General features: G+C 41.9%; 1 protein-coding gene across 2 annotated transcripts; it reads right to left on the bottom strand.

Moving 5' to 3' along the window:
- Positions 1-173,812: 173,812 nt before the first annotated feature.
- OLFM3 (olfactomedin 3) lies at positions 173,813-543,458 on the bottom strand. Of its 2 annotated transcripts, none has more exons than XM_082266132.1 (6): positions 543,143-543,458; positions 235,659-235,805; positions 200,814-200,969; positions 190,397-190,616; positions 177,517-177,623; positions 173,813-174,903 (listed from the first exon to the last, which is right to left on the bottom strand). In XM_082266132.1, the coding sequence occupies exons 1-6, from the start codon at positions 543,200-543,202 to the stop codon at positions 174,226-174,228; spliced, it is 1,368 nt and encodes a 455-aa protein (XP_082122258.1). In that variant the 5' UTR covers positions 543,203-543,458; the 3' UTR covers positions 173,813-174,225. The 2 variants fall into 2 exon arrangements, with proteins under 2 accessions (XP_082122258.1, XP_082122257.1); XM_082266131.1 differs by lacking the exon at positions 543,143-543,458 and adding an exon at positions 353,790-354,015.
- Between the last annotated feature and the right edge of the window lie 33,258 nt (positions 543,459-576,716).

Below are 576,716 nucleotides of genomic sequence, written 5' to 3'. Positions count from 1 at the left end.
ACACTGTATACAGCTGTCAGTCCAAAACCAGGTGGGCATGGATAGTGAGCTGATTCCATGGTTCAATGGGCCACTTGACTGGACTTGCCCCCCAGGCCTAAGGCTGCCAGCCCTCCCCTGGTCACTACTGGTATCATGAGGCGATACCTGGACCCTATGGAGTTTGCACAGGCAGTCCAACTCCTCCAGGATGACACATCAATACGTGTCATTGCCAGAAGTTTTGCTGTGTCTCCCAGCACAGTCTCAAGAGCAAGGAGGAGATTCCAGGAGACACGCAGCTACTCTTGAAGAGCTGGACAGGGCCATAGAGGGCCCTTAAGCCATCAGCAGGACCAATATCTGCTCCTTTGTGCAAGGAGGAACAGGATGAGCACTGCCAGAGCCCTACAAAATGACCTCCAGCAGGCCACTGGTGTAAATGTGCCTGACCAAGCAATCAGAAACAGACTTCATGAGGGTGGCCTGAGGGCCCAACGTCCTCTAGTGGGTCCTTTTTTCACTGCCCGCCACTGTGGAGCTTCATTGGCATTTGCCATTTAACACAAGAATTGGCAGGTCTGCCACTGGCGTTCTGTGCTTTTCACAAATGAGAGAAGATTCACCCTGTGCACATGTGAGAGACGTGAAAGGGTCTGGAGAAGCCATGGATAACGTTATGCTACCTATAACATCGTTCAGCATGACAGGTTTGGTAGTGGGTCAGTGATGGTCTGGGAAGGGATATCCATGGAGGGATGCACAGACCTCTACAGACTAGACAATGGCACCCTGACTGCCATTAGGAATCGGGAGGAAATCCTTGGGCCCATTGTCAGACCCTACACTGGTGCAGTGGGCCCTGGATCCCTCCTGGTGCTCGACAATGCCCGGCCTCATGTGGCAAGAGTATGCAGCCAGTTCCTAGAGGATGAAGGACTTGGTACCATTAAATGGCCTCCATGTTCGCCTGCCCTAAATCCAATAGAACACCTCTAGGACATTACGTTTCAGTCCATCCGACGCCGCCAGGTTGCACCCTAGGACACCATCCGTCATCTCATTAGGAGCATGCCCCGATGTTGTTAGGCATGCATACAAGCACATGGGGGCCATACAAACTACTGAGTACCATTTTGAGTTGCTGCAATGAAATTTCAGCAAAATGGAATAGCCTGCTGCATCATTTTGTCACTTTCATTTTTAGGGGGTCTTTGGATTCAGCTGTCTGTAGGTTGATAATTTTCATTTCCGTCAAACGATGTGGCATCCTTTCGTTCCTAATACATTACCCAGTCCATATCAATATAGATATCCAGCATGATATTTTTCTCCATTGAGATCTGATGTGTTTTCTTTCAATTGTTTTTAATAAAGATTAGAGTGTAACAAAGTACAAAAAGACATTTAACAGTATTAGATCATTTATGGCAGTGTAACAGATGCTGAACATGACTTTGAAGGCTCAAAGGCTTTATTAGTAAGAATGTGTACAAAGTATTGGTCAGTGTTAGACCAAGTCATTGAGTTTTGACCATAAAATAAAGATCATACTGTGGTTATTGCATATATGACCAAAATAGAAGAAAAAAAGGAAAAAAACACAGAAAAGGAAAGTCAAACGGTACCACCAATATTTTTCCACCAGACATCATTAAGCATTATACTGACTAAAATATCATTTTTTCATTAAAAGACTCTGGAAATCTTGTGCCCCATATTTGCTATTTATTTGAGAATTGAGGGATTGAATTAGTAGAATGAACAAAGAATTTTTCATAGAAGTATTGGGTTTTAACTCTATCACATCTGTTACATTGGGTGCCTTAGCTGTCCTTCATAGTGAGATAATGGTTAAACGTGCTGCTATGAGAATGTGGATGACTATATATATCAATGTTGTATAGGTTTACCTTCAATACCAAGGTTAAGTAGGGCTAAATCGGGTTTAGGGAGAGAGATGATTCCAGTAACAGATTCTATCAGAGAGAACACTGAGTTCCAGAATCTTCTCAAGCATTTACAATCCCACATTTGGTGGAGTATTGTTTCCTTTGAACCACACTCCCTCCAGCGTAGGTTAGAAGAGTCTTTAAAAATGCATGATCGTCTTATAGGGGCAAGTAACTCCTGCGTATAAGTTTCATGGCTAGGATCCAGTGGTTTGTACAATGAGAATATGTATAATTGGACAAATTGCCTTATTCCACTCAGATAGAGTATATGTTATGTTAAGGTCCTTTTCCCAATTTAGCATGTTAGAAGTCTTTGTGGGTTTGTGGTTATTTTGTAGTTTTAGAACTATGAGAGACCTTTAGGTTTGTGGAATGAAGTAGTTAAATATTCCCATGTGTCTGCGTGTAAGGGAGTGAGGCTAAGGTGTAAGGGAGTCTGTATTTTTGGTAGTGGTGTAGCTGAATTTTTACATAAGATACAGAAGTGGAATGTTGCGGAGTAAACTTTTGTGGCTTCTTTTTTGAGGGATCCTGCTGGTATTCTCGTGGAGGGGATAAGGTGTTCGTAAGTAGTGATGTCGCGAACCTAAAATTCGGCAAATGTTCGCGAACCGGCGAACCTGGGAGAACCGGGCGAACCGCCATAGACTTCAATAGGCAGGCAAATTTTAAAACACACAGGGACTCTTTCTGGCCACAATAGTGATGGAAAAGTTGTTTCAAGGGGACTAACACCTGGACTGTGGCATGCCGGAGGGGGATCCATGGCAAAACTCCCATGGAAAATTACGTAGTTGACGCAGAGTCGGGTTTTGATCCATAAAGGGCATAAATCACCTAACATTCCTAAATTGTTTGGAATAACGTGCTTTAAAACATCCAGTGTGTGAATACGATCAGGTATGATGTTGTATCGGTCAAGTAGTGTAAGGGTTACGCCCGCTTCACAGTGACAGACCAAACTCTGACAGACCAAACTCCCCGTTTAACAGTCAGTCAGTCCATTTGCACAACCGCAAACTCCCCATTTGCACAAGGTTGGATACCAAGCTAGCCATGTCCCGTTCCTTGTCCTCACTGACATCATTGAAGGTCTCTTCCTCCACCCAGCCACGTACAACACCAAGGGTCCCCGAAAGGTGAGAACAAGCCCCCTGGGACGCCTGCTGTGGCTTGTATTCCACCTCCTCAAAGCCACCTTCCTCCTCTGACTTCTCTTCTTCAGACTCCTCTCTCTGCGTTGCCACAGGTCCAGCAATTGACAACGACAAGGCTGCTTCTGGTGGTGAATGGTGATGGGGACCACAACTCTTCCTCTTCATGCTCATCTACAGCCTGATCCAGTACTCTTCGCAGGGCACGCTCCAGAAAAAACGCATATGGGATGAGGTCGATGATGTTGCCTTGGGTTCGACTGACCACCAGGTTTGTCACCTCCGCAAAAGGACGCATGAGCCTACAGCCATTGTTCATGAGCATTCAGTAACGCGGCCAAAAAATACCCAGCTCCGCAGAAAGAATGAAAGAAAATGAATGTTTTTTCTATGAAAAATTATCCCGCGGATCGCTTTTGGTCTGTTCACAATGAAGACACGACCTTATCATCTGGGGTGTGCCAACACACTCCTAGAGGTGATCGCTTCATTGTGATACGCAAGCCCCTTCACCACGACAAGGTAACGATCACGAAGGGGAATTGACACATGTATGTGCCTTTTTTTTTGTTTTTTGTTTTTTTGCAGCCACAGTGTAGCACCAGAGGCCAGAAAAATTAGGCATGTACACATGCATGAAAAAGTAGGTATTGTTGCAGCCGCTGCTGTAGCAACGGCCTGAAAAATTGAGGTTTTCAAGGCAGAAAGTGCACTAAAACATTGCGGCTTGAACCGTAGTTGGTGGCGGAGACGTCACGTAAGTCATCCGGCATGCAGAGAATGATTAAATACAGCAGCGTGTGGACCATTTTTAGCCCAAGGCATCTCAGTCATCACCAGGCCTTTTTTAGTCAAATGCATCCCCCACTGTCAGTCCCTTCGGGATCCATGCCTCATTCATCTTAATAAACGTGAGGTAATCAAGACTTTTTTGACCTAGGCGACTTCTCTTCTCAGTGACAATACCTCCTGCTGCGCTGAAGGTCCTTTCTGACAGCACACTTGAAGCGGGGCAGGCCAGAAGTTCAATGACAAATTGGGATAGCTCAGGCCACAGGTCAAGCCTGCACACCCAGTAGTCAAGGGGTTCATCGCTCCTCAGAGTGTCGATATCTGCAGTTAAGGCAAGGTAGTCTGCTACCTGTCGGTCGAGTCGTTCTCTGAGGGTGGACCCCGAAGGGCTGTGGCGATGCGTAGGACTAAAAAAGTTCTGCATGTCCTCCATCAACAAGACGTCTGTAAAGCGTCCTGTCCTTGCCGGCGTGGTTGTGGTAGGAGGAGGATTACTTTCACCTCTTCCCCTGTTGGATTCCCGTTGTGCTGTGACATCACCCTTATATGCTGTGTAAAGCATACTTTTCAACTTATTTTGTAGCTGCTGCATCCTTTGCGACTGCCGGTAATTGGGTAACATATCAGAGACTTTCTGCTTATACCGGGGGTCTAGTAGCGTGGCCACCCAGTACAGGTCGTTCTCCTTCAGCCTTTTTATACGAGGTTGGATACAAGGTTGGATGCCGAGCTACTCATGTCCAATTCCTCGTCCTCACTTATGTCATTGAAGGTGTGTTCTTCCCCCCAGCCACGTACAACACCACGGGTACCAGATAGGTGACAACGAGCACCCTGGGATGCCTGCTGTGGTTGGTGTTCCTCCTCCTCAAAGCCACATTCCTCCTCTGACTCCTCTTCCTCAGACTCCTCTTCCAGTGTTGCCGCAGGTCCAGCAAGCGATGGTAAGGCTGTTTCTGGTGGTGGTGATGGTGACCACAACTCTTCCTCTTCCTCTTCACGCTCATCTACGGCCTGATCCAGCACTCTTCGCAAGGCACGCTCCAGGAAGAAAACATATGGGATGATGTCGCTGATGGTGCCTTCGGTGCGACTGACTAGGTTTGTCACCTCCTCAAAAGGACGCATGAGCCTACAGGCATTGCGCATGAGCGTCCAGTAACGTGGCAAAAAAATAACCAGCTCCGCAGAGGCTGTCCTAGCACCCCGGTCATACAAATACTCGTTGACCGCTTTTTCTTGTTGGAGCAGGCGGTCGAACACTAGCAGTGTTGAATTCCAACGTGTCGGGCTGTCGCAAATCAAGCGCCTCACTGGCATGTTGTTTCGCCGCTGAATATCTGCAAAGTGCGCCATGGCCGTGTAGGAACGCCTGAAATGGCCACACACCTTCCTGGCCTGCTTGAGGACGTCCTGTAAGCCTGGGTACTTCTGCACAAAGCGTTGCACAATCAGATTCAACACATGTGCCATGCGCGGCACATGTGTCAACTTGCCCCAATTCAATGCCGCCAACAAATTGCTTCCGTTGTCACACACCACTTTGCCGATCTCCAGTTGGTGCGGGGTCAGCCACTGATCCACCTGTGCGTTCAGGGCGGACAGTAGTGCTGGTCCGGTGTGACTCTCTGCTTTCAGGCAAGTCAACCCCAAGACAGCGTGACACTGTCGTATCCGGCATGTGGAATAGCCCCTGGGGAGCTGGGGGGGTGCAGTTGGTGTGGAGCAAGACGCAACAGCAGAAGAGGACTCAGCCGAGGAGGTTAGCAAAGAGGATGGAGTAGGAGGAGTAGAGGAGGTGGCAGCAGGCCTGCCTGCAAGTCGTGGCGGTGTCACCAACTCCTCTGCAGCAGAGCCACGCATTCCATGCTTGGCAGCCACCAGCAGGTTTACCCAATGCGCAGTGTAAGTGATACACCTGCCCTGACCGTGCTTTGCAGACCAGCTATCAGTGGTCAGATGGACCCTTGCCCCAACACTGTGTGCCAGACGTGACATGATTTCCTTTTCCACAATAGAGTACAGGTTGGGGATTGCCTTTTGTGAAAAATAATTTCGGCCGGGTACCTTCCACTGCGGTGTCCCAATAGTGACAAATTTTTTGAAGGCCTCAGACTCCACCAGCTTGTATGGTAAAAGCTGGCGGGCTAAGAGTTCCGACAAGCCAGCTGTCAGACGCCGGGCAAGGGGGTGACTCTGTGAGATTGGCTTCTTACGCTCAAACATTTCCTTGACAGACACCTGACTGTGGGCAGATGAGCAGGAACTGCTGAAGGTGAGAGGCGGAGGGGCGGGTTGTTGATAGGGGGCATGGAGGACAGCAGTGGTTGACGTGGCTGAAGATGCTGGACCAGGAGGAGGATGGTGGCTTTCAGTTTGTGTGCTGCTTTTACTCATGTGTTGATCCCATAGGCGTTTGTGATGTGAGATCATGTGCCTTCGCAAAGCAGTTGTACCTAGGTGGGTGTTGGACTTCCCACGACTCAGTTTCTTTTGGCACAGGTTACAAATGGCATCGCTGATATCAGAGGCAGACACACAAAAAAAATGCCACACTGCTGAGCTTTGCAAGGACGGCATTCTGGTGGTGGCAACAGCTTGCGTTGATTGGCGTGCTGTCTGGCTGACCCCGGGTGCCGAATCTACATGCTGTCTGACTGCGCCACTAGCTCCTTGCGATGACCTCCTCCCCCTGCTTCCAACTCGTCTCCTCCTCCTCTCTGTCTCCCCATCTGAACTTTCCCCCTCTTCTTCTGCTCTTCGAGCAGGCACCCAGGTGACATCCACAGACACATCGTCATCATCAGCCGCTTCACTTGACAACTCAGCAAAGGCAGCAGCAGCAGGTACAACATCATCATCACAATGTACGTCCATGTGTATAATGCTGCCTGACTGAGACATATCCCCGTTATCTACATCCTCTGGCACTAATAGTTGCGCATCACTTATTTCTTCCAACTGATGTGAAAATAACTCCTCTGACGGATCAAGTGAAGCGGCTGTGGTGCTAGTGTTGGTGGTGTTGCCGGCGGGCTGGCGAGTGGTAAATTGAGAGGTGCCCGAAGCTGAGCTGGAGGAGGATGGTGCATTAAGGTTCCGAGCGGAAGCTGTAGACGATTGGGTGTCCTGTGTAAGCCAGTCAACTATGTCCTCAGAATTTTTTGAGTTCAGGGTCTGTGGTGGCCTCTGAACACTGGGAATTATTCTAGGGCCTAAGAAAAACACAGCACCACGACCACGACGGCCCTTGCGGGGTGGCCTGCCTCTGCCTGTCATTTTTTTTTTTAATGTGTTGTACTATGAGTGCAAGGTGCTGTGCCACCCTATAGGAGTGTTGGGCAGTGGGTACAGTACACTCTGTGGACCTGACAGTCACTGGCAGCCCAGGCAACTGCAATTATAAAAAAATATATTTTTTTTTACTTTGCAAGCTGCTGTGCCACCTTATATATCAGTGGTGGGTGGGCAGTGGCACAGTACACTCTCTGTGGACCTGACAGTCACTGGCACCCAGGCAACTGCAATTATAAAAAAAATATATATTTTCTTACTTTGCAAGCTGCTGTGCCACCTTATATATCAGTGGTGGGTGGGCAGTGGCACAGTACACTCTCTGTGGACCTGACAGTCACTGGCACCCAGGCAACTGCAATTATAAAAAAAATATATATTTTTTTACTTTGCAAGCTGCTGTGCCACCGTATATATCAGTGGTGGGTGGGCAGTGGCACAGTACACTCTCTGTGGACCTGACAGTCACTGGCACCCAGGCAACTGCAATTATAAAAAAAATATATATTTTCTTACTTTGCAAGCTGCTGTGCCACCTTATATATCAGTGGTGGGTGGGCAGTGGCACAGTACACTCTCTGTGGACCTGACAGTCACTGGCACCCAGGCAACTGCAATTATAAAAAAATATATATTTTTTTACTTTGCAAGCTGCTGTGCCACCGTATAAATCAGTGGTGGGTGGGCACGCAGTGGCACTGCAGTGGGCACAGTACACTCTGTGGACCTGACAGTCACTGGCAGCCCAGGCAACTGCAATAATAAAAAATATTTTTTTTTTCAATTTGCAACAAGATGCTGTGCCACTGTATATATATCAGTGGTGGGCAGTTCACTGCAGTGGGTACAGTGCACTCTGTGGACCTGACACAGCACTCACTGCAATTATGACAGAGGAAAAAAAAATATTTTTTAAAATGCAAGGTACTGTGCCTGTGCCACCCGAAATGAGTGTGGTGTGCACACAGTACAGTCTGTGGTGGGTCTGTAGCCTCTCACACACAGCGGGCAGGCAACTGCAGTGTACAATAGATATATATATATATATATATATATATATATATATATATATATATATATAAAAAAAGAAAAAACTCAATTACCAGCCCTTAAAAGGGCTTTTGGGGACACTAGATATATATATATATATATATATATATATATATAAAAAAATTACACAAATACCAGCCCTTAGAAGGGCTTTTTGGGGTGCTGTCAGGATGCTGTCCTTACAGCAGTAGTGGACCAAGAACACTGCAAGACCAGGAACACTGACTAACAACTGTCCCTAGCTTAACAGCAGCAGCAGCAGCATCTCTCCCTGCTCTCACTAACACACACTGCTTCAGAATGATCTAAGATGGATGCTGCCCTTGCTTATTTATAGGAGGTGGGAGGGTGTGGGAGGGAGGTATGCTGATTGGCTGGAAATGTGCCTGCTGACTGTGAAGTTCAGGGTCAAAGTTTGCCTCAATGATGTATTATAGGGGGCGGACCGAACATCACATATGTTCGCCCGCAGCGGCGAACGTGAACATGCTAAGTTCGCCGGGAACTGTCCGCCGGCGAACAGTTCAGTACACCTCTATTCGTAAGCGCCCAATGGTATATGCTTGCAGAGAAAGGGTGTGGCCTGAGTATGCTGTTCATGTAGAGCGCCCCAAGCAATCAATGTAGCATCAATTAAAGGGAATGAAGGGTAGAATAATGGTCTCTTAGCCAATGCCACTAGTAAAAGGGAAGATACATCTCTTTGTGATACTATTGCCCATTCTTTTTTTTTTTTTCAAAAATATTTTATTGAAATCTTAGAATATTACAAAAAGAATAAAGAGAAGGGTCAAATACAGTATAACAAAACAACAGTATTCCCAATAGTACCTCTTCGATTCTCTATGTGTACCCATGGTTTATCAGTCTTTTGGTCAAACCAAGATTTTATTTGATCCAAAAGTGCTGCGTGCGTGGTAGTATTTGTGTAGGTTTTGAAAGCCTGCTCCTCCTTTTTGTCTTTGCTTGAGTAGAACAGGGAATGAAAGCTTAGCTACTTTGCCATTCCACAAAAATATCTGAAACATTTCATCAACCGTAAAGAAAAAGGATTCAGGTAAGCATATCAGAATGGTACGAAAGTGGTAAATTATTTTTGGTAGCAAAATCATTTTTAAAGATGCTATTTTTCCAAGCCTGGTATTTTTAAAGGAGGAAATATGTTCTAAATCTTTTTTAATTGTAGTTAGTAGAGTAGGTTAATTATTTTCATATGTAACAGCAGTAGGAAAAGTTACAGTAACCCCTAAATATTGAAGATTTTTTGTTGTCCATTGAAATGGGAACTGTAATTTTAACTTATTTAGGGTGGAGATAGGTAAATACACGGATAAGCATTTTGTAACATTGAGCTTGTAGTACAAGACAGACCAAAAATAATTCAGTATTTTTTGTAGCTGGTGAAGGTTAATACCATTTCATTTACAAATAGTCTGATTTTATGGTCTCTATCAGCTACTCAAATGCCCTTAATGTGGTTATCTCTTTTAATGGCCGCCGCCAAGTGATCAATCACTAGCAAAAATATCAAAGATGATAGTGGGCAGCCCTGATGGGTACCATTAGTAATATAGAATTTGTTGGACATAGCATTAGAGGTGTAAACACATGCTGACGGCACTGTATACAGTGCTGAAATTGATGAATATATAGCGCCAGGGGAAACCAAATTTGCTAAGTGTTGCACTCAAGTACCCCAAGTGAACCCGATAAAAAGCTTTTTCAGCATCTGTTGTCAGGAACACTGTTGGTACTTTACGAGTTTCGACTATTTTGAGAAGGTTAAACATCCTACGGGTGCCATCTGGGGCTTGCCGGCCCTATACAAAGCCAACTTGATCTGCTTTTACTAAATGAGGGGTATTATTGCTAATCTGTTAGCTAAGATTTTTGAGTAGCTTTTTAAATCATTATTGAGGAGAGATATGGGCTGAAAGTTCTTGGGAGAGTCTGGCTTCTTCCCTGGCTTTGGTAAGACCACTATGACAGCCTGGAGCATCTCTTCGGGAAACGAGGTGGAGGAGATTGTTTTTTTAAGAGTTTACACATATACGGCACTATTATGGTCTTGAAAGCTTTATAGTATTCTTCAGAAAAGCCGTCTGCACCTGGGGATTTGTTAGGAGGTAAGGTAATGAATGGATAGCTTTGAGAATTTCTTTTTTTGAGATATCAGAGTTCAAAGCTTGCAACATAGGTTCATCTACAGTCGGTAGGTTAACAAACTGAAGAAAATTATTAATATCGGTGTCAGTAGGTTGAGGTGTTGAGGGATCTGATTTTAAATAAATCATTATAATATTTGCAAAATGCATTGGCTATGTCTGTAGGGTGGTGTACCATTTTGTTCGTACTAGGATCAGTTATTTGGGGTAATTTTGCTTGTTGCTGTTTCTTACGTATGTAGTTAGAAATAAATTTACCAGCTTTGTTTCGCTGAGTGTAATGGGTTGCTTTGAGTTTCTGCAGATATGTCTGATGATCAGCAATCAAGAGCAGTCTACTATCTTGTCTGCACTAAAAACAGAGCAGATTTAATAAAAGAAGTTGGGTTAGATTTATGCTGCAATTCTAGTGTTTTGAGTTTGGCTAATAATGTAGATAGTGATTGTGTCCTCTGTCTCTTTTCCCTAGAAGCTGCCTGGAGTAACAGACCTCTACCATACGCCTTATGAACGCACCATAAAGAAAAAACATTTGTTTCTGGTACATCATTACATGAAAAAAATTCTTCGATCTGATGATGCAGACGGTCCAGTGTTTAGGTTTACCCAATCAAGCCATTTTATTGCGCCACAGGTGTACTAGTGCCACGTTATATTGTGCCTTGATAACCAGCAAGAGCAGTGCATGGTCAGACCATGTGATAGAATGAATGTTCATCAATATAATATTTTGCAAAAGTGACAACTCGAAAACAAACAGATCTATTCTTGAATTTGCTTTGTGAGGTGCTGAGTAATAAGTAAAGTCCCGTTCATCGGAGTTGGCACAGCGCCACATATCATATAGATCAGAGGAATGCAAAAAGGGCTGTAATTTGTTTTGTCTGGTGTGTTGGAGGGAAAAGCAGTCCTGTTGTTTGTTCACCATGTAATTAAAGTCTCCACAGTATAGCAGAAGGCCTTTTTTGAGCTTATCAACTTTTTTCCTCAGGGAGCGTAGAAAGGATCATTGACCAATGTTGGACGTTTTTAAGTTGACAAGGGTATAAGTGACATTGCTCAGGTCGCATATAAGTATTATATACCTCCCCGCACTGTCATCATGGAGTTTGTAAGCAACAGAGCTTTTTATAGCGATTAGTACTCAGCATTTTTTAGTGGGCCCAGAGGCCATGAAGATCTGAGGAAACAGTTTGTCTGTGCATTAAGGTTGCTTTTGTTGCGCAATGTGTATCTCTTGTATGCACAGAAATTCTCCTTTTAGAGTTCTTTCTTCTTGCCACATGGCCCACTTTTTGAAGGGCATATAAAGGCCATGCACATTCATAGTGACAAACTTAAGCCCCATCGTATACAGAAGGAGAATTTCTGTATATGTGTAGCCTGGAGGCTGGTGATAAATACGAATAAAAAAAGAGTACCTGCGAGTGGTGGTGTGGAGTGCCTCATTTGATGTTGACCTGCCTCCACTCTGGGGAGACATTCACTGGAGTCGTGGTTGTCAAGGACTTAATAGCATAGGTGCGACCCTGTAATAAGTAACTTCGTTGGGAATCCCAAGGAGTATAAAAGTTGATTATTTCGTAGTAGCTTGGTAAGAGGCACTAGTTTCTTACGCGCCATCATGGTATACTAGGATAGGTAAGCATATATTGCAACTCCCGTATATGGATCTGGTAGCGGGGAATGTGGTCTTGCAAAGCACATTACATCATCTTTCACATGGAAAAAATGTATACGAGCTATAACGTCTCGCAGGACTTTATCCAGGAGTTGTTTCAGTTTAGGCAGTCTGTGGGTCCAATTTCACCAGCAGGTGTATCAGGAAGCAAGTCCCTTATTAGTTGTTGCACATATTGCAGAAGTTCAGAAGTAGTTTAACATTATTCCTACAGGACTTGCCCTCTAATTCCGCCATCTTGCTTTTCAGTAATTCTCTTTCCTCATCTTTATCATTATGTGCATCTACTAACTCATTGGTTTTTCGCTTACACATGACAGACAGTAAGTTATTAGGGGGTTTGTTGACAGGGTTGGTTATGCTGTCCCTTATCTCTACCGATGGGATGGGGAAGCCCGATGGCACGGAGCTCCTCCTTCCTCAGCTGCTGACCACGCCCCCGATCTGATGTGTTTTCAAAGTGTTCCTTTAATTTTTTGGAGCAGTGTATTGTTAATTCATTTATTTGTGCATAAACATATTTCAATGATAGCAATGGATAGATCCAATTATTTTGAAAAGAGAGTAAATTTAAGTAATATATTCTAATGTTCTGGTTTTATTTGTTGATTTTACAATATCACATTAGCTCTTCCACAAAGTCACAAAGCAATATTAGCTATACAGTAACAGGTACTCCTACAAAAGGAAAAACAAAAAACATAGACCAGCGCTTGTGAGACAAGTAGTGATATAGTGTAGTGATGATATAGCCTGTGCATACACATCGATGCATAAAGGGTAAGGGCTTATGGACACTTCTTATGATGGACAGAGTTTGTAAACAACAGTCTTAGGTGGAAAGTCTATGGATGAGTGGGGTGGCTGCCGTCTCCAAACAGAGCTAGATGGAACTTTGTAGCAAAACAAACAGGGGAAGGGGAGAAGAGAGCAGCACCACCTCAGTGTAGATTAAAAAGGTTGGTTGATTGCACAATGACAATTAAAAACTCACAAGATATATGTGAAAAGCCAGCATGGTAAAGGTTTCATCTGCTCCATTTTGGGATGATCTGGGAGATGGAGGGGAACAGCCTCTGGTCCCAGCTGTGTTGGTAGTGTCCGGTACTTCCTGGTTTCTGGGCAGTCTTCCAGCAGCGTCCCTTGTCACATCGGATGGTAGCAGGCAGGTGCTTGCAGTCAGAGCAATTCCTGAAGAAGGAGCACACATGCTCTGAACGCGAGCACCTGCCTGCTACCACCGGATGTGATGAGGGACACGCTGCTGGAGCACCGCCCAGAAACCAGGAAGTGCCGGACACCACAGGAGTACAGGAATGGAAATCACTCTGTAATGCTGATTGAGCTAGAATAACAGACTGGAAGATTTAAAACAAGGGTGGTGCTTGAAATCATTGTTCTTCCTCTTTTAACCCTGGTTACTTGCAAGGAAACCCATGCAGCCATCATTGCTTTGCACAAAAAGGGATTCACAGGCAAGGATATTGTTGCTACTACCGTGTTTCCCCCGAAAATAAGACTGAGTCTTATATTAATTTTGGCATCAAAAGACACAGTAGGGCCTTTTTTGGGGTAGGTCTTATCATGCAATGTGCTGTCTTCTTTCCTCCTCTCCCTCTAATAGAGAATCCACTCAATTACAGTATTATATCATGTCCAATTTGTGTGTTTCTGTAATATAATTGTGCCAAATACCTTCATTAAAGCGCCACTCTGCACTTCCATGACCCACCAGAGCTCTCCTCCCCACTTCGAGCACTGGAAAGGAAGGGGCTGAAATCCCCCGCTGACAGCTGGGAGAAGAGGAGGAGAGTAGCAGGAGGTCAGCTGAGTGCCGAGCGGTATTTGGCAGAATTATATTACAGAAACACACACATTGGACATTATATAAAACAGTAATAGAGTGGATTCTAGGATTTTACAACTACTTCAAACTAGGGCTTTTTTTCGGGGTAGGGCTTATATTTCAGCCCTCCCAGAAAATCACAGCAGGTCTTATTTTCAGGGTAGGTCTTATTTTCGGGGAATCACAGTAAGATTGCCCCTAAATCAACCATTTATTGGATCATCAATAACTTCAAGGAGAGAGGTTCAGTTGTTTCACGACAGCTAAAACTATTGCTTATAACAGTGATCATCACTGTTATAAGCAATTATAGTATAAAAAAAAATTGAGACACTGAACTACTCTGGTGATAGGATGTGCAGGATGAAAAAATAAATCTTTTTTACATATGGTCAGCAGGCAGTATCCCTATTGCTGACACACTAGTCCTATGATGCATCTGTACTGCACCGGTGACAGCATGAAAAAAAAAAAACAAATTTTATTAATTAATTATTCATCTTAATTTTCTTAAATTTTTTGAAAAAAAGATTACAAGCTAAAAAACTCACCATGCCTCTTAATAAGAACCTTGAGTCTGTCTGCTTTCCAAAAAGGGGTCATTTGGGGGGTATTAGTACTGTCCTTGCATTTTAGGGCCTCAAGAAATAAAATAGGCCATCAGTACATCAGGATTGATCAATTTTCAAATATATATACAATAGTTTGTAGATTCTATCATTATTGGGATTTTGTTATACCAAAGTCATGCAGCAGAATACACTTTGGCCTAAATCTATGAAACAATTAAATTTACGAAAATAAAGTTGTTGTTTTTTTTGTTTTTTTTTTCATTTATATAGCAAAAAAAAAAAAAACAGTGGTAAATAATACCACCAAAGCTCTATTTTTGTGAAAATTTTTTTTTATCGATTACATGCGCTGAATAGCAAAAAAAATGCCTTGGTTATGGTGGGGGTAAGACCTTTTAAGGGTTTCGTGGTTAAATAAAACCTAATCATAAAAATCATTAAAAATTATTATTGGTATAGCTCTCTCAAATTCAAGGAACTTTAAGGTGCTAGTAATTAGTGATAAAACAACTGATATCAATGTCTATATTCAAACACAGGTAACATATTTTCTAATAAATGGTCTGTTTCCTCTCACGAACAGTTATTAATGTTTAAATCTACCTAGAGCAGGGGTGTCAAACTCAATTTAATTGAAAGCATTATGGTTGGCCTTAAAGCGCTGGTTGTATCTGTAAGACTGTATAAATGTATCTTTTTCTCAGAGAAGAATAGGTGCAGGGACTCAACCAGACCCCCCCCCCCCCCTGAAAAGCCACATTGAACAGTGGATGTGGCTAAATTGCATGAATAGTAGGAGGATCTTATAGGGGCAATAAATTGCAGGAGTGTATTACGTTTAGAGTTCAGGTATGTGCTACGTACAGAAAGCAGGGGTGCACTATGCAAAGAGTCCAGGGTTCAGCTCTTTTTGAGATGCTGTCCAAATCTCAGTCCCCCTCCCCCCTCCTCGGCTCTGACCTCTGCACCACTCTCCTCCATTCCCCACCTCCTCTTCGGCTCCAACCTCTTCACTACTCTCCCCCATCCCCCACCTCTGCACACATTTCCATCTACAGTCCTCATTTCACCCCCTAGAAGGTTCCTCACATCTCACCTACCCAGCCTGGCTCTAGTATCTCCCAGCAGTGAAGGTGGCTCCACCTCTCTCACTTGCAGATAGATCGTTGGTCAGTATGGTTGGGTGCACCCAGGCACAGATGGGGATCACAGTGCTGCTTACCACATGATGCCCCAACCCACACTGCACCTGCATCTACAGGTTTCTTGTCTCTGCCGTGAATGCAGGGCAAACAGGGATCTGTGAGAGCCCATGAGAAGAAAGTTGTCCTTGTAAACATAGAAGGCTTTTGTGTTTATAAGTGACAGTGGTGAGTGGGGAGCAGCCAGAAGTGGCAGAATGGAAATCTTCCATGTTCCCACTGAAAAAAAGTCCTCGGTATGAGGGGCCTTGTGTTTGACACATGTAGCACAGAACAGTGTGACTTCTTACAGACGTATAAAATAGACAATACATGTGCAAGATATACAAGATGTTGCCTTAGTTGCTACTCTCTTTGCTGAGAAATAGCCTTAATATGTTGCATGTTGCATGTAAATTATAAGTTAATGTCACAAATTCCTACAAGAAAGGGTTGGAACACTGAGTTGCTTTGAACAATTTATGAGTATGTAAACCCAACATTTCCCGATATGTGCCTTTATGTACTTTTTTTAGAATGTATCATATTCCCTTTGTATTGCTTCATTTGTGTCAAATACCTGGTGTTCCTGCCAGTCCCTCTGCTTTCCTATCAAAAACTCACCACACTAAGCAGGAGAACACAATGGGGTCAGTTCTCTAACTATGCCGGGAACTTAGTGTCCTCCAATGTTCAGAATTGTCCTGACACATCCCCCCGCACAGCCTTTCACTGGGAAGTTCAGTGGCCTGTTGTTGCTCCTCCCCCCAGCTCTTATGCAGCTGAGAACAGAGGGAATGTGATCACTTATAAAAAAAAAAGGAAAAAAAGGTATTTAAAATGTTCTTGAAATCTATAAACATATGGTTTGCCTTAAATTTCTATTTTAAACCAAATGGGCTGTTTAACAAGGTGATCGTTTACAGTCACTTTATTATTTATGTTTTGTGTCTTCATATGGAGAATGCACTTGGCAGGGACCTTTGCTTTTTTTTCAAGAATGCACTTGTCCTTATACTGGAATGATAAATATGGTACAGCCACTGCCAGCAGTAAGTGCCATATTCCTGTTTGTAAGAAGGTTTGTTTTGATAACTTCTTTTTTTCTTGTGAGCAATGACTTTCTTGATTAATTTACTATGTATCAACCCTTTTATACGCTGCCAACATTTTGAATGATACTGATGAAGTTGCTTGGAAATTCCAATTTAAATTATTTAGATTTTTGCATATTTTATTTCTTCTCAAAGCTGACTAGTTTTCATCAATACAAAACGCAAAAGTGTTGACAGCTGTCTGCAAAAAGCTGACGAATAGCGTATTGCCATAAATAAATTCAACGCTTTTTTTTCTAGCTCATTAAGGGAAATGGTTGATAGATGATGAAACTTTAGTACTGTTTTGCAGAGTAGCAAAGAAGAATTGGTGTTGATATGAACATCATGTGTGCGTCTCTAAATATAAACTGCCCACAATATGGACACTGATTTTGCCACAGAATTACCAATTTAGCAATAGTGAAATTTTATTCACTAAGCTGCTTACCTAAAATTTGGTAAAAAAAAAAAAATCAAATGATGTATGTTTTTCAGTAGTGTATTTATGGTGGATAAAGCTTATTTCATTTAGTGCTCTTTGTGTCCCTTTTTTTTTTTCTTTAACTTTTTTGTTTGTTTTTGATCATTTGGGTTCTGCCACTTTTTTATGTCACTGTTTTCTCTGCCTGCTTTTTTTCTGTGATAAAACACACATAATGAGGCTTAAGCCTGGTACAAATGTAGCACTGCCCCCTTAAGAGCTGCTGGTCTTTAATACTTTTGGATTCCCCTGGGTTACTCGTAGCAACTGCAAGCAGAAATCTTAGCACTTTACGTTCTTGGCTCAGTCAATGATCAGTCTAGGGGTTGATGCTTTCATTGTTTTTATTTTATATTGGGATGGGAGAAGGGATGAGTGGGATACTCCAACGCTTGAACTTTTCACAATTCTGAGGACTTCTAACTTGAGGCCGCTACTTCATCCTGCCACTGTATGAATCTGAGGTAAATGTTCCTTATAGTATTTCTCTTCGGGGCACTCACCTAGTACCCCCTTTTCTTTCAGCTGACACCCGTCTACTGACTACACTACTCAGGAGTGGTCCCCTTCCTGAGCAGACTCTTAGGCAAGATCCTCTGTACTCATGATACTGCTTTCCAGATTCTCGCAGTGCCTTGACTCCTCCAGTCAGCTCTCCTGGACCCCTGGGCTCAGCTCCACACCTCTGTTTCACCAGGCCGACTGCTGTGACCCCGCACCAACCACTTCAGAAGAGGAGGCAGCCGCAAACCCTCCCTCTGAGACTCTGCTTCCCGTCAAAGACCTCGTGCACAGGTGCCCCTGGCTTTTTATACTACACCCCACATTGCACCAAGACAGCAGTTTGTGCCAATCCCTGGGGCTGTATCAAAAGCCTGTGTCCTCATTGGCCAGGTTTCCTCCACTGTCCAATGTGCCTCCCCATTGGGCACAGTGGGGACACTCCCTCAGACCATATGAATCACACACACTGGGCACAATGAGCAGACCTAACTCACAGATCCTGCTCCCTGTTAAGCAAAGTACAATATAGAATTCACCTGCTGTTCCTCTGATAGGCAGACAGAGCCAAAAACTATACTCACTCTCTAGCACCTACCTAGGAGTGTGCTACACAAAGATATGCAGAGAAAGGCACTTCTAAGTGTAATAGGTCAGCAATTTTATTAAAAGGCAATGGTAAACAAGCTCGTCATTGTATGAAGTCCTCCTGAAATGGTCTTCCCTGTCACTGCGCCGACCAGCAGCTGCAGGAACTGAGGGTTTTGAGGAACAAGATGGCTGCTGCACTTCCTGAAACTACTGTGTAACACAGGAGGTGGAAATGACTTCAGCAAGGGGGCAGTGACTAGTTTTGAAACATGCTCGGAGGCTCCTTCTTCAAAACCTAAGCCCCAGAGAGGAGAACCAGCTTTTAATGGGAGACGGGGCAGGGAATAGATCACATGGCTGCCCAATGTGTTTGCAAGCTCATCTGGTGATGTGTTCTCCACCCCTTCTAATTTTAATACCTGGCTCACCACTGTGGGGCTTAGGTTTTGAAGAAGAACTGCTCCAAAACTAGTGACTTGCTGACATCACTTCCACCTCCTGTATTCCATGGCGGTTTCAGGAAGTGCGGCAGCCATCTTGCTCCTCCAGACTCTTGGTTCCTGCAGCTACTGGTCGAACAGTGACAGGGAAGACCATCTCAGAAGGACTTTATACATTGATGAGCCTATTTACTCTGTAATCCTGTGTTATAACCATTGCCTTTTAATAAAATTGCTGACATACTGCACTTAGAAGCGCCTCTCTCTGCTTATCTTTGTCTACCTGCTTCTCTCCTGTAAGTACTGCTCAAGTGCCTGTCAATTTGCTATCCTGCTATCCTGGATGATCCTGAATATAAATAGCACCTGGAGGACCCTTCTAGCAGAAGCGCTCCCACTTACCATTCTCCTTAAGCCTGGTACACACTGCTATTTTTTTGTTCAACCCAGTGGGCAACTGACGTACCAACACAAGCGATGCCTTTGTATTCTAATAGGGGACCCCCTACCTGCCAAAACACACATCTCAGCAATCGCAGCCAATGGCTGCAAGCGCTGATCGGATGCTGGTTTTCTAGCATGCCCCTTCTACAAAAGCTAGTCTGTAGCCTGGCTTTTGTTGGACAGACAACTCTACACACTGACCAAATGTCAGCCAGTTCCTGGTGAACTGGCTGATTTTGTGCTCGTGTGTCAGGAGCCAATTAAAGTCCATTGCATACTTAAAAATGACCAAATGACTCCAATGCATTTTACCTTATAATATGATATTCCCTGCCATTTGAAAACATGTCTGGTCATTCACATGTGGCAACTTATTTGCCGTCCTCTAATTGGTAGAACCTTCTGTGGGACACAAGGGAATAGGGACATTTTGTACACTAAGGACAATGTAAGAGGGGCACTTTGCAACTATGCAAATATCCAAGCATCTCCTGGGGAATGTAGACAGAAGTAACTAATAGGTTCCTGCAACTCCACAAAGTCAAATAATTGTTCAGAAAGACCTAGTCACAAATCTGAATTTCTCCTAACAAGTGCAGGCAGTAAATCTGTGTTCTTTATCTAAGTATATGAAAATGTTTGATCAAGTAAAAAATAGCAAGACTCCTTAAATGTAAGTGACAGGTACACTTTAAAGCAAATGCATTCAGTAAACAGATAATAAATGTCATTTAGTTCCCAAATTGTAGCATCTGAATCACGTCTGGCAGAATGCAAACAGCATTAAAAGCGCAATGAACAAATCTAGCCCATTACGCCCAAGGTCATGTGTGAAGTGAAACTGAATGGGCTTGTATGAATATAAAACATTTTGTTATTTTATCTGCGATACTGACTATAAAAATAATCCTGTCTCTTGATGTCTCTGGATAGTTGGTGCAGTGTGAGGAGCATTGTGATGGAAGCTGCTTTGCACAGAATTAATGAACTATAAGCAGTAAGTACATGCAGCAATTTGCATTCATTAGGATTAGGTGCAGAGAGAATCACTCTGTTGAGAAACATGAAGCCACATCCAGTTTCCAGCACATTACTGGCTGTTTTAATGTCCCCACTGTGCCACAGTCTGGTGGAGCGAGGAGTAAAAGGACTGGCACACGCAAAGAGCATGTTCTTGGGCATGCAACAGCCCATAAAAAGCTGGCATTAAAACACAGACAACCTCAATCCTTATTGAAATAATCCTATCATGTTCTAACATCCTCCCTGGCAGAACATGAATCAATATGTTTAAACACCACAGAGTTTACATTGGACACAGTGTGAGCTGGTTGTACTGCATGCTGCACATTTTCGAAACCTTTTGGCAGCCAAACTCAGCAACTGTTAGTAATTACAATAATACTTGAAGTAGAACCATGCTGGCCTGTGTCCTTTTCACTAAAGGGCATGGGTCATCACTGCTGAACAGTGATCTGGAAAAGCTGAACAAATTGTCCTTAGTCAACATCCACCCACACTTGTGACCCTTTCATATAAAAATGGCATTCCACACTTATTTTTCATCCTTTATCAGAACTGTCAGGGGGTGGATAATTAATTGGAAAAGGGAATACGGTCTAATGGAAAATGGCACAAACATGAAATGTCTCAATAATTACTTAGCTAATTCTTAGTCTTACATATAGTAGCATGGCAGGATAGTTTAGAAATTAGAAGATAAAAAATTTGGCTATTAAGATATTATTGTATTTTCAAGTAAGAAGAAAAAAATAAAAAAAAAGAGAAGAACCCTGTTTTTCAGATTTTGCTTATAAAGATGAGCATAAACATCACACAGCTCATTCACACACTAGATAACATTTACTCCCCGATCCTGGCCTATCTGCCCCTATGCCCACCATAGGCAATGATAGACGGACGTTTTGTTGCATAGCATTCATGGTATGAACATCCAAAAAGTTTTCACCTGATTTTGTGTATATATGTTTCGCACAATGTTCATATGGCATATTAATGTATTGCTTTCTATAGTCATTCCTCTTGCATATCTGGGTCCTGAAGAAGCCAATTGGTTGGCAAAACATATCGACCCTATGGACATCTAAGAAGCTCTTCTTATGTCGATGGGACTATTACTACTGTAGTCCAAATATGAGCAAATGTATGTAGAGGTCTTTCACCCTGTTTCATAGGGGTTTGTTTGACTTTTGTCAGTGTATTTTTTACTTGTTTTTAACATTGTTTATATAAAGAACATATAATTTTTAATTTGGTGTATTGCTTCTCGTACTGTGCAGCTATAGTCCACTTTTATAGGCAATGAAAATGGAATGGTGGTTTGATAAATCAGAGATAATGCCCACATCCCAACTATGGAAAAGAACAAAGGGAATGCCTCTGGAGGGGACTTTAATGACCAAATGTAGAAGTGACACCAAGGTCACCAAGGTTTTATAGGCAATAGGAGTTTTCTCCCACTGTTACCTATGTTTTATTTCTAGATTAATAGCATTTTTAATCTCTTTTATTTTCTATTTACTTTTACTTGATTTACTTGATTCTGAATTTGTTATAAAAATTGTTTTGACAGTGGGGGCTGGGGTGACGTTAGAGGGATTTATAGTAATTAGACTAGTTTCATAAAGGCAAGGTATGAGGGAATATTTCTGGGTTTGGTTCATAGGGCATTGGTCGAATTCATTTTCTAGGGCAAAAATCACAAATGTAAAACAGAACCCCATTGGAACCTAGAGAGGGTGAATCTTGAAAATTAATTCTGGCCATTTTCAAGGCTAATATAAAAGATATATAAAAAAAAAAAAAAGGCATGGGGAGCTGGGTGCTGCAATTGGAAAATGTGCCAATGTAAGGACAATTTTAAAAAATATTGTGCAGTGGGGTGAGGGTCTACCTTTAAATGCAATTTCTAGGGTGATAAAAAAAAAAAGAAAACAAAAAAAAAAAACAAGTCCTTTAAATTTAAATTATATGCTTGATGTTTTATAGTTGTATGTTCTGTTATGGAACAGTATAATTCACTAAGACAACATCAGCAACAATGTTTTCTGGCATCATATATTTTGAAATATGTTATTGATTTTTTACACTTTACATTATTTATTGGATTAAATATAACAACAGCAGCCAAACCTGATTCATTCCAACTTGAAAAAAATAGCTTTCCTACATAGTTCTGGCACAACATCTCATTTTTTATGCAAACGTAATAGGCATGAAATGGAAGTTGGAGCCACAACAAATCTTAAAACTATAGGAAGGTTTATGCTTACAAAATATAGCTAAAGCCCTCAACTTTGCACAAATGTGCCACAGCTTAACAGTATAGTTTGTGACCTTGCAGTACCACTCTGCATTGCCTTAAAAGTTTTATAAAATGAATGTCTAATTAAATATTGTCAAAACAGTGTTCATAAAACACTTCAAAACCACAACCCCACATTCTCTGAACCCTTCCCATCCTTGTATGCCCAATTATTTCCGAAATATTACAAATATATAGACTTTAGATATGTGTTTGTTAGTATATGGCTAACATCAGGACAGTATGCAAGCACTTGAACTAGCAGCAAATAGAAAGAGTTCTGCAGTTTGAGCCTTTTTTAAGTATCTGCCGCAGAAAGTACTGTTTTGGTTTGCAGCCATTGCCAGCCATGGTAAAAGTAACATTCATTTGAATACCACATGCACGAGGAAACCCATGATTCCACAGAGCTTTGTGGGAGCAGCACCAAAAGGTTTGTCTCCCCCATCCAAGGGCACATAATAGTCACTTTACTTCAGAATGCTGCTGACTTGCGCTTTTCTTTCTCTTCCTCTTCTTCAAGGGGGCATTGTAACCATTTTTGTTGGGCCTAGTAATGCTCCCTATCCTTCCTCCCCAAGGGGGGATAAAAGCCATTTTTTAAATTTATTAAAAATGTCTTTGTGCTGCAACCAACCCCCTCCCATATAATCTAGTTGGAGGTTCCTGGCCTGCCAATAGCCCTTTTCCTGTGCTTCAGCTTGTGCACCACAGAGGCAGGTATTTTGACCTGAAGGTCATATGCCAATGCCATTATTGTGCACAGAAGGCAACTCCCTACCCTCTACCAGCATGTGGAATGGCATTAGGCAGCAGGAGGCAAAAGAGAAATACGAGGTGGAAAAATGTTGGAATTCTGGCTGTTAGGTGGTGGACAAATGTTGGGATGTTGGCAGTGAGGAGGGGAAAATATTTTTGAGGGGAAAAATTACAAGAGAAAAATATGGAAGACCTATTTCAATATAATCAACCACTCTGAGGAAGCAGTGTAAAGAAGAACCATGCTGTATTCCCTGATTGTGTATTGTATTTCCTGGATCCCCTGCACTAGAGGCCTAGCTAAATATCTTGCCATATGTGAGGGAAGCTGCGCTAAATGACAAGAACCATGCGTGATTAATAGGTCCAAAAAAGTCCCAGAAAATAATATATATATATATATATATGTTGATGAATAAACAAAAAAGTCCAAAGCTTCAACCAAAAATCCACAGGTGCAAACAATAAGTGTAAGTACTGCTTACCAGATGCAGCAGTATAGTGAGCCTTAAGCATGTATGGCCAAGCCGGATTGAAATCTATGGGGGATTCCTCACCAACGATATCCGACCCAGGATCACAGATTAGTGGATATTGGAGTAAAAAACATATAGAAAAACATAGCGTGATACTGTATAATGAAAAATGTATAATAACCACTCCCGTGTGTATCAGAAAAAGAGAGTGCTGATAGAAACCACCACCATCACTGGCAGCTTACCAGAAGTAAAAATACAGTAGGCAGATCAATCTATATAGTCCCAAATGAATGGAATAATTATGCCATGAAAAGAGCCACCACCACATTCACAATCTAATTACCGGATTCATGAAGGTAAGTCAGGTGTAAAGTAGCCACTCAAATCAACTCGTGACCCCGTTTGAACCGTCACCATATATCCCCGCTTACCAGAAATAGGCAATAATTTTGCATATATCCCAAATTCGGATGGCACTGAGTAAATAATCCTGTTCACTGTGAGTAGTCCGGTCCCTTGTATAGTGAGGCTGACCCGCATACAGGACTCCGATGGTCACATATAAATGATAGTAATGGAGAATCCCATAGTGTAAAACCATTTATTAAGAACAAGTAAAAATAGAAATGCACTTACAGAATCTTGAGAACGTCAGTTTTTGACGAAACATACGTCGGTCGTGGCGTGCTGACGTCACCTCTACGAGACGCTCAGGCGGGTGTTTGAAGCTGTCCGGCCGGCATCTTTGATTCAGCGCTAATTATCATACTTTCTGTAAGTGCATTTCTATTTTTACTTGTTCTTAATAAATGGTTTTACACTATGGGATTCTCCATTACTATCATTTATATGTGACCATCGGAGTCCTGTATGCGGGTCAGCCTCACTATACAAGGGACCGGACTACTCACAGTGAACAGGATTATTTACTCAGTGCCATCCGGATTTGGTATATATGCAAAATGATTGCCCATTTCTGGTAAGCGGGGATATATGGTGACGGTTCAAACGGGGTCACGAGTTGATTTGAGTGGCTACTTTACACCTGACTTACCTGCATGAATCCGGTAATTAGATTGTGAATGTGGTGGCGGCTCTTTTCATGGCATAATTATTCCATTCATTTGGGACTATATAGATTGATCTGCCTACTGTATTTTTACTTCTGGTAAGCTGCCTGTGATGGTGGTGGTTTCTATCAGCACTCTCTTCTGATACACACGGGAGTGGTTATTATACATTTTTCATTATACAGTATCACGCTATGTTTTTCTATATGTTTTTTACTCCAATATCCACTAATCTGTGATCCTGGGTCGGATATCGTTGGTGAGGAATCCCCCATAGATTTCCATCCGGCTTGGCCATACAAGCTTAAGGCTCACTATACTGCTGCATCTGGTAAGCAGTACTTACACTCATTGTTTGCACCTGTGGATTTTTGGTTGAAGCTTTGGACTTTTTTGTTTATTCATCAACATATATATATATATATATATTATTTTCTGGGACTTTTTTGGACCTATTAATCACGCATGGTTCTTGTCATTTAGCGCAGCTTCCCTCACATATTGTTTTCTTGGATGTTTGTCACATATTAAGTTGCTGCTATCTTTTTTTCTTTTGATATCTAGCGCAGTTTTCTTTTTTCCGTAAATATCTTGCCATAGGCTGCATGCCTTTCACAACAGTGATTTGGCAGTGGACACTGGCTGCTGAGAAAGGCAAAGCTGATGTTTGTTTGTGTACAAGTGACACTTACAGTGTTTATCCTCCCTATTGCTATAGATGCCATATAATTTATGAAACTATCTTCATTTAAAAAAAGGGAGAAGCAGGACTAAAGTGAGAGGCATAGGTTCAGCACTTTGGGGTTGTAGTTTTTTTTTTTTTAAATATGTAAAGATTCAAAATTTTAAATCTAAAATAAATGATTATTCCTAAAATGTAATCTTTCCCCCCTGTAGGGATGTACATACCCTGGCGAAGAAAGTGCATGCAGGGATAACAATGCAAACTGGGTACTCTTTTTAGGCAAGAAGGAAGTCCTAGGTCTCAACACTACCTTGTGCCTATGCACAAATAAAAAGGGTTCTTTACAAGATGAGGTCGCCATCTCAGAAACTCGAATGATGCTATGCATTGGCATGCTGCAAACAGTTGGTCATCATGACGGCCTACGACATAACTTTGATGAGTCTGTCATTAAATTAACAGTCCTTGAAGTAATAGCAGAAGGGGTAATATAGACCCCTAAGTGTTGCACAAAGAAGCAAAATGGATTTACAACCTTAGGGCTACAACCCCTCCAGGTTTGAATGATATGGTGAGCTACTGTATAAGCCTTTCTTGTCCTATAGTTACGACCAAGCACTGTCCAATGTTTCCACATAAATGACAGTGGGAGGAAGTAATGGTGTCCAAAGACTGTGGATGAAATATTGACTTGTTAATCTTTAATGTTGTATACTTTGTTTGTTAGATATAGCTGTGTTATGTGCACTTGATAAAGTATTATGGATTTGTATTATCATTATATATATATATATTTGTGGTGTTTATATGTTTTTGCTTCCAGAATCCAAGGGCAAAATGAACAAGTCCCATATCGAAACAGTTCCGGGTCATCAATATTTTCAATTTTGGGTCTCATGTAGTGGCTAGTAATCATACGGTCTCGAAGCGAGGTAGAGTGCCTATATACTATCTCTGCAGTATCCTAAATGTATTTACATAAAATAGGGTAACCACTTGTGTTTCTATGCGCGCTATGTATTTTGGTGGTTTTTAAGAAGACACACACTAGCGTCTAATTTTATACATGTTAATAAATAAATTTGATATTTTTATATAATTCGATTTGTGCTTCTTTCCGGCCTATACTGTCTGACAAAATCTTTCTCCCCTTTTCCAATGAAGATTGTACTGTGAAAAATAGTTCTTCTACAAAGTATTATGTTTACTTTGCTTTCATGTATTGATCTTCCTATTGGAGCTACATTGTTATGGTGTAATCTTATGTCACTGTGTGTTCCTGGTGTTTTTCAATATAACAAGAAGGGCTCACTCATGTGTATGGAGCACCCCCCTGCATAGGCTGCTAGGATGTTAGGTACATTTAATTTTTTATGTAACTCCTTTGTAGTCATTGGAGCAGCGTTTGATTTCTTTAGGCTGTGCTGGGCTTTACAGGTTGCAGGTTTAACTATCCCCCCACTGCCTTCTGGAGACTTCTAGAAGATAGGGAGGGGAGAGGTTAATATGTAACTTAATATTTATTGAGTACCAACTAATCCCTGGGAGAGGTGGCTGGAAAGACTGATAAATAGCTTGAACTCCAGAAGAGTGGGGTCTTCCTGTTGAAGGGATTCCAGTCGTTTGGGTGGGGGGTGGGGGGGTGGCTACTCCCCCCCCCCTTCTGAAAAAAACATGTCCACAAGCTCCAGTTGCTATTCATTGAGGTCCCAAATGCAGCAGAGCTAGGGGTCTACATCAAAGATTATCTTCAACCCCCTGAGTTTCCCCTTAGAGATCCAGTCTGCAGTGCACTATAAGGCACCTGGAGGAAGCTGAATGAGCACAGATGTTTCCTGGCCTTGTGAGTACTGAATGTTAGCAACTCTATTTCCCTTTACCTCTGTTACTAGTTAACACCTTTAATTCATCTATTTGATACTAACCTAATCGCCGGCACTTCTCAATTCCCCACACTCAAACCTGCCTAGGGAGCAATATATAATGACCTAACAGAGATCAGAATTCATACACTGCTCTGTTTATTTTCGGGTACAGCATATTTTATAGTACAGTATACAGACAAGATATAGCCAGGCCTGCCCACCCATGGTTTACCTCCAATCCAGGCCAGGCTAAACACCTCCCCCATGTATAGACATATTATTCATAACATTTCTCGCCTGACAATGTACAGACAGTTCTTTAACAGTAAACAAGTTATTACGTCACTTTGTTCCAGACTCTAGCCTTTGTGATTAGCACAAAGATGAGTCACTTCCTCTTTTTCTATAGAAATCTTTACTTCCGAAATTTCTGAAATATTAAGAGGGGCTTTTCCAGGACCCCCATAATCCTCCCCGTTTGTCACGGAGTGACAACTATCAGTAAATGTCTTCAGTAAGTATTATCCTAGATTGTTTCTCTATAAATGCATTGGCCTATCTTTATAAACATATATCAATAAAAGAAAAAAATAATAGACACATTCAAATTAACATATGACAAGACCATGATACGTAATTGAAGGTCACTCAAACCATTATTTCAACTGTATAGTCAATGAAAAAATAGGGTGGGGCATGAAAGTCTCTTGGTCCATAAAAATAGTTTTCAGCAAAAAAAGAAAAGAACAAAAACAGTCTCTCCTGTTTGGCCTACATATATTTTCCAGATTACAAAGTCTACACTATTTCACTCCTTAAGTTTATTTCCTAACCTTCTACAATACCTCCAAACTTTAATTCTGTACCCACCCATGCAACTAGAAGGTTCTCCACCCTATCAAAACTTGCCTCTCGGTAAGGGTAAGGACAGAACTTGACATTCACAGACAAACTGACAAAGCAACGAAGCATTCTCTGGGCTAGGTCTTTGGGCTGGCCTTGGGTTGGCATCATGGCTCTTCCTCTAGGCATTGCCAGAAACATTTTCCAGCAGGAGTCCCCTTGCAACCTTAAAAGGTATGGGGTGTCATTCTGAAAAGATGACTTGGCAAAGCTTCTGGAATCATTCCAGGACCTCCTGTGTGGCTTTAAAACAACAAAGATTTTAATGTACAAATGTAGTCATTTCTTCAAGTAGAGCATTCCGATAGAGGCATAGATGGGGGGGATCATTTATTCACATGAATGGGGGGGGGGGGGTGGATACTCTCCGATCAACATGAATAACCACAGAATCACCTAAACTACTAGATGAAGTGTTTCTTAACTTTGGAGGTGTTAAAAATAATGTTCTGCCATTTTAAGAATTCAAACATAAGTCCAAACATAATTGTCAAGGTCTTACTTTGCCCTCCTGTTGGCAGCCATCTTGGGCATGTGCAGACTGCTGCCTCTTATAAACTCTGATTGTATCATCACTTTTCTGCTGCCTAGGTGTCATATAGTGATGATGTTGCACACCTGACTATATCAATCACCTGTTGGGTTGCAGTCCTCGCCCTTGTGTTTGTGCTCCAGGGTGCTTCTCTGCTAGCAGTCTTCTGTTCTCTGTGTTCCTCCATGCATAACCTGGCTTGGCTGATGACTCTCCTGGTTCTCAACTCCAGATTGGCAGATGACCCGCATCGGCAGATGACCCGGAATCGGCAGACTACCCGCTTCTGGACTCGACCCCAGCTTGGATGACTACCCGCTTCTGGACTTGACCCTGGCTTGTTCCTCATCTCACTTCCCACTCTTGCTGTGTGTTTATTGTTGTTTGCTCCTATAAACTGCTTTATTTTACCTGCATCCCCATGTGGTCTGGTTTGTTTCCTCGCACCCTGACAATAAGTTCATTAAGCATGCAGAAATAAAATGTTTCCTAGCAGCAGTGTCTTATTTTTAGGCATATTTAGATTTTATATATATATATATATATATATATATATATATATATATATATATATATGTATATGTATATATATATATATGTATATATATATATATATATATATATATATATTCAATTGAACATCTTTCTCAACCCAATATTGTAGCAGGATTGGAACCAGGGGGTCCCAGAACAGACTACCTTACTTAAACACATATTCTTTATAATAGTATAGGTGAGCAACACAATTTAAACACTTCATGCCTCCAATAGTGGGACCCCCTTTTTTTTCATAAATAACCTTGCACAACAATTCACAGTGTTTTCCAAATATGCTCCATCTGCCCCATTCATCTTTTCTCTTCAAAATAAAGTTTGTAAACTGGTAATAGCACAAGCACACTAGTAACCACAGCAAATGGATACTTGATGTTGCCGATGCTTCTCTCAAATGTCTAAACATTTGCTTTTTCCCCTTCAACAAGTCTGAAACAAGAATAAGGAGTGTAAATTTACCAATATGTATTCTACGGTGATATATGTACAATGAAGTGCATTGTCAGGGGTAGACAAATAATTTACTTGATGGTATTTTTACAAACTAAAAAAACTTCATGTAAAACTCCACATATAAAATAATAATTTATAAGAATATACTCAATACTTTGGACTACTTTAACTGACTACTGAGTGTTCCACAAGATCCTGGTGACTGGGTACTATTAGAATGTCTGAGCCAAGTAATTCTTCTTACTTGGGGTCCCCTACCTCAGGCCTTTCCCATAGTCACTCCAAAGGGGAATGTATCTAAAGTGTAGCAGAAGATTTGCTTCTGAGGATCATAACACAGGGAAGAGTGTTCACTTATTGCACCTTATAGCCTGGAGTATTCCATACCCTTGACCCTCCCCCAGTGTTCAAGTTTCTAGCAAAAAAATCACAAAAAAAGACACTCCCCTAGACTGCTCATTGTGTCAATGTGCTTTAACTGTGCACCCTCTGCATTAGTAGGGAAGAACTTTAATCAGCAACATCAATCAGCGGCGCCTTTGGGGGTACCACTACATGAACAGTGTCATCTTGACTGGTAAGAGTCACATCTGTAGAAATTTCGAACAAAAACACAATTTTTTGACCAAAGGGAAGCCTTACAGCAAACAAATGTGACACTGGGCTTGGAAGGGTAATGTCTACATCTCATCTTGTACGTGAGAGTAAAGAGAAGGATGTCTCCCTTGGGTTAAAAAATAGTTTCCAAAGCAAACCAAAGTAAACAGTTTGTCATAGAAAACATGGATAGTAAAGTCTCTGTGCCATCTACATATTGGAGAGGGATTGAGCCCTTGAAAGGGCTGAGGAAAAGAATCTAAGCACACACACCAAAAGAGCACCCCACAAGCATAAGACTTTTATGATGAGTTGAGTTTTTTTTTTTTTCAGATGGTTCTGGTGATGCCTATACCTCCAAGTCTTGGAACAAAGCAGGCTGTAGAAGGCAGGAGAAACTATATAGTGGAACCATAAAAAGCAGATCTGCTGATCCGTGACACAGAGTAAGGAGTAAGAGGCCAGCAGTTTTTTCAACAAGATTAATAGGATAGAAACCTGACCTGAGTGCTGAGAGCCAAACGCTGGTGCAAACCCAGCCATTATCCCACCGGTCACCAATATTTTAGGCAAACATGATGGGTAGAGACAGCAAGGAGTGATCTTATCTCCTGAATTAAAGGCAGGATATGCTTCTTCTGCTGCCACAGATGTGTATACCTATGGAATATCCTTTCTATGGTTCTGCAACAGTAACAAAGATATTCCATTGAAATGCAATGGCACTCCAGATCTAAAATTGATTGATGTGGATGCCAAAACAAAAGGTCTTCCATTCAGCTTACTTTGTTGTTGTGTTCACATGAAGGTCAAACAGATCAATGCTCAATAATATTTTCTGATTGCCAAAGCAGACATTACTCCCTTGGTTGACAAAGAGGAAGATTTTGATTGTACCAGCTGCATTTATTTATTTATGTTATTGTTTTATATATTTAAAGAAAGAAATTGATAGTATATATATATTTGATGAATACACATGCTTTAGGGTATTTACTTATTTATTGGTTTACCACCCTAAAGATAGGTAGATTATATTGGATGATCTGGTTTTTATTAGGAGGGATATTGTTTAAATGGGAGGCCATTATATTTTATTTATTTATTTAATTTTTCACTATATAATTAGTAACTTTATTTTTGTGTAACAACTGTTGTCTCCATGGGTCAAAGAGATCAAAATAAAACATGAAAAATATAGGGGATTTTTTTTGCGCAAGTTGAACAGATGTAACTGAGATCCCTACTGTTACATTGGTAACTTAGGATGTGTCCAGTCTGAACACCTCCATCAATCATCAGGAAGGAATGCACTGGATCTTATGAAAGCTAGTCACTGATTTAGATCTGAACAGCTAAATCACTTTAAGGAACTGTTGGAATTGATTTCAACTTAAAATACTTTTCCTTTAAAGCGATAGTATACTCAAAGGAAAAAAAAAAACCCTGCAAGACAAAGGCATAATGAGCTAGTATGCATCGCATACTAGCTCATTATGAAACTCTTACCTTAGAACGAAGCCCTGACACAGACCCCCAGACACCACTGTGGGAGCGGACATGATCCCTCGGCGTCTCTTCTGGGTTCAGCGGCTCCGGCGCTGTGTGGTTGGCCGGAGCCGTGATGACGTGCGCGCGGGAGTGATTTTTCGCCAACTTCCCGGCAAGGAACTCTGTAGGTCTGCCGGACCTTCAGAGCGCATGCGCCGCTCGCGTCAGCGGCTGCATGCAGTGCAAATATCTCCTAAACCGTGGAGGTTTAGGAGATATTAATTGTACCTACAGGTAAGCCTTATTATAGGCTTACCTGTAGTTAAAAATCACAAAAAGCAGTATACTACCGCTTTAAGGATGATTTTTACCTACATTATGGGGGCTTTAATGAACCAATTTGACACCCAGTTCACCAAACACTAGCTTGGTGGTGTTACATTGATTATGTCTTTGTGCTGTGGTATGACAACATTAGGTCCATATCCCAGTTTTATGAACAACTGATCAGTTTTGATCAGTTGCTTCAATTCAGTTTAAATGTGGATTCTGAAAAGGTTGCATTTTAGAAGCTTTGGTGAACAGGTCTCTTAACAAATTGTGTTCAGACCTGAACACCAAACCTACAGACAAGAATCAGCTACTCTTGTACAGTAGTTATCAGTCACCTCATGTGTTTCAATCCAGCATTAGTAATGTCGCAAACCTAAAATTCGCCGTTTGCGAACGGCGAACGCGAACATCGGCAAATGTTCGCGAACCGGCGAACCGGGCGAACCGCCATAGACTTCAATAGGCAGGCGAATTTTAAAACACACAGGGACTCTTTCTGGCCACAATAGTGATGGAAAAGTTGTTTCAAGGGGACTAACACCTGGACTGTGGCATGCCGGAGAGGGATCACGCAAAAAAAAGTTCTTAAAAATTATAATTTTTTGATAGAGAGCCAATTATTGGAAAAATTAAAAAAAAATAAAAATAAAAAATTTCTTTGGATTTAGCATCTGGGGGGTCTAAAAAGTGTACCTGTGAAGTTTCAGCTCTGTAGCATGTCCAGAACCCCTAAAAAACAGCATTTGTCTTATATTTTCAGGAATATGGCTTCTCTGCGGCTGGCTTTTTCTCTTGCAGGCATTTATCGGGCATTTTTTTAGGCAGGCATGTCATTTTTTGTATTTAGTGTCTGGGGGGTCTAAAAAGTGTACCTGTCAATTTTCAGCTCTGTAGCATGTCCAGAACCCCTAAAAAACAGCATTTTTCTTATATTTTCAGGAATATGGCTTCTCTGCGGCTGGCTTTTTCTCTTGCAGGCATTTAGCGGGCATTTTTTTAGGCAGGCATGTCATTTTTTGTATTTAGTGTCTGGGGGGTCTAAAAAGTGTACCTGTCAAGTTTCAGCTCTGTAGCATGTCCAGAACCCCTAAAAAACAGCATTTTTCTTATATTTTCAGGAATATGGCTTCTCTGCGGCTGGCTTTTTCTCTTGCAGGCATTTAGCGGGCATTTTTTTAGACAGGCATGTTATTTTTTGTATTTAGTGTCTGGGGGGTCTAAAAAGTGTACCTGTCAAGTTTCAGCTCTGTAGCATGTCCAGAACCCCTAAAAAACAGCATTTTTCTTATATTTTCAGGAATACGGCTTCTCTGCGGCTGGCTTTTTCTCTTGCAGGCATTTAGCGGGCATTTTTTTAGGCAGGCATGTCATTTTTTGTATTTAGTGTCTGGGGGGTCTAAAAAGTGTACCTGTCAAGTTTCAGCTCTGTAGCATGTCCAGAACCCCTAAAAAACAGCATTTTTCTTATATTTTCAGTAATACGGCTTCTCTGCGGCTGGCTTTTTCTCTTGCAGGCATTTATCGGGCATTTTTTTTAGGCAGGCATGTCATTTTTTGTATTTAGTGTCTGGGGGGTCTAAAAAGTGTACCTGTCAAGTTTCAGCTCTGTAGCATGTCCAGAACCCCTAAAAAACAGCATTTTTATTATATTTTCAGGAATACGGCTTCTCTGCGGCTGGCTTTTTCTCTTGCAGGCATTTAGCGGGCATTTTTTTAGGCAGGCATGTCATTTTTTGTATTTAGTGTCTGGGGGGTCTAAAAAGTGTACCTGTCAAGTTTCAGCTCTGTAGCATGTCCAGAACCCCTAAAAAACAGCATTTTTCTTATATTTTCAGGAATACGGCTTCTCTGCGGCTGGCTTTTTCTCTTGCAGGCATTTAGCGGGCATTTATTTAGGCAGGCATGTCATTTTTTGTATTTAGTGTCTGGGGGGTCTAAAAAGTGTACCTGTCAAGTTTCAGCTCTGTAGCATGTCCAGAACCCCTAAAAAACAGCATTTTTCTTATATTTTCAGGAATACGGCTTCTCTGCGGCTGGCTTTTTCTCTTGCAGGCATTTAGCGGGCATTTTTTTAGGCAGGCATGTCATTTTTTGTATTTAGTGTCTGGGGGGTCTAAAAAGTGTACCTGTCAAGTTTCAGCTCTGTAGTATGTCCACAACCCAAAAAAACAGCATTTTTCTTATGATTTTTAGTAGAAAACTAATGCAGTGTCTTTCCAGCTGTCTTTTTTTCTTTCTGGCAAGCTGAAATATGATATGCCAAGGCAAACATGCCTATCAGTTGAGCTATGACACAGACAACACTGCACACATGGGGAAATATGTAAAACAAAAAACAGGAAAAGGAAATTAGGTGACGGTCACAAAACATGATATTGTGATTGGCCAAATAAAAAGTCGCCTCGCGATGAGGTCGCGCCAAAGTCGCGCTAAGTCGCGCCAAAGTCGCACTGGAAGCGACGCTACTTTAGTGGTAGCGGCAGTGTAAACCAGCACTAAAACATCCAGTGTGTGAATACGATCAGGTATGATGTTTTATCGGTCAAGTAGTGTAAGGGTTACGCCCGTTGCCCGCTTCACAGTGACAGACCAAACTCTGACAGACCAAACTCCCCGTTTAACAGTCAGTCAGTCCATTTGCACAACCGCAAACTCCCAATTTGCACAAGGTTGGATACCAAGCTAGCCATGTCCCGTTCCTTGTCCTCACTGACATCATTGAAGGTCTCTTCCTCCACCCAGCCACATACAACACCAAGGGTCCCCGAAAGGTGAAAACAAGCCCCCTGGGACGCCTGCTGTGGCTGGTATTCCACCTCCTCAAAGCCACCTTCCTCCTCTGACTTCTCTTCTTCAGACTCCTCTCTCTGCGTTGCCACAGGTCCAGCAATTGACAACGACAAGGCTGCTTCTGGTGGTGATGAGGACCACAACTCTTCCTCTTCATGCTCATCTACAGCCTGATCCAGTACTCTTCGCAGGGCACGCTCCAGAAAAAACGCATATGGGATGAGGTCGATGATGTTGCCTTGGGTTCGACTGACCACCAGGGTTGTCATCTCCGCAAAAGGACGCATGAGCCTACAGCCATTGTTCATGAGCATTCAGTAACGCGGCCAAAAAATACCCAGCTCCGCAGAAAGAATGAAAGAAAATGAATGTTTTTTTTTATGAAAAATTATCCTGCGGATCGCTTTTGGTCTGTACACAATGAAGCAACGACCTTATCATCTGGGGTGTGCCAACACAATCCTAGAGGTGATCGCTTCATTGTGATACGCAAGCCCCTTCACCACGACAAGGTAACGATCACGAAGGGGAATTGACACATGTATGTGCCTTTTTTTTTGTTTTTTGTTTTTTTGCAGCCACAGTGTAGCACCAGAGGCCAGAAAAATTAGGCATGTACACATGCATGAAAAAGTAGGTATTGTTGCAGCCGCTGCTGTAGCAGCGGCCTGAAAAATTGAGGTTTTAAGGCAGAAAGTGCACTAAAACATTGCGGCTTGAACCGTAGTTGGTGGCGGAGACGTCACGTAAGTCATCCGGCATGCAGAGAATGATTATATACAGCAGCGTGTGGACCATTTTTAGGCCAAGGCATCTCAGTCATCACCAGGCCTTTTTTAGTCAAATGCATCCCCCACTGTCAGTCCCTTCGGGATCCATGCCTCATTCATCTTAATAAACGTGAGGTAATCAAGACTTTTTTGACCTAGGCGACTTCTCTTCTCAGTGACAATACCTCCTGCTGCGCTGAAGGTCCTTTCTGACAGCACACTTGAAGCAGGGCAGGCCAGAAGTTCAATGGCAAATTGGGATAGCTCAGGCCACAGGTCAAGCCTGCACACCCAGTAGTCAAGGGGTTCATCGCTCCTCAGAGTGTCGATATCTGCAGTTAAGGCAAGGTAGTCTGCTACCTGTCGGTCGAGTCGTTCTCTGAGGGTGGACCCCGAAGGGCTGTGGCGATGCATAGGACTAAAAAAGCTCCGCATGTCCTCCATCAACAAGACGTCTGTAAAGCGTCCTGTCCTTGCCGGCGTGGTTGTGGTGGTAGGAGGAGGATTACTTTCACCTCTTCCCCTGTTGTATTCCCGTTGTGCTGTGACATCACCCTTATACGCTGTGTAAAGCATAGTTTTTAACTTATTTTGTAGCTGCTGCATCCTTTGCGACTGCCGGTAATTGGGTAACATATCACAGACTTTCTGTTATACTGGGGGTCTAGTAGCGTGGCCACCCAGTACAGGTCGTTCTCCTTCAGCCTTTTTATACGAGGGTCTCTCAACAGGCATGACAGCATGAAAGACCCCATTTGCACAAGGTTGGATGCCGAGCTACTCATGTCCAATTCCTCGTCCTCACTGATGTCATTGAAGGTGTGTTCTTCCCCCCAGCCACGTACAACACCACGGGTACCAGATAGGTGACAACGAGCACCCTGGGATGCCTGCTGTGGTTGGTGTTCCTCCTCCTCAAAGCCACATTCCTCCTCTGACTCCTCTTCCTCACACTCCTCTTCCAGTGTTGCCGCAGGTCCAGCAATCAATGGTAAGGCTGTTTCTGGTGGTGGTGATGGTGACCACAACTCTTCCTCTTCCTCTTCACGCTCATCTACGGCCTGATCCAGCACTCTTCGCAGGGCACGCTCCAGGAAAAAAACATATGGGATGATGTCGCTGATGGTGCCTTCAGTACGACTCACTAGGTTTGTCACCTCCTCAAAAGGACGCATGAGCCTACAGGCATTGCGCATGAGCGTCCAGTAGCGTGGCAAAAAAATACCCAGCTCCGCAGAGGCTGTCCTAGCACCCCGGTCATACAAATACTCGTTGACCGCTTTTTCTTGTTGGAGCAGGCGGTCGAACATTAGCAGTGTTGAATTCCAACGTGTCGGGCTGTCGCAAATCAAGCGCCTCACTGGCATGTTGTTTTGCCGCTGAATATCTGCAAAGTGCGCCATGGCCGTGTAGGAACGCCTGAAATGGCCACACACCTTCCTGGCCTGCTTGAGGACGTCCTGTAAGCCTGGGTACTTCTGCACAAAACGTTGCACAATCAGATTCAACACATGTGCCATGCACGGCACATGTGTCAACTTGCCCAAATTCAATGCCGCCAACAAATTGCTCCCGTTGTCACACACCACTTTGCCGATCTCCAGTTGGTGCGGGGTCAGCCACTGATCCACCTGTGCATTCGGGGCGGACAGTAGTGCTGGTCCGGTGTGACTCTCTGCTTTCAGGCAAGTCAACCCCAAGACAGCGTGACACTGTCGTATCCGGCATGTGGAATAGCCCCTGGGGAGCTGGGGGGGTGCAGTTGGTGTGGAGCAAGACGCAACAGCAGAAGAGGACTCAGCCGAGGAGGTTAGCAAAGAGGATGGAGTAGGAGGAGTAGAGGAGGTGGCAGCAGGCCTGCCTGCAAGTCGTGGCGGTGTCACCAACTCCTCTGCAGCAGAGCCACGCATTCCATGCTTGGCAGCCGCCAGCAGGTTTACCCAATGCGCAGTGTACGTTATATACCTGCCCTGACCGTGCTTTGCAGACCAGCTATCAGTGGTCAGATGGACCCTTGCCCCAACACTGTGTGCCAGACGTGACATGATTTCCTTTTCCACAATAGAGTACAGGTTGGGGATTGCCTTTTGTGAAAAATAATTTCGGCCGGGTACCTTCCACTGCGGTGTCCCAATAGCGACAAATTTTTTGAAGGCCTCAGACTCCACCAGCTTGTATGGTAAAAGCTGGCGGGCTAAGAGTTCCGACAAGCCAGCTGTCAGACGCCGGGCAAGGGGGTGACTCTGCGAGATTGGCTTTTTACGCTCAAACATTTCCTTGACAGACACCTGACTGTGGGCAGGTGATGAGCAGGAACTGCTGAAGGTGAGAGGCGGAGGGGCGGGTTGTTGATAGGGGGCATGGAGGACAGCAGTGGTTGACGTGGCTGAAGATGCTGGACCAGGAGGAGGATGGTGGCTTTCAGTTTGTGTGCTGCTTTTACTCATGTGTTGATCCCATAGGCGTTTGTGATGTGAGATCATGTGCCTTCGCAAAGCAGTTGTACCTAGGTGGGTGTTGGACTTCCCACGACTCAGTTTCTTTTGGCACAGGTTACAAATGGCATCGCTGATATCAGAGGCAGACACACAAAAAAAATGCCACACTGCTGAGCTTTGCAAGGACGGCATTCTGGTGGTGGCAACAGCTTGCGTTGATTGGCGTGCTGTCTGGCTGACCCCGGGTGCCGAATCTACATGCTGTCTGACTGCGCCACTAGCTCCTTGCGATGACCTCCTCCCCCTGCTTCCAACTCGTCTCCTCCTCCTCTCTGTCTCCCCATCTGAACTTTCCCCCTCTTCTTCTGCTCTTCGAGCAGGCACCCAGGTGACATCCACAGACACATCGTCATCATCAGCCGCTTCACTTGACAACTCAGCAAAGGCAGCAGCAGCAGGTACAACATCATCATCATCACAATGTACGTCCATGTGTATAATGCTGCCTGACTGAGACATATCCCCGTTATCTACATCCTCTGGCACTAATAGTTGCGCATCACTTATTTCTTCAAACTGATGTGAAAATAGCTCCTCTGACGGATCAAGTGAAGCGGCTGTGGTGCTAGTGTTGGTGGTGGTGCCGGCGGGCTGGCGAGTGGTAAATTGAGAGGTGCCCGAAGCTGAGCTGGAGGAGGATGGTGCATTAGGGTTCCGAGCGGAAGCTGTAGACGATTGGGTGTCTTGTGTAAGCCAGTCAACTATGGCCTCAGAATTTTTTGAGTTCAGGGTCTGTGGTGGCCTCTGAACACTGGGCATTATTCTAGGGCCTAAGGAAATCACAGCACCACGACCACGACGGCCCTTGCGGGGTGGCCTGCCTCTGCCTGTCATTTTCTTTTTTAATGTGTTGTGTACTATGAGTGCAAGGTGCTGTGCCACCCTATAGGAGTGTTGGGCAGTGGGTACAGTACACTCTGTGGACCTGACAGTCACTGGCACTCAGGCAACTGCAATTAAAAAATATATATATTTTTTTTACTTGGCAAGCTGCTGTGCCACCTTATATATCAGTGGTGGGTGGGCAGTGGCACAGTACACTCTCTGTGGACTTGACAGCAGTCACTGGCACCCAGGCAACTGCAATTTTAAAAATTATATATTTTATTTTACTTTGCAAGCTGCTGTGCCACCTTATATATCAGTGGTGGGTGGGCAGTGGCACAGTACACTCTCTGTGGACCTGACAGCAGTCACTGGCACCCAGGCAACTGCAATTTTAAAAAATATATATTTTATTTTACTTTGCAAGCTGCTGTGCCACCTTATATATCAGTGGTGGGTGGGCAGTGGCACAGTACACTCTCTGTGGACCTGACAGCAGTCACTGGCACCCAGGCAACTGCAATTTTAAAAAAATATATTTTATTTTACTTTGCAAGCTGCTGTGCCACCTTATATATCAGTGGTGGGTGGGCAGTGGCACAGTACACTCTCTGTGGACCTGACAGCAGTCACTGGCACCCAGGCAACTGCAATTAAAAAATATATATATTTTTTTTTACTTTGCAAGCTGCTGTGCCACCTTATATATCAGTGGTGGGTGGGCACACAGTGGCACTGCAGTGGGCACAGTACACTCTGTGGACCTGACAGTAACTGGCAGCCCAGGCAACTGCAATAATAAAAAATATTATTTTTTTTCAATTTATTGCAACAAGATGCTGTGCCACCGTATATATATCAGTGGTGGGCAGTGCACTGCAGTGGGTACAGTGCACTCTGTGGACCTGACACAGCACTCACTGCAATTATGACAGAGGAAAAAAAAAATATTTTTTAAAATGCCAGGTACTGTGCCTGTGCCACCCGAAATGAGTGTGGTGTGCACACAGTACAGTCTGTGGTGGGTCTGTGGCCTCTCACACACAGCGGGCAGGCAACTGCAGTGTACAATAGATATATATAGATATATATATAAAGAAAAAACTCTATTACCTTACCAGCCCTTAAAAGGGCTTTTGGGGACACTATATACATATATATATATATATATATGTATATATATATAAATAAAAAAAATCCTCAATTACCAGCCCTTAAAAGGGCTTTTGGGGACGCTAGGTATATATATATATATATATATATAAAAAAAAAAAAACACAAATACCAGCCCTTAGAAGGGCTTTTTGGGGTGCTGATATTACAGCAGTAGTGGACCAAGAACACTGCAAGACCAGGAACACTGACTAACTGTCCCTAGCTTAACAGCAGCAGCAGCAGCAGCAGCAGCAGCTCTCTCCCTACTCTCACTACACACACTGCTTCAGAATGATCTAAGATGGATGCTGCCCTTGCTTATTTATAGGAGGTGGGAGGGTGTGGGAGGGAGGTATGCTGATTGGCTGGAAATGTGTCTGCTGACTGTAAAGTTCAGGGTCAAAGTTTGCCTCAATGATGTCTTATGGGGGGCGGACCGAACATCGCATATGTTCGCCGGCAGCGGCGAACGCGAACATGCTAAGTTCGCCGGGAACTGTTCGCCGGCGAACAGTTCTATACATCTCTATCCAGCATTAGGAGTCATTTATTGAGAGCATACAGAATTGTAATAGAGGAGCATCACAGGACTGACAGAGCACAAGAACTGTGATACCATTTTAAAGAGCAGGGCTACCATAGAAGATTTGATTGAACAAAAAATGCACAGACTAGCAGATGAGTCAGAAAATCATAATAAGAACCCTCCCAAAATAGCCCATCCAAAACTAATTCCATTCACTACCCATTTCAATACATACAGCAGTGAAATCGTTGGTATTATTAAAACACTTGATTGACATCGATGGAGGCTTATTTCAACATCGCTGAACTTCAACAGATGCCCATTCAGTTTTTGAAGTTGAAATTCCGAACTAAGAAGGATATCCAGAAATTAACTTTACTGGGACCTAAGATATGTGTTTTTTTTTACCCCTTTTTAGAGTGTATAAATTGACCTCTCTGATTGAAAGGGGAGATTTTTAAGCATCCATCCACAGGTGTCTGTTACTGTGTAAAAGTTCATTTGCTTGTCAGTCAACTTATGTCATTTATATCCTTACTTGTCTGTGCAATCTCATCTATGTGGGTGCAGAGAATATTAAAAAAAAAAAAAATCAGGGATCAGATTGCATTATCTTTCCATTACATTCAGTAGGTGCAGCCAAACTTACCGGTTCCTCACCTCATTAAAGTGATTTTAAACAAATAACTTGTATATCAACCCATTCAGTTGAAAATTGAAATGAAAGGCAAAATATTTGTGTATAGATAACAAAAATATATAAATACATTTTGATCACATTCCCTCTGTTCTCAGCTGCATAATAGCTGGAGTAGAAGAAACAGCACACACTGAGCTTCCCAATGAATGGCTGTGCATGTGGATGTGGACAGGTCTGATAATTGGAGGAGAGCAGGCTGAGCTCCAAGTATAGCTGGAGAAATGACCACGATGTGCTCTCCTGCTTTGTGTGGTCAGTTTTGAATAGGAAAGCAGAGTGACCGTCAGGAACACCACAGATTTCACACAAAGGAAGCAATACAAATAGAAAAGGATACTTTTTCATACAAGTACATGGTACAGCAGGCACATATCAGGAATATGAAATACTGGGGTAACAAACACTTTAATGAAAAGGGCCACTCTGACAAGAATTTGAAATTTATGATTATCGATAGGATTCCACGATGAGGAAAGGAGGTGACAAAGGTTCTTACACTAAAGAAAAATAAGTATAGTGGATTCACAAATTTTCATTTACATTGTTGGGTCTCAACATAGATTATGACTTAATCCTTTTATGTAACTAAGGCCAGTCATACACTCTCCAAATCTTGGCGAATTGAGCAGGATCCAGCTGAGATTCGAACCATTAATGTGCAGGCTTAATGTACCAAGTTGATCGATTGATCAACGTGGGCACAACCAGCCTGCCGTTCAATGGTTCAAATCTTCTGGTGAACCGGCTGAGATTTGAACAGTTACTGGGCAGGATGAATGTACCAAGCAGATTGACTGTTTAACTTGGGTACAACCAGCCTGCTGGATTCTCTTGCGATAATATTATTATTTGTGTGTATACAAAACTAAAATTTTAATAAAAATATAAAACTTAAAATATATATTATGTTGACCCATACACTACCTTCTAATATCAAGGGTATTAGATATATATATGTGCAGCCCCCTCTAGAGGTGATATATGGTATCACATCTATACAAAATGTTTTACCCCATCTAGTGGGGATTTTGTAAAAAGCAGCCAAATAAATATAAAGAAAAAGAAAAAGAAAGACTACAGGATTGCACTGTTTGAAACACCTTTACATTCAATAATTTGAAATGTAACAATTTAAATTGATATCCACATTCATCCCTGCCAGATTTATTGTACACAATTCAAATATCCATTCTGTCTGATTTTTAGATACTCTCTGTCTCATATTGCCTCCTTTCCAATGCGGTTCAATCCTATCAATTCCACAAAAAATAGCCAAACTGGGGTCCCTATTATGATGGATTCTGAAATAATTAGAGAGAATATGTTTTGGGAACCCTTTTTTATATTATTTAAGTGTTCAATAATTTTGGTGGCTAATTTTCTTGTTGTTCGCCTCAAATATAGCAGCCCACAAGGGCATGTGATGAGGAACGTCACATGGGTGGAATCACAAGAAATGAATTTATTGATCTTATATTCTCTCTTCGTACTATAGGATGTAAATGTATCTACTTCCCTTTCTCCATTTTAGTTGTCCCACATGCTTTACACCTTTTAAAATGATAGAAACCCATGCTGTCTAGGAAGGCCTTTTTTTTTTTTGTGGATCATTAATGTTGGGTTCTCTCAGCTATCAACACAGAGCTCCTGTGTTCCTCCTATTTAGGAACACAGGTCTCTGTGTTGATTTCACCAGCCCATTCCCCCCACAGTTAGAAAACACCCCCTAGGCTCACATTTAACCCTTTGATTGCCCCTGGGTTAACCCCTTTCCTGCCAGTGTCATTGTTACAGTAACAGTGCATATTTTTAGCACTGATTACTGTAGTAATGTCACTGGTCCCCCCCAAAAGTGTCAAAAATTTCAGTTAGGGGTCCAATCTGTCCACCGCAATGTTGCAGTCCCGCTAAAAATTGCTGATCGCTCCCATTACTAGTAAAAAAAATAAAGTAAATAAAAATGACATAAATTTTTCCCCTAGTTTGTAGATGCGATAACTTTTGCACTAACCAATCAAAACATGCCTTTTGGGATTTTTTTTTACAAAAATATGTAGCAATATACAAATTGGCCTAAAATGATGAAAAAAAATGGATTTTTACATTTTTTGTTGGGATTGTTGTAAAGCAGAAAGTGAAAAATATTGTTTTTTCTATCTTTGTTTATAGTGCAAAAAAATAAAAATCGCAGAGGTGATCAAATACCAGCAAAAGAAATCTCTATTTGTGGGAAAAAAAAGTACATCAATTTTATTTGAGTACAGCATCTCACAACCATGCAATTGTTCATTAACGTAACGCAGTGGCGAATCGCAAAAAATGGCCTGGTCATTAAGGGGGGAAATCTTCCAGTCCAAAAGTGGATAAGAGGGGTATGGACTCCCCAGGGAGAGTGATATATAGTTTTGCCCCTGTACAAATCATTAGTAAGACCTCATCTGGAATATGCAGTTCAGTTTTGGCACCAGTTCACAAAAAGGATATCTGGGAACTGGAACTGATAGTGAAGCTATGAGGAAAGATTAGGGGAACTGAATTTATTCTCTCTTGAGAAAAAGCGATTAGGGGAGATTTGATCAACACGTACAAATACATAAGTGGTCCAAATAGTGAACTTGGTGTTGAGTTATCCATTTTAAGGTCATCACAGAGGACAAGGGGGCATGTCTGGAGGAAAAGAGATTTAGGCTCCAAATATGGAAAGGCTTCTTCACAGTAAGAGCTGTGAAAATGTGGAATAGACTCCCTCAAGAGCTGGTTCTGTCCAGCTCAATCGATTGCTTTAAAAAAGACCTGGATTCTTTTCTAATTGTACATAATATAACTGGATACCAATATTTATTGATAAAGTTGATCCAGGGAATATTCAATTGCCTCTTGGTGGACCAGGAAGGAATTTTTCCCCTACTGGAGGAAATTGGATAATGCTTTGCTGGGTTTTTTTTTTTGCATTCCTCTGGATCAACTGTTGGTATAGAATTGTGTATATAGGGTTCTACATTTTTTTTTCTTTTTTTTCTTTTTTATTGGTTAAACTAGATGGACTTTTTTTCAACCAGACTAACTATGTAACTATGATGTATTTCTAGTGTATGGTGTGCGATTTTGCAGGATCAAAGTATTAAAAAATTGAATTTTAGCTTGTACCACATCCCTACTTTATTGGATACGTATTGGCAGTGATTTGGAGCCTGCTAGGTGTGTTTGCACAGATGTTACTATTAGCAACATGTGGCTTCCTACCTGAAAATTGTAACAATGTATAAACTAAAACAAAAACTAACATAATTGATCCCAAACATTTACAGTATCCTTTTAGGTTTATTGTCAAATAGCTAAAATGTCAATTACATGCATTTTACCATAACAATATGTGGAAAAGTCCAATGGGAAGAGGTAAATACTTATGCAAAGCACTGCCTGCACATCATTTTTATTTATTTATTTTTCAACACAAAACCTTTTTTTATGTTTTAAATTTATTTTTCCAGGAATTGTGTATGTGTTTATTTATATAACACATTTATGGAAATATCTACTAGTAGAAACATGCAAAGTGATTTTTTCACAGTAAAGTGTTTTCTTTATTGTATGCTTCTACCATTTAATGAATGAGCATACTCCCCAATTGTACTCACTCCTTCTGCCAAATTTCAGGACCTGTGCTGTTGTATCAGGAAAAGCTTGACAGGGCTGTTATCACTTTCAGTCAATGTAATGATGTCAGAACTGCAAATGTGACCTGCAAGTTGGAGTAAGCTGTTTAGTCTAGTCTTGTTATTCAAATCACTGCACTTAACATTATTTAACCCATAAAACTAGCCAGCTGGTCAACTGATGTCCCTCAGTAATGGCAGATACAGTATATACTTTGTACTTGCACCCTTATCCTGGAACCTGTCACACCCTTTAATGACTTCCTGCAACTTTCACGCCTCCCAGAGCCTTGGATATAGACTTCCAACTGCTTTCTTGCCCATGGACTAATGACTTTTTGCAACTCCTCCTCACATTTACATCCAGAACACTCATTCTTCCCACACCTTGCAGTCTGAAAGCCAACAATTCCATCCATGGCTTCAAACTAATTGCCACATCCTACGCCTGACCCTATGGAGCAAATAGCTAACTGTACCCCTTTCCCTATCTATCCTGACAAATGCAATGGTTTCAAATTTTATCAACTAAAGAAAAAAAATGGTAGAACGATTTAGTAAAATATATTTAAACACCGACTTCTTGAAAAGGTAGATATAAAGATTAAATCTTTTCAAACAACTTTTTTTTTTCCAGTATGACAGCGTATGCTGTCATTATTTAATAAATGTGTGACATATTCTAAATAACACCTTTCTGAAGAAGTGGGTGCTAATCAATTGCTTTTCCACCAAGTTCAGTTCACCTGATCTAACCCTATATATTCTCTTTTGTGGGAACATGTCAAAACACTGGTTTCATCATCAGGATCCTCATTGTTTGGATAAAATAATTATCAGAATTAACAAAGCATGATAATATTATATTTATAATGATCATATACCGTATACATTTTAATTACTGTATGCACATAATACAATTTTTTTACATTTAGAAGCAATTACACCCGATATGTTTGAACTAGGGAATATCCAATTTGTCTGCCTTCTTCTAGATAAACTTTGGATATAGGGTTTGGTTTTGGAGGTGTTCCATTTATCTATTCTTTTTTTTATATTGGATGAACTTATTTTTTTTTTTTTCAAGCTGCTTAACTATGTAACTACACTTAATGAGAAATCATTATACAGTACTTAGAGATATGTCATATGTAGTAGGATGTATAACAGTATAATTTTTTTGTACACAAGAGTATTAATGTAAGCATACCTTGTAAAAGATGATTTAGACCAATAAAGTGCCACATTAAAGGCAAAACATCTTTTTAGGTTTGGATAGAGTGGAGATGGATTGGAATGCTTGTCGGCTTTTATTATTGTCTTTGAGCCCATTAAGGAGATTCACACTCTCTATTTGTCCTGTTTACCACTTCTATTGAAAGTAAAAGTAAAAGAAAATCCCACATTTTGGGTTGTCCCCAGAAAAGTAATAGCAGGGAAATCTTCCAATGGAGACACTAGTTCTGGTGACTTGGGGGTTCCCAAGGAATTCCCTTCATTTACAGAGATTCATCTAACTTGCTGGTTGGCAATGGAAAGGAAGTGAAGGGAAGTCAATTGGACAGAAATGGCGAAGAAAAATCTGACAAGGGTAATAACCCTCCCTTACTCTATCCAAAATGAAAAAAAAGTCTTGTTAATAGTTCTACTTTAAAGTTGAAATGCACATTGACAGTTTAATCTTTGATATAAAAAAAAGTTTGTTTTTATTATATGTATGTGTTTCTGGAGGTACGATAAGAGATCAGTTTAGAGGGTTTATATGGTAAATTGCATATTGTAAAGTCACCTGGAATGGTACGTATATAGTATATAGTGGGATAGAATTTTGGAGTGTTTGTTTTACCAGTTGTTAGCTTCAAAGGGAATATACTAATTGAAGGAATGAAAAACTGGGGTTCTTTCCCCACATATTTGTTCGCTATTACATTCTTGATATGATGGTAATCAAAATGATGTGGTAAAATTAAAAACAGCATAATAAAAAAAAACGGTAAGAACTAAACATTTCTTTAAAGTTATCTAAATAGTTAAATTATTTGTATATCTGTATATATTTGTATATGTATAGGGTTGAGCGAACACCTAGATGTCCGTGTTCGACGGGTTCGGCCGAACTTTAAAAAAAAGTCCGGGTCCGTGTCCCGGACTTTTACCGAACTTTTCCCGGACACCGAACCCCATTGAAGTCAATGGGGACCCGAACTTTAATGCACTAAAATGGCTCTAAAACACCAAAGGAAAGGGCTAGAGTGCTGCAAATGGCAGCAAAACGTAATTAAGAGCATGGCAAGTGCTCTGCAAACAAATGTGGATAGGGAAATAACTTAAAACAACAAAAAAAAAACAGAAAAATAAAACAATGTTCTTCTTCATCTCTGAAGGACGAGGCCCATATGGAGTAGGAGGGAGGTTGAGGTGGTGGTGGATGTGGCGGTGACATAGGCGTGCGCACAGGGTGTGCTGGGTGTGCCTGGGCACACCCTAATCACCTAGGGCACATAGCATTGCCAGTGAGGAGATGGGAAAGATCTCCCTGGGACCTGCTCTGCTCTATTTCTCCTTGCCTACAGGTACATGGCCCCGATACATTACTCTCCCTGCTGGCAAACACATGCATGTGTATTTCAACTTTGGGGTGCACACCTTAATGCAATAGGCTGCGCACACCTATGGGCGGTGTAGGTGGAAGCGGCGGTGGAGGAGGACCAGGGCCGGATTAACAGCATCATGGGCTTGGTGCTGAGGATTTTGAAGGGCCTTAAGGGCCGTGCCTTGCCATGCACCCAGAGGAGGAAGGGTGCAGCCATGCATGCCTAATTCAACATGGGATGCTGTCTCTGAAGCCCATAAACACATCCATGCATCGCCAACTGTCCCTCCTTGTCCGGCCTTCACGCTGTGTGGGGAGGTTCTGAGGGTGCTGCCTGGGGAAGCGAGCATAGAAGCCAGACTTCTGTGTTTACAAGTGACAGAAGAGCGGTAACAGTGAATATGGCCAACCCGGGGCCTATATAAAAGGTAGGGGCCTGGAGCTGCAGCTCCAATAGCCCCTACATTAATCTGGCCCTGAGGAGGAGGACGAGGTAGCCAACACTGCTTCTTTTCAAAAATTTTAAATGAGGGTACACCCCAAAAGAGTGAGAAAGAGCAAAAATGGAACAATGGGTGGGTAAGGTCGGTATCCATTGCTATTCTGCATAAGGTACGGAAAAGTCCCGTGGGATCCATGCCTGGTTCATTTTAATGAACGTGAGCTTGTCCACATTGTCTCTGGACAGGCGGCTGCGCTTGTCTGTTATAACGCCCCCAGCCGTGCTAAATACCCGTTCAGATAATACACTGGCTGCAGGGCACGCCAGCACCTCCAAGGCGTAAAGGGCAAGCTCAAGCCATGTGCCCAATTTGGAGACCCAGAAGTTGAAGGGGGCAGACCCGTCATTCACTACATGTAGGCGTGTGCACACATACTGCTCCACCATGTTGGTAAAATGCTGCCTCCTGCTAAGACGTTCCATCTGAGCTGCTGGTGCTGCTGTTTGTTGTGGCGTGCTGACAAAGCTTTTCCACATTTCGGCCATGCTAACCCTGCCTTCTGAGGTGCTGGCGGTGCCCTGGTTGCTTTGGCGACCTCCTCCTCCTCCTCCTCTGCCTTGTGCTTCCACTGTGGCCCCGCTGTCAGATGGGAATGCCAGCAGCATGGCGTCTACCAGCGTGCGCTTGTACTCGCGCATCTTGCGATCGCGCTCCAGTGAGTGAATTAAGGACGGTACGTTGTCCTTGTAACGGGGATCCAGCAGCGTGGCCACCCAGTAATCAGCACAAGTTAGAATGTGGGCAACTCGGCGGTCGTTGTGGAGACACTGCAGCATGTAATCGCTCATGTGTGCCAGGCTGCCCAGAGGCAACGAAAGGCTGTCCTCTGTGGGAGGTGTATCGTCCGTGTCCTCTGTATCCCCCCAGCCACGCACCAGTGATGGCCATGAGCTGGCCTGGGTGCCACCCTGCTGTGAACATGGTTCCATCTCCTCCTCCAGCTCCTCCTCCTCCTCATCCTCCTCATCCTCCAGAACTGTGCCCCTGCTGGACAATTGCGTCCCTGGCGTTTGCGTGTGCAGGAACCCACCCTCGGAGCCCCTTGCGAATGACTGCCCTGAAAGCCTTGGAAATGTTACCTCTTCATCCTCCTCCTCCTCCTCATCCTGTGCCACATCCTCTTCCATCATCGCCCGAATTGTTTTTTCAAGGAGGCATAGAAGTGGGATAGTTAAGCTGAGAACGGCGTCATTGCCACTGGCCATGTTGGTGGAGTACTCAAAACAGCGCAACAAGGCACACAGGTCTCGCATGGAGGCCCAGTTAAATTAAATAGCGGAATAGAAAATATGATCCAAAAAAAGTGTATGTATATCACACGTACACAACCACACTGGGCCCCAATTACTATTGTTTGTACCCCTAAAAGGCTAGATGAGGAGTAGGGGGAGTATGGAACAGGCAGCACCCTCAAACCTTCAGAAGTATGAGATGAACCCCAACAACTTGGAAAGGTGGATCTCTCTCACACGTACCGACACAGACTATCCCGCAATTCAATTGATCCTCAAAGGTTTTTATTGAATAGCGGAATAGGAAATATGATCAAAAAAAGTGTATGTATCTCGCACGTACACAACCACACTAGGCCCCAATTACTATTGTTTGTACCCCTAAAAGGCTAGATGAGGAGTAGGGGGGGTATGGAACAGGCAGCACCCTCAAACCTTCAGAAGTATGAGATGAACCCCAACAACTTGGAAAGGTGGATCTCTCTCACACGTACCGACACAGACTATCCCCCAATTTAACTGATCCCCAAAGGTTTTTGATTAAATAGCGGAATAGAAAATATGATCCAAAAAAAGTGTATGTATATCACACGTACACAACCACACTAGGCCCCAATTACTATTGTTTGTACCCCTAAAAGGCTAGATGAGGAGTAGGGGGGGTATGGAACAGGCAGCACCCTCAAACCTTCAGAAGTATGAGATGAACCCCAACAACTTGGAAAGGTGGATCTCTCTCACACGTACCGACACAGACTATCCCCCAATTTAACTGATCCCCAAAGGTTTTTGATTAAATAGCGGAATAGAAAATATGATCCCAAAAAAGTGTATGTATATCACACGTACACAACCACACTGGGCCCCAATTACTATTGTTTGTACCCCTAAAAGGCTAGATGAGGAGTAGGGGGAGTATGGAACAGGCAGCACCCTCAAACCTTCAGAAGTATGAGATGAACCCCAACAACTTGGAAAGGTGGATCTCTCTCACACGTACCAACACAGACTATCCCCCAATTTAACTGATCCCCAAAGGTTTTTGATTAAATAGCGGAATAGAAAATATGATCCCAAAAAAGTGTATGTATATCACACGTACACAACCACACTAGGCCCCAATTACTATTGTTTGTACCCCTAAAAGGCTAGGAGTAGGGGGAGTATGGAACAGGCAGCACCCTCAAACCTTCAGAAGTATGAGATGAACCCCAACAACTTGGAAAGGTGGATCTCTCTCACACGTACCAACACAGACTATCCCCCAATTTAACTGATCCCCAAAGGTTTTTGATTAAATAGCGGAATAGAAAATATGATCCCAAAAAAGTGTATGTATATCACACGTACACAACCACACTAGGCCCCAATTACTATTGTTTGTACCCCTAAAAGGCTAGGAGTAGGGGGAGTATGGAACAGGCAGCACCCTCAAACCTTCAGAAGTATGAGATGAACCCCAACAACTTGGAAAGGTGGATCTCTCTCACACGTACCAACACAGACTATCCCCCAATTTAACTGATCCCCAAAGGTTTTTGATTAAATAGCGGAATAGAAAATATGATCCCAAAAAAGTGTATGTATATCACACGTACACAACCACACTAGGCCCCAATTACTATTGTTTGTACCCCTAAAAGGCTAGGAGTAGGGGGGAGTATGGAACAGGCAGCACCCTCAAACCTTCAGAAGTATGAGATGAACCCCAACAACTTGGAAAGGTGGATCTCTCTCACACGTACCAACACAGACTATCCCCCAATTTAACTGATCCCCAAAGGTTTTTGATTAAATAGCGGAATAGAAAATATGATCCCAAAAAAGTGTATGTATATCACACGTACACAACCACACTAGGCCCCAATTACTATTGTTTGTACCCCTAAAAGGCTAGGAGTAGGGGGAGTATGGAACAGGCAGCACCCTCAAACCTTCAGAAGTATGAGATGAACCCCAACAACTTGGAAAGGTGGATCTCTCTCACACGTACCAACACAGACTATCCCCCAATTTAACTGATCCCCAAAGGTTTTTGATTAAATAGCGGAATAGAAAATATGATCCCAAAAAAGTGTATGTATATCACACGTACACAACCACACTAGGCCCCAATTACTATTGTTTGTACCCCTAAAAGGCTAGGAGTAGGGGGAGTATGGAACAGGCAGCACCCTCAAACCTTCAGAAGTATGAGATGAACCCCAACAACTTGGAAAGGTGGATCTCTCTCACACGTACCAACACAGACTATCCCCCAATTTAACTGATCCCCAAAGGTTTTTGATTAAATAGCGGAATAGAAAATATGATCCCAAAAAAGTGTATGTATATCACACGTACACAACCACACTAGGCCCCAATTACTATTGTTTGTACCCCTAAAAGGCTAGATGAGGAGTAGGGGGAGTATGGAACAGGCAGCACCCTCAAACCTTCAGAAGTATGAGATTGTGTTCACTGTACCCCACAAAGATTGAGTTCACTGCACCCCACAATGATTGTGTTCACTGCACCCCACAAAGATTGTGTTCACTGCACCTCACAAAGATTGTGTTCACTGTACCCCCCAAAGATTGTGTTCACTGCACCCCACAAAGATTCTGTTCACTGTACCCCACAAAGATTGTGTTCACTGCACCCCAAAAAGATTGTGTTCACTGCACCCCAAAAAGGATGTTGTTCACTGCACCCCAAAAAGGATGTTGTTCACTCCACCCCAAAAAGATTGTGTTCACTGCACCCCACAAAGATTGTGTTCACTGCACCCCAAAAAGATTGTGTTCACTGCACCCCAAAAATGATTTTGTTCACTGCACCCCAAAAAGGATTTTGTTCACTGCACCCCAAAAAGGATGTTGTTCACTCCACCCCAAAAAGATTGTGTTCACTGCACCCCAAAAAGATTGTGTTCACTGCACCCCACAAAGGATTTTGTTCACTGCACCCCAAAAAGATTGTGTTCACCGCACCCCAAAAAGGATGTTGTTCACTGCACCCCAAAAAGGATTTTGTTCACTGCACCCCAAAAAGATTGTGTTCACTGCACCCCACAAAGGATTTTGTTCACTGCACCCCACAAAGATTGTGTTCACTGCACACCAAAAAGGATTGTGTTCACTGCACCCCAAAAAGATTTTGTTCACTGCACCCCAAAAAGATTGTGTTCACTGCAGCCCAAAAAGATTGTGTTCACTGCAGCCCAAAAAGATTGTGTTCACTGCAGCCCAAAAAGATTGTGTTCACTGCAGCCCAAAAAGATTGTGTTCACTGCAGCTCACACACAGAAAAATGGATGTGGATCACTGACACCTGCCTATCTCCAATCCCACACCACACAGCAATATCGATTGTAGTTTGTAGAACACAGTTTCCCTAAAATTCAGCAGACTCTGTCCCTAACAGGATTGAGAAGAGATCGTAGATCAGGATTGAGTGCAGACCCCACCCCCCACACAGCAATATCGATTGTAGTTTGTAGAAGACACTGACCCTATAATTCAGCAGACTCTATCCCTAAAATGCCTACAACTCGCCCTGCCTAAACACTCCGACCTGTCCCTCAATTCTATCCGGACACAAATGGTTTTTTCCTGCCTATCTTTCCCTAATCAGCAGCCAGCACGTTGATGTGTGCTCTGTCCCTGAATCTAAGCAGCATAATGACGCCGCTGCGGCTGCCTCGAACTTATAAAGACTTGGTCACATGCTTCAGACGGCCAATCACAGCTACTGAGACATTTGCAGGCATGGCTGGGATGGCTTAAGGCACACCAGTTAAACGATTGTTGATTGGCTGTTGAAAGCCCGCCATGAAAAGAGCGCCAAAGCATGCAAAACCCGGAAATAAAACGACCGAACACGGATTTTTACCCGAACATACAGTAAAGTGTCCGTGTCCGTGTTCGGGTACAAAAAATCCAATTATTCGGTACGAACACGAATAATACAGTCCGTGTTCGCTCAACACTATATATGTATATTCATTGCACACGGCACTGAAAATGTTTTCATTACGTCTGCATTCTTTCTAGTCCTGATTAGAATTAGCCTGCCTATGTTACTCCCCTTGTTACCATAAAAGTACAATTGTAATAATAATGCGATACCCACGTAATCATGTGTATATAATACTTCAATTGTGTCAAATAAAACAAAACAGTTATATTGGAAAGATGCGGAGTGTATCTTTTTTTTGTCTGTTCCCTACTGCAGTAGTAATTATTTTGAACCACTAATCAATGTGAGGATAGGAGTTTCCAATTTATAAAATGTCCAGAACAATACAGTTTTTCTGTATTTTCTGTATATATATATTTGTATATCTATGTATTTAACCACTTGCCGACCGCCGCAAGTACATATACTGCGGCGGTCAGCCCCTCACAGGCAAAGTGACGTATGGGTACGTCACTAGCCTGTGAGGCTCTGGGTAGTGAGCGCGCGCCGCCGGAGGCGCGCTCCCGCTCGGTCACGGACCCCCGCGCGCGTGTGCCCGGCAGACCCGATGTCCGCCGGGCACTCGCGATCGTCTGTGACAGCGGGAGAAAGGCAGGCAGCTAATGTAAACAAGCCGCCTGTCATTCTCCCCTGTGTATGAACAGTGATCATACGGTTCTACTATGTAGGACCGTTGATCACTGTTCCTACACCTCAAGCCACAGCCAATCACAGTAAGAATCACGCCCCTAGGGACACAGACCACCCCTCCCTCTCAAAAAAAAGTTAACCCCTTCACTACCAGTGTCATTTTACAGTAACAGTGCATATGTATAGCACTGATTACTGTAGTAATGTCACTGGTAACCCCAAAAGTGTCAAAAATGTCAGTCAAGGGTCCGATCTGTCCGCCGCAATGTCGCAGTCCCGCAAAAAAAAAAATCGCAGATCGCCGCCATTACGCGTTAAAAAAAAAACAACAAAAATGACAAAAATCTTTCCCTTAGTTAGTAAACGCAATAACTTTTGCGCAAACCAATCAAAATACGCTTTTTGCAATTTTTTTTACCAAAAATATGTAGCATAAAACAAATTGGCCTAAAATGTTAAAAATTTTGATTTTTACATTTTTTTGGGGGAATTTCATATAAAAAAATGTGAAAAATATTGTTATTTTTGCAAAATTGACGCTCTTTTTTTGTTTATAGCGCATGATCAAAAAATCGCACAGGTGATCAAATACCACCAAAAGAAAGCTCTGTTTGTGGGAAAAAAAGGACGTCAAATTCGTTTAGGTACAGCATCGCACGACCACGCAATTGCCTGTTAAATTCACGCAGTGCCGAATCGCAAAATACCCCCTGGAAGGGGGTAAAATCTTCCGGGGCTTAAGTGGTTAAGTTATTAAAATTGATAATTGGTGCAAGACATGGTAAATATATATATATATATATATATATATATATATATATATATATATATATATAGATAACATAACTCCCTAATACACATAAAAAGCTACAGACAGGTGTGTTTTTTTGTGTGTGATGACTAGATAAAGACATTTATTGTCAAAGGAAATTATTTTCCTGACATTTCTCAGTCATAACCTGTCATCAATTCATCCCTATTATAAAACAATCAATTCTGGTCTATATGGATAATATCTGTAAGAAGATAAGTTCAGCAGCTGAAAGCCCTCTCCTGTCACAAACATTCTGCAGTGATTTTCCTCCTAGGCTGAGTGCCATAGGATGTCACTTGGAAGTGATGCGTGGAAGAGGTAGAATTATCTAGGGACTACGCAGAAATTTGAAAACAGCAGCATTCCCATTATATATCAGGAGAGACTCATAACCATGACACTATTGACTGCCGAGATCAGCACCTGCTAAACTGAACAGCAGATGACCATATATTTAAAGGTGTACTCCATTCAAATTTAAAAATTAAGATTTAAAATGATTACAGAAAGCAGAGCGCACGTGCATAAGGCTTCTGTTTTTCTTTCAGGTGCTGCTGTTGGGCACCATTCCACTTAATTTTCTTTTCCCAGTAATTTGGTAAATAAAGAACCCAACATACGAGAGAGGTATTCCTTGTTTTCTTTTGTATACAGAAAGTCTGATCTATCAAAGGTTCAGTGATATTTGTCTTGAAGCTGCTTAATCCTATTATTACCGCTCCCATTTCAGTTCAAATCTTAAAATGTTACTAAACCTACAACAGTAAAATCAGTCTGTATGCGCATGCTTGGCATACTCACTGTGGAACCTAAGGAGTTATCCTCTGCATTGTGTAAAAAGGCTGTTTGATCCTGTCTTCTCTGATCCTCTCCATCTTCCAACTTCCCCAATTCATCTTCTGATAGAACAGAGGCTAGAGGACAAGCTGCACATGCTCAAATTGGTGTGTATTGCTAGAGAGTTTTTTTTTCTTTTCTTGAGAGAGTGCATGTAATCAGCACAGGGCCAATCAGCACTGTCCAGACAGAGGGTTAGGGTTCTGCAGCCTGAATGGACAGTGAAAGCAGAATAAAAACTCCTTCCACATGCTTTAACCAGACACTGATAGAAGTCACAAGACTGCTCAATCTGCTGATGATAAAAGGTATTTAGCAGTTTATTATTACTAAAATAATTGCATTTCCCTGTTCTGTGTACTGTAGGAGATCAGCTATAATGAATGCAGGCTCCTGGGTTTAGTAACACTTTAAGGCTCCATTCATGCTCATGATTTTTGGGTGCCTCACATTTTGGGCAGCCTATTCATGTGACAATCACACAAAGAAAGTGCGGGCTTATATATATATATATATATATATATATATATATATATATATTTTTTTTTTTTTTTTTATTGTATCTCACTACAATACATGGCAACTTCTCTTCATTTTGGTGTGATTTAGCAGTCATGTGTTGGCTGATGCATTTGGGGTGCTATTAACTACTTGAAGACTGGACTGTTTCACCCCCTTCCAGTCGAGACCATTTTTCAGTTTTCAAAGCTGTAACAGTTTGAGCCTGCGGTCACACTGGGTACGATTTGAAGTGGTGCGATTTACAGCCCGACTTCAACCACGATTTAATACTACTTTAGCAATATTTGTAATAATGTGATATGACTTCAGTGCTACTTCAGTGAGAGGGGCTGTCCATGTCACAGGGAGAAACAGTGATGTTATAAACAAAAGTTTTACTAGCAAAGGGTTAATGTTTAACTTCTTTCAGGGCTCAAGTAGTGCTGATATTACATGGCAGTGAAATCGTGCTGAAGTCCTGAAAAAGTAATACATGAACTACTGAAATCACACTACTTGAAATCGTATCTATTAACCACTTCTGGACAGGAAGGATTTGCCCCCCTAACCTGTTCCCGACCACCCGCTGTAGTTATACGGCAGCAGGCAGCTGCTCACAGGCAAATCACTGTAGCTGTATGGCGGGCTCGTTCATGAGGCTAGGGGGGGAGCGCGCACCGCAAGCGACGCTCTCCCGCCCCCGCTCATCAGCGGGGAAGCCGATACAGCGGGCATGCGGCTCCGATTGCTGCCTTACAACCGCGATCATTCCAATCTTCTCCCTGGAATGATCATAGAGCCCATGTGATCCTTCTATATAGGATCACATCAAAAACAAAATAAAAATATCAGTGCAAAACAACGGTGCAACATATAAAATGTGCAAAAATAGGAAGTGAAAAACCAAATACTACCCCAAAATATATAAATACAAAAATATGTATACAAATATTAATTGTGTAAATTCTGAATCAAGAATAAATGATTGGCAGCATCCACTAACTGTGTCCACACTACACAATAGAAATATATAAAAAAAAAAAAAAACAGTGTTGCGCCAAATCTATAATACTTAAATACAAAGTGATAAATGTGCTTCCAAGTGAATAAAGAGTCCACAAAAAAAATCAGTGAAAGAATCTTCAGTGCTTGGCACCACTGTGACTGTGCTCACCAACCCTTCACCAATAGGTGTGGCCTCTCACCTCACATTTAGACCCTCGCATCACCAAGGGTCTAAAACAGCTTGTTCCCTCTAATGGGGTATACGCAGGATGGTAACATCAATGGATATATGGAAGATTGCTCAAATCCAGGATGGATCCAATACATGCATAGAGAGATAAAGGAACAAATCTAGTGCTCTCCGTATAATAAATAAATCCAGGTATTTATTCAAGTTGCACTTACATGACAGAAGATAAAATCAGCAAAAAAGATTCAGTGTAAAACAATCCAGGACGCTAGTCTTTAGGGAATGTGACATCAGGCATGCAGGCTCCGCCCCCTGTACGCGTTACGTCAGCCCGTAAGCATCGACTTCCTACTAGGTAAAAATAACATACATAAGATAATGCATATACCAATATACAATACAGGCATCAATGCAATACATGACAAGCATGGTGACAAGATAGCAATATCAGCATTGCATATAAATAGACATATGTGATTGTTTTTGAACTTGACGCATTTTGTGGTTCTGAGCGCCCACTCATCAGGAGTATATGTACCTGGGCCTGTCTATAAAGAGAACAAATACACAAGGTATCAATATTAAATATACAAATCATTAGCCGATAAGTGCGGAAACTCAATAAAATATATAATCCAAGTGGGGAGATCCACACTTACATAGCGGCTAGACCAAACTGAAAGGTATGACACAACTATGCCGTGGAGGCAACAAAGTCTGATCCGGGAGTTGAAGGGACCAGGAGGTGCAGCAGGCAAATGGGAGCCAGGCGGAGAAGTATGTATAAAGAGATATATTATATAGCTTGGTTACCATATTGCTGTCTGAAAATAAATGAATATGTATTGGTCATGTATACAAAATGTATGTATACTGAATCACTGTTAGTGATTACAGAAAAAAAAAAGGTATCAATGTATCAATATATTCCCGTATAAACAAGCATATGGAGACCAAAAAATACTACAAGTACACATATATTTTTGTAGTCCAGCAGCTTTACATAAGATAGTTACAAATAATCCCTGACAAGTGCTGTTGGTGAGGGGAACAGGGAGGTACTTGTTACATGTGTGGTGATCATTTTCTATTTTCAATCAGATTATGGGTCATCAGATAACAGGTTGAACATGACAAGAGACCCCTGAGGTTGCCATTATTCTATTATACCAAGGTAGATAGCCTGGCTTAAAAAAAGGTATATTTTGCTTCCCCATCCGGGCAGCGCATGCATTCATTACTAGGCACTGGAAAAGACTTCCATCCCCTCCATTAGAGAATGGGTAGAGGAAACCAATACAGTTACGAGGATGGAAGAATTATCTGCCAGTTTACATGAAAGGCACTCAAACTTTGTACAAACATGATTTACCTGGATCAACTTTTCCACATTCCCCAAGCTTCAGTTATTTCTCTGATAATCCTCTAGAATCCAACTTGCTAAACCTAACACATCAAAAAAGCCACCTACATGTGGTAGATTTGCTGATCTAATTAGGCTCCTTTCACAAGAGTGGCCAGGGGGCAGTAAAAACATGGAGTTGATATGAATTTTTACCAACCCCTGAACTCCTGTCTACAAGTGGCCACCTGACAAACTCTCTCATATAACTGAATGAGAGAGTGCCAAAACCGCAAGATAAATGCTTGCCTCGCAGCTGGAGCAGGGTCCCACAATGCAAAATCACTGTTTGCCACAAAAAAAACCCCAAAAAAACAGGCATTAGGAAGCAGCAGTATCGCCTCCACAACCTTTTATCTCCAAGTCTTGTGTCCCTTGATAATAAAAAGAAGAAAAAAACATGGTTATCCTATCCGGGTTCTTATAAATGTGGACTCAAGACTTGTAGATATTGCCCCACTGTGTCTAAGTGCCGGTTCACACTGAAGCGGCACGACTTCGGGGGCGACCTGTGAAGTCGCGTGCACCACGACTTCGGCGCGACTTGCACGGACTTCATAAAATGAATGTCTATGCAAGTCGCTCCAGGTCGCCCCTAAGTAGTACAGGACCCTTTTTCTAAGTTGGAGCGACTTGTTTCGCTCCTATTAGAACCATTCCTGTACCACACAATGGACCGCGACAGTGCACGACTTGACAGGCTCACCAAGTCGCCTGACAAGTCGTACTAGTGTGAACCGGCACTAAGAGTTGTATTTCTGCCAACACTAAGGAAGAGTTCAAAACAAAAGGAATACATCAATTGTGGTACAGATTATGTTGTTTATCTAATCCAATGCACTGCGTGTAGTTTGCAGTACGTTGGTTGTACGATTCATCCCCTTCGTTCCCGCATAGCAGAACATTACTGTGATAGTATGAATGAAAAGGCTAAAAACATCTCCACCATATCCAAACACTTCAGGGATGTGCATAAAGGCACTATGAGTTCTTCAGCTTTGAGAGAGTAATGCCGGCAACAAGTGGTGGGGATAGATATGGTAGATTATTAGAGCATGAGGTCTACTGGATTTTCAGATTACAGTCCCGCATCCCTCTTGGCCTTAATCATAGATGGGATGTGGATTTGTATCTGAAATTGTATGTATTTATCCATATATATATATATATATATATATATATATATATATATATATATATATACACTGTATAAATATATATTCTCTTGGCTGTTTTTGCTTCATATTTATAGATGTTTTATCACCCCAAAAAAAAAAAATCTGCAGGACAATAGCATAATGTGCTAGTATGCATCACTTGCTAGCACATTATGTAATACTTCCCAAGAATGAAGCCCCCATATGGTCGCCCAGACACCACTGAGGGAGCTGACATGTTCCCTCGGCATCTCTTCAGGGTTCGACGGCTCCGGCGCTGTGAGTGGCTGGAGCTGCGATGACATCACTCCCGCACATGCGCGGGGGAGTTCACTTTCTGGCAAGGAGCCGGCAAGGAGCTCTAAAGGTCCGGCAAGATACGCCGGACCTTCAGAGTGTATGCGCTACTGGAGTCAGTGGCTGCATGCAGGGTGAATATCTCCTAAACCGTGCAGGTTTAGGAGATATTAATTTTACCTACAGGTAAGCATTTTGGTTGGTATACACATATTCAGATTTGTTTAGCCTCGCTCTCCCTATACTCTATTGGTAAAAGGGATAAGGTAAAAAGCCAATGTGGCTGCTGACATTTAAAATGTTCCCACACTAAGATATAAAGTAATAAATAGTATCAGTGCCACACTGCTTAATTCCAAAGTAACAATGTGAAACAAATGCCCACCAGAGGGTCTAGAACACAAATATAATAAAACAATGAATACAACTAGTGTACATAACCAATATTGAATAGACATATAATAAATGTGTTGTGTGGTATCGCACAAACGACAAACTTTTTAATAAATAGAAGCTAGGCTGACCATCCAACACGAAACAAAATACATTTTAGTGGAAACAGATATCTGGAGGCATATTCTTTTTTAGTATACTTTTTCAGTACATTTAATGCTGTTCCTTTTTTTTCTTTGTGATACATGATTTTATATACATTCAGTCAAATTGTATGCCTATAGTGTTCTTCTTTTGTATGTTTTAATATTTGCCATCACCCCCTTTTTGGGTCATGTGACCCTTGGGGTTAACCATGTGATTTAGTCTACACTATTTAAGCTGTTTTATGTCACTAAGGGCTCTTTCACACGGGCGTTCCTTTTTTTTTTGCCCGATCAGGTCCTTTTTTTTTTTTTTTTGTAACAGACACGGATGACACTTGTGTCATCCGGTCCGTATGTCCGTTTTTCATCCCATCCGTTTGCGGATGAAAAACTGACATAATGCATGTCTATGTAAATACGGATGTCTGCGGATGACACCACTGACATCCGTTTTTGCTTCAGTTCCGTTTTTTGAAAGGAAGAAAAAATAGGGTTCTCCTCCGTTCAAAAAAACTGAACTGAACTGACAAAAAACGGATGTCAGAGGATGATCATCCGATGACATCCGTATTTACATAGAGATACATTATGTCCGTTTTTCATCCGCAAACGGATGGGATGAAAAACTGACATACGGAACGCCCGTGTGAAAGAGCCCTTATGTGTTAGCCATGATTAAGGCCTGATGGCCGAAACACGTTGGATTTTTATTTGACTGTTGTTCATATACTAAAATAATCTATTTTTTTAGCTGATGTCCATAGCACCAGCCTTTCTCTTTTTTTGTATGGATTACACGGAGCTGTGTGTTTGAGGCTCATCAGACATTGCATAGGAGGTAGTAGCTTGGATGCACCTGTTTCTATCGCCTCCACAATGCCTTCAAACCTCCTTTTACTGTCATCTGAAGATAGATTTACCATGAATCACTTCACAGAAGGCAGCAAACAATTATTTTTTAAATGTTTCAGATTTTAATATATACCCACCCTGTGGATCCAACAAAGCTTTTCCTGTCCACCATATATTACTTAGAAACATTTACAGTGTAAAAATTATCTACAATCATCTTCTGAATATCTATTGAATAGAGATAAGTTCACCAAAGGATTTTGAAGATATGCCGCACGTTGCTAGCTGCCTAATTTGCTTTTCTCCACCACAGGACTTTGTTGGGAGTAAAAACATAACACATTTCATCAATTCGGTACTCACAACAGCTGAAAATGATGATACATTCTCTCTTGTCCTGAGTAACAGTCATTTGCAAATTACACAGCATTACCATACCCTTAAGACTATTTTGTGAAGTGTTATCAAAACCAAGACTACTATAAACTTACACACATTGTTTGACAAATTTTGAAAAATCTAAACAGATAGAATGTTAGCAAAGTAAATTGCATGTTATTTCTGTTCCTTTAAAGCCAAAACTAAAGATCCCACAGTGAAAATGATCTTTTATGATGGAAAAAATTTCCATGGTTATTGTATCTAAAGATTCTGGCCTTCTTGCTACTCTGATTTTATCATATATGGTCTCTTTTGGATCATCTAATGGGATGCTGGGTTAGGCTGCATTATATTGAATTGCATTAGTGCACTTTTACTGAAGTATATTGAAGTGCCTTAGTGTACATTTATGGCAGTATATTGAAGTGCCTTAGTGCAGCTTTACTGCAGTATATTGAAGTGCGTCAAAATTATAACCGCGCTAATGTGCAAACAGGCTGCAGCTTATAGTGAGACAACACCAAAATTATAAAGCAATAAAGAATCTGCTCTCGGTGTGACAAAGTACAAATAAATCTAAAAATTATATGTGAAAGGTGTGTGAATTCAACTAAATAAATAATCACAAAAAACACAACAATAATCAATGAATAGTCCCAAAAAAATGTGACAGAAAATAATGAATGAAAAAATGAATAAAATGCTCAAGAATAAAGTGCAAAAATTATATCGTCCTCCACCACGGTGCAGCAATCACCAAATCATGCCAATAAGCTTACCAGATACTGGTAAGTAATGTGCCCATCAAGCAGACATTACAAAGGGTCCAGGTATTGAATATTGAAGTGCGTTAGTGCTCTTTTACTGTTACATACATAGTTACATAGTAGTTGAGGTTGAATAAAGACGACACTCCATCCAATTCCCCGCAGTTACCACCATTTGTGGAAAAGAGTTCCACAATCTTATTGCCCTTACTGTAAAAAAACCCTTGCTTAGCCTGAGGTTAAATCGCTTCTCCTCTAATCGCATTGTATGGCCTTGTGTTCTCTTACATTCTTTGCGACTGAATATTTTTTTCTATACTGAGATCACCATTAAGGTATTTGTAAATCGCTATCATGTCCCCCCTCAGGCGTCTTTTCTCAAGGGAGAATAAATCAAGTGCTTGTAAACGCTCCTCATAATTTAGGTCCTCCAATACTTTGCTTAGTTGCCCTTCTTTGGACTCTTTCCAGTTCTAGCACATCCTTTCTGAGGATTGGTGACCAGAACGGGACAGAGTACTTCAGATGTGGCCAGACCAGAGTTTTATAAAGTGGTAGGATTATAGTTTTATCTCTGGAATATATCCCCTTCCTTATGCATGCTAATATTCTGCCGGCTTTGGCAGCTGCAGCTGCAGCTTGACATGGCATGCTATTGCTTAGTCTATCTTCTACTAAGACTCCCAGATCTTTCTCCATTCTTGATTCCCCCAGAGGTTCCCCCCCAAAAGGTATTTTGCGTTTATGTTTTTAGTCCCCATGTGCAATACCTTACACTTTTCCACATTAAACTTCATTTGCCACGTAGTTGCCCAATCTGTTATTTTGTTCAGGTCATTCTGTAAGATTTCTGCATCATGATGTGAAGTTATTGCCCTGCTTAATTGTGCATTATTGTATTATTGTAGTGTGTCAGTGGAGTGTGTCTGTGTAGTGAGTACTCAAGTTAAAGTGCACCAAACACCGCTTTCTATTGATTAAAGTGCGTACAAGTACACATTTTCCCTTCTCTATTACATTTCAGTAATAAGCCCCCCCCATCATGTCTGTGAGGCCAACAAGGAGAGGCAGATGTTCCCATGGCACTGTTAGGGGGCCAGCAGCATGTGTCCACAGTCAAATGTGGACATGGTCTGTCCTAAGGCAGGTTTAGTTTAGTGATGTTGTCCATGCTATCCAGTCACAGCATGCAGAGGAGGAGGTGGACTGACTTACTAAACCATCCTGATGCTCTGTAACCCAAGCAGAGACTAGTGCGCAGTCCACATCAGCTGCCAGAGTGGCTTACTCTGCCTCCTTGTCCACAGCTAGTCCTGCTATAGCCCCAGCATCATGCATGGAGGAGTCAGCTGAGTTATTTGAACACAGCGTCAGCCACTTGCTCTTTGACGATGCACAGTACCTCTATAGGGTTACGGTGTGAAGGCACCACCAAAACCCAAAGCCCACCAGAATTTTACCACAAAATCTCTAATGTTGTTCCGAGTGTACTAAATTGTCATACAGACTGGCTCCCCAAGCCATAGTTTATAAGAAAGCTTGCAGGTAAAATGTTATTTTATTGCCTTTATAAAGGTAATTTTTGCTGCAGCAGGTTCTACGCATTGTACAGCTGTGCCACTTTACAGGTAGAGTATGGGAAATCCCCAGGCAGTAAATTTAAAGTACCCTGACCCCTATAGCCTTTGTATGCCCAATAATGTGCATCTAAGCCCTCAAAATGAGCACTTTTTGATTTTTCCTGTTCAGGTTCCACAGACGTCAATGGGGTTCTTTATTTGTCTCCGAACTTTCTCGATGTTCGAGAGTTCTGACGCAAACCGAACAGGGGGGTCCTTCAGCCAATCTCTAATAGGTTCTTCTCTTTCCTTGATCTTCAAATCTCTTACATCTTGCAGCACTAGTTTTTTGAAAACTTTGATATGTTTATTGTCATTGACTGTTGGGTTAAATAGAGACTTGTTTTGTAAATTGCTATGTACGATTCCTTCATTCTCTTGTGGAGTCCTTGTTACAAATTTCATGGGATTGCCCAGTATGTACTTCTTAATATTTAATTTATTATGTACTTCCAAACTCCTATATATATTTGAAATGTATCTAGATTTCTTTTAGGTGTGTATTTCAGATCCTTATTAAGTACCCTTAATTCCTCCTGGGTTAGTGATTTATCACTGAGGTTGAATACTCTTTCTCTAATTATTCTTGTTTTCTTTTGTTTTCTCTTCCTGCTCTGCATCTATTCTTTCTGTGCTTCTTCATATCCCTCTTGTTTCTTCTATTCTCCATGGTCAGTGATTTTCAGCTCTTCCTAAAAAAGTTCTATTGTATCCTTGGTCTTGGTTGTTTCCAAAGTGACATCTACCATTTCGTCCTTCTACATATTTACTCCTGAGTGGGGAACAATAGTTTTATGTGGGCATGGGGCTCCTCTCATAGAGTCTGTAATGTCTCTGTTCTTATGGTGGGCCTCTTCTTTTCTTGGTCCATTGCTGTGTCTATTACCATTGTTTATCAGTCTTTCATTGTTTTTCTTATGTGGTGGTTTTCTCCATGTGTTTTGGAATGTGTTGTCCCAATGTGAGTGTTTTCTCCATGTGCTGCGTGGTGTGGATCCACCATAATTTCTATAACCTTCATAATTTCTGAGCAATCCTTCTGAGGAAGCCACGTGACCTCGTGGCGTAACGCGTAGGGGGGGCAAACTGACGCTTGTAGTCCAGAGGAGAGGAAGTACATACAGATCACTGAGCTATGAATGTATCACAGTATCAAGGATACAGGCATTTTATAAAATTGTGGTGTTTTTTATGCGGTATGCCATAAGCACTAGCTACATGTGAGTAGTTTTCTACAAGTGTTAATAACATTTTTTATACCTAAACAATATCGACACTATTGCTGCCAATTTTATTTTTATGTCTATAACCATTACTACATCTGATGTATTATGAGGAAATTGATGCAGGAGTAACAAGAAGGAAGACGGCGGGCTTGAGAGTTCCTACATTTGTTCTGGACAGGACAAAAATAGTTTTTTGACCTCATTTAGCTGTAAAGTCACACGCTATTAGGTGAGGGCACATCTGATGGTGGGGGAGCACAAGTGATATGGATGTATCCCAATTTCTGAATCACAATAGTAATGAATTTTGACTAATCTGAAATAAATTATAACAAAATATATTGTCCATATTTGAATTTGAAAATGAATTTGAATGCGAAATGGAAACATACTGCAATAAATACAGTAAGATATAAAAGAGAAATAAGATAATGATTCCTGCTTAGGCTGCTTTATAGTAATTGAATAGAAAATAATAGATTAGAATAGAATAAAACAGAATAGAATATAATTGAAAATAGCATAAATTAGAAAATAAAATAATAAGATAGAGTAGAAAAAATATAAAATATATAAAATAAATTAGAATAGTAAAGAACCAATATAGTTGTCTTCCGAAATTCAAATCGATTTGAAAATAATGAATATACAAAACTAATTCTGAAAAGAAATCATTCTAACATAACAAATATGACAAAACAAAATTATTAACTTAACCACTTAAGGATCGCCCGCAGCAGTTATAATGCGGCAGGCAGCCTCTCCTGCGCGAACCGCTATATGGGTACGTCGGTCGGGCACCTGGTGCTCCTGCCCTCATTCGGCAGCAGGGATTGCCGTCGGCCACCCGCGATCGCCCCCCGCTGAGAGAGGACGGTCAGCTGTTGTAAACACAGCTGACTGTTCTTCTCTCTGAAATGATCACAGAGCGCCTTTGATCCTTCAATGTAGGATCACAGGTCTCTGTGATCATTTCAAAAGCCCAACCCCCCACAGTTAGTAAACACACCCCTAGCTAGGCTTACATTTGATCACCAACTAGACTAACCCCTTCCCTGCCAATGCCATTATTACAGTAACAGTGCATATATTTAGCACTGTTTACTGTAGTTATGTCACTGGTCGCCCCCAAAATTGTCAAAAATGTCAGTTAGGGGTCTGATCTGTCGCAGTCGCAGTCCCAATAAAAATCGCAGATCACTGCCATTACTAGTAAAAAATAAATAAATAGTTAAAAATGACATAAATCTTTCCCCTAGTTTGTAGACGCAATAACTTTTGCGCAAACAAATCAAAATACGCTTATTGCGTATTGGGTACAGCATCGCGCGACCGCGCAATTTTCTGTTAAATTAACACAGTGCAGAATTACAACAAGTGGCCTGGTCATTAAGGGGGCAAATCCTTCTGGTCCAGAAGTGGTTAACTAAACAAATCCGAAACAAAACACATTTTTTCGTTATTCACATCTCTATTATTTAGCTACCCACAGAGCTAGACACTGGTACAAAAATATTAATTTCAGTTAGCTCTATACAATGCTTTTGTTATTTACAAAGCTACTGGAAGAACTAATTTTTTCATAAAATTTAAGAGAACGATTACCTCAGCTCTTTAGTATCTAGAAGACGCTGTGGCACAAAGCCCAAATCCAAAAGCAGTTTGCCGGCTGCAACGCCAATAAGCTGCAGCACTGATCTGTGTATTCTAACAGCAGGTTTCAGGCTGGGATTTGTTTTTTTCAAAAAGACACGTAGCAGAACACATTTTCCCTAATTTTATGAAGAAATTAGATTTTATTGGATATGTTTTATAACAGAGTAGAAAATATAATTTTTTTCTGAATTTTCTGTATTTTTTCATTTATATAATAAAAAATAAAAAAACCCAGTAGTGATCAAATACTGCCAAAAGAAAGCTCTGTTTGTGTGAAAAAAATAATACACATTTCATATAGTTACATACATAGTTACATGGTAGTTGAGTTTGAATAAAGACAATAGTCTATCCAATTCAACCTGTGTAGGTGTGTGTGGACATATTCATTTCACATACCCCTGAATGTTTTGATCTTGGAGATGTATGTCAAAGAGTCTTTTAAAAGTAGCCATACTCCCCGCAGCTGTCAGGGTCCGGACTGGTAGCAGGAGCGGTGCAGGGAGTGGATCCGCTGTGTCAGTGAGGGAGTGGCGTGGACCGTACCAGAGGATCTGTTCTAAGTAGTTACTGGTTTTCACCAGAGCCCGCCGCAAGGCGGGATGGGCTTGCTGCGGCGGTAACTACCAGGTCGTGTCCTCTGGTAGTGGCTCAACCTCACCGACTGCTGATATAGGCGTAGTACAAGAGGGACAGGCAGAGGCGTAGTCAGACGTAGCAAAGGTCAGGGCAGGCAGCACAGGTTCAGAGGCGGTAGTCGTTAGCAAAGGGTTCGACAACAGGCAAAGGATAACACAGGTAACGCTTTCACTAAGGCAACAAGGCAACAAGGCAACAAAGATCCGGCAAGGGCAAGAAGGGGCGGTCCAGGAGCAGGGATCGGAGCGCTCAGCGTTACAGTACCCCCCCTTTGGTCTCCCCCTCTTTTTGGTACCCAGAAACTTGAGGATGAGGTTACGGTCCAAGATATTCTCCTCTGGCTCCCAGGATCTCTCTTCAGGACCGCAGCCCTCCCAGTCCACCAAAAAATATCTTCTCCCCCTGACCAATTTAGAGGCCAATATCTCCTGAACGGAGAAGACATCTGAGGTACCGGATACAGGCTTCGGAGGAAGATTCTTGGGGGAAAAGCGATTAAAGACCGCAGGCTTGAGGAGGGAGACATGAAAACAGTTGGGAATTTTAAGGGAGGATGGGAGATGGAGTTGGTAACACACAGGATTGATCCTCTTCTTGACCTTGTAGGGTCCCAAATAACAGGGACCAAGCTTGTTACTAGGAACCCTGAAGCGGACATACTTGGAGGAGAGCCAAACTCTGTCCCCAGGAACCAGGACAGGAGGAGACCGACGTTTCTTGTCCGCTTGGATTTTCATGCGGGATGAGGCCTGTAAGAGGGACAGGCGCGTCTCACGCCAGATGGCAGAAAAGTCTTGCACCAGGTCATCCACTGCAGGTACACCAGAGGAGGAGGATAACGGCAGAGGAGGCAGAGGATGACAACCGTAAACCACGAAGAAGGGAGACTTGTTGGTGGCAGAAGAGTCTTTGTGGTTATAGGAGAACTCCGCCCACGGGAGGAGGTCGACCCAATCGTCTTGAGGGGAGGAAACAAAGTGGCGAAGGTAGTCGCCCAAGATTTGATTGACCCGTTCTACTTGTCCGTTGATTTGGGGGTGGCATGAAGAAGAGAAATCCAGCTTGATTTTAAGCCGTCCACAAAGAGCCCTCCAGAACTTGGACACAAACTGGACTCCTCTATCAGATACAATATGTGAAGGCAGGCCGTGTAACCGGAAGATGTGTCGGAGGAAATGCTTGGCCAACTGAGGTGCTGATGGTAAGGCTGGCAAAGGGATGAAGTGCGCCATTTTCGAGAAGCGATCTACGACGACCCAAATTATAGTTTTCCCGTGAGATGGTGGTAGGTCCGTAACAAAGTCCATCGCGATATTGGACCAAGGGGTCTCTGGTATGGGAAGTGGCTGGAGAAAGCCGGCGGGTCTTTGGCGAGGGGTTTTGTCTCTGGCACATACAGAGCAGAACTGTACAAATTCAGAGATGTCCTTCTCCAAGGATGGCCACCAATATCTTCTGGAGATAAGTTGTAGAGTCTTTCGGACGCCAGGATGTCCTGCGAGAAGAGAAGAATGTCCCCACTTAAGAACCTTTAGGCGAAGACGGGGAGAAACATAGGTCTTTCCGGGAGGGAGGTTACGCAAGTCTATAGGTGCCACGGTGACCAGACATTCCAGGGGCACAATGTGCTGTGGCTTGACTTCCTCTCCTGTGACATCAGACGAATGAGAGGTTCTTGCTCGCTGGACGAAAGTGGATCCGGAAGTTAAATCTGGCAAAAAATAAAGACCAGCGAGCTTGGCGAGGATTTAGTCTCTGAGCAGACTGGAGGTAAGATAAATTTTTATGATCCGTGTAGATGTTCACGGGATGTACCGATCCTTCCAGTAAATGCCGCCACTCCTCCAAGGCCAGCTTGATGGCGAGTAATTCTCTATCCCCAATAGAATAATTTATTTCAGCGGGAGAGAAAGTCTTAGAGAAAAACCCGCAAGTAACCGACTTGCCTCTCGTAGTCTTTTGCATGACCAAAGCACCAGCACCAACAGAGGAAGCGTCTACTTCCAGGTAGAACGGCTTAGTGGGATCCGGTCTGGACAGAACTGGGGCGGTGGCAAAGGCAGACTTAAGAGCACTGAAGGCCTTCTCGGCCTGGGGCGGCCAAGATTTCGGGTTAGCCCCCTTCTTGGTTAGGGCTACAATTGGTGCCACAAGGGTGGAGTAATGCGGGATGAACTGTCTATAATAGTTTGCGAATCCGAGGAATCGCTGGATGGCCTTAAGGCCAGAGGGACGAGGCCAGTCTAGGATGGCAGACAGTTTGGCAGGATCCATTTGTAGTCCCTTGCCAGAAATGGTGTAGCCCAGGAAGGGAAGACTGGTACGGTCGAACAAGCACTTTTCAAATTTAGCGTAGAGACGGTTCTTCCTGAGACGGGAGAGTACTAAGCGGACATGAGCACGGTGTTGATCCAAGTTAGTAGAGAAGATGAGGATGTCATCCAAATAGACCACGACACAGGTATAGAGCAGGTCTCGGAAAATGTCATTAACGAACTCCTGGAAGACCGCTGGAGCGTTACAGAGTCCGAAAGGCATGACTAAGTACTCAAAATGCCCGTCTCGGGTGTTAAAAGCCGTCTTCCACTCGTCACCCTGTCGGATGCGAATAAGGTTATATGCCCCTCTGAGATCCAACTTGGTGAAGTACTTGGCGCCTTGTAACCGGTCAAAGAGTTCCGTAATCAGGGGAAGAGGGTAACTGTTCTTTACAGTAATGCTGTTGAGACCCCGAAAGTCTATGCAAGGCCTAAGGGTACCGTCCTTCTTCGCAACAAAGAAGAATCCTGCTCCGGCAGGAGAAGAGGATTTCCTGATAAACCCTCTCTGCAGGTTCTCCTGGATATACTCTGACATGGCTAGAGTCTCTGGAGGGGAGAGAGGATAGATTCTTCCCCTAGGCGGCGTAGTGCCAGGTTGCAAGTCAATGGGGCAGTCATATGGCCTATGTGGAGGCAACACCTCCACTTGTTTCTTGCAAAAAACGTCTGGAAAATCCGCATATGGTTCAGGCAGACCGAGAGGAGGAGAAATAACAGGTGCAGACTTGACTCGTACCGACTTGAGACATCTGCCGAAACAAGCCGAACCCCATCTTCGAACCTCTCCGGAGGTCCAATCCAGAACGGGACAATGGCGCTGGAGCCAGGGCAGACCCAAGAGGAGTTCTGAGGTGCAATGGGGTAACACAAAAAACTCCAATCGCTCAGAATGCAGGACTCCGATGTCCATCTGGAGGGGTTCTGTACGGAACTGCATCATACCGTTGAGTCTCTCTCCATTAACTGTGGAGATGAAGATGAGCTTCAGTAAACGAACCACAGGGATATTGAACTTGTTCACCAGCGAGGCGTCGATGAAGTTACCGGCTGAACCGGAATCCAGAAAGGCAGAGGCAGCAAAGGAGATTTTGGCGGACACGGAAATCCGCACGTGGACAGTAATGCGTGGAGAGGAGGTATTCACACCTAGCAACGCCTCTCCCACGTTGACTAGGTGCGGGCGTTTCACTGACGCGGTTGGACGGAGAGGACAGTCCTTTAAAAAGTGCTCAGTACTGGCACAGTACAAACAGAGGTTCTCGTCTCTACGGCGGTTCCTTTCTTGCGTGGTCAGGCGAGACCAATCCACCTGCATAGCTTCCTCGGCGGGAGGCCCAGAAGAGGGTTGCGGTGGATGCTGGAAGATAGGAGCCAGACGAGGAAAGCGTCTGGGACGAGCACTTCCCTTTTCCTGTAGCAGTTCCTCTCGTCGCTCAGCAAAACCCAGGTCAATCCTGGTGGCCAAATGGATGAGGTCACTCAAGTTGGTAGGAACTTCTCGTGCGGCCAGGACGTCCTTTATGGCGCTGGACAAGCCTTTCTTAAAGGTAGCACAGAGCGCCTCGTTATTCCAGGAGAGTTCCAAAGCCAGGGTGCAGAAACGGATAGCATAGTCTCCGACAGAGGAACTCCCCTGGGACAAGTTCAATAATGCAGTCTCTGCTGAGGCAGCCCGGGCTGGCTCCTCAAAAAAACTCCGGAATTCCTGAAAGAAACTCTGGACACTGGCAGTGGCAGGATCGTTGCGGTCCCAAAGCGGTGTAGCCCAGGCCAGGGCCTTCCCCGAAAGCAGGCTAACGACAAATGCCACCTTGGCTCGCTCCGAGGGGAACTGGTCAGCCGACATTTCCAGGTGAAGGGAGCATTGGGATAAGAATCCGCGGCACAACTTGGGATCACCGTCGTACTTGGCCGGCATGGACAGACGAACTCTGGAAGTGGCGGCGGCCACAGGCTGCGGTGGTGAAGCAGATGCAGGTGGTGGAGGCGGCTGCTGCTGTGCTGGAAGAAGCTGCTGCAGCATGGCGGTCAACTGTGCCAGCTGTTGACCTTGCTGAGCGATCTGCTGCGACTGCTGGGCCACAACTGTAGTAAGGTCCGCGATACTAGGCAGAGGCACATCAGCGGGATCCATGGCCGGATCTTACTGTCAGGGTCCGGACTGGTAGCAGGAGCGGTGCAGGGAGTGGATCCGCTGTGTCAGTGAGGGATTGGCGTGGACCGTACCAGAGGATCGGTTCTAAGTAGTTACTGGTTTTCACCAGAGCCCGCCGCAAGGCGGGATGGGCTTGCTGCGGCGGTAACTACCAGGTTGTGTCCTCTGGTAGCGGCTCAACCTCACCGACTGCTGATATAGGCGTAGTACAAGAGGGACAGGCAGAGGCGTAGTCAGACGTAGCAAAGGTCAGGGCAGGCAGCACAGTTTCAGAGGCGGTAGTCGTTAGCAAAGGGTTCGGCAACAGGCAAAGGATAACACAGGTAACGCTTTCACTAAGGCAACAAGGCAACAAAGATCCGGCAAGGGCAAGAGGGGGCAGGTCACTTATATATGAAACAGGAAACAAAGAACAGAAAACAGGAAACAGAGAACAGGAAACAGGAAGGGAGGTTTGTACCAGGCACCAATTACTGGTCCGCTGGCCCTTTATATTTCAAACAGCCGGCGCGCGCGCGCCCTATGGTGCAGGGACGCGCATGCCGGGAACCACGTGAGCGGGGAGCGGAGGAGAGAGCCGAAGCGGGCACAGGTGAGTGGATCTGGGACGAACGCCGCGAGCGCTCCGCTCCAGGAGCAGGAATCGGAGCGCTCAGCGTTACAGCAGCTACCACCAATTGTGGAAGAGAGTTCCACAATCTTATTGCCCAAACCCTTACGTAGCCTGAGGTTAAATCACTTCTCCTCTAATCGCATTGTATGTCCTCTTACACTCTTTGCGACTGAATCGTTTTTTTTCTATGCTGAGATCACCGTTAAGGTATTTGTAAATCGCTATCATGTCTCCTCTTAGGCGTCTCTTCTACAGGGAGAATAAATTGAGCGCTTGTAAACACTCCTCGTGATTTAGGTCCTCCAATCCCCTAATTAGCTTAATTGCCCTTCTTTGGACTCTTTCCAGTTCCGGAACATCCTTTCTGAAGATTGGCAACCAGAACTGGACAGAATACTCCAGATGTGGCCGGTCCAGAATTTTTTAAAGTGGTGGGATTATAGTTTTATCTCTGGAATATATCCCCTTCCTTATACATGCTAATATTCTGCTGGCTTTTGCAGCTGTAGCTTGACATTGCATGCTATTGCTTAGTCTATCTTCTACTAAGACTCCTAGATCTTTCTCCATTCTTGATTCCCCCAGAGGTTCCCCCCCTAACGCGTATTTTGCATTTATGTTTTTAGTCCCCAAGTGCAATACCTTACACTTCTCCATACTTTGACACATTATATGCATTCAGCATTGCATGACTAAGCTAAAAGTAGCACAGTGCTGGATATTAAAAAATGGTCTGGTCATTAAGAGGGTAAAACCTTCTAGTCGTCAAGTGGGTAATGAGTCTCTCCATTTGTTTATGTTTATGATGTATAGGGTAATGAACTTGACATCAAAACTGAATGTGGATTTTGTGTAAGTGTCCTAGGTGGTGGCCAATTGGCAGTATAGGTATGCCCTATTGACAAGGTCCAGATCATATCCCTCAAGAAAGCTGTCCTTTAATACCTGCCCCGGTTGAACATAATCTGGAGTGCAATTCTTCCTCTGCCTACAGAACTGCCCCTTTAGGATATTAGTTATCCACTTTGGGTGGTGGCTGTGACGGTACTCACCATCACGGGGAGTGAAAGACAGATACTTAATGGACACTGAGAAAATGGTTTGGATAACTTCAAATGGGAGAGTAATCTTTATCAACAATATCTCTCAAGAAATAGGAAGACTTAATCCCACTTTACACCGTGAGACCTATAGCCTGGTGCCATGAAGTCTTTGACTCCTAAATAATCAAAGCAATGCTCAGATTTGTATTCCATGTACTTCAATGTAGGAGACAAACAGACTGTCACTGGCAGGCTCTCCCTATTGTCTGTCTATTGAGGTGTGTTGTAGATTGTGTTAAATCTTTCTGTTTCATTGTTAAATGTTAATGACCTCACATTGTTTCTGTCCAGATGGCTAGATAATTAGTTCAGATTAATTATATTTCTGTATACAATTTCATCTGCATGTAGCACCCTCCTAGGTAGGTGCTAGGAAAAGTATATTGTGGCCCTATCTGCTTATCAGGGGGGCCTGATCATTCAGCTAGGCTGTCATGTGTTTCCAGGTGTGTCTTTTGAGTCTGGGGAGTCTCCCCACTGTGTCCAACGAGGGCTCTTATTGGACAGTGGACGAAACCTAGCCAATAGCACAGCGGGGCTTGTATCTACCCCAGAGGGCGGAGTCTGCCGCAATGTACCCTGGGATGGGGTATACGTCTGAGGGAAGCACATGAAAGAGCGTCTTTAGCAGGGAGCAGAGTCCCAGGAGGAGGCTGATAGCTGTCACTCCTACTGTCAGAGGAAGCAAGTGTGTCCTGGGCGATCGGCCTAGAGGACTGGAGGTTGAGCTGGGCTGCAGAAAGGGATCCAGAGTGCTGTGGACCGAGTAGAGCTGCTGGGCAGAAGTTTCCAAACTGCCCAGGGGTCTGCCTAGGATAGGGGACCACTCCAGAATGTCAAAGGGATACGGAAGCCAGCTAACCAGTAGGAAGTTTTAGAGAAAGGGGGTGCCTGTGTCTAAACCCTGAAGAGAAGTGAGAGAAAGGGGGTGCCAGTGTGGGCCCTGAAGTGTTCAGCAGCGCAGCAGTGTATGCAGATAGCTTCCTCGGCAAGGAGTGCTTAAGGGAGCTTAAAGAGGACTTCTTTATGCAGAAAAGCAGTCACAAGTCAGTTCAGCGATAACAGGCATCAGGCCAGCATTAACCAGCGTTAACCAGCGTTGACCGGCATTCTGCCAGCGTCAAGTCAGCGCCAATCAGCATTTTTCAAGTGTCTCCGCCAAGTTGTACATAGTTGAGCCAAAGGAGTATCCCACTCATCCCTTCTCCTATCCAAGTTACAAAATAAATACAAAAACCCAAAGATACTGAACTGGTCATTCTCTCAGTGCTCACACTTGCACATGCACATGCACAAAGGTACTTTTGTTTCACCCGGTGACCAAGGGGGACCCATATCCAGCAAAACAACTGGGAATTGTGCTACATGCATATTATAATGTAATCAGGCAACCCCTGACTTGTGTGTGGTAATCTGATCAGGAGAGGGAGGTCCATTCTTTATATAAATTATGTGTGACTGTTCAATAAACAAGAGATTACAGTACAAGCTAAGTTGTCGGCTAGCTTTGTATGGGGCGGCTGGGAAAATCTGATATCTATGTTCACGACTGGGAGCAAGCCGTATATTGCTGGAAGTCCACAAGTACAGTGTGTGTTGAGGTTCCGTCACAGTGGCAGCTTTTAAAATACAGACAGGAGTTTCCACCAAGGGTTTGAAATGGATTTTGATGTTATCTAATCATCAGCATGGAACAATTCTAGATCTAGGAAAACCAAGGAGTCAGGACTTCATACATGCATGAAGGAAGGCCCAGCTTGTTGTTGCAATGATAATAACTCGTCAGTTTGATTATACAAGCGTTTGAGACTGCTGCTAACCCCAGTAGTCACCTGGATCTAGTAAGAGTCAGTGTGTGTCTCCCTCCTGGTGGTGGATCCATCTTCCCTTTTCACATTATATGGTCTACTTCACTGGAGGATCTTGGACTATTATATGAGCGCTGCTGTCCTGTTTGATTTATTTGCCTTCCATCTGTTACCAATAAGATTTTTGCTACCAGCTCGGAACAATGCATACTGTTAAACACATTGTGTTTATATTCCGCTCTAGAGGAACTCATTTCTGAGAGAAGACTCTTTTTCATACATTATTACTTAGCGCAATTTTTTTTATTATAATCCCTGAGCAGCTGCCTTTTCACCTGATTGCGGGTATCTAATTTGCACCTGCCCCACCTTAGGCAGCTGCAAAAGAGACACTTGTGTGTGCTGGCTTTTAACCAGGAATGTGTGCATCCATTGAAACACACGGCACCCAACAGGCCATACCCCTGCTTCCTCTTGCCAGCTTATGACAGGCAGATCCAGGTGCCAATTGCTCACTTCTCCTTTAAAACCAGGAAGTTGGGGGGCACAACAAAGATCATGGGGGACCCAGCTGCAGACAGTGGTTAACTGTTTGGAGACAGAGAGAATTATTAATCGTACTGCGAAATTTTCTACCCTTATGTTGCAAATGCATTAATGTGAAAAATGCTTATCTTTTAGTACTGCTTTATGGTTAGAGAAGAAATCCAATTATAGAAGGATCTTTTAACCAAAGGAGTATTGTTTATGGAGGTAGTTTTCCTGATCTGCTGTCAGATTCACTAAATCACAAATTTAGGAAAAAAAACTTTCTTTAGAGAGGCGAAAAAGCTCTTCGACGTATCTGGTAAAGATAAAAAAAAGGAAGTGAACAGTACTTGTCAGATCAACCAAGCATGTTAGTGCTGTTAAGGATTTGACTTTTCACTTTGAAAGTCTGATCAATATTCCCAGATTGACACTGTCTGAGTCTAAAGAATTTAACTGTTACAGTAATGCTGTTTAAGAATAGCCCATTTTATTCTCAGTATATAGTGACACAACAGACAGAACGCGTCACATAATTACATTCTGAATTCCATTATCAGAACTTATTTGCTCTGCGAATTTATTTTCCCTCTTTAAATGGCCGCAGTGAGGAATATAAAAAGAGTGTAATTGACTTTGAAAAATATTAGACATTTTTACTTTAGAAAACTGAATGTGCGACGGAACAAATAAATAACTGAGTGAGGGGAACAGCAAGAAATGAATAAGCGATTGCTTTTGATCCACACGCTAACCCATGTAAATTGTTAATGCCAATAAAACATTTATTGTTCTGCATCTAAAGGAACTAGGGAGTGGAAAGCTTATTAAAGGAGCAGAGAAAAGGGTTTTGAGTAAACGAACATTTGTTCAGAATCAATAATGGAAGATTACAAGATTGAGGATTAAACTAGAATCTATGAACCTTATATCTGCCCCTGCTTTGAGCAGGCCAAGCATTTTAAGAACATTTTGACAAGCCTCATTTGCTTACTATTCTAAAACTTTTAGCAGAACAAATTATCCTTCAAATTGACAGAGACCTTAGCTAGTGGTACAGGGTTAAAGGAGTTCAATGATTACTGGTATTGCAGAACGTTTGAGATTATAATTGACCATAACTTATTGTTAAAGCTTCTTTAAAAGGTTAGCACTACACCCTGGATAATCTCAACATTGGGGATGACTGGAGTGATTTCAGTGAAAATAATTTTCCTGTGAATTTACCAATTCCACCATTGGATTTTCCAAATCAAAATCTCAGTTTTGCTCATTGCGATGTTCAGGAGAAATTTGCTTGAAAAAAGTGTTATTCTTTATCAGAGGGGCACAGCATTGGAAGTGGAAGTGAAGAGATAACTGTAGTATCAGATAAGGGGGTTTTGTGGAGCAGAGGAGGACCCCATTGTTGGATGCAGGGGTTGGAAGTGGGGAACTGCAGCATTGGATGTATTGTGAGATGTGGGGGGGCTGCAGTGTTGAATGTGGGAGTGAAGAATGGAGGAGACTTTCGGTTCCGGCGCCGTATGTAGTAGTCACACTCCGCTTCAGCTCCCGCACCGGCCGGTAAATCTGCCTCACGCCCGCATCCAAATCACTCAGGGACACTCAGACGGACTGCCCTTTCCCCTGCCACCGCGGTCCGCGGCCGTCACAGGAGCCATCCGCTACTCTAACCGCGCCTCCCTCTCAGCCTGCAGCGGAGGCCTCAGAGCCTGCTATGGAGGTAGGCACCCCCTCCTCCTCCCCACATCCACATCTAGACCCTGGGTTCACAGAGCGGATCGCTCAGGCTGTCGCCACCCTGCTCTTCCCTACCATTCAAAGCACTGTTGAAAAGGCAGTGCAGGCTGGCATGCTCCAGATCAAAAGGGAGCTGGGTGAGCACGCCACCAGACTTGATGAGGCTGAAAACGTATTTCCAGCCTAGAAGAGGAGCTGTACCACCTCCAAGCACAGGAGCAGATGCAGGAGAAGACAAATACATTCCTGTCCCAAAAGCTGGAAGATTTGGAGAACCGCGCTAGACGCAGTAATCTCAGATTTGTGGGGGTCCCTGAAGCACTGCCTTCCACAGAGCTTGTCAATTTCTGTGCCCGCCGAGTCCCAGAGGCCTTTGGTCTGACCGGCATCCAGGTGGTTGAAAGAGCTCACCGCATAGGGGCTCATTCTAGCGATCGCAGGACCCCCAGGCCCATCATTGTCAAGTTCCTAAACTATGCTGATAAAAATCTGATCCTGCAGAAATACAGACAGTCTAAATCTCTTCTAATTGACGAAGTCAAAGTTTTGCTCTTTGCTGATTATTCGTTTGAAGTGTCCAAAAAAACGCAAAGCCTTTCAACAGATCTGCTCACAGCTATACCAACAACAAATCAAATTCACTCTGGCCTACCCTGACATCCTTCGGTTGATATCTGCCACTGGTGAACAAATGTCTTTTCAAGACCCCTCTGAAGCTGAAGCATACCTGCGCTCCATTCACCCTGACGCCCAGCAATCCTCCACTACCAGACCACCCTCCTTTTCAAGACCATTAGACCAGCAGAGCCCCTGCAAAGAATCACCAAAACTTCTACGTTTCTCCGGACCATCTCATCGCACCAAATTCCGCTGAACTTCTCCTGCTTCCCGACCTCACCTCTCAATTGTGGTATGATTTATCTACAGTTTAATTTTATCATTTTGTTGTCTCTTGGTACAGAGACAGTTGACAGTCATTGCACCCTGCTTAATATGTACTCTGGTCACGTACTACATTTGACCACTTGATCCTACTCTCTCTCTCACCCGACCATGCATCTTTTTTCTCCGCCTGTTGTGAGAGATATAGCCACACACTTGGCGTATATATTTCAGTATTGTATATATTTCAATATTGTATTTTTATTTGCCCCCCCCTCCCCGGGGGCAGGGGCCCTGCTGCTCACTGACACCCACCCGGGATGCCTGATCTCTCCCCCTGTTCACAGCTGCACAGCCTACTGCCATCCCTGGGGCGACTTTGTGCACATCCGCGTGGGCCGTTGAGAGCGGGAGGCCTCTCGATTGTCACCCCATGTGGAAAAAAGCGAAGTTGCTTTGGTTTATGTTACGTTGTTTTTTTCCCCCCTATTCCTATTCTTCATACCTCCTTCCATTCTCATTCATCCCTACCATCTCTGTTAGTAGCCCTTTACCAGGATACCTCTCCATCCTTGCACACGCAACATATAGACTCACACGTCCACTTTTCACAACCACCGGTCCATTTATTTCTCCTTCGTCTCCGCAATACTTCTACCACCCTAACGTCTATTTATGAAATTAGTGTCCTGGAATTTGAAGGGACTTAGGTCTCCTCTCAAGCGCATGAAAATCCTACGCCATCTCTGCAGATTAGGGACTGATATAGCCCTGTTACAAGAGATGCACCTTACCCCCTCAGACTTCCATCGCCTTCGGAAGCTCTGTGTAGGTGAGGTTTTAGGCTCAGCTGCTTTAGGCCGTAAAGCCGGAGTTGTTATACATATTCACAAGAGATTATCATACAAATTGTTATCTGTGACCTCAGATGCTCATGGCCGTTTCTGCTCGGTCAGTATTCGTATTGGTACAAAAGAGATTCTGATCACCAACATCTATGCTCCCAACTCCCCAAATAAATCCTTCTTTCGAATCTCTCACTGCCCACCTCCTAACACTCCCCCAGCTTCCGCACCTGATTGGTGGTGATTTTAACTCCATCATGCACCCCGTGGATGATCGTTCCACTCCACGCCCTACCTCTTCTCACCCCATAGACACGGCTCAAACTCCCCTCGCCTCTGCGGTTGACTCACTACACCTTACTGATGTTTGGAGACTTCATCACCCGGCAGACAGGGAATTCACCTTTTTTTCCCCGCCCCACAATGTGTTCACGAGAATTTACTATTTCTTTTGCACTGACGACATGACTCAGTTTATTACACTCCCTACCATACACGACATTGTCGTGTCCGATCACGCACCAATCTCAGTCTCCTTAGAATATCCAGATCTCCCCGTCTTCCCAAATATTTGGAGATTCCCCTACTACCTTTCCAACAACAAAGATTTTCTCTCCTACCTAGAAAAGGCATGGCAGGAATACACTGCAACAAACTCACCTACAACTGATAACCCTCGTCTGCTCTGGGAGGCCGATAAGGGCAGATTATATCATATGCTAGCACCTTTAAAAAATAATCCCTGCACCACTATCAACAGGCCAGCATGCGCTTGAAAATAGCTCTCCTTGCCCACGCCACCCCCGATACTAAAACAGAATGGCAGGAAGCCAAACGTGCCTTTGAATCCTGGACCACCACATTGGAACTAATTAAACATAACCGCTTAGCAGCTACCTTGCATAAATTCAGCAACAAGGCCGGTAAACTTCTATCTAGACTGTGTAAACCTTCCTATCGCCCTACCCATATAGCTGTGTTACGCAACTCAAGCGGCACGGTGGAGCATACCCCACAGCGCATTAGCGAAGTGATGCTAGACTACTATACCTCACTTTATGCTAAGGATCCCATGGATACTCCGACAGCCCACGCCTTCCTGAAACTGACCTCTTTGCCCAAACTATCCTTGTCTCAACTTGCGGCTTTAAAAGCCCCCATAACAGCGGAAGAACTACACACCACTATTAGAAATTTGGCCTCTAATAAAGCTCCTGGTCCTGATGGATTTACTGGAGAATTATACACATATTTGGGAAGGAGGCAAATATCTTCCAACAGGGAACCACCAGGCATTAATTCAATTATTGTCAAAAAAAGGGAAAGATCCTCTTGACCCAAGAGCATACCGCCCAATTTCACTTCTAATTTCTAATTCACTTTAATATTAGGAAAGTCCTTGTAGTCTTAGAACAAGCGCGCCTCCACCCTGGGGGGGATTTTGCCATCATCACCCGGGATGCCGAGAAGGCCTTCGACAATGTTGGCTTTCCCTGGTTGTCCATTGATCTGGCCGAAATGGGATTCTCTGGGGCATTTTCCCACCTAATCAAGTCCACGTACAAATCCCCTTTGGACAGGCTGGTGGTGGTGGGCCTCCTCATGGGGGAGTTCAATCCGCATAAAGGGACAAGGGTGTCCTTTATCACCCTTGCTCTTTAACTTAGCCTTAGAACCGTTATCTCGCTACCTGGCAGATCAAGCCCCCCTACATGGAGTCAGGGTTGGTACCCACCATGAACTTCGCACGTCTCTTTTTGCCGACAATGTTCTTATTTTTACATCTGACCCTGCCTCCGACATGCCCACCATACAGTCAATTTTTGATGAATTTAAAATTTATTCCGGTTTGCATATTAATTTCCAAAAAAGTGAAATACTTCCACTTACACCTTGCTCCTCCCGCCCCTGGTTACACTCCTCAATTTTCCAAATCGCTAAATCACACATAACGTACTTGGGTATAAAAATTGGTAAATCCCCTTCCTCTCTTTACTCACTTAACTACCCTCCTTTGGTTTGCAAAATTGTGCAGGAACTGGGCAGCTGGATGAATCTTCCTCTCTCTCTCCTCGGTAGATGCCACCTGATCAAAATTGTCAGTTTCGCAAAATTGCTATATCCTATGCAGACTTTACCTCTCTTGTTGAAACATAAAGATATTCAATTATAAAATGCCTCCATCTCTTGATTCATCTGGAGAGGGAAGCGCTCGAGAATCTCCCTAAAAAAGCTGCATCTGCCCAGGAAAGAGAGGGGCATTGGACTTTCCAACATCAGAATGTATAATCTGTCATGCCTGTTGAGAATATGTATTGATTGGTTAACCCAATCCCACCGCTACTCCTCCTACTCACTGGAGGCATCCATGGTGTTCCCATACTCTCTACCGGTCTTGCTCCATAGCAAATGGAAAACTTTATCGCCTGCTCTTCAACACAATGTTTTGCTCCGTGACACCGCTATCGCTTCGAGAGAGCTTAGGAAACTCCTACGTCTCCCTGTCTACATCTCACGCTATTTCCCAATACAAGGTAACCCTATGTTTCCGCCAGGCTTGGAATCAGGACTCATTTCACTCTTTGGAAGCAACGCGGTCTCACGACTTTTTCTGATCTATGCAATCTGGCTACAGGCACCCCCCTGGTCTTCCACTCTATTGCAAAGACCTACTCACTGCCATATAAACATCATTTCAGCTACAGGCAATGTGTAAGTTTTCTCCGCATGTCATGTAAGACTGTCTCACAACGATTCTCCCCTTCCATATTGGACAACTTTCTTGCAAGTGACCTGAACACTATCTCTGCACTGTACAAACCACTCTAATTGGAATCTATTCCCCCCATTAAGGAGTCCTCAGTCGCCAACTGGGGTAAGTTCATTTCCACACCAGGACCTGCTGCCCAGACAACTGGCAAGCCTCACTAGGACTCTCCGCTTGACCACAAATGAAAATTGGAGAGAAACACAATTGCGTATACTGCACCGTGCCTATTTACCATTCTCTATGGACACTCACAATCCACAGGGAGTGTTTTGCCCTCATTGTAAACTCCCACGCCCAACCCTAGCCCATCACTTTTGGCAATGTTCAGCTATCTCCTCATATTGGGACCATGTTATCTACGGAGTCACCCAGTTACACATTCCGAAAGATCCCTTCCTTCTGCTTTTTGGATATTGGGACCCACAGATCATTTCCAGACCCCCAGATACTAGAACTCAGCATAAAGACTGGATTTTACTGTGTCTTCTGACGGCCAGGAAATGTATCCTCAACAACTGGACCTCCCCCCTGAGCCCCAAAACTTCTCATCTAAAACATGCATTATTATTACTCATGTATAATGAAAGACTAAATGAGGAAGACGGAACTGTTAATTTCCCTTACACGTTTTCTGAACCGATGCAATATATTTATCCTTTCTACCCTTTCACCCCAGGAGCAACTTGATCTTCATGATCGTCCAGCTTACCACACTGGCTACTTACCACGGCTTCTGAGAAAAGACCCTCCCCAGTCCTCAATTACTTAAAATGACCTGCCTTTCATCCATCTGCCCATATGTTGCACCTTCGTTTAGGTTCAAGTGTTAACTTCCTCTGTATTCAAGGTTCACTCTAGATGTATCCTTACTGTTACTACTACTAATCTTGGCTACTCTATTCTCCCCCCCCCCCCATCTCCCCTCCTCCCTTCCTACAGTTCTCTACTTTCTCATGTTGCCTTTGTTTGCAATGATCACTTATGATACGGTTTCAATTTTGTTATTATGCCATTTGACGGCTTGATTGTCTACTTTTCTTCTTGTATTGCAAACATTTTCAATAAAATTTCTTTAAAAAAAAAAAAAGTATTTATTTCCCCAAAATGTCAGTAACAAATCTGTAAATTTTGGTGAAGATTTACCACTATGCTCTATTCTCCAGTAGAGGTTAGAGCCTGTTTTTGAAAATTGTGCTACCACATAAGGGGTAAGGTACCATCTAAGGTACATTTTTTGGACCATTTTCCAATAGCTAAAACATTTCGAGAATGAGTAATTGTTTTTAATGGCTTTTTTCCATTGCCAGTTTGTAATGGTTTTGTGTAATTCTGTCTCTCTTTTGTATAGGGGAACTGATTTCAGGAAAGTAAGTTTGAAGTGAAGTAAGTTATAGAAGAGAGAAATTTCCATTATTTTGGCAGTGGTGGAATTCCATAATAACCAGACTGTTTCTGGTAGATCTAAAATTGGAATCAAGTGTCTCTGACAGTAAAAGGCAAGTTTAGTATACGTCAGGAATTCCCTGTGAGATAGTGAGAAAAGCTGAGAAAGTGTTTCAAATGGGATGAGCTTCATCTGTAACTTCAACTGTTAGCGTATTATGCCCTTTCACCTTCCAATTTGTATATTATATACCAGGAATAATATAAAAAAAGAAGGTCCTTGTTTTGTAGATCTTTTACCAAATTTGCAGTTGTATTTCCAGGCCTTAAGTACTGCTAAAATTGTGCATGGTTGTAGTTTTTTTGTTTATGTGGGAATTTGGGTCCTGGTTACAGGGACCTGTGTACATGTGGCATGCCCTGTTGAGCTGCTTTGGAGCGGAGCTCTGCTTCTAAGTGACCATCTTCTCTGATTGCTGGCCACATGCCCCTGGATTTTTTTTTTTTAATTGAAGTTGTAGATGATGAACAAATATTTCTACAAAAACAGGAATCAGTCAAAACTGTAGATATATGAAGCTAGATGACATATGTATGAAGGCACCTAAATAAGATGGGAATCAGCAACTGTTGTTTGCTCTCACGATATCAGTCTTATAAAAAGTGAAGACTGTATGGCAGACTATTATTTATCCAATAAGCAAGAAGGAAATACCCCTAGTAAGACTGAGTAAAAATATAGGGTAAAAGGCCTAAAAAAAGGAAAAAAAATGCATCCATTACATTTAGAGTGTTACTATTTCAAGCAAAGTGAGAATGTGAACAAAACACCCTACACCCTCCCAACCCTCCGTTTCACTGTGCCTACCTACCGTGGGTGATGCGCTGTCAGTGCCCACGCAACCATTGTAGTGGTCTGGGGATTAAAAAAACCCTACTCTTTTCCCTCTTTGTTCTACAGGCTTCTGGGATGGCTGAGAGTGGTCCTGATTGGTCACTGTTGACATGTGAATAGTAAGTAAGGGCTACAGAGCAATCCTGGTTGTTAATTCATCAAAAATTATAATTAAAAAAAAAAAACACATTTGAAAAAGTCCTTAATTTAAAAAAAGAACATATTACATGATGCGAATCCATTATCAATCACATCATGCAGTGATGTCAATTCATGTAAGCCATAATGACCAATGTCTGCTAACCCTCCAAGCAAAAAACACACTGACTGGACGACACATCGGCTCCTGACAACAATTACCCAATATAGACATATTTGGTCAAAGATGTCATGGGAGATACTGGGAGACATGATTGATGGTTAATTTACATTCAGCTGGAAGTTTGCCTCAATGGGTAAAGAACCTATTTAGCTTGCCTGTTTGCTGAACCGTAAACACTAAAAGGTACAGTGGATTTACATTATGGAACTTTTTTTTAGTTTTTCACTAAAAGACTTTACACAAATTCACAAGCACTAAAGTTCATCATTCAATGTGTTCAAAATAAAGTGTGCTCACAGCAGATTGATAACATATAAAAGGGACTTGACCTTTCCTAGGATAGCCCACTCTAAAAATTGAGGGAAGGGAAAAGCCTAGTGCTAATCACCATAGGGTAGTATCATTAATAAACGTACCTAAAATACAAATTTCTACTCACAGGGTATGTGACATGGCATTCATGGGCAGTGCCAAGCAGGGGATAGACAGACCAAATGCCGTCCACAAGCCCTGTCCAGTGGGGGGGCGATGTAAACTGGGGAATTGGTTTCCTGGAAGCCTGCACTGACAGACTGTGCTCAGTGATGCAGAAACCTTGTTGGAATTGATCTAGTTTCAGAGCCCAGCCCCCTGTGTGATGTCACTCATTGGAGCATGCGTATTGTGCATTTCAAGGTGGCTACCTCTTCATCAGCTGCATGCTTACTGGGCTAAATACTGAATGGTACTGCAAAGTTCAAAGGAGCTGCTGGCCTAACCACTTTACAACAGGTTCAGCTATTGCAACAATCAATGGATCATATAAATTGAACCCAATGAATGATCATGACAAGTTACCTTGAGTTGGAGGTCACATTGAGAAGTTCATTTGGTTTAATGAGAAACAGAATCCCCTTATTGTTCCAGGTCAGCTTCACATCACTGCTGGTTCAACATCGCCACAAGCAAGTTCAGCAGCTTGCAAATGTCTTGTGGATTCATTGGAAGAAAGAGTACCTTTGCAACCTTCAAGGCGGTAGCACAGGGTAAACTAACCAACCCCACCTACAAACCAGAGACACAGTACTCTCGAAAGAAAAGGATGCCCACCACAACCACAACTGCACCAAGTAATGATGGAAAGGTTCGGAAAGTAGTAGTCAAGCAAATTATGGAAGGATCAACTACTTCGGGCCTGTCAACAAACTGGTACTTCTTTTGCCAAAGAAAGAGGATTTGCCTTTGAAAGAGTGTATCAATGTGTCTTAATGAAATATTCAATTTCATGGTATATTTCAACTAGTGCCCACTTTACAATGGAATGTGGGCTCTTGCAATGACATTAACGAGTCATACTAACACACCTCATTCATACATCCTGGACACTTGGCAGTTGGATTTTTGCATATAGATTACAGACACATTGATAAGTGTTTACATATTAAACACACCTCAGTCATTCATCCTGGACACTTAACAAGTTAGGCTTCGCATACAGATTACAGACAACACCTGAACACATTGACAATTACTTACATGTTAACACATCAGACAGCTGAGCAGAGACAGAACGGCCCTTTCCAAAAACGCAATTTCAGACACGAGACACCCCACATTTACAGAAATGTATAGGGAAAACAAAAGCCTTTTCATGTATTGTTTTAGTAGAGATATATTCTATTGTTAAACTGACCCATGGATTGTACACTAGTTTAAACTGGTTTTTGCCGCTCAAATGTCCCATAAATATGGGAGTCGAAATGGAATAAATCAGATGTATCTGCATTAAGCTTAAGTGCTATGTGTCTTTGCATCTCTGTCCTGGCCAGAGAGGGAAAATTCACTACACAGGGGGAGTTAGGACTGAAGGGTCGTAAATCATCTTGCAACTGCCTCCTGACGTAAATGAGCTAACAGTTTGGTGTCAGAAGTTTGGATCTGCCATACACAGTACTGGGTGAGTAATTATTTTTTTATTATTGCCACCCTATACTGTCAGAGCAGATTAACGGTACCCGGTTAGCGCTACTGTGAGCGCCTCCCAGGAATCTGATATTCCTAAAGAATGATGCCTGAAGCCTGATGCCCCGGGTTACAAAGCAGTACTGTGTGTGATAGTGAATTTTCCCTCTAAATATTGTATATTACTGTATAGACACTTAAGTGTATTTTTAGTCGTTATATATGATTGCATGCCATTTGTATAGATGTATATGGAGATTGTATGTGATTTTAAGCTGAGCTTGAAGGTATAAACTTGCTCAACTGAGAATAGTTAAAAGCAAACCATAAATTGGGTGTATATAAATCTGATTAGAAAGACGCAGGTAACCACATAAGTTGGAAACTAGGTTTTCCAATAAAGTCTAAATACTGACATCAAAATCTGTAGATAAACCTTCAAACTCAGCTAATCTCACTTCATATTCTGAGCTTAGAATAATGGGCAATTCTCAAGGTATGGAGAATCCCAAGAAAAAAAAATGAAATTTAAGTTTAAGAAAATTGTATGAAAATTGTATCGTGTATGGGCAACCTTAGTCGTGTAGAGGTGTGTGAGATCCATGGAATGTTATGTTGTATTAGTTTTAATAATGTTCGAAAAGTGCTGTATCAGCAGAATATTTGATAACACTGAATGAATACTGGTTGCATAATGATTTGTTTTGTGTTTATTACTTATGTTTTAAAGTGATGTGACTTTTCCACTAAAGGTAACAAATCCGTGCTATGCTGGTCATGGCAACGTTTAGAAGCAAGGAAATATATTTGGTGTGTAAAGTGTGACCTTAACGACTAAAATTGTATTTCTATCCTTAAATCGTGAGCAATTTGAACTTTATCATTGAGGTAACTACTGACTTTTTAAAACAAAAATTTTGGTGCTTTTCAGCCCACCATGGGCACAAAAACCCCCCTCCCTGCTTTGACACAGTTAATTGCAAAAGCTTGGGAGTGTAAACAGCTGTATTGTCATGCAAATTGACTGAGCCAAGTAAATTTTAAGAGGAAAGTACTGTTAATTGTATATACAGATGTGTATTAACTATAATTTTTTGCTTTTGTAGAAAAAAACTGTTTTTGAAGAATGTTTCAAATGGGTTCAATATGGTGACATATAATTTTCTTGTAGCCAAATGGGAAATTACTAATGTTTATTTTTGAGCTGCTCATTTTTTAACTATGGTGAACAATAATAATTTTTTTCTAAATTTATGGTATACCATAACAAAAAAAAAAATAGAAATCCACGTGGTAATAATTCATTTGACGTCAACAATTTTTGGTATTAGAAAAGTGCACTGTTAAGAAATAAGATGTTTAAAATGCTTACTGTATGCTAAATTCCCCTAACCTTTGGTTTATTTTTAGGAGGAAAATATAATGTTTTGTTACTAAATTTTTTCTTGATGCTTATTTCTCAGACAAATTCTATGCCCTGGTTCTATTTATTTAAGACTTTCAGAACGAAGGACGATCACAGCCTTCAACGGCAACTCACCAATGGGAGTATTGTTTCCAAATTGTTTTTTTTTCTGGTTTATTAGACTGTTTTTATGGGTGTTAGAAAGTTCTTATTTATTGGGTGTCAGATATTTGATGTGTTCTAATTTGACATATATGAGCTCTGGCATTAATGAGTTTCTATGCCTTAGATAATTAAGGCATCTCCTGTCTTATAAAGTTTTTATTATATTGTGAGATGGAAGAATAGGATGGAATTGGATAATTTGTTGCTCTATTATTACACCTATAGTGTGCTAAGAATTATAACGAATATATGTCAGTGTTACTACAAATTGTTAAAGTTACTTTGGTATTGCTAAGATTTAAACTCTAAGACAAGGTAACCTCCTGTTGTTAATTCAATTAGCCGCATGGCCAGCCAAGCCATCTCTTTTCATTCTAAGGTGACTCATTACCCCAGGCTTTGCATATAAATGGTCGTTGAAGTCAAGCCTTGTGTCTCCAAGGCTATTTCAAACCTGTTGGGTTTCAATTTCCTGTTTGGTGTCACTGGGCAACTGTACCATCCCTTATAAATTTATGTTTGCATGGGTACTCACTTCTAGCTGTTTTGTGTCTCTGTGTGTCCATGTACACAAGACAGCTTGAATTTTACTCCCTACTATTAGTGATCCCAGCACCGTAGCCATGCAAGGGATTCTCAGTTGTCTATTGGCCTTTAGTTCTAGGTAGCTGCCTGCTTGGGTGAGTAAGAGGACTGCAAGTTAACCCAGCTCCACCTTTGGAGAAGACGAGGCAGTTCATTAAACTTTGCACCTCAACCCCTCCAAGGGCCCTCACCATTGTTGCATGTGTGGACATGCTGTGTTCTCCCCAGATAGTGCCATTAGGTATCCTTCCTGTCTCAAAATTACCTGCCTTCCTGTAAGCCCTGAACCCCAGTGCTGCAAGTGGTTCTTACTAGCATTTACTTTGCTGCCTGCCTGTAAGACCAGAAGCCCAGTGCCGCACTATACTAGTGCCGCACTATACTCCTGCCATTTTTGTAAATCTTGTATTCCGTGCTATCAAAGTTCTTGTCCCTGTACTTACCTGTTATTCTTGCTGAAGTCAGAATGACTCCAGACCCAAGAACCAAGCTATCTCCCTTTGAAATTTTGATGGGGAGACCCTTTCCCAAACCCCATGGACAATGAATCCATTTAATTCTCATACCTGGAGATTAGCAGCAGATGCAAGAGGAATATGTGGCAAAATTAATTGAAAAATTAAACGGTGATTATGGTGATATTTCGCTCTCGTTTCCTTTGCCAACAGGTGCACCGACCCCCCCCATTCAAGCCTGGAGACAGAGTCCTGGTGAAGGCCTTCCATAAGATGAAGTCACTAGACCCGCCCTACGGACCTCCTGCGACAGTTCAAGCAGTGACCAGAACAGCGGTATTGACAGACGACTCCCCGGTTTGGATCCACGCATCGCGACTGAAGGAAGCCCCACCTCTGGACCCCACGACTGTGGACCGGAGATTGTGACGAGCACCAGACGAATTCCAGTTGGATCCAGACAGACGCATTGGTACAATGCCAACGGACACCCCTACTCCTGGAAGACTTCCCATCCGTGAAGCAGTGGTACTCTTTGTAGCAAGCTCAACGCTAGTAGCCACTGTCTGGCTACTTGCAACATGTGCTCACCACCCGGAGAACCTCTCCTCATTATGCCCTTCCTCACCCCAGGAAAGGAGAGAGACACGAGACATTCATGTCTCCACTTCACAGTTGAAGTCAAGCCTATTGGACACAAAGGACAACATATGGATGTTTATTGCTGCCAACATACTGAACTCTTCTGACTTTTGCCTTTCTGATCACTACAATTCCAATGATTTGTTCTCTACCTTCCTGCTAGCTGTTCCTACCCCAGTTAATGTTTTAAAAGTCTATTATAGTGGGGTATGGGCCAACTCAAGTATGGAAGACACTGATGTATACACTCATCCAAATCTATATGCTTATCATAGTGACAGATCCTCATATTCACTCACAGAAACAATGGTAGAGGTAGATACAGGATATGTAACCTCCGCTGAGGTATGTTACAACATGACCTGCAATAGAAGTTATATCCCTATGTGCACACAACCAAGTCACCAGCCTACATACACCTTAGAATATAATGTCATCTGTTTAGAACCTCATCTGTGGAAGTCAGTTACCAATAATATGACATGCACTCATACAAAAATGCAACCCAGTTATGTCAAGAATGCCCAGCTCCCTAAGGTATGGTTACTATCATGTGGGACTCATAGTTGGACATATATCCCAGGTATCCAACGGATACTAATGACCTTAGTGGGGGTGATTGTGGGTATCATCATGTTATGCTGTTGTGCTCAGTGCATATACTTACAGCAAGAGCACAGACCCAGGAGGGCACATAGTGCTATCCTCAGTCTCTAGGTGATCCCACCCTTATGAATAAGGTTGGGATCAAAGGTTGGGTTGAAAGAGTGTATCATGGATTGTACACTAGTTTAAACTGGTTTTTGCCGCTCAAATGTCCCATAAATATGGGAGCCGAAATTGAATAAATCAGATGTATCTGCATTAAGCTTAAGTGCTATGTGTCTTTGCATCTCCTGGCCAGAGAGGGAAAATTCACTACACAGGGGGAGTTAGGACTGAAGGGTCGTAAATCATCTTGCAACTGCCTCCTGACGTAAATGAGCTAACAGCCTTCTAAACCAATGATTTAATTCAAAAGGTTGTAGGAAGGACTAATGCAAGTTTCTGCCTTCCCCTCTGAAGAACTGGATTTAAAGGGAGGTAAGAAGGACTGGTATATTTTGCTGCCTTCCCCTCTGAAGAAGTTGATTCAAAAGGAGGTAAGAAGGACTGGTGCATGTTGATGCAATGTAGATTTGTGGATTGTCTTTTGTGGCATTTTACAACCACAAGTAATGACTTTGCAAGCTTTACAGTATGTTGATGTTGCTTTACTATTCTTGTTCTCCCTTTTCTTCTCTTTCAGGTGATCCTGGAATAGAGTTTTCACTTTTAGTGTTTATACTTAATTCTCAATTGTTTATTATTTGAAATAATAGATTTAAATGGGAAGTATCTCATGCGTTGTCTGTTTGTTTTCCTTTATTCATTTTGTACCTACCTCACTCTGTAGCTAGGGGATACACTATGTAGTTGTCCCATCCTTCTTCTTCATGCTTTAGCCTCCATTCATCGCATGTACTGTATTCTGCTGGAGATATACACACTACGATTATTTTGCATCAAAAATTTTTTATTGGAAAAGTACAAAATATAACAAAGAGTGTAAAGGACACGGGGCAAATAGAAGGTTACAATCCAGTTATATAACACTTACATCATAATGGCAATGGTGGTGGCTAACATATGAGATGTAGGAGATGAACTAAACAGTCTTTGTTCAAGGTAGTCCAGTCTAAAGGGGAAATGTATAAGGAGTTATGGTGAAATAGCGGTACATTAAAGGCAACAACAAATTGCAACATAGTATATTATGAGGGAAGCATTTGTATCCAAGGGTTCCATGACTTTTTTAATTTTGAAGAGGATCTTATTTTAAAAGCCAGAGCCTTTTCATAATCATAGATGGGTTTAAGAAGAGCGAAGAGTTCAGAGATATTGGGTGATAATCTAAACAAGTTTTTGAATTAAAGCTTTCTATGATCTGCAAGATGCTATTTGGATTGAGTCACTGTCTACCAAGCTATTGAGACTGTAAGTTAGGCTATTTCACCACAACTGGATCAATTAAAGAGATTGAGCTCTCAGTGCCTAGATTGCTGAAGCAGGACAGTCTCACTACAGCATAACCTTATGGATTTATTGTATGTCTAAACACATTAGCTTATTTATGTATCTGGGTAACTGAAAAAAAGGTTGAATCATCAATTGTTTTCATTTCCCCTTTCTTTTACAATCCTATAGGAGCTGTCTGTAAAAGCTTAAATCGTGTACATTTACTTTGGTTTCTATTAAAGCAGAACTTAACTGTATCTGAGCATCAAAAATTGAAAATGCTATTTAATTTATTTTAAATATTCAAAGCAAACTCACCCATCCATCCACATCTCCATGCTTTATTTTGGTGAGAAATCACTTTGAAAAACGCCCCGCCTAGCATTTCTGGCCACATCTGTCTTGAGTAAGGACCTGATGACTCTTGTAGCAATAACTTCCTGGAATCCATTTGCCCTTACATCAGACATGAAGGCCTCCAGGTGTGCTTAGCTGAGACAGCCCCTCATGCCCTCCTCAAGATGAAAGAAAAAAATGACCATAAATAATCATGGATGACAACATTTTACTCTAGGCCAGAAACCAGGAAGCAATTGAAGAAATGTAAAAAAAAGTTTTAAAAATGTAAATATGGTATTTCCTACTATCCCTTTACTAAGGCTAGTAGCATAAGGACTAAAATACTGTTTTTAATGCTGAGAGAGAGTTTATGTTACACTTTAATCTGTTCAAACATGGGGAAGACTTCTGTATGACAGGAGAATTATTTTGTATGAGCGTGCTTCTAAAAAGTTGCTCACAATGGGCTAGTGGAGACCATATGAGATGATCTCAGGTAAAATGTTTGTGAAAATGCATTTTTTTTTTCATTTTCCCTAGCTTTTGTCCTCTTTTTGGTTCTTTGGTACTTGAATAAAGCAAGCATTGTATGGCTCTAAATATAAAGCTACTGAATCAATTATACACAAGTAACAGCATTGCATTATTATTTATTATACACTTATCCTTGTCATATAAAATAGATATATTTTTATTTATTTTTCAGGCTAAAAAAACGATATTTTACATCTTTATAACCTAATATAAATACATTTTTTTTCTAAAGCCTGATTTTTGTTTTACAACCATTAAAGTGTCTTTATTATTTTCTGCCTGGGTCAGATTCCATAAATTTACTCATAAAACAACAGAATTTACAGACATAGAAATTTGTAAAACAGTGCCAACATTCTCACTGTACCCCTGTACAGAATAGAGGGCATAAAGTACTTTCCTCACACTGCTACTAATTAACTGATGGCAAATGATGCCATTAAACTAATTGGACTGATGACTGTTGTTCGACCCTCTGCTTCTTTACACAATTTAATCTTCAAGTATCAGAAGCCATATCACTAAAACTTGATAAAGCATGCATTAATTCCAAATTCATTATCTATGTAACCTTTCCTGACAGTGTTGAAGGCTTTCTATTGTTGTCAGTTGCTTTACTGTTATATGTTTCCTAATGTTCTTCTTTATAGACTAGTTCATAAAACAGTTTACACATTTAGCACATAGCACTCACAAAACTGTATTAATCTAAAAGTCATGCAGTGCTGCTTTTGTAATTATAACAGATATGCAAAACCCATGTGGTCATCCTGATTCTCTTCACTTTATTTGTCATTTTCCAAGGCATAGAGGTGATTATCAGTCATTTAATAATTTTATCAGGAAATATACAGCCAGAATGAGAGATGAAAAAATATACAGGCTGGGATAAGGAGTATAGGAAGAACTGCAGGGTGAGAAACAAAGTTACAGAGATGACAAACTCACCAAGCAGAGCTAACATTAAAGTCAGGGCTGGGAGGGGGGACCCGCACAGGGAGGGGGATTAGTGAGGGACAACTGTCTCTTTCTCAGCAGATAAAAGCTGGCAGGTGGGAGAGGGGGAGAGATCAGATTTCAGCTGCTGGAGGAAGATTTCTGTAAATGTCGTTCATCACTAATCCCCCTCCCTGTGTGGGCCTCCCTCAGTGCTCGGGCCCACTACAAGAGGACCGGTGGTCCCCCCTATCAGCGGACCTGAGTGTGTGTACAACTGCCGGTGGAGTACCTCTCACAAGATTTTCTATTATGGACCCCAAACCTATTGGACTCTTTCTGTTGAATTTCCTGTCAAGGACTTTCTGTTAGTTTTTAGCACTGCACCTTTGTATGTTTTGTAAGCACAGGTCTATTGTTTTCAGTATTTGTTTATATGTAGAGTTTACATACATTTTAAGCAGACCTTTAACAATTAATTATCCAGCTAAACACAATGCTGAAATATATACAGTATGTGTAAATTAAATAAAATACCAAATAGTGCAGTGCTAAATTATACACAAAACATTCAAATATAACTGAATAGTGATATAATGTGAAATAAAAGCCTATTAGACAAATCCAACAATCTATTTTTTCTTTTGACTTTTCACCTGAGAAAACGTCAAATTGTAACTATTGTCATCACCGCGTTCACACCGTTACCAGTTGTGCTCTCATCTGAAGTAATTGACCTTACAACTTTTGTAGGGTAAAGGAATGCCCATGTGCCTTTTAAGTGGACATACAGCACACTGCAAAGTTACTTTGGTGGTCCTCAGCTGATATGGCACCTCCTTCCACACAAAGGCACAAGGGGTTCCTTCAAGCATATAAAGTTTGTGGAGGTAGGGCAACATGCTGAAATAAAAAGTCTTGAAACCTCCATCCAGTTAAGGAATGATATTTGCTTTAATGTGGTTGTAAAGTCAGAAGGTTTTTTTATCTTAATGCATTATATACAATAAAATAAAAAGCCTTCTGTATGCAGCAGTCCCCTACAGTCCTCCCCCCCCTTTCGATCCAGCGATGTTGCAGGATTGTCTCTGCTGCCCGAGACTCTCCCTCCTCATTGGCAGAGACAGCAGCACGGCACGATTGGCTCCGCTGCTGTCAATCAAATTCAGTTAGCAAATGAGGGGAGAGGGGGGCGGGACTGGGCCACAGTCCCGTGTCTGAATGGAAACACAGAGCTGTGGCTCATGATGGGTGCCCCATAGCAATCTGCTTGCTGTGCGGGAACTCAACAGGAGGGAAGGGCCAGGAGCGCCAAAGTGGGACCTGAGAAGAGGAGGATCTGGGCTGCTTTTGAGCAAAACCACTGCACAGAGCAGGTAAGTATCAATCTTTGTTGTTTTTAGCAAAAAAAAATTAGACTTTTTAATCACTTTAATAATGTATGACATAAAACATAGCCAACATATGTCATGGGATTGCAGCTCTCCCTTCTTGTGGGTTTTGGTAGCACTTGATATGTTGGTCATAGGTACTGCTGTCTGTGTCCTAATAGGATAGCGGTATTCTGGAGAGTCTGCTTTGTGTGCCGTGGCAAACTAGTTTGGAGAAATATGTTTCCTTGGATATGTACTCTTTGAGAATATGTGGGATGCCAGTGCAACAATTATAAATGCGGAAGATGGTTCAAGTGGCTAGCTTGTTATTACAAGCTCTGTAAAGTAAATGGATTGCTATGTTGCATTCTTGTCCAGTGTGATTGACATACTTACCAACTGTCCCAGATTTTGTGGTACAGTTACATTTTTTTTTTAGCTGTCCCACTATGGCTGTGTACTAAAAGTGAGAAGTGAGATTAGTAAATAAATGAAGCACAACATTTGCAATTAGATGAGTTGTAAAAATTTGCATATGGCTAAACTGCGGAATATGCATAAAACTGATCCATACACCAGTCCACAGACTCATTCATATGCAACTTGTGGGTTTCACTCATGAGCAAATCACACGACTTATTCATGTGCTTGTATGTGGTAGAGTGGGACAGTAGTTTCTTAGGGGGCGAAGCTGGGTTATGGTCTGGCAATAGAAAGGAAACAATAAAATAACTATTAAGGCAGAGAGAGGTGAGATGTTGCTCATCCACACTGTGCACCCATATTATCTACACTTTGCATCCACACAGACACTAAAGCACTGGGTGTCCTCTGTAGGGGGGGGGGGGGGGGTGCAAAGAGGGAATAGCTATATTAGAGGTGATAGTGGAGTCTGTACCTTTTCTGACACCCATTTTCACCCATTGGTCAGAACTAAGGAGCACAATGTTACTGACCACTGCACTGTCTACACTGTGCTGTATTTTACAATCCTGACAACAGCACTACATTCACTATGTTGTATACTATAACCCTGACCATGGGGTACACTATGTTTTACATTTTACTCCTGATCCCTGCACTGTATAAATATTACATTATACTCCTGACCACTGCACAGTGTACACTATGTTGTACATTATAATCCAGACCCCTGAATTGTATATACTATGCAGTACATTTTACTCCTGACCCTTGCATTAAATTTACTATGTTTTACATTATATGCCTGACTCCTGCACTGTATATGCTATGTATTACAATATACTCCCGATCCCTGTCCTGTATTTACTATGTTGTACATCATCCTTCTGATCCCTGCACTATACTTCTATATGCTATGCTCTATAAACTATGATGTAAATTAAACTCCTGACTAGAGTTGAGCGGACACCTGGATGTCCGTGTTCGGCGGGTTCGGCCGAACTTAAAAAAAAAGTCCGGGTCCGTGTCCCGGACTTATGCCGAACTTTTCCCGGACACCGAACCCCATTGAAGTCAATAGGGACCCGAACTTTCAGGCACTAAAATGGCTCTAAAACACCAATGGAAAGGGCTAGAGTGCTGCAAATGGCAGCAAAACGTAGTTAAGACCATGGCAAGTGCTCTGCAAACAAATGTGGATAGGGAAATAACTTAAAACAAACAAAAAAAAAAACAGAAAAATAAAACAATGTTCTTCATCTCTGAAGGACGAGACCCATATGGAGTAGGAGGGAGGTTGAGGTGGTGGTGGAGGTGGCGGTGTCATAGGCGTGCGCACAGGGTGTGCCGGATGTACCTGGGCACACCCTAATCACCTAGGGCACATAGCATTATCGCTCTGTTTGCCAGTGAGGAGATGGGAAAGATCTCCCTCGGACCTGCTCTGCTCTATTTCTCTTTGCCAGCAGGGAGAGTAATGTATCGGGGCCATGTACATGTAGGCAAACACATGCATGTGTATTTAAACTTTGGGGTGCACACCCTAATGCAATAGGCTGCGCACACCTATGGGCGGTGTAGGTGGAAGCGGCGGTGGAGGAGGACCAGGGCCGGATTAAGAGCATCAAGGGGTTGGTGCTGAGGATTTTGAAGGGCCTTAAAGGCATTGCCTTGGCATGCACCCAGTGGAGGAAGGGTGCAGCCATGCATGCCTAATTCAACATGGGATGCTGTCTCTGAAGCCCATAAACACATCCATGCATCGGCAACTGTTCCTCCTTGTCCGGCCTTCGTGCTGTGTGGGGAGGTTCTGTGGGAGCTGCCTGGGGAAGCGAGCATAGAAGCCAGACTTCTGTGTTTACAAGTGACAGAAGAGCGGTAACAGTGAATATTGCCAACCCGGGGCCTATATTAAGGTAGGGGCCTGGAGCTGCAGCTCCAATAGCCCCTATGTTAATCTGGCCCTGAGGAGGACGAGGTAGCCAACACTGCTTTTTTTCAGAAATTTTAAATGAGGGTACACCCCAAAAGAGTGAGAAAGAGCAAAAATAGAACAATGGCTGGGTAAGGTCGGAATCCATCGCTATTCTGCACAAGGTACGGAAAAGTCTCGTGGGATCCGTGTCTGGTTCATTTTAATGAACGTGAGCTTGTCCACATTGTCTCTGGACAGGCGGCTGCGCTTGTCTGTGATAACGCCCCCAGCCGTGCTAAATACCCGTTCAGATAATACACTGGCTGCAGGGCACGCCAGCACCTCCAAGGCGTAAAGGGCAAGCTCAGGCCATGTGCCCAACTTGGAGACCCAGAAGTTGAAGGGGGCAGACCCATCATTCAGTACGTCTAGGTGTGTGCACACATACTGCTCCACCATGTTGGTGAAATGCTGCCTCCTGCTAAGACGTGCCATATGAGCTGCTGGGGCTGCTGTTTGTTGTGGCGTGCTGACAAAGCTTTTCCACATTTCGGCCATGCTAACACTGCCTTCTGAGGTGCTGGGGGTGCCCTGGTTGCGTTGGCGACCTCTTCCGCCTCCTCTGCCTTGTGCTTCCACTGTGGCCCCGTTGTCAGGTGGGAATGCCAGCAGCATCGCGTCTACCAGCGTGCGCTTGTACTCGCGCATCTTGCGATCGCGCTCCAGTGAGTGAATTAAGGACGGTACGTTGTCCTTGAAACGGGGATCCAGCAGCGTGGCCATCCAGTAATCAGCACAAGTTAGAATGTGGGCAACTCGGCGGTCGTTGTGGAGACACTGCAGCATGTAATCGCTCATGTGTGCCAGGCTGCCCAGAGGCAACGAAAGGCTGTCCTCTGTGGGAGGTGTATTGTCTGTGTCCTCTGTATCCCCCCAGCCACGCACCAGTGATGGCCATGAGCTGGCCTGGGTGCCACCCTCCTGTAAACATGGTTCAATCTCCTCCTCCAGCTCCTCCTCCTCATCCTCCTCATCCTCCAGAACAGTGCCCCTGCTGGACAATTGTGTCCCTGGTGTTTGTGTGTGCAGGAACCCACCCTCGGAGCCCCTTGTGAATGACTGCCCTGAAAGCCTTGGAAATGTTACCTCTTCATCCTCCTCCTCCTCCTCCTCCTCCTCCTCATCCTGTGCCACATCCTCTTCCATCATCGCCCAAATTGTTTTTTCAAGGAGGCATAGAAGTGGGATAGTTAAGCTGACAACGGCGTCATCGGCACTGGCCATGTTGGTGGAGTACTCAAAACAGCGCAACAAGGCACACAGGTCTCGCATGGAGGCCCAGTTATTGGTGGTGAAGTGGTGCTGTTCCGCAGAGCGACTCACGCGTGCGTGCTGCAGCTGAAACTCCACTATGGCCTGCTGCTGCTCGCACAGTCTTTCCAGCATGTGCAAGGTGGAGTTCCACCTTGTGGGCACGTCACATATGAGGCGGTGAGCGGGAAGGCCGAAGTTACGCTGCAGCGCTGACAGGCGAGCAGCAGCAGGGTGAGAACGCCGAAAGTGCGCACAGACGGCCCGCACTTTCTGCAGCAGCTCTGACATATCGGGGTAGTTTTTAAGGAACCTCTGCACCACCAAATTCAGCACATGCGCCAGGCAAGGGATGTGCGTCAAACCGGCTAGGCCCAGAGCTGCTATGAGATTTCACCCGTTATCGCACACCACCAGGCCGGGCTTGAGGCTCGCTGGCAGCAACCACTCATTTGTCTGCTGTTCCATGCTCCTCCACAACTCCTGCGCGGTGTGTGGTTTTTACCCCAAACAGGCAAGTTTTAAAACTGCCTGCTGTCGTTTACCCCTGGCCGTGCTGAAGTTGGTGGTGAAGGTGTTACGCTGTCCGGATGAGGAGGCGGTAGAGAATGAGGAAGCGGGGTAGAAGGAGTTTGGAACAGGAGGCAAACTGAAGCGCCCTCCAATCCTCAGTGGTGGAAGGACATGCACCAAATTGCTATCCGCCTCAGGCCCATCCGCCACTGCATTTACCCAGTGTGCCGTTAGGGAGATATAACGCCCCTGACCGTGCTTACTGGTCCACGTATCGGTAGTTAGGTGGACCTTGCCACAGATGGCAATGCGCAGTGCACACCTGATTTTTTCCCCCACTTGGTTGTGCAGGGAAGGGATGGCTTGCCTGGAAAAGTAGTGGCGGCTGGGCACGACGTACTGTGGGACAGCCACCGATATAAGGTTTTTAAAACTGTGCGTCTCCACCAGACGGAATGACAGCATTTCAAAGGCCAATAATTTTGAAATGCTGGCATTCAGGGCCAGGGATCGCGGGTGGGTAGGGGGGTACTTCTTCTTCCTTTCAAGTGTTTGGGAGACGGAAAGCTGAACGCTTCCACGGGACATTGTGGAGATGGTTGGTGACCCAGGTGGTGGTATTGCTGACAGATCGTCTGTTTGCGGGGTGGCAGGTGCCGATATCACTACAGATGTGGCTGGAGCGGCCGAGACTGCAGCAGAAGAGGAAGCAGGATGAGCCAGAGACGTTTCTTGGTTTTGAAGGTGTCTACTCCACTGCAGCTCGTGCTTTGCACTTAGATGCCGGATCATGCAGGTTGTGCTCAGGTTGAGAAGGTTTATGCCTCGCTTCAGGCTCTGATTGCACAGGGTGCAAACCACTCGTGTCCTGTCATCAGCACATTTTCTAAAGAACTTCCACGCTAGAGAACTCCTTTGAGCTGGCTTTGGTGTGCTCGTTCCCTTGCTGCGTTGGGCAGTAGCAGGCGTAGTGTCTAGGGCACGGCTGCTCCGCTTCTGCACCCTGCTCCCTCTTCTGCTGTGCTGGTGGCTCTGTGCGACCACCGCTTCTTCCTCCAAACTACTCAGGTCACCTGCATGACCTTCATTCCATGTGGGGTCGAGGACCTCATCGTCCTCCACATCATCTTCCACCCAGTCTTCACCCCTGCCCTCCTTGTCGGTCTCCACAATTCTGAACGCCGCAGCAGTTGGCACCTGCGTTTCGTCATCATCGGAGACGTGCTGCGATGGTCCTTGCATGTACTCATCTTGAGAAATAAGTGGTTGGGCATCGCTGCACTCAATCTCTTCCACTTCTGGGGCAGGGCTAGGTGGATGGCCCTGGGAAACCCTGCTGACAGAGTCCTCAAAAAGAAGAAGAGACTGCTGTATGGCTTGGGGCTCAGACTGCTTGCCTGATTTTCAAGGGGGTGAGGTGAAAGACGGTTGGACATCGGCTGCAGGTGCAAACTCTGACCTTTCTGCAGTAGACTGGGTGGGAGACAATGTGAATGAACTGGAGGCACTGTCAGCAGCAAACCAATCTACTATCGCCTCTACGTGTTCTGGCATCATCACTTCTAGAGGCGTATGATGCCCTACCAAATACTGATGCAGGTTCTGTCACCTACTAACACTTGAGGAAGGTGTTTCACTTGTGCGTGTAGCTGGCACAGATCGACCACGTCCTCTCCTTGCAACAGGAGCTCTACCAGAAGCACCACGACCCAGGCCACGGCCCCTATTTGACGGTCTCCTCATATTTCTGTAATTTAAGATCTTGCCCTAGAAAGGTGTTTATTGAATAGCGGAACAAAACAACAACAGTATCGCACGGGTGTATCTGACAGTCAAATATGCAAACTATGCCGCAATTTAATGTTTTTTTACCCCAAAAGGGTGTATATTGAATAGCGGAATAGGAAAAAGGATTATTGAATAGCGGAACAAAACAACAACAGTATCGCACGGAAGTATCTCACAGTCAAATATGCAAACTATGCCGCAATTTAATGTTTTTTACCCCAAAAGGGTGTATATTGAATAGCGGAATAGGAAAAAGGATAAAAAACGGTGTATCTCACACGTACACACACAGACTAGGCCCCGATTAAAATTTTTTGTACCCTAAAGGGAGGATGAGGAAGAGGAGTAGGAGGAGTTGGGAACAGGAGGCAAACTGAAGCGCCCTGCATTCCTCGGCGGTAGAAGGAGATGCGCCAAACAAATTTAAAAAGGTGTATCTCACATGTACCGATACAGACTATCCCGCAATTTAATGTTTTACACTCAAACAGGGTGTATATTGAATAGCGGAATAGGACAAATTTTTCAAAACAGTGTATCTCACATGTACAAACACAAACTAGGCCCCGATTACAATTTTTTGTACCCTAAAGGCAGGATGAGGAAGAGGAGTAGGAGGAGTTGGGAACAGGAGGCAAACTGAAGCGCCCTGCAATCCTCGGCGGTAGAAGGAGATGAGCCAAACAAATTTAAAAAGGTGTATCTCACATGTACCGATACAGACTATCCCGCAATTTAATTTTTTACACTCAAACAGGGTGTATATTGAATAGCGGAATAGGACAAATTTTTCAAAACGGTGTATCTCACATGTACAAACACAAACTAGGCCCCGATTACAATTTTTTGTACCCTAAAGGCAGGATGAGGAGTAGGAGGAGTTCGGAACAGGCAGGAGGCAGACTGAAGCACCCTCAAATCCTCGGCAGTATGAGATGCGCCCCAAAAATTGGAAAGGTGTATCTCACACGTACCGACACAGACTATCCCGCAATTTAATTGTTTATACCCAAAGGTTTTGATTAAATAGCGGAATAGAAAATATGATATAAAAAAAGTATATGTATCTCACACGTACAGAACCAGACTAGGCCCCAATTACTATTTTTTGTACTCCCAAAGGCAGGATGAGGAGTAGGAGGAGTTCAGAACAGGCAGCACCCTCAAATCCTCAGAAGTATGAGACGCACCCAAAAATTGGAAAAGTGTATCTCACACGTACCAACACAGACTATCCCGCAATTTAATTGTTTATACCCAAAGGTTTTTATTGAATAGCGGAATAGAAAATATTATCAAAAAACGTGTATGTATCTCACACGTACAGAACCAGACTAGGCCCCAATTACTATTTTTTGTACCCCCCCAAAGGCAGGATGAGGAGTAGGAGGAGTTCGGGAACAGGCAGCACTCTCAAATCCTCGGAAGTATGAGATGCACCCCAAAAATTGGAAAGGTGTATCTAACACGTACCAACACAGACTATCCCGCAATTTAATTGTTTATACCCAAAGGTTTTTATTGAATAGCGGAATAGAAAATATTATCAAAAAAAGTGTATGTATCTCACACGTACAGAACCAGACTAGGCCCCAATTACTATTTTTTGTACCCCCAAAGGCAGGATGAGGAGTAGGAGGAGTTCGGAACAGGCAACACCCTCAAATCCTCGGAAGTATGAGATGCACCCCAAAAATTGGAAAGGTGTATCTCACACGTACCAACACAGACTATCCCGCAATTTAATTGTTTATACCCAAATGTTTTTATTGAATAGCGGAATAGAAAATATTATCAAAAAAGTGTATGTATCTCACACGTACAGAACCAGACTAGGCCCCAATTACTATTTTTTGTACCCCCAAAGGCAGGATGAGGAGTAGGAGGAGTACGGAACAGGCAGCACCCTCAAATCTTCAGAAGTATGAGATGAACCCCAAAAATTGGAAAGGTGTATCACAGAGGTACCAACACAGACTATCCCGCAATTTAATTGTTTATACCCAAAGGTTTTGATTGAATAGCGGAATAGAAAATATTATCAAAAAAAGTGTATGTATCTCACACGTACAGAACCAGACTAGGCCCCAATTACTATTTGTTGTACCCCAAAGGCAGGATGAGGAGTAGGAGGAGTTCGGAACAGGCAGCACCCTCAAATCCTCAGAAGTATGAGATGCACCCCAAAAATTGGAAAGGTGTATCTCACACGTACCAACACAGACTATCCCGCAATTTAATTGTTTATACCCAAAGGTTTTTATTGAATAGCGGAATAGAAAATATTATCAAAAAAAGTGTATGTATCTCACACGTACAGAACCAGACTAGGCCCCAATTACTATTTTTTGTATCCCCCAAAGGCAGGATGAGGAGTAGGAGGAGTTCGGAACAGGCAGCACCCTCAAATCCTCAGAAGTATGAGATGCACCCCAAAAATTGGAAAGGTGTATCTCACACGTACCAACACAGACTATCCCGCAATTTAATTGTTTATACCCAAAGGTTTTTATTGAATAGCGGAATAGAAAATATTATCAAAAAAAGTGTATGTATCTCACACGTACAGAACCAGACTAGGCCCCAATTACTATTTTTAGTACCCCCAAAGGCAGGATGAGGAGTAGGAGGAGTACGGAACAGCCAGCACCCTCAAATCTTCAGAAGTATGAGATGAACCCCAAAAATTAGAAAGGTGAACTGTAAAATAGTCACACCACACCAAAACAAAAGTTTTAGATTTTAGAAAAACAGACTTTTCAAAAATGATATTAGTCATAAATGAGTCCTTATCAGACTGGAACGGATTACATGGAGTCCAGGAGAAATGGGACTACTTAAAAGGTGCATTATTGAAGGCAACAGAAAATTGAATTAGACTTGTCAGTAAAAGCAAAAAAAGGAAGAGACCACTGTGGTACTCAGCAGAAGTGGCCCAAATCATTAAAAATAAAAAGTTAGCATTTTGTAATTATAAAAAAACCCAGAGCAGTGAAGATAAGGAAATTTACAAGATTAGGCAGAAAGAGGCCAAGCAAGTTATAAGAACTTCTAAAGCGCAGGCAGAAGAAAAACTAGCTCAGTCTATGAAAAAGGGGGATAAGACATTCTTCAGATATATAAATGAAAAAAGGAAATTAAAACAAGGAATAACTAAATTAAAAACAAAGGACGGAAGGTATGTAGAAGAGAATAAAGGGCTAGCCGACTGCCTTAATGAATACTTCTGTTCAGTTTTTACAGAAGAAAAAGAAGGAGAAGGACCTCCACTTGAAAGGATGACTAATGAATCGTTTGATGCATGTGTCTTTACAGAGGAAGACGTTCTAAGATTGCTGTCTAAAGTGAAGACAAATAAGTCACAGGGTCCTGATGAGATACACCCAAAATTATTAAAAGAGCTTAGTGGTGAGCTGGCAAAACCATTAACAGATTTATTTAACCAATCATTAGTAACAGGAGTCGTCCCGGAAGATTGGAAATTGGCAAATGTCGTGCCCATTCACAAGAAAGGTAGTAGGGAGGAATCGAGCAACTATAGACCAGTGAGTCTGACATCAATAGTAGGCAAATTAATAGAAACCCTATTAAAGGATAGAATTGTGGAACATCTTAAATCACATGGATTGCAAGATGAAAAACAACATGGGTTTACTTCAGGGAGATCATGTCAAACAAATCTTATAGATTTTTTTGACTGGGTGACTAAATTAATAGACGGTGGAGGTGCGGTAGACATTGCATATCTAGATTTTAGTAAGGCTTTTGACACTGTCCCACATAGAAGACTTATCAATAAACTGCAGTCATTGAGCATGGACTCCCATATTGTTGATTGGATTAGGCAGTGGCTGAGTGACAGACAACAGAGGGTTGTAGTCAATGGAGAACATTCAGAACAAGGTCATGTTACCAGTGGGGTACCTCAGGGATCTGTACTGGGACCAATTTTGTTTAATATCTTCATAAGTGATATTTCAAAAGGCCTCGATGGTAAGGTTTGTCTTTTTGCTGATGACACAAAGCTATGTAACAGGGTTGATGTTCCTGGAGGGAAACGCCAAATGGAAAAGGATTTAGGAAAACTAGAAGAATGGTCAGAACTCTGGCAACTGAAATTTAATGTGGATAAGTGCAAGATAATGCACCTGGGGCGTAAAAACCCAAGGGCAGAATATAGAATATTTGACACAGTCCTGACCTCAGTATCTGAGGAAAGGGATTTAGGAGTAATTATTTCAGAAGACTTAAAGGTGGGAAGACAATGTAATAGAGCAGCACGAAATGCCAGCAGAATGCTTGGATGTATAGGGAGAGGTATAAGCAGTATAAAGAGAGAAGTGCTTATGCCGCTGTACAGAACACTGGTGAGACCTCACTTGGAGTATTGTGCACAGTACTGGAGGCCATATCTCCAGAAGGATATAGATACTCTAGAGAGAGTTCAGAGAAGAGCTACTAAACTAGTACATGGATTGCAGGAAAAAACTTACCAGGAAAGGTTAAAGGACCTTAACATGCATAGCTTGGAAGAAAGAAGAGACAGAGGGGATATGATAGAAACTTTTAAATACATAAAGGGAATCAACTCGGTAAAGGAGGAGAGCATATTTAAAAGAAGAAAAACTACCACAAGAGGACACAGTTTTAAATTAGAGGGGCAAAGGTTTAAAAGTAATATGAGGAAGTATTACTTTACTGAGAGAGTAGTGGATGCATGGAATAACGTTCCTGCAGAAGTGGTAGCTGCAAATACAGTGAAGGAGTTTAAGCATGCATGGGATAGGCATAAGGCTATCCTTCGTATAAGATAGGGCAAGGGACTATTCATAGGATTCAGATATATTGGGCAGACTAGATGGGCCAAATGGTTCTTATCTGCCGACACATTCTATGTTTCTATGTTCTATGTATCTCACAGGTACCAACACAGACTATCCCGCAATTTAATTGTTTATACCCAAAGGTTTTGATTGAATAGCGGAATAGAAAATATTATCAAAAAAAGGTGTATGTATCTCACACGTACAGAACCAGACTAGGCCCCCAATTACTATTTTTTGTACCCCCAAAGGCAGGATGAGGAGTAGGAGGAGTTCGGAACAGGCAGCACCCTCAAATCCTCGGAAGTATGAGATGCACCCCAAAAATTGGAAAGGTGTATCTCACACGTACCAACACAGACTATCCCGCAATTTAATTGTTTATACCCAAAGGTTTTTATTGAATAGCGGAATAGAAAATATTATCAAAAAAAGTGTATGTATCTCACACGTACAGAACCAGACTAGGCCCCAATTACTATTTTTTGTACCCCCAAAGGCAGGATGAGGAGTAGGAGGAGTTCGGAACAGGCAGCACCCTCAAATCCTCAGAAATATGAGATGCACCCCAAAAATTGGAAAGGCGTATCTCACACGTACCAACACAGACTATCCCGCAATTTAATTGTTTATACCCAAAGGTTTTTATTGAATAGCGGAATAGAAAATATTATCAGAAAAAGTGTATGTGTCTCACCCGTACAGAACCAGACTAGGCCCCAATTACTATTTTTTGTACCCCCAAAGGCAGGATGAGGAGTAGGAGGAGTACGGAACAGGCAGCACCCTCAAATCTTCAGAAGTATGAGATGAACCCCAAAAATTGGAAAGGTGTATCTCACAGGTACCAACACAGACTATCCCGCAATTTAATTGTTTATACCCATAGGTTTTGATTGAATAGCGGAATAGAAAATATTATCAAAAAAAGTGTATGTATCTCACACGTACAGAACCAGACTAGGCCCCAATTACTAATTTTTGTACCCCCAAAGGCAGGATGAGGAGTAGGAGGAGTACGGAACAGGCAGCACCCTCAAATCTTCAGAAGTATGAGATGAACCCCAAAAATTGGAAAGGTGTATCTCACAGGTACCAACACAGACTATCCCGTAATTTAATTGTTTATACCCAAAGGTTTTGATTGAATAGCGGAATAGAAAATATTATCAAAAAAAGTGTATGTATCTCACACGTACAGAACCAGACTAGGCCCCAATTACTATTTTTTGTACCCCCAAAGGCAAGATGAGGAGTAGGAGGAGTTTGGAACAGGCAGCACCCTCAAATCCTCAGAAGTATGAGATGCACCCCAAAAATTGGAAAGGTGTATCTCACACGTACCAACACAGACTATCCCGCAATTTAATTGTTTATACCCAAAGGTTTTTATTGAATAGCGGAATAGAAAATATGATATAAAATTGGTGTGATTTATCAATAGCACATGTGAACAGCAGTGTCTTATATCATTCAGCTCTGCTGCAGGCTATGGAGGGAAAAAAAAAATTCCCCTTTTAAGTGTAATTTTTAACTAGATTAGTACAGACTATGCCACAATTTAATTTTTTTAACCCAAGGCTGTATATTGAATAGTGGAATAGAAAAAAGTGTATGATTTTTGAAACCACTCAATAATAGCACATGTGAACACACACAGCAGTGTATTATCCCAGTCAGCACAGCAGCACTGAAGGAAAAACGCTGCACACAGTGACTGATAGAAAAAGACTTTTCTCCCTCCTCCTCAGTGGGCAAAAAAGATTGTTTTCACTGCACCCCACACACAGAAAAATCGACGTGGACCAGCTCTGCTGCAGGCTATGGAGGGGAAAAAAAATTCCCCTTTTTAAGTTTGTAATTTTTAACTAGATTAGTACAGACTGTGCCACAATTTAATTTTTTTAACCCAAGGGTGTATATTGAATATTGGAATAGAAAAAAGTGTATAACTTTTGAAATCTCTCAATAATAGCACATGTGAACACTGAACACAGCAGTGTATGATCACAGTCAGCACAGCACAGCACTGAAGGAAAAACGCTGCACACAGTGACTGATAGGAAAATACTTTTCTCCCTCCTCCTCAGTGGGCAAAAAAGATTGTGTTCACTGCACCCCACACACAGCAAAATCGATGTGGACCACTGACACCTGCCTATCTCCAGCCTCTCCCTAAAAGGATTGATAAGATCGGTCACTGCAAACCCCCCCCCACACAGCAATATCGATTGTAGAACACTGACCCTAAAAATCAGCAGCCTCGCCCTAAAATGCCCTACAACTCGCCCTGCCTAACACACTCCGACCTGTCCCTCAATTCTATCCGGACACAAATGATTTTTGCCTGTCTGTCCCTAATCAGCAGCCAGCACGTATGATGTGTGCTCTGTCCCTGAACTACACAGCAGAATGACGCAGCGGCGCTGGCTCGAACTTATAAAGACTTGGTCACATGCTTCAGATGGCCAATCACAGCTACTAATACATTTGTAGGCATGGCTGGGATGGCTTAAGGCACACCAGTTAAACGCTTGATGATTGGCTGTTGAAAGCCCGCCATGAAAAGCGCGCCAATGCATACAAAACCTGGAAATAAAATGACCGAACACGGATTTTTACCCGAATATACAGTAAAGTTTTCGGGTCCGTGTTCGGGTAACAAAAATCCAATTATTCGGTACGAACACGAATAATACAGTCCGTGTTCGCTCAACCCTACTCCTGACCAATACACTGCATTTACTGTGTTATATATTATACTTCTGTCCCCTTCACTGTATACAGTATGTTGTACTTTATTCTTCTGACCCCTGCACTGCATGCACTATGTTGTACACTATATTAAACAAAAGTGGCACTTATTACTGTAATTTAGCCAATAAAAACATATGTACTAAGACACCAATCATTAGTATTAAAATGTCCAACAGTCCACCTGTATTGATAGTCCATTTACATATACATCTGTGTCCCCACACCATGCTCTTGTGGTTTTAAGCTTTAATCTTTCCTCCCGCAGCCCTGATGTCCAGTCTCCCAGGGAATTCAAAAAGGTCCTAAGATCTGCAGTCTCCTCTCCCATGTCAATAATCAGATGCACACATACCAGAAAAATAGCTCATAGTGTAGTATTTATTTAAAAAAAAATTAAAGTATTTTTATTTTATTTTTTTAAATTAGGCAACACAATTACAATGTTTCTACTCACGTTTGGAAAATCCAGTAACAGGCAGCAACATTGACTGCCTGAATTGTTTACATTGGAAACGCCACCGTTCTGCTGTCACCTGAGTAGGCGTACATTTTAATTACCGGATGCAGTGGCCCATATGTGTCATTACTGGAAACTGGAAGTGTTGGCCTAAGTCTCCGTCTCAGTACATTTGGCTGTACAGGTGTCTTCAGGAACCTCTCCAGCCACCATTTTCCCAGTGAATTTTATACCCCATATTAAATCCTGATTGGTGGAATATTCAACTTTTAGGTAAATACATACTGGCTGGCCATGTTGTCCTCATATTGTCCTAGTGTCATGTACCACACAGCTGAGCCTGACGTGTAAAGGGAAGGCATCTCGTTCAGCCCCGGCTCAGAGACTACTGATATTGAGACAGTAGCTAAGAGTGAGGTTAGGTATAGGCGCCTGTTCAGTCTTCTGTGAGGGGGTGTGTCACCAGGATGGACCGGATAGCTGACACAACAGGTTTTGGCAGAACAGCAGACCCTAGGCTGGTGGCAGCAGGCAGCAGGCAGCAGTAGGCAGTGGCTAATAGCTGATGCAGGAAGACTAATTGCCTACAGCACAAGATGCTCCAGCAGGAGACAGGCAGGTGCATGCAGGGCAGAAAAGACACAGGATGCGTGGTCAGACAAGCTGAGTCAGTAACAAACAGTTAGATGCAAGCATAGACAGCAGGCAAGGAATTGTCTAGGTACAGGTTGAGGTCCGCAACACAACATCAGGCCGAAGGCAGAGGCAAAGTCCCGATATAGGCCAGGGTCAGGGCAGGAGATATACAAGCGAAGTCAGAGGCAAGCTGGATCTAATACAGAAGTAAGCAGGATTAGGTTCAAGAACATGAGTGCAGCTTCAGATCAGACAGCAATGGACTAGTGCAACTGCTGCACTTATATATGCCATTTGGCACCAGTATTGTTGGTGAACATGCTTGCGCATGCACATCAGTGTGCACGCCTCTGTGCGAATATTTGTGCACCTGTGCCTGGCAAGATAGGCATTTGCAGGACTGCACCTGAGCATGCACATTTGCATCTGCCTCCAAGCTTCGGCTGCGCTATGGCCAGTCCATCCCTGACCCCTAGGAAATATTCAAAACCCCCAAACACAATATAAAAATTATACAAACATATATATGACTCTAAGAAAAAATACATACATGCATGCATTAAAAAAAAGTTCAAATGCATTTTTCTGAAAAACTGTTTTTTAAACACCATATTTTTTTATCATATTAACACTTAAAACCTACAGTATGAATCCGGAAAAAAAAACCGATTACATCCACTCCTGTTTTTCTTTTATCATCATCCAGTGGATGAAAGTAATAATAGCAACTAAAAATCCTAAAACATCTAAAAGACAGAAAAGATACAAATATGTCACAAATTAGTAAGGACAAAATTAAAATCTATATCAATACTGGGACCCAGTGGGGCCAGAGTATTTAACTCATGGATCCATTTGGTCTCCTTCTGAAAGAATTGCTTCCTGAGGTCAGCACCCCCCTCCAATGTTTGTATAGAAGTCTATGGCTCAGTGCAGCTAGCCTGCAGGAAAGCCGCAGGTGCACCGTGCTGCACACGTGGATCAGTGTAAAAGTAGCCTAATAACCCTTTTTCTAAAAGTGTTCATATATGCCCATTACAAAACTATTAAGTTTAACCACTTAACAACTGCCCCACAGCAGATTTACTGCGGCAGGGCAGCTCGGCTGCGCATAATTACGCAGCTCTACGTGATTATAGGCATGTGGTCTTGACGGCGCAGGACACAGCGGGAGCCAGACCGCAGGAGAAGCTGTCAGAGAAACTGACAGAAGATTTGCCTGCCTATGTAAACAAGGTAGGCAGCTCTCCTGTCAGACTGGCACAATGAGATTGTGTGTCTCAGCTAAGCTGAAACACCAATCTCTGTGTGCCGGTCACAGAGCCTTAACCCCTCCCCCACAGTTAGTAAGCACAATTCAGCTTCACACGTAACCCCTTGATCACCCCCAGTATTAACCCCTTCCCTGACAGTATTAACCCCTTCCCTGCCAGTGTCATTTATACAGTTACAGTGCACATTATTTAGCACTGATCACTGTATTGGTATCACTTAGTGTGAGATTTGTCTGCCCCAATGTTGCAGTCCCGCTACAAATCGCTGATCGCTGCCATTGGTAATAAAAACAAAAACAAAAAGTCCAAAAATCTATCCCATAGTTTGTAAATGCTATAACTTTTGCGCAAACCAATTAATATACACTTTTTAGGATTTTTTTTACCAAAAATATGTAGCAGAATACAAATTGGCCTAAACTGATAAAGGATTCGATTTTTTGAAAAAAATGTATTGGGGAAAAAAAAATAACGACAATTTTGAAAAAAAAAAAAAACAATATTTTTTTATTTTCTGTAATAAAACATAGTTAAAAATATTGTTTTTTTTTTTTTCAAAATTGTCGTTTTTTTTGTAGCACAAAATCTAAAAACCGAAGAAGTGATCAAATACCACCAAAAGAAAGCTCTATTTGTGGGGAAAAAAGGAACATCAATTGTATTTGGGTACAGCGTCGCACAACTGCGCAATTGTCAGTTAAAGCAATGCAGTGCTGAATCGCAAAAAATTGCCTGGTCAATCATTAAGGGGGTAAAACCTTCTGTGAAGTGGCTAATACATAGTATGCCCATCCCTGAACTGTGATTTTTCAAAAAAAATACCTATTATCTTTCAGTTTCTGTTAGCATTGTTGGCTGTTAGAAAGATTCCTGTACCAGGCGGAGTGATACCAAATGCACTTCGCCTTGGACAGCTGCTGGTGCTATAGAGGAAGCAGCATAGCATTGACTTATGCTGCTCCTGCTCCTTCCACAGCTGCTTGATTCCTCCGGTGCTGACTCCATCCACTCTGATGCTCTGGGATGTTGGGTCAGCAACTGCCACCCCCATCCCAGAGTGGATATAGCGGGTCACATCAGAGGGCTCTACAGGCCACAAATGGCCCATGAGCCAGGGGTTAGGCACCTCTATGTTTTGCTCTATAAGCTGTTGTATAATTTCGTACAATTTACTCCTGACCAAGACACTGCATTTACTGTGTTGTATATTATACTCCTGTCCCCTTCACTGTATACAGTATTTTGTACTTAATTCTCCTGACCCCTGCTCAGACAAAAAGATGAAGCTAACTAAACAAACACTTAATAAACTAAACAAAACTAAATACACAAATACTAATAGCTTCTTAACTGTGTTTTTGACCCTGCTTTGATAAATCTTCATGTTACATGCAGTATTTTAAAATTAAATTGTACAATACATTTGTAGCCAGCTGGAGGAGGGGGCTGAATGTGCCTATGCCTGCTCTCACCTCACACCGCTACTGCTGGCTGTGCTGCAAAGTGACTGTGTGTGCTCTCCGGTCACTCTCTCTCAAGGAATGCATTAAGGTAAAAAATGTTTAGGCTTCATAACCACTTTAAGGAGCTGGATGAGGCAGCAGCACAGGGAACCATGGTATCTGTAGTCCTGGAGGAATGCAGCACAGGGGAGGTGGATTTGGCTGCAAACTTCATCACCCAGCATTCCTGGCAAACAGGGGTTGAGAGCATAGAGTGTCCCTAGGCTCTGAGAAAGGAGAATGGGTTCTTGAGTATGCAGAGACCAAGGAGAGAGAGGACCGGTTGCTGTGTTCTGTGTACTCAGAGACAGAGGACTAAGCCATTGAGGGCTTTTGTCGTGTGGGGAACCAGAGAGTGCATATCTGTTGCTGGGGTGTTTGTGCCCACACCAAAGAGACTGAGGACTGAGCCACTGTGCTGAGACCAGAGTTGGTGAGACCTGTTGCCGTGTGTGCCCACAGCAAGGGAGAACCGTGAGAGTCAAAGTGCTGGAACTGAGCCCTGTGGGAACTGAGCTTCTGGGGACTGAGCTGCTGGGGACTGAGCTACTGGGGACTGGATTTCTGAGGTCAGCAGAGTGCCAAGCATTCAGGACAAGATTCGCCAGGATTGGTGAGTGGAATTAACTGTGCTTATGCACACTGCCCCTGTAAGCAGTTTAATGCCAGTAAAGGCTGCTCGTTAAAGCGGTAGTATACTCTGCCATTAAACTTCTACCTGCAGGTAAGCCTGTGATAAGGCTTACCTGTAGGTAAAATGAATATCTCCTAAACCTGCATGGTTTAGGAGATATTCGCCCTGCATTCCGGCGCTGACACCAGCGGCGCATGCGGTCTGAAGGTCCGGCGGACCTTCGGAGCTTTTTGCCGGCTCCTTGCTGGAAAGTAACTCCCGCATGCATGCGTGGGAGTGACGTCATCGCGGCTCCTGCCACTCACAGCACCCGGAGCCGTTGAACCCGGAAGAGACGCCGAGGGAACATGGCGGCTCCCTCAGTGGTGTCCGGGCGACCGTGTCGGGGCTTCGTTTTAAGGTAAGTATATCATAACGAGCTAGTATGCGATGCATATTAGCTCATTATGCCTTTCTCCTGCAGGTTTGTTTTTTTTGTTTTTTTGAGTATACAACCGCTTTAATTAGCAACCCAACAATTATTTACTGCATGCAGTTCTAAAGAGACAGTAACAAGTGCACCACCATACAGATGGCCTAAACATTAGTTACCTTAAATTTGCAAGTTAGACTCCAGGTATTATACGAACACCTTCCAGAGGTACCGCTTCAAGAACACCTACATATACCCAAATCCAAGGGTATAATCACAAAGTGCACTCTGGGACACTTTTTTTATTGGTTATTGCAGAGAGTTAAGCCGGTTGCACACGTTAGGTTTCTTTCGTTAAGCCCAGCATGTTGAACGAAAAAAAAAAAGAAAACTGACAGCTCTGGTCGGAGCCACTGTATTTACTATGGGAAGTACAGTGCCTTGCGAAAATATTCGGCCCCTCTTGAACTTTGCGACCTTTTGCCACATTTCAGGCTTCAAACATAAAGATATTAAACTGTAATTTTTTTGTGAAGAATCAACAACAAGTGGGACACAATCATGAAGTGGAACGAAATTTATTGGATATTTCAAACTTTGTTAACAAATCAAAAACTGAAAAATTGGGCGTGCAAAATTATTCAGCCCCTTTACTTTCAGTGCAGGAAACTCCCTCCAGAAGTTCAGTGAGGATCTCTGAATGATCCAATGTTGACCTAAATGACTAATGATGATAAATAGAATCCACCTGTGTGTAATCAAGTCTCCGTATAAATGCACCTGCATTGTGATAGTCTCAGAGGTCCGCTTAAAGTGCAGAGAGCATCATGAAGAACAAGGAACACACCAGGCAGGTCGGAGATACTGTTGTGGAGAAGTTTAAAGCCGGATTTGGATACAAAAAGATTTCCCAAGCTTTAAACATCCCAAGGAGCACTGTGCAAGCGATAATATTGAAATGGAAGGAGTATCAGACCACTGCAAATCTATGAAGACCTGGCCGTCCCTCTAAACTTTCTGCTCATACAAGGAGAAGACTGATCAGAGATGCAGCCAAGAGGCCCATGATCACTCTGGATGAACTGCAGAGATCTACAGCTGAGGTGGGAGACTCTGTCCATAGGACAACAATCAGTTGTATACTGCACAAATCTGGCCTTTATGGAAGAGTGGCAAGAAGAAAGCCATTTCTTAAAGATATCCATAAAAAGTGTCCTTTAAAGTTTGCCACAAGCCACCTGTGAGACACACTAAACATGTGGAAGAAGGTGCTCTGGTCAGATGAAAACAAAATCAAACTTTTTGGCAACAATGCAAAACGTTATGTTTGGCGTAAAAGCAACACAGCTCATCACCCTGAACACATCATCCCCACTTTTAAACATGGTGGTGGCAGCATCATGGTTTGGGCCTGCTTTTCTTCAGCAGGGACAGGGAAGATGGTTAAAATTGATGGGAAGATGGATGGAGCCAAATACAGGACCATTCTGGAAGAAAACCTGATGGAGTCTGCAAAAGACCTGAGACTGGGACGGAGATTTGTCTTCCAACAATGATCCAAAACATAAAGCAAAATCTACAATGGAATTTTTCACAAATAAACATATCCAGGTGTTAGAATGGCCAAGTCAAAGTCCAGACCTGAATCCATTCAAGAATCTGTGGAAAGAACTGAAAACTGCTGTTCACAAACGCTCTCCATCCAACTTCACTGAGTTTGAGGTGTTTTGCAAGGAGGAATGGGCAAAAATTTCAGTCTCTCGATGTGCAAAACTGATAGAGACTTACCCTAAGTGACTAACAGCTGTAATCGCAGCAAAAGGTGGCGCTACAAAGTATTAACTTAAGGGGGCTGAATAATTTTGCACGCCCAATTTTTCAGTTTTTTACTTGTTAAAAAAGTTTGAAATATCCAATAAATTTCATTCCACTTCATGATTGTGTCCCACTTGTTGTTGATTCTTCACAAAAAAATACAGTTTTATATCTTTATGTTTGAAGCCTGAAATGTGGCAAAAGGTCGAAAGGTTCACGGGGGCCGAATACTTTCTCAAGGCACTGTAAGTACAGTGATCTCCCCCACTAAGCTATTGTGTTCTGACAGGGGGGCATACCGACATACACACTGGCCGAATGTTGTTTTTTTTTGAACCGGCAAATGTCTCCTGACATTCGGCCCACGTGTAATACTTTTCTTTACTCTAGGACTTTTAATTGCCTCATTACAGTCTAGTATACTATGCACGTTAGTTAGTTTAACGTATTCAAAAATATTAAGTTACCTGGTTATTGCTTTGTGCATTGCATTTGCCTGCCTTGCAACAATATATTCACTTTATCTTATACGGGTAATTTCCTGTGTGTTAATATAGTGTTTAGTATATCGATACTCATGTTACAACCAAGTGTGTCAGAGGGGAAGATGCGGTTTGCAAAGTTGCTGTGGAACAGAGAACCCATCCTACCAAGCAAATCCTGTGGGGGTAAGCACTACACATTACCAGCATGACTCTTGTAGAAGCACATCCATTTTAAATTAATTCCCTGTCCCTTCGGAAAGTAAATTCTTCACCGTCAATGGCTTGCTGGATGAACATCAAAGAAAGGGGTCCCTTGTTTTTTTTTTTAATGTTGGCAGCTGTGCAAGCTGACCATTCATTCTGCACATTATTACAATAGGTCCTGGTTAAGATAAGAATACAGTGCATGGAGAGCTTCAACACATCCAGTAAATCTACTTTTATGTAATACAGAGAACTGGATCAGGTTGTCAAATATCTTTTAAATATCGCCTGTCAATAATGTGTGTTGAGTCGTACTTTTATGAATAAAATTTATTAAATCTATGGTAAATGCAAATGTTATCTGCAGCCTGGCTGAAGGGATAAAGCAAATTGGTTCTTTAAATATTATCTTGCATATACTTTTGTTCTGTTTGCAAAGATAGCAGTAAAGATTTACATTTTAAAGTGTTTTGTGAAAGAAATTGCGCAGTTTGGTTAGGGAATACTGTGATTAATGCTGTAAAGGATGCAAGTGAAATTCATGGAAATGTTGTAACAGATTGTCAAGTGCTCATAAAAGTCTTGGTTTTACTCAATTTACAACAAAGAGTCATAACAACTTATTTTAGGGTGAAAGAGAGAGAGAAAGAGAAAGAGAAAAATTTTTGATTCAAGGTAAGAATAGTCTTTGCATTGTTGATAATTAACAGGTATTCTGGACCTTTACTAAAGTATCTAATGTGGGAGATTAGCTCGGTGGCAGGTATGGATGACCCCTTGGGGGGATTCGTTACACAGGGAGATAGCCGAGAAGTGGTTGCAAACAACAGTATGGTTTATTCATGCAATTTTTTTTTCACCAGACTGCAAGCTTCAAAAATAGCATAATTCAAAATAAACATAAATAAAATAAATCCCCTGCCACTGTGGGCGGCTACCTTCTCACATACAGGAACCTACCTACGGAGTCTGTCTCCAACCTACTGTTGGGCAAACTTTGCTGATCCTACAGCAGACACTCAATAGTCCATTTATTTTCTTTTCACACAACAAATGTCCATTGAACATGTCCCTTTTCTCTTCACATAGAGGACATTCCTTTGTTTGTCTCTTCACATAGCAAACAGTTAATTTATTTCTTTTCACATAGAAATAGACCCACACCTCACCTTGAGTAGTCTTCAATCTTGATTAATTTCCCCTTCACACAGGAAATGTCCATTGGTTTCTTTTCACATAGAAATGATCCTTGAGTAGTCTTCACTCTTTTTACCCTCCTCAGCGCACATCGCTTCAGGAGGTCTTCCCCTCCTATGCTCACACAGCTTCAGGGGGCACCCATCTGATTGTCCTCCGCTACCCACATGGCGTCAGGAGGCAGCAATCCTTCTCCCAGGCTCTCACAGCGTCGGGAGGCACACATCTGACTGTCCTCCTCTCCCCAGCCCACATGGCGTCAGGAGGCAGCAATCAATCGACTTCCTTTGGACAAATTATAGAGGCCTTAACTTCCTCATTCTGAACAACTTCCTTAAGCCGGCCTGGCTACCTTTGCAGCTGACACCCTATAGTAATTGGTAAATTTTCTAAACCAGGTGGAAATGTATCTCCTGTCTGTGACTACATACACAGATTTACCTGACTTCCTGTCACATAACCCCCCCCTCTTGTTTCAACCCTAGGGTTGGGACACAGTTTTCCAGGCACGCATGTGTCAGGCACTTCTCTTGACTCTCACTAATAAGCCTCCTAGTATCTTCAAGCTTCTGTCATCTTCATTGACAGATTTCTCATAAATGTCAGACAACTTGTCCTTCATCTCATATACACATTCTTCAACTGCATTTTTAGCATCATTTCGATCCTTCTCAAGTTTGTCCTGCATAACTATCTGTCCTATCCACCAATAGGCCATAGGCAACTCAATTGTGCTAGTCTTGAAGTCTTCAACATTCTCGAGCCGCTTCTCTCTGCAATCAATAAATGATTTCCACAAAACTTTGAGAACCTCTGCTTCACTTGGCTTTGTTCCAAGAAATGCCTTCTTGAGCTTGGCTTGCTCTAAGATGCTGTGCATAAGGCCTTCCATTTGCGACAACAGGCTGTCACCCATTTCTTCAAAGTGACCCCTGTTCATTTTTCCAGCGACATCATCAACTTTCCTTCCACCAACATATGGGTCAAAAGCAACAACACAGTCTATTACAGGTTTCTTCAATGCACTGTCTGCTGAACTATTTGACCGCTCAAGGTCACCTGGTTCCTTTTCTTTATCTGAACTCCACATGGAATGTATCTCAAGATCACGATCAAACTTCTGCCACCTGTCTTTCACCAGTTCCATTTTGAAAATATTCCCTGAAAGGCACTTATTCATTTGCTTCACGTTTTCACCAACAGCCTTAGTTTTCTCCACTAGGTGGTGTTTGCTTTTTTCTTCCAGCTTTATATCACTTGCTTTAGTTTTCTCCGCTTTAGTTTTCTCCATTAGGTTTTCAACCTGAACTGAGAAATCGTCACATTTCTTACACAGCTCCTTTGTTTGCTGAAGCTCTAATGATACATTTTCCAATGCTTGAAGTTTTTGAACGAACGGTTTATTCCAAAGGGGTGATTCAAGCAACATGTCATCAACTTTCTGATGCTCACTCAGGACAGACCCCAAAACACTGATCCTTTTATAAACGGCATCAGGCACACTATCCCCTCTTTGGGACAGATCCTCTGTTGCCTGTAATTCCTCTTCAAGTTCCTGCAACGGAATCTTCATCTCTTCTACTTGCTGTTCTAAGGCTCGCTTATACTTTTCTAGCTCCTGAACGCTGTTCACAACATCATCCTTGGAGCTGACCAAATCTTCCATTTCTGTACACAGCTGTTTGTTAACTCTTTCTAGTTCAACCTTACACTCTAGAGCTTCCTCCAAGGAGCGAGCCAAGAACAGGGCTTTGCTCTCTTTATCACGCACCTCCGCTTCTGCACGGTCGCGTTCTTCTGCATATTTTGCAGACACAGTTTTCTCCTCACCAAGCATCTGATCAAACTTCTTTTTCACATTTTCAACATTTTCTAATGCACCAACGCTTTCTTCCATGCATTTTTTCATATCCGCTATCTGAGCTTGCAATGTTGCGACTTGCTCTGATAGGTTTTTCTTTGCTTCCTCCTCCTCTTTTAATTGTTCCAGGAAGCCATTGTTATCATCTTCCATTTGTTTGAGCTTTGTGCTAAAACTCAGCCTTTGACACCTCTCTTCCTGTAAGAGTTCCTGCGTGTCTTGCATCTGCGATTCCAAGATAGAGAAATCTTTGGCAATTTCTCTAGATTTGCTGTCTGCTTGAGAAAGCTGATTTGTGACATTGTCCAACTCAACCAGTAGTCGGTTTGCCTTCTCTGAAAGCTTAGCACACAATCGGTCACCTTCTGACACCTTGACTTGCGATTCCTGCAGCTGTACCTCTACTTTTTTCTCTTGTGTTCAGAATCTCCTTTTCCCTGCATAAGAGCCTTCACCTCATTGGCTAGCTTCTGGGAATGAGAATGTAATTCTGCCACACAGGCTTCTTTTTCCTTTAGCTGCTGCTGGACACGTTGGGCTTCATCTTTCAAACTTTCACAGTCCGTACGTAATTCATCTACCACATTGCTCAAATTGGTGAGCTCATACACAGTACTCAGTAATTTAGCCTCTCTCTCATTGTCGTTTTCAGAGAGACATTCTGTTCCTGCACCCCCTGCAGGTCTATTTTTGTAGCTTCCAAAGACTGAAGAATTTTTTCCAGCTGATTACGCAACTCCAACATATCACGCATACTTTGCTCCTGCAAAGTCTGAATTTCACTTTCCTTTTCCATGAGGATGGTATCTTTCTCCATTATAGTCACTCTACGTTTTTTTAACTCAGAAAAAAGAAGAGCAGTGGATTCTTCCCACTGTAAAACCTGAGCCTGCACATTTCTATGCTCCATTCTAAGCAATTCCAGGGCTCGTTCCTTTTCTTCCCTTTTCCGTTGCAAGGCATCCAGCTCAGCCCTGCACACATACTCGGTTTCCTCCAAACCGATGACCTCCATTTGCTGCTTGTGTCTCTGTTTCCAGCCTGCCATGCTCTCTTGGTGAGCCTTTTGTTGAGCTGCAAAGCTCCGCTGAAAGTCCGCATTTGCCTGCTGTTGAGCTGCATTTGTCTCAGTGTTGTGAGGGACAACAACCTTTCTCTTTAGCAGATTCTGTTCAGGCATGGATGGGGCTCGTTCAGGCGGTAACATCCCCTCCATCCATAGAATCCGGTCTCTCATTTCAGCTATCTTTGCATCTTTCAGGGGTTTTGACCGCCCCATCTTCAATTACTCCACAATAAATTTTTCACAGTCCAGCAAAAAATATTGAGACCACTGTCTCTTTAAAGCCAGTAGTTTTTCTCTCTCTTGCAAGATTTCTTCTCCTGCAGACACAGTTTGTGCAGTCTCATGCACCAGACAAAGTTCATCAAAAATTTTGAGACCACTTGTCTCTTTAAAACAAGTAGTTTTTATCTCTTTCAGGATCTTCTCTCCTGCACACACAGATTGTGCAATCTCATGCACCAAACAAAGTTCATAGAACAGCTGCACTCCTTTGCAGGGATCTCTGCTTCTGCCCAATGCATACCTCCACCATATGTGACGTTGATTAGCTCGGTGGCGGGTATGGATGACCCCTTGGGGGGATTCGTTACACAGGGAGATAGCCGAGAAGTGGTTGCAAACAACCACAGTCTTCACCAGACTGCAAGCTTCAAAAACAGCATAATTCAAAATAAACATAAATAAAATATATCCTTGCCACTGTGTGCGGCTACCTTCTCACATACAGGAACCTACCTATGGAGTCTGTCTCCAACCTACTGTTGGGCAAACTTTGCTGATCCTACAGCAGACACTCAATAGTCCATTTATTTTCTTTTCACACAACAAATGTCCATTGAACATGTCCCTTTTCTCTTCAAACCTTGAGTAGTCCTCAATCTTGATTAATTTCCCCTTCACACAGGAAATGTCCATTGGTTTCTTTTCACATAGAAACGATCCTTGAGTAGTCTTCACACTTGTTACCCTCCTCAGCGCACATCGCTTCAGGAGGTCTTCCCCTCCTATGCTCACACAGCTTCAGGGGGCACCCATCTGATTGTCCTCCGCTACCCACACGGCGTCAGGAGGCAGCAATCCTTCTCCCAGGCTCTCACAGTGTCGGGAGGCACACATCTGACTGTCCTCCTCTCCCCAGCCCACACGGCGCCAGGAGGCAGCAATCAATCGACTTCCTTTGGACAAATTATAGAGGCCTTAACTTCCTCATTCTGAACAGCTGAAGGCCTTTCAACTCCCTTAAGCCGTCCTGGCTACCTTTGCAGCCGACACCCTATAGTAATTGGTGAATTTTCTAAACCAGGTGGAAATGTATCTCCTGTCTGTGACTACATCCACATTACCTGACTTCCTGTCACACTAAATAATGAAAGAAAGAGATATAATTACGTACTTCTGTTTATCATTATTTTAGCCCAGGATTCACACAACTTTTTTTGCCCCTGAGAATACTTACGTGTTTTAATACAAATTCAGTACTGTCAGGGGTATTTTTTTTTTTTTTAACTGTAAAAAAAAAAACTGTCTGTCCCCTTACCTGAGCCAGCATTCCTTTCCTGCCAGACATGTGTGTTTGTATCTTCATAACAAAGGGGCACTTAGCAACTACCTTCTAGCCCTCCAGCTATTTGATTAACAGCCATTCCCCAATGGGGAGGGTGCTATGAGAGTGGTTACCCAAAAAAGAAGGTCATCCTACCAAAGCACGGATGCCTTCATGCTGATGGGCACCAGGCTTTTCATCACCCCCAGTGTCAAGAGCCTAAGCCAACAAGAGGTTATGTCCCACCTACCTGCCTCCCATAGGAGCAAGTAAGTAGTCACCCCCTGGAACACCCATTTTAAATCCACCAACATGTGCAGGTAAGTGAAAGTAAAAAAAAAAATAAAAAATAAGAAATATATATATATATATATATATATTTTTTTTTTTTAACAACTATTTACCTTCCCAGGTTCCCACAATACCCAAAGATGTTCTGGCTTTATCCAGCAATGGCAGGTCAAAATAAAGTAGGAATGTGGCCCTTCTTTCCACACTGCTGGAACTTCATTGGAGCCCTGTCCAATTTCCCATGCTAGGCAAATTTTGATGTGCTCAGGTAATACTGATATGGAGTATGTCACATCACTTTCCATTATGTATATATGCTTACCCCATAGCAAGGGAGTGGCCAGCATGCAGCCCTCCCTCTTGCTATGTCGATATCACCATCAACATTGGTGGAATGTTATGGAGAACATAGATCCCTGTTAGTTAGGAGGTGCTCATTGTTCCCTACTCTCTGCAAAACTAAAAAAGAAAATGCTGTGGCTAAAGTTATACACTTTATTTTTATCTGATCTCCTTTGTCCCTGTATACCCTTCTACCTGTTTTCCATTGACTGCTGTCAGTGCCAACAAATCTGTCTTTCAATGCCAGTAGGTCTCTAAGTTATTGCCCTGGAAAAATTTAAGTTACATAGGTACATAGCTACATAGTAGTTAAGGTTGAATAAAGACAACATTCCATCCAGTTCAACCTGTACAGGTGTGTATGTGTGTGTCAGTGACGATATTCATTGTGTTCTTTGAGATGTACGTCCAAGAATATTTTAAAGTATTGATACTCCCTGCTGATACCACCAATTGTGGTAGAGAGTTCTACATTCTTACCGCCCTGACAGTGAAAAAACCCCTACTCAGCTAAAGGTTAAACCGCTTCTCTTCTAATCTCATTGTGTGGCCATGTGTCCTCTTACACTCTTCAGCTTCTATTGTGCTTTGCTGGGCTTCTAGTGTGCCCCTGCACCTTTACGGAGGATTGGACAGTCTCCTGGTATACCCTGCCTCTAATTTATCACTTGCTATTTATGTTCCAACATGGAAACTCTGAAATAGTAGAATTAGACCAGTATTTTACAGAAGGGCCATGACAAGGTAATGCAGCTTCCACATACATTTGTAAATGTTGTATAACTAAAACCTCTGTTTTCAATGCAAATTGTTAGGCAGTGTCATCTTGTTTTTTTGCAGGCTAGTTGGTAAGTGTGCTGGGAATTTTTTCTTTTTGCAGCCCTTCCATGTGCACCTTACAGTGAAAACTAGTTAAATTGGACAGTTGCTATTTTTGAATATACAGAATGTCAATTAGTGCCTGTCTATGTCTATTCATCTCTCTCTCTCATTATGTCAGGACAAAATAAAAAAACTCAGTATATCTCTGCAATATATGACCATTCCGTTATGACTTATGGCCTTTAAGAATTATAAATCGGAGGGCACATTATCGGCTTTCCAGCAATACAAAGAATCAAATAAAAAATTTAAATGCAAAATCAAAATGGCTAAAATCAACTTTGAGAGACGAATAGCGGAGGATAGTAAAAAGATCCCAAAGAAATTCTTTAAATATATCAACACAAAAAAATGAGGTCAGAGCATGTTGCACACATAATTAACGAAAGATGGGAGGATGGTTACAGAGGACACAGAGAAGGCAACCATGCTTAATGCTTTTTTCTCCTCATTCTTTACACAGGAAAAGGAGGGGTACACTGACCATGACTGTATGGTCAGTAGTAATACACAGGACTTGCCGCTATGGCTAAGAGAGGATGAAATCAGGGAAAGGCTAGATAAAATTAACACAAATAAATCACCAGGCCCGGATGGCGTACATCCGAGAGTACTCAAAGAACTTAGTAAAACTATATCTAGACCACTGTTCCTGATCTTTGCTGACAGTATTATGACAGGAAATGTACCAGGGGATTGGTGGAAAGCTAACGTGATACTGATATTCAAAAAAGGGCAGAGGCACATCCCGGGAAATTATAGGCTGGTCAGCCTGACATCGATAGTATGTAAACTTCTGGAGGGGATGATAAGGGACTATACCGTAGAGTTTGCTAAAGATAACAACATCATCAGCAGTAATCAGCACGGGTTTACAAATGAGCGTTCTTGTCAAACCAATCTGTTAACAAAGAGGAGCTTACGAAGAGGTGAGCTGTGAGCTAGATAGGGGGAGACCAGTGGATGTGGGGTACCTGGATTTTACTACAGCGTTTGATACAGTTCCCCACAAACGCTTAATATATAAAATAAGGTCTGCAGGCATCGACCACAATGTGTGCTCTTAGATATGGAACTGGTTAAAAGGACATGTCCAAAGGGTGGTAATCAATAACGCATACTCAGACTGGTCTGGGGTGGTAAGTGGGGTCCCCCAGGGATCAGTCCTGGGACCAATCTTGTTCAATTTATTCATAAATAGCACTGAGGACGGGATCAGTAGCTCAATATCAGTTTTTGCGGATGACACAAAAGTGGGCAGGGCAATAACTTCACACCATGAGGCAGATATCTTACAGAATGACCTGAACCAAATAACAGCGTGGGCAACTACATGGCAAATGAGGTTTAATGTGGAGAAGTGTAAGGTTTTGCACTTGGGGACTAAAAACATAAAAGCACAATACACTTTGGGGGGGGGGACCTTTGGGGGAATCAAAAATGGAGAGAGATCTTGGAGTCTTAGTAGAGGATAGACTTGGCAATAACATGCAATGTCAAGCTGCAGCTGCCAAGGCTGGCAGAATATTAGCATGCATAAGGAAGGAGATGTATTCCCAAGATAAAACTATAATCCTTCCACTTTATAAAACTCTGGTCCGACCACATCTGTCGTATTCTGTCCAGTTTTTGCCTCCATTCCTCAGAAGGGATATGTTGGAGCTGGAGAGAGTCCAGAGAAGGGCAACTAAAATGATTAGGGGATTGGAGGACCTTAATTATGAGGAGTGTTTACAATCGCTTGATTTATTTTCCCTGGAGAAGAGACACATGAGAGAGGACATGATAGCAATTTACAAATACCTCAATGGTGATCTCAGCATAGAAAAAAAGCTATTCAGTCGCAAGGATTGCATGAGTACATGAGGACATACAATGCGATTAGAAGAGAAGCATTTTAGCCTCAGGCAACGTAAGGGGTTCTTCACTGTTAGGGCTTCAAGACTGAGGAATTCTCTACCACAAGAGGTAGTTACTGCAGGAAGTATGGCTACTTTCAAAAGACTCTTGGACGTACATACAGAACATTAAGGGGTATAAGAGATGATTATGGCCACACACACCTACACAGGTTGAACTGGATGGACTGTTGTCTTTATTCAACCTCAACTACTATGTACAGTAACTATGTATGTAACGTATGCCATTAAAGACCCTGCATATACAGTAAAATACCTGTTGATCTGCCAGAAATGCACTCAGCTACTAAGTCCTGATGCAAACATACAAAAGAAAAACCTGGCGCTGAGAACTAATTACCAAAGGAGAAACCCAAAAGGTAAACATATGGCCAAAAATGTATTAAAAAACAGTGAAAAAATAGCTTGGAGAAAAAATAGCATAAAAAAAAAATCTGTATGAAAGAAATATCCTTGGGTCCTAAGTCGGGGGTGCAGCTGTCTCATAATCAATCCCAAATGATAGAAGCACTGAACAAAGAAGGAGTTTTAGCGTTCACCAACACAGAAAAAAAACACCAAGGCTAAACATGTTGGAATACAATGTCACAGTTTAATGTAATAAAATGATTAAAAACTTGTCCACAGAAGCTCCGATGGGAAGATGGCAAAAAAAATAACCCCATCCGCAGGTCACCAAAAGAAACATGGTCAATGGAACATTACCTGCAGGGGTGGCTGATGCTGTTGCTGATGTATCCAGGAAAACCAATGGGTAGGGGCTGTCTGTGGTGTAGGTGAAGGATCACACCAGGTAGTGTATCATAGAGGAGAGGAGGAGGGTGCAAGCCACGGCGTCCGCTCGAGCTGGATGTGGTGACACTGCTGTGCGCACAGGAGGATCAGCCACACACACAGGGTTCGCCGACTCCTCCCGCACTCCTGTGTCCCGAACCGCGCCGGCTGATGACATCATCGGATATCAGCGGCCAGACCGGGGACACAGCAACAGATTGCAGATGGTGTAAACAGCAATGATCCACACACAGAGTATAAGTGAGACAATGGGGGAAAGATTATAAAAAGCCAAATTTGAGATGGCATGTTTCGGGGACTTTCCCCTTCCTCAGATCCAAAAATAGCATGCAGTAAGGGAACATTTATAGGAATAGGGGGAAAAAGGGGGAGGAGGAAACAACAATAACAGCACTGGCTCCCCCTGCTGGAATAAAAACTGCTGGCAGCAAAAACATGAATAAATAAAAATGAAATAAAGTAAAATAAATAAACATAGAACAATGAACAGAACGCATGAAAAACTTAGTAGAAAATGTAAATGGAAAAAAAAAAAAAAAAGGAAGGAACACAACACACTGTGCGGGAAATGTGAATTGTGCGGGAAATGTGTATGAAAGTGCATATGTATCAAAAATCATAAAGTCAAAAAAATCAAAAAACAAATAAATGAGGGTTAGCCTCTACATCACAAAGTGTATTTCTAAATCTTTATTCAACCAATAGGGAGAGAGCGTATGGAGTCTGTATATCCAAAAGGTTTCCCTCTTACATAACAGGGAAAACCGCTCATTCTCTAAAATAAGTACAGATATAAGTCAGAGTACCCTTGGGTATGGATTCAATGGCAAAAACTGTCAGGTCCTGTAGGCTCCCATTGTGGTGGGTGGAGAAGTGGTGGGGGACACTATGGGGAACCTTTCCATTGGTGGTGGAGACCCCTTGTGCAATCGCCCTGCGATGTTCGCCAATCCGTGTACGTACAATAGGTTGCACGAACTACACAGGACGTATATGACAAATTGTGTGGAACATGTGATAAACTGTTTAATAGAAAAGCAGTTACCAGAGGAGTCACAGAAGGAACTTTGACCAAGGTGAATGAACCGACAGGTCAGGCAATTCCTCTTTTTTACATTGAAAGACACCTACCCTATTGTCAAAATATGACCTGATGTCCATGACCCTCTCACGTGGGGACCTCAGTGAACAAGCGGGGACGCGCTCGCCCCCTAGAGGCTCCTGGGCGAGCGACGTAGTACTACGTCACTTTGCCCAGGAGGGGCTGACCGCTGCAGTAAATGTACTTGCGGCGGTCGGCAAGTGGTTGAACTGTGACATTGTAACATTGTAAACATTGTAACATGTTTAACCTTGGTGTTTTTTTCTGTGTTTGTGAGCGCTAAAACTCCTTCTTTGTTAAGTCCTGATGCAGACTGACAACACAAAGGATTTTTGTGACAGAGTGGTGTCAGCCTAGCCCAGTTGTCTTTTGCTAAACTAGTCAATCACTCCCATACTTTTTATCTCTACACTAATTATTTTGTAGTCCAAGACTAGGGAGGATAAATAGACCTCTTCAAAAGAAACGTGTGCACAGAGGACAGCTCTGAATTTCAGGCATGAACAACATGTATTTTTATGCAAAATGAATGTATTTTTATGCACTAATTTAACAGATATAACAAAACACTTTCAATGATATATTGTACCTAACAGACTAAAATACAGCAATTAAGAGCAAATCATAGTTATGGTTTACATACACTTTAATGCCGGTATGAACATGTATATGGGTATAAACACCATTATCAGTCAGCAAGTGTATCTATTTCTCTCAGTCAACATCTGAACATATATATGCCTACATCAATATCACTTTGCTTAAACATTCCAATCAATTTGCCAGTCAATACTAGTCAGTGTGCACATTAATAAAAAAATAAAAAAAATAGGAAGTGAGTGTGTTTTAGAGGTTTGTAATTGTAAATACGATGTAAAATCACTTTTTGTTGTTCAACCATCTCAACATGTTCCATGATAAAGTCCCACAACAATCTATCTAGAGGTATCTGCATTGTATTGTTAAATGAAAGAGACTTGCTTAACTGCCAACCTTTACAAAAGTTGACATTTGCATACACATGCACAATAGGTTCAAGAGCAACTTGAACAAAAAAAGACAGCCAGTTAAGTAAATGAAGGGTATGTGCCGGAACCATGTGGATCCTTCTGTTATTTAGGCAATTTGTCTTGTCTTCTGGCTTGCCATTCAGTTTAAACAAGGCCGGTCATATACGGAGCGAAATTTGCTTGATTCCCACATCAATACAATCAGTGTTGATGTGGGAATCCCTCCTGCCAGGCCATTGTCTTCTCCTGGCAGAGGGGCGGAGGGGGGGAATTGATAGTGGTTAAAGCAGCCGCTAGCAATAATCGTAGCTAAAACCTGGCATGCTGGTTGAACCCTAGTTGATTGATCAATCAACTTGGTACATTCAGCCTGCGCATACACAGTTCGAATCTCAGCCGGTTAATGCTGAACTGGCCAAGATTCAAACTGTGTATAGCTTGCCTAGGTTTGCATTTGGTAACTCTCAAAAAAGAACCATCTGGGCAATTGTTCTCAATTGTACTGTATGGTAAAAGTAGGGTAATTCTTTACTTTACTCTTTATCTTCCTGTACTTAACTCTGATTGGCTATATGAGCGCAGTAAGGTGCAAAGGCATTCTCCTTTAAAACAGACATGTCTAATTCACATGAGTCCTGAACTGAGTAAGATTACTTTGTTAGTTACTGCAATGGTTCTACTGTGATAACATCTTATACTTAATAGTAAATGCTTTGGGGAACTAACTCTGGAGGTATGGTACTTGTTATTAAATAATTACACACACACTATATTGCCAAAAGCATTGGGACGCCTGCCTTTACACACACATGAATTGTATTGGCATCCCTGTATTAGTCTGTACGGTTCAATATTGAGTTTGCCCACCCTTTACAGCTATAAAAGCTTCAACTCTTCTGGGAAGGCTCTCCACATGGTTTAGGAGTGTGTCTATGGGAATGTTTGATCATTCTTCCAGAAGCGCAAATTTGAGGTCAGGCACTGTAGTTGGACGAGAGGCTTGGCTCGCAGTCTCCACTCTAATAAATCCCAAATGTGCTTTATCAGGTTGAGTGCAAGACTCTGTGTAGACTAGTGTTGAGCGAACACGGACTGTATTATTCGTGTTCGTACCGAATAATTGGATTTTTTTTACCCGAACACGGACACGGACACTTTACTGTATGTTCGTGTAAAAATCCGTGTTCGGTCGTTTTATTTCCGGGTTTTGCATGCTTTGGCGCTCTTTTCATGGCGGGCTTTCAACAGCCAATCAACAATCGTTTAACTGGTGTGCCTTAAGCCATCCCAGCCATGCCTGCAAATGTCTTAGTAGCTGTGATTGGCCGTCTGAAGCATGTGACCAAGTCTTTATAAGTTCGAGGCAGCCGCCGCAGCAGCGTCATTCTGCTGCTTAGCTAAGGGACAGAGCACACATCAATGTGCTGGCTGCTGATTAGGGACAGATAGGCAGGAAAAAACCATTTGTGTCCGGATAGAATTGAGGGACAGGTCGGAGTGTTTAGGCAGGGCGAGTTGTAGGCATTTTAGGGATAGAGTCTGCTGAATTATAGGGTCAGTGTCTTCTACAAACTACAATCGATATTGCTGTGTGGGGGGTGGGGTGAATCTGCACTCAATCCTGATCTACGATCTCTTCTCAATCCTGTTAGGGACAGAGTCTGCTGAATTTTAGGGAAACTGTGTTCTACAAACTACAATCGATATTGCTGTGTGGTGTGGGATTGGAGATAGGCAGGTGTCAGTGATCCACATCCATTTTTCTGTGTGTGAGCTGCAGTGAACACAATCTTTTTGGGCTGCAGTGAACACAATCTTTTTGGGCTGCAGTGAACACAATCTTTTTGGGCTGCAGTGAACACAATCTTTTTGGGCTGCAGTGAACACAATCTTTTTGGGGTGCAGTGAACAAAATCTTTTTGGGGTGCAGTGAACACAATCCTTTTTGGTGTGCAGTGAACACAATCTTTGTGGGGTGCAATGAACAAAATCCTTTGTGGGGTGCAGTGAACACAATCTTTTTGGGGTGCAGTGAACAAAATCCTTTTTGGGGTGCAGTGAACAACATCCTTTTTGGGGTGCAGTGAACACAATCTTTTTGGGGTGCAGTGAACAAAATCCTTTGTGGGGTGCAGTGAACACAATCTTTTTGGGGTGCAGTGAACACAATCTTTTTGGGGTGGAGTGAACAACATCCTTTTTGGGGTGCAATGGACAAAATCCTTTTTGGGGTGCAGTGAACAAAATCATTTTTGGGGTGCAGTGAACACAATCTTTTTGGGGTGCAGTGAACACAATCTTTGTGGGGTGCAGTGAACACAATCTTTTTGGGGTGGAGTGAACAACATCCTTTTTGGGGTGCAGTGAACAACATCCTTTTTGGGGTGCAGTGAACACAATCTTTTTTGGGGTGCAGTGAACACAATCTTTGTGGGGTACAGTGAACAGAATCTTTGTGGGGTGCAGTGAACACAATCTTTGGGGGGTACAGTGAACACAATCTTTTTGGGGTGCAGTGAACACAATCTTTGTGGGGTGCAGTGAACACAATCTTTTTGGGGTGGAGTGAACAAAATCATTTTTGGGGTGCAGTGAACAACATCCTTTTTGGGGTGCAGTGATCAAAATCCTTTTTGGGGTGCAGTGAACACAATCTTTTTGGGGTGCAGTGAACAAAATCCTTTGTGGGGTGCAGTGAACAGAATCTTTGTGGGGTGCAGTGAACACAATCTTTGGGGGGGGTACAGTGAACACAATCTTTTTGGGGTGCAGTGAACACAATCTTTGTGGGGTACAGTGAACAGAATCTTTGTGGGGTGCAGTGAACACAATCTTTGGGGGGTACAGTGAACACAATCTTTTTGGGGTGCAGTGAACACAATCTTTGGGGGGTACAGTGAACACAATCTTTTTGGGGTGCAGTGAACACAATCTTTGTGGGGTGCAGTGAACATAATCTTTGGGGGGGTACAGTGAACACAATCTTTTTGGGGTGCAGTGAACAACATCCTTTTAGGGTGCAGTGAACACAATCTTTGTGGGGTGCAGTGAACAACATCCTTTTAGGGTGCAGTGAACACAATCTTTGTGGGGTACAGTGAACAGAATCTTTGTGGGGTGCAGTGAACACAATCTTTGGGGGGTACAGTGAACACAATCTTTTTGGGGTGCAGTGAACAACATCCTTTTAGGGTGCAGTGAACACAATCTTTGTGGGGTGCAGTGAACAACATCCTTTTAGGGTGCAGTGAACACAATCTTTGTGGGGTACAGTGAACAGAATCTTTGTGGGGTGCAGTGAACACAATCTTTGGGGGGTACAGTGAACACAATCTTTGTGAGGTGCAGTGAACACAATCTTTGTGGGGTGCAGTGAACACAATCATTGTGGGGTGCAGTGAACTCAATCTTTGTGGGGTACAGTGAACACAATCTCATACTTCTGAAGATTTGAGGGTGCTGCCTGTTCCATACTCCCCCTACTCCTCATCTAGCCTTTTAGGGGTACAAACAATAGTAATTGGGGCCTAGTGTGGTTGTGTACGTGTGATATACATACACTTTTTTTGGATCATATTTTCTATTCCGCTATTTAATCAAAAACCTTTGGGGATCAGTTAAATTGGGGGATAGTCTGTGTTGGTACGTGTGAGAGAGATCCACCTTTCCAAGTTGTTGGGGTTCATCTCATACTTCTGAAGGTTTGAGGGTGCTGCCTGTTCCATACTCCCCCTACTCCTAGCCTTTTAGGGGTACAAACAATAGTAATTGGGGCCTAGTGTGGTTGTGTACGTGTGATATACATACACTTTTTTTGGATCATATTTTCTATTCCGCTATTTAATCAAAAACCTTTGGGGATCAGTTAAATTGGGGGATAGTCTGTGTTGGTACGTGTGAGAGAGATCCACCTTTCCAAGTTGTTGGGGTTCATCTCATACTTCTGAAGGTTTGAGGGTGCTGCCTGTTCCATACCCCCCCTACTCCTCATCTAGCCTTTTAGGGGTACAAACAATAGTAATTGGGGCCTAGTGTGGTTGTGTACGTGTGATATACATACACTTTTTTTGGATCATATTTTCTATTCCGCTATTTAATCAAAAACCTTTGGGGATCAGTTAAATTGGGGGATAGTCTGTGTTGGTACGTGTGAGAGAGATCCACCTTTCCAAGTTGTTGGGGTTCATCTCATACTTCTGAAGGTTTGAGGGTGCTGCCTGTTCCATACTCCCCCTACTCCTCATCTAGCCTTTTAGGGGTACAAACAATAGTAATTGGGGCCCAGTGTGGTTGTGTACGTGTGATATACATACACTTTTTTTGGATCATATTTTCTATTCCGCTATTTAATCAAAAACCTTTGGGGATCAGTTAAATTGGGGGATAGTCTGTGTTGGTACGTGTGAGAGAGATCCACCTTTCCAAGTTGTTGGGGTTCATCTCATACTTCTGAAGGTTTGAGGGTGCTGCCTGTTCCATACTCCCCCTACTCCTCATCTAGCCTTTTAGGGGTACAAACAATAGTAATTGGGGCCCAGTGTGGTTGTGTACGTGTGATATACATACACTTTTTTTGGATCATATTTTCTATTCCGCTATTTAATCAAAAACCTTTGGGGATCAGTTAAATTGGGGGATAGTCTGTGTTGGTACGTGTGAGAGAGATCCACCTTTCCAAGTTGTTGGGGTTCATCTCATACTTCTGAAGGTTTGAGGGTGCTGCCTGTTCCATACTCCCCCTACTCCTCATCTAGCCTTTTAGGGGTACAAACAATAGTAATTGGGGCCTAGTGTGGTTGTGTACGTGTGATATACATACACTTTTTTTGGATCATATTTTCTATTCCGCTATTTAATCAAAAACCTTTGGGGATCAGTTAAATTGGGGGATAGTCTGTGTTGGTACGTGTGAGAGAGATCCACCTTTCCAAGTTGTTGGGGTTCATCTCATACTTCTGAAGGTTTGAGGGTGCTGCCTGTTCCATACTCCCCCTACTCCTAGCCTTTTAGGGGTACAAACAATAGTAATTGGGGCCCAGTGTGGTTGTGTACGTGTGATATACATACACTTTTTTTGGATCATATTTTCTATTCCGCTATTTAATCAAAAACCTTTGGGGATCAGTTAAATTGGGGGATAGTCTGTGTTGGTACGTGTGAGAGAGATCCACCTTTCCAAGTTGTTGGGGTTCATCTCATACTTCTGAAGGTTTGAGGGTGCTGCCTGTTCCATACCCCCCCTACTCCTCATCTAGCCTTTTAGGGGTACAAACAATAGTAATTGGGGCCTAGTGTGGTTGTGTACGTGTGATATACATACACTTTTTTTGGATCATATTTTCTATTCCGCTATTTAATCAAAAACCTTTGGGGATCAGTTAAATTGGGGGATAGTCTGTGTTGGTACGTGTGAGAGAGATCCACCTTTCCAAGTTGTTGGGGTTCATCTCATACTTCTGAAGGTTTGAGGGTGCTGCCTGTTCCATACCCCCCCTACTCCTCATCTAGCCTTTTAGGGGTACAAACAATAGTAATTGGGGCCTAGTGTGGTTGTGTACGTGTGATATACATACACTTTTTTTGGATCATATTTTCTATTCCGCTATTTAATCAAAAACCTTTGGGGATCAGTTAAATTGGGGGATAGTCTGTGTTGGTACGTGTGAGAGAGATCCACCTTTCCAAGTTGTTGGGGTTCATCTCATACTTCTGAAGGTTTGAGGGTGCTGCCTGTTCCATACTCCCCCTACTCCTCATCTAGCCTTTTAGGGGTACAAACAATAGTAATTGGGGCCCAGTGTGGTTGTGTACGTGTGATATACATACACTTTTTTTGGATCATATTTTCTATTCTGCTATTTAATCAAAAACCTTTGGGGATCAGTTAAATTGGGGGATAGTCTGTGTTGGTACGTGTGAGAGAGATCCACCTTTCCAAGTTGTTGGGGTTCATCTCATACTTCTGAAGGTTTGAGGGTGCTGCCTGTTCCATACTCCCCCTACTCCTAGCCTTTTAGGGGTACAAACAATAGTAATTGGGGCCTAGTGTGGTTGTGTACGTGTGATATACATACACTTTTTTTGGATCATATTTTCTATTCCGCTATTTAATCAAAAACCTTTGGGGATCAGTTAAATTGGGGGATAGTCTGTGTTGGTACGTGTGAGAGAGATCCACCTTTCCAAGTTGTTGGGGTTCATCTCATACTTCTGAAGGTTTGAGGGTGCTGCCTGTTCCATACCCCCCCCTACTCCTCATCTAGCCTTTTAGGGGTACAAACAATAGTAATTGGGGCCTAGTGTGGTTGTGTACGTGTGATATACATACACTTTTTTTGGATCATATTTTCTATTCCGCTATTTAATCAAAAACCTTTGGGGATCAGTTAAATTGGGGGATAGTCTGTGTTGGTACGTGTGAGAGAGATCCACCTTTCCAAGTTGTTGGGGTTCATCTCATACTTCTGAAGGTTTGAGGGTGCTGCCTGTTCCATACCCCCCCTACTCCTCATCTAGCCTTTTAGGGGTACAAACAATAGTAATTGGGGCCTAGTGTGGTTGTGTACGTGTGATATACATACACTTTTTTTGGATCATATTTTCTATTCCGCTATTTAATCAAAAACCTTTGGGGATCAGTTAAATTGGGGGATAGTCTGTGTTGGTACGTGTGAGAGAGATCCACCTTTCCAAGTTGTTGGGGTTCATCTCATACTTCTGAAGGTTTGAGGGTGCTGCCTGTTCCATACCCCCCCTACTCCTCATCTAGCCTTTTAGGGGTACAAACAATAGTAATTGGGGCCTAGTGTGGTTGTGTACGTGTGATATACATACACTTTTTTTGGATCATATTTTCTATTCCGCTATTTAATCAAAAACCTTTGGGGATCAGTTAAATTGGGGGATAGTCTGTGTTGGTACGTGTGAGAGAGATCCAGCTTTCCAAGTTGTTGCTGCTGGCATTCCCATCTGACAGCGGGGCCACAGTGGAAGCACAAGGCAGAGGAGGAGGAGGAGGAGGTCGCCAACGCAACCAGGGCACCGCCAGCACCTCAGAAGGCAGGGTTAGCATGGCCGAAATGTGGAAAAGCTTTGTCAGCACGCCACAACAAACAGCAGCACCAGCAGCTCAGATGGAACGTCTTAGCAGGAGGCAGCATTTTACCAACATGGTGGAGCAGTATGTGTGCACACGCCTACATGTAGTGAATGACGGGTCTGCCCCCTTCAACTTCTGGGTCTCCAAATTGGGCACATGGCCTGAGCTTGCCCTTTACGCCTTGGAGGTGCTGGCGTGCCCTGCAGCCAGTGTATTATCTGAACGGGTATTTAGCACGGCTGGGGGCGTTATAACAGACAAGCGCAGCCGCCTGTCCAGAGACAATGTGGACAAGCTCACGTTCATTAAAATGAACCAGGCATGGATCCCACGGGACTTTTCCGTACCTTATGCAGAATAGCAATGGATACCGACCTTACCCACCCATTGTTCCATTTTTGCTCTTTCTCACTCTTTTGGGGTGTACCCTCATTTAAAATTTTTGAAAAGAAGCAGTGTTGGCTACCTCGTCCTCCTCCTCAGGGCCAGATTAATGTAGGGGCTATTGGAGCTGCAGCTCCAGGCCCCTACCTTTTATATAGGCCCCGGGTTGGCCATATTCACTGTTACCGCTCTTCTGTCACTTGTAAACACAGAAGTCTGGCTTCTATGCTCGCTTCCCCAGGCAGCACCCTCAGAACCTCCCCACACAGCGTGAAGGCCGGACAAGGAGGGACAGTTGGCGATGCATGGATGTGTTTATGGGCTTCAGAGACAGCATCCCATGTTGAATTAGGCATGCATGGCTGCACCCTTCCTCCTCTGGGTGCATGGCAAGGCACGGCCCTTAAGGCCCTTCAAAATCCTCAGCACCAAGCCCATGATGCTGTTAATCCGGCCCTGGTCCTCCTCCACCGCCGCTTCCACCTACACCGCCCATAGGTGTGCGCAGCCTATTGCATTAAGGTGTGCACCCCAAAGTTGAAATACACATGCATGTGTTTGCCAGCAGGGAGAGTAATGTATCGGGGCCATGTACCTGTAGGCAAGGAGAAATAGAGCAGAGCAGGTCCCAGGGAGATCTTTCCCATCTCCTTACTGGCAATGCTATGTGCCCTAGGTGATTAGGGTGTGCCCAGGCACACCCAGCACACCCTGTGCGCACGCCTATGTCACCGCCACATCCACCACCACCTCAACCTCCCTCCTACTCCATATGGGCCTCGTCCTTCAGAGATGAAGAAGAACATTGTTTTATTTTTCTGTTTTTTTTTGTTGTTTTAAGTTATTTCCCTATCCACATTTGTTTGCAGAGCACTTGCCATGCTCTTAATTACGTTTTGCTGCCATTTGCAGCACTCTAGCCCTTTCCTTTGGTGTTTTAGAGCCATTTTAGTGCCTTAAAGTTCGGGTCCCCATTGACTTCAATGGGGTTCGGTGTCCGGGAAAAGTTCGGTAAAAGTCCGGGACACGGACCCGGACTTTTTTTTAAAGTTCGGCCGAACCCGTCGAACACGGACATCTAGGTGTCCGCTCAACCCTAGTGTAGACCACTCCAAACTTGCTCATCCATGTCTTTATGGACTTTGCTTTGTGCATTGGTGAACAGTCATGTATAAATAGGAAGGGGCCATCCCCAAACTGTTCCCACAAAGTTAGGAGCATGAAACCTGATCCAGCCAAAAAGGTAGTTTAGAAAAGAAACCAATTTTTTTACAAACTATTTTATTTTGAACTTAATAAAGTTGTTTGATGAAAACTTACTTGAAAATTCTGGTGACACAAAAGCTACAGATGCCAAGGATTACATTTTTTATAAGGCTGACTCTCCTAAACCATGCTTACATTGCCATTCTAGCAGCCCCTTTACAGATTTGAAGTTCTTTTATCTATTTTAGTTGAGGAATCATCTTTATTTTTACACTTGGGCATTCAAGTTTAAATATCATTTGGAGAAGGCGGCTTTTATATACAAAGATTTTCTATTGTAAAGTCCTTCAGTTTTTTTTCCCCAATTCAGACATATTTTTGTTTTTCTAATTCATCTTCTGAAAACCTCCACTTTATAATATTACTGCTTCACAATGTTATCCTTGATACTTTCATGTTCTATGATATCAGTAACAAACATATAGATTTTCTTTTCTTGGTGTATTTACAACACTTTAACAGGTTATTTAAAGCTGAACTCAAAGAAGAAAGTAAAATACGCAACTGAAATTCCAATAAGGGAGCTGTTATATCCGATAAAATATTTGTTTTTCTGTTTAGTACTGAGGGCTAATTGCAATGACACACAAAAGACAAGAGTTTTCCAGAACACAATGTGCAATATTATGGATGCATTTTATTACACCTCTCTGAATGTCCCTGCATGTCACCACACAGCAAGCACAGCGCACCATGCTAAGGTGCAGTGACACGAATGAGGTGTCACTATGTTTACTTACTTTACTTACTTTACTTGTTTACTTGCATAAAGTTCAAATACACCCACAAAAAAAAAGGCACCGTGCGATGCGATAAAATGTGCATCACCCCACCCCCTTCTGCAAAGCTCTGCAACCCAAAACAGCTGCTGCCTGCATAATAAACCACTGCGATTTAGTATGCAGGCTAAAGTTAATGGGCCCTGAGAAGTACACAGCCCTGCACAGCAGTACAGCCAGGATGTTATGCATACAACCTGGCCCCTAGTCTGCCTTGTGCCATTGATTGACAAAGAGAGTACAGAGGAGGAACAATAGCAGACAGAAGAAGACTGATGAGGTTATCACGCCTGGTTCTCTTTCCCTTAGCATATTTTTTGTCAGTACACATACCTTACAACACATGTAATTTGCTTTTATGGCACTTTTCCACTGCAAGTACCGGCTCGGCTCTACTCGGCCCTGCTTGGCCCGGTTTGCTTTTCCACTGCTGGTACCGCATGGTACGGTGTTGGAATGGTTCGGTACGGTATGGTATGGTTTGCTTTTCCACTAAAGTAGTACTAAAGTTAAGTGGGTGGGATAACAACGGGGTGGGTGGGATTCTCTGACCAATCAGTGGCTAGTAGTGACTGCATGCAAAGGATTGTGGGATATGGTACCAGGTATGGTACCTCTTGGAACCACAATCGAGGTGGTACTGTTTTTGAGAGCTGTACCGTTCGGTTCCATGCAGTGGAAAAGCGCCGCCTTACCGTACCGTACCGAACCGTTCCTACACTATACCATGCGGTACCAGCAGTGGAAAAGCACAAAAGCGAGCCGAACCGTTCGGTTCCATGCAGTGGAAAAGCGCCATTAGTGACCCCTGTCTTTCTACGTATGGCAAGAGGCTGATACCATGCAAAATTCAAGTACATATGTTTGTAGTCCTAAAAACAAAGGCAATGTTTTCTAACATGTAACACAGACAATATTTTGCATTTTCATCATATATTCCTTCAATGTTTATGGAATAGTATGCAAACCTGTGTTCTTAGAAAGTTGTGAAACCTGCTATATTGGTAATACATTCAACAAAGTGCTTAAAGTGTTACTAAACCCAGGACCCTGCATTCACTATGTCTGATCTCCCAAACTACACAGAACATGGAAATGCAATTATTTTAGTAAATATAAACTGCTAAATACTTTTCCACATCAGCAGTATTTAGCAATTTTGTGTCGGTTCATAGTAAAGCTTGTAGGAGGAGTTTTCATTCTCCCCCCTGATCCTCTGTCTGGACAGTGATGATTGGCCCTGTGCTGATCACATGCACTCTCCCAAGAAAAAATAAAAACTCTCTAGCAATATACACCAAACTGAGATTGCTGCTTTCCATGAGCTCTGTATTATCAGGAAATATGTAGGGGACAGTGGAAGAAGAGGAGGATCATAGAGACAGGATTACACAGCTTTTATACACAATGCAGAAAATTAACCCTTTAGGTTCAAAAGTGAGAATAACAAGCATGCTTTACTGCATATACAGACTGATTTTACTGTTGTGGGTTTAGCAACACTTTAAAGTGTCATTAAACCCACATCATAAAAAATATCAATAAATGCTTTATTACATGCTGTTCATACCCACTCAGTCACCATGGTATTCATTTTCTGTATGCTGCAAAAAACCTAGTTGATCTTGCTGTGCTCTATCTCCACCTTCTGTCCAAGTCCCCATTACAGCTAGGAAGTTTGCGAGAGCTTTACCACAAAGTAAAGCAATCCTGGTGCCTAATTAGCCACTGGATTGCATTTACAGGTTATGGAAGCCTCTCTGGGCTCTCCCGTCCCGGTGGGAGAGCCTGGGATCCAATCCGGTGGTTGTGCCAGTTTACAATAGAGATGTTCGTAGACCAGATCATCTCAGATTACCTCTATGGTCTAGGACAGTGATGGCGAACCTTGGCACCCAGGATGTTTTGCAACTATATTTCCCATGATGCTAATGCGATCTCCAGTGTAGTTAAGCATCATGGGAAATGTAGTTCCAAAACATCTGGGGTGCCCAGGTTTGCCATCACTGGTCTAGGAGATCAGAAACAATGAGCATTTTCATCACTTCTAGTCAGGGTGGATGTAAACACTGCCATTTTTTTTTTTTTTAGAAAGCATGAGATCCATTTCTTTTTTTTTTTTTTTTATCTCATGCTTTCAAGGGTAGAGGAGGGATCTGGGGTTTTTTTTTTTTAGACCCCATATGTCTCCAAAGAGGACCTGTCATGCTTTTTTCTATCACAAGGATGTTTACATTTCTTGTGATAGGAATAAGAGTTAAAAAAAAAATTAAAGGACAATGTAAAAAAAAAAAAACATTTTTTTAATAATAATAATTAAACAAAAAACATTTAAGCTCCCCCACCCACCGCACATGGGTGCAGAGTCAAACATAGTTACATAGTTAGTCTGGTTAAAAAAAGATACAAATCCATCCAGTTCAACCAAAAGAATGAAAAAAAAATGTATTCAATCCTATATACACACAGTTGATCTAGAGGAAGGCAAAACAACCAAATAAAGCATGATCCAATTTTCTCCAGCAGGGGAAAAAACCCTTCCTGAGCCCCTAAGAAGCAATTAGATATTCCCTGGATCAACTTTACATATAAATATTAGTGTCCAGTTATATTATGTGTATCTAGGAAATAATCAAGGCTTTTTTTTTTAAATACTCTACTGAACTAGCCAGAACCAGCTCTTGAGGGAGTCTATCCCACATTTTTACAGCTCTTACTGTGAAGGAGCCTTTCCATATTTGAAGATTAAATCGATTTTCCTCCAGACGCAAAGAGTGCCCCCTTGTCCTCTATAACCTTATAGTAAATAACTCATCAACAAGTTTACTACATGGACCATTTATTAAAAAGTCTACATGTTGGGGGATGAAATTTCCCCTAAAATCAATGAATGATATTGCACATCACAAAAAGCAATTCATAAAGACACCCCTAAAACTGGAGGCCCCTCCCCTTATAAGTGAACTGCATACAACAGTGGTGAAATGTGAAACAAATCAGCGCTAACCAAAATATATGAATTGATAATAAAAAATATTGTGATGAAAAAAATCCAATGGCAGCTCACATTAAGTGCTTGCACATAACACGGTGAACAATAAAAAATAAATAAATGCGGCGCCAAACTGATAACAATAAAAATAAATACATAAATATCAATATTACTATATCAATCAAAAGTGCATGAGCCAGACTGACTTGTTGCACTCTCAGGTGCTAATAGGATAATTACACCTACATGCCCGCACCGGCTTTGTGCCAGTAAATGTGAGTTCTCTATATTTTCTGTATTGGTGCATATTAAAGCTTATTATTCAGAGAGCACTAGATGTCTGTGTCTATTCCTCTTATATGATCTGCCTTTCGTGGATGAGGAGAGAGGAGAGAGAGGAGAGGAGAAAGAGGAGTTGATGCCCTGTATATCCTATCACTGTGGTTATAGACACAGTGGGACGGGTCAGTCTTCCTGTATTGATCTTGTATTGATCCATCCATCAGTCCCCTGGCCATGGGAAGTAAAGGAAGCAAGTGTTGAGCTGATTATCCTTTTAGCACCTGAGAATGCAACAAGTGAGTCTGGCTCATTATAATTTGTGAGCCAGACTGTGAGGTGAGCTGCTAGCATTACTATTTTTCAGCATCCAGATTCACTTTGATTGGAATTGGAGCACCAGCATTTTGTCCTGTTTACACAGAAAATTTTTATGGACTCTGTACTTTGTTAATATTTATTTATTTACCACTTGTATAAATGTATTATTATTATTACTTTATAGCACGTGCACTTTGGTCACTGTGTCACTTTATATTATTGGCACATTTTTGAGATTCCGCTAATATGCCGTTATATCATTTATGCATGAGCGTTGGCACTTGCACTTTTGATTGATACAGTAATATTGATATTTATTTATTTTTATTGTTATCAGTTATATATATATGCCTTTGGCGCCGCATTTATTTATTTTCCATTGCATACAACAATGAACCCAGATTGTGGAGAAGGTGAGACTCATCCCAATGCATTTTTCCTTTGGCTTCTTCAGGGGTGTTTAAGGGGGATGTTCAGACGAGTTACTGAGAAAAGATGTAGAAAGAAAAACAGGGTAATACAGAACATATTGCATCTTATCACTTACGTAATCAATAACTTCCATTAAAGGTATATTTAGGTCATCTTACATTTTAAACATAAATTGCAATTTCAGAAAAAATCACAGGAACTCGTCTCTCTCTGGCTAGATCACCAATTTCAGCCAAGACATTGATGGCTGGATGGACCCGAAACAGGGGGAGAGAGAGGGTCTATCCAAAGGCACCCAACCAAGGCACGGAGGGAGGAAGGAACGACTGACACTACCCCCACTATTGCCAAATCTAAATACTGGTAAAAATAAATAAAGGGAAAAGCCCTTATTAACACTCCTATTGTTAGGTATATTGCACAACTTCCAATTTATCAGACCACGTTCATTCACAGACATACCTAGCCCCGAAATGAAGGGGAATAAAAGATAGATGCCAAGATGGTCACAGAGAAAAGCCGCTGCATTGAGGTTGGATGTATAGCTGATTAAACAAAAACAACAACACGAGTAAACCATTTCAAATGATATTTAGTGATACTTCTGTATCCAAACTGATACTGTACATCCTTAGAACTATATCTTTAAGGGATAGAAGCGACAAAATGCATTACCTCTGGGTCCTCATGCAGTCCCTTATTTGCCTGTGTCACCACACATAAGAGTATCTTATGATGGATAGCCTGTAGGCTGCCTTGCTGTATTGGGTCTGTTTATATTGGCGATCTGGCGCTAAATTCACTTTCTCCCTCCCTCCCTGCCGTTTCCAGCATTATGACACGCTGGAGAATCAGTCAAATGGAATGTGCTATCGCGCATGTACGGAGACCTGCGAATGAGCGAAAAGGGCGGGACGGGCGGCCATGGACCCAAGCCACATCCCCGCACAATCCATCACGCCAGCACCAAGGCAGCAGCATCCGACGGAAGGGGCAGGAAGAGGCAGAGGGACACAAAGTAGTACCGCCACGTCCCACCAACCCAGGGGTGTATATATATATATATATATATATATATACAGTTTATATACACCAATCAACCATAACAATATGACAACCCGCCTAATATGAAATAATGCCAACTTTTGCTAAAACAGCCCTGGCTCATTGAGGCATGGACACCAATGTAACATCCACATGAGTGACCATTGTAGAAGCTTTTGGCTGTGGACATGGGTCACCATGGGCTTCACAGCCTCATACACAACAAACTGTAATGCTCATTTTTTTCTGCTTTCACCACATCAGCTTCATTGACAACATGTTCACTTGGTACCGAATATATCCCACCAATTTTCAGATGCCATTGTAACGAGATACTCCCTTTACCTGTCAGTGGTCATAATGTTATGGCTGATCAGTGTGTATATATATATATATATATATATATATATATATATGTATATATATATATATATATATATATATATATATATATATACATATATACAGTTTTTCACAAAAGTGAGTATACCCCTCACATTTTTGTAAATATTTTATTATATCTTTTCACGTGACAACTGAAGAAATGACACTTTGCTACAATGTAAAGTAGTGTGCAACTTGTATTACAGTGTATATTTTCTGTCCCCTCAAAATAACTCAACACACAGCCAATAATGTCTAAACTGCTGGCAACAAAAGTGAATACACCCCTAAGTGATGACCACTGCCTTGCTAAAGAAGCTGAGGGTAAAGGTAATGGACTGGCCAAGCATATCTCCAGACCTAAACCCTATTGAGCATTTGTGGGGCATCCTCAAACAGAAGGTGGAGGAGCGCAAGGTCTCTAACATTCACATGCTCCGTGATGTCGTCATGGAGGAGTGGAAAGGACCCCAGTGGCAACCTGTGAATCTCTGGTGAACTGCATGCCCAAGAGGGTTAAGGCAGTGCTGGAAAATAACGGTGGCCACACAAAATATTGACACTTTGGGCCAAGTTTCGACATTTTCGCTTAGAGATGTACTCACTTTTGTTGCCAGTGGTTTAGACATTAATGGCTGTGTGTTGAGTTATTTTGAGGGGACAGCAAATTTACACTGTTATACAAGCTATACTGTTATACAAGTTATACTCACTACTTTACATTGTAACAAAGTGTCATTTCTTCAGTGTAGTCACATGAAAAGATATAATAGAATATTTACAAAAATGTGAGGGGTGTACTCACTTTTGCGAGATACTGTATAATATTTTGACGTTGTGTGTCAATCTTTTAAAAAAAGTTTTGAGTAACAAGATAAGACATTGTTGGATAGCACAAAGTAGTACAAAATAAAACTGTCCACATAGACAGTGTATAATAAACTAAATTTGATGACAATAGTAGATAAAAGATGGTAAGGGTTTCGCTATGAACCCAAAAACAGTTCACAAGTTGGTGTGACAAACTACAGTAATGTGATCGACCAAGTGTAACCTCTATAGTACCAAACAGTAAAGTTGTTTCTCTATCCAGATATTAAAGGAAAAATCTCCTGAGGTACTTTGTCATGAGCAAAACCTTACCTTTAAGGCCAAATGTAGGGCCAACAATACACCAGAAAAGTAAAAATAAAAATGTAAAATATAAAGAGAGAGAAAAAAGGAAGGAGAATAAGAAACAGGGGGAGGAGAAAACAAGGAAAGAGAAAGAAGAGAGTGAGAGCTCGTCCATCTTGAATGCCATCGAATGGGTGTCAGACTCAGGTGTCCGAAACCTGAAGATAAGAGAGCCAGGGGGTCCATATCATTTCAAATTGGGATTGTTTGTCCCACAGGACACTGACTAGCTTTTCATGTAACATGATCCTAGTAAGCTTTCCCTTCATGAGGGCTAAATCAATAACAGGGCTTTTCCAAGAGGTTTAAATGGCTATTGTTTGCTGCCAAGAACATGTAGTATATTAGAGTCTGAGTGGATCTCGGAATATTATCTTCAGGTAGGTTGATTAGTGCGATCCAAGGATCTTTTGTAATAATAACAATAGTGACCAAGTAGATTAAGGAGTGGACCCAAATCCAGAAACGCCGGACCTTGGGGCAGATCCACCACAAATGGAGGACAGAACCTACCTGGCCACTACCCCTGAAAAAGGAGGATGACGAATCCAGGTACATCTTAGCAAGGTATTCTGGTACCAAGTACCTTCTCGCAAAAACCTTGTACCCTGCTCTGATCAGGGCAACATTCATATTGCCCTTGTGTAGGCGTGTAGTCCAGAATCACCAATCCTTTTCTTCAGGGGCCATGCCCAGGTCCCTCTCTCAAGCAATTTAATAGGAGAGTTTCCATGAAGGGGAGACAAAATATTTGTACAGCATGGATATGCAGCCCCGCTGGAGAGTCTCCTGTATATATCTATTTTCAAACTGCTTGCAAACTACCAGATCAGGACTTATCTTCTGCAAAAAACGAAAAAAAATTGTGTGTTTGTTGTAAGTAGAAGCTCTCATCTGGGGGCATCTCCAAATCCTGCACAAAATTTAAAGGGGGGTGCACCCTTCTATGGTCAAGGAAGTTTCCTATGTGATATAGTCCCTTATTGGTCCACCAGCTAAATTGAGCAGGTAACATACCTGGAGGAAATTGTGGGTTATTGAAAAAGGGCGCTACTGGAGTGTGGGGGGAGGAGAGAGGCCATCACCTACAAGTCAAATCCCAAATGTTAAGGGAATGGGAGAACGTGGGGCACAAAATGGCCTTTTGATTTCTTGAGGGGGTCCAAAGCACTAAGTTTTTGGGCAGCGGGGAGCATACGTGGGCCTTTAAAATTATCCAGTCTGGCCTGTAATCAGTATGGTGTAGTTGATGTAACTGCGCAAGTTGGGCTGCAATTTAATATTTCTGAAAGTCTGGAACCGCTAGGCCGCCCATATCTTTGGGTGCATAAATAGTCGATTTTTGTTTAAAATTGCCTTAAGGCCTCTGTTGGTATTGAAATTGGTAGGGTCCAAAATAGTATAGAACTTTACAGAACTTTTACAGAGGCAATCCTACCCATCCAAGACTGGGTTGCATCAGACCAAGTCCTCACATCCTCCAACAGCTTAGTAAATAGAGCAGGATAGTTTGCTGTATATAGCAAAGACATCTGTGGGGTCAAATTGACTTAGATGTTTGGGGGTTCTAAGTAACTTTTTAGCAAAAAAAAAAGAAATACTGATTTTTACATGTAAACAAAAAGTGTCTTCAAGATGTTAAGAAAGATACTCACAAACATATTATAGAAAAGGCATGTAGACACAGAAGCATGCTGCTCGATTGAACATCCCCACACAATATCATCACTACCGGTCCAATGTGTCCCCTGAAGTTATGTAGTTCTCCTGCATGATACTTGGGGTTTTATGTTGCTGGGATCGATGTGGAAGGGTTGATTGCTCTTTGAATGGTCGTTTGGAATTTCTAAAGTCATACCATCTGGTAATAAGGTGATGTGTTACTGAGGTGGGCACTAAAGTTCACATGGTTCACTCTGAGGAGTTTTTCACACGTTATATGGACTATATGGACTATGTTGTTTTTGATTTTCAGTGTATTCATGAAAAGTCACATTATGTATTATATACCATCACATATTTGTGCACACAATTTGTGTAATTATTAAAGGGATAGTGCAATCTATTTGTATTATTGTTGCTGTGAGTGTTTAGTATTCGAACACTATTCTGTGTTTACCTTTCCCATATATTTATTTATGCTGTTACACCAAGCACAGAGTTTTTTTTATTTATTTCTTTACTGTACACATGTAAAGTACAGTTCTGTCATTTTCAGGTGAAAGGCTTTATGGATTTAAGTGAGGTCAGATAGTGAGGATCACTGGATTGGTGCTGGAGGTAAGTATTTCACCAAGTGGGCAGCACTTAGGAGTGTATGGAGAACTTATTAACCCCATCACTGACACTCATTTAATACTTATGTCGGCAGCAGCTCTGGGGGGGGGGGTTAGATGGGGGGGTTTACACACACTCCCAGCTGTTGACTGTTGGATCACAGATGAAAGTGATCCAGCAGCTGTACAGCCACTCAACTGCTTTTACAGGCCCCCGTGTGAGCACTCCCCAGTATCCCCCCCTCATCATGTTTCCTAGGCTCTACGCTCTACTGTCCCATTTAATGGGCCCAGGATTAGCATGTCAGGTGTTGTGAAGTAGAAGGGAAGGAGACCAGAAAAATTCCTTTAGCTGATCTTCCCTAGCTAGCAAGAACTTGGAAGTTGTACCTTAGCTCAGTTATTGTGGTCAGGGAGAAGCAAATGGAGTACGATCTATGCTCCATTAGCTTCAGTAGAGGATAGGGGAGACATCAGGGGTCAAAAAGATGGGGCTTGTCAGCCCAAGCACATAACCTCACCCCCCACCCCACACAACTACATTTAAAGCCCCACCCTCAACGTACATGCACACAAATAAACTCACCTGGAATGCCTATATAAAAAATATTGATTGCGCTACACACGTTAGGTATCGCCATGCCCTCTGGAGGAAGAGCAGTAATTCTAGGGACATTATTCACAGTTAACTTTATATTGATGACTTGTAAAATTTGTTGAAGCTTCACTTTTTTAAACTTTTAAGAATCAAAGCTATTGAGACTTGGTATGTTTAGTTTCTATTTACTTACTGCAGCCTTTAATGCATTTTTTTCAGCAAATCTGAGTTTGAACAACATATCTTGTAAAATTGAAACATTTAAACTGTGATAATTTTATTCTTTAGAGTCTCTGCTTTAAAAAAAAAAAACAATTACATGTTTGGGGTTTTAACTAATCTTCAGGCCAAAAATGTACATTTTAACACAAGGGTAAAAAATGCTCCAAAAGCGAAAGGGTTACAAGAAAACTGTGCAAAGGTATAGCTGCACTTTATTACCAAGTGTGTTCTGTGCAGTTATGTGAAGAATGCTGTTCCTCTTCTTTATTCGGCAATGGGTAGTACTACGTAGAATCATGCTCACAGTGGGGTTGATTTACTAAAGCCAAACAGACTGTTCACTTTGCAAGGGAAGTTGCACTATGCAAGGGAGTTTTCCCTGCATATGATTGGATATTGGAAGTAAGCAGAGATTCCCCCCATTCAGTAGGCTCTAGGAAAATTCCCTTGCAGAGCGAAACTGCACATGCAAATTACACAGTCTGCTTGCCTTTAATAACCAATCCCATTGGGGTGAATGAGCGCTGTCCTATAAGCATTACACTGTACTTTCAGGTTGTGTGATGGCGTTGGCCTAAGCATGGGTCTATGACAATCTGGTTCACCAAAAGGGTTTCAACCCAGATGTAGGGAAGTGACCAGCAGCAGAGAAGGACTTGATGGACAGAGCTAGTGTCAAAAGGGTGAGTATGCCATTACAACATTTTTTCCAGGGAAGGGGGATACATAAATCATTAAAAACATAATAATAAACAAGTAAATAATTAAATATAAGCTGGTTTTTAGGCTTTAATTAATACATAACTGCATTATTTGGCTTACTTTTTTATCTGTTAATATCAATGAAAAAAATGGGCGCTGACAATGGTATGGGTTAATGGGAATTAATGGGTTAATTGGAATTAATTAATTAAGGCTAAAGATGTGTTTGGAAGTCTGGATGGTTTTAAATGTGTTCTGGTAGTTATGTTAATGTTCTTTATCCAATTTAAAGTGCAACCAGTGTGTAACTCAAATAAAATTATGATAATGCCATTAAATGAAGATTTTTGTTAAAATTTAAATAATTTAAAATATTTGGACACAAACAGTGTGCATAATTGGTGACTTGTTGTGAAAACAAATAATAAATGGGTGACACTGGTGATGGTGCTGTGAAATATTAATAATAATGCTATTAATAAAAATTCATAAAATATTTATAAAACATATGCAATAAAAAGATGTATCCACAACGTTAATTGTGCAACAAGTGAGAATAGTCCATGAAAATAAATGAGTTCTTCAAGGTGATTTAGTGCTTCAAATGTGCTCTTGATAAAATAAGCAATCTTTGCCTCTTACCAGATGGCTTTAGGTCGCCAGGATCTAAATCGCTTTTGATCCCTTTATAGGATGGATCAGTCCTACACCGAACTCCTCCTTAATTTTTTATGTGCTTTTAGCTTATCTTTAAGTATAAGGATTCATCTTTAGATTTGTTCCACTTAAAAAAAATGTTGATAGTTTTAAATTTAGTACATGGTTATAATTAGTCTGTTTTCTCATACAATTGTTATTTTTTATTTTGCAGAAGTTAACATGCATGCATCCAGGTCATTGAAGTCCCTAAGTCTGTATGTGTTGTTATAGTTACATGTTCTACGCTTTGTGCATCTTTTGTTTTGTTTTTTTTTCTTGTTTTTTTGTGGAGTAGCTAGTATTTGCCTGTAATTGCTAGCCAATTTTCTGTTCAGTTTCTGCATTTATTTTAGATTTTAACATCACTATTTTGGCTCCCATTTTATTTTCAAAATGCAAGAAATGGCTTTAATCTTCAGAATTTTGTCATCTCCTTTGTGAATTAAACTCTTATTGTAGTCATACAAATGGGCTCAAAACATTGAGCAGTATATTTTCCCTTTTTGGGATAAGTATTATTTTTTCAGTACCCAGTATATATTTATATATATATATATATATATATATATATATATATATACAGTATCTCACAAAAGTGAGTACATCCCTTACATTTTTGTAAATATTTTATTATATCTTTCCATGTGACAACACTAAAGAAATGACACTTTGCTACAATATAAAGTAAAGTAGTGTACAGCTTGTATAACAGTGTAAATTTCCTGTCCCCTAAAAATAACTCAACACACAGCCTTAATTGTCTAAACCACTGGCAACAAAAGTGAGTACACCCCTAAGGGAAAATTTCCAAATTGGGCCCAATTAGCCTAATTCCCTCCCCAGTGTTATGTGACTCGTTAGTGTCGCTAGGTCTGAATGGGGATCAGATTTGTTTAATTTGGTGTTATCTCACTCACTCTCCCACATTGGTCACTGGGAGTTCAATACGGCACCTCATGGCAAAGAACTCTCTGAGGATCTGAAAAAAATAATTGTTGCTCTACATGAAGATAGCCTAGACTACAAGAAGATTGCCAAGACCCTGAAACTGAGCTGCAGCATGGTGGCCAAGACCAGGACAGGTTCTACACAGAAAAGGCCTCGCCATGGTCCATCAAAGAAGTTGAGTGCACATGCTCAGCATCATATCTAGAGGTTGTCTTTGGGAAATAGACATATGAGTGCTACCAGCATTGCTGCAGAGGTTTACAGTACGCCAAGGATGAAGTAGATCTAGCAAAAGGGGACAGAGGTCCACATCCAGAGGGACTGAAGGGCCACCGGGAAAATCCAAAAGAAACAGTAGCCCTCCGATAAAAGGGAAGGGGAAATGGAAAGACAGAGGAATCACAGACAGGAAGACAAGGGCTCAAAAACAAAGAAGTAAACTCAACCATTAAACAAGACAATAAAGTTATAAACCTCTCTAACTTCCAGTTGACAACTAGACACTTATGACTACTACAGAAATACCTACAGATAATATAGACAAATATATGGTGTATAAAGACATCATATTATTTCTACATAAGAATTTCCTAAAAACAGTATATAATCAAGAAGAGCAACCCCAACAGTGTAACCAAATAATTGAAGAAGAGGATAGATTGACGTTCGATGCCATAATCTCACTATTAGAAGAAAATGATGAGGAAGAAACCCCTCCCACCATCTGGAGGAGACAGGCAAATTTAAAATTGAGGTCAACAAAAATGCCACAATTTGGTAAAAATAAATGGCTGAGCCTTTTCCTCGATATGGTTCAAATGGGCCTTAAATCAACTGATTGGACCAGGGGTGCTAAGGACAACTTAACTAGAGACGAACGACAGGCTTTGAAAGAACTAAAAGAAGCTGAAAATGTAATAAAAGTGACAAGAGGGGAAATGTGGTTCTACTCAATGAAACTGATTATGAAAGTGAAGTTAGAAGACAACTTAGGGATGAAACTACTTATCAGCAGTTAGAACATAATCCATTCCCTGTAATAGTCAATTTCTTCAATGAAAAATTGGAGTTAGCTAAAGAGGCAGGCCTATTGACAAACCGTGAATTTGATTATTTAAAGGTGACTGACTTTACTATCCCTACCTTTTATATAATTCCCAAAATATATAAAAACCCAGATAAACCACCAGGGAGATAGTCTTTGTTGTGAGGGGATTTTTGGAGCGGATAGGTAGATCTTGATCTCCTCCTGAAAGATATGGTCATGGAATTAAGGTCATACTTGAAAGATACTCAGGATGTGCTACAAAAAATTGATAATCTGAAATTCCGTGGCTGGTTGGGATAGATGTGGAGTCCTTGTACACAGCTCACATTCCTGTGGACTGCATACCATAGAATTCTTCCTGGAGCATCACTTCCCAGAAATGGGCCCACAAAATGAATTCCTCTTAGATCTGCTGTCGTCTACTTTGGAGAATAATTTCTTCCAATTTGCAGGTCGAAACTATCAGCAGATTAAAGGAACCTCGATGGGGGCACCATGGGCACCTGCCTACGCATGCCTCCATCTAGGAATATGGGAAGAATGTGACGTTTACACCTCACCAATGTACCTCAGCCATGTCAATACCTGGCTGAGGTACATTGATGACGTGTTGGTCTTATGGAAAAGTGACGTTGATACATTACATTTGTTTATCGAAGGACTTAACAAATGTAGTCAAAAACATCTGTTTAACCTATTCTTTTGACAAGTTACAACTTCCTTTCTTAGATCTACTGATCTCCATGAAGAATGGTACCCTCATTACCCCTATAAATTGACGGGGGGCAAACACTCTTCTAAGTGCAGATAGTCACCATCCACAATGGCTTAAAAATGGGATTCCCAATTACATTTTTATGTTTTAAATGTATTTGTACAAAACAATAAGATTATAAACAGAAAGAAAAGGAACTGTATTCTAGATTCTGCGAATGCGGTTATTCCCATAGACAACTACGTAGGGCCAAACAAAAAGCCGCAGGACGTAAACGTAATGAACTACTTCAGAACAAAGGAATTGTAAAGCAGAGAGATAGGACACAAGATCATGTCCGACATATCACCCAGTTTGGCCCAATGGGACAAAGTGCGAAGGGTTTTGCAAAAACATTGGGGAATTTTGCTAAATAACCCAACTATAGCTAAATATGTAGGAAATACCCCCAAGATGACAGCCGGTCAGGCACCAAATTTGGGTGATATGTTGATCCAATCAGAGTTCATGAAAACACCTGCTGACCACTGACTAACAAAAAATCCCAGGTCAAAAGGGATGTTTCCCTGTGGTAAATGTCAAATATGTCCATATGTGGACCGTACAGCAACTTTCATGGACTCTGAAAACATAAAGGAATATACAATAAAGGAACTGATCAACTGCTCTACAGCTAGGGTCATCTATATGCTCACCTGCTCTTGAAACAAATTCTATATTGGTAAAACCAAGAGACAGTTGTGAGCTCGTTAGGTGAGCATATGAGGGAGATAGGTGAGCATATGAGGGAGATGAAAGAAAAGGACCCAGAAAAACCTCTAGTGAAACATTTTCGAAAAGTTAATGAAGGAAGTCCAGAAGGGATGAAGATAAAGGGGATTTATGCCCTTAGACTGCCCCCCTAAGAGAGACTTTGATAAAGTCCTCGTTAAAAATGAAAAATACCAAGCTTCTCAGTTAGACAATTAATGGAGATGGGTATCTCTTGGATTGAAGACCTAATGTTGAAAGATTCGCCTAAACCATTCACATTAATGGCCTCACAATATGACCTCCCCAAATCAGCCTCCTTCACCCTTTCTAAAAAAACACCCTCCATCTAAGATCTCTATCAACTCTCAAGCATGGAACTTCTTCACCAAAGCCACCATTTTGAACAAAGGCATATCCCTACTGTATACCACCTTACAAAAAAAATACATCCTCTAATTAAAACTCCACCCATGCTAGCATGGAAATCTGACCTAAGGAAGGAATTGTCATTGCAACAATGGTCCCTAGCACTTAGATATACCTACAAGACCTCCCACTGTGTCAACCACAGGGAAACTTCTCAAAAATGAATAGCCCAGTGGCACAGAACCCCATTCCAACTAGCAAAATTCTGCCCCTCCCAGTCCCTGCTTTGCTGGAGAGACTGTGGCCATCCGGGTACCCTTCTTTAAAGTTTTTTTAAAAACCTTACTAGCTACTGGAAAAAACAGTTCAGTATCATGGTGGGCATTACTGGTATAATAACTCAACCTGACCCCTAGCAATTTTACTAATTGGTATTGAACTCTATCCTCCTGAATTCAGAACTATGGTTTCATATATCCTAACTTCAGCTAAACTGGTCATAGCCAGACACTGGAGAAGCAATCTCACCCTGAACCCCTCGGAGGTACTAACTCAAGTAAAACACAATTTCCAGTATGAAAAACTCCTAGCCCTTAGATCCACCTCATACGCTTCCTTTGAAAAGAACTGGAAACCATGGTTTGAATGGTATACATAAGCAAAAGCTGCATACACATTACACGATACACCTTTTAAGTTCCTTACTCCTGTTGATATCTGATTCTATTGACATGTATATTGCATCTAACTCACCCACTCTTGCAATTTCTCATAAATGACCACATATTCACCTCTTCTGTATTACTTTTGGCTCCTTTAAAACCTATGCACATAGTTTTTCATACATGTCACCTGTTTTGTTCCTTTATTCTTCACTAAACGTATGTAGCTACTGTGAACCAAACTATATTTTATGCCTTATTGCACCAGCGACTGCGCCCACAATCATATGTTATTTTAACTTCTTAGAAAACCTAATAGAAATTATTGAAAATAAAAAATACTAATGGTGGATTTATACACTTGGGGCTTTGGTGCCCCAAGGGTTAAATACTGAACTAAGCTGCCAGAAATTATTACAGGACTGATGTAGCACAAAGGTTGGTCCATAATGGGATACAAAAAGTTAAATGTGAGTTACAAGTCTAGTGGCTTATTAGCCACTAAACTGCTTTTACAATCGGTGGGAAGGGACCCCTCTAGCCACCTTCCATGGTTTTCTCCGGCTCTCCTGTCCCGCTGGGTAACCCGAGACTGCAGCAGGTGATTCCGTCAGCTGACTATAGAGCTGATTGGACATTATAATGGCTCCAATCATATCTATGGCCTAAGTCTTAAGATACCTGTATCTAAGAGCATTTCATGACTTTGGTTTCTCCAGATATAAACAGCACCATTGGGAATGTGGGAAAGCATCTTATCACACCAATCTTGGTGTGGTCAGATGCTTTAAGGGCAGAGGAGAGATCTAGAGTATAATATACCCCATTTTTAAAAAGAGTACTTGACACTACTTATTGCTATCATAGAGGATATTGTAATAACAATAAAAATGTTAAAAAAAAAAAAAAAAAGGGAAAGGGAAGTTGTCAAAATAAAATAAAAAAGCAAAATAAATAATAATAATAAAAAAAAGTTTGAGCACCCTTGTCCCCCTATGTTTGAGCGCAAAGGCAAACACAAGCATCAGTCTGGTGTCATATGTAAACAGCAATTGCAGCATGCATGTGAGGTATTGCCGCAAATGTCAGATCGAAGGCAGTGAATCTTGCAGTAGCCCTCCTCTGTACATCTAAAGTGGTAATCCACAAAGGCTTTTAAAGGCTTTTGAAAATGTACGTAGTTTGACGCCGCTGCACGGGCGTGCAAAGTTTAAAGCATGTCATGTTTGTTATCTATGTATTCAGCATGAGATCATCTTTTATATTTGTCCAAACAATTGGGCAATATATAGTGTATTTGTGCATTACATTTTTTAAAAAAAGTGTTTTTTTTTCCCCAAAAATTGCGTTTGGAAAATCTTTGCGCAAATACTGTGAGACATAAAAAAATTGCAACACCCACCATTTTGTTCTGTTCTGCTTTAAAAAGATATATAATGTTTGGAGGTTCAAAGTAATTTTCTAGTAAAAAATAATAATTTTGTCATGTAAACAAAAAGTGTCAGAAAAGGCTTGGTCTTCAAGTGGTTGATGTATGGCATAAGCTTCTAATATTGGGCATAAAATGTCAGGACGGTTCAAACAATCCCCGAATGACCCCTTTTTGGAAAGTAGACACCCCAAGCTTTTTGCAGAGAGGCATGTTAAATCCATGGAATATTTTAAATTTTGCCACAAGTTTCGTGAAAATTAAATTTTTTTTTTTTACACAAAGTTCTCACTCAATAATATATTGCTCACATATGCCATGGGTATATATAGAATGACACCCCAAAATACATTCTGCTGCTTCTCCTGAGTATGGGGATACCACATGTGTGAGACTTTTTGGCAGTCTAGCCCCGTACAGGACCCCGCAAACCAATCACCGCCTTCAGGCTTTCTAAGGGTGTAAATTGTTGATTTCACTCCTCACTACCTATCACAGTTTCGGAGGCCATGAAATGTCAAAACAGCACAAAATCCCCCCAAATTACCCCTTTTTGGAAAGTAGATACCACAAGGTATTTGCTAAGAGGCATGGTGAGTATTTTGCAGCTCTCATTTGTTTACGAAAATTAAGAAAGGAAAGAAAAATGTATTTTGTTTTCCTTTTTTAAATTTTTCAAAACTTTGTGACAAAAGCAAGATCTGCAAAATACTCAACATGCCTCTCAGCAAATAGCTTAAGGGTATTGGATGACTGTGCAATTACCAGTTAAGGTCACGCAGTGCCAAATTGCAAAAAAATGGCCTGGTCATTAAGGGGGTAAAACCTTTAAAAAGATGTAAGAATACATGGTTGAATACAGTTTGTATGTTTAAGTGTGCTCCTGCTGTGCATTTCTCTGCGTTCTAATCCTACTCTAATGGTAGTAATTTTAAGCTTAGGCAATTGGTAAACTTCCAAACATAATTTGTGATATATCCTATTTATTGTGAGATATGTGGAAAACATAATGTAGGCAGAACATCCAGACGACTGGGCGACAGTGTGAAAGATCACCTTTCCAATATTAGGACACGTAAGAACAACTATGTAACTAAACACTTTGTGAAACCACATGGGTAAAACGTGAACTCTTTCAGGGTCCAAATTTTAAAAGTGTTGAGTGTCCAGTTGGGGCAGGTGATTGCTACTCTCTTTTAAATAAATGAGTGATTGATTGGATATTCAAGGTAGACATGCATATTCATAAGGGGTTGAACTTTGAGTGGGACAAGACCCTCTGTTATTAACAATGGGCAAGTTCATTTTGTTTGGATTTTCAGATTTCTTTTTTATAGCTCGATGCCCTTTTCTCTTTTCTCCCTTTTTTCTGTGTATTTCATCTACGCATGATTAGACAATTGAAGTTTGCACAATTAAATTATCCTATATATATATGTGTAAATTTCAACTTGCTTTGATGAGCTCTGCAAACAGGCTTTTTACAAGGGATGGTAAAGAGAAACAGGAAAATACATGAAAAGGAGCCTAAACCTCCACCCCTTGGCTAATAATAAGACAACATAATAATCATACACAATATTTTATTTTCATATAATCGAAAAAAAATAATTTTCAATAAATTATTTTCTTATTTCTGATCATAATAAATAAAATAAAATATATACAAAATCAATATACATTCTCTTTAGAAGACATTAAATGCAAATTTATAGTACACATTTTTTATATATACGAATTTATTTTGCACACTTTTTTTCTAGATTGTTTTAAAATCAAAATGCGTTTAAAAAAGGGCTTTTTTTAAGGATATTTTTTTTTCCCCCAGAATCCAGTCGCTTTTCTTTGCAACCTTGACGTGTCTGAAGCAAATCATGGACATTCACAGAAACACAGAATTTGATAAATCCTTTAATTTTCTCTTTAAAAATTGTGTAATGTATTATAATGCTTCCATAAGTTCTTCAAAAATAACACTACCCTTTAACTAATTTACTGAGAACATTAAAGTGTACTGTAAACTTTTCATGTAGAGATATACACAACATGGCAACACCAGAAATGATGACTATATTAGTGATTCTCTCACAAAACTTCAAACCTTGATAACATTTTGCAAATCTTTACATGCAGACACATACCGCTGTAAATGTACTGACTTTATAAAAATTGCACAGGTAACTCCACATAGGTGGAAAGATACAATCACAAAATGCTGATTACAAGAACAACTTACACTGCCCCAAAGATGCTTGCAAGAGTTATGAATGAGCTACAGTAAAGAAGAACCAGGACTAGGACAGGAGTAAGGCAAAATGTAGAATTACGTTTTAATAATTCTTTAGAGTTTTTCAGGAGAAAAACTATAGCCAGAGAGAACATAGCTGGAGGAGAGACAGTGCTGCAGATAAGAAAACTGCAGAATGAGATCTGAGGATGCAGAGAAGAGTTTTCTAGAAAACCTGACTAAGCATATTTGGCTTTCTAAGGGCAAGTTATTGGGTACTTACTATAAATATGTAATAATGTATTTAAAGAGTAAGTGCACTCTTTAGCTCCACCTCAAAATAAAATACTTCACCCTCTTTCTACCCAGGTGTACACTAACACTCATCCCTCAGCTTGCAATACTGTTTACATTCCTATTTTTGATTAGGTAAACTCCGCGCTTGTGGACTATTTGAATAGAAGTGGATGGGATGAATAAATATTAAAATTAATAATTACTAAAAATAGGCTGCAGCCTCCCTGAACTATAGCGAAAAGCTATAAAGTGAATGAGAGAAGAGTAGGGAAATGGCGCTGCCTAGTTGAAAAGATATATTGGGAGGTAATTAAGGTGCAGATGTGCTGAGTACCAGATGATACACTGAATAATTTGTAATGCACTGTAAAAGGAAAAAGGAGGTGACTCTCCCAAGTGGTAAACGAGCCGTATATAGTGTAAAGTGCAAAATAAATAAAGTACACTAAGGTGCGGTGAAAGGAACCACAAATGTGAGTATAATGTATCAAATTACAGTGTGGCTTGTGGTATGCCAGAATAAAGTATACGTGGATGAGATGATATGAAATAATACTCTAAACCAGCCTTTTTCAACCAGGGTGCCCAGGCACCCTAGTGTGCCTTGAGGTTTCCTCGGGGGTGCCTCAGCAAAATGCCCCAAAAATTTCCCAAAAATTGTATACAAGTCAGTGGGTGGATGAAGCCAGACTTTTATTTACTTAAAGTTATAGGTTTTCATTGTGCACCATTACGACCCTCTAGCTGCCGACCTGCTAACGACGAATCAGTTGATAAGGAGGATGTCAGTTGCCTGCGTAGCATGCTTGTTTGACCCTCCCCTGCTTCTCTCCATAGGTTTTGGGGTCACATTAGCTGAGCGATAGAAAAAAATGGGGAAAAAGAGAAACATTGGAATACTAGTCAGTACCAACTTGTACCTCTAACATTGGGCATCCTAACTGTGTGTATGTTGCTGCATTATGTAAAACTATTAAAATATTTTTTACATTTTAGGATGGGGTGACTCAAGACTGTCCATAATTTTAAAGGGTGCCTCGAGACTGTCCATAATTTGGGGGTGTGCCTCGACTGAAAAAAGGTTGAGAAACACTGCTCTAAACCGATATAAAGGGGGTATAAATATACGGAATACCTGATAGACTTTTGTAGGAATAAATATTAGAAATACATTAAAGCATGCTATCCAACACAGATGTGACCATACAAAATCTAAATGAATAATAAATAGGTGAAGTATACCTTAATGCAAAATGCTAATATATAAAATTCTATAGTGAATTATATCCAAAAATGGTGACAAAGAAATTAAAAGAAGTATATAGTGAAAATTTTGAATAGTGAAAAAAATGTCCAAAGTGAGACCAGTGCTCATGTGGGTATATGACACAGTAAAGGAGTAAAATATATCAAAAAGTTCTTTGTTAGCAGCAAGTGACAATTTTCAAACTTGAACGTGCAGTGGGTGACCCCGTGGTGGGCGGTGAGGTACTAGGTGACCCCTCTAGTGAATAATACAATCACCAGAAGTACCCACCCCACACAGGGGTACAGAGCGGGTATGTATGGGAATCCACTGTATGACTCCTAGTGTCCTCCTGTTGGTCCTGGAATTGGGCGTCTGCAGAGGAGGGTTCCTATGTAGGGAGCACCTGGGGTCTGTGTGAAGAACTCAGACGTAGACCGTGGATACACCGGATTCCACCAGGGGGTCACAGGTATTAGTGGGACAAGGGTATTAAAGTAAATAGAAGGCACATAGTGTGATATTGTTTCAATAGGGTGTTTATTGTACAAACTAGGAGAGGTTTAGATAAAAGAAGGAAGAACTTTTTGATATATTTTACTCCTTTACTGTGTCATATACCCACACGAGCACTGGTCTCACTTTGGACATTTTTTTCACTATTTAATATTTTCACTATATACTTCTTTTAATTTCTTTGTCACCATTTTTGGATATAATTCACTATAGAATTTTATATATTAGCATTTTGTATTAAGGTATACTTCACCTATTTATTATTCATTTAGATTTTGTATGGTCACATCTGTGTTGGATAGCATGCTTTAATGTATTTCTAATTTTTTATTGCTACAGAAGTCTATCAGGTATTCCGTATATTTATACCCCCCTTTATATTGGTTTAGAGTATTACTTCATATCATCTCATCCACGTATACTTTATTCTGGCATACCACAAGCCACACTGTAATTTGTGGTTCCTTTCACCGCACCTTAGTGTACCAGTGTTAATTTTGTCGACTAAAATCGACTAAAACGTTTTCGTCTACTAAATTAACACAATTTTAGTTGACTAAAATACGACTAAAACTAAAACAATTCAGATGAATAAAATACGACTAAAACTAAAATGGCATTTTAGTCTTAAGACTAAAATACGACTAAAACTAATATGGCATTTTAGTCATAAGACTATAACTAAAACTGAATAAAAAATTGACATCATCAAAAGAGCACTAACTGTGAGTTAACAGCCAGGCCAGCTATTACTGCCTCCCTGAGTCCCCTCAGACCACTCACCAGTCACCACTGGCATCCGATCCGCCATCCATCCAGGACTGTGTGCGTGTATATAGGCCGCTGAGGCCCGCCCGGCCCATCCTGTTCAACAACTTCAATTCAGTGTCAGACCAGAGACCACCCTTAAACCTGAGACCCCCATCCAGCACTCTGAGCAGCACTGTGTGCACTCACTGCACTGACTGCAGGCAGCAGCATTACAGGCCTCCTCCCTGACCCGACCATGACCATTTAGATGACTAAAATGAGTTTTAGTCAACTAAAATGTAAGATGTTTTAGTCGACTAAAATGTACTGGAGTTTTAGTCGACTAAATTCGACTAAAACTAAAACACTTGCAGAAGACTAAAATGGGACTAAAACTAAAATGCCATTTTAGTCCTAAGACTAAGACTAAAACTAAATTGAAATTTGCTGTCAAAATTAACACTGTAGTGTACTTTATTTATTTTGCACTTTACACTTTATACGGCTCGTTTGCCACTTGGGAGAGTCACCTCCTTTTTCCTTTTACAGTGCATTACAAATTATTCAGTGTATCATCTGGTACTCAGCACATCTGCACCTTAATTACCTCCCAATATATCTTTTCAACTAGGCAGCACCATTTCCCTACTCTTCTCTCATTCCTTTTTTTGCTGGCCTCCTCTGCACATTTAATGCCAATAGACTTCCATGGGATTTCTTCTAGATTATCTACTGCTTTGAAAGACAGTTCCATAGAAACCCATGGTGATTTATTTTACAGGGGTGGATGGATGTTAACGAATTGTAGTTAGAAGCACTACAGGCATTGGAGGTGGGGGAGGGTGGGTTACTCTTCTTTAGGTCAAGGAGGGCAAAAAAGAATAAGTGCACTTTGCCTGAAACCTTTCAAAGTAAAAGGCATTGGAAATGTCTTGGTTGAGATTTTTGAAAAAGGATGTTGCCTGGCTATTATACTGATCCATTCAGGTTGATTCTAAAAAGGCAAATAGCCTGTTTTCTTTGCAAGAGAAATTGACCTTGCAAGGAAATTTGATTGAGAGCTTAGTGAATGAGTTAACGCTCCGCTGACCTCCATCAGTCAATCATGTGCAGCAAAAATTCTGTGTTTTTTCTTTGCACGTAATACTCTATTCTTTGAAAAGGGAAACTTCACCACAATTAATAAGGTCTGGGGGAATTTCCCTTGCAAACTGTACAGTCTATTTACCTTTAGAAAATCAACCCCAGAAACATCAAGACTTTGAGTTATTGACGTCAGATTAGTATATGTAGGCAAGGAATGTCAGAGTGCAGGTCAAGAATGCCAGATTAAAGTCAGAAGTCCTTATCTACATAGTTGTTTCAGGTGAGAGTATTGAAGGCAGGGGCCAGAATTACAGCTAGACCCCCAACAATGGGAAATTAACAACGGCAGACTTCATTTCTCTCTCAGGAACAGTGTAATTTGGAAAGTACCTTTTGGCACCCATTGGTAAAATAGCATTATTGTGCATTTCTAGGCTTAACCTTTTTATTTCTAGCTTTGGATAGAGTAGGGAAGGGTTAGATCCTCTCTCAAACTGGTATTGTTCTCTGTGTCCCCATTGGGAGATTCACCCCTCTACTTGCACAAGTGACCAATATCATTAGGCAAAGGGAGACCCAAAATGACACCTGTTTTAAGAACAGGGGGGGGGGTACCCTTACTTTTGGATTTTGGAGACTAACCTGGCAGGAGTTTTAACTCTTCCCTACTCTTTGTCTATTCATATGCTTTAAACATCAGAAAACCAGACATTGATAATAGAGGCCTTTTAAAAGCTTAGAAAAACGTAGAGTAATTAAAACTAAAACATTGCCAACATGATCTATTAATTTCCAAAATCTTTGCTAACCTGATTTTGTGAAGCAAATGGATGTAAGCTTGGAAATGTAATCTTCCAGTCATGGGGATGAGTACTCAATGGTTCATGTGGTAAGCCTTATATACCTGTCCTTCTTCGTCTGCCTTTCCGTTATGTTCTAATCATCTGAAGGAATGGAAAGCCATGGAAACACTGACAGCTGCACTTATAAATACTTACAAGTATATTGAGTCTTTTAGGCTAATGTACTAAAGTAGTTGCAATACTTCACATAATAAACTGTCTGAATAGTCATCTCAAATATCCAATAACGTGAAAAGCAAATTTCTGTTTACTTATTACATCTGCACATATTTGAGGTTTGCAAAGGGAACAAGACTTAAGCTGGCCATACATGGATAGAAATGCATCTGATTTAGCAGGGACCGCTCAAAATTTGATCCATGTATGTGTTATCTGGTTGTACACAAGTCGATCTATGGCCAGATTGTGCCTACCTACTAAGCCTATTTACTGCATACAATACAAAATACAATTCCATAGTAGTTGTACCCCAAAAAAATGCATTACTATACATTACTAAATTAATATATACTGTTTTGCCACACACAGGGTATAGACATAGCTCTAACACTTCATCTGATTCTACCTTAAAATAGTTGAGAACTACTTTGCAACCAGAAACTGCTGATACAAGGAAACACCTTGGTAGGGAATGTGTAAAGTGCAACATAGAGTATACAGTGCAGCATTTAAGATTATATGAGGAACAATGTCATTTATAGAATGCAGCGATCAGGACTATGCAAGATACAATATAGCCTATAAAGTGGAGCAGTCAAGACTGCAGAATGTACAACACAGTATATAGAGTGCAGTGGTCAGGGCTCTCTAGCATAAAGAGTATAGCATTCAGGAGTATGCAACAAACAATATTGCATATTTAATGAGTAATCATGGCTATGTAATGTACAACATAGCATATCCAGTGCAGTGGTCAGGTCTGTGTAATGTACAACATACTAATAGAGGTGCATTAGTAAGTATTGCATAACATAAATCATTGGGGATAGATTTTTAGTAGTCAAGACTATGTGTTCAGTGTGTGCTCTTTAAATTAGTGCTCCTTTACATTAGTTGTCAGCTCTTGGCGCCCCACTTACCATGGTGTTCAGTAATCAGTGCCCCACTTGTATTGATTGTTACTCCTCAGTGCCCCCTCATATTGGTGGCCACTGCTTAGTTCCCCCTTATATTGGTGGCCGCTGCTTAGTGCCCCCTTACATTGTTTATCAGTGCTTAGCTTTCCCTTACATTGGTGGTCCACCCTCAGTGACCCACTTGCATTAGTAGTTAGTTCTCAGTGCCCTACTTACATAGGTAATCAATGCTTAGTGCAGCGCTGAAATCAGTATACAATTATATAGCTGAAAAGCTCATATAAAGAAAACAAAAAAGGAGAGGGGATAATGTCCAAATGAATAGTCCCAATATTAAGTGCAGAGATGTGAATCCACGTGCAAAATAACTTTCTTCCAGTGACACCAGGGAAAAGTGTAGGAAGGGGACACCCTTGTGCTCAGGTATAACAAGCAGCTTACCGAAATTCCGTGGCTGCTCAATTTAATGAGACAGCCTCTCCCAGCTAGTAGTAAACCAGTAGGTCAACCGATATCAAGCTCAGGTGCTTCGAAAGACTCCAAAAGCCGAAAGCCGTTTCCGGTGTGTTGTTAAACCGATCACATTAATATGTGGCACACTTGGAACTTCTCATATACTCCATTGAACGTAAAGCCATATGTAGAAAGAAACAGAGGCCCATAGCGTAATCCCGTAAACCAATAGGTAAATTTATTAAAAAAACTACTTACAATTTAAAAGACAAAAACAGGCATGTAGTATGTGCCGGTCATGGATCTAACCGCGGCGTCCCGCAAGTCTCCAGATCAGCATATGGATAAACGGCCGGCTTCGTTGGGGGGCGTGTGGACGTTTATGTCTGGGATCGCCAACGTTTCGTCATAAGAAAGACTTCTTCTGGGCGTCCAGAAGAAGTCTTTCTTATGACGAAACGTTGGCGATCCCAGACATAAACGTCCACACGCCCCCCAACGAAGCCGGCCGTTTATCCATATGCTGATCTGGAGACTTGCGGGACGCCGCGGTTAGATCCATGACCGGCACATACTACATGCCTGTTTTTGTCTTTTAAATTGTAAGTAGTTTTTTTAATAAATTTACCTATTGGTTTACGGGATTACGCTATGGGCCTCTGTTTCTTTCTACATATGGCTTTACGTTCAATGGAGTATATGAGAAGTTCCAAGTGTGCCACATATTAATGTGATCGGTTTAACAACACACCGGAAACGGCTTTCGGCTTTTGGAGTCTTTCGAAGCACCTGAGCTTGATATCGGTTGACCTACTGGTTTACTACTAGCTGGGAGAGGCTGTCTCATTAAATTGAGCAGCCACGGAATTTCGGTAAGCTGCTTGTTATACCTGAGCACAAGGGTGTCCCCTTCCTACACTTTTCCCTGGTGTCACTGGAAGAAAGTTATTTTGCACGTGGATTCACATCTCTGCACTTAATATTGGGACTATTCATTTGGACATTATCCCCTCTCCTTTTTTGTTTTCTTTATATGAGCTTTTCAGCTATATAATTGTATACTGATTTCAGCGCTGCACTTTTTGGTTTTTATTGTATTTTTTGAATCACTGTTAGTTGATTTTGTGCCAGCTGCTCACTATTGTTCTTAATCATTTGGTTTTCTGTCACATCTAGCGCGGAAATTTTTCTTCTATTTATAATCAATGCTTAGTGTCCCCTTCTACTGGTAGCCAATTCTCAGTGCACCCTTTATATTAGGGGTCAGTACTTAGTGCTCTCTTACATTGGTGGTTAGTGCTTAATGCCCTCTTACATTAGTGTTTAGTTTTTTGTGTCCTATTTGCATTTATTCAACAGACCCCAGATTCTGGTCGATTTGTCTAGGCACTTGGGATGTCACTTAGTGTAGTGTACCTCTTTTTCAAGATTTGGAGTCCTCAGGTTTACCAGGAAACTGTGGGAAAGTAATCTCACCAGGACCTAGGTGAGTGCGGCATAATATGGAGCTCTATGTTAAGTATGCTTTTATGATTACTGCTAATGTTTTCTTCTCCATTTTTATCTAGTGATTTCAGATTGGGGGGGATACATTTTTTGGTGGATACATAACACAGTTATTACAATAAGGCATAATTGCTTACTTAAAGTAGTTGTAAACCTCAGGCATGAAATGTGAACAAAGCATTTCCTTCTATCGTGTGTACTTGTCTTAATTAAGAGCACTAAGTGTCATTTCTGTCTGCTGCTTTGTTCATCTGCTATCAGCATAAATCACTACTGACAGCAATAGAAAAAAGTGACAGGAGAGGAATCTCCAGCTGACCGACAGCCTCAGCTTTGTTCCTGTTTGCTGTGTGAATCAGCTCTCAGAGCTCCCTGCATTGAGCTCTGCAGATTGTAATTTTTGCTCTCCTCCACTTTTTTTTATATCAGCTCAGACAAGCTTTAATATAGTCTGAACTTTGAATGGATGTAGAGAAGAGCAGAACAGGTACAACTTATGTAGGATGATGTGTTAAATCTCTGTGTATCACCTGAGGCTAGTCCCTTCACTGGTTATACAACCACTTTTTACCCTACGTATGTTAGTTTATCACAGGCCCAGGCTTCTGCATGTGTTTAGTGAATACGGAAGGTTCCTCCATGAAGGGAAACTTTTGGCCTTTTTGTGATTTTCATGGTTACAACTTATGTAGTTTTTACTGGTCAAAACATTGACTTTCCATTCTTTCTTTTTTGTAAAAAATACTTTACACTAAATGTGCATCCTTCTGTTTGTCATTGTAATATTTTTTATGCATATATTATATGTAATCATGTTCCTCACACACAAATATACCAAAAAATAAAAACCTGTTATAAAGCATTAAGCTAAAAAAATGAAGATGGAAGATTTGAGTGATGTTCAAAGAATTTGATTCTTCAAAGGAACCTTAAATCCCAGTGAGAGAAAAACACTAATATTAAATCTATAGCGCCTTTAAAGATGTTATAAATGCATCAAAATCCTACACGTACTGCTCTTTGCCTTTAGAACTGATCGGCTTTTCATCTGTAATGAGACCTGCAACACCTATTTAAATACTGCAGCTAAAAGTACAGATGAGCATAGAATACAAATTGTATTTATTTTGTTTCAGAGTCTTTGTCTTTTCATTGTATCGCTCTCTGCATACTGAGCTTTGTTTCTCCCCATGCTTGTAGAAGCTATTTAAATTCGTTTTGGCGTTTGTTGGAGATGAAGAACATACTTGGTGATTCCATTTAGGAAATAAAATAATTCCCTATTACTGTATAACTGACAGCAAATTATGTATATATCACGTTATGGAGTCTGTACTCCATACCACTAATTACATTAACTCAGGGGAAGAGTTTATCAAGCAAAGTCGGTTACAGGCAACTCCTAATACTCTTTCAGCAAGGTTGAAAATGTAATGATAAGTTTCATTGTTCCATATAAAGATCTACGGGGGTTTATAATGGTAAATATGTGTGTATACAGGATACAAAATATTAAAATGTTCTGAATATTCATAAAATCTTTCCTAAATATACACAATGAAATTCAGAATAACAGTAGTTTATGCATATTATCAGATGCTATTGCTGAATCTATAATTGCCGAATTTAACAAAATGTTCTAATGTTCATTTTTGTGTCCCCCCCCCCCCTTTTTTTTTCATTCTATTCATAAAAGCTACTCTAAGTTCTAATATAACAGTTCTCTATGGGGTATTAAAAGTGCAAAAATCCCTTTCATTCTTTGCTGTTGTGAAAACTGTGAGGCAGCTTATATAGATAGGGGATCTTGGCACCTTGGTGATGTTTTTGTTGTTTTGGACGCCTTTAAAAAAATTATACAATGTAAAATGCTCATATGTAGTTTCCCAATGCACAGCCACATTCCTGTTCCTATTATAAAAGTATGTATAAGTATTGTAATATTTGAAAGCCCAGCTCCAGGATTATTGATCCTTAATATGCCAGCACTGCCCCCTTGCCTGCTGTGACAGAATTAAGTAAAATGAGTAGGACATTTTAGAATTCAATACTAAAAAAATGCCTTTAAAGTTTCTGCTATGTGACCTGCACTTCTATTCCCTACAAGCCCTGTCTGATGGGAGGAGATTTTTTCTGCACAGGATGGTCACATTCTATTGACATATGTGTTGATTTTTCTAAAAGCAAGAAGAGTTGCACTATGCAAGGGAATTTTCCAAAGCTCTTAGTGAATGTGGTGAAAGTTTACTTTGCAAAGAATATCCAATCATGTGCTAGGAAAAAACAAAACTGTATTTTTTTTTGCACATGATTGGAAAATAGAAGTAAACAGAGTTCTACCTCATTCACTAAGTTCTGGGGAAATTATTTTGCAAGTGAACAGTTATTTTCAAATAAACCTGACAGCCACCATTTGGGGAATGCTGGTATTATACAAGAAACATTTTCATGCTTGTCTTATTGGATAATATTAAATGAACTGTTGTGATTGGCTGTCGAAAGCTGTGTACTAATGAGTACTAATGGATTATCATACAATCGATTCAAAAACAGTATTTTTGTACGATTTTTTTGATCATGTGTACAGGCCATAAGTAATGCAGTTTGAAAATATGAAGCTGGAGCTGGGCTTACACATAAATGCATAGGCACAGATTTTGGCATACATGAATGTTTGCATGTCTGTTTGACTTATAATGTTAATTATTTTCTATGTATATATTGTATAATACCAAATACTCTATCCTTCAGCAGTGATATGGTTAAACCTTTAACTAGCAGATATCAAGAAGCATGTCACAATCACTTGTCTGAACAATCCAAGAGAGCTTATAAAACAATTTATGCTTGAGAATTGTATGCATGGTTCTTTTACACTGATGTTAGTACAACAGAATAAGGCAAACAACGTTCAGTTCAACTGTGCCAACTATGGCCCTAGGTTTGATGTCACACGTCATGAAATGGTTCTTGATTAAATCTATAGGAACTTCTCACAGTTCAAACATTTGTAGACACTCCTATTTTATTTCACTTTCTTTACATTTTAATCCAACACCACTTTATTGTAATGTACATAAAAACAACCTCAGTGTTCCAGATGAGAATTTTTTCACTTATCACATATTCTTCTACAAGACTGAATACAAATGGGCTAGTGCTGTCTCTTGTTCATATTTGAAATCATTCATTAGAATACAATTGGGCAGTTTTTCAAAATTCACAGACCAAATTTCTGAAAAATAGAAATTCATTGATGCTGTTTAATCAAGTAGATATGCAGCAGTCCAGGGTTCAGGCAGTGTTCTTCAGTCTCACGTCAAATGGTGATGAGTAAGTCAACTGACCATCAGTACAAGTTCCTTAGTAGCAGAAGACTTTGTAGAAATTCTCACCACAGGGCTGCAATGTAACTTTAATGACTTCTTAAAGATAGTTCTTATTGGTAGTAGGAATACCATTATGAACTGTAAGGAGTTCTGTAAAGACTAGCCTGTAACCACCACAGAGAGCAGAGAAAATATATAGGACACACACTGATGAAGAGTGGGTCATAAAGCAGTATGAATGCAGTAGAAGAAAGAGCACTGAAAAATAAATAGAAAATTAGCAATGGACATAATAGGGCATATAACAACATACACTGAAACACTGAAGCACATGAAATGAATGATGACACAAATATTATTATTAAAAACTGGAAAACAATGTAAAATGAAATGTCAATGAAAAATCATGTTTAGAACTGTTATTTAGTCAATCAGAAATGACTGAATTTATTTTTATATTCTGCTAAAGTAAATGCCTAAAACCTCTATATTAAAATCCCATAAAATCCTGCACTTTAGATAAAATTTGAAATCAGGCTGGCAGTGGAAACAATTATGTAAAAGCTGTATTTTCTGGCATTGAGGAGGCTCTTTCAATTTGTATTCCGTGTTAAAACCTGTTTAGTCTCTCTTCCCTAAATCGTAGCTTGGTAAAAAAAGGCTTACAAGCTGTACATTAGGTTTGTACAATATTTCTGGCTATTGTAAAAAAAAAGTTATATCCTGCTCACTAAGTCTGCATAATAATTCTGATTGTTTCCTCTGAAATAATAGACTCCAATTTTTATTTCATGATATAACCTGCCTGATCTCTCCCATTAAAATTGTGGCCTACTAAAACTGGAGGCATAGCATACATTGTGTCTGTAATATGTTACTAATTTTCATCTCTGAAATACTACACTCAAATTTTTATTTCATGATAAAACCTGCCTGGTGTCTCCATCTTACTTTGCAGCCTAGTAAAACTGCTTACATACTTATAGAGCTCATACAATATTCCGGACCGTTGTCTATGAAATACTACTCTTTATTTTTTTTACATTAAAACCTTCCTGGTCTCTCCCTCTTAAACTGTGAACTAGTAAAACTGCTTACATACAGTGAATCTGTACAATATTTCTGACTTTTCCCTCTCAAATACATGTCCTTCATGGCAGTGCTGACCTCTCCATGCTCTTTGTTTGACAATTCCTTGCTTGAAATAGTCAAAATGGGTTTTTATGTTTCGGCTTCTCTCTGTAAATGTCATTAGTGTTTGTAGTATGGTTTGCAAACATAGGACAATTTGCTCATTTTTAGTAATCTTGCTCATTCTTAGTAATCCATAATGCTCTTTTGCAAAGTAAAATGTGGTCAGTTGAATATGGTTCTGGTGCTGGCACCAGGAGAGAACAGCACAGGGGACCCTCTCCACCAATAGGTAGATGGAAGTAAGGTAATAAAGAAAATCAAATAAATGGTGTTAACTTCCTCTAAAGCATTGTTATATTGGTATATGGGATGACAAGAACAGATAATCTACAAAGTTGACTGTACTGTTTTATAAATATTTGCCAGGTAAATTAGGTTAAACACATGGATTTCAACTGCACATTTTATTTGTTCAATGGAGGCCTGCTTTAGGCATCCCAATGGGTTGCTTAACCACTTGCCGACTGCCTAACGACTATCTACGTCGGCAGTCAGCCCCTCACAGGCAAAGTGACGTAGGTCTACATCGCTAGCCTGTAAGGGTCTAGCGTGGTCACCTACCCCCCCCCCCGCGCGTGTGACCGGCGGACCCGATGTCCACCGGTCACTCTGCGATCGCCGCTGCAGAGGGAGAAAGTCAGGCGGCTAGTGTAAACAAGCCGCCTGTCATTCTCCCCTGTGTAGAAACTGTGATCACACGGTTCTACTATGTAGAACCGTTGATCACTGTTTCTACAGCTCAACAGACAGCCAATCACAGTTAGAATCACGCCCCTAGGGACACACACAGCCCCTCCCTCTCAAATAAAGTTAACCCCTTTACTACCAGTGTAATTTTGCAGTAACAGTGCATATGTATAGCACTGATTACTGCAGTAATGTCACTGGTAACCCCAAAAGTGTCAAAAATGTCAGTCAAGGGTCCGATCTGTCCGCCGCAATGTTGCAGTACCGCAAAAAAAATCGCAGATCGCCGCCATTACGCGTTAAATAAAACCAACAAAAATGACAAAAATCTTTCCCTTTGTTAGTAAACGCGATAACTTTTGCGCAAACCAATCAAAATACGCTTTTTTCAATTTTTTTTACCAAACATAGGTAGCATAAAACAAATTGGCCGAAAATGTTAAAAAATTTTGATTTTTACATTTTTTTTTGGGGAATTTCATATAAAAAAATGTGAAAAATATTGTTATTTTTGCAAAATTGACGCTCTTTTTTTGTTTATAGCGCATGATCAAAAAATCGCACAGGTGATCAAATACCACCAAAAGAAAGCTCTGTTTGTGGGAAAAAAAGAACGTCAAATTCGTTTAGGTACAGCGTTGCACGACCACGCAATTGTCCGTTAAATTCATGCAGTGCCAAATCGCAAAATACCCCCTGGTCAGGAAGGGGGTAAAATCTTCCGGGGCTTAAGTGGTTAATTACTGTATCTTGCCACAAAATGTAAGAAAAGGAAGCTGATTTATCGGTAAATTCACAGAGATCAGCCAGCTTTTTAGATTTCAAAATCCCAATGCACTTTTTAAAACAACCTCTGTCACAATATTAATACCACATACTGGTTACTTTCTCACAGTCTCAATGCGTTATTAAAGTCACTGTGATTAATAGACCAAATAATTGCCCATCGTTATGACTTATTAGTGGAGGCTGCTCCAGGGTTTAATAATTAAGAGATAATTAGACTTGCCAGTAACTTATTTAGTGATATGATAAAGCAGTAAAGGGAGGTCCAAGTTTATTAACTCTTTTATGTTTCAGCACCTGGTAATGATTTAAACTTATCCCTCAAAGAAACAAAATAGCATGTGACAGTACATGGCTCATTTATTTTAGTTGTGGAATTAGAACACACTTACCCACTCTTATTTTAAGTGAAAAATGTGATGCTTAGAGTGGTTACATGTTTCACAAACCCTGTGTAAAGTTGGCAAATTTGTGGCAAACCCAACTGAAGTCTATGAGATATCAACCTTGTTATTCAATTGTGGACATTTGTAGGTCTGATAAGCAAGCTATTGCCAAACAATGGCCATTGGAAGCCAAATACTGCCAAGACATGTACCAATATGAAAATTAAGCCTATAAATAACTTTCAGCTGTCCCTAACACACAATGACATTAAGGCTTCGGTGAGCCTACTTTTATACAAAATGCGGTCTGAGTTATTCTTTTAAATGTTGGGCATTTGTGACTTATCTGAACAGGGCCAAAGGTTATGCACTATTTCTGGCCGTAAACCTGCAAAGTTTTCAGCTGAGAAATCCAAGGGATTTTCAAGTGAAGAAGAATGTATAAGACCCATGTTTACATTCCTCTTTATATCTCACTAAGATATAAGATAAGAGGGCTAATGTCCTTCTTGGACCTCCAAAGTTAAGATATACTTTTTATGAGTACACTTTTAGCAGGACTAATTTACCTCCAGACATAGCTCACTGGGAAACGTATTTTAGTATCTTCATTAAATGTAGATTGTATCAGGATGCCAACTCCATGTTTCCCAGTGTGTCTATATGTTACCTTGTGTCACAATGGCAGGATGGGCACTTAACTGACAACTTGAATTTCATGTTGACTAAAGATATGCTAATCTAATATTAAAACCTGGTGAGAAAAACAGACTTGTAAAAAAAGCTATGAGACTATTGGTTAACTGTACACCAAAGGAGAGAAACAAAACTGATAAAATGGATGGGAGATCTCAGATACACTGAAATGTTACAAAAAGAAAAAAAAATTGCTTAGCTTGGAAAAGAAATTTGAGTAAGCTAAACACATGTTAATATGTGCACTGTCAATATAATTATTTGTCAAAGTAACTTTTATTTCTAATGACTGAAAAAAAGAAGAAATCAAAATAAATACAGGTTGCATTTCATATATCTAATGGTATCATTTAGGGTTAATTAAAAAAAGTATGCAAGTGTTTTGGTCAAGAAGAGAAGACATCTGGGCGCTTTTTATTTAGTATGGAATGTTTCTTCAGGTAGGCAAAACTGGTTCTCATATGTTTTTGTCTTCCTTTGGTATTAATTTGCAGGAGTTACAAGTTGAATTTGATGAACACCTGTCTGTTTTCAACCTAATTCATTATTTAACTATATGTGCAGATAAAACAAGAACATGGTAATATAGAAATGTTATATCAAAGAACACGCTCTGTCAGGTTCTTATTGTGGCTTATTTCTCCATTGGGGATAGTTACTTTTGCTTGCTTTTACAGTACAGGTCAGAATTGTTTTGCCCAATGGGACAGAGAAAGAGTGGTGAAGTGCAGTGAAAGGGTGGAAAATGCTTCAAACTTTTTGATCTTTGTGTCTGGTTATGACCGTGAAGGAAAATGTCTCAAATCAGAGCACATCATTAGAAACTTTACAGATGTTATGATCCTTCTCCATAAAAAAAAAAACATGTCTTAATTCCAATTTAATTACATCTAAATACATGTAATACCTCAATATTTCAATTATCTGAAGGCATTAGCTTTTTGGTGGTTTGCCTTTCTGACCAATAGGGATAATCAGAGGGAGAAGCGTTCATAAAATGTAACCTTTTGGCTTTATATTTGTTTATCAAATGCTCTACTGTATTTCAACAGGCTGGGTTTGTAATCTATTTTCTTTAAGGTACAGACTAGATATGAATGTTATCAATATTGTAAAACATTTATATAACTTAACTGACCTTTTCTTGACTTAGTAAAGTGCATAATGCAACAGCTTATCAGATAGATACCAAAATAGACAAAACTGACACATAAGCCACTGTTTGGGAATTATCTTAAATATTTAAATCTGACCTATTTTATGTATTTAAAAATGTCTTTACAAATATGAGATGCATCCTTTCTGCTAGGCTCTTTATCCTAAAACCAGGATTTTTAAATATGTGTAAATATTCATCTTTTCAGTTGTGAACTGAGCATGTAAATGATGAGATGTACATTCCTACTGCATCTGTTTCTTTAGTATCATCATCTCCTCTGAACTCACATTATTCACTACATTGTTGTTTTTTGCCTGTAACTGCTGGGTGTTGCTATAAATATATACCTTATGAAAAGATAGGTTATTGTATGCACTTCTTGTTTGGTGCTCTATACTGCTAAAAAAATCAATATAAAAACCAGTTGCCTTCCACAAAACATCTGTGAGCTGTACTAAACAAATTGTTGACTTTTGCAAGACCATTGAGATACCTATCTCAGAAGATAAAATAAATATGCTGTAACAGAAGGATTATCATCTAATACATGTGAGATGTCACATTAGAGTGAACGTAGACAATGTAGACAAACTAGATGGAGTAAAGTAGAAAAAACTATATACAGATGAACAAGGGCTCCTTGGTGGAAGGCTGGTTGTGTTGAACCTCACACATCGCTGTCCGTTTTAATGATGTGAAAAAGCGTGACATTAAAAAGCACCTGATGTCCATTGTTCCAGGCATACAGGGCACGATCTCGAGCATTGTAATCCAGCATAGATATGTGAAAGTACTGATTGTGAAAGGGGATGTCCATATATTCATATGTAGAGGCCTTGGTAGAATATGAGTAGTAGACCTTCGCCCCAGTGAGATGGTTGTTGGTGACATACAATGTGCCACAAATCATAAAGGACTCTCCAGCACTCCTCTTAGGATATCCTGTACTCCAGCTTTTTAATACCTCTAATGTATCCTGCCGTAATTGGCTAATAACAATATTGCCAGCATTCTGGTTGGTAGCATAAACAGCCCATAACCCAAATTCATCAGCCATGAGATCAATGTCAGAGTAGCCACCCCATGTGTAAGGATAGACGTTGTTGAATCCAGCATTGTCCAGACTACGTTGGGCCAAAATCTTCCCCGTGCCAAAACTGTACCTAATAATGATGTTGCTTTGGAACTTGTTGAAGTACAGTGAGCCATTGTACACTAAGTGGCTGGTGCCGGCCCATTTTACTGGTAGTGTGTAAGTCCTTGACTCTGCTCCGGTGACAAAATCTGCCATTGACTTGTACTCACGTACAATCTTGCTGTTTGTAAATCCTTCCATGTACCAGACCTGAAAATATGTAATAAATATGAATGAATGAAAAATATTGTATTTATTGCTATTGAGCCTCTGCTGAATCAGCTGTCATCATTTCTTTTGGACATATGGGTTAAGATTTACATTTCTGCTTTCTTTGAATATTTTATGTTTTTTTAAGATGAACAAACACCTTGCAGTAAATTATTGCAACAGTTATTAGCAGGATAATAAGTAAGAGTTTCCAGGCCAAATTCCATCACTATTCTCCAGCCTTATGATATACCAGTAGTACTCTTCTATGCACACATGTCTACATGCATAGAAACTGTAGATCCTAGCACCCAGGACATGTGCCCAGGGTCTTCTACTAAGTGCCTCAGGTTTTGGTGTAGTAATTGCTGAAACGTAATATTCAGAGAATGACAAACACATTTCAACCTTTCCTGAACCTTGGTTCTGAGATTTATTTTTGGATTTTGTATATCTATTCTCACACCTCCATTGGGAATAGCATATTGCCTATGATAGTTCCTTATTTTGGGTTGTACATTTTGTGAATTAGAGAATCTGCCACTTGTCTAAAACTAGTGAGTTTCTATGTTTACCTTTGCTACAAACTGTGCACTAATGTCTCAACACTAGAAGGGGTTGGGGGGACCAAATAGACCAAAGACAAGGAATACAGAAGACAGAAAGGTGAAGACTGATAGAGTGGAAGATATAGGGCTTTCTCTCCACCTTTCATTCTGTTATAACACAACCCCCACAACATTTCAAGGTGCCCAAAAGGGTTGCTGTTCCGGTTTGAAAAAATGCAAAATTCAACCCAAACATTACAAGTTGGCTTCTAATAAGCTTGAACTAAACATCTCCAATGTTAAAGTTCACTGAATTTATAGAAAAAATGCTGATATCATTACTCATGCAACTCTGTACACTGGTAAAATACAGTATATACCAGTACAGGGTTGGTTTATAATTTTGCAGTGTGTTATCACCAAAATTACATAACCCCCCCCCCCCCCCCCTGATGTGTGGCGGTATGTAGTAATGAATGTAAAACTTATATTGTGGGGTTCCCCTTATTATTACAACCAGTCCCTTATCCAGACATGCAGCCTGAGTGCCCAAGAAAGGAAGGGCAGCAGGCATCCAACAATCCCAGGCCGCAATTCATTCAACATTAAGGGGTACACTACAAGAAAGATGTGGCAAAGCCTCCTCCCTTTGCAAAGAAAACTTGTCTGAATGTTGAGGGAAAAGGATCTCCTCCCCACCTATGTGTTCCCCAAAAAGGAGCAGGGGGGAATGCAGTGGACTTATACAAGAATCTGGAAACCTTATTTAGGATAAGGAGGCAACCAGATACCTACCCCCTCCCAGGGTAATGAGCACAGGTGTACATTAGTACTCATTACCCATTCCCTCAAAGAGTTAAAAGAAGAACAAACACATACACCAAATAAAAAGTTTATCAGATAAATCACATTTACCAGCTGTTAAAATGTAATTTCTCCAGAAGTAAATCAGCATCAATCACAGCATCGAGAGAGATAATCACAGTGTCCAGTGATGTAATCCACATTAATCACGGCATCCAGCAAGATAATCCATGTCAATCATGATGACCCATAACCCACTGATCTGTACAAGCTGCAATCCTGCTACTAAAGGATAGACTGACAGATTTTGGCCTGAGGTGATTTAGATATACTGCCATTAATCCTGGGTGATATCATTGACCAAATTTGGTCAATGACATCACCCGGGATTCCCAGCAGTATTACTGCAGCCATGAATCTATCATTTAGTGGCAGGAGTGTGGATTGAACCCCCCCCCCCCCTTATTCCCTTATTGAGTGGCAGGTGTGCAGCGAGCACAGACATTCTCATTGTGACATTATTGACTACTTCAATGATGTTCAAACTAAGTGTGTTGATGTTGCAAGTTGTTGGGCTCCCCCAGTCAGTTTTCAAGGTAGACCTGATCGGAACCTCTATTCTTCTCTATGGAGCAGTGGGTGTAAATGAACATGTGTCTGTTTACACCCGCCTATATCTGATCTGATCCAATCCGAGAAAAACAGACGGATGGGGATATATTCGCCATCCGTCTGGTGAATCAGGTCAGATGGCAGTTTGGTGTAAATGGACAGGCAGTCCGTTAACATCCGGCCGCCCATAGAGGAGAGTGGTCTGTGTCCGTGTCCGCTCTGCATGAGAGGATCAGACATGGACCTTTCATCCGCCTGCTTAGCAGGGATCAGCATAGGGATACCCTGCTGAGCAAGCAGATTGCAGCACCAGTCCCCCCCGTGTGAAAAGGGCCTTATGCTGAACTGTCAGTAAATGAAGCAGAGACATATTTGAGCAACACTTGTGCCCAGAGGTGTTTGGGGTCTTTTAGGACTCTAACAAAACCACTGCTGTAGATAACTTCATTCCTGATGGACTAAACGCTACCTTAATTCTCTAAATACACCATAGGAAGCAAGTAAACTGCTATACAAACTGATTAGAAGCCTAACATAACTTTAAAAATATGTATTTTGATGTTGCATTTATTATTATTATTTCTGATATCTTAATTATCTTAATTATTTACGCAGTGAGTCATTTTATACTAATTATGAAAATACATACACGATTATTTTTCTCTGATGCTATAGGATCTGTCATCCATGCTCCAAACCTTGGCCCAGATGCCTTTATTGTAATAGGACCAGCAATCTTCATCAGTTTTCCACAAGCTAAAAAATGATGAAAAATATGGGCCATGGTTACAACATTACAGAGAATAAATGTTGCGCAATAAAAAAAAAAAATTACCCAAAATTTGCTGCTTTATAAAAATGTCTCTAAAATATTATATACAGGATAATAACCCATGCAATACATAATAAAAATACAGGTACTGTATATATTAACTTTATGTTAAATACAATATTTTTAATAAATGAACTTTGCCAGTGTAAAATTATTTTCGCACAAATCAGTTTTAGGATGACACCGTCATTGGAGACAAGAACTTAAAGACCCTAATGTGTCCCTGCTGATAATTTATAGCAATTTCTAAAATTTTGGCCTTCAACTGTAATCAGCCTTGCAGGGCAGATGGAGGGGAGGGTTACAGGTTCAGTGTGCATTTTAGCAGAAGTATTTTAAATTACCCCTAGGTGGCATATTTTTACAGCGTACTATATAATACTGTTATGGTGCTAGGTATGTAGAGGAAAACAAAACTTTTGAAATGCACAAATAAAAAAGTCTATGGTTGTGAACTTGACAATAAATCATCCTTGCAGAGACTTGCACCCATCTATCCTTGCACTTTAACAAAGGCAGCATATTGTGCAGTAACACCATCAATGACTTAAAATATAATTTTGTGACAGATAGCTATGGAAATATTTGTATTGAAAATATGTGTTCAATTTGTATTTCTCTAGAGATTTTTGTAGGCCACTCTATCCAAGCTTTTCAACGAGTTCTGGAATTGGCTTTGCTATAACATAACAGTAAAGTAACACATGGCTGAACAGTTCATTTACTATTTCTTGTGAACTGTTATGAGTGTCCTTCAATGAAATTGTTTTGAAAATTCCATTATACATTTTTGTACAAGCAAAAGAAATAAGTGGGATGCTAATGATGACAATGGTGACATGTCTTACATCCCATGTATTGCAGTAGATCAAAGGATTTACAGGTGTTGAGATATACTGTCTTGTTACTGGAGATCGAGTTATGTGGAATTTATTAATGTGTCTGTAACAAGGCAATTTCTGGTGAGATATGCTATTTAAATAAAGATTTTACTCAAATTTATTTAATTTAATGAGGAGTAGTGTTGAGCGAACACGGACTGTATTATTCGTGTTCGTACCGAATAATTGGATTTTTTGTACCCGAACACGGACACGGACACTTTACTGTATGTTCGGGTAAAAATCCGTGTTCGGTCGTTTTATTTCCGGGTTTTGCATGCTTTGGCGCTCTTTTCATGGCGGGCTTTCAACAGCCAATCAACAATCGTTTAACTGGTGTGCCTTAAGCCATCCCAGCCATGCCTGCAAATGTCTCAGTAGCTGTGATTGGCCGTCTGAAGCATGTGACCAAGTCTTTATAAGTTCGAGGCAGCCGCAGCGGCGTCATTATGCTGCTTAGATTCAGGGACAGAGCACACATCAACGTGCTGGCTGCTGATTAGGGAAAGATAGGCAGGAAAAAACCATTTGTGTCCGGATAGAATTGAGGGACAGGTCGGAGTGTTTAGGCAGGGCGAGTTGTAGGCATTTTAGGGATAGAGTCTGCTGAATTATATAGGGTCAGTGTCTTCTACAAACTACAATCGATATTGCTGTGTGGGGGGTGGGGTGAATCTGCACTCAATCCTGATCTACGATCTCTTCTCAATCCTGTTAGGGACAGAGTCTGCTGAATTTTAGGGAAACTGTGTTCTACAAACTACAATCGATATTGCTGTGTGGGGGGTGGGGTGAATCTGCACTCAATCCTGATCTACGATCTCTTCTCAATCCTGTTAGGGACAGAGTCTGCTGAATTTTAGGGAAACTGTGTTCTACAAACTACAATCGATATTGCTGTGTGGGGGGTGGGGTGAATCTGCACTCAATCCTGATCTACGATCTCTTCTCAATCCTGTTAGGGACAGAGTCTGCTGAATTTTAGGGAAACTGTGTTCTACAAACTACAATCGATATTGCTGTGTGGTGTGGGATTGGAGATAGGCAGGTGTCAGTGATCCACATCCATTTTTCTGTGTGTGAGCTGCAGTGAACACAATCTTTTTGGGCTGCAGTGAACACAATCTTTTTGGGCTGCAGTGAACACAATCTTTTTGGGCTGCAGTGAACACAATCTTTTTGGGCTGCAGTGAACACAATCTTTTTGGGCTGCAGTGAACACAATCTTTTTGGGGTGCAGTGAACAAAATCTTTTTGGGGTGCAGTGAACACAATCCTTTTTGGTGTGCAGTGAACACAATCTTTGTGGGGTGCAGTGAACAAAATCCTTTGTGGGGTGCAGTGAACACAATCTTTTTGGGGTGCAGTGAACAAAATCCTTTTTGGGGTGCAGTGAACAACATCCTTTTTGGGGTGCAGTGAACACAATCTTTTTGGGGTGCAGTGAACAAAATCCTTTGTGGGGTGCAGTGAACACAATCTTTTTGGGGTGCAGTGAACACAATCTTTTTGGGGTGGAGTGAACAACATCCTTTTTGGGGTGCAGTGAACAAAATCCTTTTTGGGGTGCAGTGAACAAAATCATTTTTGGGGTGCAGTGAACACAATCTTTTTGGGGTGCAGTGAACACAATCTTTGTGGGGTGCAGTGAACACAATCTTTTTGGGGTGGAGTGAACAACATCCTTTTTGGGGTGCAGTGAACAACATCCTTTTTGGGGTGCAGTGAACACAATCTTTTTGGGGTGCAGTGAACACAATCTTTGTGGGGTACAGTGAACAGAATCTTTGTGGGGTGCAGTGAACACAATCTTTGGGGGGTACAGTGAACACAATCTTTGTGAGGTGCAGTGAACACAATCTTTGTGGGGTGCAGTGAACACAATCATTGTGGGGTGCAGTGAACTCAATCTTTGTGGGGTACAGTGAACACAATCTCATACTGAAGGTTTGAGGGTGCTGCCTGTTCCATACTCCCCCTACTCCTCATCTAGCCTTTTAGGGGTACAAACAATAGTAATTGGGGCCTAGTGTGGTTGTGTACGTGTGATATACATACACTTTTTTGGGATCATATTTTCTATTCCGCTATTTAATCAAAAACCTTTGGGGATCAGTTAAATTGGGGGATAGTCTGTGTTGGTACGTGTGAGAGAGATCCACCTTTCCAAGTTGTTGGGGTTCATCTCATACTTCTGAAGGTTTGAGGGTGCTGCCTGTTCCATACTCCCCCTACTCCTAGCCTTTTAGGGGTACAAACAATAGTAATTGGGGCCTAGTGTGGTTGTGTACGTGTGATATACATACACTTTTTTGGGATCATATTTTCTATTCCGCTATTTAATCAAAAACCTTTGGGGATCAGTTAAATTGGGGGATAGTCTGTGTTGGTACGTGTGAGAGAGATCCACCTTTCCAAGTTGTTGGGGTTCATCTCATACTTCTGAAGGTTTGAGGGTGCTGCCTGTTCCATACTCCCCCTACTCCTAGCCTTTTAGGGGTACAAACAATAGTAATTGGGGCCTAGTGTGGTTGTGTACGTGTGATATACATACACTTTTTTGGGATCATATTTTCTATTCCGCTATTTAATCAAAAACCTCTGGGGATCAGTTAAATTGGGGGATAGTCTGTGTTGGTACGTGTGAGAGAGATCCACCTTTCCAAGTTGTTGGGGTTCATCTCATACTTCTGAAGGTTTGAGGGTGCTGCCTGTTCCATACTCCCCCTACTCCTAGCCTTTTAGGGGTACAAACAATAGTAATTGGGGCCTAGTGTGGTTGTGTACGTGTGATATACATACACTTTTTTGGGATCATATTTTCTATTCCGCTATTTAATCAAAAACCTTTGGGGATCAGTTAAATTGGGGGATAGTCTGTGTTGGTACGTGTGAGAGAGATCCACCTTTCCAAGTTGTTGGGGTTCATCTCATACTTCTGAAGGTTTGAGGGTGCTGCCTGTTCCATACTCCCCCTACTCCTAGCCTTTTAGGGGTACAAACAATAGTAATTGGGGCCTAGTGTGGTTGTGTACGTGTGATATACATACACTTTTTTGGGATCATATTTTCTATTCCGCTATTTAATCAAAAACCTCTGGGGATCAGTTAAATTGGGGGATAGTCTGTGTTGGTACGTGTGAGAGAGATCCACCTTTCCAAGTTGTTGGGGTTCATCTCATACTTCTGAAGGTTTGAGGGTGCTGCCTGTTCCATACTCCCCCCTACTCCTAGCCTTTTAGGGGTACAAACAATAGTAATTGGGGCCTAGTGTGGTTGTGTACGTGTGATATACATACACTTTTTTGGGATCATATTTTCTATTCCGCTATTTAATCAAAAACCTCTGGGGATCAGTTAAATTGGGGGATAGTCTGTGTTGGTACGTGTGAGAGAGATCCACCTTTCCAAGTTGTTGGGGTTCATCTCATACTTCTGAAGGTTTGAGGGTGCTGCCTGTTCCATACTCCCCCTACTCCTAGCCTTTTAGGGGTACAAACAATAGTAATTGGGGCCTAGTGTGGTTGTGTACGTGTGATATACATACACTTTTTTGGGATCATATTTTCTATTCCGCTATTTAATCAAAAACCTCTGGGGATCAGTTAAATTGGGGGATAGTCTGTGTTGGTACGTGTGAGAGAGATCCACCTTTCCAAGTTGTTGGGGTTCATCTCATACTTCTGAAGGTTTGAGGGTGCTGCCTGTTCCATACTCCCCCTACTCCTAGCCTTTTAGGGGTACAAACAATAGTAATTGGGGCCTAGTGTGGTTGTGTACGTGTGATATACATACACTTTTTTGGGATCATATTTTCTATTCCGCTATTTAATCAAAAACCTTTGGGGATCAGTTAAATTGGGGGATAGTCTGTGTTGGTACGTGTGAGAGAGATCCACCTTTCCAAGTTGTTGGGGTTCATCTCATACTTCTGAAGGTTTGAGGGTGCTGCCTGTTCCATACTCCCCCTACTCCTAGCCTTTTAGGGGTACAAACAATAGTAATTGGGGCCTAGTGTGGTTGTGTACGTGTGATATACATACACTTTTTTGGGATCATATTTTCTATTCCGCTATTTAATCAAAAACCTCTGGGGATCAGTTAAATTGGGGGATAGTCTGTGTTGGTACGTGTGAGAGAGATCCACCTTTCCAAGTTGTTGGGGTTCATCTCATACTTCTGAAGGTTTGAGGGTGCTGCCTGTTCCATACTCCCCCCTACTCCTAGCCTTTTAGGGGTACAAACAATAGTAATTGGGGCCTAGTGTGGTTGTGTACGTGTGATATACATACACTTTTTTGGGATCATATTTTCTATTCCGCTATTTAATCAAAAACCTCTGGGGATCAGTTAAATTGGGGGATAGTCTGTGTTGGTACGTGTGAGAGAGATCCACCTTTCCAAGTTGTTGGGGTTCATCTCATACTTCTGAAGGTTTGAGGGTGCTGCCTGTTCCATACTCCCCCTACTCCTAGCCTTTTAGGGGTACAAACAATAGTAATTGGGGCCTAGTGTGGTTGTGTACGTGTGATATACATACACTTTTTTGGGATCATATTTTCTATTCCGCTATTTAATCAAAAACCTCTGGGGATCAGTTAAATTGGGGGATAGTCTGTGTTGGTACGTGTGAGAGAGATCCACCTTTCCAAGTTGTTGGGGTTCATCTCATACTTCTGAAGGTTTGAGGGTGCTGCCTGTTCCATACTCCCCCTACTCCTAGCCTTTTAGGGGTACAAACAATAGTAATTGGGGCCTAGTGTGGTTGTGTACGTGTGATATACATACACTTTTTTGGGATCATATTTTCTATTCCGCTATTTAATCAAAAACCTTTGGGGATCAGTTAAATTGGGGGATAGTCTGTGTTGGTACGTGTGAGAGAGATCCACCTTTCCAAGTTGTTGGGGTTCATCTCATACTTCTGAAGGTTTGAGGGTGCTGCCTGTTCCATACCCCCCCTACTCCTCATCTAGCCTTTTAGGGGTACAAACAATAGTAATTGGGGCCTAGTGTGGTTGTGTACGTGCGAGATACATACACTTTTTTTGATCATATTTTCTATTCCGCTATTCAATAAAAACCTTTGAGGATCAATTGAATTGCGGGATAGTCTGTGTCGGTACGTGTGAGAGAGATCCACCTTTCCAAGTTGTTGGGGTTCATCTCATACTTCTGAAGGTTTGAGGGTGCTGCCTGTTCCATACCCCCCCTACTCCTCATCTAGCCTTTTAGGGGTACAAACAATAGTAATTGGGGCCTAGTGTGGTTGTGTACGTGCGAGATACATACACTTTTTTTGATCATATTTCCTATTCCGCTATTCAATAAAAACCTTTGAGGATCAATTGAATTGCGGGATAGTCTGTGTCGGTACGTGTGAGAGAGATCCACCTTTCCAAGTTGTTGGGGTTCATCTCATACTTCTGAAGGTTTGAGGGTGCTGCCTGTTCCATACTCCCCCTACTCCTCATCTAGCCTTTTAGGGGTACAAACAATAGTAATTGGGGCCTAGTGTGGTTGTGTACGTGTGATATACATACACTTTTTTTGGATCATATTTTCTATTCCGCTATTCAATAAAAACCTTTCTAGGGCAAGATCTTAAATTACAGAAATATGAGGAGACCGTCAAATAAGGGCCGTGGCCTGGGTCGTGGTGCTGCTGGTAGAGCTCCTGTTGCAAGGAGAGGACATGGTCGATCTGTGCCAGCTACACGCACAAGTGAAACACCTTCCTCAAGTGTGAGTAGGCGACAGAACCTGCATCAGTATTTGGTAGGGCATCAAACGCCCCTAGAAGTGATGAGGCCAGAACAAGTTGAGGCGATAGTAGATTGGTTTGCTGCTGACAGTGCCTCCAGTTCCTTCACATTGTCTCCCACCCAGTCTACTGCAGAAAGGTCAGAGTTGGCACCTGCAGCCAATGTCCAACCGTCTTTCACCTCACCCCCTTGCAAATCAGGCCAGCAGTCTGAGCCCCAAGCCATACAGCAGTCTCTTATTCTTTTTGAGGACTCTGTCAGCAGGGTTTCCCAGGGCCATCCACCTAGCCCTGCCCCAGAAGTGGAAGAGATTGAGTGCAGCGATGCCCAACCACTTATTCCTCAAGATGAGTACATGCAAGGATCATCGCAGCACGTCTCCGATGATGACGAAACGCAGGTGCCAACTGCTGCGGCGTTCAGCATTGTGGAGACCGACAAGGAGGGCAGGGGTGAAGACTGGGTGGAAGATGATGTGGAGGACGATGAGGTCCTCGACCCCACATGGAATGAACGTCATGCAGGTGAACTGAGTAGTTTGGAGGAAGAGGCGGTGGTCGCACAGAGCCACCAGCACAGCAGAAGAGGGAGCAGGGTGCAGAAGCGGAGCGGCCGTGCCCTAGACACTACGCCCGCTACTGCCCAACGCAGCAAGGGAACGAGCGCACCAAAGTCAGCTCAAAGGAGTTCTCTAGCGTGGAAGTTCTTTAGAAAATGTGCTGATGACAGGACACGAGTGGTTTGCACCCTGTGCAATCAGAGCTTGAAGCGAGGCATGAACCTTCTCAACCTGAGCACAACCTGCATGATCAGGCATCTAAGTGCAAAGCACGAGCTGCAGTGGAGTACACACCTTCAAAACCAAGAAACGTCTCTGGCTCATCCTGCTTCCTCTTCTGCTGCAGTCTCGGCCGCTCCAGCCACATCTGTAGTGATACCGGCACCTGCCACCCCGCAAACAGACGATCTGTCAGCAACACCACCACCTGGGTCACCAACAACCATCTCCACAATGTCCCGTGGAAGCGTTCAGCTTTCCATCTCCCAAACACTTGAGAGGAAGAGGAAGTACCCCCCTACCCACCCGCGATCCCTGGCCCTGAATGCCAGCATTTCAAAATTATTGGCCTTTGAAATGCTGTCATTCCGTCTGGTGGAGACGCACAGTTTTAAAAACCTTATGTCGGTGGCTGTCCCACAGTACGTCGTGCCCAGCCGCCACTACTTTTCCAGGCAAGCCATCCCTTCCCTGCACAACCAAGTGGGGGAAAAAATCAGGTGTGCACTGCGCAACGCCATCTGTGCCAAGGTCCACCTAACTACGGATACGTGGACCAGTAAGCACGGTCAGGGGCGTTATATCTCCCTAACGGCACACTGGGTAAATGCAGTGGCGGATGGGCCTGAGGCGGATAGCAATTTGGCGCATGTCCTTCCACCACCGAGGATTGCAGGGCGCTTCAGTTTGCCTCCTGTTCCTAACTCCTCCTACTCCGCTTCCTCATCCTCTACCGCCTCCTCATCCGGACAGCGTAACACCTTCACCACCAACTTCAGCACGGCCAGGGGTAAACGACAGCAGGCAGTTTTACAACTTGCCTGTTTGGGGGACAAACCACACACCGCGCAGGAGTTGTGGAGGAGCATGGAACAGCAGACAAATGAGTGGTTGCTGCCAGCGAGCCTCAAGCCCGGCCTGGTGGTGTGCGATAACGGGCGAAATCTCATAGCAGCTCTGGGCCTAGCCGGTTTGACGCACATCCCTTGCCTGGCGCATGTGCTGAATTTGGTGGTGCAGAGGTTCCTTAAAAACTACCCCGATATGTCAGAGCTGCTGCAGAAAGTGCGGGCCGTTTGTGCGCACTTTCGGCGTTCTCACCCTGCTGCTGCTCGCCTGGCAGCGCTGCAGCGTAACTTCGGCCTTCCCGCTCACCGCCTCATATGTGACGTGCCCACAAGGTGGAACTCCACCTTGCACATGCTGGAAAGACTGTGCGAGCAGCAGCAGGCCATAGTGGAGTTTCAGCTGCAGCACGCACGCGTGAGTCGCTCTGCGGAACAGCACCACTTCACCACCAATAACTGGGCCTCCATGCGAGACCTGTGTGCCTTGTTGCGCTGTTTTGAGTACTCCACCAACATGGCCAGTGGCAATGACGCCGTTCTCAGCTTAACTATCCCACTTCTATGCCTCCTTGAAAAAACAATTCGGGCGATGATGGAAGAGGATGTGGCACAGGATGAGGAGGAGGAGGAGGATGAAGAGGTAACATTTCCAAGGCTTTCAGGGCAGTCATTCGCAAGGGGCTCCGAGGGTGGGTTCCTGCACACGCAAACGCCAGGGACGCAATTGTCCAGCAGGGGCACAGTTCTGGAGGATGAGGAGGATGAGGAGGAGGAGGAGCTGGAGGAGGAGATGGAACCATGTTCACAGCAGGGTGGCACCCAGGCCAGCTCATGGCCATCACTGGTGCGTGGCTGGGGGGATACAGAGGACACGGACCATACACCTCCCACAGAGGACAGCCTTTCGTTGCCTCTGGGCAGCCTGGCACACATGAGCGATTACATGCTGCAGTGTCTCCACAACGACCGCCGAGTTGCCCACATTCTAACTTGTGCTGATTACTGGGTGGCCACGCTGCTGGATCCCCGTTACAAGGACAACGTACCGTCCTTAATTCACTCACTGGAGCGCGATCGCAAGATGCGCGAGTACAAGCGCACGCTGGTAGACGCCATGCTGCTGGCATTCCCATCTGACAGCGGGGCCACAGTGGAAGCACAAGGCAGAGGAGGAGGAGGAGGAGGTCGCCAACGCAACCAGGGCACCGCCAGCACCTCAGAAGGCAGGGTTAGCATGGCCGAAATGTGGAAAAGCTTTGTCAGCACGCCACAACAAACAGCAGCACCAGCAGCTCAGATGGAACGTCTTAGCAGGAGGCAGCATTTTACCAACATGGTGGAGCAGTATGTGTGCACACGCCTACATGTAGTGAATGACGGGTCTGCCCCCTTCAACTTCTGGGTCTCCAAATTGGGCACATGGCCTGAGCTTGCCCTTTACGCCTTGGAGGTGCTGGCGTGCCCTGCAGCCAGTGTATTATCTGAACGGGTATTTAGCACGGCTGGGGGCGTTATAACAGACAAGCGCAGCCGCCTGTCCAGAGACAATGTGGACAAGCTCACGTTCATTAAAATGAACCAGGCATGGATCCCACGGGACTTTTCCGTACCTTATGCAGAATAGCAATGGATACCGACCTTACCCACCCATTGTTCCATTTTTGCTCTTTCTCACTCTTTTGGGGTGTACCCTCATTTAAAATTTGTGAAAAGAAGCAGTGTTGGCTACCTCGTCCTCCTCCTCAGGGCCAGATTAATGTAGGGTCTATTGGAGCTGCAGCTCCAGGCCCCTACCTTTTATATAGGCCCCGGGTTGGCCATATTCACTGTTACCGCTCTTCTGTCACTTGTAAACACAGAAGTCTGGCTTCTATGCTCGCTTCCCCAGGCAGCACCCTCAGAACCTCCCCACACAGCGTGAAGGCCGGACAAGGAGGGACAGTTGGCGATGCATGGATGTGTTTATGGGCTTCAGAGACAGCATCCCATGTTGAATTAGGCATGCATGGCTGCACCCTTCCTCCTCTGGGTGCATGGCAAGGCACGGCCCTAAGGCCCTTCAAAATCCTCAGCACCAAGCCCATGATGCTGTTAATCCGGCCCTGGTCCTCCTCCACCGCCGCTTCCACCTACACCGCCCATAGGTGTGCGCAGCCTATTGCATTAAGGTGTGCACCCCAAAGTTGAAATACACATGCATGTGTTTGCCAGCAGGGAGAGTAATGTATCGGGGCCATGTACCTGTAGGCAAGGAGAAATAGAGCAGAGCAGGTCCCAGGGAGATCTTTCCCATCTCCTCACTGGCAATGCTATGTGCCCTAGGTGATTAGGGTGTGCCCAGGCACACCCAGCACACCCTGTGCGCACGCCTATGTCACCGCCACATCCACCACCACCTCAACCTCCCTCCTACTCCATATGGGCCTCGTCCTTCAGAGATGAAGAAGAACATTGTTTTATTTTTCTGTTTTTTTTTGTTGTTTTAAGTTATTTCCCTATCCACATTTGTTTGCAGAGCACTTGCCATGCTCTTAATTACGTTTTGCTGCCATTTGCAGCACTCTAGCCCTTTCCTTTGGTGTTTTAGAGCCATTTTAGTGCCTTAAAGTTCGGGTCCCCATTGACTTCAATGGGGTTCGGTGTCCGGGAAAAGTTCGGTAAAAGTCCGGGACACGGACCCGGACTTTTTTTTAAAGTTCGGCCGAACCCGTCGAACACGGACATCTAGGTGTCCGCTCAACCCTAATGAGGAGCAGTTTTTCTTTGCATGTGATTCCTATTTAACAACATCTGCTTTGGAATTGTGGAGTGGAGTAAAGATCGAACGAGGTTCATTAAGAAGAGGCATATGGAGATTTAGGCTCGGTTCACACTGGGGCGACCTGTCAGGTGACTTAGTCCCCTGACAAGTCGCACCTCATTCAGTGTAATGGAACAGTTCTAATCCGAGCGACTCAAGCCGATCCAACTAAGAAAAAGGTTCCTGCAATACTTGGGGGTGACTTTAGAGTGATTTGCATTAACTTCTGTTAAAGAAGTCATTTGCAAGCCACAAGTGTGCGGCTCAGCTTCAAAGTTGGTGATTTTGAAGCATCGCTAGTGTGAACCGAGACTTATTGTATGAAGTACATGATGCTTGTCTGTGGAATGATAAGCAATACCATTTGTTAAGTGTTCTACCTTCATTGAGATATGGAGTTTGCACAGAGCTATTACTATTGGTCTGGTGGAAGAAGATATCTTGATCTACATTTGAACTTTTAATGTTTATTGGACTCTCAGATACACTATGGTGTTTTGAGGACTCTAAAATGATTTGACTAACACAAATATGTTCACATGTATGGATTAAGTCCCCGTTCACACTAAGGCGACCTGTGAGGCGACCTGGTCGCCTCACAGGTCGCCGTAGGTCGCCTTCCATAGGGAAGCTGCGGACCCGTTCTAATAGGAGCGACACAAGGCGCTCCGACTTAGAAAAAGGGTCCGGAGCTTCTTTGGGGCGACCCGGAGGCGACCGCCATAGACTTCAATGTTATGAAGTCCGTGGCGGCCGCTCCGAGGTCGCGGCGCGCTGCTCGCACCACGATCTCGGAGGTCGCCCCCCCCCCCTAGTCGGATCGCCCCTATGTGAACGGGGCCTAACTATATATAAATATATATGATGTGAATGTACAATATTTATTTATTTATTTATTTACTTATTTTTTAATGTGCTGCCACTCTCCTGTCCCACATCATAAGTACAGCCAAACACTGCCCTGCCTCCTAAGCATGACCCTCTACTACGGATTTTAAAGAACAAGGCATCAAAATAATATGCAGGCCTCGATATGGCACTATATTGTAGAGCACTGTACAGTATACTCAGAACTGTGAATTTTACTCACTGACCTCCAGAGGCAGGGGAACCCCCCCCCCCCCCCGAGACAGGGAGGGCTGACATTTCACCACAAGGTGTAGTTTTCTGCAATGTTACTCCACATCTCATATCATTCATTAAATGCAAACACAGTGTTACAAAGAAGTTCTTTCTGCAGGGAGAACTTCGTGATTGCAAAAGGTATAATCGCAAGACTTGCAGTTCATACGACCAGGCTCTTCTCCCAGCTTTTCACCTTCATTCACTGTCGTAAATACCAGTCATTTGGCTCCACGTGGAGCCTAATGCCCTTTTTACTGTTTAACCTTCACGTTACAGTACCCAGTGTCTGTCAGAAACTATTATTGCACTTGTTCTTCTAGGATTCACCTGCAATTAGGAACCTGTCTTTTGGCATTCTACTTCTCTTGATGTGAGAGTTGGATTTGGTAACAGGGCAACTGGAGTTGGAGTAGTAAATAGTAGCAACAGAGCTTGTGCAAAGGTAAAGAAATTACATATGCAAGCAAAAAAATATAATCATATAAAGCATTTTGATTTACTTAGTTTTTTCATGCAATCTCTCAGTCGGGTCTCCAGTCCTAGAACCCGTTGATGGAGCTCTTCGTAGTCAAATGCCCCTATCTCATGTTGGATGGTTGTGAGAATTCCAGTCAAATTTCTGATCTCCTCTTTGAACTGCGTAATTAGCCGGGCATCTGTCTTATATTGTTCCAAAACTGGAATTAGTGGCTGGAGCTCATCCATCTTTTCTTTCAGATCCTAAAATAAATAAAGGAGTTAGATAAAATCTTAACAGAATATTACATTAAATCTATTACATTCTATACTACTGCATGATGAAAAAATGAAATAGTGCGCTTGCAAATCCCATACAAATAAAGTTGTATATAGACAAATCAATCATAAAAACATATATGAACCATATATGATAACTGATAAACCATACAAAGTTGATTATTAACAACACAATGTGCAAAAAGGTCCACACAAATGAGCAATCCCCTAAAGGAATGCATAGATGTAATAAAACAAAAGAAAGTATTTTGTGAAATAAATGAAGTAAACGCGCGCCACTTTCCCTTCTCCGAGCGGCGATCCTAGAGAAGGCGGGAAAATCTTGTCACCCTGCGCTATTAGAGACGTGAATTTGTGCGGTGGGCACGGGAAGTAAAAGTGACATTTGAGGAATAGGGACCACCTATGTAAAAAAATTGAATAGAAGCTCTTCAGTTGCTAAATAAGAGACAGTCATCTTCAGCTTCATATGGGATTTTTAATACGCCCCAGTGAAGGGAAAGATACCATATTCTCCACGGTCTGGAGTTGATCCTGGGCACTGTCTATACACCATCCATATACCTACAGAGGTTAAAGATATACCCTCTTTTTAATTCTGGAAGCTATAATTATCACCTGGGTGACACAAGACAAGCTTTTTATTTTTCATGAGTGGAGGTTGGGATTATGTTACACCTGGCTCCTATTGCCATTTGGTAAGGGGCTATTTCACTTATTTGTGTGTCATGGATTTGTTGTCTCACACCGGCAAGATTGGAAGACACTTTACTTCATTTATTTCACAAAAGACTTTCTTGTGTTTTATCACACCTATGCATTCCTTTAGGGGATTGCTCATTTGTGTGGACTTTCACATTGTGTTGTTAATAATCAACTTTGTGTGGTTTATCAGTTATCATATATGGTTCATATATGTTTTCATGATTGATTCGTCTATATACAACTTTATTTGTACTGTATGGGATTTGCAAGCGCACTATTTCATTTTTTTATTATTATTCCACATTTCTAGTGCTGCTGCATAGTTATTTAGGTTAGCGCACCCTTTTTCATCTTTTTATACTACTGCATAGAAAGGTGCAATATTCTTACAAAAAGCATGAAAGTTTTTGGTCAATGTTAATTTATCTTTTTAACCACTTGCCTACAGTGCACTTTCACCCCCTTCCTGCCCAGACCGATTTTCAGCTTTCAGCGCTCTCACACTTTGACTGAGAATTACTCAGTCATGCAACACTGTACCCATACAAAAATTGTGTCCTTTTTTTCACACAAATAGAGCTTTCTTTTGATGGTATTTGATCAATACTGGGTTTTTTATTTTTTGTGCTATAAATAAAAAAAGACTGAAAATATCGTGAAAAAACGCATTTTTCTTTGTTTCTGTCATAAAATTTTGCAAATTAGTCATTTTTCTTCACAAATTTTGGCCAAAATTTATACTGCTACTTATCTTTGGTAAAAATAACCCAAGTAAGTGTATATTATTTGGTCTTTGTGAAAGTTATAGAGTCCACAAGCTATGGTGCGAATCATTGAAAATTGATCACACTTGCTCACACCTGATGTACTGAAGGCCTATCTCATTTCTTGAGACACTAAAAAGTCAGGAAAGTACAAATACCCCCCCAAATGACCCCTTTTTGGAAAGTAGACATTCCAAGGTATTTAATAAGGGGCATGGGAAATTTTTTTGAAGTTGTAATTTTTTGCCACAATGCTTTGCAAAATGAAGATTTTTTTTTTTTTTTTTTTTACAAATTGCCATATTAACAGGTTATTTCTCTCACACAGCACATGTATACTTGCAACTACACCCCAAAACACATTCTACTACTCCTCCTGAGTATGGCGATACCACATGTGTGAGACTTTTTCACAGCCTGGCCACATACAGAGGCCTAACATTCAAGTAGCCCCGTCCGGCATTCTAGGAGCACAAATTACACATATAATTTCCTGACAACCTATCGCACTTTTGAAGGCCCTGGAGCACCAGGACAATGGAAACCCCCATAAAATGACCCCATTTTGGAAAGCAAACAGCCCAACGTATAATTTTTGAGGCATAATGAGTCTTTTGAATATGTCATTTTTTTCCACAAGTTTTTGGAAAATGTGGAAAGAAAATGAAAACACATTTTTTTTTTTACACAAAGCTGTCCATTTATGCAATATTTCTAACACATAGCATGTACATAGCAAAAATTGCACCCCAAAATACATTCTGCTATTCCTCCTGAGTATGGCAATACCACATGTGTAACACTTTTTCACAGCCTGGCCACACACATAGGCCTAACATCCAAGTAGCGCTTTACACAAAGTTGTCCATTTATCCACTTTAAGACTGGGCCTATTTTTGACACTTGGTGTTTACAAGCTAAAATCATTTTTTTTGCTAGAAAATTACTTGGAACCCCCAAACATTATATATTTTTTTTTAGCAGAGACCCTAGAGAATAAAATGGAGATCGTTGCAATATTTTTTATCACACCATATTTGCGCAGCAGTCTTCCAGATGCGATTTTTTTGAAAAAAATTCACTTTTTTGAACTAAAAAATAAGAAAACAGTAAATTTAGCACAATTTTTTTTCATAATGTGAAATATAATGTTACGCCGAGTAATTAGATACCCAACATGTCATGCTTCAAAATTGCGCATGCTCACAGAATGGCGCCAAACATTGGTACTTAAAAATCCCCATAGGCAACATTTTAAAAATTTCTGCAGGTTACTAGCTTAGAGTTACAGAGGAGGTCTAGGGCTCATATTATTGCTCTCGCTCTAACGATCGCGGCGATACCTCACACGTATGGTTTGAACACCGTTTACATATGTGGGCGGGACTTGCGTATGCGTTTGCTTCTGCGCGCGAGCTAACGGGGACAGGGCGCTTTAATTTTTTTTTTTTTCCTATTTATTTTATTTATTATTTTTTTATTTTTACACAGTTTAAAAAAAAAATGTTTTGATCATTTTTATTCCTATTACAAGGAATGTAAACATCCCTTGTAATAGAAATAGGCATGACAGGTCCTCTTTATTGTGAGATCTGGGGTCAAAAAGACCTCACACCTCACAACTACACTTTTGACGTAGCTCCGGTCCTCCAAGACCATAGAGTTGAGTGAGGGCCATCTTGCCCTCACTCGACTTCCTGTCTCTGAGGATCCGGGACCGGATAGTTTTCCCCGCTGCCGGCGGGTCCGGTAAGCTGGGAAAACGTCTGGGACGCGGCAGGAGGGGGGGGGGGCACCTCTTCCCCTGCACCGTAAGGGTAATTCCGCGGCGAATCCGCCACTGGGACCACCCTTATCTGAAAGCCGACCGCCCGCCGTTTCAAAAAATACCGGGGTTATGGGGGCTATCTGCTGCCATAACCCCAGTATTTAGCTTTTAATGGCCGACGCATATAGTCGTTAGGCGGTCAGTAAGTGATTGCATGTATATGGCAAACAGGTGACGATGACTGATGGGGTGACAGGTGACGATGACTGATGGGGTGACAGGTGACGATGACTAATGAGGTGAAAGGTGACGATGATTGATGAGGTGACAAGTGACGATGATTGATGGGGTGACAGATGACAATCACTGACGGGGTGACATGTGACGATGATTGATGGGGTGACAAGTGACGATCACTGATGGGGTGTCAAGTGACGATGATTGATAGGGTGACAGATGACGATGACTGATGGGGGGACAGGTGACGATGACTGATGGGGTGACAGGTGACGGTGATTGATGGGGTGACAGGTGACGGGCGATGGTCACTGATGGGTGACAGGTGACGGGCGATGGTGCACGGCGGTACTGATGGCAGTCTCTGGTGACCGGTGAATTTTAGGCTACGTTCACATGTGAGCGTAGCGATCGTGGGCAGAATCACTGCGATTCCGCCCGTGATCCAGAAATCATTGCAAATTGCAGGGCGCCTGTGCGTTGCCTGTGATTTGCAATAGCACCCCAAACGCTGTGCGATGTTGCTGCGATTTCCGCCTGCCGAATCGCGGTAACATCACACAAACAACGCATGACGCCCCAAAGAAGCTCTTGTATCTTTTTTGGGCGTCATGCGTTGTTTGCGCGATGTTACCGCGATTCGGCAGGCGGAAATGGTGGCAACATCGCACAGCGTTTGGGGTGCTATTGCAAAAAACGGGCAACGCATAGGCGTCCCGCAATTTGCAATGATTTCCGGATTGCGGGCAGAATCACGGTGATTCTGCCCGTGATCGCTGCGCTCACATGTGAACGTTATGGGTGTCAATTTCTGGGCACTGATGAGGTGACTGTTGGGTGACAGGTGACATTGGGGGGGGCTGAGGACTGTGTGGGGGGACCTTTATTAGTGTGATTTTACTTTTGCAGGTACACAGAGCAGTAACTCACTATTTCTAGTTCTTCTCCCCTCATACTGGAAACTGTATGAGGAGAGAAGAGCTAGTAACAGTCAGTTACTGCTCTTTGTTTACATTTTGTGATCGGCTGTGAATGGATTCACAGCCGATCACATAGTAAAAAGTCACTGTCAGTGACTGTTTACTACCGCCGGTGACAGCTGTGTTCCTACGGAACACAGTGCCACCGACATGACCGCGCTGCGCGCTCCCGATCGCGCATGCGCGGTCATCTCCCTGCCGCCTCCATTGTGATCGGCTGTGTCATTGGAACACAGCCGATCACGTAGGAAACAGCCACGCCCAGTGGCTGTTTCCCCCCTGCCGGTGACGGGGGGTGTCCCGGGGACACCCCGACACCGGCAGTGCACGGCGGCGCGCCCGCGATCGCGCGCCTGCCATGCATTTTCTGGGTCACGTCATATGACGTCCGCCCAGGATAATAGCCGCACCATCCCGCCGTCATATGACGGCGGGCGGGCGGTAAGTGGTTAAGGTTATATTGTATGCTTTTAAAGTGATTGTAAAATCTTATTTTTTTTTTTAAATAAAAACATGGTATACTTACCTCCTCTGTGCAGTGGATTTGCACAGGGCAGCCCGGATCCTCCTCTTCTCGGGTCCCTTTTCTCTGCTCCTGGCCCCTCTCTCCTGTCGACTGCCCCACAGCAAGCAGCTTGCTATGGGGGCACATGAGCCGAGCTGCAGCTACGTGTGTCCATTCAAACATGGAGCTTCCGTTCAGACCTGCCCCCTCTCTCTCCCGATTGGCTAACTGACTTTGATTAACAGCAGCGGGAGCCAATGGCTTCACTGCTGTATCTCAGCCAATCAGGAGGGAGAGTCCCAGATGGCCGAGGAACTTGTGGACATCGCTGGATAGAGAGGGGGCTTAGGTAAGTATTAGGGGGCTGTTACACGCAGAAGAATTTTTATCTTAATGCATAGAATACATTAACATAAAAAACCTTCTGCCTTTGCAACTCCTTAAAGCGGAGTTCTGGCCTCAAAATTATTTTTTAGATAAAAATACCCCTGGGACAGTCAGAGCTAGTGCATTGCAGCAATGATACTGTCCCAGGTGTCACTTACCTTTTAGAAGAAATACTTACCTTGAAAATTTCTTGTCCAGCGCTGCCATCTCAGGTGTGGGCAGCTGGAGCCAGAGCGTCCTCTTCGGTCCCAGAATGCACTGCACCGGCCCCGCTCGTCACTTCTGGTGCAGGCGCATCATCCCTGCACAGCTTCTGGGCATGCTCAGAAGCTGTTTAGCAGGGAATGACGCGCCTGCACCGGAAGTGACGAGCGGGGCCGGTGCAGGCGCATTGACTCCTGGGAGCGATGACGTTCAGCTCCCAGGAGTCAATGCAAGCAGGAAGAGACGGTGCGGGCCGCGGCCGCAGAGGGAGGAAGTGGAAGGAAGGTAAGTATATTTTCTTCAATAACAAGGTAAGTAAATGAAAAAAAAATCGGGATTATCCAATTCTTTTTTGGTGATTTTCAGCAAGCGGATGGGCCAAAGTTGTTTTTTAGGCCGGAACTCCGCTTTATTCTCATTCTGCATATCTATATTTTTTACTATTTATCTAGAATCTTTGTTGTAAAAACAAATACAGGGTGCACCCATGACTCTGGATTCATGGGGCACTATGGTTTTCTACAGAAAGTACAGCAAAATCTGTTTGCTTTTAGGTTCTCTATCTCTATAATTGAAACTTTGTAGAAAGTAGACAGGGAGATGGAGAGAAATGACAAACAGTATATCATGGCGCTCTGCTAGATGGAGAGAAATGAGTTGATGCTTTGAATCATTAACTTATTTGTGTAGATTTGTAGCAATTGAATTTTGTATATAGTGGGATTTTTTCAACACAGCAGATAAAAAGACCATGGAAAAGCAGCCAATAGCTCCATGTGCCTGAATATTTAGAAGAAAAAAAAAATTTAAACAATAAATAAAATGTATATTTGCAAAACCCTAAATATTTTCTTTAAAAGTACATTTCCAGGATTACACAGACATAGAGAGATCCCTAATGTTCCTGGGCATCAGTTTTGTTGACTGTAAAATAATAAGGTAACAAGGAAATTTGGACCTGCAAAGTCATAAATTGTCGGGGTAAGGACAAATCTGAATTGACCACTGGCCATTTACATGTTACCCCCTGCTTCACAATCTCTGGATGTATAAAATGTGGTTTGTATCAAAATCAGTTTAAAAAAAAAGAGCAAAACCAGCCATGCGTAGATCAAAATTTTGCCGGTTCAGCAGGAACTCGTCCAAGTTCGACCCATGTATGGGTACCCTGGTTGTAAAGAAGTGGATCTATTGATCTATTATTAGATCAATGCTGTTCAATCAGCGTCACCGGCTATAGCCACCAGTACTAATAAGTGTATTTTTATGGCATGGAAGTCTCCCCGCTATCAAAATACAAAGCCTCAGCGTGGAGGATTCCCCTATTCACCTGCTGGTTAAACTAAGAGAACTGACCCATCTATAGCCAGTTTAACATCTGATACCTATCATTTGTAAATTGCAACAAAATTTAAATGTTGAAAATTATATTGCAAAAGTAGTTCAGTCACTGTAAGAAACTGCTGTTCCTGCTCTTAAAGTGAAGCTAAACGCTTTTTCCTGCCTGGCAGTCTCAGAACAACTATGATATGAGAAAAAGGTGGATCATACGGACCTGGTCAAGCAAGACAGCTGAAGATTTTGTATCTGAGAGAAGACCAGTAGAAGATGGAAGTGCCTGCTAAAGAGGGGAGTGTGGACATTGCAGCTTTGGAGGGGTCGCTTTTCATTCATACTTGCACACTATGGCAAAAAGCTCATGAGAGCCCCATATTTTTGTTTAGTTTTGGTGGCTTAAAAAAACACACCCATTTTTCTTCAGTCTTCTTGTCATTCCTGTGACATAATGGGTCCTTTCCCTTCTCCTCTGGTGGCAGCAGTGTGTGGTCCTTACTCATTGGACTGGATCATAGAGCAATGAGTCTGAAGGGGACACTGGAGAGGAGGCAATTATTGCAGCCAGAGCTGCTTTTTTATTATTACACCTGATGGATCACTGAGTTTCTTTTATTCTCCCCGAAATGGAGTTGGGTTTTAATTTACTATAAGGAAACATAATTTACTGTATCTTGCTTGCTGTTTTCAAGAAAAAATGAATATCAATGTGGTTAATTTGTGTCAATAAAACATAAAATTGTAGACTCAATTTTCCTTTCCTGGTGCATCTTCAAACTGTATTTTGTTGGTTCCTCAAGTCAAAAGAAGATGGGATTGTGTAGGCAAAAACGTGACTTAAAAGATTATATTTATTTTACAATTTACATACAAGCTGAAAGCTTTCACCTTTGCTTGAGGAACCAACAAAATACAGTTCTATTATCTAGGGATGACGGCAACCACCCATGCCATTAGTATTTCCATAGATACCTTACTGGTGCATCTTCATGGCAGCATAGAATTGGATTGTGGCTCTACCACCCACAACCTGATAGGACCGTTTAACTATAAATCAAAGACAGATCGGGTCTCGCAGCATTCTCTGTAATCATTTGGGTGGGAATCTGTATGCTGTCATGAAGATGCACCAGGAAAGGAAAATTACGGAAAGGTGAGTATACAATTTTCAGTTTTCCTAGTGCATCATGGGAGCATACAATGGGAACTAAGTCTCCCTATGGGAGCGTTAAAGAAAAATTTTGTAATGGTCAGTAGCACAAATATGAATTTTCCATGAGCCGGGTTCACCTAATAAATTGTAATGAAGGTGTCCTGACCCCGCCTTAAGCCATGTCAAAACCAAGGACAGATTTCAGCTTTTCTTAATGTAAAGGTAGCTGACAAGCAGGTCATCGGAGTTAGATCAACATCCAGGGGTAAAGACGGTAAATTGACTTCCTATTATGAGTGGAAGGAGAAAAATACCCCATGGATAAAAAGCAGTCTGGGGTTTTAGGACTGTTCGGTCCGGGTAGAATGTTAGTTGAGGCGCCTTGAGTACAAAGCCTGCAGCTCTGACACGCTTTTCACAGAGGTTGTAGCAACCAGAAGTATGGTCTTCAGGGTTAGATTTCAGAGTGTAGCCGATTCTGAAGGATAGAAATGAGGCCTTGATAGAGCTGAGGACCGTAAGCAAGTCCCACATAGGGAACAATAATTTCCTGGCAGGTCTATAACTTCATGCAAGCCTTTTAAGACTTGCATCACTAAAGGGTTAAGGACCTTTAACCCCTGTAAGGTGCAGACAAGGTTGAACATCTCTGCACATAGGCCCCTGTTCAGTCCCAGTTGTAAGAACTGCAGAACCTTGGCTGGTTTAGGTGATAAACAACTCCAGGCTTTTGTTGTGTGAGATCTGCATAATTTACCTATATTCTCTGGTAAGTATAAGACCTCTCTGGCTTGACACAAGGTAGCCACTACCTGCACTGAGCACCCTTGACTTGGTAGCCTCTGCCTCCCAACTTCCATGCCATCAAAAGTAGTCTCTTGGAGCTGGATGGCAAGACTGGCGATGAGAGAGCAGATCCATCATAACTGGCAGAGGCAGTGGTGACTCAATGCTCAACTGTAGGAGAGAGACACTAGAGCCTCCTATGCCAAAATGGTATAATTGCAATTATTAATACAGGAAGTTCAACTAACAGCCTATGAATTCTACCCTTCCACTGCTGTATAGGCACAGTACAATTCCAACTCTCTGCTCAGGGAGCTCTGAGAAGTGAGCGTTCGGCGGTGTTTGATCGCACGGTTCTCAGTCTTAGAGCCGGCAGAGACAGATGCAGCATCCACCTAGGTAAATATGATTCTAAAAAAATAAAAAAAATAAAAATCCCATACTTCTCTTTTAAACTGCAAAACATTTTTCTATATCTAAAGTAGATATTGCATAAAAGCTCTTTACCTTGAGCCGGTCTCCTGCTTTCTTGTCAGACATTTATGCAATATTAAGAAGGTTTTAAAGCCAAAACGTTTATTTTTATCTTAATGCATTCCTTGCATTAAGGTAAAAAATGTTTTACAGCTTTCTGTCCTCCCCACCTCATTAAATACTAACCTGGTCCTCAATTGATCTAGCACAGTGCATGTGCCATTGCCTCTTGCCACGATCAATCAAATGTTGTGAGGTAGTGGGGGGGGGGGGGGGGCAAGCCGTGCTGTGTGTGTCTATGAAGCGCGAAATGTTATTATTACATTTTTTTCTAAATTGCCTTTAGTAGCACCTAAAGATATAAAGGGCAAAAGCTTCCTTATCATAAATTTGAAAAAAAAAAATTGGAACATCATACCATATTTCAATTTAATAAAATCTAAGTGCTTCAACAAATTATTTATAATTTACATTTATATTTATATTGTTATATACATATTATATTTATAATTTATATTTTTTACATATTTTACATATGGTAGAAAAAAAGAGGGGGGGGGGGGTAACTGAAATATAAAATAATTATGTGCAATATTTTATAATTACTTAAATTTTACATATATATTTTATCATTTCATTTCATTCAAAATGTTTATATTTTATTTCAGAGCATAATAAAGCAAAGAAAGCAAATATATTCAGATAGATATACAGAAACCCCATACGTTTCCATTAACATATTTCTGATAGCTGCACAATTGAAACCTGTATATGAATTAAATATGTATTAAAATGAAACCTGTATATGAAACTAAGGTTATACATAGTAAGGTATAGCTCCATATTCATTTCAATGTTCTTACCTGAAAGTGACGAGTTAATAGATTTTTCCGGTCTTCCTCAATTTGCCTAAATTTGGACCTTAGACCCTTCATTTGGGTCTCCATCTTCTGTACATACTGGAAATCTCTTTGTGTGCGGAGATTCAACACTTCTATTGACTGTGACATGTTCTGTACCTGGAGGGTGTATTAGGAAACAATGGTACATATTAACTATTTGATAGTTATTTTTACAAAGATGTTTATTTAGATAAGTCATGATGAAAAAACTGAGAAGAATGCTAAAAATATTTCATTTTCATATTTTAACATTTTTTTTACATAATTTTTTCTTAGGGTCCATCGTGTTAAATGAAACTTACTATATAAATCTAGCATTTAACATACTGTACCTCCCACACATGTTCACAATTTCCTATGATAATTCTGTTATGCAGAATTAGGGGTGATAAGCATAGGCGTGAGCAGTGGGGAGGGGGGCAGGGGTGGTGCAAGGTGTGCTTGGGCATACCTTAATCACACTGTGCAGTGCCGACTTTCCCTACTGATAGACTGCCGCGCTTCCCCCCCATGTTGCCCCCCCCCCATAGTGCTGCAGGCTTCCCTCCTTTTCCCTTGGCTGCTGCGGGGGTGGGGGAGTGGATGTTTTAGGATGGAGAGCAGAGGAAAGGGCTAGTCAATATGTCATTTACTGGCCCCTTCCTTTTCTAAATGAACACAGTGAACACACTCACTCACTGTTTTCATGCATAACTGAAGCATAGTAAACTGTGTCTACCATGCTTCAGTTTGTGAATGAACAGGAAGCTGCTCAGCACAGAGCACTTTCCATTCATTCACTGTCCAGTGCAGCTGAGGCTGCAGTGAAAGGCATGTGTGTTTGAGCTTTAGGGTGCACATCCTAATGCAATAGGCTGTGCACACCTATGGTGATAGGTAAATTATTTAAAATCATATTTAGCACAATTTCCTTGTTACGGACCATATTTGATCCCAAATTTTCTGTATAAAGCTACATCTTTTGTCACACAGTATATAATTTTAAAACTTTTGCATGATGCAAACACCACAGTATCATACCAGGAACTCCCAGAAATATGCAAATGTTTGTCTGCAGCCAACTCAAATTAAACAAGCAATATATTTTTCCAAGTCTTGAACATACAGGGTGGTAGTCCACATGCATGTTCTAACTCATGGGTGCTCAACCTGTGGCCCTCCAGCTGTTGAGGAACTATGGGATTGATTTACTAAAGGCAAATAGACTGTGTGCTTTTCAGGGTGCAGTTGCACACTGGAGGTGCAGTTGCTCCAGAGCTTAGTAAATAAGCAAAAGTTTCACTTTGAATACCCAATCATATGCAATTAAAAAAAAAAAAAATATATATATATATATATATAATTTTTGCTTGCACATGATTGGATGATGGAAGTCAGCAGAGCTTCTGCTCATTTACTATGCTCTAGAGCAAGCACTCTTGCAGAGTGCAATTGCATTTCAAAAAGTGCACAGTCTCTTTGCCTTTAGTAACTTAACCCCTATAGGTCCCATGAGGCATTGTAAGCTGCTGACAATTACAAGCATGACTCCTAAAGGCAAAGGCATGATGGGACTTGTAGTTCTGCAACAGCTGGAGGGCCACAGGTTGAGCACCCATGTTTTAACTTCTTCCTTGCTAAAAATTGCTTTTTTTCATTGCTGCTACCTTATATTGTACTGATATCTTTCAGTTAAACAGTTCAGTGAAGTTATGAAAACCTGAAGCCAGAAAAAGCAACATTTATATTTGACTATTGATTATTCTTTATATAACACAATTTTGGTGTCTCAAAGACAAGAAGATCCTATTTCCTGGATCAACTTTACCTATAAATGTTAGTATCTGGTTATGTTATGTACATTTAGGAAAGAATCCAGGCATTAATTAACCACTTCAGCTTTGGAAGATTTCACCGCCTTAATGACCAGGCCATTTTTTGCAATGCGGCAGTGCATTATTTTAACGAAAAATTGTGCGGTCATGCGACGCTGTACCCAAATACAATTGATGTCCTTCTTTTCCCATAAATAAAGCTTTCTTTTGGTGGTACTGTATTTGATCACCTCTGTAGTTTTTAGAGTTTGCGCTATAAACAAAAAAAGAGCAACAATTTTGAAAAAACATTTTTTACTTTTTGCTATAAAACATTCCCAATAAAAAAATTTAAAAAAATCAAAAATTTTTTTTTATCAGTGTAGGCCAATTTGTATTTTGCTATATATTTTTGGTAAAAAAAAAATCTCAAAAAGAGTATTTTAACCACTCTGCAACCGCTCACAGTAATACTACTGCGGCAGAGTGGTTCGTTATCGTCCAGCCACGTAATATTAACGTGACTGGACACTCCCCCTTCTGGGCGGCGCTTGCGCGCCGCCGGAGGCTCGCTCCTGCTGTTTTCATTCACAGCGGGAGTCGGGCCAGGGGAGGAGCAGCGGCGATCGCCGCTGCTCTTACCCGATCGTCGGGGATCGAGTCTGGAGATCCGCCCGCTGTGTGTAAACACAGCGGGCGGATCTCCATAGTGACAGGGAGTGACAGATCGGACTGTTCAGCATAGCTGGACATCCGATCTGTCCATGAATCACATAGTCACCTCCCCCCCTACACGTCAGTAAGCACCAGGCATACATTAACCCCTCCCTCTCCAATAAAATTAACCCCTTCCCTGCCAGTGTCATTTTTACAGTAACAGTGCATATTTATAGCACTGATTACTGCAGTAATGTCACTGGTACCCCCAAAAGTGTCAAAAATGTCAGTCAGGGGTCCGGTCTGTCCGCCGCAATGTCGCAGTCCCGCAAAAAAAATCGCAGATCGCCGCCATTACGCGTTTAAAAAAAAACACCAAAAATGACAGAAATCTTTCCCTTTGTTAGTAAACGCAATAACTTTTGCGCAAACCAATCAAAATACGCTTATTGCGATTTTTTTTACCAAACATATGTAGCATAAAACAAATTGGCCAAAAATTTTTAAAAAAATTGGTTTTTACATCTTTTTTGGGGGGAATTTCATATAAAAAAATGTTAAAAATATTGTTATTTTTTCAAAATAAACGCTCTTTTTTTGTTTATAGCGCAAAAAGTAAAAATCGCACAGGTGATCAAATACCACCAAAAGAAAGCTCTGTTTGTGGGAAAAAAAGGACGTAAATTTCGTTTGGGTACGGCGTCGCACGACCGCGCAATTGTCAGTTGAAGTCGCACAGCGCCGAATCGCAAAAAGTGGCCTGGACGGAAGACAGCAAAATCCTCCGGTGGTAAAGTGGTTAATTGGTTTGTGCAAAAGTTATTGTGTATACAAACTAGTGGACAGATATTTATGCCATTTTTATATGTTTTTATTAGTAATGGCGGCGATCTGCGATTTTTTGTGGGACTGCAACATTGCAGCGGACAGATTGGACTCCTAACTGACATATTTGACACTTTTTGGGGACCAGTGACATTAATACAGTAATCGGTGCTAAATAATATTCACTGTTACTGCATAAATGACACTGGCAGGGAAGGGGTTAATACAGGGGGTGATCAAAGGGGTTAATGTATGCCTAAAAATGCTTACTGACTGTGGGGGGGGGGGGGGGGGTTCTGTGACAGGCACAGAGAGATCTGGGTTTCAGCAACGCCCTGCCATAGTAACTGTGCGTGGGGTGGTTGGCAACTGGTTAAACAATCTACTGAGCTGGCCAGTACTAGCTCTTGAGGGAGTCTATTCGACATTTTCACAGCTCTTACTGTGAAGAAACCTTTCCGTATTTGGTGAATAAATATCTTTTCCTCTAGACGTGAAGAGTGCCCCCTTGTCCTCTGTAATGACCTTAAAGTGAATAACTCAAAACCAAGTTTACTGTATGGACCACTGCTGTATTTATACATGTTGATCATAATACCCCCTCAATCTCCTCTTCTCAAGAGAGAATAAATACATTTCCTCTAATCTTTCCTCATAGCTGAGCTCCTCCATGCCTCTTATCAGTTTGGTTGCACTTCTCTGCACTTTCTCCAGTTCCCCAATATCCTTTTTGTGAACTGGTGCCCAAAACTGACATTTTTATATACTTTTCTTTTTGTCATTTATATCCATTGACATATTAAACTCATACATTTGGGTCGACATTCTTTTGCCCTAACTCCGTGGAATGTCATTGTTTACAATGCTGTTGTGTATTTGAATATGTTTTAACCAGAGATGTACAAGCCTCTTTTTTGGTGCGAGATCACACATTCATTGGTTGATTCTCCTACTTTAAAATGAGGCTTAAATGGTACCTAGAACCAGTGGGGCTTGACTCCAAAACGAGGCTTGACTTACACTAAGAGCAAGGCTTGAATGCTCGCACCCAGAGCGAGGCTTGAATGCTCTCCAGTTGCCATCTTGGTTCCAAATCGAGGCTTGGACATCTATACTGCTACCAACATGTCTATACCTTTGATTAGAGCGGTGGGGACGGATGTACCCTGCCTATTTTTGGAAAGTATATATTTGTGTGGTGTAGGACATGAACCCCATGCCCCAGATGACGTTAATTATAGCGAAACACGTCAGGTGGAGTCCATGTCCTTGAGGTACCACGTACCACCCTGTATCGACTTCTAGGATGTCTTGGATCTATTAATGCTCGTTTTATACTGTATTTCTGTAAGTGTTTAGCACTGATTTCTTTTAATAAACTGTCAAGTAGTTTTACACTATGTTACTGTTTCATCTTTCCTTCATGGGCACTACTATGGTGTAAAATTAACCATCAGCCATGACAGTACCACCACCTGCAATATAATAGAGGAAGCTGATTGGATCTTATATACTTCTATATCATGCTTGTCTAGACTCTTAGAATTTTTAGTCTAGACCTCTGATAAGGAGGCATTTTATATCAATATTGGTGGAGGTGCACTTGGGTGATCAAAAGGCACACCAATTATACTTACTGTTACTGGATGCTCTTCAAGGAATTCACCTGCATTGTTCAGAACAGCATCAGGTGCTCACACTTAATGGACACTTGTTTATTCATTATCTATGTTTAGCACGTCAACATTTTTTATTGTTTCACATTGATCAGGACTGGTCCTGTTGTGTTGTTGCTAGCAGCTTGCACTTTTATATTTAGTCTTTATACCTGCACAATCATTTTCTTGTTTATATTAATAAATGTGCCTTCTCTTTGTCCCCAGTTACCCACTCTAGGTTATTTTGTAAAGGGCCTACATGCTCAGACCTGACCTTTTTACTATAAATATATTTGAAGAATTTTTTTGGGTTTTTCCTACTATGTTTTGCAATCTTTCGTTAGTTTTGAATTTTTGTGGCCTTGATTTCCTTTTTACACATTCTGTTTTATTCTATGTAACATTTAAACAATGATAGTGTTCCTTAATTTTTGTATTTTTTAAATGCTCATTTCTTATTATTTATAGCATTTTTAACTTTAGCTGTGTGCCACATAGGATTTATTTTTAGCATTTTAAACGTATTGCCCAAGGGAATATATTTTGCAGTATGTTCACATACAGTCTTTTTGAAGAATTCCCATTTCTGTACTGTGTTCATCGATGTCAATATTCCCTCCCACTCTAAGTCTTGGAGAGCAGCCCTCACCCGTGGAAAAATCGTTTTCTTAAAGTTAAGTGTCTTTTTTTATTTCCAGCATGTGCTTGTTGCTTACAGCTTGCAATTAAAGGAAACCATGTTATGGTCACTGCTACCCAGTTGTTCCTTTATATTTTATGTAAGAAAATATCTTTTTCACGTGGGGTTGGTGTTTGTAAAAGGTTGAAATTCATAGACATTTGCCCTTTTAATCTTAAATTGCCTTTTAATTTTGGATCAAACACAGAAGAGGGAACTTAACCACTTAAGCCCCGGAGGATTTGGCTGCTAAAAGACCAGGGGGTATTTTGCGATTCGGCACTGCGTGACTTTAACGGACAATTGCGCGGTCGTGCGATGCTGTACCTAAAGGAATTTGACGTCCTTTTTTTCCCACAAACAGAGCTTTCTTTTGGTGGTATTTGATCACCTGTGCGATTTTTTGATCACGCGCTATAAACAAAAAAAGAGCGACAATTTTGCAAAAATAACAATATTTTTCACATTTTTTATAATAAATTCCCCCAAAAAAAAAAGTAAAAATCAAAATTTTTTAACATTTTCGGCCAATTTTTTTTATGCTACATATGTTTGGTAAAAAAAATAGCAAAAAGCGTATTTTGATTGGTTTGCGCAAAAGTTATTGTGTTTACTAACAAAGGGAAAGATTTTTGTCATTTTTGTTGTTTTTTTTTTAACGCGTAATGGCGGCGATCTGCGATTTTTTTTGCGGTACTGCGACATTGGGGCGGACAGATCGGACCCTTGACTGACATTTTTGACACTTTTGGGGTTACCAGTGACATTTCTACAGTAATAAGTGCTATATATATGCACTGTTACTGTAAAAATACACTGGCAGTAAAGGGGTTAACTTTATTTGAGAGGGAGGGGTGGTGTGTGTCCCTAGGGGCGTGATTCTAACTGTGATTGGCTGTCTGTTGAGCTGTAGTTAAACTGATCAACGGTCCTACATAGTAGAACTGTATGATCAGTGTTTCTACACAGGGAGAACTGACAGGCAGCTTGTTTACACAAGCTGCCTGCCTTTCTCCCTCTCCCCCGCCAATCGGCGAGTGACCGGCAGACATCGGGTCCGCCGGTCACACGCGCGGGGGGTCCGTGACCGCGCGGGAGCGCGCCGCCGGCGGCGCGCGCACGCTCCCGAGAGCCTCACAGGCTAGTGACGTTAATTAACATCACTTTGCCTGTGAGGGGCTGACTGCCGCAGTAAATCTACTGACGGCAGTCGGCAAGTGGTTAAACAATCAAATAGTCAGTTCAAGTTGCGATGCTAAGATGACTTTTCTTTGTGCATTTTTTCTTTTAAATTTTGTGTTCATAAAGTAGCAGGCACGGTCTAGGCCAGTAAAGTCTGTCTAAACTTCAGTTGTAAAATGAAAAATGTTATTGAATGATTAAGATGTAATAACAAAGAGAAGTGGAGTCTCATGAAATGGAATTTTTGGGCAAGAACCAGAAAATAATTGTAATAGTGGAACACATTTTAGGTAAATTAAGTTGGCATGTAAATGAGACTTCCTGTAAAAAAATTCACTGGTATTGGAACACTTCCAGTGACAGTGTGTCTATTTGGTAGACCATGGTTATGGTGCAGCATGAAAGCATGTCTGATAGATGGATTAGAGAAGGTAACCCAGCATTGCCTTAGCCTAGTTGTCTAAAACAGATGAGAGTGATTGTTTATATTGTCTTACAATATATTTAGGAATAGAAGGTATTTTTGCAAGCAGATTTTCAGAACAGCCTGAGAAATTTTGTATGCTGGTGTTTTATAGGTCATGAAGAATGCAAGTTGTTACCTTTGAAGGTACAAGAGAGGTGAGAACAAAGATATTGTAAGTCATACGACTGTGATCAGAGGAGAGCACAAAGGAGAGAAAATCAGTTCAAAAGAGTGACAGTGTTAATGTGAGGAGAAGTCAGTCCTGCTTGTAGCAGCATTACATAAATGCAGCGCAGCTACGATATTGCATGCAGTGAACAGACAATTTATTTAGACTTTAGTAGGTGTTCGGACATATTTCTAATGTATTTTGTTATTTTTGGATAAGAATGTGGAGCACCACAAAAGCAATAGATCATTATGTTCTTACTCAATGACACTGGTAATAAACATTTTTTTTTCTAAAGTTCAGTCCACATTTATGTACATGTCGAGACTTGCAATGGGTTTTCAAATGTGCCTATTTACATTATTGTGCAATTTTAACATGTGCACTTCTTACAAATGTAGTGATATGATAATTACTCTCTATTTTTACTAAGTGTACTTACTTTAAAGTGGTTATATACTCAAAATGTATGTGTATAACCACTGGCGGGTGACCCTAGAAGAGATACGGGGCCACTCTCTGCAATACCATTGCGCAGATCAGGTAAGTATAACTTCTTTTTTATTTTAAATAAAAATAGCCTTTACAACCACTTTAGTGAACAGGAAAGGGCAATTAATAAAATTAAAAGAAACAATGGTCCATTTTCCAATAAGATTCAAAACAGTAAAAAGTATTCCTGAACAAACCAAAAGTCGTTTTTTAGGAGAGCAAGACATAAAAAAATCCTATAGCTAACAGTAAACTAAATGAAACCTAAATACCTATTAACCCGTTGCCGGCCGCCCATTGCAAATTTACTGCAGCAAGGTGGCTCGGTTGCGCAAACCGACGTAACTGTACGTCGGTCGCACGCCGGGCTAGGGGGCGGGCGTGCGTGCGCCCGCCGTCCCCGCAATGTTTTCTGATTCGGTTTAGAACCAATCAGTCATCAGGTCCAGGTCAATGATTTTTGGCCTGGAACTGGTGATCGGTTCTGACTAATTGCAGAACGTCCTGTGCCTGTGTAATGTAATCACAAGCACAGGAAATGATACAATCTTCTCTCCTGGAGCCCTTTTCGGTTCCAGCATGAGAAGAACATCTACTGTGAGTACACAAGCACTTCACTGACACCAGTACACATAGGCACACATTTTACCCCCTTACCCCCCCTAGTTAACCATTTCACTCCCTGTCTATATACAGTATACAGATAATTTACTGATCCCTGTATTAGTGTCACTTGTGACTTCAGTTAGTGTGAGACAGTTAGTGGTAGTTAGAGGGAGTCCCAGATAGGTTTAGGGTACCCGCCATATGTGCCCTAATAAATATGTGTAGCGCCCTTGTCTTAATGCAAGGTTGCTGTTAAATTTAGTTGCTGGGCCTTAACTAGCTTGGCTGTAATTTTACTGTGGTCAATTGAACTTCTTTCTTAATCTGGTTTGACTGCATTTCTCCCTTCCGTCAGTAGGTGGCACTGTTGCCTCTGACACTAGTGTGAGAATTACAGTTAAACAAACTGTTAATGTCCATGTCTCTCTCAGCCAATTACAGTGTCGCTACGGCATTCTGGGAGACCTTATTTAAGCGAGGGGAGGTCCAATAATCGCTCTCTTCCCGCCCGGAACCCCTTCGGGGAGGGTGTGCATTGCTGTGCTGCTGCTGGCTAGGCCTGAAGTCTGGGGCCTAGTCACATGCCAGGGATTCTGCTGAGGAGAGCCAGCGACCCACATGGAAAAGAACATCCACAGACATCCAGTAGCCTGTGTGAGTAATCTGCCTGTTTCATATGGAAGACAGCTGTCCAGCCAGTACAGACCACAAAAGAGATTGAATCTGGTGGAGAGAAGTGGCCTCCCAGATCAATCTGAAGCTTTATGGTTAGGAAGAGGTGCAAACCCCCAGATGAGGGCACATCCCCTGAAACATGTCAACACATTTGGGAAGATAATCCACTTTAACAATTATAAAGGTAGCATAGAATTTTACTGCTCACTGAGATAGACATTCCCACGCCATCTAGTGGAGAAACAGAAAACACTTTGCATTAAAAAAAAAAACTTTTCAGTCCATGAGTTTCAAAAATGCAGGTGAAAGACTTGCCAGTTTCCTATAGCACAGCCTACCTTACTAGCTAACTATATTACAAGGTCTCTGCGACCCCAGAGTCCCAATAGTCTCTCTGTGGACTACAAATCGTAAGTGACACCAACAATTGTCTTTGCAAGATCATTTCTTGCTGGCTCTGTCACACCAAAGTCCAGCAGGCACTTAACTTATAGCACTTGTTACATTCCCAAATCTTGGATTCTTGCTGGCTCTGTCACACCAAAGTCCAACAGGCACTTCACTTGTAGCACTTGTTTCAAAAATAATAAAAGAACACACTCCTTTCTAGGAAAGTTTGAGTTCAGTAATTGTACCAAACTGACGATAGTGTTGCAAACAACAGGCAACACCAATAACTGAAAGATAGCATCAGCCCTTTTCTCCAGGAGTCTGAGGCTAGTTTTCTTCACACCTGGATGAGAAGCATGCTGGCAATTCAGAAGCATAAGCCAGCAGGTACTTAACTTGAGCTTGTTTGCATGGCTACTTCCAGAAAGCAACACAGCCACACAAAAATGCAGAGGACTGTAATCATAATGAACTTTGCTAATTCACTTTCAAAGCAACAAAGTCCCACTGCATAGGTAATTACATCTCACCTTTTCATGGCAAGACACGCTGACAATGAAAAGCAACAGATCAGCATGTCACTTTTCAGGGCACCTCCTGTAGCTGCTGGTATCAAGAGCACAGTCCAGCAGTAGACAGCACAGACAGGAGTGTCCCCAAAGCAACTTTTTTTTTCAAAAGAGGAATAGCTTCCAGTGAGACAGATACAGCTTTAAACTTGACATCACATAGCTGTATTCCATATGACTTTGACACAGAATTTCAAACTTTATACATCACCAGTAGTATCGTGGATCAGGCAGTTGAATAGGCTTCCCAGAAGATCCAATAGTGGTGATGTAATGCCTTGCATCAGCTTGATTGGGCCTTCTTATAATGACACAATCCGGGTATATATGACGACCATAGTCCAAGGTTTTCAGAACTTTAGTGTACTTCTCTGCTTGTCTGGGTGAGAACTCAGAAATTCTACAGTACACAGGGATTCTCAGGTAATCTCTGATAGCAATGTCAATCCATTGGGCCCGTCTGTCCTGAATTTCAGCTACAAGAGACTCTGGCACATAAGGATACAAATAGCCATATTCCTCAGCTATTTTCTTCATCACAATTCGCTGAAACTTGGACAGTTTTGATAAGGTTCTAGGGTCTCCATAGCCAGGCAGCACAGGCGTGTCTGGAGCACACTTGACAGGGTATCCTGCAAACTTATCTGGTCTTTGAGAAACACTTGCAGGACCAGATGCATGGGGTGCAGGCAAAGGCTGGTTAGGCCTGATACTGGAGGTAATAGTAGGTGAATGGACATCCTCCTTTGTGGGCTCAACGTGCGGTTCAGTCTCACTATCAGACCAATTTTCACAAAATGACACAGTGTCAGAGAACAGTTCTGAGATTCGGTCAGACATTATATCAGAGTCTGACTATGTGGAGAACTCTTCAGCTGGGAGCAGGTTAGGCTGGGAAATTATAGCAACAGACTCTCCTGACTCTGCTCCCAAGGAAGACACTGGTTTCACAGTCCCGACAGGTACACCACCCTCACCCACATCAGGCTTACCGGGTTCAGGCGGTTTCTTTTCAGGTGATCCCATCAGTAAAGCAAGCAGGTGACCTCGACTGCGACCACGGTGGGAGGTCACTGGGATGTCCGGCGTTGCAGCGGTCACTGTAGCTGAAGAAGTAGAAGTAGCAGTAGCTTCAGCAGGTAGAGCAACGATAGCAGTGACCACTGGAGCCAGTCTGGAATCAGCAGTTGCAACACATTTTAGCCAGTCCACTTGCAGCACCCAGGGTGATAAGGCCGGTGAGGCTACCTCCAGGAGCGATTCCCCGCAACTTCCACAGATGATCCCGGGCCGAATACTAGTAGCAAGTCCAGAACATTTCACACATGACAGCCCGATCGCTTCGTAGCCTCCAGGTTCCCTTTAGGTGTGTACTGCACCCCGGTGTCAGTGATGACTTCTTTCAGCCCAGCGGGGTAGAACCGATGCCTGGCACAAAAACTCTCAAGTCAGAAGAAGGAATTCCAAAGTGCGCCATCTTCTCACTCTTCCAACACGTGCAGCCAAGTAACTGCGCACACAACAGGGGGTTTAATTTCCTCCGCTTGGGAACAGCGACCCCTCCCCCTGCCAAGGGATTGGTGCAGCTGCTCAGTAAAAATCTTCAGCGCCTCTCTCTCTGTAGCGCACCAAAAATCTTCTGGAGTCTGCCTTAACCCCTTCAGCCCTGGCGTAAAGTGACAAAAGACCAGGCTGACACCAGAGCAAAAAGACAATTAGGTTCTTCCCCACATTGTTGAAAAGGACAAAACACAGTCTTTGAGGTACAAAGGATGTTACTTTGCACTCTCCTACGGAGCCAAACAGTGATTCTTGTGCAGTTGCTATGGGCGACCACCACAGAAATACCACCGGCCCCACGTTGGGAGCCAGATGTAGCGGACCCCCCAGAACCCCCTAGGGCCTAGTGATGACCTTTAGAGGCAGAGAGTGGCTACATACCTCCTGTGGGTGTGGATTGTCAGGCATGGTGGGTAGTGATGCAGGTAAAATAAACGATGGGTGCCAGTCACTTTTAAGGCTGAAGGAACAAAGGAGTTTATTTCTTCTCAACAGGACAAGAATAAACTGGGGGAGAGAGGGGTAGGGCTCAGGACACCCTTAAAGAACAGTCAATTAGGCAGACTCCGATTACAAAAGACAATGCCTCCCAGATCAATCTGAAGCTTTATGGATACTTAATGATTCTCAAGGTCCTGTACCGCTGTCTGAGTACCTGTCTTTTGTAATCGGAGTCTGCCTAATTGACTGTTCTTTAACCACTTACCGCATACTAACGTAGGTCTACGTCAGTAAACTTTGCGGTAGTGTACCGGGATGATGCCTCTAGCTAGAGGCACCATCCCGGTACCGTGGTTTAGAGCCGACGGTTGGCTTTCCGTCGGTACCGACCGATGCGGCTCGGGAGCCGCTCGATCGGTACCCGGGGGGGCGGGACGGGACGTCCCCCCCCCTCCCGCCGCCTTCCGTGGCTTTGCCCGGGGCTCCCGTTCCACCGGGAGCCCCGAGCACCCAGCCGGCACGTCCGCCGGCTGGATGGAGTCCCGATGAATGCCGGAAACGGCATCGATCGGGTCTCCGATGACGTAACCCGGAGGCGGCGTCCATGACGTCACTTCCGGGTTACTGTGCTGCAAAAGGCGGCAAATTTGAAAAACGGCTGTATGCAAAAATGCTGTTTTTGGCGTTTTGCATACAGGGAAGTGTAGTGGAGGGGTCTAGGGTCTTTTAGACCCTCGATCCCTCCATAAAGTGTACCTGTCACTACATATTGGTGTCACAAGGGATGTTTACATTGCTTGTGACAGCAATAAAAGTGATCAGATTTTATTTTTTTTTTAAAACTTTAATAAAGTTAAAAAAATAAATAAAATAAATGGGAAAAAAAAAAAAAAAAAAAATTTAGCCGCCCCCGTCACCGTTAGCTCGCGCACAAAAAAAAAAGTAATAGGGAAGTCGAGCCGCAAATGAAATCGCTGTTCAAACCACACATGTGAGGTATCGCCGCGATCGCCAGAGCGTGAGCAATAATTTAAAAAAAAGAGCTACACTCTAACTCAAAACTGGTAACCGTTAAATAAATTTAAAGCGTCGCAGATTGAGATCTCTTTTGACCGTAGTTTGTCGCGATCCCACGGGGGGGCGCAATTTTAAACCGTAACATGTTGGGTATCTATTTACTCGGCGTGACATGTTCTTTCACAATATACAAAAAAAATGGGCTAACTTTACTGTTTAGTATTTTTTAAAATTAGTGAAATGTGATTTTTCAAAAATTTTCCAAAAAAATGGCGCTTTAAAGACCGCTGCGCAAATACCGCGTGATAAAAAATATTACAATGACCGACATTTTATTCTCCAGAGTCTTTGCTAAAAAAATATATATAATGTTTGGGGGTTCTAAGTAGTTTTCTAGGAAAAAATACTGATTTAAACTTGTAAACAAAAAGTGTCCGAAATAGGGCTGGGGCTTAAGTGGTTAAGGGTGTCCTGAGCCCTACCCCTCTCTCCCCCAGTTTATTCTTGTCCTGTTGAGAAGAAATAAACTCCTTTGTTCCTTCAGCATAAAAGTGACTGGCGCCCATCGTTTATTTTACCTGCATCACTACCCACCATGCCTGACAATCCACACCCACAGGAGGTATGTAGCCCCACTCTGCCTCTAAAGGTCATCACTAGGCCCTAGGGGGTTCTGGGGGTCCGCTACATATGTAACCCCCTGATCGCCCCCAGTTAGCCCTGTCACAGTGTCACTATTATAGTGTACAGATCTTTTTTCTGATCACTGTATAAGTGTCACATGTGTCATCAGTTAGCGTTAACGTTAGTTGGAGTTAAGACAGGATAGCGTCAGATTGCTCCCTGCATATTTAGTAATAAATTTTAACCATTTGATTGCCAGTGACACACACACTAAACACCTCCATCACTAGTAAAGTGTCTGAACGAATAAATATCTTTGATCTGATCAGAACTATACTAGCGTCCCCAATAGTTTAGTATAGTGTTCCCAAAATGCAGCGGTAGCAGGATCAGCCCCGACATCTGCCAGCACCTCCGCCCCCCTCCAAGAAGTGCAGAATTAGCATTTTACTGTCACTTCCAATACACAGCACACTCAACAGCAGCGTTAGCAGAGTCATGCCTGATCTCTGCTAGCACTAGGGTTTTTTTACCTGTGAGTCACACTAGGTACCTAAAAATGTATTGGCCAAAATGTCCAAAGAGAGGTACACTAGTGAAGAGGCCTACACGATTCTGAGCATGACAGATGAGAGTGATGGGGAAGCCTCACTGTCAAAATCAGGCTCAGTATTCAAACCTGTAGAGAGCAGTGGCATCCTGACAGATAGCTCTGATGACCGAGTAGTGGTCCGAGCTATGGTCAGGTGTACTCAACCTCATTCTTCTGTTGCTGAGGTGCAACAACCGCAGGGTTCTCATATGCAGCAGAGGGTCGGTACTAGTGCCTCTCAACCTTCTGGTGAACTGGCAAGCACCAGCGGCCTAATACATCCTGGTCATAGTCAAACCAGCACTGCAGTAATACTTGGTGACGTGGTGAATCCCATAAGTGCAGTTCAAGCTGGTGTGTCCCGCAGCTACCAATAATTTGAAAACAGCCCCATAGTGTCCTTCCTGATGTGCTTGCAAATCCTGATTGGGAGCCCACCACTTCTGCAGCGCCTGTACTTCCCCTATTCACTGGCCAAACCTGAATTCAGGTGGAAATGGCCAATTTTACTCCCCATGGTTTTTATGAGCTGTTTTTCACTGAAGATCTGTACAGATTTATTGTGGACCAAAGCAATTTATATACCGATCAATTCATCGCTGCAAATCCAAACTTGACCCTTGCCAGATAATTTGCATAGGAATGTATCACTGTTTCTGAATTTAAAACCTTTCTGGGCCTATCCCTCCTCATGCATGGGCCTTACTAAAAAGAGTGAGTTGCGGTCATATTGGTCCACTGTCCCAATTAATCATATGCCCATGTTCTCTGCTACCATGGCCAGGACTATATACAAGCAAATCCTGCGGTTTATGCACTTCAAGGACAATGAACTCTGTCGTCCTCGGGAAGACCCTGGATATGACTGGCTCCACAAAATTCGGCCCCTCGTAAATCACTTCAACCAGGAGTTTGCAGCCTTCTATATGCCCCAACAGGATATCTGCATTGATGAGTCCCTGATTACATTTTCTGCCCATCTTGCTTGCAAACAGTTTCTCCCCAGCAAGCGTGCCAGATATAAGGTCAAGATGTACAAGCTCTGTGACAGGGCAACAGACTATACATGTAGTTTCCAGATTTACGAGGGAAAAGATAGCGATGGGGAGCCACCCAACTGCTCAGACTACATGGGGAGGAGTGGTAAGATTGTTTGGGACTTGGTTTCACTTGGTGTTATTCGGAAAGGGGTACCATTTATACGTGGACAATTATGCCACTTTTTAGTCACCTTTTTGATTTTGGTATTGGCACATGTGGAACCATGCAACCTAATTCCCCCAACGGCTTGTAGATTCCTGACTTAGATGAGGGGAGAGAGCCTGCTTGAAGTGTAATAAATTGCTGCAGTGAAGTGGAGGGACACACAGAATGTTTTTGTTCTGTCCTCCATTCAAGCAGATAGGACAGTCCAAATTGCAACAGCGACTGGTGTTGTTGATAAGCCCCTCTGTGTCCATGAATACAACCTTTACATGGGAGGGATGGACTTCAACAAACAGATGATGGTGCCGTTCTTAATTGCACAAAAGGCCAGATGCTGGTTGTTAAACTTTCAGTGCGAAATAGAAATACATTTTTATTATTACAGGTCAAGAATTGTGAACTTTGAGGCCTCCATTGACCTTGCTACATATTGAGTCAAAACTCTTTCAGTTTGAAACACACATTGCGTCCATTGTTTGACATGGTTTTGTTTGCCTGAACTTTGAGATGAGAAGCTGTGTCATCTGCCCCAAAAGGAAAATGTGTTTGACAAACTTTTAAATACAATACTCAGAAAGACAGATAAATAAATCGCTTATCACAGGTGGATCGGCCTTTGGGGGAAAAGGTTTACATAAGACATCCTTCCCCTGGTCTTGAAACACGAAAAACCAGAGAGGTCGTAAAACTTTATGTTCAGGCCATGACTCACACAATGGGCGAAACTCAATTTCAGGATAACACCTGTGTTCAACCATACACAATGCAAGTAAACTATTGTTTCCACCCTGAGAAGACAAACAAAACTGTCTGGACAAAGACGAGAATCTGTCATTTATTTACCTAAACACAAACAGGGGGATAAAGTTGTTGAAATCTACACGGAGTCACATAAACATTGTCACTTAGATTGATGAGAACTGCAAATCTCAAAATGAATTTCAGAAAATCATAAATTGATATCTCTGCCCCATCATATACAAAAGGTGTTATGGAACTATGATGTTATGACAACCTCCTACTGAGAAGTACATTATATTCTATCATATAGTAGTGTCAAATGGTCAGAAATTTCACCCATATTTTATCATCCAGTCCAAATCATAAATGTACTGTTGTTAACATAGTAATCCCTTAAATGGATAATACTCTAATTGGAAACAAACCATGTATAGAAAAAGTTACATATACAAGCTGTTGTGTATCAATATATATAACTGTATATGTATCTATACAATTCTTACTGCTACTAATTGAAGTCTTGGGTTAAAAAGTAAAGTCCAATATATATATTACATAAGATATATTAAATATTAGAATAGTGTTACCAAGATTAATCTTTATTCAGATACCTGGTGGATTAAATGGACGTCATAGATGAGAGCATGATTACATTTTATGTTTTTTTTATAATAGTCTTAAATGGAGAAATTTTTAATTAATTTTAATATACTGGTTAACCAAGAGGTGTCACCCTATGACATCACCAGTTAATGAATAAGATGTTCCAACCAATAGGAATAATGTTCCTCCCACTGGGTTTGGCTTATGATAATTTTTACTGCCCTTTTGTTCAACACAAAATAAAAAGAAACCAGAGATGTAATAAGGGAACACAACAGACACACACAAGACACAAGACACATCACACTTACAACATACACACTACTAACAGCCATGCATAGACTCATCTACACAGACGCCATCTTGGTCCACCCTGTATCTGAACCTTTGAGGGACGCCAAAAGAAGCTCCTCCCTAATTGGCCACCATCTTGGAAATGCAGCCATCTTAAAGGAACCTGGTAACTACTATTCTAAGCTAAGCGGCCATTTTAAATATGGTAATTATGCCTTGCTGTTATTTGATTATTATTCAATATTGTTTATGTACTTCCTTAAATGTTTTACATTTCCTATTTAAAGGGTAACGAAAGTACAATCCCAGCCGTATAAACCATATGTAGATTTTTCTCTAAAGAGATGATTTTTGTTTTTATAACATTTTTAATATCAGATTAAGCGCATTATTTGCGATTTTACGTCTTCCGTTTTGCATGGCTTATTCTCACTTCATCTGCAGTGGAATGACTTTCGGCCATGTGATTCGCAGACTATTGTGGTCTGATTATATAGAATATTAATTTATGGTTCATACTACACCTGGGAAAAACATAATCTTGCTTTATTTTACTTTCATCGTTTAGCTAAATATCACATTGCATTTATTGTTTTAAGTTGGTATTTTATGTAAGGTTATCTCTTTGTGTCACTCAAGTATGATCATTTATGGTGAAATTATGTCTTGCGAATAAATATTCTTATATATATATATTCCCTACTGTAGACTGTTTCACTAAGATTGGTATATGCTTTTAAAAAGAAATTAACTGATATAAAAAAAAGAACTTGGGAAAATTGCGTGGTATACTATGAGTGTCTGAACAAAATTAATTGGGTTTTTTTTCTTAGATATTAAATTATTTGCCGTAATCGGCTGGAGGCACTGCGTCATAATTCTATTGATAGTTCAGACACCGCCTTTTAGTAATAAATTAAAAATAGTCAAATTTTATACCAAAACGCACAACATATTAAATGGAGGCACTGCTGAGATATCATTAATTTCTTACATATGCCAATCATAATTTTGATCATGGTGACATAATTAATAACTTTGCAAAAAAAAAAACAGAGAGAAATTTTTTTTTTATAATTTTTTTTTTAATTATTTAATTATGAATATTGATAGTAATGCCCTAAAATGTCTACATAAGGTAAGGTTCACGCTGCCAACTCTGGCTAGATGTTAATCCCACAGCCCCAGTAGATTCGGCACAGATCTAGAATATGTAGAGACACCTCTCTGAGTCTAAAATGGTGGTGTATGTATAGGCTAGTTGGAGTCATACCAAAATCCTCAGAAAAAGTCGGGCCAAAAATGGGCACCAGACGTGGGTAGGGGAAAACCTGATGTATGAACTCACCGAAAGCTTCTCTAACCCCAAAGACGTCAGGAAGCGTGATCACATACTTTTAGAATCATGGCCAATCTTACTGTATCTCTGTGAGGAACTGCACCATAAGGCTCAGCAAAAAGGAATTTAGTAAAGTTCTAATCTCCACTCCAAATAATAAGAAGTGAGATAAGGAACCTCCTTGAGCAGGTGAAAGTGACCTCTATTGGGACACATAGGTTAAGAGAATGTAGCGTGAAACTGTAGGAAAAAGTAGAACTGTGGCAGAAGTTTTATTCAGAAAGCTGTAATATAAGCAACCATTTGAAAGAACAATGTAAACGATTAATGCAATAAGTAGGAAGTTTTGAGCAAGGAAAATTTTTTTTTTATTAGTGGAAGTTGCAGAGTAATCAGTAGTTGAAAATTAAGTTGCCGAGTAACCAGCAGTGGAAAATTTATAAATAAATAAATAAAAATAAAAATGTAACAGTTCCAGTAAGGACAGGAATTCATAAATAAATAAATAGGAAAGTTCAAAAAGGTTATGGTGGCCATACAAAAGGGTACTGCTTATCAGTCCTGCATTATAAATAAAATGAAGTAATTAATTAGACCCAGATATGACTCCCAGTCTGATGGTTAAGACCCAGACAAGGGGGGGAGAGTTAGGCAAAGAGTCCACGTCCTACCCCAGCCATATTCCTAAGATAGGAGGGCAGAAATTGGGCAGCCATACATAACTAGGTATGAGTCATATCGGGTCACCGCAAAACGACTAGCACCCCTAAAAAGATACCATACACCTCTAGAATTTAAAAAGTTTGTTTTAAAAAGAGTACTGTCCCGATTTTTATTAAGACAGGGTCCTTAGATATTACTAATCATTTTGAGGCCTATGAAAACAGCCTTTCTGTGTTGTGCCTCAAGGATGTAATTTAAAAGTCGGCCCACACATAAAAAAAAAAAATCCTTAACGCTGCTAGAGCTGCTATATATAATTTAAAAGGTACACAGCACCAAAGCCCACTGAATTTTTGCTGTACTGTACTCAAAAGTGCCTAACACCCTTCAATGGAGGAGCCTGAGTACAACTATCCAGAATTTAAAACCCTGTGCTTTGAGGCATCGGCCAGGTACATAAAAATAAGTTTGGCCAGGGACTACAAGTTGGGATGTTCACTGGAATGGTTGGCAAAAGAGAGCGACAATTTGCACTCCATCCAACAGACCAGTGAACCTAAGAAAGGCGTGAGCCTGTCACCAAAATTGTGGCAGAAACACACCTTTCTCCTCAACCTTAACACTAAAAAAAAAATAATAATAATAAATAAATAAATAAAAAGGAGCAAGATTTTATACCGGATACCTCAAGGAGGACACCGGACACCCCACAAATAAGGAGGGGGGAGGCCATTTTAGGATTTCTTTCCAAGGGGACAGAGCCCAAGGTTCAAAGAATCTCCAGGGAGCATCCCCAAAGAGCCCAATTCACCCTTGAGGATGGAAATCCTCGCTATGCCAAATATCCTCAACAAAAGGGGGGACCCCACAAATAAATAGGGATTTGCCCTATCTTAGGGCTCCTCAAAACCCTCGGGAAGATGAAGAGACATTGAGGCCCAGACCCCTGCCAGAACCGAGCAAATGGTTCTGAGGGGGATCTGTCCCATCTGTCTGTACCCGAGAGACAAAGGCACCGCAGGAAGCGGAGCCAAATAAAAAAAAAAAAAAAGCCAATAATTCTATTTCTGAAAAGATTTTTCAGCAGAGTAGATGCCAAGGTGGATCGGATGATCACTTGGTTCACTCAGGGCACTGTAGCCCGAACTAAAATAATTCCTCTTTAGGAACAAATCTTGTGGCCAGCCAAAGGCCACAAAATCCTTAAATGCCCAAATAGCAAGGGATCAGAGGGACACACTGAATTGATGCATAGGAGACAGAGGTTCTAACACCATTTTATCCCCAGGTCACAGTATTGAGGATCCTGAAAATCCCTGCCAGGGGGATCTTGGTTGTTAGATAATAACTACTCTCCTATTTTTCAGTGGTCACTTCATCCCTCTGACTCAAACAGGTCGCTCAAAGCGGGCACATTTCGAAAAATCGCCAATGGCGGTGATACAAGGAGGATCAAACCCTAATGACGTAATGAAGTCAAGAGGTTAAAGGTGGTATTACGGTAACCAAGAAGAATCCTCAATGTCAGGTAGTTTTGTTGCCTACCATGAATTGCATTGATGCCCCAAAGGGGGGATATTATATTTTTTTCCTCCCAAGTAGAAGGTAAATTCTAACAAAATAGTATATCACTGTTCAATTGTTCAATGTGTGGTATCCATGGTGATGAATACGTCCCCATGTTAATGGGCCCCAGAAGTCAGTCTCCCCTGGGAAAGGTTGCATATATAGTCTCACTGTCCATGGTGGTCAGATAAAAGGCTGATCACACGATGGAATAAAAGGAGGACTCTGAGGAAGCTCAGGATACCAACCTCACATTAAAATTCCAACTAAAAGTTATGGCTGAAAACTGTGTGTATCATTTTCTCATGGAATCCATTTTCCTTTATAGGACTAAGAGATCCAGGAAGTAAGCAGGAAACCGAGAGCCTGATGTGTCTGAGACACCCAAAGGGGGGTACAGTGTGAAGGACCCCGGGATACCCCTGATGGCCAGTCTACCAAGACGAACCCGTCAAGACAGCCAAAGGCAAAAGTGCCCGGAGAAATCCACATTCCACTGGCCAACAGATGATAACCCTTGGATCCACACCTCACTCGGAGTCACCATGCTTGTTTACTGAAGTCACTACACCTACTTGCAGGTGTCTACACCCCATTCAACTATTCCATACCTATCTACAAAGCTGTCAAAGTCCGATTTAAGCCCTATTTCTTCAAAAGTTCTGCCTTGGAAAAATGTTTCAAACGGCTACGGCAATTTTCACAATTTTTCCAAGAGGGGGGATTTGTTAAACTTTCAGTGCGAAATAGAAATACATTTTTATTATTACAGGTCAAGAATTGTGAACTTTGAGGCCTCCATTGACCTTGCTACATATTGAGTCAAAACTCTTTCAGTTTGAAACACACATTGCGTCCATTGTTTGACATGGTTTTGTTTGCCTGAACTTTGAGATGAGAAGCTGTGTCATCTGCCCCAAAAGGAAAATGTGTTTGACAAACTTTTAAATACAATACTCAGAAAGACAGATAAATAAATCGCTTATCACAGGTGGATCGGCCTTTGGGGGAAAAGGTTTACATAAGACATCCTTCCCCTGGTCTTGAAACACGAAAAACCAGAGAGGTCGTAAAACTTTATGTTCAGGCCATGACTCACACAATGGGCGAAACTCAATTTCAGGATAACACCTGTGTTCAACCATACACAATGCAAGTAAACTATTGTTTCCACCCTGAGAAGACAAACAAAACTGTCTGGACAAAGACGAGAATCTGTCATTTATTTACCTAAACACAAACAGGGGGATAAAGTTGTTGAAATCTACACGGAGTCACATAAACATTGTCACTTAGATTGATGAGAACTGCAAATCTCAAAATGAATTTCAGAAAATCATAAATTGATATCTCTGCCCCATCATATACAAAAGGTGTTATGGAACTATGATGTTATGACAACCTCCTACTGAGAAGTACATTATATTCTATCATATAGTAGTGTCAAATGGTCAGAAATTTCACCCATATTTTATCATCCAGTCCAAATCATAAATGTACTGTTGTTAACATAGTAATCCCTTAAATGGATAATACTCTAATTGGAAACAAACCATGTATAGAAAAAGTTACATATACAAGCTGTTGTGTATCAATATATATAACTGTATATGTATCTATACAATTCTTACTGCTACTAATTGAAGTCTTGGGTTAAAAAGTAAAGTCCAATATATATATTACATAAGATATATTAAATATTAGAATAGTGTTACCAAGATTAATCTTTATTCAGATACCTGGTGGATTAAATGGACGTCATAGATGAGAGCATGATTACATTTTATGTTTTTTTTATAATAGTCTTAAATGGAGAAATTTTTAATTAATTTTAATATACTGGTTAACCAAGAGGTGTCACCCTATGACATCACCAGTTAATGAATAAGATGTTCCAACCAATAGGAATAATGTTCCTCCCACTGGGTTTGGCTTATGATAATTTTTACTGCCCTTTTGTTCAACACAAAATAAAAAGAAACCAGAGATGTAATAAGGGAACACAACAGACACACACAAGACACAAGACACATCACACTTACAACATACACACTACTAACAGCCATGCATAGACTCATCTACACAGACGCCATCTTGGTCCACCCTGTATCTGAACCTTTGAGGGACGCCAAAAGAAGCTCCTCCCTAATTGGCCACCATCTTGGAAATGCAGCCATCTTAAAGGAACCTGGTAACTACTATTCTAAGCTAAGCGGCCATTTTAAATATGGTAATTATGCCTTGCTGTTATTTGATTATTATTCAATATTGTTTATGTACTTCCTTAAATGTTTTACATTTCCTATTTAAAGGGTAACGAAAGTACAATCCCAGCCGTATAAACCATATGTAGATTTTTCTCTAAAGAGATGATTTTTGTTTTTATAACATTTTTAATATCAGATTAAGCGCATTATTTGCGATTTTACGTCTTCCGTTTTGCATGGCTTATTCTCACTTCATCTGCAGTGGAATGACTTTCGGCCATGTGATTCGCAGACTATTGTGGTCTGATTATATAGAATATTAATTTATGGTTCATACTACACCTGGGAAAAACATAATCTTGCTTTATTTTACTTTCATCGTTTAGCTAAATATCACATTGCATTTATTGTTTTAAGTTGGTATTTTATGTAAGGTTATCTCTTTGTGTCACTCAAGTATGATCATTTATGGTGAAATTATGTCTTGCGAATAAATATTCTTATATATATATATTCCCTACTGTAGACTGTTTCACTAAGATTGGTATATGCTTTTAAAAAGAAATTAACTGATATAAAAAAAAGAACTTGGGAAAATTGCGTGGTATACTATGAGTGTCTGAACAAAATTAATTGGGTTTTTTTTCTTAGATATTAAATTATTTGCCGTAATCGGCTGGAGGCACTGCGTCATAATTCTATTGATAGTTCAGACACCGCCTTTTAGTAATAAATTAAAAATAGTCAAATTTTATACCAAAACGCACAACATGGTACAAAAAAGTGTCTGTATACTTATTCCAATTGGCTCTGCTGAACGCTTATGTGCTATACAAAGCGTCAGGAAGAAGTGGATCCTTCCTAAAATTCCAGGAAGAGATCATCACAGCCCTTCTGTATCCAGAAGGTGCTGTGGCCCAAATTCACATTCCAGATGCAGTGAGCCAGCTGCATGAGAGGCATTTTACGGATGTCCTCCCTGGCACCCCTACCCAAAGAGCACCCCAAAGAATATGTTGTATCTGTAGAAAACGTGAAAATAGGCCTGACACCCGCTATTTTTGTCCCTTCTGTCCTGGCCAACCTGGTCTCTGCATCAGGGACTGTTTCCGTCGCTACCATACACTAGTAGAGTATTAGTATAGGGTACAGCATGGCACAGTTTAGGGCACACTTTCACACAAGGTCTAGAAAGATGTTGGATGGCTTTCGCATTTTGAGAGACCCTAGCCTGGAAAAGTTTTTTTACAGTCACATAAAAAGTGTAAAAAAATAAATAAGTAAAAAAAATTTTTTTTTAATTTAAAAAATAAAAAAGCCAAATATGGTTGTCATTTTATTGGGTTAATTTTCTGTTCTTACCCTACTTTTATACTCTTTCTACTTTTACTGTACTTTATAATATACAGTTATACTATAATGTTTTATTGTTACTGTTTTTCAATGTTAACCATAGTTTTCTTTGCAGATACCACCATTCTACTCTACTGTATGCTATTATAATGTAATGTTTTATTGTTGCTGTGTTTTTCATTGTTAACCATAGTTTTCTTTGCAAGATACCATCACTCTACTGTTTTACTGCACTGCATACTATTATATTGTATTGTTTTATTGTTACTGTGTTTTATTGTTAACCATTGTTTTCTTTGCAGGTACGCCCATCAGCTGCAGAACTGATTTGTTTATTCTGACAACAACAGTGTTTGCTCTCAGCATATACATAAATCAATGATTGCAGTGCTGTAGGAGGTGATTTCACCACCACAGTTAAAAAAAGAGCATATATGGCATAGGGGATGGGGTGGACACAGAGCGGATCTCCCGTATGCTTCGCCATATATTTTTTAATGCTTTTCTTGGCAGAGATTTCTTCATCCACATTGATCAATGCGAATGGAGGAATCTGTCATGTTCTTTTTTTTTCATTCAGCCCATGTGCTGAACGAAAAAAAAAAAAGAACATTGCATGTATGCCCATCATTAGAAGTGGGTGGATGCTGGGAGGTTTAATGGTGGGCATACCACACACTTTCTGGTATTGTTTTTGACAGCCAGCAGTTGGCTTTCATGTAAAAGCAATCCTAGCAGATATTAAGCAGCTAGACTGCTTTTACAAGCAGTGGGAGGGGACTCCCTCCCGCAGCCTTCCATGGTTTTCTCAGGCTCTCCTGTCCCACCGTGAAACCCGAGACTGGTGGTTCTCTCAGCTGTCCATAGAGCTGATTGGAGACCAGAATGGCTCCAATCATCTATATGGCCTAAGATACCGGAAGCTATTAGCATTTCATGACTTTAGTTTCGCCAGGTATTGGAAAACTGGATATTGGTAAACTGGAAAAGCATCTTATCACACCAATCTTGTCAAGTAGTGTACCTGTCACTACTTATTGCTATCATAGGGGATATTCAAATTCATTGTGATAACAATAAAAATGATTAAAAAAAAATAAAAAAAATGAAAGGGAAGGAGTCAAAATAAAATGAAAGCAAAATAAATAATAATAATAAAAAATAAAAAAAATTCAAGCACCCCTGTCTCCTCGTGTTTGCGTGCAAAGGCAAATGCAAGCAGCGGTCTGGTGTCGTATTTAAGCAGCAATTGCGCCATGCATGTGAGGTATCGCCGTGAACGTAAGATCAAGGGCAGTAATTCTTGCAGTAGACCTCCTCTGTAAATTTAAAGTGTTAACCTGTAAAGGCTTTCAAAGACTTTTAAAAATGTACATAGTTTGTTGCCACTCCGCGGTGTGCACAGTTTTAAAGCTTGTTATGTTTTGTATCTATGTACTCGGCATAAGATCATCTTTTATATTTTACCAAACAATTGGGCAATATTTAGTGTATTTGAGCATTAAATGTGAAAATTTCCCCCAAAAAATAGTGTTTGGAAAATCTCTGCGCAAATGCCATGTAAAAAAAAATTGCAACACCCACCATTTTGTTCTGTAGGGCCTCTGCTTTAAAAAATATTTAATGTTTGGGGGTTTAAAGTAATTTTAAAGTGATGTAGCACCCTACAAGGTAGGTGCTAGGTAAAGTGTAGTAGGCCTTGACTGCTTATCAGCGGGGCCATGATTTTCAGCTAGGTTGTCATGGTTCCCAGGTGTGGGTGTTGAGACTGGGGAGTCTCCCCACTGTACTCAATGAGGGCTCTTTATTGGGCAGTGGAGGAAACCTGGCCAATGGCTCACCCAGGCTTGTATCTATCCCAGGAGGACAGATTATGCCACACAGCATTGTGGGAGGGGGTATAAGTTTGAGGGGAGCACATGACGCAGCATCTTTGGGGGGAAGCAGAGACCCAGGAGGGAGAGTATGGCTGTCTCTCCTCCTGTCAAGAGAAATCGGGTGTCCCGGGCGGATTGCCTGAGGGGACAGAGGGCTGAGCTGAGATGCACAGAGGATCCAGTGTGCTGAGGACCAGAGGAGCTGAGAGGGGTCGAGTTTCAGGAAAGCAATCCCAGTCATGAGTACTGCAAACTGCCCCTGGGGGTCTGCCTAGTGAGAGGGAACCACTCCAGAGAAGGTCAGAGGGATCCAGGAGCGAGCTTGTCGGTGCAGGAAGAGAAAAAGGGGGTGCCAGTGTTGACCCTGAAGAGAAAAGGGGGTGCCAGTGGTTGGGCCCTGAAGTATTCAGTGTACAGTGGAAGTGTACAGCGTGCAGTGTATAGTGTTGAGAGCAGCAGCAGTGTTACTAAAGGTTACCTCAGTCAGGAAGGACTGGAGGGAGCAGTGTCAAGGACTTTTGAGCTAACCAGAGTGTCAGAAGTCAGTCTTTAGTACAGTACGAGCAAGTCAGTGATTTCAAGCGCCGACAAGCGTTGGTAGGCATCGTCAGCGCTGACAGGTATTTTCACAAAGTGTCCTGATTTGTACCTAGTTGAGCCAGAGGAGTATCCCACTCATTCCCTTCTCTCATCCCCATATAAAATAAATAAAACAAAACAAAGGTGCCGGACTGTTCATTGTCTCAGATCTCACATTTGGGCATTCAGCTTAAATGGACTGTTAATGTTACCGGTGACCTTGGCAGACCCAAGTCAGGCACAATGCCTGGAAATATTGCTACAGTAAAAAAAAAAATGTCATGTTAATAAAAAGTGTCAGAAAAGGCTTGGTCTTCAAGTGGTTAGAAGAGTGAGTGATGTGTGGCATAAGCTTCTAATATTGGGCATAAAATGCCAGGACAGCTCAAACACCCCTAAATGACCCCTTTTTGGAAAGTAGATACCCCAAGCTATTTGCTGAGAGGCATGTTGAGTCAGTACTATAGACAAATAGACAGTTCACTTTGTGTGTGAAATAGGTGAAACTTTTCTGACTTCCATCACCCAACTATGTGCAAGCAAAATGCTATTTTTTTATTTTCCTTGCATGAGATCAAGTATACTTTGCAAAGTTAAATTTCATCACATTTACTAAGCTCTGGGGAAAATCCCCTTTGCAAAGAACATCCTCCCTGGCAAAGTGAACAACCTATTTCCCTTTTGTAAATCAACTTAATGCTATAAGGGCTGTACAATATAGTAATATTCCTGTTTGAAGAATATGTAAATGGTGATGGTTCTTTGGATATTATTTGTTCCTGCTATTCGATTTATATATAGACTATCAAATACAATATTGTGTGGATTATTCTCCACAGTAACTTACATATTTTCTCAATTGGGCCTGCACTTGTTATCTACAAAACATACTTGAGCTAATTTCAGAATTATACTTACCTAGTGGTTCCGATGCTACATCTGCCATCTCCCACCCCCACCCCCGCCGGCTCTAAGATTGAGAACTGAGTGATCAAACCCTGCCAATTGCTTGGTTCTCAGAGCTCTCTATGCAGAGAGCTGGTAACTGTCATTTACTGCTGTCGTCTCTCCCTCCCCCCTCCCTCACTCCTCACTCCTCACTCACTGACTGGAGCACTAGGCTGTGGAGGGGGCAGGAGCAGCGACTCAAACTCTCAGCGGCTCGCTGAGAGGCTGAGCCAGGTATCGGTCCAGGCATGTGGGTGGATCTCAACTTCATTGTCGCAATCTTGCTCAATCCTGGACCAGCACCGTGACGTCAGCGGGCTTCAGCCTGCTGTCTGCTGAAAATGGGTTAAAGGAGTGCAGAACGAACTGCACTTCTGTGATCCACAGGAGAAATATAGGCAAACGAGCTTTGGCTGTACCTCTCCTGTAATAACACACAGGGGGCACCATAACACACCAGGAGCCTGCAGAGGGTGTAAAACAGGACTAAATTAATATGTTGTTTTCACTATGTGTTTAGAAAAGGCTGGGAAGAGAACTTTAGGTAGAGAAAAACAATTCAATAACATGCCATTTTTTGAGAGAGAGTAAATGGCCCTCCCTGGAGACATTAATGGATGAAAGAGATATGTATAGACTATCCTTTTGGAATGCATTCCATCTTTACTATTTTTTAAGATCAATACCCAACCCCCAGAAGTACAATCGCCAATTAATGGCATTTGAGGAATATTGCTCGGATTTAGGGAATATATCTCACGTGTTATCTAAAATATACAATTTAATAAATATACCTAAGGTAGAATATCAATTGCCATATTTCAATAAATGGGAAAGGGAGCTATCCTGTGCCTTCTCCACAGAGCAGAGACAACAAATGATCAGCTTGGTTTTTAAATCATCTATATGCACTAAATATCAAGAATTACATTTTAACATTTTGACAAGGTGGTACTATACACCATATAAATTACATAAAATAGCGGTAAACAATTCTGATAGATGCTGGCGATGCTTGATGGAAGAAGGCACATTAATACACATTTTTTGGTCTTGTCCTAAATTATCAGATTATTGGAAAAGAGTTAGAGAGATAATGCAAAAGTTAGGATTCCAGGGAAGAGATATAGAGGATCTCTATTATGTCACATGGCAAACGCAGCTAGATCCTGTATCCCCCTTGAATGGAAGAGACAAGGATCCCCAACAATAGAATGTTGGATACGTAAAGTAGAGGAAATACAGTAAACCCCCCTCCATTGTGGGGGTTACGTTCCGGACCCAGCCGCGAAATAGAAAAACCCTATTAAAATGCATTGTAGGCATGTTTTTTTACTGTCACTGTACGTGTAAAAGCATTTTAAGGTCTTTAAACACACTTTTAAAACAATAGAAACTAATTTAAACACATAAAAGATACTGAGAGACATAGCAAGAGCTATGGAAAACACAAAAATATTTCATTTTTAATGATTTATATAGTAAAATAACATTACAAAAAAAAACACAATATACCGGGACCGCAAAAACTGAACCGCGATGGAGCGGGGGTTTACTGTAAATAAAATGGAAGACTTGGTTTTGACAGCCCAACATAAAAGAGAAAAATATACAGAAACATGGGGTGCTTGGAACTTATTTATGGTATCGAATCATGGGATAGACACGTCAGAAGAAGATATGATAGATCTTTGAGTAATTAAGGAAAAAAAAAAAGGAAAGGAAAAAAAAAAAAAGATAACTCGGCAGGAAAGGGAGGAGATACATTTCTAACCTTCTCCTATTCCTCCTGCCCCTATCTTTTTTCCTTCCCCCAACCCCCCTCTTCTTTTTTTCCCCTTTTTTTCTTTGTCTTTGTTTTTATTTTTTTTTTTATTGTTGTTGTTGTTTTTGGGGTTTGATTTGGGTCATATAGAAAAATAGATGAGAGGGTGAGAAGTGCATATTTGAAATAGATATGTAATGAACAGAATGTAAATATCTAGCTGTTTTCTGAATATGATATGTTCTGTTTACTGGATTATACTGTCTCACCCTGAAATCTTAATAAAAATTATATTTGAAAAAAAAAATAACATGCTTTGGTACAGCGTGGTTCATTCTTATATGCTCTTTTAATTCCCAATTGCAGCAAACCAAAGCAACATCTTAAACTTTTAAAAATAGGCAGCACAAGATGCCCTGTGTTACCTTTATAAGCCAGAAAACATTTTTTGATCAAGTTTCACTTTGTAATAGGACCTGGCTTTTTCAGACTTCATGACTAAGTTCCACCAACTGTCATTCTCCATTCAATGAGGGTACTTTTTTTGACAAACTAGAGAGCAGTGATGGCGAACCTTGGCACCCCAGATGTTTTGGAACTACATTTCCCATGAAGCTCATGCACTCTGCAGTGTAGTTGAGTATTATGGGAATTGTAGTTCCAAAACATCTGGGGTGCCAAGGTTTGCCATCACTGACCTAGAGCATTTCATTGAACAATGAATGCTAGTTATGGCAGACCAGCATGAGGCTGAAAACTGTACACAGACATCCCGGAAAACACTGGGCCACAACTTTGCAAGGGAGACCTGTACAGGCACAGCGTAGCCATGCTGAACAGGGAAGTAAGAAATTACACTCACAGCAACTAAACACTGAACATATTTCAATGTTGGTTAACACACGTGAATGCAGATTTCTTACATATGAAAATTCCCGCACAGATGTGAACTATTCATAGACATCATACACCCTAAAGGGTCTCCTACTTAAACAATTATTGACAAAAAAAAAAAAAAAAGAGTTTAATTGAATCTGAGCTAATCAATTTTTCTTTCATCGCTATCAGTTTATGCTCCAGCTCCTGATCCATTATGGCAGTGGACTGGGGTAAGACTGATTCCCACACTCTCTAGAGAGCTTAAGTCTTACTGTAGGAATATGATTACCATTCATTAAAATCATCTCTGTTCTATTCTCATTCATCTGCTGTAAATAATATGATATTTCCTCACCTGTTTTCTAATTTCTCAGGTCACACAAATTCCCAATTATTTTCACCCAATTGTCTGCAAAGCAGCTGAGCCAGACATAAATAGAACACCTGAGCTGAGTGGAAAGAAATCATTTCAATAGGAACTCTAATTAAAACACAGGCTCTAATATGAAAATGGTATTATTTATTATGTGTGTGTGGCTCTATAGTCCACAGGTACTTTACTTTCTAAATAGACTTGGCTAAGTGCTGTATGTATCACAAATTGCCATATTACATGAGCTCATTGTACTTTTAGAAACAAACTGAAACCTGTTCTATGAAAACAAACTTACTATTAGGCCTTGTTTACAAGGCTGTCTTGTCTTTGTTTCTGACTTGGATTTGTAAAAGAAGAATTCCAGGCATGGTATATTTTTATTTAGTTATATTGGTCCTGCTTGGACCAGTGTAACTGTGTACATATACCATAACTAGCCGATGTCCCTGGAAGCTAGAAAACACTGAAGCAGACATTGCTTCTCCGGTGATCTCCACTTGCTTCCAGGTCCAATGCTGAGTGGCCCGGCTGATACATGGTGAACACTGGAAGTTGGCCACTCAGCATGCGTGTCATTCAGATAATTTTCTGAATGAATGCAAAGTGTTCTCTTATTCAATTATGCTTCCAAATCATCCAATCAGAGAATGCTTTTCTGGATGACACTTGTGCCGAGTGGTCGACTTCCTGTATTCAAAATGCATTAGGCCGGCCGGGACCTGGAAGCAAGTGGAGATCAATTGGCTCTATGTATTGGCACTTGGCAGTGCCCAGCACCCCATGCTTTTTTTTTGACAATAGCTTGCCTATTAGCTTTAAAAATGGGCAGAATTGATTATCAAAATTCATCCCCTATAGACTTCAATGGGGTTTGGTGATTGGGTTCTCCTGCAAACCAAATCCAGGCAGATCTGCTCATCCTTAGTGCTCACTCATACCCAAAGGTGCCATGTATTTTAATTTACTCCCAATGGCCAAAGGTGCATAGAAAGGTGAGTATATGCTGCTGGGAAGGTTGTATTTACAGTATGTGACCCTTTAACTTTGCTCTGCATGGGCAAGGAATGTGTCTCTTTAAAAAGACTCTGTTAGCACAGGGCTACTCCTATACAGTAACATATCTGCTAAAAAAAGGGCAGACACAACTTTATGTGGTAATGTACATGTCAGTGGGAGAAACTGCCATGTATGGTGAGAAAGCAGATATTCCACATACCCGGAAACATGGAAAACACATAGTGCTGGGAAAACCAAAGCAGCAAATTTTAACACCTTTTACCTCTTCTTCTAGCAGGTTTTTTTAATTGAATAGAAGTTACCTTGTGTTAATAGGGTCACTTTAAGGTATACCCACCACTAGAGTTATGTGGGGGCTGGTACATTATATTGCAGTGAATTCTGTATTGTTAAAAGCATTAAATTTTCTGTTTTTTGGTGGGTGACAAACTGTGACTATAGAGAAGAGCTATATATGGTGATTGTCTAACTAATTATAACATTGTTTTTTGGCAAAACATATTTGTTGAGTTTGTCATTTTTTTCCCATTTAAAGGATCATTTCATCTTCAGATGACATGTTAAATGTTACACCACCTATTAAGGGTGTAGGATGTAACTAACACAACAGCCCCGCATACTCCTGATCCCCCATTGGGATAGTGGTCGGGGATCCTCTCCCTGCACCCGCTGTCACAATTTAAAAACAGTGTGGATCCATCCACACAGCCACATGATTCATTTACAGTGATCTGCAAATTAATGCACTACAAATCCCAACTTCCACCATGGTAGATGGCTTGTAGTTCTCTGTCCAAATATTTTATTAAAGTATAACAATGTACAAGTCATATTACACTTGCCAGGTAAATAAAGAAACGCACAACAAAGAGAATTAAAGTAAAGGCCATCAACAAATGGTTTGTTATAAAGAGCAATAGCAATGTATCCATCACAATAGGGGGCCATGCCTCAATCTGCAGGTCTAAGCAGTATAAGGTTTAGTAGGGCAGGCTACACAATGAGTAAGTAACAAAGTAGGCATAGCGTAGGGAATACCAACAGATAACTTTAGTAGAAGGATTTAGAGGATGATCTAGGAGTAATTAGTGGCCGGTGTAGGGTATGAAAAAATTAGGGGTGGAGGGTGTAGTGCATGAAAAGCTCCATAAGGAATCCACAAGGATCTAAAGGGGGGAGGCTTGTAGGTCTCAATGATCTGTGAGGGCGCTAATGACATAGTTCATTGACACTTCCTGCACTTTAGTACCTGTCTGCCTGTATGGGAGGTATGGGCAGCGGTACTGAGTGTCTGCAGGAGCTTGACATCACACTTGGGATCTGCTGATCATGGGCGCAATGCTCTACAGGCTCCTAAGAAAAAAATGCAAATTTTTTTTACCTGAAAAAAATGTGCATTTATTTTATTTTTTAAACATTGGCTTTAAATGGTGTGGTATACATGGTCCATGTAGTAGAAATTCTGTATATAGCCCTGCAAAACAAACAGACAGTGCACATTCCATATCGGCTTTGCTGCTTAACTGCAGACAGGAAACAGGAAACTTTATTATACAAAGAAAAGACATAGAGTTTACCATAGAGGAGTTACAAACTTATAAACACTGCCATCTTTTGGCTGATGTACTGTAGTTGTTGCAGAAAATACATTTTTTACATAATTTTTTGACAGTGTCTTGCCCACAAATTGCTGCAATTACGAATGTATTATCCATGCATAATCACAATTGCCTGTCTGTTGCCTGTAGTTCCATTTGCTACCTATGCATTTTCACATTTTGTTTTATTTACTGAATGCTAGTCACTTTTATGACAATGGCAGTCAGTATTTTTTCTTGCTATGAGGTGTTAATAGCACTGGGTCGATCAGTATTGCTCAGACTAAGAACAGACAGTCTGTACTGAGCACAGACAGTGGTCTCCCCTATGATAGGGGTGTCTGGATTTGTGGAATAAGAGAGGCGTAGGTTTTAGTTCAACAGATCAATGGTTTTTCTGCACAGTCTTCATAACTAATTTTAAGAGAACTTATACATGGATGTGAGGAGTTAGAGTAATGATGTCTGCAAGAATTATTCCAGTTAATGAATTTTCTCAAGCAATGCCAGAAATACTTTGATATGCATCACCTTTTCTGTCACACAAGACACTGCCCTTTTACCTTACTGCCTTATATTGAAGGTACTTCTATTTCAGTAAGTGTACTTAATGCCGTAATTCTTTTTATCTTGACTCATGTGCACATTTTCCGTAGCTCTCTGCAGACTGATAAATATCCGTCCTTGTACATTTCACTTACATTTTGCTTGTGTGTAAAAACATAGCCTCTGCTAAGAAATATATTATTGACACTATGAATCATAGAGTAATATATTAAATCCCATGCAAATAGCTGCTATTCACATCTGTAAAAATGAGAAATGAGAGATATGAACAGAAAAGTTGATGAGGAGGGGGGGTAATGTGTGAAATGTGGCAAGGAAGCTTGATTTGGGCCATTTAAAGGGCAAAATAGTGTGGGCTGAAGCAAAGGGCAAAGAGGTCTATCCCAAACTAAAACTCTCCCTTAGCAACTGTTCGGACATAGCAGAAAGGCACACAATGCCTGCTTTAAAAATATGGTAAATGTAATGAATATTAGCATTAGCACATGGAAAACAGAAGACATCCAACTGTTGGCACATCTTTTTGAATAATTAAATGTGACAGAGAACAATTAAATGCCACATTTATGACAAATCTAAAGTAAATCTAAAACCTTTACTAAATAGTGTGTATTTTAGTGGCTTCTTGGAATTAAAAAAAAAAAAAAAACATCAGTAAACAAGCCAATGAGAACGTCTTCTACTGGCTGCTCTGTGTATCTCTGTATTTGGTACAATAATAAAAATAGCTTTAAAAAGCTTTTTAAAATGTGCAAATCACATAAAATATTAAACCCACACTGTAAAGCTATGGTTATTATGCTCTGGGAAAACAGATGACAGGTTTCACTGACCTTTTCTAAAAGCTGCCGAAGTTGTTTGCTTTTTGCATCTCGGGAGCACAGGTTCTGTTCTGGAGCCACCACGGTGCAGATGCAGCGGCCATCGGGGTCCTGTGCTGAGCTGTAAACCTGCCAGCCTTCCCGAGGGCTTATTTGTGTCTGAAAGAAAAGAACAAAAAAATTAAAAAGTGTATTAAAACACATGAAAGCGACGATACCTTTCAGTTAAAAAAAGGCAAATCCTTGCCATTCAGGCTGGTCTATTCATGTAAGTAGAAGACGAGAAGTACAAGAAGTACGTTTCATTTTTCCTACATTTTGATTGTGTTGTGTGCCTTATACAGTCACTGTCATAAAGTAAACTAACCTTACCAAAATAGATCTATATTGCAGCAATGCTGGGATTTAGCTAAAAAATTACATCTGTCCAAGACAGACTGAACCCCCTAATTACTGTATAAGGTTGATTTTGGATAAGAGTACATAGCAGATCAAGGTCATACAGAAAAAGGTGTAACACAAACCTGAGCTAGTGGTATGATTTAGAAAGACAGTCTCATGGGACATACTCCAATAGAGTACACCCTATAAGCTGCTAAATCCTTGGAGACAGCATCATAAAGAATACAAGCACCCTATGTTACCAACTAAACTTGATCACCCCCCTCCTCCTCAATAAACTCCACATCCTTGGTCTTTGCGACTCTGCTCTTTCCTGGCTCTCCTCCTACCTATCTCAGCGCGCTTTTAGCCTCACATACAATAACATCTCCTTCTGTTGGGGTACCCAAAGGCTCTGTCCTAGGGCCTCTCCTATTCTCTCTCTATACCTTTTCCCTGGGCAAGTTGATAACCTCCCACGGCTTTCGTTACCACCTTTATGCTGACGACACTCAGATCTATCTCTCGATTACTCAACTCACCGCCTCAATCTCCTCACACATCACAAACTTACTGAGTGACATATCAGTATGAACGTCACACCATTTTCTCAAACTCAACCTTTCCAAGACTGAGCTTGTAATATTTCCTCCTCCCCAATTCCCTCCACATGACATTACTATTGAGATCAATGGCACAACCATTGGTCCTTACACACATGCCAGGGTGCTGGCTGTAATCTTAAACTCTGACCTCTCCTTCAGCCCCCACATCCAATCACTGGCTAAATCTTTCCACCTTAACCTCCATAACATCTAAAGAATTTGCCCCTTCCTAAAGACACCACAAAACAACTTATTCACTCCGTGGTTATTTCCCGCCTTGACTACTGCAACTCCCTCCTCACTGGTCTACCTTTACACAGGCTATCCCCCTTCAGTCTATCATGAATGCTGCTGCCAGATTAATACACCTTACTACCTGATCCGTGACTGCTTCCCCTCTCTGCCAATCTCTTCACTAGCTTCCCTTACCCCATTGTATAAAATTCTAAATACTAACAACAACATACAAGGCCATACACAACATCACCCCCAGTTATATCACCAACCTAATCTGCTGATATCGCCTAAATCATCCCCTCCATTCCTTCTAGGACCGGCTGCTCTCTAGCTCCCTTGTTAACTCCTCCCGCGCTCGCCTCTCGGACTTCTCCAGAACCTCTCCCATCCTCTGGAACTCCCTGCGACAGTATGTTCGGTCAGCTCCTATCCTGTCCGCCTTTAGGCGATCCTTGAAAACACACTTATTCAAGGAAGCCTACCCTACCTCCACCTAAGATCTGTACTTGAGTCCGCTCCATCAGATCATCACCCGCAGCCACTACCTTTTATACCACTTCCCCCTCTCTTTAGATTGTAAGCTTCATGAATAAGACCTTCCAATTCCTTTTGTATTGAACTGTAATGTAAATTTTGCTGTCCCCCTTGTTATTGTAAAGCGCTGTGTAAACTGTTGGCGGTATATAAATCCTGAATAATAATAATAATAAACTAAGCAATGAGAACAAGGGCATTTCACTCACGGGGAGGGAATTCATTGAGATAGGCATCACTGTATATAAAATATTGCCAAGGTCTCCAGGTTTCTCAAAAGATTTCTTCGTAGGGTAGCTGTGAGGCCTTCCATATCCTTGAGTTCATTGACTTTAGAAAAGCAAAGAGACTTTGAGGGTGGAGTAGCATCCCTCCAGCGCACAAGTATACAGGCTTTAGCCACATTCGGCAACTGAATGGTGAAGGAGGCCTTGTTTTTCTTGATGGACCTCTCTGACAGGTGATGCAGGCAAGTGGCGGGGCTACCAGTCACATCAACCCCCGTAAGCTGTTTGATTTGACTTAGACACCTCCTACCAAAAAGGCTGGCTTTTAGGGCATTCCCAGGCAGAAGGACTGCTGTGTGCGGGCTGTTGGTGTTTTCTACTAGGACACACGGCTCCCAGCCCTGCCGCCACTTCTTCTAAAGCCGATCTATGAGCGGCAAGTTAGAGTGATTCCAACTCTGCCAGAACCGCTCCAGGGCGATGAGAGAAGAGTCATGTTGTCATCAGAAGACGCTGATAGGCAGAGTGTTTATGTGGTGTTAGAAGAAGTCTGCACTTTCTCCTGAATATCTGTGACAGGGGTCAGACAGCTTGCTTCTAGATGTCCTGTTTGGAGGATGAGTGGATGACAAGCCTGCATGCTGAACTCCTGTAGGGGCTGTGCACATTTGCCTCTAGTGTGCTGCTCTGACACTTGCAGGGAGGACTGACACCCATTTACAGGTAGTCGGCAGACACAATGCAGCTGGATAAACATGTCCTGTTTGGTGGGCCCTCTGAATTAATGGATTGTAAACTTATTAGCAGAGATAGACAGAGAGCAGCTGGAAGCTGATAGGGTTCTGCCTATACGTCAGAGCTAAGTAAACTCTGTCTGTGTATCTCCCATCCTTTCTCAGAGCTGCCAGTGCATTCTGGAAGTTGTAGTTCCACAGGGTAATCTATATGGTTGTTCATGTTAAGCAATGCAGTCTATATGGCTCCTGAGGGGGTAGAGTGACTTGATTAATATTTGGCTGCATGTTGAGAATGGCACTTCAGCAGACCACTGCAAGTAGGAGCATGTAGTCAACTGATTTAGAATTTACCACTGTGTAATGCCTCCTAATTTTATTACATAGGACTTTTGCCACCAACTATATTTACCTGCACAGGTGTTGAGGAGTTGTGTTGAACTCTTTTGAAGAGTGTGTGTGTGTGTGTGTGTGTGGGGGGGGGGGGGTTGTGAAGAGGTGAGAGGGGGGAACTTGTGAAGAGTGTGTGTGGGGGGGTTGTGAAAAGGGGGGATTTGTGAAGATTCGGGGAGGATTGTGAAGAGGTGAGAGCTGTGGGGGGGGGGGGGGGGGTATTTTTGAAGAGTGTTTGGGGGGGGGGTTGTGAAGAGACGAGAGCTATGAAGAGTGGGGGAGATTTGCAAATAGAGGAATGTGTAAAGAGTAGAGGGGAAATTTGTGAAGAGTCAGGGAGTTTACAGATGAAGGGGTGGATCTTAAAAAGTAAGGGTTGGGACAGATTTAAATGGGGGAGGGGGCACCTGATTTTAGTCTTGCCTAGGGAAGTACAAAGCCAAAATACACCACAAGTCCTATGCCTACTTGCTTTGTGTTAAAAGGCCTCCCCTTTTCTCATTCTGGAAAGTTTAAAGATATTGAATTCCCAGCAGTGTTAATGTTGGCATCAAATTTTGATTTAGTTTTAGTTATAGTCTTTTGACTAAATTGCCATTTTAGTTTTAGTCCTATTTTAGTTATCTGCAATTGTTTTAGTTTTAGTCATATTTTAGTCAACTAAAATCTCCAGTACATTTTATTTGAATAAAATCATTTTAGTCATATAAAATCAAATGTGTTTAGTTAAATTGTAATGCATTATTTAAAGCGGAGTTACAGCCATTTACTCACCTGTCCAACGGTCCAGCGATGCGGCCGCCGGAAGCCTCGATCCTCTCCCTCGGCGCCGGCATCACTGCTGTGGGCACCCGGCTGTTACAGTTTGCGGCTTCACAGCCGGGTACCCACTGCGCATGCGCGAGTCGCGCTGCGCGCCATGATTGGCCGGCAATCTTCTGGGACCTCTGACGTGTCCCAGAAGATTGCAGGGAGGGAGGGGGAGAGGAGAACTTCCGCTCAGGGCGCCGCGGCGCTCCGAGCGGAAGTGGGAGCGGGTACCTGTCAAAACTAGGTACCCGCTCCCCCCCCCAAAAAATGACATGCCAAATGTGGCATGTCGGGGGGTCAGGACTCCTTAAAGCGGAAGTTCCACTTTTGGGTGGAACTCCGCTTTAAGCATTTTTATAGAATTTCCAAGCTCATATACTCCTGGAGTAAAAAAATCTAATATCATGTTGTTATTTATGGTATTAGGGTTTACACAAACTCACAGATACATATTTAGCCACTATGGACGGTCTGAAGGGGTCTGTAATGCTACCTAGTGCTCTGGACAGTGGTCTATCTGAGGAGACCTGTAATACTGCACAGTGTTCTGGACGGTGATTTGAGGAGGCCTGTAATGCACACAGTGCTCTGGACATGGACAGTCTGAAGAGGAGCCCTATAATGTATTGCACACAGTGCTCTGGATGGTGGTCTTAGGAGGCTTGTAATGCACACAATACTCTCGCTTATGGTCTAAGGAGGCCTGTAATGCTGCAAAGTGCTCTGAGAGGCCTGTAATGCTGCACAGTGCTCTGAACGGTGGTCTGAGAGGAGGCATGCAATGCACAGTGCTCTGGACAGTGGTCTGAGGAGGCCTGTAATGCACACAGTGCTCTGGATGATGGACTAAGGGGAGGCCAGTAATGCACACAGTGCTCTGGACATGGACAGTCTGAAGAGGAGCCCTATAATGTATTGCACACAGTGCTCTGGATGGTGGTCTTAGGAGGCTTGTAATGCACACAATGCTCTGACTTATGGTCTGAGGAGGCCTGTAATGCTGCAAAGTGCTCTGAGACAGTGGTCTGAGAGGCCTGTAATAATGCACTGAGCTATGAACGGTGGTCTGAGGGAAGGCAAATAATGCACAGTGCTCTGGACAGTGGTCTGAGGAGGCCTGTAATGCACACAGTGCTCTGGATGGTGATCTAAGGGGAGGCCAGCGCTCTGGGATGGTGGTCTGACTCTGAGAGGCAGGTAATGCTTTACAAAGCTGGATGGTGGTCTCAGGTCTGAGGAATGGCTTATAATGCACAGTGCTCTGGATGCCGGTGGTCAGAGGAGGCCTGTAATGCACATACAGTGCTGGATGGTGGTCTCAGGTCTGAGGACACCTGTAATACTGCACAGTGTTCTGGACGGTGATCTGAGGAGGCTTGTAATGCACACAATGTTCTGGCTTATGGTCTGAGGAGGCCTGTAATGCTGCAAAGTGCTCTGAGACGGTGGTCTGAGAGGCCTGTAATAATGCACTGAGCTATGAACGGTGGTCTGAGGGAAGGCATGTAATGCACACAGTGCTCTGGATGGTGATCTAAGGGGAGGCCAGTGCTCTGGGATGGTGGTCTGACTCTGAGAGGCCAGTAATGCTTCACAAAGCTGGATGGTGGTCTCAGGTCTGAGGAATGGCCTATAATGCACAGTGCTCTGGATGCCAGTGGTCAGAAGAGGCCTGTAATGCACATACAGTGCTGGATGGTGGTCTCAGGTCTGAGGAATAGCCTGTAATGCACAGTGCTCTGGATGCCGGTGGATGCCGGTGGTCAGAGGAGGCCTGTAATGCACATACAGTGTTCTGAACAGAAACTGGTCTGAGGAGAGGCGTGAGGCCTGTAATTGTAATGTACACACTCGCAGCGCTCTCTGCTCTGGGTGTCGTCCTGAATCGGGAGTGGGACTCTCGCCGGGAGGCCTGTAATGCACAGTGCTGCTCTGGTCTCTGGATGGTTGTCTGAGGACTCAGAAGCCTGTAATGCTGGCTGCACAGTCACTTGCTTACTGGAAGTGGTAGCAGGCAGAGCTCTGTTGAAACCAGAAGTTCACAAGAGTAAACATCCCTGCCTCACATTTTTGTTTAGTTTTCATTTGTTAATGAAAACAGAATTGGTTTTTGTAATAGCATTCATCAGTGGATGAAAATGTGGTGTACTTTTTATTTTGTTTTTGTCACTTAAAAAAACTGCAGGCAAAAATGTTGACTAAATTGTTTTTGTTGACAAAATTAACACTGGTACCCAGTCATGTGCAGGGGAATTAAAACAGGATTTTGCCTTGCACGATTGAAGTGAACACAGCTTCACCGTATGCACTAAAAAAACATAACTGTCTTTAACAGTCAGAATTAGTTGGTAGACAAGTTTCTCTTTCTGTGAATGGCCCTATTTCCATCAAGATGCTTCAAAAATAACTACTCACATTCATCATTATTTTTTTGGTCTGGAGCTTGCTTTTAAATTGAGCTACTGAAAGAACTCATCCCTCTACAAAGCTTAAAGTATCTAATTAAATATATTCACATGGGCAATGGAAAGAGCTGATTAAGTTTGAAAGACTTTGCTCGATACTGTATCAATTAGGAATAGCTGCTACCGTATCCATATCCCCTAAATTGTGCAACATTAGACCTGCTCAAAAAATACACTTTTAATGAAATGCGAAAACGTGCTCAGCAAAGCAGTTTTGTCCAAGAGGTCAATGGAATTCAGCAGGTGATAAGAGCACAGTAGCTGCAAATTAAGTTCTTCGGAGCCAAAAATGAAGCAATAATGACTAAAAGCACACTGTAGTTATAAACACTCCAATATAATAGCCGGATAAAGGTCAGATAGAATCTTCACTGTCTTTATTATGAGTAAACAAAGGAATAGATGGTTATTTAGTGGGGATTATGATGAAGCATTTATTACTTATCTATTGGGCTTGTTTAGAATTGTGAAACATATAGCATAGACGCTCTAAACTTCTAAACAAAGCGTGAGCACGGAGATAAAGAGATTTCCATCTGCACTCTGACCTGACAGCATGCTGCTGAATCATGAAGGATGAGGAGAACGGAGTAGAGTGGAATGATCACTAGAAGTTTTTCAAAGCTACTGGTTAAAGGTCCAATATATTATCATAACTATTTTGTCATTTTTCTTTATTTGCTTAGCATTTGACTTCAATTATTCCACAAAGATGCTTTAATCTAAACACCTCAAAAGTGTAGCCGTACAGTTTACTCTTCTTCAAGAAGCAGATCAAAGTAAAACAGATACAGCACAATCGTCTAATGCCAGTAGCTGAAATATGGAGCTCTATTCTTTGACTCTATGACTAAATATCACCATATTTTCAGATTAATTCTAATAAAAAAAAAAAAAAAAAACACTTAATCAACTTATTTACTCTTAAAGGTTTATGTACAGTCTGTTCTAGTTTCACTCTTTCGCCTCAGTGTTACCATCCCCATGTGGTTTTCTTTGACTTAATGAGTTTTTAATCAAAATTGTACCCCCTTGATTGATAGAGGGTGTGTATCACTATATAAGTTGGATTTTATTGTTATTACTATATGCTAAGAGTAAAGAGTCGGCCAAAACACATTAGAATTCAAATGATGTAATTGCTGTAGTGCTCAAATAAAGTTTCACAACGAAGAAGCTATCAAGTTGCCAGCTTTTTGATCTTATGGATATGTACAGTATAGCCCCCTTTTTTTGGGATAGAATAGGGAAGTATTAGAACCCCTGCCAGATTATTAGTGATGCCTGTGTCCTCACTAGGTAGATTCAACTCCTCTGTTTGTCCCGGTGACCCTTGTTACAAAAACAGAAAGTGAGGTAAAATCCAAAAATTTACAGTCATGACCAAAAGAAAAGATTAGGGCAAATCTTCCAATGGGGACACCAGTTTTAGTGAAAATTTCTACAAAGATCATTTTAGCAGATTTCTGCAGTGATAACTGATAGGTACAGGGCAATTATTTTGCACGTTTTAATTATTTATGACTATTACATGCAAAAATGGAAGGTGTTTCCTGTCAAAGACTGTGCAACCAACCTGAGCTTTGTTATCTTTCTTTGTTGTCTTTCTCCTAAGCTTTGGACAAGGGCCGGGACAAGGTGTGGGTGGGAGATGCAGCTGTCCTGGGCAAAATGGTTTACTGGGGGGTGCCTTCCTTCTGTTGCAAGTCTGACAGGAGTAGTGAGAGCAACAGTGATTTTGACAAGCAAGTGACTGCTGGGTGTAGGATCCCCTAAGCTTGCAGATCATCAAATGGGAAGGAGGGAGCACCATTTTGAATCTTTGCCCTGGGCACTGGATGACCTTGTCCCAGCACTGCTTAGGACATTGATTATGTGTGCCTGTAGCTGTTGAGTTGGCTAACTTGTGTATGGGGGATACTTTCAGCTGCCATTGTGCTTTTGCTAGGCATTCCTTGTGTTCCTGCACCTTTAAGGAGGAGTGGGCACCCTCCAAGCAAACCTGCCCTTAATGTATACACTGCTTTATGTGCTCCAAATTTGAGACTTTTAAGACTGTAGAGTTAGCACCAATGTATACAGAGGAGCCTTGACGAGGCACTGTGGTGTTCACATGTATTACCAAATTTGTGTAACAAAACCCTCTGTCATTGACATGAACCATTGGACAGGGCTAATTTATTTATTTATTTGTTTTTTTGCAGGCTAGCTGGTAAGTGTTTCGGGAAACTTTTTGCTGTTTGTAATGGTTCGTTCCTCACTGCACTGGAGTTAGGGGTGCTCTATTACTCGTTATCACCCTTTAACATACTGTATTTGCTGGTTTTACTCATTCATTTTTCACAAAAGAAAAAATGCTATTTCGTTTGCAAATGTTGTTTGTGCCTTGTTCTAAAAACATAATTTTTGGTTTGGTAGCAATTGGAACAAATTAAAAAAAAAAAACTTTGTATTTTTCATCTACATTACCATGAGTTGGTAAAGCATCAGGGAAGGGTAGTCTGGATCACCAAGCCTCCTCCACCAAAAACTGTACCCACAAGCAATTTTTTGTGGACTTCAGTCCCATTTTAACAACCCTGTAATATTTTGCATGGAAGCATCCATACTGACAGCAGATTAATCAATAGGAGTCACTCAGTCTCTGCTACAGCATGCCTATATGCTGACAGGAACTAAGCTGTGGAATTGCTGCACTGGAGGTAACGATCTAGTTGTGTAGTCAGGTTTACAAAACTGTCTGCGCAGAATAACATATTCTTTCGTATGTATACATTTTTCATATATGTATAATATCTCACAAAAGTGGATACACCGCTCACATTTTTGTAAATATTTTATTATGTCTTTTCATGTGACAACACTGAAAAAATTACACTTTGCTACACTGTAAAGTAGTGAGTGTACAGCTTGTATAACAGTGTAAATTTGCTGTCCCCTCAAAATAACTAAACACACAGCCATTAATGTCTAAACTACTGGCAACAGAAGTGAGTACACCCCTAAGTGAAAATGTCCAAACTGGGTGCAATCAGCCATTTTCCCTCCCCTGTATAATGTGACTCATTGGTGTTATAAGGTGTCAGCTGTGAATGGAGAGCAGGTATGTTAAATTTGGTGTCATCACTCTCATTCTCTCTTACTGATCACTGGAAGTTCAATATGGCACCTCATAGCAAAGAACTCTCTGAGGATCTGAAAAAAAGAATTGTTGCTCTACATAAATATGGCCTAGGCTAGAAGAAGAATGCCAAGACCCTGAAACTGAGCTGCAGCACGGTGGCCAAGACCATACAGTGATTTAACAGGACAGGTTCCACTCAGAACAGGCCTTGCCTCGATCAACCAAAGAAGTTGAGTGCACGTGCTCAGTGTCATAGCAAGAGGATGTCTTTGGGAAATAGACGTATGAGTTCTGCCAGCATTGCTGCAGAAGTTGAAGGGATGGGGGGTCAGCCTGTCAGTGCTCAGACCATACATCACACACCGCATCAAATTGGTCTGCATGGCTGTTGTCCCTGAAGAAAGCCTCTTCTAAAGATGATGCACAAGAAAGCCTGCAAACAGTTGGCTGAAGACAAGCAGACTAAGGACATGGATTACTGGAACCATGTCCTGCGGTCTGATAAGCCCAAGATAAACTTATTTGGTTTAGATGGTGTCAAGCATGTGTGGCGGCAACCAGATGAGGAGTACAAAGACAAGTGTGTCTTGCCTACAATCAAGCATGGTGGTGGGAGTGTCATGGTTCGGCACTGGGGAGCTACAGTTCATTGAGGGAATCGTGAATGCCATCATGTACTGTGACATACTTAAGCAGAGCATGATCCCCTCCCTGGGCTGCAGGGCAGCATTCCAACATGATAACGATCCCAAACACACCTCCAAGATGACCGCTGCCTTGCTAAAGAAACTGAGGGTAAAGGTGATGGACTGGCCAAGCATGTCTCCAGACCTAAACCCTATTGAGCATCTGTGGGGCATCCTAAAACGGAAGGTGTAGTAAAGTCTCCAACATCCACCAGCTCTGTGATGTCATCATAGAGGAGTAGAAGCGGACTCCAGTGGCAACCTGTGAAGCTCTGGTGAGCTCCATATCCAAGAGGATTAAGGCAGTGCTGGAAAATAATGGTGGCCACACAAAATATTGACACTTTGGGCCCAAATTGGACATGTTCACTTAGGGGTGTACTCACTTTTGTTTCCAGTGGTTTAGACATTAATGGCTGTGTGTTGAGATATTTTGAGGGGACAGAAAATTTACACTGTTATACAAGCTGTACACTCACTACTTTACATTGTAGCAAAGTGTAATTTCTTTAGTGTTGTCATATGCAAAGATATAAAAAAATATTTACAAAAATGTGAGGGGTGTACTCATTTTTGTGTGATACTGTATTTTAATATTGTATTTAACTTTCTGCTTGGAATTCAGTTTTAGCAGATGCAGCAAGCTACATTGTTGGCATCTCAGCACAAGGGAGGTTTTCCCATTAATTGTGCCTTATGGTTACTGAGTTTAAGAACATATGTGATCAATCGGCATTGTTTACATGTTTACATATTTTTACTTAAAGTGTTACTAAACCCACAAAAGTAAAATCAGTCTTTATATAACGTAAAGCATGCTTGTTTTACTCACTGTGGAACCTAAGGGGTTAACCCCCCACATTGTGTAAAAAGGCTTTTTAATCCTGTCTTCTCTGATCCTCCCCTTTCTTTTACTGTCCCCATTCTATCTGCTGATAGTAAAGAGCTTTAGAGGCACTTTGCTCATGCTTAGTTTGGTGTGTATTGCTAGAGAGTTTTCTTTTTTTTTGGAGGGGGGGGGGTGCATGTGATCAGCACTGTCCAGACAGAGGGTCAGGGGTCATGCAAACTCATAGGTCAGTTCAGTAAGAGCACAATGAAAACTCCTCCTACAAGCTTTAAGCAGACACTGAAAGAAGTTAAAAGACTATTATATACTGCCTTTGAGAAAAGGTATTTAGCAGTATATGTTTACTAAAATAATTGCATTCCCATGTTCTGTGTACTGTGGGAGACCAGATATAGGATGCAGGGTCCTGGGTTTAGTAAAAATTTAAGATTTTTAAAACATTACTTCAAGATCACCCACCAATCTGCATTTTTTGGCTAATATGAAATTTTCCATATTACCTCTATCACAGTGGTTTTCAACAATTTTTAAATGAGATTTGCCTGTCAAAAATAGCATCAAAGTGGATTCATAAGCAGATTTCCTCAAGCAGGACTTTTCCAACATTTATTCTTAATGAGAAAGGGCTTTAAAGTACTTCTCAAATTCTTTATCACTCAGTTAAGGTATATTTGTGCTGAAATTCGCTCAGCATTCATCAATTTTTCACCTTTGCAATTTTAACTATTTCCTGGTTTGAAATGGAGACTGTGTATTTTAAAGTGCATCTTTCCTTTAGAGCTATGGGTTTTTACCCGGCTGAACCTGTGCTTTTAATACTGGTCAGTACTTTGATGGTGAATTGTTTTTTTTTTTTGTTTGTTTTTTGCTTTTTCCTTTTTTTTTCTTTCTTACTGTAAAAAAAAAAAAAAAAAAAAAATAATAAAATAAGAAAGCATGCTTCCCTCCCTAAACAAACCAGACTGGTTCACTAAGCAGGCTGCATGCTCAGTTCTTCCTTGCTATGAGGATATTCATCCTGCATGCCCGATGTGCAAAGCAGGCTTTTTGTGGGTGATGGGGTGGGGGGGGCACACTGTTTTTATCAACACTGGGTAGGATGTGTACTGAGAGGAGGGGTACTTTTGGGTTGTACTCTAAACACTGGCCTGTGTCACAAAAAAAAATTCCCTGCCTCCCCTCCACAAATGAACCAATCTAGCACACCAGGCATGCAGGTTGGTGCTTTGAGGAGGGTTTTGCCAAAAGAAATGAGGGTTTTCAGATTTAGTCAAAATTGTGCCAGTCTAAAAAATGTTCTATAAAAATCTAGGTAGCCACACACTAGCAGTTTTTTAGAACATCTTGTCTAGATAGGCACAATTCGAGACTCCATAGGAGAGAGTCATTTTCTTCTCTTTCCTCATTATCTATCTTCTCTTTTGGCTTGATTATTCATTATTGTGTGCAACTCAATCATCAATACACTATTGACCAACCAATAAACCCACCCTCTCTTTTTTGTACATATATACAGTCCAGACAATGTTTTCAAAGAATGAATAAAAGGTTTATTTTAAATACCTATGGTTTATTGTGTGTAAGGGAATGCACCCTTTGTTTAGTGTAGTTCCATATTTTTACTATTAAAGCAGATTAAAAGCCCATTGATTTAACAGTTCCAAAAAACAGTTACATTCCCGACACGTGTCGGGAATGTAACCGTCATATTGGTTGAGCTCTCCACTAACCTATCAAACCATCAAATGCACTGTTTATTTGGGCAACTATGTGGAAAATTAGGTTTAATGTTGATAAATGTAAAGTTATGCACTTGGGGCTAAGAATATTCACGCATCTTACATATTAGGAGGAGAACAGCTGGGGGAGTCAGTGGTGAAGAAGGATCTAGGTGTTCTTGTAAATCATAAGCTTAATAATAGCATGCAATGCCAAGCTGCAGTTTCCAAAGCAAGCAAAATCCCTTCTTGTATTAAGAGAGGCATTGACCGCAGAAAGAGAGATATCAATTTGCCCCTGTACAAATCATTAGTAAGACCTCATCTGGAATATGCAGTTCAGTTCTGGCCACCAGTTCATAAAAAGGATATTGGGGAACTGGAGAAAGTGTAGCGAAGGGCAAGCAAACTGATAAGAGGCATGGAGGAGCTCAGCTACGAGGAGAGATTAGCTGAACTGAATGTATTCTCTCTTAAGAAGAGGAGATTAAGGTGGGATATGATCAACATGTATAAATACATAAGGGGTCCATATAGTGAACTTTCTGTTGAGTTATTCGCTTTAAGGTCATCACAGAGGACAAGGGGGCACTCTTTACATCTGGGGGGAAAAGAGATTTTATCTCTAAATATAAAAAGGCTTTTTCACAGGAAGAGCTGTGAAAATGTGTAAAAGACTCCCTCAAAAGGTGGTTTTGGCCAGCTCGGAGATTGTTTTAGGAAATGCCTGGATTATTTCCTAGATACACATAATATAACTGGTTACTAATATTTATAGGTAAAGTTGATCCAGGGAACATCTGATTACCACTTGGGTGATCATGAAGAAATTTTTTCCTTTGCCGAAGCAAATTGGATCATGCTTTGCTGGGGTTTTTTGCCTTCCTCTGGATCGACTGTGGGTATAGGATTGTATATATAGGATTGTATCTTTTTTTTCTCCTGCTATTGGTTGAACCAGATGGACTTGTGTCTTTTTTTCAACCAGACTAGCTATGTATGGCTGGTGTCCTAACTAGAGTTGAGCGAACACCTGGATGTCCGGGTTCGGCGGTGTTAGGAACGCTTCCTGAGCACACTGATGTGTGTCATGATGTGCTGTCTGCAACCTAAAGGGTTAATCCAGAGCAGACTAATTGCAATAATTGGCAAACAAGCTGCCTTATTTAAACAGCTCAACAGCACTGCACATTGCTGTGTTGTCTTCAGCTTCCTGTGTTCTGAACCTGCTTCCTGTTGATTTCCTGTCTGATACCTGTTGACCTTTGGCTCGTCCCTGACTTCGCTTGTTTGCTGCCTGTCCTGATCCCGGCTCGTTTTGACTACTCTTCTGGATTCTCCTTGTCGGCTCATCCACCTTCGGACCTTGACCGGTTACCCCCTGGTGGGGCGACCCTGGGGACCGCGACCTGGTATCCACCTGCAGCCAAATCCATCCTCACCTTCAGAGGCCCTGGTGAAGACCGGTGGATGCTTAGACCCCGCACCTCAGGTAAGCCTGTGATACTCACCTCGGGTTTCCAACCAAGCTCCGCCCACCGGCAACGGTAAGCCTTCTCTGCACGACAGGCTTCCACCTGCCTCATAACAGGCGGGTTCAGCCGAACTTGAAAAAAAAGTTCAGGTTCGTGACCCGAACTTAACCCGAACTTTACCCAGATCCCGAACCCCATTGAAGTCAATGGTGACCCGAACTTTTGAGCACTAAAATTGCTCTAAAAACAACATGGAAAGGGCTAGAGGGCTGCACATGGCAGCAAAATCTTCTTAAGAGCATGGCAAGTGCTCTGCAAACAAATGTGGATAGGGAAATAACTTAAAATAACATAAAAAACATAAAAATAAAAAATAATCATCTTGATCTAGGAAGACGAGGCCCATATGGAGTAGGAGGTTGAGGTGGCGGTGGATGTGGTGGTGTAGGTGGAAGCGGCGGTGGAGGAGGACGAGGTAGCCAACACTGGTTTTTGTTTCTTATTTTAAACTTCTTTTTAAATTAGGGTACACCCCAAAAGAGTGAGAAAGATCAAAAATACAACAATGGCTGGGTAAGGCCGGTATACATGTCTATTCTGCAAAAGGTATGGACAAGCCCTGAGGGATCCATGCCTGGTTCATTTTAATGAACGTGAGCTTTTCCACATTGGCTCTGGACAGGCTGGGCTTGTCTGTGATAATGCCCCCAGCCGTGCTAAATACACGTTCAGGTAATACACTGGCTGCTGGGCAGGCCAGCACCTCCAAGGCGTAAAGGGCAAGCTCAGACCATGTGCCCAATTTGGAGACCCAGAAGTTGAAGGGGGCAGACCCGTCATTCAGTACGTGTATAGTACGTAAGGAACGGTAAGGAACTGTATATGGTATATGGCAGTGGTCCTCAACTCCGGTCCTCAGGGCCCACTAACAGGCCAGATTTTAAGTATTACCTTGGGGAGATGCAGACTAGAGTACTGCAATCACTGAGGAGCAAATTGTATCACCTGGGATGTATTTCAGTTATCTTGCAAACCTGGCCTGTTAGTGGGCCCTGAGGACCAGGGTTGAGGACCATTGGTATATAGTATATGGTTAGGAATGGTGATGGTGACGGGGGGCTTTTTTCCCCCTTCTGGGTTAAGTCTGGCCTTGGAAAAGTTATGTGTTCCTGGTTGTGGGCTGGCCTCTCCCAAAGCTGTCTAAGTTCTGAGGCCTTCTGGTAGGGACGGGGCTGCACTGGTCTTGCCACGGACCGGGATTCTGAAAAGCCTGTGGTGTATGTGCCCCTGGTGTGGCAGTCCAGGGGTGCCATAATTCATGGTGGATGGCAACACTATGAGTATGGCACCAAGGACAATGCACTTCCTACACACGTTTTTCACACCTGCCTCTAGGGCCAGGCCTTTTGGTCAGGAGTCAGGACCAGAGGAATTTTTTATTCCTGGCCAAAGGGCCTGCCATAGTATTGCAACGTGGCACTAACCTTGCACTTCTTCTTCGCTATCCCTTTCCCCACTTATATGTGTTGTGTGTCTCACGTTTTGTATTTTTTATTGTGGCGGTACACTTTATTTTGCACAGCGTGATTATTAGGGTGTAGGTCCTTGGGCCTGTCCCTGAAAGTCTTGGGAGGGGGTGGATATGGCCTTCTGGCTTGGTTCGCCCTCTCTCCTGGGGTCTCTCTTCGGGAGAGCCCCACCTAGTACTTGGGGTGGTCTGTTTCAGCTGACCTCCTAAAGAACGGGGCTGCCTGGTTTCGGCCAGGTTAGTCTTTGTAAGTACCCCAGTCCCTGTCAGGAGCCTTGCGCCCCGGGGGATCAGGGTCAGGGACCATGTGTACACCCTGTGCACTTTTTGTGTTTCACTTTTTTGGTGTGCACTTTTTTATGCACCGACAGGGTGATATTCTCACCCGTGCGTTCACACACCACGGGCTTAAAAAAACCAGCTAAACAGCTGGTGGTCCTGGTTGTTGTGGCATGCCGACAAGGCTTTTCCACATTTAATACATGCTAACCCTGCCTTCTGAGGTGCTGGCGGTGCCCTGGCTGCGTTGGCAGCCTCCTCCACCTCTGCCTTCGCCTTGTGCTTCCACTGTGCCCCCGCTGTCAGATGGGAATGCCACCAGCATCGCTTCTCAACCTTTTGGCTAAGATCAAGTGTTGTTATCAGTTATCTGGGTGCCACCCTGCTGTGAACATGGTTCCTCCTCCTCATCCACCACCTCGTCATCCTCCAGAACTGTGCCCTTGCTGAACAATTGTGTACCTGGAGTTTGTGGGTGCAGGAACCCACCCTCGGAGCCACTTGTGAATGACTGCCCTAAAAGCCTTGGAAATGATCACTGCTCCGGATGCGGAGGCGGTAGTGGATGAGGATGAGGAAGCGGAGTGGGAGGAGTTAGCAACAGGAGTCAAACTGAAGTGCCCTGCAATCCTCGTGGTGGAAGGAGATGCGCCAAACAAATTTAAAGGGTGTATCTTCCAGTAACATAACCAGCAAACGCTGCAAAATTATTCATTTTCCCCTAAATGGGTGTTTATTGAACAGCAGAATAGAACAACAGTATCTAAAAGGGAGTATCTCACACGTACAGATACAGACTAAGCCGCAATTTAATATCTTTCTTTCCCCTAAATGGGTGTTTGTTTATTGAATAGCAGAATAGAACAACAGTATCCAAAGGGTGTATCTCACACGTACAGATACAGACTAAGCCGCAATTTAATATCTTTCTTTCCCCTAAATGGGTGTTTGTTTATTGAATAGCAGAATAGAACAACAGTATCCAAAGGGTGTATCTCACACGTACAGATACAGACTAGGCCGCAATTTAATATTTTTTCCCTAATTGGGTTTTTATTGAAAAGTGAAATAGAACAACAGTATCCAACGGGTGTATCTCACAGTAAAATATGCAGACTAGGCCGCAATTTTTTTTCCCCCTAAATGGGTTTTTATTGAAAAGCGGAATAGAACAACAGTATCCAATGGGTGTATCTCACAGTAAAATATGCAGACTAGGCCACAATTTTTTATTTTTTTCCCCTAAATGGGTTTTTATTGAAAAGCAGAATAGAACAGTATCCAGCGGGTGTATCTCACAGTAAAATATGCAGACTAGGCCGCAATTTAATTTTTTTCCCCTAAATGGGTGTTTTTTGAATAGCGGAATAGAACAACAGTATCCAAAGGGTGTATCTCACAGTAACGTATGAATGAAAAAAATGTATTTCCCGTTACATTTTTGATTTCTGAATAGCAGATTAGAACAGCAGTGTCTAAACACTGTATGTCGCTGTAAAAAGTTTTTTTTATTAAAATCCTTATTAAGCAGATACATATGCACTGAGCTTGCATTACATGGCTGCTACACACCACACGCCTAACAGGTTGGATACTGTTGTTGTTCTATTCTGCTATTGAGTAAAAAAAAACCATTTGAATGAAAACCTGAAAAATATTTTTTTTCCCTTAAATTGTTGATTTTTGAATAGCAGATTAGAACAGCAGTGTCTAAACACTTTGTCACTGTAAAATATGAAGGAAAAAAGTTTTTTTTTTTAAAATCCATATTAAGCAGACACATATGCACTGAGCTTGCATTACATGGCTGCTACACGCCGCACGCCGCCCACCTAACACACTGATAAAAGGTTTTTTTTTCTCCCTCCTCCTCACTGGGCTCAGGTCAGGGCAAAAAGATCATGCACTGCACCCCCACACAATAAAATCGATGTAGATCGCTGTCTGATTAAAGAAGATTCTTCCTATTCTTTCCCTGAAAGCAATCTCCAGCCTGCCCCTACAATAATCTCCTATCTCTCCCTCAGCAGCATCAGGAACCTCTCCCTACACTAGTTAGAGCAGAGTGACGTGCGGCGCTATGTGACTCCAGCTTATATAGAGGCTGGGTCACATGCTGCACTGGCCAATCACAGCCATGCCATTAGTAGGCATGGCTGTGATTGCTTCTAAGGGCACACTAGTTAAACGCTTGTTTATTAGCTGCTCCGCAGCTGTTGAAACCGCGCCATTAAAACCGCGCCAAAATATGAAATAAAATTACCGAACAACGGACTGTATCCCGAATATACAGTAAAATGTTTGGGTCCGTGTCCGGGTACCGAACACCCAAAAGTCCGATACGATCCCGAACAATACAGTCCGTGTTCTCTAAACCCTAGTCACAACTGATCACAAGTGCAGCATTCTGACAATTGACGATCAAACAAATGCCAAAATGGCAGTTTCCTTGGCTGAAAACGATAGAAGGGTTTAGGTCTGCTTTAAAATTAGAATATGGGGTATATTTATAAAGCATTGAATGTGATATTAACCAAACATTCACTGCAGGTGTGTCTTTCCTGGTGCAATTACTGTTATTGATGTGGCTATTAGGCTACAGAATTGGAATGTCTAGGCACAGTAACGTGCGAAAATGCACTTCTATCTTTCACAAGGCATTCAAGATAGGTCAGTTTTCAGGGCACTGCTAAAACACAATGAACATTTCTAAATTTTCCCTAAAATACAACAAATCATTACTTTTTTAGTTAAAGTATATACTATATTATAAAAGTACAAAATCCATTATCCTAATTTAGTATTCATATTTACAGTCATGCAGTTCTTAGGATTACATTGACTTGCATATTAACTAAACCCTAAGAATAACTACAGACAGTGTGCAGTCTGAACAATATGTACTTAGTAAAGGATTGTGTATCCTTAACTCAAAATCCCATTTTCCAGTCTAGTATCAGCACAGCTGGATATCAAATTTACAGGCAGCAGGTGATGCCTGACACTTGCAGAGTGAGAATTTAGTACTACGCTACAATAATAATGATATGATTGAGGATCACAGAACCTTTGAGCTGCAGTTATTATTAATAACAGCTTGTAATAATGATTCAGTCGCACTCAAGAGATGGCTCAGTATCTCTCAGACCACTTACTGTCTGATTAAATGATGGCTAATGGGGGTACAGCAAGCTATTGAGCTGTCCAGAGGATAATGATAACCAAGCTGGACAGGAAAGACACTAAAACCGATGGTGGTCACAAGCCAAATGCTTCTCTTGTATTATGGACTAAAAAGTGGGCAACTATATAACTGCCAGCCTGCACTGCCAGGAAATACGGAGAACAGCAATTTGATTAGTAATAGATTCAGCAGTAAATTCTTACTGTCAAAACAATTTTACACTGGAAAACGTGTGACATTATAGCTTAATGGTAATGAACAGTATAAAGCTAAAATCACAAGTCACTCATGTACCTTAAATATATGTTATTATTCAGCTAAAAGTAGATGCAAACCTAAAGTGATACTAAAGTCTAATTTTTTTGTTTAAAAAACAAACATGTTAAACTTACCTGCTCTGTTAAGTGGTTTTGCACAGAACAGCCCAGATCCGCCTCTTCTCAGGCAATAAAAGGGGTATGGGGGTCCAGGTACTGTCCTGGGGAAATGTATCAATGCAAACATTTTTTTTTTTTTAACAATTATTGTTTCAGGGGCAGTGATTTTAATTATGCTTAAAGTGCAACAATAAAAAAGAAAAATTCCTTTAAATATAGTGTTTGTGGGGTCAGGTAAGTAGCGCATCTGTAGCATGTATAGATCATGCTGCAGCAAAAATCACATTTCCAAAAAAAAAAACAAGTCAAATCCCATTTAAAATGACACATGGCTACAATTGCCGGCACCCGGCTATGGAAACAATTAGGAAAAGAACACGTGGGGTCCCCCCCAAAATCCATACCATACTTATCCAGGCATGCAGTCTGGCAGGTCAAGAAAGGGGGAAAGGGGGATGAGATGAGCAAGTGCCCCGTCACCTGAACTATACCAGGCCACATGCCCTCAACATGGGAGAGTGGGTGCTTTGGGGTAGGGGGGTCTCTGCACAAATGGTGTGTAGAAAATATAGAAACTCTGCCCTTTATAAGTACCTTTTCATTGTATTTTTTTTACTGGGTGACCAGTCCTATTCCCTTTATTCCTTTCTATACTCTACCTATCCCCTTGGATGCTTTGCCCATCCCCCCCTTGTTATCCTTGTCATTAGCTATCATAACTTTTTTTGAGGAGGCACTCCCCCCTCCTTTCCTCTCTTATTAAACGTGATCTTGAGAAAAGATACAGCTGTAGATGTTAAAGGGTGAAATAACATGAAACCCTGTTGAGATATACTAGTTTTGCTATTTGGGTACCTCAATGTTTTTTTTCTGCTTGGATGCATATTGAGAACTAGAAGAAAAGGAATTTGGACTTTATTGGCACCAATATTAAAATTGTATATTTTTATTGAAAAATTCACAAAAAAACACATTTATGACAGAGACAGAAAAGAGATATATAAAATGATGAACATACAGTGTACATACAATAAAAAATAAGGCGGCAAAGCCTCAAAACAGTGTGCAAATTGCATAACCTGCTAGATAATGATAATTGTAACAACAATCACATATATTACAGAGTAACCTGTATCCATAAGGCGGCCATAGAGAAGGATGGTGACCGTCTCTAAAGGTCGTCTGTACAATGTGGATTAACAGATGTTAAGTTGAATCCCAGTTGCCCTACATGTTTCGCTTAGCATAGTAAGCTTCCTCTGGAGCACGTGGTGAAAACAAACATCTGCATGATGACAAAACAATAATAATAAATATCCTAATATGCAAACATACAAGATAGGCCTAGCATATACATGGAGGTTGTTATATAGCTATACAGCTAAATAGAAGTATCAACCAGCCAATAGATGATTACATTTTGAGGCTAGGTTCAATGCCCTTGTCACACCACAGGGGGGAAAAAGAGGAACAGGGGGGTGGAAGGGGGGAGAGAGAAGGGGGAGGCAGGGGACCAGGGTGGGAAAGGGGAGGGGTATGGGAGAAGGGAAGGGGAGGGAATGGAGAAGGAAAGAGAAAGGAAGAGAGGGTGGGGAGACGGAGAAGGAAAGGAGGAAAGGGGGGAACGGCCCTGAATGTTGGGCGTGCTAATCGGGCCCGTAGACACAAATGGAGACAAACGTGTCCACGGGCCCGATTAGCACGCCCAACATTCAGGGCCGTTCCCCCCTTTCCTCCTTTCCTTCTCCATTTAGAGAGAAGGAAAGGAGGACTTCTGACTCCCCAGAACCGCCACCCATTGTGTGCTTTGAGACCCCCCATTACCGTGCCCTCCTGACCCCCCGTACCATGCCCTACAGACCATCCCTGTAGCATGCCCCCTTGATCCCCTAGGACTGTGCTTCCTTAACCCCCCAGTACTGTGCCCTCCTGATCTTCCAGTACTATGCCCTCCAGACCCCCAGTTCCACACCCTCCAGACCCCCCTGTACTGGGCTCTTATAACTCCCCCATGTATCAGGTCCTCCTGACCCCTCTGTACCGTGCCTTGCTGACCCCCTCCCTTTACACTGCCTTGCTGACCCCCTGTCCTGCTCACTCTTCTCATCTGTACACTGCCCTACATCCTATTGATCTCTGCACACTTCTGTGGATTTATAAAAGACAGAACTTGTCAGACAATCTGATTTATTTTTATGAGGAGGTAAGTAAAACCTTAGACAAAGGAGTGGCTGTGGAGGTAGTATACTTGGATTTTGCAAAAGCGTTTGACCAGTTCCCCACACATGGCTAATGTGTAAGGCAAAGGCTTGGAAAAATCAGTTTGTAAATGGGTAGATAGCTGGCCAAAGGATTGTATTTAGAGAGTAGTGGTTAATTATTCATACTCTGAATGGTCTAAGATTATTAGCGGTGTACCTCAAGGTTTAGTGTTGGGACCCTTACTTTTAATAAATATATCTATAACTGATATAGGGTCTGGAATTAAAAGTACCATTGCAGCCTTTGCAGATGACACCAAGCTTTGCAGTGGAATAATGTCCTCATAGGATGTCTCCAAATTACAAGCCAACCTCAATGAACTGGTTTTTTTTTTGGGCAACTATGTGGCAAATGAGGTTTAATATTAATAAATGTTAAGTTATGCATTTGGGGCTAAGAATATGCATGCATCATACATACTTGGGGGAGTACAACTGGGGGAGTCAGTGGTGGAAAAGGATCTGTTCTGGTAGATCATAAGCTTAATAATGACTCGCAATGCCAAGCTGCAGTTTCCAAAGCGAGCAAAATCCTTTCTTGTATTAAGAGAGGTGTGGACTCCAGAGAGAAATATCATTTTGCCCCTGAAAAAATCATTAGTAAGACCTCATCTGGAATATGCAGTTCAGTTTTTCTATTTGGCACCAGTTCACAAAAAGGATATCTGGAAACTGGAGAAAGTGCAGAGAAGGGAAACCAAGCCGATAAGAGGTATGGAGGAGCTTAGAAGAACTGAACCTATTTTCTCTAGAGAAGAGGAGATTAAGGGGGGGATATGATCAACATGTACAAATACATAAGTGTTCCATATAGTGAACTTGGTGTTAAGTTATTCACTTTAAGGTCATCACAGAGGGGCACTCTTTACGTCTGGAGGAAAAGAGCTGTGAAAATGTGCAATAGACTTCCTCAAGGACTGGTTCTGGCTAGCTCAGTAGATTGCTTTAAAAAAGGGCTGAATTCTTTCCTAAACGTACATATATAACTGGATACTAACATTTATAGGTAAAGTTGATCCAGGGAATATTTGATTGCCTCTTGGGGGGATTAGGAAGGAATTTTCTACCCTGCTTGAGCAAATTGGTTTATGCTTTGCTGGGTTTTATTTGCTTTCTTTTGGATTAACTGTGGGTAAAGGATTTTGTATATAGGATTGTATAATTTGCTCCCCCCCCCTTTTATTGGTTGAACTGGATGGACTTATTTGGTGCCTTTTTTCAACCAGACTAACTATAGAGCTATATATGTAATTATGTAACTTCTCTACCTACTACTGACCTCCGTACACTGCTCTACTTTCTCCTGACCTCTGTACACTGCCCTAGCTACTACTGACTTCTGTAAACTGCCCTACCTACTAATAACCTCTGTATACTGCCCTTCCCACTACTGACCTCTGTACACTGCTCTACATACTACTGACCTCTGCATATTGCCCTACCTACTACTGACCTCTTTAAACTGTCCTACCCATTACTGACCTTTGTATACTGCCCTACATACTACTGATGTCTGGGGGCTTGCTAATTAACTACCTAAAAAAAAAAGGCCATGGCACCCCAGTGATCTTTTTAATGTTTTCCATGTTGTCATGGGAAAACTCCACCTCTCAAAGGTTGCCTACCCCTGATCTAGACCTTCTGCCCCTGAACCCACTGCATACATAAAAAGGTGTAAAATCTGGGAAGTATTATACTTCTACACAAATACATATATTTAGCTGAACTGGTGGCAGGGAAGGAAGCACCTAAGGAGAAAAAAAAGTATTTTTTTACAAAATATAATGCTGCAGGAACTATTGTAGCAAGTTAACCACTTTACCACTAGAGGATTTTGCTGTCTTACGTCTGGACCACTTTTTGCGATTCTGCACTGTGCGAATTTGACTGACAATTGCGCGGTTGTGCGACGCCATACCCAAACGAAATTTGCCTCCTTTTTTTCCCCACAAACAGAGCTTTCTTTTGGTGGTATTTTATCACCTGTGCGATTTTTACTTTTTGCGCTATAAACAAAAAAAGAGCGTAAATTTTGAAAAAACAACAATATTTTTCACATTTTTTTATATGAAATTCCCCCCCAAAAAAATGTAAAAATTTTTTAAAATTTTTGGCCAATTTGTTTTCCGCTACCTATGTTTGGTAAAAAAAATCACAATAAGCATATTTTGATTGGTTTGCGCAAAAGTTATTGCGTTTACTAACTAAGGTAATTGAGTAATGGCGGTGATCTGCGATTTTTTTTGCGGGACTGCGACATTGCGGCGGACAGATCGGACCCTTGACTGATATTTTTGACACTTTTGGGGGTACCAGTGACATTACTGCAGTAATCAGTGCTATATATATGCACTGTTACTGTAAAAATGACACTGGCAGGGAAGGGGTTAATTTTATTGGAGAGGGAGGGGTTAATGTATGCCTGGTGCTTACTAACGAGTGTGGGGGGAGGTGACTGTGTGACACAAGGACAGATCCAGGGTTCAGCTATGCTGAACCCTGCAATCTGACCCTGCCTGTCACTTAGGAGATCCGCCCGGTTGTGTTTACACAAGCCGGCGGATCTCCACACTAGATCCCCGACGATCGGGGAAGAGCAGCGGCGATCGCCGCTGCTCCTCCCCTGGCCCGACTCCCGCTGTGACTGAATACAGCGGGAGCGAGCCTCCGGCAGCGCGCGCGCGCCACCGAGAAAGGGGAGTGTCTGGCGACGTAGGTCTACGCTGTCAGACAATAACAGACCACTTTGTCACAGTAGTGTCAACGTAAGCAGACGGCAAGTGGTTAAGGTCAAATAACATACACACTAAACACATAATTAAAAAAAGAGGCACCAGCAGCACTTGTTGGTGAACAATACATGTCTAAATGATCAGTAAATGTAGATGTATAGGCAGCTCAGGTCGGGTTCATACATATGTGAATTTAATGTGGGTTTCCCCGCATCCAATTCACATGACAGAAGAGTGTGACTGGCTCTCAAAGGAACCAGTTCACACAGCTCCAGGGCAGCTGCGATCTGAATTAGGAAAGGGTTCTGTGTATCTTTGGCTCCAAATCAGGTGCAAATTCATGCAGAAACTCAGACCTGGTTGGCACCTGAATTGGTAAACAGGGACGCACCGGAGCCCCTGCTGTGCATTGCGTTTGCAGCATGTGTGAACCCAGCCTAAAGTTACATATAAATCTTGATGATTTTTAAAACCCTGCTGCTTCTCCAGCCTCCTGTCGATCCTTTTAAATATGATGGTGGTTTTAATCGCCAATAGGGAGACTCAGTAGGTGAAATGGGTTACATTTGTATTTTGTTTTATTTGCCTATATCTTTAGATCTAATTATGTTTTTTACCTGCAGTTTTCACTGCAAAAGGCTCCACATGCACATGGACAAACACAAATCAAAAAAAGAAGATAAAAGAAAAGTGTATAGTACAGAGCAATTCTAAAGGCCAAAGTGGCAGTACAGGTACTATATGCAGCTTGTGGGAACCACACATGGCGGTCAGGACCACACTCCAAGCTAGACATTAGAAGTTATAAGCAAAGGAACAATACAAGAGTAATTGAGCCAGTAAACAAGTAACAGAAACCAAGCATTATATATGTGTAACATAACGATCGTGGAATAGAGTTTACAAATGACATCCACCTATCCCAGATTTAGTTAGATTTCCCTAAGAATCTTCTGTGAACGTAAATCAATTTTTGATAAGGGAGAGTAGCATCAACAAAGCTCCTCCACTCCGCCAAGGTGGAGGTTTCAGGTTTTTCATAATATGTATCAGATTCTGTGCAGAAAACAGCATTTCTGTTATACACTTTTTAAAGACATGGCTCCATTGGGGAATAATCCAACAGCCCAGGGAGACACATCCTGGGTTCCAGAGCCAGAGGGGACCCCATTACATTGTGCATAAATGGTCCAACCTGTTTCCTATAGCCCGCTACATGTAGGCAAAACCACCACAAATGTAAGAAATTCGCTCACACTTGGGGCACAAAGATCTCCCATCCTCATGAAATTGAGTCAGTCCAATTGGGGTTAAGTAACTGTATTAAGCCCACCAGTGAAAGCTGATCTGGGTGATTAGAGGAGACCAACCTGTATGTTGCCAACACAGCTTTCCACACATCATCATCCAGTGCATTCACATTCCCCTCCCATGTGTGCTTCTTTGCATAAGTGACCATGGAAGCTCTAGGTTGCAGAAGGATGGCATACAGAAAGAATATACGTTTCTAAGGGGAAGTAGCAGTGGGGATATTGCTTGAGTCCACAGCGCTGCTTGTAGGTAGCTTTGGGAGTTTGGAAAATTGTGTTTGAAAGATGTACTTTATTATAAGTAGTGTTGGGAAGAGCAAAGGTTTTCAAAAGGCCATAAGACATTACTGGCTTAAAGTGATAAATCCCTTCCCCCATGCCTTCAAATTCAACAGTCAGAAAAGGTAAAATTTCACTTACATTGATCCTGTAGCAGGTATTGTTTGACATATCAGATAATTACAAAAATATATGTACCTTTTCCCATATCTTAAATCAGTGGTAAACCCCGCTTTTTATTTTTACCTATAGGTAAGCCTATACCAAGGGGAACACTGGGCACCGCTGAAAGGGCTTCATTATAAGGTAAGTATTGCATAATGTGCTAGTGTCTTGCAAGTTTTGTTTTTTTTTTTAAATGGTTTACTACCACTTTAAGATGCTGCAAACAGGTTTGGATCAGGGATTTTAATCTAGTAACACCAGCCACACCAAAATGTAAAATGTGTGCAGGTATATGTGAGGCATAGATAATAGGAGTAAGTAATGAAACACCCACTCAACCCAGCGCTAAACAAAAGGGAGAGAATAAGCATAAAAAGCAGCCGCTATAAAAATCAGATATAATACAGGTGTATAATGAGAATCACTGGAGGCTCACACACACTAGCAGCGCTGAATTAAACTAAAATACCCTGTATATAGGTGTGTAGAAATAATGCATCTAATATTGATTCTTAAAGATGCAAACCAATGTCCATTCAGAGTGAGTGATATACACAAATGCTGTATAGAGTTGAAAAGTTCATATAATGTACTGGATCCTGGAGAAAAAGCCCATAGACCACCAGTGGTATTCACTGCCGAGATAGACCACCGTCACCACACCTCCAAAGGTGTCCCCCTAGGTAGTAAAAACTCACCAAAACATGGGAAAAAGACCGCCTTGAAGAGGATTTGATTCCAAAATGTGGTATATGGATCACAGGCAAATAATCTCCGGATTCACCAATAGCTGATAATTGCATCAGAACTTCAACATGACATACACAGCAAAAAATCCTCGGAACATGTAAGGGAAAAAAGGGGGGAAAAAAGGGGAGGACCAATCGTGTAATTCCGTAAAATACACTTTATTTAAAATTCCCAATCCCCAATGAAAATGCACTCACAAAAATGCGACTTGGTAGTAGCATGTAGAATATGTTAGTAGTCTGTCGTGTGCCGGTCACTCACCGCTACCTCTGATGACCAAGGGAACCCGAGCTCCGGAGCACCGACTTTGCGTGACAGCTGATGGATGCGTGCTCACGCCCTTACATGTTTCGTCACACGGACTTCTACGGAGGGCGCGAGCACGCACCATCACGCTCCTCTGATATACAGTCATGGGCTGGAAGGAGAGCGGGACATTGTCCAAACTACGGCCCGCGTCAATGACCACCCATTCCGGACCCGTGGACCAATCCCAGGCTTACGCCAAGGATCGGACCAGCCCAGCTCACCTCCGACCCGGAAAGTAAACAAGCCTAACCCTTTCCATTGGATATGGCTCGTAAGCAACTCATGTGTCCTCTCCTCACTGGTGCAGACAATCCTCGGGAATGTGTAAACACCTCCTGCCGGGATGCAAAAGCCAGATCTCAGGGGATTCATTCACATGCATCAAATTTGTCCAAAAATTATTATTTACTCCCGCGGGACACCTTATCTGGGTTTTCCCGCAGGTATACGTTCCTTTTGACAGAGAACTATATGGACAGATAAATCCATGCTGATACATTATTTTACATGCTACTTTACAAAGTATAAAACTAATTTAGGACACATATAAAATAATAAAACAATGGAAAAGATAAGACTATGCAATCCTCTTGTGTAAGGGACATACATATCAAAAAAATTATATACCAATTATAACATCATGAAAAGAAGGCAAAAAATTACAGATAAAGGTGAATGAACGTAAAGAAAGGGGGTTACAAGACACCACCTAAGGATCACCATAATTATTGGAATCCATAACAGCCAGTTAAAAAAAAAGGCCCTAACTAAGGCAGTTTTGTTTATAAATGCCTAAAATAAAACTCAAAGGCCCACAGGAGATAAATGTTCCCATTTACAAACTGCTTTAGTAATTGCTGATGAAGCAGTTAATATCTAGCTCCACGTTTTACCCATTAGGGTGCAAGGCGTTCGTGAGGTAGATCCAGTGAGTCTCTCTCTTCGAGAGTTCACGCACTCGATTAGAGCCCCTCCAAACTGGATCCACTCTCTCGATACCCCAAAATTTGAGATTTGTTGGGTCTTTATTGTGGTGGCGTTTGAAGTGTAATGGAACAGGTGTTCGGCTATACGAACGCACAATTTCCTCTTGGTGCGGCCTATGTAAATATAGCCGCATGGACACTCCATACCATAAACCACGTGTGTGGTATGGCACGTAATGAGATCTTTGATCTCAAAACTTTGGTTGTTGGCAGAAGAGTGGAAGGAGGTAAAGTTGCGTAGATGTGTCCGTACTTGTCTGCAGGCCCTACAATGACGGCATGCGTAAAAGCCACCTCTTTCCTCCCAAAACATTTTTGGTTTGACTGGGGCATCCAACACCTTTTGGACTACCTGGTCCCCAAAGGTTGGACCCCTCCTGTAGATGAAAGAAGGGGATGCTGGTAAGACTTTGCCCAAGATACGGTCCATACACAACACATTCCAATGTGTTCTAACTACATCTTCTATTTGTTTGTGTTGTGTATTGTACTGTGTAATGAAGCTCCACTCATGGTTGACAGTGGAGCTCCTATTACTCGGCACAAGGCACGCATCCTGGGACAGTCCGGCCACTTCATTAATATCCCTATCCAGGTGTGCAGGATTGTATCCCTTGTCTACAAACCTCTGTTTGATGACTGCAGCTTGGGCCCAAAAGTCGCTGTCCAACGAACAGTTTCTCCTGACTCTCAATAGTTGGCCTTTAGGAATATTTTTCAGCCAACTACTGTGATGGCCACTTTGAATGGGCAGATAGTCATTTCTATCCGTAGGTTTGAAGTAAACCTTCATGTGTAAGATGTTATTATTCAGCATGACTTCTACATCCAGATAGTGAATGGATAACTGACTCCAATTGAACTCCAAGCGAATGTTGTTATGATTGAAGTTCAATTCGGATGAAAACCTATCCAAGGAACTTTCAGGTCCCGACCATATAAAGAAAAGGTCATCTATGTATCTGCGGTACATGATTAGCTCCGACCTTTGTACTCCATATATAAAGTGATCCTCCCACTCCCCCATGAAGAGGTTCGCAAGACTCGGCGCGAATTTCGCGCCCATCGCAACTCCTCTTTTTTGATTGTAAAACATCCCGTTATACCAAAAATAGTTGTGCGATAGGCAAAACTCAAGCGCGTGTTGCAAGAACCTCTTCTGGGGGTCAGGGATATCGGATCTCTTACTAAAAGCCCAATTAAGGGCTAAAAGAGCATCCTCATGTTGAATTATTGTATAAAGGGATGCTACTTCCACAGTTACAAGAAATATGTCTGAGTTGGACGGCAAAGATACTTCTTTTAAGGACAACAGAAAATCCTTCGTGTCCTTAAGATATGACCTCAGTTGTATAACACTGGTCTGGAGAAAAAAGTCCAAATATTCACCCAGCCTCGAGGACACAGAATTGATGCCATTAACAATTGGCCGGGCTGGGGGATTGGTTTGATCTTTATGGACTTTCGGGAGGGTATATATTGTTGGCACCCTGCTGAAGCTGGGCATCAGGTATCTCTTTTCTTTCTTAGATAGTATGTTTTTTATGAAACCCAAATTCAACCAAGGGATTTAACTCTCGTCTGTACTGAGAGGTCAGATCTCCCCTCAGTACTTCATATGTCTGGGCATCTGATAACAGTTCTAAAAGTTGTTTGTGGTAAAATTCTTTTGTCAGAATCACCACCCCTCCGCCCTTGTCAGCAGGTCGGATGACCATGTCCTTCCTTTTCTCTAAGGACTCAAGACCTTCCTGTATATAACGTGGATTCACTCCCTTTTCCGGTTTGATTTTATTCAAGTCCCTAATCAGCAGGTTCTTAAATACCTCAACATATTGATTAGAGGGCTGTGGAGGATTAAAAAGGGACTTGTTCTTTAATCCACTGTCCACCGACCTTCTCTGTAGGTTTGTATTAGTCGGGACCGTATTGACTGTACGGTTAGAACTCAGAAAATACCTCTTGAGATTAATTTTTCTGATGTATTTGTGTACATCTACAAAAACATTGAAGTTGTTAACAGGTTTATGTTTCGCACATTTTAAACCTGCGTTTAGAATATTAATCTCCTTGTTGTTAAGAGGAATTTGAGCTAAGTTATATATACCTTTTAGTCTGTTACCCTCCTTCTTTTTCTGTTGTTGTCGTCTTCCTGCTCGACAACCTCTGATTCGGGAACTGGCTGGGGGTCTGTCCTCATCTGTGGAGTAGGTCTCCACTGATCCGACTGTGGACCCCTGTTGTTCTGTGGAGGACCCCAATTGGTGGGGCGCCCCCTCCATGGTCTCCCCCCTCTCCTCCCGCCCCTGCCTCTGCCGCCCCTCCATAAAAAAGGACGCGGAGGGGGGGTGGAGCTGGGGACCACGGATCATCCTGATAAGCCAAACTTTCATATCTATTTTGTGTTGGGAACGGCATTGGGTATTGATTCCCCTGTTTTTTCCCTTGCTTAGCATACCCACCTCTGTTATTATTGGGAATTTGTTGCCATTGTGATGTTTGATTATTCACCACAGAGGGTTGATTGGGTGGGTTATTGGTGTTTGCAAATCCACCCGGGTATGTTTTGGTCTTTTTTGGCGGACCCTTTGGTCTAACAGGTGTAGACCTGGGGGTACCCTGCAGGTTAGCGCCAAGTGGTCTCATTAGAGGGGCTGAGGCCTGCTGAACCCCTTCTACAGGTGTCTGCCACGTATACACATGATTCAGTTTGAAATCTTCAGAATCTCTTTTGTACTTCTTTACCTTCTTTCTATGAACCTCCTTGTCTATCTTTTCCAATTTTTTCTTCACATCAGTGTTAAACTTGACAACTAGTTGTGAATCCTTATCAGGTTCCAAACTAAGTTGCAAGTCAGCTATTTTTTTCTCTAAAATAGTCATTTTTAGTTTTTTTCTCTTTAAAACTAACTCTTGGAGTTTGACTCCAACACCATTAAAAAACTCCAACCACTCTGACCTTGATGCCTCATCGTAGAGGGCATCTTGAGGGGTGACATCCCATCGTAAGCTCCTCATTATGATTTGTTCCTTGATATACTGCTCAAAAGTGCAGATATCCCACCAGGTGCGAACCTGTTTTTCTAAAAGGTTGCCCAAGGTGGAAAGGTCAGATTGTAGGTCATGTGATGCATCATCACTGATGGTATCTGTGAAGATGCTCTCCATGTTAAGTTGCCTATTTTTTAAAAAGGATATAACATCCATAGCTACTAGGTTTAAAACAAAATAAACGTAGATAATAGGAGTAAGTAATGAAACACCCACTCAACCCAGCGCTAAACAAAAGGGAGAGAATAAGCATAAAAAGCAGCCGCTATAAAAATCAGATATAATACAAAGGTGTATAATGAGAATCAATGGAGGCTCACACACACTAGCAGCGCTGAATTAAACTAAAATACCCTGTATATAGGTGTGTAGAAATAATGCATCTAATATTGATTCTTAAAGATGGAAACCAATGTCCATTCAGAGTGAGTGATATACACAAATGCTGTATAGAGTTGAAAAGTTCATATAATGTACTGGATCCTGGAGAAAAAGCCCATAGACCACCAGTGGTATTCACTGCCGAGATGGACCACCGTCACCACACCTCCAAACGTGTCCCCCTAGGTAGTAAAACTCATCAAAACATGGGAAAAAGACCGCCTTGAAGAGGATTTGATTCCAAAATGTGGTATACGGATCACAGGCAAATAATCTCCGGATTCACCAATAGCTGATCATTGCATCAGAACTTCAACATGACATACACAGCAAAAAATCCTCGGAACATGTAAGGGAAAAAAGGGGGGAAAAAAGGGGAGGACCAATCGTGTAATTCCGTAAAATACACTTTATTTAAAATTCCCAATCCCCAATGAAAATGCACTCACAAAAATGCGACTTGGTAGTAGCATGTAGAATATGTTAGTAGTCTGTCGTGTGCCGGTCACTCACCGCTACCTCTGATGACCAAGGGAACCCGAGCTCCGGAGCACCGACTTTGCATGACAGCTGATGGATGCGTGCTCACGCCCTTACATGTTTCGTCACACGGACTTCTACGGAGGGCACGAGCATGCACCATCACGCTCCTCTGATATACAGTCATGGGCCGGAAGGAAAGCGGGACATTGTCCAAACGACGGCCCGCGTCAATGACCGCCCATTCCGGACCCGCGGACCAATCCCAGGCTTACGACAAGGATCGGACCAGCCCAGCTCACCTCCGACCCGGAAAGTAAACAAGCCTAACCCTTTCCATTGGATATGGCTCGTAAGCAACTCATGTGTCCTCTCCTCACTGGTGCAGACAATCCTCGGGAATGTGTAAACACCTCCTGCCGGGATGCAAAAGCCAGATTTTTCCCGCAGGTATACGTTCCTTTTGACAGAGAACTATATGGACAGATAAATCCATGCTGATACATTATTTTACATGCTACTTTAAAAAGTATAAAACCAATTTAGGACACATATAAAATAATAAAACACTGGAAAAGATAAGACTATGCAATCCTCTTGTGTAAGGGACATACATATCAAAAAAATTATATACCAATTATAACATCATGAAAAGAAGGCAAAAAATTACAGATAAAGGTGAATGAACGTAAAGAAAGGGGGTTACAAGACACCACCTAAGGATCACCATAATTATTGGAATCCATAACAGCCAGTTAAAAAAAAGGCCCTAACTAAGGCAGTTTTGTTTATAAATACCTAAAATAAAACTCAAAGGCCCACAGGAGATAAATGTTCCCATTTACAAACTGCTTTAGTAATTGCTGATGAAGCAGTTAATATCTAGCTCCACGTTTAACCCATTAGGGTGCAAGGCGTTCGTGAGGTAGATCCAGTGAGTCTCTCTCTTCGAGAGTTCACGCACTCGATTAGAGCCCCTCCAAACTGGATCCACTCTCTCGATACCCCAAAATTTGAGATTTGTTGGGTCTTTATTGTGGTGGCGTTTGAAGTGTAATGGAACACTGTGATGTTTATACCCCTTTCTGATATTAGCAAGGTGTTCGGCTATACGAACGCACAATTTCCTCTTGGTGCGGCCTATGTAAATATAGCCGCATGGACACTCCATACCATAAACCACGTGTGTGGTATGGCACGTAATGAGATCTTTGATCTCAAAACTTTGGTTGTTGGCAGAAGAGTGGAAGGAGGTAAAGTTGCGTAGATGTGTCCGTACTTGTCTGCAGGCCCTACAATGACGGCACGCGTAAAAGCCACTTCTTTCCTCCCAAAACATTTTTGGTTTGACTGGGGGATCCAACACCTTTTGGACTACCTGGTCCCCAAAGGTTGGACCCCTCCTGTAGATGAAAGAAGGGGATGCTTCTTAACATGGAGAGCATCTTCACAAATACCATCAGTGATGATGCATCACATGACCTACAATCTGACCTTTCCACCTTGGGCAACCTTTTAGAAAAACAGGTTCGCACCTGGTGGGATATCTGCACTTTTGAGAAGTATATCAAGGAACGAATCATAATGAGGAGCTTACGATGGGATGTCACCCCTCAAGATGCCCTCGACGATGAGGCATCAAGGTCAGAGTGGTTGGAGTTTTTTAATGGTGTTGGAGTCAAACTCCAAGAGTTCGTTTTAAAGAGAAAAAAACTAAAAATGACTATTTTAGAGAAAAAAATAGCTGACTTGCAACTTAGTTTGGAACCTGATAAGGATTCACAACTAGTTGTCAAGTTTAACACTGATGTGAAGAAAGAATTGGAAAAGATAGACAAGGAGGTTCATAGAAAGAAGGTAAAGAAGTACAAAAGAGATTCTGAAGATTTCAAACTGAATCATGTGTATACGTGGCAGACACCTGTAGAAGGGGTTCAGCAGGCCTCAGCCCCTCTAATGAGACCACTTGGCGCTAACCTGCAGGGTACCCCCACGTCTACACCTGTTAGACCAAAGGGTCCGCCAAAAAAGACCAAAACATACCCGGGTGGATTTGCAAACACCAATAACCCACCCAATCAACCCTCTGTGGTGAATAATCAAACATCACAATGGCAACAAATTCCCAATAATAACAGAGGTGGGTATGCTAAGCAAGGGAATAAACAGGGGAATCAATACCCAATGCCGTTCCCAACACAAAATAGATATGAAAGTTTGGCTTATCAGGATGATCCGTGGTCCCCAGCTCCACCCCCCCTCTGCGTCCTTTTTTATGGAGGGGCGGCAGAGGCAGGGGCGGGAGGAGAGGGGGGGAGACCATGGAGGGGGCGCCCCGCCAATTGGGGTCCTCCACAGAACAACAGGGGTCCACAGTCGGATCAGTGGAGACCTACTCCACAGATGAGGACAGACCCCCAGCCAGTTCCCGAATCAGAGGTTGTCGAGCAGGAAGACGACAACAACAGAAAAAGAAGGAGGGTAACAGACTAAAAGGTATATATAACTTAGCTCAAATTCCTCTTAACAACAAGCAGATTAATATTCTAAACGCAGGTTTAAAATGTGCGAAACATAAACCTGTTAACAACTTCAATGTTTTTGTAGATGTACACAAATACATCAGAAAAATTAATCTCAAGAGGTATTTTCTGAGTTCTAACCGTACAGTCAATATGGTCCCGACTAATACAAACCTACAGAGAAGGTCGGTGGACAGTGGATTAAAGAACAAGTCCCTTTTTAATCCTCCACAGCCCTCTAATCAATATGTTGAGGTATTTAAGAACCTGCTGATTAGGGACTTGAATAAAATCAAACCGGAAAAGGGAGTGAATCCACGTTATATACAGGAAGGTCTTGAGTCCTTAGAGAAAAGGAAGGACGTGGTCATCCGACCTGCTGACAAGGGCGGAGGGGTGGTGATTCTGACAAAAGAATTTTACCACAAACAACTTTTAGAACTGTTATCAGATGCCCAGACATATGAAGTACTGAGGGGAGATCCGACCTCTCAGTACAGACGAGAGTTAAATCTCTTGGTTGAATTTGGGTTTGATAAAAACATACTATCTAAGAAAGAAAAGAGATACCTGATGCCCAGCTTCAGCAGGGTGCCAACAATATATACCCTCCCGAAAGTCCATAAAGATCAAACCAATCCCCCAGCCTGGCCAATTGTTAATGGCATCAATTCTGTGTCCTCGAGGCTGGGTGAATATTTGGACTTTTTTCTCCAGACCAGTGTTATACAACTGAGGTCATATCTTAAGGACACGAAGGATTTTCTGTTGTCCTTAAGAGAAGTATCTTTGCCGTCCAACTCAGTCATATTTCTTGTAACTGTGGAAGTAGCATCCCTTTATACAATAATTCAACATGAGGATGCTCTTTTAGCCCTTAATTGGGCTTTTAGTAAGAGATCCGATATCCCTGACCCCCAGAAGAGGTTCTTGCAACACGCGCTTGAGTTTTGCCTATCGCACAACTATTTTTGGTATAACGGGATGTTTTACAATCAAAAAAGAGGAGTTGCGATGGGCGCGAAATTCGCGCCGAGTCTTGCGAACCTCTTCATGGGGGTTCAAGACTGAAAATCCCTAGCAAAAAGCTTGGACCTCTGTTCTTGGGACCTTTCCCAATCAAGAAACTTATTGGAAAAGCTGCAGTACAGCTTACATTGCCAATAGACCTCAAAATACATCCCATTTTCCATATGTCGCTACTAAAGCCCCATGTTCCTGACCAAGGAATAAGGCCTACTATCCCACCTCCTCCTCCTGTACAAGTTGAAGGTGGAGAAGAATATGAGATTAAAGAGATTCTGGATTCTCGTATCCACAGAGGAAGACTTCAGTACTTGGTTCGATGGAAGAACTATGGGCCCCAAGACGACACCTGGCTAAACACCTCTGACATACATGCCTCTAGATTAATCCGCAATTTTCATGCGAAGTACCCAGACAAACCAGCTCCAGAGGCCTTCAGGAGCCGGCCTTAAGGGGGGGTACTGTAATGTTCTGGTACCTTTGGGTACCCTAATTACTCTTTCATAAGTGTATGCGCCCCACCACTCTCTTTTGGTAAGGTGCGCATACACCTTTAAGACTGATGCTGTCATCACTGAGCGCCGGACTGGATGGCTATTTAGATCGCCGTCTCTCACTCACATGTGTTCGTTCAAACTGCTTTGTGCCTTGATGCTAACCTGTCTTGAAGCTCTCATGCTTGCAAGCATACCTCGCTGTCGGAACCACGCTGCGCTGATCCCTGTATCCCGCTACCGGATCATCCGCTCTTGCCGAACCTCTCCTCTGCTACATTGCTATTAGTGATAAGTACCCCACAGGGGAAACCTCTATAACTTTCATACTAAAGCTTACACTATCTAGCTTTGCATACTAAGGACTATTACTACATCTGCATTATCTAAGATTGCTAGCTCTTGAGCCTACTACCACCTGTTCTTGCACTGGGTTGATCTCTCTTGTATGTCCACCTGCTACTCTGTCATCTGCTACCATACATGATTGCTAAACCTATCTGCATCCCATCTGCTACTATCTTACTTTCAAGAACATTTCCTTTCAAGTGTCTGTCATCTACCATCTCTACCCAACCTGTCTCTTCAGCCTATCATCACTGTGTTACTATATACATAAGTCACTCTAGGAAACATCTTATTGAGTGTGTGTATTTACTTGCTGAATTGAGATCATCCACACATGATGAGTCATTGAGAGTTGGGAATGGTGTCTCAGCGTTTCTCTACATGACTACTGAAGTGGAATATTTCTGCAGCTGAAAATCCACATCATACATAAAACGCAGGAGCGTTACACCAACTCAGACATATTTCTTGTAACTGCAGATGTAGCATCCCTTTATACAATAATTCAACATGAGGATGCTCTTTTAGCCCTTAATTGGGCTTTTAGTAAGAGATCCGATATCCCTGACCCCCAGAAGAGGTTCTTGCAACACGCGCTTGAGTTTTGCCTATCGCACAACTATTTTTGGTATAACGGGATGTTTTACAATCAAAAAAGAGGAGTTGCGATGGGCGCGAAATTCGCGCCGAGTCTTGCGAACCTCTTCATGGGGGAGTGGGAGGATCACTTTATATATGGAGTACAAAGGTCGGAGCTAATCATGTACCGCAGATACATAGATGACCTTTTCTTTATATGGTCGGGACCTGAAAGTTCCTTGGATAGGTTTTCATCCGAATTGAACTCCAATCATAACAACATTCGCTTGGAGTTCAATTGGAGTCGGTTATCCATTCACTATCTGGATGTAGAAGTCATGCTGAATAATAACATCTTACACACAAAGGTTTACTTCAAACCTACGGATAGAAATGGCTATCTGCCCATTCAAAGTGGCCATCACAGTAGTTGGCTGAAAAATATTCCTAAAGGCCAACTATTGAGAGTCAGGAGAAACTGTTCGTTGGACAGCGACTTCTGGGCCCAAGCTGCAGTCATCAAACAGAGGTTTGTAGACAAGGGATACAATCCTGCACACCTGGATAGGGATATTAATGAAGTGGCCGGACTGTCCCAGGATGCGTGCCTTGTGCCGAGTAATAGGAGCTTCACTGTCAACCATGAGTGGAGCTTCATTACACAGTACAATACACAACACAAACAAATAGAAGATGTAGTTAGAACACATTGGAATGTGTTGTGTATGGACCGTATCTTGGGCAAAGTCTTACCAGCATCCCCTTCTTTCATCTACAGGAGGGGTCCAACCTTTGGGGACCAGGTAGTCCAAAAGGTGTTGGATCCCCCAGTCAAACCAAAAATGTTTTGGGAGGAAAGAAGTGGCTTTTACGCGTGCCGTCATTGTAGGGCCTGCAGACAAGTACGGACACATCTACGCAACTTTACCTCCTTCCACTCTTCTGCCAACAACCATAGTTTTGAGATCAAAGATCTCATTACGTGCCATACCACACACGTGGTTTATGGTATGGAGTGTCCATGCGGCTATATTTACATAGGCCGCACCAAGAGGAAATTGTGCGTTCGTATAGCTTGCTAATATCAGAAAGGGGTATAAACATCACAGTGTTCCATTACACTTCAAACGCCACCACAATAAAGACCCAACAAATCTCAAATTTTGGGGTATCGAGAGATTGGATCCAGTTTGGAGGGGCTCTAATCGAGTGCGTGAACTCTCGAAGAGAGAGACTCACTGGATCTACCTCACGAACGCCTTGCACCCTAATGGGTTAAACGTGGAGCTAGATATTAACTGCTTCATCAGCAATTACTAAAGCAGTTTGTAAATGGGAACATTTATCTCCTGTGGGCCTTTGAGTTTTATTTTAGGTATTTATAAACAAAACTGCCTTAGTTAGGGCCTTTTTTTTAACTGGCAGTTATGGATTCCAATAATTATGGTGATCCTTAGGTGGTGTCTTGTAACCCCCTTTCTTTACGTTCATTCACCTTTATCTGTAATTTTTTGCCTTCTTTTCATGATGTTATAATTGGTATATAATTTTTTTGATATGTATGTCCCTTACACAAGAGGATTGCATAGTCTTATCTTTTCCAGTGTTTTATTATTTTATATGTGTCCTAAATTGGTTTTATACTTTTTAAAGTAGCATGTAAAATAATGTATCAGCATGGATTTATCTGTCCATATAGTTCTCTGTCAAAAGGAACGTATACCTGCGGGAAAACCCGGATAAGGTGTCCCGCGGGAGTAAATAATAACTTTTGGACAAATTTGATGCATGTGAATGAATCCCCTGAGATCTGGCTTTTGCATCCCGGCAGGAGGTGTTTACACATTCCCGAGGATTGTCTGCACCAGTGAGGAGAGGACACATGAGTTGCTTACGAGCCATATCCAATGAAAAGGGTTAGGCTTGTTTACTTTCCGGGTCGGAGGTGAGCTGGGTTGGTCCGATCCTTGGCGTAAGCCTGGGATTGGTCCGCGGGTCCCGAATGGGCGGTCATTGACGCGGGCCGTCGTTTGGACAATGTCCCGCTCTCCTTCCGGCCCATGACTGTATATCAGAGGAGCGTGATGGTGCGTGCTCGCGCCCTCCGTAGAAGTCCGTGTGACGAAACATGTAAGGGCGTGAGCACGCATCCATCAGCTGTCACGCAAAGTCGGTGCTCCGGAGCTCGGGTTCCCTTGGTCATCAGAGGTAGCGGTGAGTGACCGGCACACGACAGACTACTAACATATTCTACATGCTACTACCAAGTCGCATTTTTGTGAGTGCATTTTCATTGGGGATTGGGAATTTTAAATAAAGTGTATTTTACGGAATTACACGATTGGTCCTCCCCTTTTTTCCCTCACATGTTCCGAGGATTTTTTGCTGTGTATGTCATGTTGAAGTTCTGATGCAATGATCAGCTATTGGTGAATCCGGAGATTATTTGCCTGTGATCCGTATACCACATTTTGGAATCAAATCCTCTTCAAGGCGGTCTTTTTCCCATGTTTTGGTGAGTTTTTACTACCTAGGGGGACACGTTTGGAGGTGTGGTGACGGTGGTCCATCTCGGCAGTGAATACCACTGGTGGTCTATGGGCTTTTTCTCCAGGATCCAGTACATTATATGAACTTTTCAACTCTATACAGCATTTGTGTATATCACTCACTCTGAATGGACATTGGTTTGCATCTTTAAGAATCAATATTAGATGCATTATTTCTACACACCTATATACAGGGTATTTTAGTTTAATTCAGCGCTGCTAGTGTGTGTGAGCCTCCATTGATTCTCATTATACACCTTTGTATTATATGTGAGGCATAGTGGTTTGGCAGGTTAGCAAGCTTCAAAACTGATCTTCCTCTGAATAAAGTACATCATATGCATGACATAACTGTGAAGCATAACCAAAATAAAGTGCCAATGCCTCCCATTCAGGATTGCAAGAACAAAGGAAAAAACAAGCTCTCTGAAGATACGGCTTATAGGAGTGGGATCAATGCTAATAGGTCAAAACGACCAATGGGAGCTTTGGACAATATGGTTGATCAGATGAGTGGTAGTCACTTCAAATGTACTGATGGTCAAGTCCAAAAAAGATTGCATAGGCCAAATGGGATCAAGTGAGAGCAATGTGTCACTATATAAAGGAAGGGTTAAAAGTCCATAAAATGCTGCAAGGGCTGGCTCTGAAATACAGCAAAGTCAATCCTGTAAATGAGTGCAATAAAAAAAACCAAAAACAGAGCGCCTCTAAGTGCAGTATTTAATGAAAATATATGAACACACATAAATATACACTCACATGATAATGAGTATGAGACGGCTTGAAAGCTCCGGTGGTTTGTTAGGTGGGAGATGTGAGTCTTGAAGTCCCGGGGAGGTGGAGAGTGGCCGATACGGTGTTTTTCCGTTTTCGTACCGGGGACCAGGCTGGAACACAGCGTACACTGCGTGACGTCACCGGAGCAGGCAATGAAACAATGCGTTTCAGAGCTCGCGCAGGGCTCTCAAAGGGCGTGCGCGCTCTTTTTTCAAGTGTACAATCTTGTATATATTAGGCTATATTTGGACTATACACCAGGGGTGTATCTATCCAACAGGGTGCAAATCAATGATTTTCATGGCTCTGCCAACTGTTGTGTAATGCAGAATACTACTCTTATTTTTGGAATACGTGATGGAACGAGACATGTGAATACTTTCAGTGTTAGGAACAACATATTTAGAGAGGCGTTGGGAACTTTCGAACCTTCGAATTTGCATGCAAAGTCATATGAAGGAAATCTTCAAAGAAGCGCAATAGCTTTGGCAAGACAGTGAACGCACAGCAAGGCTTCTCTTAATAGGCACCCAACAGTAGCTCAAAGCATAGAAATTCAGAAAGTAGCCAGCCAGACCAAAATCAGATGCGACTCCAAAATAATTTTAAATGTTGGTAAATTAAAAACATCCAATGCATTTCAGTGGCAACAACACTCCCACTTTGTCAGGTTCTTAACACAGGACAAAACTTGGGTGGACTGTGTGAAATCAGTGACTTCACAGTATTATATTAGATCCAGTACTGAACTCTCCACATAAAGCTGTCAAATATCAGTGAAATCACAGTTTTTTCTGAGTCCACCCAATTTTTATCCAGTTTTTTGCACTGATAAAGGGAATGTGTTGTTGCCCCCAAAATGTATTGAATTGTTATATAGCATATTTACCTACAAATAAAAATTGAACTCTTTCATCCCGTTTTGGTCTGGTGCTTGTACTTCTATTGTTTGACCTGTTTTTGGAGAGTTTTTTTTGATTGCTTTAGTGAGTTTTTGCCATACCCTTCATATTTTTATTCTGTCTCATTGGGTCCTAAACCCTACTCTGTAGAAGTTATTGTTTGCAATCACTGCACTGATGATGGCTAAATAGCCTAAAATCACTGGATGCAGCTTGAATTAACCACTCTACCACTGGAGGATTTTTCTGTCTTACGTCTGGGTAAACAAAAAAAGAGCATTTATTTTGAAAAAATAACAATATTTTTAACATTTTTGTATATGAAATTCCCCCCCAAAAAAATGTAAAAATCAATTTTTTTTTTATTTTTGGCCAATTTGTTTTCTGCTACCTATGTTTGGTAAAAAAAATCACAATAAGCGTATTTTGATTGGTTTGCGCAAAAGTTATTGCGTTTACTAACTAAGGGAAAGATTTTTGTCATTTTTGGTGTTTTTTTTTTTAACGCGTAATGGCGGCGATCCGAGATTTTTTTTGCGGGACTGCGACATTGCGGCGGACAGATCAGACCCTTGACTGACATTTTTGACACTTTTGGGGGTACCAGTGACATTACTGCAGTAATCAGTGCTATATATATGCACTGTTACTGTAAAAATTACACTGGCAGGGAAGGGGTTGATTTTATTGGAGAGGGAGGGGTTAATGTATGCCTGGTGCTTACTGACGTGTGTGGGGGGAGGTGACTGAGTGAGTCAGGGACAGATCGCATGTTCAGCTATGCTGAACACTGCAATCTGTCACTCCCTGTCACTTAGGAGATCCGCCCGCTCTGTTTACACAGGCGGGCGGATCTCCAAACTAGATTCTCCGATGATCAGGGAAGAGCAGCGGCGATCGCCGCTGCTCCTCCCCTGGCGCCGCCTACAGGGGGAGGAGTCCAGCGACGTAGTACTACATCGCTAGACGATAACTAGCCAAATTGCTGCAGTAGCAGCAATGTGAGCAGACGGCAAGTGGTTTTAATTGGCTTTACCATATCAGGCTATATCAGGCTAAATTTGTACTATTCACCAGCAATTCTTGACTCTGGCCATCCAGGTGGTCTTGACGACTGTCTTAAAATAAGGAAAAAGCCTCCTATTTTTGTGATATGCCTTGGAATGAGACATGTGGATACCTTCTTTTTCTAAGGAGGCTTAAGACCCCTATTCACTTTGAATCATGGCCATTAAAAAGAATCAGAATTTTGTTAAAGGTATAATTCAGTACATAAGAACATTTTATTACTATAACTCCAAAATCATATTTTGGAACATGGTTAATGTCTGGTCTATAAGCACCTTGATGAGTTACAGAACCCAGGGTTAAGTAAGAATATTTTTTTACTTTTTTCCACACTGTTTCGTTTACACTTTAATACAGCAATTTGGTATGGGGATGGGTTCCTATATATGTATATAATTTTACTTTTTCTTTTATGGCAAGGTCAACTTTACAGTGAACATTTAATATAATTAGAATACATGGACTGAAAACTGACAGATAGAACATACACAGAACTTTATCAACATGCTAAATGAGCCCTGAGAAAAATACATGATAGTAATAAACCTACTTTTACTATTTTTCTATCTGGCTCTAATCAGTCTCGTATTAAATCCTATGAACTTATAATTCATTTTAGCATATGTTATGAGAGGACTCATCTGGGAATCATCTGTTTCTTGTGGCTTTCTGGATATGTCAGAACACCAGCCTCCCCCAGGCTACGAACAGACTCATAAGGCTTCAAAGAGAGGAGAGGTTATATTGCATCCTGACTAACCGAAAGGCACACAGAAACATACTGTGATTTTATCACAAGCTACAGAGGCAAACTCCTATCCCACTGCTCCCTGCTTCTCTGATGGTATTAGACTTGCAAATGTTAAAGTACTTAGAAATTAGCGATTTAATCATTTTACTATACATTTTTTAAAAAATCTCATTTGTCACGTGGCTTTTGCTTAAAAATCTACTGCCTTATTTAGAGCCAAGCTCCAAACAAACAACTAAATGCCCAGGCAGGAGCTATTTTTTGCCTGACAAAAAATTTGTAATTTCGTCAAGCAAGTCCTGAAATTTCCACAACCCTGCCAGGAATCACAGATTGGGTAGTAACTTCACTTTACTCTACTTCAGTAAATTCACACCTCCCTATCCCCCTCCTGTGATTGGACAATGAAGGAGCAGCAACAGGCTGATAAGGTCATCTATCACCTCTTTCCCTTTGCCAGCATGTTATGTCTGGACAACTGTGCTTGTAGCAAAGCCTTATTGGATCAGAGTACTGACTCTCCTTCTTCCCTAGGCCTCAATTACATGGGACATACATAGCCGTATGCTTGTGGAGGACTGTATTTACCCACACGGGGATGCACAGGTGTTCTGTGCATCCCTGTGTAGGATGCCCCATTGCTGTAAATTGGGATGCAGTAGCTGCTCAAACATAACCACTGCTCCCAAAGTGACATCAATGTGGGTGTAGGTGCATTGACCTGAAGTATCCTGTTCAGCAAAAGGACTGCCTGCATGGGGATGCATGAAACGCTTGTGCATCCCTGTGCAGGTAAACTCGGCCCTTAACAGGCATATGGTTATGTACGCCTCGTGTAAACAAAGCCTTACTGGATAATGAGGGCTGAAAGCAAGACAGCTTTCGGTACAATACATTATATAAAAATCAAAATATATCCACGCTAGATCAAAAAGTGATAACAAAGTAAGCAGCCACTCAACAAGTTATGGTACTAGCTGTAAACAAATTAAAATGATGCTCAAGTAGGATGTGTGCAAGAAACAGTAAATTGCAATACATGCTATTTCAAATGTTTAAATTTATTTCCACTTTTGCCGTCAAATTTGAGAAAACCCCACTATAATGTATACCGACCAGCTATCATTTTAAGACCACTTACAGGTTAAGTGAATAGCATCTCATTATATAAGGCAGCATGTAAACATGTTTTCCCTAAACTTGATGTGTTGAAAGCAAAAAAAAAAAAAAAATAGTCAGCGCAGTTTGTTGCATATGGGGCTGCATAGACACAGAGTGGTCAGGATACCCATGCACACCCATCTCCACAGCCAAAAGCACCTACAACATGAGCATCAAAAGTTAACCATGGGCAATGGAAGGAGGTAGCCTGGATTAGTGAATCATTTTTTCTTTTACATCCACATGATGTAAAAGAAAAAATGGTATGTGTGTGTCCCTTACCTGGTAAAGAGATGGTACCAGGGTGCAATGCAGGAAGAAGGCAAGCTGGCAGAGGCAGTGTGATGTTTTTGGCAATGTTCTGTTGGAAAACCTTAGGTCATTGCCCTTTAATGTGGATGTTCTATTTACATGCACCACCTACCTAAACATTGTTGCTGACCAAGTACACCCCTTCATAAAACAGTATTCCCTGATGACAGTGGCCTTTTTCAGTAGGATAATGCACCCTGCCACACTGCAAAAATGGTTCAATAATGGTTTGAGGAACACAAGAAAGAGTTTAAAGTATGTGTGGCTTGGCCTTTAAATTCTCCAGATCTCAAACCAATTCAGCAAACGTGTTGTGGCTGATTGGTGTAGGTTTGTTATGTGTCCCTATTCTCATTTATACAGCATAATTAAAAAAAATATATATCTCTAACCTTACATTCTTCAAGAAAGACTGCAAGCATTTCTGAACAATGTCAGAGTCAGTCAATCCCAACGTAAAGATTTTGGATAGGCAGAACCTTCCCTTATCAACAGACGAGTCCTTTACCCTTTGCTAGGACAGACATGGGTTAATTTACTAAAACTGGAGATTGGAAAATCTGGTGCAGCTGTGCATGGCAGCTTCTATCTTCAGCTTGTTTAATTAAGCTTTGACAAAAAGCCATTCTCTATTACCTCCAGTTAAAGTGACTGTGAACCCTCAACTTTAAAAATAACCTAATCAGTTGAAAATAGAGATGAAAGGCTAAACATTTGTGAATAGATATAAAAAAAAATCTATAAATACCCTTTTCCCTTTTTGATAACATTCCCTCTGTACTCAGCTGCATAAGAGCTGGAGGGGGAGAATCAGCAGTACAGTGATCTTCCCAGTGAAAGTCTTTAAGTGGGGTGTCAGGAGAAGTCTGATCAATGGAGGAGAGTAGGCTGAGCTCCCAGCATAGCTAGAGAACTGACCATGATGTGCTATCCCTCTTAGTGTGGTCAGTTTTTTAAAGGGAAGCGGAGGACCTGACAGGAACCCCAGGGATTTCACACAAAGAAAGCAATACAAAGAGAACAGGATACTTTCTTATAGAAGTAAATGGTGCAGCAGGCACATATCTGGAATATAAAATGTTGGGTTAACATATTCTTTAAGCTGTCTTAAAAGGATTTTGTAGAAATTTGTCCTTCTGTGAATTTCTGCTATTGTTTTGGAGTATCCTGAGCCCTTAAACCCCCTCCTGTTTTAGTTTCAGTAAATAAAATCCACAAAAAAACATCCCACAAACTGAGCCTATGTTATTGGTGACTTGGTAATGTGTCTGTGGCAGTCAGCCTTCTGTATTATTGAGGGAGATCCTGTGAATTTCAGTGGCCTTTTCCTGAGTGAGCGCTACACTTATAAAAGTTAATTAAGATACATCATTAATATCAAGACCTCATTGCATGAAGACCCTGAAGTTTTTAGTTGTACCCCTAGAGCTCTGGAAAAGAGGCTGGCTTTAAAGTGGTTGTAAACCTCAGACATGAAAAGCGAACAAAGCATATCCCATTATAGTGTATACTAGCTTTAATCCAAAGCACAGAGTCTGTTTCCTCTCTGATCTCTCATCTCTGTGTTACAGCTTCCTGGGACGATCCCCCTCCCCATTCCAGCACACAACAGGTGACTCATAGACTCAGCTCTGACATTTATGAGTGTAAATGAATACTAATGGATGAGCAGTTCAGTTATTCAACATAGTGAAGGACCAACTGTGAGTAGAGATGAGCAGAGTAACTGTGGCAACAGTGAATAAATAGCTAAATGACAAGTTTTACTATTGGCAAAATTTTGCTAATTATTATATGAAGTCCGTGCAAGTCGCGCCAAAGTCACTGTACACGCGACTTCACAGGTCGCCCCCGAAGTCGTGTCGTGGTAGTGTGAACCGGCACTAAAACTGAAGTGTAATGTTTGCATGTAATGCATGGGAATAGTAGTACAGTGACTGATGCCAGTCCTAAAGAACATGTCTGTACGTGTCAAAAAGGAAAAAAATGATTAATGAATAGTTGTTAGAGGCTGACCAGTGAAAGTATGGGTCAGAAAGAAAGGGATTAATGATGACTGCAGAGAGATGCAAGTTTACAGTATAGGGAATTGAGAGTAATTCAAATCAACACTAGAGGGTACTTGCTAGAAGTCTTGAAAAAAAAAAAAAAAAAAAGGAAAGGCTGGAGTTCAGCTTTAAATAATGAGACTAATGAGGACAATGAGGGGATATTTTTTGGCTAGTTGAAGGTAGCTCCAATTATCTTCAGGAGCCAGGGTGCCCACTGCACCCAGAAAAAACGTTTGCCGACCGCAAAACGTATATATGCTTTGCGGTTTGCAAGTGGTTTACCGGGATTATGGCTGAAGATATCAGCCATAACCCTGGTATTGTTTTATAAAGCCGAGGCTTGCTTTCTCATGAAACCATTCTGAGCAGCTCATGAGCTGCTGGAAGGCTCCCCTCCCACCGCTCACCGAAGTTTCTCTGGCTTACTGTTTCCCCCAGTTCGCCCCAGAAATGACGATGATGCGCCCAGCTGCTCCCATATGTGATCAAAGTGTAGATAATCTTTGATCACCTCTATGGCCTTGGAGGACCTGAGCAACCTCATGATATCCCTTCCCGGTCCAGGCTGGAAGTAAATATATATATATATATATATATATATATACATTTTTTTTTATATTTTGCCTTTAAAGGTAGAAGAGATTTGGGGTCTTTTTGACCATAACGAGGACCTGTACTCCTTGTCATCCTTATTTCTATTACAAGGGCTATTTACATTTCCTTGTAATAGGAATACAAGTGATAAAAAAAATTAAAGGAACAGTGTAAAAATAAAAAATAAAAAGTAAAATAAATAAGAAAAAAACACCCCCATTCCTCTGTGCTCAACCGCAGAAGCGAACGCATACATAAACGGTATTCGCACCACACATGTGAGGTATCGCAGCAAACGTTAGAGCAAGAGCAATAATTCTAGTGCTAGACCTCCTCTGTAACTCTAAACAGGTAACCCTTTAAAGGCGTTTAAAGAGTTGCCTATGGAGATTTTTTAAAACCGTAGTTTGTTAATCATCCACGAGCCTGCGCAATTTTAAAGCATGACATGTTAGGTCTCTATTTACTCAGATTAACATAATCTTTCACATTATACAAAAAACTGGGGTAAATATTTTTTTTTTTCATTATTTTGTATTTTTCCCTAAAAAAGTGCGTTTGCAAAACTATTGGGGAAATACCATGGGACATAAAAAATCACAACGATCGTAATTTTATTTTCTAGGTTCTCTGCTAAAAAAAAGTATAATGAGTTATGAGTAATTTATTAGCAAAAAATACTTATTTAAACCTGTAAACAAAAAGTGCCAGAAAAAGCCTGGTGGGCAAGCGGTTAAAAGGTTTGTAAAACTGAAAAAATATTGTCAGATGGTAGCTTACCCTTCCTTACCCTAGGCAGTCATATCATTTTTAATATCAGGCTTTTTTTCTTCCGTTGGGGCCTGGGGATCATGCCAGCATCAGTCTTGCCTGTAACTTACTGTCCTAGGGTGACAACACTACCATAGTTTGTGTCTATGGAGGCGTGGCATAAACCTAAGTTTCCACCGTAGTACAAGCTGATATGCCGATGTCCAGAGTCCCAGCATATTCCGCTTGACCATACCTCCCAACTTTTTGAGATGGGAATGAGGGACACCAATTAGCGAAAGTATGGGATACACCCCCTGCCACACCCACTTTAAAGGAAAATTATACAAAAATATTAATGAGTTAACCCCACAAGTGTTTTTTTTTTAACCTCTACTATTACTTTATACTGGCTTTAGAAATTTACAAATGCAGTAATTTAGAAATTGGATGACAGGTTTAGCACTGGGAAACACTTTTTGAAAGATAAAAAGTGCATTTTATATACAACTATATAGATCAGACCAAAATGAGGGACAAATGAGGGAGAAAGAGGGTCTGTGCTCCAAATCAGAGACAGTCCCTCGAAATCAGGGACAGATAGGAGCTATGGCTTGACTGACATGTCTGTGACCCAATTTTTAACATGACTGAAGCATTAAAGAAAGCTCCCAGTTTAGTTGTCATGCTATGGCAATGTCATTGCATATCCTGCACCTGTCCAAACTGGAAAGAAAGCCCAAAAAGCTGCAGTATTTGTTCACAACCTGATGAAATAAAATCTAAAAAAAATTGTGCAAAAGAGCGTTTTAAAAAATGATCTAAATATAAAAAATATTTTTGCCCAAGTTCCACAGAATGGTAAAATAAAATCTCTTACTTCGTTCAATATACTGTATTTCTGGCGTGACATTTTTTTTTCTTTCCTTTCTCATTTCTACAATCCCTCCTAGAATTTTCTACATCCTGAACATTCATTTCAGGGCAGGTTGCCAGAAGCAAATTGCAGAAGTTGTCACTTACGTCGTAACAAATCTTTCACTCCGAAGCCACATTTTTTTTTTACAAGTTCTCACTTTCATGCAAAGGGAAAAAACTATTAACATCTAAGCAAAACATAAGCTTCAGGGAGCTTTTAAATTGCATTTGAATAGTTGATAAAACAATGCTTGAAGAACACAATAATAGGAAATGGGTTAACTCTTAAAACACATTCCTTTATAATTTTATTAGGCATGTGTATTATTTCTTTCTGATTATGATAATAAAGGTATTTTATAACATATCACAAAGGGGGAGATTTACTAAGTGCCGGTTCACACTAGGGCGACCTGTGAGGCGACCTGGTCGCCTCACAGGTCGCCGCAGGTCGCCTCCCATTGGGAAGCTGCGGACCCGTTCTAATAGGAGCGACACAAGTCGCTCCGACCTAGAAAAAGGGTCCGGAGCTTCTTTGGGGCGACCCGGAGGCGACCGCCATAGACTTCAATGTTATGAAGTCCGTGGCGGCCGCTCCGAGGTAGCGGCGCGCTGCTCGCACCGCGACCTCGGAGGTTGCGGTGCGAGGTAGCGTCGCTGCAATGTGAACCGGCGCTAATTGAGCGTGCAGAATTTGGTGCATCTCTGCAAAGAAACCAATCTTCCAGGTTTTATTGTCAAAGCTTAACTGAACAACCTGAGTTCAGAAGCTCTTTGGCTATCATGCACTGCTGCCCCAAAGTCTCTAAGTTATTTTAACACATTTCTTTCTAGGTACCAATAGTCAGACTCTGAACATGTGCGTTCTGTTGCTTGCTCACCTGCCCTCTATCTATCTATTAGAATGCATTTGCTTCTACTAGGGAGGCTCTCATAAATTTACAAGAGTTAGGACTGCAGATATTAATGCAGTGCCTTGGAGCGGCTCTGCAGCTTACACGTGAATTTGCAAATGTGTGCTAACTAAAACCCTATTTTAAAATGCAAACTGTTAGGACAGGTTCACACCAGTGTGGCCATGTGGACTGCAGTTTGCGTGGGCACGAGAGCCCATTCATTTGAATGGGCTGCCGTGCCCCGCGACATGCAGGAAAGAAGTCCCTGCACTATTTTAGAAATTACAGCCCACACGGAAATCAAGGCTTCCGGTGCGGGCGCGATTTCTAGTGTGTGTGGCGTTCCATTATGACCAATGGCAACCGCCCGCGGTTCCCGCGTTTCACTATTCAGGTGGTTGCAGCTGCGGGAATTTGTGCAGGTCCGGCTAGAGTTGCCACCTCATCCCTTTAAAACAGAACACATATTAATTACACAGGTTCTGAGGCTAATTTAATGCAGAGAAGGCTCCAATGAGTTTAATTACCACCTTAATCAGCCACAGAACCTGTGTAATTAATATGTGTTCTGTTTTAAAGGGATGAGGTGGCAACCCTAGGTCCGGCAGCGGCACAAACCGCACAGGTGTAAACCTAGCCTTAGACAGGATAATTTGGTTGGTTGCAAACTGGCTGGTGAGTTGAACTTGGAGCTTATGAAGCTACACACAACAACTTTACTATCCACCAATCTGGCAAAACACATTAGATGGTCACTAACCTTTTAAAACCCATTTTATTCAATCTTGTATACTATTTATAAAGTTTTGTCACTGAACTATACTTACTAGTAAGGCCATCCAATTATAACATCTGTTTTTAAAGAAAACCTATTGCTTTAAACTTATTTCACTCATTCACTCATTCCGATGTTGAAACAAGTCACCCACAGTTGCTTTCACATGATGTCAATAGAAAGTTGCTCAGAGGCCCCAAGGAATCCAAAACCCAGGGTGCCCGAATATACAATTATTTTTTTTTTTTTCCAAGTGAAGTCTAAGTTATAGGTTGTTACTTGTGATATTATGGAGTGAATTTATTTCCAGAAAGTTTGGATCAGTTGGCATTACCATCTTGATCGGATTTTATAATTGTTTTCCTGTGTTGTCACATTGACAGAACTTATCTGGGCATTAGTTGTATATACACTGTAAATAGATAGATAACTCCCATTGTTCAGGAGTTAGTGTAATTTGTAGATCTTGTTCCCAGGTTTTGCAAGCTTTCCCTCTACCAGAAGTTATGTTGTGAAATAGCAAACTGTGCATTGTGGAAATCACATATTGTTGTGGTAAGGTTGTGGAGCAAAAGTGTTCAAATGGGGTTAAAGGTCAAGATATAGCAGATGTGCTAATATACAATTATTATCACCTTTACTAGAAGTTTACTTCTTCTAACTCACCATTTCTTACACCTGCTAGCTCACTATTGGTCAATGAATATACCAATACCCTAATGTACCAGGAGGAGCAGTATGGGGTGTTAAGTGATACAGTATTTGCAGAACATCACATGCTGTAAATTTATGAGCCTCTGATGTGAGATTTTTAATACTTCCCAAAGGCATATGGTCAGACTCAATATTGATCATTATTTTTCATGTAGGCATTGATCAAGCATTTACCACACATTCTTTCTTATTTTATACTATAAATAGGTAGCAGGATTCCCAGCCATTTTGCTGGATATGGGTCCTCCTGGGCGACCGGGTGCAACGAAAGTACCCCTGTGCATGTTCTTCCAAGTGTGAGCTCTAAGACAATGACCAGTCCAATAACTTAGGGTTTTTTTATATTTATTGAGAAATTGGATGGGAGAAGGGAATGAGTGGGATACTACTTTGGCTCAACTATGCACAATTTGCTAGGGACAACTGAAAACGCTTCTTGACGCTGACTTGATGCTGGCTAGATGCCGGTCAACGCCGGTTGACTCTGGTTAACGCTGGCTTGCTGCCTGTTAACTCCAAATTGACCCTGGACTGCTCTCTTACATAAAGAAGTCCTTTCTTTAGCTCCCTTAAACACTCCTTGCTGAGGTAGCTACTTGTGCTGCTGCTGCACTGCTAAACACTGCAGGGCCCACCTGGCACCCTTTTTCTCTCACTTATCTTCAGGGCTTAAAAAACTTTCTTTAAACCTTCTCCACAGGTTAGCTGGCTCCTGGATCCCCTTGACCTTCTGAAGTGGTCCCCTCTCCTAGGCAGACCCCTGGGCAGTCTCAAGTACTCACTATACTGTTTTCTCCGAAACTTCTGCCCAGCAGCTCCACTCAGTCCACAGCACTCTGGATCCCTCCTCTGCAGCTCAGCTCAACCTTCGTCCTCTAGGCCGACCACCCAGGACACTCTCACTTGTGCTGACAGGAGGAGAGACAGCCTTCACCCTCCTCCTGGGACTCTGCTTCCTGCCAAAGACACCGCATCATGTGCTCCCCTCAGACTTATACCCTATCCCAGGATGCTTTCTGGCAGATTCTGCCCTCTGAGATGAATACAAGCCCTGGTGTGCTATTGGTCAGGTTTCCTCCACTGTCCAATAGGAGCCCTCATTGGACACAGTGGGGAGACTCCCCAGACTCAACAGACACCCTTGGAAGCACATGACAGCCTAACTAATTAATCAGGCCCTCCTGATATGCAGACAGGGCCACTTATATGCTTCTTCCTAGCACCTACCTAGGAGGGTGCTACATCTATTATAGATTTTCAGTTTTGTATATATTAGGGAATGGTTAAAACCCATGTGTGTTAATTTTTACCCAGTCTTTATGATATTCGTTTTATGTATTCTGCAAAAAACCTGGTTGATCCTGCTGTTCTCTATCTCCCCCTTTTGTCCAAGACTCCAATGCAGGTAGGGATTTTGCAGAGCAGTGTTGGCAGCTCTGCATATGCTCAGTTTTCCGTGAGCTTCTATGCTGAGCTTTTCCTCCCTATCACATCTGAGCAGCCAATGTGACTATAGAGTCATACATGTGGGTGTATACACAGTGGTAAATGACAGCCCACTGCCTCCCTCCTCCTCCATAAACACTAACCAGCTAAACAGTATGGGGTTGGATATAACATGTAGATTGATGGTGGTTTCACCTCCCTGATACTCTAAGAAACAGGCTGGAGGGGCGTGACACAGCTTGAGACTGGCAGAAAGCTGCCCATACAATGTTATTGCCAAAAAATAATAAATAATTGATTTCAAATATATATTTGTATGAAAATGTATGATATCAATATTTGTTTTTACTCTGTATTACAAAGGCTGTTTTTTTATTTTGAACATTATTTTGGACTAGAAGATCCTCCTGCCTATGTTTCCATGCAGACAGGCTGGGAAGGAGCTAGATAATGTGACAGCTGTATATCAATTAGGAAAAGGGTACTTGAATGTTTTGGTTTTTATTATTAAAATAATTACAGTGCCATCATCCACATACAGAAATAAAAGGTACAATGTAAATTAAACAGTGTGTGCTTAGTATCACTTTACCTTCCTGTTCCAGAACCACAACATAGTAGTAGTAGTAGAAGTAGTAGGAGTTCTGAAGCATTTGGCTGAATATGAGCAGATAATATTGCCCGAAACACTTCAGAATTCATCCTGCTGCTTTTGTCAGCAGTCAACTCATCAATAAATACAAGAGAACCAGTTCCATTGGCAGCCATACATGCCCACGGCATGACACTACCACCACCATGCTTCACTGATGAGGTGGTATGCTTTGGATCATGAGCAGTTCTTTTCCTTCTCCATACCTTCTCTTCCCATCACTCTGGTACAAGTTGATCTTGGTCTCATCTGTCCATAGGATGTTGTTCCAGAACCATGAAGGCTTTTTTAGATGTTGTTTGGCAAACTCTAATATGGCCTTCCTGTTTTTGAGGCTCACCAATTGTTTACATCTTGTGGTGAACCCTCTGTATTCACTTTGGTGAAGTCTTCTCTTGATTGTTGACTTTGACAAACAACACCTACCTCCTGGAGAGTGTTCTTGATCTGGCCAACTGTTGTTAAGGGTGTTTTCTTCACCAGGGAAATAATTCTTCGGTCATCCACCACAGTTGTTTTCTGTGGTCTTCCGGGTCTTTTGATGTTGCTGAGCTCACCGGTGCGTTCGTTCTTTTTAATTAAGTTCCAAACAGTTGATTTGGCCACACCTAATGTTTTTGCTATCTCTTTCATGGGTGTGTTTTTGTTTTTTCAGCCTAATGATGGCTTGCTTCACTGATAGTGACAGCTCTTTGGATCTCATATTGAGAGTTGACAGCAACAGATTCCAAATGCAAATAGCACACTTGAAATTAACTCTGGACCTTTTATCTGCTCCTTGTAAATGGGATAATGAGGGAATAACACACACTTGGCCATGGAACAGCTGAGCAGCCAATTGTCCCATTACTTTTGGTCCCTTAAAAAGTGGGAGGCATATATATATATATAGTTAGTCAGGTTGAAAGAAGATACAAGTCCATCCGGTTCAACCAAAAAAAAAACAATCTTATACCCACAGTTGATCCAGAGAAAGGCCAAAAAAACAGCAAAGCATCATCCAATTTGCTCCAGCAGGGGAAAAATAAGTCCTTCCTGATGTCTCAAGAGTCAATCGGATATACCCTGGATCAACTTTACCTATACTGTAAATGTTAGTGTCCAGTTACAGTATATTATGTACATTTAGTAAAGAATCTAGGCCTTTCCTAAAGCAATCTACCGAGCCAGCCAGGACCAGGTCTTGAGGGAGTCTATTCCACAATTTCACAGCTCTTACTGTGAAGAAACCTTTCTGTATTTAGAGATTAAATCTCTTTTTCAGATGTAAAGAGAGCCCCCTTGTCTTCAGTCATGACCTTAAAGCGAATACATCAACATTAGGTTCACTATATGGACCACTTAAGTATTTATATATGTCAATCATATACCCCCTTAATCTCCTTCTTCTCAAGAGGGAATAAATCCAGTTCCTCTAATCTTTCCTCAAAGCTGAGCTCCTCCATACCTCTTATCACTTTGGTTACCCTTCTCTGCACTTTCTCCAGTTCACTGATATCCTTTTTGTGAACTGGTGGCCAGAACTCAACTATAAGGTTGGAAATTCCAAAGTTGCTGCTACTTGGTTTAACTTTGTGACATACTATGTGTAATCTGATTTCCATCTGTCGCATTAAAGTGAATCTGTGGCCTGGATATGGGTATTAAATAATTTACATAATCATGGGAACTTTCTACCACATTTGGTAGATGTGTCCTGGGGCTCTGCAATTTTGGGCAGAAGTTTTTCATATATATACTCTGGGCTGACATTTCTCCCATTCCACATACCTGCTTTTAAACATGCAGTCACCCAGCCTTCTCAAGGTACAGTTCAAGTTAATGGTCCACATTTTCACTGCTGCCAAGCAAACTATCAAAAAAGCATAGATGTCAGTTACCATCCCTATTGCCAAATCTAGAGCCTCCCAGGTCATGATACGTGAGAAAATTGAAGCTAAATTCTCCAACAAAATTGATAAATATATGGCAATTTGGTACCCTTGGACCACACACTTTATCCCACACTTTTAAACCTTTGAGTGTTAAAGCTTTAGTGTCCTCTCTTCCATTCCCCCTTTCCCTGCTTTTCTGACCCCCGTTCCATAAGTTAATATTTAGGATTCATCTGTAAAACCAGCTTCAAAATCACAGAAAAGCCAGGATGATTCCAAAAATTTATACACCAAAAGGCTAAATGTTGCATACCCACAAAATACAAACTCATAGGTAGTCTGCATAACACAGGAAACACCCAATTCCTATTTATCCCTGGCTTTCAATCCTCTTTGGCAAGGTCAAAAAGTTATTAACAGTCCACAAACTGCACTATACATCATCATCAGAACACCATCAAAAGGAAATGTATATTTATAGGTAAAGTTGATCCATGGAATATCTGCTAGGGAGGGCTTTATGGGGGATTAGGAAGGATTTTTTCCTCCACTGGAGCAAATTGAATCGTGCTATTATTATGTTTTTTTTTTCTCTCTCAATAAACTGTGTGTATTGGATAGTGTATTTTTTTTCTTTGTTGGTTGAACTGAATGGACTTGTTTCTTTTTTTAACCATATTACCTACAGTATGTCACAAAAGTGAGTACACCCCTCACATTTCTGTAAATATTTTATTATATATTTTCATGTGACAAGAAATGACACTTTGCTACAATGTGAAGTAGTGAGTGTACAGCTTGTATAACAGTGTCAATTTGCTGTCCCCTTAAAAAAGCTCAACACACAGCCATTAATGTCTAAACCACTGGCAACAAAAGTGAGTAGGTGAAAATGTCCAAATTGGGCACAATAGCCATTTTTTCTCCCCAGTGTCATGTGAATCATTAGTGCTACAAGGTCTCGGGTGTGAATGGGGAGCAGATGTGTTAAATTTGGTGTTATCGCTCTCACTCTCACTCTCTCATACTGGTCACTGGAAGTTCAACATGGCACCTCATGGCAAAGAACTCTCTGAGGATCTGAAAATAAGAATGGTTGCTCTACATAAAGATGACCTAGGCTATAAGAAGATTGCCAAGACCCTGAAACTGAGCTGTATCACGGTGGCCAAGACCATACAGTGGTTTAACAAGAAAGGTTCCAATCAGAACAGGCCTCGCCATGGTCAACCAAAGAAGTTGAGTGCACGTGCTCAGCGTCATATCCAGAGGTTGTCTTGATGTATGAGTGCTGCCAATATTGCTGCAGAGGTTGAAGGGGTGGGGGGTCAGCCTGTCAGTACTCAGACCATACGCCGCACACTGCATCAAATTGGTCAGCATAGCTGTCATCCCAGAAAGAAGCTTCTTCTAAAGATGATGCACAAGAAAGCCTGAAAACAGTTTGCTAAGACAAGCAGACTAAGGACATGGATTACTGGAACCATGTCCTGTGGTCTGAAGAGACCAAGATAAACATATTTTGTTCAGATGGTGTCAAGCATGTGTGGCGGCAACCAGGTGAGGAGTACAAAGACAAGTGTGTCTTGCCTACAGTCAATCATGGTGGTGGGAGTGTCTGGGGCTGCATGAGTGCTGCCGGCACTGGGGAGCTACAGTTCAATGTGGGAACCATGAATGCAAACATGTGCTGTGACATACTGAAGCAGAGCATGATTCCCCTCCCTTCGGAGACTGCGCCGCAGGGCAGTATTCCAACATAATAACGACCACCTCGACACACCTCAAAGACGACCACTGCCTTGCTAAAGAAGCTCCCTAATGTCGTCATGGAGGAGTGGAAGAGGACTCCAGTGGCAATCTGTGAAGCTCTGGTAAACTCCATGACCAAGATAGTTAAGGCAGTGCTGGAAAATAATGGTGGCCACACAATATATTGATACTTTGGGCCCAGATTGGACATTTTCACCTAGGGGTGTACTCACTTTTGTTGCAAGCGGTTAGGACATTAATGGCTGTGTGTTGAGTTATTTTGAGGGGACAGCACATTTACACTGTTACACAAGCTGTACACTCACTACTTTACATTGTAGCAATGTGTCATTTCTTTAGCGTTGTCACATGAAAAGATATAATAAAATATTTACAAAAATGTGAGGGGTGTACTCACTTCTGTGAGATACTGTATGTATATATAACTATCCTAAAAGACAAGGCTGTCTGAGTCTAACAAGGATTATCTCTACAGCTCTATGCATACTAGCTTAAAAAAAAATGCTCCCAGCAGCAGCCTTTGAGCGGCTTTTTTTCTGCTTGTAGAATTATATGTGTACATACACACTATTTTAGTCTAGAGGCGTTTTTTTAAGCTTCAGCTTCTAGGAGCTGACAGCTGAATGTAAACAAAATAATTGTGGGCAATAAAAATTGAGAAAAAAAACAGTGTAGGGGCCCCTTGGGGTCTGGTATGGATTTTAAGGGGAACCCCACACCAACATTTAAATTAAAAATGGCGTGGGGGTCCCCTCAAAAATCCATAGCATACCGTTATCTGAGGATGCTGCTTGGCAGGTAAGAAGAGGGGGAAGAGTGAGTGCCCATCCCTGGAACCATACCAGGCCACATGGTATCACCTGGGGGGTGCTTTGTGGTAAGGGGACCCCCCCCAGAGCACCTTGTGCCCATGTTGATGAGGACAAGGGCCTCTTCCCCACAACCCTGGGCAATGGTTGTGGGAGTCTGTGGGTGGGGGGGGGGCTTATCAGAATCTGGAAGCTGTCTTTAACAAAGGGGGCCCCCAAATCTCACCCCCCCATGTGAATGAGTATGTGGTATATTAGATAGTAGCTCTACTCATTCCCCCCCAAAAAAAGAGTAGTATAAATAAAGAAAGGACATGACATAAATATAGGCGCATACGTCATACCATAAGCCCGAGTCCGTGTGGATTAACAGTCACTGGATGGGGGTACGGATGGAGGAAAAAGTCCACTGGTTAGGGCAGCCTTCAAGGAACCAAAGCCAAAGGTTCCCTTCCCCCTGCTTTGAAGAAGGAGCGCGACTGCTGCCTCCCCCCGGCAGTACGCACGCTCGGAAACGCGTCGCACTTCCATGACGTCATCGACATCCGACGCTGTACCAAGCCTCATTCTCACTGACGTACGGCGAGCCTCTTCCTCCCAAGTGTCAGCACAGCTTGGCTTCGCTGCATTGTCGGTTCACATCAAAGAGGTTTCCACGCCAGCGGAACAGCTACACAGACCGGGGATAACGTCCATCACTCTACTCATCTCGAATACCGGAATGGGTTTTTATTGCATGAACATGCATACAGATGTGAGTGCATTCCTTTCTGTTCAATAAATTTGTTTACAGTCTACACTTAGAGGTGCCTCTATTTTGTTTTTTATAAATAAAGAAAGGAGGCAGTTTTTGACTAGTCCTTTATTAAAAGAAAAAAAAAAATTGTCCCCTGGTGTAGATCACAATGTCAATCACATTGAAAGCTGCCCACTGACCCCCCCCCCCCCCCCAAAAAAAAGAGGTCTGCACCCGACGCTGGCTCCCGTTGAATGACAGCTCTGCCGCCTCCCACCGTTAAATAAACTAAGGGGTGGGGCTAGACAATGATGTCACTGGGTGGTCCTGCCCCCTTGTGATATCATTCACCAGGGCAAGCTAGATTGATAACATCACATTGGGGGCAGGGTCACACAGTGACATCATCATGAAGCCCTGCTCCTTAGTTTTTTAGCGGCTGTAGGTGGTGGAGCTGTCATTCAGCAGGAGCCGGCACCGGGTGCTGACCTCTTTTTTTTTTGGGTGGGTGGCCAGCATTCATCAAAATTGACATTGGAACTACACAGAGGGACAGTTTTTTCTTTTTATAAAGGACTTATCAAAAACTGTTGTGATTTTACTCACTTTTACTATTTTCTTTGTTGAATGAGTAGGCATAATATCCCATACTCATTCACATGGGGGGAGCAGAATGGGGGGGCCCTCTTGTTATAGGGGGCTTTCAGATTCAGATAAGCCACCCTCCGCATCTCCACAATTCTCAGGCCAGGGTTGTGAGAAAGAGGCCCTTGAGAAAGCATCCCCCCAATGTTGAGAGCATGTGGCCTGCTCACTCATCCCCTCCTTTTCCTAGCATGCCACGCTGCGTACTCAGATAAGGGGCTGGTATGGATTTGGGGGGGGACCCCAAGCCACCTTTTTTTTTTGGTGTGGCTCTGTTTTTACTCTCAAATATAATTGCCGGCAATTCTTTTGTTTACATCCAGCTGTCAGCGGGGAACCCGGCCAACAGCTGATGAGTCATTTGTTGTTAAGGATGTGCTGGAAGGCTTGCTGGCCCTATGGGAATGGTAGGCAGGATGTTTTATCCTGAATAATTTTTTAAACCAACTTTATAATTTAACTATATAGACATACATAAACATGTAAAACACTATACCAATTTTTTTTTTTTTTTTTTTAAATAAATAGACCACACCAGTTGGCTTGCATTTAAAAAAGGCCGCGGCTGTTTTATTATTGACTTTACATAAATAAATAATTTAAAACTGTGTTTACATTTCAGAGTAGACTTACATCAACAACAACCTAGCCAGACGGCTCAGGTTGACAAAACATCACTAGAACTTTTTTTCCACATTATCCAACATCACATAGACTTCACCAATAAATAACATTCGTCCACCAAAGTATCCCGACTAAGGCGACAGCATTAGCCAATAATAATAACTAGGCCGCGACAATAAAAAGGGGAGGGGGGGGGAGGGGAACGCTGAAGAGATCTGAGGTCCTGACAGGAACGAAGTGACCCGGAGTCCCGCGGTCGCTTCTTAAATAGCCCCTCTCTGGAACCAGCTTGAGCTGGAAATACTGACCAGGAGCGGGAATATTTGGGCGGGAGCGGAGCTCCACACTCTAAATCTGCCCAGTGATAGCCCTGAAAAGCAGGCGGGAAAAATTATACATTAAAAATAATACTCCTGTTATCTACCTCAGCCTGACTCAGGTCAAAAGTTCACTGACCCTGGCCACCTAAAGGGAAAACCTATTGATAACTCTTAGATTTTTTATTCCCCTGCCACCATCCCATAAAGAAAGGGGGGCTATAGCAGCACCCCTTTCTTTTTATGGGAATGGTAGGCAGGATGTTTTATCCTGAATAATTTTTTAAACCAACTTTATAATTTAACTATATAGACATACATAAACATGTAAAACACTATACCAATTTTTTTTTTTTTTTTTAAATAAATAGACCACACCAGTTGGCTTGCATTTAAAAAAGGCCGCGGCTGTTTTATTATTGACTTTACATAAATAAATAATTTAAAACTGTGTTTACATTTCAGAGTAGACTTACATCAACAACAACCTAGCCAGACGGCTCAGGTTGACAAAACATCACTAGAACTTTTTTTCCACATTATCCACCAGACAGGCGGAAAATTTCCGCCTGTCCCCACCATCCCAGCGCGCGGCCATTTCAATACACGTACCTAAATTATTATTCAGGATATCTAGGCCAATATCGGAAAGATGGACACCATCCTTCCGATAAAGACCCAACAAACCCCCCTCCAACTCGACGTGCCTAAAAGATATGATTCCCAAACCACCTAATAGTTTGGAGAGACCTCTATTCAAACGTTTCCTCATCCTCTCTATCGGCTTAAAACCGTAAAAGCGGAAAGAGATCAAACGCGGAATCACTTCAGAGAAAACTAGACGAAGCTTGGGGAATAGTGATTGAATAAAAACCAAATCATCACGAATGGAAAATAGTAAATCTAAAGTTTTAAACCTCCCGATGTCATTTCCCCCTAGGTGTATCACCAAAATATCGGGGGGGGGAGCTGAATTAGTAAGCCTTAAAAATTCAGTAACAAGCTCCGCCCATACCATGCCACGCTTACCAAACCAAACCACTTGAAACTTGTTCCTGTCCAAACCTAAGTTCTCGGTGTAGACCCGATTCTTCGCCCGCTGCTGGGCCCAGTGAACATATGAATGGCCCATGATCCAGACGGAGAGCTTGGTCCCTGAAATCAAATATAAGCATTAGGGCGTACGTAAGATTTGTAGCAATCTGAAGACCACCTACCAATTCTTTTTACCGTTTCCACCCCTAAACCCAGCCTAACCGCCTCAGTAGCAGCCCCGATGCGAAACGAGTGAGAGGTTATTTTTTCCCCGCCTAAATTCAGCTGCTGCAAACACATACGCAATACTGCCGAAAATTGAAAACGAGAGAGAGGTTTTCCTGAAAAATGGATAAATAAAACGTCGCTAATGTGCGGTCTTATCGAAACGTATTCTTTTAACAGAGAGACAGGACAAATCGCAGAATTCCTGAACTCATAAAGAATAATTTGCTTTCCCGAACCCATTTGGTCGGTCTTGGAATGCGCCAAAAAAATACCGACGCTAGCTGAATGAAATGAAACATCCTGAATGCGCAGGCCCGGAAAACCCAATTTCCGATCAGGAATCAATTCCGAGATCCTGAGTGCGGCGAAAAACATAACTACAAACGCCGCCCTGAATAATTTTGCCTCGTATTCAGAAAAGCAAACCTTAATTAAAGTTGTGCATAGATCACCCAGCAATTCTAAAGAAATAGGCTTCCTATCGTCAGTTTTGAAGTGAAGTTTTTTGTAACCCTTCATAGCCTGCCTTACCGAAAAATAGGAAAGGCACGCTGGCCTGTTATGAAGTTTTTGAAAAAATTATATCCCTGCAAGAATTTTGTGGATATGTGACCAAGAGAATTTGTCCAAAAATAGAGAGTTCAAAAAGGATAACAGCAAAGATTCTGAAAAATCGTCCGATGGTACACTAGCTGACTGAAGATGCTGTAGCCACAGCAACCAAGCTGATCGATATCCAGCGAGTGTTGACGGGGCTAGAGATAGTTCAATATTTTCCATGACACTGGCTAGATCAGGTCCCACAGGTGCCCCGGGCAGGAGTGTCCAGTTAAATCTGCCGTTGGCAGTAGCTGAAAGAATCGACCCATCTGAAAACGGGATAAACAGTCTGCCAAAATATTATCTTTTCCCGGCACAAAAGATGCTTTTAACCAGATGTTGAATTCTAGACACTTTGCAACCAGATACCTCAGCATTATGGTAACGGGCGGAGATTTTGAGGACAAGCAATTTATTGCGTATAAAACGCCCTTGTTGTCCGTCCGTACCATAATCCTTTTGTTCCGAAAATGATGGCCCCATAATTCCAGGGCCACTATAATCGGGAACAATTCTAGCAAGACAATGTTGCGTATAAGACCAAGATTTTTCCATTTGGCGCACCAAGGTGCCGCGCACCAATGGTTACGCCAAATGGCGGCGAAACCCTTAGACCCCGCCGAATCCGTAAAGAGCAAAAAATCTCTGTCTACGATAAAAGGTTCCTGCCAAACCGTAGCCCCATTGAAAAATAACAAAAATTGTATCCACACTAGAAGGTCTTCCCTCATCTCACTTGAAACCCTCACGTGAGAAGAGGGAGATTTTAGGCCCGAGATCGCTGCATAAATACGTCTGGAAAATATCTTACCTACCGGTATCACCCTGGATGCAAAGGCTAACAACCCCAATAGGGATTGTAGCTCTTTCAGACAAACCTTTTTTCTTCTGATCGTCTGTAAAAGAGATCCGCGAAGCTTTTCAATCTTATCTTCCGGTAGCCTAAACTCCATCCGGGCCGCATCTATAGTGATACCTAAAAACACTATGCAGTTGCATGGGGGAAAAGTTTTCTCGAGGGCTAAAGGGACCCCAAATTGTTCACAAACTTTTAAAAAGGTGTTTAATAAGATTTCACAAGTGTCAGAGGAAGGAGGGCCTATAAAAAGAAAATCATCTAAATAGTGTACTAAAAGGTGAGACCCTGAAATCTGACTAACCACCCATTCTAGAAAAGTGGAGAAACTTTCAAAATAAAAGCAAGATAATGAGCAACCCATTGGGAGGCACTTGTCAAAATAAAACTGGTTTAAAAAATGGAAACCCAAAGAATTGAAACTGCTGGGATAAATGGGTAACAGACGAAATGCGGATTTGATATCCGCCTTTGCCAAAAGAGCCCCCCTTCCTGCAAAACGGAGTCTCTCCAGGGCATCTTCGAAAGTAGCATATTGAACCGAAGCTAATTCACCACTAATTTCGTCGTTGAGGGATTCGTCTTTGGGATAAGATAGGTGGTGGATCAATCTGTAGGAATTCGGCTCTTTTTTCTGGACTATGCCTAATGGAGAGACCCTAAAATCCAAGAAAGGAGGCTCGGTAAAAGGACCTGCAAATCTGCCCTCTTTTAATTCAGCAGCAATCTTTTCGGCCACAATGCTTTGCAGGCCCAGAACTGATTTTAGGTTTCTATGGATGACACAGCCATTGCCCTTAAAGGAAGGCAGCACAAAACCGAATGTAAATCCCTCAATTAAGAGGTCCGCTTTCTCCCGGTCTGGATAGCGGAGGAGCCAGGGGAGCATTTCTGGTAGCTTCACTGGGGAGTTGGCTTTTTTGAACACCTGACTGTTGTGCTGCCATCCTTTTAAAACATTTGAACACGGGATGTGGCCCGGCGCAAAATGCGCATTCATGCTTAAACTTGCATGATCCGGGCCATCTACATTGTGTTTCATTGAAATTGAAACATAAGCCTTTCTTAAAGGACTGGAGGCCTGTCTGTTGAGGGTTGACATTAGGCTTGGGGAGAAAGGACCGCTGAGGGACAAAAAGATCAAGCCACAGCCCCACGTCCTTTACTCCCCATTTTAATGAAGGCTGAACTGATAATTTTTGCCTGAAAGCTACGTCGTAGCTAAACCAGGCTAAACCCCCAAAATTTTTATAAGCCTCCAAGACTATTTCCATGTGCTGAAATAATCCCACACTTCTATTTGGGAACTTTTCACAAAGCACACTGGAATATATTAAAAAAGCTTGTAACCAGTTATTGAAGGACCTAGCAATTGGTCTCTTCCTCTCCTCGTCATCTTTTTTATTTGCAAAATCCTTAGCTGATGGTAACAGAGACAATAGGTCAATAAATGCTCCCTGCCAGATCTTATCTTTAATTGCTTCAGAAAGGTGGAAACCAAGGGGGGAAACTTCACAAGTCAATGGTTCCCTTAAACAAACTTCGGGTAAGTTCTGGCTCTGAGCCAGATCAAAAGATGAAGCAGGCTGACTGACTGAAATTTCCCCACTAGGTGGCGCTATCCACACAGAACTAGCATCATTAGGGACTTCAGGGGAATTTTTAAAATGCTCAGTGAAAGACCTAAATTCAGATAACAACTGTAACATCAGAGAAGACATGGACTCAGGGGCAGATGACTCACCCGATGCAGGCAGAGCCGACGCTCCGGCCTGTGCTGAAGAGGATGCTGCTCTGGCGGCCGGAGGGGGGCCCCCCTCCGGGGTGACAGGTACCGACCCATCGTCTGACGCCCTGCGCCCAGGTGTGCGCTGCCTCCGCGATGTTTCCTCCGTCTGGCTCCGATTCGGGCGACGGCCTCCTCTTCCATGGGGGGAGCTTCTTCGAGACGGACCGGCTTCATCTCTTCCGGTTGACGGTGAGTAGCTCTTCCGGGGCATCCGGCGTCTCTTCGATGGGCCAGCCTCCGTTTCGTGAATGACCGCCGAGACACTACTGCGCATGTGCGATGACCCGGCTGCCATAACTCCGATGTCCGCCGGGCGAGATGTCTCTTCACTTGTTCCTTCTTCCAACGGGACTCCACTTCCGCTGCCGCTGGGAACCTCCATGGCTGCCGACGCTGAAGCGACCGAGGCTGACTGCGCCGACGACAGCGGTAATTCAAGGCAGCGGCGGAGCCAGTCCTCGCTGCCCTTCTCTCCAGCTTTCTCTATTAGCTTCCTGATAAGGCTCATTATGATAGGTGGTACAGGAACGCTGAAGAGATCTGAGGTCCTGACAGGAACGAAGTGACCCGGAGTCCCGCGGTCGCTTCTTAAATAGCCCCTCTCTGGAACCAGCTTGAGCTGGAAATACTGACCAGGAGCGGGAATATTTGGGCGGGAGCGGAGCTCCACACTCTAAATCTGCCCAGTGATAGCCCTGAAAAGCAGGCGGGAAAAATTATACATTAAAAATAATACTCCTGTTATCTACCTCAGCCTGACTCAGGTCAAAAGTTCACTGACCCTGGCCACCTAAAGGGAAAACCTATTGATAACTCTTAGATTTTTTATTCCCCTGCCACCATCCCATAAAGAAAGGGGGGCTATAGCAGCACCCCTTTCTTTTTAAACTGCTAAATGCCGGCAAGATGGCAGCACACAAAACGGGGAAAAAACTCTTACATATGGCATTACTAAGAAATGAGGAATGGCCAAATTTACACAACTGGAAACTCTGGAATAGATTTTTAAACACATACGTATTACTTCAGCCTGACACATGTGTAAAATATAGGTCAAATAGTACAGTAAACACCATTTGCCAAAGAAGAAAAGAATACTTGTGCATGTTACTTGACCCAGCAAATGTGCAGACAAATGTACACAAAATGTGCTTTATAAATAAAGTGAATGTCTTAAAGTTCACATTAGTAGGATTTGCAATTTTCTTTGAAATTATTACAGCAGATGAAATTGCAAGGCTCTGACCTTTGTAACTTACGCTTTGTGAGCATTATTCCACCTCAGTGAGAAATTGTGTAAAAAGATTCTATTAGCTGGGGTTTTAAAGCGAAACTTTGCCTATAACAGCTGGGAAAAAGGTATTGTTCTTTAACAAAGAACGTGCATTCCAGATTAATTATTATGCTAACTAAAATAGGGAGTAAATCACCTGCAACATTGCTCCTGCTTCTGCATGCCTAAAGCTGCCATTTTGCCCAGGCCAGAGCCCAGGAACGCAGTCACTTCCTTGTTGAAAACTTTCTTTTCTCAGTCTCACACATCTATATTTCACATTCTGCAATTACAAATGTGTGTATTTTAAGCCCTGAATTTTTATCTTGTCTCAGCTAGTGGAAGGTTGCAGTAATTGCACAGTGCAAAGGTAATTTCTCCCTCTCCGAGGGAGAAAGGAGAGAGATTTAGGCAGGCAATCTTTCTAAACTGAACTCTTGTTTCTGCATATTCCTGGCAAGAAAGATTTTCCCTTCATCTTTCCGCCCCTTTCACATGGGCGCATCTATGGGACCGAATCCGTTTGCTCATGGGGGGGTCGCTCCACTAATCGCCACTGAGCAGACAGGTGACAGATCCGTCTCTGCTCACTGTGCAGAGCGGAGACGGACACAGTCCCGCTCTCCTCAATGGGGAGATCTGGTGAAAATGGACTGCCTGCCTGTTTTTATCCGATTATATCCAATCCACCAGATGAATGGAAAATAGAACTACCATCCTTCAGGATTTTGCAGACAGGATCGGATAGCAGCGGGTGTCACCGCTTACATCCGTGGCTCCATAGGGGTGAATGTAAGGTCCGATTGGGTCCACATGAAAAACTGACAGGCGGACTTAACCTCTTCCGGACCGCGCACCACCTTTTTACTGCAGCAGGGCAGCCCTCCTATGCAAACCAACGTAGACCTACATCAGTCACGTGCCTGCAGCTAAGGGGCGAGTGCGTGCCACTCGGCAGCGGGGAAGCCAATGCACGGGGCAGGTGACTCCAACTGATACCTGACATCTGCGATCGCTCCCTGCTGAGAGAGTTGTAAACACAGCTGACCGTTCTTCTCCCTGAAATGATCATAGAGCCCCTGTGATCCTTCTATATAGGATCACAGGTCTCTATGATCATTTCACAAGCCATGCCCCCCCCCGCAAAGTTAGAATCACTCCCCTAGGCTCACATTTAACCCCTTGATCACCCACAATGTTAACCCTTTCCCTGCCAGTGTCATTATTACAGTAACAGGGCATATTTTTAGCACTGATTACTGTAGTAATGTCACTGGTCCCCCCAAAAGTGTCAAAAATGTCAGTTAGGGGTCCGATCCGTCTGCCGCAATGTCGCAGTCCCGCTAAAAATCACAGATCACTGCCATTACTAGTAAAAAAATAAAAATAAAAATGACGTAAATCTTTCCCGTAGTTAGTAGACGCGATAACTTTTGCGCAAACCAGTCAAAATACGCTAATTGCGATTTTATTTTACCAAAAATATGTAGCAGAAAACAAATTGGCCTACAATTGTTAAAAAATTTAGATTTTTTTGAGAATGTTATATAGCAGAAAATGAAAAATATTGTTTTTTCTCAGGAATCGTCGCTATTTTTTTGTTTATAGCGCAAAAAATAAAAATCGCACAGGTGGTCAAATAAAACCAAAAGAAAGCTTTATTTGTGGTAAAAAAAAGACATCAATTTTTTTTGGGTACATTGTCGGGAGGTTCTGGGATCCAGTGCCAGCTAGCTGAAGTAGTAAAGGGGGTACCTAGGTCGAGGACCCTGAAGTAATAAAGGGGGTACAAAGTCAGTGGACCCTGAAGAGCTTAAAATGTAAAGGGGGCGCCTGCAGTTTGGGCCCTGAATTGTACAGAGTACCAGTTGAGAGTTGCAGCTATACAGTTATTCAGAGCAAGCTACCTCCAGCCAGTGCCATGCTGGAGAGAGTGGTCAGAGACTTTGCATTGCAGCAGTGTCAATAGTTCTATGCTCCACAGTCCTGAGTCTTCTTGATCTAGAGTCGAGGATTCAGCACTTTTGTCAAGTTACAATGTGTTCTAAGCGTCAGTGAGCGCTGGCTAGCGTCGGCTGGTGCCAAGGCAGCGTTAACAGACATTTTCCAGATAAAGTCCCAAACTGTATCTAGTTAAGAAGAATCCCACTCATTCCCTTCTCCCATCCCCTTTATCTACAATAAAACCACAAACAAAGATGCCGGACTTGTCAATGTCTCAGTTCTCACACCCAGGGTCACAGCTCACATGGACTGGAGAGGTAACCGGTAACAATGGCAGACCCACATCCAGCCACGGGCCTGGAAAACCTGCTACACATATTTTCAGTAACTCATTTGAACATCCGCCTTAAACACCCCTGAAGAAGCTAAAGGTGAAACGCGTTGGAATGAGTCTCCTCCTCTTCACATCTTGGTTTTACTGTGATATGCAGGTGACTTAGAAGGGGAGGAGCCTCAAGTTTTAGGGATGTTATTATGGGTTACTTTTTGTAATGTGCAATATCCTCCTTGATTTTAGGGTAAATGTTATCACTGAATGTTTTAAGCTTTTAACTAAGGATCTATAATTATACTGAAAGGGAGGGGGTCAACACTTATAAAGTTCCGTTGGTTCATTTTTTGGTTTTCTAAACCAGCCTTTTTCAACCATGGTGCCCAGGCACCCTGGAGTGCCTTGAGGTTTCTTCAAGGGTGCCTTGGCAAAATGCCTAAAAATTTATCAAAAATTGTATACAAGACAGAAGGTGGATGAAGCTTTTAAGTTACACAAAGCCATGGGTTTTCATTATGCATCATTACGACAGTCCAGACACTGGCATCCTAACAACCAATGAGCTCATCAGTTGATAAGGAGGATGTCTGTTCGCCTACACAGCATCCTTGTTTGACCCTCCTCTACCCCTCTCCCTTAGCACTGGGGTGACATTAGCTGACTGATGGAGAAAAATTGAGAAGAGAAACATTGGAATAATAGTCAGTACCAGTGTGCAAAAGTGTATTTACTTTGGAAGAAAAAATCAGCTCTAATGTTGGGTGTCCTCCGTGTGGATAATGCTACATTGTGTAAAGCTGTTAGAATAGTTTTTTAGTGTCAGTTCACACTGATCCGACCCGACCTCGGGCGACTAATGAAGTCGCCCGTGCACCACGACTTCGGCACGGCTTGCAACGACTTCACATAATGGAAGTCAATGCAAGTCGCTCCGACTTTGCAAAAAAAAAGGTGCAGGAACCTTTTTCTAAGTCGGAGCGACTTGAGTCGCTCCTATTAGAACGGTTCCATTGCACACCAAGTCGCCTGACACGTCGGAACAGTGTGAACCGGCACTTATACTTTAGAATAGAGTGCCTCTAGACTGTCCACAATTTGAGTGGGAGCATTGAGATAGTCTATAATTGTAAAGGGTGCCTCAACTGAAAAAAAGGTTGAGAAACACTGTTCTAAACCTCTGCTTTAACTTGATGGATAATAATGCAAATAAAGAAAAGCAATTTACATTTGATGGCAACCCTATTTCAACAAAACCTGAACAATGCAGTATACAACAAAAAACTCAATCCAAATAATTCAATATTATCACAAAAAGTAAAATTTACCTTAACAGACTGCTAACAATTTTCAGCATGTGGGCTACAAAGTGGATGTCTTTTCCAGCTGTGCTCGGCATATTTCACTGTGCCACAATAATTATTAATTCCAGCAAAGAGAGATGATGGGAATGAGAAAAACAATTGCATAACTGGAAATAATGATTGTTATGGCAATTATATTATAGCTTACTGGATTAGGCCTTACTTTCTTTGGCAAAAGTCTAACTCTTTATTATACTCTACACCTTGAAAATTTATTTAGGAGAGTTAGCAACAGAAAAGGGAACGTATTTAGTGCAATTCTGCTACTTATGGTCCCAAAGCAGATGTGGGCGGGGAGGGGGGGTGTTGTCTGTGGGGGGAACTTGAAGCATGCTTTAAGATAGGGGGGCTCCAGATATCAACCCAGAAGGAAAAATTGTATGGGGAACATTAGCACCCTTTTTACAAATTGATCTTGAAGAGATCAGAAAGTAATAACAAGTTTCAGCTCCCATAGATTTAGATGTAGTTCAGTGCTATGTTCGAAGATCATGAATTTCCTGCCAGATTTGTCAAAACTCCAGAAAATCTAAATTTTCCTAATTTAGTCATCACTACTAGACAGTAGACTTGAATAGTTTTTCAAACATTTGGATTAGATTTATCATTGAACACATTATACAATTAGCACATTTTGGTTGCATGTTTCTACCGGCACAGTTCTACTTTGAAGCAGAATAGGGATAATTCAGAAACAAAGTAAATCAGCTGTCTGTGTGACAAAACTGATCAATCTTCCTTACTTTTTTTTTTTTTTTTAAACCCCTAACTCTTCAAGCATGGGGATTTATTGAAAAGTATGGGGCTGCCACCACTAGGGCTGCATTTATAACATACAGAAGAAACAACACAAAAAGCACTAGTGGAGTCTAAGATGAACAAAAACTATTAACAAGAAGGATGTTTCAAGGAAGACTGAGCGATGCCTTGGCTCAAGGTCAAAGTGTCAGATTCATCATCCTGCTTGCAGAGGAATAAACTTTTCAGCCAACAATATTGCACCATTGATGCTAATAGCTTGCTCCTACTCTGCAACAAGATTAGGAAGAACAACATCTTGTGACTGGCGATGCACTGGCTTCCTATCCCTAAAGACCTCATCAATTTTATCAGGCATAGTATATGGTGTTAGAATATTGATTAGTGTTGCTTCCACTGCTACTATTTTTTATATCATAGTCATTTTTGTTGAATGGGATTATATACACAAGAAGTATACTAACAAAAAACACAGCGCTTGCAAATAAAATAATTGAATTGTGCACAAATGCTTGAAATTCATAATAAAAGTGCAAGACTAAAAAAGTACAATAATAATGTGCAAAATAGTGCAAGAATAAACAATTTATTGCAATATTTAAATAAATGGTGGTGCTAATGGTGCTAAAAAGTCCAAAAATATAGTGCAATATATTGAAAAAAGTGCTGGTGATTCTGCAACAAAGGTACTGAAGTGCTCCAAAGTGATAGCTGGTGCCAGGTTGTCTTTGATAACGCCCAAGTGAGAGGTAAAACGCATCGACGTACTTCCGGTGCGGCAGAGTCTGACGTCACTTCCTGGTTTCCGTGGAACGCACGTGGCTGCGGCTTTCCCGGAACTAACCTTCTCTGCAAGCGGTATTGTTCCTTATTTATGCTTCAGATATTTATCACATTGTAAGTAGTTTTTTTAACGTGGGAATAAATATTATTCAAAAACGGGCTTCACTATGTGGATCTTTTAACTTTTTGGAGCTGCCCAGTGCCAATATATTTTCAGGGGCCGTTATTACAGAGGGCTGCAATTGACATCACTGAGAGGATCTATTGTCTTGTTTGCTCTGACCAACCATTCCTAAAGGGTCATAACAGGGAGTCAGCCTGGAGGAGTTCCTTTTCGGTGACAAGCTTCCTTTGGCCCCAAAAGGGTCCATGAGTTCTGGTGAGTGGGGTCCCAGAAGGGGATTGAGACACCTGGCACCAGCTATCACTTTAGAGCACTTCAGTACTTTTGTTGCAGAATCACCAGCACTTTTTTCAATATATTGCACTATATTTTTGGACTTTTTAGCACCATTAGCACTTTATTTAAATATTGCACGAAATTGTTTATTCTTACACTATTTTGCACATTATTATTGGACTTTTTTAGTCTTGCGCTTTTATTATGAATTTCAAGCATTTGTGCACAATTGAATTATTTTATTTGCAAGCACTGTGTTTTTTGCTAGTTATTTTGTCTGTGAGTTTTTTACTTGATGAACAGCAGCTGCATCACATATGCACATATTTATTTGGAATATATTTAGCTAGCGCAGATTTTTAAACTGCTAGTACATATAGTATACTGTATTTATTTATTGGTGTATTTATTTTTTAGTTAATTTGAGAGAGAGAGAGAGCAAGTACCTGCTTAGCTGCATAACCAAACCTAGTAACAGGCAAATATGTACAGGTTTGGTACAGCAAAGGTTCAGGGAATCTTGTTTGAACTTAAAGCGGAGTTCCACCCAAAAGTGGAACTTCCGCTTTAGGTATTCTACCCCCCTGACATGCCACATTTGGCATGTCATTTGTTTGGGGGGGGGGGGGCGGGTACTTAGTTTTGACAGGTACCCGCTCCCACTTCCGCTCGGAGCGCCGCGGCGCCCTGAACGGAAGTTCTCCTCTCCCCCTCCCTCCCTGCAATCTTCTGGGACATGTCAAAGGTCCCAGAAGATTGCCAGCCAATCAAGACGCGCAGCGCGACTCGCGCATGCGCAGTGGGTACCCGGCTGTGAAGCCGCAATCTGTCACAGCCGGGTGCCCACAGCAGTGATGCCGGCGCCGAGGGAGAGGATCGAGGCTTCAGGCGGCCGCATCGCTGGACCGTTGGACAGGTGAGTGAAATGGCTGGAACTCCGCTTTAAAGTGTTTGTTACCCCCAACATGTCATATTCCTCATATGTGCCTGCTGTACCATGTACTTGTATGAGAAAATATCCTGTTATCTTTGCATTACTTCCTTTGAGTGAAATCCCTGGTGTTCCTGTAAGTCCCTCTGCTTTCCTATTAAAAAATGACCACACTAAGCAGAAGAACATTGTGATGGGAGCTCAGCCTGCTCTCCTCCAATGACCATACCTGCCCTGACATGCCCCCCCTCCCCTCCCTGCACAGCCTTTCACTGGAAAGCTCAGTGTACTGCTGCTTCTCTTCCCCCAGCTCTCATGCAGCTGAGAACAGAGTGAATGTGATCACTTATAAAAAGGGGAAAAGAAGGTATTTATAATGTGTTTTTTTATTTTATTTATACACAAATGTTTTGCCTTGCGATGTAAGGTGATCGTTTACAACCACTATCCCGAAATTAGAGGCAAATCTCATTGAAGCTTATGGGGGAAAATCTTGATGTTAAATTGTGGCCATTACTGGGGCATGAGAATCTGGACACTGGCACATGGGACATGTACCAATTCAATTCAGGGATGCCTTTAAACAGCATGTGGTGTTATGGAACAGTACAATTGTTCATGGACAGTCTCAGTAACACTATACACGGGCAGTGCATATTTGGTTATGGATCTGCTTTTTTTTTTCTCTTTTGCAATTACCTTTGGCTTACTGTTCTGCCTCAAGCAGGATATCCATTAGGCTGTTCTGCCTGCAAAATCAGATTTGACCACAAGATGGAGACGGTGGTAAATTTACAGTTTTGCAGAAACTAGAAACTGTTCAACTTTAATAAATGTTCCCATCATTTTTCAGTCTGAGAAGAGAGACAGGTGCATCTTTGGAGCTTAGACTCCATCTTAGAGACTAGAGAGAAGGATCCAGCTTTGGATTGGAACTTGCATCTCTTTACATCCGCTAATGGCAGCATCACTGGTATGACTAATTTACTGCCATGCAGAGCTTAACCACTTCCTGACTTTGGCGTCCATGGACATCCTCCTGTTCTCGCGCTGCCTGCGTGCTGCCTGTGTGCCCCCTGCGGCGCGCTCTGTGATCACCGAGTCCTTGGGACTCAGCTGATTACAGATCTGGGTAAAGAGCCAATCGCAGCGGCCCTTTACCATGTGATCAGCTGTCAGCTAATGACAGCTGATTATGGAAGTAAACAGAAGCTGGGTATCAGCTTTCCCCCCCCCCCCCCAGCATGAGGAGATAAGAAGAAGACGTTAACCGACTTCTGTTACAGGGACATCGGTCCTCTCAGTGCCCACCAGTGCTGCTAAACAGGGCTCACCAGTGCTGCTTATCAGTGCCGATCAGTACTTCTAATCAGTGCCCACTAATGCCACCTATCAGTGCCCATCAGTGCTGCCAATCTGTGTCTGCATAAAGCAGACACCATTCTTCCTATGCCACAGAACGCATATGCTTTTATACAGTATATTAAAACCCGTGAGACTGTTTTGATGTTTAATTTTGAAAGCCTGAAGTCAGAAGGTGGCGAAGGCCATCTTGGTACACCCCACACTGCTCAGTGACAAAGTTACCTTCTGACTGCAGGCTTTCAAAATTACAGATTAAAACAGTCTCATGGGTTGGCGGCTGGTGCTCAAAATTTTTGTGGGGGGCGCAAACAGAAAAATGAGTGACCAACGTGCCCCCAATCAATGCAGAGTGGCACAGCATTGCCCACAATCAATGCAGAGTGCCACAGCATGCCCCCCAATCAATGCAGAGTGCCACAGCGAGCCCCCCAATCAATGCAGAATGCCACAGCGTGCCCCCAATCAATGCAGAGTGTCACAGCGTGCCCCCAATCAATGCAGAGTGCCGCAGCGTGCCCCCAATCAATGCAGAGTGCCACAGCATGCCCCCAATCAATGCAGAATGCCACAGCATTCCCCCCAATCAATGTAGAGTGCCACAGCATGCCCCTCAATCAATGCAGAATGCCACAGCATGCCCCCCAATCAATGCAGAGTTCCACAGCATGCCCCCCAATCAATGCAGAGTGCCACAGCGTGCCCCAATCAATGCAGAGTGCCACAGCATGCCCCCCAATCAATGCAGAATGCCACAGCATGCCCCCCAATCAATGCAGAATGCCACAGCGTGCCCCTCAATCAATGCAGAGTGCCACAGCATGCCCCCCAATCAATGCAGAATGCCACAGCATGCCCCCCAATCAATGCAGAATGCCACAGCATGCCCCCCAATCAATGCAGAGTGCCACAGCATGCCCCCCAATCAATGTAGAATGCCACAGCGTGCCCCCCAATCAATGCAGAGTGCCACAGCGTGCCCCCAATCAATGCAGAGTGCCACAGCATGCCCCCCAATCAATGCAGAATGCCACATCATGCCCCCCAATCAATGTAGAGTGCCACAGCATTGTCCCCAATCATTGCAGAATGCCACAGCATTGTCCCCAATCATTGCAGAGCGCCACATAATTTTCCCCAATCATTGCAGAGTGCCACAGCATTGTCCCCAATCATTGCAGAGCGCCACAGCATTGTCCCCAATCATTACAGAGCGCCATAGCATTGTCCCCAATTATTGCAGAGCACCACAGCATTGTCCCCAATCATTGCAGAGTGCCACAGCATTGTCTCCAATCATTGCAGAGCGCCACAGCGTGCCTCCCTCAATGCAGTGTGGGCTCCCCCCCCCCCGAGACCAATGCACTTACCTGGCGGCGGCTTCCTCTTCAGTCCCAGCGGCGGCGGCTTTTCCTCACTCTGCCCCCCGGCGCGTCTCCACGAGTACTTCCGGTTCCGCCTCCTCCTCGGCCAATGGCAAGGGGTTTGCCTTGCGGCCAATCAGGAAGCGCGTATCGGACGCGCTTCCTGATTGGCCAGGAGGAGGATCGGTGTGGCAAAAGCAAATTTTCATTCGCTATTGTCACACAATGGGTGGAGTCGGGACGCACTGCTCTGCGCCCCGGCTCCACCCTTTGCATCGCCCTATTAGAGCCTCTGGCTCTAATCAGGTGATGTTAAAAAAAGCTCCATGCGTCCGGCACCCTGCATGCAGATTAGGGGGCCGGACGCATGGATGGGGGGGTGGCGCCCCTGCACCCCATATACACCGGCCGCCACTGGACTGTATATAAGCATATATGCTGACTTTATTGCTATAATGAGTCTGAAATTCAAGACTTGGCTGGGTGTAACAAGATGCTCACTGCCGCCTTCTGACTGCAGGTGTTCTGTCAGATTAGCAAACCTGGAAGCGGTGGAATGCATGCACAGTAAGAATTTCCAGTCAGTCAGCTGATAGAACGTCACTTCCGTTTGCTGATCTGATGGGTTTGCTATTCTGACAGAACCCCCACACGTGTACCCAGCACAGCCACAGCACAAAGTTTGCTATGGAGACACATGCAGGAAAGAAGGAGTAGACAACGCCAATGGGGGGACTTCAAAAGAAGAGGTAAGGGCCACTCTGTGCAATACCATTGCACAGAGCAGGTAAGTACTGTATAAATCTCATTTGTATTTTAGCTGAAAAAAATAAAAGGCTTTATGATCACTTTAAAACAAGACCCTATTAACATAAACTTAAAATAGAAAAATGGAAATCCCCAAATACTATCCTGTGAAAAAAAAAAAAAAAAAAATTTGCTGCAGGGAAAACTTGCAAAAAAGTTTGCTATGGATAGGACAGCAGCTAAAAGTGACCACTGATCTCAAATCACAAAATAAAAGGAAACACAAGAAAGCCCCTAATATAAATGAAAAAGGGCAGCAAAGGGTGTTGAACACCAAAAGAGCTAGCAATCAGAGTTAAAGAAATTAACTGCCCCTAGCATGTCCCTATGCAGTTTGTCAGCTGTCCTTAACCACTTGCCGACTGCCCACCGTACATATACTGCGGCAGGGTGGCCGCTCTGTGCCAGATCATGTTCCTAGTACGTGATCTGAGACTTCTGGGTCTGGGGCATGCGTGCCCTCGGCAGCCCTCTCCCAGTGTGATTTTACATAGCGGGAGCTGATCGGCAGGTAGAGCGGACTTGATGTCCGCCGGTACCCGCCAATGCTTTAGTACACAGGCAGAATGGCAGTCTGCCCATGTGAACAAGGCAGATTGCCGTTCTGTCAGTACAGAAGGCATTGATCCTGTGTTCCTGTAAAGCTGGAACACTGCTTGATGCCTTCCACTAGTAAATACATCTCTCCCACTACACAGAATTACAGGCTAGGCACACAATTGACCCTTTGATCGCTCCTGATGTAACCCCTTTCCAGCCAGTGCCATTAGTACAGTGGCAGTGCCTATTTTTTGGCATTGATCACTGTTTTAGTGTCACTGGTCCCCAAAAAGTTAGTGCGCAATTTGTCCGCCGCAATATTGCAGTCCTGCTAAAAGTCGCTAATCACCGGCATTACTAGCAAAAAAAAAAATGTATTATAATTAAAAATATCCCATAGTTTGTATACGCTATAACGTCTGCACATACCACATCAATATATGCCTATTGGGATTTTTGTTTACCAAAAATATGTAGTAGAATACATATTGGCCTAAATTCATGAAGAAAGTAGATTTTTTACATTTTTTAATTGGATATGTTTTATAGCAGAAAGTAATAAATATTGTTTTGTTTCTTTCAAAATGGTCAGTCTTTTTTTGTTCATAGCGCAAAAAATAAAAATTGCAGAGGTGATGAAACACCACCCAAAAGAAAGCTCTATTTTTGGAAAAAAAGGACATATGTTTTATTTGGGTACAGTGTCACATGACCACGCAATTGTTAAAGTAACTAAGTAGTAAAAAAAAGTAAGTGCTATATCGCAAAAAATGGCCTGGTCATGGGGGGGGGGGGTATAAATCTTCCAGAGGTCAAGTGGTTAAAGTGGTATTAAACCCTCACATGTACCCAGTGAAGTGAACAGCCTTAGATGATACACAGAGATAAAACAAACTCTCCTACAAAGATTGTATTTATTTATCTGCAGCCCTCTCTTCCCTACACCCCTTCAAAAAGGGCAGAAACGTGTTAAAATCCTTCTTCCTCTGTCAGTAGCACAGAGAACGCTGCCGTTACAGTGTGTGAGAGCTCATTGGAGGGAAGGAACACACCCCCTCCACACAGCAGAAGAGCTGTGTTGTGAATAGACAAGCTGCGTGCTTAGATCCCTCCCCGACACAAATGTATCTCATAACTTGGAAAAACTTCTTAGAAGTGAAACATACTGATAACAGAGGAATGAAGCATCAGAGAGAAATGACACTTAGAGCTTCGGCATGAGATAAGTCAACACTACAGATATATGTGCAGATTTCATGACTGAGGTTTACAACCACTTTTAGCTTTCCCTACAGCCACTTCTAATTTACAAATGATATGATTGTTCTTTGAGCTGCCTCTTTTTTAGTATGGGGGCTCACTGGCGTAGCGTGGGGGGTGCAGGGGGGGCCGGCCGCACCGGGCGCAACATCTGGGGGGGCGCATCCGCAGTGTCACTCTGTCTGACTCTGACATACAGTACACAGTTCACACACTGTCTGCGGCTGCCTCCATCTTTAGGCTGGGATATGTCCAGCGCGGCTGCCCTATGGCTGAAAATGGCGGGTCGGGGCGGGGCTAGACTGTGTCTCACCTGCCCATTGGTCAGTGGCGGGTGGTGCATTGGGGGTGCAGGGGCGCTGCCCCCCCATCCATGCCCCCGACCCCCTAATCTAAATGCAGGGTGCCGGACGCATGGAGTTCAATGGGTTTTTTTTTTTTAATCACCTGATTAGAGCCAGAGGCCACCCATTATGAGACCCGCTTCCTGATTGGCCGAAAGGCGAATGCATGCCATTGGCCTAAGAGGAGGCGGGAGGACTCGAGGAGATGCGGGGAACTGAGGAGAAGCCGCCGCTGCAGGTAAGTCTCTCTACATTGAAGGGGGCAAGCTGGTCACTCTGCATTGAAAGGAGGCACGATGATCTCTCTGCATTGAAGGGGGGCACGGCACGCTGGTCACTCTGCATTGAATGGGGGCACGCTGGTCTCTCTGCATTGAAGGGGGCATGCTGGTCTCTCTGCATTGAAAGGGGGCACGCTGGTCACTCTGCCTTGAAAGGGGGCACGATGGTCACTCTGCATTGAAAGGGGGCACGTTCGCACTCAATAAAGTGTTTGAAAATAAACTTGCATTTAGATGAATTTTACTTTAATTACATCAGTATTTTCATAACAAACAATACATGTGCTTAAGGGGTAAGGGTTTCTTTAACTAATCTAGTGGAAGAGACTCGAGTGCTAAAATCCCGGGGCGCAAATTACTTGCCTTGCCCCGTGTGCTGACAAACCACGCTACGCCTCTGTGGGGGCTGGTTTAGCCAAAAGCTCTTTTATTGGTCCTTCTAAGTCTGCTAGACAAGCTTCATCGGTTATGCAGTGGTTTTTAAAAAACTCTCCTGGGCGAGTCTGGACAAAAATTCCTGCAGGATTTACCTTGAACCCATAGTAGTGGTTGACCCAAATATCACCCCTAAACAAAGCGGCCAGGTAAAGCTCTGTTTCAAAAGTTTTAAAAAATATATGAGGCCAAAACCACCAGAGCAATTTGTTTTCTTACCTGAAATTTGAAAGATATACATGTGGAGTACAAAGTTTTCCTTTTGTATTAAGGAAATAAAACACACATGTAATTATACACTGTATTACCAAAAGTATAGGGACCTCTGCCTTTACAAGAACATGAACTTTAGTGGCAGTCAAGTCTTAGTGTGTAGGGTTCAATATTGAGTTGGCCCACCCTTTGCAGCTATAACAGCTTCAACAATCCTGAGAAGGCTTTCCACAAAGTTTAGGAGTGTGTCTATGGGAATGTTTGACCATTCTTCCAGAAGCACATTTGTGAGGTCAGGCAACGATATTGGACAAGAAGGCCTGGCTCACAGTCTCCACTCTAATTCATTCCAAAGGTGTTCTATCGCGTTGATGTGCAGGCCAGTCAAGTTCCTCCACCCTAGATTTGCCCATCCATGTCTTTATGGACCTCTATGGAGTATGAGTCAAATTCCAATGGCAAGGATTAAAGGCTAGCGCTGAGGATTATAATTATACTGATACCACTGTATAATGGGCTGCTGCTGGTATAAAAGGTGATGTACCTTCATAAAGTGTATAGTGCAAAAGTATACCTGCGCTGCTAACAAAACAAACTAATAAATAAATCTCAATAATTATTGTGTATAAATAGTCTGTGTAAAGTGCTAGTGCTCAACTTAAAATACACAATCCTATATCTTAAATACCAATCAATATAAAAATATACACAAATACAAATTTTATACACGTGAAACAAATAAATGTGAGTAAAAATCCTTCAATTAAAGACGTGCTGAAATAGTGACAGTCTTTGTGCAAAGTATAAGTCCAAAGTGCTGCGTGCTCATAAAACAAGTGCCGGTGCTCTCTCTACATGGGTAGGTGCTCCCCTCCTGGACCCCTACTCACCAGAAGCCAAATAATACACCGCCTTCAAAAAATTTCCTTAGATAGGACGAGCCTTATTGGACCATCAACTTAAATAGCTTTACTGTAGATCACATCATCCAGGTATTTGCTCAAAAAAAGAAAAGAGATGCTGGCATCGTGAAGTATGTAACTACTTTATTCGATGCACACAATACAAGATACACTTATAATATGGCAAAGGTTCAAGCGCCTAAAAGTCATCCCACGGGTTGCCAATCCAAACGACTGTACTTACTCCCCGTGTCCCCGTAACTCAGAAGGTGGATGTATTCAGGCGTAGTACGTACTCGGACGAACGGCTTGACGCGTTTCGCTCCTCACACAGAGCGTTATCAAAAGCTAGTCCGCTCCGGATACGTACTATATTTATAAGGTAACAAAATTACATAATTGCTGACACCTTAGAGGAACTGTAAGTGGAATGCCGCCATTTTGTGATTCCTATGGTGGTGAACTTCCTGTTCAACATCATCCTACTATGCCTTCTCATTAATATCTGCAACAATTTATCCCCACATTATAAGCTCTTGTTAATCGCTTTAATATCATCTAGTGCAGTATAATATATTCCTAAAAATTGTGGGTTGAAAGCTAGTATGGGCAGTATAGTATTCCAATGGCGGAACCGGAAGTGGCTCCGCCATGTTGGGACTCACAATCTCCCCATATACCGGAACCGGAAGTGATGTCGTCATATCGGGGTAAGCCGATGACGCACTTCCTGTTCCTCGTAACGGTCCGATTTTAGCTTCATTCAGCTCACGGAGCACACCCATCCGACTCCAGATGCGTATAGCCATGGGGCCACCCCACGCTGCCCCATTGCAGACCAATCCCGCCGTGACTTATTATTAGCATTCGGCGCCGGAACCGGAAATCCCGCCGCCATCTTGGAACACCCAATGTCATGTAGAAATATCATAGCGGCCGCCATATTGGGACTCCTAATCCTATTGTACTTCCTGTACACCACCTTATTAAACCTTATTTGATTACTGCTCTTAATTAATAAGTGTCAAAACTTTTAAAACACGGAGGCATTCTAATTACGGTGCCCCTTTACATACAATACACCTTACAAATATGAATAGAAAATAAAATAAAATAAAATTTAATATCAATAAAAATACTCAATACATCCACATATATTAAATCAATTATTGTATGACCACTATGCAAATTTTTTCCCTAAATTCAAGATAACTTTTATAAGCCTATATCAAGTTTCCCTGAGAAGACCTATATATATATATACTGTAAATATCATTATGTTATACTACAATTCCATATCAAATACAACCCACAATTTTTAGGAATATATTATACTGCACCAGATGATATTAAAGTGATTAACAAGAGCTTATAATGTGGGGATAAATTGTTGCAGATATTAATGAGAAGGCATAGTAGGATGATGTTGAACAGGAAGTTCACCACCATAGGAATCACAAAATGGCGGCATTCCACTTCCGGTTTCTCTAAGGTGTCAGCAATTATGTAATTTTGTTACCTTATAAATATAGTATGTATCCGGAGCGGACTAGCTTTTGATAACGCTCTGTGTGAGGAGCGAAACGCGTCAAGCCGTTCGTCCGAGTACGTACTACGCCTGAATACATCCACCTTCTGAGTTACGGGGACACGGGGAGTAAGTACAGTCGTTTGGATTGGCAACCCGTGGGATGACTTTTAGGCGCTTGAACCTTTGCCATATTGTAAGTGTATCTTGTATTGTGTGCATCGAATAAAGTAGTTACATACTTCACGATGCCAGCATCTCTTTTCTTTTTTTTAAGCAAATACCTGGATGATGTGATCTACAGTAAAGCTATTTGAGTTGATGGTCCAATAAGGCTCGTCCTATCTAAGGAAATTTTTTGAAGGCGGTGTATTATTTGGCTTCTGGTGAGTAGGGGTCCAGGAGGGGAGCACCTACCCATGTAGAGAGAGCACCGGCACTTGTTTTATGAGCACGCAGCACTTTGGACTTATTCTTTGCACAAAGACTGTCACTATTTCAGCACGTCTTTAATTGAAGGATTTTTATTCACATTTATTTGTTTCACGTGTATAAAATTTGTATTTATGTATATTTTTATATTGATTGGTATTTAAGATATAGGATTGTGTATTTTAAGTTGAGCACTAGCACTTTACACAGACTATTTATACACAATAATTATTGAGATTTATTTATTAGTTTGTTTTGTTAGCAGCGCAGGTATACTTTTGCACTATACAAATTCCAATGGCAGTTATCATTATTCAGTGTGTATGAGGGTAGCATCAGGAAATATATTTCAATATATTGAGCACAAAAATGAATAAACTTCAGTGATCCTTATTTCTGTCTTGGGGTTTCATAGAGGTTTACTGTAAGGTAAAAAGTTTGGTTTGTGACTCTTTAGGGTTGATTTTCTAAAACTGGAGAGTGTAAAATGCGGTGCAGCTCTGCAAAAAAACAAATTAGCTTCTATGTTTATTTTTTGTCAAAGCTTAATTGAACAAGCTGAAGTTAGAAGCTGATTGGCTACCGTGCACAGCTGCACCAGATTCTGAGTGCTCAAGCTTCAGTAAATCAGCCTCATTGTGACTTTGAAGTGACTCTGTAAGATACTCTGCATCTATATCTACATATCTATCTATCTATACATATATATATAATTGTGCTCATAAGTTTACATACCCTGGCAGAGTTTATGTTTTCTTGGTAATTTTTTTGAAAAGATAAATGATAACACAAAAACTTTGTGTGAGCTCACACATGCCCAAAACATCAGCGATCCACCTCCGTGTTTCACAGTAGGGATGGTGTACCTTTCATCATAGGCCTTGTTGACTCCTCTCCAGATGTAGCATTTATGGTTGTGGCAAAAAATCTAAATTTTGGTCTCATCACTCCAAATGACTTTGTGCCAGAAGGTTTGAGGCTTGTCTCTGTGCTGTTTGGCATATTATAAGTGGGATACTTTGTGGCATTTGTCTAGTAATGGCTTTCTTCTGGTGACTCGACCATGCAGCCCATCTTTCTTCAAGTGCCTCCTTATTGTGCATCAAGAAACAGCCACACCATGTTTTCAGAGAGTCCTGCATTTCACCTGAAATTATTTGTGGGTTTTTCTTTGCATCCCGAACAATTTTCAAGGCAGTTGTGGCTGAAATCTCAGTTGGTCTACCTGACCGTGGTTTGGTTTCAACAGAGCCCCTCATTTTCCACTTCTTAATTAGAGTTTGAACACTGCTGATCGGCATTCTCAATTCCTTGGATGTCTTTTTATATCCCTTTTCTGCTTTATACAGTTCAACTACCTTTTCCCACAGATCCTTTGACAATTCTTTTGCTTTTCCCATGACTCAGAATCCAGAAACATCAGAGTCAGATGCAAGGGTCTATCAGGAGTCCAGAAACTCATTGACCCTTTATACACACAAACACTAATTACAAGCAAACAGATCACAGGTGAGGATGATTACCTTTAATAGCCATTCAAACCCCTTTGTGTCAACTTGTGTGCATGTTATCAGGCCAGAATCACCAGGGTATGTAAACTTTTGATCAGGGTAATTTGGGTAGTTTCTGTTGTCATTATGATTTAAAAAGAGTAAACACAGTTGATTGATAATAAATGGCTTTAGCCAAAAACTAACCACGAGTGAAAGAATAGTTTTTGTGTTATCATTCATATTCTCTGAAAAATGGCCAAGAAATCAAAAATTCTGCCAGGGTATGTAAACTTATGAGCACAACTATATGTGTGTATATATATATATATATATATATATATATATATGGATATAAGGAGATGCATAACATTTACCTGTCATGCCATCAATGATCTCAGCTTTAGATATTTACTATCTTAAAGCGCAACTCCACTTTTATTGAGAAAAAAACATTTTAACAAACTTTGTTGCAGATTCCTACCTTTTATTATTCTGAAGAAATCATTGTTTGTTCCTCTCTGCCTCTGTGCTGAGTGGGTCAAATGGGAGTGGTTTCATAATTATCTATCAGCTGTGGCAGCTGCAGGGCTCTAATGAGGAAATCTGCTGTGCCTGCATCCCTTTAGACGTGTTCCTATTGGGAGTATCTCACCAAAAATGAAATTTTTATTGCAGGGGATGCCAGAAATCTGATCTGTATGTTAGGCAGACTTCTGGGAAACTTGATGAGCCAATCACACAAGCCAGAAATTATGGTTCTGGGCTGTGGTCAGTACACAATCTGTGTACAGAACACCTCCAGGTAGCCATATTGCAGTGCAATTTCAGAAAATTACAACAGCTGCAGATTGAAAAGGAAAGGTAATTTTTAATAACAATCAATTACAATGTGATATGTGTCACAATTATATACGCTATATTGTTTTTTATTTATTTGCTATTTTTTTCCCCCACGAAAGTGGAGTTACCCTTTAAGAATCTAAGTCGGCAGAAACATCTTTAGCATCTGACATACTTGTGGAAGTGTGATTTGCCTTATCATTCAGCAGGGGACCAGACATTCAACAACCACTGAAGTGTGCTGCAGGTCTTTAAAAGCATGACAAGGTAAGTATCCTAGTTTTTCATTACAGGGTTTATTTATTTTGGGTGAAGTTATTTTAAAGTGACCCTGGCAATACTGTAAACCTCAAAGGAAAAGATCCAAACGCCGCAACACTATGAAGCAGACCCACGTGCATGAAGTGAGTTGAATGTCAGCCTCAGCCCAGACTCCAGCCAGGCCATGCCCTCAACGCGTTTCGCCCATTGGAGCTTCATCATGGGATCTAAGGCTGCCATTTATCTCACTTTATGCTCAGTGACCCTGGCACTACTGTAAACCTCAAAGGAAAAGATCCAAAAGCCGCAACACAATGAAGCAGGCTCGTGTGCATGAAGTGAGTAGAATGTCAGCCTTAGCCGTGACCCAGCCAGGCCGTGCCCTCAACGTGTTTCGCCCCTTGGAGCTTCATCATGGGATCTAAGGCTGCCATTTATCTCACTTTATGCTCATGGGCCTGCTTCATGATGTTCAGCTTATGGATCGTTTCCATTGACATTGCTGCAGCTTGGAGCTAGGATGAGCTCCCTGTTCCTGCCTGAACTCACAGCAGTCTAGTTAAACTTTACCTCTCTACTTGAGCGGCACTGAAATTTTGTCTTTTTGTGTCAGTACTGTAAACCTCCCCAGATAAGGCATACCTGTAAATAAATAAAATGTATACATTTAAATAAAACAATAATAAATACAACCAGTCAGTTCATAGAAATTGTCCCCTAAAGTCCACCAAGAAGCAGATATTTCTAGAAATTATGACCCCTTTGGTCCCCTGTGTCTCTTACCAATTCCTTCTGCTGACCCCAATGTCACCTAATTATGTATAGGTCAGCAGGAGGAACAAGTGACAGCTGCAGTAGACTTTGGAGATCAAAAATCCTAAACGTGCCAGTTACCCAGAGGACTTCAGGGTTGATCTCTCATGAACTGGGCGGTGTTCGGCAGTATGGGCGGCAGGAGAGATAAATATTTAATTTATGCATTTTTGATGTGCGTTTTTGATGTTTTTTACTGTGTTCCAGTACAGTTCAGTGCAGAAAAAATGCAGCTTGTTCTACTTTTTTTTTTTTCTGGAACTGAGACTCACTGGAGTTGACCGCATGGTGTGAACTATGCAATTGGAAACCATATAACCCACTTTCCATGCTATTTGATGCAGAAAATAAAATGCACTGTACTGCATGTGGTGTGAACTGGCCCTTAAAGCGGAATTTCACTATTGCAATCAACAATGACTATTTTTAATCCTTTTAATTTTTATTTTCTACAGTTCTTTAGCTACTTCTCGATTTCTTGGCTGGTTCACGCCACAAATACGCACTCCAGATCTGTTACGGATGCGTTTCTGCATGTGCATTTTTAACATGTTTTTGACACGTTCTAGTGTGTTTTTTTTATGTGTTTTTGATGCATTTTCAGATGCATCCCAGATGCTTTTTTTCTTCTTTTTTTCCTTCTTTTTTCACTGTATTGGGGTCTGTTGCATTTTTGATGCGTTCCAGTGCATTCCTGTGCCTTTTGTGATGCGGTTTACCACGTTCTGCTATAGTCTAATGCAGGAAAAATGCAGCATGTTCTACTTTTTTTCTGGAAGTGGAACACCCTGGGAACTGACTTCACTGGTGTGAACTATGCCTTTGGAAACCATATAACCTACTTTCCATGCATTTTTAAAGCATAAAAAAGACACACTGGACTGCATGTGGTGTGAACTGGCTCTCCAGCCCTATGCAAATGAAGGAGGGGAAGGTTTTCTTAGCTAACCACACCATTCTGCCTAAATGCTTAAGCTAAGGGCAGATTGATGCCAGGAAGTAAATGCTACATGAATCATCTGCCACGGCCAGAAATGCTTAGGGGGGGGGGGGGTGGGTGTTTTCCAAAGTGATTTCTCTGCAAAATAAAGCATGGAATCATGGATGGATAAGGGAGTTGGCTTTAAATATTAAAAAATAATCAAATAGCGTTTTTGGTTTGTGGTGCTCAGAAGAAGTGTAGTTCCACTTTAAGTAAAACATTTTGGGATCAGGTCTGCATGACATGATCAGCTAACAGCTGTACTTCTCTTTTTCTACTGAATTTTACTGGATAATTGGATGCATTTTATAGATGCCACACCTGTTCCTTTATGTTTTCTGTACTGCATTTACACAATTTCTTTCTGTTTTCTCTGAACAATTCATTATCATATAGATAGAGAAGCTTTTATGAACTGAACATCACACTTAGACATCTCATTACGTGTAGTATGGGCGCCTACATATGCCTACATTGTTTAGCTTGAATCATTCTAGTTTTCACAAATCATGACACACATCATGAAGCATATACAAGATAATCAAATATATATAACTGCCTTTAATAAACTCTGTTTCTTCCATGAAAATATAATTTCCACGCAAGATTCGATATTTCTATACTTCCGGTATACACTATATTGTCAAACGTATTGAGGCACCTGCCTTTATACACACATGAACTTTAATGGAATCCCAGTCTTAGTCCGTAGGGTTCAATATTGAGATGGCCCACCTTTTGCAGCTCTACCAGCTTAAACTCTTCTGGGAAGGCTGTCCACAAGGTTTACTCCACCACAAACTTGCTCATCCGTGTGTTAAAGGACCTTGTTTTGTGCACTGGTCCAAATTATTTGGTGGTGGGGGGATTATGGTGTGGGTTTGTTTTTCAGGGGTTGGGCTTGGCCCCTTAGTTCCAGTGAAGGGAACTCTTAAGGCGCCAACATACCAAGACATTTTGGACAATTTCATGCTTCCAACTTTGTGGGAACAGTTTGGGGATGGCCCCTTCCTGTTTTAACATGACTGCGCACCAGTGCACAAAGCAAGGTCCATAAAGACATGGATGTCTTGGGTAGAGGAACTTGACTTGCCTGCACAGAGTCCTGACCTCAACCTGATAAAACACCTCTAAGGATGCGCCCCTAAACATTGGCTTCAGTTTGTCCTTTGCTATAACTTAATTTAGAGTGCTTCTTTACCATTGGGTTTTAGCTGACAGTCTTAATATGTGCCAACACAAAGGAATTTGTTGTATTGAGAAAATATGGCAAAGTTTCCCAGAAATTGAGCTTGGAAATGGTGATCAATATGTCTGGGACATACTTGGAACTAACTTTGAGATTGTAAAAAAATACAGAGATAAACTCCAAAGATATGTGCATGACTTACTAGTAGGTGTTACTAAAGGTGACAAAAACATGTTCATAGCAAGTCTATGAAGGTGGGTTTGTCTTTACTGGAGACAAGTAATCGGTTGGTCTTTATATGGATGGACATTTCTATTGGTGTAATGTTGTAAACATTGCTCGGTCATATCCTGATTATATATTGCATTTAGGATACGGAACCAGGAGATAAAAGACAAGTGATGCATTATTATGTGTCCATGTTTTGACTTCAGTTCTGTATTGCTCCCCACAGAGCTCTGTGTGTGTGTGTCTGGGAGTGTGGAATGGAGAGTGCCGGCACAGGTTAGTATAGGAGTAATATAATAGGGAGTACATTCTTAATGATAGACAGGTACTAATAACTTGTTGTAAGTCAGTTTGTAGTATCCTTTTAACACCTTTGGGATGAATTGGAGCAGAGACTGCAAGCCAGGCCTTCTTGTCCACATCAGTGCCTGACCTCACAAATGTGCTCCTGGAAGAATGGTCAAACGTTCCCATAGACACACTTCTAAACCTTGTGGACAGTCTTCCCAGAAGAGTTGAAGCTGTTATATCTGCAAGGGGTTGGCCAACTGAATATTGAACCCTACGGACTAAGACTGGGATGCCATTAAAGTTCATGTGCGTGTAAAGGCAGGCGGCTCAACACTTTGGACAATATAGTGTATATGAATTGTAGTTCATTAATCCAACATCAGTTTGTGAAGTGTGCCTCTCAAGACAGAAATGTTATTATTCTTGAATTTTAATATTGTTGTATAAAGTTAAACACTCTTGGGCTAATTCATTTAGCAGAAAAGAAAATTATCCCACAAGTGGAGTCATTGCCTACCAACCAATCAAACTCATTGCTTACATTTTCTGCAAAACGAAATGCTGATTGGTACCAATAGACATGAAGACTCCTCTGGATGGACTTCTGTGCACAGGCTCTAATATGTTCCCTTTCAGCCTCGCAAGAATTGTGCACTGGCTGATGTGCATGTGCCTTTGTGCATTTTTGTGCGCACCAGCGTTCGCGTGCAACTGTGACAGATGTTGGCGCCAAACAAGCTAATTTTAACTTGGCCAATGCTCATGAACAGTGCTGCTTTGTCTTCAGCCTCCTGTGTATCCTGTGGCCCTGTGATTCTGTATCTTGATTCCAGTTGCTGACCCGGCTTGTCTTAACCCTTCTCTGAATTCCGCTTGCACTGAATTCGGCTTGTCCCCTAACCTTTGCTTCTGTCTGCTCCATTGGCTCCTACTGATTGGTTCTAAACTCGGCTTGTTTCCTGACCACGCACTTGCCTGTGCCCTGTATCCATCCTGTCTGTGTATGGTCTGGCCAGCCTGACTTTGCTACTCTGCCCACTATCACATTATCAGCTGCCCACCTACTCAACAGCTTACTGGAGACATCTGATACTTCTCATGCCCAACGTGGACATCTACACTACTGCTAGTAAGACTTACAGGCACTTGTGCCATTCTGTACTCCTGTCTACTGTAACAGGGGCCCTTCGTCAGATGTGTACGAGAGGCCTTCCTCACCATATCATGCTCTGCTACCAGGTATGTGACAGTACCTGTTGGAAAGAACTCTAAGTTCAATGTCGTTTTTAAAGTTTTAGCAACCATCCCCAATGCCAGAAAATACTATTTAATATTTAAAACTGTGCCTGCGCAATAAAAGTAACTATTTACTATCCATGTAATTCCTATATCGTGCAAATATCCTGATAACAGTAAAGCGTCAATCTAAATGTGCAATATATATTATAAAGTGCATTTCCAAAACCACGGTTTGAATTGCAAATCAACTGAATCATGTGTAGTCCTTACATGTGCATACTTCAAGCATGCAGTGCATATATATTGCAATACATAAATAAATACCATAAAAGAATAAACCAAACAACAAAGTCACATGACAAGGTGACATAACATATAGGGAGGAGGAGCCGATGATGTCATGCCACAGTCGGAGAGAAAGTGCAGTGCCATTTTGTTGGAGGTACATGGAGGTACACAGAGGCTGCATCTATGGAAGTATATACAGGCTGTTTTTATTATTTCTTTTGTGAGTGATTTTCTACAAGTTTGGTAAAAATAAAGTTAGAAAAGTAGTGAGCACTATGAATATCATTCTTTTCTGGGTCCTGTATAAGAGAATAAGGTGAGGAGATTTTTTGCTTTGGATAGGGTCTGGAAGAGTTAGAACCTCTGTCATGACATTTTATTGCTGATTGCATTCCTATTGGGAAGGTTTCCCATCACTTGACCTCAAGACAGCAAGTAATGGGAAATATCTTCAATTGGTATACAAACAAATCCACATTTTTAGTAGTGCGAGAGGACTTAAAACTTCTGACAGTGTTTTGTTGAAGTCCATGTACTTCAGTCCCAATGATGGCCACTTCCTCCATTTCTTAGGTGTCACAGGGACAGGAAGTGAAGAAAACCTTTCCAATAGAGTCACAAACAGTAAGCACCTGACTGAAATGTAACCCTTCTCAGAGATAGGCTTTGAACTCTTTATGTTTTTTATGTTTTTTATGCTTACATAGGATGGCCCTTTTCCATGAATCAAAATACTCTGCAATTTACCTTCCACTAAAAAGCTTTTAAACTATGGATAGAGCTCTTTCTCTCTACTCTCTCTGGTAAGACAGACCGATGGAACATAAAATTTTACTAAAGAAACTAATAAAATGTAAAGAGCATCTGCTTTAGCACTTCTCCTACAATGGTTTACATCACTTTTGGGGTCAGCTTTCACATAGATCTGAAATGTTACAGAAATTGATCATTTCAGCACAATAAATTAATAAATACCCATCTACTGGAGGTAAGTAGCCTATATAAAAAATATAGATGGTTAAAAGTGTATTTAAAATCATAACTTTTTTCCTACTTTTGGTTACACTGTAGAAGATTCACCCTCTCCAGTTGTCTTGTTGACCACTGCCACAGTGCTTACAAGTGAGGGAAAGTCAAAAATATTAAAATGTTAGTAGAATAGGTATAAAAGGGGAGATATTTGAACTGGGGGACACCTGCCCTGGTGGCTACTGTTGAAAAACTAAGTTCCCTCACTTTACGGAAATTTCATTATTGTTCGGACTTACAGGAAAAGAAGTAAAGGTCAACTGGAAACAGACGGGAAAAAAGCAAGTGCTATTTGGTATTAACCATTTTTAACACTCTGAGAAAAAAAAATGTACACACTATATATATATATATATATATATATATATATATATATATATATATATATATATCGCTTTAAATGCAGCAGAGTTATTAATTTAAGCCTTTTAATATTCTTTCCCTGACTCAACTTACTGAAATCAAGTTAGCTTCAGTGTTAGGAGACCTTTTTTACTGCTAAAAGTTTAATAGTACGCGGTGCTCACTATTCTTTTTAAATTTCCTTCTATCTATATAGTAACACATTGATCAAATTCTATTTAGGATGCTACATTTCTGCTTTAAACTCTAAGTAGACTGTGATAAATAATCAGTGCTGTGTCTGCTTACATACATTTGCTGACAGCCATTTGTCTGGACATATCCCTTGCTGAGGAACAACAGGTCTGCTAGATGCGCCTACTGAGCAAACCTTGTTTGACAGATTTAGTCCAGAAACAGGTCATTTATCATCAAAGACACCAAAAAAACTGCAAGCTCTTTCTTGCAGTTTTGCTCTAGTTAAACTCAACACCCACTGCATCTCTTATTAATGGCTAGGTATATTGTCAGGTTTAAAAATATGAAACTGGCCTTCAGAGAGATTGTGTGTAGCACATGTGACTTTAGCACAGTCGAGTAATACTCTCACCTTGAATATTATGAAAATATTGGCAGTATGAAACTTTTGGAGACAGGCACTGTGCTGGCAAGACATACAAAGGTTTTGCTAACCTTCTACTATTGTCTGCTAACTGCAAAAAGATAAGCTGGCATATATCTTCCTTTGGAGAGCCATAAGGGTCTTATCCAACATGCTATGAATAGTTCATATGATCTCTCAATAGTCTCTTCATTTGGAAGAAATCAGACCACGTTGTGTATGGCCAGCTTAAAACAATGGTAGATTCTTTAATTTGACAAGTGCCAAGCAACAGGATATGCAGGTTGGCCTATTTCATGTAGGGGTAAATTATGCAAAATAATGTAATATATTCTGTCCTTGGAAAGATCATTTGTTTTGCCATAGACATCCTTTTCGGTTTAGGTAGGTAAATAAACATACAGACCAAGTCTGGCAGTCGCTAATCATTTTCTGCCATTATTCAGTTTGCTCCATATTTTTGTAATAATTTAAAATGTATGATTGATATAAAGGTAGTGGAAAGGGAGTAAATGAAAATGTATACCCAGCAATATACTTAAACAACATCAAGGTGCCTATACCACTGTATGAAACTATATAATATGATTTAACAAAAAAACAAGACTTTTTTGGTGCTCATAAAATAAACGGATACAGTATACCTCAATTTTATATTTTTGCATTAATCAGAAAATAATCCCAGGAATAGAAATAAATGACCATCTTTATGAATACGTGTATATAAGAATGCATGGTACAGTAAAGGACAACAATATATAAGAGCCTCGTGTACTGTACAGTACAGATGGTTCAAAATAAAGTTATACCTATTTAAAAAAGAAATTATCATATGTTTTAGTTAATTTTGCTTAGTTTTTAATGTGCACAAGTTCATACACTGGTTCAGGGGTCTCCAAACTTTCTAAATAAATGGCCAGTTTATTGTTCCTCAGACTTAAGGGGGGCCAGAGTGTGGCCATTGGGAGTAGAAAGGGTCCTGATATCAGTGGGGGGTAAACAATGCCCTATCTTTGTTATCAGTGGGAGGAATAGCGTCCCATCACTGGTGCCTGTGGGAGGAATTATGCCCCATCCTTTGTCATTGGGTCGGTTGGTGTCATTGGGAGGAATTGTGCCCCCTTACTGATGTCAGTTGGAGGAATTTTGTCCCATTGTTGGAACTAGTGGATGAAAGTAGTGCCGCAAGGGCCAGATAAAAGCAAACAAAGGGCCGCTTCTGGCCCCTGGGGCAAAGTTCAGAGACCACTGCACTGGTCATTTATGATACTTATTTTGAGATTAAGCTTTTAATAGAGGGTTCTTTCATAATATGGTACTTGCAGAGCATACTGGCCTATCCAATAAGACAGCCTTGCCCCTTGCCTAGAGTACTTTAGGCCAATCAGATCTAATATTGAAATTTTATAGTATAGACTGCTATTTTAACAACATTCCTAAAGAAATATTTAACACTTTAGTAAACTACCTGAATTTAAAGGTTAGGGCCACTCAAAATGAAAAGTCTATTTATAGGCTGAACCTGGTAGACTGTTCAGGTCCAAGATTTCTACAGTATATGTCTCCGACACTAGTACAGTGAGATCTCTCCATGATTCACATCTCCGTTAGTGTCCTGCTGGAATATTTTGATTGCTCCTGCTCATATTTGAATATTATGTTATCTTTCTTTGCATTTTTCAAAATATTAAATCAAACAAAGAGAGAGGAACCATCTCACAATGGCTACAGCAGGCATAGGCACTGAGAAAGCCATAATGCAGAACTCACCAAGAGAATCCTCAAGAAATATAAGAAACTGTACCATGGCTTAGCCTATGTCTTATTAGCATAAGATCCAGAAATAAGAAAGTGCCTCATGCCAGCGGGGGTTTAAAGTTGAAACTTATGACATAGTTCCTGTAAGGGTACATATACATAAGTTTTGAATATGGATCCCTATAGTTTCTCCATTATGTATATGTTGAATTTAGAGCATATTTGCTTTGGGAAGCTAATAATATGAGATACTGCAGTGGTTACAATGCAATACTGCACAAGTGTGTTGGAAGATGGATTTGCACATTTGAAAATCCATCGAGAAATACACTTAAGTCACTTACTTGGTGGGGGCATCCAGGAGACACTTCTCCACTGTAGCCCCGCGCACTCGCAGAAGGGCCACATGTATTCTCCTGAGTTGGTCTATTTTTACCTGTCCTAACAAAGGACTCCATAGCATCTGGAGAAAGCAATACGTTGTATGTACTCAACTCCACCAGCCTTTCTCACATCTTGACTTGAAATTGAACATGTGTGTTCTGCCCAAAGGCACATAGGGAAGCCACCGTACTTCACATAGCAAGGCCTTGCATTCCTTGCCCCAGGTGCAAGCCCTAGGCAGGCCCTGTGCTCCAGTATGGTGGAGACCAAGCCACTAAGTGGGGAACATGTAGTACCACCTGCTTCCACACTATCAGGGCCCATGTCACCTCCACTGCTGGCTCACTACTACCCCTTCTTGCAGCACCTCTGCTCCCCAACCATAAAGGTTGACTAGATAGTTGTAGCTACACAACCTAAAGGGTGAATTTGGTTACATTTGTCACTACATGATCATTCCTTATCTTAACCCGAGGGTTAACCATTGTTTGCTCCCAACTTTCAGTTCTTTGTAAATACATCATGATTACATCCCTTTAAAAGTACCTTTAACATACTGCATAAGAATTTCAGACCAAATCATTCTTTTTGCTTCAAACTCTATTTACTGACCATTGTTTCATATAACATGAGGTAGCTGCATTACATACAGAATATCTTCATAAGACAAAGTCCCTTCTGGCTGTGCATTATATTTATAGTTTGCAATTGGTTGTACCCTTTCTCTGCCCCTTCTTGTGATGCTACCCATACCTGATTTAGTACATTGTCCTTTAGATTGTAAGAGTATTGTGAGTAGGGATGAGCTTCAAGCTCGAGTCAAACGAAATTTCGACTCGAACATCGAACGTTCATGTGTTCGCTGAATACACAAACAAATGGGGTGCTCAGCGGGAAGTTCACTCGCCTATGAGCGTCCCATAATGCAGTGAATAAATTACTGATTGTCTGATGATTGACCAAATCATGCACATGACTTGTATGCTTTGGCCAATCACAGCACAATGTCCGATAAGCCCCCCACCTGCAGACCCCCCACAACCACAGCCCAGGGTTGTCGGGAAGAGGCTCTTGTCCCCATGGGGACATCAACATGGGGACAAGGTGCTTTGGGGGGCACCCCAAAGCACCCTCCCCATGTTGAGGGCAAGTGGCCTGGTATGGTTCAGGAGGGTGGGGGTGCCCCATCCTTATCCTATCCAGCCAGGCTGCCTGCTCGGATATGGATATGGATTTTGGGGGGGACCCCACGCTGTTTTTTTTTAAAATTTTGGCGTGAAGTTCCCCTTAAAATATGTAGCAGACCCAAAGGGCCTGGTATGTATGGGGGGGGGGGGGGGGTGACCCCATGACGTTTTTTTCATGTTTTTTTCATGTTTTTTATCCTTATTGCCGGGAGCTGACAATACATTACAGCCGCAACGCAAGTTTAAAAGACATTTTTTCCTTTAGAAATGTCAGTATTGCTGCAGCAGGCTACATACATTGCACAAATGTGCCACTTTACAGGTACATTAAGGGAACCCCCCAGGCACGATAATTAAAGGATTTTTTCATTTTTATTGTTTCACTTTAAGCATCATTAAAATCACTGCTCCTGTAAAAATGATAGTTTTTAAAAACATTTTTTGCATTGATACATTTCCCCCAGGGCAGTACCCAGACCCCCATGCACAATTTTTTTGGGCAATAAACTGCATTTAAACCCTTAAAATTAGGACTTTTGATTTTTCATGTTCGAGTCCCAAAAACTTCAATAAGGTTTGCATGTTCTAACAAACTTTTCCCCTTTTCACAGTGTTCTGGTGCAAACCAAACCGGGGGTGTTTGGCTCATCGCTAATTGTGAGTTTATGTTGGTGGGACCCTGGATCGGGTCCCACTGAAGGGCAACTCTCCAAGCCAGTTCTTCACATCATGCAGACAGGTCCTCTCGCATCCTTTCCCATCCTTCACAGCGACCACAAGGCAGCTCTTCCCCTGTATTTATACCCTTCAAAAAGGAAGGCATACAGACACAGGGGAAGAAATTACTCAGCAAGAAAATCCTAACACCTTTCCGTGCCTTACAGTGCCAACCAGCTATAAAATTAGACAACACATAGGCATACCCTAACAACAGAACATACTATACAGTAGGCACCTGCCTACAAGTATATTCTTTTAATAACTTATGTAATCAAAAATCCTGTTTTAGTCATTTTCCCTGATTATCATTAGAATATAGAAGTCTACTCATCTTTAACTCTGCTAACAAGAGGAATAGGAGAGTAGGGCAACCAACGGGATTTTAATGATACCGTCTATGACTAGAAGTAAATGTATAAACGACACCTTTATTATAAAAATCTACTTACTTTATTACAAAATGTTAAAAAGAACATCCAAAGAGAACACAAAGTAGCAAGTCATATTACATCAATATGTATATAGATATACACATCTCATACATGTATCTAGTAATTTGATATAGCAAACAACAGGAAATCACAGATATCCGGGCGTGAACCTCGTTATGATTTGTGAAATCCTCAGATCGCATACCCACTACCCGCCATGTTTCGTGGGGGTCCGCTTCCTCAGGGGTATAGGGATGTGCACTATCAAACAATATAGTGACTGTATGGCTGCTAAAACATGGAAACCAAGGAGACCAGAGGGCAACAAGGTAGGTATTCTCCCCTGGACGGGCAAAGAATGCTGAATATGCCGGGGCCCAAGCTGTCTCTTGTAAAAACAGGCAAAAATATGTGCCAGGCAGTGGGGTAAGATGGAAGGTACAAAGAGGGCTTACAAAACCAGGTAAAGCCGCGTTTTGGATAGCAAATAATCCAAAAACAAGATTAGGTTCCAGGGCTCATCCAAAAGAAGAAAAAACCCAAAGTGAGTCGGACGCCGCCATCCACCGCCAGGAATGAGGTACCTTCAACATTACTTCTCTAGAATCTGAGCGTATTTCATTGTCTTTAACTCTACTAAGGTAAGTAAGCATTTATTTTGCAAAATGAACAAAAACAAAACCCATTAGGTCACTGGGTATGGCTGTTTCAATCAGAACATTTTTGTACATTGTTTGCTATGTACATTATGTCCCTTTAACATGATACAGTGCAATCATAGGGTGTACAGTATTAGTGTGTGTGTGTGTGTGTGTGTGTGTGTGTGTACATGCGGCTTAAAGAAGAATTTCAGGAATAATCGATTTGTAAAATTTACATTGGATCAACTTAATTATTTGGATTGATTGATATGTCATGTCTGGAGGGCTGCATGGATTCTCAAAATCATCATAGTAGTCTGTGTCATATATAGGAAATGCTTTCCTGTTTCGTTGCTAGAGCAACACTGCTACACTAAACAAAAAGAGTTGCTCGCTGTGCACTTGCACCATTCATGAAATGTGTGCATTGAATACAGAATTCTCTGCATAACAATAGATTGTATTTAGGGAACACCTTTTACTCACTGAAAAGAATATAAAATGTTTTCTGAAAGGTGGAGGTATCAAGTGGGCAACTACCTTTTTTCAGTGCACCAAAGAATAAGTTGATCACGCACCACCAAAACAGGAAAACACTTCCTGTATATAGAACAGACTACCCTGCAGTGGCGGCTGGTGTGTTGAGGGCGCAGGGGCGCTGCCCCCCCCATCCGTCCGTATGGCCCCCTAATCTGCATGTAGGGACGCCAGACGCATGGAGTGCAATGTTTTTTTTTTCAATCACCTCATTAGAGCCAGAGGCTCTAATAGGGCGATGGAAAGGGTGGTCCCGGGGCGCAGAGCAGTGTGTCCCTAGCCCACCCATTGTGTGACAATAGCGAATGAAAGGGGCACGCACGCTGAACTCTGCATTGATTGGGGACAATGCTGTGGCGCTCTGCATTGATTGGGGACAATGCTGTGGCGCTCTGCAATGATTGGGGACAATGCTGTGGCGCTCTGCAATGATTGGGGACAATGCTGTGGCACTCTGAAATGATTGGAGACAATGCTGTGGCACTCTGCATTGATTGGGGACAATGCTGTGGCTCTCTGCATTGATTGGGGACAATGCTGTGGCGCTCTGCAATGATTGGGGACAATGCTGTGGCGCTCTGCATTGATTGGGGACAATGCTGTGGCACTCTGCAATGATTGGGGACAATGCTGTGGTGCTCTGCAATGATTGGGGACAATGCTGTGGCACTTTGCATTGATTGGGGACAATACTGTGGTGCTCTGCAATGATTTGGGACAATGCTGTGGCGCTCTGCATTGAAAGGGGCACGCACGCTGAACTCTGCATTGATGGGGGCACGGCACAGCACAATGTTCATTGCATTGAAGGGGGCACAGCACAGTTGCATTGAAGGGGGCACGCACGCTGAACTCTGCATTGTGGGGGCACAGCACAGTGTTCATTGCATTGAAGGAGGCACAGCACAGTGTTCATTGCATTGAAGGGGGCACAGCACAGTGTTCATTGCATTGAAGGGGGCAAAGCACAATGTTCATTGCATTGAAGGGGGCACGCACGCTGAACTCTGCATTTAAGGGGGCACGGCACAGTGTTCATTGCATTGAAGGGGGCATGCACGCTGATCTCTGCATTGAAGGGGGCATGTACGCTGGTCACTACATTGAAGGGGGCATGTACGCTGGTCTCTGCATTGAAAGGGGGCATGTACGCTGGTCTCTGCATTGAAAGGGGGCATGTACGCTGGTTACTGCATTGAAAGGGGGCATATACCATCTCCTGTACCATGACCTGTGACATGCCTGTACCATGACCTGTGCCATGCCTATACCATATCTGTGCCATGCCTATACCATCACCTGTGCCATGACCTGTGCCATGCCTATACCATCACCTGTGCCATGACCTGTGCCATGCCCTTTCCATGACCTGTGCCATGCCTATACCATCTCCTGTACCATGACCTGTGCCATGCCTGTACAATGACCTCAAAGTCATGCAATTTTTTACCATGTTTTTTGACGCGAAGCAATACCTATTGCATTTTTCTTTTTGAGCCCCCCAAAAATTTTGAGCACCAGCCGCCACTGCTACCCTGCAGCCCTAAAGACGTGAAATTTAAAAACACTGGGAACCGAGTGATTAAACACCATTGATTGCTCGGTTCTCAGAGCTCCCTAAGCAGAGAACTAGTGACTGTCTGCCCCAACCCCTCCTCCCACTCACTGGAGTGCTGGACTGTGGAGGGGGCAGGTGTGGTCAGCTCAGGCTCTCAGCAGCTCGCTGAGAGGCTGAGCCGGGTCCCAGTCCAGGTATATGGGCAAATCCCGACAATATGGTTGCAATCTTTCCTATGCCTTGACTGGCTCTGTGACATCAGTCAACAGTGGGCTGAAGCCCACTGTCTGCTGAAAATGGGTCACAGGAGTGCAGAACGAACTGCACTCCTGTGATTCACAGGAGAAGTATAGCCAAACAAGCTTTGGCTGTACTTCTCCTTTAAATAATTATAGGTAATCAAGCTGGCCCAATATAAATTTCAAAAACAGACAAGCTTAATCTGTTGTGTAACACATATGGGTGTCACTGGGTGGCCAAGGAATCTATGCTGAGAACATGCTCACTGTGTGCCCCCAGCACAGAGACCAAGCTGTCAATGACAGCTCGCAGTCCCCCCACTAATGATCGGTAGCCAGCGGGACCAACTCCCGATCAAGTGACCACTGTGCTAGCCAGGCGCAGTGGTGACATGTTCGCCGAACCTTTTTCGATCCTTCAAGGTGCACTTCATTCCCCTTGATCATGGCTCTGCCACCATTTTTGTCCAGGACATCTGCTGGCGCCTGTGGTGCATCCACACACATACTGTGCTGTTCTCATGCATGCCCAGGACCATGCTCACATGCTTGCAAATGGAAACCTGCATGTGCGCAGATGTGCCAAAGCCGATAGAGCCCTTCAGCACATCTGCGCACACATGTGGACTAGGTGAGAAAATAAGAAGCACCCGCCTGCAGCACAAAAATATTAAAAAAAAAACACTTTTAATAATTAAAATATCCAATTTTGGTAGAGGGAGGGGGATGAAGACAGGTATGTGTCTTTTGCCTGTACACTTTGTACTAAAAGATGTACCTCTTCCTCATCTGAGGTAGCCGGGAGGTATGGTATGCCAAGCCCTTTTTTTGTATAAGATCCTAGCTTAAAACTGCACCTAGCAAAGTAGAAGCTTGCAACTAATTGGATTGGGTGATGTGTTTTCTAATAATTTTGCTTATAGTGTAGCTCCTAATTACACATTTTCATATCATTTATAAAAGAGTTTTCTGTTGAGAACGTACTGTACATCTAAGTATGTTATAAATCTCAATGTATTACATGCAAACCTTTTCCCCATACTCCCATAATGATGTTTTTACTGATCTAAATGATGAAATATTAGGTTTTGCATCAGAAATGTTCCTCTTTAATAACTATTACGGGCTAACACTTACATAATACAATAAGTCACAATAACATCCACTTACAGTATATCATCGTTTAGACCAATTTTTGTAATGAAGATCATGTCCCTGGACATTAAGGCCATTTGATAACTGCAATTAATACTTGCAGATGTACCCTAAATTCTTAGAACTGATCCTGCAAATAAATTACAAGGAGCCATCAGCATTAACAACTTATCTCTGTTTACATAATTTATGCTAAGCCATTTCCTGGACAGTGTGCGGCTCCAGCTAGTGGCTTAATGCACGCTCAGGGTGTGCACGGTCTCATCTAACTAATCCTCCAGGAAGAATCCATTACTTTGACAGCTTCATCTCCCGGCACCAGTAATAAAATCAAAGAATTCCAAGAGTGATACTGGAAAACTCCCATAGCACTTCAGCTATGCATTTTATCATCCAAAGAAAGACTTGTTTTTAAGATTTCAGAGATGGAAATCAGACCATAGCTTCCACTTGAATTTCTCTCCTTCGTAGTTGTGGTGAAGTTTATTTAAGCTTTGGCGATGCAAGAGTTACATCAATTAGAATTGCATAGAAATATCTATATCTGACTTCAGCAATTTCCAAGAACCTTCTCAGGAGACAGTTTGCCCTGGAGTCTAATGTGAAAGAGCATTTCTATAAAACATTCTAAAGTGTTTCCTTTACTAAACATTTCAATGCACATTTACATCCTTACCACAAAAACCAATCTTATATGGAGTAGCAGAGCAGATGCCAACGATGGTTGGAGATAGCCATGAGGGATAAAAAACATTTAAGGTGCCCACAGATATTTCAGAATGTTATTCTGACCTTGGGGTTTACACTCAGATTGGGGAACATTCATATGTTTGAAGGTCCCTGATGTCTCTAATTGCTGATCCCCCCGAGTCTGCTTGTGGAAAAAAGTCAGTCGGCCAGGATAAATATTCCAGAGCGACCACTATTATTTTCCCTTGAGACAGCCATTGCGCTTAGCACTCCCCTTTCCTTACTGAAGAATGATCTTTTGCACATGCATGGCCATCTGCTGTCTAATCTTTGTAAGTAGCTTTAGGGTTTTAGAGTCTGGTTTCCCGAAACACAGTATTCAAAGGAAAACTAAACTTTTTTTTTTTTGGCTAAAATCATTTTAATTGTTTTTTAATGTTTAGCATTTTATGAACAGAACTTTTATATATATATATATATCATTCTTTGTAAAAAAACAACATTTTACAAACATATAATACAAGGTGCTTCAATGATACTTACATTTCTAGGAAAACAACTTTTTCTACTTCTTGACTGACTGTTCCTTACTAACTAAAATTGGACTGCATCTGCAAACAAATGGAGTGGGTTTGTCCCTATTTTTTACTCATTCATCTGCATGTGGGTTTTGTGAAAGACCTGAATATCAGATCTGATTTTACAGCCTGACCAGGCTGTTCACAACATAGCAGTATATCATTGTAAAAGCTGGAATTGAAACTTTCAGCTACCTGATCACCTGAAGTAGCAAAAATGAAATATTCATATGCAATAGTTCATATTTATATGACTAAAAAAAGCTAATCATTTAAACCTGAACAAAGTAAATAAAATATATCCTACAACACTATACATTTCCTTTAAGCAGTGACTACACATACAGTATCCTACAAAATTCAGTACATGCCTCACATTTTTTGTAAATATTTTATTATATCTTTTCATGTGACAACACTGAAGAAATTACACTTTGCTACAATGTAAAGTAGTGAGTGCACAGCTTGTATAACAGTGTAAATTTGCTGTCCCCTCAAAATAACTCAACACACAGCCATTAATATCTAAACCGCTGGCAACAAAAGTGAGTACGCCCATAAGTGACAATGTCCAAGTTGGGCCCACAGTGTCAATATTTTGTGTGGCCACCATTATTTTCCAGCACTGCCTTAACCCTCTTAGGCATGGAATTCACCAGAACTTCACAGGTTGCCACTGGAGTCCTCTTCCACTCCTCCATGAAGACATCACGGAGCTGGTGGATGTTAAAGACCTTGCGCTCCTACCATTTGAGAATGCCCCACAGATGCTCAATAGGGTTTAGGTCTGGAGACATGCTTGGCCAGTCCATCACCTTTACCCTCAACTTCTTTAGCAAGGCAGTGGTCATCTTGGAGGTGTGTTTAGGGACGTTATCATGTTGGAATACTGCCCTGCGGCCCAGTCTCCGAAGGGAAGGGATCATGCTTCAGTATGTCACAGTACATGTTGGCATTCATTGTTCCCTCAATGAACTGTAGCTCTCCAGTGCTGGAAGCACTCATGCAGCCCCAGACCATAACACTCCCACCACCATGCTTGACTTTAGGCAAGACACACTTGTATTTGTACTCCTCACCTGGTTGCAGCCACACACGCTTGACACCATTTGAACCATATAAGTTTATCTTGGTCTCATCAGACCACAGACCATGGCTTCAGTAATCCATTTCATTAGTCTGCTTGTCTTCAGCACTGTTTGAGGGCTTTCTTGTGCATCATCTTTAGAAGAGGATTCCTTCCAGGATGACAGCCATGCAGACCAATTTGATGCAGTGTGCAGCATATGGTATGAGCATGGAAAGACTGACCCCTTCAACCTCTGCAGCGATGCTGACAGCACTCACAGTTCTATTTCCCAAAGACAACCTCTGGATATGACGCTGAGCACGTGCACTTAACTTCTTTGGTGGACCATGGCAAGGCCTGTTCTGAGTGGTACCTGTCCTGTCAAACCGCTGTATGTTCTTGGCCACCATGCCACAGCTCAGTTTCAGGGTCTTGGCAATCTTCTTATAGCCTAGGCCATCTTTATGTAGAGCAACATTTTTTTTGTCAGATCCCCAGAGAGTTCTTTGCCATGAGGTGCCATGTTGAACTTCCGGTGACCAGTATGAGAGAGTGAGAGCGATAACACCAAATTTAACACACCTGCTTCCCATTCACACCTGACACCTTGTAATACTAATGAGTCACATGACACCGGGGAGGAAAAATGGCTAATTGGGCCCAATTTGGACATTTTCACCTAGGGGTGTACTCACTTTTGTTGACAGCAGTTTAGACATTAATGGCTGTGTGTTGAGTTATTTTGAGGGGCAGCAAATTTACACTGCTATACAAGCTGTACACTCACTACTTTACATTGTAGCAAAGTGTCATTTCTTCAGTGCTGTCGCATGAAAAGATATAATAAAATATTTACAAAGTTTGAAGGGTGTACTCACTTTTGTGAGATACTGTATGTGGGTAAAAGGCAAGGGAATTTAAAGCCCAAACTGATTTTTTAGGTTTGTACACAGAAGGTATGGGACAAAACCTTTTTTTAAACTCACCCCCCCACAGAAAATGTGCTTCTGCTGATGAGTTTTCCCATCCCTACCTGTCCTGGCACAGATGGTAAAAAATACCTGACAGAAGCTTTAATCCTTCCCTGTTCTATCCAAAACAAAATAAAAAGTTTTGGCTGAAGTTAGGCGCTATTAGTGCCGGTTCACACTGGGGCGACCTGTGAGGCGACCTGGTCGCCTCACAGGTCGCCGCAGGTCGCCTCCCATAGGGAAGCTGCGGACCCGTTCTAATAGGAGCGACACAAGTCGCTCCGACCTAGAAAAAGGGTCCGGAGCTTCTTTGGGGCGACCCGGAGGCGACCGCCATAGACTTCAATGTTATGAAGTCCGTGGCGGCCGCTCTGAGGTAGCGGCGCGCTGCTCGCACCGCAACCTCGGAGGTCGCAGTGCGAAGTAGTGTCGCCCCTATGTGAACGGGGGCTTAATGCAGAAAATGGGCTGTTATCAACAAGTAACAAGGAAAAAACGAATATGAAACCTTAGTAATAACCATTAACCACTGGGTTTTCCCAATAACAATATGTATAGGCTGTATATATATATATATATATATATATATATATATATACAATTTTTTTTTTTAGAAAAATATTTTTATGTATATCATAATATTTTATCAAAGATGTAAAAAAAACCCACTACAAATAATTGTAGTACTGCAGGCTCCAAATAAAAGAATAAAAGAGGGTTGGTGAAATACCTATGAATTATGACCCAAATAGGTACGCAGATCAATAAAATAATAATATTGCAGCATTATGTGTGTGCATCTTCCATGTCAGCAATGGCAGCTGTCATATTTTTTCATGACAGGTGTCTTTTACCAAAAGAATCAAATGAAATGGTTACTCCATTCAATGACTAATTATGTACAATACAAATGAACTGAAAAATAATTCTACATTATATGTAAAACCTTACATATACCTAGTGAAGTGACTATCCTCAGGTGCTACACAGAGATGAAAAAAAATCTCCTACATAAGTTGTACCTGTCTATATGCAGTCTTCTCATTTCTACATCCATTCAAAGCCCAGAATTTTAAAGCTTGTCTGAAAGTTCAGAAAAAAGGGGGAGGAGTGCTGAAGTTACACTCTGCAGAGCTCAGTGAGGAGAGCTCTGGGAGCTGATTGGAGGGAAGAGACACACCCACCTCCATACAGCACACAGGAACCGAGCTGAGGCTGTCAATCTGCTGGAGGTCCCTCCCCTGTCACCATTTTTCTCTTGATGCCAGGAAAACTTGTCAGAAGTGATTCAGAGGAACAAGACAGCAGACAGAAATTACACTTGCTATTACCTGAGGCAAGTACACACGATAGAAGGATATGCTGTGTTCATATTTTATGTTTGAGGTTTAGAACCACTGGTTAGGGAGAATTACCCTCTATATTTATTCTGTTATCACGAATAATGAAAGTAAAATAAAATCCCAAATTTTAGGTTGTTCCCCAGAACTGGAATAGAAGGGAAAGCTTCCAATGAGGACACTAGCTCTGGTGACAACCACAAATTTCCTCAATTTGGAGGGGTTTCCTCTCACTTCCTGTTTTGGCTATTGGACAGAAAGTGAAGTGAAATCTCCCCAGTAGGACACAAATGCAATCCAAAATCTATCCATGCAATCCAATCTATCCAAAATGCAAAAAAAAAAAAAAAATTCCCTTTAGTTCTACTTTAACATGGCTGACAAAGATGGCAATTAACAAGTTGCTGTAGATGAATGTGCTCTGTACCTTTTGAAATGACTATCTGAAAAAGAGATCTAAAACTTCAGCCTGCAGAAGAAGTCTCCTTATATTTGCCTCTATGGTGGGCAGAAAGTCCTCACTTTCCTATTCAAAGCTACGGCTTCCAGTAGAATCTGCATCATCTTATGATTTTAGGTGTGTCAGCGCCCTTGTCCCCTGCTGTGTTTGTATCTGGTGCATCCTAGGGCACACAAGTGATGTAGGGGTGGCAGGAAGAACCAGAGCTCACATTAGGAGTCCAGGCATCCAACACATCCAGTATTTCGGATGTGAAGATTCTGTCTGATGTAGCTCTTCAACAGACTTTCAGGAGAAGTATATATTAGGAGTCTTTATTAGTTTATTAGAGTCGCTTTATTACATTTTGGTAATATTTATTTATTATTATTGTTGGTTACACCTAGTGGCGGCCGGTCCATTTAGGGCGCAGTGAAGCCGCCCCCCTAGTTTGCATAACTAAATATTAAAACAATTTATTTTTAAAAAACAAATAATATGACTAACATTTTTTAACCTCTTAAAATTTAAAAATTTTAGTGATATTATCATATATTTACAAATCGATCATTCCATGTATGTGGCTTTACACTGTGCGGGGTGCTGGACTAGTAGGTGTCTATTAGGTCTGTCATTTGTCAGCTTGAGGCTCTAATTGGTTTGCTTTATGTTTGCCTCAGGGCGCATAGCACTGCGCCCCAAACTCCCCCACTTGTGATATTACCAAATCAATATTCGGCATTGATTTCAGGCTTCTCACCCTGGCCAATCAGGATAGAAGGCTGAAGATTTTGAAAATGGAAAGAAGACCGGGTTAACACAGAAGCTGTGGCGCCAGATATCAGGGCAGCCATGACCGCTGGAGGCCTCTGTTTGCAGACCTGGAGGGGATTGTTGCACCCCCCAAATATGTTTAGCACCAGCCGCCACTGGTTACACCACTTAATCATCTGTTTACCATTTGGAATGATATTTTCTGGTGACATGCATAACTGCAGGTGAAATGGATATTTTTGTCTCTACTAATACTGTGTGCAAAACAGCCACAAAAAAGGACCAACTTCATCAAATTTTAAAAGATGTGATGCACGTCATATTTTTATAGAGAGTGACAACCACAACATTTCAGCAATGACAAAAATGCCAGGGCCAAAAGGGTTCATGGATTTGTATTTCCTCCATGGTATCTCCATGCAACTAATTAATTTGTCCTGGGGCTCAGTGGCGGCTGGTGCTCAAAATTTTTGGGGGGGGGGGGGGGGCGCAAACAGAAAAATGTAATAGGCATTGCTTTGCGGCAAAAAAACGCTGTAAAAAATTGCGTGACTTTGAGGTTGCAAAAGTTTGAAAGGGGCCTTCAGTAATTAAGGTATAGTGTTCCCCCTTTCAATTCAGAGAGACCAGTGTGCCCCCTTTCAATGCAGAGAGACCAGCGTGCCCCCTTTCAATGCAGAGAGACCAGCGTGCCCCCTTTCAATGCACAGTGACCCCCCTTTCAATGCACAGTGACCAGCGTGCCCCCTTTCAATGCAGTGACCAGCGTACATGCCCCCTTTCAATGCAGTGACCAGCGTACATTCCCTCTTTCAATGTAGTGACCAGCATGCATGCCCCCTTTCAATGTAGTGACTCGCGTACATGCCCCCTTCAATGCAGTGAGCAGCATACATGCCCCCTTTCAATGTAGTGACCAGCATACATGCCCCCTTTCAATGCAGTGACCAGCGTACATGCCCCTTTCAATGCAGTGACCAGCCTACATGCCCCCTTTCAATGCACAGTGACCATAGTACATGCCCCCTTTCAATGCAGTGCCCAGCGTACATGCCCCTTTCAATGCAGTGACCAGCGTACATGCCCCCTTTCAATGGAGTGACCAGCGTACATTCCCCCTTTCAATGCAGTGACCAGTGTACATGCCCCCTTTCAATGTAGTGACCAGCATACATGCCCCCTTTCAATGTAGTGACTAGCGTACATGCCTCTTCAATGCAGTGACCAGCATACATGCCCCCTTTCAATGTACTGACCAGCGTACATGCCCCTTTCAATGCAGTGACCAGCATACATGCCCCCTTTCGATGTAGTGACCAGCGTACATGACCCCTTTCAATGTAGTGACCAGCGTACATGCCCCTTTCAATGCAGTGACCACCATACATGCCCCCTTTCGATGTAGTGACCAGCGTACATGCCCCCTTTTAATGCAGTCACCAGCGTACATGCCCCCTTTCAATGTAGTGACAAGTGTACATGTCCCCTTTCAATGTAGTGACCAGCATACATGCCCCCTTTCAATATAGTGACCAGCGTACATGCTCCCTTCAATGCAGTGACCGGCATACATGCCCCCTTTCAATGCAGTGACCAGCATACATGCCCCCTTTCAATGCAGTGACCAGCGTACATGCCCCCTTCAATGCAGTGACCAGCGTACATGCCCCCTTTCAATGCAGTGACCAGCGTACATATCCCTTTCAATGCAGTGACCAGCGTACATGCCCCCTTCAATGCAGTGACCAGCGTACATGTAAAAATGTAATAGGCATTGCTTTGCGGCAAAAAAACGCTGTAAAAAATTGCGTGACTTTGAGGTTGCAAAAGTTTGAAAGGGGCCTTCAGTAATTAAGGTATAGTGTTCCCCCTTTCAATTCAGAGAGACCAGTGTGCCCCCTTTCAATGCAGAGAGACCAGCGTGCCCCCTTTCAATGCAGAGAGACCAGCGTGCCCCCTTTCAATGCACAGTGACCCCCCTTTCAATGCACAGTGACCAGCGTGCCCCCTTTCAATGCAGTGACCAGCGTACATGCCCCCTTTCAATGCAGTGACCAGCGTACATTCCCTCTTTCAATGTAGTGACCAGCATGCATGCCCCCTTTCAATGTAGTGACTAGCGTACATGCCCCCTTCAATGCAGTGAGCAGCATACATGCCCCCTTTCAATGTAGTGACCAGCATACATGCCCCCTTTCAATGCAGTGACCAGCGTACATGCCCCTTTCAATGCAGTGACCAGCGTACATGCCCCCTTTCAATGCACAGTGACCATAGTACATGCCCCCTTTCAATGCAGTGCCCAGCGTACATGCCCCTTTCAATGCAGTGACCAGCGTACATGCCCCCTTTCAATGGAGTGACCAGCGTACATTCCCCCTTTCAATGCAGTGACCAGTGTACATGCCCCCTTTCAATGTAGTGACCAGCATACATGCCCCCTTTCAATGTAGTGACTAGCGTACATGCCTCTTCAATGCAGTGACCAGCATACATGCCCCCTTTCAATGTACTGACCAGCGTACATGCCCCTTTCAATGCAGTGACCAGCATACATGCCCCCTTTCGATGTAGTGACCAGCGTACATGACCCCTTTCAATGTAGTGACCAGCGTACATGCCCCTTTCAATGCAGTGACCACCATACATGCCCCCTTTCGATGTAGTGACCAGCGTACATGCCCCCTTTTAATGCAGTCACCAGCGTACATGCCCCCTTTCAATGTAGTGACAAGTGTACATGTCCCCTTTCAATGTAGTGACCAGCATACATGCCCCCTTTCAATATAGTGACCAGCGTACATGCTCCCTTCAATGCAGTGACCGGCATACATGCCCCCTTTCAATGCAGTGACCAGCATACATGCCCCCTTTCAATGCAGTGACCAGCGTACATGCCCCCTTCAATGCAGTGACCAGCGTACATGCCCCCTTTCAATGCAGTGACCAGCGTACATATCCCTTTCAATGCAGTGACCAGCGTACATGCCCCCTTCAATGCAGTGACCAGCGTACATGCCCCCTTTCAATGTAGTTACCAGCGTACATGCCCCTTTCAATGTAATGACCAGCGTACATGCCCCCTTTCAATGTAGTGACCAGCGTACATGGCCCTTTCAATGTAGTGACCAGCGTACATGACCCATTCAATGCAGTGACCAGCGTACATTCCCCCTTTCAATGCAGTGACCAGCGTACATGCCCCCTTTCAATGTAGTGACCAGCGTACATGCCCCTTTCAATGTAGTGACCAGCGTACATGCCCCCTTTCAATGTAGTGACCAGCGTACATGCCCCTTTCAATGTAGTGACCAGCATACATGCCCCCTTTCAATGTAGTGACCAGCGTACATGCCCCTTTCAATGTAGTGACCAGCGTACATGCCCCTTTCAATGTAGTGACCAGCGTACATGCCCCCTTTCAATGTAGTACCAGCATACATGCAGAGACCAGCGTGCGTGCGTGCGTACCCCCTTCAATGCAGTGTGCCCCCCTCCCAGACCAGTGCACTTACCTGGAGTCCTGGAGCACTGTGCCTTCTCCTCAGTGTCCTGGCAGCCGACTTCTCTTCAATCAGACGCTCTCCCTAATTGGCCAGGAGGAGGATCCGTGTGACAATAGCGAATCTTTATTCGCTATTGTCACACAATGGGTGGGCTCGGGACACACTGCTCTGCTCCCCAGGTCCACCCTTTGCATTGCCCTATTAGAGCCTCTGGCTCTAATCAGGTGATACCAAAAAAAAAATAAAAAAAAGCCCCGGTGCCCCTGCATGCAGATTAGGGGGCAGTGGGGCTTTAAATGAGGCACAGCACATATGACCAATAAATAACTATTTTTCAACATTGTTGTTTATTAAATGAATACATTTTGCATACAAGAAGAGGATATAATGGTATCCATGGTAAAATTTCTCCATGGTATCAAGCATTTTTTTAGTATTTCAAATGCACGCCGTGGACCGTGGATAACCTAATAGTTTGTGCAAGGCAGCAGGAAGGTAAGAAATATTATTTACCAATTTGATTTTGATTTTCTGCCTCAAAACATCACATTTTCCACAAAGAGTGAAGTTTGGCTGGCAGTTCAGTTCTAGAATGCAGATTTGTGTTTTCCATGTAACTCTTTAAAGTGAAAAAATATTTTAATACAATAGATGGATTTAAAGCAGAACTAAATTCTCTCAATCAACATTAACTATTTTTAATGCTTATGCTGCTAGTCTTAGTAAATATATAGGAAGGTATATTATATTTACAGTCATTTCTTTTTTTTCCTTTTTAAGTGGCTCCCTAATTTCTGGCTCAGGCCCAGGCCAGGAGTCTTCACAGGCATCTTTTTCTTTTATCTTGAAGAGGGGAGGAGGGGCTTTCTCAGCGGAGTACACCTTCCTGCCTACATGCCTGAGCTAAGGGCAGATTAATTCCAGGAAGTAAATGCTACATAAATCATGTGCCCTTACCCAAGATGGCTGCAGTTAGAATTGCTGCGGGTAGGGATAATTTCTCAACAAAACAAAGCATGGGGACATGGTTGGATATAGAAGTTTTCTTTGAATATTACAAATAAATTAAATAGTGTTTTCAGTTTATGTTGCTCAGATACAGTAAAGTTCTGCTTTAGAGAAGGCATACTGAGAAATGTATGGTCTGCCATTGCTTTCCTACTTCTGAAAATGCTTATTCTGTGGCTAGCATGCTATTCTTTTGATCCAACACTTTTAGTAGACTTCAGTTACTGACCTCTGATTCTGAAAATGCCATTTGGATCTCATGCTGATCTAGCGGCTTATACTTTCTAAGTCATTGACCCACGAGTATACAGTACACCTAGTGAAGTCAAAGGCGGAAGTACTCTTGAGTAAGTATTGAGATAATTAGATCAACATAGCAGCCAAGTAACCAGAATTTTTAGAAAGCTTGGTCAGCTCTCACAGCCTATATGTGTCTCCCATACTAGGATTGTTTGGGCAAAAAGGCAGCCAAAAGGTATGGAATACACATTGCTTGGATTGTGCATAGACCCTTTGGCTAGTAGGACCAGTATTCCAGTTACAATTCACAATGTTTTAAATATTAATATCCAGCCTTATAAGTGTATCTAAAGTCAAACCTTTTTTTTTTTCTGTTTGGCTAGAGTGGTATGGGGTTAGAAACTCTGCCAGGTCTTCACTGCTTTTTATGTCCCCATTGAATGCTGTCAACATGAGTAAAAGTGAGGTAAAATCCAGCAATTTGAGTCGTTACCGGAACAAAAGGTATGTTTTCCAGTGGTAACATGTTCATTGACAACTGTCTAACAGAGGATTTATTCTCACTGCCTGCTGTGTCTAAGAGGCAGCAAATTATGGGAAATCTCCTCAGGGAGACACAGATAACATAAGAAATCTTAACAGTTTTTACCCTCCTCTACTCTAAAAAAAAATTAGATTTATGTTTCCTTTAAAGAGGAACTTCACACCCCTTATTAATTTTTAAACCTCCTCATGATGGCCTTTCCTCCATCCATATACTCACCTGCCCAGTGGATCTAATGTTCTCTTGCTACAATCCACTTCTCAGGTGTCACAGCCCAGGTCCTGCACCACCAGCTTGGTCCTCCTCAGTCATCATGAGCCATCTGCCTATTCCCATAATGACATGCACCAGATCTGCCCACCTGGTGCTGTATGTCCCTACTTCTGAAGCCTCCTGGGATAAGTGATGGAGATACTTCAGGAGGCTGCAGGAGCAGGATATGTGGCATGCTCGCCTACATGAGAATAGAGGTGGGTGATGGTGAGGGAGTGAAAAGAATGAACGAAACCTAAACAGAAAATATCCTGACTGTGCTGAGGGGATCTGCCATTTCTTAAGTGGCTGAATAGTGTTGTTAACCTAGGCCCAGAAAAGAATGTTATTTTGTGTGAAACAGCAGGATCACCAGACACATTCTTTGAAATTCCTTAGGTTTGGTATATGATAATATGTGGAATGTACAGATTTTATAGTAAACTTTCATTAGGATTTTTTCAGGGAGAGGTGTTTAAAGTGTTACCAAAACCAGGACCATGCATTCACTATATCTGGTCTCCCACAGTACACAGAACATTGAAATGCAAACGTTTTAGTAAATATAAACTGCTAAATACCTTTTCTTATCAGCAGTTAGAGCAGTCTTGTGACTTCTATCTGGTTAAAGCTTGTTGGAGAAGTTTTCATTCTGCTCTGATTGTTCTATGAGGCTGCAGTACCCCTGACCCTCTGTCTGGACAGTGCTGATTGACCCTGTGCTGATCACATGCACTCTCCCAAGAAAAAACAAAAAAACTCTCTACCAATACACACCAAACTGACCATGTCCAGCTTCCTCTCAAGGCTCTGTCCTATGAGGAGATGGTTTGGGGACAGTGGAAGAAGGAAAGGATCAGAGAAGACAGTATCAAACAGTCTTTTTTACATAATACTGAGGATTAACCCCTTAGGTTTCACAGTGAGTATAACAAGCATGCTTTACTGCATATACAGACTGATTTTACAGTTCTGGGTTTAGTAACTTGATCTCTAGGATCCTTAGAAAAAAAAAAGGATATTTTGCATTAACAACAAATCAAACAAGTTACTTTTAATTATAATTATTCTAGATGTGGATCAACACTGTTTACTGTAAAAGTTAATGTTTGTTTGATGCCAGAAACTGCAGGCAGCCCTCTTTTTCTAGCAGTGCAGCTAAGAGCTGACATTTATCCTGCCTTTCCTTTCCTCTTGTCCATTGACAAAAAAATGTGTTCATAGAAAACAAAGCATTCTTTGAATTGACAAAGGAACAGGTAAACAGGAACTTTGCTTGTCTATTAACAGAACCCCTGATATTCTGTGAGCATAAGGGGAGAGGGGACAACGGCCTGGATGTAACAAGTAAACCTTGCATTTTAGAGCAAGGTCTTCTCTAAAAATCTTGCTCAAAAGGAATATAGAGTAACAGGAGGGCTGAAATTCTTACCTTCTCCTGAGAAAAATGTCCCCAAGCTTCACACTGTAAGTATTTATTTACATGATCTATGATGAAGAGAAGGATCAGAATTTAGATTTGTAGATCCTCTTTTTTTTTCAGTATAGATCACATGACCAAAAGTCTTGACTTTAAGCAATGGTTGCCAGGGAAGAGACTCTGCAATAGCATTTGCTCCAGAAATTATAATTGTTCCAGCCAATCTGCTACTCTTGTTCACCTCTGCTAACTTAGGTTCATGTTAACATGAGTTGACAGCGTACACAGTAGGTTTGCTTTAAGTAAGGATGTTCACAACTGTCCTGGTAAAAGCAGGCAAAACTTTGAATTTCGTGCATCGCCTACGACCATCACATCATTTCTCCTCTTCCCAAGAGCGATAACAAGCCCCTTAGGCAGTCAGAGGTGCTAGTTGTCACATAGGAACATTTTCCATCTTGGAAGAAAAAGAAAACCTTCCTATGAGCAGGTACTGATCTTTCTCTCTTCTACATAGAAAATATCAGAAAAAGAATGTGTGCGCCACTGTCGCTGTCCGGTGTTGATTGTGAAGGGCCCAGGTGGTACATTACATTGTGCTGTGTCTTTACATTGTGCTCAATAAGATATCTCTCAATCTATGAGCTTCCTCATTTGCAGTGGTAAGATAAAATAATCATTTTAATACACAAAATATTCCCACATTGTCCTAGAAATACTGTGACAAATGTAGAGCTAAAAGCCAACATATGCCTTTTCAGGCCTTTTCAAACCATAGCTCCCAACTGTCCCTGATTTGGAGGGACAGTCCATAATTTGGAACAACATTTCTCTGTCCCTATTTCCTCCTCATTTGTCCATGTTTAGTCTGATCTATATAGTTGTATATAAAGTTCACTATTTATCTTTCAAAATGGTTTCCAGTGCTAAACCTTTTTTACAGCTTCTAAATTGCTGCATTTGTAAAATTCAAAGCCAATATAAAGGGAAAAAAGCACTTGTGGCGTTTAACTAATCATTTTTTTTTCTTTATAATTCTCCTTTAAGGGGCATGATACGAGGCATTGAGGAGCTCAGCTATGAGGAAAGATTAGAGGAACTGAATTTATTCTCTCTTGAGAAGAGGAGATTAAGGGGGATATGATCAATATTTATAAATACATAAGAGATCCGTATAGTGAACTTGGTGTGGAGTTATTCACCTTTATTTCAACACAGAGGACAAGGGGGCACTCTTTATGTCTAGAGGAAAACAGATTTTGTCTCCAAATATGGAAAGGTTTCCTCACCATAAGAGCTATGAAAATGTGGAATAGACTACCTCCAGAGGTGGTTCTGGCTAGCTCACTAGATTGCTTTAAAAAAGGACTGGATTCTTTCCTCGGTGTACATAATATAACTTGGTACTAATATTTATAGGTAAAGTTGATCCAGGGAATATCTGATAGCCTCTCGGGGGATCAGGAAGGATTTTTTTTCCCTGCTGTAGCAAATAGGAGCATGCTTTGCTGGGGTTTTCGCCTTCCTCTGGATCAACACATAGAATTGTGTTTATGAGATTGTATGGTTGGGTTTTCTTTACTGTTTTTTGTTTTTTATGGGTTGAGCCAGATGGACTTGTATCTTTTTTTCAACCTGACTATGTTTGCTAGGAGGTGTGGCAGGAGGTGTGTCCTATGCCTAAAAACTTTGGGTAATAGGTGTCCCTCGTTCCCATCTCAAAAAGGTGGGAGGTATCTATAAACAAGCAAATACAGTACAAAGTGCCTCATACCCAGTGCAAACAATTTCCAGTAATGCAATGTAGGTGCCTTCAGAGAACCTAGGATTAGAGTACATCTAAACAGTTCAATTCACATCCAGAAAGAGATGGAAGCATTTGCTTGTCACTTGCAAAATACAAAGCGTAAGAGAGCCATTCATTGTTGATGTGTCTTTTTTTGTGGAATCATTAATTTTCTATAGGTTGTCAATGCACATCTACAGCCAAATAACATACCCAACCTAACATTTTGACAACACACCACCCCTCAATGCATATTAATTTACATCAATGCCAGACACATCAACTCCCTTAAGTTTTTCTGAACCTGAATTTGTTCCCCATGGCTGAGGATCCTGGCTACTGTGTTCACTCACTGCTTTAACCTCGTCGCGCTCGCACCATAGCTGAAAGACAGCTACAGCGTGGGCCTAAATGTCCGGGAGGGCATCCATGTACGTCCTCACCTGCTTTTGCTGCTTGTACGACTCCTGCAGGTCGCGGGTGGTGCCCAGACGATGTGCTCTGTGATCAGCGAGTCCATGAGATCCCAGCCCCTTACCAGGTGATCAGCTGTCAGCCAATGATAGCTGATCATGTGATGTAAGCAGAAGCTGAAAATTGGCCTGGGCAGCAAGGAGGTTTAAGTGCCCAGTAAGCAAGTGGTAATGCCTATCCAAAATGATACCTTGAGTGATCTGCAATGACCAAACTTGGAAGCCTAATCTGTGAATGTCACCCAAAGCCAATTAGGAAATCCTGATGGAAACGCATCAAAATGCACATGTTAAGATGCAAGTCAACATGTACCATGACTTACATCAATGCATCATGATGGGCATCGATGCCCATCAGCACTTAATATAAAACACACGGCAATGTAGTTTGCTAACACGTGAAAACACACGTTACCATAAACTGACATGCGTTTTGATGCATTTACATTGATCTTAATAGAAAATGAATTAGGAGGAAGAATACATAGGCATGATTCAACCATAAAACATACATTTTACTGCATGAAAATACAATTTAAAAAGTAATCTCACTTTTTTCCTATGTGGCTGGTTTGTCTATGTTCTACAGTCATAAATCCTATTCACACCTATGTGCATGCATCAGGACCATCTTACCGAATGGGCACGCTGGGAAGCCCCACTTGCCCAGCGACCCAGCCTCAGCCAAGCATTAATCCTGATTCCCGTGTGCATCCTGCCACCGAACTTAGCAGGTGACAAGCGCCTGTCAACCCTGTGCTGCTGAAAGGCCACTTGGGCCATGGAGGGGGAGCCCACAACTGCAGGAATGTTTGTCCACCTCCACGGGAACAGGCACACACAGGACAGTCGAGTCTGACTACTGTCTGTGTGTGTGTTCACCGGACCCAGCCGCCGAACTAAGAAGCTGTCATTAGCCTTTAACTGCTGTACCAATAAATATAGCCTTATCGATCATTTGCATTTTTATTCTCGTGGATGATTGTGTAGGCAGGGCCCCAGTGCCCTGCATTGCCCGGGGCCCTTTAATGCTATTAAGATTGCACACTGGCATGTATTACTAATTGTGTTGCAGAAAAAAGACAATGGAATGGGCTTTAAGAAGTAAATGGAAGCCCCCCGCATGTAAGTACAACACGTGTTACCAAAGAGCATGAAAACACACATAACACAGAACAATACAAATTGGCCCCTAAAAGCGACCATGACACAGCCAGCAGCTGCTTCACGCAATACCATAGAGTTTTGCCTTTAAGCACCATAATGAATTGTTGCTCTATTGTATGCTATTGAAAGAAATCATAAATCAAAGCTAATGTGTGAAAACATCACATAGAAGCTGGCATTTTATGGCTCTTGGGCTGCATACTGCTTCCAGGGAACTATGACCATCATGGTGAGTTATACTTAACTGCTCCAGAGCTAGTGGTACATGAATCCGACTACATTTAGGTGTTTAAAGCAAGAACCATATCAACATACATTTTAGAACTAAATCAAAACCATCAGATGACTAAAAAAAAAAAAAAAACTTGGTAAAAACGAATGCCTTTACTATACGGGAGTCTCATTGGGGACGACACTTTCCACTGTTGTACCAGCTGATTCACAACAAAGTCTTACTGTACCATTTCAATTAATTTTATACTGCAAGGTAGTGAGCTAATAAAGTCTGTCAATTGTACCTACTGTCATTATTTTTCTTACATGCTGCGGAAGTAACTATTGCACCTTTTGGAAAATGTTCAGTTCCTTACTGGTACCAGCAGTCCTTGTTACATTTAAAGCAAACTTTTTGTTTCTTCAATTTTTCAACTTCCAACATTAGATCAAAGCTTTCCATATCTCAAACCACTGAGATTAATATATGCCAAAACAATAACTGAATAAAACGGAGAGATCCTGTAAGTGCAGAGTTAACCATTTTTGGAATTCCCACACTTCTGCAAGCCATAGGAAGGGTTACTTCCTTTAAAGAGTATAATCCTTTCTGTTAGCGGACCAGATTGTATGGAATAAAAATATACTGTAGATTCCTCTGCCTATCCTAGAGAGATTTGAAAATATTCTTACTGCACTCCCAACAGCTGAAACATATCCGCAGCTGAAACATCCATCGTTAAATACTTAATGAAGCTACTTTAAAATCTCACATTGAGAAATCGGAGCCGCTGTTCCATCTTTAATTTGGCAATCATATGCGTAAATTAACCCTTTGCACACTAATCAGCACCAAATATGTTGAAAGACTTCATCATCTGCACTTTTTCACATCTAAACAAATATACAAATACTAATCATAATAATAAAAAAAAAGATTATTCCAAATAAGCTTTAGCAAAGAAAAAAAAATCATCCAAAATCAAGAGTGCCTATTAGAATGGCAACATTACTGCCCCCATTGGACTTTAAATAATGTTAAAAAGTTATCCCTAGACAAAACTGTTTAACACTTTAATTCAATTCAGTGTAACTTAGTGCTGAGCCTATTTTTTTCCATAAGTAAAGCAGTGTCTTTACATTTAAACCACATTAGAAGAAAAAGCAAAACATCTCTGCTACTAAACGGTGCTGTTTTGTTTTACGTTCTGTCTGAATCGCTTGGAGCAGTGAAAGAGTTAATGATGATTAAACCAAAGATGTTGCAGCAGGAAAAGATTTCAGGTATGGGATGGTGAGCATTGCACTTACCAGGGAGTTGCTGGTGGGAATATGCGTTGTATTGAGCCCAGCCAGGGAGGGGAGGGTCTGGGACATCCAGTTAGAGATCATTGCCATAGTGCTGAGAACAGCACCCAGTGTGAGGAGCGGAGAGCCCATCCTGGGGAAGCTAATGAGTTTTCATAGTGACTGATCAGCACCAGAGATGGGAAGAAGAGGGAGGAGTAACTGCGGAGAGCCACAAACAGCATCCAACAGGAGACTCTTCTATAGATTCTGCCCTTTAATGCTCAGCTTATTGCCAGATTCTAGGATACTTCCTAATATGACCCCACAATGCACTATTTATTTCCTCTACAAAGACATGCAACTTAGTCACACATAAAGGATGACAAAAATACTGTTCTTTTTTTGGATGAGCAGTATATTTCTGGATCCAAATTATTCGGTTAGTTTTCCTATACCTCCGCCTGTAATCTAGGCTGATGGCACAGACAGATACAAGGTAAGAATTGCTACGTGTTCTAATCCTACTCAGTTTCATCTGCTATAACTGGCAGATATTCCTGATATTTAGTACTTCTTATTTTTTTAATGAATGCCTTTCTTTTTTGGCAGCAGCTGAAAGTAGTTGAATGACTAGATTTCACATGCTTAAAGTGGAACTGCACCAAAAAAGTAAAATACTGCTCATTCTCTCCCTATTCCAGCCTCTATGTTGCAGCTTTTTTCTTGGGTTGGGGGAAAGCACCTTTTTTTTTTTTTTTTTTTGGTACCCATTCCCACTTTCTCAAAACTCACCTAGGTGAGGATGACATTGCCCTGTACCACCAAACTTTGTCCTCCTATAGCTTCCTGGAATAATTTCACATGTTCCAGGTGGCTTCAGGACTAGTCTCCCTTGGCATGAGTAGTTGGGAGCCAGATGTGAGGCATCAGGAAGTCATAGTCAGCTCCCAAATAAAAGATGGTGGTGCTGGGGATCTGCAGCAGTGAGAAGAATCATCAGTAGGGAAGACAGCACTGGACTCCATGGACTGGTAAGTACCTGTTTTATAAAGGTCACCAGCTACAGTATTTGTAGCTGCTGACTTTTCATTTTTTACATTGCTGGGTGAAATTATTCTAACAGTAGTGTACTTACAACATCACAGTTGAGAGCTGTCCATGATATGTTTTGTTTATGTGCATACCAGTTAAATTTTTCAGCTTTCTGGATATACCCCTTTTCACAAGGTTATTGGACCTTAGAAGAAGAAGGTTCACTCCAAACTTGTTCTGAAAGTTTAACTGTTAGTGCAAATACAAAAATGATCATGGGCAGTACTTAACTGTGTTGCTAGATTTAACATAATCTGATTGCTTCATTTTCCATGCAGTATATGAGAATGTTTTTTATTTAATTTTTTTTTATCAAAAAGCAGGTCATATTATTTATTCATTCATTGAGACCCAAAATTAAAATATGGTTTGCCAAGTTCTGTTGCAGAGTTTGTGGCATAACAGAAAACGACTCAATGCTGCTGTTAGTTTGCTAAAGTGAACCAACCCCCCCCCCCCCCAAGTAAAAAAAAAAAAAAAAACAATAATGCATGCAGCTCTGCATCCTGATCTATAGAACACTTTGCAATCCCAGGTAAACTTAAATTTATTTTTGGCAGACTTACTTATTATGGCCCCTGTTACATGGGCCTTCCGTCAGCAGTTGAATGAGAAAATGGACAGCAATGCATTCCTATGGGCAAACGCTGTTTACATCTGCGTCCATTCAGGTCTGTTTTTTAAACAGAGCAGGTTTCCATTTTTGTGATCCGTTTGGAAAAAGGGAGGTGGACCTAAACTGATGTAAACAGACAAATGGTCCATTTTTGCTATTTTTTTTTTTTTGCATTGGTTGTTAGGAGCCACCACCCGCCGGCATCCTAACAATCATGTCTCATGCTTGCTGTCAGCGGGGGAATTCACCACAAAAGAGCTGAAAATCAAGAAAAGAAAATTGTGTAAGGTTTCCCCTCTAAAAAGGATTTTGGAGTGAGGTCCCCACCAAAATCCATACCAGACTGTTATCCGAGCATGCAGACTGGCAGGTCAAGAAAGGGGATGCAGCATGCAGCATACGCCCCACCATCCTGAACCATACCAGGTCACATGCCCTCAACACGAGGGGGTACTTTGTAAAGCACTTTGTACCCATGTTAATGAGGACAAGGACCTCTTCCCCACAACCCTGGCCCGGTGGTTGTTTTGGTTGTGCATCGGGTGACCTGTGACATATCAGAATCTGGAAGGTCCCTTTAACAAGCCCCCGGAACCCAGCCTTCCCACAAGTGATTGAGTATTGGGTACATGCTCAAAAAACCCCAACCTGCTGCCAGCCAAAACCTGACTGCTCCCGTTTCTTACCAGCACCTAATGACATTGTTGATTCCCCCCACTGCTAAAGTAAAGAAAAAGGCAGGGCCATCTAGTGACCTTGCCCCCTTATGACGTTACATATGGGCAACAACGTCATAAGGGGCAGGATCAACCAGTGATATCACCTGTTGGCCTTGCCCCTTTGTTTACCTTATCAGCAGGCCGAAGAAGGAGAAGCAGAGCTGCCATTCAGCTCAACCGCTAAACAAAGGGACATTACAAAGAAATGTCATTAGGGGCTGGCAAGTATTAGGAGTAGTCAGATTATGCAGGCGGCATTTTTTATTTTCAATAAAGAACTTATCCAAAACTGTGTTGTGTGTTTATTTACATATGTCATTTCTTTGTGAACGAATAGGGATACTATGTACCAGGCCAGGGTTGTGGGGAAGAGGCCCTAGTCCTCATTAACATGGGGGCAAGGTTCTTTGCCCTCCTTAGCAAAGTACCCCCCCATTTTGAGGGCAAGTGGCCTGGTACAGTTCAGGAAGGGGGAGGCACATACTTCCCATCCATACCAGTCCTAAACCTTGTGGACAGCCTTCCTAGATGAGTTGAAGCTGTTATAGCTGCAAAGGGTGGCCCAACCTAATATTGTGAAAAAGCAGGCATCCTAATACTTTTAGTAATATATATATATATATATATATATATATATATATATATATATATATATATATATATATATATATTATCTTTTCAGAGAAGCCTATCCTACCAACCCCTAACAAATGTACCTCCTTTTTCTCCATCGACCCATCCCCCCAGTTATTGCCTTTTGTTTCACTTGACCCTCCCTTCTAGATTGTAAGCTCTAACAAGCAGGGCCCTCTAGTTCCTCCTGTTTTGAACTGTACTGTAACTGTATTGTCTTCCTTCACATTGTAAAGCGCTGCGCAAACTGTTGGCGCTATATAAATCCTGTATAATAATAATAATAATTTTCTGAGAAATCATACAATAATGTCATACACTTGCATACACATACAACTGTATTCTAGCCACTTACTGACCGCCCAATGACTATATATACGTCGCTCGTTTGATGCTAAATACCAGGGTTATGGCAGCAGATAGCTGCATGATGAGGGTGGTCCCAGTGGCGGATTCACCGCGGGATCACCCTTACGGTGCGGCGGAAGATGTGCCCCCCCTCCCAGCTTTTTTCCCCGCTTACCGGAGGAAAACTATCCGTTCCCGGCACCTCACAGACAGGAAGTCGAGTGGAGGCAAGATGGTCTTGGATGACCGGAGCGACGTCAAAGGTTGTTGCCTAGCAACCAGTTTAAATTTTTTTTTCAGCAATTTTCTTTTTCTTTTTTTTGCGTAGTAGTTGTGAGGCCTGAGGTCTTTTTTAACCCAGATCTCACAATAAAGAGGTCCTGTCATGCCTATTTCTATTACAAGGGATGTTTACATTCCTTGTATTAGGAATAAAAATGATCAATCTTTTAAAAAAAAACTGTGTAAAAATAAAAAATAATAAATAAAATAAATAGGAGAAAAAAAAATCAAAGCTCCCTGTCCCAGAAGCGAACTCATACGCAAGTCTCAAACCACACATGTGAGGTATCACCGCGATCGTTAGAGCCAGAGTAATAGTTTGAGCCCTAGACCTCCTCTGTAACTCTAAGCTGGTAACCTGTAGACATTTTTAAAATGTCGCCTATGGGGATTTTTAGGTACCAATGTTTGTCGCCATTCCGAGAGCGTGAGCAATTTCGAGGCATGACATGTTGGGTATTTATTTACTCAGCGTAACATTATCTTTCACATTATGGGAAAAAATGGGCTAACTTTACTGTTTTCTTATTTTTTTAATCAAAAAATTATTTTTTTTAAAAACAAATTGTGTTTGGAAGACCCCTGCGCAAATAAGGTGTGATAAAAAATATTGCAATGATCTCCATTTTATTCTCTAGGGTCTCTGCTAAAAAAATATATAATGTTTGGGGGTTCCAAGTAGTTTTCTAGCAAAAAAAAAATGATTTTAGCTTGTAAACACCAAGTGTCAAAAATAGGCCCGGTCTTAAAGTGGTTAAACTGGCATTGTACCATGAGGATGTTATGCAATTTTTCAGGCACAGTATGGTTTTAATACATGTATTTTATGTTGTATGAACAAATAAATAAATTATTTTACTTTTTAAAGTATGTAGTAAAAGTTTGCTGCCAGAAAAATCCCATTGGTGTTATACAAGTATATGATTGCAGTATCACAGGGATGTTGGCAACATTTATCACTGTCTAAACCTCTATACAGAGACACTCTATTCAAAATTAAAAACATATTGGCTTTAGATTCACTTGAAGAGCTTTAGGAAGTAAAGTGCTCAGGGATCACTTTAGAAGTTAGGTTAAGTGTTAGGGTGATACTTTGGTAGTTAGTGTTCACAGTGTTCACACTAGTTCTGAGAGCAGGGAACTTAAACTTCTGTCACTGTCAATAGACAGACCTAAGGGCTTAGTCATGCAACTAAATCTGCAGTTACAAGATGCTTGTGTATCAGTTTTCGTAGGACTGACTCTTAGGGTACTTACATCTTGGTCAACAGGAGAGAGAGAGAAATTAAGAGTTTTTAAATCCCAAAACTTTATTGAAAATCAAAATTTTGGTGCAATTATGCCATTTTTGTAAAAGGAATTGAAGTAGTATGAAAGGTAATAAAAAGCTGATTTTTAAAAGTGCATGGCATAAGATTTTGCAAAAAAAAAAAAAAAAAATGTTCTTTTGTTAAGCTTCATAATTTTACATTTTTTCACAGAGAAAAAAAAAACAGACAGTGAAAAAGTAAAACGCTCAAAGCAACAGCAGGAAAAAAGCAAACAAACACAAAGAACATTAAGGGGCATATTTATAAGGCTCCATTTACATATAGGCAAATCAGATGCATTTTGAACTGCATCCGATTTGCATGACATGTATACCCCACCGGCTTTCAATGGAGCCGGTTTACATATATATGCTGCAGTGGCAGTGCAAAATCACTGTGAATTTTAAAAGAATCCTGTTTTCTGCCCCCCCCCCCCCACATGCACCCCAAAGCACCTTGTCTCCATATAAATAGGGATAAGGGCCACTTCCCCACATCCCTGGCCAGTGGTTGTGGGGGTCTGAAGACAAGGGGCTTATTGGAATCTGGAAGCTCTCAGATCCATGTCTCACCCATGGGAATGAGTATGGGGTGCATTGTACCCCTATTCATTCACCAAAATAAGTGTTGAAAATAAATAAAAACATAGAGATAGTTTTTGACATTTATTTAAAAAAAAAAAAAACAATGTTCCACGGTCTAGATGCAGCGATCAATCACGATGAACGGCGCCAACAAACCAGAAAAAATGCCCTGCATCCAGCATGCTTTCCGAACTTGCATTTTGTGCTTCTGGAGGTTTTGTGGCAGATAAAAGAGCATTACTGTCCACAAACTCTGTAGACCGGCTGACATTTCTCAATCAGTCCTGGATTAGCAGAAGCTATCAAGCCCCTGATGCAGATGTTCTGATTAAATGTGTTTGGGATCTGGAATCTCTGCAAGACTGTCTAGGCTGCCTAGCTTTGTGGATATTGATTTGATCTTGAAATAACTTTTTGGTATGGGTTTCATGGGCACAATTAACATTCAAGGACCAATTTTCCTCACCTGTTTGAGGTGCATATAGTTTCATTTTTTACAGCAAGGCCAATTCTTGCTTTCATCAAGAGTACTTCTAAAGGGTTATGGTGTGAAGGCACCGCCAACACCCAAAGCCCAATTTTTCTGCATCTGTTACTTCTATCCAAAGTCTGCGAAAGAGACACCAGACTTTATCTAAAAATAAAAATCAATAACCTTGGCCTGAGTGTACTATATTTGGCTTCTTCACATAAGGCTTGTTCACTGTGGTGCAAAACTTTGTTACTTCCATCTAAAGTCTGCCAAAGAGACACCAGACTTTATTCAAAAAATCTCTAATCTTATTTCTAGTGCACCGATACCCATATATACCCATACCCTTTTTTTGTCCAAAAACCCTTCATATAAACCTTCAAAATGGGGACTTTTGATTTTTCACGTTCAGGTCCCATAGACTTAAATAGGGTTGGCGGTTTGGGTCCAATCTTTTTCCATGTTTGGGAGTTGTGGGGCGAACCGAACTGGGGGGTGTTTGGCCCAACGCTATTAAAGACATCGGTGGCTGCCGGCTCCAAAAATTTGAATCTGAACCGTATCAAAAATCACAGCAAAACCTGAACAGCTGCTTTGGAATTTTGCAGTGAAAACAGAGGGGAAATTTGTCTGAAGCAGTAATTGTGACAATAACCAAACATACACTGCAGGCAAATCAATCAATTTAATTTAAAACAGTTGCCCCTGGAATATACATCTGCAGTAAATACAGTAAATGTCACATTCACTACTTTATATAAAATAAACTAAACTACCCCTCTAAATAAGGTAAAACAGAGTAGATTTGTTTAAAGCAAATTATGCGTAAGCAGCTCAATGAGCTAAATTACTTTGACGACTAAATCTGTTTTGCAAAAATCACTCTGCTCTTCCCTAATCAACAGGTTTCTGCAACTTGGTGCAATAATTATATTCTGTGAAGCTTTGCATTAGCATCTCAATATGAGTGCGATGGTAAACTTCTGTTATAAGACCTTGAATATTCACCTGATTTCTCCATGTGTAGAGTCAACAGATCTGATGACGTGGGACTGATGGTCCCCCAATACCATAATAAAACTACAATAATATCAGAAATCAGTCATATGGTATTTAAACTAAATTAAACAAAAAAAAAAACATGCTAAAAAGTCAATTTAAATATTGTAAATAATGTGTTAGCAGCAACTAATCTGTGTGATAGCTGCACAGTACAAATCCAAAAAGTATATATTCAAGTTGTGCCAATAAGTGCCTGAATGTACAACACAATCAAATCAAATATTGTAAATTGTCCCATAAAGTGATTGCTCAAATAACACCATCCACCACCATAAAGAGTGATCAGATACCGCCACCAATGGATGAAAGCGCCCCTACCGGATCATATCAGATCAACATCAGATCTGTTGACTCTACACATGGAGAAATCAGGTGATTATTCAAGGTCTTATAACAGAAGTTTACTACAGTGCCTAGTCCTCAAAGTGCCATTCTTGTACAACATGTATATTCTGCTAATCTGTTGAGTATATTGAATTGTACTAAAAAGAAATGTGAAGAGTCATATCATTCCAGTCCAATCCATTCATAATTGTTGAACGGTAATAAGATCTAAGCAGATTTTAATGTGCGAGGTGTGATTTTTCTCTGATGTTTCCAATAAGCACAAAGATCTAACTGGCCGATAAATAACTGATGTCTACAGCTTAATCAAATTGGCTAAAAATCCATTATGCTAAATGCTGTGACTAAATGTACCCGATTAATTATTCTGCAATTTTACTGTAATTCTGTTGATTAGTCATTGAAGATTAATAGAGTGAATCTCCCCAGTGGGGACACAAACAGCAATAAAAGCCTATCAGGTGCTCTAATCCTTTCCCACTCTATGCAAAAGTGGAGAAAAAGTTTTGGCTTTGATGTATACTTCATTAGGGGTTAAAACTGAATTTTTTTACAGTTGTGCTCAAAAGTTTGCATATCCTGGCAGAAATTGTGAAATTTTGGCATTGTTAATAAAAATATGACTGATCATGCCAACAAAACGGCTTTTAGTTAAAGTGGATGTAAACCCTGAAATATACAGTACCAGTGAAGTGAACAGCCTCAGATGATACACAGAGATTAAAAAAATCTCCTTACATAAGTTTTATTTGTATATCTGCTGCCTTTAGCTTTCTGCACTGTTTAGAAAGCGAACATTGTGATTTTTTTCTTCCTGTTCCAGCAGTGGGTGTGGAGTCTTGGCATACACTGTGTGACAGCTAATTGGAGAAAAGGCACCCCCCCTCTCCACATAGGCAGAGGAAAGAAGAAACATGCAGAACTGTGTTGCAAATAGACCAGCTCTCTGCTAATCTATCGCTATTGTAACAGGAAGTCAGGTAAATCTGTGAGTGTTGTCACAGATCGGAGATACAATTCACCAATTACTATAGGGTGTCGGCTGCAGAAGCCAGAAGAAATGTCTAAAGACGCTGAACAGACTTCAGCTGTTCAGAATGAGGGAGTTAAGGCTTCTATAATTGTCCAAAGGAAGTCTGAGGATTGCTGCCTCCGGAAGCTGTCTCCTGAAGCCGTGTGGGCTGGGGACAGGAAAGCAGTCAGATGAGTGCCTCCCGACAAGCTGTGTGGGCATGGGAGAAGACCCCCTGAAGTGATGTGTGCTAAGGAGGGTAACCAAGTGTGAAGATGTCTCAAAGGTGAGAAAACGAACTATTTCTATGTGAAAGAAATAAAGGAATGTTTGCCAGGTGAAGAGACAAGCCAAGAGACATTCTCATTGTGATGAGTTAAGCGACATGTTCAATGGACATTTGTGCTGTGTGAAGAGATTATAAATGGACTATTGAGTGTCCGCTGTAGGACAAGAAGGTCTGCCCAACAGTAGGTTGGGGACAGACTCTTAGGTAGGTTCCAGTGTGTGAAGGTAGCCACCCACCATGGCAAGGATTTATTTTGTTTTATTTTATTTTGGCTGTTTTGATGCTTGCACTGGTATGAAGAAAAATTGCAAGAATAAAACTCATACACTGTTTTTGCAACCACTTCTCGGCTATCTTAATGTGTAAATGCACCCCCCCAAGGGGTCATCCACGCCTACCACCGAGCTAATCCCTCACATATGGTGGAACAAGGGGGGGAGGAAGGCGGGACTTTAAATGAAACGCATTGGTGGGACTGGCCATGCGATTCCATCCCTAAATTCATATAGAAAAATATGGAGGGGTTGGGACTTTAATTGAGAGACATGACCATGACAGGGTTATGGAGTAAAATATACATTTATTTCATACATAATGGTATACAAATAGCATAAAATTGCTGTACAAAGTTAGACATATGGTATAAACACAGCTGGAGTAGTATAGAAGAGTACATAATCCCCAGAACAGCCTCAAAGGAACCAACACAACAATTGACAACCCTAGGAGTATTTGAGTAAAGTCGTGACATCCATAAACTGACGCGTTTCGTGGCCTAATGCCGCCACTTCTTCAGAGTAGATGCATGATCCATATCTAAAAGTAGAAAGTGTACATGTAAGGTGTTGCAAAGTAGGATGGTAGATGGAAGCTGAAAGGGGGAAGGGAAGGGAGGAATAGCCCCCATAATCCCAGCTTACATGGTAGCCGGGGCGACGACTGGTGATGGAGGCGGAGAGGACCCAGGTGTCTCCCCCGGGAGCTGAGGACGCTATAGGTCCGCGGCAAGAGCAGAAGTAGTCACACACCGGAAAATTTGTGAAATAAAAGGGACTGGAAAATTCTTGATGGTATCATGTATCTATATCAAATAAATAGAGATGAGTAGTAAAAAAGTATATATTGTATGTGAAATCATAATATAATTTACATGATAAGAGTAGGAAATTGGAAGGAATGGAATGTATGTAGAAAATTGCTATGGAAATATGAATAATGATGCGAATGGTATATGTGTATATATAATGTGTGAAAAATTACATAAAAACTGAAAAATTGGAAAAAATATAAATATATGAAATATAATTTATAAAAAAGGGAATATATAAGAAATATATGCAAAAAATGTATGACTGTGAAGGATATAGTGGAGTCAAAATAAAAGTTGAAGAAAATTGGATACTGAAAACAGTGAAAAAAATGTATGCTGTGCTGAGGGAGTGGAGTCGTAAAGAGCTTAAAGAATGAGTGTCTGGATAAAAAGGAAAAACAGGAAATAGAATGAATAGGGGTGATAGGAAGTTGATAATGACATGGGGGTGGTTACCTCTAATTAAACCAATGTGCCAAAAGAATGACCAAACAATATGAGTGAAGATGCAAAAGTGATATGTGGATAGATGAGAGAATAGGGAGGATAGAGAGGGGAAGAGAACCATACCAAGGATTGGAGTAGAAAAAGGTGTGCCTCCACTCCGCCAGAGCCGTCAAATCTAGAGCGCCCAGCGTCACGTCAGTGCACACACCGAGGGAGCCGCAGGAACGGCAGGCTTACCAAACTGTCCGGCAAGCTCCCTCTATATGCACTGAGGATGTACAGCAGCCGTCGGCGTGGTGGCGCCAAAATGACGTCACACGTCGGCGCAGGACGTGGCGCCGATGCGTGGTGGCTCCGCCCACCTGATCCCCCAAGCCTGCGAGAGACCAGGGGGGGAGGGGGGGCATACAGCAAGCACCGTTCCTGTGGCTCCCTCGGTGTGTGCACTGACGTGACGCTGGCGCTCTAGATTTGACGGCTCTGGCGGAGTGGAGGCACACCTTTTTCTACTCCAATCCTTGGTATGGTTCTCTTCCCCTCTCTATCCTCCCTATTCTCTCATCTATCCACATATCACTTTTGCATCTTCACTCATATTGTTTGGTCATTCTTTTGGCACATTGGTTTAATTAGAGGTAACCACCCCCATGTCATTATCAACTTCCTATCACCCCTATTAATTCTATTTACTGTTTTTCCTTTTTATCCAGACACTCATTCTTTAAGCTCTTTACGACTCCACTCCCTCAGCACAGCATACATTTTTTTCACTGTTTTCAGTATCCAATTTTCTTCAACTTTTATTTTGACTCCACTATATCCTTCACAGTCATACATTTTTTGCATATATTTCTTATATATTCCCTTTTTTATAAATTATATTTCATATATTTATATTTTTTCCAATTTTTCAGTTTTTATGTAATTTTTCACACATTATATATACACATATACCATTCGCATCATTATTCATATTTCCATAGCAATTTTCTACATACATTCCATTCCTTCCAATTTCCTACTCTTATCATGTAAATTATATTATGATTTCACATACAATATATACTTTTTTACTACTCATCTCTATTTATTTGATATAGATACATGATACCATCAAGAATTTTCCAGTCCCTTTTATTTCACAAATTTTCCGGTGTGTGACTACTTCTGCTCTTGCCGCGGACCTATAGCGTCCTCAGCTCCCGGGGGAGACACCTGGGTCCTCTCCGCCTCCATCACCAGTCGTCGCCACGGCTACCATGTAAGCTGGGATTATGGGGGCTATTCCTCCCTTCCCTTCCCCCTTTCAGCTTCCATCTACCATCCTACTTTGCAACACCTTACATGTACACTTTCTACTTTTAGATATGGATCATGCATCTACTCTGAAGAAGTGGCGGCATTAGGCCACGAAACGCGTTAGTTTATGGATGTCACGACTTTACTCAAATACTCCTAGGGTTGTCAATTGTTGTGTTGGTTCCTTTGAGGCTGTTCTGGGGATTATGTACTCTTCTATACTACTCCAGCTGTGTTTATACCATATGTCTAACTTTGTACAGCAATTTTATGCTATTTGTATACCATTATGTATGAAATAAATGTATATTTTACTCCATAACCCTGTCATGGTCATGTCTCTCAATTAAAGTCCCAACCCCTCCATATTTTTCACATATGGTGGAGGTATGCAGTGGGCAGTCTCTCAATTAAAGTCCCAACCCCTCCATATTTTTCACATATGGTGGAGGTATGCAGTGGGCAGAAGCAGAGATCCCGGCAAAGAAGTGCATATGTTTGATGAACTTTGTCTGGTGCATGAGATTGCACAATCTATGTGTGCAGGAGAGAAGATCCTGAAAAAAAAAAAAAAAAAAAATTTTGATGAACTGTGTCTGGTGCAAGGGACTGCACAAACTGTGTGTACAGGAAAGGAGATCCTGCAAGGGAGAGAAAAAAACTACTAAGTTTTAAAGAGACAGTGGTCTTAAAAGTTTTGCTGGACTGTGAAAAATTGATTGTGGAGTGACCGAAGATGGGGCGGTCAAAGCGCCTGAAAGATGCAAGGATCGCGGAAATGAGAGACCGGATTCTATGGATGGAGGGGATGCTACCGTCTGAACCAGCCCCATTCATGCCTGAACGGAATCGGCTAAAGAGAAAGGTTGTTGTCCCTAGCAACGCTGGTGTAAATGAAACGGTTATGGAGACACAGTGTTCTCAGATGGAAAGTAAGCCCAAAATGGAGGAGATGTTGAAACAGCTGATTATATCAAATGCAGCTCAACAGCAGGCAAATGCAGCTCAACAGCAGGCAAATGCGGATTTTCAGCGGAGCTTTGCAGCTCAACAAAAGGCTCATCAAGAGAGCATGGCAGGCTGGAAACAGAGACGCCAGCAGCAAATGGAGGCCATCGGTATAGAGGAAACCGAGCATGTGTGCAGGGCTGAGCTGGCTGCCGTACAATGGAAAATGGAAGAAAAGGAACAACCCCTGGGGGTACAGTTATAGTGGGAAGAAACCACTGCTCTTCTTTTTTCCGAGTTGAAAAACCCTAGAAAGCCTATAATGGAGAAAGATACCATCCTCATGGAAAAGGAAATTGAAATTCAGACTTTGCAGAAGCAAAGTATGTGTGAAAGGTTGGAGTTGCGTAATCAGCTGGAAAAAAGTCTTCAGTGTTTGGAAGCTACAAAAATAGACCTGCAGGGGGCGCAGGAACAGAATGTCGCTCTGAAAACGACATTCTCTCTCAGCGACAACGAGAAAAGTGAAAGAGAGGCTAAATTACTGAGTACTGTGTATGAGCTCACTACTTTGAGCAATGTGGTAGATGAATTGCGTGCGGACTGTGAAAGTTGGAAAGGGGAAGCCCAACGTGTCCAGCGGCAGTTAAAGGAGAAAGAAGCCTGTGTGGCAGAATTACATTGTTTTTCCCAGATGCTAGCCAGTGAGGTGAAAGCTCTTATGCAGGGAAAAGGAGATTCTGAACACAAGAGAAAAAAAGTAGAGGCACAGCTGCAGGAATCGCAAGTCAAGGTCTCAGAAGGTGACCGAGTGTGTGCTAAGCTGTCAGAGAAGGCAAACCGACTGCAGGTTGAGCTGGACAATGTTACAAATCAGCTTTCTCAAGCAGACAGCAAATCTAGAAAAATTGCCAAGAATTTCTCTATCTTTGAATCGCAGCTGCAAGACACGCAGGAACTCTTACAGGAAGAGAGGTGTCAAAGGCTGAGTTTTAGCACAAAGCTCAAACAAATGGAAGATGAGAAAAATGGCTTCCTGGAACAATTTAAAGAGGAGGAGGAAGCAAAGAAAAACCTATCGGAGCAAGTCGCAACATTGCAAGCTCAGATAGCGGATATGAAAAAACGCATGGAAGAAAGCGTTTGTTTATTAGAGAGTGTTGTAGTTGTGAAAAAGAAACTGCAGAAAGACCTTGAAGTTGCTAATCAACGCTATGAGAAAAAAACAGCTGCTTATGACAAGCTTGAGAAGACCAAGACAAGACTTCAGCAGGAATTGGATGAACTGAGTGTGAATCTGGATCACCAGAATCAGATTGTGTCCAACCTGGAGAAGAAGCAAAAGAAGTTTGATCAGATGCTTGATGAGGAGAAGACTGTGTCTGCAAAATATGCAGTAGAACGCGACCATGCAAAAACGGAGATGCGTGATAACGAGAGCAAAGCCCTGTTCTTGGCTCGCTCCTTGGAGGAAGCTCTAGAGTGTAAGGTTGAACTAGAAAGAGTTAACCAACAGCTGTGTACAGAAATGGAAGATTTGGTCAGCTCCAAGGATGATGTTGTGAAAAGCGTTCGGCAGCTAGAAAGGTCTAGGCGAGCCTTAGAACAGCAAGTAGAAGAGATGAAGATTCCGTTGCAGGAACTGGAAGAGGAATTACAGGCAACAGAGGATCTGTCCCAAAGAGGGGATAGTGTGCCTGATGCAGTTTTTAAAAGGATCAGAGTTTTGGGGTCTGTCCTGAGTGAGCCTCAGAAATGTGATGACATGTGGCTTGAATCACCCATTTGGAGTAAACCGTTCCTTCAAAAACTTCAAGCATTGGAAAATGTATCATTAGAACTTCAGCAAACAAAGGAGCTGGGTAAGAAATGTGATGATTTCTCAGTTCGAGCTGAAAACCTAGTGGAGAAAACTAAAGCGGAGAAAACTAAAGCAAGTGATATAAAGCTGGGAAAAAAAGCAAACACCACCTAGTGGAGAAAACTAAGGCTATTGGTGAAAACGTGAAGCAAATGAATAAGTGCCTTTCAGGGAATATTTCCAAAATGGAACTGGTGAAAGATAAGTGGCAGAAGTTTGATCGTGATCTTGAGATACATTCCATGTGGAGTTCAGATAAAGAAAAGGAACCAGGTGACCTTGAGTGGTCAAATAGTTCAGCAGAAAGTGCATTGAAGAAACCTGTAATAGACTGTGTTGTTGCCTTTGACCCCTATGTTGGTGGAAGGAAAGTTGATGATGTTCTGGTTGGCTACTTCTGTGAAGAGTTTGGCAAGAAATATAAACTGGATATCAAATCAAATAGTAGGCCTTTACTGCAACTCGCTCAGGAGGGCGAAAAGTTTAAGAAGTGGATGAGTGCAAATGCTTCAGATCTGCCTCTGAATATGAAATGTTTGGTGAATGATATTGATGTCTCTGGAAAAAGGAACAGGGGTCACTTTGAAGAAATGTGTGACAGCCTGTTGTCGCAAATGGAAAATCCTCTGCACAGCATCTTAGAGCAAGCCAAGCTCAAGACACAAAGAGTCAATGATTGGGTACAGCTGTATGGAGAGGCAACTCCAGTCACAGAGGGACGTCAAGAGTCCCTACTTGGAACAAAGCTTAGTGAAGCAGAGGTTCTCAAAGTTTTGTGGAAAACCTTTATGGATTGCAGAGAGAGGCGGCTCAAGAATGTTGAAGACATTAAGACAAGCACAATTGAGTTGCCTATGCATCACGGTCCCCCATGGCGGATAGGACAAACTTGTATGCAGGACAAACTTGAGAAGGAGCTAAATGATGCCAAAAATGCAGTTGAGGAATATGTATATGAGAAATCTGTCAATGAAGATGACAGAAACAGTTTCATCCTGAAGCTTGAAAATACAGAGAATTGGCTATATGAAGATGGAGAGCATCAGCCAAAACAAGTGTATGTGGACAAGCTGACGGACTTGGAGAGAGAGCCACCCCTGCAGGCCTTTCAACAGAGGTTGGCAGTTGTAAATTCATGTCGGCATGGAGGACAATGGCTGATGGAGAGAGCCGAGCAGATTGCTCAGAAGGATGTATCTCTGGCAGCTGAAGCAGACAAAGAATTGAATGGACTGAACATTACTTGGGAAGATACTGAGAGGCTTATCAGTGAGAGTCAACAGCAATGCCAGACACATGCGTGTCTGGAAAACAGTGTCCCAACCCCAGGCTTGAGACAAGGGGGGGGGGATATGTAACAGGAAGTCAGGTAAATCTGTGAGTGTTGTCACAGATCGGAGATACAATTCACCAATTACTATAGGGTGTCGGCTGCAGAAGCCAGAAGAAATGTCTAAAGACGCTGAACAGACTTCAGCTGTTCAGAATGAGAGAGTAAAGGCTTCTATAATTGTCCAAAGGAAGTCTGAGGATTGCTGCCTCCGGAAGCTGTCTCCTGAAGCCGTGTGGGCTGGGGACAGGAAAGCAGTCAGATGAGTGCCTCCCGACAAGCTGTGTGGGCATGGGAGAAGACCCCCTGAAGTGATGTGTGCTAAGGAGGGTAACCAAGTGTGAAAACGTCTCAAAGGTGAGAAAACGAACTATTTCTATGTGAAAGAAATAAAGGAATGTTTGCCAGGTGAAGAGACAAGCCAAGAGACATTCTCATTGTGATGAGTTAAGCGACATGTTCAATGGACATTTGTGCTGTGTGAAGAGATTATAAATGGACTATTGAGTGTCCGCTGTAGGACAAGAAAGTCTGCCCAACAGTAGGTTGGGGACAGACTCTTAGGTAGGTTCCAGTGTGTGAAGGTAGCCGCCCACCGTGGCAAGGATTTATTTTGTTTTATTTTATTTTGGCTGTTTTGATGCTTGCACTGGTATGAAGAAAAATTGCAAGAATAAAACTCATACACTGTTTTTGCAACCACTTCTCGGCTATCTTAATGTGTAAATGCACCCCCCCAAGGGGTCATCCACGCCTACCACCGAGCTAATCCCTCACACTATGCACCCACCCCGACACAAATTTCCAGCTGCTTTTATCTCCTGTGTCAGAGAACTTGTCAGAAGTTATCATGCTGATAACAAAGGAATGGAGCAGCAGAAAGACATGGGACTTAGGGCTTTGGAGAGAGATAAGTAAACACTACAGATATATGTGTCCAGGTCAGATTTCATGAATGGGGTTTACATTCACTTTAAGGGTAGTGATCAAATTAAGACATTTATTATCACATAGTTGTTTGGTTCATTTTTAAATCAAAATGATAACAGAAATTTGCCCAAATGGCCCTGATCAAATGTTTACATAACCTGGATGTTTTGCCTTGGTACCGACACACAAGGTGAGACACACAGGTTAAAATGGCATTTAAAGTTTAATTTCCCACCTCTGTGGCTTTTTTAAATTGTAATTAGTGTCTGTGAATAAATCGTCAATGAGTTTGTTAGCTCTAACATGGATACACTGAGCAGGTTAGATACTGAGCCATGGGGAACAGAAAAGAACTGTCAAAAGACCTGCATACCAAGGTAATGGAACTTTATAAAGATGTACAAAGACATTCAAAGCCTTGAATATGCCAGTCAATACTGTTTAATCATTTATTAAGAAGTGAAACATTTGGGAATCTCTTGATACAAAGCAATGATCAGATAAACCTGGATACACAACTGCCAGAAGAATTGTTCAGGATACAAAGAAAATCTCACAGGTAACCTCAAGAGATTTACAGGCTGCTCTGTGGCTGTTCTTAATGAGAACAATATGACAATACTTGAACAAAAATGAGCTGTGTAGTTGAGTTGCCAGAAGGAAGCCTTTACCGCACCAATGCCACAAAAAAGCCTGGTTACAATATCGCTGACAGCACCTTGACATGCCTTACCAGGCTGTCACTTTGCTGTCAGTGGGCAAATGGCAGTGGGTTTGATTTACTAAAACTTAAGAGTGCAAAATCTAGTACAACTGTCCATGGTAGCCAGTTGGCTTCTAATTTCAGCTTGTTCAATTAAGCTTTGACAAAAAAAAAAACTGGAATCGGATTGGTTTCTATGCAGGGCTGCATCAGATTTTGCACTCCCGAGTTTTAGTAAATCAACACCGCTGTCTATTTTTTGTGCATTTATTAACACACTGCACATGTTGTGGGGGGAGGGGGGGGTTAATAAATGCACATATCATTAAAATGCAGTCATTGCAGGTTCATTAAGCATAGTGTGTAGTGAAAAACCAACTTTTAACATGCATCACTGCAACATGCCTCAAAACATGCCTCCATCGCAAAAGGCAAACCAAAGCACTATACAGTAGTGGGCAACATACCCACATTGCAGCACATCATCACACGCATTTCGTATTATGGTGCACTGTGTTTAAAAAAAGGATGATGTGTATTTTTTTGATGTGGTAAGGTGAATTGGCAGGCCACTCAAAAAGAATGCACTGCCTTTTGGAGTAACTATATTTTTGCTGAAAGCCCCCCGGATGATCAAAGTAATACCATAATTTTGATACATTTTGTTGCAGATTGCTACCAGTTTCTGCTCTGAAGAAATAGCTGTTTGTTTGACCATGTCTTTTGCTTACTGATTCTTAATAGGAGTAGTTTCATATAATGAGCTGATGTACTTTCAGTGTTCTGATAAGAAAAGTTGCAGTGTCTGCACTGCTTTAGAAATGACTAAATCTTCTTGAGTAATATCTCACCAAAATTATTTTTTTATTCTAGAGGATTCCTAAAATCTATCTTGTATGTTAGTGCAGGTTTCTGGGAAAATCAGTGAGTCAATCACACAGGCAGCAAATGACCAGGAGTGTACAGGCCTCCAGGTGCATTACATTTTACAAAAAATACAGAGCTGTAGAATAAAAAGGAAAGATCGTTTTTCAAAACAATAAATTACAAAGCGGTGTGTGTAGTAATTGTATATGCCGTATTGTGTAAGTTTTAATTTGTGATTTTTTTTTTCCATGAAATTGAAGTTAACCTTTAACTCAATAAACTCAAAAAACATGCATGCTAACATGCTAAAAAAATGCAGATTAATGTGTGCAAAAACACACTATAGCAACAGTGCAAAACTGTGAAGTCGGACCAAAAAAATGTCCAAACCTTCAGCATGGGTGCATGTACATGGGAGGGAGACATGTTTACCATATCTCCCCACATACATAGCTTCAGACTGTCCCTGATTTCGAGGGACTGTCCCTGATTTCCTCCTCATTTGTCCCTCATTTCGGAAAGATCTACAGAATTGTATATAAAATGCACTTCCTATTGTTTAAAATGTGTTGTGCTTTCATCCAGTTTCTAAATTGCCGTATTTGTAAATTTCAAAAGCTGGTATAAAGGAATATTTCTGTATTCTATTCAGTATAAAGGAATAGTAGTGGTTAAAAAAGACACTTGTGAATTTAATTAATCATTTTTTAAAAATAATTATCCTTTAACCACTTAAGCCCAATACGGCCCTGCGTTACTGTAACTGACAATGTATGTCCTTTTTTCCCACAAATAGTGGGTCTGTTTTTTTTTTGGGTGGTATTTGATCCCCTCTGCGGTTTTTATTTTTTGCACTATAAACAAAAAAAGACCGACAATTTTGAAAAAAAAACTATATTTTTTACTTTATGACATAAAACATACCCAATAAAAAAAAAAAAAAATTCTAATTAAAATTTATTCAGAGATTTAGGCCAATATGTATTCTGCCACACATTTTTGGTAAAAAAAAAATCCAATAAGCGTATATTGATTGGTTTGCACAAAGGTTATAGCATCTACAAACTATGGGATTATTTTAATGGAATTTTTACTAGTAATGGCGGCGATCAGCGGTTTTTAGCGGGACTGCAACATTGCGGTGAAAAAATTGGACACCAAATTGACATTTTTGACACTTTTTTTGGGGACCAGTGACAGTGATCAGCGCTAAAAAATGCACTTTCACTGTACTAAAGACACTGGCAGGGAAGGGGTTAACATCAGGGGCGATCAAAGGGTTAAGTGTGCTCCTAGGGAGTGCTTTATAACTGTGTGGGTGGTGGCTTAACTGGAGGAAGATAGAGATCCGTGTTTCTGCTTAGCAGAAACACAGGATCTGCATCTTCCTCATGGACAAAATGGCTCTCTGCCTTGTTTACATAGGCAGAGCATAATTCTGACTCTCCTGTAAACAACTGGTGGGTCATAGTGTCCACCGGACATGCTGATTGGCTCCTGCTGTGTCCAATCACAGCTGGAGCAAATCGTCGGCAGCATGCGCACATGCCCCAGACTCTGTGCACGAAATCACATACAGATACGTGGGAGAACCGCCCTGCCACAGTATATCTGCGTGGGACAATCTTAAGTGGTTAAGGGGGCATGGCAGGGGTATGTGTCCTATGCCTATATACTTTTGCTAATAGGTGTCCCCTGTTCCCATCTCAAAAAGTTGGGAGGTATGCTTTCCTTCCCCCATCTGAGGATTACAACGGGAGGGGCTGAGATTCCCCTCTGACATCAGCCAGGAGAGAGGAGGAGAGTAATTATGGACAGTGACTTTACAGCCCCACAATATAGCAGCAGGAGGGGAGGGGCGGGAGGAGATTGGCTTTTGCATCACTAACTACTGAGCTGACAGGCAGGAAGGGAGGGGGAGAGGAGGAGAGAATTTCGCTGACAGAGGCACGTAAACTGACCATGTTATCATGTGTAGCTCACGCTCGGTCACGGACCCCCCGCGCATGTGCCCAGCATGTTAGGCAGACCCCCAGGGGCAATCCTCAGTACTCACGACCTGTGTAGGCTTTCCTAGGACTGGACCTCTCTCTCTCTCCGCTGGTTCTCGGCACACTGGATCCCGCTCAGCTTAACTCAGCACTCTCTGGATTCTCGGGCAGCACCCAAGTCATCCTCTTCCTCAAACAGGAGGAGAGACAGCCGTTCTCTCCCTCCTGGGACTCTGCTCCCGCCAAAGACACCCAGTCACGCACTTCCCACAAACTTATACCCACTCCCAGAATCCTTTGCGGCATAATCTGCCTTCTGGGGTAGCTACAAGTCTGAATGTGTCTCCTGATTTTGTTTCCTCCACTGCCCTATGAGAAGCCTCTCACAGGGACCAGTGGGGAGACTCCCCTCTCAGCAGGCACACCTGGAACCCATGACACCCTGGAAAAAAGAAATCATGGCCCTGCTGTTAGGTAGACAAGGCCCACTATAAATTTGCCTAGCACCTACCTGTAGGGTGCTACACATGGATCAGCAGCCATCATTTTCAGCACACTAAGGGGAACAAAGGAACATGCAGGTGCAACCAGGTATTTTAAAGCATATAATTGGACAAATGACACTGCAGAAGCATTATGCTGTATATCATGCTTTAAAGGAACAGGATTTTTTTTTTTTTTTTGTTTGGGGTTACAACTGCTTTAAGAGAACCTGTTGTACCTTCATGTGATTATAAGTGAACCTTCCTTTTGCACACACATTCCTGAGCATGTGCCCAGCTACACACATAAACATATGTTAACACATTTAAGTGGAACTAAACTCTCTCAATCAACATTAAACATGTTTAATCCTTATGCTGCTAGCATTAGTAAATAGATAGGAATGGATATGATTTTTACTTATTTTGCCTTTTTTTCTGCTAAGGAAAAAATCAAGTCATGCATTCTAGAAGTCTTTATAGGCATTTTTTGTATTTCATCTGGGAAAGGTGGGAGGAGCTTTCTTAGCTAAGCATACTCTCCTGTCTACATGCCTGAGCTAGGGGCAGATGGATTACAGGAAGTAAATGCTACATGAATTATCTGTCCTTGCTCAAGATGGCCGCAGCTAGAAGTGCTAGGGGGTGTTTTTCTAAGGGATTTCTCAACAAAATAAAGCATGGAGACATGGATGGATGGGTTAGTTTACGTTGAATATTTTGAATATTAAATATGAATGAAATAGTGTTTTCAATGTATGGTGTTCAGATGCAGTCTGGTTCTGCTTTAAATCTGGACAAAATAAAACAAATGTTATATTAGATGCTCTAATTGCTACAGATTATGACAATAAAGATTAGGTAGCAGCAATTCAGACTCATGGACAGCATACTAATTCCAGGACTGAGTTTAGCTTTACTGCTTCAGAACAAATATGCAATACAGAGAAAGGAAAGAGCAGAAACAAGAAGCAAAGTTCAGGATAAAATGTGCTGTTTGCAGTTTCTAGTAAAGAGCCAGAGGGAGTTCTAAAGGACCCTTTTCATCAGTGCTTTAAATTGTTACATTAAATAAACCAACTAAACCAAGCTTTTTTCATTCCCACAAATAAATCCTCTTCTTCCTAAGTTGAGATTTATTTAATAAAGTGGTATTAAACTTTTAAAACAAAACTTATTTTGTTGCAGCTTATCACATTTTCGATGTGGTGGCTGCATTACATTTTTAGGCTTTTCCCGCATTATTTTCACTTGTTGATTCAGCAAGTAAGTCTGTTTTTATCTATCTTTAACCGCTTGCCGACCAGCTGTCGTAGTTTTATGGTGACAGGTCGGCTCTGTCCTGCGTAACGACGCACCTGTACGTCGCTTTGCGGGGCTGCTAGCGGCGGGCGTGCACGTGCCGCCGGAGGCACCCATTCTCCACAGAGGAAGCCAATCAGTGGGTCCGTCGGCCGCAATTGCCACCGGGCACCCGTAATTGCTCCCCGTGGAGACAGAACTGTGGTCTGCCTTTGTAAAAACGGCAGACCTCTGTTCTGTCAGTTAGGAACACCGGGGTCCTGTGTTCCTCCTATGTAGGAACACAGGTCTCTGTGTTCATGCAGCAAATCCCCCCCCTCCACAGTTTAGAAAACACCCCCTAGGGACAAGTTCAACCCTTTGATTGCCCCTGGTGTTAGCCCCTTCCCTGCAAGTGTCATTAGTACTGTAACAGTGCATATTTTTTGCACAAATTACTGTAGTTATGTCACTGGTCCCCCCCCCCCCCCCCCAAAAGTTTCAAAAATGTCAGTTAATTGTCCGATCTGTCCACCGCAATATAATTGATATAATCCTATGAGCAGCCAAAATGAAACGAATTGCTGCAAGCACTCCACTATCTCATAAGTGTAATCACAATTCATCCAAAAAATGCTGCACAATTATTAGTTGATAAGCCAATATAAAATACAAATATATATAAAAATCACATGTATAAATATATAAAAAATGTGACAGTGATATACCACAAATTGTGAATAACTGATCAAATATGTTGTATAAAAATAACCATGCTCAAAAGTCCATAATGTGCAATAATTATGCATTGTGCATTTTTTGGATGAACTGTCCGCCACAATGTCGCAGTCTCTGCCATTACTAGTAAAAAAAAAATAAATAAAAATTACATAAATCTTTCCCCTAGTTTGTAGATGTGATAACTTTTGCGCAAACCAATCAATATACACTTATTGGGATTTTTTTTTTAGCAGAATACAAATTGGCATAAAATGATGAAAAAAATTGATTATTTATTTTTTTTTTTTTATTGTGAGTGTTTTATAGCAGAAAGTAATTTTTTTTTTTTTTTTCAGAATTGTCGCCCTTTTTTTGTTTATAGTGTAAAAAATAAAAATCACACAGGTGATCAAATACCACCAAAAGAAAGCTCTATTTGTGGGAAAAAAGGACATCAATTTTATTTGGGTACAGTGTCGCACGACCGTGTATTTGTCAGGTAAAGTAACGCAGTGCTGTATCACAAAAAATGGCCTGGTCAAATAAAAAGAATTTAAAAAAAAATGGCATGGTCATTAAGGGGGTAAGAACTTCCGGTCCAGAAGTGGTTAACAGACCAAGTTTTTCAGCAAACGTGAAAGTTAAAAGGTCGAGATAAAATATTTAACACATGGTCAGATTGTATTTATCTACGTAAAATCTTTTTCCCAATAGAAAAACAAATGTTACTGTAACTGCTTAAAAAGTGTTAGCTGGAATTCAGCTTAGTATTAGTTAAGTGGAGACACCCTAAGACTGCCTTTCTCAACTAGGGTCCTGTGGAACTCTGAAGATCCCCAAGAGATTGCTAGCGGTTCCTGGAGCAATGAAGAATATCTGCCTCTCAGATAAGTAACCAATGACACCAATAATCTTTTTAGCCATCTGTAAGGAGGGAATTCTTCCCAATGACCATAAAGAGCATACCTCCGAATGACCATCATAAAGTACCATGAGCTGTAGATATAGAAATTATTATCAAGGGTTCCCTGAGACTGTTATTTCAAGGATTGCTCCATGTTAAAAAGGTTGAGAAAGGTTGTCCTACATGAAGTGTGTTACTGGCCAGGACACTATGTAAAAACCAGGAAAAAAGCCTAAAAAAGAAAACCAATGCAGCCACTACATTTAAGAATTGATAATCTGCAATATATTACATGTTTGTTTTTGGGTTTAACCACTTGCTGACTGCCCCCCGTACATATATTGCGGGGGCGGGGGCTCTTCTGAGCAAAATCGCGTACCTGTACGTTGTTTCGTGCTGCCGGGTCTGCTGATAGGACCAGAGTTGTATAAAGTACTCGAAACCCATACTTGAGTAAAAGTACAAGTGCTAAATCAAAAAGTGACTTGAGTAGAAGTACTAAAGTATTCAACTTTTTTTGTACTTAAGTATTGCAAGTAGTTTTTTAAAAATCTTGCTACTCAAGTACTGAAAGTAAAAGTACAAGTACTGTGTTATGTAGTTATTAAAGAAAGAAGTCAAAAGTTTGAACATCATATTGTTTTTTATTATTTCAAATGCAGCTTTTATTTATACATACAGTAGCATTTATTTTCGTATGCGCTGATAATACACATGTTTTGAGCTTCATGAAACCTGCCATCTACTGTTCTGGCAGTGGTAATTTTTATAATTGTAACGAGTAACTATGCAGCACAAAAAAAAATACCGTAGTAGAAGTATTGAAATCATCGAAAAAATGTAGTGAAGTAAAAGTGGAAGTAGCAGAAAAAAATTCTACTCTAGGAAAGTACAGATACCGCCTTTCGGTACTTAAGTACAGTAGTGAAGTAGTTCTACTTAGTTACTATACATCTCTGGATAGGACACAGTGGAGTCATGAGCAAATCCAAACCTTTACATAGGTCCTGTGCACATACATAAATGGTGATCGCACGACACAAGTGAGGTATCATCGCAAACATTAAAGTGAAAGCAATAATTCTAGTGTAACTCAAAACTGGTAACTTGTTAAGACTTTTAAAGCATTGCCCATGAAGATTTTTTGGTATTGTAGTTTGTTGCCATTCCGTGAGCGAATGTAATTTTAGAGTGGCATGTTTGTATTACTTGGTGTAACATCATCTATAATACCTCACCAAATGCTTGGTATTAACCACTTTTGGACTGGAAGGATTTGCCCCCTTAATGACCAAGCCATTTTTTGCGATTTGTCACTGCGTTACTTTAACTGACAATTGCGCGGTCGTGCAACACTGTACCTACATAAAATTGATGTCCTTTTTTCCCACAAATATAGCTTTCTTTTCGTGGCATTTGATTACCTGTACAATTTTTATTTATTGCGCTATAAACAAAAAAAGAGCGAAAATTCCGAAAAAAGAAAACAATATTTTTCACATCCTGCTATATAATATTCCCAATAAAAAAAAAATGTAAAAATCAAATTGTTTCATCCTTTTAGGCCAATTTGTATTCTGCTACGTATTTTTGTTAAAAAAAATCCCAATAAGCGTATTTTGATTGGTCTGCGCAAAAGTTATTGCATCTACAAACTAGGGGAAAGATTTATGTCATTTTTATTTATTTATTTATTTATTTGTATTAGTAATGGCTGCGATCTGCGATTTTTAGTGGGGCTGCTACACTGCAGCAGATAGCTCGGACCCCTAACTGACATTTTTGACCCTTTTGGTGGGACCAGTGACATTACTACAGTAATCAGTGCTTAAAATATGCACTGTTACTGTACTAATGACACTGGCAGGGAATCGGTTAACCCAGGGGTGATCAAAGGGTTAAGTGTGAGCCTAGGGGGTGTTTTCTAACTGTATGGGAGAGGGACTTGTGAAATGAACACAGAAACCTGTGTTCCTATATAGGAGGATCACAGGCCCTCTGTGATAATTTCAGAGAGAACAATGGTCAGCTGTGTTTACAACAGCAGACCATCGTTCTCTCTTAGTGGGGAGCAATCGCGGGTGCCCGGCGGCAATCACGGCAGCCAGCCCCGTGGATCGGCATCCCCACTGCTTAGTATATCTGTGGTAGGCAGTCGGCAAGTGGTTTAATTGTGTTTGTGTGCTCTAAAATGCATTAAAGTGTATTTTTGTCCTAAAAATTTGCATTTGATAAACTGCTGCACAAATATTGAGTGAAATAAAAAAAATTGCAACAACCATCTTTTTATTCTCCAGGGTCTCTGTTTAAAAAATATATATAATGTTGGGGGGAGGGGGGGTTTCTAAAAAAAAATCCTAGCAAACAAATACAGATTTGTCAGAATTGGTCAGAACTAGAGGTGGTTAACCGTCACTGTGAACAATACGTGTTCTGTGGACTTGTTTGGTGCTCTTCTTTCTCTATTTATACAATATATGATACTTTGATCCAAGACCCAAACTATGGCCCTTGCATGCCTTTCACACTTGCAATGGGATATCTTAACAACTCCTGGGGATTCAGCGCTCAGCAGCACAAGTCAGAGAATTAATTCTTAATGGCCGATCTTTCTCAAAAGGTCATGCAATGTTAGTTTGACATAAACTATTCACTAAATTTTAAATACTCACTTAGCCTCCGGTGAGGATGAATGAATTGGCTCACTCGGTATTTCAGTCAAGGGCAGTCCACTAACCTGCCTGTAAGGCATTTATCTCAATTCTTCTATCTGTAGCACCCTCCTAGGTCGGTGCTAGTGAGAGAGTATAGTTTTGAGCCATGTCTGCTTACCAGGGGAGCTGCAGGCAAATCTATATTGTTCTCTGAGAGCAGGATCTATTAGTGAGGTCTGCTCAATGTGCTTAGTGTGCGATTCATTCAGTCTGAAGAGTGCTTCATGCTGGTCCAATAGGGAGACATGTTGGACAGTGGGAGGAAACTTGACGAATGGGTGCATAGGCTTTTGATACAGTCCTGGTGATTGGCAAAGGGCAGGTTGCCTCGGTGCATTCTAGGACACTGTATAAAAGCCTCCAGGAGCACATGTTCTGTGGTGTCTTTGGCTGGAGAACAGAGTCCCGGAGGGATGGTGTCGGCTGCCTCCTCTTCTTTAGAGGTGTTCTGCGGTCCCAGGAGTTCATCCTGAGGGCCAGATTTGCGGTTGAAAGGAGCTGAACCCTGAGGTACAGAAGAGCTGACTGAGAGTGGAAACACTGGAGACTCTGGGACTCCAGTATCATGAGTACAGGGACTCATGTCAAGGGGCCTGACCTAAGGGGGGCCACCCCTGCTTGTAGGATAGTCAGTGGACGTGTGTCAGCAGAGGAAGAGAAAGAGGATACTGGGGGAGAATGTCCTGAAGATAATTTCTTGTTTATCGAGTCATCTGAGGAAAAGAGACTCAATCCAAATTCATCAAAAGTGGCAGGGTGAATCAACAGCCTGGCTGTATCAGAAAATAGGAGCCCTCAATATTATCTATAGTTAAATCGGAGTATCCCACTATTTCATTCTCCTATCCCCAATTTACAATAAACCACAAAACAACCAAATACCCCTGGACTGATTATTGGAGTGAGCCGAGTGGAAAAATTAAGAAATGATATCTGCTATGACTGTGTGCTAGTAACTCGTAGAGTGAATAACTGGCAGTCCTTACGGGGGCAGTGCTACATATCATATAAGAGAACTGGTAAAGAATGGTTCCAATAGCCACTTGCCAGTATATTACTGATAAAGGGGACTCCTTTTAATGTCTCTACAGTAAGTCAATGCTTGAACACCTTCAAGCCAGTGGAGTCCATTTGGGATCTAACTTAATTCCACTGTTGGTAATGGAGTAAGAATCCCTGCCTCCTCCTGTGACAGCATAAGTCAAATAAGTGAATAATATCCTCCTTAGTATTGTAATATTTCTTTTTTAGGTTCTTGGTCACACATGGTCCATATTCTTACAAAAATCATTAGAACAGCTCTAGTCTTTCATATGAAGGGCTAATTTTTCAATGCTGCAAAGCAAGTAAATTTCAAATCCTTCGTTTTCGGTGCAACACAAATTGGATACTGGATATTTTATGAAACCCGGCATGTTCTGGATGTCTTTTCAGTTTGAAAGTTAGTTAAAATATTTTCACTTTATAATAATGGCTAATGTCCCACTTTGCTTGTTAACAATGCTGGAAAATATATTGCAGATATTCACTGATATATCATGCCTATGCACCGCACAAAGTACTATGTGCACATAATCACAGCTTAATTAGCTTTGAAAATGATTTTGTCAATGGTTGCAGTAAACAAATTAGCTTGTAAGATGCAGCCAGGTTGACAAGCTTCCAAAATGTACTTTTATACCACAACAGAGAAATTAACTAGCTTATGCCTCTGGTTTAAAATAAACATTTTCATTCTTTATTAGAATTTTTGATCACTATAAAGACTATAATATACCTATTCTAACACTGATTGCTTGCAAAGAAGAATTCTGGAAATGTATATATTCCCTATGTAAAAAGCTTTCATGAACTGTACACAAATGCTTTTTTATCCACCCTTATATGAAACCATTCATTTCAGAAATAGTAAAATATTGCAGCTTTTAACCTTTGCAATGCCGGGCACTACCGCCCACTTAGCAAAAACATTTTTTCTATTTTATACATAAAAACGACAGTCCTGATAATAGCTTCCAAACCTTATAATTATATAACAGTATAGAACCCGGTAATTCTGTATGTCTGATTATAAATGAGCAAACGCTTATTAAAGGGATAAAAACACACTAAAATCATTATGAGTGCATATCAATACAACCCTAAATCCCTTAAATGTAAAAGACAAAATGTAACTGCAATAACAAATATGTATAAATTTAATATAAAATGTTTTAGCAAAACAGTAAAAATTGGTTGTAAACACAGCAGACCGTTGTTCTCTCTAGAATCAATACAGAGTGCCTGTCTTCCTTCTATTTAGGAACACAGGTCTCTGTATTGATTCCACAAGCCCACCCCCCTCCTCACAGTTAGAAAACACCCCCTAGGCTCACATGTAACCCTTTGATCGCCCCTGGGTTAACCCTCTTCCCTGCCAGTGTCAGTATTACAGTAACAGTGCATATTTTTACCACTGATTACTGTAGTAATGTCACTGGTCCCCCCAAAAATGTCAGTTAGAGGTCCGATCTGTCCGCCGCAATGTCGCAGTCCCTCTAAAAATCGCTGATCGCCGCCATTACTAGTAAAAATAAATAAATAAATGAAAATGACATAAATCTTTCCCCTAGTTTGTAGATGAAATAATATTTGGGCAAACCAATCAAAATACTCTTATTGGGATTTTTTTTTTACCAAAAATATGTAGCAGAATACAAATTGGCCTAAAAGGATGAAAAAATTAGATTTTTAATTTTTTTTATTGGGAATGTTATATAGCAGAAAGGGAAAAATATTGTTTTTTTTTCAGAATTGTCGCTCTTTTTTTGTTTATAGCGCTAAAAATAAAAATCGTACAGGTGATCAAATACCACCAAAAGAAAGCTCTATTTGTGGGAGGGAAAAGGACAAATTTTATTTGGGTACAGCGTTGCACGACCGTGCAATTGTCCGTTAAAGTAACGCAGTGCCGAATCACAAAAAAGGGCCTGGTCATTATGGGGGCAAATCTTTTCGTTCCAGAAGTGGTTGAAGGTAAGCCAATAAGGAGGGAGTTGCAGTAGTCAAGGAGAGAGATACCCAGGGAGAGGATTAGTGGATTAGAAACTTTTGCTCTCAGACAACAACATTTATTTGTAAATCTTGGACTTAAATGCAAAAAAAAAAAACCTTATATGGTACTTTAAATTCCAGTTAACTTGCGCTAATCAATACAATACTAACTAGAAATGAGTTTGCTGTAGTTAGATCAGTGAAAAATGAATTCCTATTGATTGCTTTGAATTTCTGCAATCTGCATATTGCTTTTTGCCTTATGAAATAAACCTGATGGCTTAGACCTGTGTCACCTCGTTCTTTCAATTTGTACATTTGTTTACTTTTAATCCTCTATTGGGTTTGACAACATGCTGGAATTTTGTCAGCTACCCATTCTAAATTCTGTAGCGTGGGCAGTGAGTGCTGGACGGTGACAGATGACAAATCAATTACTGCTCTTGTACAGGTGTATAAGGTCCTCTGTTATCCTTATCAACAACAGCTTAGAATTAAAAACTTAAAGTGGTTGTAAACATATATCGAGTGAAGTGACAAGCCTCAGGTAATACATAGAGATTAAACAAATACTCGGCTATCTGCAGACCTTCAAAGACTTCTCAGCTCCAAAAGGCAGGGAGCAGGGATCTTATGTCACACACTGCACAGGATAGAGCGGAGGGCTTAGTGTAACCTGAGACCTGAGTGGAGGGAATGGACACAGCTTCTGCACATAGTCTTATAGAAAAACATGCAAAGCTGAGGCTGTCAAGAACAGGCTATATTCGGGGGGTGGCAGGCTTGGTCAGGCTCTCTGGCTTGGTTTTTGTGTTAAATTGCTAGAAGTAACTTATGCAGATAGTAGAGGGGGGGAGGATAGATCAGAGAGGAACCAAATTAGGCACTTTGGATTGAGACAAGTACACACTATAGTGGGGTGTGCTTGCTTTTTTCGAAGATTACAACTACTTTAAAGCCTAAACCTTCTTGCCTGTACCCTGTGTTTTTCACCTGCATAAATGTGAATGTATCATGTAGTTTTATGGCATCATTTGTTGTCTCTGTACACACAGTCCTATAGTAGAATAAATCTGCACATGTCAATAATTTCTGCTTGTGTTCAAACATAAGGCATGTTTGTATGACACTGCACAGCTTAACATATGGCCTCTGTCTGTAGTCTAAGAACTAACATTTCCTGGAGAAAAAAAAAACCTCACAATCCCTAAGTCTCTCCATGTGATTGGCCACCTCAGTGGTCACACGTTTTGGAGCAGAAGCCAGTGGTTTCCGATTATTAGTAAAGACTAGGAGCTGTTTTTGACAGTATGGTGCTGGAAATGTTCAGTGAGTGCACTTTCAGCCCAGAAACCTCTACTGCACATAGACACATATGTGCAGCATGGGAGGATTAGAGTTCCACCTTCTTTGCTGTCACACATATGCATTACATAGTTTGCAAGAGGTTATGCTAGAAGAGATGTGTTTCATCATATTTGTGCACCCATAAATGAGAGGCAAAACAGAAGAAATGGCAAGGTATGCGCTGAATGCTGTTTGACCCAGAACAAGAAGTTGTCTGTCCCTAGGGACAAGCTAGGTGAAGCAATACATTGATATAAGGAAATTGATTAGCCATGACACAACAAGCTGCAGCCGCAACATGTAAGCCCATCATTACAAGGTAAGGCAAACAAACAACCATTGGAATATAATTACACTAAGCCCCAGGTCACCCCATTGCGACTTGTCATGTGATTTGACAGTTTCAAATTGCATACCAAGTTGCACCCTGTTGTCCGCATTGGAAGCACTACTTTTTGCAAGTTCAGGTGTGACTTGCATAGGCATCTGAGGCATCTGTGCATGAAGTCACTGATCTCTTCCAAGTAGCACCTGAAGTAGCAATACTTTAAAATTGTGCTACTTCAAGTGAAGAAGCAGGATTTCAATTTTGCCATCGGTGTGCGAGGGCTAATACCTTCTTAAAACATTGAAAACATTTGAAAGTGCCGCCGCCGCAGTTAAATGGTTGCAGGTCAGCAGGTTCCCATGAATCGCCAGCAGGGAGGTCGATTCACGAGGCCGGCGGCCGCGATTGCCGTCGGGCACCCGCGATCGCTCCCCGTGAAGAGAGAACGTGGTCTGCTGTTGTACACACAGCAGACCGTTGTTCTCTCTGGAATCAATGCAGAGCTCCTCTGTTCCTCCTATTTAGGAACACAGGTCTCTGTATTTCATTTTAAAAGCCCACCCCCCTTGTTAGAAAACACCCCCTAGGCTCACACTTAACCCTTTGATCGCCCCTGGGTTAACCCCTTCCTTGCCAGTGTCCTTATTACAGTAACATTGCATATTTTTAGGACTGATTACTGTAGTAATGTCACTGGTATTCCCAAAAGTGTCATAAATGTCAGTTATGGGTCCGATCTGTCCACCGCAATGTCGCAGCCCTGCTAAAAATCACTGATCGCCGGCGCCGCCATTACTAGTAAAAAATAAATAAATAAAAATGACATAAATCTTTCCCCTAGTTTGTAGATGCAATAACTTTTGCGCAAGCCAATCAATATACACTTATTGCGATTTTTGTTTACCAAAAATATATAGCAGAATATAAATTGGATTAAAATGATGAAAAAATTAGATTTTTAATTTACTTTTTCTGGGAATGTTATAGCAGAAAGTGAAAAATATATATATATATATTGTTTTAGAATTGTCGCTCTTTTTTTGTTTATAGCGCAAAAAATAAAAATGGCGCAGGTGATCAATTACCACTAAAAGAAAGCTCTATCTGTGGGAAAAAAGTACATCAATTTTATTTGGGTACAGTGACGCACGACCGCGCAATCGTCTGTTAGAGTAACTCAGTGCCGAATCTTAAAAATGGCCTGGTCATTAAGGGGGAAAATCTTCCGTTCCAGGTTAAAAAGAAGTTCACATTTTGTACTGTTTCGATCTGCATTGCACTGCACTGACCACTGCTGACAAAGCAACACAGACAAAATGACCTCATCTACCTCTCTGCTTATTTACTATTTCACTTTTGTCTTGTTTTCAGCAGTCTCAGAAGTTAGTGAAACTTTGACAGTCCCCCGAGGCGTTCGTACTCTTGATGTTCCGGTAAACTAGTTAGTTAGCTATTTAGAGCAGTAATCAACTTTACAACTATAAGCAGAACCGCTGGCTGTTGCCGGCAGGCCTATAGCTGCGAAATTACCTTCCATTGAGCCCCCACCACATGGTGAAGATATGAGATTCTCAGCAAGTTACACGGGCAGCTTATTGATTTAGCAAAAAAAAACACAGAAAGTTATAAATCCAAGAGTTTTATTGGCTCTGACTTTTGCCAGAGGGTCTAAAGAAAGACGAATACATTTCACAGCATTGTACATATTCCACTTAGACTTAATAATAACAAGAAATGTTTTTTTATTTTTTTTAACTTATGCACTTACAAATGGCAGTCAACACAAATTACATTTCATGCAATATTTTATGATTCATAGGGTAAAATTTCTGCTATGATCCTTAACAATTTCTTTGCTGCCTATTTTTTAATTATAAAATGTCTTGGCTGTTGTAACCGTCAGAGCAGCCTTTCTCAACCTTTTCAATGTGGAGGAACCCTTGAAATATTTTCAGGTTTCAGGGAACCACTGCTAAAACTATATTTACAACTCATAATACATTAGTGTGATGGTCAGTGGCAGAGGCACAACTAGAACTTTCAGGGCCCCGGTGCAAGAAACCATGAAGGGGCCCTTCCCTTCAAGCCTGGGGCTCTTACCACTGATCCTGGGGCCCTTTACTCTCGTTGAGGGGCCCTTTATTAAGGTCCCACAGCGGGACCCTTTCACAAGCTCTGCAGTGGGCCCCCTTCTTGCCATCTTGGGGCCACCCCACGGTGGTGGAATGCCAGGGCCTGGTTGCAAGTGTGACCTTTGTGATCCTGGAAGTTCACCCACTGGTGTCAGTAGTTTTTATTTTTTTGGTATTTTAATTGTATTATTTTTCTATCAAATAATTTTACTTTTATACAATGTCACTGACTATGTTCATTCAGAAAAGGAAGGAGCTGGTAAATTACATATTTACTGACCCCTGCCTGGTCTTCTATTTGACACATCCCCTGCAGCAGCCGGCAGGAGAGGGAAGGGAGCACAGTGGGGGGGGGGGGGGGGGCAGGGGAGCACACAGGGGCCCAGAGACAGCAGAACACAAGTGAACTGGATAGGAGGAGTGGGGGGGCAGCATACAGAAGAACCAATCTCCTCCATTTTCATCCTGCAGCTGCAGGAGGAAAAAGGAGGACAGTGATTTCTCTAAATGCTGCCCCTGCCGCCCCTCCTATCCAGGTGTACAGGGGAACCACACAGGCCCCCTGGAGCATGGGGCCCAGTTGCAATTGCAACCCCTGTAGTTACGCCCCTGGTCAGTGGGATGAATGCTCCTTACACTTGAGGACATTTGGAAGAATTAGCTTCTTTCAAATAGCTAAAAAGTTCAATGGTGTCAGGGGGAAGTTATCTGAGAGGTAGAAATTACTCATTGCTCAAGGAACCCCTAGCAACCTCTGGAGGAACCCTAGGATTCCACGGAACCCTGGTTGAGAACCACTGTGTCAGAGCTTGTTCAAACCAGCCCACACACAAAAATGAGCCGTTTAATTGTGGTGTTTGATCAATACTGATAGGGGGTGGGAGTGCCTCAGGTTTTTACAACACAAGGCACACTTTACTTTTTTTTACTTTTTTTACATGTCCCTCTTTCCTCATCTTGTGACTTTTCACCATTCAGGGATGGAGCTCTTTGGTGATCTTTGGGACAGAAATATTAAGGCATGCCGTATTCATTGTAGTGTGAACAGAGCACATAGAAAACAATTGTTTTCTTTGCACCCTTGCAGCAACCTGTGTTGTTGATCAGATACAGATAATAGCACATACAAATGTTGTCTGCTGTACCGCTTGTATACCGTGTTTCTAAATTCCACACTCAAAAAGTGTGCAACCCAATATTAAATGAATACATCAAATCACTGTATGTTAGTAAATAACAAATCGACATCAAATATTAAAATAATTAATGAATAAATGTCCAACAAGTGATCACATAAACCACCAAAATGAATCATAAAAGTCAAAACAATCCTGTGTAGTATTTCCAATTTTTGGAACCATAAAGTTCTTTGGATATAATCTTCTTAAAGAGGTTGTAAACCCCCAGAGTACTGTTTGTACCTATAGGTAAGCCTATAACAGGGCTTACCTATAGGTACTGTATATATCTACTAAACTTGCACTATTTAGGAGATATTTACATTGCATTCAGCCAATGACATCATTGGTGCATGCACTTTAACCACTTTAGCCCCGGAAGATTTGGCTGCTTAACCACTTAAGCCCCGGAAGATTTTACCCCCTTCCTGACCAGGGGGTATTTTGCGATTCGGCACTGCGTGACTTTAACGGACAATTGCGCGGTCGTGCGACGCTGTACCTAAACGAATTTGACGTCCTTTTTTTCCCACAAACAGAGCTTTCTTTTGGTGGTATTTGATCACCTGTGCGATTTTTTGATCACGCGCTATAAACAAAAAAAGAGCGTCAATTTTGCAAAAATAACAATATTTTTCACATTTTTTTATATGAAATTCCCGCAAAAAAAAAAGTAAAAATCAAAATTTTTTAAAATTTTCGGCCAATTTGTTTTATGCTACCTATGTTTGGTAAAAAAAATCGCAAAAAGCGTATTTTGATTGGTTTGCGCAAAAGTTATCGCGTTTACTAACAAAGGGAAAGATTTTTGTCATTTTTGTTGTTTTTTTTTAACGCGTAATGGCGGCGATCTGCGATTTTTTTTGCGGTACTGCGACATTGGGGCGGACAGATCGGACCCTTGACTGACATTTGTGACACTTTTGGGGTTACCAGTGACATTTCTACAGTAATCAGTGCTATATATATGCACTGTTACTGTAAAAATACACTGGTTGTGAAGGGGTTAACTTTATTTGGAAGGGAGGGGCTGTGTGTATCCCTAGGGGCGTGCTTTCTACTGTGATTGGCTGTGGCTTGAGCTGTAAGGACACTGATCAACGGATCTACATACTAGATCCGTTTTATCAGTGTCTTTACAGCGAGGAGAATGACAGGCAGCTTGTTTACACAAGCTGCCTGACATTCTCCCTCTCCCCCGCCGATCGCCGAGTGACCGGCGGACATCGGGTCCGCTGGTCACACGCGTGGGGGGGTCCGTGACCACGCGGGAGCGGGAGCGCGCCTCCGGGGGCGCGCGCTCGCTCCCTAGACCCTCACAAGCTAGTGACGTAGCCCTACGTCACTTTGCCTGTGAGGGGCTGAATGCCGACGTAGATCGGCGTTAGGCAGTCGGCAAGTGGTTAATGACCAGGCCACTTTTTTCAACTTGGCACTGCTTTACTTTACTTTAACTGACAATTTCGCAGTCATGCAAAGCTGTACCTAAACTAAATGTACGTCCTTTTTTTCCCACAAACAGAGCTTTTTTTGGTGGTATTTGATCACCTCTGTGCTTTTAATTTTTTGTGATATTAATAAAAAAAGAGCGAAAATTTTGCGAAAAAATTGACATTTTCTACTTTGACAGTTAAAAAATATCCAATATATTAAATTTTTGTCATATATTTAGGCCAAAATGTATTTAGCTACTTGTCTTTGACAATAAAAATGCTCAATGAGCGTATTTTTAACCACTTTAAGACTGTAAGATCTTACCCACTTCCTGACCAGGCCATATTTTGCAATTCAGCACTGCGTTACTGTAACGGACAATTGCATGGTCGTGCGGTGCTGTACCCAAATGAAATTTACATCCTTTTTTTCCCCCAAAAACAGAGCTTTCTTTTGGTGGTATTTGATCACCTGTGCGATAATTTTTGAAAAAAAGAGCGACAATTTTGAAAAAAAAAAAAAACAATTTTTTTCACATTCTGATATATAACACCCCCCCCTCCCCCAAAATGTACAAATCAACATTTTTTAACATTTTAGGCCAATATGTTTTCTGCTGCATATTTTTGTTAAAAAAATAATCACAATATGCGTATTTTGATTGGTTTGCGCAAAAGTTATCACGTTTACTAACTACGGGAAAGATTTGTCATTTTTTTTCTAGTAATGGCGGCGATCTGCATTATTTTTTGCGGGACTGCATCGTTGCGGCGGACAGATTGGACCCCTAACTGACATTTTCACATTTTGGGGGGACCAGTGACATTACTACAGTAATCAGTGCTATAAATATGCACTGTTACTGTAATAATGACACTGGCAGGGAAGGGGTTAACACTGTTGGTGATCAAGGGGTTAAATGTGTGCCTCATGCTTACTCACTTGTGTGGGGGGAGGGGGTTGTGTGACGCAGACACAGATCGCAGGTTCAGCTATGCTGAATCCTGTGATCGGTCACTGCCTGTCACGGAGGAGATCCGCCCGCTTTGTTTACACAAGCAGGCGGATTTCCTCACTCTTTCCCTGATGATCAGGGAAGAGCGGCGGTGATCACCGCCTCTCCTCCCCTGGCCCGACGCGCGCGCGTGCCCCCGAGAGAGGGAGGAGTCCAGCGACGTAGGTCTACATTGCTGGACCCAGCCGAGCTGCTCTGCTGCAGTAGCAGCAACGTGAGCGGTCGGCTAGTGGTTAAAGAAACTGCGCCCGTGCCATTTCTTCAGAGCCTTGTGCCATGACCAGCAGCTCCCACGCGCATGTGCGAGGGTGACGTCACGCGGCACCGGCCAGTAGCACAGTCAGAGTCCGTAGACGGAAGGAAGACGGTGAAAATGGATGTGGCCTCCAGCGGGGACGACACAGGCTTAATATTTTTTTTCCCAGGCTTTATGCAAAGTTCTAAAGTTCTTTATGTGTAAAAGATGATGGTGTATTTTTCCAAAAGGGTATATACTACTCAAGGTGTCCTCCAAACTAACAATGCCACTATGTACTCACCAGATGTACAGTCAACAGATAGTAGTAAGGATGCTCCAGAATTATTAAGAGGTTACTTCCACCAGTGAGGCTTGTAACACCCGAAAGTGTATGCCATACTTGCAACTCACCTCTTTTACTCACCAGATATATCCTTGCATCATGCATGGGCACAAAAAGCTTTCACAAGTGTATCCGGCCTCCGGTATTCACAACCACAAAGTCCATTCGGACCACCCAAATCCAATGATAGCCACCATGTGGAGAGAAGTGCTCATGCAATGGAGCCACGAAGAACGCTCAATCGGTGTAGTACTTATTATTAAAAATGCACTACAGCTCAGTACACATTAAACAGAAGAAATATCCAGTCAAATGAAAAAAAAAATGTAATTTTGTTATTTATTAACATACAGTGATTTGATGTATTCATTTGATACTGGGTTACACACTTTTTGAGCATGACATTTGGAAACACTGTACTCTGAGGTTTATATATTGACCTTTACGCCAGCTTCCACTATTATTTCTCTAGACTTTTACTCTTTTGAGTTTTGAGGTTTACTGCATGCATACTGTTTTTTTGGCTTTGACACAGACTAGGACCTTATTACTTATTTCCATTTTCCAGTGGGTACGGAAAGTATTCAGACCCCCTTAAATTTTTCACTCTTTGTTATATTGCAGCCATTTGCTAAAATCATTTAAGTTCATTCTTCTTCCTCATGAATGTACACATAGCACCCCATACTGACAGAAAAACACAGAATTGTTGACATTGTTGCAGATTTATTAAAAAAGAAAAACTGAAATATCACATGGTCCTAAGTATTCAGATCCTTTGCTGTGACACTCATATATTTAACTTAGGTGCTTTCCATTTCTTCTGATCATCCTTGAGATGGTTCTACACCTTCATTTGAGTCCAGCTGTGTTTGATTATACTGATTGGACTTGATTAGGAAAGTCACACACCTGTCTATATAAGACCTTCCAGATCACAATGCATGTCAGAGCAAATGAGAATCATGAGGTCAAAGGAACTGCCTGAAGAGCTCAGAGACAGAATTGTGGCAAGGCACAGATCTGGCCAAGTTTACAAAAAGATTTCTGCTGCACTTAAGGTTCCTAAGAGCACAGTGGCCTCCATAATCCTCAAATGGAAGACGTTTGGGACGACCAGAACCCTTCCTAGAGCTGGCCGTCCGGCCAAACTGAGCTATCGGGGGAGAAGAGCCTTGGTGAGAGAGGTAAAGAAGAACCCAAAGATCACTGTGGCTGAGCTCCAGAGATGCAGTCAGGAGATGGGAGAAAGTTGTAGAAAGTCAACCATCACTGCAGCCCTCCACCAGTCGGGGCTTTATGGCAGAGTGGCCCGACGGAAGCCTCTCCTCAGTGTAAGACACATGAAAGCCCGCATGGAGTTTGCTAAAAAACACCTGAAGGACTCCAAGATGGTGAGAAATAAGATTCTCTGGTCTGATGAGACCAAAATAGAACTTTTTGGCCTTAATTCTAAGCGGTATGTGTGGAGAAAACCAGGCACTGCTCATCACCTGTCCAATACAGTCCCAACAGTGAAGCATGGTGGTGGCAGCATCATGCTATGGGGGTGTTTTTCAGCTGCAGGGACAGGACGATTGGGTGCAATCGAGGGAAAGATGAATGCGGCCAAGTACAGGGATATCCTGGACAAAAACCTTCTCCAGAGTGCTCTGGACCTCAGACTGGGCCGAAGGTTTACCTTCCAACAAGACAATGACCCTAAGCACACAGCTAAAATAACGAAGGAGTGGCTTCACAACAACTCCGTGACTGTTCTTGAATGGCCCAGCCAGAGCCCTGACTTAAACCCAATTGAGCATCTCTGGAGAGACCTAAAAATGGCTGTCCACCAACGTTTACCATCCAACCTGACAGAACTGGAGAGGATCTGCAAGGAGGAATGGCAGAGGATCCCCAAATCCAGGTGTGAAAGACTTGTTGCATCTTTCCCAAAAAGACTCCTGGCTGTATTAGATCAAAAGGGGGGTTCTACTAAATACTGAGCAAAGGGTCTGAATACTTAGGACCATGTGATATTTCAGTTTTTCTTTGTTAATAAATCTGCAACAATGTCAACAATTCTGTGTTTTTCTGTCAGTATGGGGTGCTATGTGTACATTCATGAGGAAGAAGAATGAACCTAAATGATTTTAGAAAATGGCTGCAATATAACAAAGAGTGAAAAATTTAAGGGGGTCTGAATACTTTCCGTACCCACTGTATATATATATATATATATATATATATATATATATATATATATATATATATACATATATACAGTGGAACCTTGGTTTGCGAGTATAATTGGTTCCAGCAGCTTGCTTGTAATCCAAAACACTCGTATATCAAAGCAAGTTTTCCCATAGGAAAGCATTGAAACTCAGATGATTCGTTCCACAAGCATTTAATGTAATGAATAAAGATATGCTGTATTATATATAAAGTACATTCCTGTGCAGTAAAAGTATGCCATCTCCTCTGTTAAATAACATCATGTGTCCCTGTGCCTGCACTGCACACAACAAATGCTGATTTATACTTTATTAGAGAGTCTGTGGCACTGTGTGATTACTTAGTCCTGCTCTGCAGCTCTCCTCCCCCTCCTCCTCAGATGACGTCAGGAGGAGTGATCGGCCCCTCCCGCCGGGGATAGCAGAGGGGACGGAAACCAGAGAGAGACACAGGGACAGGAATCGTACAAAGTAAGTGCAGGGAAACACTTTGATAAGTACATATCGGCATCTTCACATACAGTAGAAGCACTGGGACACATAATAACATGTGACAGAGGGCATTAACAGAGGGGATGGCATGGTTATAGTGTAATAAAACTGCTCGTATATCAAGACAGTGCTCGTATACCAAGACAGATTTTTTTAAAAAATGTTGCTCGTCTTTCAAAATGCTCGTAAACAAAGGCACTCGTAAACCAAGGTTCCACTGTATATATATATATATATATATATATATATATATATATATATATATATATATATTTATATATTATTCATTAGAATAATTCATTCATTCATTATTAGAAATCACAGAACAATAAGACTGCTTTTTTTTTTCTCGCTAACGATAGTTTAGAAATTGGAACTTCTAGTTCTGATCTTCACTTGGAAACTGCAGATAGCTCTAAAAGTGATGTTAACTTACATTATATAATTCATTAGTACAGTGAAACACTTTGTGGCAAAATGCCGTTAGTGTGTCAAAAAACTTGTGGGAAACATTTAGTGCAAGAAACACTCATTACCAGTTGACAAATGTAAACAATTCTAGAATATTCATTGATATAAGCCATGCAAGTCTGGTATATCAAAACGACATTTTGCCACAAAGTGTTTCAGGTCTGTGAATGTCAGAGTTTTACAATGCCTCATGGAATGCGTAGTTCCGCAACAGCTGGAGGGCTGTACTTTGAAGATCCCTGCCCTAGCAGATTTAGATGGACTTGACTTACAAGCATTATGAGCAGTTCCTTTTGGGAAAAATGAATAAAAGCGGACCATTGTAGGTACCTCTGTCAGTGTTAAATGGTTTGTCTCAAACTCTCTAACTGCTACCTTGTCTTGAGACCTTGTTCTGTTAAAGAAAGCTGAAAAATAAGAGACTTACTTGCTGGATCTCCAGGTGAAAAAAAGGGGGAAAAAAGCCTAAGAAAAGAGAAATAACCACTTCCAAGAGCTAGTGAGCTGTGATTTAATACATTTATGTTTTTGGGTTCAATGCCACTTTAAGCCCTGCTCACCAATAACACTAGTTATTGGTGAGCAGGGCTTGACAACAATGGACCATTGAATGGATGGAAGCTCAGCTTGACAACAATGGACCATTGAATGGATGGAAGCTCAGCTTGACAACAATGGACCATTGAATGGATGGAAGCTCAGCAATAGCACGTGCGGGCAAAGTGAAATCACTCTTAGTGGGGGCATGGAGGAAGCCTTTTTGGTTCTATTTTTCTTCTTTTTGGTATAGTGCCCTCATCCTATTTGTGAGCAGCCAGATATCATAATTGATTATTTACTACATTTAGAAGTGACCTGTTACTTCATATGTCATACATCAGAGGCACTAAGCAGCTTGACAGACTTTAATCACCAAAATACCTGTCATCTATGTATCAATTTGTGTTTGATAAGAAACAATATAACTGTAGAGGTAAGCAAGAAGACATTTGAAAGTGACTTTAAAAGATGAGGTCACCTTTTGGAAAAAATAGACTTAGTTAACCTCCCTAGTCCCCTCAATATAATAAAACGTGTTCCTCCCCCACCCATTTGTCCTTACTTATCTCCTCCGATGGTTTTTGCTTCCAATGCTGTCAGTCCAGCCAGTAAAATCTAGTGTCTGGCTGCCTATGCCTGTGCACTAACATCTTATAGACCTAAATGGGACATTACTCCTACAATTCTGTATGGTGAACTTGTCCTTTAATTAGGGAAATAGTGCAGGAGACAGATCCAAGGAATAACTGGGCACACCTTAACCAGATTGCAATATGTAAGTCAAGAACCCTAAACTTTAATTCTGTATTCAGAATTCTGTGCTTGAGATTCAACATTCCACACCGCTATAGCTACTTCCCCTTGCAGAAAAATGCCTACCCCATTACCTAATGTACCTAAAACTACAACCCGCTGTAACCGTTTTCTCCACCAAAGTTCATTCACGCTGTTAAGGCATCAAATTCTCAGTGGTACATTATATTCATTCTGCTCCAGGAAAAGGTATTATTCTGCACACTTGCTCAAATGAATGGCAATATAGAGGATATTTGGTTAAGGCTACTTAGGCCTTCTGGCCCCAGGAACAACAGTGGGGTTTCAACCACAGCTTCCGCTATACCTAAAACCTTGCAGCTAGAAAGGAGATTGATTTGGCATAAAGTCAGTAAAAGTTTGCCTTTGATTGGCACCAGAGAATTAAAATGACAGTTTTCAGGATTCCTAAATTTTGGTGAACTAGCCCAGATTTTATGTTTCTGAACTGAATTATTAAACTGGGTTTAAAGTGGTTGTGAAGTGAGAAGGTTTTTTATCTAAATGCATTCTATGCATCAAGATAAAAAAACCTTCTGTGAGCAGCAGCCGCCCTCCAGCACCCCCTAGTACTTACCTGAGCCCCATCTTCCTCCAGCGATGTCCACGAGTTCCTCGGCTGTTTGGGACTCTCCTGATTTGCTGAGACACAGCAGTGGCGCCATTGCTGTCAATCAAAGTCAGTTAGCCAATCAGGAGAGAGAGGAAGTGGGGCAGAAATGGGGCTCTGTGTCTGAATAGACACAGGAAGCTGTGACTCAGCTTGGGTGCCCCAATAACAAGCTGCTTGCTGTGGGGGCACTCAACAGGAGGGAGGGGCCAGGAGGGAAGAAGAAGGACCTTGAAAGAGGAGGATCTGGGCTGCCCTGTGCAAAACCACTACACAGAGGAGGTAGGTATAACATGTTTGTTATTTTAGGAGAAAAAAAATAGAGACTTTACAATCACTTGTCTGAAAGTTGGGGTTTTGGGTAGGTCAGAAAAAACATATCCTCTGTCTTGTCATATTTTTTGAAAGGCTAGGAATCGTGCAAATTGATTATATAATACTAATTTGTTTTTCTTTTTCATTTGATTTTGGAATTCACATTGTATAACTGTACCGTACATAGTCATGCTATTAGAATTTTACTTTCTGCAGATTACAATTAAAAAAACACATAAGCAATCATTTACAACAGTACAAAAAGTGCATGAATAGCACTTAAGAACTTGCAGCAAACAAGATGCTTTTACAGAACGATTGGAGTTGGGAACATTTGTACTCTGTGCTTCACATTTTCATGTCAAGTGACAAGCCTTTAAAAAATGTTCTTTTAAAGACATTTCATTACTTTTTATAAGATTTTTAAGATGTTTGTTTAATTCAAAAAGTAGTAAACCAGTGAAATAAGTAGTACATGTGGAACCCTTTTCCTCCTTTTACTTTAAGGAAGGCAAGGGAGGGTGGATCTATTAATTCTAACCTGTTTCCCTGCCCAGATAAAGCACAGAAAATGTGCCGGTAGATAGCAGCAGAACCCCCGAGAGGAGGTTAATTGGTAGTGTTTGCAGGAGGTATAGTAAGCGTGGCAGAATATTCGTTTTCACAATTTCGATATTATGACCAAACCAGGTGCACATTTCTGTTTCCCAGTATTGTAAGTCTGCTTTGATTGTTCTGACTAAAGATCTCAAATTTAATTCAAATATTTGTTTAGAAATGACTGTACATTGGTTCCCAGGTATTTATGTGTGGTGGAAACAATTTGAAAGGTGTCTTATTTGCTCCTGCAGGTTCAGGGCCGGATTTACAACACAGGAGCCTACAGGCAGAGAATTTGGAAGCTCCACCCCCCCCCCAAAAAAAAAAACAGTTAGGGAAATGCTGTGTAAAGGGAAATGCTGTGGACTTTGATGTAAGGGGGAACACTGCAGACTGTGATGTAAAGGGGAACTCTGATGTAAAGGGGTCTCTGGTCCCCAGAGCCCCCCGTTACACAAGAGTCCCCAGAATTCTCTTTCCTTACAGTGCAAGCAGGACCTCTATGGACCCTGATGTAAAGGGGAACTCTGATGTAAGGGGGACACTGCAACTGTGATGTAAAGGGGAACTCTGATGTAAGGTGAACTCTGGTCACCAAAGCCCCCCTGCTTACATTACAGTTCCCCTTTACATCAGAATCCGCAGTGTTCCTTCTTACATCATAGTTTCCCTTTACATCATTGTCCATAGAGGTCCCCTTGCACCTGGGGGGGGGCTCTGGTGACCAAAGCCCCCTCACATCTCTGTGAAAGGGGTGATTTGTCACCAGCAATTATCTCCCACCTCCCCCTGCATGCTTGTATTATTATAGGGGAGGAGGGAAGATGTCACCCCATAGGGTGCAATGAGTATGTATTGAATAGGGATGTTCATGGTGGCCATTAAACTTAAATAACTGGTTTAAAGACAAAGAGTGAGTTTAAGTATAAGAGGAACAGGGGTCAACTCTGCCTGGTCCTGTTATGAATATTAAAAGAGTCTAAGACAGTTTTGTTAATTTTACCAGAAGCTGAGGGTGCAATGTAGTGTGAGTAAATTCTCAATTAACTCTGTTAAATGCTTTTTCAGCATTATTGGAGAGAACAATAGGATGATTTTTTTTTTTATCACAGTGAAGTGGATGGAGTTGAGTGTTATCCCTGACTTTTCTGCCAGGGGTGAAGCCAGTCTGATCCAGGTGGATTGGTTGGGGGCGTTAGAGTAGCACTTTAGTGGACATAATGTTAGTAAATATTTTAAAAATCCCAGTTTAGCAGAGATATTGTGAAATTACCTTGACAAACTTGGGGTCTTTTACCAACTTAGTTATGACCATTATGTGTGCCTTCAGGGTTTGGGTGAGAAAGCTATGTTTTTTTTTTCATGGAATTGTAGGCCTTAGTGATTTTGCTCCCTAGTTTGTAGTACGTTAACATGTAGCCATCTGCTTTCTTAGCATTAGTGGACAGAACAATAAGGGGTTTTTTGTTTTTTTATCAGGGTGAAGTGGATGCCATTAGGAACCTGTTGAGTGTTATCCTTGCCTTCTATACTAGGGGTGAAGCCAGACTGATATGGATGCATTGTTTTGGAGAGTTAGGGTAGCAATATTGTGTACGGAATCTTAATAAATATTTAGGGATATTGGACAATTGCTGCAAATTATTATTACAATCTTGAGATCTTTTTCCAACCTAGGAAATACCATCATATGTGCCTTAAGTGTTTGGGTGGGGAGGGGAAGGTTTTCTCTGATGGAATTGTAGGCCCCATCGATTTTGCTCTCTAGTTTGTAGTAAGTTAACCCCTTAGGGACTGGGGGAAAAACAAATGTTATTTCCCGAACAAAATTTTACAATTTCTTCCATGTTTTAGAAAATCTGTACATATCGGCACCTGTATCCAGGTGAATTATAACTTATTTTTTTCAGGACAAATTGGGCTTTATTTTGGTTGTTAATGGTAATGACTATCTTCTGAATTTTTTTTATAAGCAAAGGAAAACTGGCCAAAAATAGTTTACAAAAAAAGCATTTTTTTCAGGACAAATTGGGCTTTATTTTGGTGATTAATGATAATGACTGTCTTTGATTTTTTTTTTATTATCAAAGAAAAACTGGCCAAAAATAGTTAAAACAAAAGCATTTTTTAAAAAATGTAGCTGTATATTTTTTGCTTTTACCATGATTTACCACCAAAAAATAACCCAAAGTAAATTCTGGCGATCACAGAGATATCGTATATGTGTATGTTATTTGTTGTTTGTACACAAAGTAGGGCCCACAAGCAATGGTGTGCTTTTTCCTTTTACCTAAAACACACTGACACTAACTGACACTGGTACTAATTTTAAACATTTTTTTTTTATTCCTACCAAAAATATACTCACCTTGACCTTTGACCGCTGCCTTTATTCTGGGGCAGGTGCCAAGCTCAGAAGCAGGTCTGAACTTTCACTATATGAAAAGTGTTGGAAATGGGGGCAATTAAGCCCTAGAGCTCCCATCTCCTTCTTATAGTAACCTTCCTCCCTCAGAGTCCTTCAGCTTCCTATCCCTAGAGCCACACAGGGCCCCTTAGGGAAATTATTAGTGAGTGTATGCTACAGGTCACCAAACCTGAAGGATGAAGAGGAGACCAATTTCATTTCTCTGTTTGAAATGGTGACAAAGCAGGGCAATGTGATTATCATGGGGGACTTCAATTTCTCATATATTGACTGGGCAGATGGAACTGCTCACTCATGTAAGGGTTGTCATAACTTGAATGACTTAGAGGACAATTTCATGTGACAATTGTTGGATGCTACTGGTGAAAAGCTAACATGGAACCAATATTCAAAAAAGGGCTGGGATACATACCTGGAAACTACAGGCCATTCAGTTTAACATCAATAGTATGTAAACTATTGGAGGGGATGATTAGAACTATATACAAGAATTTGCTGATGAAAATAGTAACATTATTTATTTATTATAGGTACTTATATAGTGCTGTCAATTTACTCAGCGCTTTAGACATATATTGTACATTCACATCAGTCCCTGCCTTTAAGGAGCTTACAATCTATGGTCCCTAATTCACAATTATATATTATGAATTATTATTATACTAGGGCGAATTTAGACAGGAACCAATTAACCTACCAGCATATCTTTGGAGGGGGGGAGGAAACCAGAGTATCCAGAGAAAACCCACGCTGGCACAGGGAGAACATGCAAACTCCAGGCAGGTAGTGCTGTGGTTGGGATTTGAACCAACGACCATAGTGCTGCTAGGCAGAAGTGCTAATCACTTAGCCACTGTGCTAGTAGCTTATAAGTATGTAGTAATGTAGCAGCAGAAGTGCCCATTAGTAGTAACCAGCATTGATTTATAAAGGATAGTTCTTGCCAGACCATTTTATAAAAATTGTGAGCTGGAATCTGGATAGATGAAGACCTGTGGATATAGTGTGTCTAGATTTGGCCAAAGCATTTAATACGGTACCCCATAAGCGTACAATTTACAAATTTAGGTCTGTTGGCATCGACAATAGTACTGGGATAGAAAACTGGTTACAGGATCACTTACAATGGGTGGTTATAAAAAGTTATCTAAATGGTCTGGAGTTGTAAGTGGGGTGCCCCAAATCTCTGTTCTGGGACCAATTCTGTTTAACTTGTTAATAAATGACATAGAGGTTGGTATAAATAGTTCAGTCTCAGTTCTTGCTAATAATACAAAGCTAAGCAGGGTAATAACCTCACAACAGGGTATAGCAAATATACAAGAAGACTTTGAAAAAATAGAGGGGTGAGCAAATACATGGCAAATTAGGTTCAAGGTAGAAAAAAATGTAAAGTAATCCTCTTGGGGGCTAAAAAAAATAAATGCAAGTTACATGCTAAGGGGGTGAACTTCTGTGGCAAATGAGGATGGAAAAGGATCTGGGGGGTCCTAGTAGATGACAGACTCAGCAATAGCATGCAATGCCAAGCTGCAGCAAGCAAGGGCAGCAGACGATTAGCATGGATTAAATAAAAAGGGTATATACTCAAGAGAGATAAATATAATTCTACCGCTTTACAAAACTCTGGTTTAGGTGCATCTTGAGTGTGCTATCCAGTTCTGGTCAGCAGTCCTCAGGAAGGATGAGTATATTAAAGTGGATGTAAACTCTGACATACACCCAGCGAAGTGAACAGCATCAGATGATACACAGATATTAAACAAATCTCCCTAGATACGTTTAACATGGATATATGCTCTCTTCAGCTTTCTAGACTGTTTAGAAAGTGCACGTCCTGTTCGAATTTTCTCTTCCTAATTTCCCTGTGGGAGGGAAGTTTGGCTATACACTGTGAGACAGCGGAATGGAGGAAAAGGACAGACCCCCCCCCCCCTCACACACTCACACACATAGGCAGAATCATGCAGAGCTGTGCTGTGAATAGACCAGCTCTCTACTAATCTATTTATCGCATCCACCCCGACACAAAGTTCAGTCCGGTCATATCTCAGTTGATTGAGAACTTGTCAGAAGTTATCATGCTGATAACAGATGAACAGAGCAGGAGAAAGCCACAAGACTTAAGGCCCGTACACACTTGACGGAAATCGGAAGAAATATCCTCTGATTTTTCTCTCTCTTGCTCAGCGTTCATAACCATTTTTAGTAGTTTTACGAAATTTCCCGTCCGATTTTTTTTCTTTTTTTGGGACATTTGTTCCTAGACTTCCGGGTTGTCAGCAATTTCAGATCATGTGAGGTCTTTCGTATCCGATTTTTCACGGACGTACTGCATACACATTAAATGAAAATTGGTCGTCTGTGGATGGACGATAAAAATTTTGGTGTTTGTCCCTCCGTTTTTTTTTTTTCCGTTGAAAATGTCGGCATCGGCTGCTTTGAGTTGTGTACACACTAGCCGAAAATCGTACGATTTTTACCTCGGACGGGAATTTTCGGCAGATTTTCTACTAGTGTGTACCCCACTTTAGCGCTTTCAAGAGAGATAAGAAAGCACTACAGATAGATGTGCCCAGGTCGAATTTCATGAATTGGTTTACATCCACTTTAAGGTGTAAAGACTGATCAATTCATCCAAGGATGCTATATATATACAAAGTATTGTTATTTTTTTTTTTTATATCAGCAAAGTTGTTACAGATTATTTCTTCTGCCTCTGCTTCAACCCAGTTATACTTGTAATATGCTACCTGCCTGCCTCTATTGCAAAAACACAGTGCAAGAAAAATAATCTGTCAAACTGAGTTGTTTTTAGAACAATAGACAGTAATGTGTTTTCTAACCTGTTGTTTTCTTTGGTGGCATAACAATGACTTTGTAGAAGATTTCACATTTGTAACTATTCTATTATCTTACAAATCTCTGTATGGACAGGCTGAATAAATACATCAGTGGTGTCTAAATAGAAACAAATCAATAAAACTGCTTGTAGCATGTTGCATAAAACAACAGTTTCTATCTCCCTAATTTTTGCAACAATTTACAAGCTGCATAATCATAAATTAAATCATTTGATTTTCATTTTCCATCAACCTATTGTACTTTCTGAGTGCTCAATCCTGTTTCAGAACAAGAGATTAAACATATAAGATGTGTTTGTTGATTTAGTCTTTTCATGTATATTTATAAGGCACTTGGTCTGTTCTGTAGCCTAAAAGGTCTAACCTACATATGTGACTTTTATTTTAACTACTGTATGATGAAAAAAATATCTTCTACTCTCCAATAAAATATAACAAATGTGTACCCTTAGAATCAATCACCAGTGAAAATGCAATATTTTAGATTATTTTTTTTTTTTAAAGACTGAAGGTGAGTTTCACCTATTTGCATGGGAACAGTAATTCTTTTGGGATAATTAGGCACATTTAAAAAACGCTCACCAAGTTTTGGCCAAAAAATTTGACAAAGTGAACTTGGCATTAACTATAACTATTTCAATTGGCAGCATGAATAAAAGGCAAGTCCCCTCTGGAGCTTGCTTTTACCTTGCAATAGTGTCTTCAGTGCCTGGGAACCCCAAAAGGTGGGGTACTCGACAGCCAACATCTATCATGCAAAAATCTCACCAGTTACTGGAGGAAAACATTCAGTGTCCTTTCAGGGATTACTGGCATTTTACTACCTCCCGACCCAGCACTGGCGATTTTGCATGTTGGTATTGATGGATATCCTATTTCCTTCAGAACAATAGTGATCCATGTTCTGACAACAGCCAAACTAATTATTGCTAGACACTGGAAAGATGATCAAACACCAAATCCTTCTGAAGTTGTATCGCAGGTTAATCTCAATTACCAATATGAGAAACGACTAGTCTTAAGAATGAACTCATACTCCTTCTTTGATAAAGACTGGAAGGCATGGGTGGACTGGTACAATTGATACTACAAAACATTGCTGAAATATGAAACCATACTACCACTTGATTATAACAGATAACCATATTTAACCATTAGACCATTATATAATGTCTTCTCGTACTTATGTCTTTTTGTTTACAATCCACTGTGTACACTGTATTTGCTATTAAACCTTGTTGAATAACCCAATAAAAAAAGTGGGGTGCTCTTATATAAAAATGACAACTTCATAAAGTAGAGTACTGGCATGTCTTTTTCCACTGTCAAGGCCTCCTATTGGTCAATAAGATTTTACTGCTAGTGCATGATTGATTGATTAAAGTAAACACAGCTTCTTTTTATTTACTAAGCTAAGTCAGCATTCACTCTGCTGATATAACAGTCTCTATTCCTTAAAGTGGTTATAAAGGCTTTTGTTTTCTTAAAATAACAAACATGTTATACAGTACTTACCTGCCTTATGCAATGTATCCTCCTCTTCTGGGGTCCCCCGCCGAGATTCTTGGCTCCTCCTCTTCTGTATCTGTCACCACAGCAAACAGGCTCATGCCCATGGAGACATTGCCTGGCTTGGTTCTGCCCCCCGTCGCTCCTCCTACAGGATTTGATTCACAGCAGCAGAAGCCAATGGCTCCTGCTGCTGCGAGAGGAGAGACCTGCTACAGGCAGGCACAGTTCTGCATTGAGTGAGGACTCAGGTAAGTATTTAGGGGGTTGAGGTGTGTAGGTGTGTGTGGACGTATTAATTTCCCATACCCCAGTTACTACCATTTGTGGAAGCGAGTTCCACAATCTTATTGCCCTTACTGTAAAAAACCCTTTATGTAGCCTGAGGTTAAATCACTTCTCCTCTAATCGCATTGTATGGCCTTGTGTCCTCTTTCATTCCTTGCGACTGAATAGTTTTTTCTATGGTGAGGTCACCGTTGAGGTATTTGTAAATCGCTATCATGTCCCCTATCAGGCGCCTCTTCTCCAGGGAGAATAAATCAAGCACTTGTAAATGCTCCTCATAATTTAGGTCCTCCAATCCCCTAATTCATTTAGTTTAGTCCAGCACATCCTTTCTGAGGATTGGCGACCAGAACTAGACAGAATACTCCAGGTGTGGCCGGACCAGAGTTTTATAAAGTGGTAGGATTTTAGATTTATCTCTGGAATATAACCCCTTCCTTATGCATGCTAATATTCTGCCGGCTTTGGCAGCTGCAGCTTGACATTGCATGCTATTGCTTAGTCTATCTTCAACTAAGACTCCCAGATCTTTCTCCATTCTTGTTTCCCCCAGAGGTTCCCCCACGAATGCGTATTTTGCATTTGCGTTTGTATTTTTAGTCCCCAAGTGCAATACCTTACACCTCCACATTAAACCTCATTTGCCACATAGTTGCCCACTCTGTTATTTTGTTCAGGTCATTCTGCAAGATTTCTACATCATGATGTGAAGTTAGTGCCCTGCTTAATTTTGTGTCATCTGCAAAAACTGAGATTGAGCTAATGATCCCATCCTCAATGCTATTTATGAATAAATTGAACACAATTGGTGCCAGGACTGAGCCTTGGGGCACCCCACTTATCACTCCAGATGGAAAGTGGTGGAAATTTTGTTTACCTAATGCAGGGAATGCATTAAGGTAAAAATGTTCTGGCTTTAGAACCACTTTAGGTAAATCAGTTTTTTGTTTTTTTGGTTTGAAGGTCACTGCAGGCATGCCAATCAACGAGCTCATGATCAGATATCTTCCCAATAGAGTCCCCCAAAAAATGAAAATATTTGTTGGTTGTTTAACTTTCCCAGATCTACAAAAAGACTGATTTATAAGTTTTGGATGGAATGGCCCTCCCTATATTTGACAAAAAAATTCTCCTTGTAGATCTTATATTTCTGTTCCAATCCCACAGCTTAAAAATAGAAAGCATTCTATAAGACTTGACTGCTACCAATTTTCAACAATTTATGCACTCATATTCAGCCTGATTACTGCAAGCCATGGTCAAAGCTATATTATTACCATAACAAAATACCAATATTTTTATCTAAGGCAAATCAAACTACAGGTGACCTGTTTTGGTCCAAAATGTAGGTGTCAGTAGAGCAGAGGACAAAGAAACAGAGAAAAGCGATACTGTGCGAAGTTATTCATTGTCACTGCTCATCTTGCAGAGCAGCGTAATTAAACTTATAGACAAAACCTGCTCAACCGAAAAATCCAAATATTTTTTTTCTCTGCGCAGATACATTTAAATAAGAAAGCACAACTATATATCTGTGAGTACTTGTTGAAAGAACTGAAAGTTAAAATGGCTCATCAAGTATGCCTCCAAGATGTTTGCCATCAAATTAGCATCATGAAAAGTTTGATTGTAGCTTTCAGAATGCTAATACGGCACCAAGTATTGTTGGATCTCCTCAAATTTATTTATAAGACTTGCAGATGGTTTTCATATATTCTTTGTTGACCATTAATGATGTCTGGGTTAGAAAAACATATTAGACCTTAGCCTTCTGTTTATTTCCTGTATCCAATCTGATTTACACTTTATTATCAACTTGATAGCTGCCAGTGAAAGTGATTTAAATCCAAAATGCATCAGGACAAGTCTGGATTTGGTCTGCATATTACCTCCTCACAGCAATTAATAATTTGATGTTCAGATTCTATCTTGGTGTCATAACTGACCATTCTATTGTTTCTGCTTTTAGTGACACTATTGTACAAGCACTGTCAATCAGCTTGAAGATTCAAAAGAGAAAGTACCTGGTCCTTTCACATTTTAATTTCTGTATTAAAGCCCAGCTCCAATTAAAACCGTATCTTTTATTTATAGAAACACCTGGCAAGTTTTTACTGCGGTCTGAGACACCATTGGAAAAGTATTCCACTATGTTTTCTAGTCTCACTCTTGTGCGCCAGGACAATCACAAATACAGGAAGGCACAAATGACAGTAAAAACCATACAAAAGTTTTAGCCTTTTTGGCACTGTAGTAGAAAATGTTAGTATTGCTGTCTCTGCTCCTGTTGCAGAGATTTCCCACTGTTTCCTGTCCGATTGATCCTTGGTCATTGGGACAGGTAGTGAGGGCGGGGCACTTTCCTCAAAACCTTTTTAGGCTGAGTTCACACTTAATTAGGTTGTAAACCCTCTCTTTTAACTTGTACCTATAGGTAAGCCTTTAACCACTTGCCGACCGCTTAACGAGGATTTACTGCGGCAGTCTGCCGCTGCTGGGTAAAGTGACGTAGACCTACATCGCTTGCCCACGAGCCTGTAGGGGGTGAGCGTGCGCCGACGCCGGCGCGCTCCCGCCCCTGCTCGTTGCCCTGGGGACCTAGCGCGAGTGACCGGCGGCTCACATGTCCGCCGGCCACTCAAGATCTTCTGCAGGAGAGGGAGAAAGATAGACGGCTGATGTAAACACAGCCGCATGTCATTCTCCCTGAAGTAATGACAGAGGCTATGCAATCCTGCTATGTAGGATCGTATGTCTCTGTGGTTACTTCACTAGCCACGCCCCCTAACAGTTAGAATCACGCCCCTAGGGACACACTTAACCACCTTGATCACCAATAAAGTTAACCCCTTCCCTGCCAGTGTCATTTTTACAGTAACAGTGCATATTTACAGCACTGATTAGTAATGTCACTGGTACCCCCAAAAGTGTCAAAAATGTCAGTCAGGGGTCCGATCTGTCTGCCGCAATGTCGCAGTCCCGCAAAAAAATCACAGATCACCGCCATTACTAGTTAAAAAAAAAAAAAACAATAAAAACTTCATAATCTTTCCCGTAGTTAGTAAACGCAATAACTTTTGTGCAAACCAATCAAAATACGCTTATTGCAATTCTTTTTACCAAAAATATGTAGCAGAAAACAAATTGGCCTAAAATTTAAAAAAAGTTTGATCTTTACATTTTTTTTTGAGAATTTCATATAAAAAAATGAGAAAAATGTTGTTATTTTTCTCAAAATTGTCACTCTTTTTTTTGTTTATAGCGCAAAAAATTAAAATCACACAGGTGATCAAATACCACCAAAAGAAAGCTCTTTTGTGGGGAAAAAATGATGTCAATTTAAATTGGGTACAGCATCGCACGACCACGCAATCTGTCTGCCGCAATGTCGCAGTCCCGCAAAAAAATCACAGATCACCGTCATTACTAGTTAAAAAAAAAAAACAATAAAAACGTCATAAATCTTTCCAGTAGTTAGTAAACGCCATAACTTTTGCGCAAACCAATCAAAATACGCTTATTGCAATTCTTGTTACCAAAAATATGTAGCAGACGTCAATTTAATTTGGGTACAGTGTCGCACGACCACGCAATTGTCAGTTAAAGTCACGCAGTGCCGAATTGCAAAATAGGGCTTGGTCTTTGAGCAGCCAAATACTCCAGGGCTAAAGTGGTTAATAAGGCTTACCTATATTTAATGTAAATATCTCCTAAACTTGCACCGTTTAGGAGATATTTACTTTTAATGCAGCCAATGACGTCATCGGCACATGCGCTCTGAAGGAACAGCCACCCGTGCCGTTCCTTCACAGCCCTGTGCCACAAATGGCGGCTCCAGTTCGCATGCGAACCAGGAAGCAAGATGGCCGAACATGTTGGCCATGTTGCCGCTGAGCGGGCGGCACTGCGGGGGCTTCGTTCTAAGGTAAGTATTTCATAATGAGCTAGTATGTGATCTATACTAGCTCATTATGCCTTTGACTTACAGGGTTTTTGTCTTTTTTTTTCATTTTTTTTTGGGGGGGTTTACAACCTCTTTAAAACAGATGTGGCTGACAGCAGGGGTCCAGTGTGTCCCTGTTTTCTGTTTCCAGGACGAATCAGGCCCCAATTTTTGCCTGAATTCAGACCTGAAACCGATCCAAAGATGCACAGGACACTTGTGCAATCCACTCCGCAGCCTCCCTGGAGATGTGTGAACTGGCTCCATTAACCACTTCTGGACCAGAAGCGTTTGCCCCCTAAATGACCTGGCCATTTTTTTTGCAATTCAGCACTGCGTTACTTTAACGGACAACTGCACAGTCGTGGGACACTGTACCTAAATCAAATTGATGTCCTTTTTTCCCCACAAATAGAACTTTCTTTTGGTGGTATTTGATCAACTGTGCGATTTGTGTTTATTGCGCTATAAACAAAAAAAGAGCGACAATTCTGAAAAAAAAAACAATATTTTTCACTTTTTGCTATATACCAGTCCCAGGGGCGATCAAAGGTTTAAGTGTGACCCTAGGGGAGTGTTTTCTAACTGTATGGGGAGGGACTTTTGGAATCAACATAAAGACTTGTGATCCTAAATAGGAGGATCACAGGCGCTCCGTGTTCATTCCAGAGAGAACAACGGTCTGCTGTGTTTACAACAGCAGACTGTCGTTCTCTCTCGATGGGGAGGGATCGTGGGTGCCCGGTGGCAATCGCAGCCTCCGGCCCCATGGATCGGCCTCCCCGCTGCCTAATGGGGGTGGGTGTGTGCCCCCAGGAGTGCTACAGCAAACCGTCATACAGGTACGGTGGTTCGTGCAGTCGAGTCAGCCTGCCGCAGTATATCTGCGGCAGGCAGTCGGCAAGTGGTAAGAGCCGGTCACAATTTCATGTCATGCGAATTGGATGCGGGAAAGCCCGCAACTAATTCACATAAGTGTGAACCCAGCCTAAATGCAATAAAAAATAAAAAAAAACTTTTTAACTGAAGTTAGGCTTTAAATGTAAAGACTAGACTTTCCACGAGATAGAGCTCTAAGTGTTTTACTACTAACACCCTTCTCCCTGATTATAAGCCACATAGGGTGTGTGATTTTTGTGCATTTTCCTCAGGTTTCTCTCCATTATTATAAAGTACTATAAAAAAGGAAATAAAAATTCTTCCAATTTCAAATAGAGAAACAACAATTCCTAATACTAGCAAACCAAGGCCATGTGTCACCGAGGGAGAATGACAGGAATGTGTAAATGTGTTTTTCCAGAATATCTGCCCCAGATTTTACAAAATGTTGTAACTGAAAGATCTTTTCTCAAAATGGGTTTGCACATTACTTTAGTTTACGGATCATATACATCAATAGTATGTGGCACTGGTTTTTCAGGCACTGGCTAAGGATGCTGTAAGAGTGATAAGGAATAGGTTACTGGCAAGGGTTCAGGGTTTGGGGGTTAGGGGAATTTGTGGTGTTGAGTTTAGGGTTTTGGGGGTTAAGTGATAATGTTAAACAATAGGGTTTAAAGTGGTACTAAACCCAGGACCCTGCATTCACTACATCTGGTCTCCCACAGTACACAGAACATGAAGATGCAATTATTTTAGTAAATACAAACTTCTAACTACATTTTCTTATCCGCAGTATATAGCAATCGTGTGACTTCTATCAGTGTCTGGATAAAGCTTGTAGGGGGAGTTTTCATTCTTCTCTGACTGTCCTATGAGGCTGCTGGACCCCTGACCCTCTGTCTGGACAGTGCTAATTGGCCCTGTGCTGATTATATGCACCCTCCCATGAAAAAAAAAAAAAACTCTCTCGCAATACACACTAAACTGAGCATGTGCAGAGTGACTCCAAAGGCTCTGCCTTATCAGGAAATGGATTGGGGACTGTGAAAGAAGGGGAGGATTGGAGAAGACAGAATCAGCCTTTTTACACAATGAAGAGGATTACCCCTTAGGTTCCACAGTGTGTATAACAAGCATGCTTTACTGCATTTACAGACTGATTTTACTGTTATGGGTTCAGTAACACTTTAAGAATTAAGTGTTGAAGAGACACTAAACAACCAAAATAATCCATACACATTAATTACTTAAAGCCTACGTGTAACCCTAAAAAAAAAAACTTAAAATCAGCACAAGGGACTTAACTCACAATTAGTAGGATGTGTCTCTTGTGTCCACATGTTTGTATGTAAAGCCCAAACTTTTTATTTATTGTTGTATTATTATTGGCTTTTGGGAAAATAACAAGATTACAGTACAGTACAAACAGTGCAAGCTTCACAGAGACCGATATTAAGATTAGAGATATTCATATCTAAAAGGAGAATCATGAAGCTAAATACGGTCAACAGTGGATATCCATGGTAAAGTCAAGCAAAACCATTTCAAGTACATATTAGGGGCATGAGCTGGGATGAACCCAGTCTTAGCCCCAAAGCACTCCAAGTATATAGAAAAAGAGTTAACAAAATAAGTAAAATGGGTCAAAACATCAGGAGCTAACATGATAGTAGGTGACACAGAGTAAGAGTTACTAAACCCAGAACCTGCATTCACTATTTCTGGTCTCCTACAGTACACAGAACATCTCCCCTGACCCTCTGTCTGGACAGTGCTGATTGGCCATGTGCTGATCACATGCACTCTCCCAAGAAAAAAAAAAAACTATCTAGCAATGCACACCAAACTGAGCATGTGTAGCCTGTCCCCTGGCTCTGTAAGAACATCCAATAGCTGGGTGTAGGGTTGGGTTTTTTGGACATCCAGTGCAGAGAAATAGTTGTCCAGCCCAAACTTTTTTTTTTTTGATGGATAGAGGAGATAATGTTTAAAACCCCTGTCAGGTTGTTTTTTATGTGTTAATTCCCCTCTTAGGCAGTTATCACGAGAACAAGGTGTTCCAACCGGAGGATCTAATCTTTCCTCCTGCTCCTGTGACAACTCTAAAATTTAAAATGTTTCCATTTTCCAGTTTTAACAATTGTCGCCCTAATAAAAAAAAATAAAAAATAGTATCTCCCTCATTGGGAACACAGATAGCAATAAAACCCTAGTGGTTTGCCTTTCCATACAATGCTTTGCCTTTCCATACACTTTCAGAGAAAGCATTGTGTATTTAATATGATTGCATATTTCACAATATGATTGTGGCTTATCCTTGAATACATTTCAATTATTTCTTATTTTCCAAGTGTATTTTTTTATATGTCTGTTATTGTATTAATTATAGTGATTAGCAGATCAGCCACTAGAGGCAGTATAGATGAGCAGCTACATTAACTCTGGGGATATCAGCCACAAAAGGAGTGCATTGTTTTTAATGAGTTTGCTGACTCTCCGACTGTGAGAAAGAGTGGTAAAGCACAACTACTGTGCAGCACAGCAAAACAAGCAAGTCCTTCTCTATTAATATATTTTTAAACAACTCGCAGAAAAGTTGGAACACATTTATTAAAGCCTACATCTAGTTATACAGTATATTTTTTCTAATCCGTGCAGGGGACAGTACTTGCATTCAATGAGAACTCTCCCTGGCTGCTCTCTTAGTTAAGATCTGAAGTCCTTATTTTAGATCTGAAGCAGCTTGCAATGGGGCACCCAAGCAGGCTCACTCCAGAGCCGCTGCTCTGCATGTTTATTCTTGGCTCCACCCCCTCTCTCCTCACTGGCTCACTGGCTGTAATTGATAGCAGTGGGAGCCAATGGGGAGGGAGAGTTTCCAGGGAGCCAACGTTTTTGTGCACATTGATGGATCGCGATAGGGCTCAGGTAAGTATTCTATGGTGCATAGAATGCATGGAGGTAAAAAACCTTGAGTATTTAGAACCACTTTAACTTTAAGCCCCCAAACAGATGTACACAGCATCTCACAAAAGTGAGTACACCCCTCACATTTTTGTAACTATTTCATTATATTGGTTTAGACATTAATGTCTGTGTGTTGAGTTATTTTGAGAGGACAGCAAATTTACACTGTTATACAAGCTGTACACTCACTACTTTACATTGTAGCAAAGTGTAATTTCGTCAGTGTTGTCACATGAAAAGATATAATAAAATATTGACAAAATATGAGAGGTGCACTCACTTTTGTGAGATACTGTGTGTATATATATGTATGTATATATATATATATATATATATATATATATATTTAAAGCAGAGTTCCAGCCTGGCTGATTTTTTTTTTAAGTAAGCAGCTACAAATACTGTAGCTGCTGACCTTTAATATAAGGAAACTTACCTGTCCGGGGAGCCCGTGATGTTTGCACCCGAAGCTGACGCCCATCGGCTCCGGGTGCAGGTACCAGCATCCTTACCAAGGGAAACAGGAAGTGAAGCCTTGTGACTTCACAGCCTGTTTCCTACTGCGCATGTGCGAGTCGCGCAGTTCTTACTGGATGGTCCCATCATCTTCTGGGACACACATAGGTCCCAGAAGGCAATGTGGGGGAAGGAGGAGGGCACGATAAAACCGCAGAAGTGACGTACCTCGCCATGGCGACATGGGGTGGAAGTCCCGAAGAAAACATACCAAAAAGGTATGAAAAAGAAAAAAAATATATCCAAAAACAAGGGGGGGGGTGTTCTTTTGTTTTAAGCGGAGTTCAATTTTTGCCTGGAACTCTGCTTTAACTACTATGGCAACACCAAAGTAAGCTTTCTTAATATGGGTTACTACCTGAATAATCCAATAATTCTGTCTATATTGCTACAGTCAGAGTTTTACTTTCTAATACTCCTTCCCTGTTATAGTCACTGTAGTAAAATATTTCAGCCACTGCCAACATCTCCTGGAGATAAGAAAAGTAGAAATAGAAACCAGGAAAAAAGAGAATGAATTTCTTTGCTATGAAATTCCCCAAGCCCCTATGAGAGAAAAGGGGTGTACTCAGGGGGCCCGTAAATCTACAGAGTGGTGCCTTATGTCAGGGATATCATACGACACAAATGAAGTGGAGAACGGAGATATGCTCAGTGGGACAGTTTGAGAAGTTAAGATTTGTAGGTTGGCTAATGGCATTTCACCTGCTTGTCACAGTTACACAAAAAACGGCACACAGAAGAACAATTTAACAATTCCACAAAAATAGGAGGGATGGGTTTTTTCTCTCTAACATTTCACGGCTATTGGGGAAGGTTTATGTATAAATGCTTGCCTAGAACTCATTACATCTTATTTGCTTGTGGTTGTATCGGTTAAGACAACTCTTAAATCTCATAACATACACTGCAAAGAATCAAGATAATGGCAGGATCAGATTTATGCTGGAAGTAATGGATTCCATTGTTTCATTGTATCAGGGGGTTTACTTCTAATCTCTCTCTTGGCAGTAGTCTCAGGTAATTAGTGTGAGGCAGGGAATGGTTACAGGGATGGGGCGAAGAATTATTAGAGGTGTACGGCGCAGTAGAAATGTGTGGGAAATGCAGAAAGCACAGAAGTAAGAAACAGTCAGCAAAAAAACAAAGCAATAGGAAATAACAGAACTTTTAAAGGAGAACACCACACAAAATGCCAACTTTAGCCATTAAGTTTTGCCTAGAATCAGGAAACACATATTACCTCATTTTAATTTGATTTCTTTAACCCCTGAGCCTAAGCCTTTTTCTGACATTTGTTGTCTACAAGTTAAAATCAGTATTTTTTGCTAGAAAATTACTTAGAACCCTCAAAAATTATAAATCTTTTTTTAGCAGAGACCCTAGAGAATAAAATGCAATATTTTAGGTCACACGGTATTTGCGCAGCAGTCTTTCAAATGCAATTTTTTGGAAGGAAATACACTTTCATGAATTAAAAAAAAAAAAGTAAAGTTAAATTATAATATATATTAATCAGCGCAATACTGGATCTAAAAAATATAGACCACACAATGTCCTCTACCCCAATATTAGTGCACAAGTGCAAAAATGATTATTAATAATAAATTGCCGCCCAAATTAAAAAGTGCTTTCACTTCACTCCAATAAATATATAACTGTAATGAAAACACGAGCACGGAGAGAGATGGGACGCTTCACATTTTTTATTCTTAATTATTTTTTTTTACACTATTCTTTACAATAAAAAAACATTTGATCACTTTTATTGCTGTCACAAGGAATATAAACATCCCTTATGACAGTAAAAGGCAGTTACAGATGTTCTTTATGGAGTGATTTGGGGTCTAACAGAATCCAAACCCCTTCTGTGCACTTAAAAGCATTCAAAACCCAAGTTTGGCTGTTTTGAATGCTTTCATTTTTTATTTTTTTTTAAATCTGGATACTTTAATGCTCCAGTACCCGGAAGTGATGTCATGACATCGCTTCTGGGTTTTTACATCGGAGACCTGATCAGAGCTGAATTCGGCTTTGTTGGCGACTCCAACCAGGCAGCAGACATGCTGGCTGGTGGCTCGGGTCTCCCGGTGGGACGGGAGACCTGGGCTAGCCACAGAAGGTCCTTGCAATGACAGCCAATCGGCTGCTCAGCTGCATTGGTTGTTATTACAAGAAAGCTGACCGCCGGCTTTAAACAATGGTACCGGGATGATGCCTCTAGCTGCAGGCATCACCCCGATACAACCCCTTAAATCCAAGGCTGCATATTTGCGTTCTGTCAGCGCTAAGGGGTTTTAAAACTCCTACAGCGTAATTTTTTTTTTTCCATTATTTTACCCCATGTGCTTCTTACATGAATTACCATATTTTATTTATGTAACATGTATAATTGACTGTAATACTACTTCTAGCATTGTCTGCTGTCTTGTGAAAGTTTGCTAGCAAGGGAGGAGGGGTGAATCATAGGAGAGCCAATGAGAGTTGCAGAGCTGGAGGGGGCTGGATGAGAGTGGAGATAACAAGAGACATCCATGGGTATTCATCAAGAGAGGAGAAATGTGCAGGCAAGCAGTGATGTGAGTGTGTGTCTGTATATGTGTATGTGTGTGTGTGTGTGTGTGTGTCTGTCTGTGAGTGTCTGTGTAAATTCAGGAAGTGAACATGCAGCAGATTCAGCTGCCCACAGGTAAAATGGCTGCAGCCAGACTTAGTAAAGGGAGAGTTCTGTGCCATATTTGGCAAGTACAGAATCACAGTGTATATAAAATTATATGCAAAATAGTTGGAGGGAAGCTTCAGAATGGTAAATATGTTTTTATTACAAATTATGTGAGCAGACTGCAGTTCCTCTTTAACGTAAAATGTATTTATTGTATGTATCATTATGGCATGAAATCCCCCTTCTAAAAGAAAAACAGACAGTTGCAAAATGAAAAGCACCCAATAGGAGACCAGCATTATGGGAATATGTGGAAGTGCGCTGATAATTATTGACGTGTAAAGCTGCAACCAAGAAGCTGTACCTAGCAAAATAATATGTGAAAAATGGGTTGGTGCGCTAAACAAAATGTGTAGGACAACAAATATGTTGATATACACTACATAAAAGGTGTGTGAAATGTGACAAAATCAAAATAAACAATTCCAAACAGCTGAAGAGACTAAAATGTCCAAAACTGTGATTCACAACAAAATCAAAGTCCATCAGGTGATAACAAATGAATTGAGGTATCTTGACATGTGGGTGCTTGAAATATTCAAAGGAAGGTGATGTTAAAGTGATAAAGGATCCCACCACCAGCTGACAATCCTGCTTACCAGATAGATAAAATTCTCAGGCATTAACTCTATGCAATGGCATGCACAGTTCACCCTGGTGTGACACAGTGGAGCCTCTTACCAGATGTCTCTAATAACTTGCGTATCTGAGATAATTCCCCTGGTTAAATTGGATAATGATGTTGGTATCCTCCTGAGTGTTCCCCAGACTATCAGTTTATTCACTCTTCCAATGATATAGCTCAGCTTGTAGCTCCAGTGCATACCATGTAATGAAACAAATGAACCGCCCGTAGTGTATTATCCTTGGTTTATTAGGAAAACATAGGCAAATGTACTTACAGGAAACAGGTCTTGGTATTGGCATGTAAATGTGGAGCCTTTCAGTATCCTGTGTCCGGCTGCAGCACGGACACCTCGGATGACGTGGGTGGCAGGCGCAACACGCCTCCTCTCCAACGCGTTTCCTCTGAAAAGACTTTCAGGAGGCGTGTTGCGCCTGCCACCCACGTCATCCCACCCACGTAGTAAGGTGGGTGGATGGGGGCATAGCACTGCATCTGCGCAACTGCAACCATTAGAAACATGGTCACAACCTATAGTTTAAGAAATAACTAGATCATAATGATTATACTTTTCACCCTTCCCATGTTTTCTGTTTTAGAAGCTTTGAGCCTGTTGTTAAATAATTGTATACACTCCCAATAAGGACTTTTTATTTTGTTACTTGCATTTTAAAAAAAGTAAAAAAAAAAAAAAAAAGATCAATAAGTGAACGTTTTCACCCAGTTCTTACTTTTTTTTTTGGTTAAATATCTGTATAATTCTGTTGATTGAAAATCTTTACAACTGCGATGAATATATGCATAACCTTTAGCACAGGCACTTATTGAGCAATTTCAAAAAATTTCAATTTTTGACCAATGATACAGGGGCTGGGCAAAGAGAATAATCTTTACAGCTTGAAAACACTGTAAAATGTTAGGAAACAAATACAATTGTACTTATTGAACCACGCAAAAAACTTGAATGTCAATGTACTAGGACATTTAAAAGAGAATTTTTCAAAATCATACTTACCTAGGTGGATACAGCATCAGTCTGATGCTGCATCTGTCCCCAACCGGCTCTAAAGTGGGGTACACACTATAAGAAAATTCAGAACCGAAGAAGGAAATAATGTATGAAAATTTTCGTACTACAAAAGCTTTTTTTTGGTGCTTATTGTTTCTGATCATGCGTAGTTTTTCATTTTTAATTTTTCTCATATGAAAATCGTACAAAACCAGTACACAATTAATTAAAATCATTTGTTCTGTTCCCATACGAGAAAAATGTTTGAGTTTGTCCCTTCGGAAAGTTTTGTTCAGAAGGTCGGAATTAGCTGTCGAAAGTTGTGTACACACTATCAGGGAGAGCCCATTCACACTCGCACGACTTGTGAGGCGACTTGTGTAGCCCCAGGTCGCTTGACATAACAAAAGCAATGTTAATCAATCAGTGCCGTCTTAATTGGCACTACTGAAGTCGTTCCGACTTCAGAAAAGGGTCCTGTACTACTTTGAGGCGACCTGTGATCCGACTGTCCCATATACTTCAATGGGAGTCGCCTCCTTATCTTAATTGAAGCGACTTGTTATCAGACTTTCCAGGAAGAAGAAAGAGATTAGCCAGGCATTCCCCACAGACAAAGTCGCCTGTCTCTTCAAAGTAGTGCACAAGTCTCTTCCAAGTCTCTTCCAAGTCTCTTCCAAGTCTCTTCCAAGTCTCTAAACAAGTCTCTTCAAGTCACGGGGAGACTTTCTGGTCGTGGTAGTATGAACCGGCTCTAAATGTTACGATCGTTCCTCGGACAAAAACGTTCACCCGATTTCCTTATAGACTGAGAACTGAACGACTGAAGATCGCTGATCGCTCGGTTCTCAGAGCAGTGTGAGCAGAGAGCCGGTGACTGTCAGTCACTGGCTCTCTGCTCTGCCCCCATTCTCACTGGAGCGCTGAGCTGTGGAGGGGGTGGGAGTGGCTGACTCAGGCCCTCAGCGACTCACTGACAGGCTGAGCCAGGTGCCGGTCCAGGGTTGTGAGCGGATCCTGACTTTGTCGCAATCTTTCCCGAACTTGGATCGCCTCTGTGACATCAGTCAGCAGCAGGTTTCAGCCCACTGTCTGGTGAAAACGGGTCACAGGAGTGCAGAAGGAACTGCACTCCTGTGATCCTCAGGAGAAGTACAGCAAACTGAGCTTTGGCTGTACGTCTCCTTTAAAATCAACTGGACATTATCTGCTGTCCTTCCTGCAATTATTACAAAGATAACATGACATTTACTAGAAGCACAGACAGAATATAGGTTCACATAAAACCCCTGAACACAATATACATATTTATACCTTATCGTGTATCAGATTACGACATTCTGCATTTTATTACTATCACAGTAAATTATTTTTACCATAACAGTATGTTTTAGATGAGAATAAAAAGAGATACAATTAAAAGAAGAACCTCTAAATGTCCCTAAAGTACCAAAAGTCCTTATTTGCATAGATATTCAGAGTAAAACTCAGAATTTCACAGTAGGCTGTGTTGATGCATGTATTCATAATAATGTTCTAAGTTGAACATTGCTTTGACTGCTTGATGAAGGACACACAGAGAGGAAAGTCAGGTCAAACAGCTGAATCATTTCATAGCTGCCAGGAATTCACCTCCATCTAGACAGCTTTCTCCAGCATGATGTTCATCACTCGGCAGTATGGAATAATCTATTATCACTGCATTATGTGCCTTCACAATATCAAGTGGCCCAGGGCTCCAATTCACAATTGCCTGCTAGCCCTGGCTGGAGCTGTGGCAGAAGATGAATAGGAATGACTCTTACCACATCAAAATGACAGACTGACTGCTCCTGGTGTCTCTAAGGGTACATTTTCTGCTGCCAGACAGCTGAGGTAAAATGATTGCTGTTAAGAGGCTAGAGCAAATCTGTATCACAATAATTAGGGGAAATAACTTTTGTGTAAGTCTCATCATTATCTTGACTAATTCTGCAGACATAGAACTATATTCAGATTTTTGTTTCTGCTCTATGATAAATAATATTTGTGCTTTGTAACTCTTGAACTCTGGGCTTGATTCTTACAAAGGATGCCATCTGCTTGGAGTACGTATACTCTGCCAGCGGTTCTGTGGATATGCTCCCACTAGGGATGGGTGAACGGCCTGGCCTGAGCAATGGGTTTCCCGACTGACAGCTGAATTTTAAAAAAAGTGCCGGTAAAAAAAAGCAAAATTTGGCAATGGCAACATTTAAAAAAAAAAACAGTGTGGGGTCCCCCCCAAAATCCATACCAGACCCTTATCCAGGCATGCAGGTCAGGAAGGGGGGGGGGGGACACACACACCCTCCTGAACCATATGAGGCCATATGCCCTAAACATGGAGGGGGGGGGGTGCTTTGTTCCCATGTTGATGGGGACAAGGGCCTCTTCCTGAAAACCCTGGATTGTGGTTGTCGGGGTCTGCGGGCAGGGGGCTTATCAGAATTTAGAAGCTCCCTTTAACGTGGGGACCCCAGATCCTGCCCCCCCCCCATGTGAATAGGTATCGGGTACATAGTACCCATGCCCATTAACCTCCCTGGTGGTAGGATTGTTTGCGATTTTAGGTGCTGAAAGAGGTACAATTATTTTGCATGTAATTCTTAAGGATGAGCAGCCCAAACCAACTATTTACATATGATTTTTTTTTTACTGTGCATTCTTCTTTATAACATCTCGGGTATGATAAAGTTTGAAACACAAAATCATAAATTATAATATAATAAATTACTATAAATAAGTTAAAGTATATATATGACATACATTTATATATATATATATGTGTATATGTATATACAGTATATATATATATATATATATATATATATATATATATATACGTGTATATCTATATATATACATGCAGAAGATCCGGCCGCCGTATGCTGCTGTAATACATCGTGGGATCCTGGGGACAAGGTAAGTAACCTCTTTCAGGATCCAGCGACTTCTCCCTGGTGGTACCCGAGTGTGGCTCGGGGTTACCACTAATGGCACTGAAATTCCACCCCGAGCCACACTCGGGAATACCGCCAAGGAGGTTAACCAAAAAAGTGTACAAAAGTAATAAGCATATAAAAGAAAAAGGTAGACCGGATTCATAAATAGTATCAAAATGAATCATAATTGTAAAATGTAGAGTGAAAGTTGTGCCCAAAGAAAGTCCTATAAAAGTTCATTTAAACTTCCCCTTCATAGACATCAAAGAAACAACCACCTTTCTTCCCCTTTCTGAGGGTCTGTTTGAACTTCAGCAAGTCATATTCACCACGTCTAGGTGCATAAATGCATTAAATTGCTGCCATGCGATTGACTGATTAGCAATTTGTGTTACCAAGCAATTTAACAGGTGTATCTAATAAAGTGGCTAGCAAGTGTATATATACAGATAGGAGGGATCTGTGAGGCACCCCCACATGATAGGCACTCCTCAAAGAACTACATGTCCCATTATCATTAAAGGGTATTCCAGTCCAAAAACATTTTCTTTTACGTTTGGGTAAAGCTGGGGAAAGGAAAGGAAAGGAAAGGAAAGGAAAGGAAAGGAAAGGAAAGGAAAGGAAAGGAAAGGAAAGGAAAGGAAAGGAAAGGAAAGGAAAGGAAGAAAGAAAAGGATGGAAGGAAAGGACACGATGGAAGGAAAGGATGGAAGGAAATAAAAAAAAGGAAGGGAGGAAGGAAGGAAGGAAGGAAGGAAGGAAGGAAAGGAAAAAGGAAGGAAAGGATGGAAGGAAAGGAAAAAAGAAAGGAAGGTAGGATAGGAAAAAAGGAAGGTAGGAAGGAAAGGAAAAAAGGAAGGAAGGAAGGAAGGAAAGGAAAAAGAAAAGAAAAGAAAGAAAGGCATTTTAGTTCTGTATGTGTTGCTCTCTGAGAGTTACCCTCCCTTCCTGGCAGGTAAAATATATATAGTTTTGGCTGGGCATACAATTTAAGGCTCCATTCACACCTGGGCGTTTTCAGCTCCAAAAACGCTCAAAAGAAACGCTTCCAAAACGCCCAACAAGTAAAACCCCATTCATTTAAATGGCCCCTGTTCACATCTGAGCGTTTTGCAAAACGCCTGTAGCTGAAAAAAGTACATGAGCTTCTTTTTGGGCTGATTACCAGCGTTTTTGATAGATGTCAATGAAAAACGCCTGAAAAAATCGCGGTAAAATTGCGGTAAAAACCGCTACGCTCAAGTGTGAATGCAGCCTAAGAGCATACTTGTAAGGGACTGCATCAATCCAAAATATTAGACTTTCTCTTAAATTAAAGCTACTTCTTGTGAGCAGAGATGATTCTTTACCTTGGAATAGGTTAGTAATAGTTTTGCTAAGACTGACATTTTAACTGTCCTTGCTTTACAGAAAGATGGAAAGAGATTGCTGTAAATAATTTGATAATGAAATATAGTGTATACATCTGTCCAATGTATTTTTCTAATATCAAATATATTACGTAAGAAAGCTAGAAAAAAAATGTAATCTGAAATTAATCAATAAGCAGAGTCTTGGTTGGCTGATATGATTTCCTGTGGGCAACCTCACTCAGCTATGCTTTAATGAAAAAGATAAAAAATAACTGCACAATATACCATCTGTGGTTAGCCCCAAGTACTGCAGTAAGTTAACAGTGGTGCCAGTACATAAACATTATTGCTCCTGTGAGCCCAAATAGATTTTACAATTTAAAATGAAAAAAAAAAGGCCAAGCACCATGAGAGTGACTGGTGATCACTAACATGCCGTCATTTTGCTTTTACAGGAAGCCTCATCTATAATTTAGAACCCCCCAGTCAGGAAGACTGATGATTCGGTAGGGGATGTATAGAAACCAGGGAGCATGTCTGGATCTGGGGAAACACTTCACTCATTTAGCGCTTAAAGAACTGCCAGATGTCAAAAACAAATATGGCAGCACTCATGAACTAATCCTTGCAGCACAGAAGGTAGCATCCCAACATCCTCATCTCTACATCCTGTCCCCCAAAAAGGAATGTGGGGGTGCATGGGGGGAGAAAACTTACTGTATCATAAACTGGAACCCCCCCCCCTTACCCATGGAAAGTAGAAAAGAGTAGTAATTTCCCTTTGGGATTAGTAAAGTATTCTGAATTTGAATCTGAAAAGAAGGTCCCCCAAAAAATCCAGCTCCAGTCCCAGGTGAATGATTAAAACATTGTACCACGTGTTACCTATTCGCTCACTCATTATTAAAATAATAGTAAATAAAAACACCTACACCGATAAAAGCCCTTTATTCAAATAAAGTAATCAAATGATGTCACACAATGTCAATCCAATGTCAACCACATCAATTAATGATGTGGATATATGTAATTCATGGTGATCAGTCACCCAATGATGCTAATCCACAGACACAACAGGCACACCAATGTTCACCAACCACCACTTCTGTTGCAAAGCAAAATCTTCAACTTGCTTCTGTAGGTAAAACAATTGGACTGGGGATGCTTGATGATATCTTTGAACAAATATGGTCATAGATTAAAGAGGGGGTGGTCCACTGTGACAACTTCCTGTTGTCACTGGTTCCTAAGGCTTGCACCTGCCTCATTCCTAGGATCTGTTGATGTCGGCACATTGTCTTACAAGGTCGGCCATATTTTGGCAATGATATCACCACTATCCCTGCCCCTTTCCTTATATAGTTAAAGACAGCTCTGGGAGCAGTCATTCAGCTAGTGGTTAGCTGGGATTGGTTATAGACGATAGTTTTACATTTTTTTTTTTGTATGCAAGTCAGAGGGCAACGGGATTGATGATGGATTTACAATAAAGGACTTTTTTGGGATTTTTATTATTTTAAAAAAGGACTTGTCAACAGCCTCACCTACTTTGTTTGTGAAGGTGGGAGATGGAGTTGGACTGTAATTTCTCACCAGATCAATGACAGCACATGATCAGATTCGCCTTTAAATCCTCAGTCTGTACTAAAATCCAAGAAACTAATTTTAAAATATTGACAAGGTGGTACCTCGTTCCTTGTACATAAATTACATAAATACTACCCTAACACACCACCCTAACACACCTGACTGTTGCTGGAGATGCCAGGAAGACAGGGCTCCATATTTTCTGGTCTTGCCCCAGATTGATGCATCTCTGGAAAGAAGTTAGGAGGATCACCCAAACATTTACAGAGTATGAAGTTCCTGATTTTTTAAGCCTCGTACACACGCAACGAATTTCCGCCGACCGGTCGTCCGTCTTTTGTCCAGAGTGGTGTCTGTTGGTTGGAATGTGCCTAGACTGCACACAAATTTTCACTCACGACAGAATTCTACTTCAGAAGTGATGTCATGTGTTGGATTGCTTTCTTTGTGTTCTTTCATCTCTGAGCATGCCTAGTCTTGCTCATAAGATTTTTCCCCATCGAAATCTGTACTAATGAGACGAAAATTGGACGTGTTTTGACGGTCGACAAAAATTATATAGCCTGCACACCAGGATTTTTTCGGCCGAAAAGTCGGAGTCGGTTGTCGGAAGCACCATACTAAAAAGCCGAAAATCGGCAGATCGGTCGTCGGAAGAAATTTCCCGGCCGAATTTCTACTCGTGTGTACGGGGCTTTAGTCTTCTTTCTTTTACATGTATCTAACATTCTGGTGAAAATATATAAAAAATCTATTGTACGCCACCTGTATAACGCTGCCAAATCCTGTATTCCCATCCACTGGAAAAAACAATTGCCTCGGACATTTGCGAATTGGGCGCAGAAGGTAGAAGATATGAACAATATGGAAGATTTGCTATTTACAGCTCAACACAATCATGAAAATTATTCCAAGACATGGGGTCTTTGGAACCTGTTTGTCCTCTGGAGATATGGCTCTTCTTGGATCATAAGCCTCCTTTGAGACCCCCTTTGCTAGATTGCATAACTGTTCGATATCACTACCACTGTTTTTTTTTTTTTTTCTCTCCTCCCCCCCCCCTTTTTTCTTTCTCTTGGCTTTCCTAGTTTCTTTTAGATCCTCTTTCATTCTTAGAAAATGGAAAATGACAGGATGGGTAGCGCCATGCATCATCGGTTATACATTACATGATCTGCAGCAGCTTCATAAAAGAAGAGAACTGACTGTCATGTTCTTCACTGACATATCTCGCTTTGTTCCATGTATCAAACATTTATTGTATTTTTGGATTTTTATTGTGTCATATGATTGTTAATCTTTATGTTTGTATGTTGTGGTGATGCTGTTGCAGACCGTACCATTCTGGGATTCAATAAAGATTATATTTGAAAAAGAAAACAAAAAAAGGACTTGTCAAATTTGGGTGTCTTTATTCCTAAGTTACATTTTTTGTAAATAATTAGAACTACTATGTACCCCTTATTTATGTGGGGTGCAGAATCTGGAGGCCACTTATTAAAAAAGGGGGCTTCCAGATTCCAATAAGTCCCCCACCCACAGATCCCCAGAACCACCTTCCATGGTTGTGGGAAAGACGCCCTTGTTCTCATCAACATAGGTACAAAGTGCTTTGTCAGGTACCCCCCATGTTGGAGGCATGTTGCCTGGTATGGTTCAGAAGGGTCAGAAGGGAGGAATATGTTTGACCCCTTCCCTTTCCTGACCAGCCAAGCTGCTTGCTTGTATTAAGGTCTGATATGTATTTTTTGGGAGGACCTCACACATTTTTTTGTTTTGTTTTGTTTTTTTTTTTGTTTGCATGGAGATCCCCTTTAAAATGTATACCAGACCAGAAAAGACTGTCATGGCTATCATGGGGAACCTCACACATTAATTCTGTGCTGTTTTTTTTTTTGTGTAAATCAAAAAACTCAAAAAGTTGTATTTTTAATTTTTGCATTTTTATGTTGTATGAAACAAGTGCTGAGCTAATCCATAAAAAATAAATAAATACATAAATAAATATGCAATAAACAAAAGAACTAATGTTTAACAAAATACAATCACTGAAAATTGTAAATGAATGAAAAATGTTATACAAATAATATTGTGAAAAGTCCAATCCACAATGCATGTAATGCTATAAGCAGTGGAAATACTGAGAACATCGTGGAATAAGTAATCCCCAACTCCCAATGCAAATTATGTCCAGGAAGAGAAAAACAACTAAAAGAATTCTGAAGAGAAATTCATACCACTAGTGTAAATCAGATGGGCGCTTATTAGAAAGTGATATCCCCCTTAATATTGTATTTTAACAATAAAGTAATGATTGCTATTTGCCCAGACTCACAATGTGGGGTAATTAACAACAGTTGTTCATATACACTGCTCAAAAAATTAAAGGAACACTTTTTAATCAGAGTATAGCATCAAGTCAATTAAACCTCTGGGATATTGAGTTGGTCAGTTAAGTAGAAGAGGGGGTTGTTAATCAGTTTCAGCTGCTTTGGTGTTAATTAAATTAACAATAAATGCACTAGATGGGCAACAATGAGACAATTTCCAAAACAGGAATGGTTTTACGGGTGGAGGTCACTGACATTTTTTTCCCTGCTCATCTTTTTTGACTGCTAGGGTCAGTGTCACTACTGATATCTTGAGGTGATACCTGGATCCTATAGAGGTGGCACATGCAGTCCAACTACTCCAGGATGGCACATCAATAGCCAGAAGGTTTGCTGTGTCTCCCAGCACAGTCTCAAGAGCATGGGGGAGATTCCAGGAAACAGGCAGTTACTCTGGGAGAGCTGGGCAGGGCCATAGAAGGTCCTTAACCCATCAGCAGGATCGGTATCTGCTCCTTTGTGCAAGGAGGATGAGCACTGCTAGAAAATGAACTCCCTACAAAATGAATTCCAGCAGGCCACTGGGTTAATGTCTCCGACCAAACAATCAGAAACAGACTCCATGAGGGTGGCCTGAGGGCCTGACATCCTCTAGTGGGCCCTGTGCTCATTGACTGCCATGGAGTTTGATTGGCATTTGCCATTGAACACCACAATTGGCAGGCTCACCACTGGCACCCTGTGCTTTTCACAGATAAAAGCAGATAAAAGCAGATTCACCCTGAGCACATGTGACAGACATGAAAGGGTCTGGAGAAGCCATGGAGAACGTTATGCTGCCTGTAACATCCTTCAGCATGACCGATTTGGCGATGGGTCAGCGATGGTCTGGGGAGGCATATCCATGGAGGGACGCACAGACCTCTACAGGCTAGAGAATGGCACTCTGATTGCCATTAGGTATCAGGATGAAATCCTTGGACCCATTGTTCTAGAAGATTCCCGACAATTTTGTCAGGATCCACTCAAATGCCTGATTGACAGCTATCTCTGCATCTCAGTGCATGGCTAAGAGCCAAATCCAGCCGTTAATGCCCCCTCTCCTGCCCAGTGCTTCAGTGAATGCTGGGAAGGCAGGGTGGAGAGCAACAACTGACAGTCACTGCTCTCTGCTCTGAACAGAACTGAGTGATCAGCGATCATGTGTCATTTAATTCTTGGTCTTAAGCTGGATACACACAATACAACTTTTGTTGTTTGATTTTCTTTAGATTTACCTTCAACTATGTAGTGCAAGGGGTCTGTTGATGGTCACAGTTACTCGCGGTGTACTCCCAGATCCCACCGGCACATGTAGCCCCATTGCTTTTGGTTGGGGCTTGGAAGTGATGCTCCTTGTGGCGTCCCCTCTTTTCCAGCACCTGTCCCTTGGTGCTGGATACCTGTGTCGGCACTTGTGTTTCCCACAAGTCTGCTCTCTTCCAGCATGGTCGCCCCTACCCATCCACATCCGCCCTCTGGTCGGATGCTGGCTGATGTCCCGTCATTTTGGGAGTTGGCATGCGCTGGGGGCGGATATCCAGTTTCTGGGTCCCCGCCCCTACCCTGGCGTCTGCCGCCACTTTGTTATGACGCTGTCGGCAACCCCGGACATTGCTATGGGAATACTGCAGGGGACAATCAGAGCTTCCCCTCCGATATTAGGCTTACAGGTGGTTTCCATTTAGCTAAGTGTGGGGATTGGCTCATTACACTGCTGGTGGGTGTGCCCTTCCCCTTTTTATACCTACATAGCATACATGCACTTCCACTCCTTTGTTGCTTAGGGAAGGAGTGCATGCTGTGCGGTTCAATACAGGTAATATTTTCTTTCACTTTGACCTGGATAAGTATCAACATTCTCTATTAATTTATCCCGAGCCTTGTCTAGGACTAAAATATGTGATTCTCCTTTGCTTTTTCATCTGGGTCATTTTAGACCAGATTGTAGGAACAGACCAGTTTCTGCTTTGAAATATATTATGTGGCGATTGGTATCGGCGCTACCTACCAATCGCCACATAATATATTTCATTTTCACCCTTGCACTTAAGGGTTGATTGGTGGCAGCTCACACCTTTAATTTATTTATTCATTTGCCCCCTCATATATCCTTAGTCCATAGCGCTGGTCACCCTCCCTTTACTATACAGTTTCTGCTTTGCCTCTGACATTGGTATGTCTTTGAGATCTCAAAATTGAGGTTTTCTTCACTCAACATAACATTGGGTCAGCTTATATACAGCATCTGATTCGTATTAAGGTAACCTTAGGCGCTCCCTCCACTCCCTTTTTACATTCCCCCTTTTCTCCATTAGGATCCCATTATCCATCTGTGCCTCAGTCCCTTGTGGCTTCTGGTCTGCGCCCGGGTGTCTGGTTGATCCCCTGCCTATCATTCGCCCACAGCCACTGCATTATGTTTTAATAAACAAGAACTAATTTCTCCTGTATTCCATTTTGATGTAAGTTTCTGCATATACTAATACATTAAGGATGCCAATCCCTTTGGGTTGGTCTCCCGCATTCCCTTTTTCCTCTGTTCATTGTGGTTATATCTATTTGTAATATCCATTTTCCTGTTCATTATATATACAGATATGGCCAGAAAACTTTGGACAAATGTACCCCAGAAGAAGACTTTCAATTGAAACGCGTAGGGGTTTGGAGTCCACATATCTTAATATACTTGAGTATTGTTATGCAAATATCCTCTGTGAACAATTTTATGTACTCTGTGCACTTTTAATGTTTGATGTACTGACAGTACTTCTGTACTCAATGTCTTGCAATATTAGTATATTACATATATATAAGACATATTGTCTTTTTTTGTATGTTGAATAATAAAGGTTATATTTCTTTATATATTTTGTGCATCCACACCTTCCATTGTACCCCTTGGGTATCGGAACATCCCTTTCCCCTTTTTTGTATGTAGTGCAAGGGCCTGCTTGATTGCATTGTAATTGAAAGTAATTGTTTGGGTTTGACCTCATATTATATAGTTTTGGTAAATCTAAAGGAAAAAAAAAAAAATCTAAAGAAAATTGTATAATGTGTATCCAGCTTTACAGGTGACGATGGACAACTGCAGCATCACTGAGGTGAGTATGAATGTTAGTTTTTTTTTATATTTTCCAAATTTCTCAAACAACTAAAAGCAGTAGAGCATTTAAAAAGTAGCTTTTCACTGCATGTTCACTGAATCTGCATACTTTACCCAAAAGCTTCAATTATGTTTTAATACAATAAAAGAACAGCTAGTAAATGCCATCACTGTCTGTTGATTCTAGCTATAGTTCATATCAATATTAAGAACATTTTTAAAGTTGGCATAAGTTGACAAACCCCTAAATCTCATTCATTTTGTCCTTGAGAGCAGCAAAAATTTGACTTCAAACAAGTGACTCCAATAAACTAAATCTGGAAAATGGAAATCTGTCACCCACAGAGCAGCGAGGAATAGAGAGATTCTAATCTCCCTGTGAGGATGGGGATTAGCGGCTTTAGGTCCCAAAGTGAAGATTCTGATTTAATCGATAAACCAGCATCAGAACTTGCCCTCCAGGAATCAAAGACCTTGCTCTGGCCTACATGCTGTACATTCAAATTCAAATACAGTACGTAGCTTAAATATATAAAGCCCTGGGTCTACACACTGTATAATGTAATTCACTAATGGCTTACACAGTTTCTGTGCTATTGACCTTTATAATTATAGGAACCACTACCAAAACATTTGTCATCTAGTCATAAAGCTGAAAGATTTATGTGTAATCGGTTCTGAAAGAAAAAGTTTTGCAAAATGCATTTCATATATATCTCTGTCATTCATACAACACAAGTACCTACAGTTTAAAGGAGACGTATAGTCGTTCCAGTTATTGCTTGAGATGATAATAATAAAGGAGTTCAAATTTACGTAAATGTTTCTATGAAGGTGTGATGATTTTGAAAACCTTGTTTCTATGTTTCCTTCGTGCTTTGCAGTTAGGCTTCATGTACACAGGACATGTGAAAACCTCTTCTTGACAGCTAGTAACCGACGGGCAAAAAAGTCAATTTTGCCAATTTTACAGGCTGCGTTTAGCAGCGTTTATGAGCGTTTGCATTTAGAAGCATTTTTCACAGATAACCTCAGCAGACCCTCACAAATGCCCACAATGCAGGTAAAATCTCTGCCACCATTGGAAGATTTACCCTCTATTACTTCTCTCTCTCTCTCCCCCCCCCCCTTGCTAGCTTGATCACCAGGAAAAAAAAAAGAAAGTCTAATAAGGAAAAAAATTCAATTATCTCATCTAAGAATAAGCAATATAAAACATTGTGCTTTTAGGTTTAGCTTAGTTAGAACTATAGGCACAATTTTTTATTTTTACATTTTGGATAGAGAAAGGGAGGGTTATAACTCGTCACATTTTTTTTCCTGCCAAATTTTTTTTCCCACCATGTCCCATTGCAGAGATTTCCCTTTTTTTCCTGTCCCATAGGCGAAACAGGAAGTGAGAGGAGATTGTAATTCCTTGGGAACCCCCAGGTCACCAGAACTGGTGTCCCCATTGGAAGATTTACCTTCTTTTACTTTTCTGGGGGCAACCTAAAATTTAGGATTTTCTTTTACTTTTTTCTTTAATGATAATGGTAAACAGGACAAATAAAAAGGGTGAATCTCTCTCTCTTTCTCTTTCTCTCCCTCTCCTGAAGAGCTTGTGCTTTTGCTGAAGAGCTTGTGCTTTTGCTGAAGAGCTTGTGCTTTTGAAAACTAGCAAACTTGCTGGCTTGATCAACAGAAAAAAAAGAAAGTCTAAAAAGGAAACAAATTGAGCTATCACATCTAAGAATAAGCAATCTAAAAAATGTTTGCTTTTAGGTTTAGCTTAAAGAGGTTGTAAACCTCCGATTAAAAAAAAAACAAAAACGAACACCTGAAAGAAAAACACATAATGAGCTAGTATGCATCGCATACCTGTCCATGGGCGACCTGTTCTGTCGCCCTTCTTCCGGGTTTGCGGCATCCGGCCATCTGATTGGCTGAAGCCGCGATGACGTCACTCCCGTGCTTGCGCGCGGGAGCCGACGGTAACGGCACGGGGCTCTGAAGGAACGGCACCAGCGGCCGTTCCTTCAGAGTGCATGCGCCAGTGATGTCACTGGCTGAATGCAAAGTAAATATCTCCTAAACGGTACATGTTTAGGAGATATTAACAGTACCTATAGGTAAGCCTTATCATAGGCTTACCTATAGGTAAAAGTTGTAGTGGAGGGTTTACTTCCTCTTTAAGTAGAACTATAGGAAAAACTTTTTTCTTCATTAATTTTGGATAAAGCAAGGGAGCGTTATAACCTCTGTCAGATTTTTTTTCCTGACATCTTTTTTTTCCTGACATCTTTTTTTTCCCACCATGTCCCATTGCAGAGATTTCCCTTCATTTCCTGTCCCATAGTCAAAACAGGAAGTGAGAGGAGATCCTAATTCCTTGGGAACCCCCCCGTCACCAGAACTGGTGTCCCCAATGGAAGATTTACCTTCTATTACTTTTCTGGGGGCAACCCAAAATTTGGGATTTTCTTTTACTTTTATCTTTAATGATAATGGTAAACAGGGCAAATAGAGAGGGTGGATCTCTCTTTCCCCCTCAAAGTCTGAAATTTTTCCCAGTTCAAAACGTCTATAAATGAAAATGCTTATAAACGCGAGTTGCTGCATTTACACACTGGTACGGGCATTTGGCATTTTCAATGCTACTAAACTACCGTCCTGAACGCGATTTTTTGCTTTCAGAAAAATGCTTCTAACCTCAAATGCTTCTAAACTACTACATGTACCCATAAGATAATATTGAGTAGAGTTCAGGGGCTGCTGGAAAAAATGCCCAAATCCTCCTTAACATCTGTTTACAAGTTGTAGTGTACATGAGGCCTTACACAATAGCTGTTCTTTACTGGTCTTTCCCAATGGTGAAAAAACAATAAAAAAAAAAAAAAAAAAAGAGAGAAGGTATCAAGAGGTGGCAGTAGCGGCACCTGCCACCTGCTATTTTACTGCCCTCTGCACTCTGCAAGTGCAGTTGTTCCAAAGCTTAGTAAATAATGTAAAGCTTCACTTTGCCATGAATATCCAACCGCGTGCAAGGAAAATGAAAAAAAAAAAAAAAACATTTTTTCTTGCACTTGATTGGATTATGGAAATCAGCAGAGCTGGGGCATCTGCATTTGCAGAGAGCAATTGCACTTTGTAAAGTGCACAGTCTACTCGCCTTTAGTAAATCAGCCTCTGTATGTCTTGAAATGTTTTTTATTACAAACGACTTTGTTACTAAAATACAAATGTAAAAGAAAAGCAGCCTTATTACTTACTGCTACTTCCACCCAGACCTCTGTTTTATTGAAGAGAAACTTCAAAACTTGACATTTCCAGAAGTGCAAATTTTCTGGTCCTCTTCTGCACTCTGTGTTTCCTGCTGCCCAACCTATGTCACTTGAGGACTCAGTAGTGATATTTGAGCTGGCAGATCAAACCACAAGTAAATACTGTCCTGTAGATGTAATCTTTGTCTTTGGTTCTTTCAGACAGACGGCAATGCTTATCACCCTCTGAAAAGCTACCTGCCTTGAATTGCTTTTCAGAGAGTTCAGAGGGCAGTAAAACAGCTGGTGGCAGTCGCTGCTACTGCCACCTCTTGATACCTTCTCTCTTTTTTTGTTAAATTGTTTTTCTAATTGACGAATGACAAGTTTAAATTATAAAATCACACAGCGAATGCAAGCCTAGCATTTGGCTTGTGGGTTGTGTGGAGGCCCCATGGTTTCCATCGCTCGAGTTAAAATTGCTGCAGCCACAAAGCAAAACATTGTGGATGCATATATATATTGCTAGAACTATATACATGGAAATAAAGATTACATCCAGATCCAGTAAACATAATAAATATAAACAAGTTCAGGGATAGTTGAGGCACATGAGTCCACACCAGAAGGTACTGTACTTGGCAAACACTGTTTTAATTTAAAGTGTATGCAATTCAATTTGAAAGTTAGGAAACAATGAGTTAGGGAACAAATGAAGCAGCACATTCAGAGAACACTTCCTTTTTTTAAGACTGCAGCTGTCACAAATTCTACATGGAGAGAATACAGTAAAACCTTGGATAAAGAGTAATTTGGTCTGAGAGTGTTATGCAAGGCAACCAACATTTTTTTTATACATTTTGTATTGTTATAAAAGTAGCGTCACGTCACAACTGAGTATAAAAGAGAAGACAAGTGCCGCTAAGTGTAGCAATATGGTTACAATTAATGAAGGTACAACATTTAGCAACTCACGTGGTTGATGATTAAAACAGGCACATCTAGGTAGGCATACATCAAAGGTAAAGTTGTTCACATAGGCCATCCTCCGCACTGCCATTAACGTCATCCCTTCCACGCTGCGCTCCCCGAGTGCTTCAAGCTTTGCTTTCAGGACGCTTTACTACAGGATAGTCTTCCCGGTCACGATTGCAGACTGACCGAGGTGAGAGCCGGCAGTGCAGAGGATGGTCGATATGGACAGCTTTACCCCGGATGCCTGCATACTTAGATGTGCCTTTTTTAATCATGACTGAGGCACCACAAATATAATAAGCACCCTCATAAATAAAGGCCGCTGACCTATCCCAACACTACTACCCCAACTAAACTAAATAACCACCAAGACACTGTTTTGGAATAAAATTTTGGCCGTTGCGGCCATTTATTAACCAATAACCAAATAAAACAAACATTCCTTAAAACAGGAACAACATTAAATAATACAATAACAATAGACATAACAATAAACATAAGGTTGCTGATCTTTGGAGGCCCCAAGTATCAAGTATCCACTTTGGTATCTGCGTAACTACTTACACTGTCCCCAGGTGCACTGCACTGGCTCGGGGACAACCTCAACATTCTATAGATACCTCTCAGTTTAGCTTACCAGTTAACCCACCAATAACTGTCCTTTCACAGGGGAATCCATACCTCAGGTGGGTCCCCATATATGATAATCACAGCAGATTTTATACGCCTCCAAAGACCCCAACCGCCAAGGCACAATGACCAATCAAAGGATAACTGCTCCATTACAGAGGCGGGAGGGCGTGAACGTTATTTCTCCATGTTTATTCTTCACCGGATACAGGAAACTTTCAGATCCTCCTACTTGACCTCCAGCAGTCCCTCCCCCCACTGAAGCCCACCAATCCCAAAAAGACTAAACCTTTTCCTTTACCTTTACATTAACCCTCTTTTTCCCTGATAACCCTGCCCCCCTTGTAATGCTAGCCTTACGCTATTTTCTTTTTGCTTTGGGCTATACTTTAATAATGTGAGTTGCTAAACATTGTACCTTCATTAAATGTAACCATATTGCTACACTTAGAGGTGCCTCTCCTCTTTAATACTCTGTAGCTCCTGCTAGGTTTTGCTTCTAATCCCCTTTTGCTGCCATTTGTGGATGGAGATGTTATGGTTATACAACCTATCACATTGCTAAAATCTTTTTATATGAACTATAAACTGAAGGACTTATGAATGAATGGTTGAGGAAGGAATCATCTGAATTTCCATTATTTCTTATGGGGACATTTGCTGTGATATATGAGTGCTTTGGATTACAAGCATGTTTCTGGAACAATTTATGCTCGCAATCCAAGGTTTTACTGTACCACCAATATAATACTGGTGTCAACAACTGTAACACTGTTATCGTCAGACAGAAGGAAAGTACTGCAATCTGTAACTCTTAGGAGAATGTTAAATACATTAATAATTATGGGGGACATTTATCAAGCAAATTAACAAACAAATGCCAAGCAGATAGCCTCTCACTGAGTAAAGTCTATGCCTAAGACTAGTTTTAATGTTTTCTTGCAACTTCTGTGCCTTAAATCCTGGCCAGCTGATTGCAGCAGATTTGCAAAGCTCTGAGACAGCTTTTTTTTTTTTTTACTGAAGATGAAACAATATTTTACTCCAAACACATAATAAAGAAGTTGTCAGGTTTTATGCTGTTGCAGTGCTGATTTATTATTTTATTACAGGTACTTATATAGCAGTGTCAATTTACACAGTGCTTCACATATACATTGTACATTCACATCAGTCCCTGTCCCCCAAGGAGCTTACAATCTAAGGTCCTAAATTCACTTTCATACATACGAGGCCCAATTTAGACAGGATCCATCCAATTAACTTACCAGCATGTTTTCGGAGCATGGGAGGAAACCCACACAGGCACAGAGAGAACATGCAAACTCCAGGCAGACAGTGTTGTGATTGGGATTTGAACCAGTGACCCTACTGCTGCTAGGTGGAAGTGCTAACCACCAGGCTAATTCACACTAATTTATGCTAATTCACACCAGGAATTGTGTTAAAATTCAGCGGCTGGTGTGCAGTGCAGTTCAGTGGGTTTACTGCAGTACTGATGCGCCAAACTGATGCGCACTGTTAACTTTTTTTTTTTAAAACAAACCTTATTCAAAGGTCATAAAGACATTTCTTGAAGTTTATTTAGCTTTCATGAAGTGCAAGGCAGTAAATTGCCTTACACTGCGCTGAAAAAAAAAAAAAAAAATATTGCATGTGAACCAGGCACACCGGAGACAAGGCATTTTGCCTGGTCATGGGATGGGAGTGTGTAGGACTAGCCTCCTAATGCAACCCCACCGCATCTAGTGTGAATGAACCCTGAATGCAACTTAAAGGAGTTTATAAACAAAGCTGTAAACTGTTGTACAATCTGTCTCATGGCTCAAGTGCTATTTTTTTTTACAACAGGAAGACCAGAGCAACTTAAAAATAATAGTTCTATCCAGTGAAAATCATAATTTCCACATTAGGCCTCCTCCCTGTTTGCGGGTGTCTCTGTGCATGGCTGGGACCTAAGCTGAGCTGTGTGCGACCATAGGTGCACGCAGCACCCAGCAGGCCACCCCCCTGCTCCCGCCTCCTCCCCATTTACAACTTGGTAGTTTGGGGGAAGCAGTGCAGTGGGACTTGATTCTGGTGGCAGTAAAGAGCAGAATAAGTTAACTGTTTTTTGGTCAAAGGGCCTTAATGCTATGAATGTTTTAAGGTAAAAAAACATCTAGCATTTAGAACTGCTTTAACTTAACTTTAAGCAAATAGTAGAGGTAAGTTCCAGTCAATCATTAAAATTGCTTCTAAACATGGGCTTCCTAAATGTGGAATACTTCAGTCGTTTCCGTAATTCCAATGCCTGGTGAATTTCCCAGTGATATATGAGTTTAGGTTGTCAAGCTTTCCTTCCATGCTGTATACTAAAGGTAGAGAACATAGTTTCCTTTCCGGCAGCTCACTAAATTAGAGCCTATCACTGTTTTTATGGGCTTTTACTAGTAGGGATGACTGAAAATGTATGTGCAATCAGGACCATTTAAGGAAATTTAACCATTTGGAAAAATGCATTGGAGCCAATGGGGAAGGTGTAGTTATCATGGTTAATGGTGTTTTTAAATGGTACCATGGTCAAATGACTCCTGAGCATTAGCAATGCTCTTTTTACACATTTGCAGCCTTGAATATAACTTTTAAGTAGGGGCGTCACTACCATATGATAAAAATCATAGCTACCTTAGCAGCCAGAAGCTTGTTTGCATTTTTTCTTCCATGAAAGGTGCCTGATCATTTCTACATATTAATATGTAATCTACATGTGCTATCTAGAACTCCACCTCCATATACCACATGTCCCAGGCTCTCCTGCCTCATCTGGGTTCACGGGACCTCTTTGACGGATGTCAGGATGGAGAGTTCTATTCTTCCTTGCATAGTATGAACTCAGAAGTGCTCAGCTCTGAGAACTTTTGGGTTCAGAGCTGTCAAACATTGGCCGCTCTGGCACAGTCTATGCTCAGTCTGCTTCAAAGGAGTGCAGAAGTGATGTTAGGTGGTCTAGTTGAACTTATCACCTGCACTATTCTATCATCCATATGGTCTATAACCCCCCCCCCCCATTTAAAAAAAAATCTTTAAATGCCCTCCGGCCCGACGTCTATTCACAAATAAATAAAAATGTGTCTGGAAACTGGTATCAAATTGCACCACTTTACAAGCAGGATCAGGGCATTCCCCAGGTGTGTTATTTGATGGAGTTTTCTATTTTAATACTCACTTTAGGTATTACTAAGATTACTGCTCCTAGCCAATGAACATACATTTTTTTTGGGGTACATGTTTCTTATAGCAGTGCCAAGTCCCCTATGCCGTTACAGATATTTGACAACCCCTAGACTATTAGCCCAGTACAGAATTGTTCACATTTGGTTCCCAATAACTTCAATGGGGAAGCCATAAGGCACCCAAAATGTTGTCATGTTCCCCAAACCCTACTTAAACTGAACCCAGGTACGTTAGGCTCATTACTACTTGGTATATACCTATTATTTCACACAGAAAAAGGGGAATGATATTGTGTTTGTGTGTACTAAAAGTAATGCTTTTTTTACTGAAAATAAGAATTTGATAAACAGTAGTAAAACTATTGTGTGGTATTGAAAATTGCAATTGCCACCACTTTAGCCTAGGTTTACACATATGTGGTACGGGAAATGCAATGATCCCTGCACATTTCTTGCACTGCATTGCAATCACACTGTGCGGGTGTAAATACAAAACCAACGACACCCAAAACCAAAAGGCATCAGAACGCAGTTTGGTTTGCCCGCACCAGATTGCATGGTACAAAACGACCATTTGATGCAGTTGTGGTGCAGTTCCAAAAAAGGTGCCTGTAATTTTATGGTGCGATGTATGTGATTTAGGCATTTGAGCATGCATGTATTGGATCAAATCGGACCACACTGAATCACATGTAAATTGCACAGTAATTGGGTATGGCTGCACATGAGGCTTTTTTTTATCCGCAGCAGAATCGGATTGCATAGTGGTTCACACTAGTGTGATCCGATTCTGTGCGAAATTGCAGATCGCACTGCGATATGCGATCGCAACTGGGGGTGTCGCTAACTTTCAATTGACACCCCCTGTGTATCGCATATTGCAGTGTGAACTGCAAGAGGTGCGGATGCGATGCGGGATCACACTGCATATTCGCAGCGTTCCCGCATCGCACAAATGTGAACCGGCAATTATTCTACTGGTTTCTGCTTTCAGAAAATTAAAACATTTTGGAGACAAAATACACCATATTTGAAGACAAACCATACCTAAACTGCCAGACTGTCATTTGTTTATATTACTAAATATCCGCCAAAATCTTTATGATAGAAGGTTTAAACTGTGCATTGTGATAGTATTAGTAAATAGCCTGGTGTTAAAAAATCTCTACAAAATGATTACCAAAATGTTTTTTCCTATTCCTTAAGATGCTCATCAAAAGTTAATAAGAGGTGGCGTAACTCCTTGCAGAATTCTCCTGTGAGTCCAGGGCGAATTGAAGACATGACCACGGGTTCTTGACATCTTGGGTTCACATGAAGTGGATTGAATGATGCTGGCTTCCGGCCCTGGACCACAGAGGAGGGCATCGCTCAAGTGTGGGAAAGGTGTACTTAGAAAATGTTTAAACTTTTTTTTTTTAAACAGGTGGGGATGGATGGTTTTGAAAAAAACAGGCATTAAAGTGTTAAACCCAGGACCCTGCATTCACTATATCTGGTCTCCCACAGTACACAGAACATGTAAATAAAATTATTTTAGTAAATATAAACTGCTAAATACCTTTTCTCATCAGCAGTATATAGCAGTCTTGTGACTTCTATCAGTGTCTGGTTAAAGCTTGTAGGAGAAGTTTTTATTCTCCTCTGACTGTCCTATGAGTCTGCATATCCCCTGACCCTCTGCCTGGACAGTGCTGATTGGCCCTGTGCTGATCACTTGCGCTCTCCTACAAAAAAAAATAAATAAAAAAAATACACACTCAGCTGAGCATGAGCAGAGTGAACCAAGGCTCTGTGCTATCAGCAGATGGATTGGGGATTCTGGAAGATGAGGAGGATCAGAAGAAATAATCAAACAGCCTTTTTACACAATACAGATGATTAACCCCTTAGGTTTCCAGTGAGTATAAGAAGCATGCCCTACTGCATATACAGAGCTCTGTGTTTTATGTAGTCCTGTGCCCAGCGATCTGTGTTTTATGTAGTCCTGTGTCCAGAGTTCTGTGTATTATGTAGTTTCATGTCCAGAGCTCTGTGTATTATGTAATCCTGTGCCAAGCGCCCTGTGTATTATGTAGTCCTGAGCCCAGTGCTCTGTGTATTATGTAGTCCTGCGCCCAGAACACTGTGTATTATGCAGTCCTGAGCCCAGCGCTCTGTGTATTATGTAGTCCTGTGCCCAGCACTCTGTGTATTATGTATTTCTGTACCCAGAGCTCTGTGTATTATGTAGTCCTGTACCCAGAGCTCTGTGTATTATGTAGTCCCATGCCCAGTGCTCTGTGTATTATGTAGTTCTGTGCCCAGACCTCTGCATATTATGTGGTCATATGCCCATAATTCTGTGTATTATGCAGTCATGTGCCAAGTGCTCTGTGTATTATGTAGTCCTTTGCCGAGTGCTCTGTGTATTATGCAGTCCTGTGGCCAGTGCTCTGTGTATTATGTAGTCCTGTGCCCAGAGCTATGTGTATTGTGTAGTCTTGTGCCCAGCGCTCTGTGTTTTATGCAGTCCTGTGCTCAGAGCTCTGTGTATTATGTAGTCCTGTGTTTAGGGCTCTGTGTATTATGCAGTCCTGTACCCAGTGCTCTGTGTATTATGTAGTCCTGTGCTCAGTGCTCTGTGTATTATGACATCCTGTGCTCAGCGCTCTGTGCATTATGTAGTCCTGTGCCTAACGCTCTGTGTATTATGTAGTCCTGTGCCCAGCGCTCTTTGTATTATGTAGTCCTGTGCCCGGAGCTTTGTGGATTATGTAGTCCCATGCCCAGCCCTCTGTGTATTATGCAGTCCTGTGACCAGCGCTCTGTGTATTATGTAGTCCTGTGCCCAGCGCTCTGTGTATTATGTAGTCTTGTTCCCAGTGCTCTGTGTATTATGTAGTCCTGTGCTCAGCGCTCTGTGTATTATATAGTCCTGTCGCCCAGCGCTCTCTGTATTATGTAGTCCTGTGCCCAGATCTCTGTGTATTATGTAGTCCCATGCCCAGCCCTCTGTGTATTATGCAGTCTTGTGCCAGAGCTCTGTGTATTATGTAGTCCTGTGCCCAGAGCTTTGTGTTTAATGCAGTCCTGTGCCCAGCACTCTGTGTGTTATGTAGTCCTGTGCCCAGCGCTCTGTGTATTATGTAATCATGTGCCCAGTCCTGCGCCCAGAGCTCTGTGTATTATGTAGTCCCATGCCCAGCCCTCTGTGTATTATGCAGTCCTGTGCCAGAGCTCTGTGTATTATGTATTCCTGTGCCTAGCGCTCTGTGTATTATGTAGTCATGTGCCATTTGCCAATACAAAAAAAAAATATGTCCCTAGACTTCATTTTAAAAATCTGGTCACCTTACACTAAGATATTGTCTGTATTAAGATCACTATGCCCTGCTGATCATACAAGGATACAACGTGTCAATTATAGTATAAAAGCCATCAGAGCCAAGAGGAAAATAACATCTGCAGCAGGAGATGAAAGGACGTTTCAATTCAGTTGCTCTGCTAAAAACAACCTCTTTACTCCGAGAAGCACACAGTGACACACACCTACTCTGAAAATTCAGTGCTGTGATAGATATACAGATTCTGTGCTGTTTTGATAGTAATGGCAGAACAGATCCCCATTTGTGCTGTGCATTAGTGGTGATGGACCATTTGTGTTTATTGTCTGAGAGATGTTCCTTGGATAATGTGTCTGTGGACTGGACCTTAATGAGCATTTTACTGCACTGCTCTGAGTACTCCAGACGTAATGAGGTAGCATTCTAATAAAAATCCCATTACCTCAAGCACTGCAATACTGTGCACACTGACCCGTTTTAACCCTCCATGTGCCTCTTAAGAGGGCATTTGTTCTGTAGAGACTAGAGAAACAGAATGTTACATCTGGTCACAAATAATCAAAATTCCATCTAAAATCTTAAGCTGCAGAAACAAATTAAATTTTTCCCAATGTGGTACTATTTTTTTAAGTGTCATGCATTTGATGTCATATCCTAATTAAATGTTTTACGTTATTATTTTCATAGAAATATATTTAATGATGCAAAAACTTCAGACACAGAACCTTTGCTCTTGATGCATGTACCTAATTGTAGATGTGCCTATTGTTATACTATTTGGCAATGTCCATTTGAAGTTTGTAGAATCATTTCTATGTTGAACATGCAATTAAAATTAAATAAATCAATCTTAAATTCCTAACAAACAAAAAAAAAAATAAATAAAAAAGGCAAAAAGACCTTATGTGCTATCCCAAAACTTAAAAATATAATAAAAAGCCGATTCTACACTCACATTGAGATTGAGAAAACTGTGCCTATCATCAAACTTGGGATTTAATATTAACAAAAAGAAAACAAGAATATTGGTGCACAATGATTGTAAACCCAAACATCAGGGAGAAAGGGATGTGCATGCACAATGTCTGAAAGGTCCAAAGGGGTAAAAACAGATTAATCACAGTCTGCTCCAAAGGTGCTTGAAGGAAAAAAAAAAAAAAAAAACAGAGCTAAGCATAACAAACAAGAAAAAAATTAAAATATAATAAAAATTGCAATAGAATTTAAAAAAATTGGGCTTCTCATCAAACTTGTACCAGTTATGATGGGTAATGGTCTCCAGGTTTTCCATCTAAAACTGGTAATTAACCCAGGAACCCAACAACCCATCAAATTGATCAGCTCAAGCAGAGCTAAAAGAAAAAAAACTGGCAGCTCAGGAGGAGTCACTGTACTAACTATCTGACGTTAGTACAGGGTTCTCCCCAGCTGTGCCCCCCGCCAGAACACACCAGTCAGCCATTGGCTGAGAGCAATGATCGGGAGCTGGTCAGCAGACCTTTTTCGGGCGTGCCCCTTCGACAGAAGCCGACTGAAAGTGCAGTACACACGGGCTGAATGTCGGACAGATTTTATCGAACCACCCGATGCTGCCCAACATTCGGCCATGTGTAATAGGTTTAAAACCATCAATGGAAACTAATGTTAAAGAGATAAATTGCTTATCTGTTCTGCGGCTGAGAACAGCCTTTCTGATGTTAGATGACGTTTATTGTTTTTTTTTATGTTTTACAAATTGCATACCATTATCATTCATATTACAAGGTTTTATTTCTTGTTCATGGCTATTTATTATCAAATGATGATGACTACCAGGCATTGCTTTTAATTTTATTCATCATGATAACTGTATACCTTATGAATCCATGATCCCTTATTTTACTCATTTTGTATATGTGACGAGACCAACCTCGCCACATTGCATTGGAGGAGCCCGGTTGCCCGCCTGCTGCCTTTGGATTATGGACCGGCAGCTAAAGGGTTAATTTTACGGTGCAGAAGGATTTATTTCTCCCTTTCTGCACAGCCGTTCGGTAGATTCTATCTACCGAACAAACAGCCCCTGGTTCTAATTCGTATGGATTTGGTGAATGCAGGGTGACCAGGAGGGTGTTGAACACTGAAAATATGGTTTGGACTACTACAAATGAGACAGTCATATTCAGGAAAAAGGTCTCCCTTGTAATATGAAGATTTTTGTTCCCATTTGCCATGAGGTCTCTGAACAGGAAGTCAACTCCTAATATGGTCATTACAGGAAGTTCTGAGGAGACGGGCTGTCTGAGGTGGCTCTCCATTCACCTATTGTCAGGTGTGCTAATGACCTCACCTGTTGTCTGCTAAGGGATGTATTGACACTCAGAGTAATGTGTATTGAGGGCTCGTTAGGGAACCATTGTTCTGTGTCTGACTATTGTGTACATTGATTGCCCCCTGGGGCTTCTGTCTCCTTGCATTGGTCAAAGCTATCTGACCAATCCCTGTTGACTCATTTTCAATTCCTCATTTGCATGGCTAAAATAGGACCTGAATGGGAACTGCAGGTACTGTGCAATTGACCAATGGGAAAGCGGTTGTTGGGGGAAGGATGTTCCAATTTCTGTATAAAAGTGTGCTGTGTTCTTCCAATAAATGTTGTTGTTGTTCCTGTTTTACCCTCAGCTCGGAGCTTTGTCTCGTTCTTGGGGGGATTCACTGTATGCTGTTGGAGACTGATTGCTAGGAGTGTAAGCTGATGTATGCTTTTCCTGTTCGTCTGCTACCAGCTATTCGTGAGGTTCCAGGTTGGAGTGCTATTTTGTATCCAGTTCGGGAGTTTGATGTTCTGCAGTAGCTGTGCCTGTCTCTCAGAAAGGGACATATCGCCTAAACGGATTTTAACCCCTTGTCTGCTGAAACGGTCCATTACAGTATATTTATGGCCCCTAGTTTATTTACCCTATTTAGCTTTTCAGTAGCTTCCTAAGTTTTTTTTTTTTTTTTTAATTCTTCCTGTGTATAGTTACCGTAATTTAGCATGTTTACCTATTTTCTTTGTACTTCTCCTTCCATGTTTAATTCAAATTGTTGCTATGTTTAAACATAGTTCTCCTTTCCCCTGCTAGCACTACTGTTAGCTGGCATGGATTTAATGACTTTTTCATGTCTTTCCTGGCAATTAGTATCTTTGTACTGTCTCCCTCGGGTTCACATGCTTAGTGCTATTACTTTGCAGTACTACATATTTCAGTTCTCTTCCACAGCTATTTACAGCCAGCACCTGAACCCCATGTCACTGGCTTGAAAAGCAAGAGATGCATTGCCATAACAAATCATCTTCTACCCAGAGGTTTTACACATATGGAGCTTTGATGATGCCACAACCTGCTGCCCTCTGGCGGGCCCACCTTCCCACTCTCAGTGGATCCACTGTGGAGTTATCTCCCTGCTCACAGTTCCTGCCAATGACCTTGGGGTCTGCCAGTTCCTGTCCTCATCTCCTGTGCCACAGATAAGAAATGTACTTCTTTTATGTTTACTGTTATTTTCCCTTGATGTTGTCTATTTGATTTACTGGGTTGCTGGATTCCTGTGTTTATTATCAGGTTTTGGTGATTAACCTTGAGACCATTACCCCTATGAACTGTTAACTTGAAAGTTTGTTGATATGCCCTGTTTCCTCATTCTATTTCTTCCATTGTGAGTGCAAACTTTACGTTTTATTATATTTTCTTTCTTTTTTTTGAAGAAAAAACACAAGATCTTTGCACACACTGTCCTGGTATGAATATCTTCTGAGGCTGCAGATACATCGTGTAGGGACCTGTTGATGGTTATAAGAAGAGGTCTGGCTTGTATGTGTATAATATAGGGACGTACTGATGACTACTTGGTGAAGCCTGTTTTTTTTTTTTCGGAGGAAGAGTAAGGGATGAGACACGCTGTATCCTGGGATTGGGGGAAATTTATGCTCACCAACATAGTTACATAGTAGGTGAGGTTGAATATAGACAATAGTCCATCCAGTTCAACCTGTGTAGGTGTGTGTGGACCTATTCATTTCTCATACCCCTGAATGTTTCGATCCTTGAGATGTACATCCAAGAGTCTTTTAAAGGTAGCCATACTCCCCGCAGTTACTACCATTTGTGGCAGGGAATGCCACAGTCTTGTAGCCCTTACAGTAAAGGACCTCCTGCGTAGCCTGAGGTTAAATCTCTTCTCCTCTAAACACATTGTATGACCCCATGTCCTCATGCATTCCTTGCGACTGAATAGTTTTTTTTCTATGCTCTTATCCCCGTTGAGGTGTTTGTAAATTGCTATCATGTCTCCTCTCATGCGCCTCTTCTCCAGGGAAAATAAATCTAGTGCTTCTAAACGCTCTTCGTAATTAAGGTCCTCTAATCCCCTAATAAGTTTTGTCGCCCTTCTCTGTACTCTCTCAAGCTCCAATACATCCCTTCTGAGGACTAGTGACCAGAATTGGACAGAATACTACAGTTGTGGTCGGACCAGAGTTTTATAAAGTGGTAGGATTATAGTTTTATCTCTAGAATACATCCCCTTCCTTATGCATGCCAAAATTCTGCCGGCTTTGGCAGCTGCAGCTTGACATTGCATGCTATTGCCTAATCTATCTTCCACTTGGACCCCCTGGGATAATACATTGCTTTTAACAACCCCCTGGGATAATACATTGCTTTTCACAACATTGCCACCCTTTAGATTTCTAATCTCTTGGATGGTGTCCTCTACAAGATCTGCTCCATCGGTTGGATTATAATAAAGTGTTGTAGTTTTACAGTTTGCTACCATGAATTATTACATACCTAATCTCTTGAGGAAGTGCACTGTCACAAAACATGTTGAGCTTGAATGAGCTGCATCAACCCACACCAACCCCATATGGATGTTGGCAGCCTTAAATTCCCTGGCTCATATACTATACCTTTATAGGATGGGTTTTGATTTTCAGATGTTGATAGTAGCTTACTTTGGTAATCAGATTTTATCTGTACTTCTAGATGTACTTCTATGTTGTAGAATATATGAAATCAAATTTTGTTATTTTTTTTGAAAGATTTTGTTGTATTTTGGTGCCTAAAGAGTCCACTTTTATTAAATTTATTTTGTACGTTTATTTTGTACAAAGTTCTTGTAAGATCTTTGCGGCCCTTCTTCCTGTTTGTTTGATATTTCACCTGTGTTTTTTTCTTCCACCACCTTTGGAGCAGGTAGACGTGGGTTTAAATATTTTGGAGTTTATTACCCCGTTGGACTTTACAGTACAGTGTGTATACACGTCACTTTCTTCCTAAGTTTTGAGTCAGCAATCATTGCTCACCAATACACTTTCTGTTAATATTAAATCCATACTCCAATTTTTGTTGGAGGATATATTTCAGCTGAACTCTAGGCAAATAGCTACTGTAAATACACAGATCAAATGTATATAAGAGAGTTGCCAAATAATTTGTATTTTTGCCCAACCTGCTCTGCCCTACAAACAACCCTGTCTGGCAGTGGAGGAGACTTGATTTTTATCTTCTGCAGTTTAGTAACATTTTACAGGCCTGTGGACAGGGCTAGCCATGCAGCTGTAACATTCACAATACACAATAAAAGTGCCAAACAAAGTCCAATATAGCAATGAATCAAAGTCCATTTGTGAAGAAATAATAGTGCATATATCCACTTGTGAATAATTGTTGAATCCACTTGTGCACAAAACATTTTGCACCTTCACCAACCACCTACTAACGTGACACCACCACCATAACAGCGCAATTACCAGAGCATAGAACCCCGCATTACAGTTACCCATTCGTCAGAAGCTAAACATCATGTATAATATCATTACTTCTGCTATTACAAATGACAGCTTCCTGCTCTCAATAGTTGTTAAGGACGCCGTTGGTTGCAGGAAATGCCAAGCCCTTAACAACTAGTGATGTTACTATCCCTATTCACTTACAAGGTCGCAACCAGCCATGTAAGCAAGAGGGGAGGGAAAATTTAACAACCAAAAAACAAATGCAAAAAAATAAACAAAATGTGTGAGGTTCCCCCACGAAAACTACGCAGGTTGTGTCTTGGTGACAACGGCAGGGTTCTGCATAACTGGATGATATGACTGATGATGGACTTACAATGAGGGACATTTTTTTGGTGTTTTACATTTTTTAAATAAAGTTTGTGTAACTCTGTAGGTTACAACTTTTTTGTGAATTAGTAGGAGCACTATGTACTCCATACTCATTTACATGGGAGGTGGAATTTGGATGCTCTTTTACTGTTAAAGGGGCTGCCAGATTCTGAAAAACCACCCAGCCCACAGACCCGCACAAAAAATGCCCAGGGTTCCTGTTCTCATTAACCATTTCTGGACCACCTGCCACATATTTACATCGCTACTTTGACATTAAATACCGGTGTTATGGCAGCAGATAGCTGCCAGAACCCCGGTATTTCTCTATGCGGCTGGTGGTCCTCTTTCACATAAAAGTGATCCAATCGGTGGATTCAACGCGGGATCACTTTTATGGTCGTTTTCCCCACTTACCAGAGCCGTCGGTAGTGGGGAAAATGATCCGGTCCTCTGATGTGCTGGCCAGGAAGCCGAGTGAGGGCAAGATGGCCCCAACTTGACTCTATGACCTTGGAAGACCGTCGCTTCTGCCCAAAGGCCTTAAAGACGTTTTTATTTTATGAGATGTCTTTTTGACCCCCAGATCTCACATTAGGGAGGACCTGTTATTTCTATTACAAGGGATGTTTCCATTCCTTGTAATAGGAATAAAAGTGATAAAAAAAAAACATTTTTTAAAGGGATAGTGTAAAAATTAGGAATAAAAGGTAACATAAATAATAAATAAAATTTAAAATTTAAAGATCCCTGTCTCTCTGAGCTCACGCGCAGAAGTGAACATATACGCAAGTCGCGCCCACACATGAAAAGGGTGTTAAATCCACACTTGTGAGGTATCGCCACGATCGTTAGAGTGAGAGCAATAATTCTAGCGCTAGACCTCCACTATAAATGTACACTGGTAACCTGTAGAGATTTTTAAATCGTCGACTATGGAGATTTTGAAGTACCAATGCTTGTTGCCATTCTACGAGCGTGGGCAATTTTGAAGTATGACATGTTAGCTATCAATTTACTCGGCGTAACATTATCTTTCACAATATAGAAAAAATTTGGCTAACTTTAGAGTTTTTTTTTTTTTATTCAAAAAAATAATTTTTTACAAAAAAATTGTGTTTGTAAGACTGCTGCACAAATACAGTGTAACATAAAGTATTTTAGGGGTATAAAGTATCTCTGCTAAAAATATATATATATATTGTTTTAACTTGTAAACAACAAGTGTCAGAAATAGGCCTAGTCCTTAAGTAGATAAAGTGAGAATAAACTTCTTTGGTTAATTTTTTTACCTATAAGTAAGCCTATAATAAGGCTTACCTATAGGTACAGTAAATATGTCCTAATGTGCACCATTTAGGAGATATTTACTTGCGAATCTGCCAGGGACGTCACCGGCGCATGCTCTCTGAAGGAGGGAAATACCTGTACAGTTCCTTCAGAGTCTTGTGCTGTAAACAGGGGCGCGTTGGAGTGACATCTTCGCGGATTGTGCAATCAAAGAACCAGAGCCCTCCGAACCCGGAAGAAAGACGTGAATATGGAAGCTCTGTATGCTATGCATACTAGCACTCTTATAACTACCACTTTAACATGGGCACAGGGTGCTTTGCCGGGGGGGGGGGGGGGGGCTGGGATCAGGTCAGGTTTTTTTTTTTTATTCAACCCACTGGTTAATCGAAATACAAAAACTGAAAAATCGACGGGCTGCTTTAGTCTGCATGAGGTTTTGTTCTACAAGAATCTGTCAGGACCTCCCTGAGCCATAAGAACTAACATTTGAAAATGCCTCCTATGTGTTTTCTGAAAGCAAACGATTCCTTAAACAGTCAAGTTCCTGTTACATAAACTTTCTATGGTCATAACAGAGTTAAACAAACGCATGAGACTTTTATAAATATACTTCATATGCATATAAATGTGCTACACTGAGTAAATTGTACGTGAAAGTTCAAAAATGAATTATTGTTTGAAACAAACTAGAGGCAAAATATTATTCATTCCTATTCTGTGATGTGCGACAACAAAATTGGATTCTTCGAGACAGGAAATTATTAGTAGTAAAAGGACTGTGATCTAATAATGAAATATTTAAATTATGCCAAACACTCTGAAATTCACATAAAAAATTAGCTTTTGATATCGTTTTTTATCTGATTACTTAGAAATAAGTGTGTGGCCTACAGATTTCCCTTTCTGAAAGGAATGAGCACATTTGTATTTCATAATAGAGTAGAAAATAACACAATACACGTACCACACACACACATATGCATACCTGGCAATGACAGTTTATCTTCTTTCATAATTAAGGTAAAACTGCTGCCAATATATTTTTAATTTTAGGCATAGTGGGGAAAGTGTCAGAACCTTGGCTCGGTTGGACTTTTTTGTATCCCGGCTGGGGTGATTCTCAATTAACCCTCTGCACACTGCTTTACACCCATACCCATGCTACACAACAGTGTGCAGAGGGTTCATTAGAAATTTTTAGTACTAAAATGTACTCATACTCCTCTAGCATAAACCCCTCTCACAGGCTAATTTAAACATAAATTAAATGTAAACTATTTGGATTTGATCAGAGCCGTTTGAGTTCTCTTGTTGTAAGATTTCTCCTCACCTCCTGTTTTGCTGGCACCAGTCAATATGGCAGTAAGTTAGGGAAAAATCTACTTTATAGGGCACAAATAGCAAATATCCTGACCTGAGGAACAGTTACCCTAGACAGGAAAGTCCACAATACCCAAAGCCAAAATCTGAAGATCTCAAGAAAAATTAAATATACAGACATTACAACATTATGCTGTTAATGAAGACAGAGATGCAATTTTTCGCCCATAAATTAAATTTATTCTGATGCCACCATTTTTTATGCCATTTTTAGGGTGGAACATGTAACATTGTTCAATATCTGCAGCCTTTTCCCTGCAACCCCTTTCTCCTCTATCTGACAGTGGGCCAGGGATCATTTTCCCACACATGCTGTCAATATTGGAAAACAGCGTGGACATAAAGGGTTTTTTTTAAGTTCTATTTGAGTGCATTAGAGATAAGCCTAATGATCTTAAAATATTGTTTAATGAAGGAAAAGGAAAAAAATGGTGCAGAAAAAATATTTAGAGAGAAAGGATTTTACTACAAAAAAGCAACAAGAATACAACAGTATATGTAGCCAGCTAAGATTTAGCCATTGACAGGTTCTGGCAAAGTAGGGTTTATGGTCCTAAAGGTTGTTTACTATAGGTCTTGGAAATGCATTCCTGTGTTTATACTGTAGTTATGTTCTGGTGTGGGGGTTATGTTACTGGAAGCCTGCTCTGTGTCCTTGAGATGACTAACCAGTTTTAAAAATTATGCTAATAATGAATTTTGATTATGGCCTCTATTTTCAGGCTTCGTTATCATCACACTGTTTAGTGTATTGGAAAAACCACCATCAGGCATCTATTGCACCTGTTAATGTCTGTAAACCAAGTCGTCCTCAATCCTGCCTTGTACATTGTGTTAGTGTGATTGGTTACAAGGAGACCAATCACAGTGATTACAGATGTAAACAGTGTAGTGTTTACACCTGAGAGCGCGCCCCTTCCACTTCTGGAGAGACTTTTTTATAAAGTGTATTGGATAAAGCACCTTTCGGGCATCCAATTCACCTATTAACATCTGTGAACCAAGTTGTCCTCAATCCTGCCTTGTACATTGTTTCACTGTGACTGGTTACAAAGAGACCAATCACAGTGATTACAGAAGCCTGCCCCTTCCTCTTCTGGAGATACCCATTTTTAAAGAGTAGTGGATAAAGCACCATCAGACATCTATTGCACTTGTTATCCACTTGCGGTACTCCGCTGTAGTTCTACTGCGGCAGGTCAGCTCTATTACACAAAACAACGTACCTGTACGTCGCTTTGTGTAAATAGATAGTGGGGGTGCGCGCCTGCCACTGGAGGCGTGCATATGTGCCAATTGGCCAGAGAGGGAGCCAACCAGTGGGTCCGGCAGACATGATGTCCACTGGACAACCGCAATCATTCCCCATAGAGACAGAACGGCGGTCTGCCTATGTAAACAAGGCAGACCACTGTTCTGTCAGAGATGAACACCGGGATCCTGTGTTCCTTCTATTTAGGAACACAGGTCTCTGTGTTCATTCAGTGAGTACAACCACCATACAGTTAGAAAGCACTCCCTAGGAGCACACTTAACCCTTTGATCGGTCCTGGCGTTAACCCCTTCCCTGCCAGTGTCATTTGTACAGTAACAGTGCATATGTTTAGCACTGATTACTGTAGTAATGTCACTGGTCCCCTCAAAAGTGTCCGTTAGGTGTCTGATATGTCCACCGCAATGCTAAAAAATGCTGATTGCCGCCATTACTATTAAAAAAGAAAAAAAAATTAAATAAAAATGACATAAATAAATCTTTCCCATAGTTCGTAGATGCAATAAGGCGCAAACCAATCAATATACACTTGTTGGGATTTTTTTACCAAATCTCTATTTGTGGGAAAAAACTAAGATCAATTTTATTTGGGTACAGCGTTGCACGACCGTGCAATTGTCAGTTAAAGTAACGCAGTGCCGTATCGCAAAAAATGGCCTGGTCATTAAGGGGGTAAAACCTTCAGTTTTAATCTGTGAACCAAATTGTACTCAATCCTGCCTTGTACATTGTGTCACTTTGACTGGCTACAAAGAGACCAATAATAATGATTACAGATGTAAACAGTGTAGTGTTTACATCAGGGTGCCTGCCCCTTCCTCTTCTGGAGATACCTGTTTATAAAGTGGATTGGATAAAGCACCACACTGCACTTGTTAACCACTTTAGCCCGGAAGATTTGGCTGCTCAAAGACCAGGCCCTATTTTGCGATTCGGCACTGCGTGACTTTAACGGACTATTGCGTGGTCATGCGACACTGTACCCAAATAAAATTGACGTCCTTTTTTTCCCACAAATAGAGCTTTTTTTAGTGGTATTTGATCACCTGTGCGATTTTTATTTTTTGCGCTATAAACAAAAAAAGAGTGACTATTTTGAAAAAATAACAATATTTTTCACATTTTTTTATATGAAATTCTCAAAAAAAATGTAAAAATCAAAATTTTTTAACATTTTAGGCCAATTTGTTTTCTGCTACATATTTTTGTTAAAAAAAATCACAATAAGTGTATTTTGATTGGTTTGCGCAAAAGTTATTGCGTTTACTAACAAAGGGAAAGATTTATGTAATTTTTATTGTTTTTTTTTTAATTAGTAATGGTGGCGATCTGCAATTTTATTTTGCGGGACTGCGACATTGTGGCGGACAGATCGGACCCCTGACTGACATTTTTTACACTTTTGGGAGTACTAGTGACATTACTACAGTAATCAGTGCTATAAATATGCACTGTTACTGTAAAAATGACACTGGCAGGGAAGGGGTTAACTTTACTGGTGATCAAGGGGTTAAGTGTGTCCCTAGGGGCGTGATTATAACTGTGGAGGGGCATGGCTTGTGATGTAATCACAGAGACATGCGATCCTATATAGCAGGATCGCATAGCCTCTGTGATTACTTTAGTGAGAATGACAGATGGCTGTGTTTACATCAGCCGTCTGTCCTTCTCTAACTGCAGCGGGAGATCGCGAGTGGCCTGCGGCCATCGGAGCCACCGGTCACACGCACTGACTCCCCAGCCGACGAGCGGGGCGGGAGCGCGCCTCCCCCTAGCTCCTCCCAGGCTAGCGCCGTACATGTACGGCACTTTGCCTGGGAGCACCAGACTGCCGTCATTACAACTGCGGCGGGCAGTCGGCAAGCGGTTAATGTCTCTGAACCAAGTTGTCCTCAATCCTACCTTGTACATTGTGTCATTGTCATGGCTGGTTACAAAGAGACCAATCATAGTGATTACAGATGTAAACAGTGTATTGTTTACATTTGAGAGCCTGCCCCTTCCTCTTCTGGAGAGGCTTGTTTATAAAGTGTATTGGATAAAGCACCTTCAGGCATCCATTGCACCTGTTAACGTCTGTGAACCAAACTGTCCTCAACCATGCCTTGTACGTTATGTCACTGTGACTGGTTACAAAGAGATAAAGCACAGTGAATAAAAATGTAAAAATTGTTATGTTTACATCTGAGAGCCTGCCCCTTCCTCTTTCAATGGAAAAAGGAAAGAAAAAATAACTAATAAATGAAGGATGTCCCACATCATGCAGGCTGCTGGAGCCAGTGAAAATCTTCTGTGCAGGGTGCTCTTCTTTGCGATAAATGTTTGGCACTACGGTGGGTTATAAGATTTGGGTTTCCAGGCTGAGATCAAAAGAAGAAACTCCCATCCCTTCCTTCCTCTCCCACCCACTGAGAAAAGCATGTGCATAGCGTATGCTGCAGGGACCACAATCTGTGAATGGGTGAGAGTCTGATAAATGATAACATTCCTTCCTCCTGCCTAGGGGTATAAAAAATCATAATGCCTAAGCACAATTTTGCAACTTTGGGTTAAGAAAACCGTACATATCATCACAACTACTTTGCGCATCCAGGTGGATTATACCTTGTTTTTTCAGGTCAAATCGGGCTTTCATTTGGTGATAAATGATAATGGATATCTACTGATTTTTTTTTATTATCAAAGTGAAACTGGCCCAAAATATAAAAAAAAAAAAAAAAAACATTTTTTTTTTAAAGGTAACTGTATATTCTTTGCTACTACCAAAACCTACCACCAAAGAACAATCTAAAATAAAATTCTCCAGCTCCTGGCGATTGCAGCCATACCAATACGTGAATGTTAGTTGTGTGTACACCTAGAACAGCCCATAAACAATAGTATGCATTTTGCCTTTTTTTTTTCCTACCTAAAACACACGGACACTAACTGACACTGATACTAATTTGACGCCTTCACACGGACAGAACACAAATATGCGGCCTCGGCTTCAGGGGGTTGTACCAGGGTGATGCAGCCGCTCAGTTGTTATTGCAAGGAGCGGGAGGGGACGTCCCCCCACTCCTGCCGCCTTCTGTGGCTTACCTGAGTCTCCCCTCCCAACTTCCGCCAGCTGGTCGAAGATCTGAACAAAGCCGTATTCTGCTTTGATCGGGTCTTCAATGTCATGACTCACTTCCAGTTACTGGAGCCTTAAAGGTGCCAGAATAAAAAAAAAATGGCAGTATTTAAAACAGCCAAACTTGGCATTTCGAATGCTGTTAAGTGCAGAGGAGGGGTTTGGGGTCTTTTAGACCACAGATCCCTCCATAAAGAGCAACTGCCACTGCCTGCACATTCCTTGTGACAGCAATAAAAGTGATCAAAAACATTTTTTTTTAAAGGAACAGTGTTAAAATTTAAAAAATGTAAATTCCCAAAAAATTGCATATGAAAGACTGCTGCGCAAATACCGTGTGATATAAAATACTACAACAATCACCATTTTATTCTCTAGGGTCTCTGCTATAATATATATATATATATATATATATATATATATTATATATATATATAATGTTTAGAAGTTTGTAGCAAAAAATACTGATTTTAACTTGTAAGCAACAAATGTCAGAAAAAGGCTTTGGCATTAAAGGGGTTAAAAGACAAAAAAAAAAAAAATACTGGCCCTGACCTTGACCTTTGATCGTGACAGTGACTGAAACTCTAATCTTGGCCCAGTCTAAGGAGGCCGCATTTTGTGTGTGGTGGGCTTTAACCGGTTGCCGACTGCTCACAGTATATTTACTGCTGCAGTCAGCCCCGGCCAGGCAGAGTGACGTAGGTCTACGTCGCTCGCCTGTCACTCCTTTTAGAGCCAATAGCGGGTGAGCGCGCGCCCGCTGAGGCGCGCGCCCGCCTCGGCTCGTTCACAGAGGAGTGCGGGCGTGTGACCGGCGGACCCGATGTCCGCCGGTCACACTACGATCGCCGGTACAGCGGGAGAAAGACAGAGCGGCTTATGTAAACAAGCCGCCTGTCATTCTCCCCTGTGTAAAAATGAAGATCAGACGGTTCTACTATGTAGAACCGTTGATCTTTGTTTTTACACTAGGAGACATGTCCCATCACAGTTAGAATCACGCCCCAGGACACACTTAACCCCCTCCCTGTCCAATACAGTTAACCCCTTCCCTGCCAGTGTCATTTTTGCAGTAACAGTGCATATAAATAGCACTGATTACTGCAGTAATGTCACTGGTACCCCCAAAAGTGTCAAAAATGTCAGTCAAGGGTCCGATCTGTCCGCCGCAATGTCGCAGTACCGCAAAAAAAATCGAAGATCGCCGCCATTACTCGTTAAAAAAAAAAACACCAAAAATGACAAAAATCTTTCCCTTTGTTAGTAAACGCGATAACTTTTGCGCAAACCAATCAAAATACGCTTTTTGTGATTTTTTTTACCAAACATGTGTAGCGTAAAACAATTTGGCCGAAAATGTTAAAAAATTTTGATTTTTACATTTTTTTGGGGGGGAATTTCATATAAAAAAAGTGAAAAATATTGTTATTTTTGCAAAAATTATGCTCTTATTTTGTTTATAGCGCATGATCAAAAAATCGGACAGGTGATCAAATACCACCAAAAGAAATCTCTGTTTGTGGGAAAAAAAGGACGTGAAATTCGTTTAGGTACAGCGTCGCACGACCGCGCAATTGTCCGTCAAAGTCACGCAGTAAAAAATCGCAAAAAACCCCCTGGTCAGGAAGGGGGTAAAATCTTCCGGGGCTTAAGTGGTTAAGGGGTTAATATAGCAAAAAAACACAGTGATTTAATAAATACCAACAAAATATTGTCCCATCTGTTTAAAAAAATGATTAAAAAAATGAATTTGAGTACAACGTTGCATGACAGAGTAATTATGAAATTAGCACAGTGCTGGAAAATGAAAAACAGCCTGGTAATTTAGAGATGATACAGGCTGGTACTCAAGTGGTTAAGGAGGATTTTCTATCCTATCATTATTCTTGCAATATCAGCCCAGTGCCAGCACAGTACATAAACATGCATGCTCATATGATCATTCAGTGGTGACACCTTTCACCTGTCATCTCAAGTCTATGTACGCCTTTAATTTTGGGATTTCAAATGTCATTTATTGCATATCCCTTAGGATCACGAAAGGATTTTTTTCTCCCTTCTTTTTCTGTCTGGCTGCTCATATCCTAAACAGTTACAAAACCCTGGCAGAATTCATGCTTGCCTGGATCAGCGCCAGCTTAATCTCACATCTTCAGTCCTGTAGGGCTCTTTGTCAGTTATTTTGGCTGTCCCACTGCTCTGAGTGTCTATTGTGTATGCATGAAAGGCTCCATAAAATGAGCATCTAGCCACCTGTTCAACACCACACAGCAGCACACGTCTCACAACTTGTCAATGTAATTGAATTATTACAAAGAGCTATGAATTAACTCACTCTTTACTCATGTTGAGTGAAAATGTGTAAAGTGGTAATCACAGAAGTAGGAGATGTATAACAGTGGAAATGCTGTTAGGTGGATGATCCAAGAGCAGAGGGTGTTACCTCTTTAGAGAGTTTATCCAAAACTGTATATCTCACATACACTATATTGTCAACAGTATTGGGACACCTAATTTTACACACTCATGAACTTTAATGGCATCCCAGTCTTAGTGTGTAGAGTTCAATATTGAGTTGGCCCACCCTTTGCAGCTATTACTACTGATTAGGGGATTGGAGGACCTTAATTATGAAGAGCGTCTGCAACCGCTCGATTTATTCTCCCTGGAGAAGAGACGCCTGAGGGGGGACATGATAGCAATTTATAAATATCTCAATGGGGATATCAGCTTAGAAAAAAAAGCTGTTCAGTCGAAGGGATTGCATGAGGACAAGAGGGCATACAATGCGATTAGAGGAGAAGCGTTTTAACCGCAGGCAACGTGGGGGTTTCTTTACTGTTAGGGCTACAAGAGTGTGGAATTCTCTACCACAAGAGGTGGTTTCTGCGGGAAGTATGGTGGCTTTCAAAAGACTCTTAGACGTACATCTCAAGGATCAGGACTTTCAGGGCTATGTGAGATGATTACAGCCACACACCTACACAGGTTGAACTGGATGGACTATTGTCTTTATTCAACCTCACCTACTATGTAACTATGTAATTACAGCTTCAACTCTTCTGGGAAGGCTGTCCACAAGGTTTAGGAGTGTGTCTATGGGAATGTTTGACCATTCTTCCAGAAGCACATTCGTAAGGTCAGGCACTGATATTGAACGAGAAGGTCTGGCTCTCAGTCTGCTCTCTAATTCATCCCAAAGGTGTTCTTATCAGATTGAGGTCAGGACTCTGTGCAGGCCAGTCAAGTTCCTCCACCCCAAACTCTCTCATCCATGTCTTTATGGACTTTGCTTTGTGCACTGGTCCAAATCATTTGGTGGAGGGGGGGGGGGGGGTTATGATGTGGGGTTGTCTTTCTCGGTTGGGCTTTGTCACTTAGTTCCAGTGAAAAGAACTATTAAGACTACCAAGACATTTTGCACAATTTCATGCTCCTAACTTTGTGGGAACAGTTTGGGGATGGCCCTTTCCTGTTCTAACATGGCTGTGCACCAGTGCACAAAGCAAGGCCCATAAAGACATGGATAAGTGAGTTTGGGGTGGAGGAACTTAACGGACATGCACAGGGTCGCCAGGGGAGTCTCTTGCCAGAAGAGACTGACCCTCATCCCCAGTCTTTGAACCGGAATCTTGGAGCTGGCAATTACCGTGATTGTAAACGATCACTTTGTAAAACAACCTATTCAGTTCAACAAAGAAATGAAAGGCAAAACATTTTAGTTTAGACATAAAAAAATAAAAAAACATTATAAATACCTTTTTTTCCCATTTTTAAAAAAATGATCACATTCCCTCTGTTCTCAGCTGCATAAGAGCTGAGAGGAGGAGAAGCAGCAGCAGACTAAGCTTGCCGGCGAATGGCTGTGCAGTGGGGGCGTGCAGGACAAGTCTGATCATTGGAGGACAGTAAACTGAGTTCCCTGCATAGCTAAAGAACTGACCACGCTGTGCTCTCCTGCTTAATGTGGTCAGTTTTTAATAGGAAAGCAAGGAGACTAGCAGGAACACCAAAGATTTCACATAAAGGAAGCAATAAAAAAAGAACAAAATACTTTCTCATACAAGTACATGGTGCAGCAAGCACATATCAGGGATATGAAGTGTTGGGGTAATAAACACTTTAACCACTTAAGCCCCGGAAGATTTTACCCCCTTCCTGACCAGGGCCTATTTTGCGATTCGGCACTGCGTGATTTTAACGGACAATTGCGGCCTCGTGCAGCGCTGTACCCAAACGAATTTGACATCCTTTTTTTCCCACAAACAGAGCTTTCTTTTGGTGGTATTTGATCACCTGTTCGATTTTTTGATCATGCGCTATAAACAAAAAAAGAGCGACAATTTTGCAAAAATAACAATATTTTTCAAATTTTTTTATATGAAATTCCCCCCCCCAAAAAATGTAAAAATCTAAATTTTTTAACAATTTTAGGCCAATTTGTTTTCTGCTACATATGTTTGGTAAAAAAAAATTGCAAAAAGCGTATTTTGATTGGTTTGCGCAAAAGTTATTGCGTTTACTAACTAAGGGAAAGATTTTTGTCATTTTTATTGTTTTTTTTTTTTTTAACGAGTAATGGTGGCGATCTGCAATTTTTTTTGCGGGACTGCGACGTTGCGGCGGACAGATCGGACCCTTGACTGACATTTTTGACACTTTTGGGGTTACCAGTGACATTACTACAGAAATCAGTGCTATACATATGCACTGTTACTGTAAAAATTACACTGGCATTGAAGGGGTTAACTTTATTTGAGAGGGAGGGGTTAAGTGTGTCCCTAGGGACGTGATTCTAACTGTGATTGGATGTGGCTGTGTGTGTAACAGCAGAGATCAACGGTCCTACATAGCAGGACCAAAAAACAAACAGGCGGGGCGCCTCTAAGTGCAGTAAGTTTTTAATCCAACAGGCACACAAAGTGTAACAACTCACATGGGGTATAGAATGGTAGGCTCGATCTGATGCCAGGAAATGGTGGTAAAGTCCAAAGTCCAGAGTCCGGGAGAAGAGGTGACCGAAGCCGGTAGATGGAATCGGAGGACAGAACAAGCCGGCTGCCATCTTCCGGGACCGGCTGATCTCCGCGTGTCAAGCTGGAACGCAGCGTCTGCCGCGTGACATCACCAAGACCAGAGAGATTACACGACGCGTTTCAGAGCATGTGCCAAGCTCACAATGAGCATGCATGCTCTTTTTTCAAGTGTTAGTGCCTACATAGTAGGACCGTATGATCTGTGCTGTTACACAGGGGAGAATGACAGGCGGCTTTGTTTACATTAGCTGCCTGCCTTACTCCCAGTGTAACCGACGATCGCGAGTGACCGGCGGACATCGGGTCCTCCGGTCACTCACGCGGGGGGGTCCGTGAGGGAGCGGGAGCGCGCCTTCCGGTGGCGCCCGCTCGCTCCCTAGAGCCTCACAGACGAGCGACGTAGTACTAGGTCACTTTGCCTGTGAGGGGCTGACCGCCGCAGTAAATAGCGGCGGTCGGCAAGTGGTTAAGCTTGAGCTATTTGGCTTTGTAAACAGTCTTTTTTTTTTTTCAGCAAAGAAGTTAAAGTTGTTGGGAAGAGCACATAGCTCAACTTTCTAGCTGGAGTCAAAAAAGTGGAAATATATTTGTGCAATATTTTATGGTTACCTGATTTGAAAAAAATGAAAACGCAGTCCAAAGCGTAATACAACTTTTAATAAAATCAATAAAAAATGTTGTGTTCCCTTTTAAACACACATTTACCAATATGCAAACGAGTAACAGAATGCTGATAGATTTGTAACTTGAATGTCCTCATTTGCATACCTTTATATACAACTCATGACTGCATGATTTTTTTTTTTTTTTTTACACTACTCAGAGGAAATTGCTGTTTCCTCTCCAATAACATTTGATAAACATCCACATTTGTTTGAAAGACTGCAATAGTTCTTTGATGCCGAGTCTCTTATCACCTTCAAAGCTTCCAGTGAGGATCTCACAGAGACCTATTTAGTTTTACGTGTATATCAGTCAAGGAATCACAGATGTAGGAAGAATCTGCCTATCGAGCTGGGAAATGATGTGCCTTACAGATGCTAATGAAAACGCCAAATAACTACAATGTTTGTACGGCTTATATTCAGGCCGAGCAGCTTGTGCAGACAGAGCATGTGGATTGTCTCTGTTTACCAGATCATTAATACATTTATAAGGCAGATTTACAGGGTAAAACACTGTAGCGGATTATACCAAAAGCAACATTTAACACTACGGGTATTAAAATAATACATAAATCAACTACAAATGGTAAATGCTGCTTCGTAAACATAGCACAGACGCTTTACATGTTGAGATATGAAAAGCATCTACTAAAAGGCCCGACTGGCAGACACCCAAAACGGAAATATTAGTTGCGTAGCATCTGTTTTTAACCGCTTCTTGTCCAGCTGCAGAGTATGCTCTGATAATGTATACCTTTCTTAGTATTATAGGAAATTCCTATGATACTCAGTGCCACCTTGTGGCCAGATGAGGCATTTTCTGTTTTAAATAATGAAAAACTTTCGGCCAGGATTAAAAATAGCCTAATAATATTCATTTTTTTGCCCCAGAATGAATGTACATGCACTTTCACAGGGCAAATTATTAAGCACGTTTTTATACTATAAATACACAGCATAGTGTTTGTGTCACCGATAAGAGTAATTACATTTGGGCTTGAACTGATGTTGAAAGGTATACCTCAGACATGGGAGTAAGTCACACATGTGCAAGTCACAAGCAAGTCTCAAGTCTTAATCTTGAGAGCCGGTTCACATAGGAGCGACCCGACTTGCCAGGGCGACCTGTGAAGTCGCGGTGCACAGCGCGCACCGCGACCTCAGAGAGGCATGCACAGACTTCATATCATTGAAGTCAATGCAGGTCGCTCCAGGTCGCCCCAAAGTAGTACAGGACCCTTTTTCTAAGTCGGAGCGACTTGTGTCGCTCCTATTAGAACGGGTCCTGTGCTAATCTATGGCAGGCGACCCACGGCGACTTGTCAGGCGACCAGGTCGAACCAGTGTGAACGGGCTCTCAAGTCTCAAGCAAGTCCCAAGTTACTGTGGCGAAAAGCAAGCAAGTCAAGTCGAGTCACTGCTAGAAGTCAAGCAAGTCAAGTCAAGTCATTTATTTTGGTCAAGTCACAAATCAAGTCAAAATACTGATCTACTCCAATTTCACTTTTAAATCAGTTAAAAGTCAGTGGTCAGGAAAGGTTTTATTTTCAACATTAACAAAACTGCTTAGTGCTTTTTTCTTGGCATATTAAAGAAACACTTTGAATGCCCAAACAGCTCAAAACCCTTAGTCTGGTCATGTTTCAACACCACAGTCACTAAAAACATGTTAAGTATTTCCATTGTTAAACAGCCAGTGTCCTAAAAAGCAGAACACACTGAGGTGTTTTAAGTGACTGTGGTGTCAGAAACATAACAGGCACATTAATTTTGCTTTAACACATCTTGAGAAAATGCAAATATTTAATAACTTAAAAAAGTAAAGTCATTTTGAGTCATATGTCTCAAGTCAAAGTCTCAAGTCATGAATACCAAGTCAAAGTCAAGTCGAGTCTTTTATTCATTTTAGTCAAGCAAGTCTCAAGTCCTCAAACTGGTGACTTAAGTCTGACATAAGTCAAGTCATGTGACTCAAGTCCCCCACCTCTGGTATACCTTATCAGAGAATACTTTGCTGATGCATATGCTGGCAGACAAAAAGAGGTTTAAGACAGATGCTCCACAACTGATATTTCAGTTTTGGTAAATTGCTAGTTGGGCCTTACACTAGACGCTTTTCTTTTCCCAGCATGTAAAGTATCTGTGGTGTCTGTGCTATGTTTGTAGGTGTGTGCAGCCTATTGCATTAGGGTGTGCACTCCAAAGCTCAAACACACATGCCTTTCTCTGCACTGGACAGCGAATTAATGGGAAGTGCTCTGTGCTGATTGGCTTCTTGTTTATTCACAAAATGAAGCATAGTATACACATTTTACTATGCTTCAGTTATGAATGAACACAGTGAGTGAGTGTGTTTTTTTTAGAAAAGAAAGGGGCCAGTAAATTACATATTGACTAGCCCTTTCCTCTGCTCTCCATCCTGAAACATCCCCTACAGCACCTGAGGGAAGAGGAGAAGAGGAGGGAGGCCAGGAGAACTTCCGGGGGGCAACATGGGGGTAACCCCCAGGCAGTAGGGTGATTCGGCACCGCACAGAGTGATTAGGGTGTGCCCAGGCACCTGGCACGCCTCCCCCTCCGTGTATGCCTATATGCCTATGGCTATGTTTATGCAGCAGTATTTGCAATAGTGTTTGTAGCTGATTAATGTAACATTTTAATGCCCTAAACCTATAGGTGTGTGTACGGGGTGTGCCTGGGCACACCCTAATGCACACCCTTTGTGCACATAAGCATTAGCACTCTGTGTGCTGGCAGAGAGATTAGAAAGATCTGTAGGAGTGTATATCTGTGTGTGTGTTTATTTTATTTATTTCAGGTACTTATATAGCGCTGTCAATTTACGCAGCGCTTTACATATACATTACAAATTCAAATCAGTCCATGCCCTCAAGGAGCTTACAATCTAAGGTCCCTAACTCACATTCATACATACATAGTAGGGCCAATTTTATACAGGATCCAATTAACCTACCAGCATGTCTTTGGAGTGTGGAAGGAAACCGGAGTACCCGGAGGAAACCCACGCAGGCACAGGGAGAACATGCAAACTCCAGGCAGGTATGGTTGGGAATCGAACCAGTGACCTTCTTGCTGCTAGGTGAAAGTGCTAACCACTATACCACTGTGTATTGATGAAGGACATATGCATATTAAAAATTGTCCAGTCGCTTGAGAATCATGAGAATCACGAGAATCAGAAGTAAAGGTAGTTTGGATTAAAAATAAGATTGCATCTCCTATTACTTGATAGATACTTTGTGGTAAGGAAGGAATGCCACAACAAATATCGGCAACAGCAAACTCATCACAAAGTTATCAGATTCCCAAATATTTAGATAATCTATTCAGGACCTCTCTTTAAACTCGTCATATACCAAAAGAAAATATGTGCATATTACCAAGCAATATTCACAAATCATAATTATTGTAGTCATATTTTTCTGTTAACACGAATAAGTAAAGATCACAATATCTATTTAACCCATTGGGGTATATATATATATAAATGTAACAGGATTCCCAGCCGTTTTGCTAGATATGGGTCCCGCCAGGGTTACGCTAGCAGCAGCAGCACAATTAGGCATGTTCTCCAAGTGTGAGCACTGAGACAAGAATCAGTCCAGTATCTTTGGGTTTTTAACTTTATTGAGAACTTGGATGGGAGAAGGGATGAGTGGGATACACTTCTGACTCAACTATGCACAATTCTAGGGGAACAGCTGGAAAAATTCCTGCTGACGCTGACTTGACGCTGGCTGAATACCGGTCAACGCTGGTTGGCGCTAATGAACGCTGACTTGCGGTCTGTTAGCACTGAACTGACTCCTGTCACTTTCTTGTGGCACAAAGAAGTCCTTGTAGAAGCTCCCTTAACACTTTCCTGGGAGGTAGCTACTTGTACATCTGCTGCAACGCTTAACACTTCAGGGCCCACACCAGTGCCCTCTTTACACATACACTTCTCTTCAAGGCTTAGATTCAGGGACCCCCTTTCTAAGCTTCCTCCTGGTTAGCTGGCTCCTGGATCCCTCTGACCTTCTGGAGTGGTCCCCTATCCTAGACAGACCCCTAGGCAGTTTACAGTACTCACAACACTGCTTTCCTGGAAACTTCTGCCCCAGCAGCTCCACTCGGTCCACAGCACACTGGATCCCTCTCTGAGGCTCAGCTCAACTTTCTGTCCTCTAGGCAGACTGCCAAGGACACCTTCACTACCGCTGACAGGAGGAGAGACAGCCGTCACCCTCCTCCTGGGACTCTGCTTCCCGCCAATGACGCTCTGTCATGTGCTCCCTTCAGACTTATACCCCATCCCAGGATGCATTGCGGCATATTCTGCCCTCTGGGATAGATACAAGCCCTGGTGTGCTATTGGTCAGGTTTCCTCCACTGTCCAATGAGAACCTCCTTTGCCTGTATTTCATGGTCTGTTCAGTCTTTGGCAAGACACAGGCTGTGCTTGAACAGCGGGCATGGTAAAAAGGTAGGCTGTGATTGAGAGGGGTTGTGCGCCAGAGGGAGGCTGTGATTGGTTGGGGGGAGGGGGAGAGTGGTGGTGGCTGAACAAATTACCCAACACTGGCATGCTGTTTGTCTGCATAGTGTCCTCTGAATGGCCAGCCAAAGGATGGAAACTGACCACACTAACACAGATCAGCTTCTGTGCATTGTATAGTAAGTTTAGAACTTAGAACGAAAAATGATTTTCAAAATGAAGCTTGTTTGGAATTCGATCCTCGTATGGCCAGCTTAAGCCAATGCTTATGTTTATTTCATACAAATATCTAACTCACGGAATAAACATTTGATACTAAGCATGGGCAATACAATACCTGCCTGTCTCTTGGGTCTTCTCAGTATCCCGAGCTCGAAGTGATCTGACCCAGCAGAAGGGAAACAACATTTTGCAGCACATTTACCCCCTGGGGGATTATTGAGTAACCCAACAGTAGTTATTAGAATGCAGTCCTAACACACTCTCAGTATGGCTGTTACAATAGGAATGGAGGTGAGTTAATGGAAGGATTACCAGATTAATCATTTTTTTAAAAAAGTGTGAAAAAAGAAAACAAATACAGCCACCACATGTAAGAACCAGAAAGCCTGTTCTATAAGTAGTGTTCCTTTATCCCTAGTCTTCCAGAAGTGTTCGGTACGCAGATGTCTTTGTACGTAATCTGTTCCCTTTGATAAATAATAAAAAAAAAATGATTGAACCGTAAATGCAGTTTTCTTTTATATTATTAATAAGCCAACTATTTAAAGTATATGTTCTCAGCCATTCCTAGACCTCTCACTCTGTCCTGGTGAATTCAAATAATTACTGTAAATGAATCACAGTATCCCTTTGCACTTAACCAGATCCATTATCTTCATTTATCAACGGCAAAGGATGTATTTTATACTTTTTTTTGTAATGGAAAACAAAAATCATTGCTGGTGTGAGGAAGAGAGACTTCACACAGGATTCAATGGATAAAAAAAACACAATAAGCAATGACATGTGAACAGGGGTTAGAAAGCCTGCAGTCAGGACAGAGTTCCTCAATTGGCCCTATGGCCTCGCTGTTATAGTGTCACTGTCATCCACTGCCCCATCGGAACCACAGCCATGGAACAAATTGTGGTTGTGTGACATCATATGACAAAATGCCATTATGTTTCCTACAGAAAACTATAAGAACTACAAGAAATACACAAGAGGGGCTCAGCATATGTAATGGTGCAAGCTACAAACACGGCATTTATTTTGAGGTGCGAACACACATGCACACTGTTATTCGTAAGGAAAGTATCCAGTCTCGCCCAATTTTAGGCAAGACTTTTTTTTAGTTTTGTATAAAGCGGACAAGGGTTAGAACTTCTTTCAGGTTTTAAATGGTATTAGTGTTCCCATAGTGGAGATTTGACTTCTTTTACTGTTTTGTTTGACAACCATCACCTATACAGGAAGTGAGGACATATCTCCCTCCACACAAACATTAATAAAATACCCTAAATTCTAAATCCTCAAAAAGATCACAGGTGCAAAGTGGACTCCTGCAAACATGTTCTCTGGCTTTCAGCCTCTACCTCTGTACAGGCTTTCTGACTGAAAGCCAGAGGACATGGCAGTGGACCATGAGATCCTCTTCAGTGCCCCCCCCCCCCCAGCCCATTGAAATGACAGGTCCGTGGAGGGCAGTACCTGTAGGTTATTTATTTATAGGAATTATTGACAGGGTTGTGTGGAAGAAGCCTCGCACAGCCAGGCTGTTTTTAAAAAGTGAAACCCTGCCTGCTACCACAAGCAGGAAAGGATGATCGGTCTAGAAGGGGCAGGAGCTGGAACATGCTACATGTTCCACCCTAACTCCAAAGTCGAACCTATCCTTTAAACAGCTTTTGGAGCCGTCATACTAATTACCAGGGCTTTTTTTCTCAGGAAAAAGGTGCAGGAACTCAACCATGACCCCCTCCAAAACCCCCTCCCCTAACCGGTCAAAATTTCACTAAAATGCACCGCTGAGCAGCGCCAGCGGTGACATCATTAAATGGGTACAGGACCTGGCAGCCTGTGGGAATGTTCATGGGCCAAGCGGTGACCTTTCCAGGCTCCAGGAAGTTGGTGTGTCAAAGTGAGACTCTTTTCTACAGCTGTTTATAGCCCCCCTCCCCCTCTCCTCTCCAATCAGACTGTCTGTCTCAACCCCTTGCAGGTCAGCGTCCAGAGAAGGAAGCATCGCTGCCCTCCTGTGTCCAGCCCTCACGCAGCAGGTACCTAGCAGGGTTCTGTTCCAAGGTACGGTTGCTGGCGGGGGGATGGGGGGGTGGAGCATCATGTCCCATGCCTCCTGTGTGTTTCCCTCTTTCTTTTTTTTTGCAGCCCTTCTAGGTCTGATCCCCAATGCACTGCATGCAAAGTTGATGGTCGTTTGAAGTCACAGCACCGGCACACTTCCTCAAGGACCAGGCACAGGTCCCCCTCTGGCTCAAGGCGCCACAGTAGGGACCCAGCCTACTCACCCAGATCCTCTTGCATCCATGCCCAGCTCATCTGCACCTGAAGGTTTGGTTTTTGAAAGGGGAAGGCTGGAGGCTCTAGGCTGCCCTGTGGAGGTCATTCCCACACTCTTGAACTCTAGGAGGAAGAGCACTAATAGGGTCTATGAGAGGATATGGTCTAAGTTTATGGACCATATGTCCACTAGAGCCAGTCCACGTGTCGCTCCTGTAGTCCAAGATGTCCTGAGCTTCCAACAGTCGGGCCTGGACCTGTCCCTGTTGGTCAGCTCACTCCAGGTACAGGTATTGGCTATGTCAGCACTCACAGGAGTATCATGGGCCAGGCATATGCTTGTCCGTCAGTTCTTTAAGGAGGCAGTGAGACCCAGAGAAAACCGAGGTTCCCCAAATGGGACCTCTCGCTGGTTCTCAATTTTCTCTCACAGCTTGGTCTGGATCTAGACAAGCCGCTCACGATTTAGGAACTCACTCTCAAAACGGTTCTTCTGGTGGCCCTCACAGCTAGGAGGGTCTCTGAGATTCGAGCTCTGGGCTCAAAATAGCCTTTTCTAACTTTATTTCCAGACAGAGTGGTCCTAATCCCTATGCTGTGTTGAAGCCTAGGGTTACCTCTGTGTTTCATGAGAATCATGAAATTGTCCTGCCCACTTTTAGATCAGGCAAAAATTCTTTCATCCATCCACTTGATGTAGGCTATATCCTGAAGCAGTATCTAGAAGCCACAGCTTCCTTTCGGCAGTCCGGATACCTATTTGTTCCCTTCTGTGGAAAGAGTAAGGTGATGCGTGCTTCGTCAAGATCCACTGCTGTGTGGATTGTTCAGACCATCCAGTGGGCCTATAAAGCAAAGGGCTTGGTGTCTCCATAGGCGGTGACAGCGCACTCGACTTGGAGCGTATCAACATCTTTGGCAGTTTCAAGACATGTTGCCCCTGAAGTAATCTGCAAAGCAGTTTCCCGGTCTTCTATCAACATGTTCTTGTCCCATTATTGTGTTTAACCGGTGGCTTTGTCTTCTGTTAATTTTGGCTTACAAGTCCTGTCAGTTGGTGGGGTCAATTACATTTTTTTTTTTGTTCAGCATCTGCCCACCTGGGTGTGTACGGTGAGTTTTTTCCCAATACGTATGCTGCCATGGAGTCTGTAAATAAAACAGAACATTGTTATCAAATACTTACCATAATTTTCTTTTCCTGATGGACTCCATGGACGCAGAAGTTCCCTCCCAGTTCCTGAGTAGGCTAGTTACAGAACACGGATGGTAAACAGGAGCAAAGATTTATGGGAGTGGGGTCCTATAGGGTAGGAATGGAGGCGGGGCTAACCCTAATATGTATGCTGCCAAGGAGTCCATCAGGAAAGGAAAATTAGGGTAAGTATTTGATAACAATTTTCCATTTTTTTTTTTTATGTAAGTGTATACTTCTTGCAACTACCATAACCTACCACCAAAGAACAACCAACCAAAATAAATGTGCCTGCGCCTGATGATCGCATAGTACAGCCCAGAAACAATAGTGTATTTTTTTTTTTTTTTATCCTACCTAAAACACACTGACACTGACACTGACACTAACTGACACTGATACTAATTAAAAAAAAAAAAAAGAATCCTGTCCAAAAAATACTCACCTTAACCTTTGACGCTGACCTTGACCTTTGATCCTGACGTTGACCCAAACAATAACCCAGGGACTGACCTAAATCAAACCTTGACCTAGGTATTTTTTTTTTTTATTAAAAATATTATAATTTTTTTCTAGACACACTTTTTTTTCTATCTCTGCAAGGACAGAGAATGATATAATGTATCTGTCTTGTCCTTTCACAGAGACAGAAAACATAGGGAATGGGCTTCACAGTGACTGATCATTGTGTAGCCAATCAGAGGTTATCACAATTGTTAGAATGGGGACCTGAGGCTCTCAGTGATACCCCAATCTCTCTGCTGGGAGTGTGCCATGGGCTGTATATTTGCGTGCGGTCGGCGCAAATGGGATTAAAAGCTACTTTTGATGCTACTCACAGGTCTTACCGAGATTCATATTAGTATGAGAAAGTTAGCAATGTTTGCGTATACAAACACTTCAATCTCTTTATTAGTATTCCCAATATGACAAGTACCTGCATGTTCCACATGTAACTTGTTGAATTACAATAGATAAGAATAGCCAACACTACCAAGACATATTTTTAAATTAATTTATTTAGACTATAACTATTTGGAATGGTAGAGTGTCCATCAGCATAACCAGCCTTTCTGTGAAAACTTCCTTTCTGTATTGATGATAAAAGCTTCTTTCCTCCCTTCACAGCTAATGGCCCATTGACTCATTCACTATGCTTCACTTCACTTGGCCTGGTTGCTGGCTCATAAACCCGACTGGTATACAGTGAATATGCAGTGGATAATTGTCCAAAATAAAAAAGTCTAATTTATGGAACAAATGCTTATTTTTGAGTTTGGTTGTAACAAAAAAAAATAAAATTGGTCAAGCTCTTTTGGATTAATAGCATAAGATTTGTAAGAAAAATGCTGAGTAACATACAAGTGTAAGGTGGGGGAAACATGAATGATTTAAGTTAAATATCGTTTAAAGTTAATAAATTATTAAACTGGAAACTGACTATATTTTTTTCTTATTATTTAAAAGATGTAAAGTATATTAATTACAACAACAAATAGATACCTTACAAATGCTGGAGATAGGGCCAAGAGGAGAGCCCAATGGTCATGCCCTAAGCTTCTCTCTTTCTGGAAAAACATGCGTAGTATCTCACAACTCTTTACAGACATTCAAATACCTTGGGAACAATCTTTTTTCCTACTCCATACTCTCTAAAATATATAAAAACTTTATAGAGGCATATGTTGAATGCAGATAAAGCATGCATTCAGGCACGTTGAAGAAAAGATTACTCTCCCTCTAGACGGCATTGAGAGAATGCAGGATTTAATTCATGCTCAACACAAAAGATCTTACAGTGGATCTCAGGTATTTATATTTCAATATTTGTATAGAGTTAAAAGAATAGTAATACAACAAAAAGCATAGTATTATTACAAATAATTGCGATACGCAGCAACCAGGGAGCAAGAATTACATACTTTCTCATACAATAAAGAACTCATACAATAAAGAACTTGAGGTCATATGTTATATCAATTGTTATACCTGAAACTCAGAGCTTTTAATTTAAGATGGGTTCCCAATAATAAAGATCATACATTATCATATACCTAAGCCACATCTTCAGTATTTTGTATAACATTATTATTGTACCTAAACTGCCCGGTGTCAGCATTAACCTTGAGCAAGTGTTAACTACTAGATGTGCAAAACAGAACCACAATATCATAAGTCATATCTGGCAAGATCAGATACAGAAAATATTAAGACACGTACATATTTGTTGTGAGAAATAACTTTAAGAAGATCAAAAAGAAAAAAAGCAAAGAAAACCAAAGAGCACGTGTTAATATGTTAACATCCTGGAGCTAGTGTAAAATCTGAGGGGTTTCATGAGATCTGGTTTTACTGACATCAATTTTCCTTTTTGAGTGAAGGGAAATGTCTCCTAACAGGCCAGAATTAGGACACACTTTTTCCCCTAAACCTACTCTCACCCCCATTTCTGAGAGCCAATACTTTCCTTTTACACTTTTCACAATGCCTATCAAGCCAGGACCGGCTATCCCTTAGTGGCTCTCCTACCTTCTCTTACCTCCCTATCTCACCTTCTAACCCCTTCCCTCTTTTCACATTTTCGCCTCCTAATTTAACTACTTTACCTTTTGTTATAAATGTTGGCTTGGCTGTTTTTTTGACACCTATATATTGAGTCATCACTATCGGCATATTGGGTTGAATTGTACTTTGTAGTACCTTGTTAGTAACGGTATGCTCACTGTCATAAATAAAGAATACAAAATAAAAAATAGGTATATTACAAACCCTTAACTTTGGCATTACAGAGCATTAGGTTTTTTTTTTTTTTTTTTTTACCTTTTTAAGAGAGCAGAACAGAAGCTGTTAGCTTTCAGACTATGCGTCTCTAATTAAAACTCCTAATTGCATTTTATGGACATAGCAGACAGGAAGGAAGTAAGGGATTTCACTCCTCTGAATTGTTTATTTGTGTGTGTAAATTGAAGTGTCAGTTACTGTATTGAACTCTGAATAAAGGCTCTTTTCCTTAACAGAACAGCTTATGGTAGATTAATGTGAAAAATATGTTTTTTTTTTTTTTTTCTTGACATAGTAAAAAAAAACGATATATAAAAGGGTATACATTCAGTTTAAAGCCTAAATTAAATCTCAAATGTTTTTGCTTTATAGTGGTATAGCACCATAAGTTGTAGTGCTACCCCCGTAGGAGCCGCTAGTTAGGAAGGGTCCTCTGTTCTTAACCTCAACCTTTTTCAAGAACCTCAGCCCCTCTAACACACCAAGTTGAGTGTAGAAATATACAAAATCAGAGGACATTACTTAAAGTAATACTTGGTACCCAATATTAGTGCTATATCAAGGAAAACAGGCACCGAACCAGTTAGTAAAGGCAAACTTGATATATTTACACCCAATATAGTTGGTAACAAGGCAAGCATAAAATGGATTGACAATAGAAACAACCCAATTAAGCATACAATGTGATTGACAGTAAGGGCTAGGCATAAGATGATATTTAATTTCCAGATCAGCATAACAGTAGCAAGACCAGCTTAACTGCAGCAGTGAGCAGTAAAGTCTTAATCTACTGAGTGCTGGAGCTATACTGCCAGAGCACAATTATGTCAGCAATGCTAGTCCTAGACTGACTGGGTATGCACTGTCTAAAAAAAGGAGGATGGTAGAAGAGGGGCAGGGAAACAAAGGGGACCTGCAGGCTGGTTTTGCAGGAGAGGCAGTCCTTTGAGATTTTTTTCTGCCAGCTATTGTTGGGGCCCTTTAAAGAAGTGTTGGTGCACTTAATGAGAGTCTTCTCTAAAGAAGCATGTATAGGTGTAGTATACAGTGGGTACGGAAAGTATTCAGACCCCCTTAAATTTTTCACTCTTTGTTATATTGCACCCATTTGCTAAAACCATTTAGGTTCATTCTTCTTCCTCATGAATGTACACATAGCACCCCATACTGACAGAAAAACACAGAATTGTTGACATTGTTGGAGATTTATTAAAAAAGAAAAACTGAAATATCACATGGTCCTAAGTATTCAGACCCTTTGCTCAGTATTTAGTAGAAGCCCCCTTTTGATCTAATACAGCCAGGAGTCTTTTTGGGAAAGATGCAACAAGTCTTTCACACCTGGATTTGGGGATCCTCTGCCATTCCTCCTTGCAGATCCTCTCCAGTTCTGTCAGGTTGGATGGTAAACGTTGGTGGACAGCCATTTTTAGGTCTCTCCAGAGATGCTCAATTGGGTTTAAGTCAGGGCTCTGGCTGGGCCATTCAAGAACAGTCACGGAGTTGTTGTGAAGCCACTCCTTCGTTATTTTAGCTGTGTGCTTAGGGTCATTGTCTTGTTGGAAGGTAAACCTTCGGCCCAGTCTGAGGTCCAGAGCACTCTGGAGAAGGTTTTTGTCCAGGATATCCCTGTACTTGGCCGCATTCATCTTTCCCTCGATTGCAACCAGGGTCGTCCTGTCCCTGCAGCTGAAAAACACCCCCACAGCATGATGCTGCCACCACCATGCTTCACTGTTGGGACTGTATTGGACAGGTGATGAGCAGTGCCTGGTTTTCTCCACACATACCGCTTAGAATTAAGGCCAAAAAGTTCTATTTTGGTCTCATTAGACCAGAGAATCTTATTTCTCACCATCTTGGAGTCCTTCAGGTGTTTTTTAGCAAACTCCATGTGGGCTTTCATGTGTCTTACACTGAGGAGAGGCTTCCGTCGGGCCACTCTGCCATAAAGCCCCGACTGGTGGAGGGCTGCAGTGATGGTTGACTTTCTACAACTTTCTCCCATCTCCTGACTGCATCTTTGGAGCTCAGCCACAGTGATCTTTAGGTTCTTCTTTACCTCTCTCACCAAGGCTCTTCTCCCCCGATAGCTCAGTTTGGCCAGACGGCCAGCTCTAGGAAGGGTTCTGGTCGTCCCAAACGTCTTCCATTTGAGGATTATGGAGGCCACTGTGCTCTTAGGAACCTTTAAGTGCAGCAGAAATCTTTTTGTAACCTTGGCCAGATCTGTGCCTTGCCACAATTCTGTCTCTGAGCTCTTCAGGCAGTTCCTTTGACCTCATGATTCTCATTTACTCTGACATGCATTGTGATCTGGAAGGTCTTATATAGACAGGTGTGTGGCTTTCCTAATCAAGTCCAATCAGTATAATCAAACACAGCTGGACTCAAATGAAGGTGTAGAACCATCTCAAGGATGATCAGAAGAAATGGAAAGCACCTGAGTTAATATGTGAGTGTCACAGCAAAGGGTCTGAATACTTAGGACCATGTGATATTTCAGTTTTTCTTTTTTAATAAATCTGCAACAATGTCAACAATTCTGTGTTTTTCTGTCAGTATGGGGTGCTATGTGTACATTCATGAGGAAGAAGAATGAACCTAAATGATTTTAGCAAATGGCTGCAATATAACAAAGAGTGAAAAAATTTAAGGGGGTCTGAATACTTTCCGTACCCACTGTAGGTGTGCTATAGGCATGGCACAGGTGCAATGCAGATGAAGATCAGAGGTGGTAAAGGTTTGGCATAAGTGCTGTATACGGTTGATATAAGTGCAATATTGGGTTGGTAAAGGTGGGTACACTTAGTGTTCTGCTTTCAGTCGCTCAGTCCCTGTTAGCAGTGTCAATAATGGGGAGAAAGCCCTCTCACCAATCCCCGGGATGGTGCTGTGAACTCTTGTGGTAGAAGGGGGCCCCCATGATCTCTTCCTAATAATGCCTCTGATTAACAGCAGTGGAAAGCATAAGGTCAGTGGATGCTCTGGTCTCCCTGCGTCCATGGTGCAAGGGCAGTGAGGGGGTCTGTGCTGTGCTGCCCCTGATGTCTCTACTCCCCGTCTCATTCTCAGGTCTCAGCCAGTCAGGCCTTCTGCTGATAGGTGATCCTACAGAAAGATGTGCTTTCCTCAACTCCACCATGCCAAGAGATTGAAAGTTTCCTGGGCAGTTCAATAAAACCTATCTCCTCCCTTCTCCTACTGCACAGTGTCTCTTTGGATCTATAGTTTAAGGAGTCCATTAATTCCATTATATGGCTGCTGTCCTAGACTACAGCTCCCAAGATTCTCATCACTCTGCATAGAAGTCTATGAGCTTGCTTTGCTATAGTTCTCCCTCTGCTGGTCAGAGGAGGATGGTGCAGCATAACATTAGTGTCACAGTAGAGGGAGAAAAGAACAAGGGTCAATGTTTCCTTCTCCATCTCACTGTAGGCCAGAACTTGGCTAATGTTATGATTCATAGCTCATTTCCACTTTAAAATGCTTTGAATAGCTTTTGCATAATGCATATGTGACTTTACACTCCAGAGCGCTATGCTGGTATAGATGGACAACAGCCACAACACTCCAAGTTACATAGTTACATATTCACTCAGCTTGAAAAAAGATACAAATCCATCTAGTTCAACCAAGAGAACAAAAAAACAAAAACAAAAAAAAAAATAGAAACCCCCCATATACACAATCCCATACCCACTGTTGATTCAGATGTAGACCTCCAATAAAGCATTATCTAATTAACTTCAGCGGAGGAAAAAGAACCTTTGTCATCCCCCCAGGAGGCAATTAGATAATCCTTGGTTCAACTACCCAAGGCATTTTTACTAGAGATGAGCGAACTGTTTGGCCCGAACATCGCCTGTTTGACCTTTCGGAAAGTGAAGGAGTTAATAAGTGCATGCATGAGCTCCGTGCTATGTACATGGCTGAACCCGATTCTGTTACTGGGAATCAGGTAACAGAGGTACGATGGACTGGTGGAATGGTTGTGGGCTCAGCACATCACTCCTAATGCAACATCTACTAAGTTACTCTGTATGTTATTTGATCTCTAAGTCGTGGAACTACCTTATTGTTAGATTTTTCATATCTCCCTGCCTGGTCCTGGGCATTGATGTGCCCCACGTGCAGGACAAAGATGACCCCGCCCACAGGCCTGTGTGATTATGAGTACTCTGATGTGAATGTAATTGGCAGGCTAGGCTCACAGGACATGGCAAAATTACAGAATGTTGGTCTGTCCTGAAGAGGACAGTGGCTCTAGATTAGGGGTCGCCAAACTATGGCCCTCCTGTTGTTCAGGAACTACAATTCCCATCATGCCTAGTCATGTCTGTGAATGTCAGAGCTTTACAATGCCTAATAGGAGGTGTAGTTCCTCAACAGCTGAAGGGCCGTAGTATGGAGATCCCTACTCTAGACCAACTTAAGGACAGTGCTGAAGCATGGGGAAGGTATACAAAGACTGGCGTAATTTGTTTGTACAGTAGAAGTAGGGGTAATATAACAATTTAAAAAATCCTGGATTTACACTTTAAGCCTACTAAGCAGTAGCGGAACTATCAGGGTCGCAGCGGTCGTGCTTGCGACCGGGCCCTGGAGTTCCGCTACCTGAGGGGGGCCCGCCAGCCCCCGTTCTCTTACCGCTGCCGCGGTGTGAGGGGGCCCGTCCGTCCACCTGAGACTTCGCTAGTGACTGAGAGACGAGTCTGCCGATCGTTGTGCGGGGGGGGGGGGTCTACAGCGGCCAGTTTTCTGTGTAAAGCAATCTGCTGCTGTGCTGCCTGCACCGCCCTCAGCCCTGCCGATCCTCCAATCAGAGATGGCTGATGCAGTGAGGCAGCAGGGGTGGACAGTCACTGACACCAATAGAGTGCAGGGGGAGGAGGAGTTCTCCCCTCTGCGAGTGCAAAGAGACCACATGCTGTGCGTGCCTGCTAGAAGAAGTGTGCCTGCCTGGTTGGAGTTGCTGAGTGAGAGGGAATAATCGTCTGACTGACCGACTCGACTGCTAATTGTAAGTGAACTTGCCTTTTTGATCCCAAACTCCACCCTTGCTGGAATGCTGCCTCTTAATGATCCCATGCCTGGCACAGAACAGATCTCATCCTATCTTCAACAGAGGTGTTGGGGGGGGGGTGGGGATGGGATCAGGATGACACCACATCCCCCCCTCCTCCACCCCCCCCATCGCCCCCACTGATCCCTCTCCACCATCACCCCTTCACCACCGCCATTGATCCCACCCCCCTTCCAACCATCACCCCCCCTCACCACCGCCATTGATCCCTCCACCATCCACCCCCCTCACCACCGCCACTGATTCCACCCCCCTTCACCACCACCGCCGCCACTGATCACCCCCCCTCCCCACTATGGCACTGCCACTGATCCCACCCCCCTCCCCACTATTGCCACCACTGATCCCTTGCCTCTCCCCACCCTTGCCGCAACTGATCCCAGCCCCCTCCCCACCATCACCGCCTCTGATCCCACTTCCCTCCCCACCACCGCCACCACTGATTCCACCCCATCACCGATCCCACCCCCCTCACCACCATTACTGCCTCTGATCCCACCACCGCTGCCACTGCTCCCATCCTCCTCACCACCATCGCCATGGTTGGTGCACTATTACTGATCCCATTCCCTTCTTCACCAGCCCTGCTGCTGATCCCATTACCCCTCTCCCCACCAGAACTATTACTGATGCCATTCCCCTTCTCCCCACCAGCCCTGCCACTGATCCCATTCCCCAGGTCAGATTTAACCAATCCTAAGGAGGCAAATCAAGGAAATTCATTGAGGTCCACATTCACTTTAACCACTACCCACCCGCGCTATAGCCGAAAGACGGCTACAGTGCAGGAAACAGAAATTTTTACTTTGTTACACATTGCAAAAAAAAAAAGTGTCAAAAACATGCTTTTGATTTCTGGCACCGGGGCCCTGAGAAATCTAGTTACGCCTCTGCTACTAAGTAGTTTGCTTTTTATGTTGTGCAATGTTCAAGCCAACTCAGCAGGCCAAGTGCTTTATTGTAAAAGAGACAGCTGACTTTTTCTGAGTAAACTGATTAGGAAACACATTCTTTTTTGTAAAATATTTTTTTATTTCATTTAATGGCCTTTTTGAAATATGTTTCTGTTTGAAGAATGAGGACTTTAAATCTTTCCTACAGTTTCAAGTAAGGTGTAATCACTCAAAAATGAAAAAACAAGAAGCTCAATTGGGCTTTTAGGTTTTGCAGCACAGAAAAAATACCTTTGGGAACCAGACAGACATTATCTATACACTGAATTTGCACCTCTGTTGACTTCTGTCCCATTGGGTTAATGTGATGTTACCAGCTTATATGAGGAGTCCCAAAGCACTTAATTACAAAATGATATCTGAAAACCTAATTAACTTTTGTAACAGAATGTAATTGAATCAGATAAATGTACTGAGTGAATACTAAGTCAGCAATGGGGCTGCTGGAGGACTTATTACTCAGTTAGCAGAATTGCTCAGCTGAAATAATTTTCCAATGGCATTTATAGTAGAAAATTACTAGTTGTGTATTTGTATGCATAAGACTCTGGGAGAAGTGTTTTCTCTAGAACCATGAAACAGTCAGAGGAATTTTATCAATATAATCACAATATAAACACATTATATGGAAATGAATGCTAATGTATTGCTTCATATAGACTGTACATGTATAATGTAAATTTGAAAAGCAACACTGTCACAAAATAATATGAAGACGCAAAAGAAAATATTCCAGAGCTGCATTAAAGCAAACCTGTATGGAAAGAAATACAAAGGCTGTCATTGCTGACTTCCCTGTGAAAATGTCTGGTTTTCTTGCTGATTAAAGGCTTCAGCATTTTTTGTAGCACTGGCATGCAAAAATAGGAAAGCCAGCGTGAAATCAGAGCTTCTAATCCACATGTACAGTATGCTCCTTACCAGTGGAACCCTAACTACCGAAACTGTTAGATCAACATGACATTCAGGCAACTAGCATTTTCAGATGTTACAGTCAGCAATGGCAGCCTTTGTATTTAACCACTTCTGGACCGGAAGGCTTTACCCCATTAATGACCAGGCCATTTTTTGCGATTCGGCCCTGTGTTACTTTAACGGACAATTGCGCGGTGGTGCGACGCTGTATGCAAAAAAAATTGATGTCCTTTTTTTCCCACAAATAGAGCTTTCTTTTGGTGGTATTTGACCACCTCTGCAATTTTAATTTTTTTTTGCGCTATAAACAAAAAAAGAGTGACAACTCTGAAAAAAAAAACAATATATTTCACATTCTGTTCTATATCATTCCCAATAAAAAAGAAATGTAAAAATCAATTTTTTTCATTATTTTAGGCCAGGTTGTATTCTGCTACATATTTTTTGATAAAAAAAAATCCCAATAAGCGTTGGTTTGTGCAAAAGTTATCGCATTTACAAACTAAGGGAAAGATTTATGTAATTTTTATTTTTACTAGTAATGGCAGCCATCTGCAATTTTTAGCGGGACTGCGAAATTGCAGCCGACAGATCAGACCCCTAACTGACATTTTCTACACTTTTGGGGGGGACCAGTGACATTACTACAGTAATCAGTGCTAAAAATAGGCACTGTTACTGTAATAATGACACTGGCAGGGAAGGCGTTAACCCAGGGGCGATCAAAGGGTTAAGTGTGAGCCTAGGGGGTGTTTTCTAACTGTGAGGGGGATGGGTTTGTGGAATTAACACAGAGACCTGTGATCCTAAATAGGAGGATCACAGGCGCTCTGTGTTTATTCCAGAGAGAACAACGGTCTGCTGTGTTGAAAACAGCAGACTGTCGTTCTCTCTCCACGGGGAGCAATTACGGCCACTGGCCCTTTGGATAGGCTTCCCCGCTGCCTAATAGGGGCACGAGCCTAATGGGGAGTGCTCCCACCAACCGTCGTATAGGTACGTCGGTTCGCGCAGCCAAGCCGGCCTGCCGCAGTATATCTTTTGGTAAATTGATCTGTAAAATAGCGAAAAATATAAAAACAGATAACCCCGTTAAAATTGCTACTTCTGTATATATGTGCTAATGGTTATCGCATACCAAAGGCTTTGGGCAAACTGATATTTGTCAGTTTGTCTCTAATTTCATCATAAAATTGTAAAGTCCGTGCTTTGCCCATGCAGAGCAAAATAACAGGTTCACTTTTACATAGACCTGTTTAGTAGCACACACTTACAATACTTTTTGCTCCTCCTCTGCTCCGTTCAGACATGGGACATGGGGATTAAAGCTCGGTGTCAGCCATTAGTTGCTGTAGTCCATCGCTTATGCAGGGTTAGGAACTCTCGTATGAAAGCACTGGTTTGTCCAGCACTGTCACATGTTACATGAGTCCTGTACTCCTTTATACTCAGATGTACCAGGTATTTCTTTTTGCTCATGGTACTGAATGGGGATAAAAAGGAAAGGTATTTCTTTCACAGGACAAAGGTGCTATCCCTGAGAAGAGACCACAGATGATGTCTTGTGAGACGAAACGTGTTGAATCAGCTACAGGTGTTGCGTCTACTTTGTATACTACTTACATGCGCTTTTTCTCTCATTGATCCTGTAAGTGTTCCTAATTTTAAAATAAATGGTTCCTTTATTGGTACACACTATGTGAGCTTTATATTTTATTGAGCTCTTGTGGATGATATCTTGGCCGTGGTTTCAAGCAGTTACCCACTGATCTTTCCATATGGATGTTGTGATGTGTTTGGAGGCGGTCCCTGAATACTGAAGGTATTCCAGCATCAGCACTACAGTGACAACTATTTCTCCCAAATGAGTGACCTAAAGAGTGTATACTCTATTGGGTCCTATCCATCTGGTAAGCCCCCTACTTACCTAATTTACCGGTAGTGGTCACATATACTAGAGATCCCTATATTTTATTCAAAGGAGATTCTGCACTTTGCACTTTGGTGGACTTTCCTACAGACCATATTGTATATATTCACCTCTTTAAACTGGATGGACTATATGCATTCAATCATTATTTATTACTTACATGCACTTTTATGACCATTATTATGGTTTATGTCACAATGCACTTTAATACTTGTTTGCACAATTTTTGCTTCATTTGCACATATTGATCTGTATGTTTTGAATCTTACTTCACGTATTTATTGTTATTTTTTCATTTTCACATCACCAGCGCTGCAATATTTTTTATCATTCCTTATCCACAGGAATGTAAGGAAGCATTTGTTGCCCACTGTTTGGTAATGATTGGACATGTGTCTCCATTCGGCTTGCTGTAGTTGGGTGCATGTACTTCCCTCTCTCCTTGCCATATATAGGGCTTCTAGTAGATTTTTCAGGAGATCACAAGGGAACCTGTAGATATTTATGATAATGGTACTTCCCTGATGAAGAGCGTGATGTAATGCATGTTCGAAACGCGTTGGACTTTTCCAGTTGAGGCGGGCTGTGGAGATGTCATCTCAGTCTGCAGAGTACAACTGGCTGAAACACTGTCTGTTCAGTTCAAGTTTGACATTATTGATCCCTATGTTCTTCCTTGAAAATGTGTAATGTAACAATGTGTTTTAAGAGGAGGTCATTGTCACTGGCCCTTTTTATATAATGGTATTATTAAAATATTTTTATACAATTGTCTATGGCTATACAAAATTTGGCGAAAAAATCACATAAGAGGTTTAAAACTATTTTCGATTGGACATATTGGGGATGGTGGCAATCGTCACCCACATCTGAGTAACAAAAAATGAATTGCAGGTATTTATATGATGGGGAGGAATGAGGGATTAACTAAGCCCGTTGCTTAGCCCAGAATGGAAAAGCAAATGTATGCTTTGGTGTCCCCCATTTGCTTGTTGGCATTACACAAGAGCAGAGGTTGAAATTGTACAACATTTTGTTATCACTATTATGATAACCAGCTGCTTGTTACTAAGTACTGATCAGCGCCAGGAGTAATCTTGTGGTACGAAACCCATATATTTGTATTGGTAACGACACCAACAGTATATACACAAGGCTTTAAAAATCCTGTTCTTTGTACCTTTTTTCTTTTTCTCCTTAGATCATGTGATCTTTGTTTTTATTTTCACCACAGCACAGCCCAGGCAGAGGCAGCGCGAAGGCACAGCGCATCACATCACATGTCCTATGTCATCGCTATAGCTATTACACACCCTACTTTCTATATCATTCAAAACAGAGGGGTGGATCACATGCCTGACTGACAATACACTTTGCTCTGAATGGCCTGGAAGTTAGGGTGTGTTAGGCCTCATGCACACTAGACATTATCAAAACGTCAGTAGAAAGCTGTAGCTGTAGAAGGCGTTTTTTCAGCTTTTTTGCGGTAGTGTTTTTCAGCATTTTTTTTAGCTTTTTTTCAACTGTAGTATTTTTTAGCTTTTTTCAATTGTAGTATTTTTTAGCTTTTTTTTTAGCAAAACTATACTACCACAAAAGCTTATGGCTCAAATAGCTGTGTTTTTACAGTTGAAAAACACCTCCTAAAACCTAATAGTTTCAGGGTTTTTTTTTTACAGCCGGAAAACACCCCCTGCAAAAAACTTCTGATAACAGCCTATGTGTGCATGGACACATAGGATAACATGCTGTCTGCAGGTTTACTGACTGCAGAAAAAAAAACGTCTGACGCCAAAAACAGAAGCTGTAAAAACGTCCAATGTGCATGAGGCCGAATAGCTAAAGCAACATCAGATGACATGTGATGTACTGTGGTTGAGCTCTGCCCTTGAACTAGGCTGTGCTGTGGTATCGGAATACACCACTTACTTACATAGCTAAGTGGGGAGCATATGCACTGTGGCAGCAAACCTACAGAGGCTCTATGGCAGGGGTCTTCAAACTATGGCCCTCCAGTTGTTCAAGAACTACAATGGCTAGTCATGTCTGTGAATGTCAGAGCTTTACAATGCCTCATGGGATGTATAGTTCCGCAAAACCGTAGTTTGAGGACCCCTGCTCTATGGGGTTGATTTACTAAAACTGGAGAGTGCACAATCTGATGCAGCTGTTCATGGAAGCCAATCAGCTTCTAACCTCAGCTTGCTCATTTAAGCCTTGATAACAAAAACCTGGAATCTGATTGGTTTCCCTGCAGAGTTGCACCAGATTTTGCATTCTCCAGTTTCGGTAAATCAACCCCTATGAGTCTGCAGAACATTGTCACCAGGAAGGAGAAAACCTGAGGAAGTGACAGGATAACCAGATAACACAAATAGATAATGAATGTAATTAAAACGGTTTACATTTTTTGGAAGGGGGGGTGGGAGAAAGATTTTAAGGAATATTATTAGCAGATTGGGTTTGGTATAGCTTTATCTGTCATCAGATTGGGATTTCAGTGGTACCACCAGTTGATACTTTTGAATTTTTAGGGCCTGGGATAAAATGCGTTCACTAGCTGAAAAATGCTTCATTTTTCAATGGCTAATATGTTAGCCTCCAGAAAATACTTGGTGTCTGACTGTGTCTGGGTTTAATCAAAGACATAAAAGAAACATGCATCAAGGAAAAGCAACAACAAAGTCAGTAGATAAAAGGTAAAATAAGCCACTGCGCTGACCATCAACCAGATGTAGTAAAACTTGAGAGATTTTAAATAGAGTAAGAATAAATGAGACAATAGGGGCTCAATGATTAGCAGCCAATTCCTAGCAGTGTCTCCACATACATAAAAGAGGTCAGTAATAAAATAGAACCGGCGCTCAATCACCCTCAATATAGTAAAATCAAAGGGATAAATAATGAATAATAACTCTAAAACCAAGCAAAGCAACAGCAAAAACAATGCACAGTAAAAAAACAGTATGTATAGTAAAATAGCGTGCAAATATAAGTAATAAATAAGTGAAAAATAAATAGGATAAATATCTATAAGTTATAAATGAACACAAATATACTGAAAGAATATCACAGGGTGATAAAGTGCATAGTGAAATTGTGTATAATAACACAATATGGCGTGATAGAAAAAGAGGGGGTCATTAAAAAAGTGATGAGAATAAATTCATAAAGTGCACTGTGCTTCAAAAACTGGTCAGAACCAATAAAGAGCAGAGAAAATAGGTCTGATCCCACTAAAAAGTGATAAGGTGCACAATATAAATGATCACAGTGGTGAATAATACTTCACCAATACCCCTATCTCTACAGTGGAGATCTTGTTACATTGGTACAAACACTCATTTAGAGTGTTTTGGAGGTGAGCGGCCATTTCACTCATTTATGGATTCTAGCTCAGCACCACAGCGTAATTGGTTTCCCGCACCTTAAGGAGTTTCCCGCACGTCTGGCATAATTTCCTCACCAGCACTTTCTTTATGAACTTTGTTGTCCTTTATGAACTGATGAACTTTTTTCCACGTTTTTTTATCTTCATTCATTTTTGCCCTTTTTTGTCATTTCCACCCAAACAATTTTATATTTGGGTATTTTTTTAGATTTTGACTATTTATTATATTGTCACTTCTTCACCACTGTGATCATTTTTATTGTGCACTTTATCACTTTTTAGTGGGATCAGACCTATTTTTGCTGCTCTTTATTGGTTCTGACAGGTTTTTGAAGCACAGTGCACTTTATGAATTTATTCTCATCACTTTTTTAGTGACCCCCTCTTTTTCTATCACGCCATATTGTGTTATACACAATTTCACTATGCACTCTATCACCCTGTGATATTCTTTCAGTATATTTGTGTTCATTTATCACTTATAGATATTTATCCTATTTATTTTTCACTTATTTATTACTTATATTTGCACGCTATTTTACTATACATACTGTTTATTACTTTGCTTGGTTTTAGAGTTATTATTTATTATTTATCCCTTTGATTTTACTATATTGAGGGTGATTGAGCGCCGGTTCTATTTTATTACTAACGAACAACAAAGTCAGAATTCTCTATTTCTTAACTTGTTCCAAATCCTTGACCAAGAAAGCTTTAAAGCCATAACATCAGCATTACAGCCAAGCAACTAGAATTTTCAGAAGAAGCTAATAAAAGATCACTACCGTGGCTAGATCATTTTCCCCTCAATTTCCTCATTCTGCACTTGAGTAATTAAATGAAGAAGCTAAGTGTTTGAAGCTACAAGAACGATACTTCCTCCAGACACATTGATAACATTTTACAGTGACTGATAACTGATGAAAGACATTTTCACATTATGAGCTCTGTTTCCAATAAACAATTTGCAGCAAAGTACTGATTAAAAGTAACTGGAATCATCTCGACAGCATTACTTAGGGAAGCAAGGCCACAGCTATGTAGTATCAGTTCTGTGTAATGCTAGACTGCAGCTATAAAACAGTGTTACATAAACGTACATCAACCTAGATATATCTGTAAAGCATTTCAGCGCTAGTGATAATGTATGGGTATCACTGATTAAACAAATGACATAATCAGAAGTCAACTGAATTTGCATAGGTGTCAGAACTTTTGTATATAAGGGTAAAAAGGAATTTACTTGAAGAGTCTACTTATAAAAAAAAATCACATTCCAAATAATATTAGAGACATCTAAGAACTATACACATCTATAGAGATTCCTGTGCAAACGGCCAAACAAATGAATATTTAGCTGACCAAACCTCCAGCTGCAGTGTGAAGTGAAACATTTAGCAACACCATTATTACCATTGGTAAATGCCAGCTTGCTCCTGGTTGGTGAAAGTTGGGACCAGCCAGCATCCTAACAACCAGTGGGTCATCTCTTCCCAGGCCCAGACTGGCCATAGGGCACACTGGGCACCACAAAGGAGGAGAGGAGAGCTGACTGCGAGGACGCAAAGCTGTGTGTGAAGGTTTGGCCATTTCTTAAATCATGGAGATGAAAGGTGATAAGGTGATATGTTCATATGAGCACCAGGATGTAAATGAGTTTGTGCCATTGTTTTCCATTGGAATCAATTGGATATATCACAGCCACTTCTGGAATGTATTTATGTACAGAATCTGCTGATAACAGATTGACCTCTTCATCAGTGAGGGTCAATTTTGTTTGGTAAGAGTCCACCTTATTTCCACGTGGTGTGTTTGAATTCATTATTTTCACGGGTGTTTGGAAGAGCTTCATCCCTTTTACTAAGGACTTTATTGGATTATGAACTTTCCCTGTTATTTGTTTTATTGTTTTTATATGTAGCACTACTCCCATGGGAGCTGCTGAAAGCGGGTTCCCCTGGGTTACCCATAGCAACACCTTGAGAATTCTTAGTACTTTAGATTCTTGGCTCAGTCAGTAAACAGTCCAGGGGATTTTGTTTTTGTTGTTTTTATTTTATGATGGGATAGGAGAAGGGATGAGTGGGATACTCCAACTTAGTAAACTATGCACAATCTTGAGGACTTCTAGCTATGTTGAATGTGGCAAGGCCGCTGCTTCACCTTGCCACTGAAGTTAAGTATTTGAAAGGCAAACTACTTGGTGAATTACTCTTCAGGGTTCTACTTGGCACCCCCTTTCTCTCTAACTGTGTGCGCTGACCTTCCATCCACTGACCTCACTGGAGTGGTCCCCTTCCTGGGCAGACTCCCTGGCAAGCCCCTGGTACTCACAGACACTGTTTTTCCCAGGTAGCTCTGCCTTCAGCTCCACTGTCAGTTTCTCCAGGACCTTTATGGCTCAGCTCCACACCTGGCTCACCAGGCCGACTGCCTGTGACCAATTTCCTCAGCATACAGAAGGAGAGACAGCCGTCACCCTACTCCCGGGACTCTGCTTCCCGCCAAAGATGCCCTGTCACACGTACCCTCAGTTTTTATTGTCAATCCCAGGATGCACTGTGGTGGTGCCCTCCCACTGGGACTGCCACAAAAGCCTGTGCGTAACTGGCTGGGTTTCCTCCATTGTCCAACAAACAAGCTCCATTATTTGACACAGCGGGGACACTCCCGAAGACCAAGTGACTCACACCTGGACACATGTAACAGGTATAACTAACAGATCAGGCTTCCCTGATAAGCAGATGGAGCAAAACAAATGCTTTACCTAGCACCTATCTAGGAGGGTGCTACATATATACACACTTGCATTGGCGCTGCCTCTTTATTTCTCCATGTTATATTGGTGTATAATCTTGCCATTTCTGTGCTGGCTGCCTTTGCTTTTCAGGTTCATGTAATTTTGTTCTGAGCGCAGATATATTGCTTTGTTTTCACACCGAGCATCTACTCGTTGGGTCGGGGCAGTTGGGTTGCATGTCCTACCCCGTTGATGACCAGGCCTCCTAGCGAGTGGTAATTGACTACCACGCTCCCTACAGGGATCACACGGATTGTGGTCGCCGCTCACCTCCCGCTATGCTGCTATGCCAATGTCTCCTCTCTCGGCTCTCCCACCCCGCCAATGATGTTATCCTATCAACAGAGCAGAGGCGTGAAAGGAGCAGGAGATCTGCACAGAGAGCGGGAGTCTTTTCATAGTAACAAGAGGGTAATCAACCACTTGTTAATATGATCCAGATCTGCAGCTCTTCCCGTCCCCTGCCCTGCTAATAGGATGACATCGTCAGCAGGGTGGAGAAGGCACTAGAAAGAACACACAGGCTGAATCCTGCCTCTGCCCTTATAAGACATTATTAATACTATTATTGTCTCACTATGAGAACATGTATTGATTCATTTTGACTGGTCCATGATCACAGAATATTGGAATATCTTACCTACCTTCTGAGTGTGATTGGTTTAGGCAGTGTATACACATTTAGAATTGTATAAATAATTGTATGTATATAATATTATAATATTATAATAATATATTATAATATATGTTATATATAATAATATATTATAATATATGTATATTATAACATATATTATAATATTATGTATATAATTGTATGCCTTGAATCTGTGAATATCCTGTCACCAACCAACCCCTTCCCTGAACCATAGCAAGCCACATGCCCTCAACGTGGTGGTGGGGTACCTTGCCAGGGGGACCCCCTGGCAAAGCACCTTGTCTCCATATTGGGTGGTTGTAGAGGTTTCTGTGCAGGGGGCTTATAAAAATCTGGAAGCTCCCTTTAAAACCTTTAAAAATAAGGGGGGGGGCACCATAATACTGCCTCCATGTGAATAAGTAAGGCCTATTCATTCACACAAAAAAGAAGCCAATAGTAAATAAACATCCACTCACTTTTTGACAAGTTCGTTACCAATTGACTTCCTGAAGGTTTTACCCCCTTATTACCCCTCTTATTTTGTTGGTATTTCATCACCACTGGGCTTTTTTTTTTTTTTTTACGATACAAATGAAAAAAAAAAAAACAAACATAAAAAATAAAAAAATACATTTTTTTCTACTTTCTGCTAAACAACTTATCTAATACAAAATAAAAAAAATACAATTTATTTTGTAAATTTAGGCCAAGATGTATTCTGCTACATGTCTATGGTTAACAAAAATATAGCAATTGGTTTGTGCAAAAGGTTTAGCGTCTACAAATAATGGTATACTGTACATACTGGAATTTATGCAACTATGACACTTTATTTGTAATGGCGGTGATCAGCAACCTATAGTGGGACTGTGATTGTGTGGCGGGGAATCTGATACTATCTGACACTGGCTCGGAAGTACACTAACTGACACTGACATCAATAGTGACACTAATACAGTGATCAGGGCTAATACTGTACACTGTCACTGTACTAATGACACTGTCTGGAAAGAAGTAAACATCCAGGGGCAATCAAAGGGTTAAATGTGTGTCTACCATTGTGTAATGTGTGCTGTTTTTACTTAAAGTGTTACTAAACTCAGTACAGTAAAATCAGTCTGTAGATGCAGCAAAGTATGCATGTTACACCCACTGTGGAACCTAAGGGGTTAATCCTCTGTATTGTGTTAAAAGGCTGTTTGATCCTGTCTTCTCTGATCCTCCCTTGCTTTCACAGTCCCTAATCCATCTCCTGATAGTACAGAGCCTTGTAGGAGCCTTGGGGCACTCTGCACATGCTCAGTTTTTTTCTTGGGAGGGTGCATGTGATCAGCACAGGGCCAATCAGCACTCTCCAGACAGAGGGGCAGGGGTTCTGAAGCCTCATAGCACAGTCAGAGTAGAATGAAAACTCCTCCTACAAGCTTTAACTAGACACTGAAAGAAGTCATAAGACTGCTCTAACTGCTGATAAGAAAAGGTATTACTATTTAGCCCTTTATATGTACTAAAATAATTGCATTTCCATGTTCTGTGTACTGTGTGAGACTAGATATAGTGAATGCAGGCTCCTGGGTTTAACAACACTTTACCTATCACTTTGTTTGGCAGGGAGAAGAAACTACCAGATCGCTGTTCACAGTACACAGAGTTCTGTGTTTTTGTAAAGACTGACTGTAAACTGACTTTAGCTAAAATCATTGGCTGAAATCAGCTGCCAAACTCATGCTGTGTCCAATCAATGGCAAGCACTCCCCGAACCTAGAAGAAGGGCAGCGATGTGCAAGTATGTAGCTTGGCCTGCAGCTTTTGACTACTGCGAACTAGTTAAAAAGACTGTAAAGCCTCGTTAAAAAAAAAAAATAATAATAATAACAAACATACTATACTTACCTCCTCTGTGCAGTTGGTTTTGCAAAGAGTCGCCTGGATACTTGTCTTCAGCTCTCCTGGCCCCTCCCTCCTGTCGAGTGCCCCCACAGCAAGCAGTAGTTTGGTCCTGCCCCCTCTCTCTCCTGATAGGCTAACTGACTTTGATTGACAGCCACAGGAGCCAATGGCGTCGTGACTGTGTCTCAGCCAATTCGGAGGAAGATTCTTGGGATGGCTGAGGGACTCGTGGACATCACTGGATAAAGACAGGCTCAGGTAAGCATGGGGGGGACGGGACTGAGGAGAGGCTGCTACACACAGAAGTTTTTTTATCTTAATGAATAGAATGCATTAATATAAAAAACAAACCTTCTGCCTTTACAACTAATTTAAGTAGTTAAAAAAGTCCTAAGGTGTAAATTCACCATCAATTACATCACCGAGCGATGCAGACAGTCACTGACCTCCCGAATGAAAAGAAGATCCTGCCAACGGACCCCCACAACTCCTGATGTAGGGTTGTAGAGAAGAAGCCCTTGTCCTCACCAATAAATGACGTGTGCACTTGAATAATAAATACGATAAATTAGGGTTTGTGCACATAGGCATTTATTTTTACATACACTGCTTTTCTCCCTTAAGGTATTAGACATGTAAAAGTAGCACAAAGCAGTTAAGAAGCAGGTCAGAATGAAATCAGGACCACCCCAGAAGCATGTCAAACAGATCTCAAATAAAAGCTAAATAAACCTGAAAGCATGCTATATTTGCATATCCACACTAGGTCTAATGCACACACGCCAGATAGCAATTGGAGGCCTTTATTCTCTATTTGGCTGTCTGCAATATACTCTTTCTTCCATTGACTAGCCTGAAGGGAAGCTTCCACAAGCCTTTGCTCAGGAACACACAACGCTATAACAAGCTATTCTGTTTTGAACATGCAAAGGTTTGTTTTGATCTGTGCATAAAAATAAAACCAAGTTTTTACAACATTATGGATAAATGTGCCCTACTGATACTGCAGATCAATACTCATAACCACCAGGCACAAGGCAAATTTAGTATTACATTATAACATTATTTATTACACTGACAGCCTTAGTAAAAATGTGTCACTTTATCCAACCAGCAAACTACCGTACAGCTAAATAATATTTTCTTTGTGTATACTGTAACTCTTTAAGCAGAAATACTAATTTGAGTGAATGCTAGCCTATCTTTTTATAACCCCCCCCCCCCCCCCGTATTTAGGACGTTGTATTATAATGATGTTATGACTGTTCTGAAATATCCTTTTATGTCTCTTACAAAAACATTTTTTCTCTAGAGGAAATTTGTTCATTTACTTCTAAAGAAACTCTTAGGTATCAAATATCCCTATTATGCTTATTCTGCCTTCGTATTTTTCCAGAAGTATTAAAAGTAGAAACATGAAACAGCTTAATAGCTTTTGTGTTTCTACCTAAACTGCCCATAGCTGTTCCATTCGACCCATCAAATTAAAGACTGTCTATTTGCTAAAAAGTATCTTATGCATAGTTGATACTATACAGTATCATTGTACCATTTTTCTGTTTCAATATTTTTATTAAAGTGGAGTTTCACCCTAAAATTGAAGTTCCATCCATCTTCTTGGTCCGGGTCACCTGAAACACAAATGGATAATCGCAATTTTTTTTCTTTTTTACTTACCTTACTTCCTCTTCCTCCCCTCGGCGGCCACGGCCCTTCGTCACTTCCTGGCTTGCAATGATTCCTGGGAGCTGAACGTCATCGCTCCCAGGAATCAATGCGCCTCCACCGGCCCGACGTCAGTTCCGGTTCAGGCGCCGTCATACCTTGCAAAACAGCTTCTGGGCAAGCGCAGTGCATCGTGGGACCGAAGAGGATGGAAGAGGACGCAGAAGAGGATGGCGCTGGCTTCAAGCTGCCCACACCTGAGATGGCAGTGCTGGACAAGTCATTTTCAAGGTAAGTATTTCTTCTTGCAGGTAAGTGCAACCCGGGACAGTCCAGAGGCTATCCATTGTGGAATGCGCTAGCCCTGACTGTCCCGGGGGTATTTTTATGTATTTTTTTTTTTTTTTAGGTGGAACTCCGCTTTTAGTTTCAAGAGGGTATGACAAGCCATGCTTTGCCCACGCAAGGGCGATATTGAACAGGCACATAGCAAAAAACAGCGTATGTACGTATGATAATTAACATAACTGTAAACTGTTACCAGGACCAAACAGGACCAGGATAGAGGTAAGGTAAGTATCATACGCTATACTGTACTGTCCCCTAAGGCAGTGGTCCTCAACTCCGGTCCTCGGGCCCACTAACAGGCCAGGTTTGCAAGATAACTAAGTTAGAACACAGGTGATCTCATTTGCTGCTCAGTGATTGCAGTATTCTAGTCTGCATCTACCCAAGGTAATACTTAAAATCTGGCCTGTTAGTGGGCCCCGAGGACCGGAGTTAAGGACCACTGCCCTAAGGGATATCAGTCTTCATATAATAGCCTTCATATCAGGAATGAAGAGGAAAAGAAAGAGACAGAGGAGGAAGAAAAAGGAGAAAGAAAGAAAAGAGAGAGAGAGAGAGAGAGAGGCCCCAGGAGAGGACGAGTTCCACAGACGTGTGACCTGCACAAGGAAGGTTTACAGTCAACCATAGCTAGTAGGGGGCAGGAGTAATTCATCCAAGGGTCCCAGACTTTCAAGAATTTTGCATGTGAATCCTTTAAAACACTGGACATCTGCTCATCAACCATCAGGGCGGCCATCCTGGTTTTCACTCCCTGAAAAGCAACAGACGGAGTCTTCCAGGCCTGGGCTATAGTTCGCTTGGCAGATATAAAAAGGTATGAGGCCAATTTCCGCTGGGGTGCGAAAAGACCCAGTATAGGGCAATGTAAAAGAGCCAGTCCAGCATCTTTACGTATTGTTACATGAAATAAGGATTGCAGTAGGCAAAAGACCCTGGACCAGAAGCCGATAGGACGTGGGGATGACTACCATGTTATGCAAGACATCCACACGCTGATCGCAATTCCGAAAACATCTGTCACTGCTGTCAGGATAAGCATGGACAAGCCTTGCTGGGACCCAGTACCACCAGCAGGAGCACTATATACGCAGCTTCGTGAGTGGTAGTATTGAATGAGCATTTCGCTATCGTAGGCCAGGCTTTACTTCAGTCCTCCCCCTCAATACTCAAACCAAGATCTTGCTCATTGTATCCTTTTTATACTAGCTGGCCTATTGCATCTGTATCCTGACATTACTTTTTACTAAAATGCCAATAAATAAAGGGATTGGGGTCTTACTAAAAATAATAGTATATTGGAATGGTAATATTTTTTGATGAGTGAATGTTAATGGATTTCAATTTTAACATTAAGGGTCACGCTACTTGATACTGGTGATAATAACCATCATAAGCAATAAATAACATGTACAGTTTACAACGAATAAAGGGTAAACTTAAACAAAGAAAAGTCCAGGTGCAAGTAAGCGTTTGGGAAACTGGAAAAAGGATCCTCATTCTTAAGGCTCCATGCACACTGGCTTAGCTTTCTGGTAAAAAAAAAACGTAAAACTCTACTAAACTCATCTAAACTTTTACAAAAAATGCTCTATATGAACTTTTTTCTGCCAAGGGACCTGGAGTTTTTTTTTTAAGCCCAGTTTGCATGGAGCCTTAAGGCTCAAAAAGATCTCTGCATACAGTGGACATCCATCACAATTTAAGAAAAAATCCAAGCCGTGACACCACCACCATCACTTATGGGAAGAATACAGGCTTACCAGCTTCATAAGACCCTCTAATTAACGAAAGGCCAGCAGAGCATATGACCAAACAACCCAGTCAGGGTCTTTCAGGAGCATTTCTAAAGGATCCCCTCAGAGGCAGATGGTAGGACAATAATGATCATTCCAGTATCATCCACAGAACATGGAAGAAAATTATTTTAGTTGATTTGTTAAAATTTAAAATTACACTTACATCAATAAATCATAAATAGCGCTATAAGAAAAATCCTCACCGGCCGAACATACAGCATACCCACCCGCATTTCCGGAAAAGAGAACATGCGATGACGTTAGCATGTCATAATGTGACGTTGTCCAGGGCTGATAAGGAGAATTAGGTAGACTTGTAAAGAGCTTCATTGACTTCCATAGTAAACGCGCCAAAAACGCATCAAAAACACACCCATGGTGCATTTTTGGTGTGTTTTTTGAGTCATATGTCCAAGTTCCACATGTGTGTGCTGGGAGTTTGGAATCCAAAAAACTTACCAAAAACACTTAGAAAATGTATTCAAAATGAGATATGCTTTTTTGCAAAATACATACCATGTTTTTAACCACACTCGTGTGAAAGGGCCCTTTTACATTGTTTTATAGAGGAGATTCTGCTCTAACCAATGTTCTGGAAGACTGCAGGTCCCTCACCATCCTTGATGACCTATGATCATTGAATGAAAGAAATAACAGAAGACTGCAACTTATTTATGACAACATACACAGCCCTGTGGATCAAATCATGACATGACAAGTTTTTATTAGCAATTAACAAAGTAGATTTACAACATAATGGCTGTATAAGGCCATGTGCCACATCATCTGTAGAATTTGAGGGGCACCTACAAATAGAAGAGAACCTATGTGCAAAAATAAAATTCATTTGAATAGCCAAAATCCTGTTTGAATGCTAAACAGAGTTTCTTCACATAGATATCTCTTATGTTTTCATCTGATCAGAGCCTATTTAGGAAAATATAGGACTCCACTGTGCTGTGTTAGTGCTCAGTCCATCTCATCAACTTTAAAATAACACAATGTCAAATATTTGATTCTACTTAAACAATTACACATTTTACTAAGTATAGGTAAAGCTATGAAAAGTTTAACACAAAGGGTTAATAGAGAAATTCTGTATTAGATAAAAAAAAAAAGCTAGTCCCAATGTGTTTTTTTTTTTTTATTTTGCACCATAACTTTTACTATGGGGTACTAAATAGGGATGGCCCGAACACCCCCTATTTGGTTCGCACCAGAACATCTCAAACAGGGAAAAGGTTCTAGCGAACACGCAAAGTCTATTAAAGTCTTTGGGGCACAAACTTGAAAAATCAAAAGTCCTCATTTTATATGCAAGTTATATGCAAGTTATTGCCATAAAAAGTGTATGGGGACCCGGATAATGCCCTGGGGGACATGTATCAATGCAAATTCTTTTTTTTTTTTTTTTTGTAAACAATCGTTTTTAAAGGAGCAGTGATTTTATTGATGCTTAAAGTGTAACAATAAAAACGAAATATTCCCTAAAATATCATGCCTGGGGGGGTCCCCTTAATGTGCCTGTAAAGTGGCGCATCTGTATGATGTATGGAGCCTGCTGCAGTAATACTGACATTCTTAAGAAAAAAATGTAATGTAAACTTGCTTGCGGCTGTAATGTATTGCCCACTCCCAGCAATACAGATTAAAAAAAAAAAATGGTGTTGCCCCCACCCAAAATCCATACCAGACCCTTATCCGAGCATGCAGCCTGGCAGGTCAGGAAAGGGCCCCCCCCCTCTTGAACCATACCAGGCCACATGACCTCAACATGGGGGGATGGGTGCTTTGGGACAGGGGGGCTACCTCCCGTATACCTGCTCTTCAGCTTTGACGGTTCTTTTATAGGCAGGAGGCGGTGCCACCCAGTTGCGTCGCTTTCTTCTGATGTCACATGACCCTACCCCTTGCCTGTAAAAGAACTATCAAGGCCGAAGAGCGGGCATACGGCAGGTAGCCTCATAGGAAGCGAAGCATTTTTTAATTTCTTCTATTTTTCAGGTCCACGATTGACGATGGATTTACATAGAGGGACACTATTTCTTTTTTCATTTTTCTATTTAATAAAGGACTTGCCAAGAACAGTTTCCAGCGATTTTTACACTTTTTAGGTGAATGGGTATGGGTACGATACCAATTCACATAGGCAGGGGGCGGGATCTGGGGGGCCCCCTTATTAAAGGGGGCTTCCAGATTCCAATAAACCCCACACCCGCAGACCCCCCACAACCACAGCCCAGGGTTGTTGGGAAGAGGCCCTTGTTCCCATCAACATGGGAACAAGGTGCTTTGGGGGGCACCCCGAAGCATCCTCCCCATGTTGAGGGCAAGTGACTTGGTATGGTTCAGGAAGGGAGGTGCGCTCCCCCCCACTTTTCTGGCCTGCCAGGCTGCATGCTCGGATAAGGGTCTGGTATGACCCCACAGCATTTTTTTTTTATTCTGTCATAGGATTCCCCTTAATGACTTAAATACAGAGCACTTTCACCCCCTTCCTGCCCAGACCAATTTTCAGCTTTCAGTGCTCATTGGCATCTATGGGAAATCTTGGTCAGCTTGACATGACACTGCTCCAAATCATAAGTGACAGGGACACCAAACTTGGGGAGCACCGAGAGGGGACCCATGACAACATATCCCTACATTTTAAAATTGGGGTATTTCTGTACACTACACTGACTGCACTAAACTGACTGAACTCACTATTTACTAACTAACTGCCTAATCTCTATTGTAACACCGTATATGCGGCTGCCATGTAAGCGGCAGCCTTATATAGTGTGGGACATGGACTTAGCCCCTAGCCATGATTGGCTGAAGCCTTTTTACATAATGTGAGGATTAAGCTCTTTGGTTCCACAGTAAATATAACAAGCATGCTTTACTGCATATATACAGGCTGATTTTACTGCTGTGGTTTAGTAACACTTTAAGGGCTGTATGTACCTCACGGAGGGAATGCAGTGTTTTAGATAAGGTCTGGGTATGAGTGAGCATTGATAACTGCAGACACAGGTCAATTATCTTTTAAGTCAAATTGTTTTGATTATTTTGTATAAAATTTGAACCAGTAAACCTCTGGATTTTAATGTTGTAGCAAGCAGTGGGGGTGCCACACCAATGGAGAAAGCATCCGGATAACTTTACTATTACAAGATCAACAAGATAGGAAAGGCAACATGTTTTACAAACCCCCCTTTCTTTAGGGCTATGATACAAATAAAAAAAAATATATTACTTACAAATGTATACTGTATATTCAAATTGAAAATTCTTGAAGTAAAAAAAAAAAAAAAATCTAAAAGAAAACAAAAATGGTCTATTTATTTAAGTTGTTTGTTCATAAGAGTGAAGAAGGACATTCATATTCAAACACTTAAATATTCATGAATGCCACTGTGAAAAAAAAAATGTATACTCCTAATGTTGTCCTATAGTCGTAACCACTAGTAAAATACATATAGATAGTCAAAATCAGAAAATAGGTCATAATAATGCAAAAGAAAGTAATAATATACAGTATATATCTGAGTAATAACAATCAGGAAATAAAAGTTGATGCTATTAAAACATATATTTGCATAAAATTATTTATATAAGAGACTGTGCTGGGAGATGAAGCAAATCTTCTGGCAATGGCACAGTGCCATCCTGGAGGAGTTGGACTGACTGTGTAACCTCTATAGGGTCCAGGTATCGCCTCATGCTACCAGTGGTGACACTGACCCCAGCCAAATGCAAAACTAGTGATAAACAGTCAGAAAAGATGAGTCAGGAAAAAATTGTTAGTGGCCTCCACCTGTAAAACCGTTCATTTTCTGGAGGTCGCCTCATTGTTGCCCATCTAGTACACCTGTTAATTTCATTAACACCAAATCACCTGAAACTGATTAACAACCCCCTCTGCTACTTAACTGACCAGATCAATATCCCAGGAGTTTACCTGACTTGATGTTATACTTAAAAAGTGTTCCTTTAAATTTTTTGAGCAGTGTATATTTAGTTACAGGTTATACTTCAACGCATCATTCAATGGACTTTTTTTTTTATCTTTTGGTGACTCCTGCATTCAGTGTCACATTTATAAGGGGCAAAAGGGACAATTGCCCTGAGCCCACCTACCAAAAGGGGCCTTGGATTTCTTTATAAAATGATTTAACTTATTTTCCCTCAAGACTTTAGTGTTCACTGAGGAAATTGTCCAGTTTGCAGCCTTTACCAAGCTCCAGGCATGTCTCACTCTATCTTAGCATGCAATTTTATCACATGATGAAGGGCTCGTCGGCACCTTTCCAGGTAGTAATGTAGTTCTTAGACTATATTTGAGCTTGATGGTTACTAGTTGCTTGGGAGAAAGGTTGTTCAGCAAATTGGCACTCATGAAGAATTATTTGAGAACCACTATGACCCATAAAATACTAATTACTCTGTGCCTACTGCATGTCAAGAGCAGTATCCTCAAGATTATACAGTTTGATGAGTTAAGCAGCCCATAGATTATGCAATTGTTTTCTCCTATATGGATGGAAGGAAAGAAAATTGCTCAATTACCCCATCAACACAGTCAGTGTTGGTGGGGGAATGCCTCCCACAGCATTATTGTGTTCTCTGCCAGTTAGGGGGGGGGGGGGGTAATAGGAGCGCAGGAAGCCTTCCTGGCTGGCAGAACACAAAGATTACTGCTAGCAGCTAAAGCCGCCAACAGAACAGACATTGCATGTAAAAAATCTGACAGGCTATTTGTGCCCAAATCAATAAATGGATTGACTTGGGTACAACCAGTCTGCCCATAGATGGATGAAACCTCAGCCAGTTGCTGCTACACCAGCCAAGTTTCAATCCATCTATGGCGGGTTAAGTTAAAGATTTTCCAGATGCTAAGTGCAGGGAGAAAGGTTTTTTTGTAAAATTTGTAGTGTGAGCATGACTTGCCAGTTCCAATTATCTGTGTATTTTTACAGTCAATAAAATTGAGGAAAGAAAATCAAATGTCTTCTTCAGAACTTAATATATTTTTTTATGCAGTTTATCATTCATTTTAGTTCACTTTTTTATTTGTCATATAATTTATTTACTATGTTGAGAGGCCTCCGAATGTGAAGTGCCTCGGGACCCCCAAGGTCAAAATCTGGCACTGCCTGTTTTCTTATAATATAAAGTTCTAATGCCCTGAAACAAATGGAGCTTCAATCATCCTGGTTTAGTCCCCTTTCACACATACAGTCCGATCAGATCCGCCTGTCAGTTTTTCAGGCAGACCTGATCAGATGCCCCATGCATTCCTATGGGGCAGCGGATGTCAGCGGAGACATCTCCGCTGACACCCGCTGCCATCCGATCCGATCCTGTCCGTCAAATCCGGCCAGATGGAAACCCTATTTTCCATCCATCTGGCGGATCGTTCTCCTCCGATTCCCCCATAGAGGACATCGGGGATCTGACAAGCTCTGTCTCTGTACACAGAGCAGGGACGGAGCTGTCATCCGCCTGCTCAGCGGGGATCGGCGGATTGATCCCCTGCTGAGCAGAAGGGACTCCGTCGACGGAATGGAGCCATGTGAAAGAGGCCTTAGTATTTCTAATGAACTTTGAAATGAAAAAACATAGAACAGTAAATGGAACCTTATAACAATGGATGTGAGAGTGGAATACAGGTGTAAAAAGTCTGTCACCAGACACCTGATGTCTATGTATGAGAATCTGATTAATTATTAAACTCATGCCTCCGTGCTGTGACATAATGACATTTTTTATATGAACAATGGAAAATGATATACCTGTAATTTAATCTGAATTCAAGATGATTACGTTTTGATGCAACTCAAAAAAAATACACAGAAGAAGCAATAGAATGGCTCAGCTTCCCTTGTATTTTTTGTTTCGGAATAACGCGGTCACAGAGAGGCAAGGAATTACAGAGGTGAGACACAAGAAATAAGTTGTGTTGGAAATGATAAAGTGATTGATTAAACTGTGTGACTTCTTCAACCTTATGTCATTTTGTTGAAAATTTCCCCCCTCTCCATCCAACAATCTATGTCAAATGTTGCAGCTTTGATGGATGAGTTTCCTAAATTTGACTCAGCTTCTAGCAGTAAATGATGCAGTTTGTCAATGAACAGATCTCTACAGAGTGGATGGCATGTCCATGTACTGAGACTAAAGAAAGAAATCTTGTCATCCTGAGCAAATGTAAACTACATGCTAATTAAAAGGAGGCAGTAGTAGCTCTATACAGATGGGAATATCTAGCAGCTCTTTATTTTCCGCATGGGGTAAAGATGAGTGATAGCTATAGAACACCCAACCCCTCCATTGCACATCTTCCCACAATCCCACAACAATTAAGCTGTTTGTCTCCCTCTGTGACATACTTACACCCGTTTGCTCTCACTCATGTGACAGCCAATGCAAATGTTTAATGACAAGAATCGATGCAGAGAAAAGACAGCACGGACTTGGACATCAAACCACAGGGACATTGAACACATCCCGTGAAGGCGATTAGAATATTTGTGAAAAATGTAGACAGTTAGATGGAAAGATTTAACCCATTCATGAGATAATCGAATTAATAATAGGTCACCATTGATGCAGCAAGATAAAGGCATCTTGATGCAGCTGATCTTACAGAAAGCCTTCACCTAAACTAAGGTGCAGTTACTCAGAGTCTCCCCCACCAAATCACTATCACAGAACAGCTAAGGGTAGGGGATGCATAGGTCCCATCAAGTCTTTTGGTGCTAGGAAGCAGCTGAGTAGCTTAAGCCTATAAAAGGTTGCTATGATGACTTTGCATTTCCTTATAACAAAACCTGTGAATTCTTAAAAGTAATCTGTAAAAAGGGGAATCCCTGTTCTTTAAGATAAGATTAAGATCCCTGTTCTTAAGGTGTGTTAAGGAGGCCTCTTTAGCAACATCATTGTTTATGATTTTAGCATATCTTAAATAATATTGGAGCTTGGTTAATTGGGGCCAGTACCTCAAAAAAGAGGTATTGCTAAGACATATTGTAGTTACATAGTTAGTCAGGTTGAAAAAAAGACACTGGTCCATCTAGCTCAACCAATAAAAAACAAAAAACAGTAAAGAAAACACAACCATACAATCTCATTTACACAATCCTATAACTGTAGTTGATCCAGAGGAAGGCGAAAAAAAAGCCCAACAAAGCATGATCCAATTTGCTACAGCAGGGGAAAAAAAATCCTTTCTGATCCCCCAAGAGGCAATCGGATATTCCCTGGATCAACTTTACATATAAAATATTAGTACCCAGTTACATTATGTACACCTAGGAAAGAATCCAGGCCTTTTTTAAAGCAATTTACTGGGCTGGCCAGATCCTAATTTTCCTCATAGTTGAGCTCCTCCATGCCTCTTTGGTTGCCCGTCTATGCACTTTCTCCAGTTCCCTGATATCCTTTTTGAGAGTTGGTGCCCAAAACTGAACTGCATTTTCCAGATGAGATCTTACTAATGATTTGTACATGGGCAAAATTATATCACTCTCTCTCTGGAGTCCATGCCTCTGTTAAAACAAGAAAGGACTTTGCTTGCTTTGGAAACTGCAGTTTGGCATTGCATGCTATTATTAAAGCTTAGGATCTACCAGAAAACCCAGATCTTTCTCCACCATTGATTCCCCCAGTTGTACTCCCCCTTGTATGTATGATGCATGCATATTCTTAGCCCCCAAGTGTATAACTTTACATTTATCAACATTAAACCTCATTTGCCACATAGTTGCCCAATGAAACAGTGCTTTGAGTTTGGCTTGTAAATTGGAAACATCCTGTAAGGAAGTTATTCCACTGCATAGCTTGGTGTCATCTGCAAAGACTGAAATGGTACTTTTAATCCCAGATCCTACGTCATTTATAAAGGTATTAAAAAGTAAGGATCCCAACACTGAACCTTAGGGTACACCACTGATAACCTTAGACCATTCAGAGTAAGAATCATTAACCACTACTCTCTGAATTCTATCTTTTAGCCAATTTTCTATCCTTTTACAAATCGATCTTTCCAAGCCTGTAGATTTTACCTTACACATTAGCCCTGTGTGGGGAACTGTGTCAAACGCTTTTGAAAAATCTCATTTGGTACATTTTGTCATTTTCTAGGACTAATGGGCATACTACTGTCAAAACACGAATGGCAAGCTGGACACTTAGCAAAAAACAAAAAATTAAAAAACATACTTCAACGCGTGGGTCCTTTTCCTTTCAACTCAATCTGATTTATTTCAGTTTGAAAAAAAGGCTTTTCTTGTGTAGTTTTGACAAAGACATTTTTCTGCAAGGAAGCCTTGCAGAAAAAAAAAATAGTTTAACCTAAAGAAAAAGGTCCTATGAATGTAGAAGTATGACTAATATATCCCCAAGGTGAATGAAAACCCCAGAATAATATCCCAGAAAACAAAAGGATTTTCTCATGTAGTTTTGACAAAGACACTTTTCTTTATTTAAACAGTAATAGCCACTTTGACTGGCACATAGCAATTGGCTGGTAGATTGCTGTGGCTGTCCTTTTTCTTGCCAATGCAAAACTTTCCAGTCCCTGTCTATTTTCTATCAAGCTCTGCTTATGATACAATTGTTTAAAATGGGCCAGCAGCAGGACATGTTTAGCGAGGGAGTTTTATCTGAAATATATTAGAGAGAAAGAGTTCAGGCAGGTGTTGTACCATAAGAATTCAAAAATATGCAGTGAAAATTGACTAGCAGCAGGATAGTTATAAGGAGGGACAAGAGGCCTAGTTGATCTTTGCCTAACCTTTATTTTTAAGCGGTGTTCCAGCTGGGGAGAAAAAAAAATAAACTCAGCAGCTACAAATACTGTAGCTACTGACTTTTAATATGTAGACATTAACCTGTCCAGGGAGCCCACAATGTTGGCACCCCAGCCGATTTTCGGATCAGCTGCCGGGTGCTATGGCCGCAATTCGTTCAAAGGGAAACCAGCAGTAAAGCCTTTCAACTTCACAGCCGGTCCCCTACTGCACATGCGCGAAGCGCGCTGAGCATTTTTATTGGCTGGGTGGCGGGGGAAGGAGAAGGGGTCTGAACTTCTGAGGGACGGCGCTGTGGCGCTATCTCCCGGAAGTGGGGAAGGGTACCTGTCAAAAACCCAGGAAACAAAAGCCATGCTTTAATATGATTGCTATGAATGAGACAGCAGCTAAAGGTGACTGCTGGCCTCAGTTTAGTCACAAACCAAAATGAAAGACAGGGTGTCAGGACCCGGACTTGAACCTGAGACCTCCATGGTGTCTGGCAATGACTCTACTCACTGAGCTACCTGGAATGCTGGACAGCTCCCTGGACAAATCCTTGAATGATCCTGCTGTGAATCTTTATTGCCTTGAACCTTGAACCCTTTGCTCCTCCCATGAACTTCCTGTTATAAGCCATGTCTTTGCACTTCCTGGTCACCAGAATATTGTGCCTTCAACAGCCGATATCTCGCTTGTCTCTCCTGCTGCCGTCTGTATCTTTGCTACCATCCGTTATCGACACTTGGCCAGTGTTAATTTTGGCAGCAAATTTCAATTTAGTTTTAGTCTTAGTCTTAGGACTAAAATGGCATTTTAGTTTTAGTCCCATTTTAGTCTTCTGCAAGTGTTTTAGTTTTAGTCGTATTTAGTCGACTAAAACTCCAGTATATTTTAGTCGACTAAAACGCCCTACATTTTAGTCGACTAAAACTAATTTTAGTCATCTATAATCAAATGGGTGTAGTTCAATTGTAATTTGTAATGCATTATTTAAGCATTTCTCTACAATTTCCAAACTCATTATATACTACTGCTGGTCCTGGAGTGAAAAATCTAATATGTTATTATTTATGCTTTGAGCATGCACCAGTGTTAATTTTTGGCAGCAAATTTCGATTTAGTTTTAGTTATAGTCTTTTGACTAAAATGTCATTTTAGTTTTAGTCGTATTTTAGTCTTAAGACTAAAATGCCATTTTAGTTTTAGTCGTATTTTAGTCATCTGAATTGTGTTAGTCGACGAAAACGTTTTAGTCGGTTTTAGTCGACGAAATTAACACTGAACTTGGCTTGTTCCTCGACTACTCTTCTGTTTGATCCCAACCTGCAACTACTGGTTACCGACCTTTGGCTACTCCTTGACTACGCTTCAGCTTAATCCCTATCTGCTACTGGACTCTGACTTGCTCACCTCCTGGTGGGGCGATCTTGAGGACCGCGACCTGGTGCTAACACGCAGCAAAATCTATCTCCACCTTCAGGAGCGCTGGTGAAGACCGGTTAGTACTTAGACTCCGCACCTCAGGTGAGCCTGTGTCATCTGCCTGGGTGACCTGTCAGTGTTCCTATCCTGCTGGTTCCTGGGTGACCTGCAACTGCTATAGCTACTGGTCTTCGAGCCTGACCCTGGATCGTGACACAGGGGTTGAATGCCAAAAGAGCTAGCAAATAGAATAAAAGTACTCCTAATTGATTATAATCTCTCCATATACAGTTTGTCAGTGCTCTCTAAGCTATCCAAAACCCCCTTATTGGCACTATAAGCCTGCTGGTCAAAGTTTAAGGCATACAAAGAAAAAGCCGCTCAAGTGCAAGTTCAGGGCTTGGTGCAGGTCAGATCCTTCATCCAAACGCAGAAAAGTCCAAAGATTGAGACCGCACTCAAGGTGATAAGATGAAAGCAAATGTAACTGTTTGTGTACTGTCTGTTTGCTTCATTTATGAGGAATAAAGGAGTTCATTTGCTTTCATCTTATCACCTTGAATGCGGTCTCAATCTTTGGACTTTTCAAAGTTTAAGGCATACACAGGGCCGGCGCTACCTGTCAGCAAGGTAGGGGCCAGCCTAGAGCGCACATCAGACAGGAGTGCTGCGCCACGCTGCATATCCCAGGGCAGGGAGTCACATACACTACATGGAGTGATGGTGTTTTTGGCCCCTAAGCAGGGGGAGGCGGCGTGGCCCGAGGCAAAAAATAAAAAGCTATCCTGCAGCTGCCTGTTACCTTTCACCTGCCGCCTGGAGGGGACGGCATCTGCAACTGCTAACCTTTACCCAATCACTCATTTATCTCCCCTCCTCCTCTGACTGTCGTCTGTGTGTGCTCTGCCTAGACACATGTGAGAGGCCTAGCGCTCCCTTCTAGATAGGGGCTCCAAGAACACCGACCACCCCAGACTTATCTGAACTGCTTGGCATGTTTAGCCATTGTTGGAGTCTTTTCTCTGCCTTTTCTGGGGTTAGTAATCCATTTAATTCTCTCTAATGTCATCTGAAGCTTGCAATATAGGAATTGATTGGAGGGAAGTTATCCATACAAATGATTGTGTGTGTGAATGGGGGATGTAATTTAATATGTGTGTATGGGGATGCAATGTACCTGGGTGTAATCTGTGCGTTTATGGGGGATGTAATGTATCTGGGTGTAATCTGTGCGTTTATAGGGAAGGGATTTAATGTATCTGGGTGTAATCTGTGTGTATGGGGGATGTAATGTATCTGGGTGTAATCTGTGTTTATGGGGGATGTAATGTATCTGGGTGTAATCTGTGTGTATGGGTTATGCAGTGTATCTGAGTGTACTCTGTGTGTATGGGGGATGCAATGTATCTGGGTGTAACCTGTGTGTATGGGGGATGCAATGTATCTGAGTTTAATCTGTGTGTTTATGGGAGATGTAATGTATCTGTGTGTAATTCTTGTGTATGGGAGATGTAATGTATCTGGATGTAATTGTATGGGGATGTAATGTATGTGGGTGTAAGCTGTGTGTATGGGAGATGTTGGGAAGGGGCTGGGGGCAGGACAAAGGGGGTGGAGTCTGGGGTGGAGCCAAGGGGAGCAGCAAAATGAGGTTTCACCTAGGGCAGTGATGGTGAGCCTCCCAGATGTTTTGTAACTACATTTCTCATGATGCTCAACTACACTGCAGATTGCATGAGCATCATCGGAAATGTAGTTCCAAAACATCTGGGGTGCCAAGGTTCACCATCACTTGCCTAGGGTGTCAAAAATCCTTGCACCAGCCCTGGCCATACATCATGTACATTATGGCTTAAAACAATTATCCTGGGTGAATCTGAACAAAAAATTGCCAGGACCTTCATTCCATGGTAGTGGTGAACCAAAACATCATGCCCAGTAAGTATCTCTAATACAGTGCATCTAAGACTGTCTGAAAACCTCAGAATTTGTTAGAACCTAGATTTAGATTGTAAATCTACCCATCAGATACCTGCTCTCTATAATAGAAGCAAGAATCAACAAGCCTTGACATTTTTTTGCCATTTCTACTGCAACCAGTAGAGAGTACCAATGGCCCAGACCACTAAAGAAAACTACTGTCTCTAGATCGAAAACGTTAGGGCTGTATTCACACTCTGTGCCATGAGTGGCATTTGAATGCATTGTAAACCGCTGGCCACTGCAAAGACGCAAAGATACACAGATAACAATTGTTTTCTGCGTGCCCTATTCACAATGCAATGCAGCTCTGAGCGTACCATACAGGATCTCATGTCACTATACATCAGTGAATTGCGCTGATGAATGAAGTATACTTTTGTATACTTCAAATAAAGTTCAGTGAACGGACAACTGCCGGAGAGGAAATCTCTGCAGGTTACCTCCCTGGCAGCTGTCCGTTGTGTGTGAATACAGCCTAAAGCAAAGAGTCTAGAACTAGACATTCTCAGTCAGCTAGCTGTTTGCATTGTGGACAAAGCCTGAGAGTGCTAAGTAGGGGACATTTTTCTAATTCAGTAGAACATTATGTAAAGCACAGTAACTCACAGTAATCAATCAAAATCCATCTTTTATTGACCTGCCTAAACTAAAGTATAACTTGTTTCTATGCATTACTACACATAGCCTATCATTATTGCTTCTACTGCTCTACTGAATAAAGTGTATAAGCAATCAATGTATTACAATGGATACAGAATACACTACAATGTGAGTTAACTGCTGAAGCAGCTAGGACATACACAATGTAGGCATTGTATAGTTAAATATAAGGCATAAGTATTACATCAAGAGCATAAAAGATGAAGGCCTTCTAATAGAAACTGGTCAGATTGTATGTCAAATGCCAATACATAGCCTTGTTGTCAAATACTTGTTCCCACTGGGTGTATTGACGTATATATTGCAGCGCTTTTCAACGCATGTAAAAGGCATGAACGGGAGAAAATACATTTACACTTATTCACATCATATACAATTGCTTGACAAACCATGCTGTAATTTATTGTTATTTAAAATTACCTTTCCTTTTCAATCTGCAGTTGTTGTATTTTTCTGCAAAATTCAAGGCAATATGGCAATATTGGAGGCATTCTGTACACCCCCATAAATATAATTTCCAATTTGTTTGATTGGGCACTGATTTTCTCAGAAGCCTGCACTAAGATACAGAACATGTTACATTTTAGGCACCCCCTGCAAAAAAGAATTTAATTTTTGGTGAGATACTCATCCAGGGTAACATTTATCAAAAGGGATGCAGACCCTGCATCCAAAAACTGATTCAAATTTGACCGCCTCGGCAGGGATCAACCAAATTTCGATTAGTGTTTAGCAGTCCCTGCTCAACAGAAGTCGATTGTAAGCTTGACTTCTGGACATGATGGAAGACTTTTGTTAATCGGTGGCTGCATCCAGTCAGCTGCCGCTGATCGACGTATTCTGATTGCAGTGGGTGGCATGTCAGAATACAGCATCCTGGAAGGGGGAATTCCTCCATCCTCCTCGTTTATGTACAGCCAGCTGAAGTATTTAAATGTTCAATAATGAGATATGTTGTGATACCTTCTTAAATTCATCCTGCATTTTGAGTGTGTTGATTTGCAATTTTCTCTTCAAGTCAATGCAATAGAGACCTTTAAAAATGTATTGCAATGCACCATAAAAAACATGGCAACAGTGGCAGAACTATCAGGGTAGCAAAGGTTGCATTTGCAACTGGGCCCTTTAGTAGCAACTCTGGGAACAATATAAAGGAGGGCCACATAAGATACCACAGTCCAATTGGGGGGGGGGGGGGGGGCATGAATAATTGTCACCACTAAATCGTACCACTGAAAAAAATAATAGATAAATATATAAATACGATTACAAAATACGAGAGTGATGCAGTATGCAATAATACATTTGTATTGTACTAACCCAACACTTAAAAGAGAAGATTTCAAGAGTTTTCCACACCAGAGACAGTCAGAGACTGCGGACATGGCACAAGAGACAGTCAGAGACTGCAGACATGGCACAAGGGATGGTCAGAGGCTGTGGACATGGCACAAGGGATAATCAGAGACTTAAGACATGGCACAAGAGATGATCAGAGACTGTGGACATGGCACAAGGGATGGTCAGAGATTGCTGACATGGCACAAGAGATGGTCAGAGACTGTGCATGGCACAAGGGGTGATCAGAGACTGTGGACATGCGGTCTCTGACTGCAACTTGTGCCATATCTGCAGTCTCTGATGTGTAGCAGAAGCTGTCAGGGCATGCTGGGAGTTTTAGTTCCCCAATAGCTGGGGGGGGGGGGGACTGGTCCACTTTGTCACTTTGTACCTCATAACCAGCCCCTACCCTCCCCTCACCACATCCTGGGCTCTGGCACTGAAGGTCCCCCAGGGCCAGGCCTTCCTTAGCAAGTCTGTCTCTGGCCCTGAACAGCAAAGTGATGTCCATGTGCAGAGGAGAAACATGTCCCAGAGAACAAGGCACGTCCATCAGATTTCCTAGCCAGCTGCTGCCCGGGAAGAGGACAGGGGTAGTGCAGGTCACCGGAGAGAGCACCGGGCAGCGCAGGGCAATCAGAAATCCGGGGAACCTCCATCACAGAGACCCCCACAACTCCTTATTCCAGTCTGAATGTGGCAACCCTAGGTGTGTCAGGGGGAGCAATCAAAGCAAAAATGCATTGTGTCTATTTCTCTCCCTGCAGCAGCTGAAATCCAGCTGGAGGGAGAAGGTGGAGAAACCAGCTTTCAGCCACAGAAGGGAGAGACCTGGCCCACCAATTCCCCTCCCTGTCTTGCTCACAACTAGTTTTCCCTGCTGTTCGGGACACCTATTGGTGGGTCTGGGCACATGGGAGGTAAGGAATAACCTAGGGGGCAATTGCCCCCCTGTAGTGATGTCACTGGGGCCCTGGGGTTCTGCCACCCTGGGGTGGGGGTGCTAAAGGATCGTAGGGCTTGGTTCTCACTGCTGCAACCCCAACGTCTTGTGACTTGTTTGTGATTTCCTTGCAACTTCCTTGCAACTTGCCTCTGACTTGCTTGCGATTTACTTGTGACCTATGGAAAGAGCCCTGCAGTCAGGGGGGCCCTTGACGGTTTCATGCACCTGGGCCCTGAAGGTTCTAGTTACACCTCTGCAAGGCAATGTATATAGGTGCTAACGTACATTTGAACATGAGTCTCAAACATGTAGAGTATATTTGTGGTGAGAAGTTTCTAAACCACAATGAGTTTTACTCATTACTTTAATTCTGCAAATATCAAAGAGGTTGATTGCCCAAAGAGCTAGCAATATAAATAAATACAGTTTCCTAACTGACCTTGAACTCTCTCTGTGCACTTTGGCAGCCCTTCCTTTGTTTTCATTACAGTAGCTTCCACTTCACCGACCCAATGGCTGTCCTGTGCCCCGACTTTTATAATGAGGAGGCTGGCTCACTGCAATCCGCTATTGGCTTTTCGAACTCTTCTTGCCATAGTTCAAAGGTGAAACCAAGGTGGTTATTATTGAGTAAACCAAGATAAGTATTACTCACTTGCTTAGTCTACCAGCTACCAGCTTCATTTCTAATTAAAATAATAAAAACAAAAAACTGCAAAGGGGCTGATTACCCCGAGAAATAGCAATCAAACTATTTGCTATGGCTATATACATGGGAGTTTCGTCTTTACCACCAAGCCTGTTGGTAAAACGTCTTAGAGAGGGCCAGTGCCCAGATGGGACTCTGCAGCATGTACTGTTTGGCGCAATAAAGCTGTTTTTAAGAGAGATGTCATCAATGTGTGACCTGTATGTTTGAAATGTGAAAGTAGAGGAGCATAGATGGGGTCCTTTGGTAGGTACCTGCCCTGTTCTGCAGTGGAGGAATGGGATTTGTATGTACATCTTCTTATGTAAGCTGTTGATATTTTTCCAAATATATCAGATAGTTCTTTATGGTACCAGACTTGTACCAGAGATGGGTATCCTAGGGCACTTCTTGCCCTTCACTTGTCAATCGCTAAAGAAGTTAGTCTAATCTAGTACAGTCTACCAATAAAAAAAGTCATTGGGGGACAAATTTATATATAAAAAGGAAAAAAAAAAAAAAGAACACCTCGGAAAAATAAGTTGGCAGCTATACAATCCTCATCAAACAATGTCTATGTTATACTCATTTCAATCTTGCTTTGCATATGCAAAGTACATATAATAAAATTATAATTACCGTACGTTTTACTTTATGATATCAGCTTTTCCAAGAAGGCCCCTCACCACAATGTGTGTACTTCTAGATATGTATGTGATAATTACATATTTATTACTCCCTAGTTGCACGGCATTGCGGAAAACATCTGTCAGCAAAAGTAAAAGCTAAGTGAGGAATTGCATATTTATACCAAAATCACAAAGTCCTCTCCGAAAGTCAAAATGGGGAAGTTTTACAGCCTACTGCTGCCACCTGCCTGTCAACTGCAGCATGGTCACTCATACTGGGAAACAGATGGCCTGGCTCAAAGACATAAAACAAAATGTGTATTAGTGTGAATGGAAAATGTGTTGTGTTTTTTTTTACTAAGGAGGCATTTTCAGTCTTGGAGAAGTGAGCCAGTGTGCTGTTTCAGGAATCCAGGTATAAACGAGAACCATTTCTATGTATTCCTTTGTACATGATGTTTGAAGGTAAAGTAATGTAAGTTCAACCAAATAATATCTATGGAACTTTGAAGGTATGTGAAGTTTTTCTTCATTAATTGTATAATCCAACGAAGGGCTCTCACACATAGGTGCCAAAAAATGCTACTTTTTTTTAGATGTTCAGGTTTTTTTTCTACTGATGTGAATGCAGTCCATTGCTTTCAATTGGCCTGTAAACACAAGCGTGTAACTACCATTAGACTAGTGCCACGTTTAGATCAGTGAAAAAAATATATATATATATATATATATCTGCAAGCTGCTGGGTATTTAACGTGTGCCCCCTTGAATATTTACATAGTTAGTAAGGTTGAAAAAAGAGTAGACACAAGTCCATCTGGCTCAACCAATAAAAAACAAAAAACAGTAAAGAAAACACAACCATACAATCCCATATACACAATTCTAAACCCGCAGTTGATGCAGAGGAAGGCAAAAAACCCCAGCATAGCATGATCCAATTTGCTAAAGCAAGGGAAAAACTTCCTTCCTGATCCCCCGAGAGGCAATCGGATATTCCCTAGATCAACTTTACCTATAATAATTAGTATCCAGTTATGTTATTTACACCTAGGAAACTCTAGTTCCTCTAATGTTTCCTCATAGCTGAGCACCTCCATGCTTCTTATCAGTTTGGTTGCCCTTCTCTGCACTTTCTCCAGTTCCCCGAGATCCTTTTTGAGAACTGGTGCCGAAAACTGAACTGCATATTCCAGATGAGGTCTTACTAATGATTTGTACAGGGGCAAAATGATATCTCACTCTCTGGAGTCCATGCCTCTGTTAATATAAGAAATAACTTTGCTTGCCTTGGAAACTGCAGCTTGGCATTGCATGCTATTATTAGGCTTATGATCTACCAGAACAATACAATCCCATATACACAATTCTAAACCCGCAGTTGATGCAGAGGAAGGCAAAAAACCCCAGCATAGCATGATCCAATTTGCTAAAGCAAGGGAAAAACGTCCTTCCTTATCCCCCAAGAGGCAATCGGAAATTCCCTAGATCAACTTTACCTATAATAATAAGTATTTAGTTATGTTATTTACACCTAGGAAAGAATCTAGGCTTTTTTTTAAAGCAATCTAGTGAGCTGGCCAGAACCACCTCTGGAGGGCGTCTATTCCGCATTTTCACAGCTCTTATTGTGAAGACATCTTTCCGTATTTGGAGACGAAATGTCTTTTTGTGTAGAAGTAAAGAGTGCCACCTTGTCTTCTGTGATGACCTTAAATTGAATAACTGAACACCAAGGTCACTGTTAGGACCCTTTATGTATTTATACATGTTGATCATATCCCCCTTAATATCCTCTTTACAAGAGAGAATAAATTAAGTTCCTCTAATGTTTCCTCATAGCTGAGCACCTCCATGCCTCTTATCAGTTTGGTTGCCCTTCTCTGCACTTTCTCCAGTTCCCCGAGATCCTTTTTGAGAACTGGTGCCCAAAACTGAACTGCATATTCCAGATGAGGTCTTACTAATGATTTGTACAGGGGCAAAATTATATCTCTCACTGGAGTCCATGCCTCTGTTATTATAAGAAAGAACTTTGCTTGCCTTGGAAACTGAAGCTTGGCATTGCATGCTATTATTAAGCTTATGATCTACCAGAACACCCAGATCCTTCTCTGCTATGGATTCCCCCAGTTCTTCTCCCACTAGTATGTAAGATGTATGCATATTCTTAGCCCCCAAGCGCATAACTTCACATATTATATTTTTTATCACTCACATTTGATTTCCTTCTTGGACTTGCACATTTTTAAGGACGGTAATAACTGCCTAGCGACCACCCTGTTTAGGAAACCTAGCGCAGGAAATACCACCCTACACGCATACAGTGCCCATCCAGCAGCTTTGGTGAGGAGCCCAATTTATTCGGATGAGAACGAATTGCTCTAGCATGCAGGATTTTACCCAGCAGGCTGGCAATCTTAGGGATTGATTACTGGCACGTGGATATAGTAAATCCCTGTTAAGGATGTCCTATAATAAGGTCCTATGACAATGTAGAACTTTCCTCCTTTTTTATACACCTAAAAAGGAGGACTCAACTACACCAAAGTTATCTACTAGATTTTTCACCCAGCATGGGCATCTGCTTTCCCTGCTAAGCAAACATTGACATTTACTGAAGATAACATTTTGTCCAAATACATGCGCAGCACACCGGAAATTGTATTCAGGAGGGCAGCCTCACTTCATGACAACCTGACATCTAGCCTTTTTGATCCGAAGGAGAAAAGCACTAAGGGCACAGGAGGAATCTTTAGATGCGGCCACTGTGGCTGTGGATAGCTCAGGAAACATCTTTTTTGGCCACTAATAGAGAACATTTTGGCCTCAAGTTTGCTGCTGATTGCTGCACTCAGGGTGTAATCTATTTGATGTTATGCCACTGCCTAGTCTTTTATGTGGGCAAAACTATTCAACATTTTAGACAATGCATCAAAGATCATGTCTAATATTCCTCACATGGTGAAATGCTGACCCCGGTTAGCCACCATCTGGACCTCTGCCACCACTTTGATACCTCTGTGATATGTTTCATTGTTCTTGAGGTGGTGAAGAGGGATCCATATGGTGGCAACTGTGTTCAGCGAATTCTTCAAAAGGAAATCTTCTGGACTGAATGCCTCAGTGTGGTTTCTCCCCCTGTTCTCAATGAGATCTGTTCCTATAAACCTTTTTTGGTTTGAGCTTTTGGGGAATAGACACTGTGTTGAAGCACTCCATGACATATGACAATGTATAATATTATATCAGATAAGGTAGAGTCCAAACTATAGTGTTAGAAATAAATTTGTTTAGGTATCTGTACATGCTCATGATCAATGTATCTGCTAATTTTCTTAATATGGTATGTTTGCTTTTGTTTCATTATACGTTACCACTTTTTTCATTGGGTTAATTTTTTATGACCGCTCAGTTATTGCACTGGTTTATGGTTGGTCAGTCCTGCCATGTCTAGACATTGTCCCTCTTTTTTGGTAGTTATTTCTGGCTGAATGTTTGATTGTGCTTTTCTGGCTACTATCTGGCCTTGTGGGCAGGAGTAATTTGAGTGGGGACAATTTTGGTTGTTTTGCGTGTCGGCGTTAAATCTTGGGGACTGTTGTAATTCATTTGGATGTGCTCTTGTTGTGCTACCTGGTACCTGTGTTGTGAGCCTTGCCTACTGCCCCCCCCCCCCCCCTTGAGCAGTTTTAATTTATTTATGCTGTGAGGAAAACTTCTGTGGTGCGCATGCGCCAGTTCTGTTTGCACGTGCGCTGCTTCGGACATCAGGGCCAGCCCTACATCCCACTGCCCATACCTGATTGCATCAGCCGATTAACGGTTTGCCATTGGCTGGTTCCGCGCATGTGCAGTAAAGATTTTTTACGTTGATTTGAAGTTGAGGGCTGGGGCGGGGTTGTTGCCTTCCCCAAGCAGCATACCATTTATAAGGAGAGATGGCAATATGGCCATTTGATGATTGGTGGGGGAGTCCATGTGGCCAGACCAGTCGCCACAAGGTATACATTTTCTCTTCCAACATTAGGAGGATATAATAACTATGAGGATAGTTGAGTACAGTACTAAAGATGTGTAATGTCTATTATTATTCCTTTCCGTGTAGGTCCTCATGTTTTGGATCATTCCATTAAGTTTGTTTGTTGTTGGATCTATGATGGGTTTCCTCATAGTGACTGAAAGTCACAGACTTTGTGGGGGAGATTTGTATATCTTTGTTTGTAAGGCCCTTTTCTTTAAATCATTGTATAACCTTAGTGTTTTGCATTGTACTCAGGAAGTGTTTGCCATTTTCCTGTTCCTGTTTTCTTTCTCTCTTTAGCTATACCTATCTTTGCTTGGCTTTGTGAATTATGGTGGACGCTTTTGTTTAGGATGTTGTGGAATCAGTGACACACTCTTAATTTGGTCTGTGTACCCTACTCACTTACCTTCTGGTAGGTTTTTGTGAAGTTTGTTGATCTAAACTCTCTCCAATATTCTATTGTTTAATTTCAGGAATTTTAAGTAATCAGAACATATCCTTCTTCTACTTTATAGACTTACTCTTTATATGTTAAATGGATAAGTTAATGCTTATTTAGATGTATTGTCCCCTTGTTTGGCATTTGACGTGGTTGGTGCATTTGGGATACTCTTCTTGACTATTCTACAGTGTAAGTGCTCTAAACAGGTACACCCATATCACATTAATATTATTGTGTGAATGGTTCTCCTGGCATAAATATATATATATATATATAATGTGTATATATATATAATCATTTGTTTATTCTTATTGTTAGGTAGCAATTGTATGTTAACATCTTTCGCTCCTGAGGAAGTGTCATATGCGAAACATGTTGAGCTTTATATGAAAGTATGGTAGAACCGTCAACTGTTTGCATGTTGTATCATTTATTGTGGTTATACTAGTATATATCTCCTTCAGTTTTGGACCACCATCTCTCTCTCTCTTCAAATGGTTCTCACTGCTATTATGTTTTTAAATGTAGCTGTTTTTAATGTCAATTTTATATTTTGTATCAATTAAATTTTGTACTTTACTAACTTGTTGAAGTTGTGCCCATAAAGTCCATGAACTATGGTTCAAATCCTTTTGTGATTTAAATATCAAAAATTGAATCAGGGACAAGGCACTGGTGTATTAGAAGGGTTAACAGGTATCCATTGTGTCTCCCAATGGTCCCACATTTGATTTATTCTTTATCTATATTATTTGAAGATTTGGTGTTCTAGGAGAATTTTTACATATTTGTACATGCATACGCATGTAAACGCACGCACTATATGGACCATACATAATTTTTTTGTGTAGGAAATTTCTGACAGAAACATCCATAGCATGTGCAAGGCCCGAAATACATGGTTAAAAACAACATTGTTTAAACACAAAAAGGATGTTTTCAACTCACTTTAAATTATCTTTTAATTAATTTTACTGTCTAAAAAGAACCAATCTTGGTCCCGTTAGACAGTAAAATTAATTAAGACAATTTAAAGCAGACCTTGCATGAAAATGCAATTACTGCTTATTAACCCTCAAGTCCCCAATAAACATGGCTTATTTAAAAAAAGAACACTGGGGGAAAAAAAAAAAGTAAAACATACGCACTTTACAACCAGCTTTGGTATTTTTGCCTCTGAGGATCCTATGCAGCCTTGCAAAATCCTGCAATAAGGCTGATTGATGTCACCCTCACTTAGGTGTGTGGGCTAAAATCCAGGGTGTAATGTGATTTTTCGTTACCTTTTCATTTCAGTGTTTCATTTTTTTATGTTCAAATGAGCAGTTTTAATTCAGAGGTGAGGGCTGGGAAATTTAAGGGGACCTTTCCTTTTTAAGCAGGATCCACTTTAAAAATATAAAAAAATACATTATACTGTATATACAGTACAGTATACATATATACTGTGTGTGTGTGTATATATATATATATATATAATATAGTCTTCTTAAATTAAAAGTGTTTTAAAATGAAATTAAAGTTAGACAACTGCTTAAAGCAAAAGCATAAAGATATATAAAATGCCCCTATATACCTCAGTTATGGATTTATTAAAAATCCTAAAATCCCTTTTTCTGATCATTTTCAGTGTTACAATATTTAGAGGTGAAAATGTTTTTATTATTAACGTACAGAAAAAACAGCAAGAGCATCTACTATTACAAACAGTTCAAATATATAGGATCGAAGACCCGAAACAGATAGGATTCAAGTGTTACAATATTTAGGGTGTAACACAAAATATGATCAGAGTCTACATCTCTCTACTCTCACTAACCCCCCCCCCCCCCATCCAACATTTCCCAGGGTTCTTTTCACCACTGGCTCCTGTCCTATTTTCATTTCCTTTATTTCATCCTCTCCCACAGCCATTACATTCATTCACAGTGATCTCTAAGATAAAAATCTGCCACCATGGCAAAGGGACCCATAGTTCTCAATGGAGCACAAGACATTGCCCTTGTAGTTCACTGATACTTCCTGCTTCCCTATAACTAAAGGTCCATATCTCCTGAGCTGAAAGAAAGTCTACATTGCACCTGTGATCCACTGGTCTTGGGGGCAATGCTCTACAGACTTCAATGCAAAAAAAATAATAAACACACATTTTTGCCTTTTGCACTATGGATGCTTTCATTATTTATTTCCAAATGGTGAAGTAAGCCTTTAGCCACCTTAATTCTGCTGTACATATATATAGTGACTTGTATTGAGATGAGGATACCAGGATCATGTCTGAGGCAACAACCATGGTCCTGATAGTGTTTTTTTTTACGTCCGTGATTCTCAATCATCTAAAAAGTGATAAAAGTGGCTATGCAACTGCTGAATCACTTTTACAGGTGGCGTAAAAGGATCTTCCCCCACCTTTGCCACCGCTGCCTTTCCTGGACTCTTCCGTCCCACTGATCTAGCTGGTCACATCAGAATCGTTACAAGAGTGAAAGGAACTGACATTATTTCTCTCAATCTGTGACATCAGAATTTAGAGACAAGGATTTTGTCACTTCCAGGTTCAGTTTTTTTATATACAAGCCATTACTGGTTTGTACTGGTTTCTCCAAGACCCCAGATCTCTCCATATAGAGGACCCATCATGGTCCCTGCTATCACAAAGAATGCTGTATTGTTTTAAAATAAATAAGTATAAAAAAAGGGAAGGTGTAAAAAAAAAAAAAATATATATATATTTTTTTTTTTATAAAATAAATAATAATTAAAAAAAAAATTAAAGCGCCCCTGACCCCCCATGCTCACACACAAAGGTAAACGTGCACGTAGGTCCTGCATGCATTTGTGAACAGCCACACGTGAGGTATCACCATGAACATCAGAGCGAGAGCAATAATTCTAGGGCCAGACATCCCGTGGAACAGTATACCGGTAACCTGTAAAGGCTATTAAAGCATCACTCATGAATAATTTATTGTACCATTGTTTGTCACCGTTCCACGCAATTTTAAAACATGTTTGGTATCTATTTACTCAGCATAACATATTTTATATATTACCAAAAAATTGGGTTTCATATTGTATTTGTGTTCACTAAAATGTATGAAAGTGTATTATTTTAAATAAATTTGCGTTAAAAAAACGCTGTGCAAATATCATGTGGCGAAAAAAAAATTGCAACAAGCACCAATTTATTTGCCAGGGTCTCTGCCTAAAAAAATATATATACAATATAATATTTGAGGGTTTTAAGTAATTTTCTAGCCAAACAATGCAGATGTTTACATGTATGAGAAAAATGTCAGAAATGGCCTGGGGGGTCAGGTGGTTAAATGTCTTTTTCAGTAAGGCTACGTTCACATCTTGGCGTTGCTATTACAGGCGTTTTTATGGGCGTTTTTTCAGGCGTTTTTATGGGCGTTTTTACAGGCGTTTTACAGACGTTTTTAAAGGCGTTTTTTTGTGCAGGCGTTTTGAGATTGACTAGAGACCAATGGAAAACGCCTGTAATCTGCCCAAAAAGAAGCTTTTGTACTTTTTTGAGCGTTGGACGTTTTGCTCACGGCGTCAAAATGCTCAGATGTGAACAGGGACCTTTGAAATGAATAGGATTTGTCTTGTTGGGCGTTTTGAGAGCTGATCCTAGAGCAGAAAAACGCCCCCAAAACGCCCCAAAATGCCTACATGTGAACGTAGCCTAATCATTTTTTCAACCTTTTTATTAGCCTCCGGTATTGCTCTCTTATAGTGCCTTGTACAGCATGAGTCCTACAGGGAGAGGAAGGGGCAGTACTGCAAGCCAAACAAGCTTTATTCTATTTTACAACACACAGGGGGCTGACTGATAGGTGGGGAGAGTATATGAATGACCTCATCAGTGTGATAGCGCTTATTAAGTTTGTGGCAGCCCATGACTAAACTGGATTTCTTTAACTGCAGTGAAGAAGACCATGGCCAGATCATGGCACTGCTTTCTGGATTAAAAAGCTGGCTGAAAAAAATGACAATTATTCCGACATGTAAGACAGTCCATACTCACATATCTCTGCTGTAAATGTCACTTGTACTTCCATTTTAAGAGACCTGCTAAATCCTACTTGACTAGGGTGACGTGTCCGGGATTGCCCGGGACAGTCCAACATTTTTTCAGGCCTGTCCGGGTCCTAGGCACCTTTATTCTGGGACAATACAGTGTTCTGGAATGAAACGGATGCAGCCGTTCGCGATTCTGCATCGATTGCCTATAAAGACATCCCAGTGTGCCGTGCGGCGCACTGGCTCTACTGGAGAAACACAGCAAGAGGTGGATAAAGCCCCTCCCCTTCCTAGCTGGATGCTTTCACAAAGGAGGAGCCGTGGGCGCTAGCCAATTTTGTTTTCCGGCCTCCCGCCGCTGACGTCACCCTCAGCCACCAGTGTTCAGCATGTCTTACAGCTTACTAGACGCTGCAGTGCTTAGTCCTCCTCCTTAGACATTAGGTACATTAACTACATGCCAACCGCCCGCCGCAGATATACTGCGGCAGGCTGGCTCGGCCAAGCCAATAGCCGTACCTGTATGGCGAACGGCAGGAGTGACTCTGTCATCTGCAAGCGGGGAAGCCGATCCACGGTGCCAGCCGCCGTGATTGCTGCCAGGCACCCGCGATCGCACCCCGTGGACACAGAACGGCAGTCTGCTGTTGTAAACACAGCAGACCGTTTTTCTCTCAGGAATCAACACAGAGCGTCTGTGAGCCTCCTATTTAGAATCACAGGTCTCTGTGTTGATTTCACAAGTACATCCCCCCCCACAGTTCGAAAATACCCCCTAGGCTCACACTTAACCCATTGATCACCCCTGGGTTAACCCCTTCCCTGTCGGTGTCATTATTACAGTAACAGTGCATATTTTTTAGCATTGATTACTGTAGTAATGTCACTGGTCCCCCCAAAAGTGTCAAAAAATGTCAGTTAGGGGTCCGATCTGTCCACCGCAATGTCGCAGTTCCGCTAAAGATCGCAGACCGCCGTCATTACTAGTATAAAAAAAATAAAAAATTCCAATTAAAATATGCTAATTGGGATTTTTTTTACCAAAAATATGTAGCAGAATAAAATGATGAAAAAATTCGATTTTTAATTTTTTTTTTTTCTAGGGAATGTTATTTAACAGAAAGTGAAAAATATTGTTTGTTTTTTCAGAATTGTCGCTCTTTTTTTGTTTATAGAGCAACAAATAAAAACCACACAGGTGATCAAATATCACTAAAAGAAAGCTCTATTTGTGGGGGAAAAAAATACATACATTTTTTTGGGGTACAGCGTCTGACGACCGTGCAATTGTCAGTTAAAGTAACACAGTGCCGAATCAAAAAAAATGGCCTGGTCATTAAGGGGGTAAATCCTTCCGGGGCTGAAGTGGTTAAGTACTTGTGGTTTCCCAATTGCCATAGCTGGATTTCGTTTGGTGCATGTGCATTCCACTGCGCTGTGCATGGATTTGTACATATCAAGTAGGGGAAGCTCATTTTAGATTCATCTTGAGGCTTCATTTTTTTCCAATTTTTACTCCACATCCCTCAGGTCATTTGTATTCCTTTTGTAGTCTAAAGTATGTTTTTTTTTTATATGCAACTTTAGTGTCTCAGATATAAAGAGCATTTGTTTAATGTATGTTAGCCTAACATTGAAAAAAACAATTACGCTCTTTGAATTTAAGTGGCTGCCTGCAACTGCAATGTTAGGCTAATGTACATTAAAAAAAATGCTTTTTCTATCTAAGGCACTAAAGTTTCATATAAACTAGTGATCGACCGATATAGTTTTTTTGTTGCTGATAACGATATTTTGGCCATTGCATATCGGTATCGGCTGATATTGGCCGATATTTTCGTACATTTAAAAATGTTTTATTTTTTTATTTTTATCACTTGACAGGTACTCTTGTGGAGGGATCTGGGGGTCTAAAAGACCCCAAACCCCTCCTCTGCACTTAAAAGCATTCAAAACGCCAAGTTTGGCTGTTTTGAATGCTGTCATTTTTTTAATCTGGCGCCAGTACCCGGAACTGATGTCATGACATCACTTCCGGGTTTTTATATGGAGACCCGATCAGAGGCTTTGATCGGGTCTTCGGCTGCCATGCAGGCTTGTTTGCCCTGGGCGGCGGGAGGGGGGGGGGACATCCCATCCCACTCCTTGTAATGACAGCCGAGCGGTTTCTCAGCCGCATTGGTTGTCATTACAAGACAGCCGACCGTCGGCTATGGACGCCGGTACCGGGGTGATGCCTCTAGCTGCAGGCATTACTCTGGTACATGTGCTTTCCCCAAAATATCGGCAATATCGGTATCCTCCGGGGCCGATTACGATATATCGGTGTTGCCGATAATCGGTCGATCATTAATAGAAACCCTGCTCCGCTCTCGAGCATTTGGCGACGTCACACTGTGAAATCACCCCCTTGTGACGTCACCGACTGGTACATGCTGGGGGGGTTCTCTGAATGGCAGTTTGGAAATGTGGTCATCCTATACCTGACCCTTGGCTTGCAGCAGCTCCACAATGTGTCTTGCCAAGAACAAAGCAAAACATCTAACTGGAATGTTTGCCTTTAAAAATTAAAACCAAACACACATTCACACCATATGAGATCACTGCTTATAGGGTTCACGTAATTAGTGGGTGGGGGAACCATTTCAGCAGTGTGAGTGCAGCCCAATGTCAGCGAGATTTAGTGGCTTCTTTAAGATTTAGGGCCCCTTCACACTTTTGTGTGTTATTACATTTTTGTGCATTGTGGTGGGCTGCATTAATGTAGCCTATTCATTTTGAATGTGCTGATAGCACATCTCCTTACATAAAATGTTGTACCTGCAGCTTTTTCTGCAATGCAGCTCTCCAAAAAGCAAAGGCATGTGTGTTGTGGTGTGATATGAGCACATGTGCACTGACAACTACTCTGATTGGTTGATTTACAAAAGGAAAAAGGTTGTTGCAAGGAAAGTTTCATTTTTCTTAAAGCATAACTCCACTTTTGTTGAGAAAAAAGCATTCCCTCTGGGTGATCTCTGTACATTACAAGGATTTTAACAAACTTTGTTGCAGATTCCTAACTTTTGTTATTCTGAAGAAATCATTGTTGTTGTTGAGTGGGTCAAATAGGAGTGGTTTCATAATTATCTATCAGCTGTGGCAGCTGCTGGGCTCTAATGAGGAAATCTGCTGGGCCTGCATCCCTTTAGACGTGTTCCTATTGGGAGTATCTCACCAAAAATGACATTTTTATTGCAGGGGATGCCAGAAATCTGACTTGTATCTTAGACAGACTTCTGGGAAAATTGGTGAGGCAATCACACAAGCAGGAAATGATGTGTCTGGGGTGTGGTCAGTACACATTCTTTGTACAGAACAGCCCCAGGTCGCCATATTGCACTGCATTTTCAGAACATGACAGCTGCAGATTGAAAAGGAGCGATAATTTTTAATACCATTCAATTACAATATGATTTGTGTCACAATTGCATACGCTATATTGTTTTTTCTTTTTTTGCGGATTTTTTTCCCCACAAAAGTGGAGTTATCCTTTTAGAATTTTCCACAGAGATTAGTAAATATGGTGAAATTTTGCTGTTCAACGAATACCCAATCATATGCAAAAAAAAAAACAAAAAAAAGAAAACAAATAAAGAAATGCATATTTTTCTTGCATATGATTGGATGATGGAAGTCAGCAGTGTTTCACTTCATTTACTAAGATCTGGGGATAATTCCCATGAAAGTGCAGCCTTCTTTTCCTTTCCTTTATTAAATCAACTCCTATGGGTGAATTGGATTGCCATTTTAAATGAATAGAACTGCAATGCAACACATAGTACTAGGTTCATTAATGCAAAGCAAATGTGTTAACCCAGCCTAAGGCATCCCTGACAACCAGCACAACCAGATCCAAATCCTTTAGATCTCTTTATTATTATTAGAGGTAGTTAAAAAGACGTGACAATTCATGCACCTTTTTACATATTGTACATTCACATCACATATTCACATTCACATCAGTCCCTGCTCTCTAGATGCTTATAATCTAAGGCCACTATCCCACATAAATAAATACACATGCTAGGACCAATTTAGCCAATCAACCTACTAAGTGTTTGAAGTGTGGGTGGAAAATGGAATAACCGGAGGAAACCCACGCAAGCACAGGAAGAACATGCAAATTCCTTGCAGATAGCATAATGTCCAAGGTTCAACCAGGAACCCTGCAAGACAAAAATGGTAACCACTAAGCCATTGTGCTGTAGACTAGACAGTAGCTAAGCAATACAGCTTGCTCTAGAAACTGCCCTAGCCTTTCAATAAACAATATAAAAGCAGATGAGTTCATCACTCTGCTGCCTCTCTGTCTTAGTCAAATAGCTAAAACTATAGCATTGTGCGGCAGTAGTATTTCACTGGCGCACAGTACTGCCCCTGCCTTTCTAAGTCTGAGCCCTGCTGTGTAGGACATTAAAGGTGGCTGATATCAAGAGGGGGTCCTGTATGTGCTAAAATATCAGATTTTATTGTCATAAGCCAGGAGTCTCCAAACTTTCTAAACAAAGGGCCAGTTTACTTTCCTTAAGACTTTAGAGGGGCCAGACTGTGGCCAGTGGGAGTCGAAATTTTCTTAGCGTCAGTGGGTATAAACAATTCATCTTTGATACTAGGGGGAGGAATAGTATCCCATCGTTGGTGTCAGTGGGAAGAATAGTACCCCATCATTGGTATCAGCGGGAGGAATAGTACCTCATCATTGGTGTCAGTGGGAGGAATAGTACCCCATCATTGGTATCAGTGGGAGGAATACTACCCCATCATTGGTATCAGTGGGAGGAATAGTGCCTCATCATTGGTGTCAGTGGGAGGAATTGTGCGCCATCATTAGTGTCAGTGGGAGGAATAGTGCCCCATTGTTAGTGTCAGTGGGAGGAATAGTGCCTCATCATTGGTGTCAGTGGGAGGAATAGTGCCCCATCGTTAGTGTCAGTGGGAGGAATAGTTCAATATCATTGGTGTAAGTGAGAGGAATAGTACCCCATCATTGGTATCAGTTGGAGGAATAGTACCCCATCATTGGTATCAGTGGGTGGAATAGTGCCTCATCATTGGTGTCAGGGGGAGGAATAGGGTGCCATCGTTAGTGTCAGTGGGAGGAATAGTTCCCTATCATTGGTGTAAGTGGGAGGAATAGTGCCCCATCGTTGGTATCAGTGGGAGGAATAATACCCCATTGTTGATGTCAGTGGAAAAAATAATGCCCCATAATTGGTGTTAGTGTGAGGAATAGTGTCCCATTATTGGTGTCAGTGAGAGGAATAGGGTCTCATTGTTGGAATCAGTGGGAGGAATAGTGCTCCATCGCTGGCATCAATAGAATAAATAGTGCCATTGCTGATGTCAGTAGGAGAAATGATGTCCCATTGTTGGTGTCAATGTGAGGAACAGTACCCCAAGGGCCCGATAAAGGCAAGCAAAGGGACACATCCAGCCCGTGGGCTCCAGTTTGGAGACCACTGTTATAAGCAATAAAAAGGTGTAATTTGTGATTAGTATTTTAGCAACATTTTTTCACCATTCTGCATTATCTCCTACATGTTTATATCTGAACTAGCTGATTACCATTGAGGCTCCATTCACATCTAGGCATTTTTGGGTGATTTTCTAGTCTAATCCTCAGCTTTAAAAACGCCCAACAAGACAAATCCCATTCATTTCAATAGCCCCTGTTCACATATGAGCAATCTGTCGCCTTAAGCAAAATGCCCGTCGCTCAAAAAAAGTACACAGGCTTCTTTTTTTGGCAGATTACAGGCATTTTACTGCTTTTCATTGGTTACTTGTCAACTCAAAACGCCTGCACAAAAATGCTGCAAAAACACTGCACAAACGCTGTAAAGACACCAGAAAAAAACGCCTGTAAAAATAGCAACGCCTTGATGTCAACGGAGCCTTATCAAGAGGGTGGTTGGAAGTGCATATGTTTTGTGTAATTCTTTAAGTTTAATTTCATTTAATATGTGTGATTCATGTCTATCGTGGAAATGGTTTAGCAGCCAATGCAGACATTTGAACTGATGTCAACATAGGCAAGTATCATATGTTTTGCATACTATAATTATTTAAAATGAAATGACTGATCTGGAACATTTTTCTGCCAATTTCGTTTTGCTGTAATAAAACAGGCTGTCATGTATATGTAAGAGTTAACTTTTACTTTGCCAGCAAACTCTTCATCGGCGGCAGGCTGCATCTCTGAACATTGCTTTTCAGTGAGAGCTACAGGAAGCATAAATCTTCCTTTTTTATTATCTGGCTGCAGAGTTGCAAAGAAAAAAATATTGTAATCTTAACAAAAATATATGAAAACGCGTAAACAATGCAGACCTTTAAATATATTGCAATTATTAATTCTTGTGTCTCAGAAAAAGAAAAAAAAAAAAACAAAGAAGGAAGAAGAAGGGAAAGCTCATCAATATTCCAGACCTGTGTACTAAAAGGAAAAAAACATGGATTTTATTGTGATCATATTTTGGATTTATTACTGCCTCCAAATGCAAAGAACCCAAGTAATCAGGAGGCGTGAGACTAATATTACTGTGATACTGACAGACAGCGCTTCAAACGCAGGCTGAATGAGCAGTTATATGAAGTGAAGACACTTAAAACTTCACAAGCTGATGCATAAATATCCATAAGATGAGCGTGACATTTCTTATAAGCTGCTTGATAATAAGATACTTTTTCCTGTGTACTTCATAATCGTATATATAGAAAGATGGAGAAAGTGTGGTTTTGCAGAATAAAGATAAGCAAATAGATCTGTAAATTGGATGAAACTGCAAAATTCAGCAAATCTCCTCTTTTTTTTGGCAAATTTTTGACTCACCTGAATATGACTACGTTTGAGAATCACCCAATTTATAATCCATGCATTCAACATTCATGTATTACATGATTCTCAATGGATCAGGAAAAAATGGATGCTCATATTAAAGGGTATTAAAAATATAAGATTGCATCGCCTTCATGAACCACTAGGAAGGTGTTCTTCTATGGATATTAACCACTTAAGCCCCGGAAGATTTTACCCCCTTCCTGACCAGGGGTTTTTTTGCGATTTTTTTACTGTGTGAATTTAATGGACAATTGCACGGTCGTGCGACGCTGTACCTAAACGAATTTGACGTCCTTTTTTTCAAACAAACAGAGCTTTCTTTTGGTGGTATTTGATCACCTGTGCAATTTTTTGATCATGCGCTATAAACAAAAAAAGAGCGTCAATTTTGCAAAAATAACAATATTTTTCACATTTTTTTATATGAAATTCCCCCCAAAAAATGTAAAAATCAAAATTTTTTAACATTTTCAGCCAATTTGTTTTATGCTACATATGTTTGGTAAAAAAAATTGCAAAAAGCGTATTTTGATTGGTTTGCACAAAAGTTATCGCGTTTACTAACAAAGGGAAAGATTTTTGTCATTTTTGGTGGGTTTTTTTTTAACGAGTAATGGCGGCGATCTGTGATTTTTTTTTTTGCGGGACTGCGACATTGCAGCGGACAGATCGGACCCTTGACTGACATTTTTGACACTTTTGGGGTTACCAGTGACATTACTGCAGAAATCAGTGCTATACATATGCACTGTTACTGTAAAAATGACACTGGCAGGGAAGGGGTTAACTGTATTGGAGAGGGAGGGGTTAAGTGTTTCCAAGGGGCGTGCTTCTAACTGTGATTGGATGTGGCTACTACTGTAAAAACAGAGATCAACGGTCCTACATAGTAGAACCGTCTGATCTCCATTTTTACACAGGGGAGAATGACAGGCGGCTTGTTTACATTAGCCGCCTGCCTTTCTCCCTCTCTACCGACGATCGCCGTGTGACCGGCGGACCCGATGTCACACGACTCCTTAGTGAACGAGCCGGGGCAGGCGCGCGCCTCAGCGGGCGCGCGCACACCTGCTATTGGCTCACAAGCCGGTGACGTATATATACGTCACTTTGCCTGGCCGGGGCTGACCGCCGCAGTATATGTACTTGCGGCGGTCGGCAAGCGGTTAATAATCATACAAATTCAAGTTCATAAATCAATATAGTCCTTAAAGGTAGAAGAATCACTAACCAAAAGGTTAAAGTCCAGTATAAATATACCTGAAAGGTTCCCCAATGCGGAATCTAACATGTCCGTGTTGTGTTCAATCTCTCCCATAGAATGAAATATGGTGGTCCGTTCACATATCTATCACATATTAAAGGTTCAGTCCACTTTTGTGGGGAAAAAAAATAGCAAATAAAGAAAAAAACAATATAGCGTATACAATTGCGACACAAATCATATTATAATTTAATGTTTTCAAAAATGACCTTTCCTTTTCAATTTGCAGCTGCTGTAATTTTCTGAAAATGCAATGCAATATGGCTACCTGGAGGTGTTCTGTACAAACAATGTGTACTGAACACACCACAGAAAAATAATTTCCTGCTTGTGTGATTTGCTCACCAGTTTTCCCAGAAGTCTACACTAAGATGCAAGTCAGATTTCTGGCATTCCCCTGGAACAAAAATGTGTTTTTTGTTGAGATATTCCCAATAGGAACACGTCTAAAGGGATGCAGACCCAGCAGCTTTTCTCATTCCTGCCCTACAGCTGCCACACCTGATTGATAATTATGAAACCACTCCCATTAGACCCACCCAACACAGAGGAACAAACAATGATTTCTTCAGAATAACAAAAGGTAGGAATTTGCAACAAAGTTTGTTAAAATCCTTGCACTGTACAGAGATCACCCAGAGGGGAATACTTTTTTCTCAACAAAAGTGGAGGTACGCTTTAAGGTGAAAAATTCACAATCCAGAGTTGTTTGAATAGTCAGGCTGATAAAAGATTCCTCTGTTAAGTTTAACAATTTGTCAAAAAAGATTAGATTCCGTTACACTTTTTTTTTTGTGAAAATAAAAATTTTAAGTTAAAAAAATAAAAAAAAAAGATTAGATTCCCTTTATGTAAACTAATTTCTGCTACATAATGCACTCAACCTAAACTCAGAGCGCATAAACAAACAGCACAGTGCACAACAGAAAGGCCATGTCTCTAACACTATATGGCCAAAGGTTTGTGAACATCTGACCATTTTACCTTATGAGCTTGTAAGGCATCCCATTCCAAAATCATGGCCGTTAATATAGAGTTGTCATGTGGTATAATCCTCTCCCACACCCTACTGCAATCAACAATCGTTCTGTTAGCAACATATTTCATCCTTGAATTTTAGTTGGTTGGTCCCACTTAGTGGCTACAACAGCCTCTACTCTTCTGGGAAAGCTTCCCAAAAGATTTTGGAACATTTTTTTGGGAAAATTCATGACCATTCAGCCAAAAGAGCATTTGTGAGGTTAAGAACTAATGTTGGATACCAAATACCTGGCTCGCAATCAATGCCCCAGTTCATCTTAAAAGTGTTCAAAAGGGTTGCAGTCAGAATGTGTGGGCCATTTAAATACCTCCATCTTTGGGGTTGATTTACTAAAAGCAAACAAGCTCTACAATTTGGAAAGAAATTTACAATTTGCAAAGAAATTTTTCCCTTAGCTTAGTAAATTAGGTAAAAATGTACCTATATACCCAAATGAAATGCAAGGTAAACCCTTCCCGGCAAAAAAAAAACAAAAAAAAAACAGTATTTTTGCTTGTCTATGATTAAATGATAGAAGTCATCACCTCATTTACTAAGCGAGGGGATCATTCAATTGTAAAGCGAGCAGCATATTTGCCTTTAGTAAACCAACCTCCATGTCTTTATAAACCTGGTTTTATGCAGAGGGACAAAGTCATATTGAGACAGGACAAACCTTCCTCAAAATGTCAACACAAGGTTGAAGGCAAACAATTCTCTATGCTTTAAGACCCGTATACACGATCAAAAAGTCGGACAAAAAATATCGCTTTCAAAACGACCCAACGATAATTTGATAGCTAGTACACAGCTTTCGAAAGCTGATCACAACAGTTCATCCAAAATTATTCGGAGGGACAAACATTTTTTCTCATATGATGCCAAAACGTACGATTTTCGTTTAAGCAGTAAGTCTTCGTCCGAAAATATAAAACAAACAAATTTTTATTTTGTCGTACGAGAATTATCATAACTTTAGAAACTTCTTCGATATGAAGACTAGCATGCAAAAAAACCCCCCAAAAAACTGGACAGTTATTTGTCCGATAATCTCGTGTGTACGAGGCATTAGTATTAACAGTACTCTTTACTGAAAACACCTGAACAAGAACACCTGACTCAGAATCAGCTTTCCAATTCATCCAAAAGGTGTTTGATAGGGTTGAGGTCTTTATGGTCCAGGTTGCTGTTGCCAGATGTTTGAGAGCATAATTGTCTTTAATATCTGTGTATTTTGTAGCACTAACAGTACACTTCACCAGTATCCTTTAGAACAGTGATGGTGAACCTATGGCACGCATGCCACAACTGGCACGCAGAACTCTCTCTGTGGGCACGCGTCAGCCGCCGCCACTGCCAACTGACATACAGAATATGACCAGCTTAAACATTAATTTGTTGTGGTAGTAAATCTACCAGTTTTCATTAATGAAATATGTTAACCACAATAGATATACATGGTAATAGACCTGTCTTGTGCTGGTAATTTAAAAGCGATGGGATGATGGGATGATGATCATGCTTTATTATACTAGGCTACATGTCACAGGAACTGGAAGTCCAGAGAGTATAGGTATAACATAAAGATGCCAATGATTTCCTACCAAGGAGCCTAATAATGATTCCATTCCCCTTAATTGGCTATATTTCAAAGTGGAGTCCCAGATCTAAGTTGGTGCACTTTTACTGTTGCCCTTCCTCTCCATGAAGCCCTTCCCCAGATTTTTTTTTTCCAAAAACACCCTATACTTACCTCTTATGATGCAGTTGTTTGCACATCTGGTGGTGTTACAGGTGCTTCCTCTTCTTTAACAGTAGAGGCGGGGGTCCTTCCTCTTGGACTGAGTAGTGATGTGTGTAATCTTGGAGTACTGTGAACCCAGGCTTCATTATGACCCATCCCCAGGGGGTGCATCAACAATAGGCTGGGCTCAGGGAACATAGGTAGGAACCAAGGCTATGCGATAATCCACCTCCAGAGAGTGTGTCAATGACAGGCTGGGCTAACAGGAAATAGGTAAAAGGAAATTCAACCCAAAAATGGAACAGTGGCTGGGTAGAGAAGGAAGCTGGGAACGTTCTGGAGTGCTGACACATTTTTTTTTAATAGAGTAGGAGGAGGTAAACCTTTAAAAAATACACACACTAGAGCTCTTTTTTAACTCGCTATTGTGAATTATTATAATCAAATTATTGATTTATAATTACATTTTTTAGTGGTTAACACTATTTCTGGTATTCCCTACAACAGGAACAAAGATTCTAGTTTTGTTTTTATGGGGCAGGCTAGATAATAGAAGGCATAATCTAGCTGGCTATTGTAAGAAATATCACTGTTGACTAGCACTGCAATCTTATTTCTAAATCTTCTACGAGTCACAAAGGAAAATATTGCAGTAAGGAATGATACATGCTATTTTCAGCATACCTTTAAAGCTATCATTTGATGAGATGTATTTTTTCAGCTTAACTGCTTATATCACATACAGTAATCTGCAGAGCTGATTATATGGTGTTTCTTTTCCTTATTGGTTTGGTAAAGTAAAAATAAGCAAGTAAAGTATAGTAAGGTAAGTAAATACCATCCCAAAAAACTGACCAAATCTACTATGTCACATTCTGATCATAAACAAATAGCCAATCACATTATAATATCATATTTATTTGGCTGAATATGACTACGCTGGTTGATACACTTATTTAGGTTTTTCCAGAGAAAGAACCTTGGGGGGTTTGACTAGTTTACAGCTGACACATAGCAGGGTTGACTTACTAATGAATTATAATTTTCTCTTATCTAAGCAAGGTCTTTTTCACAATGACAGCAGACATTACTGCCCTCTAAAAAGTGTTCCTCATCAGATAGCTTTCAGCTTGTGGTAACATCCAATTTACAGCCATTGAGGGGAAGGTACTGCTGCCTCCGGCTTTCCTGTTTGATTGATCTCCAGGGAGATTTTTTCTATCCCAGTGGGAATTTCCCATTGAGCTACCACACAGCAAATGCCATAGCTATGTTTGGTACACAGGTGCGGTGTTGTCCCATTGACTTCAACAGCTGAGTTGGATGGGTGGTGCTGCCTGTCAGACTCCTCATGCCTGTCATACTTATCAAGACCAGCATTATGACCACGACAATGTGTACTCCACCATGTACAGTTGTAAATGATGAGATGGGCAGTTATTGGGCTTTAAAAATTCAAATCAACAGCCTGTTTTACAGCCCCCCTGCCACCAATGAGAATTTAGCCTAAAGCTATGCTCACTTAATTTATAGGTTTAAGTGAACTTTCTTTAACAAATTTATCTAAATTTTTATTAAATCACGGATGATGATCCTTTAAGCATGCGAGTCAGTTTCACATCTCAGCCTTAATCCTCCATACAAGAGTGAAGAAAGTAAGAGGCTTTTGTGTTAAACTGTGAAAGACGTAGGAAGTACCTGTCCGCTGACGATGGCAATCTTTCCTGTACGAAGCAGTTTCCAAAGCACAGGATGTGGTCAAAGAAAAGAAAAGATAGACTTCTTCTATGTCTCTGTATACATCTATTGTAGTATTGGACGTATGTTACATGGCAAGACACGCTGGTGACTCATACCACACATTTTACGTCTGGGTAGAAGATGAAAAAGGACCAGAAATTGTGGAGAAGCTATAAACTAAATAGGGGAAGCAGAATGTAAAGCCAGCCATACATGGATTGAAAATTGGATGGTTCAGCAGGGACCGGCCGAGATTTGATCCATGTATGGGCAGGCTAATTGCACCCAAATTGATCCATTGATTGATTTTGCATATAAGTTTGTTGGATTTTTTTACATGCAATTACTGCTGGCGGCTATAGCTGCTAGCAATAATCATTTTATTCTGCTGGTCGGGATGGCTCCCCATGCCAACTTTCTCTCCACCTTTCTGGCTGAACACAATAGCCCTGTGGGAGGCATTTCCAAATCAACACTGACTTTGTTGATGGGGCAGTCAACTGATTGGTGGAAGGAGGGTAATATATGGGCTGCTTAAGAATCTAATCTCTGTTCACTTTAAAAGACTACTTAAAAAAAGTTTCCAGCCACAACCTCTCATCTCATAAAAAGCAATGTCTATGTGGAGCCACCCTTTGTCTAAAAAGGGTATGTCTTCTCTGGATTCAAGACTGGAAAATAATTTATCATTAGAATTTTATAGCAGTAAAACTGAACTCCAAACAACAAAGAAACACAAAGCGGAAATACATATAAATGAGCAGTTTCACTTGCCCTTTAACCTCCCTGGCGGTATGATTCTTTCCGATTTTAGGTGCTGAAAGCAGTACAATTATTTTGCTAGTAATTCTTAAGGACGAGCAGCCCAATCCAAATATTTACTTATGATTTTTATTTACTGTGCGTTCTTCTTTATAACATCTCGAGCATGATAACTTTTGAAACACAAAATCAAAAATTATAATATAATAAATAACTATAAATAAGTTAAAGTATACACATATATATATATATATATACGTATACATATATTATATGTTATATATATATATATATATATATAAAAAGTACAGTAAAACTACAGGAAAGGGCACTGGGGGCAAACTAATATCAATTTATTTTATTTTGTAATGAAATCAGTGTGTTTGTGTTTTTTACTTTTCAAATTTGCAGCCGGTTCCACTCCCCTGCGAGCGTCACGTCGCAGGAGACGGAAGACGGGGCTCACAAGCATCGGGCGGAAGATCCGGCCGCCGTATGCCGAAGGGACACATCGCTGGATCCCGGTGACAAGGTAAGTAACGCTCTACAAGGATTTAGCGATGCTCCCTGTCGGTACCCCGAGTGTGGCTCGGGGTTACCGCTAATGGCACTAAAATTTCACCCTGAGCCACACTCGGGAATACTGCCAGGGAGGTTAATTTGTATCAATATCCATTCAATTCTGAGATATGCACTGTTCTGCAGTAAAGCGATGCAGCTAGAGCACCTCCTGGCCCAAAGAAAGTGATTAATTAGCCGACCGCTTACTGTATATATATAGGGCGGCAGAGCATGCATCGGAACGTTGCTCACCTAGTGGCAGCTAGGGGGCGAGCGCGCGTCGCTGGCGGCGCGCTCCTGCCCCCGATTGTCAGCAGGGAAGCGGATGCGTGGCTCCGATTGACTCCTGACACCCGCAATCGCTCCCCGCAGAGAGAGGACGACGGTCAGCTGTTGTAAACACAGCCGACTGTCCTTCTCCTTGAAATTATCGCAGAGCTCATGTGATCCTTCTATATAGGATCACATGTCTCTATGGTCATCTCAGAAGCCACGCCCCCCCACAGTTATAATCACTCCCCTCGGGTCAGATTTAACCCCTTGATCACCTATACTGTTAACCCCTTCCCTGCCAGTGCCATTATTACAGTAACAGTGCATATTTTCAGCACTGATTACTGTAGTAATGTCACTGGTACCCCCAAAAGTGTCAAAAATGTCAGTTAGGGGTCCGATCTGTCCGCCGCAATGTCGCAGTCTCGCAAAAAATCGCAGATCGCCGCCATTACTAGTAAAAAAAACATAAAAATGACATAAATCTTTACCGTAGTTAGTAGACGCGATAACATTTGGGCAAACCAATCAAAATACGCTTATTGCGATTTTTTTTTTTACCAAAAATATGTAGCAGAAAACAAATTGGCCTAAAATGTAAAAATAAATTAGATTTTTAATTTTTTTTTTGAGAATGTTATATAGCAGAATGTGAAAAATATTGTTTTTTTTTTTTTTTTTTCAAAATTGACGCTCTTTTTTTGTTTATAGTGCAAAAAAAAAAAAATCGCACAGGTGATCAAATAACACCAAAAGAAAGCTCTATTTGTGGGAAAAAAAGAACGTCAATTTTATTTGGGTACAGCGTCGCACGACCGAGCAATTGTCCGTTAAAGTAACGCAGTGCCAAATCGCAAAATATAGCCTGGTCATCAAGGGGGCAAATCCTTCCGGTCTTAAAGTGGTTAAACAGGGAAAGAGAAGTAGCACACTGATGAGCTCATACCCCTGCTTTTGCTTCCTGTCAGCATGTTACTTGTCAGCACATGTGCATGCAGTGCACTTGATTAGTTCCCAGTGTTGCTGCTAGTCTGAGTGCTGCTGTGCAGGGGATTATAAGAGCCTACACCAATTTAAATTTGGGTACTTACTGCGGTTGCATTGAAAATAGAATTCTTGCATTTTTGAAGCATACATAACTTCGTGCATTGTTTTTTTTTTTCATGTCTTTTGCAAGTTCAACTGTAATGCTTAATAATCTTATTGCCTTGGGTTAGTACACCTCACTGCTCATTGTGCTATGTCATAAAATAAAAGCCAAAGCCTTAACAATAGTCACATCCGGGTATTTCAACATTTTATGTTACCACTTTGAGGCTGTAATGCCTTCAGCAAATCCATTAGTTCATATAAAGGAACAAAAGACATGCAAAACAAAATTTTGAATTGGAGTTGTGGAAAGCGTAACTGTGAATTATGGCAATGCCACGAAGCTGATTAGCATATTAACACAATGCAAATTTCCTTTTTATGGAAAATCTAGAATACTTTATAACAGAAAGCGAAGCTGAAAAACAGGGCTTTCTTACCATAAATTAGAAGTATTTCAGTTGAATAAATATGAACGTCCAAGGTATACATCACAAAAATGACCTTGCTTCAGGGAATGTGAGTTGGTCAGTGGATTATAGGGGGTGATTGACTCACTGCAGGAAAACTGACCTACCATCAGCCCTTAACATCTGAATCAATACAGCTTTGTTCCATGCCAAATCATTGTGAATGTTGTACCAATACAACTGGGAATCCACTCCATGACTTTGCCAAGCCTATAGCAAAAACATGCAGTCTTGCATTTTCCTGGGCCAAAACAATCACTACCTTGTAATATAAAGGAGTTGCTAGTAAATGTTGAAGGGCATGTGGTAAAATGTCACATTAGATATTATTTACAGAAAGTGCTATAATTCACAACAGACACTGCACCGGATAATGGAGTAAGTGGATTAAAATTCTTGGCTTGTAATAAGTATGAGTGAAATCACAAGATCAAATAGAAATTGAGGTCTGCAGCAAGGGAGAAAAGCATAGACTTGCTCAAACTGGCATAGACATGCTAAACTCATGGGGGTTTCAGCATCATTTATCTTCTGCACGAAGCAATAAAGAGGGGCAAGGAAATCTGCAAAAAAGGATTTGCGTTTATCTATTATGACTACACTCATTTTCAAAATATTAATAAAATTACACACTAAAAAAAAAAAATAACAGTGCTATAAAGTAAGTCATAGGAAACATTCAGATTGCAGCCATTTCGGTCAGACCCTTTACCACCACCATGTCTCTAATTATTAAGGAAATTGTAATTTAAAAAGAAGTCTATTCCACAACAGTTATCAGCAAGTGGATTGTTTTGCCTGAGGATAGATTAAGCTTTACGTAGTGCCATTTGTTATAGCACACCCCTATTCTGTACTTTATATTTAAAGGATGGGTTCACCTTTTAGATTTCAATATTTTTATAAGAAAGAAGTCGCAAAGATACAAATAGTCCATGACTTTAAAACAGAATAATAAGATCTTTTCAAAACATTTTACATGATGTACAGGTTATTAAAGCAGTGGCATAAAAAGCAGCCAAGGGTACATCTCCACCATGCCAACTGAATCTGCACTGGCCGGCCCAGGCCCCGCCACTCCCCCTCCGGTGCCCTCTTGGGAACATACTGCCCCCCCCCGAGGGGGAAAGCGGCCGTCCGACTCCCAGCTCATAATACCAAAATCAACCTTGAAGGCGTCCACCACCCGCCATCCAGCAGGAGTGCCAACTGTATGCCAGATATAGGCAACAACCGCGAGATGCATTGGCTGAGGACCAACCTTGGTCCGTGAACGTCCATGTAATTTATAGAACATTTAAAATAGAAGATGGATAAATAGAAAGAAGGTACGGAGAAGGAAGTAAGGATAGAAGAAGAAAAGAACGAAGATGGATAGGAAAGTGTTGGCATCCAGATCCAACGGCCCGGGGGTAGGGGATTGTAAGCAAACTATGCGATCCCGTTAAGTGGAGGCTCCCCCTCTGATCAGGGAGGGCCAGTGAGGTACCTTGGGTTCAACTTTTAGCAAAAAATAATAAATTCACATTTTTTTGCAGGACAAAATGTGCATTTACTATTTTTTGCTTTAGGAGCCTGGAAAGCATTGCACCCGCAAATACCACGCAGGTCTCCTGAAGACTGTCAGTGTAAGTTGTCTGCCTGTACAGCCACAGGAAGACTTAATGAACTACCATGGCAATAGTGCACATCAACAACGCGGTGGTAGTTCATTGAGAACTACAAGCTGACAGGTGCAAAGGCTATTGGGACTTGTAGTTTTCCCATTCACAGAACACCATGAATGGCTGACCTGACTGGACGGGTGGAACCCTGCACGGCCGTGTTTTTTAGATTGTGAAAGTAAGCGTGGGGAGAAGATCCTCCATTCGCTGCCAAAAGGCGGGACAGTTAAATTATACAGTAACATGTTACACCTTAAATATGGGTGTAAGGCCATCCATACACGGTTCAAATTTCGGCCGGTTCAGAAGGAACTGGCCAAGATTCAAACCCGTAATGGGCGGCCTGGATGTACCAAGTTGATTGATTGATCAACTTGGGTACAACCAGCCTGCCGGATCCTCTTGAGATTATTGCTAGCAGATGCTATAGACACTAGCGATAATCACTGTCTTCTCCCGGCAAGAACGGCTTCCCCCATCCATCCCCACCGGGAGCACAGACAATTGCTCGACAGGAGGGATTCCGCTGTCAGCACTATCTGTATTGATGGAGAATCATGCAGGAAAGAAATTTGCACTGTGTATGGCCTGCATAACATATAACATGTTACAAAAGGTGAACTTATCCTTTAACGCACAATTCAACTTTCAGTTTAAATTAGATAAATACAGGGGAAGGGAATTCAATAAAGCTTCTGCGCGAGAAATACATGAAGCATCTGTGACACTTTTGGTTCTAAGAGCTACTCACGCAACAAATTGAGGTGGTTCTAAAATGCGCCATGTTTACATTGTGATGCAATGAATGTGCCAGAATCAAAATAAAATACCAACAGTTTGTACCTTTTGAAAGTGGAGCTAATTAAGGCCAACTCTCTTTTGGTGTACAGAAAGAGTAACTGGCGCAGACAGTTTTGTCACGCGTTGAAAGGATAAGTTCACCTTTTGTAACATGTTACATCAATATTCAGGGTATAATATGTAACATGTTACAACCCCCCGTCCCTGTCCCCGTTTTGACAGCCAATGGGGGATCTTCTCCCCCTACTTGCTGTCAAAAACCAAATAAGACACAGTCATAAAATCAATCTGCACCGGTCTTTATGAATTCCAGGGATTGTGTGCATGAAAACAAAAGGTGTTAAAAGTCTTGCAGTGTGTTGGCTTTAGAAGACATCCAAAGCTTGAGTAGAAAGGCCTTTCCCCTTCCAGCATGTTGCTGAGGAGGACCCCGACTTTCTGTGTAAAAGCAGTGAACACTCAGAAGAGATTTGTCACACCTCCTGCTGAATCAGGGCCAGAGTTCTTCAATCTTCAGGAACCTTGAGTTTTGCTGATTGGAGAGTTGTTTATCTGACTCAGGATAAGGTTTGTTACACCTCTGCAGAGAAGCCACAGCTTCCACACAGAGAGCAAGGTTCCTTCGAAGCAGCATGTTGGAGGTGGACAGGCTTTTCCAAATTGGTTGTGTCTGCTTTAGAAAATGTAGGGACCTCTAGGTAGGTTCTAGAGTGAGTGTATTCTAGTTTTTGGTTTCTTATATATGGTTTCTTCTATAGTTTTTGGTTGCTTAACAGACAACTGTGAATGTTTATCAGAGTCTGCATAGTGTACTCTGGGGCTGGTCATGCTGTTTTGAAGTTTCCCAGGGTGCTAGAAACTTTGGAAAGTGCTGGACAGTAGGCAGAAACCATGCAGATGGGAGCATACATATTTATACAGCCCTGGCCAATTACAATGGGAGGTGCCCCTAGGTAAGCTGGGTGTCTGTATTTATATTAGTTGAGCACATCTTTGGCTCTTCCTCCAGAGAGAGAGGTCCAGGTGGAGAGGGGTCCTGAGGGCTTGAACAGTGAATGCTGAAACCCAGGGTTCTCCTGAGAGCTGACTAAAGGAAGATGTCCATGGAGGAAGGTGACCTGCAACCAGGGCCTTGTAAATATAGACCCCCTAAAGGAATCCTAGAGACTGGTGCTGCTAAATCCTCCTCTGGGTGCTATAAGTCATCTGCTGGGTGTAGGCCAAAGGAGACACTGGCTGGTGTCTTGAAGAAGAAAGGCCCACTAATTTCTTTTTACTAAAAAGGGACTTTGATCTTTCTCTGCCATCTTCTACACAGTCCTACTGAGGAAGCTGTCCTCACATGTGAAAAGTATGCTACTGTATGCTATTGTATCCCTTTTCCTTTCCAAGTTCTCCAAATAAACCAAAAAAACAAATCCCCTAGACTGGTTATTGGAAACAACAACCAGGAGAGTGTGTGCACCTGGCTATGTGGGAAATACCTTGTGACTGGCTGAGGATTAAACAGTGCAAAGACCAGCAGCTCCTGCGGGGCATACATAAAGAAAAGCAACACTAAGGCCTTGTTTACGCTAGCGGTGTTCTCTAAAGAGTGGACTGAATGCAGGATTTCACAACTATTGAGGAGGCATGTGTCACCTCCTTGTGGCCTGCTTTAACAACTGTGCACATTACACATGGTTGTTGGGCAGTTTCAGGGCACCCCCATTTAGTAGAATGGGTTGCTTTCAGTGGGCAATACTTTGAGACCTTTGATAACGTCTCCTCGGACGAAACGCCGTTAGGTCACGGCGTGCTGACGTCATCTCCGGAAGCTTATCGAGGGAGCGGATGCGCCTTGCCGTCCGGCCGGCGGCTTCACATCCTTCGCTACTTAACTATTGCTGTTTGTAAGTACACTACCTTTCATTAATAAATCTGTTGGAAGTTTTTACACTATTGGCGCCTTTCTTTCCTTTATTTGGCTGGTCTGGCGATCCATCCTGAGAACTACAGCGGCTCAGTTCGCGGCACTAGGGGGTCCTAGAGGCCACCTGTGCACATCAAGTGTTTACATCATGCAACCTATCAGTGATATGCTTTGATTGCCATTGGGTCCCTGAGAACACCTGTCCATACACTGGGAGATTACATCAAGTGTTTATATCGAGCATTTTTCTCTATGGTCTGGTAAGAGGCTTCAAACGCTCTCGGGTGGCTTGCTGATATTTGGTGCATGTGGATTTAATGTTCTGCTGACTTTCCATTTCCATCTGGTAAGAGGCTTTTACGTCTGGTGGTGGTTCACCTTTCTAATTTTGGATAGAATACACGTTTTGCAGATCTATCTGGTAAGAGGCTCTACGTTGGTGGCGGTCTTTTTCTTCCTTTGTCACTGTGATCAATACGCACATTTATTTGTTCTTTGGTAAGCGGCTGCACAATAGGTGAAGGATTTCACAATATTTGTAGTCATATACATGTTGATAATTGGCAATCTCTGTACGGTATCATGCTATGGAATGTCTTTTTTCCTCTATGTGATATACGACCATCTACATTGAGAGTTTGGCGCTAGAATTTCATTGGATCACCTGGGCATGTGAACTCACCTCAACATATGAACCCTGCAATTTAATAATTGCCGTTCCGGTAAGCACAATTCCTACGGGATCTTTTGGAGGCTGCACAGGATTCTCAAAACACCACTAGTCACTATCTACGTTTATTTGGGACTTTTAATAGTTGGACATTTATTTGTTTCTTTTCATTTAGCGCAACTTACACAATACATATTTTTAGGGGTGTGGTCACACTTGAAGTCGCAGCTCACTACTTTATCACCTTTAGCGCGGTTATAACCTTCTTCTTTTTTAACTGCCCACTTAATGCAACAAAGGTGATCATTTTTGTTCGGCATATGAACACACCCACCCACGGTCTTTGCAGCATAAGTGGGAACAGTTGGGGGGTTGTTAAGACTGCTGCTTAACCGCATTGTTTTTACAGCCACCCAACCACTAGTATAAATGAGCCCTAAGACTCTGAACACCTTTTTTTTTTTTTTGGTGCACCTGGAATGGGTTTAGCTGGCGTAAATGGAAAGTTTATTTGGGCTTTAAAAGTAAGCTAAACCCAAACAATCTTAAACCCATTTAAATCTTATATAATCTTTAACAGTGATGACAAACCTTGGCACCCCAGATGTTTTGGAACTACATTTCCCATGATACTCCACTACACTGCAGAGTGCATGAGCATCATGGGAAATGTAGTTCCAATACATCTGGGTTGCCAAGGTTCGCCATCACTGATCTTTAACATGTTAATGGAGTTACAAAAATCATTTTCAATATCTTTAGAGTTGCACCTTTCGTTTCGATAATATCTGGTGATTCGGTCAAAAAGGTCCTTATTCATAAATGTCTTGTTACGGGGTGACAACGCTCTGTGCCGGTCTCCCGGTTGATCTCCTATGTTGTCACCCTATCACAGTACCTTCCAGTGAAAACTCTAAATAGCTATGCCAACACTCATTGTACAGGCAAGATCTGCTATTGTCATCATCACAAAGCCTACTCCGACATGTAGACAGTGCAGGGCTTCATGCATGTAGACATTTGGTGGCTGCAGAAAATAAGCAGCACTAAGATACAACAAATGACATAAGCAATATATTCGAAAATAAAAAAAAAATAAAAAAAAACATGACAGTTGCTTTGGATATACTAAAGCATTTTGCTTACTAAATGCCATTTAGTTCATGTGTAAATACACCTCAATAATAATAATTTAATCTTGACATAGCTATGGCCGATGAAACCAGATTCTTTCTAGCTGCCACTGCATCTCACATGTCTGTTCTATGTACAGGCTGTGCTAGGCATAATTCACTTCTTTTCATCCTGTGTCAAGTATAATGGCTATGAAAGAAATCCAATATAATGTCATTTAGATAACCATTTGTGTGTTTCATTACCAGGGAAGAAAATTGTACTGATTTCTGTTACAGAAACTAGGTGAAAGCAGATGCAGCATCGGTTTGTACTTATCTGGAAAAGTACTGACAAATTAGGTGAATTAAACTATTACCAATATTTGTGCTCTCATTTGCCATAGGCACCTACCATATACGGTGTTCTTACTCCCCACCTAACACATAAAAAAAAAAATCACATGGCAGTAAAAGTGTTAAGTATAACATTTCATTCCTCTATAAAGATGCCACACTGGGATCTATGACCTGCCATACTGTTGGTTAAAGCTAAGAGAGTCAGCTGTAACTGCAATCCCAAAAGAGGGCTGCCAGGTCCCTAGGGCCGATCCAGGGAAACCGGAGCAACCCCTGAGTTTCATCTCTCATTCTAGGTAAGGTGAAAAAAGAAATATGGCCGATATGGGAAACAGCTCAGCTTTTTTTTCCTTTCTCAATAAATTACCTACTGTTTTTCATTATTTCAGAGCCATTCTGCATGATAGTGCTGTAACAAATACATGTCTTTGTTATATGCAGTTGAATAACCTCAGTATAATCAATAAGCATACTACCAGCAAATGTACATTTTTTAAACATTTTTTTCCTAGGTGGTTACTTTTTGTCAATGTAATAGATTAATTAATTATGAACACATCTTATAAAAAACTTAGGGGAAGTTGAACCAGAGTTTGTATACACTAATAAAAGGTGATTTCCTATTAGCTACAGTGGGTTCGTACATAGCACAGCTCTAGTTGGTGTTTTAAAGTAAGCCCATACGTTTCCCATAGACTTTATTAGCAAAGTGATTTGCAAACTTAGCAATTCTGGCAAACCTTGATGGGCTAGATTTATAAATGGCATGTTTCTCTGAGGATCCTAAAATCTGCATAAATTCAGGTGAAGTGAAAATTCTCAATTTTTCAAGTTGGTGTGATTTACACAATTTATGAAATAATTTACTGACGTCTTACATAGTTACATAGTTAGTGAGGTTGAAAAAAGACACCAGTCCATCCAGTTCAACCTATTATGTGTGTGTGTTTTGCTGTTAACCGTACATTGTATACCCCTGTATGTTGTGGTCTTTAAGGTGCCCATCTAATAGTTTTTTGAAACTATCAATGCTCCCTGCTGATACCACTGTTTGCGGTTTATTTTCTTAAACATGTACCAAGAAAAACACATAGGGGAGATTTACTAAAACGGATGCACTCAGAAACTCGTGCAGTTCTGCATAGTAACCAACTTCCAGGTTTAAAGTCAAAGCTTAATTGAACAAGCTGAATTTAGAAGCTGATTGGTTACTATGCACAGCTGCACCAGATTCGGTGTGCACCAGTGTTCGTAAATCTCTCCCATTGCCTGGTATTACAGATATTGGAAAACAGAAGTTGCCTGATCATCACATTGATCCTCGGGCTTCTTTATGGATAATGTTGTAAGAAATGTTTTTTTTTTTTTTTTTATTTCTTATTGTAAACAGTATTAAAATTATTAAAATTTGTATAAAAAAAAAAAAAGATCCTCAGGCTTCAGCATTTTCTATGTCAGACCTGGAACAGCATTCAGATCAGAAAAGTTAGAAGAATTATTTTACATGTTTGTTCTCAATCAGTACCTCTGAGCAGTAAAGCCATTAATACAGCATAGAAGCCAGGGAACTAGCATTTTTAGAAGAGGAGTTTGGCAAAGGCAACCTCCATACTGTTACATGTTTTCTTTAATCATCACTCTTTGTTCATTATTTTTACAGTAAAATACCACATAGAAAGAAAAAACAAACCAACATAAGGCCATTGTATGCAGACAAGTAGTTAATAAACAAGATTGGATTCTTAATACTTTTATTCATACCCAAGTAATTCAGAGATGGATGCATTTTAAAAGCCTGCACCTCTTCACCTAGAAGGTCAAATGAGCCCAGTGACCAGAATAAGACAAATAGTGAACTGGGGCAGAGTGGACTTTTAAACATTCACTCATCTCTATTGACGACCTCTAGGTAACACCTTAGGTGTGCCCAGCTGACCTATAATGTGCATTAAGCCTTGACTGGAGCTTGATGCAGAACTGTGCAAGGAAGCATATCAAAAAAAGAGGCCTCCAAGCAAATGTCTCCTGTACACTGTTTTAACCCTGTCTCTGTACTTAAGATAAAAGAAAGGAGCCTGGAAAAAAAAAATGAAGATGGCAAATGCTAGAAAACAACCGTCTTAAAAAATAAAAAAAAACACTACTCCAAAGTTATCCCGTAATCAGGGATTCTAAGCACATTTTTCGAGATGCTTTGAAGTAGAGGTATGAGTCTGTTCTGTGATAAAGGTGCTTTGATGATTTTTAAAATTACATTTCATAACAGGCGATGACAACATTGTATACAAAACTACCAAAATGGACCCACTTCTTATTGCCCATGATATAAGTTTACCATTCACGGCTTACATTTACGGCTTGAACAGTGTATTGATTTGTGTTAATTGATTGTAAAAACAAAACCACATTTTTCTTTTAAGTCAGACCCGGGCTAAACAACACAACGCAATAAATCTTGCCACTGCTCACAGTTCACACACCAAGCCAGTTATTTTCCACCAGTGACAGCAGAATCTAAGTTGTCAATGGTCAGTAGAAAACAGCATGTGGCCATTCTTCTCCCTCCAACATCTAAACTGACTTGCAGAGTGGCAATGAGGCTCATCTTGACTGGTGACTAGCGGAAATTAAGGTGAGCTTGAGGTGAAAGTGGAAAGAGTTTACATTATATAACAAAAAAAAAACACAAATACTGCCACCTTCTCATAACTATATCAGGAGGCAATATTCCAATTCTGCATGTCCTAATTCATACAGATATCTATCTATCTATCTATCTATCTATCTATCTATCTATCTATCTATCTATCTATCTATCTATCTATCTATCTATCTATCTATCTATCTATCTATCTATCTATCTATCTATCTATCGATTGATCGATCTATATTTTCTTCTTTTTTCTATTAATCCTGTTATTGGAAGTATATAACTACAGGAAAACATAAAAAAAAAACACAAAAAATATATACACACACACATGTATGTATGTATATGTATATAATATATATATATATATATATGTGTGTGTGTGTGTGTATATATATATATATATATATATATACACACACACACATATACATATACACACACACACGTATATATATATATATATATATACACACACACATATATATATATATATATATATATATACACACACACACACACATATATATATATATATATATATCGTTTCTGTATTTGTATGCTTACAGTAACACACAGGATTCATAGGGCATGAACAGCATGAACGTCATTATTTTAATATGCACACTGTGATAAAGTAACTAATGTAATGGACCATAAGAACCGAAGCATGAAATATAATAACTCAGTTGGCAAATCCCAAAAAAGAAATTTACATAAAGGGACCTTAAGACATACATTCTCCTATAGGAGCAATCATTCAGTGATCTGTGCAACTTCAGGCAGCAGCACACTGTAGTAGGAAAGGGGAGCAATGTGTCATAACTATTGCTGGCTGGTATAAAATTTGTATTGGCATCAATTGGGTATGCTGTGCCACCAGTAAGCATTTACAGACAGACATTATGAAAAACAGCAACAACTTGCCACACATTTAGTAATGTACCTGATTATATTATCATAGCTATAATTTTTAATCTATCTATCTATCTATCTATCTATCTATCTATCTATCTATCTATCTATCTATATATATATATAAAATCTCTCAGCCAATTAGCCAAAATGGGAGACCCATTTCTTCAATAGTTACGTTAGTGGTTGTGTGACAAAATTCTATGCACTTTTGCTTGTTTAGCCCTGTAGGTGTATGCAGCACCTGTATTTTCAGCAGTATCATTAGGTGTAAGACTACAAATAATAAATACAGACATCAAAATGCACAAAGATAATTACACTGTTAATCCTGAAAACATAGAGCCACGGTTACATTAAAAAGCCCTGTACATACATCAAAATGTCTATAGCACAATGCACTGGGGAATGTGCTTGCTAGGTTAGGATATTCATATATTCTTGTTTAAAAAAAAGGCACGCTCAAGTCTAATTGGATTTCACATGCACCAGGGGCAGAATTAGCTTTCTACCTAAATGCTGCATCACTTTGCTTTGAACCCATTTCCAATAAAATAAAAGCTGTATTCATTGCTAAATACATTCCCAGGACCACCAAGCATTTACTTAGACATTAAGGGAAGAATCCTTAACTCCAAATGCCAAACCCATTATACTTCATTAAGATATAATTAGACTTGCACATGACAAGGCAGAACTGCATATTTGTACCCTTCAGCCTGCCCTCAGAGACTTGCTTTTTCTTTTTTTTTTTCTGCCTGTGTGAACCAAATAGCATGCCAAGCTAAAGCTCCAAGCATATCGATACAGGGGTCTGTGTAAAGTCTAAGCAGGCTGAGAGCAGAGGATTAGTTGGCATTCTGCTTTAGTGTGAAATTCAGCAAGGTCTGGCCAGCCTCCAGCCTGGAGCAGTAAACAGATTAGAGCATGGTAATGGTGCTGTCAGGAGCAGTTTTCCTCTGCTATCTATTGCTTTCAGGGGGAAGTTATTTGGGTTGTACAGGCATGGCTTGCCTACAATACATAGGCTGATAAATAAAAGTTCTTCTAGCCTCCTTCATTGATTCCCTCCCAGTATTTCTCTGCAGTCATCACTGACCAGTGAACACAATGACTGGTCCCAAATCAGTGCAGCTGCACCTCTGCCCCCCCAAAGTAAGAGCACATCCCCCCCACCCCCCTGTGCCTGTCACAGCAGCCCATGCAGCATGGACTGGGAGCAGGACATGGACCACATCGCATGCACCATCATCTAGAAGAAGAGAGCAGAGGATGGACTGTACAGTACCTTGGAAGGCTCGAGCAGAAGCAGAAGGGTGATGATGAGGAGGCTTTGAGGAGTCTGCATGATGCTGCTCCTCTGTCTGGCCAGAACATCAGCACTGCTCCTCGCTGTACATCCTGCGCTGTCCCTGGTGCTGATCCAAGCAGCCAAACTTTCCAGCCCCGCACAAGGAGAAGAAGCTGGTGAAGGAGTGGAGGAGAGGAGGAGGAGGAGAAGAGCTTCTAGGAGAGGTGCTCAGACCTGGGCATCGGATGTGACATCACACAAGCTCTGGGGGTGCCCCTCTGGTTGCATGGATTTTAGGGTGTTTCTTCTTGGAGGGGGGTGCATAAAAAAAATAACAACCCGAAAGCCTGCGGGGGGGCTGGGATCAGCGCTTGTCATGCAGAGATCCACCTTCTACTCTTTAGTTTTCTGTTCTCCGGCTTGTCACTGTACATCCAGCTCTGTGTGTGTGTCTGTATGTGTGTGCCACTGCCACTGACAGTCTGCAGAGACGCGCTGTGCCCCCTATTGGGGGATCCGCTCACTCCCCTTCCCTGCACTAGGGCACTCCTAAAGATCCCGGCAATTCAACTTAGGAGGATCCGGGCGCTGGGGGGTTAAGCACATCACTCAGGACAGCCAAGGGTTAATCCGAGGGAAGGGTGGGTGGATGATTGCTCTGTTCCTTTTTCTGCCTGGGAGGTGGACAGAGAGGGTGAGCACAACCACAGATCATTTCACAGATGGACAACCTGTTACCTTCTTTCCAACTGCTGCCCTGATCAGTGCAAGGAACGGCACAGATGCTTCCTTAATTGTCATCAATCCATAGGATGTATCGCTGTGCCTATAGATGTGTGTCTGTAGAAATGTATCTATACAAGTGTGCCTATAGAAGTATGTCTATAGAAGTGTGCCTATAGAAGTGTGCCTATAGAAGTGTGTCTATAGATGTGTGCCTATAGAAGTGTGCCTATAGAAGTGTGTCTATAGATGTGTGCCTATAGAAATGTGTATAAAGATGTGTGCCTATGGAAATGTGCCTGTAGATGTGTGCCTATAGAAGTGTGTCTATAGATGTGTGCCTATAGAAGTGTGTCTATAGATGTGTGCCTATAGATCTGTGCCTATAGAAGTGTGTCTATAGATGTGTGCCTATAGAAGTGTGTCTATATATGTGTGCCTATAGAAGTGTGTCTATAGATGTGTGCCTATAGAAGTGTGCCTGTAGATGTGTGCCTATAGATGTGTGCCTATAGATGTGTGCCTATAGATCTGTGCCTATAGAAGTGTGTCTATAGATGTGTGCCTATAGAAGTGTGTCTATATATGTGTGCCTATAGAAGTGTGTCTATAGATGTGTGCCTATAGATGTGTGCCTATAGAAGTGTGTCTATAGATGTGTGCCTATAGAAGTGTGTCTATATATGTGTGCCTATAGAAGTGTGTCTATAGACGTGTGCCTATAGAAGTGTGCCTATAGAAGTGTGTCTAAAGATGTGTGCCTATAGAAGTGTGTCTATAGATGTGTGCCTATAGAAGTGTGTCTATATATATGTGCCTATAGAAGTGTGTCTATAGATGTGTGCCTATAGAAGTGTGCCTATAGAAGTGTGTCTAAAGATGTGTGCCTATAGAAATGTGTATAAAGATGTGTGCCTGTAGAAGTGTGCCGATAGATGTGTGCCTGTAGATGTGTGCCTATAGAAGTGCACCCATTGAAGTGCACCCATTGAAATGTGTCTATAAATGTGTGCCAAGGAAATGTGCCCATAGAAATATGTCTGTAGATGTGTGCCTATAGAAGTGTGTCTATAGATGTGTGCCTATAGACATGTGCCTATAGAAGTGCACCCATTGAAGTGCACCCATTGAAGTGCACCCATTGAAGTGCACCTATAGAATTGTGCCTATAGAAGTGCGCCTATAGAATTGTGTCTATAGATGTGTGCCTATAGATGTGTGCCTAAAGATGTGTGCCTATAGAAGTGTGTCTATAGATGCGTGCCTATAGAAGTGTGCCAAAGAAGTGTGCCTATAGAAGTGTGTCTAAAGATGTGTGCCTATGGAAGTGTGCCTGTAGAAGTGTGTCTATAGATGTGTGTCTATAGATGTGTGCCTATAGATGTGTGCCTATAGAAATGTGTCTATAGATGTGTGCCAAAGAAGTGTGCCTATAGAAGTGCGTCTGTAGATGCGTGCCTATAGATGTGTGCCTATAGAAGTGTGTCTATAGATGTGTGCCTATAGATGTGTGCCTATAGAAGTGCTCCTATAGATGTGTGCCTATAGAAGTGGGTCTATAGATGTGTGCTTATATAAGTGGGTCTATATATGTGTGCCTATAGAAGTGTGCCCTATAGGAGTGTGCCTATAGATGTGCGCCTAAAGAAGTGTGCCTATAGACGTGTGCCTATAGACGTGCGCTTATATAAGTGTGACAACAGATTTGTTCCTATAGATGGGTGCCTATAGAAGTGTCTATAGATGCGTACTATAGATGTGTGCCTAGTGAAGTGTGCCTATAGAAGTGTGTATATAGATGTGTGCCTATAGAAGTGTGTCTATAGATGTGTGCCTATAGAAATGTCCCTCTGACCACCATTCTTTCAACTCTACACCAATGTAAGAGGCATTTTTCTTGCTGACAACCAATGTAAAGTGACTCTTCCCACTGACCACCAGTGTAAATGGGGCAGTATTCCTACTGACTACCACTGTAAGGGTGTCATTCTTACTAATGGCCACCCATGTAAGGAACATTCTTCCCTCCAACCACCAATGTAAAGGGTGCAGTCTTCTTGCTGACCACCACTAACAACCAATGTAAGAGGCATTCTTCCCACTGATCACCAATGTAAAAGTGACATTCTTTCCATTCTCCACCATTGTAAGAGGCATTTTTTCCCACTGTCCACCCATGAATGGGAAATTCCTCCCTCTGATCACCAATGTAAAGAGGCAGTCTTACTGATCACCACTGTAAGGAGGGGCTTTCTTCCCTCCAGCCACCAAAGTAAAGGGGGAAGTCTTTTTTCTGACCAACACTGTCAGGAGGGCCTTCTTCCCACTGGCCACCAATGTAAGGGTGACATTCTTTCCACTGCACGCTAATGTAAGGGGGTATTCTTCCTACTGACCACCAGTGTAAGAATGACTTTCTTCCCAAAAGTCAACAATGTAACGGGCCATTCTTCCCACTGGCCCAGTGGCGTACCAATGGGGGGGCGGGGGTGCGGCCCGCCCCGGGTGCCACTCACTGGGGGGTGTCAGCCGGTGTCCTGCCCGGTGTGTCCAGAGTCAGACAGATCCCGCAGTGTGAAGGCAGCTGCAGTGGCTGGCAGCTCCTTCAGTCCGTGCTGCTAGTGGGGGGCGGAGCCACGGCGGGAATAAGGGGGCGGAGCCGCGCGGGAATAAGGGGCGGAGCCTCGGCAGGAAGAAGGTGAGTGCCCATTGCAAAAGTGTGTGCTGGATAGGAGGGGGATGGGGCTGCTACATATAGAGGAATTCATCTTTCTCTATTCTTCCTGCAGCTTCCTGCTGAATAACTGATTCTCCTCCTCTCCTTCCTGCAGGAAGAATAGGGAAAAATCAATTCATCTATATGCAGCTGCCCCATCCCCCTCCTATAAAACTTCTTTTGCTGGCCCCCCAAAGTTCTTAACCTCCTCCAGTGCTCCTAATCCCTCCCTCAGTGCTTTTAGCCCCTCTCCCCCCAGTGCACTAGACCCCCCCTGTTCTTTAGCCCCCCCCATGCTCTTCAACTCCCCACAGTGCTTTCTCCCTCCCCCCAAGTGCTCCCTGTCCCCCCAGTGCTCTCCACCCCCCTGATATTCCTTGCCCACCCCCCTAAGTGCTCCCTGTCCCCCCAGTGCTCTCCACCCCCCTGATTTTCCCTGCTCGCCCCCCAAGTGCTCCCTGCCCCCCCCAGTGCAATCCACCCCCTGCACCTTCCAACCCCCCTACAATGCTTTCCAAACCCCCTCTTAATTCTCTCCAGTTCCCCCCCCCCCCCACCATGCCCTTCAGCTCCTCCAGTGCTCTCTGCTTCGCCTGTGCTCTCCGGCCCCCCTAGTGCTCTTCTATCTTCTATCATGTCCTCAGTCTCTGACCATCTCCTGTATCATGTCTGCAGTCTCTGACCATCTCCTGTATCATGTCTGCAGTCTCTGGCCATCTCCTGTATCACGTCTGCAGTCTCTGACCATCTCCTGTATCATGTCTGTAGTCTCTGACCATCTCCTGTATCACGTCTGCAGTCTCTGACCATCTACTGTATCATTTCTGTAGTCTCTGACCATCTCCTGTATCATGTCTGTAGTCTCTGACCATCTCCTGTATCACGTCTGCAGTCTCTGACCATCTACTGTATCATGTCTGTAGTCTCTGACCATCTCCTGTATCATGTCTGTAGTCTCTGAATATCTCCTTTAGCAAGTCTCCAATCTCTTACTCAAACTTAAACACATTGCTAATATTAGCTATCTATCTATGCTGAAGGTAGGACTGTGCAGGGGAGGCAGAGAGTGCAAAAGGGGGAACTGTGATTAGAGAGACGGAGGGCAGACTGCAAGGGGCACTGTGATGGGGGGCTGTGAAATTTGTGCAAAAAATATTCTTGAAAACATTACATTTTTTGTGGGTGTTTTTACATTTTAAAGTCGGGGGGGGGGTGCCAGATATAGGATCCGCCCCGGGTGCCAAATGCTCTAGGTACGCCACTGCACTGGCCACCAATGTCTAAGGCATTCTTCCCACTGACCACCAATGTAAAAGGGGCATTATTTCCACTCTCCACCAATGTCAGAGGTATTCTTTCCACTGACCACCAATGTAAAGCAGGCATTTTTAACACTCTCCACCATGTAAGGGGCATTATTCCCACTGCCAACCAATGTAAGGGAGCCATTCTTCTCTCCAGCTACCAAAGTAAAGGGGGGATTCTTCTTACTGACCACCACTATAGGGAGGGCTTTCTTCCTTCTGACCACCACTGTAATGAGGTCTTTCTTCCTACTGACCACCTCTGTTAGAGTGACATTCTTCCCAAAAGCCAGCAATGTAAAGGGCCCAGAGGCGGCTCTAAGCTTTGTGAGGTGTTACCAAAAATCTATGAGAGTTAATTTATCTCAGACAATATTTGGGTTAATAATGAGAGTTCTATGACTGTGTGAAAACTTTAACACAACAATTATTTATTCGTATAAGGTTTGCACAGCCTACGTAATTTACAACAATAATAACTATTGTACATACTACACAATGTAAAATATCCCTAGTTTAACTGAACAAATACAATATATAGAGTATAGACTCATATACACACGCTATGACCGACACAAATAAAATATACAATGTACTCTTAATTAGGGTTGAGCGGACACCTAGATGTCCGTGTTCGACGGGTTCGGCCGAACTTTAAAAAAAAGTCCGGGTCCGTGTCCCGGACTTTTACCGAACTTTTCCCGGACACCGAACCCCATTGAAGTCAATGGGGACCCGAACTTTAAGGCACTAAAATGGCTCTAAAACACCAAAGGAAAGGGCTAGAGTGCTGCAAATGGCAGCAAAACGTAATTAAGAGCATGGCAAGTGCTCTGCAAACAAATGTGGATAGGGAAATAACTTAAAACAACAAAAAAAAACAGAAAAATAAAACAATGTTCTTCTTCATCTCTGAAGGACGAGGCCCATATGGAGTAGGAGGGAGGTTGAGGTGGTGGTGGATGTGGCGGTGACATAGGCGTGCGCACAGGGTGTGCTGGGTGTGCCTGGGCACACCCTAATCACCTAGGGCACATAGCATTGCCAGTGAGGAGATGGGAAAGATCTCCCTGGGACCTGCTCTGCTCTATTTCTCCTTGCCTACAGGTACATGGCCCCGATACATTACTCTCCCTGCTGGCAAACACATGCATGTGTATTTCAACTTTGGGGTGCACACCTTAATGCAATAGGCTGCGCACACCTATGGGCGGTGTAGGTGGAAGCGGCGGTGGAGGAGGACCAGGGCCGGATTAACAGCATCATGGGCTTGGTGCTGAGGATTTTGAAGGGCCTTAAGGGCCGTGCCTTGCCATGCACCCAGAGGAGGAAGGGTGCAGCCATGCATGCCTAATTCAACATGGGATGCTGTCTCTGAAGCCCATAAACACATCCATGCATCGCCAACTGTCCCTCCTTGTCCGGCCTTCACGCTGTGTGGGGAGGTTCTGAGGGTGCTGCCTGGGGAAGCGAGCATAGAAGCCAGACTTCTGTGTTTACAAGTGACAGAAGAGCGGTAACAGTGAATATGGCCAACCCGGGGCCTATATAAAAGGTAGGGGCCTGGAGCTGCAGCTCCAATAGCCCCTACATTAATCTGGCCCTGAGGAGGAGGACGAGGTAGCCAACACTGCTTCTTTTCACAAATTTTAAATGAGGGTACACCCCAAAAGAGTGAGAAAGAGCAAAAATGGAACAATGGGTGGGTAAGGTCGGTATCCATTGCTATTCTGCACAAGGTACGGAAAAGTCCCGTGGGATCCATGCCTGGTTCATTTTAATGAACGTGAGCTTGTCCACATTGTCTCTGGACAGGCGGCTGCGCTTGTCTGTTATAACGCCCCCAGCCGTGCTAAATACCCGTTCAGATAATACACTGGCTGCAGGGCACGCCAGCACCTCCAAGGCGTAAAGGGCAAGCTCAGGCCATGTGCCCAATTTGGAGACCCAGAAGTTGAAGGGGGCAGACCCGTCATTCACTACATGTAGGCGTGTGCACACATACTGCTCCACCATGTTGGTAAAATGCTGCCTCCTGCTAAGACGTTCCATCTGAGCTGCTGGTGCTGCTGTTTGTTGTGGCGTGCTGACAAAGCTTTTCCACATTTCGGCCATGCTAACCCTGCCTTCTGAGGTGCTGGCGGTGCCCTGGTTGCATTGGCGACCTCCTCCTCCTCCTCCTCTGCCTTGTGCTTCCACTGTGGCCCCGCTGTCAGATGGGAATGCCAGCAGCATGGCGTCTACCAGCGTGCGCTTGTACTCGCGCATCTTGCGATCGCGCTCCAGTGAGTGAATTAAGGACGGTACGTTGTCCTTGTAACGGGGATCCAGCAGCGTGGCCACCCAGTAATCAGCACAAGTTAGAATGTGGGCAACTCGGCGGTCGTTGTGGAGACACTGCAGCATGTAATCGCTCATGTGTGCCAGGCTGCCCAGAGGCAACGAAAGGCTGTCCTCTGTGGGAGGTGTATGGTCCGTGTCCTCTGTATCCCCCCAGCCACGCACCAGTGATGGCCATGAGCTGGCCTGGGTGCCACCCTGCTGTGAACATGGTTCCATCTCCTCCTCCAGCTCCTCCTCCTCCTCATCCTCCTCATCCTCCAGAACTGTGCCCCTGCTGGACAATTGCGTCCCTGGCGTTTGCGTGTGCAGGAACCCACCCTCGGAGCCCCTTGCGAATGACTGCCCTGAAAGCCTTGGAAATGTTACCTCTTCATCCTCCTCCTCCTCCTCATCCTGTGCCACATCCTCTTCCATCATCGCCCGAATTGTTTTTTCAAGGAGGCATAGAAGTGGGATAGTTAAGCTGAGAACGGCGTCATTGCCACTGGCCATGTTGGTGGAGTACTCAAAACAGCGCAACAAGGCACACAGGTCTCGCATGGAGGCCCAGTTAAATTAAATAGCGGAATAGAAAATATGATCCAAAAAAAGTGTATGTATATCACACGTACACAACCACACTAGGCCCCAATTACTATTGTTTGTACCCCTAAAAGGCTAGATGAGGAGTAGGGGGAGTATGGAACAGGCAGCACCCTCAAACCTTCAGAAGTATGAGATGAACCCCAACAACTTGGAAAGGTGGATCTCTCTCACACGTACCGACACAGACTATCCCGCAATTCAATTGATCCTCAAAGGTTTTTATTGAATAGCGGAATAGGAAATATGATCAAAAAAAGTGTATGTATCTCGCACGTACACAACCACACTAGGCCCCAATTACTATTGTTTGTACCCCTAAAAGGCTAGATGAGGAGTAGGGGGGGGTATGGAACAGGCAGCACCCTCAAACCTTCAGAAGTATGAGATGAACCCCAACAACTTGGAAAGGTGGATCTCTCTCACACGTACCGACACAGACTATCCCGCAATTCAATTGATCCTCAAAGGTTTTTATTGAATAGCGGAATAGGAAATATGATCAAAAAAAGTGTATGTATCTCGCACGTACACAACCACACTAGGCCCCAATTACTATTGTTTGTACCCCTAAAAGGCTAGGAGTAGGGGGGGTATGGAACAGGCAGCACCCTCAAACCTTCAGAAGTATGAGATGAACCCCAACAACTTGGAAAGGTGGATCTCTCTCACACGTACCAACACAGACTATCCCCCAATTTAACTGATCCCCAAAGGTTTTTGATTAAATAGCGGAATAGAAAATATGATCCCAAAAAAGTGTATGTATATCACACGTACACAACCACACTAGGCCCCAATTACTATTGTTTGTACCCCTAAAAGGCTAGGAGTAGGGGGAGTATGGAACAGGCAGCACCCTCAAACCTTCAGAAGTATGAGATGAACCCCAACAACTTGGAAAGGTGGATCTCTCTCACACGTACCAACACAGACTATCCCCCAATTTAACTGATCCCCAAAGGTTTTTGATTAAATAGCGGAATAGAAAATATGATCCCAAAAAAGTGTATGTATATCACACGTACACAACCACACTAGGCCCCAATTACTATTGTTTGTACCCCTAAAAGGCTAGGAGTAGGGGGGGTATGGAACAGGCAGCACCCTCAAACCTTCAGAAGTATGAGATGAACCCCAACAACTTGGAAAGGTGGATCTCTCTCACACGTACCAACACAGACTATCCCCCAATTTAACTGATCCCCAAAGGTTTTTGATTAAATAGCGGAATAGAAAATATGATCCCAAAAAAGTGTATGTATATCACACGTACACAACCACACTAGGCCCCAATTACTATTGTTTGTACCCCTAAAAGGCTAGGAGTAGGGGGAGTATGGAACAGGCAGCACCCTCAAACCTTCAGAAGTATGAGATGAACCCCAACAACTTGGAAAGGTGGATCTCTCTCACACGTACCAACACAGACTATCCCCCAATTTAACTGATCCCCAAAGGTTTTTGATTAAATAGCGGAATAGAAAATATGATCCCAAAAAAGTGTATGTATATCACACGTACACAACCACACTAGGCCCCAATTACTATTGTTTGTACCCCTAAAAGGCTAGGAGTAGGGGGAGTATGGAACAGGCAGCACCCTCAAACCTTCAGAAGTATGAGATGAACCCCAACAACTTGGAAAGGTGGATCTCTCTCACACGTACCAACACAGACTATCCCCCAATTTAACTGATCCCCAAAGGTTTTTGATTAAATAGCGGAATAGAAAATATGATCCCAAAAAAGTGTATGTATATCACACGTACACAACCACACTAGGCCCCAATTACTATTGTTTGTACCCCTAAAAGGCTAGGAGTAGGGGGGGTATGGAACAGGCAGCACCCTCAAACCTTCAGAAGTATGAGATGAACCCCAACAACTTGGAAAGGTGGATCTCTCTCACACGTACCAACACAGACTATCCCCCAATTTAACTGATCCCCAAAGGTTTTTGATTAAATAGCGGAATAGAAAATATGATCCCAAAAAAGTGTATGTATATCACACGTACACAACCACACTAGGCCCCAATTACTATTGTTTGTACCCCTAAAAGGCTAGGAGTAGGGGGAGTATGGAACAGGCAGCACCCTCAAACCTTCAGAAGTATGAGATGAACCCCAACAACTTGGAAAGGTGGATCTCTCTCACACGTACCAACACAGACTATCCCCCAATTTAACTGATCCCCAAAGGTTTTTGATTAAATAGCGGAATAGAAAATATGATCCCAAAAAAGTGTATGTATATCACACGTACACAACCACACTAGGCCCCAATTACTATTGTTTGTACCCCTAAAAGGCTAGGAGTAGGGGGGGTATGGAACAGGCAGCACCCTCAAACCTTCAGAAGTATGAGATGAACCCCAACAACTTGGAAAGGTGGATCTCTCTCACACGTACCAACACAGACTATCCCCCAATTTAACTGATCCCCAAAGGTTTTTGATTAAATAGCGGAATAGAAAATATGATCCCAAAAAAGTGTATGTATATCACACGTACACAACCACACTAGGCCCCAATTACTATTGTTTGTACCCCTAAAAGGCTAGGAGTAGGGGGAGTATGGAACAGGCAGCACCCTCAAACCTTCAGAAGTATGAGATGAACCCCAACAACTTGGAAAGGTGGATCTCTCTCACACGTACCAACACAGACTATCCCCCAATTTAACTGATCCCCAAAGGTTTTTGATTAAATAGCGGAATAGAAAATATGATCCCAAAAAAGTGTATGTATATCACACGTACACAACCACACTAGGCCCCAATTACTATTGTTTGTACCCCTAAAAGGCTAGGAGTAGGGGGAGTATGGAACAGGCAGCACCCTCAAACCTTCAGAAGTATGAGATGAACCCCAACAACTTGGAAAGGTGGATCTCTCTCACACGTACCAACACAGACTATCCCCCAATTTAACTGATCCCCAAAGGTTTTTGATTAAATAGCGGAATAGAAAATATGATCCCAAAAAAGTGTATGTATATCACACGTACACAACCACACTAGGCCCCAATTACTATTGTTTGTACCCCTAAAAGGCTAGGAGTAGGGGGGGTATGGAACAGGCAGCACCCTCAAACCTTCAGAAGTATGAGATGAACCCCAACAACTTGGAAAGGTGGATCTCTCTCACACGTACCAACACAGACTATCCCCCAATTTAACTGATCCCCAAAGGTTTTTGATTAAATAGCGGAATAGAAAATATGATCCCAAAAAAGTGTATGTATATCACACGTACACAACCACACTAGGCCCCAATTACTATTGTTTGTACCCCTAAAAGGCTAGGAGTAGGGGGAGTATGGAACAGGCAGCACCCTCAAACCTTCAGAAGTATGAGATGAACCCCAACAACTTGTAAAGGTGGATCTCTCTCACACGTACCAACACAGACTATCCCCCAATTTAACTGATCCCCAAAGGTTTTTGATTAAATAGCGGAATAGAAAATATGATCCCAAAAAAGTGTATGTATATCACACGTACACAACCACACTAGGCCCCAATTACTATTGTTTGTACCCCTAAAAGGCTAGGAGTAGGGGGAGTATGGAACAGGCAGCACCCTCAAACCTTCAGAAGTATGAGATGAACCCCAACAACTTGGAAAGGTGGATCTCTCTCACACGTACCAACACAGACTATCCCCCAATTTAACTGATCCCCAAAGGTTTTTGATTAAATAGCGGAATAGAAAATATGATCCCAAAAAAGTGTATGTATATCACACGTACACAACCACACTAGGCCCCAATTACTATTGTTTGTACCCCTAAAAGGCTAGATGAGGAGTAGGGGGAGTATGGAACAGGCAGCACCCTCAAACCTTCAGTATGAGATTGTGTTCACTGTACCCCACAAAGATTGAGTTCACTGCACCCCACAATGATTGTGTTCACTGCACCCCACAAAGATTGTGTTCACTGCACCTCACAAAGATTGTGTTCACTGTACCCCCCAAAGATTGTGTTCACTGCACCCCACAAAGATTCTGTTCACTGTACCCCACAAAGATTGTGTTCACTGCACCCCAAAAAGATTGTGTTCACTGCACCCCAAAAAGGATGTTGTTCACTGCACCCCAAAAAGGATGTTGTTCACTCCACCCCAAAAAGATTGTGTTCACTGCACCCCACAAAGATTGTGTTCACTGCACCCCAAAAAGATTGTGTTCACTGCACCCCAAAAATGATTTTGTTCACTGCACCCCAAAAAGGATTTTGTTCACTGCACCCCAAAAAGGATGTTGTTCACTCCACCCCAAAAAGATTGTGTTCACTGCACCCCAAAAAGATTGTGTTCACTGCACCCCACAAAGGATTTTGTTCACTGCACCCCAAAAAGATTGTGTTCACTGCACCCCAAAAAGGATGTTGTTCACTGCACCCCAAAAAGGATTTTGTTCACTGCACCCCAAAAAGATTGTGTTCACTGCACCCCACAAAGGATTTTGTTCACTGCACCCCACAAAGATTGTGTTCACTGCACACCAAAAAGGATTGTGTTCACTGCACCCCAAAAAGATTTTGTTCACTGCACCCCAAAAAGATTGTGTTCACTGCAGCCCAAAAAGATTGTGTTCACTGCAGCCCAAAAAGATTGTGTTCACTGCAGCCCAAAAAGATTGTGTTCACTGCAGCCCAAAAAGATTGTGTTCACTGCAGCCCAAAAAGATTGTGTTCACTGCAGCTCACACACAGAAAAATGGATGTGGATCACTGACACCTGCCTATCTCCAATCCCACACCACACAGCAATATCGATTGTAGTTTGTAGAACACAGTTTCCCTAAAATTCAGCAGACTCTGTCCCTAACAGGATTGAGAAGAGATCGTAGATCAGGATTGAGTGCAGACCCCACCCCCCACACAGCAATATCGATTGTAGTTTGTAGAAGACACTGACCCTATATAATTCAGCAGACTCTATCCCTAAAATGCCTACAACTCGCCCTGCCTAAACACTCCGACCTGTCCCTCAATTCTATCCGGACACAAATGGTTTTTTCCTGCCTATCTTTCCCTAATCAGCAGCCAGCACGTTGATGTGTGCTCTGTCCCTGAATCTAAGCAGCATAATGACGCCGCTGCGGCTGCCTCGAACTTATAAAGACTTGGTCACATGCTTCAGACGGCCAATCACAGCTACTGAGACATTTGCAGGCATGGCTGGGATGGCTTAAGGCACACCAGTTAAACGATTGTTGATTGGCTGTTGAAAGCCCGCCATGAAAAGAGCGCCAAAGCATGCAAAACCCGGAAATAAAACGACCGAACACGGATTTTTACCCGAACATACAGTAAAGTGTCCGTGTCCGTGTTCGGGTACAAAAAATCCAATTATTCGGTACGAACACGAATAATACAGTCCGTGTTCGCTCAACACTACTCTTAATCCTTACTCCATAATTACCTCTAGTGCTGGCTCTCGCTCTCCCATGCCAAACAGGAAGTCACCCTGTCTCACCGAACCTAATATAGACCCATATCCCATAGCCTTGTATAGGGCCATTCTCATTGGTTCAGCTATCTTGCTTGTCACTTCCTGTGGGCCTATCTCTTCCCAGATTGGACCATTTCCCCCTCCCATAGTTACGCCTCTTTCTAACCACTCCTTTTTCTGTGTGTGGGGGGGGTGTGTTTACTCCTCACTGTGGAGTAACTCTGAAATGGCTACTTAAGATATGCAAGATGTGTCCTGGCTCCAGAAAGTCTCACTTCCTGGATGTAAACAGGGTTGATACTATGCGTAGGTATTTATATGTAAATAGCCAGCTGGCCTTTCAAAGGAATGTGTTACCCTGGATTAATTAATTACTAAAAACCAGTCCGTCTGGCTCACGCAAATCTATCTGACACTAAAATTCCCAAGTATGAGTTTGCAATCAAAAATGGGTACCTTTACTACTTTCATTAATATATATATATTTACAATTACTGATGGAGTTTTATACATAAACCCCTCATCCTCACAACACGGTAAGAGATTACGCCTAAACCCCATATGGCAACAGAGGCCTAAGGCAAAACTTGGACATGAGGCCCCACTCACGCCCATAATGGGAAAAATAATTCAAGTGATAAAAATTAACTGTATAAATTGCATATATTAAGAGCCTTAACCTTTGTACTGTGAATTCATAGTTTCTAGAATTTTCTCTAACCAATTCTTCTTTAATCAAAGATCATTAAACATCGGGTATGTATGTATGTATGTATATATATATATATATATATATATATATATATATATATATATATATATATATATCTGCTCTTACATCACAGTCCCCAGCATTTCCCTATAGGTTATGATTCCCTGAGTCCCTCCTTACAGCAGAGTTCAGTGTCCCCCCTTACATAAGAGTTCTCCTTTAAATCAGATTCCCCCCAGCATCTCTTCCTTACATCAGAGTCCACAGAATTCCTCTTTACATTAGAGTTCCCCTCTTAAATCAAATTTCACAGAGCCCCCTTTTCATCAGAGTCTCCAGAGTTTCCCCCTTACACTGTAAGTGGGAACTCTGAAGACTCTGATGTAAGAGGAGTTCTGGGAACCCTGATTTAGGGGGAATGTTGGGGACTCTGAAGTAAGGGCAGTTCTGGGAACCCCGATTTAAGAGGGAATGCTGGAGACTCTGGTGTAAAAAGGGAACTCTGTGGTCACCAAAGCTCCCCCTTGCATCAGAGTTTCCAGAGACCCCCTTACACTTCCCTTCCTCAGTCCGCCACCGGAGTCCCCACAGAGGGCACTGTAAATTCCAGTATAGTGCACTGCCATTCTTCCCTGGGGAAGGGAAACCTGCTATGTTTGGACTTGTACTGCTCTCTGTAGGAGACTGAGGAACTACTGCCTGCTATGCTAAGACTTGTAGTGCCCTCTGTGGGGACTAAGGCATGGCAGCCTGCTATTCTGGAACTCGTAGTGCCCTCTGTGAGGGACTGAGGATTCCTCAGTCCTCCACATTCTAGGGCACTATAAGTCCCAGCATAGTGGGCTGTCATTCCTCAGTCCCTCACAGCTCAGGGGGGGGGGAAGAGAGTTAAACATCTAAAGGACAACTCCAACCAAAACTACCAATAATGTACAGAGTCCATATGCTATATAATGTAACAGCCCCGCTACCCCTCACCTTCCACCTCGGGTGCTGTCATTGTGTAGGGCAAAGGGCTCCAGCTCCACCATGTTTGGCTTTGATGTCAGATATGCAGGACTGGCTCAGCTCCACTCTCTTCCCTGGCAACTGACTCTGGCATCATGGGGGGACTCTCCTCCTCCCCCAGCCACCCAGGGGCCCTCTCCTTCTCCCCCAGCCACCCAGGGGCCCTCTCCTTCCCCAGCCACCCAATGGCCCCCTCTCCTTTTCCTCCAGCCACCCATGGGCCCTCTCCTTCTCCTCCAGCCACCCAGGGGCCCTCTCCTTCTGCTCCTCCGGCCACCCAGGGGCCCTCTCCTCCAGCCACCTAGGGTCCCTCTCCTTCTCCTTCAGCCACCCAGGGGCCCTCTCCTCCTCCAGCCACCAGGGGGCCCTGTACTTCTCCCCCAGCCACCCAGGGGCCCTTCTCCTTCTCCCCCAGCCAACCAGGGGCCCTCTCCTTCTCCCGCAGCCACCCAGGGGCCCTCTCCTTCTACCGCAGCCACCCAAAGGCCCTCTCCTTCTCCCCCAGCTACCTAGGGGCCCTTTCCTTCTCCCCCAGCCATCCAGGGGCCCTCTCTAGCTCCCCCAGCCACCCAGGGGCCCTCTCCCCCAGCCACCCAGGGGCTCTCTTCTTCTTCTCCTCCAGCCACCCAGGGGCCCTCTCCTTCTCCTCCAGCCACCCAGGGGCCCTCTCTTTCTACCCCAGACACCCAGGTGCCCTCTCCTTCTCCTCAACCACCCAGGGGCCCTCTCCTTCTCCCCCAGTCACCCAGGGGCCCTCTCCTTCTCCCCCAGCCACCCAGGGGCCCTCTCTTTCTACCCCAGCCACTTAGGGGCCCTCTCTTTCTACCCCAGACACCCAGGGGCCCTCTCCTTCTCCCCCAGCCACCCAGGGGCCCTCTCCTTCTCCCCAGCCACACAGGGACCCTCTCCTTCTCCCCCAGCCACACAGGGATCCTCTCCTTTTCCCCCAGCCACACAGGGCCCTCTCCTTCTCCCCCAGCCACCCAGGGGCCATCTCCTTCTCCCCCAGCCACCCAGGGGCCATCTCCTTCTCCCCCAGCCACCCAGGGGCCATCTCCTTCTCCCCCAGCCACCCAGGGGCCATCTCCTTCTCCCCCAGCCACCCAGGGGCCATCTCCTTCTCCCCCAGCCACCCAGGGGCCATCTCCTCCTCCCTCAGCCACACAGGGGCCCTCTCCTCCTCCCTCAGCCACCCAGGGGCCCTCTCCTTTTCCCTCAGCCACCCAGGGGCCCTCTCCTTCTCCTTCAGCCACCCAGATGCCCTCTCCTTCTCCTTCAGCCACCCAGGGGCCCTTTCCTCTTCCCCTAGCCACCCAGGGGCCCTTTCCTCTTCCCCTAGCCACCCAGGGGCCCTCTCCTTTTCCCCTAGCCACCCAGGGGCCCTCTCCTTTTCCCCTAGCCACCCAGGGGCCCTCTCCTTTTCCCCTAGCCACCCAGGGACCCTCTCCTTTTCCCCTAGCCACCCAGGGACCCTCTCCTTTTCCCCTAGCCACCCAGGGACCCTCTCCTTCTCTTCCAGCCACCCTCTCCTCCCCCAGCCACCCAGGGCCTTCTTCTTCTCCTCCTCCTCCACCAACCATTCTAAGACTCTTCCAACTCCCCTGGGGCTACTCACCCCATTTGCTTAGTAGACACCACAAATCTATGACCAGCCTGCAGAGTGACAAGTCCGGGCCTGGTTACCTGTATGTTCCTGGGCCAGGGCAGAGCTCTCCTGCCAAAGCAACAACCGATGATAGCAAAGTGAGCTGACCGGGCAGTCACTTCCTACTGATGCAGGTACACGCCCACCGATTCATCAACATCTTAGGATTACATGATCAGACGGCCAATCCCCAGGCAGAGAAGGCGGGGTAAGTGTCAGTGGACAACAGACACCTGGCAGCCGCAGTGAAGGGACTGCAGCACACTGCTGCAACTTTTATATCCAAGGATTTAAAACAATCTTTTACTTGGGAGATTTCCCTGACTGCGCCCTTCTAAATGTTGTCGCTCCGCCACTGGCCGCGAGGCCCCTGTAGGTGTGAGGCCTTAGGCGACCGCCTAATTTGCCTAATTAGAGAGCCGCCTATGAAAGGACCATTTTCCCACTGGCTACCATGTAAGGGGCATTCTTCCCTCCAGCCACCAGTATAATAGAGACAATCTTCTTACTGACCACCACTGTAAGAGTGACATTCTTCCCTCCAGTCACCAGTATAATAGAGACAATCTTCTTACTGACCACCACTGTAAGGGTGGCATTTTTTCACCAACCACCAATATAAAGGGGCTGTCTTCTTACTGACTCCCACTGTAGGGAGGGGGCATTCTTCTCACTGGCCACCACTGTAAAAGGCTTTCTTCTCATTGACCACAACTGTAAAGGGGGCATTCTTTTCACTCCCCCCCAATGTAAAAGGTATTCTTCCCACTGACCACCAATCTAAGGGGGGCATTCTTCCCACTAGCAACCGGTGTAAGAGGCATTCTTCCCATTGACCACCAATGTAAAGCAGACATTCTTTCCATTCTCCACGAATGTAAGAGGCATTATCCCCACTGTCCACCCATGTAAAGGACATTCTTCCTTCTGACCACCGATGTAAAGAGGCAGTCTTCTTACTGACCACCAATCTAAAGGGGAGGGGGGGGCTTGCTACCCACTGGATACCAATGTAAGTGTGATATTCTTTCCACTGGCCACTATGGCCACTATTATAAAGGGGGTATTCTTCCTACTGACCAACACTGTAAGGTCGACTTTCTTCCAAATAGAGCCAACAATGTAAAGGGCCATTCTTCCCACCGGCTACCCAAGTAAAGGACATTCTTTCCTCCAGTCATCAAAATAAGGGAGACAGTCTTCTTTCTGATCACCACTGTAAGAGTGGTATTTTTTTCCACCAGCCTCTAATGTAAAGGAGCCATCTTGTTACTGACCACCATGGTAAGGGGGACATTCTTTCCACTGGCAACCAATCTAAAGGGCATTATTCTCTCTATCTAACAAAGTAAAGGGGCAGTCTTCTTACTAATTACCTCTGTAAGGGAGACATTCTTCCCACTGGCCCCCAATGTAAAGGCTTACTAAACTCCTAAGGAATTTATTTTAGTAGGGGTTGTCTGAGATCTGAGATTTTTTTCAAGGGTTCCTCTTAGATTAAAAGGCTTAGAAAGACTGGCATAAAGTGTTGGTCAACACAGCAGAACAAAGAGTAAGAATAATTTGGAAAGTGCAGCATCCAAATTCAACCAACCATATTTCAGTTTACTATGGTAAATACAAGGCACGATAATTCTTAGAAAATGTTATAGGTTTCTATTCTACTTGCATTATTAAAAAATGCTTGATACAGGATCGCTCGATAAAAATGTAAAAACAGTAATCATTCTGCATACACAGTACCTCCCCCAAACCTTACCATGACCTCAATCTGCTGATAAAGCCCCCCCCCTCCCAAAAAAAAAAAATCCAGTGTAAGTTTTAACTTGCTGGGTAATTTAATACTAAAGCTGGCCATGCACCAGTAGAATTTTGTTAAAAAAATTTAGTTTTTGGAACGTTCATTTGATTTTCTATTTGTTAGTGGTTTTTCTTAAATAATCGTAATTCTAACTACGAAAGTGGTTTTCCTTAAATATATTTTTTAAGGGCTTTTGAACAAAATTAGTTGACCTTAAGAAAGTAAGATTGAATGCTCTAACAAATGATAGAATTTGGCACATTTACCTTTAAACAAAACTCTACTGGTGTATTGCCAGTTTTAAACAGAATTATGGATACTGTACTGCATCTTCCAGTGCCTAATATACTCTTACTCCTGTTTTCATACAAGGGGCAGAATATAGATTTACTTAACCATGGTCTAAAAGTGGTTCTAAAAGCAGAATTTTTTTTTATCCTAATGCTATCCCCCCTCCCCCTATACATACCTGAGCCCTATCTCGATCCAACAATGTGCATGAGAGCAGTGGCTCTCCCAAGTCTCTCTCTCCTCATTTGCTCACACAGCAGCAGGAGTCATTGGTGTGGGGGTCCCCCCCCCCCCTTAACCTCCCTGGCGGTATGATTCTGTCAGGAATTCTGTACCAAAAGAGGTACAATTCTTTTCATGGAAATTTGGCGTTATGTATTATAGGCCTAAAATTCTTAGTAATTACTGACTTAAACCTGACCAAAACAAGAGTCTAGTAGACATCCCAGATGTGATAAATTTGAAACACAAACGCATGAATTATAATCAAATCAATAATATAATTTTATTATAGAATATATATAATATATATAATAAAATTATTATTGATTAGATTATAATTCATGCGTTATATATTATATATATATATGTGTGTGTGTGTATATATATATATAAATATAAAATTATATTATTGATTAGATTATAATTATATATAAACGCATGAATTATAATCGAATCAATAATATAATTATATATATATATATATATATATATATATATATATATATATATATATGTATATATATGCATATATATAATATAAAATGTGTTTTGTGCAACGTTTTTTTTTTTTTTTTTTTTGAATTTCCCTCCCTAGTTCCGCTCCCATGCAGCATTGCTGCTGCAGGGAACGGAACTAGGAAGTCCTCCTACCGACAGACGAGCGGCGGAGATCTCGGCTGGCGGGTACAGCAATGAGAGCTCATCGCTGGATCGCCAGGATAAGGTAAGACACTCCGCTGCGCTGTCTGCACAGCTCTGCACATTCACCCCGAGCGTGACTCGGGGATTCCGATAATAGCAGGAAATTCCTACCCCGAGTCACGCTCGGGGATACCGCTAGCGTGGTTAATTCACACAAGGCCCTTAGGTCTGATATGATTTTAAGGGGAACCCCACACCAAAATTAAAAAAAACTGTGTGTTTTCTACCCCAAAATCAATACCGGACCCTGATCTGAGCATGCAGTCTGGCAGACCAGGAAGGTGGGGGACGAGGGACCATTGCCCCCCTCCTGAACCTACCAGGCTACATGCCCTCAACGCTCACCGGACCCAAAAAAATTTAAAAAAAAGCTCCATGACGAAGGCTACTGCCGTCTGCCACTCCGCCATCTGCCTACTCTGACATCTGCAAGTTCTTAAATAGGTAATGGGTGAAGCCACCTGGCGAAATCAGCTGGCGGCACCACCCCGTGTGGCGTCACCGACCCAGCATGCACCGATTGGTGACGTCACATGGGAGTGGTGGCACCAGGTGATGTCACCAGATGGCACCGCCCCTTAGATATTTAAGAACTGTCAAATGGTGGAGCAGGGAGTCAAGGGTTGCCCTTTGTCACGGGTGATGCTTTTTTTTTATTTTTTCGGGTCCGGCGGTGGAGCAGGCATCATGAATGATGATGGATCTACATCGGGGGGGCATTGAATTTTTATTTTTAATAAAGGAATAGTCAAAAACTGTGTGTTTTTATTTCTTTTTTACACTTTTTTTGGTGAATGAGTAGGGGTGCAACCAATGTTCCCTCTAATTTTTTACTCTGCCAAGCAAATAAAAAACTTTCTGAGCGCAAACCATTAGACTGAGCAATGGGGGGGGGGATGTCAATGCAGAGTGACCAGCATGCCCTCAATCAATGCAGATTGCCCACAGCATTGCCCTCAATCAATGCAGAGTGCCCACAGCATTGCCCCAATCAATGCAGAGTACCCTCAGCATTGCCCCCAATCAATGCAGAGTGCCCCCAATCAATGCAGAGTGGTCACAGCATTGCCCCCAATCAATGCAGAGTGCCCACCGCATTGCCCCCAATCAATTGCAGAGTGCCCACAGCTTTGCCCCCAATCAATGCAGAGTGCCCACAGCATTGCCCCCAATCAATTGCAGAGTGCCCACAGCATTGCCCCCAATCAATTGCAGAGAGGCCAGCATTCCCCCCGCGAGACCCGTGCACTTACCTCACGGCAGCTTCTCTTCAGTCCCTGTTTCCCCGCGTCTCCTCAGTCCTCCCGCCTCCTCCTCGGACCTTGGCCAAAGGCATGGGGTCGTTTGCCTTTTGGCCAATCAGGAAGCGGGAGGACCCACTCCCTGATTGGGCAGGAGGAGGATCCATGTGACAATAGCGAATTTTCATTCACTATTGTCACACAATGGGCGGGCTCTCGGGGTGCACTGAAAACTACCTTCACCGTCTTCACGCGGCTGCGTGGTCTGAATTTGTGCTGCGCTGGACCGTCAATTAGACTGCGCGGCCGTGCATGCACGCAGCTTAAAGGGAACATTGGGTACAACGTACCCCATACTCATTTACCTAGGGGGGCCAGGACCTGGGGGCCCCCTTGTTAAAGGGGACTTCCAGATTCCAATAAGCCCCTACCTGCATACCCCCACAGCTCAGGGTTGTAAGGGAAGAGGCCGCTGTCCCCATCAAAGCACCTTCATGCTGAGGGTAATTAGCCTGCTATGGTTTAGGAGGGGTGGTGCTCGCTCGTCCCCCCTTTCATGGCCTGCCAGGCTGCATGCTCAGATAAGGGCCTAGTATGGATTGGGGGATGGGACCCCACGCCATGTTCTTCAACATTTTTGCATTGCCAGCAATGGCTTGCAGCCAGTAAGATCAATTTAAATGTCATTTTATTTCTTTATATATGTCAGTTTTGCTGCAGCAGGTCCTATACAGGGTACAGATGCGCCACTTCACAGGCAAACTAAGGGGACCCCCCAGGGCACCATATTTAAAAGAATTTTTATTTTTATATTTTTAAGCATCATTCAATTTTTTTTTTTTTTGCATTGATAAATGTCCCCCAGGGCAATACTCAGGCCCTCATACCCTTTTTAAAGCCAGTAACTTGCATATAAGCCTTCAAAATGGGGATTTTCAAGTTCGGGTCCTGTAGACTTTAATAGGATTGGTGGTTTGGGTGCAAACCTATTCAATATGTGGGCGTTCGGATTTGATCACCTCTGGGATCGTTTCTTGGGTGAACAGGCAGAAACGGTAAGCCCAAGAAACATCAGCAAGCAGAGGGAGGGGGGACGTCCCCTCTCGGAATGTTTTCATGACAAAAATGCTGTAAAAAAAAAAAATACCGGGGTTATGGCTGAGATCTTCCATAATCCTTGTAAACACATTCAAAGCTGCAATGTATACATACCTATTGCTGTCTTTAAGTGGGTAAGGATGAACTTAGACGTGTTCAGACATGAGTCCCAACCCTCCTGAGCTATTCGGCCAGAAAGCTGTCAAAGACAACAGTCAATCATAGGTGGCAGACACTTTCCCCACCCCGAAGATGCAAATTTACATGTCCATTGATTACATGCGGCTGCAGGACAGGGAATGTATTTGCTGCCTATGTTTGGCTGACAGCTCAGACAGGCTCGGATTTGTGTCTGATCATACCTGAGCTCATCACTACCTAACACCCATCTTCCCTCAATATAGCTTGGAGATCTGCATGGAGTACCTAGGCTGCAAACTGGCTAAACAATCCAACCTTTGGGTGACTTGTTTAACTGTAAGCCACAAGCTGGAGCGTTCAGCCACAAGTTGCAGCTAGGGGGTACCTACAAGCCTAAATAATTGTGCAAGACTAAAAGTAAGGCTGACTGTTCTGTAGCATCCTGCTCTATACTCAAATCTTGCTTAGGTAAGGGTGATATGTAACTTGCCCTCCCACTGCCTCCTGGGATACCTATCTCACATGTAGAACCCCCCCCCCCCCCTCTTTGAGGTGGTTAAATTTAGTGTATAGCTTTGCTGTAGCCAATGCATTCAATTTTTAGGTCTTATCAGGCTCATACCTAAACCTGGTGTCCTATTGCTTCCTCCAGTGAGTGGATTATGAATATTATCTGACATTAGCCAATCCCTATGATGGAAGCCCAGAAAGTGTGACTGGGGAGAAGATAAATGTTTGGCAGGGTCAGATCAGATATCTCTTTCCCTGGAGCCTCCTGAGAGGCTGCATTTGTGTGGGATGCAGACGAACTACTGCTGTTAAGCCTCAGCAGGTGATATGGCTGCTGAAAGCTGGACTTTAGGAAACTTGCTGGAAGACACTACATGGAGAAGCTGGACTTGAGAGGGAACCCTTTCACTGAAAATTGTTGCTGGGGAGCTGAGTGGGAGCATTGTGAGTGGGACCTTTCGCCTATAGCTTCAGATTTGCAAGTGTTTAGGGAGTAGACATCATATCTGAAGATACAGCCAAGCTGCAGATTTACCTTGCCACTAGATGAATTTTAGGTAAAGTCTCTGTAATGAAACTTGATTAAACAACTATCTTCAGGGGACTCGGCTAGCACTCCCTTTCATTCCTCCAGCTCACACCCATCCTCTGATTACTCTACTCCAGGGTGGCCCCCCTCACAAGTCAGGCCCTTAGACACGATCCCCTGTACTCACGATACTGTTTTTCCAGGTTCTCCAGTGTCTCAACTCCTCTAGTCAGCTCTCCTGGACCTCTGGGTTCAGCTCCTTCTTTCTGGTTCCCCAGGATGACCACCTGCGACCACGTGCCACCTGCTACAGAGGAGGAGGCATCCACCACCCTCCCTCTGGGACTCTGCTCACCAGCCAAAAACCCCGAGCACATATGCTCCTGGCTTTTATACCACACCCCAGAATGCAACGAGACAACCAGTCCGTGTCAATCACTGAGGCTGTATCAAACCCTATGTAGCACCACCCCCGCAGGAGCTGCTGATTAGATTATTGGGTCTACGTCCTGCCTTCCAACCCCTGAAATTGGCTCGAACCCTCCCTAGGCACAACTGACACGAAATGGGACTATAATACCAAATGGCTACAGGAGAACACAGTTCAGGATATATCACCCCAATAAGTAATAATAACTTGTTACCTTTCTCCAGCCGCAGTCCCTCTGGGTGACACAAGGTGCAACACACAGACTTTTGCTTAACCAAAGTAGCTTTACTGAGAGTTAAAGTACAAGTTGACTCCAAAAGACATCACAAGAGTCAACTAAGAAAGATAAAGTTATTGACACAATAATAAACAATATGATTAAGATAGCTATTTTTGTATACTTATGCAACTAAAAGATAACTCATAGGCTTTCTTTTACCCAATTCAGGCTATACTTTACACACGTCTAGTCTCTTGTATCAGGTAGGCAGAACCTATTTGAATCCCATACACAGTTCCTTCCTTTTGGTTTGGAATCTTCGCTAGCAATCGTTGGTGCACAAGCTATTTGTAATCCAAAAGTAAGGATATATAGTCAAAAGGGGTGAGAAAAAAAAAGGTTACAATCACCCGCAATGTTACTGCGTAATTGGGCGTATTAATCTTCTTAGTGGTGCATATATAGGCCCCTGACACCTTATGTACTTGTGTTTAAATGCTTAGTCTCCTGGAAGGTGCACTAGGCCGCTGAGTGTACTGCGTACTATCTGAAGTGTAGTTAGCACCGGCTAAAGTTACTTTCTTCCAAGCGAGAAACAGATTTGGGCATGTGCCCTGCTCACCAAACGGCCTCTTTCTTCCCGAGCTCTCCACCTCCGATTTCTGTCACCAGCCGCGCTTGTGGTTAGATGTGGGCAACACCAGTCTCTGCAGAGCATCAATGGATTCTCTGGGAAGGCTCCTTTACTGCAGATGAAATGCTTCCACTCCGTCACTTCAGGCTCAGGCTTCAGGCCTAGTCCGCAGCATCAGCCCACAGCACTTGCTTCCTTCTAGCTGTTGTGTCAGGAGACAAGAGAGAGAGCCTGGCTCCTCCCTTCCTTTATAAAGCTTCCCCCAAAAGGCTGTGCGGTGAAGCAATGCACCCTGGTGTTCCCACTGAATTGTGGGTATCGTAGTATCTGATGAACATCACCAAGCTGCAGTGTGGCAGTTTGGCCACTAGAAACTTCTGATGAAAACCACCAAGCTGCAGTGTGGCAGTTTGGCCACTAGATGGAGCCGAGTTCCTTCAAAATGTTATACAGTCTACTAATGAACAATTGTAAATGGGAGGATGCCCGCTACACACTCCCCCCACTTTAGATACTTTGGTCCCCAAAGATAACGACAGCATGTATCCTGTCACATACGTTGGAAAAAAAACAATTAACTCATGCACAACGGTAAACCATGTCCCTTATCAGAAGCAGAGTTCAAACCCAACAACTGCACATTAAAACACAGGGCCGACAGCGGAACCTCCCACCAATTGTTGGGGGAGAGAAGGTGGTTCTGTTCACAAACCCCCGACACTTGAGTGGCTTGTACAGATGTGCCTGGGGGTGAGCTAGGGTTGTCCTCCACTAAATCTGCAGTGGAAGAACTAGGCTGATCAAGAGTTCTCTTAGAAGTAAGGACAGCTTCTTCCGAGCATTTCCCCAATTGGTCGTAAGTTAGTCTTTTGGGTGGGTGAATGACTCTTCTTTCCCTCTGTTCTTTGGGAGTCACAATCTTAGAAGTGCTGGAACCAGCCGCTCTTGGGGATTCTTCAAGAGCTTCCTCCTCTAGTCCCAACGCATTGGACTCTGGGGTTTCAGAAGCAGTTAATTCTTCTTCAGAGAAAGGTGCAACCTCCTCCTCAGGATCTTCACCATCAGCTACTTCTTCTGTAAGCATGTGGAAAGGCACAAATTCAGGAGCTTCTGCCCGAAGGGTTCCTCTTTCAACCAGTTCGGATGAAGACAGGTACTCAGTCGTGGGTTCTGGTAACTGAGATGACCACATCCAATCAGGTACCTCCTCTTCATCTTCCAGATCTTCAATTGGAGAATCTCCATCCCTCACATCTGGAAATGCTGTTTGAGATCTGGTAACTGGCCTGTGCCCTTGAGACGTTGAAGGGACTTCATGTGAGACTGGGTCAGGAGGTAGGCGAACTGCTTCTGAGAGAGGTAATAGGTGGTTCCTATGCCAAGTCTTCAGTGGGCCCACTCTCCCTTCCGGCCTAATCTGATACACAGGAAGGTTTGGCAGCTGCTTCTGATGACATAGGGCTGGGATTTCCAACGGTCAGCCAACTTGTGTTTCCCAGGGATACCCAAGTTCCTCAACAACACTTTATCCCCTGGCTGCAAATCCTGGATCCTAACTTTCAGGTCAAAGTTTCTTTTATTTCTCAGCCCCCGTTGATCAGATGAGACTTGGGCTTTTTCGTAGGCCGTTTTTAGGCTCTTCCTCAACCGGTCCACATACCCCTTGTGAGATGCTGCTGAGGTGTGATCAGGTGATATGCCGAAAGCCAAGTCCACTGGCAGCCGAGCCTCCCGCCCGAACATTAATCGGTATGGGGAGTATCCTGTAACATCACTGACAGTACTATTGTAGGCATGTACGATGGCAGCTACATGTTTACTCCAGTGCTGTTTCTTTTCTGAGCTCAGGGTCCCCAACATGTTCAAAAGAGTCCGGTTAAACCGTTCAGGCTGAGCATCCCCTTGTGGGTGGTAGGGAGTAGTCCTAGTCTTTTGGATGCCTAACAAGTCTAGCAACTTCTTAATCAGCCGGCTTTCAAAGTCTCTTCCCTGATCTGAATGGAGGCGTTGCGGTAAACCATAGTGCACAAAGAACTTTTCCACTAATACTTTGGCCACTGTTGTGGCTTTCTGGTCTTTTGTTGGAAACGCCTGGGCGTATCTGGTGAAATGATCTGTTACCACAAGGACATTCCCTTGACCACTCAAGTCAGGCTCCAGGCAAAGGAAATCAATGCACACCAGTTCCATAGGCCCCTGACTTTGCAGATGGCCCATTGGGGCTGCTTGACGTGGCAAAGTTTTCCTCTGGATGCAGCGAGCACAAGAACGACAGTATCCTTCAACTTCACCCCGCATACAGGGCCAGTAAAACCTGTCTCTCACAAGTTGGAAAGTCCTTTCAGGCCCCAGATGACCATGATTGTCATGGAGAGCAGCCAAGACTCCTTCCCTGAATTTAGCTGGTAGGAACAGTTGCCACTTCTCTTCCAGATCATCAGAGGGGCCCCTTCGGTAGACCACCCCTTGGCGTATCTGTAGCCGGTCCCATTCTTTATGCAACAATCGGGCTTCCCGAGGGGAGTCTGTTAGAAGCAGCTCAGGGCGCTGAGTCTCTATGGCCTTCAGCAAAAGTTTCCCCAAAGGGTCTTTTAACTGCTCCTTCCTCAAGTCCCCTTTCGATAGCCTAGGCAAACCTTCTTCAACCTGGGTCACCCTGCAATAACACCTGGGTACTCCAGCAGCTGAGACCCCAATCTCTTCGGCTCTTGCTCCTCCACTGGATCGAAATTCCGTTCCCTGACATAGGGCGCGCACTCCCTCTGAGGTCAAGTGAGCCCATTCTTCAGTAGGATCGTTGGGGGCATGAGACCTTCTGGAGAGGGCGTCTGCATCCCTATTCCCAACACCTGGTCGGTATTTTAAACTGAACATAAAGCTAGAGAGAGCGGCTAACCACCTATGTCCTGTAGCGTCCAGTTTGGCAGTGGTCAGCAGGTAGGTAAGTGGATTATTATCCGTTTTGACTATGAATTCTGCTCCATATAAGTAATCTTTCAGTTTGTCTACTACAGCCCACTTCAAGGCCAGGAATTCCAGCTTGTGTGTGGGGTAATTCCTCTCGGAAGGTATCAGACTTCTGCTCACATAAGCAACGGGCCGCAGGTGACCGTCATGCTCCTGGTACAACACCCCACCTAGCCCATCTCTGCTGGCATCGACATGTAGTTCGTAGGGTTTTGAGGGGTCTGCGTAGGCCAACACAGGGGCAGTGGTCAGGCTCTTCTTCAACTGAATGAAGGCTTCCTCACATTTCGAGGTCCACTGATCCTGAATAGATTCCTTGGGCTTTCTAGGCCCCATGGCGGGTTTCACTGGTTTGACTAGTTCTGGAACATCATCTTCCCCTTCGGTTCTGAGTAATTCATTGAGGGGTCGGGCAATTTTGGCAAACCCTTCCACAAATCTCCTGTAATAGGAGCAGAAACCCAGGAATGATCGGAGCTCAGTCACATTTGTGGGCCTCGGCCAGGAAGTAACAGCATCCAGCTTCTCTGGGTCGGTGGACACTCCTTCTGCAGACACAATGTGACCCAGGTAATGGACCGAGGACTGGTAAAACTGGCACTTCTCCGGAGAAAGTTTCAGGCCTTCTTCATATAACCTCTTTAGGACCTTTTCCAACCTCTCTTCATGCTCTTCTAGGGTTCTGCCGAACACAATAATATCATCCAAGTATACCAGTACCTCTATCAGGTTCATATCTCCAACAGTTCTCTCCATCAGTCTTTGGAAGGTGGCTGGGGCTCCTGACAACCCTTGAGGCATGCGGTTAAACTCAAAGAACCCCACGGGGGTGATGAAGGCTGTCTTCTCCCTATCCTCAGGGTTCATGGGGATCTGGTAGTATCCGCTCTTCAAGTCCATCACACTGAACCACTTGGCCCCTGACAAACTTTGTAAAGCGTCTTCAATCCGGGGGGTGGTATACTGGTCTGGAATAGTCCTTCTGTTCAGTGTTCGGTAGTCGATACAGAGCCTCAGGGACCCAGTTTTCTTCCGGACTACCACTATTGGAGAAGCGTACGGGCTCCTGGATTCTCGAATAATCCCTGTTCTCTTGAGTTCCCCCAACTGCTCCCGTAGATCTTCTAAGTCACCCAAGGGAACCCGTCGGACTCTCTCCCGAAAGGGTTTATCTTCATGTAGACGGATATTATGGGTGGCACTCTTTGCACACCCCACATCGAATTCATCTCTAGAGAATATTTCTTTCCATCGAATCAGTTGGGCCCTGGCTCTCTTCTTCCATTCCGGTGGGAGGGCCGTATTTCCAGAGCAGAGCTCCTCTATGGTGATTTCGCCCCCGTCTTCCCTCTTCAAATCTGATGGGGCAACTGGGGTGGCCGGGTTCACCTGGCCCAACAGCACCCTGGCCGGCACCTTCACCGGAGTAGTAGCAGTATTTCTGACACTCACCAAAACCTTTCCATGACTTTTCTGTAATGCCTTCAATGGGATCACTTCGGGGATCACTTCTATCCCTTTCTGTGCCTCCGATGGGCCTGATTCAAGAACCATGAAAGGGCCTGGCTGCTTCCAAGTGAGCTTGACAGAAGCCCTCAAGCAGGTCACCTCTCCCGGCTGCAACACCTTCTCTGTTTTATCCAGCTTCCAGATCTTTCCAACTCCTTCGGCAGGGGCCTTCTGTTCCAGACCTAGACGTTGATAGGCCTGCCTTAACATGGGATGAACTTTCAGAGTTGGGGCATCCTGTCCCTGGACTAGTTGTGTCAGCAATCGCCTGACTAGGTCAGTGTTGGTCCCTATAATGAGGGAACTCTTATTGGCCCCTGGTGGGCGAGGGCATACCACTGCTAAAGTATCGAAGGTTTCAGCTTTGCCGGCTAAGGAGGGGTCAAAAGTTAATTTGATTGGCAAATACCCGTCATAGGGAAAACTTTGTGTTCCAATACCCCATATCTCCAGGTCTTCCAGCCTCTGCAGGGGCAGATGTTTGAGGTGTCTATCGTAGAAATCCCTATACAGGAGAGTCACCTGGGCTCCTGTGTCCAGTAAAGCCTTTGTATAAATTCCTTCCACTTGGATTGAGACTACAGGGGAAGGCCCCACTAGCTTGACAGGAAATTCTTTTGGAGTAGCCCTTCTGCCGGGCTCAGCTACCTGCACCCGTACTCCTTTCCTTTTTGAGTTTCTACCGGGCCTCATCTCCTCCTGGGCCTGGTGTGCATTGATTTCCCGCCTCTTATCGGCCCAAGTCGTGGAATGAGAGGCATTTAAAGAGGGCCTTACTCCCTGACTGTGGCTCTTAAATTTAAGGGATCTCTTGGAGTCCATTAAAACTGTTGGGCGCCCGGTTGACTCCTTCACCGGAGCCCTCTGAAGTTTTCCGCCGGCTTGCGGTGTTTGAAGGCAGCCTCCTCTGGACTGGGACATACTCCTCTGACATGCCCTACCCCTCCACAATTGAAACAGGTTATCGGCCTCCTAGGTTTCTGTTCTGGTTCAACACTGGAACTAGGGTGTTTAGCAGGCTTCTCTTCTGTGTTTCTATTAGATAGAGCAGATGCCTGACTGTTCAGGATGGATACCATTTCTATTAGCTGTGACACCTGAGTCTTTAAGAGCTCAACTTGTGAGTCGCCTTCTTCCGCACTTATCACTCTAACTCGGGCCGTTGTTTCCCGTTCTTGGCTCTTCCTTTTGTTATCCAACATGACCTCTTCTTCCCGGACCATCCTGATCAGATCAGGGTACTCCAGGATGCCACCGTCCTGGCGAGTTCGCAACAGTATAGCAATAGGGTCTAGAGGTTGAGCTCCCCTCAGCACCTGTTGTGCTCGAGTCTCATCCACCTTCCGGGGATCCAACCCTTTTTTTAACAGAATCTGATGTATGATCCTATCCAGACGCCCGATGAATTCAGACAGTTTTTCTCCTTCCTTCTGGTAACAGTGCTCCAGTTGGTAAAGAAGTTCAGTAACCTTTTCTGTCCGGCCAAACACATCTTGTAGAATATCCAGATAGTCTTGTGCAGTACAATCCTTCTTGCTTAGCTTGAGGTTGCGTACGGCCTCCAATGCAGGCCCCTTCAAACTCTCTGTGATTCGCTGCTTCTTATGCTGTTCTGGTATCTCCCACTCCTCCAAGGCCTGAGTAGCGTTATCTAGCCACTCCTCGAATCCATCTTCCACTGAGGGTACAGGTTGCTTCCCAGAAAAAGTCCTGAGCTTCCTGTATCCAGCCATCAGATAGTTTGGAGGATCCTTGTTACATTTGGCTACTATTTCCCCCAGGACAGCGCATAGTTCTGAGCTAAGGGTAGTCAAAGGTGGTGCACTGAATCCCTCCTTTTTGGCACTTTCTTCTGTGCTCAGTCCCCCTGTAGTAGTGGGTATAGGGTCTTCCTCTTCACCTTCTGGATGTATCAGGAATAACTCTACTTGATCTATAGTTTTTATGCTGGTGCCCTTGAAGTGATCTGGGACCCCCTTCTTCCATTCACACAATGCGTAGGTGTGTTTATTGGTGGTATCTGTCCTCATGTCCATCACCCAAAGTTTCCTGTCCTTGGAATATGTTCTCAGAACTGAGAGTAGTTGTTCCTCTGTCCAGTTCTCTCCCTTGATTCCAATCACCAGACCATGGCCGATAAGGACATTTTCTTCTCTGCACCACCGGGCTGCAGTGGCAGGGTCCATTTCTGTGCGAACAGCGATTTTGTCACTGAGAGGGAACTGTTGCAGGACCGTAGATATCCCGGACGAGCCCCCACGTGTAGCACCACCCCCGCAGGAGCTGCTGATTAGATTATTGGGTCTACGTCCTGCCTTCCAACCCCTGAAATTGGCTCGAACCCTCCCTAGGCACAACTGACACGAAATGGGACTATAATACCAAATGGCTACAGGAGAACACAGTTCAGGATATATCACCCCAATAAGTAATAATAACTTGTTACCTTTCTCCAGCCGCAGTCCCTCTGGGTGACACAAGGTGCAACACACAGACTTTTGCTTAACCAAAGTAGCTTTACTGAGAGTTAAAGTACAAGTTGACTCCAAAAGACATCACAAGAGTCAACTAAGAAAGATAAAGTTATTGACACAATAATAAACAATATGATTAAGATAGCTATTTTTGTATACTTATGCAACTAAAAGATAACTCATAGGCTTTCTTTTACCCAATTCAGGCTATACTTTACACACGTCTAGTCTCTTGTATCAGGTAGGCAGAACCTATTTGAATCCCATACACAGTTCCTTCCTTTTGGTTTGGAATCTTCGCTAGCAATCGTTGGTGCACAAGCTATTTGTAATCCAAAAATAAGGATATATAGTCAAAAGGGGTGAGAAAAAAAAAGGTTACAATCACCCGCAATGTTACTGCGTAATTGGGCGTATTAATCTTCTTAGTGGTGCATATATAGGCCCCTGACACCTTATGTACTTGTGTTTAAATGCTTAGTCTCCTGGAAGGTGCACTAGGCCGCTGAGTGTACTGCGTACTATCTGAAGTGTAGTTAGCACCGGCTAAAGTTACTTTCTTCCAAGCGAGAAACAGATTTGGGCATGTGCCCTGCTCACCAAACGGCCTCTTTCTTCCCGAGCTCTCCACCTCCGATTTCTGTCACCAGCCGCGCTTGTGGTTAGATGTGGGCAACACCAGTCTCTGCAGAGCATCAATGGATTCTCTGGGAAGGCTCCTTTACTGCAGATGAAATGCTTCCACTCCGTCACTTCAGGCTCAGGCTTCAGGCCTAGTCCGCAGCATCAGCCCACAGCACTTGCTTCCTTCTAGCTGTTGTGTCAGGAGACAAGAGAGAGAGCCTGGCTCCTCCCTTCCTTTATAAAGCTTCCCCCAAAAGGCTGTGCGGTGAAGCAATGCACCCTGGTGTTCCCACTGAATTGTGGGTATCGTAGTATCTGATGAACATCACCAAGCTGCAGTGTGGCAGTTTGGCCACTAGAAACTTCTGATGAAAACCACCAAGCTGCAGTGTGGCAGTTTGGCCACTAGATGGAGCCGAGTTCCTTCAAAATGTTATACAGTCTACTAATGAACAATTGTAAATGGGAGGATGCCCGCTACACCTATGTACCCATTGGTCAAGTTTTCTCCACTGTCCAATATGCCCCCCTATTGGACCAGTGGAAAACACTCCCCTAGACCAAATGAATCCCACACTGAGCACCATGAGCAGACCTAACTCACAGATCCTGCTCTCAGTTAAGCAAAAAGCAATATAGAATTTGCCTGCTGCTCCTCTGATAGGCAATCAGAGCCAAAACTATACTTACTCTCTAGCACCTACCTAGGAGGGTGCTACACACCCATAGACTGATCCTGAATTTTGTCAGTGGGCTTCTGGAGCTGGTACTGGGGCTGGCAGGCATTAAACAGGTAAGAGGGTCAATGCTACACACATATCCCAGGAGGCTGTAGTTTCCACATCTCACAAAATCCTGCAATATATTACATTGCTGCAGACACCATGGAACATGGAACAGAAATACAAGTGCAAGCAGAAATATGGCAAAACAAGATGAAGGGGGTGGCAGCTGAAAGAACCAGGAAGAGACAGTTGGGTATCAAAGTTGTAGATAACAACGATGGTGTTGCAGGAAGGACAGAAAGTGCAGCAGAAGAGCAGCAGCACATGAGAATAGGACAACATGGGATTTTCTGAACTTTTTAAAGGAAGTTTATGTTGGATAAAACAAGCAACTAAAGTAAAAGGGGTATATATTGGGAATCATGTTCATAGGAATGTGCAAAATCCACTTTAAACAAGCCATTTTAATGGACATTTGGGCCATTGTTGCAGATATTCAGGTTTTTAATTAACCTATTTTATCAGGGCTGAATTGACATTATGAAAACTAAAGAAAGTCACACATCTCTAAACAGATATTTTGGTTTTCTAGGCTCTTGTGGAATGTGCATGTTTTTACCCAACTAATGACAACTGTTGAGCATGTTTGCATTATCTTCTTACTTCAAAAAACCCCTACAGCGCCCCACGCAATCAAATTGGCTCTCCTGTGTTTCAAGCATTTGAGCTTTAACCTTTCTCAAATATAATTTATCATATAATGAAATTGCTTACATCTTTGACACCCTCAGGGATTGACAAGATACAATACCTCCAGCTACTTGTATTTCCCGAGCAGAAACGCCATCATAGATAACTAAGTCATAGCTAGATTGGAAGGTAAATACAAAATTTACAGGGCTTGAAATTAAAGTGAGGATACTACCATTAAACAACTTCATGTGGATTTATAGTCT

Source organism: Pelophylax lessonae (genome assembly GCF_965119305.1).
Source record: "Pelophylax lessonae genome assembly, chromosome: 8".
NCBI classification, from domain to species: domain Eukaryota; kingdom Metazoa; phylum Chordata; class Amphibia; order Anura; family Ranidae; genus Pelophylax; species Pelophylax lessonae.
Note: the sequence above shows the minus strand (reverse complement) of the source record. Positions and strands in the feature narration are given on the sequence as shown.

Excerpts from the sequence above, each read along its gene's own strand:
- OLFM3 (XM_082266131.1), bottom strand. The coding sequence starts at position 353,918 with ATGGGCTCTCCGCTCCTCACACTGGGTGCTGTTCTCAGCACTATGGCA. Across the intron at positions 235,806-353,789 it reads TTCCCACCAGCAACTCCCTG|ACACAAATAAGCCCTCGGGA; the intron begins GTAAGTGCAATG and ends CTTTTCTTTCAG. Across the intron at positions 177,624-190,396 it reads AGATTGCATGAAAAAACTAA|CTTGTGGAAAACTGATGAAG; the intron begins GTAAATCAAAAT and ends ATCATTTTTTAG.